This window comes from Pseudopodoces humilis, chromosome 7, assembly GCF_049639895.1.
Source record: "Pseudopodoces humilis isolate 2021_Gansu_Grassland_sample_001 chromosome 7, ASM4963989v1, whole genome shotgun sequence".
In the NCBI taxonomy this organism is placed as follows: domain Eukaryota; kingdom Metazoa; phylum Chordata; class Aves; order Passeriformes; family Paridae; genus Pseudopodoces; species Pseudopodoces humilis.
In genome coordinates this window covers 39313638-39890353 of record NC_142206.1, presented here as the reverse complement: position 1 = coordinate 39890353, position 576716 = coordinate 39313638, and the positions used below count along the sequence as shown (strand labels likewise).

The 576716-nt window shown below is 41.1% G+C and overlaps 17 protein-coding genes and 2 long non-coding RNA genes across 44 annotated transcripts; 10 read left to right on the top strand and 9 right to left on the bottom strand.

The window, feature by feature from the left end:
- Nucleotides 1–11923: 11923 nt before the first annotated feature.
- On the top strand, nt 11924–28876 carry SYNDIG1L (synapse differentiation inducing 1 like). 2 transcript variants are annotated; one of them, XM_088057837.1, is made up of 4 exons: nt 11924–12017; nt 23724–24182; nt 25402–25539; nt 27452–28876. In XM_088057837.1, the coding sequence occupies exons 2-4, from the start codon at nt 23754–23756 to the stop codon at nt 27500–27502; spliced, it is 618 nt and encodes a 205-aa protein (XP_087913963.1). In that variant the 5' UTR covers nt 11924–12017; nt 23724–23753; the 3' UTR covers nt 27503–28876. The 2 variants fall into 2 exon arrangements, with proteins under 2 accessions (XP_087913963.1, XP_005520324.1); XM_005520267.3 differs by having other exon boundaries at nt 27143–28876.
- A 5232-nt stretch (nt 28877–34108) lies between these two features.
- Nucleotides 34109–43620, bottom strand: VRTN (vertebrae development associated). Of its 3 annotated transcripts, none has more exons than XM_088058292.1 (2): nt 43524–43620; nt 34109–40094 (listed from the first exon to the last, which is right to left on the bottom strand). In XM_088058292.1, the coding sequence occupies exon 2, from the start codon at nt 40091–40093 to the stop codon at nt 38066–38068; it is 2028 nt and encodes a 675-aa protein (XP_087914418.1). In that variant the 5' UTR covers nt 40094; nt 43524–43620; the 3' UTR covers nt 34109–38065. The 3 variants fall into 3 exon arrangements, with proteins under 3 accessions (XP_087914418.1, XP_087914417.1, XP_087914419.1); XM_088058291.1 differs by lacking the exon at nt 43524–43620 and adding an exon at nt 42662–42777; XM_088058293.1 differs by lacking the exon at nt 43524–43620 and adding an exon at nt 41334–41625.
- Nucleotides 43621–51549: 7929 nt separating this feature from the next.
- ABCD4 (ATP binding cassette subfamily D member 4) lies at nt 51550–67280 on the top strand. Of its 4 annotated transcripts, XM_088058041.1 has the most exons (19): nt 51667–51749; nt 51845–51969; nt 52087–52214; nt 52411–52550; nt 55670–55786; nt 56073–56198; nt 57053–57103; nt 59693–59787; nt 60722–60843; nt 61700–61791; nt 62004–62093; nt 62362–62570; nt 62855–62946; nt 63151–63187; nt 64340–64389; nt 64669–64721; nt 65065–65141; nt 66309–66424; nt 66579–67280. In XM_088058041.1, the coding sequence occupies exons 1-19, from the start codon at nt 51703–51705 to the stop codon at nt 66672–66674; spliced, it is 1863 nt and encodes a 620-aa protein (XP_087914167.1). In that variant the 5' UTR covers nt 51667–51702; the 3' UTR covers nt 66675–67280. The 4 variants fall into 4 exon arrangements, with proteins under 4 accessions (XP_087914168.1, XP_087914167.1, XP_087914166.1 ...); XM_088058042.1 differs by lacking the exon at nt 51667–51749 and adding an exon at nt 51550–51627 and having other exon boundaries at nt 66309–67280; XM_088058040.1 differs by having other exon boundaries at nt 62365–62570; nt 66309–67280.
- On the bottom strand, nt 65823–79703 carry LOC102105975 (acetyl-coenzyme A synthetase 2-like, mitochondrial). Of its 5 annotated transcripts, XR_015772962.1 has the most exons (16): nt 79408–79602; nt 77789–78311; nt 76307–76403; nt 74966–75165; nt 74312–74487; nt 73549–73701; nt 71378–71525; nt 70808–70945; nt 70577–70669; nt 70073–70185; nt 69545–69671; nt 68744–68871; nt 68433–68496; nt 67993–68114; nt 67640–67904; nt 65823–66037 (listed from the first exon to the last, which is right to left on the bottom strand). XR_015772962.1 is itself a non-coding variant. In XM_088058037.1 (15 exons), the coding sequence occupies exons 2-15, from the start codon at nt 78099–78101 to the stop codon at nt 67728–67730; spliced, it is 2049 nt and encodes a 682-aa protein (XP_087914163.1). In that variant the 5' UTR covers nt 78102–78311; nt 79655–79703; the 3' UTR covers nt 67439–67727. The 5 variants fall into 5 exon arrangements, 4 of the variants coding, with proteins under 4 accessions (XP_087914163.1, XP_087914162.1, XP_087914164.1 ...); XM_088058037.1 differs by lacking the exons at nt 65823–66037; nt 79408–79602 and adding an exon at nt 79655–79703 and having other exon boundaries at nt 67439–67904; XM_088058036.1 differs by lacking the exon at nt 65823–66037 and having other exon boundaries at nt 67439–67904.
- Nucleotides 79704–82008: 2305 nt separating this feature from the next.
- Nucleotides 82009–104715, bottom strand: VSX2 (visual system homeobox 2). Its single transcript, XM_088057956.1, has 5 exons — nt 104269–104715; nt 103009–103085; nt 100104–100227; nt 84634–84814; nt 82009–83701 (listed from the first exon to the last, which is right to left on the bottom strand). Exons 1-5 carry the CDS (start codon nt 104713–104715, stop codon nt 83307–83309), a joined length of 1224 nt encoding a protein of 407 aa, XP_087914082.1. The 3' UTR covers nt 82009–83306.
- Nucleotides 104716–147983: 43268 nt separating this feature from the next.
- On the bottom strand, nt 147984–190828 carry LIN52 (lin-52 DREAM MuvB core complex component). 4 transcript variants are annotated; one of them, XM_014250060.2, is made up of 7 exons: nt 190776–190828; nt 190619–190693; nt 190382–190419; nt 189847–189913; nt 188772–188855; nt 152311–152402; nt 147984–152206 (listed from the first exon to the last, which is right to left on the bottom strand). In XM_014250060.2, exons 1-6 carry the CDS (start codon nt 190792–190794, stop codon nt 152347–152349), a joined length of 339 nt encoding a protein of 112 aa, XP_014105535.1. In that variant the 5' UTR covers nt 190795–190828; the 3' UTR covers nt 147984–152206; nt 152311–152346. The 4 variants fall into 4 exon arrangements, with proteins under 4 accessions (XP_014105535.1, XP_005520328.1, XP_087914292.1 ...); XM_005520271.3 differs by having other exon boundaries at nt 147984–152402; XM_088058166.1 differs by lacking the exons at nt 147984–152206; nt 152311–152402 and adding an exon at nt 165581–165646.
- A 234-nt stretch (nt 190829–191062) lies between these two features.
- On the top strand, nt 191063–201479 carry ALDH6A1 (aldehyde dehydrogenase 6 family member A1). The gene is made up of 12 exons (XM_005520408.3): nt 191063–191154; nt 191334–191396; nt 193460–193534; nt 194906–195067; nt 195642–195720; nt 196267–196569; nt 197246–197367; nt 197610–197799; nt 198472–198653; nt 199065–199244; nt 199420–199518; nt 199957–201479. Exons 1-12 carry the CDS (start codon nt 191092–191094, stop codon nt 200059–200061), a joined length of 1623 nt encoding a protein of 540 aa, XP_005520465.3. The 5' UTR covers nt 191063–191091; the 3' UTR covers nt 200062–201479.
- A 5527-nt stretch (nt 201480–207006) lies between these two features.
- Nucleotides 207007–229362, top strand: ENTPD5 (ectonucleoside triphosphate diphosphohydrolase 5). Of its 6 annotated transcripts, XM_014249865.2 has the most exons (16): nt 207167–207552; nt 209088–209217; nt 212129–212267; nt 212356–212406; nt 213608–213687; nt 214913–215056; nt 215411–215486; nt 217087–217122; nt 217976–218064; nt 220608–220687; nt 221633–221694; nt 223087–223188; nt 224018–224158; nt 224483–224539; nt 226028–226143; nt 226310–229362. In XM_014249865.2, exons 3-16 carry the CDS (start codon nt 212159–212161, stop codon nt 226394–226396), a joined length of 1230 nt encoding a protein of 409 aa, XP_014105340.2. In that variant the 5' UTR covers nt 207167–207552; nt 209088–209217; nt 212129–212158; the 3' UTR covers nt 226397–229362. The 6 variants fall into 6 exon arrangements, with proteins under 6 accessions (XP_014105338.2, XP_014105340.2, XP_014105336.2 ...); XM_014249863.2 differs by lacking the exon at nt 207167–207552 and adding an exon at nt 207007–207159 and having other exon boundaries at nt 212129–212406; XM_014249861.2 differs by having other exon boundaries at nt 207167–207539; nt 212129–212406.
- A 517-nt stretch (nt 229363–229879) lies between these two features.
- Nucleotides 229880–239203, bottom strand: COQ6 (coenzyme Q6, monooxygenase). Its single transcript, XM_005520273.3, has 12 exons — nt 239046–239203; nt 237137–237271; nt 236367–236425; nt 235153–235276; nt 234581–234711; nt 234108–234215; nt 233961–234023; nt 233523–233630; nt 232927–233129; nt 231687–231802; nt 231169–231335; nt 229880–230034 (listed from the first exon to the last, which is right to left on the bottom strand). Exons 1-12 carry the CDS (start codon nt 239197–239199, stop codon nt 230005–230007), a joined length of 1398 nt encoding a protein of 465 aa, XP_005520330.1. The 5' UTR covers nt 239200–239203; the 3' UTR covers nt 229880–230004.
- A 189-nt stretch (nt 239204–239392) lies between these two features.
- Nucleotides 239393–247757, top strand: FAM161B (FAM161 centrosomal protein B). Its single transcript, XM_005520274.3, has 8 exons — nt 239393–239700; nt 240874–241436; nt 243145–243482; nt 243876–243994; nt 244287–244454; nt 244936–245035; nt 246403–246533; nt 246747–247757. Exons 1-8 carry the CDS (start codon nt 239552–239554, stop codon nt 246835–246837), a joined length of 1659 nt encoding a protein of 552 aa, XP_005520331.2. The 5' UTR covers nt 239393–239551; the 3' UTR covers nt 246838–247757.
- A 1426-nt stretch (nt 247758–249183) lies between these two features.
- ZNF410 (zinc finger protein 410) lies at nt 249184–267426 on the bottom strand. 4 transcript variants are annotated; one of them, XM_014249956.2, is made up of 11 exons: nt 267320–267426; nt 265934–266147; nt 263935–264003; nt 256831–256966; nt 256307–256540; nt 255826–256017; nt 254817–254976; nt 254316–254497; nt 251576–251665; nt 250360–250485; nt 249184–249811 (listed from the first exon to the last, which is right to left on the bottom strand). In XM_014249956.2, exons 4-11 carry the CDS (start codon nt 256838–256840, stop codon nt 249627–249629), a joined length of 1179 nt encoding a protein of 392 aa, XP_014105431.1. In that variant the 5' UTR covers nt 256841–256966; nt 263935–264003; nt 265934–266147; nt 267320–267426; the 3' UTR covers nt 249184–249626. The 4 variants fall into 4 exon arrangements, with proteins under 4 accessions (XP_014105431.1, XP_005520332.1, XP_087914225.1 ...); XM_005520275.3 differs by lacking the exon at nt 263935–264003; XM_088058099.1 differs by lacking the exons at nt 263935–264003; nt 267320–267426 and adding an exon at nt 266884–266981.
- Nucleotides 267427–271204: 3778 nt separating this feature from the next.
- On the top strand, nt 271205–287253 carry FBXO33 (F-box protein 33). Its single transcript, XM_005520276.3, has 4 exons — nt 271205–271713; nt 278078–278188; nt 281107–281792; nt 285266–287253. Exons 1-4 carry the CDS (start codon nt 271205–271207, stop codon nt 285535–285537), a joined length of 1578 nt encoding a protein of 525 aa, XP_005520333.3. The 3' UTR covers nt 285538–287253.
- A 510-nt stretch (nt 287254–287763) lies between these two features.
- LOC148184011 (uncharacterized) lies at nt 287764–288353 on the top strand. Its single transcript, XR_015772902.1, has 2 exons — nt 287764–287939; nt 288055–288353. It is a non-coding gene; the product is annotated as an uncharacterized LOC148184011 (long non-coding RNA).
- Nucleotides 288354–290846: 2493 nt separating this feature from the next.
- Nucleotides 290847–327303, bottom strand: MIA2 (MIA SH3 domain ER export factor 2). 3 transcript variants are annotated; one of them, XM_014249947.2, is made up of 29 exons: nt 327020–327303; nt 325414–325547; nt 324054–324140; nt 322603–323737; nt 319297–319512; nt 319016–319116; nt 316045–316176; nt 313568–313589; nt 313366–313454; nt 312897–312968; nt 312108–312218; nt 311704–311775; nt 311185–311289; nt 307449–307571; nt 306767–306890; nt 305872–305918; nt 305582–305672; nt 304232–304370; nt 302534–302635; nt 301168–301228; nt 300809–300844; nt 299811–299878; nt 299036–299118; nt 298548–298679; nt 296854–297006; nt 295367–295498; nt 292789–292865; nt 292198–292432; nt 290847–291421 (listed from the first exon to the last, which is right to left on the bottom strand). In XM_014249947.2, exons 1-29 carry the CDS (start codon nt 327132–327134, stop codon nt 291267–291269), a joined length of 4149 nt encoding a protein of 1382 aa, XP_014105422.1. In that variant the 5' UTR covers nt 327135–327303; the 3' UTR covers nt 290847–291266. The 3 variants fall into 3 exon arrangements, with proteins under 3 accessions (XP_014105422.1, XP_014105423.1, XP_014105424.1); XM_014249948.2 differs by lacking the exon at nt 298548–298679; XM_014249949.2 differs by lacking the exons at nt 322603–323737; nt 325414–325547; nt 327020–327303.
- Nucleotides 327304–334771: 7468 nt separating this feature from the next.
- On the bottom strand, nt 334772–344067 carry PNN (pinin, desmosome associated protein). The gene is made up of 9 exons (XM_005520277.2): nt 343889–344067; nt 343538–343609; nt 342801–342869; nt 341592–341664; nt 341415–341509; nt 339392–339473; nt 337657–337812; nt 337439–337577; nt 334772–336434 (listed from the first exon to the last, which is right to left on the bottom strand). Exons 1-9 carry the CDS (start codon nt 343999–344001, stop codon nt 335149–335151), a joined length of 2085 nt encoding a protein of 694 aa, XP_005520334.2. The 5' UTR covers nt 344002–344067; the 3' UTR covers nt 334772–335148.
- A 365-nt stretch (nt 344068–344432) lies between these two features.
- Nucleotides 344433–349913, top strand: TRAPPC6B (trafficking protein particle complex subunit 6B). 2 transcript variants are annotated; one of them, XM_005520278.2, is made up of 6 exons: nt 344445–345061; nt 345144–345211; nt 346270–346387; nt 347885–347968; nt 348999–349092; nt 349736–349913. In XM_005520278.2, exons 1-6 carry the CDS (start codon nt 344981–344983, stop codon nt 349765–349767), a joined length of 477 nt encoding a protein of 158 aa, XP_005520335.1. In that variant the 5' UTR covers nt 344445–344980; the 3' UTR covers nt 349768–349913. The 2 variants fall into 2 exon arrangements, with proteins under 2 accessions (XP_014105172.1, XP_005520335.1); XM_014249697.2 differs by lacking the exons at nt 348999–349092; nt 349736–349913 and adding an exon at nt 348540–348991 and having other exon boundaries at nt 344433–345061.
- A 748-nt stretch (nt 349914–350661) lies between these two features.
- On the bottom strand, nt 350662–359001 carry GEMIN2 (gem nuclear organelle associated protein 2). 2 transcript variants are annotated; one of them, XM_005520280.3, is made up of 10 exons: nt 358846–359001; nt 358236–358320; nt 357061–357150; nt 354825–354884; nt 354543–354653; nt 353891–353935; nt 353152–353220; nt 351715–351825; nt 351447–351505; nt 350662–351119 (listed from the first exon to the last, which is right to left on the bottom strand). In XM_005520280.3, exons 1-10 carry the CDS (start codon nt 358965–358967, stop codon nt 351080–351082), a joined length of 792 nt encoding a protein of 263 aa, XP_005520337.1. In that variant the 5' UTR covers nt 358968–359001; the 3' UTR covers nt 350662–351079. The 2 variants fall into 2 exon arrangements, with proteins under 2 accessions (XP_005520337.1, XP_014105174.1); XM_014249699.2 differs by lacking the exon at nt 353152–353220.
- Nucleotides 359002–359876: 875 nt separating this feature from the next.
- Nucleotides 359877–361999, top strand: LOC148184010 (uncharacterized). Its single transcript, XR_015773017.1, has 3 exons — nt 359877–360033; nt 360869–360912; nt 361674–361999. It is a non-coding gene; the product is annotated as an uncharacterized LOC148184010 (long non-coding RNA).
- Nucleotides 362000–362134: 135 nt separating this feature from the next.
- Nucleotides 362135–390170, top strand: SEC23A (SEC23 homolog A, COPII component). The gene is made up of 20 exons (XM_005520281.3): nt 362135–362310; nt 365735–365976; nt 367743–367800; nt 368056–368142; nt 369321–369557; nt 369650–369729; nt 370663–370807; nt 371146–371304; nt 372094–372209; nt 373574–373697; nt 374381–374461; nt 376211–376300; nt 377529–377635; nt 378575–378728; nt 379456–379533; nt 380521–380682; nt 382188–382274; nt 383751–383906; nt 384498–384563; nt 388753–390170. Exons 2-20 carry the CDS (start codon nt 365756–365758, stop codon nt 388840–388842), a joined length of 2298 nt encoding a protein of 765 aa, XP_005520338.1. The 5' UTR covers nt 362135–362310; nt 365735–365755; the 3' UTR covers nt 388843–390170.
- The last annotated feature ends 186546 nt before the right edge of the window (nt 390171–576716 follow it).

The following is a 576716-nucleotide window of genomic DNA, read 5'->3' as shown; positions in this document are numbered from 1 at the left end:
AGAGCATGTCTGTGTGCATGGATACCTGAAGGAGGTTTAAGGAAGAAGAGAAGGTGAAGCAAAGGCATTAGCTGGCCACTTCCTAGCATCTGTAGCTCTGTGCTGCCTCCTTCACCTGCCCTCTTCTGCGTTAGCACTGGGACCCTTGGGAAAGGCAAGGAGCTACAAGAGCAAAACCATGGGGAGCTGGAGGAGTTCCCACCAGCTCCATAGCCACTCACAGCCAGGGAGGTCATGTTCCCAGTGGGCTCCAGCACCAAGTTGTCCCACTTCTCAGACCTGGCCAATTTAAGGTCAATTTAAGGTGGCATTCCTTAGCCTCTCAAATAAGGCACTTTTCCTGACTGGTTCTTTCTGCTTTTTATACAACTCTTAATGAATTTCAGAGTTTGCCCCTTTTAAAGCTAGGATTAGATAGAATTTTAATGAATATTAAGAATAATACCTTTGATTGAAAGATAGGGTCCATCTGAGGTGAAATCTTGACTCTGCAATAGACAATGAGAAGCTTGCCAATAATTTATTTGAGCCAGGATTGTACCCATTAGAGTTCAGGGCAATTTCAGGGCTCTGGCTGTGCCACAGGTTTAAAGAGAAAATGCCACAATTTGTTGTAATAACCCAGCTCCCTTTAATGAGCAAATTAAAGGAAGTTGGTGCAGAACAGGAGGGAAAAAGAGGATGGCAAGGAGAATGCTAAAAAGCTACCATACCAACAGGGTGATGTTCTCCTGGTGATGCTCCCCACACTGTGACCGAAGCTTGGAGTGAGCACCTTCATCCATCCTCCATCCCTCTCCTTGCACACCCAGCTCATGTCCAAGTTGTGCCAATCAGTTCTGCCTGGCCTTTCTAGGGTCTGGCTTGCTCCAGTGCATGAACAACTCTAGATCTAATGAGGTGCTGGTCAAAATAATGCTTTAATAGCATCTACTTTGCAGCTCCCAACCATGCTCTTTTATCTCTGCTTTCTTCAGCCCATGCTCAGTAGCACCTGCTTCCATCTCCAGGATTCGATATCAATTGTTTTCTCTCTATTGGCTTCTCCTTGAATCAGGTTTGAACTTCTCATCCTCCCTAACTCTATCCTTCCTCTCTTTTCTGTTTAGCTTCTGATCATTCTTCCTGGTCTCCTGACCATTCTATCTCTGAGCTCTCTCAAAGGCACTTCTGCTGAGTGCTCTTCTGAGTGCACTTCTGGCTTTGTGCTATTATGTGCAGCATCCAGATATGCCCTCTACATTTCCCTTTTTCATGTCCATGCAATACCTGCTGCCAGCATACTGCCTGTCACTGACATCTCTGGGTGTTAGAAAATGGTAATTACTTCAGTAATTACCATTACAAATTACATTGCAGCTGGGTGAGAAACAAGAATAATACGAATCGTGCAGTGTCTTCAGGGACCCGCCCTTCCTGCTCTATAGCAGCACTGCTGAAAGAGCAGAGAGAGCTAAGGTGAGGACAGGGGTTTGACAAGATTTGACAGGCAGTTCCTGTGTGGATGGAAAATGGGATTTTAAGACATCCACAATAAACATTGATGAAGGCTTTAGGGACTAGTGAGACCAAGTCAATCAATCCACTGCTTTACAGGTGGCAGAAGTGAAGATGATATGATAATGAAGCTCCAGCCAGTGAGACAGTGTGCTGCTGCTTCCAGAACAACCTGCAAGGCACCGTGGAGAAGCCCTGTGGAGAGGGGATTACAATAATTGAGCCAAATGGCCATGTAGGTGTTTACTGCTCTTGCATGGTCATCAGGGGGTGCAGTAAATCAGGGTACAGCCTGTGCAAATTGCACTATTGGCTGAAAACACAGAATGCACTTTGGTCCCCTACCTTCCCTGTTTCCAGAGCCAGCAGAGGTGCTGCAGGACCCTGAAGCTTTGAAATCACACTGGTATGGGGTGCAGTGCTGGGCAATGATACTAAGTTGTGAAAAGTCAAATATGAGCAACTTTGCGAAGTTGGCACAGCAGTCTGGAGCAGAGGCTTATTTTTGAAAACATGGGACCTTTGGACCACTGAGAGACGCTGCAATAGGGAATTATGTCCAGCCACATGTCCTGGACATGCTGCTATGAGATGACCCTGTCTGGGACACCTGAATCAGAAGCTACACAATCATTCGGTGCTCAGGCTGTACCTGCTCAGGCCCTGAACTGTGGCCCCAGGCACACAGGGTCTCACATGTGGGTCTCACCAGCTGGTGCAGGGAGGTGAAGGAAAAGGGCAGGCAGGCCTTTGGGGCAGCAATGATGCCATTTGTGCTGATGGATTTGACATGCTGTATTAGAAATGCTGTATTAGAAATGCATTGATGAGAGAGAGGCTTTTAAAATATTTTTATTTTGTATTCTCACCTTTTAGAAATGTTTTTATGAGATTGTATCTGTGTCTCACAGAAAACGGTATCCTGAGTCAATTGATTATAGCACAGTCCCTCCAAACTATAACCATTTATATCATAGCCTGGCACATTCAACTCTTGAAATACTTTCCTGTTTATAAATGATCTCTAGTCTGAGATTGAGGCAGTTAATGATGTAGCCAAATCTATAACCCTGAGAAGGGACCCAAATAAAAAACAAGTAGCTATATGGACTTTGTGCACAGTTTGCTTTTACAACCAAGCATCCACAAGAAAACAAATATATTGGCCACTTCTCCTTAGATTCAAGCTTCCTACCATGGCCTGTCTGCTTCTGAATGTACTTTGGAGCTTGTCTGACTCTGTGGTACCCAAATGGCTGTGGATGCTGCAGCCTTGTCACAGGTCCAGCTTGGGGGATGGATGTCCTGGGGTTAGGGAGGCAAAGTTCAATGGGCAATTTTCATGACTGCTGTTTCCCTCTGGACCCCACTGCTATTGTGTTTTTGTCTCTATCTCCAGGCAATCTCACCTCCCAAGGTTTGTAAGACTCTTCCTCCTGCCAATCTAGCCTCTACAAGGTATTTCAGCAGCCAATGTGAATTATTATTGGCCTGCTATGGATTTCAGATGGTGCATCAGTGCCACCCATGACAGCGCTTGCTCTTCAGCAGAGAGAGTACTGACCTTGTCCTGCTACAATGATTGAGAGGGAGCTTCAAATGTAAGCAACTTGTTTTTGTAGTTCATCACTTCTTCTATAAATATTTCCCTTTGAGCTGTACTTTCTTTTGCCTCCTCCAGCCCATAGGTGGTATATTTTGTAAAGTTTGATAATAATATTTTTGGCTGATCTGTTTTTTCAGATAGCAGGGTAGCGTGTGTTTAACACCGCAGGTATCTTCCAGATTGTGTTTTTTCTCTTCCTGCAGTTTGATACAGTAACTCCAGCATAGCCCTTAGCTACTCTACTCACACCCAGATTCAATGTTGTCATTATGCTGGAGGACAATTTGTTTATGAAAAGTGGTTTTAAGCTGACAGCACAAGATTTAGTAAGGCCCAGAGCCTGGAGGAGCCCTTGCCCTGAGAACACGAGACCCCAAAGGCAGCCACAGGAAGTCCATCTTGCTATAGCACATCTGCTGCTGCTCTGTACCAGGGTTTCTCACCCATCTCTGCAAAGCCTTATCCCCGGACAGGTCTGAGCTGGACAGGTGCTTCCCAACTACACAGAGGTTTCTGAACAACCTCTTATGGTATCCAACCTCTTATGGTATTCTGCAAGCTCCAGCAGAAGGAATTTCAGGACTGCTCATTGTAATCCCCCACGGAGGACTCCATCCCTGAATGGTGTCATAGCTCTACCACCACAAAACCAAGGCAACCATGGCCAACAAGTGACACCAGTTGTCCTTCAAAGCCCGTGGCAGCCCTCTGGGAAGTGGAGTTATGCTACCATCAAAACACAGCTGCGGCGTAGGCACCCAAAAATGTTCCCCTGGCAGCTCAGTGCATCCTTGGCTCATATCCCAGAGCTACATCTCTCCAATTTTTCCCTGTGACAGGTTGTTCCCGGGGATCTCCTCACCTTTACCTCCCATTTCCTGGTAATTTTCTCCCACCATTCATCAAATGTTGATATAGTTTGAGTACTTTGGCATTGGGACAGAGGCGTGGTCTGTTAGCATTGCCTTGAGTGTGCCCACTGTCCTCCAGACCCACCCCAACAGACTGCAGGCAGCCCCCAAAACAGCCTGGCTGACCTCACAGGGCAAGAGCAAGGCTGAAATACTGGAGAGGGCTGGTCTGACTGGAGGAGCTGACATCATCCCAGAGCTGTGACACTTCCCCTGGCCAACTGTAATGGGCTGAGCCCACAAAAGCTGCAGCTTCTGCCCTCAAAAAATTGAGGTTGTCCTCAATGGGTTGCCATTACTTCATTCCCTTAATCCCTTGTATTTGTTGCCCCAAATTTATCCATCTTTGTATTGCATCTCTTGTGCAACATTACCCCTTCACTCTGACACCCCAAACTCCGCCAGCCTCCAGAACCCTGTTTCTCAGGGTGAAGGGTCAGTGCTAGCTCTGGTCCCTGGCAAGTACAGACAAAAAGAGGCTTGGTGACACATGGGCTGGTCTGGGCAATGTTGGCTGAGTGGCTTGGGCTGCTGGAGCTGATGTCCATGCCTGACTAGCATGGATTTGCACATCAAAAAATTTGTTGGGGGGATGATGAGGGGGTCATAGGGTTATAGAAAAGGAATCCAAGGTCTTTCTGTGGAGAGACAGAAATGGAAATTTTGACCTTGTCTGAGGATCAGAAATGGGCTGAAGAGCCTGGTTTGACATTAATGAGCTGAGAACAGAAGAATGGCCTCTCTGGAGGTGCCTGCCCTCAATTTATCCATTTTCTCCCTACTAAAATCATGGCACTTCTAGGGATGACAGCTCCAAAGCCCGTCTCAATTTGTCACTTGAATGAAGTGTTTGATCTGAGAATAATTGTTGTTGTTAGCATTATTATTATTTTAATATTTGAAGGCTGATAATGCCTTTGACACTAAGAAAGAACTTATGAGCAAGACAAGTTCCCATCCCAAAGCTTTGGGAGCACAATTACAGCTTCCAGTTAGTAACAGGACATCAGAATGCTGCTCTTAATGAAAAACGATATGACGCATATGTGGTATGAGTCATTATAATGTTAACTACAGTTAACTTCAAGCCCAGACATCCCCAGAATTGCTTTCCTCCCTGAAGATGATTCATGTGCCTCATGTGTGACAGCTCAGTCATTTTTTTGCTTATTCGAGTGAATTTCAATATTTTTTAAGGGTTTGAGGGGCAAAGTCCTTCTGTTCCTGTTTGACAGGTTGAATTTCCTTAATATGGTCAGTCAGTTTCTCAGAGATTTGACACCAGAAATGAGGAAGCCAGGAGAAATCAAGAGATTTGCAGGTCTGTGTGCAGGGGGCTGCATCAGGAGGCTGCTCTGGTGCAAGGTCACTACAGCCATGAAGTGGAGGGTGCCTTCAACTGCTCATGAGTCAAGCACAAACCCCCAGGGGAGGGCAGAGGGATGCTAAAGGGTGTGCAGGAGACTACAGGATCCCAAAGACAGGGATGCAGCCCATCACTGCTCCTCTGAGCCAGCAAGGGACTGAGCACAAATGGGGAAGGTCCAAGTGGTGCTCACACAGCTGCTCGCTGATATTTCCATCCTAGCCCTGCTGCCTGCCTTTCATCTGTGGCTTCAGCAGCCTGGTGAAGCTTCATTTCCAGAGGCATTGCCTCCTGCTAATAGCAGCATAAGGAGGTCCCCAGGGATCACTCTGCCAGCCTCTAAAGAGAGTTTATTCAGAAATTAGTCAGTGGGAGACCTGATATCATGCAAGTGGTGGCCACCTCAGGTAATAGCTGTATTTCCTGGGGTTGAATTTAAACCCTCTGCCACTACATCACAGCATGTGGACAGTCTGAGAGCCCCCAGCTGCTGTGGCTGTCCATGTCCCCACATGCATAGGCTGGAGCAAAACCTCATTCAGCATAGGGGTTTTTTGGGCAGAGCAAGACAACACTGAAAAATGAGAGGGAATAGTAAAAAAAACAGTAAGTAGAAGAATTTTTAATGAAGTGAAGCACCACAGTCCAGGCCCTTTTGAGAGAACAGGATTGAACCCTGTTGGCTGAAAGCCAGCTGTGGGATATTAGGAGTTTTCTCTTTGTCATCTCCTCTGAAAACATGGCTGAATCCTGCTACTTGCTCCCAGCCCTCCAAGACCCTAGGGACTAGTGGCTGCAGTCTGTACCAGCAGCAGAACCAGCCCTGGTAACAGGAAGGCTGGATCACATCTGTCAGCCATTGACCTCATTTCTCTCACAATCAGAGATGGACAAGATTTGCCAGGCAACCACATGTCACAGACTTCTATTCTTGGGAAGAGTTATGTCAAAGTGAAGTCTTTGGTTTATGACTTAAATTCAACATAACAGGTTCCAGAAGTGCACAGACAGGCCTCACTCTGCCCTGTCCCAAGCACATCTACATTTTTACAGCTGAAGCTCACTGAGATTTTTTTGTTTCAGGTTACGTGGGAGTACAAATTTGAGGTTGTGTGGTTTTCCCCTTTGATTTTCTTCGTAACTCAGAGTTTTACCTTCAGCAGTTGCAGAATCACAGTGAATCAGGCTAGAAGGACTGTTCTGGGGTCATCCATGGTGGACAAGTTGTCCCACCAGCTCAGCATTTTTAAGAGACTGTTATCTTTCATGGCCAGATTTACCACAAAGTTCTGGCTGCGGGCGAAAACAGCCAAAGCATATGGAGCAGCTATTCTGGGTTTAGAGCTGCTTTGCTTTTCCAGAGCAATGCAAAGCAGCTAGACAGCACACAGGGTTCCCTTCCGTATCCCACTCGTCCTCCAGATGTCTGCAATTTCCCTGAACATATCCCCTACATGATGCAACTGCATCCATACACACCACCTCCTTCTCCCTCCTTGCCCCCTTCATATCCTTGAAAATCCCACTCTGCTCCCCAGCTCTCCCAGCCTACACCACACCTGGCTCTGGTCCAGGACCATCAGCTCTGATGGGGACATTTGGAATTCATGGAGGTCTCTTGTCCTCATAAGGACTTGCCCTTTTCCATAATGGCTTCCGTGTCCTGTCCTCCTAAGGCGACTGTCCAGGAGAATGGGAGTTTCTTACGCTGCGAGGAGCTGGAGATTCTGCCACATACTTTAGGCATCCAGCAAGATTTCATCATTGGAGCAAGGAAAAGGTCACACTGAATATCTATTCACAGCATGTCAACTGGGAGCTTAATTACTGCAGAATTCAGGTGCTTTCCAAAAGTACCACCTACCTCCAACCACTGCGTGCCGAAGAACAGTGCCTGACACCTGAAAACTGCTTCAGCACCACTCACACGGGGTAAGAGGCCCCTCTTTGACATGGCTACATGAGACACTCAGGGCTGTGGGTGATGGGGAGCAAGGGAGGGATAGGAAGGAATTCCCTGTGAATTTTACTGCACTGAAGCATTTTAATCTCCAGCCTCCTCAGAAGACAACGTTTGCTAAGAAAGAGGAAAATGACACTCATTCCAGAAGGATGCTATTCATACATATTGCAAACACAGGCTTCTCAGGAGCTTTCATAACATGTGAGCTTGGAGTTATCTGTGTTTTCAGGTGCTATTCACATCATATCAGAGTCCAGACAAGATCTGATGCTGGGTGCCATGTCTTGTAAGGGAACTGCATCTTATGTGTTTTCTGCTGCCTCCTAAATGGCCAGACTTCCTCATAAACACTTTAAAAACTTCATTCTGCCCTCCAGGGCTTAATGCTTCACTTTTAGAGAAGACTTGGGGTTTTTTAACTGTATTTTTCACATTAAATGATCTGAATCTGTCTTCTAATTGAAAAACCTCAACTTATCCATAACAGCTGAGTCATTACCAACACAGTACTGTAATATTTTTATTATTTTCTGTATCCCTCTATGAAAGCAATCTGACAGCATGTTCAGGGTTTTTTTCCTCACCACTGTACATTAACCAGATGGTTTTCACTCTATTGTCCACAGATACACCCACATAATTTTTTTGCCTTCATGCTTCCAGTTAATTTAGAAACCACTAGTGATTATGAAGCATTGAAGTTGTTCCTTCCAATATGTTTTACTTTCCCCCTGTCCACGCTTAATTTCTTCTCCCATCATGCTGCCAAATTAATTAGCTTTGGGTCATCCCTCTGAAGCTTCTCTCTCGTCTCTAGATTTCACTAATCTGACCATTTTTAATAGCTGCAAATATGACTTTAATCTGCTCGGTGCTCCCTCAGCCATCATAAATAGGTACCTCAAATCCCCCCACATACCAAGGTGCACTGAGTGCCTCTGACATTCTCTTGTCCTGCCTGACATTCTCTTGTCCTGCTGATGCAGTCACCTGAGCAGCAATGACCATGTGGTTTGTTTCCCTTTCATTGTGTTCTCACTCTCTGTTTCTGTTTCTTTGAGGATGCTCTGCAGCTGAGCCCTCACCTTTGCAGAGACCTTCCAGTTATTGGAAGTTATTTAGTGGAGTCTGTCCATTTCTGGCGCGAAATCTTTCATCCCAGCACTTGCTTGTGATTGTTCGGCAGGAGTTCAGGCTTTTAGTCTTGAGTGATCTGGGGGGGTTTTTTTGGCCGTCAATAAAGTAATGTTACCAAATTTGTCATGGCATATTTATCTGTTGCTATGTCTGTAGCTAAATGAGGCATGTGAAGCTCAGAACGTATTGGCAGGCAGATTTTAATGTTTGAGAAAACATCATCAAAAACAAAACCCCACCTTTCCATGCCAGGCAGGCCTGAAACACAAGTATAGCCTTTTCCTCTTGTATTTTATGTCTCCAGCAACATTTTTTCTAATTATTTTTTGAAGAGGTGCATCATTTGGATTGTATAACAAGTCCAATGGGATAGTGCATCAGCTAATATTTAAAGTAATGAGATCTCATTTCCTTCTGCTGGATGGGTTCTCAACAGAGTCCCCCTTGCAGCTGAGAGCAAAGGGCCATTTTGATATCTATTTTCATTTCATTCATCCCAGTGGATGCATAAATACAACAAGAATTTTCAGTGGAGTAGGAGGCTCTGTGCATTTTGCTACATTCCCTTCAGAGTCTGTCCCTTTTCTTTTTCTGGGCAGGAAAGTTTCCAACTGGCAGCTTATCCTCAGTGCCCCAGAAGTGTTTTATCTCTGGCTGACTCTTCTAGGTCACAGAGCCTTTTGCCTCATGTCACCTCCCAGGGACACTGCCCATCTCTAATCTGGACTGAATGGCTGTGGTTATAAAAGCAAAGCCCCAAACCACATCACTCAGGCTGATTTTTGCCATACCTCCACAAACATGTACATATCTATGTATGCGTGCATTTCCCTTAGAGCCGCTCGAGGTTGGAGAGGCTTTGATTTGGGATGCTAATGTCACCTTCTCATTGTTAAAGCAGGAGAAACAGTGCTGCAGCTCTGCTGCTAAGCAGCATATCTGTAAAAGTTGGTGAGGGCTAATCCTCTGCCCAGCCAAGCAACTGCTGCACCTGCATATTAGTCCAGGGATTTGTGTGGCTCTGGTGGAGAATGGAGCAGCCATCCTCAGCTGATGGAAGGAGCTGGCCAGAACCATGCAGGGACAGCTGTGGTGGAGGTGACCACACACACCACTGTGGTAGTGTTGCCTCTGTGAGCTATCCTCCATGCTCCCATCCTTCTGCATGTGGAAAAGCCAAGGAAGCTCACTGGACCTCAGCAAGCCAAGGATGAAGATGCTTCATCCAGAAACTGAGTTTTTCTTTTGCAGACCCCCAGGACAGGGAGAGATGGGGTTTTGCTTCCCTATAACTTCACAGCCCCTCCATCCTTGCCAAGAGGCTGTCCTTGAGGAATGAGGCCTCTTTGCCTTTAATTACCCCATGCTGGCTGGACAGGGCTGCATGGGATCTCATAACTGAGGCAAACAGCAGGACTGGGAAGGAGGCAGTCAGTGGTGGCCACATCTCCATGAGCTCCCAAGGATGTGAGCAGGGCCCTTATGGGGACTTTGACTCGGGAAAGGCGATTGCCACCAAACCTCTGTTCCCACCCATGCGAAGTCCCACTGACTCCCCTGCTTCCTCACAGGGCTGCAGCTCACCCCACACCCACACTATATCTTGAGGTGTGCACAGCCAAAGCTTTACTTCACACCTGCTGGGGTGCTGCTGCAGTTGGAGTCATCAGGGCCGAAAGAACTCCTACAAGTCATCCACTCTGTCCCTGTGTCCCAAGTCACATCCTGAGGCCACTTCCAAAGAATTCTTTTAATCTGGATTGACAGACCTAGGATGGCAGATATGCATAACTTCCTTTACTGCAGCCCTAGTCCTTTCCTCTCTGTCCCGCTCCCTAGGGACATGGAGACAACTATTTCCTTCTTAGATTCCCCTCAAGCTATGCTGGCTGTGTCTGGCCACAGGGACCTGTTTTCCCTGAACATCACTCTGTTCACAGCAGCAGCCTTTGTGCTCTGGCTGACATCCTCAAAGTCAGCTTCCTTGCTGAGGCCCCCAGCCTGGGACTTGCATTCTGGGCTCAAATCCTCCCCAGACCTGTTGGGGATTGCCAACAGTGGGACACAGATATTAACCCCAGGGAGGGAAAGCTGGCCACCTGTCACTGCTTCTTTGGGGAACACATGAACTCCAGTCCTGTTTTTAGCCCACGTAATTCAGCCCTTTTAGCTTTGCAAAAGGGTGTCTCTGCTGCTACTGGAAAGATGTGCAGCTATCTGAGAGCTGGAGCAGAGGGGAGGCTGCCCTGCCTATCTCCATCCCTAGCCAGTGCCCCAGCCCCTCTGCTAATGAATAAAGCCCCTCTTGAGACCCAGCTGCCCTGGTTCATAGCCCATCAGCTGTCAGTTCAGCTCCTGGAAGAAGCTGGGAGGTGTTAGAGACAAGCGCGGTCCTTCAGAAAGTCAGAAGACACAGCGTAGCCCCAAGGGAGCCTCACTGTGGGCTGCAGAGGGTGACAGCTGGCTAGTACTGCTGGTGGACACGGGTGGGTCGCACCTGGGTCTGCCTGCCACGGACTGCTCCTGGCAAAGCAGCACTGGGGAAGGGTGAAAGCAGGCGGCTCTCTGCCGCTCAAGCAGGTCGCTGTGGCTGGACCAGGCTCCAGCCGCGTGTGTATCTGCCAAGAGTCATCTCGGTGCTGGCTGGTCCTGAGGTGGGGAAAACTGTTAGGGGGGACATCCAGGAAGTTTAGGAATAGCAGGGCATCGGTGCAGGGCTCAGGGAGCTGCCGGGGCGTTGCGGGAGCATCACGAGCTCCCCGGGACATTTGGAGGGGTGCGGGGAAAATGGGCTCAGGAAGAACGGGCTGTTGGGGCTGTGGTGTTGACTCTTGCCGTGCCGGTGCAAACCCGGGTTACCTCCGCTGATCGGAACGATACCCAGATGTGTGTGGGGCAAATCAGCCTGCCACCTTACGGAGCAGGGCAGAAAAATGCCTGACTGAGCCAGCAAACGAGCTGGCTGTCCCTGGGGTGCAGCCCCCAGGCCGGGCTGCCGGTCCCCTCAGCACCGGCTCGGGCAGCGAGAAACCGCTTTTATCATTTTCCTTTAAACTCTGCTCGCTGGCACCGGGTCTTTCCTTTGCTGGGGGAGTGGGAAGGGCTGTGCCCTGGGAAATGCAGCGATCCGAAGAGAAAGGAGAGAGTTTGTGCGGTGTTATCGGAAGCAGCAGGAGAGGCAGTCACGTCGGGAGCAGCGGCGCGGCTCCCCTCAGCCAGCCCTCGAGCCGCTGATCGCAGCAGCGGGCGAGCGCGGCTCTGCGGCCGCGGAGGTGAAGCGCGGTCCGGCCGCGGCCGGGGCTCCCCGCCGGCCCCGCGCGGTGTCCCCGCTCTGCCGCACTCCGGCACCGGCCGGGGCTCCGCCGCTCCCGCCGCTCCCCACGGCCGGGCCCGCCGCAGGGCCGCCGGGCGCCCACCCGGCCACAGGCCGCGGCGGGGCCGCCGAGCCGCTGCCGGCCGCCGTCATGCCAGCCGCCGCCTCTCCGCTCCTGCCGCCGGTGCTCCAACTTGGCGGGTGAGCCCTTCCTCGACACGCAGGTAAGGACCCGCGTACGGCTCTCGGGTGGGGGCACCCCCGCTGGCACCCGGGCGGCCGGCGTTCGCGGGGGCTCCGGGGGCTCGTCCCCCGGCTGCTCCGGTGGGATGGCAGCACGTCCCCGGGGAAAGGCAGCCTCACGCCGAGCTCCAGTAGGCGCCGGGGGGGGGGTCAGAAAATATGTTGGGAAATGTAAAGATGAAAGGCTACGACCTGGAGAAACCGGGACAAATTACCTCGTCGGAGGCTCTGGGGTGGCCAAAATGCAAGGATTTCAACCAAAGTTTTGGAGGCCAGATATGTCGGAGCAATTGCAATTGCACCTTGGACCCAGCCTGCCTTCGGGACTCCCTCCCCGGCTGGCAGTTCAGCCGCCGGCTGAAGTTTGGGGGTGGTTTTCCTTCTTCTGAGAAGCCTCAGCAGCCGGCGGGAGCCACGGCACTGCCGGCCACTGCCGGGATGCCGCTGGGCAGGGGAGCAGTCGGGGGACCTCGGTAGATACAGCCATTGACGGTGCCGTGACTTGTGCCAATGACAACGACCTGAGCAGCACCATCTCCCTTTAGCCCTGAGGATGACCTCCCATTTTGTGTCTTTTTGTGCTGTGTGGGAAAAGCCACTCGTTCAGGAGTTTCAATGGGAAGCACTTTCCTTCCCTACCCAGTGCCTGTTTATAATTCCTTCTCTGAAGCTGCTGCGGGTTTTACAAAAGCCATGCTGCTCTCCCAAACCCATTATACTGGGCTGCTTCCTTTGCTTCTGAAAAAAGATAAATTCCCCTTTCATTTAGCTTGGATCTGCCACCAGTAAAAACCCTTTTCCCAGGAGGAAGGTAGCACTATATAAACACCAGAGAAAACCGGAGAAGTGGGGTCTGAGCCTGCCTGCCACACGCAAGGAAAAAAATAGCTTTGGTCTCTGAGGGATAGTTGCTGGTTACTTTGTAGATTGTCAGGAGGAGAAATTACCCAACCCAAAATGCACTGACTGCATTTCTCTGGCAAGTTTTTTGTGTCATAAAAACGGCTGGCAGAGCTAAAGCTTTGGGGAGCTGAATCCACTTCACTTTGTCTCCCTGAGCCACTGTCAGAGGCAGGTAATAAACACCATTATTAAAGAATGAGTAATTTGCTGCAGCTCTAGCACGGTGAATTTGTACGGATCCGTTTTTGCATGGTACCCAACTCCTTCCTGCCCTCAGTCCCGCCTGCAGACATCACCATCACTTGCAGAGAAGTGACCAAATACTCAGAAAAAAAATTTGCCATTAAAATCTATCTCTGCCACCTACAAGCTCCCTGGAACAAGCCCCAAAAGGGCCAATCCTTATGGCAGAGCAGTCCTTGGGCCCCTGGCATGGGCGTGGGCACTTCAGGCCATTTTGGTTTGTCTGCCCCCCCTCACAGCCCCTCTGCTTGTGTTGGCATGTACTCACATCTTTCCAGGACCATCTTTGAGTTCACCAGGTAGTCCAAAGCTCTGCCCCTTCTGACCCCCTTTTCCTGCCCAGTTTCTAAAGTTCCGGATCTGAGCCTGAGACTGGCAGATACCACTTGCAGGAGCTGTAAGTCCATTGCTGCTTTCAGGGTGGTAATTTCAAGCAAAGTCATCAGACAGAATTTCTCTATTTGTAGATGTAGGAGATGGGCAAGTGATTGACTTTTCTGAGTGAAGGGCCAAGGAACAGCATTAGAGAGGAAAAAATCCATTACGGGTTTCCTCCAAATTGTCCTTCTGTTGCTGTTTCACTGTCAAGTGAAAAAGGCAGCAAACCAAACACTTTGCTCAGCCTGGAAGGAAGGGCTACAATGATCCCCAGTGTTTCTTGGGTGCATCACTTAAACCAGCTTCCTTTTGGAGTAAAACACTTCAGGCATATTTTGAAAACCAGAGTTGGTTTCAGGATTTGTCCCCAAGCTATATGTCTGGAAGCTCAACAGCTGGTGTGAAAAATTGGCCCAAAGCACACCAGAGATTCAATGCCATGTCTGACAGCCACACTGGTGCTGCTCCTGAGATGGGCAGAGATTTCTCTGCAAATCCTTCCTGCTCTCCATGACTTCCGTGGTGGCAGGGAAGGACAAGAGGGTGACACTGAAGCTTGTCCCCACCCAGCAGGAACACGGTGGCAGGGAAACACCAGCAGAGCGTCCTTGCTCAGCCCACAGTGGGCCAACAGTGCAGCTCACCCAGTGCACAGCTGCCTCTTTCAACACACTGACTCTGGATGGGTGCAAGAAGCAGGCTGAGTCCTATCCCAGGGGGCTGGTGTCATGGGCTGGGAAGAGAAATGGGCCAGGAAGAAATGGAAAGCATCCATAGAGCAAATAAAGGAGCAGTCCAGAGGGCACCTCAGCAAGGTGACTCGATGAGGTCATGGAAAAGAAAACGTGATATTATTTTGTAACAGCTGTTTCCATACCATATGGAAGAAAATTTAGCACTATCCTCTCCATCATCCTGGAGTCTGATACTGTGGGATGGACAAGGGTTGTGGGATGGCTGGGGGCAGCTGCTGCCTTTCCTCTCATTATATTCCTGATGATAGAATAAACCAGTGTGAACTGCTCCTTCTCAAACTCAGAGGGAATGTCTCCACTTGAGTATTCTTTGGCAATATGGAATTTTGGAATATGGCAGAGACTCTCAACATCTGGTTTGGATTGCACTTTTTGACCCAAGTAATAATTTTAACACCTTGAAGTTTGTCTGGGTCTGCAGATGTTTGCCAGATGGGAACACAGCAATCCACTTATTTGCTGGACCAGGAAATCATCTTACTGCTGATAAATACACACTGATTTTGGAAACTTTGGGTTTGGAAAAGTAAGCTAGAAAAGTGTCATCTCCACAACTTAAGTTCATTTTTAAAGACAGAGCGGGTCATTGGCAGATGAATTAAATATCTGAACTACAGAGGAGCCTCGTGAATCCCCAGGAGAATCAGGACACAGGAAGCAAGGTGGGAATAGCCCTGAGCTGAAGGCAGGGAGACATGGATAAAACAAACAGGGCAGTGGGGAAAGGAGGGTGCCGCATGCGCTAGCCTTCAGGGTGCTAATGAATCATTTGAGTATGGATATGTTCTAAACAGAGATAAATGAGCAGTCCTTAACAGACTCTTTACATTGCCAACTTCAATTGATAAGTGGGACTTTCAGGGAGATGTGAGGATGGAGTTAGGTGCTGTGGCTAAGCCTCTCTATTAACAAGCCACGGCTGTGAAGGGGAGGACATCTTTCTGTGCCCCCAACAACTGCTGCCAGTCCCTTGAGTGCTACGTCCCTGTTCCCATTTTGGTCTTGGATGGTACAAATCTCTTACCTGGAAAAAAGCCAGGTCCCATCTGCCTGACCACTTCTGTGCTGGGTGTCAGGACATTGAAGGGAGATCATCCCTGGAACACAGACCTGCCCATGGTCCCAGGCTGGGCTTCAGGGCCAAGGGGAGCGCGGCTGGTCCTGGAGGGGAGCATGAGGCACATGTCTGCTCCAGCACAGGGTACTGATGCTCTCAGAGTGGTCTCTGGGGAGGATAGGGTGCAGGGACCCATGGTTAACAGCAGCTGTGAATGGCCTGTGGGACTTCATGAGCAGAAGAGCCTTGAAGTAGTACTCAAGTATGATGGTACTGGAGAAAAGGGTATGGGTAAAAGTGCCTGCTTGGAGAAGAGCATGAAGCCATTTAGGAGAACCACTGTGTTCAGTTCAATACTGGGTATAAATAGTGACAGAGAAAACCTGATGTGAAATCGAGGACTGTAGTCATTAGCAGAGAAAAATCAGCCATGAGCAAAATCACAATCTGCCAGCAAGAGTTTCTGTGCCTCTTCCAGCAGCAGAGAGAATGTCTTGATAGTAAACACATCTTGAGGGACCTTTGTGAGCAGTCCAGTGGGATACTTGTTGTCCCTTTGGGTACCAAGCAAGGAGCCTGATCTAGGGTGAGGGATTGGGCTGCCTCTGTGCTGGAAGCATTGGAGCCCAGTGCTAGTGAGTTTGGTTTTCAGTGGCTCTGTACACATGGATGTTTCCAAGTAGGTTTTATAGATTGAGGGCAGGATGCCAATGCCCCTCTCTCCAGAGAGCAGTCTTAGGGTAATTCCTTAGGGCCTGAGATGAGGAAGAGAAGGTTGAAGCCCAGACCCAGTCTGAGCTTATGTTTCTCCAGGATAGTGATTTAGATGCTGTAGCAGGCAGGAGAATTAGTCTCCCCTGACCCTGGTCTGGTATTTTTTGGCTCAGATGAAAAGTGAGAGCCCAACAAGCCTCCAAACTTGTCTTCACTGGCTGATTCCTCAAAGGGCTGGAGATGCTGACAGTCCCATCAGTGACCACACCTGGGAGTCATTGCCCTGACCTCCACTGCCTCCCAGCAACCCTGCTGAGTCCCCATACAGGAAAGTGAAGAAGCCTCTGGTGAGAGCATTCCATCAGCTTTGTTTGGCATCATGTGCCCCTTTAAAGCCCCTCACAGGGGCTTATTGTTGAGGGTGCTGCAGGGCTGGTGGTTTGTTTGGGTACAAATCCATCAGGAGTGCTGTGAGGCTGAGGACTGTCCCAATGTGGCTGTTGGAACCTTCAGAACTTGCCCATCCCTGATCTTGTCCTGGTCCACTTCCCTGGCCCAGTGCTGCCAGCCAGGTTACCCACTCTGCTCTGCCTCAGCTGGGCACCCCATGACCACTCTCTGCCCTCCAGCTCCGGGCCAGCTGCTGGAGTAGCTCCCCTACGCTGCCCGTTCTCCTCCCTGATCCCACGTGCACAGGACAGCCTGCAAAACTTCCGACAGGCGCCTCATTTACTTGTTTACGTCTCCTGCTTAAAAAAGGGGATGCCGAGAGAGTCCAAACCTGCTAATTATACACCTAGCCACCCACACCACCATGTGCTTTATCGCCATCACCTCCGTGCTTCCTTCTTCCCGCACCACCTGCTCGATGAGCCCTTCCCGTATCTCTCGTGCCTGAGGGGCACGGCGAGGTTCGTCCCGGCGAGCCCGGTGAGCTGAGAGCCCGGGCCCGGGCCGAGCTCACGCTGGAGAGCCAAGGCCAGCCATGGGGCCTTGGGGCGCTGTAGCCGTCCCCAGCCATTTGGACACACACGCACCGGGCCCGGGCTTTGCCCGCAGGCGCCGTCCGGGCCCCGCGATGCTGAGAGTGGGGAGCGGCCGGGCCCCACGGCCGGGGCTGTGCGGGGCTGTGCGGGGCGGTTCGGGCTGTGCGGAGCAATGCGAGGTGGTTCGGGCATTGCGGGGCGGTTCGGGCTGTACGGGGCGGTTCGGGCAGTGCGGAGCAATGCGGGGCGGTTCGGGCAGTGCAGGGTGGTTCGGGCAGTGCGGAGCAATGCGGGGCGGTTCGGGCAGTGCGGGCTGTGCGGGGCGGTTCGGGCAGTGCGGGGCTGTGCGGGGCGGTTCGGGCAGTGCGGGGCGGTTCGGGCAGTGCGGGGCTGTGCGGGGCGGTTCGGGCTGTGCGGGGCGGTTCGGGCAGTGCGGAGCAATGCGGGGCGGTTCGGGCTGTGCGGGGCGGTTCGGGCAGTGCGGAGCAATGCGGGGCGGGTCGGGCAGTGCAGGGTGGTTCGGGCAGTGCGGGGCTGTGCGGGGTGGGTCGGGCTGTGCGGGGCAATGCGGGGCGGTTCGGGCAGTGCGGGCTGTGCGGGGCGGTTCGGGCAGTGCGGGGCTGTGCGGGGCGGTTCGGGCATTGCAGGGCGGTTCGGGCAGTGCGGGCTGTGCGGGGCGGTTCGGGCAGTGCGGAGCAATGCGGGGCGGTTCGGGCAGTGCGGGCTGTGCGGGGCGGTTCGGGCAGTGCGGGGCTGTGCGGGGCGGTTCGGGCAGTGCGGGGCTGTGCGGACGGCGCGGCGGGCGCCGCGCGGAGCGCCGGGGACACCTGGTGGCCGCCTGGCGAGCGCCGGACGCGGCGGAGGCGGGGGACACGGCAGGCAGGAGCTGCATAGCCTGTGTGCAGGCACTCCGGTGCCAAGCTGGGTGCTGCCGGGACGGCTGCCGGGAGGCGATGGAGTTCCCACTGCTCCCCTGTTGATGGGATGCCCACGGGCAGAGTATGCAGATTGCTGGCACCGCAGCTGGGGACAGGGAGGGGAGGGAGCCCCAGCCCTGTAGAGCTCCTGGAACGGCTTCTCCCTGCCCGGCTCTTCCCTGCCAGCCCCAGGGATGAATTTGCTGCTCCCTACCATTAAGAGCGACACCTTAGTTCTGAGCATAGCTGGGTCAGAACACTGCCACAAAGAAACATTTTTATCAGAGACAATAAAGACCCGATTTCCACCTGGAAATTGCCCAATTTGACTTGTGATCCTTTAAAAGAAGCCCATCACATCCCAATTCTCAGAGCAATTTAGTCTCTGTTGGAGCCAGCAGCCCTTTGGTACCGGCTTTCCACCTGTCAGGAGATCAGAACAAGCATTTTATTCACTCCTTTCCAGCTCTATCAAACCAGCTGCATCAAAGGTGTGAATCAGATTCTCTACATCACAAATGCCTCAGCTATCCTCCCTCTAATCCAAGTTCAGAGGCTTTGTGTCACCTTCCTTCCCTCCTGGTCCTCACCAGCTCTTTCTCCTCCAGCAGCTTCATGGTCCTTTCCTTCTCCATGTCGGTGGCCAGGGTCCAGCTCTCTGTCTGCCTCAGGTGTCACCTTGCTTCCCCTGCTCCATGCTTCTTGCTCACTATTTCCCTTCTCACTGCTGTTCCTACTTTGCTCTTTTGTTTCTCTGGGTGCCAGCTTTGCCAGCCTCATTGGGGCTGTCATATCTCTCCACCCTTCCCTCCTGTCCCACACTGAGACCTGCCTCCCCCACATCACCCCTCTGACCTTTCCAGCCCCCAGGCCACCTCACCTGATGCTCATGCCACAGCAACCTTTCCCAGGAGTGGTGAAGACTTTGTCACACCCCAGGGATGAGCAGCCCCTCAATCTGCATGCTGGTGCTGTGCCCAAGACAGAAGCAGTGGTGTCAGATGAGCACCCATGGGAGCTCTTCAGTGTTGGCTGGAGCAAAACTGATTACTGCAGTCATGTCTGTGGGGCTGATGAAAGCACTTCCTTCTCCCCTTGAGCTGTGGTTCACCCTGCAGGGCTCAGGGCTGAGACATGCCAGGTATCCAAGCTGCTGCACAAGCTCCTATGGCTGAGAGAGGGCTTTGGTCCATTCCTGCCAGGCACATTGTCCATGAGCTTTCACAGCCCTTCCTTCACCCCCCTCTCCAAAATGGCAACTGCCCAAGTGATGCTGTGCCTTTGCTTCTCAGCAGCCTTTCTGAGATGCTTTTCTCTTGGGCAGAATCACAAGCTTGGATGCCCAGAGGCAGAGGTACTGTGTCCTGCCTGGACCTGAGCCTCTGCTGAGAAGATCTAAAGCACCTCCTGAGAGCTTCTAGGAAGATCTGGACTCAGGGACAAGTGCTCAACAAATCTCCTATGCTTTGTTTCCTCTTCCATCAGGAGTGGGTCCACATCTGTACTGGGGCTATGGCTGCTCTACCTGGCCATGGTGCTTGACCATCAGCTGGATCAGGAGCAGGCATTCACAGTGTCCCCTGCCCTCAGAGTAGCCAGGGCATGGCAGTGCAGCGGGACACCAGTACCTGATGGCACCAACCTCCCCTGCTGCTGTCCTGAAGGGGAAAGCCTTCAGCCAGGGTGGGCTAACATCACACTGGAGTCTGGGGACATGCAGCACAGCCACAACCTGCTAAAGAGCCCGGGGAGCAAGGCAGAGTGTTTGTTTGACAGGGCAATTAAATGATGATTGATTCCTGGAACAGCTACTTAATTCATCATTAACTGGCTTATCATAGCCGGCATGTGTGCCAAGGGTCCCTCTGAGAACTGCCTCAGGGGATGTGGTGTGGAGGTGAGATCTGTGAAATACGAAGCTAAATTTGCTACCTCCTTATTTTGGCTCGTTTTACCCAGTACTTGCTTTAAGAAGCTGAGAGTACACAACACAGCTGTGCATTTCCCACTCTACTGGGGACTGCTGCAACAGGGCTGGGGAGTGTGGGGGCCCTGCTCAGCCAGCTGGTTACAGGAGCAGCCGTGCACAGGGGGAGGCAGCTCGCTAGGGAGCCAGCAGCTGTCAGGCAGCAGCAGAGCTGCAGCAATGGTTCAGCTCAACTAGGGCACCGCAGTCTGCCTCCTCCCAGCTGTGCCCAAGGTGTGCATGTGTGCTTGTGTGTGCACATCCTCCCTGTGCACCATTACCTGCTGCCAGTACTGCCCGGGCTAGCCTCATGGGGCTAATGGATATCCACACTATCCAGTCTTGCTGGTAATCAGGACAGAAAATGGTCGATCTGTGACAATTTGTCTTTTACTGCTTTCTTGCTTTCATCTTCTGACTTCATTCCTCTTTCCCCAAGCTTGGTTATTAACAGGCTTGCTTTATCACCAGGCTTATTTTATTACTAGGCTTCCTTTTTTAAGTCCCCGCGTGGCTAAATTCCCTGTAGGATTCAGATAACCCAAATGGGGTTTGGGGACAACTGCAGGGCTGGTCTGACTCTCTCCTTCCCTGTGCATGTGCATACAAGGGCTGGTGCTCACCTTCCATTCCTTCTCTAATGTCATCCCTAGAGGCTTGATGGCCCTTGTCTCTGCAAACTCAGACCATTCAGTACATGTTCTCTATGTGATGTGCTGATCTCAGTGACTGAGGAGTGGGAAACATCTCTAATCCCTCTGGTAGTGGGACTCTTTCACACCTTCACTGCAGAGGAAGGTTTCAGCCTGGCTGCTTTCCAGCAGGGCTGAGCACACTGCTGTAAATATGTTGTGACACTGGCCCTCACTGTCCCCTCCCTACTGCTGACAAATGCCAGGACTGGGCATGAAGCATGCAGTTGGTGGCTCCTTTGCTTATTTATCAGAATCACTGTGAGATTTTCTTCTGCGCTTTTCCTCTTGTCCCTGCAGTCTCCCAGGGAGAGCATCAGTCCCAACTCCCAAGAGTGGAAGGCAGACGGGAAAAGAGATTTTAGTACAGGTAAATCTTTTATAATTCCAAAGGGTACAGGACTAGCACAGGCTAAATTCTTCTAGCTGTAGTTCTGCCCTGTCCATGCTTTGTGCAGCAGCTTCAGGATCCTGGCTCTGCTCTAAGGACAGTTTGAGGGACCAGAGAGGTTTGAGCTCACCCCAGTTTCCTGGGATGAAGCCTCACCCCTGCCCAGCCCACATTCACAGACTTCCCCATACTTCAGGAGTTTTTTCCCATGATTTCTTTTGCTATCCACTGTTGCTCTTCCAAGATATGTTCTCCCTAGGATGTTTGCTGCCTGCAAGCCCTCGGTGCCTCTTCCCCACAGCCCAGGTCAGTGAGACACCTCCCACTAGCCCTTCTAGCATCCTTTGGGACTCAACAGAATCCATGTCCAGCAGCAGTCCAGCAGCATAGATGCACTCTTCCCACACTGGTTCCCTGGCACCTCCCAATCAGCCTTTTAGGTTTCCTATTCCTCCCAGCTCCTTTCCCTTCTTTCTCCCTCCCACGCTGTTTCCCAGAGCTTGCGACTGTGAACGTATGGCTTTTCTGTGCGGCTCTGCTCCTTCTCCAGCCTGTTGCTGAGGACCCAAAGTGAGAAGCACAGCAACTTCACACAGGAAGCACCTGCTGCCCAGTGGCCAGCAGCCTGCCCGCAGTCCGTCTGCTGGTGTTTCTCAACACATTTGGAACTGACTCCCTTCAGCAGTTCTCAGCAAGATCCCACTCCTTCCTACCCTAACTTGCTCCCAGAATCATTTCTTGAGATAAGGCTTGGATGCTGTACTAAAACTGTCAATTTTCTCTCTCTAGCACTGGGCTCCTGCTTTCGCTGCTGCTCTCAAATGACACTTGGTGACTGGTCTGTCCTTACTGTTTTGTTAAAAATTAAGTTGTTTTATTAGAAATCTAATTTGCATGTTAAGGTAAGCAAAGAAGAGGATCATGGTTTCCTTGCCTGAAAACTGGGATGCAGCTTTGAGCTTCTCTGTGTCTATGCAGAAAATAAAACCATCTTTGCTACAAATATGCATCTCCCTTAAATATTTTGAAAATACTTAATGGCCATCTGCTGCACAAGCCATTACTGATTTTATAAGTAAAGTGGGAGACTGTCAAGGCAGGGGGTGGTTTTGGGAAGGGAGAAGTGAAGTGCATTCACCAAAATGCAGTGTTTTAGCAGCACGAGAGGGCTTTTGAACAGTTCCATTTTCCTGAGCAGATTTCCAGAATGTGATGGCCACTGCCTGAAACAAAGCCATTGGACAGGTCCATTTAAAACCATGCACGGCTCCCAAACCTGCATGATGTGGTAGAGTTTGGCCAAGGAAACGGGACCACCTCAGCTCCTCACTCTCTAAAATCTTCAGTTCCACTATTTCTATTTTCTTTCTTGAGATTTAAGCCAAGGTGATGTGCTGTCTGTCAGAAAACCTAGTGCACCTCAGGGACTCTTACAGCAGGAGGAAGTGTGACCCTGCTACACAGCATCCTGCAGAGGAGTCAGTGACCAAGGTCTCTAAGGAGGACAGCAACATTTGAGGTTGCAAGGCAATAAAGTGGCATGGTCTGGGAGCTGGGAAAATGCTAAAGAGATGGTAAAACCTGGGCTCAGGTAGTGAAGAGGGCAAAGTAATTGTTTCTCTCTCCTGAGAATGCTGATGTTTCACTGCACTTTTTCTTTGTTCCAAGGTGGGTTGGGAAGCCAAAATAGTAAATACTCCTCTGAAGGAAAGGGGTGGAAGTATTTCCTCTGAGTAATTTTCATGGGGAAAAAAACATGAGAGCAGTACAAGGTTTCAGCACTCTGAAATGGAGGAAGGGAGAGGGAGGTGAATTTCCCTGAGGAAGAAACCCATGTTGACATTTGTAGCTGAGGATTTCATTTGGACTCAGCATTTTCTGAAGCTGGTGGCCCACAGCCAAAGCTGTCTGGCTGCCACTGTGCCCAGGGGTGGAGCTGGTTTAAACAGCACTTTGATGTGATGGATCATTTACTTAAAATATCATCATTTCAAAATGGACTGAGCCCCATGGAGTCTCTCCTTTAATCACCACATCTTTCCTTTCCTTTTCACAGCTGGCTGAGCATCCAACACTCCCACCCCAGCCTAAATACCACCTCCATGTCCTCACAGCAGCCCCCTGGCTTCCCTTGGTGGCTCACTGGGGCCAGCCCCAGCTCAGCCTTGGATGAGTCCTAGAGAACTTCCTGCGAAAGCCGGTTAGGTGTATGTGTATTGTCCAGAGGGATATAAATTCACCCTGCAACCCTCTCCTTTGGGAAGTCAGGGAGGCTCCTCGAGTGTCACCTCTCCTCGAGATTGTCAGTCTCTTATCTACTTCTGTGCTGTCAGTCATTGTCACAGCACACATTATGAACCAGCAGAAATGATGCAGTAGGTCCTTTCCTGTCAGGCTGCACAGGGCCAGCTTAAGACGCATTATAGATACAGCAAGCCCTCATGTTAATCCAGCCTGAATCAGATCACCTTACTACAGGGCTGCATCCTTATCTTGCTCCCAGCTGGGGAGATAGCATTCAAGCTGTGCAGAGGTGGGGAGGGGTCTTGTTCTCTCCAGTATCACCAAATTTTTCTGTTCCCACTAGCCTCTCAACATTGGCTGTTGCATGGGTGAAAGGCTTTTCTGCTCCCTTGCCTTGCTGAAATAACAGCCTATTCCCTCCTACCTGCTCTGCTCCTGCAGGATCTCCCCACCACCACCACTGCTGGCAGCATGGAAAGTGTGCGTGAGCTCCAAAACCCACTCTTGGCCAAATCCAATGGCCACCTTCGCAGCAGCTATTCTTACCACCAGCATCACAGCCAGGACTACCCCAGTCATCGCTGCCAAGGGAAACTGTATTCCTACATATTCCAAAACACTGGTGGTGCCAGGACTCACCAGCTGCTGGATGCCAGTTCCCTGCAGCTGGCTGTCGAAGCTTTGTACGGCCCCAGTTTCATCCTCGTGAAGGATGAGACTGCTCTCAAGGCCAAGGACAGCAAGATGGAAAGCTGCGAGACCACTTTTACAGAAAGCAAAGAGTCTCCATCTGAAGCTCCTGAAGGGCATGAGGCACAAGGGTCCTGCCTGGTAGAGAGTGACATCCGCATCCAAACTGTTTCCTATGAGGTGGAGGAAGAGGAGCTCCAGGAGTATGAGGTGAGCTTGGACAGGTGGGATAGCACTAAACTCCTGTGGTCATTCTTTCTGGTCATTGACTCAAATTCTTGAAAATTTATTGTCCCTTCTTTACCCAGAACTCCCCCAAAAATCCTACCACCTCCTGCCTCACCACCCTTCCTGTGCAACCAGTATTTCTTCTTCCTATCATTTCTGCTCCTTTTTCCTCACTGCTGACCTCAGGAGGTCAGCTTCCCTAAGAGCAGCCTGGCTGCCTGCTGCTGGGAGCAAAAGGGGTGTTGGTCTCTGCAGGACCCTTGGGAAATGGGAATGCTTTGACAAGGGTAGCCTGCTGCTGCTGTGGCACTCGAGCTAAAGAGAAACAGCAATTCTTTCATAACAGCAAAATCCACATGCATGATGGCAGCAGCTGAGAGAAAGCTTTATATACATAAAGACAGGATGAATCCTGCACAGGAAGAACGAGAGCTGACAAAGCAGCCTCGTTGCTGTGTTGTTCCCTGCTATGGCTTAAGCAGTGGTGCCAAGGCTGGGAAACATCATCCAGGATCTTGAGAGGTGGGAGAGGATCCCAGAACTCACTGGAGCTGATGCCTGATGACCCAGCACAGCTCTGCTTCTTTCGGTGTTGGTGATGTAGCCTGCTCAGGTGGCAGCAGGGACGTCCCCACCTCTGTGTCCCTTCCCCACCAAGACACATCACTTGCAGGGGGGTCTGAGGCTGGCCCAGTGGTGCCCAAAGGCAAGGGGGCTCAGCACAGCCACTGAGCAGTGACTCTCGAAGGGGACAGGGCATGCTGCCCCTGCAATGTCACTCCACTTCAAATGCTTTCCCTCACTTCCTAAATTAGTCTAGCAGGATATTGATCTACTTGTCTCTAATGGGGATAAGTCACTTTGTTTAAGTTTTTTTAAGCTGACAAACAGTCAGTTCTGCCAAAGCTGAAGATATTTCAGTTTAAGACACTCTAATGCAGGGAAATCCCAGACCCCCAGCATTTGCTCTGGCAGGAAGCCGAGAATCCATTTCACTCTTGAATTTGCTGAGCTATGTTGTTCCTCATCAAACCATGCTGAAGAGTCTAAAATATTTTTGAAATTTACTCCTTGAATTTGCCAGTGGGAATTGTATGAGAACATGACGGGATCAGGAGAGAGTGGGAACTGGGAGGCGAGGTGCTGAGATGCAGAGCGGCACGGGGAGGTGGGCATGTGCTGAATCCATCTGGTTTTGCAGAGCGACTCCTCCAGCGACAGCGAAAGCGAGGATAATTTCCTGATGCTCCCCCCCCGGGACCACTTGGGCTTGGCCCTTTTCTCCATGCTGTGTTGCTTCTGGCCCCTGGGGATTGCTGCCTTCTACTTCTCTCAAGGGGTAAGGAATGCCTTTGCTTGCCTGCATGTGCCAAGTGCTAAAGCAAGGGCCCTGAAAGCCACAGCGGCCCATGGAGGTGACCAACACCTTTCTGAATCTAAGGCTCACCTCTGTGCCATGGCCATAACTCTGAGGGTTGAGACAAAGGGTGCTCCTGGATGTCTCCACAGTTGTTACGGGATTGGAGCCCCTCCAGTTCTGGTGTGGATTACTGGAGGTCAGGCTTTTCCTTTGGGTTTTCTGGAAGTTATTTAGGGAACTGGGGCTCCTCTTGCCCCCTTTCCCAGCTTCTCACCCTCCATCCAGGTTCAGGAAAATGGCGTTTTCCTACCTGTCCTCCCATTCTCCAGTAATGTGAAGGTTCTACACCACAACCCAGACTGACGCAGCTCATGCCACAGGAGCCAGGCTGCTCTGGGGCTGGACACAAAGGGGAGCGTATTGTCCACAGCTCCTCTCTTGTGCTTGTTCCTGATGCACATTGGCTAACCTGTGGGAGCCAATGCCAGGCTGGCAGAGGCTTGAGAGGCAATGTCCCTCAGGCTGCAGCAGCTCAGAGGAGCTGCTGAGTCCTTGAGGGTTTAGCCCAGAGCCTGGGCTCACTTACATTGCTATTGACCCAGAATAATTCATGCAGAGCCAGGGGATTTACTCCACAATTGCATAGATGCTGCTGTACCAAGAATAGATGGGAGAGGCATTAAGAAGTTAAATCAAGAGGATAGGAACAGAAGTGGAAAAATATATTACATGAGTGCCTGGCACAGAGCTGGTGAGAGGCAAGGGAAGCATTAATTGATTAGGACCCCAAGGAGCAGTTGATTTTACAATTTTCCACATAGTGCAAGATAGCACAGTGCACTCTCCACCTGATGCTGTAGGTGGGGCAATTTATATCTAGCTCCGTTTTCTATAATTACCCCCTTTGTTCACTCACTGAGGCAAGGACCATATCTTTGTTTGGTGTCTTTTCACATTGAGTGCATTGGTGCCCACTGGCAACTTAACTCAAGTAGTAGGTAAAAACTAGAGCAGCTTGGAATATGCCCTGAGCACTCGGAGAAGCTGGAAGTTGCCATCCTTTTCCAGAGTGATGAGGATCTGTCTCCACTGCTGTTTTCATCAGCCCTTCAATAGCAAATAGACTTCAGCTGAAAACACCATGCAGGAAAAATCAGGTGGCAGCACAGCTGGACCAACAGACTGTGCCATCAAGAGTCAGCTCCGAGCCTAGGCACTTCTCGTTACATCTCTGTGTAGGGTGCACTGGTATCTGGTCGGTACCAGACAGCCATCACCCTGTGCACTGAGGCCTTACAAAGGTGCAACCACTCACAGCTCTGGCTGTGTGCACACATAGGTGCTGTCAGAAGTAGCTGAAGCCCATGCTTCCCTTGGAGGCAAAATCCACCGGGAAATGTGTGCAGGTGGCACTGCTGTTCTGAGCCCTCCCAGGCTGACAGACACCTTGCTGTCTGTCCCCAGCCTCCCTGGGGCGCAGTGGCCAGACAAAAAAGCACTGACCCAGTAATGAAACAACTGCATGCTGGTTAAAGGGCAGGTTGGTACAGCTCTGAGCAACAAGCATTTCTTCTCCTTCCAGACCAGCAAGGCTGTCTCCAAAGGAGATTTTCATCTGGCCAGTTCAGCTTCCCGCCGAGCTCTCTTCCTTGCCGCGCTCTCCATAACCATTGGCACAGGAGTGTACATCGGGGTGGTGGTGGCACTGATTGCTTATCTCTCGAAGGGGGGCCACGTGTAGCTGCCACCTGCATGTCACTGCCATCCCTGGCCGCTGACCCTTCTGGGATTGAGCTTTCCTGTGGAGCACAGAGCACCAGTGCCTGCAAGGGCTGCTTGCACAGCAGGGCCCCAGCATGGATGTCCTGTGCAGGTTTTCTTCCTCTTTCAGACAAACAGTAGACCCCTGTTCTCCCTGAGGCTGTGGCGTGCAACCATCTAACAAAGGGAATTGAGCACCAGCCTGGCTGATGGGACAAGGAGGAGCACATTTGCCTGGTGGAAGATATGCAGGAGAGAAACCACATGCTGCTGCTGCTGCTGGGCTGGTGCGACCACCCTGATTTGGGGCTACAGCTTCCCTTCTCAGCCCCGCAGCTGGGAGATCCGTCACTTGCCCAGGCTTGGCCCATGAAGGGTACACACAGGGAGAAGAGGGAACACAGTGCCAGGCAATGACTGCTGCTTCTTCTGGGAGGCCAGAGTCCTGGTGGGGTCTCATGACTTCTGTGATGGGGATGACATTCTCACTTCAGTGCCGTGGGGCGGCCTGACCCCTCAGCTGCAGTGAAGTAGGAGGACAGAGCACGGAGAAAACTAAAAGGCGTGCTCTCTGCATCCCTCTGCAGACAGACCCCTGATCCACGGGAGAACACCCCAGTTGCTGGTCTATCCCAAATCAGAAACAAGGAGGAAGGCAGGCTGGTGGTTGCACAGCATCTCTCCCATTGTTGGCACAAGCTGGTAAAGACAGCAAGGTTTTCTCTGTGTTAATTGTGACTGCCATGATGATCCCAAGTCAGAGCCCTCATAAGGTTGCCGTCTCGGAGTGCTGGGCCCTCAAAAGATTTGTAATGGAAATCTCTACCTACGAAGTGTCCTGGGAAGGGTGCTGGCCTGAAGGATTCCATTCCTTCTACTAGGTCAGGGCCCTACACACAAAGAGGGATTGAAAGAAAAGGCTGACAAAACCTGCAGAATCTGGGGTAGGAGTGCTGTTTATGAGGGGATGAGATCCAGAGAAGGAAGAGATGTGGAAGGAGCATGAGACACAGGGTGACCTCAACACACTCCTTCTGATGCCTTGGAGAGAGGAATCTCCATCCATCCAAAAGCCTCTGGTAACAAGGAAATACCAAGTATCCCCCCCACACATCTTACTTTTGCATATTTGTATATTGTCAGCAACACATTAAATGCTTCAGAGGTGGGTATGAAGGCAATGGTTGCCCCAAAGGGCTGGCATTAAGAAGCTATGCCTCACCCCCCGCCCTCCAGCATCTGCCTTTGACCATCCCTCCTCTCTCTGGTTCCCCTGTTGCCTCTTTTTCCCATGTGCAGGAGACTGCAGGCAGACTCTGGGCATCTCTCACCCCCTTCCCAGAGTTTCTGGGCAGGCTGCAGCCAGCTTTGCAAGAGGTGCAGCATGTTCTTCCAGCTGGGTGCCATTGAAATGTACATTTCATCCTAAAGAAGCATGTTAATGTCTGCAATTGCCATTGTACTTGAACCATAAAAGAGAAGCGCATCAGAGGTCTGTACAGAAGCTGGTCTGAAAGTTCCTATTATGTTTTTTAACATGGAAGAACTAATAAAAAAAGCAGGAGAAAAGACTCTGTTTACAATAACGTGGAGCTGGCTATCAAAGAGGCAAGTTTCACGAGAGTGCTGCACTCACTTAAACCTGGAACTGTTTATGCTGTTCCTAAAGGAAGTTATAATCTAGCTGGTGTCTGGGTATCTTGGAGGGAGATGTATTTCAGCGTAGATCACAGTGGGCAAATACCACTGAGAGCAGGATGGTGGTGTAGGCTTTTCTTTCCCTGTATAGCTGGACAAAAACTAGGGAGAGAGACCAGAGCATCTGTGTGTAGTATAAGCATGAAACCTACTTGAAGAGGGGCAGAAGAATACAAACATCAGGAGGAAATAAGCAGGTCTTGCTTCTGATGATGGACAGAGAGGCAGAATTTGCAGGGAAGGACTGGCATGTCCAAAAGAGATGAGGTGGCCTTAGAGAAGAGTAATAAGGGGCAGACTTGCCCAGCACCCATGTGGTGGTTTTCACTCCCCTCTCCTGCATGTGCTCAGCCGTCCTGGACACCCATTCCTCCAAATAACCAAGCAAGAGCAATATTTCAGGAGAGGGGACATCTGTGGGTGTATCTGCAGCTGGGGTGACCAGCCCTACCACCCCCCAGCTCATTGCTGCCCCAGCTAAAGCCCTCCTCATCTCTCCCCTTCAAGTACCCCAGAATCAGCAGGGCTGGGGAGTCCCTGCTGATTCTGGTCCAAACAAAATTATTTGGGCCACCAGGCTAGAATCTACAATAAGATACAACATTTGCTTCTGAATTTGTAATTCTTCCAGCTGGTTCCCTCCAGGGCCTTCCAAGGGTGGGGGGTCCAGCAGTCTTCAGCCCACTTCCCATGACCATTCCATCCCTCTGAACCCCAGACTGCTTCTTTGTCTTTTTTTAACTGGAGATGCACGGAGAAGGAGCAGGCTAAAGGGCCAACAGAATTAGAGTCTTTTCCGCTAATAGCCTGAATGAACTTGTCAAAGCGGGGGAGAAGGGGCTGTGCCAGAGCATCCCTAAGGGGGGCATTATGCAAATGGAGAAATTAGTCGGAAACAGCCTGAAGGGAAACATGTGGTAATTGAAATCTGAGGAAGAGCATGATCACTGCTAAATAACTTATTACAAACTCACAGCATCTGCTGTAGCTGCCTGAACAGAAGGGAAGGAAGCAAAAAGGCAACAAGACACAGCAGTCAGGGAAGGTTCAAGCTCCAGAAATTTGATTGAGCTAAAAAAAAAAAATTAAACTAAACTCTACCAGTGGGTGTGGAAGAAGTGACTCTTCACCCCCTTCCTCCTGTCCTCCCAGAGAAGGGGTCCCTCTCCCACCAGGACCCTCAGCTCAGCAGCAGAGTTCTGTAGTGGTCCAGATCACACAGGAGATACTCAGAAATTTGGGAAGAAGGAGGAATAGCCTTTATTTAGCCTCCTTTTAGTGAAGGAGGGTTGGTAAACAGTGATGTCCTATAACGACAACCTGCTGTCCTTCTCTGCATCCCAGAGCTTTCTAAAAAATAACTGCTGTGGTACTGAATAGTTCCATGACACAGCAAAACAACTCCTTCTTCTCCATTCATGCCTAGCAGATATCTGTTTGTTACCAAGTTTCCCACCAGATGGCTGCAGGTGCCTGTCCCTGTGAGCACAGGCACCTCAGCACAGGTTTTTCAATCCCCTGGCCTCAGCAACCCTGCACCATCGCCCCCCTGCCCACTGCTCCCCAAATGCCCATGGCCTGGCTCAGTTGCCCCACCAGTACTACCAGCCTTCATCCTTCATCCTAAGCCAGTGACACTGAGAGACAGACACACACAGTCAGCAGAAAGCCCATTTCCTGCCACCTTCCCCATATCTGTGCACAACCACCCCTCTCTAATTTCACACACTCTCTGGCCTTTGAGTTGCCAGAAGTGCCATGACCAGGTGCCCTCCTTGCTGTGAGGACCAAGCCAGCCTCACTCCCTGGACTGGTTGAACATCCCCTCCATCCCTCCCCTACCTTGGAGATGCTCCTTGCTCAGCCAGGAGCTCAGAGCAGCACTGTCTGAGGTATATTGGGATTTGGTTTCTTTTCACAGCAGTGGAAAACATGTTGTCTTCCAGCTTGAGCTCCTTTTGTAACCTCCCCAGCATCAAGCATCAAGGTGAGCACTTCCTGTGGGCCCTTCTCTTCAGAAGCAGCAAAAGACAGTGTGGATGGAGCTGTGCCAAGGGCGAGGGTGGCCTTTGAATCCTACCTTCTTCTGGGATGCAGCCAGGAACAAAGCTGCTGAGGAAAAAAGCACCATCACCTCAGCACAGATCTGAGCGATCAATGCATCTGAGCTGTCGCCTGCTCCGCTGACACTGCTCGCCCCTTGGCAAGTGCTGCAGTGTGCCAACAGTCCCACTGGCTACAAATAGGAGCTGGGAAGTGGTGATGGGGGAAGTTGGGACGGGGCAATGCTGGATCTCACTCCTCTTCCCACAGGGATGAGGTGAGAGGATGGCAAAGGGGAAAGAAACTGGTGCGGTTTGTGGGGGACTCAGAACCCTTGTGGGACACTGTCCCCAGCCAATGGGATCCACTAGGACACCAGTCCTCCCACACACCCCCAGCCAACCTGCCCCTCCTTGGGGTCAGCCCCAAGGTGGGTGATGTGGAAACTACCAGAGCAGGATATGGGGTGTCCTTTCTGCTGTACTCCCAGCATCCTCACTCCCTGGGTGGACAAAGCCCCTTGCAGCGGCAAAGCCACCATCTGCTTTTCTCACCAGAACCCATCAGTGGGGTGGGATTGCAACGATGCTGGCGGAGCAGAAATGCCTTTATTTCACCCCCATCTCTCAGCTGGAGGATGGTGAGAACAGGGACACAGGGAAATAAAAACAGAGTGAGTCCTTTGGCTCACTTAATAGCATAGTGAGTGTTCTCCCTTCACAGTAATCCAGTAAGGAAATAGCTGATTATCTGAGACAGGGTAAATTTTTATTTCTGTCAAAAAAAACCCCTTTAAAATTCATGTAGCAGTGCATCTCTTCACCCGGTTTATCTTCTCCTCTTTGCTCCCCAAAAACAGCCTGCAGTGGAGAGAGCATGGGGAAGCACAGCCTGTGGCAATGCCGTCTCTCCTGGGGCTGGCAGGGAGGATTTTTGCAGAGAGAAGCCAATTAAGAGCTATCACTCAGGCAGGCATAATCTGCTGAGAAATCAGGAGCTTCATTACCTCTCTTCTCACTACACATGCAGGCACCAGCTCACTGTTCTAGACTCTGGTAGCCACATGTGCCAGAACACACTGCTGGGGTCAAGCTGTCCCCATGGGGCAAGAGGACAAGTGCTGTCAAGAGGGGACAGAGCACCTTGCTGAGGACAAGGCATATGGTGTCTCCTTGGTCACTGGTGAGGAGCAGGGCTTGCTGTGATGCCTCTGGAGGGCTTGGTTAGTGAGGGTGGCACAGGAGGGTGTTGGCACCACTCTCCACTGGTCATGTGTCCCTTGTGGTGCTAAGGAACTGTACCAAATTCAGTCCCCTCTCCACTGTTCCACTCTGTGTCCTGGTGGTGTCCAGGCACAGGGACATTTGGGGACCACAGCTGCAGGTGTGCTGCTCCTCTGAGCTGACCCTGGTTTTGCTCTAGTTGATGTCTGGGCCAGATCCCAGAAGCAAGGAAGGCCTTTGCAGATGGACCACAAATGCCTTTCAGTAGGTGTAACTTGAAGATGCAATTTAAATCTTCTCAGTGATGGTACTTCCAAAGATTTGGAGACTCAAGCCTAACTGGTGTCAGAAGCACCCAATTTAGGAATTCCTAGGCCAGACAGGGCCTGTGTCTCCCCACCCAAAATCAGCAGAATCTCCCCTCAGGCCAAGAAGATGGTGCTGCCCCTTCAGCTATGCCAGAGGATGGATGGGATGGGATGGGTGGTGGAAAAGCCTCTCTTCTACCCCCACCCTGCTCCACTTCTGCCCATTTCTGCTCAGGAGCTTTTCTGGCTGTAGGGCTGGGCTCAACTTGCTCCCATCCTCTGAAGGCCTCCCAGCAGAAATGCCCCCACTCTGCAATTGCTCTCTCTACTTTTGGAGACACAATGCTTAACCAGTTTTTAATCCTTTCAGTATTTGCTGACTTCATTTTTAAATTAATCTTATTGCTTAGTCAAAATATCAGGCAGGATCAATCCCAGTTTCTCATAGGAATCAGCGCAGACAGAGCGCTGCCTTCTCCTGGCACAGAGAGGTGAGGGACAGCCCACTGGGCAAGGGGTCCTTCCTGCCACCCAGGCAGGCTCCCTGCCCAGACTCACACAGTTACAGAAGTGCCATGAAGATATGACTTTATTCCAAGCACCTGAGTTTGGCAGGATTGTGTGTCCATCCTGCCACAGCTCTCCTACCTTTCCCAGCACTACAGTTACTGAAGTGATGGAAAAGGGATGGGGAGATCAGTAAAGGAAAGATGCCAGGGGAGAAGAAATGAAATGCAAAGATAAGTGCAATATCTGCTGAAATGCCATCCTCAAAATAGTTTATCAAAGTCTAGGCATAGGCACCAAACTCTTGACAGTATTAGGCTAGGAAAAGAGAAGTTTGCTTCCAAGAGTGCTTTCTAAGTACCTAAGTACTTCCTCCAAAACTGAAGTATTTTCCAGGTGTTGACTGTGCTAAAATAGCCTTACACATCAGTTTACTTGTTTTCTAGAAGAGGAAAGGCTGGAAACACCACATCTGGAACTTGGCCAAACTGCTGGGATGGAACCACACCAAGAGTTATGAGGTGGGGACTAGTCCAAGAAAGCTAAGACAGATATTAATGGGCTGTTTATATTTTCAAAGATCAGTTTGGCTGGAGGGCCAGATCTTTGCGGATCTATATGAGGATTGATCTTTCATATTTTCACTAGCAAGCTGGCATAGGAAAGAGGGGTATCTTAATGTCATTTGCTAATGAGACAAATTAGGAAATTGAAATTTTGTTTTCAAATACAGACAAAAGTTTCCAAATTTTCAATATACATTATATTTTCAGTAATATATTTTCAAGTACAACAAAAATTTTGTTTTGAAATACAGAAGAAGAGTAGAGAAACTGGGCTACCTTGAAGGCAGGAGTGGTGGAGATGGGATGAAATGCAGGGAAATGTGATGAGGTGTTGCCAGCAGGAATTGCTGCAGCAGGCAGGGAGGTCCTCAGCTGGCAACAACCAGGAAAAGGCCTGAGCCATTGCTCCAACATGAAAAAGGCAAATCTGATGTTTGGGTAATTGGTTCAGCAAAAAAATATTCATGAAGCATAATGGCAGGGCAGCGATGGGCCACAGCTGGACTCCAGAAGACATTTTCAGCCACAGCACATGAGATGAATTTTAATGGAAAGGAGGCAGAGCAGGTGGTGGAAGAACAGGGAACAGGACCTGGCAGTGGCTGGCGTAACCTGCTGGGACAGAGGCAGATGGCTCCCTACAAATATCCCTGGGGCACAGGAGGAAAAAGATCCTGTTTGAACTGAAGTGGATTGGCAGCACTAGTTGCCTGTAGTCTGGACCTATGGAGGGAATTATGCAGGGGACTGATAAAAATGATCCCTTTTTTCCCTCTTTTTCTTCTCATCTTTTTTTCCCTCCCCACACAGACATTCTTGATAATAAATTGCTGCTATGCTTGTCAGCTCGTGAGCAGTTTTGAATGGTGGCTCTGGCTTCTCCATCTTCCTGCTGCTGCTACTTCTCCACTCTGATGATCCCAGCAAAGCAGAGGAGCTATCCTGTGAAATGCGTCCCTTTTGCCACATTGATATTGCTCTTTGCACCAAGCTGCCTGTGCAAAATCTGGAGGCAAAGCCATGCTTGAGCTAACATGTATCAGCAAAGTGCCCCAAAGCTTTGCTTAGGCATCATCAACTGTTCCCACAGCACCTGGCCAGGCTCTGCTGCACCCCACTGCCCACCTTCCCCGCTCCTCCCATGGATGAAAATGAGATGCCTTATTGGCATGGCAGAGGAGAGCCCTAAATTACAGGTAAGCAAAAGGCTGGTCCCCATGTGCTTTGCAGCCCCTCAGCCTCTGCTTTTCAGTCACCTTTTAATTTTTATCTTTTCTGGAGTCAATATTTTTAAGTCCCTGTCTGTGAAGGAGTTTAGGTGACACCTGAGCTAAACCCCACTGCCGAGGTGCAAAGGGAGAGAATCACCATCTCGTACCTGGCAGTGTGATGTGGAACAGCAGAACCTGCCTCAAAGGCATCCCCCAGCACCAGCTCAGTGTGAGAGCAGCATGACATTTACAAATCAAGTGCTACAATTTCCCCCCCCCATTGAAGCTCTGCTCAGCCTCAAACAACATCAATAATGAGCAAGCACCACCACCCATTTAGGTGGTGCCAGCTGGCAGCAATCCAACATGGCCTGCTCCCAGCAAGGCATAGGGAGGGACATGAATATTATTTCACCCACCATGCCCCACCCAGGCATCCAGCTAAGGCAGTAAAAACAATACACCTAGATCTCTTCACCAGACCTTCTAAAAATTGTCTTGCAAAGGGTTGGGGAACTCAGAAGAGATTGATCCTGCAACTAGCCAGGTGTGATGCATGCAGCACTCCCAGTTCAGGGTGAGTTGTCTGATGTGAAGCAGAAGCCATTTCTTCATCCTGCAGAGCACTGGGCCCTGCCACAAAGCACCCCCCAGGCTCTCCGGGTGCCCAACTGCCCCCAGCAGTGACCACCACCCTTCATGCTGTGCCCTGCTGATGGATGTCCCAGCCCTGCTGTCAGGCACAATCTGCCCCAGCCTCACAGCCACCCAAATAGGGCCCATGTTTGCACCCACTGCCAGAAAACCCACCCTCCCTGCTGTTTCCCTTGGCTCAGGCAAGGCAGGGAACATTCTGGGGGTCTTCCATCCATTGCCACAGCTGCTGCTACAACCACTGCTGCTAAAAGCAGCTATCTCCAGCCTCCAGCAGTTTGGAGACATAGGTAATCTTTCTGGAGTAATTACCAGCTCACTCCCTTAGAGGAGTTCATGGATGAGTCCTCCCGGGCAGCTAATTACTTCAATTACTTCCTGACACAGAGCCCAGGGCTCTCTGCAGCAGCACACAGCACTGCTTGGCAGTTCCCTGCTCCTTCTGTGCTTCCCTTCCCAAAGCAGCAAGTGCCCCAGAACCCCTCCTCTGGGACCACAGAGGACATGCTGGTGCGGGTGGGTGGTGGTGAGATCCTCCCATTGCCAAGGACAAGGAGCTAAACGGTTTCTCAAGACATGCCCCAGGTGCTTGTTCAACATGGCTGCCTCACCTTAAGGGAACCCTGAGCACCCCTTTCTCCTACAGGCTTATGCAGAAGAAAGCTCAGCAGAACTTTCTAGCATAGGGCTCCCTCTGCCTAGGAGGCTCACAGGGAGTGAAGCCAGCCTATGTTAGGAACAGGACTGGGCCGTAGCAGCCAGTGACAGGTTCCAGACACCTAAAGGAAAAACAAGTTATTTGCAAGCAAGCTTGGGAAGAGGGGGTGTGACAGAGCAGGGGGATGGATTTGGGACAGACACACCACCTGTGTATTGCATCTCCTCATAACATGGTCACCAAAGCTCATAATGCCCTGTCAAAGGCCTGAGAGTAAGACAAGAGTCAGTCCTGCTGACTCAGGAATCCACCTTGTAAATGCAGAGTTTGGGAAGCTCTCCCCCCACATCTGTAGGTTGCTCTGACTTCTGACAGCTTCCTGGGAAGCAAGACCAGGTACTGCAGTTGTCAGCACAACCCTCAGTGGTACCAGCCAGCCCTAGACATCTTACAGCTTAGTCCTGCACAGCCATGCTGACAGACACCACAGGAAAACTCGCACACTAAGGGGACGAGGGCTTTTGGAGTCAGGCAGAGACCTCCTCAGCCTTATGCCTCAAGATGCTCATGGGGCAGAGGTGCAAACAGCTGGTTTCAGCTCCCAGTACACCACCACCACTTCAGGGCAGCACCACCAACATCTCAGACATTGTCACTGCTGTCACACAGGGCTATCTATGCATACTGGGTTTTCTCCAGCCTTGCATCTGTTCTGGAAGGCAAGCCTTAGGCACTTACCAAGGAGAGCACAGCTCCAGCCAGGCCTCTGGAGAGGAGACATCAAGCAGCAGACACTACCCACCAGGAACCAGAAGAAGACCATCTCAGGAGAAGGGATTGAGGTGTGTACAGGCTCTCTGTGCCCATTTGAGTTTTAGAAAGCAGAGATGGAGGGGAAACCTTGCCTAGAAATCATGCAGTGAGAATGAGAAACCACACAGGACTAGGAGTGGAAGAGTATTTATTGCTTTGGTTTTTTACAAGTGAGAGATAGGCATCCATGCTGCTTGCAGCACAGCACAGGGGATGCAGGGACACTGGGAACACAAGTTGCAGTCTCTCTGCATTCTCCTAGACATCAGGGAAGAGAGACCCTAGAAAAGGCAGCTGCCAGCTGAGAGAATGGTTTGTATGGAAAGTTATTGCTACAAGACCTGGAAGGTCAGGGACAGCTTCTCCAGAGCCTGCAAAAGGCACTGACTCATAGCTTAGCATGCCCAGCATACAGATTACAGTGAGGACACAAAAAACCCTCATCTACCAGCCTCTGCTCCATCTAGGAAAGATCAGGTCAGCCACAGACTGGTATTAAAAGCCAGAGCTTCGCTCACCCCAAGTGAAGCTTTTATTGTCTTTAGCTGGAAAAAGCCCAGACCAAAGATGCTTCTTACATAAAGCTGAGCACTCCCAAAACCTCTCCTCACCTACAGCTGAGCCAGAACTACTCTGCGCACTGATGAGATGCTGTGGCACCTCCATGCTCATCCTGCACATCCACATTACTCGTTCAAGCAACTGCCACAACAGAGAGACCTTCACATCCTCCATCTCATGAGGCCCAGCAGCATCCCATGACATGGCACAGTACTACCTCCCTTGCTCATCCTCTGAGCACAAAGAGAGGAAAATTACCTGGCCCCTCTCCCTTGGGATACTCAATGCCTTTTCCTTCCACTCCTCCAGCCTCTGGGAATAGGCACTGTGAGGATGCTCCCATACCTGACTGAACCACACAAAAAAGAACGCCAGAGACTAGGAACAAAACAAAACCAAACCAGAACAAAAGTTAGCAAGGCCCCCAACCTGGGCACCCCACTAGAGAGCCAAAGGGCACATCAGCAGAGGAGCTGTGGCCAAGCAAGCTGGCAGCTGGTGCTCAGGCATCCACCAATGTCAGCCCATCGTGCAGAGCACGCTTCCACATGTAATAGGTGGAACGGGCTGTAAGCGGGAAGCGGGCACTGAACTCTTTGTAGGTTGGGAAGGTCTTCGACTCAAAGCGCTGCTGCAGGAACAGCTTGGCCTGTGCCTTGAACTGGGCAGTGGCAATCACATCCATCACAAACATCCGGCTGTTGGCTCTCTCCGACATGGCATAGCTCGAAATGGTGGTGTTGCACGGCATGGCAGGCACTGGCTTATCTATGTGCTTGGTGGCTGCCTCCAAATGGCACTGCGATTTGAGGCCTGGCTCTGCTTTTGGAGGTGCCAGGGAAGCCACATGGTTCAATGGCAGGCTGGAGCTGCTCCACGGCAGACGATGCTGCCAAATGGTTTGGCCACTGCCCTTCCAAAACCAGTAGGCTGTGGAGGAGAGAGATGGATAGCGCAGGCGGTACTTGCAGAACGGCAGCTGCCATTGCTGGACCTGCCTCCTGGCCACATCTCGCAGCTGCTTTCTCCAGCACAGAGAAGGATGGAGCTGCAGGAGACTCCTGGACGCTGACCGGTCTCCATTCCGTCTCTTCCTAACAGGCACGCTGCTTGGCTTCAACTGCAGGAATGGCTTTCCTATAGCTAGAGTTTTCTGGTTATCCAAGGGTGATTGGGGGTGTTTGAAGTTGGGGTTCTCCTTGATTGCTTTTCTTCGCCAGTTATAGTAAGTGGACCTGGATATGCCAGGGAAGCTGCGTTTGAAGCACCTGTAAGGCACCAGAGTGTTCATGGAAATGCATTTCTCCAGGTAGGATTTGGCTCCTTGCATAAAGATTCCTGCTTGAATGGGATCTAGGGAAGGACTTGAGGATTTTAAGCTCCCCTGTGGATTTGCTGGCTCATTCACATCAGCCTTTTTTGGGACAACCCTGTGAAGTTCCTGCAACCTGTGGGCCTCAGACTGAGCAGAGGCATCACCATTGACCATGCTCTGCATCTCATGCTTCCAGGCATAGTACGTGGATCGGGAGATTTCTGGAAACATTTGTCGGAAGTGCTGGAGGGGGATTACATTGCCCTCCTGAAAGCAGGACTGGAGGAAATGTTTAGCTGCAAACCTGGCAGCCGCTTTCTGCCGGTGTTCACGAGACTGGCGCTTCCAGCGGTAGAAGGTGCTCTTGGTAATGCTGTAGCGATCACGCAGGTTGGAGTAGGTCAACTGGGGGTCACTGTTCAGCAGCTCAAGGGTCTTCATGGGCTGGACAGGAGGCTCTGGTGAAGGTATTGTGGGTTCCAGCTCCTCCAGGCCAACCACAGCCACAAAGTACTGCGCTTTGAAGACTTGCCGGGAAAGCTGCTGCCCGGACCACATGATGTGTAGCGTGGAGGTTCGTGGGCCGCACTTCCTGGGCCGGATAAGCCGGTTAAAATAGGGTCGGATCTTCAAGTTGCTCATGGGATAGATGGAGTAGATGTTACACTGCAGTACTGAGGCAAGAGCATAGACATGCCACATGTTGGCAAAGGTTCCAGGAAAACAGGTAGCTTTGATATCAGCATCAAAGATGGCTTCCAGGATAGCCATGGGGAGGCTGGTCATCTCTGGGGTCTCCTCAGTGCAGAGGGAATAGCGGGCAGCCTGCAGCATCACTTTGGAATCAATCATGCCATTCAAGTAGTATTGTTTGTGCAGCAGCATCTCCACCACAGTACGCACCTGCAGCTCCAGGCTGAGGCTGGGGTTGCCCCAGAGCAGCACACTGGCAGCCTCAAAGAGGCGGTTTCCCTCACCTTTGCAAACGAGAGGCAGCATGTTACTTGGGGCATCCTCAGGATAGAGGCTCCTGGCTACCCGGTCAACCTCCAGCTCCTCTTGGAACTGACTCCCACAATAACCAGGTAGGGAGAAAGATGACAAGGTCCTCTCTGCCTCCAGTGCAGCACTGGTGAGGCCCTCCAGACCAAAGCATTCAGTGGCTTCTTGTAGCTCCTGCAGCACAGACTGCACCAGCTGGTGCCTCTGGATCATCCTGAAGGATGGCAAAAAGAAAGAAGTCACTGGAGATGAAGTGCACCCTCCAGACTGGCAGCAGCCTGGCCTCCACGTCCAGCTCCTGCCCAAAGGACAGGATGGGGAAAAAAGGTAGAGGAAAGGCTACCATGCGCATTCCAAGGACTAAGGAGGAAGCCTCAGTCCTCACCAGGCAGACCTGGGAGTGATACATGGGCTCAGCTTGCTCACCAGTGACCTCCTGTGGGCAGCACATGTGGCACACAGCCTCCACTTGTCTAAAACTAAGGAGTGACCTCACCCATGGGGTGGGAAGCCAGGTCACCTCCTGCCACTGCATACCTGGCTTTGGGTCTGGCATCACCCCTACACCTACCTCTTCCAGTAGTAGTTCCATCATTTCTGTTTTACTACTCCCCTCCCAGCACCCAGAGAGAAGAGTTTCCCTCAAAAGGAAAATGTTCATCTCTGCAGGAAAGGACCTGTGACAGAACCACCCCGAGTGAGGCCATAGATGCACCTGGCTCAAGCTGTTCAAGCTCAACAGAAGAAGGGGAAAGGAGCGTGTCTTCTCCCTCAGAGCAGGGCACTGCAGCTGCACTCATTTCACACACCAAAAACTGCCACAGAATCTGGGAAGGAAGTGAGAGCCAGCCCAAGCCATGGCTACTGCTGCTTGGGCCGACACTAGATGTCACTTGCTGCTCAGCCGACACACACCACCAGCTAAGGAGAAGGCACAAAAGGAGGGCTTCCCCTAGATGAACTACCAGATGAACTTTTGAGGCAACCCAATAGTACAGACAGGGTGCAAGCACTGAGTGGGTATTTCAAAGTCTTTATGGAATGCTCCTCCTTGCCTGAGCAGGTCCCAGTCCTGTCCTACCTCCCCCTCTGCATGCCAGTACCCACTCATGAAATACGAAGGGCCAAACCTGCACTGCCCTCTTTGTCCAGCTTTTGGATTCCTATGTGGTTCTCTCTTCACCACTCCAGGATCTTTCATGATAGCTACACAGCTCTTAGCTTCAGCTTCATCAGTGCAGCCCTCTTCAGCATCCTTTCACTGTCAGGCTCAGGCCTCTCCCCAGCTAGCCTACTCTCTCCCTCTTGGGCCAGTTTTCTCCTGGGGACCACAACACCTCACTCAAGAAGCCAAATCTCCTCTATTTTCTCCTAAGCTTCATTCTCATATCATGCCTAATACGTACAGCATCACTTTACAGCCTGCTCAGTTCACAGCCCAGCCAGAACTCACCTTCTCTCAACACTTCACAGTTATCACTATGCACTCAGTTCTCTGGGGTACATGAGGAACAGCAGAAGCAGGAAAAGCAGCAGCTTTGCAGTAAAGCAGATGTCCTGCCTGAACTCTCACAATTTTCAGCCTTGCTGCAGAGGTGATTATTAGTGCTGTAACATCTGTGGCCCCTGGCCATGACCAAACCACATGAGGTGCCACAGAATCACATGGATACATACAGGCTCTTCATCACAAGAAGCCTCTGTGCTGCTGCTGCCCCTTGCCTTTAATCAGATCACAGGTAGTCACCAATTGCATCCCTTCCCCTGCTCCAAACTCCTCCACAATCTCCTGCATGTCAGAGGCCAGAACATTCTTACAGCTGCTCCCACAGCTGTAGGGCATCAATTACTAGAGACAAACACAGGAGAATGCACACAGCTGTGAAGCAGAGAAGATTAAACTAGTCCTAAAATCCTGGCCTGAGAAGGTATGGAATTGTCACTTCAGGTCAGGTCTACATTGTTATTTTCCTAGAAGTCTGTAGAAATTTACAGTAGTTTATAGATATTTTGACTAAGCCTATGTTGAGTGACATGTGCTTGAGAAGCTGAAACAAAGACACTGCTCAGGGCAACTTACAGGGCTGACAGAGCCCAAGTCCTCCCTCTCTGTGGTCTGCCAAATGCTTTAGGGGCCAGCCACCTCCCCTTGCAGCAGCCAAGGTTTGCTGAGCACTATCCTACCAGAAGAGCCAAGAAAAGTAAGACAGACTTTTTTCTCCCTGAAGAGGTTGAGGATATACTTGACACAGGCTAGAGAGCATCAGCAACAACCCTGGTATTTCTGTCCTAGTGGGCATTTCCCACCCCCTTATAGACTGGGGGAGATAGAGAGAGGGAGAGCTGGAGGCACAGCTTAATGGCCATTAATCCTTTTCTTCAGCAATAAATCTACAGCCTCAATGTCACTGTCAGCTCTTGCTGCCCAGAGCAATCTTAAGGCAAAACCCACAGCTGAATCAGCAGCAGAGAGCTCCTGGGGCAGGTGGAGAGGCGCTTGGCTAAATCAGAAGCAGAAATCAGACAAGTTGGGGTGCTTGGTGCATGGCCAGATCAAACCCAGCAGCTCTCGGCATAGAGGACCTGATGCAAAGGGAACACTTTTCCCTGCACACCCACCCAGGGAAGCATGCTGAACACTACAGACAAGTGTTCACTAAACTACCTCAGCACCAAGAAGTAACCAAGGGAGCTTCTCGCTGCTGATAAAAGGTTTTACCTAACCTGGCCACTTTTGCATCGTAACAGATAAGGAAACAGCTGCAGGTCACGTTCCCTCACCTAAACTGATGGGCTGGTGGCATCCAGTAGTGCAAGTTCCCCCAGCCAGTCCCAAAAATGCTCCCACCAGCAGGAATCCAGGAGACTTCAGCCCCAACTACCCAGGACCCCTGGTACCTCACAGGAGCAGGGTTATCCATGCACTCCAGCCCACCTGGGTTAAGTGGCTCACTTCTCAGCCCCAGCTGTGGGTTCAGGCCACCCCAGTAGTAATGGCTCTCATTTGAGAGAAGGATATTTGAGCTACCAGGACCGTACAGCAGAGCACAGAAGTGGTAGTCTCCAGGAACTGTCTAGGCTAGAAATATCACCGGAGGAGCTCCAGGGGTGAGCAGCAAAGGCAGCAGGATGCCCGCTACATCTGCCAACATCCACACGTCCCCCGAAGCTCAAAAACGGGGCGTCGCTCACCGGGAGAGGGAAAAGCCTCAAACCCATCTTAACCTAGGCCGAAGCGCTGCAGCCAAACCCGGCTTCGTCCGCCCCTCGGGCGGGGGCACTGAGCGCTCGGGTGCGAGCGGCGCCTGACAGACACCCCCAGCCCCAGGCACCCGCGGCTGCTCACGCCTCCCCCGAAGGCGGCGGAGGTGGCTCTGTGCGGCTGCCCCGCGACGGGGACGGCCCCGCACCCCGGGTGGGAGCACAGGCGGCCGCTCCCCTCGCCAGGAGACAAAGGGACACACAGCCCCGGGCCGGGGGAGAGGCCGCCGGTGCCCGGGCAGCTGCCGAGCGGAGACCGAGGGCAGAACGGGACTGGACGCCCGGCCGGAGATGGTGCCGCCACAGCGGGACAGCCCGCGGGTTTGGAAGGGATGGCGAGGAGCCGCGGCCCCGACGGCGCCCAGCACGGCTCCGCACTCACCTGACTCCGCGGGTCAAGTCACGCCCAGCCCGCACCCTGGGCCGCCCCGCACCTTTAAGGGCGGCGGCAGGAAGCGGCGCGGAGCCGCGGCCGCCCCGGTGCCAGCCCCGCAGTGACCCCCGGGAGCGGGCGGCCGCGTGCGGCGCCGGGCCGGGCCGACCCGGGCCGGGCCGCCCCTCCCCTCCCCGTCGGCCCCCGCCCTCCCCTCCCCCCGCCAGGAAGCGGGCCATCCCCGCGGCCCCGGCCCAGATGAAAGCGGAGCGGGCCGGGGGTCACTTCCAAAGCTAAAGTGATAATGGCCATTGTGCCGCCGCCGCCGCACTTAAAGGGCCCGCCGCCTCGGGCCGCCCTGTCCCGCTGCGCCCCGAAGCGCCCGGGCACCCTGCGCCCCGAAGCATCCTCTTTCCCCACACCTCGCCCGGGCTTGCAGACCCGTGGCGAGTGGCGGAGCCCCCTGGGGCCACGGGGTGGGAGCTGGGCGCTTGCGCGGGGCACCCATCGTGTCCCACGGGGAGCAGGCAGGTCCCAGGTGAGTGTCACTCCAGCCCAAGGGTTGACACAGCCTGTATGTCTGCTTCCTTCTCCCAGCTCGCTCCTGATGAGGCCACGGCCCTTCTCTCCTGTTAGCTAGGAGATGTCCTTTCCTCTTCTCCTTCCCAAGTGCTGTCCTTTCACCAGCAACGAGAGGCTGGTGGGAACCCTGGGTTCCTAAGGCAGATAAAGCTGCCCGTCTAAACCTCATTTGTCTGTGGGAGGCATCCAAATAACAGAAACCTTCTCCCTATCCTCAGCTCTAGGCAGCCTCCTGGACAGCCTTACATCTGCCTGCTGGTGCCTGGGCCCGCAGTGGAGTTGTCTTTCTCCCCTTTATCTCTGCCCTGCTGCCTCCTCAGCCTAATCTCGGGGCCGAGGTCCCCCTCCTTAACTCCTACTCTCACAATGGCTTCATCCTGTCTCTTGGGCATCACGTGAGGCTGTGCAAACAGCCAGCACATCAGGCACCTTGCTCCAGCATTGCTAAGTTGCCAACACCACCTCCACCCTAGGGCCTCTTCACATCTCCAGAACTCTAGAGCTTCCTCCAGAACCTGTCTCATCCCAATCTACACTATCCCAAAACAGGAATCCAAGGAGCCCATCTGGTCTTGGGTGTGGGGCCTGGGTCCATTTCAATGACAGGGGTCATAGTTTGGTCAAGAGGGAAGAGTTGGGATCTTTGCTAACTGTGTCAGTGCTTTATGTCCCCTGTGTGTGTGGAGCTCTGGTGGCAGGTAGTATTTACTTTCCTCTCCCTCTCCCCAGCCTATCCCTGGGGACCAGCCTGAAACCTGCCACAATTGCCCAAAATCCAGTGAGGGGCACAAAGTAACTCCTGATGCAAAAGATAGCAAGGGCTTCCTGCCCCAGATGCCTCTGCCCTTGGGGAACCTCACTGTGGCACTCATTTCTGCTGCAGCATTTGGCAACGAGAGGGCAGGAGGGCTCACAGAGACACCATGTATAGGATTCCTGTGCAATTCAAGAAGCGACAAAGATATTTCAAAGAGTAAATGTGCCCAACTCCCTCTCTTGCTGCCTTCCTTTCCACTGTAGTCCAGGGACAAGCATTGCCACACAAATCAAGGCATACCTCCACTGCCCAGAAGCACATATCCCAGAGCATTTTTTTCTACTTCTCTTGTCTCACATTTGATCCCAGGAATGCAGGGGGAGGCCAGGCAAGGAGGGTTTGACCAGAGGAAAGGGCTCCCTGGAAGCTGTGGACTGGCTGCTTGAGAGTCCTCCCAGCCTCAGTTAGGAGTCATCAGCCCAGGTGACACTGAACAATGGCCTTCAGGACTCAAAGAGGTCACTCTCACTGGACACAGAGAATCTATAGTGCAAGGAAGAGACACCTAAACCATTCCCTGGTGAGCTTTATCCCCTTCAGACAATCTTTCAAAGCCAGCTCCACTCTCTCAACCTGTCCAATCCTGGCTCTTTTCCCCTCTGGCAGGCTGGTGTTCATATCCACAGCTGCTGAGCTTCCCTTCTCATCCTTCATCCTTTTAACTTCTTCGGTTGCAAATGCAAAGCGGTGCTCACAGGGCAGTGAGACACTGGTAAATGCCGGAGTCAGCAGGGTCAGTGATTAACATAGGAGCTGGAAAACACACAAAGAGACAGCTTGGGCAGTTCTGTTATGCAGATGACTGCACACACCCGCCTCCAGCTTATAAACAAGTAGTTAGCATTTTTCTGTTCCTTGGAGGAGTTCAGTGGGGGACCAGAGTGCTTCCTACTTTGGTGCAGGATGCTTCAGCATTATAACCATGAAGACCTTTGCAGTTTAGCTATGGCTATCAGAAGCTTTTCTGTCTGTTGCATTTTAACCTGCCTGCTTGCAGCCCATTCTCTCCCAGACAAGGCTCAGAGAAAAGGTGCTGGGATGTCCAGCTGTGGGGGGTCTCCAGGGCACCATATTACCAGACATGCTGTAAGGCAGGTTTTACTGGTCCAAGGTTGGGCACAGAGACTTCTCCCAGGTCAAGAGCAACCTCTTTGTTCAGCAGTTCCTTCTTGTTGGAAGGATGGAGAAAGGATGTCTCAAGGACCTGGTGCTGAGTTCTTGTGTAATAAGACAGGGTTCTGTCTGGAATGTGACAGTCTTGACAGTGTCACACGTGGGGTAAACATTTAAACACTCAGCTATCCACCCTATCAGGAAAGTTCCCCAGTCCCACCTAGGGGACCTCCAGGAGTGGAGGGAGTCAGAGCACCCTACCTACTGCAGGGCTGTCCAGGGTGGACCAGATGAGACTATTCAGATAGGATATAGCTGAAACACCTGGGCAGCCAAATGCCATTTGGGGCAGGTCAGGCTGTGGGCCAGTTGCCAAAACCACTTCTGGAGCTGGAAAAGACTGACCCACACTACTTTATAACCATTTATGATCTATACATGGGCTAAATTGACATGTCTGTCCTCTTCAAGCCATTGCTGGTGCCCTGGCTTCTGTTTTTTCCACCTTTCTCCCTCCAGAGCATTGCAGAATTAGAATCTCTCTGGGAAGTCAGGGGAGATGGGACTGTAGATGGGCTGATGGAAATGAGAGCATGGGAGCTTTTAGGAGGGACCTAAGTGTCTACCACCTTGTCTGCTTTCTCTCCTGTGCCTGGCATTGCTCCACAAAGAAAGAGCAATGAGCAGAGCTTGCAGCCTGAACTGGCAACAGAAATTGGGTTGCTGCAGCTGCAATATGCCCACCAGTCTTAGGAAGAAGGAAGTTCAAGGGGTTCTGGTGAGATATTGCCCAAGAGGGACCTGGAAAACATGAAGTCCACCAAAATTTCTGTAGTAACTGGTTTACTGTGAATGACAGAAGCCCTGTTTTGGCATTCACATTATCTGGTACTTCTCATCCCAGACCTGAAACCATCTTTGAACCCACTGCCTCATGTCTGTGCTGAAGCCCTTAAAGTGATGCTCAGAGAGCAATGATTGGGCTCTGCAGAGAAGTCCTGTGAGGCACCCTCCAGTCTGTGCATGCCTGGGACAGTGCTGGACACTGGCAGACAGGTCTGCTCACATCATACTGAAAGGGAAAGTAACAAACTATAGGAAGTTTTCAGCCAGGAGTAGCAGAGCTGGAGTGATTGAATTATAAATAAGAGATGATGTGAGGGAAAAATCTATTTAGTGGTGCTGAAGTGAGAACTGCCAGGCAGGGATATTCAAGTGCAACAGCCTCAGCAAGGGAGAGCAGTTAAAAGGAGTGACTTCAGCTGAGGAAAAAGGGCAACACAGACGGCAGAAGTATTTGGCCTGAACTTTAAGACAGCTTAAGGGCAAGGCCCAGCCAGGAGTGGACTCCGCCCAAGGGAAGTGGTGAACTTGCCTACACATTAGATCCCACTTTGGACAAGAGACTGGAGGCCCCTAAGTCTCTCCCACACCCTACTGTCCTCTTCCTTTGAAGTGAATCAGAACTCAGGGTCGTTCCCCATAGTCCAGCACCCATCAATGCCACCTTCTTCCCATCCTGCAGAAAACACTAAGGGCTCTCATTGCTGTTCTCTCTCCAACTTAAAATAACTCTTTGTGGGACCAGGGGACATCAGTGCTGTCTCCTGAGAGCCACTCCCTGTCCCTCTCCTAATGGTTACTGCTTCCCAGTTCATCTTCTGGGTCATGTTCAGCACTGACCAGTCTAATGCACCAGGACACACAGAAGAGCCAGGTCTGCCTGCCCCCTGCCCTGGTGTACCAGAGCCTTGAAAGTAGGTCCCATCTCTAATTCACCTCTACTCATCTCAGGGCTCTTTTCCCTTCTGGCTTCTGTACAACTGGGCTCCCTTTTTCTTCCCATTCTTTGAGAAGGGAGGGAAAGTTTGAACTTGGTGTTGGCACTGTGCTCTTGCTCCACCAGGCTTCTGTGAGGCTCCCAGGTGCACAGGAGGAAATTAAATGTGAAACAGCAAGTGAAGTACCATAGCACTGAGCAAGGACTAGGAGTCCTGGCAGCATCCTGTGGTCCTGGCCATAGGTGGAAGAGTGGGGGAGAGCTGGAAACTGAAGGAGATTCAAAGTCAAGATCAAAGCATTTCCCTCTGAAACCCTAACACTCTCCTTCCCTCCCACTTGCACATAAAAGCACTCTGCCCTCAGCTGGCTCTTCTCTGGGGAGGGTGAGTGGAGGAGGGGTCCCTTTAACCCCTTTTTTTTCCCTGTGTTACTAAGTCTTCTCATAGGTGAAATGCTGAAAATCCTTGACCTCTCCTCCCAAATCCTGCTTCTTACCCAAATCCAAAGGGCCCAAAACTGTTTTGATGACTATGAGTTCATGGCAGACCTGGCCTGCTTTGGGGGTGTTACCAGCCAATGCCAGCATGGGGGAGATGCAGCAAGTAAAGCCTTTGAAGTGTACAGTAGAAAGACACTGTTAGAGGCAAAGCACAAGGAAGGAGGATTGAAAAGAAAGCAGAGCAGTTTGGCCCACAGGAGGGGGAAAGGCTAATTAAGACACACAGTGTGGAGAAGGAAAAGGAAGAATCATTAAGATATCACAGCAGGAGCCCGTGGTGCGGCTCCATGGAGGTTTAAGCCATGCTGAGCCTGGCCTATGCTGTTTGCTCCCCCTCAGTTTCCCATTCCCACCCTCTGCTTTGGGGTGGCACAGGAGTGTGAGGGACTCAAGTCAGTTCAGCTTGCTGATCCAGCTAAAAATAAGCTGTTTAGCTCACACCCTAATAAGAGACAGAGCTGAAATTCAGATGGCATTTTTCACAACCCCTTCCTTATTAATGATCTGACACAGGGCTAAAGCTTGTAGGTGATCCCACACTGAAGAAGCTGCAAGCTCCAGTGGGGACAGGTACCTATGAGGAGACTAGAAGTTGGAAACATGGGCAGGAAATGGTGGATTCAGTTTTGGAAAGCCCAGGAAGGGGATAATCTTCTGGCAGTGCTTCATTACGCAACATCACACAAAGCCAGCAGCATTAAGACCTGGGAAAGAGGGAAGAGCTTCAGATTCAAGGCTGCAGTTTTGTGTTTCTCTCTGTGATGACAGAAGCTGCTGCTTACTTCAGAGAACACCCAGGACCATTTACTACACAAAGGCAGTGAAAGATGGGTCTGTCAGGCTTCTCCCTGCATCCCAGCTACAGGCCAGCAGGCAGAGAGGGACCACAGGGTAAAAAGAAACATAGAGGGGCAGTGGGGAACGATGTGAGTCAGTGGCTGGGAGGCCCGGGATGCAGAAGGATCTGGCTCCCTTCACTGGTCCAGGGCAGGGCAAAAATGCATGAAGCAGGCAGGGGAGGATGGGGGATGGGATATTTCACACCTAGCAAGCAGGAGCAGATGGGGCTGCGGTTAAACACCACAAGGAATTAACTTGCACTGCCTCAAGGAGCCCAGGACCCAGCCAGCCAGGCCCAGCTCTCGCTTCCCTGGATTCATGGCATACACTTTGGTGACAGGTTAGCAATGTAAAGGGGGTTTCTCTTGGGTCTGTAGCTAGTCAGGGAGCTGAGATATGGCCCTTCAGTGCAAACAGACCCATAAAACTACTCAAGTTGTGATTCCCCAGTCCTTTCCCAAGCCCTGCCCCCAGGCACACACTGAAATGGCCATGGTGTTTGCTGGGGGAGAAACGTGAGAAGTAGAGCTGGAGTGCTGTAAAAGATGTAAATGTTTCTGTGCTGACAGCAGCTGAGTGTCTAGGGCACAGCCTCGGAGGGGGGATGGAGAGGCACCGAGAAAGCAGTTCTCTTTTGTTCTTGATCTTGGCTGCCTTAGGAGGGTTCCCAGGAAAAATCGTGAAGCTGATACGCCAAAGGGAGCTCACAGCGTGTGCTTTATCAGTTGGAGGTCGTGGGGTGCCAGTGACAGAACAAAGGGAAGGGAGAAGGAAGAAGTAGGAGGGCGGGCTTGGGATAGACAGTTGTGGCCATCTCGTCTCTGTGTTAGATCCTCTGATTCCCCTGGTGCTGGAAAGCCTTTTCATCAGTCGAGGAGGGAAGGGAAGGCATATCCCCTCATCATAAAGTGGACAACACTGGAGGAAACAACAGTGGAGGAAAGGATTTAGTTCAAGCCTGGTAACCACTGACAAGGTGACACACACAATTGCCACAGCTGCCCCATGAGAGGATGTGACTGCCTAGGAGCAACCATCACCCAGGTCTGATGCAACAGCTGAGAAAAAAAACCCCATGATTCTTTTAACATAAAAGTTAGTCATCAGTGAGGTCAGGTTTTCACAGGGCTGATCTCTGCCCTCTGAAGCTTAACCTTTAGGTATGACTGATAGCATTGTGAATTCCAAAAGAGCTGAGAGAAGGGAGATGAGGGCAAGGAGAAAGGGGCACTGCTTAGAGACAAGGCCATTTGCTGAGGAAACACACTGATGTGTCTTCTTTCATCCCTGGGAGCATATACATTGATTTTGTGAAGTGTGAAGTAAGAATTATCTGGACCACTGAGCAGATAGCAGCAGAGCAAAGATGAAGGAGATGAGGATGAAGGAAGAGAAGGAGGGCTGGGAGGCATGGAACTGGCAGAAGAACAATGCTACTAGGCACATGGGAAGAGGGACCCACAGGGTATGTGCAGAAGCCCAAAGGCTCTGCAGAAGAAATGGCATCAACAGGATGGTAGGTAAGAGACACACGAGTAAGGAAGGCACGACAGCTCACAGGATCTCTCATCTCTAATCACAAGGCTTGTCCAGAAATTTACTTTTTCTGAAATATTTCATAAGTTGGACTTTTGGGTTATGAAACCAGATTCCAGCCCAAACCTGAAAAAACAATTTGTTGGTTTCTGTATTAAAACTGGGGTCACTGAGAAGCCAGAGAGGGTCCATTCACTGACTCAGCTCATTGCTGCTTTCTTGAAGTCCCTCACTCTGCCTGGGCTTTCGCACTGGTCCATTCCCGTTCCTGGAGCAGGGTGAGGAGCACACACTGACATTCACCATCTTAATTATTCATAATTAAACATTCACGCTGGGGATCGCTTCCTAATCCCAACGTCACGGCTTGAGAAATCCCCTGCAATGGCCGCTGCAAGTTGTGTGTCCTTTGGAAGCAACCCGAAACTTCACTGCGCACCCCAAAATAAGACGCATGTGCAGAATTAGCACTGATACGTCTTTCTTGTCTCCCCTGTAACAGGAGGCAATATCTGCTGCCCACGGCGACTGTCCCTCAGCCTCTGGGATCTCCAGAGGGATCAGCTCGTGTCTGTCCAGCTCCTTCATCAAGAGAGGAGTTAGTGCCCGGGTTCTCCGGCCCTGCGGCCTGTGGCTCGGCCCTGGACCCTGCCCGGCAGCACGGTCGGCCGCTGTGAGCAGGCGGGCGGGGAGGAGGTGAGGGACTCGAGCGCACGGACCGCGTCGGGCCCGCCACCGCTTCCGCCCGCCCGCCTGGGCTGTGAGGGGAGCGCGCGCGGGGGGCGCTGTGCGCGCGGCCGGCGCGCCGTCCCGCCAGGGGGCGCCCCCGCTCGGCGGCGCGGCAGGGGCGGGGCTGGCGGGCGGGATCTCGGTGGTGACGCCGCGCGCGGAAGCGGCGGCAGCGGCGGCTGTGCCCGGGCGGGGCTGATGCAGGGCGAGGAGAGGTGATGAATATTCATGTAGAGCGCCCGCGGAGGCGGGGCTGGCCCGGCAGGTCCGGTCCGGTCCGGCGGGCGCCGATGGCGGGGGACAGCGGCAGCGCGGGGGGCGCCGGGGCCGGCGGGCGGTGAGGATGGAGCAGGCTGGGCCGGGGCGTGACGGAGGGGAGGTGGGGTGGGACCCCCGAGCTCACTGCCGGTCCCGCGTCTCCCTCTGTTGCAGGGCTGGCTCCCGGCTGGACGGGCTGTTCCTGCGGCGGTTCCTGCGGCTCCTGGCTGTGCTCTTTCCTGGGTGGCCCTCCCCGAGCACCCTCATGTTCCTGACGCTGCTCGGTGTCGCCTTGCTGGGTGAGCCTGGGTAGTGGGGATGGGGGTCTGCACCGCACGTCTGCTCCCTGTGGTCCCCCACTTTGCCTTGTCACCGCAGTCCATCAGTTCCTTCCCCTGCTTTCCTTTCTCCTCCAGAGCAGCTAGTTATTTACCAGGTCGGTGTCATCCCCAGCCACTACTATGAGGTCCTAGGGAACAAGGACTTCTCCAGATTCAAAACATTGACTGCCGTTGCCGTGACTCTGATCATTGTGAACTCCACGGTAAGACCAGAGGCTCACATGTCTTGAGAGAGGAAGGGAAAGCTGCCTGTGGCTCCTGGCATGATCCTGACCACAAAGGGTTCAAGTCTGACCATGCCCTGGATCACTAGTTACAACCTGCTAATTTTTATTTAATTTTGAAAAAAAATTTGTTCTCACTTATATCTCCCCATCCATCTCTTTGCCCTTGTTCCAGCTAAAAAGTTTCGACAAGTTTATCTGCAACATGATGTATGTGAACTGGAGGAAATCCCTCACTGAATATCTCCACAGCTGCTACTTCCAAGGCCAGGTCTACTACAGCCTGCACGTGCTGCATGAGGACATCGATAACCCGTAGGCTGCCAGCAGCTTCTTTCAGTATCTTGCTTGGCTTCTCCTGGGTTGCTGCACACCTTTTCCTGACTTCTCTTTGTCTCTGGGTAGGGGCTTGAGCCCTAGAAGCTTTTTCCATCTAGGCACAAATCTAGGCACTCTCTTCTACCCTGGTGGGAGGCAATACCTATTGCTGGGAATGCCTGTGACTGCTGTTTGTGATGGTTTTAGGGGCAGGATGTTTCAGTTGCAAGGCAAGTGGATGGCCATTGGAACAGGGATCTAGTGCTGCTATAAAACACACAGTCTGCAAACTCAGTCCTTGACACTGTGTGATGTTACAAAGGGCCTGGCTGGAGTCAGCAGTGTCTCTCCTTTCCTTCATGCAGCTGGTGTATTAGGACAGTCCCTGTTCTGTTTGAACTTCAAACACCAGAATCTGCAGCTGAGCACAGTCCAGCTGAATTTTAGTGGTTTGATAACCCATGGAAGCCACATCCAGGAAGGGCTTTGTTTTGCACTGTATGAGGGTTGCATTTCCCTTTCCTGTTCCTAGAAAGGAAGTGTCAGTGGTGACCTGAAATATAAGAGGAGGAGCCTTCAGTCTCCTTGTGGATCCCAGCCCTCACCCCTAAGAGGTCCCACTCCAGTTTGCTTTGTGCACTGTCCTGCCTACTGCAGAGCTGTTGATCTACCTGGACTGTGCAGCAAAGGTCGAGTGTGCTTCCTCAGAGCTGTGTGTGGACCTTGGCCTTGCAGCCTGTCCTCGCACACAGGGCACTGCTGTCAGAGTTGCGCACTGTGAAGAGCTAAAAATCCTATGTTAGACACCATGTGAGAGGTTACAGAATCACAAAATATTCTTAGCTGGAGTGGACCCATGTGGATCATTGAGTCCAACTCTTTAAGTGAGTACTCCACACAGGGATTGAATCTGTGGTATTATTAGTGCCATGCTTTAACCAGCTGAGCTAATCTCAGTATAGAATCTCCCTAATTCTTCCCCCTCCAGAATTTAAAGTTATTAAGTACTAGCTGAAAAAATAGAAATCAAGGGAGAATGCTTTCCAAATAATGTGTTGTTATACCTTTGCTTTGAGACTCCAAGCTCTCCTCTGCTAGAGTGGGCACCTCTGGTCTAGTCACTGCATTGGTGCCATTTCCCATGTTGATGGCAAGAGAGGAGACCATGCCCAGGGTCATAGTCTGTCTTGCAGGGACTCCTAATTCTTGCTAATAGTGGAAACTTCAAGAAACTGAAGCAGCTTCTGCACCTCTGCTGCCTGTTGCTGCTGGCTGCCTGTCCTTGCTCCTTCATTGCAGAGCAGGATGGTTTGTATGGCTGCTGCAGGAATGCTGGGTATCTAAGGGGGAATAGCAAGCAAGGAGAGAGGTCTCAGCTTGGGTCAAACAGCTCTACCTCTACATGTCTGCCAGTAGGTCATCATTATCAAGCTGATGCACCTCCTGGTTGCCGTTTGGTTTACTCCCACTATCATTGAATGTTCATTTCTGATAGTGTTTTGCAGTGGCATGCAGTTGCGTGGAGAGGTTAAAAGCCCATGTCTGTCACCAGGGCATGCAGGACTTCCCAGGCAGTGCAGCACATTGAAGCCAGAAGCTGTCTTTTTCTTTGGGGGTGTGAGGGGAAGCAGAGGACAGAAGACCCTCACCATGATTATGCTGCTCAGGTTTATTTTTAACTAGGGAACATGTTCACATTGTGCAGTGAAATGTAGGAGACAACTGGGTCAGTCTGTTCTCCTGACCTTTTCAGACCAAATGTGTGGGATTACTGTGGAGTGTGTTTCATTACACCTTGCTTCTTCTCCAACATTCAGTCTTACTGTTTAGTGTGGATTTGGTGCCACTGCAAAAAGTCTCTTCATCTTGCAATTCCTTGATGAGAGTTTTTTCTCCGCACCAGGTACTTAGAGGACAAACTAGAGCAACAGAAACCTATTATGCAAACCAAACTGAGTGTTAAATGCATGGAGTTGTCCACTTTGAAGGAATGAAGAGTGGGTTCTGAGTGGCATACAAACACTGCCAGCACCTAGCAGGGAATTTGAGTTGATGCTTTCATGTGTTTCTTGTGTTTTCATTACTTGTTACTTAATAGCTTGTAAAAAGCAATATGCTTCTATGAGACAATAGCACAATTTAAGTTATAATTTTATGGGACTATTCCAGTCTGAGGAAAGGGAAAAATTATGACTGTAGGTCAGTCAGGGTGAGAGCTGCCCCAGAATTAAATCCATTGCTGTTCCAGAACTGCAAAAGTGTTAAAAGATTTATGTCCTTGTGGTTGTATCTGCACTGAGGCTAACCAGGAATCCATCCTTGCTCTTCATTCTGAACTCCAGCAGTAAGTTATGGCCTTTCCACTGGAGCTTAGTTCAGCAGGCTGAAGCCCTCATCCACATGCTCTGGACAGATGAGGTGCTGAGGACTAAATATACTGAAATCTTTCCTAGTTACCCCAAGTGCAACTCCTGCTCAGCAGTGGAATAGATGGCACTTGAGGGTCTGTTACCCAAGTGCCTGCTGCTAGTGAGATGAGAAGGCTTGGTGTGCTGCTTCCTGCTCTTGGGGGCTGGGGTGGATGGAAGCACTTCCTTTTTTGCAGCAAAGGAACCAGAGGTACTCCATGCAGAGCCAAGGGATTGGCTCTTGTGGAAGGGAAGCTTTGATGGAAGTGTTTGCAAATATCCAACAGCTGGTGAAGGACTGGCCTGTGCCCTGGTGGTTCTGATGGCATCTCAGCCCAGTACTGAAGGTTAGGGGGAGTGTCAGTGGTTTTTTATTGTATGGGGGTTGTTCCAGGAGAGGAGTAAGGGACAATGATGCAGAGACATTTAGTACAAGTGTTGAACTATGTTGTTGAAAGTGGAACAAGGGATAAATAAAATTAACAGCATGAAAGCAATGGCAAGAGTTGTTCTTCCTGGGTGCCATGAAGGCTCTTGGGTGGATCCTGCTGGGCCATGAAAATGGTCTCCTGTGAGGGAGCTGCAGGTCCTTCCCGGGCAAGGTTGTTCTCCTGCAGCCTGTCCTGTGTTCATGCAATGAAACAGCCTGGTTTGTGCCCTGTTAGGGATTTGCTACTGGCTCTTGCTTTTGGGCTTTGTGTTGAGCAGGGACCAGCGCATCAGCCAGGATGTGGAGAGGTTCTGCAGGCAGCTCAGCTCCATGGCCAGCAAGCTCGTCATCTCACCCTTCACACTGGCCTACTACACATACCAGTGCTTTCACAGGTAAGGATGTATCCTGGACCTGCTTGCATACCTCTTTTCTGTGTTCTTTTTTTGGAGCCTGCCACCCATGTTACAACTCCCCAGATGGATATTTGTACACATGGGTGAGTGGTCTCTACACTCCAAAGAGAACTCTGCCTTGGAGATGCTGGGATGTGCAATGTTGGTCCCCAAACTTCTGTGAAAGCAGAGAGGTGACAGTTGAGGGCTCTGATTGCTTGAGCCTAATGGTGCAGGAGTGTTCTTTTGCTTGGACTATTAGCTGACTTCTCTTTCTCCTATGTAGCACAGGCTGGCTAGGCCCGGTGAGCATCTTTGGGTATTTCATCATTGGGACAATGATTAACAAGGTGCTGATGAGCCCAATTGTGTCTAAACTTGTGCAGCAGGAAAAACTGGAGGGAGATTTCAGGTGAGTCCCAGCAGAGCTGTGTTTTCACTGCTCCTTGGCAGCTCCTGTGAAAGCTTTTTTGTCCCCATTCAGTGCTGTGTATGTACCTACTTCTTTTGTCTGTGACTTTCCCCATACTCAGAGAAAGTTACCTGTGCAATGGTGCCTCAAAGTCAGTGTACTGAGCCCCTGCCAACCATTCACATCCTTGTGTCATGACAGGCAATGCCCTTGGCTCAGTCTCACAGCTCAGTCTTCAAGCTGTTTGCTTGCTCATTGCTGGTGCTTCTGCTAGGGATGTGTTGAAGAAAACTGCACATGGAGCTTCCTTGGGTGCAGACGAATGTTCAGTGAACTGCATCTACTAACTGAAATCAGGTTTCTGCTTCACCACTGCCTTCACTGGGTTCCTAAACCAGCCCAGTCTTTCCATATGCTCTGTAACTCACCTCCTCCCCTTTGCTTGCAGGGTTGGCTGTGTGTATAGTAGGGGCTTTGTAGCTTTCCCTGGGGCTCAAGGCATCCAGGGACAGCAGCATAAGCTGTTGTGGCACAGGGAGCCCAGCCCAGGGCAGTTGCCTGCAGTGATTCTGTATGGTGGAGATGCTGCGCTAGCAGCAAACAGTAAGCCCAATAGCTAAGATGTGCACAGAGAGCAGGATATCAAACAAATGCACCACTGAGCTGGCCCTGAATGATGGCACCTCGTGCTAAGCCTTGGTCTATGGAGCCTTGCTGAGCCTGTTGAGTATTTCTGTCAAGAGATGCCTCAGATCACTTCTCTAACATGCAAGATAAGTTTTCTCTAGGAATGGCTTTGGCTACGTAATTCACTGTGCATTTATGCACAATTACAATGTTTTTTGGTTGTACAGGTTCAAGCACATGCAGATTCGTGTCAATGCAGAACCAGCTGCTTTCTACAGGTTAGTAGTGTTAATTTCTTTGTATCCTCAAAAGGATTGTCCCAGTTCAGAGCATCCGTGTTGTGTTCACATATCCCAAAGGAGTCCAAGTTCTGTTGCTGCATCCCTTCTACTGCAGCACCATACAGCCCTGACACTCTGTCACCCCCAACACACTCTGTTCTTTGCATTCTGTGCATCATCTGCAGAAATAATCCACACTAATTGGAGACAACTATATTTCCTTTACCTCCCTTCTAACATCCTCAGAGGCAGATACAAATTTGGTGCTGGCTTAGAGACCATTGCTGATGTTTTGCCAGGTTCTTACCTGGAAGATTGCTCAAAGTCTCATTGCATCTGTTTCCGCTGAGGACTTGTTGCATGTTGCTTCTGGCCCCATCCTGCTGCTGCTTGCCAGTATGTCTTCTGTGGGTGTGCTAGATGCTACCTGGCCACCTTACCCCTGCTTTGCTCCTCTTGGTCAGTCTGTGCCTTGCCCTCCGTATGCTGTACTGGTGCTCTGAATTTGCTCAGTGCCATTCACCCCAGAGCTGAGCACACACAATCAGGAGCGCAGCAGCAGCTCTACCATTTAGTGATGCCCTGAAGCCTGTTGAGCTGCTGCTTGGTTCACCAGGAAAAGAGGCATGAATTTGGTGTAGCTTGTGTTGGGGTGGCAGGAGGCTGTTGTTTCTCTCATGTCACAAGTCTGCCTTTGCCCTCTATGTTGCAAAATTCCACTTCCAGGAATTGTAGCATGTGTCTTTCTCTCTGGTCATCTCTGCCTGTGATCTGTATTTGGCTCCTTCATGCTGTATTGAGTGGGCATTTTGATTGTTGTGGTGCTGTCCCCACAGTGGTTTGATTCAAAATCACTGATTTCATAACAACTTATATTGACGGGCATAAAACTGATTTAAGTCGTCAAGATCAATCTTGGTTTGCACTGGCAAGTCTGAGTTATTTCTTTGTACCGTGATTCTTACTGGTTGATGATAATTTTTTTGTAATGGAAAAGATACTGTAATTGCATGCCCTTATTTAAGATGCAGTACTTTCCCTCAAAATTCATAATTTTGAATTTTATTCTATTACTAAGTAGAAAATGGGAAGTTAATTATTATACCAGTAAACAGAATGTCTTGGTTAAGTACAGTGTTCTAGTAGAAAAGCTTCATTTTGTGTGAAACTAGAACTTAGCTGAGTTGCACACAACCAGGTATTTTCATGGTATGCATTATAATTGAAAACAAAAGAGTTTTTTAAAAGGTTGCATTTCTAGAATTCTGCAAGAGGAGGAGCATGTGGTGAGTGGCTGGTTTTGATTGTTCAACTTATTTAGTTTGTGATCTTGCCCTCTTGAGACTGCCTAGACATTGTTTCAGTAAAGGAAGAAACAGAAGCAGAGCACTGCCACCTTTTTACTTCTTTTGTTACTAAGCCTTTGGTAAACTTGCTTTAAAAGTGAAGTGAATGGGAGGAAAAGAGGAAACCAATACAGCAATCTCTACTCATCTGCAACAGAATAATAGCTCTAGAACAAAAGTCCCCGATTCCTTTCTCAGCTTTAGCTCCTTGTGTCCAAGCCTTTCTCCTTTCCTAATACATGGAAAGCAAAGATTGCAGCTCAGTAATTACCTGAGATAAGGCAGGTTTGAATTCTAACCACGTGCATTTTTGAGAAAGAAAGTATATTTTTCTATGAACTGGGAATCTTTAGAGATGAGAACTCAAAAATCTTATTTTGGATGTTTTTGTGCTGCTTCTGGCCTTATTTTCTTGGGCCCTAGTGACTCCCCTGTGCATAGACCATGGTGGAAGCATGGTTTGTGTAGTGGGCAGAAGCCTCTGTTGGATGTCAGGGGCAATACGTGCCGTGGCAGGTGGGAGTCTGAAGTGAGATGTGGAGCTCTCTCTGCATTTTGCCACCTGAGGGCAGCCCAGGCCTTGCAAAGCAGCAGAAGGAGCTGTCACGCTTGCTTGAAGGTTGTGGTTTAGGAGATGTCTCCTTGCTCCAGGCTCAGCCTGGCCACTGGAGCATCACCACTAACTTGTGTGGTATGTGACCTGATGGAGATAGCCCTGGGAAGGGTGGAGTTCTGGAGCTGGAGTACCTGTACCGGGGCTTGCACTGCTCAGGACTTGGCTGTCCCATTCCTCTGGAGTGGGTAAATGGGAAGAGGTGGGCTGAGGCTGCTGACCATGCAGGCCATGTGGGCTGATTATCGCCCCCGGACTCTCCTCTGCCCTCTCCTTTCTGGGTTCAGCTGTGTAACAGTGCCATCCCTCTTTTCCAACCAGGCTGTATTTGGGAATTGTGTTTGACCTTGGGTGTACATTGCTTCAGGCTAGAGCCTCGCTGACAGTGTCTGGCCTGGCTTTACCTCCTCCAGCAGCAGCCATGGGCTCTGGGAGAGATTTGTAGGACTGCTTGCTTTAGATGGAGTTCTTTGATGATACCCTTCAGGAAAGTAGTCCTGACTGTTCAGTTCCTGATCAATAAAGAGTTTTTAGTTGGAGGTAAAGGTGACAGGCCTGTTCAAAGCTTCAGTTTTAAAGCCCGTGGTCCTAGGATGTCTGTGGCATGTTGCAATCTTATTTTTATAGGGCTGGGCGAGTGGAGCACATGCGCACAGACCGGAGGCTGCAGAGCCTGCTGAAGACCCAGAGGGAGCTGATAGGCAAGGAGCTGTGGCTATACAGTGAGTGGACAGACTGCGGGGTGAAGTGGGATGTGTGGTAATTCCATTGTGGTGGTCCACACGCTGAGAAACTCTACTGGTAGAGCAGTTGGGTGGGTGCTATTTTCTTCTGCCTCTTGCTGGTCTGCAAAAGCCCTGAGGGTGAACAGAGCGTACCTCCTGCAGTGCTTCATGGGAATCCTGTTGTATAAAAGCCTCATAAAGAGGCAAAGTTGTGGAGGACCCAGAATCTGGCTTTTTGTGGGGCAGGTGTTCACATGCCAAGAAAAGAGGGAGGGGCTTGAGCTTTGGGGACTGTGCATGTGGTTGGGAGCTGTGGAAACTTCTTTCCAATAGAGCCTGTCCCTTAAGCATAGTTGTCCCCTAAAAATATTCCTTTTCCCTTTTTCACTGAGTCCAGGTTTTTTCTTTAAATGACCCCTATAAAGGCAGCTCTTTCTGATCTCAGCAGCACAGTGAGCTTCTGAACAGTGTAATGGAGGGAGAACCCTGAACAGAAGTGTCTGTGGGAATTTGGGATCTTAAGTCTTTTCTGCCTGTTTTGTGCTCCCAAGACACACTTCATGGCAAACCATCTCACCCCAGAGCTTCCTTTTGCCCTCCACTCCTGTTTATTGTGAATCTGTCATGTCCCTGAAGCATAGCTACAAGCAGGCAAAGTGCCTTTCGGCCTATAGTAGTCCCTGAGCTGTACGTCTAGATGATGATTCTCTGCTCAGGGGCCTGCCCCAAAGTGCCCTTTGCTTGGTAAATGGATTTTCACCCTGCTGCTTGCGTTATCTTGAAAAATGAGTTTTTCTGCTCTGGTTCATCATTAAGGGCCAAGGCAAGAACATGGCTCTTCCTCTGACTGGGCTTAGGGTTAGTACTTGGGCCTGTCTGGAACAGAAGTTTCTATTTTAACTCACTGTTAACTCAATGTGCTTATGCCCAGTTGGGATCAACACCTTTGATTATCTGGGCAGCATCCTCAGCTACGTGGTCATTGCCATTCCCATCTTTTCTGGGGTCTACGGTGACCTGAGTCCAACAGAGCTCAGTGCCCTTGTCAGCAAGGTGAGCTAAGGATTATCTCTGTGACCCCACTGCGAAGGGTGAGCAGGCATTGAGGATGGAGGTTTCATGTGGGCTGGTGGTCCTGGGGCTAGATAACCTACAGCATCTGATCTTCAGGTTAGACTGTCCCAAGTCATGGTGTCATGGAAATGGGAGCTTGTAGCCAGCTGGTATGTGATTAACTTGGGAGTGAGAACTGTCAAGGACACATTTACGTGTTTCCTAACTCAGACTTCTATGTTTAAAAAAAACCAGGAGGTCAAAAAGTCTCTGGTTTTCAGCAGTGCAGGTGGGAATAGGATCTGTTGCAGTGTTGTGGGTTTGGGTTATGCCCTGGACTACTGCCTGTGGTGAGCCTGGCCACCAGTGAGGCTGAGCTGGCTTGCATTCATCTTCCTGACCTGACTTGTTACCAGATATTCAAAATTGGCTTGTGATAGAGTTCAGAGCTAAAAATAGCTAAGTGGGCACTGCAGGCTGGTGCCTGCTCTGAGCCATATACGGTGCTGAGGCAGGGTTGGTGGCATGGAGCTGTGTGACTTGGGCAAGCATGCTGGGCCCTAGGCAGGCCAGCAGGCACTCTGCAAACACCATCCCTGGGTGATGGGACATGTGTCTACCTGGCAAAAACTGCTGTACTGAGCAGGGAAGCCCTGCTTCTTTCAAATGTGGTCATCTTCACTCCCCTCTGGTGTGAATGTGGTGACTTCACCACCCCTCATTCATCTTGCTGAGACAGCTGATGTGGCCAAATGTGTGGACTCCTTCTTGGCTGCCTCCTTGTAGTCATGGAATAAGGGTCAGGGCCCCAGCTCAGCAGCACTGACCCTTACTCTGGCATGTGATTTCTCCCCAGAATGCCTTTGTTTCCATCTACCTCATTGGCTGCTTCAGCCAGCTCATAGATCTCTCCAGCACTGTGACTGATGTAGCTGGCTACACACACAGGTGAGCTTATCTGTGGGCACATCTCTGGAGGAAAGGGCAGTCCAGGACAAGACTCTACCCAGCTCTGTGCTAAAAACAGAAACAAAAACAACAACAACAACAACAACAAAAATATGAAACAGTTGCTCGTGTGCAAGCATGGGCAAGTTTGGATATTGTGAGGAGGCTGCTGGAATTGTCCCTGGCTTTCATGCAACCTCTTGTGTGTCTAGGATTGGTGAACTGCAGGAGACCTTGCTGAGCCTTGGCAGAAAAAAAAATGGTAACTACTCAGAAGCCAAAACCCGCTGGGATTTGGATGGGTGAGTCACCTCTCAGTAACTGGCTGACTTGCAGCTTACATCCCAGAGTGTGGGGTTGCCATGGAATGGAGGTGGCTCTTGGTGTCACAGTCTGTTGCATGCACTTGGTTGGAGCAGGCAGTGCTCACTGTCAGTTGTCATTCCCAGGGTGTGTGGGACAGGGCAACTGTCAAAGAGGAACAGGAGGTTTAAGGTGCCTGATCTTTGCCAGTCTCAGCATGGTCACTTACCCACGGATCTCTCGTTCTTTGTCTTGGTGGTGGCCCAGCAGCCATTCTGGGGAGGACCCAGTGCCAAGGGACACAGCTTTCCTTCTGGAGCGAGTGACACTCTCAGTACCATCCTCTGGCAAGCTGCTTATCAAGGACTTGAGCCTCAGGATCTCACAAGGAAACAGTGTGATGATTGTGGGAAATACTGGTACAGGGAAGACCTCTCTCCTGAGGGTCCTTGGAGGACTCTGGGAGAGCACACGGGGTAAGGACTGCTACTTGCCTCAGCCTTCTCTTCCTTTCTCAACCAAGACTACCCTGAGTTTGCAAGGTGGCAATTTGTGAGGCCAGTGCCACTATGTGATGGTGAATGTGTCACTGATACACTGATTTCAGCCACCCATCTCTGTCACAGCCTTTGGCTCTCATTGCTTTACTCGGTGTTGCAAACACACTTCTGTGGGGACTTGTTGGCTACTTCATGGGACTACATGGGGCAGTGGGGAGTTGCTGCCTGGTACTGCAGATGTGATGAGTGTCTCTGTGCAGGGAGCATCAGGATGCTGACCTGCTTTGGCCCCCGAGGAGTGGTGTTCCTACCACAGCGGCCCTTCTTCACTGATGGAAGCCTGCGTGAGCAGGTGAGCCCAGGGTCTGTCTTTGCTCTGGCCTCAGCTCTGCTCCCTGCTATGATCATGTCCTGCAAGCCTGTGGGGTGCAGACAAGCCTGCATGAGGGAGGATGCCTGTGGCTGCTCCTTCCCTTTTAACTGAGGTCATGCTATTGTATCTCTGATGGACAGTGCCCAGTCTCTCTAACATGGTTTCTTTTGCTCTGTTAAACAGGTGATCTATCCCTTGAAGGAAATCTATCCACCTTCAGGTTTGTGGAAATCCATTAGAGCAATTAACCAATGCTGTGGTATTGCCTCACTGTCCTGTACCCAGTGCAGCTTCTCCCCTGCTGAAACCTATCAGTAACACTCATACACTTTGCTTTTGTTGCTCTGGTGTTCCCTAGAAGATTAGTGTGTGTTAAGATCAGTTCTGTGTCCCCCTCCTTTTGTGATGGAGCATCCTCACTTGATAAGAACTTGCTCTCTTAGGATAATGAGGACAAGCTGGCTGTGCTCTTCCTGCTGTGCTAGACATGATACATGTTGCTGTTGGGATACATCTGATTTGTTTGGTACAGCCTGACTTTCATCAAGCCATGTTTACTTCATCTTATTTTCCATCTACTTTCATCTTTTAACTGTTCCACTTTTTCAAAATGATGCCCCAGGGCTTTGCACACTGTTGTGGTCAGAATATATGGGATATATGGCAAACCTTGCTCTCCCCTGCCCTCTTTTGAAGCCTGACCACATGTGGTGTGCTGTAGCTTGGAGATGTCCAGCTGTGTTATCTGCTGCTTTCAAATACTTGGGAGTCACAATCTTGCTGAGAGTAAAGTAACTACAGCCATCAGCTATTGTTGTGGCTCTCCACCAGCTTCAGAGAAGTCCATGGCAGATTCACAGCCCTTCTACTCAACTTCACTAGATGCTGACTGTACCAGCTTGAGCTGTATGGGTATGTTCTGCTCCACAGCTGACTCACCCTGAGGTATTTCTCTTCCTACATAGGGTCCAAAAGGACCTGGCTCTTACCTGAACCCTGTTTCCATGACTCTACCACTTGTAGTGTGCAGTCTCAGCTCTAAGAGAGTGCCTGTTGGGTAGGGCCGTGGCAGTTGAAGCCTGGATCCCTGTGTTCTGGCTGTGGCCATGAACTGAGGGAAATCTCAGGTGTATCTGTGGAGTCCAGCTCTCTCGATATGCTGCTTGCAGGCATAGTTAACTTTTTTAAGGAAGGTCAGTCTTTGGGGCTATCTCTGCTAAAGCTCAGGATCTGTTATAACTAAGTGATCAGGTCAACTACACTGAGCCTCAGGAGATACTCCAGTTCTTCCCTCCTGCCCCACCAACTCCTTCATTCAGCAGTTGCTTCAGTACACACTGCCTCTCCTTATGCTGTATGGCTTTCTTGCTAGGGTCTGCAGATGATGAGAGGATTATGCGATTCCTGGAGCTGGCTGGGCTGGTGAGTCACTGGTAGCACTGCTGCCTTCTTTCCTGGTGCCACCAGTGAGGGAAGAAGGGATGATTTTTTGTGGCAGCACAGCATGATTGTGTGGGGACACATTATGTGGGGACATTATCTGTACCTGGGACACAACTGTCTGTGGGACTGAAAAGAGGAGGAGAGATATGGTACAACTTCAGCTCAAGTGGGGAAAGGGAGACTGGCAAGAAGTGGGTGGTTATGCTCAGGCTGACAGGGTTGGGGACTGTGTTCATAGGTCTGCTGTGTTCTCTCTAGACTGATTTGCTGGCAAGGGCTGGAGGACTGGATGAACAGGTGGACTGGAACTGGTAAGGGAACTCACTGTCTGTGTGTATTTGGGTGATTTCTGAGTGGGGAACACTCCTAAGCAGATGCACATTGCTATCTGTGTCCATCTGCGTTCTGTGAGATGTGGACACTATACAGGAGCAAAGCCTTCATGCCCCAAGCATCTATGCCAACAATCACCAGCTGTGGTGTTCTGCAGGCAGCTGACTGTGTACAGGGGTGCAGAGCCAGTCCCAGCATGGAGGGGGCACAAGGGACACACAGGGACAGTTGTTTGCTGGTCTCCAATATCAGAAGCCATTAGATTTTCAGCAAATGAGCTCTCTTTCTTGAGGAAGGTGTTGAATCTCAACCCTGCTGCAGGTATGACATCCTATCCCCAGGGGAGATGCAGAGGCTCTCATTTGCACGGCTCTTCTACCTCCAGCCAAAATACGCAGGTGAGTGACTGGCTACAAAAGAAGGGAGAAAAAAAGACAAGGCCTTTGGTGTATAGAGAAGCTGCTGCAGAGACAGCTCGTAAAATCCCTTTTGTGCTAGGAACATGCTTTGTCTTGGCCATTATTTTAGCAGCATAGCACACAGAGGATTCATTTGTGAAATGTGAAAATATTTCATTATTTGTGTGGAGGGTGGTAAGTCAGGGGGCTGTATACAAGACATTTGCTTCTTAGGGTACTAGTGATGAATGTTCATGGTCTGTGTCCAATGGCACCAGAAGAACTTTGTCAGCCTTCTCATCAGTTGCTATGTAAAGAAGTGCATGTGCTGGGGAGTGTGGCAACAGCTGTCATATCTGAAGCTCACGAACATCTGTATGGTTGTGGGGCAATACGGAAGGTTTAGCCCTGGTGTGGCAAAAGAAGACAAGGAGCAGTGGGAGAAACAGTCCCGAGAGACCACAGAAGCATCTGTGATTAGCTAATGGGGCAAATTCCTTGGGCTCTGCTGGGGGCTTGAGCTGTTGGAGGACTTGCCATGAGGGCCAGGTTGGATGTGGGTGAACAGAGCCAGTTTCAGTAGCAGGTAGCTACATGTAAGTACCTCTCTTTCCCCTGAAGCCTGTCACACAGCTCAGTGATGTCTGGGCAGAAAGAACCTGTGGATTGCAAACTAAAAGCTGTAGAGATGATTTGAATTTATTTGCTTCACATCTGTAGCATTTACCCTTAATAGTCAGGAAGGTGCCACAGGCCATCCTACATGCTCCATGTAGGATCTGTGCTGGAAGAGTAGTACACTGGCTGCTGTTCAGCCTGGCTCTCTGGCATATGGTCTGCTGGAGAAGGCCATGCCTTGGCCTTTTCCCTGATGGGGATGAGGCAGTGACTGGCAGCTGTTGAGGGAGAGGAATGAGGTGAATGGTGTAGTCTGCATGGATTCAAGTACTTGAGGGGAAGGACAGCTTTCCTAGTTGCCTGACACCAGCTGTGCTTAGGAATACCAGAGTCCTTAGGTTTCTCCTCATTTGCCTTCTGCAGATATTCTTGGTGAGCTAGAGTTAGAGCTTCAGTTAATACATGAAACATTCTTGGGAGTTGCTGCTCTTGCCTAAAGGAGATGTCTGGTTGGAATAGGATTTGCGGGACTTACAACTTTTCTTTCAGTGTTAGATGAAGCCACCAGTGCCTTGACAGAAGATGTGGAGCATGAACTGTACCGTATGTGCCTTCAGCTGGGCATGACACTGATCAGCGTGGGACACAGACCCAGCCTGGAAAAGGTGAGACACAGAGGCAGCGCTCCATGTCTCCCTCAGGGTGGTGAGGTAAAGGGGGTCTCTGACGAGCAGAGAGTGACTAAGGCTGGAGGACCTCACTGTGCATGGATCATGCCCTTGTAGAGATATCCCTCAATGTTGTGCTATTGAATTGCAGTTCCACAACTGGATTTTGAAACTTCATGGGGAGGGAAGATGGGAGCTCACTCGATGTGAGAAGATGAAGCGGCTCCCCTCTGGGGAAGGACACTGAAAAACATGCCCTTGTCTGGCCAGCCACACAACCTGCACAGATGTGGAGGAGCTCTCAAGTAGCAGACGTGGAGCTGCCAAGCCAGCAGCCATGTCAAACAGTGCAAGACCAGTTCTGGATTTTGCTGATGGACACAGAGTATGTCTGAACTCATGGTGTGGAGTTCTGCCAAGAGTAGACACAACTCTGCCATCCTTTTCCCAGCCTCCCTGGCTCTCACAGAAGAAAGGAGCTGAGCTGCTAGGCCCCCAGAGAAAAGATGCTGCCTCATGGGTCTTGTAGAAACAATACCCAGAGAAACTTCCATGTTGTCTGGGATACAATGGCATGAGACTAGAATGCAGCCTCCTTTTCTGCCCTCTGTGCCTTGCTGGGAGCTCTGTCTTTGATACACAGTTCTGCAGAACAGATTTATGTACCTTGTGGCTCTGTCAAGAATTGTATTTTCCAGCAGGAGACAAGGGAAGGAGATGCTAGCACAGGGAAGGGGCATGTCTCTGCTCTCCTTATAACACACGGCTACAGGTGAAAAGAACATTTTTGTATTAAAATCTGGGGCCTGCTTTCAAATTGTTTTTATGGAAGAGTCAATATTTGTTAACCAGACTGTTGCGTGTTTTCTTTCTGGGGTTTGCTTTGGAGGAGGTGCGTGTATATTGGCAGCGGTCCTGGACAAGACTATTGCTAAAGAGCAGAGCAGAGGTAGGAGTAGTATCCCTATTCAGAGCTGTAGATCCTGCCTGCTGCTACCTCTGCAGCTACTGCAAGGCACAAGGAACCTCAAGGAGGGCTTTCTGCCCCCTGCTTTCATAGAATGAAATAGCTTGTCTCCCCTTACGTTTCTGCCTATGATGAGTCATGTTCCCTCTTCTGTCTACACGGGTATGGAGACATGTTTTGAGGGTCTTTTGTGTTGTGGAGAAGCCACTTGAAGACTGCAGCAGCAGTGTGATCTGAAAACTTACTGGCCACCACTTGCTTAATGGCTTTTCTGGATATTTCCCTGGTTTTGCAGTGAAGGAGGAGGATGAGGTAGCTGGTGGCAGAGCCAAATTAGTGGCCCTTCTGCTGCCTCACAAGGTGCTTGTGTCCCTCTATGATCTGCTGCACAGCCTCATGGTCATCCAGGGTGGTTAGGTCCCCAAGCTCGCTGTCCTTGTCCTCCACAATTTTCCGTAGCACCCGACGCATAATCTTACCCGAGCGTGTCTTGGGCAGCCGGTGTGTGACCTGTGATGGGGAGGAGCAGAGTCAAGGCTGAGGGAAAGGGATCTGCCAATCTGCCAGTCTGGGTGTTGCACCAGTTTGCTTGTGTTACCTGAACATAATCTGGAGCTGCATACTTCGCAATCTTCTTTGAGATGAGCTCCTGGAGCTCAGCAGCAAGAGTCTCCTGTGTGTAGCCACTGTCCTTCTTCAGCACAACAAACACGTAGACTCCTGGCAGAAGGACCACCAGGCTACTGAGCATGGTGCAGACCCTGAGACCCTGCCGACCTAGTGCCAGGAGAGCCCCTCTCTGCTGGTAGCTTCAGGGGATGCTCTGTAGCCAAAACTGTGCATGCTTTTGGCTACACAGAAGCTCTGCTGCTGCCACCTTATGCAAAGCCTAGCTGGTCTGTGATGCATGTAATGGCTGAACTGAAATCCCCACTAACATGCTGTATGCTGTGGGCACAGCACTGCTACCAGTGCTACTTCCCACTGCACTGCCATAGCCCCAAGAGATGTTTTGGGGCAGGAAAAAAAGCATCTTACCTTCTCCCTTGATCTCATGTGGGTAGCCAATGACAGCAGACTCTGCCACTGCCACATGATGATTCTGGAAGAGAACAGGGCAGGGGTTTGACTTTGTGCTTTTGGCAGGCTGGCTGCCACCTGGAGCTGCCCTGACCTGACTTGGCTGCTGCAGCCCACAATAATGCAGGGAGATAAGGAAAGGCCTCACATGGCCTCTGCCTGTTTTCCTTCCTGCCTCAGTAGGTCTGCAAGCACTGGTCTTTTCCTCTTGCCCCTGACTGCTTTAGTTTGGATTCAGTTTAGTTTTACCTCCCACACACATCTCTTACCACAACATCCTCCACCTCGGCAGTGCCCAGGCGGTGTCCACTGATGTTAATGACGTCGTCCAGCCGTCCTGTTAGCTGGTAGTAGCCCTCACTGGTACGATATGCACCATCCCCAGTGAAGTAAAATCCTGCAGTAGCCAGAACCATGCCATAGTCACTTGTTGAAGGGAGCATGTGAGCTGTTCAGTGGACACACTCTCACATTTCCCCTCCTCCTCTCTGTTGGCTTCAGGGCCCATGTACTCTGCTTCTTCCTCAGCTGCTCAGGGTAAATGTGCCTGCCCTTCCTTCTTAGTCTTCAGCCTCTGCTGGTACCTGTTCTAACATCAGGCTCCTGCCCTCATTCTGCAGTGTACTGCTTAATGCTGTGCCTGTCTCATCACTATGTGCTGTGAGCACTTTGCTCCACTGCAGGTGCCTGTGGTCTTGCTGCTTCTCCTCTTCGCATTACATCAAGACACACACACTCTTGGGCTTGCTTAGTGCCTCTGGATGAGTTACAGGGGCTGACAGGGTTTACAAGAGATGCAGCAAGAGGTCTGTGCTCAAGGGGACTGAGGGCAGAAGGACAAATCCACTGCCTTAAAACAATGTGTGATTCAGTTGGGAAGGTTGGTGAGGGGCAGTCCTGTGACATCAGACATGGGGAGATGAAGGGCCTCAGGACTGTGGAGGGTCTCTGGAAGAACAAAGGAGCAATACCAGCTCTACTGAATCCTGCCTCCATACAGGAAGCCAGCAAACAGACCCAACCATACCCAACCAAATGTGTGCAAGTGTCCTGCCACATGTTTTCCTTACCTGGATAAGGAGTCAGGTAGGTTTCCAGAAATCTCTTGTGGTCATTGTAAATGGTTCGTGCCATACCGGGCCAGGCTTGTGAGATGCAAAGAGCTCCAGAAACGTCATTTTCCAGAAGAACATTTCCCTGTAAGACAGTTACATTTTAGTAACCATCTCTGACAGGACAGGCTTAGTCTCTCCCAGCATACGTCTGCAACAAACTGCCTCCCATAGTGGGATGCAAAGGCCTCTCCAGGAAGACTGGCTGTCCCTGCCCAGCCCTGTCCTTCCTGGAAAGATGTGCCAGGGAGCGCAAACACAGCCTCTCTTGTCAGGACAGTGCAAGCTAGACAACTACTCAACTTCTGCACTAGCTGGAAGAACAACTTCCCTGTTTGTCCCTTTCCAGTAAGGAGGTTGCTGTCCAGCAGAGATGAGCAGGAAAGACATGCTTACAGACTTCCACTCCCATTGGCAAGTACACACTGCAAACACCTGGGAGAAAGGGGACTGAGACAGCATCGGGACTGCAGGTTATAAACGTACCTTGTCATCCAGGAGGGAGGGGCTGATCCCAAAAAAGGGTCTCATAGCCATGCCTGGAAGGATTTCAGCTCCAGGATTAGAAGGACGGGGTGAGATACAGATGCCTCCTGTTTCTGAAGAAAAACTAATGCTCATCAAAGTCAGGAGCAAGACAAATGCCAAGTAGCACTGCTTGGCCAAGAGTCTTTGCCCTGTCCCTTACTACACACTGCACAGGCAGGGGCTGGCTTTGCCGGAGAGCTGGGGAAGGAACTTTACAGAAGGATGGTTGTGCTCATTTAGTTCAGCAGGGATCTGTTGAGATGTACCCTTAAATCCCTATGTTTATCTGGGTTAGCTTTAAAGGCCATTTTTCTCTTTTATGTTTGGGTGCTCATGGGCCCTTACAGCCTTACTCATTCAAGACTGTCAGTAACAACTGCTATCACTTGGCCAGCAAAGCAGCAGGTCACTCCTAAAGCCTGGGAGAGCAGAAGCTGGAACAAGGAATCATATGTATCTCACCAGTTTGCCACCAAGTGTCCACTACTGGGCATCGTGTCTCACCGACCACACGGAAGTACCATTCCCACGCCTCCTTGTTAATGGGTTCCCCCACTGCAAGGGGAAAGACGAGAGCAGAGCTGAAATAATGTAGTCTGAGATTCTCATGTGCTGCTACTCTTGGCCTTTGTGGGAAGAGGCACAACATGATGTCCAAAGATTTGCTGCCCCAGCCCATGTTGCTGCACTTGCCTGAGCCAAGCAGTTTAAGAGAAGAGCGATCATACTTCTTCACCCATTCATCGCCGTATCTCAGGAGCAGGCGGATGGCGGTGGGCGCCCCATAGAACTGGTTAATTCTTAACCTCTCTACTGTTTCCCAGTAGCGGCCTGGAGTGGAAACAGGGCCAGTAAACATCCATACAGGTCCTCCCAGCCCAATGCCATGGCAGAGAAAGAAGAGGTGAGAGCAAAGGCTCTCCAGCTCTCCAGTCAGGACCCTCAGCCAAGTTAATTGTGTGGTGGGAAGGATGAAAGCAGTTCAGAGCAGCAGTCCCTTTTTCTTCACAGTTCTGCTACTGTTCCTTCTGCAGTGAGGGAGAGGGATTAACAGCTCCACCCCTGGAGAAGCAGCAGTGGCTTCCTAGGCAGAGGAAAATACTCTTCCCCTTGGAGCTCTCTACTGGGCACAGCCCATGAACTACTGCTGAGGCAACAGAGCCTTTGCTGCTCATGTCCTGGCATCAGGCTACTAGCTCCCTGCCTGCTGTGGACCTCAGGGTGCTGTGGAATGTCCCAGCTCCCATGAGTCACCTCAGTCACCTGGGTTAGGATAGACAGGAGTGCTCTCAAAAAGGACAGTGGTACCACCATTGCAGAGGGGGCCGTAGACCACATATGTGTGTCCTGTGATCCAGCCGATGTCTGCCACGCAGCCAAAGATGTCCCTGTCCTTGTAGTCAAACACGTACTGAGAAAGAAAAGAGAGACAGTGAGGGATTTCACCTGGGCCTGCACTCCTGGCAAGGGGCACAACAGGAAGCAGTGTACTCTCTGTCAGCCCTAATGTTACTGTGTTCCATCTTCCTACCACTCCTGCAGGGACACCTTCCTGCAAAGAGTTTTTTAAAAAAAAATGAGAAAAAAAATCAAATTAATGTTAAAAAAAAAACCAAAACTGTGAAGATGCAGGAGACAGACACATAAAACAAACCTACATCCAAATTTTCTCTTTTCTAATGGAGAGAGATACAGCCTTTCTTTCCTTTTGCTGGTATTTAGACAAAGCTGATCCAAGTATCCTGTAGCATCACAACAGAACCTTCTGGGTAAGTAAGATGCCTCTGTACTTACATAACCATGTGGAAGGAGAGGAGTTGTAGGCAAGGGCAAAGTGGCAGAGGACTCGATTAGCCCCCTGTAGGCACTGCTGGACTCCAGATGGACAGTAAATACTCAGAACCCCTCAGCAAGGGGCCCAGCACAGGAGCAGTGAGGCAGGAAGCAGAGGGACCATGTGATGCCTTGGCCCAGAGCAACCCCAGCCTGCCCACAAGAGCTGGAATCTCTCCATCTCAGCTGGGTGAGTGCAGTGCTGTGCCTGCAGGCAGAAAGCAAAACAACTTCTTCCCACTGCCCCATTTATTCCTTGTGAGACCTTTGGCTGCAAGGCTGGAACATGAAGGAACGATGACTACCCTGTGCAGGGCAGAGTTGAGTGCTGTCATATCGGCAGCAACACAACCAGCTTCCTAAAGCACTCTTCATTTCATTTACTCAGTGCTAGGAAAGCTTCTAGGGGCCACTCTCCCACTAGCCTATCACTTCTCGCTGCCTCCTCTGATTTCTATGGTTTCAGACCTGCTCATTTCTTCCTGCAGCTCCCTGCTGACTTTCATCACACTCTGTGATGTGATCCGGCCACAAGTGTTCTGAGGTGCCATAATGGAAGCTTCTTCTGGTTCTTCTGTCTCTTTTTAGTGGAGCAGTGAGTTATGGCAGCAGCAGTCTGTCCCATCCAACTGAGGGATCTGAGTGTGTCAGCCCTGTGTCCAGGCTTTCGGTGCTTCTGGGAACTAACATGGCCACATGCTGCTCACTCCCTGCACTGCCATTCTGGAATGACAGCCCTGGCTCTTGCAAACCTACTCTGATGGTCTTGAGAGGGTCACCCATCGCACTGGGCACAGCTTAGTTCACAGGAAAGCCGAGGGCTCCCGCGCCTCTGGCACACACCCCAGGAGGTATGGCCTTCAGCACTCGTGGCTAACAGAGAAGACCCAGCCAGCCCTGAGCTGGGTGTGTGGTCTGAGGCACTATTGGAACTGCAGTCATGCTCAGGAAGAGCCAGATCCAAAGCTAAGGGACTGTTCAGGTAAGAACTCCCCTCTTACATGGAACCTCATACTATGTTATAGGAATGCTCCTTCTAACCACTCCTACAGCCAAAGGCATTTCTGTGCTGAGCTCAATGCCCATTTATCAAGTTCTAAGTTTGCTTTGGGCATGTGTCATGGTTAAACACTTTCCCCTTCCCAAAGATGACCCACACTCTTCAGATATAGACCCTTTGTCATAAGAGCACTCACCAGCTTTTACAGATATTGTCAGATGTGTTCCTCCCAGAAGCACTGCCTTTCATCTCCCACCTGAGCTGGGGTAGTTACACTTAGGAAAAGCCACAGTTTCTATGAACCAATTGGCTTTTTCCTCCTAAGCCAGTAATATAAAATTACTCTTGCAAGGCTGAGCATCCTATCCAATGGTTGTGTCTAGTGTAGGACAAGAAGGTAGCTCAGAGCAGTATGCATTTGGGAGACCCTGCTATGGAGCCCTACCTGTAGCTAGATGTGGTCTGCTGGGGCTTGGAGGGCTTCCCAGAGGCTTTGCACTGGGTAAAGCATAATACTCATAATGCAACAAGGAGCATGTGTCTTCCCTGCTCTGCCTATGAACTGCTGGCTCATGAGCACTTTGTGGCTGGGATTCATTACCTTGTGTGTGAGAGCAGCAAACAGCAAGTAGCCAGCTTGGGAATGAACCAAGCCCTTGGGTCTGCCAGTACTGCCTGATGTGTAGAGAAGAAACAACATGTCTTCACTGTCCATGATAGCAGGCTCACAGCATGCCTCCTCCTTCATCATTTCCTGCAGGAAAGAGCACAGCAGTTCTCTCAGGGTCTCACAGCCTCCCCTGTGTTGTCCCCACAACTGCTTGTGCAGCTCTCTCCCAAGTCTCCCTCCCCTCTGAGCACCTGTGCCAACCTGCTCCCCTCACTCTTCCTGTGAAGAAGTGCACAGCAGGGGCTCACCTGTTCAGAAGTTGTACTCCATGCTGGCAGCCTAGCCACCCTGTGTGCTATGGATAACAGGCACATGACAGCCACCAGCAGACCCATGTGTGACAGTGTGGTGGCAATCCAAGGCTGGATTCACAAAGTAGCAGCCCATGTCTCATGTGTTTCTAGGCCCCTGTCCACCCTGCTATGTGCTCTGGCTTGCACTGCCTGCACCTGACAGTACAGGGCTGGTAATATGGGAAGACACACCAGTTGCCCATCCTAATGGCTACTGGAACTGTCCTGAACTTGTGTGCAGCTCTGACTGCCACTGCTGCTGTGGGACAATGTCCCCAAATTCTGTCAATGCCAGCAAAACTGCCATGGCCAGGCAAGATCCTCTCTCCACCCAGCATCTCTGCATCAAGAACAAGAACTTTTCCCAGGCAAAGTGTCAAAATTGCTGGGCAGCCTCTCACCTCCTCCAGGGGCACATCTAGAGCTGTCATGGGAACCTTGCTGGTGGTCCTCATGGAAACCAGAACCCGTTTCACTCCAGGGCACTGCTTCACAGCCTGGTCCACTGTCTTCTTTAGCTCAATAATCTTGCCACCTCTTAGCCCCTGGTTCACTGTAATCACCGTCTCTGATTGGGCTGCAGAAGACAGAAGAGCCACATAAGCAACTCTGCCCCTCTCCACCAGTCACAGAGCAATTTGGCTCTACCATGACCTTTCACCTCTCCCTCTCTCTCTCTCCCCCAGCCCTTAGTTCTCATGTCCTTAATTTAGCAAAAACAGCAGCTTTGCATCTTTGTTTCCCATCCATTTCTGCCTGTGTTGCATCCCCCTACAGGAGACATTGTAGCCCAGTCCTTCCGTCCTATGGATGAAAGAGAAAACCTGTTCATCCCATGGGCTGGAAGGTATTTAGTGAGCTCATGCAATTTATTGGGTTGCTAGTACCTGCCCCATGATTATACATAATGTCAGGATACCCTCAGAGAGCCCAGGGAGTCTCACTCAGAAAACCTTTGCCATCGACATAACCCTGATTCCCCCCGAGCTGCTAAACCAATAAGCTCAGCACTGTCCCCCAAGGGAAATATGTCACTGTTACCCACTGCCTCTTACCATCCCGGATCCTGTCAGCAAGAGAATCTGCACTGAAGCCAGCAAACACCACAGCGTGCACGGCCCCGATGCGGGCACAGGCCAGCATGCTAGCCACTGCCAGTGGGCACGGGGGCATGTAGATTGTCACCCTGTCACCCTGCTTCACCCCTTGCCGTTTCAAGGTATTTCCCAGGCGGCACGTTAGCTCCAGCAGTTCCCTGCCCAAAGAAGCAATGACACAGTTAGAGACTTTCTTGCAGATCTTACCTGCGTGCATAAAGATGGGGGGCCTCAGAGTCATAAGGACATAGCTTATATGCCTACATACCCTAACCCTCCTCACCATGGGAGAGCTGTAAAAATCAGTGGGAAGAAAAGAAGACAGTCTCTAACATTTCTGACCACTATTTCTGGAAAAGACATACATTAGAATGATTTCTGTGCAACAACAGCCACTGGCAATTCCTCTGGCTCAGTAAACCCACAACACCTCAGCTGACTTTCTCAATGACAGTCTGCACATTTCTTACCGACCTGTACAACCAGTGTGACACACTACCCTGCACAGCTGGAGGCTACCTGTGAGAAGTTAGGTATCTTTCCACAAAACAGAGTCCCATGCTTTGCTAAAGCTGAGGTCAAACAAGAACAAACTGTAGGAAAGCAGTGAGCAGAAAGATGTCTCTCCCAAGAAGTGTCCCTTCCAGAAATGTAGCTTGGCTATGAGTCATTTCATGGAAGGGCTCTCCATGCATGGGGATTAGCAGGGGTGGCTGGTCATGTTTGTCATGTGAGGCCTGAATTTAAAGAGGACAGAGGGACTTGTTTGGTGTGCAGAGGGATTTAAGTGAATTCTGTGGCAGTGACTCAGAAAGAAGGTAATTTAAGCTGGAAGGTGGGGGCCCCAGACCAACCTAGCAGAGCTGGACAGGCAGCCCCCCCAGAGAGCCAAATCCAGCAGCACTGCTCACATGAGGATAAGCGTGGGATTTCTCAACACATTTGCAGCTGTGAATTTGCCTTGCTCACAGATCACTTATCCAGAAATTTCAATAACAGGAACCTGACTGGGAAGGCACATGTGTGACTTTCCTGTGTGTCTACAAGCATTTCCATGCTGCCCCAAAGGACTTATATCTACCTCCCCAGCTGAGCAGGGACTCCTCAGGGCCCAGAAGATTTAATCAGGGACTAGGGTGAAGTTTCAGATTAGCACAAGCAAGCCAACAGCTACCATACTCTGGATCTTTGTGAAGGGATGCTGCATTCCCTCAAATGACAGACAACAGCAGATCGGCCCTGTGCAGTGTTCATGCATGCTACAATATGCCTCTCATATGCTGGGAGGTAATTACTGACCTGTATGTCACCCGTACCTCCTCTCCGGGTTCATCCTTCTCCCAGATTAAGGCCACTTTGTCTGGGGCTACATGGACATGACGGTCCAGACAATTCACTGGAAAGGAAAACCCAGGATCATGGACAGAGTAATTCTCAGTATCTCTTACCTCTCATAAAGCCAGCACTGGCAGTCCCATTTTCAGGTCAAATTCAGGGCTGTGTGTGAGTCTTCTCAGCATTAACCTTGGGTTATAAACTTTTGTGGATACCAGCCAGGAGATCACAAGCACCACCCCAAGTCTGTTATGTTCCTCGCCACTCCAATACCTGCCAATCCCCACTATCAGCTTCCTCCTTAACTGTGACCTCACACAGTCCAGAGCAGAAAACACCTGAAGTCCCTTTGGAGGTCATATCCTCAGTGCCCTCAGAGTGCTGGCAAACATTAACTAAGCCATCACTCCACCCAGCACTGCCTTGCAGCTGCCTCTGGGGTGAACTAGGGCAGTTTTTTAGTGGTGGTGCTTCTAAATAACAAATGTAGGGCAAAGTGAAGCTCTGCACTGGAAGGCTGTAGAGTGCATTTGTCCAAGATGGAAAAGAGCCAGGGTAAATAAACAGAGCACAGCCCCTGTCTTTCCAGGGACATTGTAAGCTGAGGCTTTGGCTGCAGTTCTTCCATGTAAAGTTTCCCACATTGCTGGCAGCTGCAGTTTCCTCAGAAGCTTTGTTCTACTCTCTGTTTTCCTTAAACCTGCTAAAGTCATGGGATGATGCAGCAGCCCCAGTTTGCATACCAACTTTTTTCTACTGACCATTTGTAATTTTCCAGGAGAGAAAGAAATGCATATAAAAGGAGAAAGAGTAAGATGGCAAATCACAAAGGAAAATAACTCTTGCTCTCTTTCTCGAATAGATTACGTAAGATCCGATTTTCTCAGAGCTCTGTCTCATATTTTGAATGGGACAGGGACCAAAAGCACTGTGAGCAGGACACAGTGTCACCAGCCTCTGTGTCTTCCCCTGATACCCCCCTAAGGCAATTGCCACAGTCCACAGAAGAGCCTCCCACTACAGCAGTGACAGTATGAGTGTAATTTCTCCTGTATTTTGCTTTCTAAAGATACATCTTGCTTTCACTGAGCAGGAACAACCTAGAACAACCCTGCCTGCTGAATGCACAGGGTTCAGTGTTACTGCCTATGGTCTTGCAGGACAGGGTGCTGCACTGCTGTGGGACCCACAGGGGTTGAGGGAGAGCAACCCAGCCCCCAGCACACACCAATCCAGCTGCAATCTCTCCAATGAAACCCAGTTGCTTTCTTAGGGCCAGCCACAACCTTACACTACAGCTACTGCAGGACCAACTGAACCTATTGGGGATCCCCCTCTCTCCAGATCTTTAACTCTGTGCTCTTCTGATACATTCCCAGGGCTGAAGTCACACACAGAAGCACCTGCAGGCACTTGGTACAATCCCACATCCATCTCCTTCCTTACCTGTCACATTCAGCTGCCCACCCAGGAACCAGGAGACTCTGCCCTGGCACAAATCACAGTCCTGGACAGAGTGGAAGGGGGTGATCCAGGTGAGCCGGCTCCTTCCTAGTGTTCCCCAGAAGATGTCACTCTGCTCCACTGACACTTTGTACAAATGTTGGTGGTCCTTGGGTCTGGGGAAGGTGACAGCTTCAGGCATGTAAGCAGTGAGAGTCCCGTGGCTCCAGGGTCTCGCAGCCACCAACCCAGAGGGGCATCTGGGAGCCTGAGAAAGAGCTTTGAAGCAGCAGGTCCTGGCCAGCAGCCTGGCCATCACTGCAGGGTACCTGCCTCTCACTGAGGAGATGGATGCCTGCAGCCCTCACAGCTGCCTGGGACACCTGGCCCAGGCAAGACTCAGGCCCCTGAGGAAGGAGGGGCTACGTTGTCCTGGGCTGACTGGACACAAAGCAGCTCTCTCACACAGGGAGCCCAGGCACCCTGTCTGCCGTACCTTGTTCCTCTCCTCCTCTCCTCTAGAGCACTATGGGAAAAAAGAAATTCAATCACTGTAAGGGAGGGGAAAGGGGTGGGCTGTAGAAATATTTGACTGAAAATAACCTTCATGCTAATCTGAGTCCTGACAGCAGTTCTTGAACAGGAGCCAGGTTAAACATGTGCCTGGGCTCTCCTCAGGGGCCAAGGTGCCTGGGCCAGGCTCCAACAGCATGCTCATTCTTTCCTAGGGCTGCACTCCATCCCCAGACCCCTCTGTTTCATCCCCACTCACCTCCCTCACACCTCCATCTACTTATGACCATCCCCACCCTTGCCACAGCACTCCCATTGCATCCCACAGTTCTCTGCTGGCCACAAAGGCACCTTGGGGCAGGTCCCTGTAAATCTTAGGACGATGGCCATGCTAGTCATGAGTGACAGGACTATCCCTTCCCAGAATTAATGCCTATTGCTGGCAGAGCCACCAGGCTGTGGTGGGCCAGGGAAGGTTTTTCTCACATGGCTGTCAGCTGCAGGAGAATATTGCATCCCATCCCACCTTACTGCTGGGTGGCTGCGAGAGCTGTCCCCTCTGGCAGGTTGGGCTGCGCTCTCTGCCTCCTCCCAAGCACTACAGACTGGCTGTACCACCAGCTGGGCTGGGAGCACTCAGTGAGGCCATGGTGGAGCAGCTGGGGTTGGTTTGGCATGAAGCACTACAGCCCATCTCCACACGCTGAGACCTCCCACCACCCACTGCAGCAGAGCTCAGCTTCCTCCCTGCCTTCAAACAGCAGACTTTTCTGCCTTCCTTTCCATCAGGGCTTATATGAGTAGGTTTTTTTAAGGTAGAATTTGGAGGATTCCTTAATGTCATAGACCAAATTCCCTTCTCTTCCTAGGGGGCACAAGAGAAGAGCAGAAAAAGGCTCTTCCTGCAAGTAGGGTACACCTAAAGAATCAGCCAGGCACACCTAAAGAATCAACAGTAAAGACGACAGGGTTAGGAGATTTCCCTTTTCCCTTCAAAGTGCAACACCACTCACAATGCATGGAGCTGGTATGTTTGGTAAACAGGCTGGACACCAGTGTGGGAGACAGGCACTATTTCCCATCAGGTACACTCATCCCAGACCACACACCTGTTTTGTGTCAAAGCTGCCCCGAGCTTGGTGGGAACCTACAGGGGCACTGTGCCCCTGGGAAAGCACAGTCCTTTGGGCTTACAGCCCCTCCACAATGGCAGGCCCAAGCAGCCTCATTGTTCCACAAGTCTCTTATTTCCTACGCACACCTGCTCTGCCTCAGTATATTCCCTGTCCCTGGAAGACACTAGTTTTTCCCACCAGACTATTCCAGGTCCTCTTAGCAGGGCAGGTAACTCCTTACCTGCTGTGGTGGTTTAACAGTCTGGTTTTCAGTTAGGGGGAGGCCCCGGGCTGCAGCCCTGTGAGGACCCGGCAGAGCCAATCAGCTGGCTAGTTTGAAGGGCCAATCAGCTGGCTAGTTTTGAAGATTGACACCCGGTTAAGCCACTTAAAAAGAGCTGAACCCGCCTCCGTGGAAAAGAGCCGTTAAAAGCGAACAAAGACCGGGAAAAGCCAGCCTGGCTTTTGGCCTTTGAACAGCTCCGCGGCTGGGCCGGCTCTGCATGGCCAGATTGGGCCAGGCCGGTCCGGGCTGTGGCGCTGGACCCTTCCTGGGAAGCTTGCCGGACTCCATCCCAGTGGGGCTGAGGCCCCTTCCTAGTGGAGCCCGCCAGTCCTTTTTTTGCTGGGGGTGTTGCTTGGGGGCCATCCCAACACCAGGAGCAACCATGTGGCCAGGGCCAGTGCCGGGAGTGGCCCTGCAGTTGGTGCTTGAAGCGACCCTTAGGCCGGGAATGGCCAGGGCTGGGAGTGGCCACCACCATCCTGGGCCAGGAGCATGCACATGGCTCGCAATGAACTTTGTTTAGCCACTTTTAGCCAGCCATGCTGCGGTCAGAAGGACAAAAACAGCAGCAGCTTTTCTCGTTTCCAGCACTCTACATGAAGAAAAATGCTGAGTGGAGCCGGCACAGCTCGCATGGTGTCAGCAGAGACCCCATGAGTAGCAGCAAGAGGCACAGCGAGCGATTCCCCCATGCACAGCCTGGATGAGAGCAGCCTTTCAGCACTGCAAAACTCTATAAAACTGTTTCAATTCATAAAGCTTGAGAACAAATGAACACCAATTCTCTCCTGAATCAGTGAAAGAAAAGGATGAAGACATGTAGAGAAAACAACATGGGACGCTGAGGTCAATGAAGAGTCAAATTCTAGATGAGAGGGAATTGAGAAGATGCCTTAGTCTTGTGCTGAAATTATTTTGTAAGGCTATGGTGAAGATATGTCAAATATATCAGACTTTGGTTTTTCCCTGTAATTCATGGAATGCACTGGGGGGATGTAGCATTCTAACCACAGCCGTGAGCAGAGGCATCAGTGTTGAAGTAAGCAGATGTTGCAGCAGCTGTGATCCAATGAGAATCTTGAACAGAGTGAAATGAGAAACCTTGCCCCAGGAAAAGAAAGAAGAAAACCTCTGTTCCCAGAGACAGACGAAAAGAACTTTTGCTTTTATGCTAGAACAGCTCATCCTTAAAATAGTACCCCATAAGTTGACATGGCCTGTGAACACAGCTATGGAAAAGCTGCAAGAGATGGGAAAGACTTTACAACTGCAGATTTCCAGGCGGCTGCTGTTCATGGAAATGAAAAACCACAAGAAAACTGTTTTTTGTGGAGAAGTCTCCATGGCATGGCAAGAGAGACTCCTCTCCCTAAGGGAACTGAAGACTATTTTAGAGGTGGTAAACTGACTGAAAGTCCCAAGTTTTGTCTCTTTATGTTGTCAGTGGGAAAGGAAAGAAGGTGTGGGCAGAGGAGAAGTGTTCTGAAGGTTTATTCTGATTTTCTTATCATTTTTCTTTTAATTCCATTAATAAAATTTTCTCTCTACCCTTGAAAGTTTGGAGCCTGTTTTGCCCTCCTCCTAATCCATATCTCACAGCAGGAAATGTGTAAATAATTCTAGTGGGTACACTGGCATTTAGCCACCACTAAACCCACTACACCTGGTAACCCAGAATAGGCTTCCATTGCTCTGGAATTGGAGCTCACCTTGCTGGAAATCCCATGGGTGCCCTTATGTGTCAATCAGCTGCCCTGGTTGCAGACCTGCAGACTCCCACACTTGCAGTGTCTGGCTGCTGCCTCAGCTCCTCAGGCCAGCGGGGCCCTGCAGCCTGCTCTGTTCCTGGCAGAGGCTGAGCCTGCCTGGAGGTCTGTCTGACTCTCTAACACCAGGGCACGTGTGCTATGGGATGACCCAAAGCACCAGGGCTGCTCTGGGTGCTGAAGTGACTTGTTCTCACTTCTCATACAGTTGTATGCTGTAATTTCTGTTCCAAGTACAAGCACCAAGCACACCACTTTCAGTTTTGTATTTCACTGCAGAGAGAGTCCCAAGCCCCATCTCCTCCATGCCTTGGTGGGGAGGAAAGTGCAGACCTCTGGGCCACTTTGGATCTCTTACTTCTCTCTGGCTACAGTGTGACATCCAACTCCCTCTCAGCTTTGGCTGAACTTTCCCTCCTTGAACATTGGTGACTGGAGTCATACACGGTATTCCTGTTTAGTTTTATTCTTCTTCATATTTTTACAGAAAATGGCACATAAATCACAGATGCTGGATGACTAGAAGTTGTTACAGCTCCATATCTCAAACACCTCAATACTGAATTATTTTCTCACTGTATATACATTATTTACACTCCATGGGCTATCATCTAACACATCAAACGATGGGGGGGGGGTGCGACAAAGACAAACAGGGGTTGGATGACTGGGCTTAACCCTTTGATGGAAGAAAAACAGTAGCTCTGGGAAAAGGGTGCTCACAGCTGAAAGCAGGACAGAAAGGGCCACCTGGAAGTCACTGTCCTACAGCTTTTGGAGGGGGAATAGTGCTTTACTGGGATGGAAAGGTGATGGTACCATGGAGTGAGTTTGGCTGTGTGGGTCTGCATGTGCTCCTATGGGATGTGTGTACATGTTACAGGGTGTGTCAGGGTGGATGTGCATGGCTGTCATTCCCTTTAACACTCAGAGGGTGAGCTGGACAAATTTAATTCAATAAATACATTAGGTGGATGTTGTTGTCTCACCTGGAATAATGTATTCAATAAATAAATTCACCATTCATTCCCTCTGCAGGGGTGTAGGGTTTTGGTGTTTAGGGCAGAGTCCAGACCCAAGTGCCCAGCCCTGCAGGAGCCAGTGAAATGGGCTGCAGTCAGCTCAGGGTGCCAGGTGGGACCAGGGTATCGTGCTTGTGGGCTAAACCTGCCTCTCCCTGCCAAAGAGAGGCAAAATATAATTGCTCTTAAGCTGCAGTCCCTTCCCAGCAGACCTCAGTGCTGGGCAGGGAGAGATGGGTGGAAGGTGCAAACCACCCTAGATGGATGGTCATCGTTTTGTGCAAGCACTGCCATGGGCTTGTCCTGCTGCAGCCTGGGACAGAGGCAGAGGTGATGGCCAGCAGAAGGTGGCACGTCTGCCTGGGGCACGGTGGGACAGGGCGCAAGGGGAAGGGGCCTGGGCAGCACTGGACAGAGATGTGTACCAAGGAGAGGCATGGCAGCAGGGAACAGGCTTGCTTCAGGTTGGCAAATGGGGTTTGGGGCTGCAGCAGAAGGAAAAAGCCCCAGAGCTAGTCGTGAGGCTGAAGGGACCAGAGCCTTAGTGTCATTGGTGGCAGTGATGAGGTGACATTTCCCGGTTCCCCAAAAGGAAGGGGTGAGGGGGTGAGGAAGGCCTGGTGGGGTGGAGGAGTGAGGGGCAGGGGTATGCTTAAGGGGAGCAGGCAGTGGGCATCCCTGCCAGGCAGCCCCAAACACAGAGACCAGGGCCCCTCTCCCTGGCAGGGGTGGCTGGGGACACCTGGCAGTCCAAGGGGTAACATGGCCCCCAGAGGACACAGTGTCTGTCGGGGCTGGCTTCTGCCACCTCTCTTCCCCCTAGATCAACTTCTCCTCCTTCTGCGATGAGTTCAACTTCTCCGTCTGTCTCTCATCCTCTGCCACCGCCGCCTCCTCCCCTGTCTCCGGCTTCCTGCCTGGGGCTGGGGTGTCTCCGGCAATGGTCCCCAGGACTTTGGTGCTGTGCTCCTGAGCTTTGGCCCTGAGGGCAGCAATGCTGTTTTCTCTCAGTTCCTCCTGGGAAATGGTGGTTTTGGGATCAGGACCCCTTTCTTCTTTGTCACCTTTGTCAAGCTTGGGCAGGGCCTGGCGCTCCACCTCTGTCTTCCTCCCCGCCTCAGCCGCTGCCTCCAGAGACTTTTTGTGCATCCCTAAAAAGAATTGTTGGTATTCGGGTTTAGAAAAGCGCCTGGGCATGGGAAAGCCATCTTGAACTGAAAACAGCAAAGATAAAGAGAGGCCAGAATTAAGGAAAAGCAGAAACCCTTGCTTCACACAGCAGTCACGGTGAGCCACTCGCTCTGGCCCCCGTGCAAGGGCAGCCCAGGCAAGGCAGCTGCCTTCTGGGGCAGCCCAGCATCTGTGGATGGTGGCTGGTCCCAAAAGTCTATAATTACTCTCCCCTTCATTTCTCTCTTTGAACCTGAAGCTAACTTGTTCCTGCATGGAGATGAGGGTCTCAGACAGCAGCTAGTTGCCTGAGCTTCACTGAGACTGGGGAGGGAGATCCCTCATTAGGAGAGATATTTCTATTTCTGTATCAAATCACAACCACCTTTCTGCCTCTCTCCATTTCACACAGACAGAAGGACAGGACAGCCCATTGTCAAGATGCCAGACTCTACTTCTGGGGCAGATCCAGCCTGGAAGGTCAGAAAGAGGGAAGCAAAGAGCAGGAGTGTGACAGGGTAGCTGCTACCTCCATGTTTCTTTCCCCCATAAAACCAAGGGAAACTTGGACAAACCCAGAGGATTTGGGAGTCCTAGCACCCCACCCAGTATCACAGGGCTGGAGGAGTGAGATTGGGATGACCTCCTGCCTTGGGCAAGGATTGGCGCCCCTACTCCAGAGCTGGGCAGGAAGGATGCTTGAGCCATGGGAAGTGAAGGTTAGCACCAGCCTGAGCATGTGGGAAAATTTGTGTCCCAGCCAGATTCTGAAGGTCATGATCCAAGGTCCAGGAGGAATTTGGGATTAGTGGTCAAACCCTATTGACAAGGGGCATTGGCAGATGGAGGCATCAAGTGTGGCAGGATGGGGGGACCTGCTGCCCTTCACCTGTTTTCAACATGACTCTGATTTCTTCCTTCCATCCCTCTGTCTCTACCCATTTGCCATCCCCCATGAAGTTGGCTGGTCTCTTACCCAGGAGCCAAGGGGCACAGGACTCCATGATGCCATCCTTGGCAGACTTGAGGATGGATTCAGGCAGCGGGATGGAGTGACGCACCATGGCACCGTAGAGCCCGTACTCAGCCATCACACTGCTCCTGCCCCAGCACTTCTCCCTCTTCCGCCATTTGGCCCGGCGGTTCTGGAACCAAACCTGGAGCAGGCGACAAGGAGGGACATGCTTTCTGTGCATGGAGAAGGCATGCCAGACCCCTTCCCACATGGGAACATGCATGTACTTCTGCAGCATGATGAAAGCATGTTTATTCCAAAGGCAATACAACCTCTTCCCCCGTGCAACAGACATTGGGTATCTCCCTCCCTCCCTTGAAGGAGTGGTGAGGGCCAAGTGTGAAAGCAGGTCCCATCCCTCTCCACATGATGTAATTAATTTGCCATTGCAATGTCTTTTTTCTAGTGGCTTTTGGCTCTCGTGCCTGGGATTTTCTTTTATTATTTACTGTGTGTCTGAGCAGCGGTACAGGGCTGCAGGCAGCGGTGCCTGCAGAGAGGGCTGGGATGGGGTTGGCTGCTCAAAAGAAGGGGGAAGCTGCTCTGTGCGCTTTGGCCTGAATTCCCGGTTTGAAAAACCCCTCATCTTCTCAGAAAATTGGCAGAATAATCTCTGAGCTGTGACCTGGGGGGCAGTGAGCAGAGAGGCGGGCAGCAGTGGCAGGGAGGGGGTGATACTCGCAGAAATCTATTAGTGCTCTCTCTCCGATTTCCATTCCTCTTGTCTCCCTCATCCTCCTCCCTCCCCAGCTCCCCTCCCTTCCCCCCCCTGAGCAGAGGCATCAGCTTTAGATGAAAAATTGCTTGAGGTCTATTCAGAAGGAGGCAAAGGAAGAGTCAGCCCCAGGGGCAGCCCAGGCCTGATTGAAAAATAAGTTAATTTCAGTTTGAATCGATAGGCCTCAGGCACTGAAATATCACGGGAAATTAAAGCAGCTGGTCCCCAGGGAACCACACCATTGACCTGCGCTAATTAATGCCATGGAGTTACCAGGCCCCTCTCCGAGAGGCAGTCCCTCCCTCCCCGTGGACACCCCAAACACCTCCTCATTTAACTAATTAGACTCACAGAAAATTGGGTGTTAATTTGTTTAGGATTTTTTTTCTTTTCTATTTTTTTCCCTCCCTTTCCCGGAAAGTACACGGCAGAATGGAAATGAATGTCGGGGTCTCGCTGGCAGATGGATGCTCGGGGTCACTCCGCAATCTTCTCCGACTTGATTGCTTGATTAGGTCGTTAGCACATTAAAAAAAAAAATTGCTTGCCGTCTGGCGCTGGCCTGATGAGTGGGATGAGGCGGGAATCGCCTGGGTAATTTATCTTTTTATACTGCAAAGAATTTGATTTCAATCTGCAGATATATGGAGGTGCCTTTGACACCTGTTTAACATTACAGAGCTGACAGCTTAACCCTCTCTTGTCCCCACTACTCGTAGCTGTGGGGGAGCTCTGGGGGTCTGTGCCAGCCCCCCAGCTCTGCTGTGGGGACCATCAGACTGATGCCACAGAGTGATGTCCTGGTCTCAGGTGGCCAGGCAATACCACCTCTTCTACCTTTGCAGAGGAGAACTGCTCAGCGCTCGTGGCAGGGACAGAGCTGCAGGGTAGGCAGGTGGGTGGCTTGCTAGCACTGATGACAGCCACCGTTGGCCATTCCCAGGAGCCCAGCCAGCCTGCTCCCCCAGACAGCTCTGTGGAATGGGTGGGGTGGTGGTCCCACTGGCTGTGATCCCATCTTCTCCCAGCAGAAGACACTCTGTGCATGTCAGAGAGGATTTTACCAGGCAAAGGAAGTAGGCTGCTTCACCACATGCCACCTCCTCTGCATGATAAACAATCTGATTTACACTTTCATACTGCCAATCTGTAACCCCTGGACTGTGGATGGTTGCAAATCCTCCAGGGCCTAAGCAAAGACCCTCAGGAATGCAGATCTTCCTCTGTTCGCCCTCTCCTCCACACCTGTGTGCAACATGGGTTTGCTTGGCTCTGCAGTCAGCAGGATGCTGGCAGAGGGTCTCACTCCAGGTCATGCACTCCTCCCATTCCCAGAGTGCAAGGTGCAGAGCTGCAGGTGCCTCTTTACTGATGCTTTTACCACTTACCCTTTCTCTTCCCTCCTGCCTTGATACCCCTATCATATTCCCACATGCCTCATGCTCCTCTTCATTTGCCCTGGCCGGGTCTCAGCCTGCCCCAGCACTACCCACTGCCACTAAACCTGCTACCCTGGAGCATCCCCTTTTCCATGGCAGTGTTATGCAAATACTAGAGGCAGCAGAAGCTTTGCCAGCTGGCAGTCCAATTTTGACTAGAGCTGGTAGAAAATCTTCAATCAAAAAATGCTGATTCAATCACACAGAAAAAACTGTGTCCAGACAGTGGAAGTGTAATCAAAATTATCTATAGCTTTCTTCTGAATGCTGTATTTTAATCTCAGCTGCCTAAGACATGCAAAACCTATGCTTTAAAGCCAAACGAGAAAATCAAAATTGCATCAACATCTCAGTAAGATCATTCTGAGATTTCCAAAACAATTTTTTGTCATTTGGTGGGAATTTCTCCTTGGTTTTGATTAGGAAAAATAAAAGTTTGAAATCCCAGAATGTTTAGCAGGACAGAAATCAGGAAGACTGACCATCTTGCTTTAATACCAGCAACCATATCTTCATCTGAGGCATGAAATTAAGTGAAACCAATGGTGCTCAATACTGAGTATTGTTGGGATCAGATCCCAGTCAAGCACCTCTGTCACAAGCTCATTCTGAGGAACACTGGGTGAAGAGCTCAAGCATGGCACTGGCAGCCCTCATGCCATTTCAGATCAGCAGGATTGTCCCCTGTGTCCTGTTTTCATGAATGAGGGTTTTGCCCTCATTCAGATGGCTCCATCAGTGGGGCTTTCATTTACGAGATCTCAGCAATTTCTTCAAATTTATTAATGTGTTACCAAAATTTTCACATGCCTTGATTCTGAGCTGAATTACATGATGATCTTAGTAATTCAGAGGTATTTTCAGCTGAATTGGTGCATCAGTCACAACATCCAAATATGCAGTTATTTATTATTGGCACCCCACTTTTCTGGGAGAGGGTTTCACCCTTATACTTTACTCACCTTACACATCTCTTGCGGTTTTTGAATTCTTTGACTGCTTATTGTCCTTGTTTGGAGATATCTACTCTACAGCTTCCTCTGACTCTGTGAGATTTGGTCTGCTTCTAACAATGTCTAGGTTTGTGCACATTTCCTCTTGCTCCTTCCCACCCCATGGATTGCTCAGCTTTGTGAAATGCTTTACTTACATTGCTCTGTGCTGTGCACTTCCTTCTCACTTGTTTTCATCTGGTTCTCTGTTGCACAGCCCAAAGCATGGTGAAAAGAATGTGTTTCTGCTTCCACACCCCATGGGCAGTGGTGAAAACTTCTGATTAATTTTAGATTGAAGCATGTCACGTGTTTGTGCAAACCTGTCACGATGTTATGTGCAGAGGTGTCTTTTGAACCAATATGTAACACCCCGAGAAGTTTCACATCTCTTTATTTTCACACAAACCTCCTTTGTGGAACCTGGGAAGCCTATCCTATAAAAATGGACAATGGAGAAAAGTGGGCAGGTTTGTCATGCAGTACTGCAAAGCCTTATAAATGAGAATGTTTCTAACTTAATCATCACCTAATTCTCACCTCCATTGCCCACTGCCAAAAAAGCAATAAAAGTTCAGGCACTCCATACTTGACTACAGAGTTGCAAAGGTTTTGGAGTGGGAGTTCTGGAGTGGGAGTTCTGGAGTCAAGACAGGCAGGGATAATCTCGACAACTTCTGCCTCTGAATCACAAATGACAACTGATACTTCAGATTATTGATGATGCAGAAGAGCAAATTGTAGGAGGAGAAATCTCTCATTTTGCAAGGGGATGTGAGATTTGACACATCCTTGTTATCCACATTCATCATATTAGTTTGTTTACCTAATCAGTTCCTGAAACATTGTTTGCTAAAGAGAGAAATCTCCCTGAGGTTGGCCATAATTCAGAAATCTGAATTAGCAAAGGGGTCTTTTAAAACATCTGTGGTGTTCCTGTGTATTGTTTCTGTTTTGTTTCAACCTAAAAGTTTCCATAGGTAACACTCATTTTCCTGGCAACTACTTTCCAAGCTAGGGCACAAAGACAGGAGAATTGATATTGGAAATTTTTCATATTAATATTAAATATATATATATTTTTCCTGCCCAATAATTCCTCATTAATAAAGAAAAATTCCAAGCTTGGTAATGGTGAAATTTTGCTTCAACAAATCTCTCATCCTGCCTTTGGTGTTCCAACAGGGGCGTTTCAAGGAGCGAGGTTTGTGGAGCACAGGCCAGTCCCAGCCCAGAGCAGCACAAGCTGAGTGTCCACTAGATGGCCACAGACAGATGCACGTCCACACCTGCGGACACACCGACACGGACACACCGACACGGACACACCGACACGGACACACCGACACAGACACACCGACACGGACACACCGACACTCCAGCACTCTGCCAGGCTGCAGGGAGCAGCTGCACACAGCTGTTGGCCAAGCAGCACCTAAAGCAAGGGGCAAAATGGCAAGACCCCCAGAGTCACGCTGAGGCCATCTCCCCGGCACATGGCCAGGCAGGTGTGTATGTTCTTTGTCTGTCACTTCCACACTTGAAGCTCTCTGGGAGGTCGAGCCACAGACCAGACAACACCTCCAGCTGCCCTCCATGTCCAGGGCCCTGTTGCCATCTCAGTACTCAGTTCCTCCTGACAAATACACCTCTCCCTTCCTACCTCCTCCCTCTCCAGCCCAAGACTTAACAATGGCAGTGGTCAAACTTAAAACCTCTTCTGAAAAAACAGTGATATCTTCATCCTCATATCAGACAGGACCTGTGGCCCTGGCTGAGTTCAATCTGAAGGTGTGAACACTGCAAAGGATGGCCTCATATCTTGCTTGGAGCATGTCCCCACCACACCCATGACCACTGGGGCTGTATAAGGGACTGCTATGAGACCATGAAGTCTGTCTGTGCCCTGGGGCTTCCTCAAACCCCTCCCTTTTAGCAATCACTACAGAAAAACTTCCTGACTACTGGTGGAGACTGCACCACTTGTGTAAGCCTGGAAACAGTTTACTGCTGTCTTTTCAAATGTAACATCAAAGTTATTGGTACTGTTTATGGTGACATCACTTTCTATGGCTGGTGTAAAGTGGTTATGAAGTTAAATGAGAGCAGTAAAGGTTGCACATGGGCTGCATGGCTGATCGCAGGACTCATCATCCCTCTTCTTGCTAAACACTGGGAAAGAGCTTGCTGAACTCACTTTAGAAAGAGCAATTCCTGTACACAGCATAGCAAGAGCCCTTCCTGACAACAGCTGGAGTTGTGTCTGACCCACTAATAGGTCCAACCAGAGATACAAGCTGAGCTGTGACAGTGCTCATCCCTCTTGAGTGAAGCCATGATGATGCATCTGAGCTTGGGTCTCCTCTAAGCTAAAAGCATAACAGGGCACCCATTTGAATACGGGCTTAATCGGCACACAGCAAAAATGTACACAATATTACCATGCCATCAGTCCTGCAGGCCAGGGCTGTCTCTGAATCCTGCTCTTGAAAGCACTACATGGGCCAAGAGTAACTGTTTGTTGCAATTTATCTGACTTATGCAACCAAAGCTATAAAATCCCACTTGACCAGGAAACATGTCTTAAACTGTGCTCCATTGGTAAATCTGGGGTTTTTGACCTCATGTGGCAACAATTTTTTTTTTCCACTTCTTGTAACCTTTCAAAAGCAAAGAGCTTCATTTGCTGCAGGGATCCCATCTTCCTCAAATTAAAACAAGTGTGCACACGATGTGCAGGGTCAGAATAGTGAGATCAGTGGTTCAGCACACAGTCAGTCTGTGCATCACATCTGCACAGCAAATGTATCTCTGAGACACTGCCTGCACCATGGCCACACTGTGATTCCAACTGGCCAGAAGCTTAGCTGGTACCGCAGTATTGGCTCCCATATGCTGGGACCTGGCAGATCAACACCCAAATTCCTCTTTTCCTAACATGCTGAGTGAAAAACAAGAAAAACATCAGGGTCATAGATGCATGATAGTCACTGGAAGGCTGACAAGAGTGCAGTCATCATCCTAATCCACACAAACCCAGGGAGACATTTGTCATTGTCACAAATAGTGATAGTGCACATCCATCCTTTAGGTGATCACAGTACCTGACTCCATTAACCAAGGTGCTATCCTGCCTGAATTATTTCATTTTGCCTTCTTTTCCCCCACTAACACTGCTCTGCAGGTCCTCTAGCACAGAGGAAGCATTAGCACAGAACATCTGTCTGTAATGCACTCCGTAATCATGCAAGGACACACTGCATTATCACTTTCATGCTAGAGGAGGTGAGTCAGGACAGTCAGAGGATAACTGTCACATCCCCTTCATGATGCCTTTCACTAGGCTCTGAAATCAGAGCATGGGATGCTAGCATTCCTCTGAGGCTGTGGAGCACTCTGGACCTGCCCCCTGCGTGCCAGCATCATCTCCATGGTGCCCTGCCCTTCATCAGTAGACATTGAGCAAAGGGCAAAGGTGCTCTCTGACCTTCTCCAGAAAAAAACATAGAAGCACCAGAAGCTGTGGACCAGCAAGAGATGGAGTCTGCAGTACTACTGGTGCCCACTGTTCCCTGAGATAAGACTCAAGCCCACCCCTGCATGCATGGGGACAGTCTGCAAAGTCCCCAAGGGGTACAGCACATGCTCACTAATGCACTGCACCCTTGAAGCACTGAAGCATTAGCTGGAAGATATCTATACAAACATGAAATTTTATAAAATGCTGTAAGATGTAATCAGTTTCCATGCACCAGCTTGGGTGGGCCTTCAGCACTCTACTCCTACCACATGTCTGCTCCTGGCTCTATTTGTTCCTCAGCTCTGTGTACCCTGAACCTTCTTTGGTTCACAGCTGAGGGGTTTTCACATGACATCTTCCAGCTGCAGAAAACTGGTGCTGCAGGCACTGGTTGCTGCTGTGCTGCTGCTGCCTGTAGCAAACACCACCAGCTTGGGCAGAGCCCAGCTGATGGTGTGACCTGCAGAGCTGGTGACACACAGGCTGTCCAGGAATGCTGCTCCCACCAGGACAGCACATCTGAGCTCACCAGCACAGTCCCAGGTAGCTCTGGCCAGGACCCTCCCTTAGCTGCCACTTAGACACTGAGCCTCGATCTCACTCATGGTCATCATATAAGCTGAAGAAGTTCGTCCAGTCAAATAAGGAATGGCAGGTGTTGTAATGACAGTCACGGGGCACTCTGAGTTGGAAGGCTGTCAGTGAAGGGACCCAGAGATATCAGAAAGATGTGATGGACATAAAGCACATTGTCTTTGAATGGACATCACCGGCACGTCTGGCTATGAGCAGTGTCTGGCACAGGTACCTATCATGCATGTTCACAGGAGTGGGATGGCTAGATCTTTCCAAGAAGTTTTTTATCAACAACTCTCACAGTTCAGCCCTCCCTCTGGGGGAGCCAAGCAGTGTCTTTAGAAATGAAAGGGTAGCACAGTGAGAAAGTATTTTGCCGTGTGGATCCTGAAGCTGCAGGTGAAGCAGAGCTTCCCAGAGGCATGGGTGGGCAGCCTGTCTGTGCTGGCCTGCCTGAACAACACAGGTACGAGCTAACCCAGCCTGGCAAGGTGCTGCTGCTTATCCACGTTGTAGCAGGTCAGCTACAACAGCCAGGCATGAGTCAGTCCCTAGGTTACCTCTAGACCACGGAAGGGACATAACCCCTATGTTTATGAATGTGCAACATGCATGGCATGAGCATTTATATAATTCACAGAAAGGTGACCAGATACAAACAATTCTTGGCCTGCATTCCCCTGCTACAAGTTTGAAGAGAAAGCTGTAGCTGAAAGCTCCAGTAACAGCGTGGCAGCCATGGGTTCCAGCTCTGCCTTTGCTCAGACATTTGGGAGCCTACCAGTTACCTGCTGAGAGAGAAAGTAGGGAGCAAAGTGTGCTTCTCACACCAGGCAGATCCTAAACTGAACACCTCTTGCTGCTGCTCCCAGGACAGTAACACCCAGGGTAGAAAAGCACCTAATGCTTTTTCACAGCCTCTGATGAAGTGCCCTCTGGAAGGTGTCTTAGTTGTAAGATACTGTAGAAACCGTTTGTTGTCCAGCTCAGTTCCTCTTTTCTGCCCCAGAGAAGGAGCTGCCAGCCTCATGTATGTGGAGACTGAGGTTCTTGGCATGTCTGCTGAGGACTGGACTACTCTACAGTGCCTGGGCAAAACCTGGCTCACACAACATCCACAGAGAAGGGCATGAAAAGGAGTGCAGGTTTGTGCTTCCAGAGAAGAATCAGAAGAACTTGTTGAGATTTATCAGGGTAAAAGAAAAACACTACAGAGAGAAATAGATCCATTAAGAAATAAAGGGGAGAGTAAATTAACTGAGTGTCTAAAGCGCTTGTGTTATTGAACTGTTAGAAAAATCTCTATTCAAAGTCAGGAAAGGAGGAAAACTTTGTAATAAAGGGTCATTAAAGGAAAACATGAACACAACCATCAGCTGTTTCCTCTGCCAGGTATCATCTGCCAGGAAAGGAATTAACTACTGAAATTGCTGGGATGACAAATTATTTTTCAAAAATCAGCTGTGAAAAACCACAGTGATATCAAAAGAGAGAAAAGAAAGTTCATCCTTAAGTGAAGAAGTGAATACAAGTGTTCCCAGCACAGGGATTTGGGACAGTACTTCCAGAAAAGCTAAAGTCATCGAGGAACTGCAATGCCTAAGCTAACTCAGAGAAGTGTTAGCCTTAAACCACTGTTTTTAAGAAAATGGGGGGATGAATGCAGAGAAGAGTTGTCACAGCCTGGCATGTACCTGCAGAGCTATTCCTGATTCTCTTGGGCATGATGGGGAAAGCCTTTGCCAAGGCACTCCACAGAAATGGGCTTCAGCATATTTTGTTGCCCACCTGTCTTTCCTCTCACATGGAACTCGTGTGACCCGACACTTGAAGGTGTTGGATCCCTGCTGATAGCAGCTCCAAACCATGGAGAGAGCAAGCAGAGTCACTGTAAAGTGACCTGTTTCCCTCCAAATACTGTGGAGGAGCACATCAGTTTCACAGTCCCTTAACCTGGGACAGAAAGAATAGAGCAGAAGGCAAGAACAGGCAAGTTTGGTTTTATTTGGTTTTCTGTCCCATTTAGAAACTTGGTCAGTGGCTAAAGCAACTCAGGGACTGAACACAGAGGGATAAAGCAGTAGATGGGCAAAGAAAATATTTGTAACTCTCTACCTCCACCTCTGCACTAAAAAGACCTTTTAGAACTGCACCTAACAGTCCCAGCTGTAGCAGGGTAAAATCCCACAAGATAAGGAGGCAATCTTCATGGTCTAGCAACAATCAGGAGAGTCCCCACTTCAGTAAGCTGTAGTGTCATTCCCAGCATTTTCCCTCTTTTCTCCTGCCACATTTTCTTTCTCTGTCCAAAAGTATGTAGTGTAAGACTTTTCAGACCCTTTGGAAAGGCTTGCCTGGGCCCCTGCTCTTGCCCATCACCCAGCCCCTCTGTTTGCAGCTCTGGTAATTAACTTGTAAACGAAGTTCTAGCACATGGGCTGAAAACAGGCCATAGATAAAGGGTAATGAAAACAATCCATTAGAGGAAGGGCCAAATTAAACAACTCTTAATTGAAAAATGGAAATGAATATGAATTTAGATCAACAAAACAAGCATGTTATTGAAGAGGCAAAAAGGTGGATGAACTCCTAACATACCAATTAAAGACATGGAGGCAGAGATGCACCATATGCCATGAGAAAAACTCATAATAAAATTCTCAGTAAGCCACTAAGTTTGATTAGTTTTATTACTCTCACTTGTATACTTCCTACATTCCTAGAAGCATAGGGGAAGTTTATGACACTTATCTGATATCACACAGTCATGGCTTCCCCCAGTGCTCACGAATTATTGGCAAAGGTAGACAGCACTAACTGCCCAATTCTATTTCATGATTAACTGCTTGCAGGGCTCTTAAAACATATAAATAAAATAAATAAAAAATATAAATTCTGAAATGGTTGGCTCACACAACAGCAACACTTTTGGCTTGTGCTTCACCTTGATAATCTACCTCCACCGACCCTAATCACTCTGGTAATTTCCTTCCAGCTGCGTGGTCCCCATGAATGTGCTGTATAGAGATACCAATAAAAACCCACTCATAGCGTGCCTCATGCTGTTCTTTCTCTGTTCTATGTGGAAGAGTCACCCAAAATTTTAACAAGACTAGACAGGTCCTCATTTCTGAGAGTAACAGTGATAAGCTTAGGAGATCCAGCACCACCACTTTCTGCAGCACTAAGTAATGCTTTGGCAGCCATTCCAGGCACACGTTCAGGAAAGGTCACCAACTGCATGGAGCAATCACAGCATTCCATACTTACACCATGGGACTCAGACTACACCTCAGAACTCTGCAGCAAGCAGGAAAAGCTGTCAGGAAAGGGAGAAGCCAGGGCTGCTAAAGCTATATAAAACTAATTTTTCCTTCATGCTTTCTATCATGTTTCTTGAGGGGACTCTGTGGGTTCACTCCTGAGTTCACACTCAGTGCAGGTTCCTCAGGCCTTGTCAAATTATGCTCATCTCTAAACAGAGAACCTTTTTTGCAAAGCTGAAGGCTCTGTCCTTGCAAAATACTCTTGGTACTTGCTTTCCTCTAAATGATTACTCCTCCTGATTCCTCCATCGCTGTTCAACTCCTGAAAGGGCTTCACAGTGATACTGAAATGTGTTAATCTGATAGCTAAACCAATACTTTTTCAATTAGAGATTTAGTTGACCTTGTTTTGTTTTTAGCAAAAATTGGCCTCTTAGCTGCCTGACAAAGCTTGCTGGATGCACAGACAATCCCCACTCCACACACAGCACTGGCCTCTTCTTGGCATTCCTTTTGCTTATGTGAGCAACTTTATTTGTCCCAAAATTTGTCATCCAATAATTACCATACAATCTTTTAACAACAAGAACTGACAATTTTTAGGAGTTTTATTACCTTTTTTAATTGATTACTTCCCTTAAAAGGTGACTGACTCTAATGTCCCTACAATAGCAGTCAGGATCTTATTTTTTTTGAAATACTGATTAATCAATTTGTTTGATCAGCAGGAGACATACTTTAAGAACAAACATACACAATCATTTCAATAATCCCCAAATCAAACTGTTACTGAATTTCAATATTGTAACTACTCAGTTTAAAGTTTGGAACTGTTATGTATTAATAAATTCAATAGGGATAATTTATCTAAAATCTACACATTACAGTTAAGAGATTTGTTATGAGAAACAGTGATTTAAGTAATTTGCAGTTATTGTCAGCCTCAGGACATTTTTAATACTTCATAATGTTTATTAAGGATATACTTCCCCACAGGAATCTACTTACCTCTCTCAGATTTTACAGAACAGTCTGGGTTTATTCCAGTACTGGCACTTCAACTCCTATGAATATTCTTTTAAATACATTGATTAATGTGGTCTTTTTCAATTATCTTGCAAAATAGCCACAGTGACATCTGATCTGGCTTGTGCATAGTATCTCACTTTTTAAAAAATTATTTTCCCATGCTGCTCAATGGGAAGATGCTCATTTTACTTGCAGGAGCAGCCAGCTCAATGTGAGAGTAAGACACACACAGTGTGTGTCTGCCTTGGAAAAAAAATACACTTTCAACTTCTCTTTAAACGAAGGGTTTGAATATTTTTTTCCTGGATTCAATGTTCTCTTAAACCAGTAACTTTCTTGGCCTCTGATGGCTATTTGTAGTGTTCTATTGAAGGCTTTACCTGCAAACAGTTCCTATATATCATTCTTTCAATTGCCCTCTTTGAATTTCACTTTCACATCAGATTTCATAGGTGATTTACTTTCTCTTTGACTAATACCTCCTGAGAAATAAATCCATGAATGAAAATAAGGGGTAGATATCAGTCCTAGGTGAGGATCCAATGGGAAACCACATGAAATGCTGTAGAAGTCCACAACATGTGATGCTCACAACAATATTAGAAAACACTTTCATTAATGACCTACAAGAGGGAAAGAACATCGCTGAAAGCTGAGAGGAGCTGCAAGCTACAGGGAAAATGCAAAACTGTAGAGCTCCCTCAGGCAGCTGGAAACTCATGCAAGGAAAAAAAATGCAACAATGTGAAATTATAAATATTATGAAGATGGGAATAAAGATTCATTGTAAGCTGTCTCTTCCAAGGGGCATTAAATGATGCTAAGAGATTCAAAGCAAGATTTACTGCACTCAGGCCGTTCTGATGCAGAAGTTCTTGCCACGGGATATTAAGATATTTATATGTATTCAAAATTCCAGGAGACTGACAAAGTACTCAGTGTCCCTAGATAGCATCCACCTCCTGCCACTGTCAGAGCTGGTAGGGCTGTAATTATGCTTGCTAGCCAAAGTTAACAAAATTCCATATGAAACCCAGAACGCTGAAGGGAAAATCCTGAGCATAAAATAAAATCTGGCTAAAAGAAGTTTGGAGTGACAGAATTAGATAGATAGAAATAAATAAGGAAGCAAGCAGAGCAGTGCTAATCCAAGGCTGTTTCTGCAAGGGACCACAAGTCCAGCTGAACTGGTGTGAGCACACCCAGCATGCAGCTGTAGGCATGTGGTCCCTTATCTCCAGGAAGGCTGACAGACAGGATGGGCTTCATGTAAGAAAAACCACATGATTAAGAGATGAGCATGTGATTTATGAAGGATGATTTAAGGAAAGATCTTTGCAACTTGCTTAAGCAATGATGAAAACTGAAAGTGACAGCCAGGAGAAGAAATATCTTAGATTTATTTAAAGAGTGCGAACTTTATAACCAGGGGGAAAGAATTAGGCTCATAACAAACAGGTCCGAAGTTGAAAAAGGAATATGAGGTAAAATATCAAGAAATATGATCAAATATTGATTACCAAATCAAAAGTTGGTAATCACTTTGCCATGGCTTGTCACACACAAAAAATAGGGACAGGGAAATTTCATAGAATGTGTGGTAAGGGACAATCAGTTGCTGACCTGTTGGAAAGAACAGTGGTGCTCAGGACTCCTATGTGAGCCTGACGCTCACCATGGTGAGGTGCTCAACAGATGCTACAGAAATTCTGTTGTTCCTTATTTCTCCTTTCATGATCAGCAAAACTGTTATTGACAATCACTTTTTTCTGGAATACACATGCCATTATAGTTACACCTGATGTTCAGAACAGCCATACATTGGGGTGCTTCTGCTGTCCAAGTCTAATCTGCTCTCAAGGGCAGAGGGGTCACAGTAAGGAGCCCTCCTAGGTTTAAAAGCTGAAATACAGGAAAAGCGGGCAGCTGTTCATCAGCCAGCTGCAGAATGACAGAGCAGACAAGCCAGCGACAGCTAAGATACTTTACCTGCTATTTCATTTCCAAATCAGCTAAAACATTCAGCACTAGAAGGGTGCTTCAGGTGCTGAAGCCATACAAACTGTGTCAGCTATCCACCTCACACAAAGAGAATGCTTTCAGCTCTGGCCAGAGAAATGAGAATTCAGAGAATTCAACATACACTGTGCCACTAGATGAACCTTTTCCTTGAAAAGGTCCTTTATGGGAAATCAAAGGATCTTCTTTCCAGCCCAGCACCAAATGGTGACTGTAGGCAACAATAAACCCCCAGCAGTCTGTCCTCTCTTGACCTGATGTCCTACAGGATCACAAGTGGAGAAGTGACTGTCCATCCATTTCACTCTCTCTAAAGGCAAAGCATCAGGGCTTGTTTCTCAGGGCAAAATCCTAATGCATCATATATGATTTCAGATGACGGGCCATTATTTCTGAAGACTGGTGGAAATCCTGTTAGCACACAGGTTATCTACAAGCTGTTAGATCAGCAGGAGTCCTGCCAGGTCAATGGGATAAGAAGCATGAGTTGCTTTTATAAAAATGTCGCTTTTGATTTAGCACAAGAATAATGGTGATGAGGAGGGCTCAGGACAGATGAAAAAAAGGCTACACTTTTGTTTTGGAGGATCTTCCTGTCCCTGCACGGGGTCATACCTCAGCAGCTTCCAGCATCAGTGTTACCCTGCTAAGTGCCCTCTGAGCTACTTTCCAAACCCACAAGGGAGCAGCCTCCTGGGCTATCTCTTCAGCAAAGAAAGAGCAGAAGCTCAAGACGCAGCTTGGTGGGTGCTTGGTGGATTAGGGATGATCAGGAGAAGGAACCAGGGAAACCCTCCCAGCACTGCCTGGCACACAGGACAGCGTCTCTCATGGAAACTGCTATACACCACTCACAGAGGCCAGCCACAGCCACTGTGTGGAGAGCCTGGACAGGTTAACTTCCAGCCAGACCAGAACTCCACCTGTTCAGGGCTTGGCCATTACAATCCTGGGCCTTGTGTAGAAACCTGGTGAGAGCAAGCCATGGGGTAAAGTGAGGCAACAGAATCTGCTGGAGCCCACCCTTATGAACATCATGTTAACTCTGTCCAGTGTGCCTCCCACACTGTAAACAGCAGCTGTTAAGTCTTCTCCAGCTTTCTGGCTGAAATGAATGCCAAAGGCTGGTCCTGGCCCAGCCCTGCAGCTCAAGCTGCTCCTTCCTGCTGGAGGATTCATCACACAGCAGAGATATCCACACCACCTTGTTCTACTGCACCACAGTAGAGCAACAGGATTGACATGCAGTTAAAACCTTAATGTTAAAAGCTGTTAACTTAAAAACATTTAACAGATTAACCAAAAAAAAAAATATTGTCCCCAGAAACTTTCAGGGAAACGTCACTTGGGGAGGCAAATGCAGGCAAAATGCAGACGTGGTACAAACATCTGACTGGGACTCACCCATCATTCCCACACTGCATCCTACCCACAGCTGTACTAGCTGCTCATGCCATCCCTGTGCAACCTTCTGTGGCCAAAGGACCAGAGATGAGCTCTTTCCCTTCAGTAATGCCCACCCAGACATGGTCTCTGGGAGGCTTTCTTCTTGCTTTTACCAAAACCTTGAAATGCTGTCATCGTTTTTTGCACGCCTGTTGTCCTTCTCCGATTTAGGATTCCCTGTGCTGCACACCCCCCAAATCACTGGTACAACACACCACACACAGCACATGTCGACATACAAACACCAAATACAAATCTGCCAAGAATATCTGATCTGTCTGCCTACCCATCAAAAACAGGAGAGTGGAAAGCCTGGGGAAGTTTATTCAGAAAAATGTCAGCCTTCCCATGCCACTACTTTTTCTTCACAGAGGGATGAACATGGCTGAGAGCAGCACAATAAGGGGGTCCAAGAGATATGGTTACCTGTATCCTGTCTTCTGGCAATTCTGTTTTCATGGCCAACATCTCTCTAGCATATACGTCAGGATAGTGGGCCTCATTGAAGGCCTTTTCCAGCTCCTCCAGTTGATAGGATGTGAAGATTGTCCTGAGGGGAGTAAAACTCTTTGATCAAAACACAAGAAGCAGCAAAGATGATGAAGAGTCAGAGAAATGGACACTGAAAACAGTGAAACCTGGATAACCGGCTAATACATAGCTTTTCCCCACCTCCTGTGTTTCTGTGCATAAAAGGTCAAGTGCCAGGGTGAAAGGAGAACCAGAAAATGCCAGAAGACAGCATTTTTAACAGTTACAAATCACCTTCCCTTTCAGGGACTTGCCTCTGGAGACAGTGCCTCCCCAGTAGCATGCACCCGCAGTGATGGCAGCTGATCTTGGACTCTGCTGCCTCTTGTGAGGATCATCACACTCAGATGAAGCAGATTCTCCTCAGCACCCCATCTGGAGAGGTGCTGAGCCCCTTCCCAGCTGCTAGTCCTTAGCCTTTTCAATCTCCGTGATCAAATAATCCTTCACCTTGAGTCTCAGTCTTTGGATGAACTCTCCAAATGTTTTCTCCACCCTAACCCACCACTTTTCACCTTCCCCATGAGAGTCAGGACCCGCACCTTTCGTCTGCCTTTGCCCTGGCTGCTTCCGCTCCAATATCCCACTAGCTGCTCCCTGCCAGTCTGCATTACCCCATTATCCTTTAGAAATCCTCCTGGACCACCCTGGGCAGGCAGCAGCCCAACCCACCTCCACACAGCCTGTTTTCGGTTTGGGACAACCAAATTGAAAAATCAGCAGCTGGAAAGCCGAGACAGATGAAAACCCTTCTGTAGAAGATGGATGAGAAGTCCCAGACCACTTCCACTCCCTGAGGGTTAAAACTCCCACCCTTCAACTCCTCCAGTACAGAAAGCACAATTTTTGATAAAAGCTAACAATACTGCAGTGGCGAAAAAAAAAAGAAATCCCAACCAACCAACAAACAAAATACCCCAAACAAACAAAAACAAAAACAAAAAAGCAAAAGCAAACAAAAAACCTCAACCAAAAAAATGAACCAAAATAAAACAACCCTCAACCCAACAACAAATTTCAGCCCTTGTGCAAAGTAAATGTATAAATTTACCATCAATCTAAGAAACACTTATCTCCCAGAGGGAAAGAGGAAATAGAGTCTTTTTCTAAAATACATCCAGCCCTTCCGTTCCAGAGAGCATAAACGGAAAATATCAGAAATATCCTCTGGTATACAGAATGAAAAGGATTCCATCAGATCAATAATATTACTAACAAAAGCTGCATGCAAATGCAAGGGACCTGCCTGCAATCAGACCCTTCTTTAAATTCACTCTTAAATCCATTCTCTTTTCAAACAGTTTTTCTTCAACTCTGACAAATCTGTGAACTCCAGAGACAGCAGAGACACACTGAATCACATATTTTCTCTCTCTGGGACCACAGGAAAAATTATTCCAATTTTGAACCAGTTTAGATTTCAAGCATTCCCCTCCATCTTCCTCCGACAGGAGCGCGGAAGCCTGTCCAGGCTCACCAGTGGGAGGGTTCTGCTGACATTCAGCTGAAGTTTTCCCTTTTTAGCTCATGCACGGGTAGTCCCTTTTGCAATTGACAATCCACTGCCCCTTTTGGTGCTTCTATCCTTCAGCTATTTGCAGGCTACTGGCCAGTCATCTTCCAGCCTTTCCTTGGTACAATTAGAGGTCTTAACTGTTTAGTACAGAATATACAACTACAGCCAAATGCTGCAGGTCTGTTTCTGTCTAGAACTGAAAACAAAACAAATCTGAATTTCATTTCCTATCTTTCACCCAGATCAGGACCTGTACAACAGTCCCAGTTGTATTATCATCCAGCCCTGTCTGGGATGTAAAGAAAATTAGCTCGTACTTACTCCAGAGCACCCAAACTGGGAACATTTGCCTGGGAGGGGGCCTGGGTTTGAAAACGAGCTCTTCTCACCGAGCGTCCTGTTGCACACATAGCAGGATGTCTCCTGGGATAGTCGGTCTCCTTCCACCCGGCATCCTGCTAAGCTTTCACTGGGGCGTCTTTTAATCCACCTTTCCTGCATCGTGGCAGGATTGATTTAATTATTCCTAAATCACCCTCGGTGGATGGTGTTTGGCCTCCCTTTGTCCTGGCGCTCTGGACACAGCAATGCCAGAGCCCAGCACGGGATTTTTCGTTTCTGTTTTTAAAGCAGAAACAAACCAACTCCATTTTAACTGTGGGAGAAGTCAGGTAAAGTCTATTATCCTGACCGTGCTTATAGGAAACCAAATCCCAAAGTGGATCTTCGTTTCCTTAAACAGTTTCCCAGCCTTCTTCAGCTTCTTTGCAGGCTGTCTCTGATTCCCAACTATTTAATCTATTGGCAAAATATTTATTTTTATGTAACAAAATATTTAAATTATTTATAGGAATTTTGTCTTGCCGACAGCAAGTATTAAGATTGCTGTATGTGGAGCTGGAAACGGCTTTTATTCTTTCTGACAATTGATAATTTTCCCTTCCAAACACTGATCCGCATTCCACCGCAGCTCATGGGCTGCTCAGGATTGCGACTCGGGATACCTAGATCCGCAGCCACAAAAAATTAAATAAAATTACATCAGTGGTCGAATTCCCCACTCCCTATAGGTACGTCCCCATATCCGATTTATTTTGGACGGGGAGAAAGAATAAAGGGAAGGACCCATTGGAGAAGCCGCATGAGCGCCGGGGCGCTCCGGCGACCGGTGCCGGGAAGAATATTTTGCTCCAGGCCGGAGCGGGTCGTCCCCGCCGGGGCTCGCCGGTGGCCGGTTCCCTGGGGACTGGGGCGAAGGGGCCGGGGTGGCCGCCGCAGTCTTACCTGTGCCGCCTCTTCTTTCGTTTCTTGCTCTGATTTAGGGAGGATTTGGACATTTTTCGGTCGCTGGAGGAGACATCCTCGGAATCTGCGGAAAGACAGGCAGCGGCTGTGGGCCGGGGCTCGCTCCCCGCCAGAGTCCTCCCGGGTAGGGCCCGAGCCGCCGGCTCCGCTCCCTCCGCAGCCTCCGGCCGAAGATTTCGTTGCGGTCGCGCCGCGGACGGGGCCCGACGCCGGCCGCTCCCTCCAGCGCGGCCCCAGCGCCGCTCCCGATCCGGTGCGGGCAGCTCGGGGCGATACGCCCCAGCCAAGGAAGGCTCCGGGCCGGGACCGGGCTCTAGCTCTCGCCTCTCTCCACCGTAGTCGTTTGCTGAGGCTGTTGTTGCCCCGCTGCTAAAACGCAGAGCCCGGCGAGCTCAACCGAACCGTAGGAAAACGGGAAAGCTGGAGCCCCCACTACGCGGCCGGGGAATCGCTACCGCCTGCCCCAGCCCGGGGATCCCGGACTGCGCCGCAGAAACACCGGAGCGGGGAGGGAGAAATTGAGGTTTATGGAGCTACCAGCAAAAACATACCCCGGGAGGAGCTGGTGCCCATCCGCGGCCCCCGGCTGCCCAGGGATGCCACGGCCCGCCGGTGTTAAGGGCAGGACGCCGCCGCCTTTGCCCCGAAGGAGCAACCGGGGGACGGAGCAGGGACCCCGTATTTCGATGGAAGCTCCGGTCCCACTCCTGCCCGCGGCGCCCCGCCACCTGCTCGGGCCCGGCCCCGTGCTGCTCGGCGGGCCGTGCTGCGGGCGGGGGCCACGGGCACGGCCCGGGACGGGCGCCGCTGCCGGAGGGAGGCCGGGGATTGTCCCCGGAGCCAGGGTCCGGCGCTCTACTGCCTGCCGCTCTGGGGGACCCGAAGCGGCCGCGGAGCGGGGCCTGCAGGCAGAGTTGTTGGAGGCTGCTGCCGTCTAGGAAAAGGATGCCAAAGACCCCTAATTCTCCGGCAACGACACGGGGTCACGGGGGCCCCTCCGACGGGGCTCTGCGCATCCCTAGGCCGGGCGCCCGGGGCCACACCATCAGACCGCGGCCGCAGCCCCGGACGGGTGGAAAATATGGTCCCGCCCGCCCTTCTCCTCATTCTCGGGATCGAAACGAAATCTCCCTTCCGCCGCCGAGCAGGTGGCCTCCCGCCGGGACAGCGGCTGCGGGCGGCTGCTGGGTACGGGCGGCGGCGCTGGTGGGGCGCGGCGGGTCCCCGGGGGCCGGGGACGTGCCTCCCTGAGCTGGCCGTCTGGCTGCTGTCCAGCTGCCCGGGGGCCCGGGCTAGGGGCTGCAGGTGGACGCTCTGGGGGTCGGAGAGCACCTCTAGGAAGGTGGGCTGGGTGTAAAAGCCGGGGATGCCGCTGGCCCCCAGCAGCCCCATGCCCACGCCGCCCACCCCGGCGGGACTGAGTACGGAGCGGGCCGCCAGCAGGTGCCCGGCGGGCAGAGAGTCCAGGGCGGCCCGAGGGTGCGACGGCGGCTCCTTGTTCAAGCCCAGGATCTCCTGGATGCCGAAGCCGGTGCAGCGGGGAGGGGTGGGCCCAGAGTTGGACTTGACCCCAGCCGCGGGGGGTGGCGGAGGCAGTGGCGGGGCGGCGGGGGCGGCGGCCGCGCCGTCGGGCTTGGGCTTGCCGGGCAGGCTGGGGGCCAGCGCCGCGCCCGCTTTGCCCGTCATGCTGCGGCCAGCGGTCCCTGGTGCCCGCTCCGGGAATGCCTGGGAGCCCCCGGCTCAGGCCCCTTTTATCCGCCCAGCCGGGAGCCCGAGCGGGGTCAGAGCCGCGCAGCCAATCACAGGGGCCAGCCGCGATTAGGGATGCCAAAAAGCCGGCACCGGCGGCGGCGGGGCCGCTCCTCGGCGGGCTGGGGCCGGTGCCCGCCAGCGGACTGGGGCTGTCGCCCGCCCCTGCGCAAAGAAGGGCAGGCCCGGCCCCGCAGGCCCCGGCCCCGCTTCGCCTCCAGCCGTGCTGGGGAGGTGGGGTTAGGAAGGGAGGGAGGGAGGGATGGAGGCATCCCTGCTTTCATAAACACGCACGGCGTGGGGCACCGGCCCTGGAGGAGAGATGCGCAAGGCTTACGTGTAGGGAAACCACGGGCTCTCTGGCTTTCTTGCTCATCTTGTATTCTGAGATAAATAAGAGGTCAGAAGAGAAATTAGGGAACTTGGATATAAACTAAGAATTAAAACTGAGCAGCCTTCTTTAAAATACAGAGCTGGAAGCTTTGCACGTTGGAGAAGCATTCTGCTTTATGCCATCAGAGGAGGTGAAACGGTTGCTTGGACTCTCCAGACACCCATGCCCATAAGCACGGTTTCTGAACCATACAGTTCCTTGTTAACTTGCCTTTTATCATCTGTGGGCAAGATACCACACACTTCAACCCTGCCAGCATTATCCCAGCCAAAGACATTAAACTAAGAGAAAGCCTAAGACTTCCCCTGTTTCACTCAACCTGGGGCAAAAGCTCTACCAGAGCACAAACTGTGACAGCGGTCAGCAGTCCTCAGCGTGGCTCCTGCAGTCTGCTCATGGGGCCAGTTAATCAGCAAAACACCAAACTGGAGCTGGGACTGTAGCTCCAGATCAGTGAAAAGTCCATCCTCTGTCTCATCTTTGAGGAGAAGCAGCTCCCTATTCCTCCTCTTGGTTTTGCAGGCCTATGGGGTGGTTTATCGGGCTAAATGGCTCCAGTCTTCCCCTGAAGGAGAACCTGTCCCCAGGGGAAACCCATCCTTCTGGTCTCTGGAAAAGGCTCTCCAGTGCCAGCTGCATGGTGAAACAAGGGCAGGGGAATGCCTCTGAAATCTGTGGTATCTGTCCAGGATGGCCACAAGTGTTTTGGACTGCCCTTTGTCCTGCATACTTTGGAAATCCTGGTTTAAGAGTCTTGGCCAGCTAAAGAATTGGGGCTGCTGCAGGTGCTGAAAATTATGCCTTCCCTGAGTAAACCAAGGGCACCTCCACGGTGATGGCAGGATTGCTGAGGCCGTCTCATGTTAGAGCAGCAAGGTAGTCAATATTCCCAGCCATTATTTTACAGAAACCCATGTCTCCACGGAGACCATTTCCATTCCAGAGATGGAAATGGTACCAAGAGGAGAAGGAAGACTGCCAGGGCACTGGTGTGGCCAGCTGCTTTCTGACAGACAGGACACTGGGAGCCAATTGTGTTGAGAGTCACTGGAGCAGGTTTCCCCGAGCCCTGGCCCCATCTCACTGTACCTGAGCAAAGCAAGCAGAGCAGCTGTGGGCCGTAGCCAGACTCAGCCTTGAGTCCAGATCACCAGACAAGTTGATGGGGATGAGGCAGCTCCAAGTTCTGGCCACGAAGTCAAGTCCTCGAGTGGGGGTCCAGATCAGTAGGTGCATGGCCAGGTACAGGCACGTAGCTCAGACAGGAGTCAGGAATGAGACCCTCAGTTTAAAAGCAGCTGCCAAGCAGAGGAGGGAGGAGCCCCTGCTGAAGGTCCCTGCAGGTCTTTCCTAACAATTGCCTGTATCAGTGAGCTGACCTTGAGCAGCCAGCTTTGATCCTAGAGGGTGGGGAGGTTGCACAGTACACCTCATCAGAGACTTATCAGACAATCCTACCACCTCAAACTTTGGTTGTGTATTGTCTGCATTAGCCAGTTCTTGGTTTGACCTCTCTCCCACCCCACTGGGGCTCCCCAGGTATGGTGTGCGATTTCCTTCCCCAGCATTCAACCTGGAGTTAATAAGCTGTGCCTGGGTCTGTTATGGTAAAAATTCAAGCTATCATCTTGCCAATAAATTATTCAGAACTTTATTATGTTTTCTCTAATTCTCAAGTTCTCTGTAAACTGATTCAGATTTCTCCAGAAACAGTTCCTCCCCAAATATCTCTGAGGCAGAATGACAATTTGTGGGCTATGTGTGAAGTCCCAAGCTGCAGTCTGCTGTAGAACTAAACCCACCAGGTCTAAAGCCCTCTGAAATGTTGTAACTACCTCTGTTGGTACTAGCATCAGTGTGAAGAGGTGCACATCATTGATCTGCCTAAAGAACTGCCCAGAGCTCACACAGGGTGTGGATATGCACAGGGGCTGCTTCTCAACTTGAGCCCATGTTCTGACAGCTTTTTGTGCACCACAATTTCTTTCTTTTTCCTTCAGACCCAGCTCTGCATCTCTGCCCAAGGACAGGTACAGGGGTGTGGGTTATTTGGATGTTCTAGCTCAAGCTAGACAGAGCCCAATTTGACAAGCCTGTCAGAGTTAATCAGCATGAGGTCTACTCTACAACGTGTCACCTTTATCACTTTTAGCCTCCCTGACTGGGTGATAGAAGTAGCTCATACAAAGTTAATGCTCTGACCACTGTCAGGTTAGAAAGGTATAGACATAGGGGCTTTGCTGATATATACTGAAGTTTCTTATATATCAGTCCTTACTTGTATTTCAACCCCTCTCTAACTAATTTCTGGCAATATTTTCACCCTGTCTTGACCAGAAGAAATTCTGGCTTTATTTGAGCTTTCCTCAGCTACATGACTCGGTTTCCTGGGGAGAGAAACATTAGGAACCTTGACTTCTCATCCTTTTTCTTCTTCCACAGTTCATCTGCCTTGTCCTTGGGGCTGAACTTTACCACCTCTCCCATATGTTTGCAAATCTGTCCTTCATGTATTGGGCTGACTTGGTTCTTTCTTCAGTCTTAGCTTTACTTCAGCCTTCTCCTGTGTCCATGGAAAACTTGAATCCCAGTAGAAGCAATGTTTGTTGTTAACCCCTTAGTCTCTAAAGAAGTGTTACTTACAGAACTGCTCTTTGTTGTCTCTGTCAGCACTGGGTTCAAAGCTGTCTTTGTCTAGACAGGCCTCAGTGGATAAAAGTGCCCCACAAAAAGATGGAGGGCAACTTTTTACATGGGTAGACAGGGAGAGGACAAGGGAAAATGGCTTTAAATTGAATGAGGAGAGATTTAGCTAGGAAGAAATTCTTTACTCAGGGGTTAATGAGGCACTGAACAGGCCGTACAGAGTAGTTGTGGATGTCCCATCCCTGGAAGTATCCATGGCCAGGCTGGATGGGGCTTGAAGTAACCTTATCTAGTGGGTGACATCCCTGCTCATGGTAGGGGGGTTGGAACTAAATGATCTTTGAGGTCCCTTTCGACCCAAAACATTCTATGATTCTCTGATGATTCAAACAGATAGGTCAGACCTGACATCCCCATGCTCTTCCATCTCCTCTACAGTGGCTTTTGGGTTCTTCCAGCACTGCATCAGTTATTTTGGTCTCCTCTGCAGTGGAAGTGCATGCAGGTCCTGCCTGTCTCCTTTCAAAACTTATATATGGAAAAATACTTTGAGTAAAAGTATCTCTTATTTTAGTTGTGTTCTTAAACTTTGGAGAGCACTGGTGATCCACTGAAGTCACAGTCATTGTGACATTGAGGACATTTTTACATTATCCTTCCACCATATGTTGCACTGTAGATGGATATAAGACATGATAATATTAATATGACAAGAAAAGACACTTGCGGTATTAATCAAAACTGCTGAGACAGGAAGACTGGCCAGAGCTACCTGCCTACACATGTTATAAATTCTGTCTATCATATAAAGTCTTCAAATCAAGGCTGAAAGTTTTTAAGAGATGATCTATAAGTCATCCAGAAGATACTGGTCTGATGCAGAAACTATTTGGTTTTGTAGCCTATTTTATCTCAAAATTCAGGCTAGAAGGTTTTAATGTTCCCTTCAGGCCCTAAAATCTTGAAGTCCACGGAGCTCATGGTGTCTGATAGGGATGTTCTATCTTTATAAAAGCCTTCCCATATAAGAAGCTTCTGATGTCAAGTGTCCTATTGAACATATCTTTTTCTTTACGCGTCAGTCTATTGATCTCTAAATAATCAAAGATACAAAGTACATGATGACAGGAGATTTTGCACCTGTCATGCCCATGGCCAAGTTCTCCCAGCCAGCAGCTGCTGGCTGAGTTACTGCAGCCCTGAGCAGACCTCTCTGTTTCCACCTGCTCTGAATCATCCTGCTAGTTTTAAGCTGGACTCTTAACCCCTGGATAAAATCTTCATCTTACTGAAGACAGCAGGACCTTGGTCACTGACATTTAACAGACCTAGGACTTCACTTTTCTTAGCACTTCTGACATTTTCCTTTTTTTTCCATTATACCTCTCTTTCTCTCCTGACACAGATGCATCCATATGTCTCATATTTTCTCTCTGGCTGAGCACCTCCATTCATGCCACATCTAGCTGCTAGGACTCAACCATGCTGCACAGGCATTTCTTCTGTCCTGCAGTTTCCTGGGGCAAGGTCAGAGAAACTCAGGATACCTTTCCTCTGGCACCTCTCAGCTTGAGGTGTTGGGTGGCTCTGCTCTGCTTAGGACAAGGCGTGAAAGAAAACCTTTTCTGCATGGGGCTGCTGAGCAGTTAATGGCTGGATATCAAAGCTTTCTGTTAGCTGAATATATTAGTAACTTCTAGTTGCCTGGAAATCAGAGGAGAAAAATTTAACCCTTTGTGCCAGTCTGGAGTGGGTGCTGCATGTCAGTGTCCCATCACATCTGGTTCACTTTCTCTCCCTGGGCAGTGCTGGATGGAGCAACACCAGAGGTTTATTGCCACTCTTTTCCAACTCCTAAAACAGAAGAGAATATTATTCAGTGGATAAATGTTTATATCTCCTTTTTAAAGAAGCTTACTATAAATTATTTTTATAGAAAGCTAGACGCATATGTAGACATGCTTTTAACTCTCCTGGAGCAACTGAACTTATTTTTGTTCAACCAGTTTCAAGTGTTGATTCATTAGAAAGTAACAGAGCAGCAAGACATGGGCTTTACCATGTGGATTAAAGTCTGTTCAGCAGATATGATTTTAAAGTCAGCTAAAGTATGGCATAGGAAAGTAATGATATTTGACCTGGACATCTTAAATGAAGCTGCCATAAATGTATACAAATATTTGCTTGATTCACCATGAATGTTGACCACTTTGTTAGCCATTTAATTATAATATTTAATTATAATATAATTTTTTTGCTGTGGATGTCCTGCTCACTTCTAAATAGTGCTTTGGCACGTGACTACTTCAGGTAAATTACACATTATATCAAAGGATTTTGTCTGATTCACTTTCATTTAACTAAATTAGGTGTTCCCTTTTCTTGGTTTGTGAGAAAGAGGAAATTTGGGAATAAACTTCATGTTCTTTCCATCATCATATAATAAAATACGCTGCCTTTTTTTAAGAAAAGTATGTGTTTGTGTCAGGTGGGAAATCCCAGGGAGATCTAGTTTTATTACAAGGTATGGAGTCTTGAAGGAAAATAAATATACAGGATAATATTAGTAGATTTGGCTTCTGCCCATAGGTGGGTACCTGTCCTGGGGACAATACAGAAGATAAAGTATCTAAAGTAGCTTTCTAGCCAGTCCATGGCCCAGGTTGCATTCTGCTCTGCCTGTTCTGCATCCTGAGCTTCAGGACAGATCTGGGCTGATTGGTGAGGGAGTGCAGAAAATAATGAGATATCTAGAAAGTATACATTTATTTGGTCTACAGAGAAGATGGCTGAAGTGAGATGCCAACAAGTCTTCAAATACATTTTTAAAAATGCAGCAGTGGTGGTCTTCCAAAATTATCCACTGTATCTACTGGGCATAGCAGATAGACTGGAAACATTACGGCAGATGGCTTTGTCTGTAGCAAGGCAGTAGGAAAAAACTCTTTAACAGTCAGGGAAGTGTTAGGAGAGGATGCTGATCCTCTTGAGGGCAGGCATTAGGATAGGATGCCTATCCTTCACTGGGTAGATTTAAGGACAGCGTACACACATTTGATATGATTTGTCTGTGTATGGTGGATCCTACTTACAGCTGGGTCTAGAGGGCCTGCCAAGGTCTTTGTGAGCTGAAATTGCTGTCTGTACAAATGAGAAGCCAAGATGCCAAGAACATCACTGATTCCACAGCCATTCAGAAGACAGAAGTCTTCTACTAAAGGTGAAGTCTAACAGTCAGATTTGGGAAGACAAGTAGCTTTTTCCCCAAAGGAAGCAATCTTGTTTTCCAGATCCTAATCATTAAGTAAGGAAAACATTATTTTGCCTATAAAATTGCACCAATAGTCTCAAAACTGCAAAGTGAACCAAAAATGATGCTAGGGAATCTAAGCAGCCTGAAGCTCTGATGCTATAAAGAACTGCTTTTACTCATGCCACATATTGCTAGTGAGGACATTTCCAGTCTCATCGTTTCACTTTCTCTCTTTGGAACCGTGTTTGCATTTCATGCTTGGAAGGAGAAGTCTGAGCAGGTAAAGGTGTGTTCCACTGATTTACCAGATGTCTTTCATGAAGCTGGCTGTGAGGGAACTCAGTGTCTTCCCAGTTTTGGCAAACGTGCTTGCCTATCACCCATTGCAATAGCACCTTGCCTGTGAGTGAGGCCTGGGCTGTATTTTGGAAGACGCATTCCATTGGGATTTTTCCTCCAGTGCGCCCACAGATTGGTTTGTGTTTCCAAAACTGGGACACACAGACAACCTCAAAGCGATTCAACCAGGTAGTGGAACCAGCTACAACCTTCTTCACTTCATCAGTGCCCACAGGGATGTGTGAGGAGGGGGGATGCTGCAGCAGCCCCCAGCACCCATCAGCAGCTGTGGTGCTGCCCATGCCACGGGGCCTGATGCTCCTGCAGGTCCAGAACACAGGTTGTGCCTGGAAACTGCTTCCCATCTGCAGGAAGCTGTGGGAAGGGGCACTGTGGCTGGGGTGCTGGGTCTGTCCGGGCACAGGGCTTGTGAAGGCAGCGGTGCCAACAGGCTTTCTCTCTGCCTTGCCCCACTGCTTTTAAGCTGCTCAGGTGGCAGGACAGGAAACTCAGAGCTCCCAGACTTCTGCACGAGGTCCTGTGCTCAAACACCACTCAGGTGCAGCTCCTCCTGGTGTGTAAGCAAGCTCATTTTCTAGGTCCCAGAGGTGATTTTGCCCTAGCTGGGTGAGGTCCCTGGGGACTTTCATCCTCAGCAGAGTCTTCCCACAGACAGACATCACCCAGGTCCCAGGCTGGGCACCCTGTCCTGCCCAGCATGAACTTGGAGCCACTGGGAGCTGCCACAACATGTTACAAACCCTGGAGCACGGGGAAATCCACAGAGACGTCCTGAGATATGACATCAGCTGGAGAAGGAATGCTGGGGCCAGAAGCAATTGTTTGGAGGCTGTGGACTGGTGTAAGTTCTGCTACGTGCGGGTTTGGGGCCACTGCAGGATATGGTAAAAGCTACCTCAGAGAGATTGGGTCAGGAACAGAACTTCTTCCCCACAGATACTCAGCACCACATCCTGCCTTCCCCCGTGTCCTGAGAGGCTGCATCAACCCGTGCATTTCAAGAAGGGCCAAGACCATCCAGTGGCCTCCTTACTCAGAACCCTTTTAGGAGTGATTTTAATTCGTGTAAATGAGTATTTTTAATTTGTTATACTGGCCTTTATCTCTATTACCATCTCATTTGCTTTTAAACCTAGTTTTGCCATCCTGACTGAATTCCATTTGATGCATTAGGAGTAATTCTCTTCCCAAAGGGTTAGACATTTTCTCTCCACATAAAAGTCGCTTATTTTGGATAAAGAGACGATTAGATTTATCTTTAATATTTTAATGGCAGCCAGGATTATTGGGTGGGCAGCCCCGGTTTCAGTTGTTGTTGGGGGATTAGACTCTAATAAACTCTTCAGATTGGGATTTTTTTTCTGTTTTTCACAAAGTACTTGTATTTATTTAAAAAATTTGCTTCTTTTTGAGTCATAAATTCCATTTGCTGTTTCCTATTAGTATTAAATCAAGTTGATTAAATTCATAGTGACTATTTGCACATATATCTTTTTAATTTTAACATCCACAACATAAAATCTTTAATGGTGCAATTTGAAATACCTGCAACATACATTGCTGTTGCTGTTTAAACAGATGGAAATGAGGATCCAGAGGGAAGGGAGAGGGAGAGAAGATGGGATGGAGAGATGGACAGACAGATGTTGAAAAGGGGTTGAGCTGACCATCCCCATCACATGTAATATGAAAGATGTGGGGGTCCGATAAGAATATAGAATTTGGAGAAAGCTCCCTCTCCCCAGAATCACCAGCATCCTCTTGGTGAGCAAAAAGAGAGCACAGCCTGGCTAGGGTAGCAAACTCAGTTCACCTCACAACCCTTCCAGTGCCAGGAGCCGGGCAGCCCCTGGAAGGTGGCATTTGCTCAGAGCAGATGCTTGCGGGGCTGGTGGGGTGCAAACCCAAGAAGTGAGTGCCCCTCACCCCTCGGGGCTCCGCACCCTGCCTTGGCTGTCACGGATCCTCGTTTAGGCTAATCGTAAACTTGGTAATAGAATAAAATGTCAGCAAAGTAGAAATCAATAAGTGTTAATGCTCCAGGACTTTCACTGCTGGGCTCCCCTCTCGGGCTCCCCCCTCCCGCACCATCCTGTCCCTTTGATTTCAGTCCCTTCTCTAATCCCCACCTCATCAGCTCCGGGAAGGGCTGATCTGCAGCAGAAAATCCCTCATTCGGGGCAAAATCAGCTTAATTTGCAGCAATTTGTAGCAGGTCTTTGCTGGGATTTGAGTCTCAAAATTATTCCGCGGGTGGGGGCCGGAGCCCCTTGCAATATGGGCAGAGATTTCCCCGCTCCTCTGTTTGCAGAGATTTGTCTGGGCAGTAATTACAGGCGGGGGCGCAGCCCGGCCCCCGCCCGCCGCGGCGCTGCGCCCCTCCGCCCGCGGGGCCTGGCACCGGGCGAGCGGCCGAACACGCAGCCGCCCGGATTAGCAGCATTAGCAGCCAGCGCCGAGCAACAATTAATCATTTGCTGGTAAATACAAGCGGGAGCCTCCCCCGGCTGGCGGGGAGGGAAGGGGAGAAGGGGCTGGCCGCCCTGGCCTGCAATAGAGCATTGAGGAAAGGAAAGGGAAGGGCTGGGGAGGGATGGAGACTCCCCGGGACCTTGTGGCCTCGGGACGGGAGATCAGAGCAGGCAACTTTCCTTCCGCTAATGCCGCTAATTACAGGCGGCAGCTCCGCCGCCGGCCGCGGAGGGCTCCGAGGCACACGGGGACCCCCGGTTCCCCGGGGCCGCCCCGCGCTGCCGGGCTCTGACCGCTCCGGGCGAGCGCCTGCCCGCGGGGCAGAGCCCGCCGGCGCCAGCCCCGGGGCGCCGCTTCGCACGGCGGGGGAAGGAGTGCCCAAATCCACGAGCCCAGTAATCCCGGAGGATGGGTGCTCAATGGGGAACGTCATTTGCAGCGTGACGTGGTTTGCGCGAGAAGGAAAAATAGAGCGGTGTTGGAGGCAGCCGCTGTCACAGTGCGTTTGGGGGCTCCGGGCTAGCACTTCACTTGGCACCCCGTCACTTCCTTGGTAAAAAATTAGCCTGAGGTGGAATCGGAATTACACGTGTTAAATGAATTAAAAGCTGACTAATTAGTGGTTCTGACAAATTCACTGGGGAATCATCCAGTGACAGAGAAATTTTGAAGATGTGCCGTCTAGAGATCAGTTCTTGGTCCGTACCGTGCAATAGCGTTGTGGTGACTCAGAAGAAAATACGAAATCAATGCCGGTAATGATTTCTACTCGACATAAAAATTGGTGGAGTGATAAATAATGATGGGAGTAGGTCAGTTATACTGAGCAATCTGGATCACTTGGCAGGCTCTGCTCATTTGAACAATATGTGATTTTAATATAGCCAAATGCAAGACTATATATCTCAGAAGAGAAAATGAAGGTCACAGGCTGCTGCCGTGGGAAGCAGTGGCTCTGAGGAGGATGGAGGAGATGTGACAGATAATAAAAACTAAGCATGGATTTTTGGTGTAATCTGCTCTATCAGAGCTATGCCATTTCTGGATCTATCAGCAAGAAAATGTTACCTAGCAGGATGAGGGTGGTCTTGGCATCTCAAGACCATAATAGATTCATACCGTGTCCACTTCTGGTGTCTACATTTTCAATAAAAAATACCAAAGAACTGGAAGTTATTCACACAAGAACTTCATGAACAACCGATGAGTTAGGAGAGACACTTTCAGAGGATGGAAGGTTATTTAATTTATTAGCAAAGGGATAACCGAATTTAGCACTAGAAGATCAAGCTAACTAATTAATAATTAATTTAATTAAATACAAGTATTAATATAAGGTCTGAATTTTTCACAGTGAGGATAATTAGTAGAGTAGGCAAGACATTTTTAAAGCATCTTCTTGTTGAAAGAGAACTTTGGATGGAAGTGTTAGGGCTTTTGACAGAAAAATATGTAGTCGCTTACAGAAATCCCTAGAGCAATATAATTTTGAAACAGTTTGTTTTACAAAATTGTTCTGCAATGTATTTTCTGATGTTAATTTATGCATTTTCATTTTACATTATTCTACTACTATCACATTATCGCATGAAAAATCATTTAAATCTATTTTAATTTTAATTTTCAAACTGTTAAGTACATTTGCTACATAATACTGAGTAAATACTAAATTAATTGAAAATTTTTTTTTATAACAGAGCAGAGAGTCTTCATGCTGCCAAAAGTGTGAAATATTTCACGTGCCATGAAGTTTCAGATTACCTTAATGATTTTAAAATATAAAATAAGAATCACTATCTCCATTGTCAATCACAGTGTCTGTATACTGCAGGCATTGTTTGTTGTCACCTGTTGCTGGTAATCTGTAAGACTAGTTAAAAAAAAAGAATCAGTTGCAAAACCAGCATTTTAAAATTACAACTTTAATTCTCCATAGAAAGAAATACTTTAAAATGTTAGAATTTCCTGCAGTATGAGAGAACCTGATTTACAGCCATGTCTAGTATTCCAGTGTTAAAACTGTTTATCTGAGGAATGTTCCCACCTAAGTGGGAATTACCTTTCCCACTTAGACCTTCTAAAATACTTGCTCCAGCACAGACAAACCTTGCAGTCTTGGCTCAGGTCAGACTTGGTTACTAATGAGTCTGTCCACACTCATTGTGGTTTTTGGATCCAGGTTGCTCTCCAGATGCAAAGGCTCCGGCTGCCTCAGTTGCTGCTCTCTGTGTTGCACAGGGGTCGCAGGAGGCTCAGCCTGGTGTCCTGGCAGATGAAACAGGATTGGAAGATGATGTGGTTCGAGCCCCCACTTCCAGCACCCTCCAGCTGCTAATGGGTCCTCGCTGCAGAGAAGAGCTAAGCCAAAGAAATTGCCCCAAACATCTACAGAGGAGGTGCTAAGTCTTCAGCACCAACTGGTTTTAGTGCCCTCCAGTGTGCCCTCACGAATTAATAACCTGCAGGGCAGTTAGAGCCATGAAATGTCTAAAAAAATCCATGGAGCCACCATTAAATGCAGTAATGGCGAATCAGGGTGAAGAGATGGAGTCAGGAAGTTCTGCTATCTGGGCAACCTTAGTGGGATCTAAACAGGTGACATTCCCAAGCCAGGAGTTGGACTGTGGTGATCCTTGCTGGTCCCTTCCAAGTCAGGCTATTCCATGGCTGTGTGGAGGCTCAGTGTGACCCACCATGGCCCCATGCCACCCTTGCTCCCACTGCAAGGAGGAGGGCTGTGCTCTGGGTGCCCAGGCATCTGCCAGCAGGTGTCACCTACACCACTTCGATTTGAGCCACTGGAGTCCCATCATCCCTTTGCTTCCCCCTTGGTGAACCAAATGACAGAGGAGGCAAAATGAGCCCAGAGTGCCCTTTGTTTCCTTGGAGTCTGTGTTAGCAGCTGGGATATCTCATGTGTATCCCAACTTTGGGTTGTTTGGGATAGTTCCATTGTTTATGAACACTCCTGGACCTCTTTCTCATCTTGCATCCTTATGTATCTTCCAATGTGCATCCTGTTTTGTTGGAAGACTTGTCCTGTTCTGTTGCAAAATAACCTCTGTTTAGCAACACATCTCTACCTTCGTCCTTGTGTGGAGCTGAGCAGCCCACCTACAGATCAACGTGGATTCCTGAAAATGCCAGTCTCACTCCACAGACACTTTACATTTCAACTTAGGTGACTTTAAAGAGCATTTTGACAGTCTGGGATGAGAGAAGCCTCGCTCATTGCTGCTGCTTTTGTGTGGTACGGCATGGGCAAAGCTGGCTCACAGCCACCTCCCAGGGGTTTGGTTTGTGTGGCAGAGGTGGAGCTCAGGGAAACAAGCCATGCAGGTTTGTTAGATGGGAATAGGTTAAAGAGATAAGAAAGCACTTGGAACTGAACTAAGGTGTTTACAGGCCCTGGAAGGAAAGCAGTGCGTGCTGCCCAGGGATGAGGCTGGGCAAAACCAATGGCACAGGGTGGTGCCACGGCTCCTCATGGGTGACGTGCAGGAGCATCACCTGGTGAAGGTCCTTCACATGGGGTGGCCTGCAGAAGTCACTTGGCTTTGGTGTGCTAAAACCCACTGTTATTGATGAAGTTATGGGAGAACTGGACTGCAATGCTCCTGGTCCCTCTGCTCGTGCTATGGCACTGCCCTTTGTTTTCAGACTCCTAACAAAACCTGGGCTAAAAAATAAACATTGCAACTTGTTCTTAGATTTGTTGTAAATTCACATAATTTTCTTGAAGATCACCGTAACAATCATCAAGAAAACCAACTTCAAACTAAGGCTGCTCTAGAGGATAATGAACACTAGAAAACTGATGCCAAAACCCTGATGGAAACAATGCAAAAAGAGGGGGAATAAAAAGATAACATGTGTTAAGGGTTTTGATCATGCTTCCAGTTGACACATCCTCTTAACATTAATCTAAACCTGGGAAAATTACAATAAACATTTCAGTAATCCCTTTAACTTTGAATCTCTGCAACAGAAATACCAAAATGCAAAATATTTTCATGTGGGCTTTAGAGATGGATGTATAAAACAGAACAAAACACTTTTTTCAAACTGGAAATCATTCATCTACCTTCAGTAACTATGGGTTGTCTTGCATTAACCTAGGGGACTTATTTTCTACCTCTCCTCACATTATCATATTGAATAATACTCATAGAAGCCAATTGAACTACTTGTGAGTAAAATGTTACTCAAAAAAATAAGACTATCAAAGCCAAATCATATGTAAATAATATCCTTCAAAGTCTGCTGAACACGTCTTCTAGCCACAGAGCGACAACATTTTAATCATCTAAATATAAAAATGCTCACTGCAAAAGCCCAAGAGTCCAAAGTTTTTTAATTAAGTCCATAAAAAATAAATATATTAGGTTGAAAATTGTAGAAGGCTTTAAATAATGTATTAAACTTCTTTTATTTTTTTCTGCATTAAAATGGCTCCAGTTGGTTTGTCAAACCTTTTGCACTGGCAGTGCTTTTTAATAAAAGCTGAAATTTTCTGGTACTCTCTTGATTCTTAGAGGTCTTTGTGAAAAGCACAAATATAGTGAGATGCAAGGCAGCATTGTAACATTTAGCAACAACACAGAGTAACAGTTAATGAAGAATTTTAGTTGCAGTGACCTGTAAATGAGACATTACCTTAACTAGCTCTTGATCATCTTCCTTTGGACTGGAGTTACCAACTAAACAGGGAATAAATACTGCGTGCTTCCATCACTTACACAAACTAGCTTACCAGAATAAACCTTCAGAAATATTTTTGAAGGCCAGGGTGGTGTTTCCACTGAAAAAACAAGAAAATAATTTACCCAAACTGCATGCTACTGGAATGATAAAGTAAATCTTCACATTTTCATTTGTGTTAATGTAAGGGGTTGAATGACTGGGTATTCAAAACTTTACACATTTTGTAGTAATTAATTTCTACTGCTTTTGAAATGGTTGGGGTTTCTTGATGCTAACATTCTCAAAATTTCGTTTGGGAAACATTTGCAGGTTCTTGGTGAAACTGTAGCTTTAACTACATCCTTTACATCTACAAATATCTTTCTATTTTAAAGAAATAAAAGGTGCATTAAAGGGCAAAAATAACTACCAACTACCATCACAGCGTCATCAGTGAGCTCATCAAAATGGTCTGTGTAGTATTACATCATAATTGTAGGTTTGCTCTGTGGACCTTAGACCTTTCAGTCTCTCTGATTTCTACTCCACTTTGGTAGAGCTAACAAACTGCAGCTGGCTTAGTGCTTAGAAAAGGCAAAAAGTGCTGCTGTGAGCACTGTTCTTAAGGGTGATGCATGAAGGGAGAGCAGAGCTTTTAATTCAGAAAGACTGAATTCACATAGCAAGACATTGGAGGTTTTAAATATCTGGTATCTTAGTACAGGGAGGTGAGTCTATGACAGTGAAGATACATGTTTTCAGATTCATTTTTCTTGTAAGAGTTTGTCTGTAAGCAATATCCCTAATCATCACTGTGTCTGACTAGCCCCATGTTGAACTTGGGGGAAAATTTGTGGAGAAATTTTACTTCGGCTGCTACTGACTGATAGTTTCCAAACCATGTTATGAAATTGCCTGAAATAAATTGTCCACTAACATCAGCAAACAGTTTCTTTTTCTTGTTCTAATTTACAAGAGGAATACAAATAAACTAATAATAGTTTTTAGTTATTTAGCTTCAAGCCACTGCAAATCACATTGAGTGGTGCAGATTTGCACCAGGAGTCCCAGCTGACATAGGAGGGAGGGAGGGGGCTCCGTTAGACAGGGTGGGGGATCCCCATGGAGCATTCAGATAAAAAGCTGCTGTATTTTTCTCTCAAATTTTTTCTGCCTCCAGTACTAAGTGTGGCACTATCTCAGCCTGGCTCTGGGGTATTTTGGCTGTATGCTTGGGAGAGGAGAAAATATCACTGAAAAAAAAACATGGCAAGTTTCCTTGGGTGCTCTTTTTAAGAAGAGACACCACAGGGGCTCAGAGATTGCTGCTGGTTCTTCCTAGTGCAAGAGGAGGAGCAGAGCCTCTGTGCTCTTTATGATTTTAAATCATCCAGGACAGTGCAGAAATTGCTCTGCATGACTCCAAAAGACAAGAAGAGGGAAATCTTTAAAGAGTCTGCCTTCTGAACCTCGGGAAAAGCAGTGATTCCAGAAATGTTTAACAGAAAAGTGAGAGTATAAAGGCACTATCATTAAGATGGCTTGAAAGACAGGATGTTAATGCAGCTGAAAGCTATTGCTGGTTGGATCTGCCAGGACATCCCCAGCTACCACGGGTGTATCAGCAGCCGGAGGGGCTTTGACTCTGTTGACGTAGGTAGTTATAATCAGGAGGAGAAAGTGGAGAGAAGGCACAGGAGGGATGGAGACCAAGAAACAAAAAAGAAAGAGAGGGGGGAGAGAGAGAGAGAGGAAAGAAAGGACAGAGAGAAAAGGGAAAAGGAGAAAGAGAGAAAATGTGGGGGGAGAAGAAGAGAAATGGGAAGGAGAGCAAGCGAGACTGTATTTCTATAATTACTGTGGATTGGCTCGGATTAAGGGCAACTAGCTATCTCTTGGTTTTTGCTTTTTATATAACAACTAATCTCCTTCTAATCAGTTATTATTAAATTATATTCCATTTTTAATTCATTCACAGATCATTGGTGGCACAATTCGGACATCTGGACAGATAATTGAATAGAGATAATTTATGTAAATGAGGAACAGTTGTGTACAAAGGTGGGGGAGGGGAGATTTCAGCTCCCAAGGCCAGTGACCTAATGAAGACTCTCCAAAAGCTGCCCTTGCTCCCTGGGAGGACTTAGGTGTGAGGGGGGATGCTAGGAATATTTGAGTACTGTGTGTTGGATATTAACATGCATACAAGGGGCCATCAAGCCTGACCTGTCTCACTTTACCTGAGGGCCCAACCTGTATTGAACATAATTTCTCCGAAGGCTGAAAACAGTGGCCAAATCAGCACCTGGAGGTGCCCTTGCCTCCCATGGAGGCAATCTGTTTCTAACCCAGATCTCTTCATGCTTTACAGTGTGGTACCCCAGAGCTGCACTGACCTGACCATAGGGAGAAGGCAGCAGTGAAGGAGCTCCTCCAACTCACAACACCAGCAACGTGCCAAGCCTAGTACCTTGTGGAGGTCTGACTGGAACCCTGGCGGCTATTTCTTACTCCTCAAAAATGCCTCCCTGCTCTTTAATAGACGTGGTCTAATCTTTGGTTGCTTGTCCCAAACTCTGAATTTCAGAATCAGGAAGAACTTATGTAGGTAGATTTCAAAGAGAGATTCTATGATGAAAGGCAGTAACCAAGTACCACAGAGGAACTGGACTAAAGCATTGTGGTAGCAGCAATATGAAAGAACAGCCCCATGGTTCTGGCATATTGTCATCTATATGGGAACTGTCAGAATGAGCAATTGCAGAAATGGAGTCAAATACTGTCCAGAGAGAGAACACAATGTGGCAGGGGGTATGTCAGATCCAGCATGAATACCTACAGTGTAGGGAGTCTACTTTAGGCATATTCCCATTTTAGCCAAAGGACTCTGATCAATGGGCTCAGTAGAGCCTAGGATATGGTTTATTTCACCTTGATAAAAATAAACTGGATTAGGGGAATTGCATCTCCATTGACTTTATTGATGATACAGATACTGTCTAGAGAAGTAGCCCAGGACTAGCCCAGGTGTGGGCATCTAAAGTTAAGCAAGATGGAACCCACTATAAGGGAGGAGAGGCATTACTCTGCTTTCACAGTAGTGGAACAGCACAACTGCATGTTCCTCTGCCTTAGAACAAGGGAAGATTAAAATGAAGTTCTTGTTCTGGGCTGTTATTATATTACTTTTCTACAACATTTGGATGCCACAGACCTAGGTGCTAAAGAAAGAAGCATGATAGATAAATTTATCTTCCAAAGTGGGAAAGAATGCTAAACTCAATTGCTATAGCAAAAATCTAATTTCCATCACTCTATCATAACAGGAGGAATTTTGCTGTGCATACTGAATTGTCCTAGGATTATGGAACTGTTGGAGGGAGGGAACACCGCAGATGCATTCAGTGTGTGGGAAGACTACTCACAAGATTTGTTTGTCAAAATAAATTCAGGTCGAATTGCCAAGAATACAATGCAAATGAAATTAAACTGGTTCAAGTGACCTTCTTGCCCAGTGTCAGAAATACACTAGGCTTGGTTCACCTCTGCAAGCTTTTTTTGTTGGTTAAAAAATTCCCTTTTCATGTCAGTTCTTGAGGCTCTAATTAGCAAAATGTGAAATTGCCACTGGAAGAATTATTGTGAATTTTTCAGATAGGAGTTATCAGTGATAATGAGAATGCAGCCATATGAGTGACTGCAACCATAAGGTTGGGACAGCAGTTCTCGGAAAGGACTGTTTAAATCAGCCCTTCTTCAAGACTTCATAACCCATTGAGAAAGGGGACCGAAGTGTGTATTAATGCCATTTGCAGGATACTGAGTTGAGAGGATTTATGTCCATGTGCAGAAGAAAACCAGAGTGCTGCAGCATGGAGAATATAGGTGGGAGTCAACTCAGCAAACTGTTAAAAGGGAAGAATCCCAGAGCCAAAAATGTGCCTCAGAGACAGACAGTAGGACAGTAAGAACAGCTGGGCATAATAGTTTGGTATGATCACAGTGTACATTTGCAATATGACAAAGCTCTAAAAAGGATTGAGACAGCTCCACATTCAGAAACATGACATTGTGGAGCAGCCTATTAATGTTGTATTTCTCCAATGTTAAAACTCAAATTTTCTGTGCAGTTTTGCAGTTTTGGTTTTGTTTTATTTTAAAGGAAATATTGATAAATGGAACAGAGCATAGAAAAGAGGAAATAAAATGCCTGGGAAATTGTGGTTTTGGTCTGTGAGCCATGCAGAGATGTGTCTGACTTAAATGATAACTGAAGAGAGAGGAATAGGAATCCCTCAGCTACCAGAAAGGTACAGAATCTGATGCAGAAGACTAAGATTTGGGCTAGCACCAGGAAAAGGAGTATTAGTCACTAAGTGAAAGGCAGATCACAAGTCACCTAGGCACAGGATAAAGGTGAGCATTGAGAGGGAATGGATGATATTAAACTGTAAACATTTCCCCAGACTAACTTGTGGGACTGTGGGAGACCTGTCATGGGGAACATTTAATAAATTAGATATTAGGCACATATTTGCCCTCTTACTGCTGGCAGCCGCCACTGCCAGACACAAGAGCTGTGCAATGCTGCTGACTCCCTGCATCCTGCTTGCTTGGCTCATATAAATCCCCGTGAATGTACCATGTCCTATCCCAAACTCTTTGACATATTTTCCTGCAATCTTCTGCATGCTCTGTGTCTTTTCTGATGCTGCCTTCCCTAAAGCATACTGGGGGCTTCTACATGTCTTAGGGTTTCAAAGCAGTTTTCCTTATTGCTATTAAACTAGTTTGGTAATTGGTGATATAGTCTGTTAAGAAGAGACTATTGCATTTGTTTGTTTGTTTTAATAATATTTTATAATACTAAGCCCTCTTTTCTGTTATGGTGGAAAAGCTACATAAGAAAGGGAGCACTGCTGTATGTCCTAAACTTATCCAGTCTGGGGTAGTGTATTTCCTTTGCAGACTTATTCAGTAGCCAAACCTCATTGACATTTATCTCCATTTCATCTCCAGCTTCCCCTCACTTCATCATGGACTTAGGCCACTGCGTTTTCCCAAAGGAGCAGGTGGGCTGTGATGAAAATGCAGACTCAGGCATAATTGACTCTGAGAGAGCTTTGAAGACCGGAGCTAATATCCTGGCTTGGCAGACAATGCAACGTGAGAATCAGTACGATGTCTAGAATACAACGGTGAGCTGCTTGTATTAACTCAAACATAGATCCTGAGAATGTGTCCACCTTTAATCCCAGATATAGTGGATATAAGTCCAAGGCCCATCTGGCCAAGGGACCATTATCCTCTCATGGTCTGTCCCTGATCTCAAATGAAATAGTTTGTGGTCCTCAGACAGACAAGGGTGTGTGAAGCATCAAGTATGATACAAGTGTAAGATACAAACATTCTGGTGTGTATCAGATATAGTGTGTCCAGCAGGACCAGGGCAGTGATTGTCCCCTGTTCTTGGCACTGGTGAGGCCACACCTTAGATCTTGTATTCAGTTCTGGGCCCCTCACTATAAGAAGGACACTGAGGTGCTGGAGCATATCCAGAGAAGAGCAATGGAGCTGGTGAAGGGTCTGGAGCAAAAGTCCTGTGAGGAGCACCTGAGGGAACTGGGGTTGTTTAGCCTGGGGCAAAAGGGGCTCCAGAGGGAACTTATTTCTCTACAACTACCTGAAAGAAGGTTGTAGCCAGGTGATGTTCAGTCTCTTCTCCCAAGTAACAAGGAATAGGACAAGGGGAAATGGTGCAAGTTGTGCCAGAGGAGGTTTAGATTGGATATTAGAAAAAAATTCTTCATAGAAAGGGTTGCCAAGCACTGGTACAGGCTGCCTAGGCAAGTGGTTGACTATACCGTTGGAGGTATTTATAAGACAGGTAGATGTAGGTTTTAGGGACATGGTTTAGTGCTGTGTAAATGGTTGGACTCAATGATATTAAATGTCTTTTCCAGCCTAAATGGTCCTATATTTATATTCTGTTATTAAGAATGCATGGGGCCAAGGAAAGAAGGTGATGAAAGACAATCATACAGACTGAAAATAGCTGTGAATAGAGAGGAAGGGTAAAGAAAAATTTTCCAGCCTTTACTTGAAATTCCATTACTTGTGGTAGATACTCATGCCAACCTCATACATTTACAACCTCCCTAGATTTCCCCAAGGAAATGCTGCAGAAATAGATATTTCTATTAAGGTATATAAACAGTTTATTTTAAGTCTTTAAGGCATCCCTTGATTTAGTTTTCCAAGCAGGGAAGAGCAGTCATGTTGGCTATCTGGTGGTGACAGCGAAGCAGATGCTCACACCACTCTTTTAAACTCTCACAGTGATGCTCAATCAATCGATCATGGGCTCACACAGCAGTGATCTGGGTGTCACACCCCTGCCCTTTTCCTTTAGCCAAACCCAAATGGTAAGGGCCAGGACTTTGTCCATCTCCAGAATTCGGTCAGCTCTCGGGTTTCCATCATTTCCCAGGTCTCCATCCTGTTGTCATTCTTGGTTAGTAAGAATACAGTGCAGTTTAGGTGAGGAGAGCATTGATGTGTTCAGTGAACCAATGTCACTTCCTTATGTCTCATCTCTCTCTGTGTACTTGCATGTCAAACACTGCTGAAGGTTAAATGGTCGATGTCAAATGAGGAGATGGATTGCTAGAAAACTAGGATAGGACTAATGGGAACCCAGAGAAACTGTCTCTTTATCCTTCTGCCCTGTGCCATGACCAGTTATACCCATCTCATTCTTGACAGAGGGACAAGCATCTAAGTAATCTCTTCCAGTGTCTCCTTTGCAGTCTGTTTTGCTCCCCCTTGTTCATTTTTCTTAATTTTGCTCCTAATGTCTAATATAGACCTTTCCTGCTACAATTTCCTGTGTCATGGGCACAGAGGACAGCTTTTTTCCTTCTTCAGCTTTCATGCCTGCTTTCATTTCTTTTATCCTCTCTCTGTCTTCCCTCTTCAAGTTACACAGCACCACTTCCTTCAGGTTTTCCTTGCAGAACATGTGTCAGATCTGTGATCATTCTCATTGCCCTCCATTAGGCACTCTCCAATGAGTCCACTTAGAAAGGCAATTCCAAAACTGGGCTAAATACACCAACTAAAGTCTCAGCAATGCTGAATACAAGGAAAGGTTATTTCCAGAGGTCTTGACATTTGTAGTCTTATCCATTCTTTACCGTAGGAGGTTTGATTTATTTGCAACACTATAATATTTTTGACAGTGCCTGTAATCCCTTCTAACCCCTATTGCTTTTTTGGAAGAATTGCTGCATAACAAGTTGTTTTCCAACCCCTGTTTATGCATTTCATTCTTTCTGCATCACTGAGATTCTTTGCATGGTTTCTTACTGATTTGCATCTACGTTTTTTCAACTACTTTCCAAAATTGCCAAGATGATTTTGAATGCTAAGTCTGTCCTTCAGTGTACTTAAAGTGCCTTCTAGTTCTGTGTCTTCCTGATGTACCCTTTCCCTCTTTTGTCATCCACGTTGTTAATTCATCCAGTGAGCAGAACCAGATCTTCATGGAGTTATTCTCAAGACATCCTTTATTTTGATAATAAACCACTGAGAGTTATTCGCTGAGCACAGTTTTTCAACTAATTTTTCACCTATTTAACATTAGTTTCTGCTATTTTACATTTCCCTAGTTTACTCATAAGAACAGCTTTTGAAATGGAGCCTAAACAGCTTATGGAAGTAAAGATACTCAACCTCTTCTGCTCTTTCTTTACCTGCAAGACCTGTTGCCTTGCTACAGCAAGAAATTAGATTGACTGAAAAGGACTGATCCTTGACAAATTCACACTGAAAACAATTGATTGTCTCATTTTAGCCTTTGATATTTAGAGATAACTAGGTAATTTATTTCAGAACTTTAATGGGAAAGGGAATTAAGCTGACTTGTCTATAATTACCCATCACCCTTTCTGTCACTTCTGTAAGAGCAATGTCTGTGATTTTCTTGTACTCCACCACATCTCTACAAGTTCTGGGAGACAGCCACTACTGCCTCCAAGACTGCTGTAGCCAAATTTCTAAGCACCTTCAATGAAGCTCGTTATGCCAAATAAATCTGAATGCATTTAACTCAATAACATTACCTCTCCCATACACTTTTCTTATTCAATGCCAAGATTTTACTTCTTTATCACTGTTATTAGTTTCTCTAATATTATCCTCTGTCAATAATTTTCACTCCCTGTTGAGCAGAGATCCAATATTTTTCTTAGTCTTCCTCTTGCTCCTAATGAATTTACAGAATGATTTCTTGTTCCCTTTGATTATCCTGCTACTTACAATCTTATTTTATGCTTGGCCTTTTTGATTATATTCCTGCTTGCCTCTGCTGTATTCACCTTTTGTGCACCAAGCTATTGCTTATCTTCTGCACCTTTCCTTCACAGGTGAGGGGGCAATGGCAAATTTGTGAACTAACCAGCTTGTTTTAATTTTTTTTTTCCTATTTTATAATACAACAGCCCCTCCTGGAGCAGAGGAAGATGAGGGCCCCAGAGAAATACGGCTGGTGTATCATGAGTTTACTGCAGTTGAAGAAGAAGATTAAGGGGCAGGTTGTAGGTTGACAATTGGATTAGGAGATGCCAGAGACAGGGAAATGCAGGAGAGCCTTTTTTCCCCCAGTTGTATTTGTTGTAACGGCAATTATTTTGAGCGTTATTAAAGATCATAACCACAGCTCTGATGACATTTATGTGGAGGCAGTGAGGCTGGATCCTTGAATTCTGCAGTGAGGTGTTAGCCTGCTTCTCCAGCCTGGTGGTTGGTCTGATCCTCAGCTCACTAATAGTGAGGGCAGGTTGAGGAGGGGTAGGAGAAAACAGTGCTGTGCTGCAAGGGGGCCCTCAATGCAAGGAACCCAGGGACAATGCCACAGCCCGGGTGTGCCCCCACAGTGGGGCCTTGCCACCTCTCACTATGCCACCACCAAGCCTGTACAACACCAAACCTTCCTCCTGCATCCCACCTTGACAAAGCCAGGGCTGAGTACATGGGTAGACGGCTTGGGGAATGCCAGGGTGAGGCCCTGTCGCCTCACTTTGCCAATCCTGCCCCATGCCCATGTCTTCTCCAGAATCCCAGTGTCATAATCCTTGCCCCTTTATACTCCCCATTTTGCCTTGACAACAGGTGCTTTTCCCCTGCTGCTGCCCCGGGCTCTGTGCAGACAGCTCCCCTCCCTGTGCTCCTCATTAACACCCCTCCTAACCGGCAGGAGCAGACACCACCAGCAGCTCCTTTCCCCTCCAATCCCCTCCCCTTCCCTTCCATAATCTATCTAAATATTAAAATGAGTTTGTCCCTGATTTACATGCGTAAGAAGGGATGTAATAATGAGGACGTAGATTAGAAGATTTAGCACAATCGTTTGTGTAGATTGTGTCCCATCAAAGGGCAGCTCTGACAAGCCGAGATTAAGGAGCAAACAGCTGCCGCTGGAATTCAGTCCATTTGTTTGTTTGCTGTTTTCTCTCTTGACTCCAGCAAACAGTCTCATTAACATGCAAGTGATTTGCCCCTTAAGCCTTTTCCTGTTTATTATTGGGGGAGTTGCTGACAAGGGCTTTGTAGAGTCCCTGGCCCAGTTCTGAGAGATCGACATGCAAATCAAGATTAAAATGGGAAGTAATTAAAAACAAAGAAGGGGCCACGACACCTTGGTCCCCTCTTTCCTTTGAGGGGTCTTTAAGTTAAGGCACTGGGAATAGGTGTGTGGTGAAGGGAACTGGAGCACTGTCCACCAGGCCTGTGTGGCCCTGGCAGGCCCCTCTTGGCTGTGGTGTTGAGCTCTCCCTTTCTCCTGCTCTCCTCCACTCACTCTGCCTCCCCCTCCTCAAAATGTCTGTCTGCTAAACTCATTTGCAGCCTTTGCTTCAATAGCCTGGTTTGGCAGCACCTTCCATATGGTGCTTGCTGCCCACCACAGCCTCAGCATGCTGGGCAGCACATCCTGGACCCACTGCTGCCTTCATGTGTGCAGCCCCTGGCCTGGGGCCATCTGTGCCCTCTGACCCCTTAGCAGTGGTGTCCCCATCCAGCATCATGAACCTACCAACAGAACTTGCAGCTTTTTCAGCACAAGTGGGTCCTTTTTTTCCACAGTGAGTGAGGGACTGACACAGGCAGGGATTGTGTAGCAGCCATGCTCACAGGCACTGACAGTGATGCAAAGGGTCTCCTGAATACACACAAGGGTCTCCTGAAGTCACCTGGGTTGTGAAGGCTAGCTCAGGTCACTGGAGTAACACTGGGAACAAACCAGCACAGTCTTTCAGTAGCATCCAGACTCAGCTAGATCAAGCTTGGGGGCAGTGACAGTATGCACCTTGCCTACAGCTGTCTAGGTATGACAACTCTGAGGAACAGCACACAGGATTTCTTGGGCTGAGAAAGAGAGAGAGAGACTGTCACATAAATCTCCTGCAAAGCAAGTAGCCCTTTCTCTTCATTTATCAGAATGCTTGCTCTGTCCCTTGCAAGACAAGTGAAAATATAATGAAGCCTAGAAACTTGCTCTGGGATGCAGCACAGTTATTCAGTGTGTGTCTACACAGACAAGCAGGGACAGATGTGGCTAGCTCTGCCTGGCAGCATGGAGCTCTGCCGGAGCATCTCCACACCTAGCGTCTTGTCTTAGTCAGCCTCAAGGCTCCTGGCTTGGGCATAGCTGCTCCTGGACCCTGGGACTCCTGCCCAGGTACATAGCATGCTTGCACCTTGTTAAGCAGACTTGCACGTGTTCGTGTGTGGATGCCCTCACTGCCAGGATGGGGCTGTTCACCAGGTGTGACACTGAACAGTTCTGAAATGTGTGACTTTCTTTCATGCTTTTCTTAAATCCTGATGTTGACAAGCTGCTATGCACCTTCCCATGGGGTCCATGGCAAGCAGGAGCTGAGGAAAGGCAGCTTGCTCGAGGCTAGCCCAAAACTCTTGGGGACTGGCTGCTGTTTTCAGTGGTTACCCAGCTATTACTGAAGTTGGTTTCATGCATGGCCAGGAAGAGACTGCAACTAGTCTGCAGCTACAGATATATGACTGCAGATTGTGTTGTAATAAACACATGGGTGAATCACAATGTTTAAAACACTTATGCACGCTGTAAGTACTTTCTAACCTGAGTCCTTTATTTTTATAATCATGAGTAGAGCTGCACAGAGGGATTGGTCAGGAAGGTCTCACTCTCCACCTTGCTCCACTTAGCTGTTAAGACCAGAGAAGCTCATGGCTTTTGTAGGAACAACTGTTTAGAGCTGCAGTGCCTTCCCCTCTAACTGCTGCTGCTTGCCAAGGCAGTGCAGTAAGGAATGACCAAACCAAAACATGGCCAGCCAATGTTACGGCATTGCACAAAGTAAATGAGATGGTGACCATGATCCTTGCAAACAGTATTGTGAACAGAAAGAATGACAGGCGAGTGATTGTGAATTCCCTGCTGTTGTTTCCAACTCATTGGCCAAAATAATTAATGAAATAGTTATAGCTTTTGCTGTTTCAAACTCAGAGAATGGCACAGCTTCACTGCTTGCCCAGCTTTTTTTTTGGTGTTTGTTGTGACAGTGCCAAGGCAGAGAAGAGCATTTTCCCAGCTGGGGCACTACCTGCAGGACAGCATAGTCTGGTACAGCTGGAATGGCCAGTCAAGTTCAAACAATGTCAGAGATAGGAATAGATATATTTTGCCAACTTGAACTTGAATAGCTGCTGGATTCCTCTGATCTGCTCTGCCCCTGCCCCTCTACCCCTCCTCTTCCTCTCCAAGAGAGGTAGCTCTGCAGCCAGCAGCCAGCTCCAGGTGTGCTCCTGTAAGTGGTGGCCATGTGTAGTCACAGTCAAGCCCCTGGCTTCCCCATGGGGCAGCAGTCAACTATGCAGTGCCTTGCACACTCACTCACCATGCAGTCCCTTCAGAAAGCATGCTGCCCTCCAGGCAACAGCAGCAGCAGCACCCCAGCAGCAGTAACACTGCCTCTCTCAGCAGTATTTTTTTACCTGTAACAACTCAGCCCTTGTTGCAATTGATTTTCTATGGATCACTGAAAGTTGTTTCATCATTTTAGTCCTAACAGATTTCTACTGCCTGTTTCTCTGTTGTTTTAGGTTTTTTCTTTAATTTCCACAAATATAGAGTTTTGGTTTATAATGGGATAAGGATTCTGTGACTTGGGCTTATAAAATCATAAATCCCTGGGTCATTTTTGCTCAAACTCAGCACAGTCAAAGCAACCACTGGATTCTTCCCCGGATAGAGATCAAATCTGGAGAACTTCACACTCCCCAAGCAAAAGAGTTACAAGTGATTAAGAAGGCCACTAATTCTAGAAATGGGTAGTCAGCCTTGATGTAAATCATTTGATTGCTCCAGCTCTAAATGGGAAAGAACAGGTGAAACCAGTGTGCATATGCAGCAAATAAGCAGGGAACTGCTGGAGAGTGCTGTTTGCCTGCAGCTCATGTCACCATCCATGACACCATCAGGCAGTGCACCCCTTCTAGCCTGGTCCTTGAGAATGTGCTAATGGACCCCAAAGAGTGGGATCAGTGCTTCAGTCAAAGAAAGACATGTGATGGAGAAAGGGGTCTGGAAAAAAAATACTCATAAAGGAGGGAAGAGAGAATATTGGAGTGGTTCCAAAAAAAAAGAGGTTTTCCCCCAGAAGGATCTAGGGATCACCCTGAGATGGCAGGTGCAGGAGAAGCTCTGGAAAACAGTGGCTTTGACAAGGGGACAGAGGGGACACTGAGTCCCTCAGCACCTCAGGGCTCTTGCATTATGTGTGCAGAGGGGTTCCTGCCCAAGCCTCCTGCTGCAGTAATAAGCACTTGACTGAGAACAGGGTAGGCAGGGAAAAAAAAGGGCTTCGTGGGCCCGGCTGCAGCGTGTGCCACCATGTGAGCTGGGAAGGTGAGGGAGTCTCTAATCCCTCAGGGTCAGGCCAGCTGCCAGGATCCAGCTCATTCCGCAGCATGGCAACTCCACAGCCTCTGTCACAGCCATGACACCCTTTGCAGGGCAGGGGCTGACTACCTGCAGCCTCTCTTCCCAGGGCTTGTATTCCAAACAGCTGCAGGCACAGGAATGCCAAGTTTTATGTACACCTTCTTTTGGGAGGTCCAGGAAGCTATTGTGACCTGCATAAATACTTAGCAGGGTCCAGGGGGAAGGTTTCATTGTATAACTTGTCCCTATAGCTGCTGGTGGCTTCATGCCCCAACTTCACCAGACCTGTGGTGGGCTGTTGTTTTTCCTCTGTCAGGAAAAAAAGTATAAAATTATACTTCTGAACATAATGAGGATTTTTAATCAAAGCCACTCCAATGCAGGGAGCTCCTCTCTTCAAAGCCAAGATACTCAACTTGCCCTCCACTGCATTTCTTTCACTTATGATTATTGTTGTCTTAATATTGCTATTATGTCATAAACTGACGTCTTGTGTTCCTGTTTGTTATCTGGGGATTCTGCTCTAATCTTGACAATCGCTAATGCAGTGTAAATCCAGCACGCTGGGTGATAATCTGGCTACATAAAAAAAAAAACAAACAAAAAAACCAAAAAAAAAAAACCAAAAAAAACAAAACAACTTTCTAGGCATAATCAAAACCTTTCACTTTAATATTGAGCACAATACTTTTACGATGAAATTGCATTTTCCCCAGCTCTTCTCTGCAGCTCAGAAGGAGGCCATGCTCTGTTTGCCTCTAGATAAAGCTCACTGGGATTTAGTGGGCAGGGTGTAGGATTCAGCCACCGGCACAGTGGAGAGCAGTCCTGCTCTCCAGTGACATCCTAAAGTTGGCAGGAGCCCTGTTCCTTCCCTGGCCTCGGTGGGGAATGTCTCCCCTTCGCCAAACAGAGCTCTGGAGGATGGACGGGGACTTTTATGGATTGTCTTACTGAAAAAATATATACTGAATAGAAATATATAAAATATATATGAAAAATATATACTGAAAAAAGTAAGACACAAAAATTCAGTATGTCTCCTTTTCATAGGTAGTAATTAGTGCCTGATGAAACCCTGTTTTCCACCCAGATATACCTCCACGCCGTTAAGTTGGTGTGCTCAGAACTGAGGGCCTGGGCCGGGGAACCGGGCGTGTGTTTCAGTCCCTTTCTCAGAGACCTGAGACGGGTACGAACGCAGAAAGCACGGCCAGCCAGGCAGAGAAAATGCGGAGGGCGAGATGGTGCATTAAGGCTTGGTGGTGCGGGTATTTCGCAAGAAGAAACGCCCCCGCTAAACCCAGGCCATGGCTCTTTGCAGGCCCGGGCCCCCAGGCAGCACCAGAGCCGCCCCCGGCCGGCGGGGCGGGAGCGCCGCTGCCCCTCGGTAGGGCCGGGGCCGGGGCGCCCGGGTGTCGGTGGCGCGGCGTCCGGGAATGCGCCGCTGATCCTAAACAAGTTTGCCAGCCATGCTTTTCTCATGGCTCCCGCACAATGGCCCGTTTTCTGCCCACCTGCCGATTATGCTTAATTAGGCGAGGAGTTGATTAATTTGAGGTAATTGACAGCTAATTACAGGCCTGAGGGCTCATTAACTTGACGTCCTGTCTGAGGGAATCAGCTGGAGGGGGTCAGGTGATGTGCAGCCCCCCTCCGGTGCCCACTTGCCGCCCACTCACCTGGGCGGCCCAGGGTGGGGACAAGTGAGGCTGCCCTGTGGGAGATGGGGTGCTGGGGGCCATGGCCACAGGGCGTCGGGAGGACAAACATCCCCAGAGGGGATGCAGGAGGGCTCCCTGCGGTGATTTAGCAGGAGGAGAGGAGTTCGGAGGTTGGTGATGGGCTGGGAGCTCGAGGACAAGAAGCCAAGCGTGCAGGCAGAAGGGGAGAGAGACGTGCCTGGGATGAGGGCTCCCAAGGCTGCAGCTCCCTGTAGGATGGGCCGGCAGCCCCCCACCCATGCTCGCTGTACTGCAAGACATCATTAGTCACTTCACGTTTACATCATACAACTCGTGATTGAAAAAAAGGGAATATTTTTTCAGTAAGACTTTTCTCAGTTGCTCTTTACTGCATGCAAATCACAGGACAGCAAGAGAGCTGTTTACCTAACATCCTATTGATTTGCTTCCAATGGAGATTTCAGGCATGTCCTCTGGATTTACAAATGTATCCATATTGTACCTTTCTAGAACTGGCGGAATCCTTGCACAGAGAGAGGCTAAATAACACAGCCAAGGTTACATTGAAAATCTAAGCTGGATCCAGTTTTTTAAGCCCTACACCCTAGGCCTTGACCATAAAACAGTCTTCACCATTTTTAACAAGCACAAAGCAGGTTACCTGAAGATGACTGCCAGAGGTCTGGCCTTATGGCTACTCTTCTGGGGGACTGGCAGCTCACAGATCTCCTGGCAATGCTGAGGAGAGGGGCAGAGGATGCCTTTTTAAAAGGCTGCTGTCTGATTTAGAGAGGATGTGGCCAGAGAAATGTACTTGAAAGTTCACAAAGGTTTGTGATGGCTTCTTGTTGCTGTGGGAGGGCTCACCACCCTTAAACACCACCTCATCTTCAGGAAATCTTGCCCCAGGCATCATGGATGTAATACCTGGTTAGTAAGCTTGGATCAGGACTCAATGGTAAGACAATACAGAAAGGGGCTGAGAGAAGGAATGAGACGTAAGCCATGCTGGTGAGCAGAATGACTACAGGGCACAGTAACAGCTGGACTGTCCAGGCAGACACAGGCTTAATTTGTACCAAGGCATATTGCACTGCTATGGGCAATGAAGGCTTGGATAACAGAAATTGAGGGAATGGGATCTCCTGGAAAAATTGCAGGCAACTCTTCTGTGAGCATATGGAAGTCTGGAGAAGAATCTAAAAAATCATCATAAATCACAGTTTGACCTGACCACTGGGCCTCTTCAGCCAGCAGAAGCTGCATTGCAACTGAAGCCTTCTCAGACACTTCACACATTGGCATCATTCCTCTGCCTTATTTTTGCCTTATGTCTGCCTCTGGCTCCTCTGAAAGTGCTATGCCATCCTCACGTTCTTGGTGTGATCAGAATGGATGAAAAATACAGGTGTCTCATCTGCATATTGCTGACAGTGGCTTTTAGAAACTTGACTAAACAACTTGCTTTGATACTCTGTTGTTACATTCCACAGCTAACTTTATCCCTTTGAAATGTACTGATGTTTCATTTTCAAGCTCTCTTGTTTAAATTTCACACAGTTGGGTAAAGCTGACTGGTCTCTATGGAAATCATTATTTAATACCCTTCTCCCATTTGTTGTTCCTTCTTTCTACCCTAAACACACCCAGACTGGGTGATGATTCATGGTATGGAGGCCAAATGGACCCATGTGACAAATAAATTTTGCTCACTTGCTTAGAACCTTTCCCATGTCTGTCTCTTTCAGGAGAAGGTGTCCATAATTTAAGTTGCATTTGAGAGGAGAACACCCCAACAACTTTTATACTGGCATTTATCATTTAGAACCTGAGAGAGGAGTTGTTCACAGGAGCCCAGACAGGTAGTTTCCTCTTTCTCTCTAAATCCACTGTTGAAATTGGCTAAACCTTGGCCATTTCTCATCCTGACTATTACAAGGCTGTTGCCTTGTAGTGTAAATACAAAGACTATACATTGGTGCAATAATATTAAGCATTAGGCACAGCACTCTTCATGAGTTACCTCTTCATGAATTCCTTCCTCTTTTCTGTGTTGACACAGATTTCATCAACAGTGATGAAAGAATCTCATAAACAGTGACACATTTAACCATATACATTTTCTATGAGCTCACATAATGTTATCAGCTTACAGATGGAGTGCTAGGACAGTGGTAGATTAAGTGGTTGCCCCCATTCAAAGGACATCTGAAGTAGATCCAGATAGGAAAAGTGTATTCTGCATGTTTTAACTCACTAAATTTTAGAGCTCTCTCTTGCTGTAGAAAGCCTTACCCACCAAACGCCACACTGTCATGCTGAGTTCCTTTCAGAAGAAGGAATGTTTCATAGGGTCCATGACTCTTCTGAGGTCTCAGCTTTAAGAAAACTTCCTTTTTGATACTGAACATTTGCCTGAATTCCTAAGAAATATCTGGAAGCCGGAAGTCCCACTCACCATCCCTGGAAGTGTTCCAAAAGCATGTAGATGTGGTGCTTTGGGATATGGTGGTAGACCTGTCAGAGCTACCTTAATGTTTGGATTCAATCTTAGAGGTCTTTTCCAACATTCATGATTCTGTGGTGACTGAGTCAAGAGCTACTTCTGCCTATAAGGAAATTTCTGAGTCCGGTCTAAGTAGGTTAGTTCTAGTAGCAGGAAATTTTACACAGCTCTAAAGCTCTGGGTAAGCAGCAACAGATATGATCTTTGAGGGAGTGCTAAGTAGCCTCACTAGGATTGTCATACTGATGTAAGAATCAGGATAGCATAGGATCATTTATTTGAGAGGTGTTTCCTTAGAGAAATCCATCCTACAGCAGCATATTGTGATTTAGGCTGATGTAATTTCAGCCAGGGAGACTGGTTATTGGTATATAACAAGCTGTTGGTATTTAAATACAGGTCACTTGGACATTCAGAATTACATTAAATTTAGGTAAACTCCTTTCCGTACTAAGTCTGTGGATGCTGGAGAAAAAAAAAAATTTTTTTGGAAAAGTGTGTAGTACCAGTAGTTTGTTTTACAGTACCAAAAGTGCAAGTAATCTCTACACAAACTAGACATAAGCTTTCAAGTAAGTTAGCAGAATGGAAACTTGTGATCAATGACAGGGTAACCCATTTGTATTTAATTTACTTTTTATTTCAGAAGTTTTGGCTTTCGAATTGGTTCTTGGGAATCCATAAAAGAGGAGGTCTTAGCAAATTGTGTGTCCAAGGGAGGGAAGACTACCATTTTGGAAGGCACTATGGACTTTGAACATGTTGGAGTGTTTTAGAAAGATGATTACCTGAGCAGTGGCAAGGATGCCATTGCTGACACCTGGGCCAGCACAAGATGCTGAAGCAGTTATTTGTGTCACTGGATGAGAACTGTGCTCAGATGGCGACACAACTTGCTCCTGCGATAGCCTTTCTGCTGCTTTCCTCTTTGGACTTAGCTCACGCCATTTCAAGGAGGAAGAGTAGTAAATGTAAAACACTAAGATGTTCTTGACTACATCTGTTCTTCTCTGATCTGGCAGATATAAGCAGTTGTTCAGCACCAACATCCCTGCACCACATGTCCAGCCACAAAGGCCTACCTCATAATTGCACTTGCAGCTGTAGCTGTGTCTGAATCTGTCCACACCACCATCTGTAATCAGTGACTTCTAAAAGAGTGACTTGATGATTTGGGTACCTCTACAGCATGAGATAATGCAACAGGCTGAGAGGAGTGTTCTGACCCTGAGGAGTAGGAATAACAGGAGGGAGAGCTTCTTAGCCCTGATTTTTCTGAAATATTTCCAGCTTTTTTTCGTACCTAAGAATTTCTTCTGCAACATATGGAGGGAGTGGCCACCAAAAATAAGTTCTTTCTATTGAGCCTGGCTCCAGAAACATTTTTTTTCCACATACCCAGAGCCTGTGTGAAGTAGCTGAAAATTATGATGCAGACAACAGAAGCTTGATGAAATGTTGCTTTAAAATCCATGTCATAACTGCTATGTATATGCCTGTGTTTCTACATCTGTATTGGCACCTACTCTACAAGGCTGGATGACAGCTCTCCCAAAGCAATTAGAAGGCTGAATTTTAAGTCAAGATCTTGCTAAACAGCTTCAAAAACAAACAAATATCCATAGCCCATGTTGACACCAAGCAGGTCAACCTCCAGTTCTGAAGACCAAAGAAGGTTATTTTTCTGGTGCTGCCTGTGTAAGTGACATAGCTCCCAATCACCAGAAAAGCAGCTTGTATTTTAAGCTTAAATGACACCTCAGGATCAAAGTTACAGAGTTCCAACCCAAATGCAGTACATGATGCGCAAATTTCTGATCCACATACTTAACTTCATGTGCCTGAGAAGCCAGTTAGCAAAAGACTGTAGACAGATGCATGAACTTTTTATATAATTTCAAACATCTTTCACCTTAAAGAACTGTTAAGTAACTATTCTCTATGAGTTTCTGGGTTTCAGAAGAGAAGATGCCTGATCGATTGTCTTGCTCAGGGGTAAGAGGGTTACTGTAATTATCTTGTTTTCAAGAAAAATAAGAATATTTATCTCATTTTAGGTTAACGGAAGGAACAGAAAATGTGAAATTTATCATTAGCCCAAATGTATTTTTATTTTGCTGGTGAATAAATGTTGAATGCCTGATGTTTGTGCTAGCATTGTTCCCATTATTTCTGTAGGAATTTTAGATTAAATTTTCCGTTAAATGTTGGAATTTTTCAAAACAGCTTCTCAGAATTTATAGGGGCTGACTATTTAGGCATTATTTTGATGACAGTCTTCAATCCAGTGTTGAGACAAAATTAATTTATTGTTCTGATAATAACATATTCTTTTTGTTAGCTTCCCTCAATAATACTTATAGCTTACGCTTGTATACAAATATGGATGTAGCTTATTTGGATGCTATTTTTATTTCACCTTAGTTTAAGACTTTTATGAACATTATAATAAAATCATGTACAAATGCCCTCCTGATATTTCTTCAGTAGGCAATAACAATTGACCAGAATGGATATTACCAGGCAAAAAGCCTGACTGGATTCAGTTAAGAAGTCAATGATTTCCACACATTTGTTCCACTGACAGCACATTTGGCTCATCAGCTATAGAACACCTTGCCTGTCACTCAAGTTTTCAAGACAAAAGAGACATCTATCCACTTCTGCAAGGAAAATGACAAATGTTACTTTTTTGTTATGGATAATTTTGTTAAGTTACAAAAACTAGGAGGCTGCTCAGGGAAAAGGAATTGTGCTATTTATCATTAAAACAAAACAAAAATGAAGCAAATTTGGAGCTCCCAGGAATATCTATAGCCAGTAAAATAACAGCATTTTTTTAAAATGGGGAAAAAATTGCTAACCATCCAGAGATAAGAAAACAAACATTTGTATTAGGGATTTCTAAAGAACAATTTGTGCTGGAGAAACCTGATTGCTTTTTAAAATAGAATTACAAAATTAGTGGATGATGGGAACACGATGGATTTGATACATTTGGATTTTAGTAAAGATTTGATACATAAATCCTACTCAAAATTAATGCAAATGGGTTTGGCTACACCACTAGATGGAATGAAAAATTGGCTGGAGACCCACAAATAAAGGATAATGATGCATTAAAAGGTATTGTGTTAGAGGGAGAGATCTCCCTCCCAGGGATCAGCAGTCAGCTCTGTCCTATTTAACACCTCTTGACATGACACCCTCTGCCTGAAAATCAGGAAATTTTGTAAAGAGAGTGAAATATGGAAGGACACAAGGGATAGAGCAGCTGAAAATAAAATGGCAGGCCAGTAAAAAAAACAAGTATTGTCCAAACCACAGTATACAGTCACGAGGAGGTGCCTAGAAAACACTAGCTGAGAATAACTGCAGCAAGAACCAATGGGATAGAAATTAGCTGTGTAGCACAGCAGAAAAACAGCTAAAGTGTTTGAGTAATAGAGCTGCAATTCATCCCAGTATGGAAAGACCAGAAGACTTTTCAGTATCTTTGTCCCACTTCTGCTTTCAGTGAGGTCCCAGGCAGGTTTTGATGGTGTAGCTGGTAGGACAGCTCCTGGAATCTCCTTTGTTGCATGCTGGAGACAAAACTTCTGTAAGAGATTTTTCTCCCCAGAAACGACCAGTGTCGATACTGTGAAGTCAGCCTGATGTGGGAGGAGGGCTTTAAACAGATCCTCATTCATTTTTTAGAAACTGTAAAACCAGGAAAGAAAATGGTAGTAAAGCAAATTAAATCCATTAACAGCAGATATAAATCCCCATTTTCCTAATGTTTTCCCATTCTCTATCACTCTGTCAATTTGCAATTTCAGCTATTAATCATCTAATCTTAGCATCCATCCATGTACAGGTGTACATGGGTGTCCCAATGACTTCTGAACCTGTAGGCTAATTTCAGACAACTTTCCAGGTAGGCAATGCATTTATGTATGTTTCTGTATATTTTATTACTTCAATTGGCTAAGAAAAATCTTGTGACTGACCTCACTGAAGTGTGAGCATACATCCTGTAAGGCATCAGGGAATCCACACATGATACAGTCTTGGGAGACACATCCACAAGGAAAACCACGCTTCCTTGGCTGATGCGACTGTTCATTAAATTTCTGCTTTTCTCTGACCTCCTTCTTGCTGAAAACCACTACCTCTTCCTATTTTCTTCCCCTGTGTTTTGATTTTTTCATTGTTTTTCTTCTTATACTGCATTTGTAACAGTCTGCCTCCTTCACTCCTTTGCATTTGCTCCATGCCTTGCTGTCTTTCAAATGTACTTTTTTACCTGTCTTGGTCTCCTGTCCTCTAAGTTCCTAATTCTTCTCACTTACCTGTATTTTTCTTTCATTCTTCCATATCACTTTATTTCCACAGTCCTCTGCCACCAAAAATACTTGCTAATAATATTTTGACACTTGCTAGTAAAATTCCTGTAAATCTTACCCAGATGCATACACAAATGGGGTACACTAATATCTATTCAGCAAATTCCTTCCTCTCCAAATTATTGAAGTGAATGAGAGAAATGATCTCTCTTTTGCTGGAGAAAATAGTTTTAAGCTCCCTAGAGAGCTGCAGTGATCATTTTAATAATGTTCTGTGTGAAGGCAGGATCAGACCCACAGATCATCAGAGCAATAGCACAACATGGCAAAATTAGGAAAAGTTTCCTGCCTTAGTTTGTTGGCAAATATTTGGACCTAGCAAGTGTAGAATTACCTGAAATCTGCAAAGTAGCACTTACACACTCTGTGCCTTAGTGTAAGAGGCTCAGCAAGGTCAGAATAAGTGTTCTACATCAGTGAAGATGTTATAATTATTTGTAGGGTCTCTGTAATGCTCATAGCTTTCTCCTAAATATGTGTGTACACCATGCACACTGTGGCAGTTAACAGTGCTGTGAGAAAACTTCATTTTTAGAGTTCTGTTTTTAAATTCTCAAATCTTTAACACTGCATAAAGTCACTTAAAAATTAAATTCATAGAATAGTTCTTACAGGTGTTGAAAAAAAGATTAAAATGTCTGGTATTGCACTGTAATTTACTGTTTGTTACTGAAATTTCTTTTGCCTGATGGTTGCTTAGGCAGTTGGGGTTTTATTTATTTCTTTACTTTAAAACCTACATCTACTTAACAAAACAATAGATACAAGACAAATGAGCAGATGGGAAGCAGTGGAAGGGCCACTCAACTGTGGCTAAGAAGTTACAGGGTTTGAACTGTGCTGGATAAACTCTAACAAGACTCTTCACATCTTGACATCTCCTTTTCTTCTCCCATCCTTTTACTGTTTCATCTTCTTATAACCTCTTGAGGACAGCAACATTCACCCAATTATGTGTTTCCGTGATGCACAGCACAACAGAGTTTTGATACTTGCTGAGGTCACCATGAATTAAATGACTTTAGCAGTGCACTGGAGAACTCAAACTGCTGAAGAGATGTCCTCCAAACACCACTCCAGCCCACGGGCCAGGTACCGTACAACTAGTGAGTGCTGCATGAATGCCAGGAGGTCTTGTTGATGGCCACAAGAAGCCATTGCACCCTTTACCCTCCGTCTGCATATTTTCACCTGTCTTCACAATGTTCTTGAGTACTGCTTATCTGTATGATGGATGTTCTTTATCAGTATGCCATCCTCACAAGGACACAAAACCAACACTTTTTTTATGCTCGGTGGATCCTTATTTGCATTTGGAAGTCAGAAATTTGACATGATATTATCCATACAGCAAGATGGCAGGCCAGTCAAATCGAGGTGTTACAAGCAGGGACACCAGTACCTCCTTGAGCAAAGAAACACAGATAAATTGGCAAAAACAGCAGTAGTGTCTTTTCTCCTGATGTCTGCCATTAAAGCCCAATCTCTTGAGGTAGGCCTGACATGGGAACTGACACAACCTTTACACAAGGAAAAACTCAACTGCTGAGCTTCCAGAGCACAAAAATGAAGATGGGTGTGATGGTCCTTAGTTTTCTGCCAGTGATTTGTGACTCTTCCTTAGACCAAGACTGAAGTGGCCACACAGTGTAACAGGCAGTTGTTCTTCCTTTTCAGAAACTGTTCTGCTGTGACACTGGAAAGCAGTGCAGATGTGGATTTCACTGAGCATCCACGAGAGAGCCTCAGCTCAGGTAGAGTGCTCATACTCAGACCTTTGCCTCTTTCTATTTGTGAGGCAGCATAAAAGCTGCCAGTTCACTGGGGTAAGGCAGGAGCAATAAAGCTTTTCTCCTTCCTGGGTTTTAGTAAGAGGATTATACATCTCCTCCTTCTAGAATAAACCTCTTTGCAGAGAAGATACTTCTCAAGCCCTCTTTGGAGATCAGGCTCCTAAGAGCAAGACTCCTAAGATTCAAACCATCACAGCAGCCAGTAGGAAATGAAGCCCAGTTAAAAGGGAAGGGCTTTTACAGCTCTGCAGGACTGCAGGGCTTGGACACAAGGGTACATGCTGCCATGGCAAAAGGATCCTTGTTTGGTTCACAGCTATTGGAGACAGAAAAAATAAGGAAGCACAAGCACAAGGCAGAGTTCAAGCTCCATCCAAGATGAAAGGAGACTGTTGCTGGAGACTTAGAAGGACACAAACCCTCCTGCTGGAACAGCTTCACCACCAGGGAAAAATAACCCAAGAAACTAAAGAGGGAACCTCTTGCAACTTTAACGCTTGACAAAGGATGTCTGAAAACGGTAGCCAAGTACTGAGTGCATTTCTTAAAGAGATAAAGCAAATCAAAAGGTTTAAGACATGGTTATATGTTTTACATTTAGCCCAAAGATACAAAGGACCTCTAGAATGATCATAACATCCAAATCAGACTTAATCACTAATACATTCCCGTAACTTTGGAAACATCAACCAGCAATTAACTTGTGCAAGTTACTGTTTACAAAACACCTATGTATTAAAATGAAAGCCTGTGTGACGAGTTAATAAAACTACTTACTTCCACTGAGCCTCCTCATCACACACTATTGTTCCCTTCTGCTGAGGCCATCTCAGCTGCTGTGACACTACAGACCTGCTCTGGCTCCTGCTTTGTCTTCTCCCTCTATAGTAGGTCACTATCTGCTGTCACTCTCTTTAACTGTAGTAGTTCCAGGCTAATGGCACAAAAACACACATTTTTGTTTTAGTATTTTCTGTGGCTCCTTTGGTCAGCATCTTCACCTGCATTAACTTTTGTACCTCATTTCAATGTTGCCTCATTGCCTTTTGGAGCAAAACAATCATCCTGGTATGTACGTACATCTTGCTTTTCACCTCAGACCATAAGTATCCCATCTTCAACACAGAGAGGGATAGTCTGATTCACCTCCATGTCACCTCTCATCTTTCCAGCTTTCCCCTTCCTGGTCACACCGAGAGCTGTGATGAGCATAACAACTCACAGGAGATTTCTTTCTTGGTGGCACCTGGAGGTCCTGGTAATTCCTCAGCTCTCTCCTTGCTACCCACTTTCCAGGGCCAGAAGCTGACACATTGTCCTCTGTGTGAAGGGTCACTGAGAAGGGACTGCTGGAGCTTGACCTGCTGCTACTGCAGCACTATGTCCTTTCCATCTCTCTGATAACCCTTTTACTGGTTCTGCACTCTTGGATGGCTGATGGATGCATCATACATAACCCCCTTTCTGCTTGTACACACAGCGTTTGCCTGGCTGGCCCAGCGAGATGGTTGGGTTTTGGAAGCACCAGGTGCAGCTGCTGGGACTGCTGGTTGGAGAAACATTTGCCTCCTGAGCCCGTTAATTAGCACAGTAACGGTAACTGTGCTCCATTAGCCAACCCATGTGGTCAAGTCCCCTCTCCGTCCACCAACCTTGCCCTTAATGAGAGCTGGAAGAGGGACACTCACAAAACACTGCCTCAGAATAATATTCGGCTTTGTCCATGCCGGTAACGAGAGCTGACAGGATCACTACGTCCATTTCTCTTCTAATTAGCACACTTCCAGCTCGGCCTGAGCCAGCAGCCAGAGAAAAGCGATCGGACAACCGTACCGAATCACAAACACAAAGAGGCCCATTCCCTGTAATTAGGTGAGACAATCCCTCAGTCTTTTCTCGGCTGGAGCTTGCCGGTAAGACTCTCGCTGTTTTGGTAAGTCCCAGCAACACAAGTTACACGTCTCCCCAGGACACTAATAAGCCCCTAATTGTCTTCCGCTTCACACGGCTCGTACCATAGGTCTGACTTGGGGGAATTCTTCTAACGAGCGGCAGTCAGCGCTCCCTGTGCCGCAGACGGACAGGGAGCCGCCTCTCGGGCACCGGCAGGAGAAGGGGGACAGGCAGAAACGGCCAGAAAAGCAATCCAGGCACTGGGGCCCAGCTACATGGCACAGGGCCAGTAGCTGGCATCAGCCATGTGCTGGGGACATGGGCCTTCTCCATCCTTTCTCCATCTCCACCATCCATCTGCATGGTGGAAACCTGAATTCAACTCTCTAGGCTGTCTTATCCTCTGTCATCTCCAGCAGCAGGTACACAGGTACTCGCGCTTCCGCTCAGAAATGCGCCATCAAAACCAAATGTCTGAATGTAAAGATCTGCCTCGAGTCTCTGCTAAGGCTTGCTGCGAGCTGCCCTTAGAGAAATGCTGCACCTGGCATGGGCTCTTCTCCAGTGAGGCCTTGCCATGAGTCTGCCCCAGAGTTCAGGCTGGGAAGGAGCATGTGTGTAAACACGATCCTATCAGTTCTCATGTAAAGGAACATGTGCTGGGTCTCACAGGACAGGTTGCTAAAGATTCTCACAAAATTATTAAAAGTGTGAGTTGTGAGGTGGGTAGGAGATGCCAGCTCAAGCTCTCTTATTAACACAAGGCAAAGACAGACATGTACTCCCTCTAATTTTCAACGTGACACTTTCTTCAGAAACCATCATCAACCAAATATTTTTCAGCAAAACATTTTCCCTAATTTTTGATTACAAGCTCATATTGAGCAAAATAACACAGCTGATCCTGTTAAGGATACTGGTGGCCTGCAGATCCATTTGCCTCCTGTGCAGCTGATTACAAAGTGATCCCTTCTGCAAATCCGGGCTCACCCTGATTCCTCCCACAACAGGCCTCAACAGAAGCAATTTGTCCCGTTTTCACATGTGCTATTTGGCTTCAGCAAGCAAAGCAGAGGGAAAAACCTAAGACAGGGTGACAAGCTGATCCATGCAGAGTACAAGAGAAAGACAGGTGCCATTGCTTTCTGTGAAAGGCAATTTGGGATAATCAATACACATATATACATACATATACACACATACATACATATACATATATAAATTAGCTATAACTAAAAGCTTACTTTAATACAGAGGGAGGAAAACAAACCAAAGGCCACAAAACAAGGCAGCCTGAGCATCTGTGCCCATCTGGGTTGCTCTGCTGGTCTCTTGTCCCTCATTCTCATGTAGCTGGTGAGCTCTCTTCCTACCTTTCCATACATAGCCTGCTGCATTTTGGGCCATCTTAGTAAGTGGAAGATGGCAAATGGAAAATTTCTGCTGCTTCAGATTTAGTTTAACATTCTGTGATTATGAAGAAAATGGAGCCTGCTATTTTTGAGAGGGAAATCCTCCCTCATGTAAGTGTCTGCAAGCACAAAATTTAATTACCCTATATTATTACGCCTACTCATCAGTTATGGGCCACAGAGCCAGCCTTTCAAGTGATACAGAACCAAGTCAAGTACTTTGTCCTCACAGAGATCTGGTCAATAAATAAGGTGCAAGGTCATTCTTATTACCCATTTTTTCTACTAGCAATTAAGTAAGGGCTTTCAAGCTCAGCCCTCTTCCTCTTTTCTGTTCCTTACTGAGGTGTCTATAACAGAGACAGGCAGGGAGCGTTCTGGCTTCACTGGTCACTGATCTGTATTATAGGAATCAGCATGCAGGGCAGAGGTCAACCACACAAACCCAACAAGAAAACGCCTATTCTGTACACTCATCAGCTGCCTGGAGTCAGTCATCCTCCTCAAAGAGACACGACGGAAAAGGTCAAGTCTAAAAACCAGCAGTTTCAGTGGATGATGAAGTCAAGATGTGAAGGGATCCTGCCATGCTGAAAATCTAGCACAATCTAAATGAAACTGGCATTGTTGCACATAATCTATGCAGAATGTGGATTACACTTTATAATACCTGAATCAGTCTGGATCTCTGGCTACTTAACCTTTTAACTATCTTTATGTGGACTTTATGATTGGCCACAATGATTTGAGTTCAGAATATTGCATTTCACATCCTCCTGAAAGAAACTCAGAAGCACTTAATGGAAAGACTGGCTTGCAGAAAAAACATGTCTCTAGAATAGGTGTGATTCCAAGAAGCACAGCATTATGTAAAACCAAAAAGATACAGTTTTTTCATTTCCTTATCCTCAATTTTCTTTGTCTCTCTTTTTAGATTTTTTTTTCTCTTTTCTTGCCTTCTAAAAATACCGAAGTGCACCTCTTATCAGGGCAATATGTATTTGGCATGACATATGCAGTACCTTTTGGACATATCCAGCATCCTGGCTGATGTATGTACTGGGATGTGCAAATAGCAGTGGGTGTGGGTTTTGGTATTTCTGTGGTGGGAAGGTTTTGCTATAGTGATAACAGAAATGTGTTTACAACATTTGTAATTGTTCTTCCAATAATTTTTATCCAGCTCAGAGTTGTTGCTGTATGCAAAGTTTCTGTACAACTGTAATTTTCCTGGGCTGAAGATACAGAGACAACCTTCTAGAAAATTGTCTTTCAATGAATTATCATCTTCTACTAAAGATTATTTAATGACTTCTTCAAAAGTGTCAGTACAGACCGGCATATGAAGATAGGAGTACAACATCAAGTTTGTATACCATGTTCAGATAGCTCACTCAAAGATGTGACACATTTTCCCACTACAAGCACCCTTGTTGCCTGAGAAGTGTGAGGATGCTTGAAGTGCTACACCAGAGATTGTATCTCTGGTGTTTCTGAATGACCGCTGGTTCTAGGGGAGAGTATTCATCAATGTGGACTTTCTGCAGTGGTAATTTGCAAGTTGTCTTTTTCTTTTGATTATATCTAAAAATTTATATTAGTTTAGAAGTACTATAGAAACATTCATGAGAAGTTGCTGAACTTGTGGGAGGCCAGGAGGCCAGGATTTCAGACCGTGTGACAAAGATGAAATTTACCTTTTTCACATACTGCATAGGCTGATGGTGGAATTGCCAGGTGTCAATCCATCAGCATGGAATGGCTGGCATCACTGTCATTGTGATTTGGAAAAATCAGTTTGCCCAGCACTAGTTACTGTAGGTGGAGTGGATGAGATCAGCTGCAAATCTAGCTGATGATCCTGTTCTTAGAGATACTCAAAACAGGATTTAGGCCCCGATGCTGTGAAACAAAACAGCAGAGTAACAAAATACAAACTGCAATTAGGACGTACACACTTCACAGTATGCTTGTACTAACAGTACTCTGCAATTTTGATTATGCCAGCTCAGGCTGTAATAGAAGACAGACCACTGAACATCGTGAACACAAAAAAGGTGAACATAACCACAGAAAAAAACACAGTAGAACCTGAAATGAGTAGTGCACAGACGGCAATGAAGAAAAAAAATCCAAACAACTGTTCCTGACAATAAAAGAAATTAAAGGTTCAAAACAGAATAATCAGGTAAACAGATTTTAAACAACTTCCCCCCCCAGCTTCTTTTTTTTTTTTTTTAACCTTTCTTTGTATAACTGAGTTATGGAATTCACTATCCTGGGGTATTTTTCAGGTCAGACGTACAGACAAATTAAGACTAATATAAATTCATGGAGGGTAGGGTCAACTGTGGACCAGATTCAACTAAAACAGATTGCTGGATGCTGTGTAAGTTACCCTAATGCAAAATCACTGTGTAAGCCTTTTGTTTATATCCTTCCCTATCCTTCTACAACTGTTTATAAGCAAAGAGAAGATTACAGATAAGACTGGCTTGTGATTTGACTTGTAATAGCACCTTACATTTTTACATAACATAAAAATCACTAAAACCAGAATAAGGTTAAAACATTATCTCCAAGACGGATCAGTCAGTTTTCAATAGTTTGTCATTTCTAGGTGTCTTTTTGAAGGAAATATTAATTAAAGTTGAAAACTGTGAGTTACAGGACTGTTACAAAATTGTTGATTTTGTAATGGCGAAACACTGAGTTAAATGGAATATCACATTATTCAATTGCCAGTGCACGTGGACTTTTATTTTGATAATGATTAACACAACAAACAAGAACTTCTTCTCAGTTGGATTAGATAGCAAAGCATTTGATAGTCCAAGACTGAAGGGAATAGCCTTTATAACTGAATGTGTGTAATACTAGCATTTAAAAGGAACCAAATAAATACTGAGTTTACTTCCAAGAAACTCACAGCAACATCTAATATAGCAATACATGAAAACACTTTATAAAACAATGCATCAGCTTGATTAATATTACCAAATCCTGATTTTCTTACACTCTTGTGGTGGTTTTAAAGCACTAGCTAAAAATCACCAGAAAACTTACTAATTTCTTGCTGTGAGATATGGATTAGGAGAAGGGCAAAACAGGCTCAAAACTTAAAAGGAATAAAGAAAGTTTATTAACAGAACTACAAGAATAAGAAACAACAATAAAACCTGCAGAAACTCTTCCTCCCCACCACCCAACCTTTCCCTTGTCCAACTGACAAAAGAGAGATAAAACCTGGTGGTTAAAGCAGTCCCAACTATACAATAGTCTTTTCATCAGTCTTTGTAGAGAGAGGAGTTCTCTCTTGTCATTCCATAGAGTTCTCCACAAGAAAACAGTTTTCTCATGGCTTTTCATTCCCATGATGGCAGCTGCCCAGGCACAAACTGTGCCATCATGCTCTCCTCCCATTTTCACACCACTCAGAAGTGTGTTCAAGGGCCATGAACTCAAGGGGTATTATTTTAAAGATGAGTTATTCAAAGGCAAAGGTTCTCTTCATCTGTCTCTGTGATCATCTCTGGGAACAGAGGTTTTCTCTTTTTCTCCCTGGGGGCCAAGGGTCTTCATCAACTCTCACTTTTCTTTCTCTGTTTCAGCATCTCATGGGACCACAACTGCTCCGCCATCTGCTCACTTTCATCAATGGATACCTTTGCTCAGATCTAAACTTTGAAATACTTCATTCCCCCCAAATACTCTTTCATGAATTAAAGGAATTTTTCAGAACATTATTGTCCATCTCCATGGCCTTACCAAAAGAATACTGCAGCTCATTAAAGCATCTCCTCATTCTCCTTCCATCTGAGGCTTGATTCTTTCCTTTACTGACTCTGATGGTTTATGTTGTCTCTTTACATGTTGATCACCCTCACTTTCCTCTCTCTGGAAAGGGATTAAATCTGCAGGTCTCATCTGGGCAGTGAAAGGGTTAAAATCTGGCCCAAGCCGCAGCAGGTATTCATGGTGTCAGATTTCAGGTATTTCTCTCTCAGCCCAGCAGCCCCAGGGAAGGAGCAGACAGTCCTCAGAGCCTTCTGGGTGGGCCATGGGGGGGTTGGCGAATATCAACAGCCGTCCGGGGTCCCCCTGGGAAGAGCTTTGGCCACCCCGCAGGAATGGGACCCGGAGGCTTCCCGGGAGAAGCGAACACCGCAGCACAGCCTGGCCCAGCCTGGGGCCGATTCACCGCAGCCTCCATCCCCCTCCCAGGAGCCGCTGGAGTCCAGCTCAGCCCCCTCCCCAGGCTGGACGGGCCCCAAGGGGTGGGCAGCTGCACCAGAGTTCTGTTACCTTTCAAGGCCGGAAACAAAGAGAGCCTGAAGCTCCCAGGCTTAGGTTTAAAAGGTGGTATTCACAAAGGTGATCCCACTTTTTCAGTGGTCAAAAATACTGTCAATTCTCAGAAATGGACAGCTATTGGCCAGGTCTCAGGCAGAGAAGGAACTCCCAGCAGCCTCTCTCAGAGCCATCACATCTGTGGGTGTTTTCCGACTTTTTTCCTAAATGCCAATCCATCACAACTCTTCATTCCCATCAGCAACAAAAAGTCACTTGGATTTTCTTGTATAGATAGATAACTGCATGGATGTCAGGAAAGATAGCACTGAATGAAAAAATAGGGTTCAAAGGGGTATGAAAACCCTTAGTAGCATTTGGATATTGATAGATATTTATTTACTGATGGGAACATCCACAGGCCAAACCCTGAGGTGGTGTCATGCAGGTAAGTAAAGAAGAGCCTGAGGAATAATATTGCCTAAGTGGCCAAGCAAAAGCTTTTGCATCTCAGAGGGCTATTTTGGAAACCCAGACAAAGCTTTGAGGTTTGCAATTGCATATTATTAAACCAAAAAGCAAAAAAGGTTCTCTAACACACAAAAATACATATAAATATTGCCAATAAAAAAATAACATAATTGACTCATCTCTACAGATGATAAATACAAAACCAAAAAATATTACAATTCTAAAGCATATGTTAATGGCTGCCCTATAGAAGATGATTACTGTGTATAATAAAAGGATTTTTTTTTTAACATATGTATGTTACTAAAAACTACCTAGAGTTTGAAATTTCCTACTGCACATATCAGAAAATACACATATACTTCCAGGACAAGCTTTCATATATTTTCCTCTATCCTCCTTTTAGATCTCAATTCCTTAATGTGTTGGACCAAGAAACCTCTATAAAATGCACAAAATAATACTGGTGATACAGATGAAGTATCCCATTATGTCATATATGTGTACATATATTACATATATAATATACAAACTTAAATTTGCATTTCAAATCTGTAATTCAATGCTTAAAGCTACATCAACATCAGTTTGCACCACTGGGTTTTTCTGTTCCTGAACTACCACTTTCAGCTTCTCTTCTCTTTCATCTGTCTTAATTCTCATGTTCTCAAGGGACGGAATTCCTGTTAAGCTCAGCCCTGCATAAACTGTGAAGGACAGAAATAACTCTGTTAAGTCTTAAATCAGGCTCCTGATATTTCTAAATTTGTGCAGGGTCTTTCCAGGATGTAGGATTTAACTACTTAGTTAACTGGAGCTGTCCCAAACAAGCCTAGTTCTGACTGGCAATAACCAAAACCACAGACCACAATCACCATCAATTCAGTAAAACTCAGAAGTCTATTTGATAAAAAAAACCAAACCTTCCCCTCTTTATTACACATGCACCCAAAAAGAGCCTCCTCTTCCTGCAAAGCCAGAAAAATGCACTGCTGTAAGGACAGCCTGTTACATGTACTATTTCCAAATAATTTCTTCTCTCATATGTGACTACAGCCTGAGAAATGACACGTTTTGAAAAGCCTGCATGGTAAAAAGAACATCATGTTATGTTATGTTTCAACATATTTATTGTATTTATGTTGTATCCTAAAAAAGAACATATTTACTAATGTTTAAAAGGAAAGAGGATGGAATGAAAAAAAATATTCTCTTAAATAAAACAAAAAGTCTGAACATGCTCTGTACCTCTTCCAAGGGGGGAAATGTGTAAGAGCGCATGAAGAGAAGAAAAAGGCATTAAATTGTAATCACAGTGTTCTGAAAGGGAGCAGCTCAGAGGAGTTTCTATCTTAAAAATTCTGGTTTTGTAGGAGAAGAAGATTTTGAGGTGCTGGTTTATAAGCAATTAAAAATACCACAAAACATTATTTTCTTAGATGCTGAGACCGTGTACAGCCATCATCACAATGTGGCTAACAGTCCTGTTGCCACTTGTTGGAGTGATAACTGAAAACATTACCATCTTTACACTTTATAACTCTTTACAGTTTCTGCCCTGCAAGAAGCAAAGAATTTCAGAGGACTGACAAAGCTGTTTCCTTGTGTACTGGCCAAAGCTTCTGTGAGGATATCTTCCCTGAGATACACTTCTTACTCCCTGTGGTCTGTTAGTTTCAATTTCACTTAGAGAATCATTTAGCAGTGAAATGAAGCTCCCGGCACACCAAAGGTCTGGAGGTCTTCCTCAGAGCACCAGATGTGCTTCTCTAAAGGCAGTGAGCAACTGGAACCTAGTGCAGAGACTGCACTCAGCTGCTACACTAAAAGCATATGCTCCTGCTGAGCCAGTGCTCTTGGTCAATCCACACCTCGAATACTTCGGCACCGATGTCACACACAGGAAATCAATGCATCGAAGACAAAAGACACACAAAAGGGTCAAGGCCTCATAATGGACACTGGGCCAGTGTCAGATCTGCTGTGTACTTCAAACAGGCTGCCTCCTGAGAGCAGCTGAATAAGGATACTGGCTCTTCACTTTGAGCTGCTGATTGAAACAGGTAACTGTGTCACAGCATGTCAGGGCCAAGTCCTCCTGTTGGACATCCTATGGTCAGATGAAGTCCAAATTCCAATGCAACCAGCTGCAGTCCTTGAGAACTGTGCTTATGGTACATTTCCTCTGTAAAGAGATGAGCTGTGGAAGCAAAAAGAGATGTTTGCTTCTGAAGGTCTAGAGCAAGAGCTTTGTTCTTCTTAGACTTTCTGGGCTTCATCTGGATCCACAGTACATAAAATTACCTAGTTGGGGTATTTTCATCCAAATGCTAGATGCAGCTACTTCTTGGGTTTCTCAAGGATGTTCAGGAATTTCCCTCGAGTCATTTCTCTAGCTGAAATCATAAGAGAGGAAAATGAAATCAATATTTTTTAAAAAGCCAACAAACTCTTAACAATTGTATAATTTGTATAATTGTATAATTTGTATAATTGTATAACATATTCTAACCGTCAATAAGAAATGAATTTAGATTTGTGCTGTACCAAAACTAAGAATTATTTTATTTATCTATTAAAGTGGAAAATAAATAAAACTGCACTTCAGCTTGAATTCCTGACATGCTACAAATGCAGGCAGGGTCTGGAATCTTCTAAACTCAGCAATAATTCCTACAGGCTGTCTCATTACATACAATCTATGCTTTCTGTTCCTACTGCATTATGCTCTTGCAGCACCTCCTTTTCTCTGTACTATCCATCTCTGAATGGTGAAATCCAAATCTCCGTCACTCTATCTTGGCACAATTGTTCCTGTATGTTATAATCTGTCAGAGATTATGGAACTCTCTCTGTTTCAGGATTATTGGTCCCTGGATGATGTGGTCTTCAACAGAAATTAGGCAGCATTTTCTCTCTCTCAGCAGTGTCAATCCCTGGATGCTGTAATATAATGGGGTTTATATTCTTCAATGCAGTTCATCTATGGATAGGGTAATAAAGTAAAGTTTATAGAGCTTTGGTCTTCTCTTTCTCTCTGCGTTGTCAGTCCTTCAATGTTTAATACAGCAAGGCAAGGCTTATATGTCTCTCTCTCACTCAGTACCATCAATCTCTGGTAGCTGTACTGCAGCAGGGTTTACACAGCCACTTTTCTGCATGAGACATTTCTGACTTGAGAACCCATAAGCTCACAAGCTGACAGCACAGCCCTCATACTACTCTTGTCTTGCAATAACAATACAATGCATCAAAGACAACACCATTAGCAATTGAGGCCGGGAGAAAGACAGTTTTCCCACTGGTGCCCCTCCATTTCTTTTCAATAAAGGTGCAAGCTTTGTGCTGGACTGGAAGGCATCAAAATGTGGAGGGTTTTATTATTTTATGTTGAAAGCATGCATGTTTCCCACACCTAGCCTCAAAGACAGTCTAGAAGGAGATAGGAATAAATTTTCTGTTTTATCCATTCAATTCCTGACTTCTCTACTGAGACAAACATCAGAAATTAAAATTAGCATAAAAACTGCAGGTGAGTTTGTTGATGTTGGTTTTTCTTTTGACATTATTGATTATCTGTCAGTACAGAGCTAAAATGTAATAAAAATGTTCAGTTTACAAATTCAGTGTGCACTCAGATAAAGATATTTTGTTATTTGTTTACATAAAAGTTACAATTCTTGTCTTAAAGCCTCTTCTTTGAATTATTACAATCTAATTTGTTTACACAAAATTTTATAACGTGGTGGTTTCGTCAGCAAAATCCCTGTAAAACAATTAATTGTATGTAAGAGTATATGACCTGTCTGTTACATACTGATACTGCGAAGCTGCGAAGTCCACTGTCCTGAGTGGAACATGCTTCAGACCGGCTGCAGGTTCAAGCAGATCACTGCACACTATTTACTTGCCTCATGCCTCCAGCTGTGAGTTATATCTCCTGGGATTCTGCTTTTGAGTCACAGCATGAACTACCACAAAAGTACTCATTTGTACCTCTACCTCCCCAGCCCCAAGATAACCTGTATGTTTTAAGTGCTGCTGAAGTGACACAGGGATAGGAGGTGCTGCAGAAGAACAGAGTGCATTGGTATTTTGTCAGGAACCAAGTTGTTATGCACAAAGAACATGATTAAATAAAACTGAAAGATTTTTAAAATTTCAGCTAGGAAGAGATTCTTAGTACTTAGTTCTTTGACACCTCCCTGCCTTGCTCCAACAATAGTGTATGGTTTTAAAACACTCTTAACAGGTAAAGCATATAAGCTGAACTGTAGCTGATAAAGTGGAAAGTTTCCCAGAGCGCAAGTCCCATACAGGAGATATACGAATGCCTGACAATTCTGTTCCCCCAAAGAGGGCTGCACCCTATAAATCAGGCAGAGCATAGACTCCTTCTGTGCACTGAGTGAAATTACTGTGGGTTGGAGGTTGCTCCAAGAGCACGTGCCTGCCTGTTCACTTGTCATCGGAGATGTTAACATTTCTGATTAATTCACAGACCTCTCATTTTATTCTTCATTCCTTTATCCTTGCTATCCTGTTCTGCTGCAGCTTAAAGATTCTTACCGACCTGCTACAATAATCACCACCCGCTTCCCCCCCCAACCTGGTGAAATTGTTTAGTGATGCCAACCGCGCTTTTAATTTGCAAGACATCAGACACAGAGGTAATTTATACCAACATCTGTTCATTTCTGACTTCTGAAACAAACTCGCACATGCTGCTACAAAATCCCATTAGGAGCAGGAGACAGCCTTCTGCTATTCTGTATTCCTTGTCTCCTCACAGACTCAGGCTTGCAGCAGGGCTTTATTTTTAAAGATATGATGCCAAAGTGAGAAAGAAAAAAGGACCTTTTATCTTTGTATATGTATAAAAATGGCCAGGAAGTAACATCATCATTTGACAGAAAAAACACAGCCAAACTAAGGGCAAGTTTCCACAAGCATTAACAGTCTTCCCTGCTTCAGCTGCTTCCCTTATCTGCCCAAGAACCACAGTTCAATGTATTCCTGGTAAACACAGGCCAAATTTTTATTACATGGTACTGCGTTCAAACATCTTGGCTATTCCTTCACCTTTGTTTCTTTTTCATCTGTGCTGGAGTATGATTTGATGGATTTTGCACAGTAAAAGGCTCTAATATTAAACTGACTTCTCTGCTCAGTATTGCTTCTGAGAAATGAATTCTTAATAATAGGAATATAATTTCCATTGGGGTCTTATGGAGCTTGCTGGAGTGAGGGAAGAGCTTGTGAATGAAGAAACCATCACCCACATTCCAAATACGATTGCAGGCTAAGAGAGATGGTAAAACCAGCTTTAAGCAACTACCCAAGGGACCAGCAGAAGCCATTTGAATAGTAGATAGAGGTGGATTTTTTAATTAAAAGGTTGGACAAAACTATATCGAAAACCTCAGGGATTTTTTCTTTACAATAGTAGTTTAAACCATGGACTTCAAGGGAAGAGAGGGTTTGAGCACAGGTTTCATTGTACCAGCAGACACACACTACAGAGGCTTCACAGCACAAAACAGAAGCATGAATCTGCATGACAAGTCACGATTTACAACCTTGTCTACGCTGTGCATCTACTACAATAGAAAAATCAACAATGGATACTTTTGCAATAGCTTGGATACAAATTAACCTCACCTACTAAGGAGAAGGAAGACACTGAACTCCACAGAAAAAAAAACCACTTTAAGTTGATATCAGCATTGGTTGCTCTGGAAGTACTGCTTAAACAAACTCCTTCAGATAAACTTACTGAAAAATGGTATCAGGCTATTATAATTAACAGAGAACGCTGTACTGTAGGAATTAAGTTTCCTCCCTGGCAAGATCTGCCAAGCAGATCTCAAGAACAGGTACTGGGTAGGAAAGGCTGGGGCTGTAAGGAGGAGGAGACATTTCTACTTGATAGGGGAGCAGAATAAGTTTTAATATAATCTCCTCTTTAGAACTTCAATCCCTCAATCCCACATTTAGCCTCGTTGCCTCAAGCTCCGTTTTTACTACAATTGTCCCCAAGCTGCCTCTCCACAGTAAATTTTGTAGCTGCTGGTTGAAAAGATTCAGTAGTACAGATTGATTTCCTACAAGTGAGGAGATGAGGGATTACCAAAAGCAGTCCTGGTTAACAAGATTGGGTGCAGAATCTCCTGCTAGAGCAGCCCACTCTGCCAGTGCTTTGCATCCTTTCACTATGACATATGGGTTTCATTACACAAAGATTTTCCTGATTTTAACTTGGAGGCGATTACATTGGAAACTCAGAGCTATCTTTACATCTGTAGCAATTTAAAGGTTAAGTAACTTTTAATCAAATGACAAAGACTCATAATGTTTTTTCCTCGACTGAAAATGAAAACTGCTGCTCCGGATATTCCTTCCACTGACAATTTAATTAGAAAAAAAACACTGCACTGGAGATTGGGGTCCAGCCTGATTGCTCCCCGTAAAAAGCCTTCTCACACATACAACAGCACAGGACATACTGTGTCATAAGGTCTGGATAGCCAGGAAATAATGGAAGGATTTACTGCTTTAAAATCAGCAAGGAAAACAGTGATTTATACTTACATAAGCAACTTTCATCCAGGAGAATCCCTAAGCAACACACATACATGCACACATTTTAAAAATAATATACTCTTAAATATATCCAGAACACACCTGGGGATAAAGTCTATGTAAAAGATCTACGTGACAAACTGTATTTATCACACATTCATTATGAACATTATACCTTCACTGATTACTACTTCTGGGCTTATCTAAAAATCTCAAAACAAAGTTTGCATGTATCTTCAAATTATAGATACTGTAATATGAAGTCACTTGTTAAAGAAGCACTTCTTAGCTTCTCTCCCAGGTGTACAACTTATGGAACAAATTTTACTGTGCTCCTTCTCTGACCTGAAAATATAGCCTTGCTGAAATCTAAAGGTCTTGCTACTAATAAAACCCAGAAATACAATTAATTTCAGCTCTGAAATGTCTTGCAGTGTCACATTTTGAATGCTTTATTCTTTCCTACAAAAGGGCTATTTTAGGCACTGTTATACTTTGTTAGCTTATCAGTTATTCCTCCCATTCAGCTGCATTTATGGTAACCAAAGAACTTGTTTTTCAGCATGGAAGGATTCCTTTAAAGTAGTAATCGTGCACTTTCAAAATACTGCTGTGCCCTTGGACTACATAGAAAACAAAACTAGAAAGGTTTAGTTCTGAAGCACTGTCAATGCAAATTACCATTTTATGGCAAAGAATACGAATTGCAGAAAGACAGCAGAACAATTCTCTCTGGTTTTTAACCTTCTTTCACAAGAGTCTATTGCATCAGAAAAGATTTCTTATGTGCTGAGATACAATGTTAGGATAAGAAGACACGATGATTCTTTTTCTTAGTTGTCAGGGCATAAAAAAGGCCTAGAGGAATCTGCCTGTGAGCAACTGTGGGAGTTTTGCTTGACTGAACTTGAGAAAGCCAATTGCCAAATCACACCTTTTAGCTGGGCTCAACTAATATTGTATGTGGAAGGAAAATAAAAAAAAATAAGTCAGGGGATGAGAGTTGAAGGAAAAAATGTAATTTAAAATCAGCAAAAATATTTAAGGTTGACTTTACTACTGAACAGTCCTCAAAGAAAAAAGAGGTATATGACAGACAAGACCAAGAGAATATTATTACCCAGACATCATAATCAGAACTTCTGTCAGAGAGATAGAAGCTGGTCCCTGCAGATCTATCTCAAATCAGACCCCCAAAATCTTATCACCACCTGGCACCAGTTCACACCTCTTTCTTCACACAAAGAGCTTCAATTACTCTGCTGTCTGTTGTCTGCTTCCTAATATAAGTGTCAAATGAGCTGCTAGTTGAAGACTGTTGACCTTTGAGAAATACTTACCAGTGAATGCTACCCCAAGCCCAATTTCAGAGTGAGTTGAACTGCCATCTCAGGAAAGCAGTGGTTAGTGAAAACAAGGTCAGTCACCTACCCTGAAGGCACAACTGGCATATACAGACACTCCAAGCTATGCTTCAGGAACTGTTACACTGACACTGAAGACCACGGCAGTCACCTAACTCTCCTGAAACACATTCCTCAGGTAAGACAGCAGAATCAGTGTAAACCTCCAGGTGGAATAAGTTTGCATTACCATGGCATCTCTCAGTAACCGGTATCAAAGCACTTGCAAATTTTATCAAGTCTTACAATATTCTTGAAACATACAGTGATTTAATTCCCACCTTACAGATGGGGTCACAGCCTCAATACAGACTGTTGTGCTTTCACCCCAGCCAGCGACCAAGCCCCATGCAACCATTTATTCATTCTCATCAGCAGAATCAGGGAGAGGATCAGAAGGGTAAAAGCTGGGAAATCTGTGGGTTAGGATAAAGACAGTTTAACAGAAAAAGCAAAGCAAAACAAGGATTTGATTCACTGCTTCCCGTGGCAGGCAGGTGTTCAGCCAACTCCAGGAGAGCAGGGCCCCATCATAATGGTGATTTGGGAATACAAGGAGCACCACTCTGAATATCCCTCCCCTCCTCCTTTTTCCCCCCACTTTATATACTGAGTACAATGCCATGTGATCTGGAATATCCCTTTGGTCAGTTTAGATCACCTGTCCCAGCTGTGTCTCCTCCCAACCTGCATGTATCTCAAGCCTCTCTGGCAGCGTGGCAGTGCACAAGGCAGAAAACGCCTGGGGTTTGCTCACCAATAACAAAACCATCTCTCTATTTTCAACCTGTGCTCAGCACGAGTCCAAAACACAGCCCCATACCAGCCACTGTAGAAATGTAACTCTACCCCAGCCAAAACCAGCACAAGATTTATGCGAAAGGATTCAGCAACTGTGCTACAATTCAGGCTCTGAAAGATCAGCTGTCAAGTCTTGCTGCAGCATTTTTAAATAATAACATGCCCTTGGTACAAAACATCAGCGTCCTTCCCTTGGTGAATGAGACAGCAGAATGTGCCCTTATGTCAGCTGTGCTTCACAGTCTGGCATGACTTGTTTTGAAATGCCGAAGAAGGTGAGAGCTTGCACAAAGCCAGGCTGTGAATTGGAGCAGGTAAGCACATGGACTGCTCCTCCCAGTGTGCTATGACAACAGTCCTCTCTGACAGAGAAGTGGTAAATAGCTAAGACTGATAAAGTTTAAAATCACTGAAGCAGTTAGTGAGTGTTAGCTAGGGCCTTAAGAATTGTAATCAAATACCTAATGCTTTCCTGAATTATGAAATCCTCATGTGACCTCTTTCCACCTTGTTTTTCTCCACACACGGTACTCATGTTTTATCTTATACCTGATAAGAGATCTGAGAGATCATTCAGAATTATCCAGTGATAACAGATCTGCTGCAGATTAATAAATCATCAAAAATGTTATTGTTGCTATCAATAAATACTAAAATTATATCTGCTCTAAGAAAAATTAGATTCCTTCCCTGCAGAATAATTTACCTTGTTCTCCCAACCAGATTTACCTAACTTGCAAGGAGGTTACCATTCTGTTTGCATTCAGTAGCAAACTGTGATGTTTGCAGAGCTTCAAATGCTGAAACTACAAATGGTATTCATTCATATACAGATGGGCAAAGCCAGTCAATGGAAACGCTCAAAGCAAGGGGCAAAGACAGCCCTGCCAATGACCAAGGAGCTACTAAACTTATGTTCCAGGTCACAGATACTGGCATGTGCAGGTGTTTTATCCTGAGTGACCCTGATATTACAGTAAACTCTTACAGTACCTCCCAATTCTAGGAGCTGCCTGTAGCCAGTATCTTATAGGCCAAAGATCTGATCCCTTTGACCCCCAAAGCAGGGAAAGAGTTACATCTTCTCTCTGCAAAGCCAATAAAAATCTCTTGATTATAATTTAGATAAGAGCCACTGGATTGAATAATAATGTCTGAAACTCCCCTGGCTGTTTCACCTTGAGACGTCCATCACTGGGTTAAACATGATGCTAATTGCATTTGGATTGATTAATTTCTCTCACTCCTGTCTATTCGAATAATGCTTAACAAAATAATCACAGCACCCAGAGCCAAATCTTCTCCGTCAAAGGAATGAAGCCATCAGAACCAGCAGAGATGAAAGAAATGAAGATGACCCGTAATTACTGCTACGGTGATATCATTACCATATTACAGAAAATGAGTGTATGTGGGGGGAGCAGGGGCTGTGATTATTATTTATTTTTTAATGGAACCTCACATCCTAAGAATACAGATCCAACACGGTGAGTGGAGCATACAGAAATACAGAACTAAAAAATTATTGTGCATTAAATTGCAAAATACAGTGAACACTAGGACTCCTGATACATCAAGCATCCTGTACTGTGAGCTGCTGTTTATTCACTTCACTATTTTTTCATTGCAATAATATTTTGTGTATGACTAGCACAGAGATTTAAGATGCCTCTCTTCCCAAAAAGATCCTCAAGGGCCTGCAGCAGAACTCACCCATAACCTTGATGCTAAAGTCATTCTTTTTAAATATTATTACAAGTCATCTTATTTTCAGTGCTGGCATTCAGATTTTTAAACCACAAGACCTAATCTGATGCTCAAAGAAAAGCTATTATGCAAGAAATTTTTTTTCTTCAATGCTGATTCCTTTCTGAAGGCAGTTATAAACTGCATCCTCAGCCACCGTAGATCACTTTCAGCCATTCAATATGTTGGTTCTGTAAAGATATCAAATGTATCAAGTCTGGAAGAATTTAAAGTAGGTTTTGAAAAAAAAGAAAATCAAAAAAACCCGAACAACCAAACCCACAAGCCTAACATGCAAATGGAAGGCCTTCTGCTCCCTTTATTTTCCAAAATACATTCCCAAAGCCCCTATCATTTGAGAAACAAATAGCTTGGCAATTGTGTAAGATCTACAGACACCTGTGCACTGCAATTCTAATTGTGGTTTATACACTTCACTTCTCTCAGTGCTCCTTATGTCTGCCCCCTAGTCTCAGACCAAAGACAAAAATAAACCTACACACAACTAGCAGCTTAAAACATTTATTCTGGAATAAAGCCAAGGTCAAATACACAAGAAAATTTTGCATGCCAAAAATGTCAAGACCTAAGGCCAGGCACTGACTCATGGAGCTAATTAAACACAGAAAAATTATTTTCAAGTATTTTGCAAGGCTGAAAGAAAAAAAATAATTACACTTCTAATATTAAAAGCAGTAAGAAAAGCAATTTTGCATCAAAGTTGAGGATATTTTCAAATATACCTGAAAGGTACTTTACTAGTGTAAGTTATCACTGGAAGAGCTACAACTTGGGAGAACTCTGACCATGAAATCCCACAGATATCGCAACTAAACAGCAGAAGAGGGCCATGTTTTTACAAGAAGCACTCTAAAAAGGGCCTTTTTCTATTAGCTTGTGCCAAAAGGAAAATAATCTCTTCCTGGCTTCCAACACCTGCAGTGGATCAAGAGTTCTTGATAATTTAGATTTGTTCACTACAGGATCTCATGGAAGAATCTTCTTTCTCAAACGACAGGCAGAAATGAGATCAAAACTGCTCAAGAACTCTCGGGCATAAAACACACAAAGAAGCTCAGCAGAGGTCTGTGCTGAACATACACACAGAGGCAGATATGAAAGGTTTCTGGACGTGAATGGACCCTTCTCAGAAGGAATGAAGGCAGAAGTGCTGCCCACGCTCCCACAACACAGTGCACCACAATGCAGTGCCGCTGCCTGTGCTGGGGAATACGTATTTACTGCTGGGAGCAAAGCAGGTGAACCCTGAGAGTAACAATTTTTTCAAGTTTTATCAGTGGCCAGGGCATGGAGGCCATGGACAAATCTAAGCCCAGGAACCAATAGAAACAAAGGGATTAAGAGTTATTAGGAGCAGAGAGAATTACATATTTACAGTACAGTTACTGAAAAATAATCGTGTAATGATTATGTAAGTCCCTATATTCCTTTTGGCTAATAACACTGGGATACAAGCTGTATGGTTATGCAAGCCAGGGCACACAAATCCAATCAGAAGACATCAAGGCTTGTTTACAGGGAGGCTTGCAGCACTGCATCAAGAATGGTACAGCTTCCTAGACCTCCAAAAGGTAGAAACTAGCCCTTATCAATAGGTTAGCTAATGGCCTGAACTGTGAAGAAGAACTGAATTTTTAAATTTAACTTCCATCAACAAACTTATTGCAAAGAGATATCTAGATTAAAGAAGCTTATAATATGGGAGTCTGTATTTATTTGTCCAGAAGTATGTCTTTACTCTAAAGAGCAGAGTAAATCTTTAAAATGTTTTCTAATCCCAAGATTCCTTATTGAAACATTTTCCTATTTAGATGACTGCAGCCCTTGACACAACAATGCATTATCAGTATTGAAGAATACTCCACGAAAAGAAGATTTATGGGTTTTGACTGGAAAATACTATTTGATTTACACATGATAAACCAAGATTCCTTATGCAATTAGTAGTACATTACACAGAAGACTTACAAACTTTCCAAAAATCCAAGGAAAAAGTCTGTATGGCCAAATATATGCAAATGACTGAAATCTCAGTGTTCCAAGATCAAAGTCTCAGGCTTTGTTAAGACAGAATTATGGAAGAATAGCAATACACAGTTTGTGGGCTGTAGAAGAAAACCTTCACAACTGCCCCCATAATTCTTTCCTTCATGTGAATCAAAGCTACTTCATGTAATAAGTCCTTTTATCCCTATCCTCATCCTTCCCAGTATATTCACTGCTTGCTTAATTCCAGCATTTTAAGTTGTAGTTATATTATTTAAGTTATATTAACTTGGTAAGTTTCATGTGTTCTACCCACTACAATACTCTTCTGGCAGTAGTACCCTGAGCTGAGGGGGAGCTGAGAGACCAGAAGAGGATTCAGTAAATTCAAATCCTTACCAACTCCAAGTTGGTCACAAGATATCTGAGGAAACATACTGATTTAGAAATGTTACAGTTTTAAAATTTTAAAAAAATTGTTTAATTTTTTAAATACTAGTAAAGTTTGAATGAATAGGGAAAAGATGTTATTACTCAGAGGATCTATGACTAGTGTTAACCTGACCTACTTGATAACGAAATTGTAATACCATTGAAGGCTATTTGGAACGGGTATTAAAATATAAAGAGTGTGGGTTCTGCTACAATTATTACAATTTAGCTGCTAACAAGCTTAAAGACAACTAGGCAAGGCTCAACTGTAAAAGCAGATGTAAAAGATATACCCAAAAATACACCCTCCCAGACCCACAAGGAAATGGGAATACATTTTTCATAAACATCCTCATGCTTCTAGTATCTATGAGTTTTGAAGAAAATATTAAGAATCCAAGAAATATGGAGGGTATTGGAGTCTGAAAATATCTCCCGAGAATATAGGCCAGAAGAAACTCCAGTTTTTTGAAACCCAGAAATAAAGCCAAAACAAACAAAAAATCATTATTTTTTGCTCCAGAAGTCTACTGAGAGTAGTCCAGTAAGTTTTGGTACTCATCTGCTTCCAAAAATCCCTTCATGTTTATTTACAGTCCATGCATACCACTGGTCTGAGGCCGTGCCTACCATTAGGTACTTCTCTTATGAAAGCTGAATGCAGCCACACTGCTATCTTTTAATGAGCACAGAAGTGGTTTTCATCCATTACTAGAAGAAAGAACAGAGGCAGTGCAGCAAAGCAGACAGCAAACCTTCTACAAAACAGCTCAGAAAGGAAAGCAGTGCCTCTGCTTTGCCATGAAGATGGCCATGAAGATGGCCATGAATCTCCATAGATTTGGTGACTGGGAACACTGCTCTGAGGGTTGACGGGCATTGAAAAAACTTTGGAAGTCGGGAGAAATCTGAATACTCCATGGTCCAGTGACGATGGAACTATCAGACATATTTAGAGTTAAAAAAGTACATCAGAGTAGAAGAGGTATAATAAAACCAGGATACAAGGAAAAACTGCTTAGTGAAGAAAATTTAATCTACCAGAAAAGATCAAGTAAGGTATACAGTACAATATCATATGAGGAAAATTGTACAGAATCAGAGATTCATTTTGATATGATAGAACCTTGGCAGGTCTGCAGTTAGTGTTCTATTCAGAACAGACAGACTGCTCAAGCCTTTATCCAGTCAAGCCATAAAAACATCCATCGATGGAGACTGCACAGCCTCTCTTGACAATCCTTCCAATACTTGACTGTTCCATGCTGGAAAAGTTTTCTCTTGATTCCAGTCAAAAACATTCTTGCTTCAATTTACAATTATTGTCTCTTGTCCTCCCACAGCCCAACTCCATCTTCTCAAGTAAGCTCCCTTCATGTTCCAGCAGGCAGCTATCAGGTCCCTGTGAGGTCACCTCTTCTTGCTGAATGAGCCCCACTCCCCTGGCCTCTGTTCACATGGCAAGTGCTCCAGCCCCTGGTCATCTTGGTGGCCCTCCACTGAATTCACTCCAGTTTACCAATGTCTTCTTCACACTGGGGCACTGGATGTAGCATTGCAGACGCATCACTTCCCTGGATCTCCACACTGTGTTTCAATCAACAGATGCATATGCAATTCCACATTCCTTTCCCATATACTACTTACTTGCTGTATTCCTTTTCAACACTGTTTCCTTGCCTTTAACTGCTTTGCTTAATGTTCCAGGGAACCCAAGCACCATAGGCAAGAGTGAGGGCATTTTATGCCCTGAGACAGAGAAGGAGCTGTTTGCTCCTTCCAGTTTTATATGCATACATTAATAAATGTAAATGTTTAGCTTTTTTTTTTTTTTTAATTAATGTGCTCTTTATTTTCAAGTAAGCCAGGTACTAGACATGAAAATCTTGGGGCAACCCAGAGAACTATCTGTTGAAAACCAAATGAGAGCTGGGCCTGCTACCCAGAAATATCCATCACCCAGCCCTTTTCTGCTGGGATTTGTGTTGAATGACGTCCTCTGCAGTTTAACAATTAGTTTTTAGCATAAGAGTCCTGTGTCATCGTCATCATCTCCCCAGGAGACTAAAACAGGCTGAGTGATTTTTAGATTATATGGTCTGATAAGACACAGGCTCCTGACTCTGTGTGTGTGTGTGCCATGCAGACCACCTGCTCTACGGAGCTGCCACCAGGGACACCTTCAAAAAGGTTTAATAATGATGTTCTCTCCAGAGATATAACTCAGAGCATGCTCAGAATTTACATTCTATACCACTGACTAAAATGCTGTATATAAAGTCCTATATATAAATAGGATCTATGACTAGTTGCTAAAAGAGATTGTAGAAATGTTATTTCCTATTGAACAAGAATCTGTGCACTCTGTAGTCATAAAAACTGTAAATGAGCACAGGAATTGATAGAGCAGGGTAGATCAGTAATCTTCCCAGTCAGATATCCTGTCTAACTGCACCCAACATCAGAAGCATCACAAGAAAATATAAATTAGGGAGCCACATTACGAAGACATTATACTGAAAGATTCCTCCTCTTCTTAAGTGCTTGTTTTAGATCCTGAAGGAGCTGATATTTCCTACTTCATTTTAGATTTTTCCTGCTCGAACTAAGAACGTTTCATCGTCCATTTAATTGCCTGATTCCTTTCCAATTGCTGCTAAGTACGTGGTCTAAAAAGAAAATAAAAAAATCCCAGTGTGGCAGAAAGTCACACATCAAAACATTCATTATGTAAAAAACATTTATTTTTGCTAATTTTAATCTGACTAACTTCCATTACTTGTTTTCTGCTTTTCTCCCCTCTCATTCTTTTCACAGTTGGGAATCAATAGGAATTTTCAATTTATCTTCTCAGTTGAAAAGATGTAAAATAACAACTGCACTACCTTTCAAAATCAAAGAGATCCCCTTCCTCCCCCCCTCCATTCTCATAAAGAAAACTCTTGATTTATAAGCAACTCTCTAGAAGTGAATAGTTATACCACACTATCTCAAAATTATTCCTACCAAAATACTGCCTAAAGTGACAGAGTATCCAGTTACAAAATAGAGAATGAAACTTATTTCCTGGGAAAAGATTATTAGATCTTATGCAGAAATATAGGGTGTAAAGCATAAACAATTATTAAATTCAAACAGAAGAGGTGGGAGATAGCATAATAATTTGCTGTGACTTGGAGATTCACTCAAGCCTGAAGACATACAGGAGAAGAACAATCTGCTCAGCTTCATCATGCTGGGGACCTGGCTATTCTGGACCTGGCTGTTTTGGATGATCCCAGGAGCTCAGGAGGTTTGAGGGGCACATGCAAAACATGATTAAATCATGTAAACATTCACCTACTGTGCACAAAGCCCAATTACTTTGAGTAAATTCTCCAGTAACTTCAGACAGATTTGTCAAGACAATTCTGCCAAACAGCAGGTTTTTCATCCCGAAACACAAAAATCATGTAAAAACCCACAACATACAGAACATCAGAACAACAAAGAAAAAAATATGATTAGAAAGAGAAATGGAGAAATGGTCTGATGCAATAGTGAAATATGTGTAGAAATGTATGGATATCTTGATCATAGTCAAAATATGGAGCTCATCTTTGTAGTGGAACAAGATTTGATAAGATCAAAGATTCTGAGAAAGGTATAATATTATAAAAACTTGGATAAGTACTGTGTGGATATACAGGAAAGGTTTTATTCCATAGGTGTTATATCAAAAAATGGAAGAAGATTTAGATTATGGCTTGGGTGCTTGGAGTTACTGGAGAGCCAAACATTATACTTGGTCACAAGATTAAATGAGCAACAGAACAGCAGCCACTGAAAGAGGGATCACAGACAATTAGTTTGGCACTGGATGAGTAAAAAGCTCCAGAGTTTCAACAAGTATTAAGGTCCTTCAGATATACGGGAAATGAAGGGGCTGCTAGGAAGCATTTTTAATCCCATAAGTTCTAGGAAGGTAGTAATGTTCATTAGCTCCTGCTGTGCTCTAAATACTCTGAAATACGGATGTTGCTAACTTACAGTCACAATATAGAACAAAATACAAGACAAAAAAGCCATGCTAACTCTACAAGATAGCTGTGTTTCAAGTACATAAATTTTTTTTTCAAATTATCTGGCTCCTTAGGAGTAATAAAACACTACCTTGCATGAGCACTATAGTGTTTGCACAGAAATTATATTATCAGAATTATTTACTGAAAAGAGAATAAAGGTAAGAGTACTGAAAAGACAGGAAACAAAGATAAAGTGCTACAGAACTGATATTCTTTTCATTCATAGTACGGATTTTTCACTTCTCAGTTTCACTGCCATAACTACATACAATTTGAATCATTACAATACATCTACATCCCACTTTCCTCATAATTTAATTGGAAACTAGGTGATACCCACTATAAAAATCATCAACATTCACCATTTCTCCTCTCACTGACACACATGCAAAGAGCCTATAAACTCCTATTGTCACCAGCCTAAGACATGGCCTTCCACTGGAAGATGTTTGCATGGGCTTGAAGAACTTGTGCCCTCTCTAGGAATCCAGCAGCAGTTCTTTTGTTTTATCCAGCAGGCAGGGGCCACTCAAAATCCTCACTAGGATGTGATCTGCAACTATGCACTAAAAGGAAGAGTCTAGCTTGTAGGATTTTGGATTTCATTTAAGGCAGTTCTTAGCACGAAGAAAGACCAGCAGGTACATTTTCAATGCCATCTGCTGGATAAGACAGACAACTCTAATAAAGGCAAACACCCGCTGTTTTCCATCTATCACCACCAACTCATACCAACAGCTCCCTCCTCTTTGTACCTCACCTAAATGAAGATCAAATTTGAAGTCAACTTAATAAGCACATCTTATTCCCCACTCTGTTAATGCATCCAAAAAAAGCAAATAAGCCAGTATTTATGAACTTGTTTGAATGTATAAATGTTTGAATGTATAAAAATGACTCTAGCTGAGAATTCAGGGAGTTCTCACAAAGAAAAACATCTTAAAATAGATTTGATGAGAAAAGCCTGATGCCTGTGCTGTAAAACATATTCCTGCAGTGCACTAATCTCATCTCCCATTCTAGAAGAGCTAATACTTCTTTCTGAGGAGAGCAATGAAAACGTCACAACACAAGAAGGTTTCCTCCTCTTGCCTGAAGAGTATTTTTCCCATTGGAAAGACCAACAATGGAAAGCATTCATTCAGCTAAATGAGTAGAAACAGACTTGTATTTCTCAATAAAATGGAACAGACAACTGCTCTAAAGAGACGGGTAAATTCTATTCCTAGAGTAGTCCAACACCAGATTTCCTAGGATTTGAGAACAGGTATTTATTAATTGAGAGTGAATAAAATGTTGGCTCAATCTTGAGCAATTTCCTGACTTTTGTGAATTATGACATATTATGGTAAATAAAATTGCAAACCTTCACTAAATGTGTCTCAACTGTTCACAGAAATCACCGACAATATGGGTATCTGCAATTTCTCATAAAGGACATCTGAACACATTCCCCTTGTGATAGTGTAACCAAACAACTTCTGAAGACTCTGGCAGAATGACCCTCTTGCTCTATTATGCCATTTAGACAGCCTATTGGATCACCTGAATTGAGTAAAAAAAGAAGGACTGGCATGAAATGAGGTCTGGCATGAGGTTGATATAACTCATGTAAGAGATGAAGGAACAGATTGCACTCCTAGGTCCTCAAATACAAAAATCGTACTTGCTGACGTGAAAAAACAACAATTGTTAATAAACAGATATTCTACTCCTCAACACTCCATATGGCAGTCTGATGGATTAAACACCAGCAGAGTGTTGATCACTCTAAAAGCTCATATTGAGATGATCTGGAAAATCTGTCTATCTACAATTTACGAATTCTGGTTAATTTAATTAAAATGTTGCATCACTAAGTGCCTTAATATGGAAAGCTGTAAGCTTGTGAGGTTCCTGGCACATGCCTGCCTTCAGAAGAAGCTACAGAACAAATTAGCAAGAGTCTCCTTTTAAATCTGGGACATTACAAAGGAAGGAAGACTCCTGAGCTAGAAAATTTGTCTAAGTGTAGAAGCAGGAAGAAGAGGGCAGAAAAATCTCCAGAATAGACAGAAGAATAGGTGATACAATAAGGCTATGGAATGCCCGTAGCATAAGAAAAAAAAGGGACATAGGCTGTCAAGGTAGAGGTGACTTTGAAAGGGGCCAGCTAAGGTTAAAGGAAATTAGATGTGTTATAAATAGCAGACTGAGAACTGGAGAGGGGTGGGGTTCAGGAAAGGAACTGTCCCCTTGCAAGGAGAACAAAGGCCAGGAAGTCCCAAAAATGAAGCAGCCCATGATGGACATGCTGGGTCAAAGGTAAACCCAGTGCTGTAATCTCCCCTTACCAAGGGAGGCTTGAGGCCTGGCTTCTTCAGCTGAGACAGGCTCCACCACATACACAATCAATTACTGCAATTTAGCTAAGGGGTGGCACCTGTTCATTTCCAATTTGGTGCCAACACCATGAAAGAGAATCTTTGACGCTAAGCCAGCTTACAAGGTTTTTTTTTTTTCTTCTTAGAAGCACAGCTGGATGAAAGAATACAGACATTCCCAATGCAAAACACCTGTCACAAAAGACAAATGAAGAAACTGCTAGGATGTGGAAGCAGATGATAGTTTGGAAAACAAATAGAAAACCATGTCTGAATGCAGCTCTAAGTTAATGGAAGCCAAAACATTCCCAGTACACTACTGTCTCTGGAATGACATCTGTGTTAATACTTTTTTACACTTAATAATATCTACAGTTCTTCTTAAACAAAAAATGAAGATGCTGAGTTCACTTCCTAGCAGTTAAAGCTGAGGATACAGCATCAAGTGTTTTCCAGGCACAACTGCTAATATTTGAGAAGTCTGAAAAAAGGGAAGTGGTGCTATCAGGGAGATGATTGTGGAAGTACAAAGAGAAGTCCCCATGTTACTATTGTCTCAGTCCACTGTAATTCAATGTCTTGGGGTTTCTTCCTAACTTGTCTTAAACTGAAACATTCAACAAAGCATAAAATCATTCTTTTCTCTTTCCATTTTCAAAACTATCTAGACTAAAGAAAAAAAATTCTAGATAGAAGGAACAGCAGTTATCTCTAGGAAAACATTGGTTTAGGCTCATTTCTTGATCCAAATCATTAAACAGAAACAATTTTGGATTTTGTTCTGTAGAATGATCATCTTACTTGGAAAAAGTAGGAGGAGTAGTCTCTCCAGTATGGCAATTTGTCCTCTACTTGTACAAGCAGATGGGGTTTTGCCTGCAAAACCCAAGAAGATCTGTTGACCTTCTGCAATAGACAATAGGGTACATGAGATTGTTAAGAAGGCCTGGTTGTGTTCTATGTCTAACACAGTATTATAAAGAAAAATTGTCATCCCTTGAACGCCACTTCAGCTGTGTTTCTACAATTCACTGTGTGACAAAAAAGAATATTGAGCTTTTACAATGCACAACCCTATACTAATCTTTCCCATAAGAGTAGAATTCAGAAAAATTGATCTGGAGTAAATAAAAAACAAAGTTATGATATGATTTTCTAATATGCTTAGAAAATAAAAACCATTTATAAAAAGTTTGATCACATTTACATCTCCAAGCTTCCTATAGACTATTTCCAACTACTTTTCAGAACATGTGACTGAGTGTGTCAGAGCCAAAGTTAATTATTTCCATATTCAAATACAAGGGTACGATCTTTAATACTATTCTAAGCATAAGAGCCAGTAAAAAGTGCCAAAGACAGAAAGCAAGGTGGGAAAATAACCTTCCTTCCCCTAAGTCATCTCTGCTTCAGAGAGACCAAGCAGGCTGGTTTCAAAACAAGAGCAAGTGATATAACCAAACAAAAGCAGATCTGAAAGGTGAGCAAACCCCACAAGCCACAGAGTCATTATTACTGTGTCGACAGCACACTTGTTAAAAATGTATATTTTAATTTTCTGTATTGCTTAAAGGTCCCAATTTGCCCAGGGATCTAGCTAAGCTGCCATTTTCTACCACAACACAGTCTAATCTTTATTTAATGGATTTAGCATCTATCTTCACTAGAGTGGTCTCTAAGGGGAAGGGGAGGGGAGTATGAAGGGGCATGAAGAGATGATCAGGGCCCCCCTCTCCTTCATCCATCCGGCGCTCATGTTTGTGTTCAAAATTCAATTACCTCCTTATTGATACTTCACAGAGATATTTAAGCTGCAAACATGAAGCCCTGATTTCCCAGGGGGCCATGCCCCTCTCTATTTCACTGCTCTGCTTCCCCCAGGGTGAATTCCTGAGGCGTCCATATTAATAGGTAATCAGTCACAATTCATTTATTAAACAGCTAGCAAGGTTTATCAGCCTGCCCTGATTAGCCGGAAGAAGCCACTGAATTCCTAATTTATTTATGGAAATATAAGTGTCTTTTTGAATTCCATTCATGAAAGACAAGGGTGCCATGGGTCTGGCACACTGAATTCTAACAGGGAAGCACCAGGCAACCTGGACACTGAGGACTTTGCAACTTCAACCTGGTAAATGCACTGTGCTGACCCCAGCATGACCAAGAGATTTAGACCAGAACCTCAGACAAGGATTCACAAGCCACCTCTTCAGAGATTAGGCATTTCCACCCATTGCAACTAGAGAATTACTATCCACTGATGGCTCAGATGGTGTGGAATGGCTGGAAAAAGTTCACTAAACAGAGCCATCCATGCAACAAAACTAGGTCAAAATAATAAAGAAAAAAAGATGCATTTTCAAAAGTTTGAATGGAACATTCATTGTGCTGAAAATAACTGCCAGGTAACATTAATATATGCATTTACACATGAAGTTCAGCTTTTTGAAAACTGCATACTGTTACAACCTTTACATTATTTTTGCTATAATCATTTCAACTAAACAGTTTTTTAAATGGAACGCCACTACTGTACATTCAAACTCAGACACAAAGTCAGTGATGCTGCTGATTACCAAAAAGTGAAAATGGTTAAAAACAATTTAAAAAGTAATTTCTCTGTTTTTTAAAAAGAGATATGAAGTACTCAGTAAAAAGCAGACCTTGAAGTGAAAAGACTTATATATGCACTAGATACACCTTAATGCAGCTAGACTACAGCTTCATATAGCATAAAGGTTATAAACACAGGCCTCTGAAGGTTCAAGGCCACCACTGGTGAAAAACTCTTTTTATCCCTGTCAGCTGTGTAGTGATCTCCAAGACTCACATACACCTGAATTTTACCCACCATAGCTACTTAATCAGAAAACAACTAGGAATGGAAGACTATAGAAAATGTTTATTTCCTTTTGCTTCTCAATACAAATTTGTGTTATATGAAATATAGATAGAGGCATGTTTAAACATATTGAGAGGATTTCTGTTAACACTAATTCTGAGACACTGTTATGAGACATTCGGTTTAGTAACTTCAGTATTCTGATCACGTTATTAACTGACTACAAAACTAATAAGTCAAAGCATAAAGAAGATGCAGGTGCCACTCCACAATACTGTATCTCACAAAAAATATTTCAGTTCAATCACAATTACTTGAAAATATATTTCAAAAAACATTCCAAAATCTCCTGTAGTTTAAAACTGGCTATGCCTATATCCTCTGAATTTACAAGCACAAGCTCAATAGTTACACAAAAGGTTTTAATTTAAGATTCCATTTCACAAAAATTGCAACAGTGCATTAAAACATATAAAATCCCCACTTCAACTGAACTAGTACAACCCATAACCTTAAATACAAAATATATTATTTCCTCTCAAATTACAGTGGTTAGACATGAAAAGATGTAGTACATGCAATAAATACATCCAAAATGCTGGGAGGACTGAGTGTTTGAATACATCACAACCAGAACTTGTATGTTGCAGGTGTTTGAAGTCAAGGATGGCATGGGGAAATGAATCCTAGAAGAAGCATCTTTTTACTGCCTAAAAAAGTAATCAATAGCTTAATTGTTATTAGTTTGTGTTTTCTGCAAATAAGGGTGCTTCAGTGTATTTTTCCTACTATGAAATGTAGTTCCTAGAAGAAGGAAAAAGACACAGAATTTACATGAAAGATTTCTCAATACCTTTCCTCCACTGTATAAGGAGGATTTTCACGCTGGATTTTCAAGAGGCAGACACCACAGGATTTTATAACAGGCCCAAACATCTAATCAAGTTGTGGCTCTCAACAGCCAGTTTCTGCAGCCCTCATTGCTTGGGGAACTGCAAATACTACCAATGAAAATAAAACAACCTCTTCCTTTCCTGAGTCTATCCATGCTTCACCTTTTCCCCCTTCAGCAGCAAATTCACAAGAGTGATTTTAAACAAGGGCTTTGCAGAATACACAAGACAGAACTCACTACAGAGTAGGTAAAATAGGACACTTGTGCATTTTCACTGGGAAGCTCACTGAGCATCAAACTCAACGTTATTTTCACTCCCTCAATTTGTAAACTCCTTATCATGCAGAACACTGCAGCACTGTCCATAACAGACATCCAACCCATGATGCCCAAAGGTGCTGCAAAATGTAAGCTGCAATCATGTTGTAGTTATTTCTAGACTAGACAAACATTATTTCTAGTCTTGTAGTTTTCACAGATGTTACTCCTAGTTATTTCTAGTTTTCACTGCTTTCAAAACAACTGAATGAAAGCAATGTAGCACTGGCACATATACAGAAAAAACCTTACAAAACCATAAGAGAATAGAATTTATTATTACAACAGAGAACATAACACTACAATCTTTAACTGCTTGACTGATTTTCCAACTAGCCAGTGTAAAGTCCATTTTAATGCAACCAAGTCTGATATAGATAACCAGTCAAACTCAGCATGCCACTGCCCACCCATTAAGCTGAACTGGAACTCATGTCCCTGTATAACACCCAAAGGGTTTCAAAATAAAACCAGAAATACTACCAGAAGGTACTCCTTCCTTTCTAATGCATTGCTAGAACTTGAAGACAAGCACCTATTATTCTGCTGAAAATTACTCTTCATACTTTCATCCTGTCCTGTCTTGTCCTCCATCTTATACGTTTATTTCCAATTCTCCTGAAACAATGCCCATATACTACAATAACAAACTGCATGGTTACAATAAAGCCTGGGATGATTATCTTCTCTCTTTCTTGCAGTCAGTGCCAGCAACATCATACTCTTACTGAACAAGGAACAAACTGCACACACAAAAATTACTTTCTACACTACTCAAATGCTGTAACTTAAGTGACAGACATTTCCAGGCAGAGTACAACACAGTTTAGAATAAAAATGAGACCCTTTAATTGACACTGGAGAAAATTAGATTCTAATTGCATATGCTATATTTTGCTGATGACAATGAGGTTAGCATTTGCAAAAAAAGTGTTATGAGTTCCTTAAGGACCAACAGGTTATTAAGACCTTTGTCATATAAGTCATTAGAAATGTGACATTTCCAACAGCAGAGAGCCCTCTAGAGCTACCATGGGATAACAGTTCAGCAACCCTCCAGGAGCAGGGCACCAATGCTGCTTAATGCACCACCTGGGCTCTTCACAGGTTCCCCTCCAGCTACTGACTGAACCCAATTTTACCTGGCTCAGTAGAACAGAGATCAAACCCTACAGTTAGAAAACAGAAGTCACATTTTAATTTGAAGAATATGAGAGCTAATATTTATTGTATTGACAGTAAACTTGGAAAGCTTTAATAGGTTTAATGGTTTTTAATGGGTTTAATAGGTTTGGCGGAAGTTGTGCAAGGACTTAGAGATACTTATTTATAATACATATGTCTGTAAAAAAATCACCAAATACCTGAAAAGCAAAATTATACATGACAGTGCATAGTGACACCAAAATAATTGTCACTTTGTGTAGTTCAAACAATATGTGGATATATTCCTCATAGCACAAAAAGCTCTCCATATGAAAATGCCCTATCAATGTAAAATAATTTCTACACAGAAAATATATTCTGCTGAACTTATTATAATAAAGTTTACAAGCTTCCACTAAAACAGTGCTCAAAACAACACATAAATGAAATCTACTTAATCAGTTATTAGATGTCTTTCAATTACCTCTACTCTCGTGCTTGTGCTGCAACAAGCAATCAGTACAATTAAATTACAAACTGAAAATCTCTTCTTACACAGCATGGAGTTTCCTACTCCCACCTCCTCTCAATTACAGTACAAGTTGTAAGATAAATTGCAAAAGAAAAATAAACTATATCCTTTAGCTTTACTGTCAAGACTTAAAACTGTGAAAAGCAGTAAGCACAACTTTATTATCTCCTCATTGTGACCAAAAATAGCAAGAATAAATTCACCCATTTTCTCAGAACCAAAACCCATTGAAGCGTACAATTTTGGGACTGACAACTGAATTACAACACACCAACCACAGGTTTGGGTCCACATTTTAAGAGCATAAGTTAACCACTTAAAGTTATGAGCTTAACTTTCTGCATGTTAATCCATCAAACTTAATTACAATATGAGTTTGCAGTGTGCTTAAGGAACAACAATCTCTTGGACACTTTAAAGAATCCACAAACAGCCTTCAAACATCCTTTCATGGGCAAGTATAAAGTAATGTTTTATTACCAAAATAAATTTCTAAGAGCCAACACTTCACTAGAGGGGGGAGGTGAAGAACAAACTTGCAATGAATATGATAAGAAGAGGTAGTATGTCTACTCTGCTGGCAACAGCATCAAGCTTCCTTTTTTGATCTCCAGCTAGAACTCAAAATGCCACAGCAAAACCTCCCTGTAGAGACAGAGGCAATTCAAAATATCTCAGCACCCTGACAAATTCATGTTAGGATCCTGTAAGTCAGGAGTACAGTACCCCATTGGGGCTACTTTTATCTCAGGCCCACTGCTATATCCAACAATGCACTTCTAAATGAGACTATTTTCAGAATAAAAATCACTCAGTTTTACATAAATTGGTTACTCCTCTGCCCTAGACTCCCAAAATCTCATGGCCATAAATTCCAGTCATATTGGGACACATACTGGGATATGCTATGTTTTTACAAGATTTTTATTCTATCTTACATTCAGTTTTCAATGATGCCTAAGAAAATGCAAATAGCTGTCATTGCTTCCATGCTATTAACAGCAGCAATCCTTTGACATTCTTCAATAAAGTTCTTGTCTTCTTTAAGAATCAAGTACAATCTTTGTGCATCAAGAAGACAAGGCTTAGACATGAAAGAAAAGGTACATTCAGGGGTAATCTGTTGTACATGCCTGTGCACACACCAAGCAGGTCCACACCAAGACTAAGGGAGCAAGAACACTCAGCCATCCTCATTAGAAACATGTCAGGACAGTAACCACATGTGTACACCAAGGGTCATAGCAGAGTCCTCAGCTCCTTTTCCTTATCCCCTTAAAATGTGTATTTCAGCAGGATATGTATGGGAACTAGTTATAAAAGTCAAGCAATTAAAAAAGCATTTCTGAGGTATTCATGGGACTGTACTAGCCACAAGTGCCTGACAGCTCTGCATGTGTGAAAATCCCTGGAGAGCCATCACACTTCAATTACTATCACTAACATTAGTCATTATCAGGCTGGCTTCAGTCCCTGGGGAAGGCAGCTTGTGATGACAATATCCAGCCTCTCCTTGTAAAACAATTCATTAGGCAAAGCGGAACAGCTGGGGCAGCCACGTGGATGTCTGCAGAGTGGGCCCCCCCACTGGGACCTGGAGCCCCCCTCTTCCTTTTGGACAGGGGCAGCCACTGCCCCCATGACAGCTGTAAAAGCCTCTGGGGACACTTCAGGTTTAATCAGTGCTCCTTATACTCAGGGGAAGCATTTGATTGCAAACTTAAACTAATGGCACTCAGAAGGTTACAACAATCATCAGATAAGAGGCTTTAGGGCATTTTTATCTTGTTCTAATGCTCACAAGTTAATGAAGCAATAAGAGTCAGATACTATCAGACTTGGTCTAGCAACATTGTAAAGACGGGATGTTCAAAGCTGCATTTCCTGCAGATGCAAGAGGAAAGGTGGCAAGTTCACTATTGATCTCACAGAAGACTTCATGCTCAGGACGACTGAAACCACTCAATAAAGTGACAAAATGCTTGGCAAATTTTCACACAGCTTTGTATGCATTATCGCTGGATCCAAAATGGAGGAAACAGAGGAGGAATACAGCAAATTAAACAGGTAAATAATTTCTGGCATTAGAACAGATACAGACTAATAATTTCTAACCTTTATGCTGCTTGCAAATAGAAATCCTTTTATATATATAATGTGTTCAAATGGCTGAGAATAGCCTCACTTTTCTTAGTTACCCTGCTTGGGTCCCAGGCTGAAGAGCACTTGACACTGGGATCTGTTTTATTTTCATATTCTCATTTTGCTTCTGATGACTGACACAATATTCTAATGATACCTTCCTGTGGCATATAATAGCAGCAAGCAGGGGGAAACGACAAACAGCAGCACACAGCAAAGGATACTTAACAATAAATGCTTTATATGCTGTTTTTTAAAATTCACCATTTTTTCAATGCCTTGCAAAAACAAGTTAACATGAACCCCACCTTACAGCTGGGGAGATAGAAGAGGCATTTAAGAAGGCACATAAATGAACCAAGCAGAAGAGTGGTAGTACCAGAAACTGAGCCAAGTCTCCAAAGTCACACTCTAGTGAGATTTTTCACTGGGATCAGCTGCTGCTCTACAAATAGGTCCAGCAACCCATACCGTGGAAGAAAATTCTCTCTTCACTCCTGCCAGAAGCCAAAATTTACAGGAAAACATTTCAGACAGAGATTGCACAGGGATAATATTTCCAGTTATCCAGAGTAAATGTTCTAGTAACACAGAAGAAGTGGAAAGTTTTAATTTAATAAATGCATAGACAGCAGAAGATGTTTAAATAATAAATACAGACCAGTTGTAAGGGTTTGAGAGTGCCTGCTAGAATGACTCCTGAGATTTGTTTGGCATTTTTGTGTTTTTAAATGATAATGGAAAAATGCACATAACCTTATGCTTGATCAAACTTTTCCCCATACTCAATTTCTCCACTGACAGTAGTCTACAAGTTATCCTGTCAGAATGAGAGTAGCAAAAAATAGGCTTCTGACAGTATAATGTAAGAACATTTTGTTTGTAGTCATGTTTCTTTCTGTGCCAAGCATGTGGCAGGTAGAAATGCTTTAATGTGACAGCCCATTCCTTTACTTTTGTGGCTAAAAGCTCTTCAGTCAAGGCCCATTGACCCTCTACTTGTCTAGACAGACAGAGGTGGTTTCACTGTTCATTTCAGCTAAGACACACAAGAACCTCTGTGTATGCTGAGGACCATTCTCCTGCTCAGCTTAAAGAATTGTTCTGAATGGAGTGTATCTCCTTACACACAAAAATGGGCTCTGCAGCTCACACGACACAGACTCGTAATCAGCTCTGTCTATGGAAGTATTTGAAAGTCCATTCATCATTCCCTCAAAGCCTAAAAGCCATCACTGTGATACATGAATTCTTAGGATTCCTGCTCCTAATCAGCTGTTCCCATAAAGGCAGATCATAAAGTTGCACCTGGCTTAAAACTCATAAGCTGAACCATTTGGAGCTATGGCTTCAAATGCACTTCTAGGTCTAGAAGGAGATCTTAGGTCACAAAAAGATGGAGTCACTGCATGATCGGGGTTATAAGGGTGCAGGAGGTCTCCTGGTCAAAGTAGGGTCAATTATGAGGTTAGATCATGCTGCTTAAAGCTTTATTGAGTCAGGTCTGGCAAAACTCCAAGAACAGAGAACGCAGAACCGGTGACTGCACAATGTGTTCCACTACTCGACTGACCAGTGCTAATATTCCAGATGTCTTCGCAAAGCACAAATTGGTGCTTTGAGTAGCATAAAAAATCCTGCAGAAGTTAATGGTGATGAATCAGGTGACTGATTTCACAGTCTTCAGAACAGTTTGGTCAGTTAGTTTTCAGATTAATCAGATTTCTTTCTCTTCTTCCTCACTAAGACAAAAAAGGCTCCCTTTTCTTAGCCACAGGAAGTATCTAGATAAACCTTCACTCTATCAACATAAATTCAAAAAATCTTTTCCAGAAAGGATCAAACCACTGCAGAATTTCTTCCTATTATTGAACAAACTATAAGAGACAAAGGGGGCTTTCATGAAAGACATTCTTAGACATGAATACTAGGCTATAAGGAATGTTTTGTGGGGGTTTTTTATTGGTTTGGTGCTTTTATTTTGTTGTTCTTGTTTGTTGGTATTTGTTGTCCTGGGTTTCTTTCAGTGGAGGCAAATACTGTATTTGTCTTATTTTAATAAAGCTAGTAATACATCCTGGCTGAAGTACCTTTCAGAGGTAACTGTTTTTTTTAACAAAATCAGATTCACAAACTAGGCATGGGCATGTAGAAAAGGTGAGGAGGAGGACAAGAGAAAAGGAAAAAAAAACCCCACATTTCAATAAAGATCAGGTAAAAAGCATCTCACCATCTCAGCTTTTATTTAGAATTTAGCTGTTGCATTGAGCATCACTCACTCCAACAGCAGTTATCTGCCAGCTTTTGGGCCACTCAGCATGTGATCATTATATATATAGCTTTAGAAACTCAGTATCAGAGCAAGATGGGACACTACCACTGGAAAAACTCCCCACTGTACTTCCAACTTCAGGCTCCAGAATTAACCATGCAAAGGCAGGTGTCATTTTAGTATTTCTAACACTTCTATGCCAAATCACGTTTTAAAGCTATCTATGCAATCACAGAGTTTACAGTGTTTATGATAATCTCCCTTTGGTAAGAGATGTCCATCAGAATTAGAAAAATGCAATCAGCTACATTTGGGAGTCTCAGTGAATACCTCACATAATGGAAATTTGGGGTTTTACAGTCACTTTGGATATTTGAAAATAATCCTGTGGTAAAATAATTACCTTATTATGAAAAAAGTATTAGGTCACAGACAAAAATATCCAACCCAGACAAATTTAACAAAATCTAACAATCTAACAAAAGAAGATTCCACATAGACAAGTATCTACAATAGGCAACAAACAGAAGATCCAAGTACAGAGAAACTGTAGAAGTTTGAATTTCTAACACATATAGGAGAGTTTTACAGATTTTTTTTCCTTTTCTCAAACTTCACAAATACACACTTCCTTCTGCAGCAATCAGAATCATCAATGCCTGGAGATTACAATCTCCATCAATGTCCACCATAGCATCTTTCCCTTAAGAGTAAGGGAAGGGAAAGAAGGCAAAGATGCAGAAATTTCCTGAAACTTACAGAAATATTCATTCTACTTTACCAGGAGATAGAGAACACCCTAAGGATCCATGCAGTATTTCTTTCCACATATGACAGTTACCTAGACACAGCATTTGTTTTATGGTAAGAATGCACTATTTATGCATATGGGTAGAATCACATCTGATATCAGTATACTGTCTTGCTCTGTATCAGTATACTGTCTTCTTATATTTAAGAATAACCTAAACCTGCATTTTTATTTTTTTAATTTTTTTATTTTTTTGCACACAGAGGGCAACTCAATATACACCCATTTATTAAAAAAAACCAAAGAATAGCAGCCATGGTCCAAACTCAATTTCCATCCTCACCATTGCAACCTAATCTCCTGGCACGTTAATGCAAATCAAAGCAAACACTTCTCTGACACTGGTAGCAAAGCATGTTCCTCTCCCAAGAGAGACCTGTAAAACAGGACAGTCACTGACAGCAGTACAATTACTGACACAGATACAGACTTTATGGACATGTTTATCTCTGCTGTAAATCCACACTCTCTCTCCACTCCGATTCATGAGTCATAAAGAAATTGCAGATAATGAAAAAGTTGGAGAAATTTACAGCGTGTCGGAAACCTCAGACAGCCAGAAGAAATTAAAGAGCTGACTGAGGATAAATCACACAGGTACAATTAAAACTTCCTATGCCTCCTTCACTTCCAAACTGGGGCAGAAGCCAATGGAGATGATGAAAAGTTGAGGTCATGACTTTTCTGACTGTAATAATTTCTTAACTACCTACATGTCAGAATTAGCCCATTCACAGATCATATATGAATGGCAATTTCAAGCTGGCATTCTGATGTCTTGCTCTTCCAACAGGAGGTGCCCCAGAAAAATCCTGCCTGTAAATAAGCCACCCAGCAAACAGTATAAGGAAAGGTCATTTCCTTGTGCCTCTGCAGATGCAGAGTATCTCTCACCACAGAAATGTGCATTAAAATGAAGCTATAGATCTACAGTGTGGGAGGAGAATGTAAAAAGAATCGGGAGAAAGACCAAGGTTTCACATGGAAATCACAGCACCTTGGATGTTGTGGTGACAAGCCACATAAACATCTTAACAGACAATTTAAGTGTTCTTTTCATCTCTCTGAAACAATCAAATAAGGCCCAAGAATTACTATGAAGAATTATATGAATGTAAACTGAGAACAGCCTCCATATTTTTTCTCCTGTGAAAAACTAAACCAGCTGTTTCAGCTGATTGTGAGCTCCTGAAATTCTCAGCGATCATCTCCTAACCCAAAAATGAACCAACCAAAATGTGACACATTCTATGGAAGAAGTCTACTAACTCTGCTAAGTAACTCTTCAATCTGTGTATTACAGAAATCCAGCGTCCAAAGAGCATAATTTTGTTGTCCAGATGTAAAACTCTGCCTTCAAGCTTTGAAGCACGTGAAGTATACTATTTCACATAAAGTCCTTGCCAAACACAGTACTAAATAACAAAATAAGTGAGAAAGATGCTTTCAAGTAAAACAAACTGAAATGATGAAGATTCACTGAGCAAGGCAGGAAATGCAGAAAACTAACCAAGAAAATAGTTGCTACAAAGAAAATTCTGAACAGAGCGGAAATAACTGAAGTACACACACACCTCAAACGGCTTCTTCTTATGCAGGAAGTTCACCTTGCAAGTAAAACTGTGTATTTTGTTTAAGAACATAACAAGCATTAGACTTGGCAGATGTTGTTCTCTTCCAGGCTCAACAGATTCAGAACAATGTAGGCAATCCTAAACATATTTTCTTCCATCATGTTTCAGATCAATACAGGCACAAGTGCTAGAAGCACAGTACTTCTGGAGATGCCAGCTTCTAACAAATAAAAAGTGAGCATCCTCCTTGCTCTTTTGTCAGCAGTCAAGATGGTAAAAATACTGCTATATCTTCATAATTACTGGCACTGAGACTGCTGTGGGATGTATAGCCAAATCACATGCTACTCTTTCACTTTATTTCCTCCTTGCCTCTCCAAAAGGCAGTTCTCCAGCTCCACCACCACACTTCAGATAGTCTTATTTCCCCAAGGAAATAGGGAAAGAGTTCATGTTATAGAAAGAGTCTGCTCTTCTACACAGTTTCAAAACCTCATTTTGGCTAGTAAGAAACCACAGGAGTCCAATTCACTTTTCCATGCAACTCTCCAGACTACAGAGTGGACATCCAGCTTTTACTAAAATGGACCAACAACAGATTTCAGAAGATATCACATTAAAGCACCCTTTACTTACACATCTGTTCATAGGTTGGTTTCCTACAATGTAAGGATCTGAAACATTTTGCTGCAAACAACTGTACATACACACCAGAAAGAGCACCAGGCAACTGTAATGCAGAAGTGAGGCCATGTTCACAAATGTAAAGTAAGGCTTCTGAGCTTAAAAAGTCTCTCTGTTGCCAGGACTAAAGAAAAAGTGGTTATGATCAGAAAATATTATTATCTGATCAATTACATCATTGATAGAAGCCTGTTTGGGTACAAAGGCCAGGTGTTTTGGGTGGACTCTAAAAAGACTGCATGTTCACCTACATGGAGACACTCCTAGGCAAGCCAATCCATTACACAAAAGGAAAAAGATATTTCAGTAAAAGGATACATTATCTCCCCTCATTTCCTTATTTTGATTCTACTTCAGCAACTTTGTGTATAGAAAGTTCAAATGTGGCAACTGTCATACCCTGACTTGTAGTTTAACAAGTAAGTTCAGCCCACCAAAGATGGACCCCTATTTAAACATATCCTACCTATGATCAGCATCAAGATGAGGTAAAAAAACAAAACAAACCACCATCCAAAACTCAATGACAAGAGTAGCCTGCAAGGATCACTGGCAGAACTAAGGGTGTATGTTCAAAAAATGCTACAGTTAAATCCTGATGAACTGCTCTGCCCCTCCAATCCTACAAAAAAAGCTGAACTTGCAGGCAAGAGATCATAACAGACAGCATTTATCTGAAATGAAAAATAAAAAAACTGAAGACTACCAATCGAATGAAATGTGGTGATCTGTACATAGCCTGGAATTCAGAAGGACTCCTTTATGATTTTCCAGAAATTTCAGAGGCTGCTGAGGTTGCAGAGGACTACAACTCAAAACCAAGGACAGCTTAACTTGAGAGCAAGGTAGTTGTTCCTCATTCACATGCCCATCCATCTCTTGCTGCCTCTGGAAGAATCACTCCATTACAGGGAACCTCAGAGATTTCTAGTAGCCGTTGCTTAACTACCAGGCAGTTTAGCCTATTACTAAAATAAATAATATCTATTGTCAAACAAAAGGTCCTTCCAACCCACCACCCTGACTGACATGCCAATGGCAAACATCTATAGAAGACTGTAAGTGCAGGGAGGCACATAGCTGGACCTGCATAGTAATCTCTCTCTCTCTGCTTTCTGCATCTCCAAGATGTCCAAGCCACTGGAGACTTCGCAGCAGACACCCAGGAAGGATTTATCTTCCAATCATTTTTCTCATTACTGAGTGAGAAATTCCATACCCAAAAGCTCCAGTGGTGATGTGCTCTAAATTCAATGCACAACACAAGTATCTCCTCATGTCTGTCCCATAGACTCTTTTATTCTCTCTGGTTCCCATACTATGAGAGACAGTGAGGAGACATTCCCTATTCACACTTTCTCTGCATTATTGTTTTACAGACCTTTTTCACATACTACATGAGCTGTTTCTCTCCAGGTCAAAAAACCTTAGTCATTTACTTATTCTTCATATCAAAGAAAATGATCACTGACTGATTAAACCTGGACTGGCTTTTCCTCTATCAGTCTGGTGCTAAAAGATGACCAACCTTTTACTGTTCACCTGCAATCTCCCAGGTCATCCAGGTCTAATCTGTGGGCCCTTAATCAAACAGCTCTTCCACAGCACCCTTTTTTTTAAAAATTTGCTTGAACATATATGGAAAATAAATCAGTTACAAAGAAAATAAGAGCAAAGTTGCTAGAGCCTAGTGAAAGCTGGGGTGCACAAAACCACAGAAAACTAGAAATAAGGAGACTTGGTTGAGCATATTTGGGAACTGTCTCGTTGCTCTTGAAAGAGAATGAGGATTTGACATGGGATAATACGGCCATTCCTAATTTTACAGCAGGAACATCACAAATTACCTTCAACTCCAAGTAAAAGTTTAATCTAACACAAGAGATTAGACCACCAAAAATCAAAGGCAGGGAAATTATAAATTATATTCATACCTGTTTAGTCAGTAATCCTACATTTTCTAATATTTAAGGCACACACAGCACCAAGGCAGCATTACCTTCACAAAGATATTGGGGCTTAAGAAGAACAGACTTTGCAGTAAGTGTCACACTGACAGTGTCACTGGAGCTCTGCTGTGATACCATAGTGGCCAGATAATCATTCTGGCATCAGTGAGATTTTATAAACATGGCTGTGATATCAGCTATCTATACTTACATTTCAGGACTTCTGAACCAGTATAGCATAGTGGTTCATATAGTTATCTGAAAAGTATCAGAGATTCACAGGGAAACAATAGCAGGGCCTTCAAAAAGTCCCTAGGCAACCACATTCCTTCAGTGACAGAATGCTTTTCCCATTCTCCCGTCCTACGTATCTGTTATTTTTATACGTAAGTTTCTTTCTGAAGTTTGGAAAAAAAACAAACTTTAAGGTTTTTTTATAAGAAAAACATTTTCCCTGTATATGTAGCTCTCAGACACATCTCTCTGTATACATATATCCCAAAGGATTACAGGGTACATCTTTAAATGCATGGACTTCTCAAAGTTGCCAGTTCATGAAATCAAGACTTCAAATTCTTCTACAGTCAGCTTTGACTCTTTGACTTTGACATTGCTCCAAAAGGTGCAATGGGTCATACAGTAGAAAAACAGAGCTTCCAATCTAAACTTGCAGTTATTTACATTAAGTGTTTTGAAACTTGCTGCTTTGTGGGCCACAAACATTGAGTCGGGGTCTGTGACTGGGTTCCCAAAAAAGAACTATTTCCCTCTTGCTTGTCACATTAGCTGGGGTCTGCTCATCCTGCAGTGCTCACTACTCCACTCCAAGCAAAGCCTGAAAGTGGAAAAATTAAAGGACACAGAGGGGATGAAAAAAGTTCATAACAAGGCTTTTATACCTTTTTTCCCCAAACTCAGAAATGAGACTCACCGAGTGGCTGCAGCTCACATTCAGAAGAGCTACTATGCCTCTCAAAGTCACCCTAACTGTATGAACAACTAAAAGTCAGTATATTCATTAAGCCAAATTCCTTCTCCCTTAAAATACCCACATTAACAGGAACAGTAAAATTGACACAAAGGAAGACTTTTAATACTAAAAATGGTTTTGATTATTCTAAGCAATAAAATAACAAATTAACAGAAGGAAAATAGGAGCTATAATGTGAGAAGGTTGGACTTTGTGATCTTGGAAGTCTTTTCCAGCCTAAATATTTCTGTGATTCTAAGAACCAAAGCAAAAAGAGAAAAGCAGCTATAAGCAAAATGATGAGGTAGAATTTCACAGAGCTTAAAAAGCAGACAAGGAAACACAAGCTGAAACCTCAGAAGAAGTGCTGAAAAATAACTTATTTTTAAAATACTTTTTTGATACAAGGACCTGAGCCTGGAAGCTTCTAGAGAACTCCAGAATCACTTTTTAACAAAGAACAAATACACAAAAAAGACCCAAGCCTGTCCTTAAAGAGAAAGGTAACAATTTTTTAAAAAACATGCTTCATGCTACAAAAATCCTGCTTCATTTGAAGAAAGCTATACTTTGATGTGAATCCTGTGCTAATATTCTGCAAGGAATAGGCTGAACAAGAATGCACCTACTAGCATGCCAGGAAGAAAGTGGATCAACAAGCTGGAAAGAAAAGCTAAATTACATGTTGACAAATTAAATTGATTCACAGAAGCCATGGAGCAGTCAACAAGCTAGCCAGGGTTACAGAAAGCAAAGGTAAGCCTATGGGAGAAAGTGGGGAGGAAGTCAGTTGTAGAGAAAGGAAATCTGTGAAAAGCACACAACCAAAAGAGGAACTGAGAAATCCATGGCCAAAAGCTTAGGGACAGCTGGAATTGTAGATAATAAAAATGTGGAATTCAGGTAACAGTATTCAACTGTTCCTAGATGAAAGCCATTCAGATGTCCCATCAAGATGGACAAAACATTCAATATATCTGTTCCAAACTTGTCAAGAAAGACCACTTATATAGACAAAATAGTAACAGAGTTCGTAGGGATTCAAGAAACAAGGCATGTAACTCAGTAATTATTAATTTATCAATCTACATCATGCCAAATCAATTATTCAGATTTCAATGCTAATGTTGCAATAGTATCTCAATAAAGAAACTTTTCAAAAGCTACCCAGTCCCACAGCACTTTGCATAATGAATTCTAATGCAAAACTGATGTAAAGGATGTTGTGAACAGGGTATAACAATAACAGATCTCACAACATGATTGTAACATCATTGAACAGATACATTTTTCATGGAGTGCTCCAGGAATCACCCTGGTCCTGCGAAGTATGTAATTAGGAACTTGGAGAAAAATAAAAGTCTTTGAAAATATGAAGGATTTGAGGTGGGATCTAGAAGAGAAGAGTTGGAAGGAAAAGCAATAATAATACGTTGAAGCAGAATTGTCTCTCAACCTCACCGTTGATGAAACACTTGAAAATACCATTAAAAAATACATTCTGAAGATAAAATACATCACAAAAAACAATCGTGAGAAGAACAGCTTCAAACCATAACTGAAACGCCAGAGTTTTATAAAAAAAGAAGCAAGATTTCTGCGGGAGGCCTCATGCTGCCATCTAGAGGAGACTGGTCAGCAGTGGGTTTTGTCCTGCTTTTGACAGCCAGTTTCAATGAACCAGCCAAGTCAAAAGAAGACTAGTAAACTTCAGTACAGAGGTATAACCAAACCCAATACGTCTGAGACAAAACCACAAGTCCCTTAACTCTAATGAACAGATATTTTGAATTTTTTTCTTGTTCTTTCACTTATCTAAGTCTGTAAGAGAAAATAACCTAAGGACAGTATTAGGAAAAAGTTCTGAGCAGCTTCTGTTCAAATTCCACAACTAATTTTTGGGGAAAATTTTCCAAAGATAAATCTCTATTACCACACACAACATACTCAATGGATTACAGTGTAAAGGAAAACTGCCTTTAGTGACAAGAAGTTAAAAGCACAGAAACCTTTCATAAAGCTTGAAAATTCAAGACTTAAGTTATAACTGTTGAGCCTAACATATTTCAGTTTTCACTATGTCTTCTTTATGTCTGCACTTGCGTTCAGTACAAATAAATGGAAACACGTGCAATAAATATTACACATGCAATAAGGAAACAAACATAACCCTAGCTTTACTGCAACTCAGGCTCTGCTAAAGTTCATCTAGCAGAACAACACTGACATCAGGGCCTACAACTTAACTAAGAAAGCAAATCATCAACCAATCTTTGCATTTGACTCAGTCTTACACTGTTATACTTCAACTTCTACTGCACCAAATGTTTTACACAGTCTGAACAGATGTTAGCACCGAAAGTAAAATAAACTCGAAGTAAGTTAAAATAAGTTTAATGATATGTTATTAAGAATGCACTAGGCTATCCTAGGTTTGAAGTCAGAAAGACTCTAAAGGTTTATTATTACTAAGTTGTGTTACCCACTGAAAGGAAGGTGAAAGACTTGAAACTTTTGGTGCTTTGTGTAGTCCAAGAGTAATTGCAACCAAGGTCTATGTTAGAGCATAACTAAACAGAAAAAAAATGTGTCAATATTTATGGGTAGCATTGAAAACAACTCCACAATACTCTTGAAATCCTCAAAGCTGGATCAATCTGGTAACAAGAATCCTAAATGAAACAATGAAAGGAGCTCTTTCTTCAAAAAAACACAGTAAGAGTTGGCTGTTTGCAATTGGGATGACAGTCATCTTTATTACTCAATGACATCACTTCCCACTACAAATGAGTGTAGAAAAAGTAACAACTACAGAAGCAGAAAACAGTATGAACAACAAAGTGAAAGGAGAATCCTATACACAAGTGCAAATTTCACTGTGGAGGCAGTGCATGAAATTTGAGAGGAGTACTGCCACAAGTATTCTAAGACCTTTAGCATCTGAGTGGGAAATTAAGCAGTGACCTGTTTTATGTAAGACAATGTTAACTCAGGAACAGAAATCTCTGTGTCACTGGGTAACACCAGACTGACATACGTGTTTTCACCCATGCTGGTAGGCTGTAAGTTGTCAGATGTAAGCTCATTCTCCCATCCTGTTGCAGGAGGTTACTAACTGACCTCAAACACTTGCCAAATCTGCCAACACACTTTTCCAGCTACAAATATACAAGCACATGCTTTAGTGGAAAGATTTGCATTGCAGTCAGTCACATCTGTGTACAGCACTTACATTCATCCAGTCCCAGCTGATAAGCCAGGTTCTGCAGGCCCCGAACCTTTTCCATCAGGTTAGCTGTAGTGAGGCTCCCCAACTCTTAAGAAGAGAGAAAAAGATGAATTTTAACATTGTCTATCATCTTCCAGTAGCAGTTCACCTGTTTAGTACCTCACAGAACACTTTCAAGCCATACTTCTGTCAGGATCTGTTTCAGTGAACAGTGTATGTTCAAAATTCAACCTGACTCCACTCCTAATTTTATCGTAAGGAGAAAGCCATGACTCAAGTTCATGCTTTAATCTGCCACCATTGCAGAGAATAATTTAACCCATACTTTGGAAGTTCCTGTAAGTTCACACTGTAACATGAACAAGCTACACAAAAGTATGCAAGGGAATGGACTTATTTTACATTAATAATGTGAGTTGAAGCATATTTCTTGGAGAAAGTCAGAATTCATTCATCTCCCTTTCACTTTGTAGCCGTGACACGATCGCACGTCACAATCCGTAATTCACAAGAGGCAGAGCATGCTGCAGGATGTTTACTGCAAACTAACAGCTGCAACATGCAGCAAAAGCACATCCTAGCCAATCCTTCTGTAACCTGCCCATACAGCCTCACCATTGCATTAGAGCTCCTGGATCTGTGAGGGAAGATGCACACGTAGAGCATCTCTGAACAAATCAATCAACATGTCTAAGCTACTCAGCAACTGAGCTGAGCCCCTCCAAAATGCTAATTCTCAAAACACAGGAGACACTTGCTGTACTAATACAGTGATAAAAAAGGCTAAGCAAGGTGACTGAAATATGCACAGTGTTACACTGCTCGTTTTGAAAAATCAGCCTGCCACTGACATCTGGAGAGGCTCTTGGAAATAACTGGTTTAATGAAAATGTCTATCAATAACATGATAAAGAGACTTCTGAGCTGGAGATTCTGCAAATATGATGGCTAGAGGCCCTCAGGCCATAGGGCCACCACCAGAACATTTAAAAAACAAGTCTTTTAAGCCTCTTAAGTAACTGCTGAATTCCCGTCTGCTTCGGCAACCTCAACTCCTGCCCGCAATATTCATACTCACCCTTCAACATATCAATATCATCATTTTCTAATTCAGCCATCCACTTGGGAGGAGAACTTGTAATGGGCTGTTTTGAAAAAAAAATTGGAAGTTCATATTCAGAAAAGTCAATTTTTAGAATTACACAATGAAATATAACCTGTATTGAAATCTAGTTACATTGACTAGCAAAAATACAACAGTGTGCTCTGCAGAGCTTTTATGTTTAATCTTGTTTTCTTCCTGGACATTTTATAGTTAAAAACGGCATACTACCATTCACAAGCCAAAAATCAGTACAGAAAATATGATTTTCTTAAGTTTAAAACCCCTTATTTCTTCCAAAGTACAATTCTCATACACAGTAAAGTGCATAAGGTATTAAAAACAAACACATATATAAAAAAATACATTAAAACCAAAAATTATATTGTAGCATATACTGGAGTTATTACTGAGATACGGTTCATAGACGATGTAAAGCCCGCAAGAGAACCTGCAGCTCTACCATCACACAGAAGGAGGAAACGCGAAAGGCAAGGCAGCGCTCACTCACGCTTTTGAAGGAGGCGGCGAACTCGGCAACCCCGGGCACTGGGAAGAGAAAGCAGAGGTTGGCTGGGGGTGAGCACATTTGCGGGCAGCACCGCCACCCCGCCCGGCCGCGGCGGGCCCAGCCTGACGGGTGCAGCTGCCCCAAGGAGGCCCGGCCCCGCTCGGGCTCTCACCACCCCCGCCCAGCCCACCCCACCCCGAGCTGTCAAACTCGGAGCCGCGGGCCCGCCGGACTCACGCTGCTCGGGCCACAGGTCCGGGGAGGCGCGGTCCAGCTTCTCGAAGCTCAGCAGCGAGGCCTCCAGGTCGGCGCCTGCAAGAGAGAGGGGGTGAGGGGAGGGCGGGCAGGGAGCCGTGTGGGGGAGCGGCGGTGCCGCCCGGCCCTCCCGCCTCACCGTCCGCGGGAGCCGCCATGGCGCGCGCCTCACGTGACCGGCCGCGGCCGAGGCCGAGCGGGAGCGGCAAGCAAGCGCCGCCCCCGAACCCCACGCGCCGCTCTCGCGGCCGCCGCGGGGCCGGGCGAGGCCGGACCGTGAAGCTAGGAGGGCGGCTCGGCCCGCTCCGCCAATCCGCGGCCCGGCACGGGGGGCGGGCCCCTCTCGGGGCGGGGCCGGAGCGGCTGGTGGCGGGGGTTGGCCGCCCGCCGCGCCGGGGCGGGGGCCCAGGCGGGGGGGGGCGCCGGGGCCCCCGGAGCAGCGACCCTCGGTCGGGATGGCGGCGGCGGCGGCGGCGGCGCGCGGAGCGTGGGGCGGGCGGCGCCGCGTGGCGCTCAGGGTGAGGCGGGCGCCCCGGCCCGCGGCGGCTCCCGCGGCTGGGGGGCGCAGGGGGTCGCGGCTCACCTGGTCGGGACCCCGCGGGGGGGTCGGTCCCGGGCGGGGGGCCGCCGAAGGGGGGGTCGGGGGGAGGTGCTGCCTGGCCCACCCTGAGGTGATCTGTGCTTCCCCCCGGTCCAGCTGCCGCGGAGAGCTAGTGCCCCCTGGATCACCTCAGTCGCCGCGTCCTTCTCTTCCTCGGTGGTGAGTGCCCGTCCCGCGGAGCGGAGCCGGTGGGCGGGGGAGGGAGGCGCGGGAGAGCCCCGGGCGCGGCCGCCGGAGCCCGCCGGACACTTCCCTCGGGTCTGCTCTGCTAAAGCCGTTCCCGCCGCCTCGGCTGGAGCCTCGGTGGGTCCGGTGAAACAAACATCGGCACTGCCCCCGTGCTCCACGGGAGGGACAGAAAAAAGTTGCATGTCCGATTTGTCAGACTTCGGAGCTGAGCGGTGGCCGCCCGTCACCTCGCGTTACTCCTGCTGGCTCTGGACTGGCCTCATGGCATCTGTTTGCTACTGAGAGAGGATCTGATTTCCTTCGGACAGTATCGAACAGCTTTAGTTGTTGTACTGCCTTTTTTCCTCCGCTATCTATGGCTGCACACACTCCGAACTCCAAACCAGGATTCCGCAAATAGCCTGCTTTACTACCGTCCATGTTTCCACAGCAGGTGTATTCTCTACATAAAAAAGGTGGCGATCTTATGGGAAAAGTGCAATTAATCTTAATTCAGCATTTCCTGGCTTGCTTAAAATATTTTTTGTTGCATGTTCAATTTTTGAGATACCCTTTTTAAGCAATTTGAAAAAAAACATGAACTCCATTGCACTGAAGTCCATGTGGGTCATAAAGCACTGTAGCTTGGAGCTCCATACATGGCACTGAGGCTAATGGAGTGATTGATAGCTATAGGAGTTTGTCATTCTTTGCACCAGCACTAGACCAGCAGCTTTTCTGACAGGAAACGCAGTCAAGGGACTCAGATTTCCTGTGCTTCCTTCCACATTCTAGAGGAGATTGTGTTTTCATAGGCACAAAGTTCTGCCTCTCTTCCCCAGCTGTGATTCCAGCTACATAATCATCTGCAACTTCTTCATTTTAATTCTCTCCTAGTGTTGCTTTCCAAATCATTAGGTCTTGCTTGGCCATTAACAGACTTCTTTTACACTTCTGATCCTAGCTTTCTCATTTCCAAGCTTTCCCAATTTGTTCCAACTAACATTGCTACTCAATTTTTCATTTTCATCCACTTTTCACTGTTATTACTTGTCCACCCAATACCATTTATGTTCCTGATTCTTCCTCTGATCTCTTTCTCTCCATTACACTTTGGATAGCATCCAAGTTCTTATCTCCCTTTCATAATTCCACATTATAATTTCTTCAGTTTTTGCATAATTTGGGTTTATATCCCAGTTCCGTTGATCTGTTCCATTTCTATTATTCATACAGAAGATCCATTTTCCCTTTCTCCTACCTCTTCTCCCCAAGTCATGGATTTGTGTCATGATTAACTGGTTCTTGCTTTCTCCTAGTTCTCTCCTTACCTCCCACTGTCAACTCCTCTTTTCTAGTTTCTTCATTTATACAGTCACAATTTGTTTTCCTGCATAGGCAACAGTTTTGTTGCCTAGCTAATGCTAATTACAGCTTTTACCTCTGCTTTCTGTTCTGTTCAATGTTTGCCTGAACTCCTTATTCCAAACATTCCTTGTCCCTCCTCTTCGTCTGAGTGGGAAAGTTCTGGTTTCTGTGCTGCCAGCCAGGACAGTCCACAGATGCAGGTTCCTTGCTCTTAGTTGCAAGACCAAGCAGGGGGTGGGGAAAGTCCAGTTTTCTGCTGGAAGCTATGAACTGGAGAGATGAACCTGCTTAGTGGCTTGACGGGAAGAAGGCACATGGAACAGTGGTACAGTCTGCACTGAGTTCACAGAATTCCCATTAAGTGAATTATTAACTGTTTCTTCTCAACATTTATGACTTGCAGGTTTTCAGGTTTTGATTAAATAGATTTAAATAATTCTGAACCTAAGCAGAGCAATGTATCTTTTCTATAATTGCTTATAGAAAGAATTTTGGTCATTTTGGTGTAAAGTGAGAGAAAAAGGGGGCAGAGAGCACTTAGCTGGGTCCTGCTGTGGAGGCTGGATATAGACTCTCTAGTGGTTCACACAGCAGTAAATATGAAGGCTTGCATGTAATATGGCACACTGGTATTTAGGCACATTGAGACAAAAATAACTCACTGTCCAGTGTTTTGACCTCCGCAGCCGACAACCAAACTCTTCATTGATGGGAAGTTTATTGAGTCCAAAACTACTGAATGGATTGATATCCACAACCCGGTAAGTGAAATGGTTTCAGCTTATATAAATAGTGATCACTGTGAAACAAAGGTCTGTGCCTCTCTTCAGGGTGTGACAGAAGAAAATCATACATACATTTCTTGAGAAAGGTTTAGACATGGACCTTAAGGTAGACTACAGCTTCTCAGTTTCCTTTTCACATGAAATGTCAGTCTCAGAAAAGTTACTATCTCCTTTACCTCCCTCACATAGTAAGCCCCTGATCTCCAGAAAGGAGATATATTTTTATATATATATGGCTATATTTTTTTTTCTCATAGAAAGGCTCTGTGATGAGTGTGTCAGATTTCTGAAGGGTGTCTTTCACTCTGTATATGAAATCAACTGGGTGTGATTTGATGCCAGCCAAATGTGAAATCCTGATAGAGACTGATATTACTCTCAGAGTAAAAAGGTAAAAAATCCTAACAGCTGAAGCTCCTCTCCATTCAGAGCTTCTATCTGTGACCCATAATAATCACAGAGAGGTTAAAAGTTGGATGCTACACAGTGCAAAATAGGTAAGTGACATATGTATTGTCTACATACTCAACCAAAGACAAATGGAAATGAGGTTGCACTCAGAATTCTGATCCTTCTGGCCTCCCTAGTAAGCATTTAAACAGCAATTTCTAAATCTTCTCTGTATAGCTCTTATTTTCATTTGCTTTGTGGAAATGATCAGAGCAGCAAGCTATGATTATGAAGCTCATTTGGCATCTATTTAGCAACCAGTGTTCTTGTTCAATTTTCTTCCTCTTGTTTTGTATCCTTTGTATCCTTAGTGATACATCTGAAATTTTTTATCATGTCAAAGCAGATTTAATTTTTAAGAGAACATTAGAAGGAGGTTAAACTGGCAACAAGCTTGAAGTTAAAATACTGTAGAACTAAGGTTGTATGTAAATATAGTACTTTGGCCTGGGGTATAGTTAAGCTAACATCAATGGCAATTGCACAGTCATGTACTGCTTTTCCCAAAGGAATATTGCCTCATTTAATGTGCAAGAGGGACAGCCAGATGAACCAAGATGATGGAGAGGGAAAAGACCACAGCCCACAGAAACTTTTGCCTTATACTCACTTGAAGTTTCAAGATAGACAAGTCACTTTAACTCCAGCTTGGAAATCAGCACTGCATTTGCAGTTTTCTGAGTGCCTAATTTAAGATATTTGGAGTGCAGGTTTTCAGAACTACTCCAATTGTAGCCCAGGCCTTTTGTGAGTAGTCGAGGAAGGCATCTCCTTTGTGTTCTGCCCTCAGAAGTATAACTCCTTGTAGAACAAGAATATTAGGTGAAAGACTCTTGAATGATTGGTGGGGACAGATGGGAAAAGTTGAATTTTGATGCAATTTGTTTTCTTTTTCAGGCCACAAATCAGGTGGTTGGCCGTGTACCAAAAGCCACAGCCAGTGAGATGGAGGCAGCTGTGGCTTCTTGCAAAAAGGCTTTTTGGAACTGGTCAGAAACATCTGTTTTGAGTCGCCAGCAAATCTTTCTGCGTTATCAGCAACTCATCAAAGAAAATCTGGTGAGACACCATGGCTGTGTGTGATGGCTATGGCTGAATGCATTGCAGCTGATTTTAGGAACTAAATTGAGAGACTCGGGGTTTACAGAGTTCTTGATGAGGTGTTGCCATTATCAAGGAGCCAACTGAGACACTGCTGAGAGGTGCAGCAGAACACTTCCCATCAAATGGTAACAGAGAGGCAGCGCTTCTTAGGGAATATTATTCCGAATTTGTCCCTTTACCAGGAGACCACAGAAGGAACTTTGATGGAACATGTGCCAGTTGATGAAGACAAGTATGTTACAATGTTTTTGGGTTTCCCTGATTGCTTTTTTAGTGTGAATGTGGTGTAATACCTGAAAGCGTTAGAATACAATCCACCCTAGGATGATTTTTTTCTAAAATGTCATCTATGTGGCTTATTGGCTTCTTGTCTGCAAGGAGCAAATCAGTCAGTATAGGTTTTTCTGTGTTCTGTTCAGTTTATTCACTGTGGTGTTCAACTCTCTGTTAATTCTGTCTTATCCTTGCACTCTATTTCATGAGTGACCACTTTTCTAACATTCGTAAACTTTGTGTTTTCCATTTTCAGAAAGAAATTTCCAAACTCATCACTTTTGAGCAAGGGAAGACCCTGGCTGATGCTGAGGGAGATGTTTTCCGAGGCCTCCGTAAGCTGCTGGCTCCTCCTGTTAAAAAAGGGGGTTTAAGAACCCACAGGAAGGGATGAGGTCTCCTGAGCAACTGATGGCCCTGTACATGTTGATCCCTGTATAGCTCCCTACTCAAAGTAAAGTGTAAATTGTAACTCTAAGCTGAAGAGTTTCCTTAGATAGAGTATCTTTAAATCACTTCCAAGTTGTTAGAGCTTTTTCTAGGAGCAACTGAAAATTACTAAAAAGGGATAAGAACTTCTTGCCTGTGCTCAGATATCTAAAGTTGAGTCCCAGGTAGTACAGTAATACTATACATGTGCATTTTGTACCAGGGCTGTTGTGTCTGTGCTCCTATCACAATCCTGTGTAGTGTGATCAAGAGAGAATCCATTCATAGTTTGTTCACAATGCTTGGCAGAGGGATTTTCTGGAGCACAATGAGTTTTAAGTTGTGGGAGAAGAGGCTGGAAGAAAGAGGTGGGTCAAGGCAGTAGTGAAAAGGGAGTTTGGGGACTAATTATTAACAGATCATCCAGCAGCATATTGCCCTTTCTGCCACAGAGGTGGTTGAACATGCTTGCAGTGTGACATCCCTCATCCTTGGAGAGACCATGCCCTCCATCACTAAAGATATGGACACTTACACCTACCGCCTGCCTCTGGGTGTGTGTGCCGGGATTGCACCATTCAACTTCCCAGCCATGATTCCTCTTTGGATGTTCCCCATGGCTATGGTTTGTGGAAACACCTTCTTGATGAAACCATCTGAGCGTGTACCAGGAGCACTAATGTTCCTTGCCAAGCTGTTTCAGGATGCTGGTGCCCCTGATGGGACCCTGAATATTATCCATGGACAACATGAAGGTAATACCAATCCTTCCTGGGAGATGATGAGTGTATGTGTTGTGGTGTGTGTTCAGTGGGAGGTACCAGTTGGAGAGTCTGAGGCTGCTGCTGTTAGATTTGGATAGATGCTTCAGCTCCATTGATGAAGCTGAAAGGTGAGTGGGAGATTCTCTGTCATCTTGCACCAGGTCTTTCAGGAGAGAGAGTGGACAAAATTTTGGGGATTGGGGTCAGAGTTCCCAAGGCATGTAAGTGTTCAAATTCTATTTAGCAACCTAAACTGCAACTGAAATAAGCAGATAAATCATCTTGGTTTTGCAAGGAGGCCTAAACAGGAATTAAGTGCTTCACTGACTATACAGTGGATGCCAGTATCCTGGCTCCTGACATGCTATTTTTTACAGCACAGAAGTAGCTTCAGGACACCGTGATAGAGAGAACAGTAACTTCACTTTGGCATTGCTCAGACACCCTGGGAAGTGCCCAAAGCATAAAGAGATGTAAGAGAACCAGGAGTATGAAGACAGGGCAGGAGTATGTGTGCTAAGTTTCACAGACAGGCTTTCAGGGAGCTCAGATGTAGGAAACGCAGAGGCAAGAATTTCGATAAGAAAGATACATAGATTTATCTCTGTGGGGATGGGGACAGAGCATTTGTGCACCACAATTATAATGTATTATTTCCTATTTGAAGCTGTGAATTTCATTTGTGACCATCCGGATATCAGAGCAATCAGCTTTGTGGGATCTAATCAGGCTGGCGAGTACATCTATGAGAGAGGATCCCGGAATGGCAAGAGAGTCCAGGCCAACATGGTAATGTCCTGAACGGAGCACACTTTAGCACATAGACTACCTCTGTCACCTGTGAATGTTAAGAGAGACCACACCACTCAGCAGCAGAAGCTGACTTTGCTGCTGATAGCTAAGTGATAAGGCTGCTCTCCTGCCAGCCTTTTGGTAGCAGAATCATAGCTACAATAAGAAGTCATTGCTGGAGGGCTAGAGAAGAAGCAGTCTGGGGTGGTTAATAATGGCAGAGTGGGTGTGTTTTTCAGGGAGCCAAGAACCATGGTGTGGTGATGCCTGATGCCAATAAAGAGAACACCTTGAACCAGCTGGTTGGAGCTGCTTTTGGAGCAGCTGGCCAACGCTGCATGGCCCTGTCTACAGCAATTCTAGTAGGAGAAGCTCAGAAATGGCTGCCAGAGCTTGTGGACAGAGCCAAAAATCTACGAGTAAATGCAGGTACAGACTGAGATAATTTTTACACGGTATTTCACTTCTGTACAACCATAGCTTTTTAGGTCAGCTTATCTGCCATACCGTGTTGTGACCCTTGGAGCTATTGGCAGCACAGGTTTGATGTGCAGGGGTAGGAGCTAGCAGATTGTCTGGATTGGGAAACCCAGCCCTAGACTTGGAGGAAGGAATATGTTTTCAGCTTGCTGGTGGGATTGTGATGCAATGTTTACAGGATCAGTCTTGTTTTAACTGGAGATTGGAGGTTAAATCCTATATTTAACTCATACCTGCCATTTATATATCAACCTCATTGCAAGATCCTTCCAATTTGTAGTAAGCATACAATAAAAAAGGAAAATAGAAACAAGTACTTTGGAAAAGCTAGACTGTTATTAATTCTAGGGGAATCATATTTTGTTTATATTCAATAAAGTGCTGCAAAGGGGAAAAGTTTCAATCCTGAGAAGAATCTGTTGTTGAATTTTTCCTCATGATTCCTTGTTGATTATTAGAACTGCAGGCTATTGTTCCTGTTCATCAGTATTTCAAATCTTTTTTCTGTGTCTCGGAAACATCAGGATTTTCAGATTTTTCCTGCCAGTGTTGTTATCTCCCAGATGACTATGAAAAGGAAGTTGTCAGAGTTAAAAACTTGATGTCTCTGCCTCTTCACAGGAGACCAGCCTGGAGCAGATCTTGGGCCTCTAATCAGTCCCCAAGCTAAGGAACGGGTTTGCAGTCTGATTGAGAAAGGAGTAAAAGAAGGTGCCAGCCTTCTCCTGGATGGACGTAATGTCAAAGTGAAGGGTTATGAAAATGGCAATTTTGTTGGACCAACGATCCTTGCCAAAGTCAAGGTAAGACGACCAAAATCAGTGTTGGTAAGTTTATACTGCAGGGTCAGCTGAAAAATGCGTTAGCCAAATCAGTCAGTAATCAATGATCACCAGGTAGAAAGGCCATAAATGGTTCAGCCTTCCCTTGCACAGTGTCAGTGAAGTACTCATTGTAATGCAGACAGTAAAAGCAGAAAGCACTTTGGAGATGAAATGTGGTACCTTCCTGAGTGTACTAAATAGAGGACAGGGCATGGAAAACGGTGAAGAGGTAAGGAGGACTGAAGGATGGCCTGTGGCGATGCAGTACGATCAGCAATCCTAGGAATATCATGAGTACTAACAGCATGTGTGTTTCTTATATCCTATTTACTACGGTATTTTTATTATATCCTTTATACAAGCTGCTTTTTCTGCTGTTTGTATTGGCAGCCAAACATGACTTGCTACAAGGAGGAAATCTTTGGGCCTGTCCTAGTGGTGCTGGAAGCAGACACTTTGGATGATGCCATTGAGATGGTGAACAATAACCCCTATGGGAATGGAACTGCAATCTTCACCACCAATGGAGCCACAGCTCGGAAGTATTCTCACTTAGTGGATGTGGGGCAGGTATGTTCCAGCTAGGATTGTTGCTTTTAGCCCTCACCATTTACAGTGGGTAATCATTCAGCTGTAAACACTGCCCTCTCAGCCAGCAGTACCCAGCCTCAGATATAAGAAACAAAATGCAGAAGCTTTTGGAAGGTGCTTTTGTGACTAATATGGCAGCTTTCCTTTGGTGTAGGTGGGTGTCAATGTTCCAATCCCAGTACCTCTGCCCATGTTTTCTTTCACCGGCTCTCGTGCTTCTTTCAGAGGAGACACCAATTTCTATGGCAAACAGGTAAGTTTCTGATTCTGAGTACTCTACTGGGTTGAATTGTGATAAATCATGTTATAAATGGCAATGGGGAGATCGTCATCAGACCTCATTAGTGAGGAAACTTTGAAGCCATTTCAACCAGGAAACTGAAAGCCAGCCAGTGATCACAGCACCATAATGCATGTCACAATCATATAGTCCATTCCTCTTTCTTTTTTCTTTAAGTAAAAAAATGCAAGTCTTAGGAGATTTGAGAAAGGAGCAATAACTAGTAAGCTTTCTCACAGAGTCAGAATCTTCATGGAACTGGTAAAAAGAACAGGCTGACAAGAATTGTTTCCACAGAAGAAAACTCAATCCTGTTTAGATAAAGCAAAAACTGCTTGATATACCACTAGTGTAGACCTGAGGAATTCATAAGGCCAAATATCTGATCTGTGGATCTGTCCTTTCCTCCAGGGAGTGCAGTTCTATACACAGCTGAAAACGATCATTTCTCAATGGAAAGAGGAAGATGCCACCATTGCCAAGCCTGCTGTGGTTATGCCAACTATGGGAAACTAAACCAGCCTTTGCAGATGCTGTTCCTGGTGCCCTTCTATGCTGCACTTCCCAGCTTCATCCTGACTATCACCCTTTACTTGGGAATGAATAGAAAGCTCCTTTGTCTCAAGGATCTGTTACTGTGCAGGCTCATGTGACTCACGGTCTGGATTTTCTGTTGCTGTCAGTGTTTTTTTTGGTTAGCTGAACAAATTTTTTCCCTAGAACCTATCAAAGACTAAACAACCTTATCTAACTAAAAGGGCAGCCACTGAGATTGGTCTTAATTTGTGTTTCTTTCCAGACCCCATGAACTTGAACATTACTCTGGTTTTCATTTCAGTATCTTTAGTCTTAGTGACTCATTCATGGCTACATCTTGTAGCAGGTTTATTTACCTCTTTATCTTGCATATTAAGGTTCTGAGTTCACCTTACTCAAAGATGAATACTCATTTTGAGTGACATAACTGGGACATAACTGGTTGTCTCATAGAAGTGACTTTACATACGATGAAGACAGCAAATTGTCAGTCTTTCACCTGTTGAGCAGTTTCCAAAACACTGGGAAATTGCTTTGTACGAATTTTTCAGGAAAGCGTATTTGATTCCTTGTCTGAGGATGAAAGAAATTTGTGTATAGTACAGTGACCTTCACTGTGCCTCTGACAGCTTGAAAACTTCTGTTCCTGTTCTGTCTGGGGCTTGTATGCTTAAGCTTGCCAGCAATTCCATTATACCTGAAAGTTGTTTTCTGCCTTTTCACTATGCTAAAGGATACAAGCCTACACATCCTGTAACATAATGAAACTGTGGAAGCAGAAACAAAACCATGTCTATGTATTTTTGTGTCACAGCATCATGTGCGTCTGAATAAAATGGAGCGTAAGTAGAGAGGTCAGTAGGAAGAAAGAACACGGTTTTTTAATCAAAAAGCAGCCAGGCTTTGTTGGTTTCCTGTCCTGACTGTAGCTGTATTTCTTGTGTTGGTTGATTAACTCCTTGTTACATTTGCTCAAACACAGTCATGTACTCTTGGGACTGCAAGTTCCTATTGCTAGAGAAGAGTAAGGCTTGGTATATACACTCTGGTTTTAAGAATCTGTGCATTTGGAGCTGGAGAACCTATATTTTTATTTCTGGTTCTTGAAAGATGATGCAGCTATGAAGGATTTGCAGGGATCTCACTCAAACACCCATGAAAAATAATATTCTTCTAATGATTGTAACCATTACTTGTTCTAATTAAACAATCTGAATGTGAACGCTTTGTATCCTGCCTTCTGGTAAAAATGCCTTGTAACTGACAGCTCTATATTAATGCAATTGCTGTGCATTCACTAATTTGTTTGTATCTTGTTTTTTGACTGCTATACTCTAGAGGTAATTCTCACCTTGCAATTTGATTACAAATTAAAAACATGCTCATATATTCCTGCAGACTGTGACTGTTCCTTGGTAAGACCTTATATAGGTGTGATATTGATTTTTATTCCCCTCTTCACAGGAGATGGTCTGCAACTCCTGTAACCTGTGTATACATCTTCCTTTTACAGTATTTCAGGGACCTCTGTACCAGTTTCCTCACACAGTATTTCAAGGAATGCCTTGTTTCTGTTTCTATGTACACATGATTTGATCACAGACCCTCTTAAGCTTCATGTAAATAGCTTTACTACAAAATGAAAATACATTTTCACCAACTTACACCAACACTTTATACACAGGGTTCTTACCACTAGTCCAAATGCTAGTGCTTTGTACAGGGTCTTGCAAGATCCTGGCTTGGGAAAGAATGAAGTCTTTAAGAGGGAGAAAAATAAGTATATTTCAGATGGATTTCAAACACAGACTCAAAGCAACAGTGCAGTAGACAGGGGATCTAGAATTCACAGCCTTACTCAGAAGCTAACTTTCAAAATTAAAAGTGCAGATGAGTTGCTAATTGCTGGCTGCTGTTCATGGAAAGTGTATAGCTACCTTACTTGGTCTATGCTGTTAACACCTGAGTATGTGGATCACTGCAGACAAGGATAAATCTGATAATGTGGCCTGCTGTGTAATAAATATTAGGTTGGGAGAAGTATTTTCTGTGTTGCAAAGGTAAAATATTCTAAGTAAGCCAGTATTAAGACATTGGCATTCACTCTAGCACCTAGGAAAGAAATACTAATTAACAGCCTCTAATACTGTCTACAGTCATTTACTTTCAAAATGCCTTAATTTTCTCTCTAATCAGCATTGCTATTCTGACTTTGCTGTTATCCTATTAAAACCCATTGTATCTTTCCTTTAGAAATTCTAAAATCCATCTTCTCCTGGTAACAAAAGCAGTCTATTATCAAGGTTACCTGTTCCCTGAGGAATTGCAGGACTATTAGTGCACTTTCTCCAGATATCTTCTACACCCCTGTCATGATCTTTTAATTTATGTGCAACCATCTTTATTAATTATGTACATTTCCAACAGTATTTTTACGCAGATAGTTTTAAATAATTGTACTAGAAATACAAATCTTGTGTGTTCCCTTTTTAATAATGAACTGCCTTTTTTAGATCAAGCTGCAGATGCTATTTGATCGTGATTTACCTGCCTCATCTCATTGCTGTTACTGCTTTCTGCTCATCTGTTTATTCTCCTTTTTATTTAATATATGACATAAAAATAAGCTAAATAATGTATCTTCTATGTTATACAAAAGTATAATCTGAAGCATCTCATAATAAATTTTTTTAACTATTGAAATACAATTTCATAGTCAACCCTTTGAATATTATTAAAAATAGTTTCTTGCTTAGAAGACACTGAAGTCTAGATTTTGAAAGCTATTTAATACACATAAGTCCAAAAATTGTTTTGAAATGGTTTAACCACCTCTGAGAATGGGCCCTGTGATTTCCAGGGATTTTTTTTTTCCCTGTGTGTGTCAAGAAACAGGCTCCAATCCACTTCCACGTCCATTTTGGAAAGTGGCAGCCTGTCTTTCCAAAGGAAGTGTCTCACACCTTTCTTTATCTTTATGTATAAACGCCTCCAGGGGTCTGCTTATGAACTTTATCTGGTAATTTGATGTCTGAGTATTACATTATGGCTTGTGTGCTTGACTGCCTCACATCTGACAAGCTGTGCATGCCAGAACCCCACCCTACCTATTCTTCCCGGGTAGGCTGACATTGCTTGCCTTGGAGTGTTACAATTAGCAATAAAGTTGTAACTGAGTTGGTATCTGAAAATCAGGCATATGAGTGTTCATCATGGTCCACCCTCTCTGATTCTATGCTGGATGCAACATCAGCTGCATAGATTTTGCCTTTTTAATCAAAACTCACTGTGCTAGCTGAAAATGTATCTCTTTGTATGATAATGGACTTTCACAATCACAAGAGCATCCTCTAGAAAACATAAACCTTTTCCATAAGAGAAGGCTTAGCGGGTCATGAGATTTTTTTTTTTGCATGAGAACTGGGTCTAAATGCCTGCAGCTGAAAGATCAACAAAAAAAAAAATTTAAAATTAATAAAAAAGTCCTCACATTCACACAAACGTTCATGTGCGTATAGATACACTACTATAGATCTTATGTCCCAATTCATAGCTTATATTTAAAGCTGCTTGAACTTTGAATTTCCAGTGTAAGCCATATTTTAGGTATCTCTAAAGCCATGCTCCCATATTTCTTATGCAGACAGCAATGAACCATTGAGTAAGTAAACTTTTCATTATCTGGCTGTGAGTATTTGTACTTTTTAATACTGGGAAGTTTGCTTCACAATACTCTTATATGGAAATATACCTGGGGAGTACTACTGTCACAATGGACATTATTTACTTGCTTGGTAAAGATGGATAGGGATCCATTAATGACTGAACAAAATAAATCCCAATGCACTGAGCAAAGTTAATTCTCCTGACTTTTATTATTGACCTTAGCACTACCAAAATTTATTTCCACTTGTTTTTCTTTTAATACAATACAAAAAGATCTAACAGTATAGTCTAGTGCACGTAAAAAATCAGTATATAGTGTACCAACTTTTTCAAAAAGTAAAAATACCTCACACCAAGCCACATAGCTAGATTCTTATGTTAGATTCAGAACTTACTGGAATCCCTTGACATGGGCATGTGTGGTTCTTTTGAAGCAGCCCAGTTGAGTGTCCACCCACTGAAGAAACAAAAGATTGCCATGGATTTGTCCCTTTCATTTGGACAAAAAGCAGTCACAAAACACAAGGCATTTTTCTCATGTCCACTTACTGATACCCAGTTTTTCAATTTTTTTTCCCTGAAAAACATGAGAAAAAGATAAATGTATTAGAAGAAAATGTCAAAGGTGTATCATTCATGGATTCTGTATGTGTAAAACAGGTTTAAAATTCTAGCTCTGCATTGTTCTTATTCAGCTTTTCATAGCACATAAATTTAAAAAATAAGTGTGAGCACACAGTTGTGGTTTCAACTTCTAAATCTATGGCTCTCTAAACTAAATAGAACAAACCAAATTATTCTGTTCTGTTAGTGATTATAAATACTGAGAGGGGAACACCTTGTACAAACATGTATTAGTTTCAAATACATTGTCCTTTCCTCATCTCTCCTGTTCATACATAGAAGGGTCAATACATAATTATCTCTCAGTTCCAGTCTCCTCCTTCTCCAGGGGAGAGGATTCCATAGACCTGAACTAAAACTTTCACCCCTGATTTTTCAGGCAGAGTTTCTGCTGTATCATTTTTGAGATAACCTGAACAAAGCATTCCAACTGATTGTGTGTCACCAAGTTATTCAGTAGCCAATCCATACAAAACAAACATTTTTCTGGGGTTTAGGATCATCTCACCACGGATGTATGCAAGCTTCAGCTATGGGGAACCTTATCTCTATGGCTTAAAATCCAAGTGGTCAGACACTGCTGCAGTTGGTAGATACAGATTTTAGCATGAGGCTGGAGACCTGCAATCCTGGCTACTGCAGCATGTGTGGCTCTAAATTAATTTAAACCGCATCCTAACAGAAATGCTGAGATACACTTGGAAATCTGAGATTTTGTTTTATTGACTATAAAATGTAATCCTGTCAATCAGTGCTGCACTGCATGTGATCCTGTTTTCAATATGTCAGTGTCTGTTTCATGTAACTACAGAAGCATATCTGTACTGGAAGTTCTCTATCAAATTCCACAGGACATGGCAGAGTATGCAAATAACTCTTTTGAGCTTACCTTTAATTTAATAGATAGAAATGATGACCAAAAAGTGATAACCTAGTTGAAATTTGGTGCCCATAAAATCATTACAATTTATAGGATACTGCAACTCATTCTCACTACAGAAATCTCCATAACCAGTCCAAATCCAAATAGTATTATCATGCAAAAGATTTTTAGGTGTCTGTCCAAGAAGTGAGACACTACTTTTCAATGTTTCCATACCAGCAGCATTTATGTACTTCCTCTAGGTCTCTGTGCACCTTACTTACGCTATTTCTGTTGCTTTTGAATGTTTTGATTTGGGGAAATGGTTTCTTCCCTGCACATGGCTCTGTATTTTTTTGTTATAGGTAGTTTGAGGATTTTTCTTTTAATGCTTTCCAGTGGATATGATCCCCTAATTCACATTAGAGCATCTATATAGAACCTTTCCACCTCAGTCTCCCCAGTTAAGGTATTCTGGGCTATGTTCTTCACTCAGTCCATCTCTCAATTCTTCATTTCTAGTAGTTGCTGCAGGTTTTTTTGACCTCCTCCATACTTGGTTGGTGCTGTGTTTTCTCAGTCTCACAGACTTTTCTGGCCATGTGCCCATAAGGCCATCTCCAGTGTTTCCACTTTATTCTGCAGACGTCTGGTCTGTGCTACAGGTGGTGGTGCAGTGCTGAGAGAAAAATGACAGATACACAGAGAAAAACAGCCAGCTGTAAAAAGCTCCAAGATCTTTTATGCTAGATAGGCTGCGAAAGCAAGCACTGGCAAATGAACAAGAAAATAATTTCCTACCGACTGATCTTATCAATGCCCTGAGGATCAGAGCTTTGTATCTTCTTGTTCAATAAATACGATGTTAAAATAATTGAATTTTCGTTTCCATTTCCGGTTTCTTTTTCTACCTGTAAAAGGGGTTTGCTTGGTACTTGGACTTAGAAAATTAGGAATAGAGATAAAGTGAAAGAATCTGTGATAGCGCAAATGGGAGCCACAGCATAGGGCTTCTCTTTCATTGTGTTCTGAGAAGAGTTTGGCTCTGTTTTCTCTAAAACCTCCTCCCAGTAGCCAAACCCAGCAGATTCCCTCACAGCTCTTTTTTCGAGCTGAACAAGCGCTTCAGCCTCTCCTTGTCCATGCCGTGCTGAAGGCCCCCGCCGCGTTGGCTCCGGTGCTCAGCTGTCCCTCGCGAAGGGGGCGGGCCGGGAACAGTGGCCGGATTCCTGCGGGAAGGAGCGGGCGGCAGGCGGGGACGGCCCGGGGCCCGACTCGGCACGCGCCTTCCCGCCCGCAGGGGGCGCTGCCGCCCCACACGGCCCCGGCGGGACGGGCGCTGCCTGCGGGGAGCTCGCGCCGTCCCGCCCGCGTCCGGCGACGGCGGCGTCCCCGCCGGGGGGGGCTGTGCCGCCGATGGCTGCGCGCCGGCAGCGGTGTCCGGGACCCGGCGGGAGAGATCCCGTTCCCGCGGAAGCCGGGCGGCGCGCGCCCGCCACGCGCAACTCCCGCGACGGGCGGTGCGTCACGTGGGCGAACCGTGACGCGGCGCGTGGGGCCGGCGGGGTGCGGCGCGGCGCGGGGCGGGTGAGCCCGCCCGGCGGGCGGGGGCGGGGGGAGGGGCGCGGCAGCGTCCGCGCGCTGCCATGGACACCGCGCGCCCCCCGCCCCTCCCCCCCCGCCGGTGCCAACGGCGCCGGGATCGGGAGCGCGCGCGGGGCGGCCGCCGTCCCGCCGCTCCCGGGCCGGGTAAGCCCCCTCAGCCGCGCTGGCTCCCGGCCCCCCGGGAGAGCGCTCCGCTGGGTGCGAGGCCGGGCAGGCGGCGGGAGCCACGCGAAAGCTGCGCTGGCGGCGGCGTCTCCGTTACTCCCAGGGGCGGGCCGGAGGACGCCCCGTCCCGGTCGAGTGATAGTGCTGGCCGACCGGTGAGGAGGGGACGGGCGTTTCTGCGGGCGTTCCTGCCGAGCGCCACCGGTGCCGGCTCCGGGAAGAGCTGCGGGGTCCCGGGCCGCGCTCCCCACCGGGGCGCAGGAAGGACCGCGGAGGCTTTTACCGGGGGAGAGGAGCGGAAGGTAGGGAAGGGCTTTAGGCGTGCTCAGGACGACGGTTTAGGTCGCAGCTGTGGGAAATGGAGCAAGGCAGGACGCGCCCGGCAGGGACGGAGACAACAGCGCCAGCGGCGGCGGGGCCCTGAGGCGCCGTCTCCAGGCATTCCCTGGAGCGGCTGCGGGAGTCAGCGCCGGAGCGCTCCCAGCCTGGCGTGGAAGCAGAAGCCCTCAGCGCCCCAAGCCCGTCTGCAGCCAAGGTCTGTTTTCCAGGTATACCAGCTGTCCCAGGAAAAGGGGCCGGTACGGCCCTCGCAGATGTGCGCGGTCGCGGCTCTCAAGGGGTGCCCACAGCACAGGGTAGCGGTTCCCTGGAAAAGCTGCCTTGGTCGGATTAAAGAGGAAGATTGAAAACCCACTTGGCCAGAAATGGGAATAAATAAAAAATGTGTATTTGGAGCCTCAGTACGGGGGAAGAAAGATTAAAACTTCCGATTACGCATGTTTATGAGTTGGTTCTACTTTTCTCCCCTGGAGTTTAAAAGCTCTAGAGCTAAAATTTTACCGAAAGTATATATGTACACAAAGAATACTGTGCCGTTATTTTTTATAGAAATACTGGGAAAGTCTGCCTTCGAATTCAGTTATTCCTTCTAGTGTGTCTTCTAAACAGTGTACTTCTAAGAAGCTTTTTTGTCAAAACAATCCAAGAAAGCTGTTTTTTACAATAGATAAAAATAAGCCCAGAAAAAAAATGTAATAACTTTTTTTTTTTTTCTGGAAAGTAAGAGGTTAAAAAGTATTTATTTAGTTATGAGTGTTAAGTGTTAAAGCTCTCATCTGGGAAATAGATTTTGTGACCATAGGAGCTGTTCATCTGGAAAATAGATTTTGTTACTGGTTTAGCACAGAAGACTTTCCATTCTGAATGACTTCTGGTGTCCTTCAGCATGGAAGAATATTCTTTGAATTATGTAATTTTATTTGTTTCCTAAAATATTTTTTGTAAAATATTTGCCTGTATTTATATAATTGCTTATAATTATATATATTATATATAATTTGGCAAATATAATTTGTCTCCAGATACTTCCCAATAATATGTTAAAAAACAGAAGTGAAATTTTAGTGTATCCCTGATACACTGCTTCTCCCTCCCCTCAGATCACGTTCTGTTTTACAGGGAGATGCTTCTGTTGTGTGTAATTTTGTCAGAAATAGTCAAATATTGAATATTTCTTTTGTTGAAAATTACCAGTGTTTCTTTGTATGGTGAGCTCTAAGTAAGGTTGTGTTTTGCTGTCTTAAGGTTAGTTATTATTATGGTATAGTTTTTACTTTTGTTGTTTAAGGAGGCTTTGCTTGGGGTCATTGTTTGGTGGTGGTGTCTTGGGGCTTTTTTTCTTCCTATTCGTGCTTTCAGTCTTGGAAGTCTCTGGGCAACATCCCAGTATTTTTGGATCATACAGTTTTCATAGCTCCCAAATTTTTATACTGGATGTGCTTCAGCTTTTTCATTTAGTACCTAAAATCTGCTGTGTACAGATAACATTTACATGTGTTTCTCTGCGTTGGGAAATGAGCATTCTGTCCTGTTTTACTGGCTCAGCCCTCAGGGATGTTAAGGTCAACTGTTGTAGCATTTTGTGTAAATGTTTTACTAACTTTGAACTTCTTGAAGTTCATCCTGTGCAGTTACATAAGCATGTTTCACTGCTTGTATTGAGTAATGATAAACTCAAATTTGAATAAAACAAGTTGATTGGTATTTGATGTGCCTTCATGACCTTATAATTTGCCTGATACAGAGTCCACTCCTATTAGCTGACAGCGAAGGTGAAGAAGTGCAGGCGCAGTGTCTCTCTCCGTGGTGCTCCAAAGGTGGTTTTAATTCGGAATCCCTGGAGTGGAATAGCTGTTGCTTCCATCCTGCTTCAGGTGTGTGGCTAATATGTTCATGATCAATGCTGATTGTTACTGCTCCTTTTGAAAGACAGTGGCTGAGCCTACTGATGGGGAACTGTAGGCTTTATCTTGCTGCTTTACTTCTTGATTGCATTAATGAGCTTGTGCTCACATTACAGTTACCCTGTTTTCTCCGTTCTGTTTGTGGTTAATTTTCTCCACCATGTTGTATTCTGATATCTAGCTAGGACTTCAAAGTTATTTGAGAAGAACTGTTTTGAAAATATTTTTCCTTCTCAGTAACTTATCTCTTGTCTATTTCTATGCTGAATTTTTTCTTCCATGCTTTTGATTCTGTCTTTCTGAATTCTTTTTCCATTTCTGTTATGCTCTGCTGATTTCTCTCTCTTGTTTCTTGATTTCTTACTCTCGTCTGGTTTCATTCTTCTTGTAGACATTGTTTTGCTAGTGTGCTTGATTAAATGGACTTCACCAGTCATTGAAAGGGCTCAATGTGCATTTTTCATTCTTAATGAGGGAGAAGAAAAATAAAATCCCAAGGTGATTTGTTGTGAGTTTGCTGTTTTGTTGGGGTTTTATTTGTCCTTAGAAGTATAAAAGGGGAAAGAAAAAAAGTCAGGGGAAATGTAGGAAACAGAAAGTGTGATATGGTGGTGGATATCTGACAAGGGATAGAGAAGAGAAGCTTTATGAGGGAATTGCATGTGAGACTAAGGTTCTCATAGGTCTGGCAAGAAAAGTATGAGTTAATGATGGCAGTTGCTTAGATATTTTCGGATCATCAGAGATTTGGAGGCTTACATAACTGTCACGTGTGCTGTTTGTAATAGGACTCTGGAGTTTGTTCTTAAGACAGGTGCTTGGGTTGTATTTATGATAGTTCATTTAACAAAATCTTTACATTGCACAAGAATAAGAACACCTCTTCGAATCTTCTGGAAGGTGGCTCTCACTAATGCATCTTATGTTCTGTTAAAACAGTGCAGCTGCTTGGATTTTCAAGTGGCCCTCCTTACTGTGGTGAAGCAAACCTGGGTAATGCCAGCTGCATCTTAGTACTAAGTCCATAGCTAGGGAACTGCTTGGCACTTCTCATCATCCTTTCAGGAGAGCACTTTGTTGCAGAATTACATATCTACTCCTTTCCACATGGAATGTGGATACTTTAGAAATTACTGCAGTTGGAGTTGGTCTGCCACAGACACTGGCCAGGGCTGTTGTCTGTTAGTGGAACTGTGATCAGTTCTTCTCAAAGGTGGTTCTGAGGCTGAGAGGGTCAGGAGCCTGTGCTTCTGCCAACATCTCTGCATTTGTTTGGAACAGGAGGATAAAAATAAAGGTCACAGCAGACAGGTGAGGTTACCCATCTGCAATGGGCTGTGCACTCTGTTTGCTGTAGATGTAGCAGAACGCTGGAGTGAGTTAGAGAGATGCCTGAAGAATGTGATGTTTTTTGCTGGGAATGGGTAGAAGTTAATCTCCCTTTGCTGTAACTGGGGACAGAGGTGAAGGATGGAAATAATAAAAGTCTTACAAGGGCTGAATCTGGGATAAAAGGTACTGGATTATAAGTGAGCTCTTTGGGTGTGGGAGAAAGGTGTGTGGAAATAGAGGCTATAGTAGATTCATGTAGAAAGGAAAGGAGAGGGTTTAGGAATGAATACATGTAGGGTAAAGACAGCAAGTAAAGATTACAAGAGAATGAACACGGTGGGGCTGAGCAGTTTGATAAAAGACAGTCAAATGTAAGAGCAAGCAGTGCGCAGGGGTCTTGGGCAGAGCTGATGAACAGCCATATAAAGTAGAATATTCAGTGCTGTGGGTGGATGGATGTGTTACCAAGTGTCTGCAAAGTGATAAGGAGCTGTTTGCACCTTCTGTATGCTGAGTGCTCTGTGTGTAGGTTGGTGCAGGCGATATTGCATATGGGGGGACATCTGGCCACATGCTCTTTTCTGCTGTTAAAGATGCTTGTATGATCTCCTTTTTACCTGAGCACACCATGATTTCTGTGCCCATGTCTTTTATTAGCATATCTTAGGAAAAAAGTACATGCAAAGGGATAGGTGTTAGGGGAGATGCAGTTGTATCTTGATATCCAATACTGTGTAACACAGCTTTGGGGCTTTGGCTTGTGAAAGTGTTGTTAAAATCTGTGTAAGCAGTCTGAGTATTTGGGGCAACCACTTCAGGTTTGTGAGAGTGTGTGGGTTTTGCTATGATTTTTTTGTTGTTGTTGTTTGTATTTCTAAAAATAAAAACCAAACCAAAAAGACAGGAAAGAAAAATATGAAAAAAACACTGAGAGGCAGAGCTCAGGTGCACTTCAGTTCAGCCCCTCCTGTGCAGCACAACCTTTCTTGGAGAGGGGGATGCTGCTGGAGGGATATGCCTTCATTCTCTCTGTGTGCTCATCTCTCCCAGCAGCTGTTCTTAGCCTGAGATGAAATTCTCTTTGTTTGTGCCTCTGAATAGCACTTGTGTTCTGTCACAGCATCTTAAGTGTGTAAATGTTAAAGTGGTTCTGCCCAGAGTTCCCTTCTGGCAATGCTTCTTTTCAGATAATATTTGGGCTTTTGGGAGGTTCTGGAGACTCTGAATGTTGAAAATGTGCAAGACAAATAAGAGAAGGAAATGTTCTAAAAGTCAAAACTAGAAATAGAGGAGAGCAAACTACTCCATCTCTTCTGTGCTTGGGAAATGGAGAAACCTTTACTCTGAAAGAACAAATCAGTTAAATGTAGTTATAGCACTAAGTGCAAGAAAACAACTGTTTTTGGATGAGGTGTTGAAAAGCACCTGAAGAGAGAATGTATGTGTACAGAATGATTTATTTATTTTCTTTTTTTAACAGAGTTTTAAAGGAGACAGCTCTTGTTAATTTCCATTCCTTTTTTCTTTTTTTTTTTTTTAAACTCTTCAGGATCTTCTGCAGCTCTGTGATTGCTGATAGATGCTTGACAGCCTCAAGGGGTCCTGGCAAGATGGGATCTTCCAGATTTCCCATCCTTGTGGCATTGGCATTTTCCTGTTTGCCCTTTGTTCTTTCACATTCAAACAGGGTAATGTGGTTTCAGGATTTATTTCCACCTAATGTGTGCCCTATAAATGCCAAAGCAAACACTTTTTATGGCATCATGTTTGATGCAGGAAGCACTGGAACCCGTATTCATATTTACACCTTTGTGCAGAAGAGCCCAGGTAAGACCCCCCATGTATGTTGACTTAGGTTCCAACTTCTCGAAACAGTTTAGTTTTTTGCTGGCTCAGCATGTGGGGGCAGCTGGAGATTTCTACAGTTTGTCCTTCAAATGTTCCTCGTGCAGGTGTTTATTGTCCATTTGTCGTGGTGTTTTGCTGTGTAAATACCTTTTTTGTAGGTCATTTAAATCTGAGATATAATTCTTGGTATACTGGAGAATTCTAAGTATTCAAACATTTTCACCTATGCAGCTGTTTAAAAGGAATATCTCATAGAGATGAAAAGATATTTATGCTGGTTTTGTCAGGTTGCTTGTTACCTCGAGTTTTGTCAAGAGATACTTGAATTCTGCATATGTTTGTCACATTTTGTATCAAATTAAAATCAGTAAATTAGAGAATTATTAAGGATTGAAGGTCTGAGCCATTTCCAGGAGAACTGTGCTGAGATGCACCACACTCCAGTGTATCTGCTGCTCACATGGTGCAGAGGGGCCCAGTTTTGTCTGCACTTGTGACAGGATTCAGGAGGATGAATTAGCTTTGGTACAGTGAGCAGCAGGTTTGCAAAGGTTGAAGTCTCGTTGTTGGGACATAGTAGTTATGTGTCTTTGCATGACTTCATCCATAGTTTGGAAGGACTGATACAAGGTCCAGTTCTGTTGGACTTAGCCTGGCTTGTAATACGCAATACTCAGGGATAGCTTCTACACTCAAACTGCTCTGGGAGCAGTGGTCAAACTTGTTTGGCTTCTCAGCCAAGTACTTGGGCACAGTCGGCTCTGCTTTATCTGAGCTGGATGAATCACCTAAAGATAATTGGGAGTTGACTGTGTGTGTCTTAATATGCACTAGTATTTCACAATTAGCTTAAGGATGGAAAGGGAAATAAATTCTATTAAGAATAGGCAACAGTTGTGCTGCATAGTTGTAACTTCCTGTACTTCTTAATTGCTAGATGAACATACTTTTAATTATAATGTTATTAATAAATTGTTTTTGAACTTGGAGGGTACAAGGGCAAGTTTCTGCTAAATATGTTCCTGAAGTGAAGGAGCAAGGCTTGTTTTAGGGCGAGAATAATCTTGTTTGCAAGGAGAATCACGGATAATCACTTTACAGGAGTTAAGGGCAACCTTTTGGAAATTAAAGAATAAGATTGAAGTTGTTGACTGTATCATGTAATATTTTGTTTGTGCAGAAAACCTTCCAGAGGTGGAAGGTGAAATCTTTGAGTCTGTGAAGCCAGGTCTGTCTGCATATGCTGATCAGCCTGAAAAGGTAAGACTGTCCTTCATTCCCTGGGAAATGGTTGTGCTTCTATTACATAATTTAGATTCTGCCAAGCAGATAAAATATTACTGATTGCAATTGCAAGAAGTCAAGAAGAAATGTGAAAGTTCTTCTGCTGTCTCTCTAAACCTGTCCTTCTACTTTTGTGAGTTAAGTTCTACACAGTGAAATAGGAACTGGTGTTTTACATATTTCATGAGTGGAACAGTGGCTTAATTAATTGCTTAAATGTTTATATAACTAGATTATATGCCTTTGAGAATTTCAAAGAAAAAGTGATTATTGTCTCTAGCAGCATCCATATTCATAAACATATTGAGTGTTTATTTCCCCTGTAGCTACCCAAATATGAGTAAATGCATACTCTGTCTCATTTATGAATAATTTTTTCAGTTCTGACGTAAGCTGCCGTTTTCCAGACCCCCTGTGCTGACAGCAAACACTTTCACAAATTAAAGGAGGTGCCAGAGAAATGGTAGACTAGATCCACTATCTTGTGTGCTTCAGCAGCCTTGAAGTTGGGGGCTGGCATTATGGGGGTTTCAGGTTTCTCATTTTGCTCAGTTGGATTCCATGCTGCAGGAATTTGAGGGTGAGACTTTATGGAAGAGTGAATGGATTTGGGATTTTTTTTTAAAACTTTTATAAGATCACCTATGATTGCAGTAGATCTTGTTTGTTGGGTATGAGAGGAGAACTCACCCAAAGAGAAATGTCTAGGCATTTCACAAGAGAATGTTTATTGCTAACGCCAAACTGCAATTGTCAGAGCAGTGGAAATAATTGAGAGCCAGTGGTGATGTCTGTACTTTGTGTGGTAACCATTGCACAGCTGGCATTTTAATTCCAATATTTCCTACGGATACACTTGGATTTCTTATGTTGCATTTAGTGAAATCTAAAGATACTTCCCCTTGCTTTGGTAGCCTCAGTCAGTAATTGCACCATTTTAGTTTCATCATGCAAGACATTTAGGTTTGTCAGGTAATCAGTTCCCTCACCTCCCTCCATCCTTTCCAAAAAAACCCCTTCCTTTCCAATGCAGTCATTCTGTCTAATGTTCAAGTGAGATGTCTGGCATGGTTTTTGTACTTACCTTGGGTATCTTCTGTTGTTGAATGCTGTTCTCACAAGTTTTGAGGGGAAACTGAGAGGCCTATTCTCTGATGGCCTGTAGAAGGAAAGCAGACGAAAAACATATTTTTCCTTTTAGGGTGCTGAAAGTGTCAAAACATTGCTGGACATGGCTGTAGATGCTGTGCCACCTCATCTCTGGAAAAAGACCCCAGTAGTGTTAAAAGCCACGGCTGGACTTCGCTTGCTGTCAGAGGAGAAAGCTCAGGCTCTGCTTTCAGAGGTAATACTAAGTTGTTTTGGATGCACTAGTATTCTTCTCCCTGTTCCTTTTTTTTTTTTTTTTTTTAATTCAGTTCTCTATTCTGTTTAGCATAAGAGAATTTAATCTATGAAAAGAGGCTGTAACCCTAATAGTATGAAACTCACAGAGTATCTTGTTCGGTCCTGGAATCCTCTGTCTTGCTGTGGTGGAAGGCATGGAGAGAGACCTACAATAATTTCTTTCTTTCTTTCCTAGCCCCTACTCCACACACTTGCCTTATTTTCTGCTTCTGTGTAAAACAAATCTTTGTCACCCTCAGAGCTGAACAAGACTCTGAAGACAGAGAAATCTAATCGCTGTTTCTTCCCTCAGGTGAAAGAAGTCTTTGAGGAATCACCATTCCTGGTTCCAGAGGACAGTGTTGGTATCATGGATGGATCTCATGAAGGTATGTTTTAGGAGGGGTAAAAAGTAAAAGTAAAGAGAAGTGGGGAAAAAGAGAGATATCTTAGGAACACTAGAGGGAAAGAGAAATGGTCCCTAAACTAAGGAGAAAAAAATAAAAGGTCTCTGGCCCTGTTTGAAACAATGCAATCCTGCCTTTCCAAGGTGGTGTTCATTACTTGGTCACCTGTTAGGCTACAAATGCAGATACACAGAGATTTCACAGGCTTCAGAACAAAACCTTGTCTCAACAGTAAGTATTGTCTGATGCAGGCTGATCAGCTGAGGCCTGCTCTTGGGAGCTGGTGCAAAAGAAATGGTGTTCACCTCTGAGAGGCTACATGACAATATATAGCAAGCTGGGAAGCTTATGGAATGTGCCTTGTAAATTCTGGATATTAGCATTAAGAATAACCTATTATAATTAGCTCATCAATTTTCAATCTGAAGTTCAGAGGCTTGTGAATATTAGAGGAGAATGAAGGATATTTGGCAAGTATTAAAAATAGATAACTAAATAATAAGTTTAAAAAAAATCTGTTGGGAAGAATACAGCTAGCAAAGTAGCAAGGAAGTACTGTGAAATACCAGAGAAGGTGAAATATGTTGTAGGTTTGGAGTGAACAGTGATTTTGCAGTGCAGAAAAGAACACTGTATCATTCTGGCTGCGTATCCAGACAAACTACCTTGGAGAACAGGCAAGTAATAATCATCTGCATGGATATCAGATGTGAAGAACCATCTTGTCATGTTCTGTTCAGTTCAGAGCACTTCCTTATGGCAGATGAATTCCCACTTTGGAAGGTGTTGAAGGAAAGCAAGAAGAACTATCATAGTGCATAAACAACTAATAAATGGAAGAAAATTAAAGAACAAAATCTGTCCACATGGGCCGAGAAAAGAGAAGTATCATAAAATCTTCAAATATTTGATAAGTATGGTGCAGTGTGTAGTTTGTCACTATGGATTAATGGGTGAATTGTACAGTAGGGAGAACAGTTGTATTGACAGGGGCAGGACCAATGAGGCATAATGGTGCACAGGGTAGCCTGCCAAGTTTATTTAAAATCCCTGCCTCTTCTACTGTCACATGTTGGCCTGTGTTTGGATGAGAATCATGTCAGTGTCAAGCAAGCCACTGGAGTCAAAGGAGCTGCTTGTGTTTTACTGGTTGCTGCTTCATCTGTAGTGTAATCTTGAGAAACCTCAAGATGAAAACAGAGTGGTGTGAATGCAGTTTTCAGATTAGAAATGGAAATGCTGGACTGCAAAAACAGGCCCAAGGAAACTTGTGCATCGTGTCAGCTCATTACTTCTTTGTATGTTGTTTGGATAATAGATATGATTTGTGTATGCTGCAGTTGCATGGATATTACAAAGTCCTACCTATTTCAGCTCAGGAGATTTGTGTGAATCAGTAATGCATCATATCATTTAATTATGAGTTTTAATTAATCTCTGAAGTCTCGGGTGGTTGGGTTAAGTTAGTAATGACTTCCCTGTAAATAAGTAACATGTGGAGGGTGGTAATAGTGGGCTGGAGATTGTGGGAGTATTCAGTGGTGACTTTTTTTTTTTTTTTTTTTTTTTTCATTCCTTGCAGGAATTTTAGCCTGGATCACTGTGAACTTTTTGACAGGTAATTAATTCTGTATAACTACTCTCTAAACTTGAACTTGAGTCCCTTCTGTGGAGGTAATTACCCTAAGTTCCTCTGCCTTGGCCATGCTTTTCCTCCCTGCTCTGTCACCAGTGCTAAAGCAGTGGATTGTCTTGGGCAGGCTGTGTTCCAGAGTCTGTGGTAAAGAGGAGACATCTTAACCTTGAAGGTGCCAGAATTTTCTCAGATCTTGGAGGCACTGACAAGCTGGTTTTCCTAGCATGCTTTGAGCAGTAGTACTGCTGATGTGTGGGAAACAAGGCCTTGCAGCATTCTTCATGCCACTGTGAGCTGTGCAAATACAGTGGTTTTGCAGGGCATGGTGCTTTAGCACTAACTGGCTCTAAGAGCTTCTGGGAGTGCAGTCTAAGGAAAAGAAAATCAGTAATCTAGTAGATAGCTGAGCAAGCAGAAAAGCTGCTCTGGGTGAAGAAAAATTATAATAGCTGTTTCGGCTCTTACTGCCCTTCCTTTCCCTACTGCTTTTGGCCAGCTATATGGTGGTTACAAAATTTGTGTACTCTCTCTGACAGTCTTCTACAGGAGTTAGTTTGTCTCTTACTTTAAGCTTTTGCTTGATACCTAGAGATTTATCCTGCTTTTGTCTATTTGGAGGAGAGAGTAGAATCAAGGAGGAAAGTCTATCATCTTTCCATAATGCCTTCTGTTTGCCTGCCTGTGCTCTCTGAGGTTTTTTCTTTGACGGGCAGCTCAGCCCTCCTTGCATTTCTGTGATATTGCGATCATCTGGTGGCTGCCTGAACATCCACACAGTGTCTGCATTTTAGCATTTGTGCCCTTGGGGCTGTTCTGAGCATGGTGTTGTTTGCAGGGCAACTGTCTGGCCAGAACCAGCAAACTGTTGGGATTCTGGACTTGGGAGGAGCCTCAACCCAAATCACATTCCTGCCACGGTTTGAGGTGAGGAGTGTTAAAAGTGCGTGGGTTGGGACTGCAAGGCTGGTGGAGAGACCTGAGCACTGCTGCACTCTCTGATATCACTTTGTCAGCAGTGGCACAAGCAGAACATCTGTGGTTTACAGAACATGTGTATTTCTGTTCCCTTTGAGATCAGCCGTTGGCTGATAGGCACTTGCAAACAAAGGAGCTTGAATAATGAGGAAAGAAAAAGAAAGCAAATGAGTGAAACAAAAAAGAAACAGCTTTTGTTTTCTAGACTCAGGCTGGGAAAGCCTCATTCATGTTGATATTGCTGTGTATTCAACAAATGTAGAACATTTCTAGGTAGTATTCTTGAATATTAGAAGACATGTTGGGGCTGGTCCATTTTTTTTTTTTCCCCCCGCATTCCAGTCTGATAAGAGGTCTTCACTAAGATTTGGAGGAGTGTTGTATAGGGTAGATGTCTTTAATAGTACCACAGTCAATTCTATGTTTTCTTATTAATTTCTTCTCAGTCCTTTTGAGCATTCTGCTCTCTGTCCTTGAGACACATCTGCTGGATTGCTTAGTAGTTCTCTAGCTCTTTAGAAACAGTTTGAACTGGGACCCAAGTCTGGAGTTTTCATGGGAAAATTTCATGAATAATGGAAAGGCACTATCACATTGTGTACCTTTATATTGTGATGTCGTTTGTGTCACCCTTTCTGAAGGAGTAATTTCTTTAACATTTTTTGTTTATAGAACTTGAGATTCTCAAAGGATGTTTGGTGACCACAAAACACATGGCTTTCACATCAGGATATTTTAATTCTGCAACCGTGTGTTATGTTGAAACATGACATGCAACCTTATCCTGAGCTCAGCAAAGCCTCCTGTATTCTCTGGGCTTGTCCTCTGTTTTGTGTTGATAACACCTGCTAAAGTGGGCACTGGACCAACAGGAAAGGGTGTTGCATGTCAGGGTTTTGGAGAATAAATAGAACTGTGAAATCGGCTGAACTGCAGCTCAGGATTCAAATGTCCCCTTCAAACCTTGCATGAAAAGGCCTGGAGTGTTTGCTGCTGACCAGTACTAATGGTATGAATTTGTAGGGCAGTGTGGAGTCAGGGTTCATGTTGCCTGCTTGTACACTATGTCTGCTTCCCACCTGTGTTGTCAAGTTCAAACAAATGAGCCCAGTGTGTTTTTGGGAGCTTTTCTCATCTGACAGAATCAGCGAGGATACCTCCCTTCGATTTGCAGTGGGGATTTTTCCCTCCTGCAATCTAAGGCAGTTACATGTTTGCACTTACATTAATTTTGAACAAAATACTGTAATAGTAAGAGATTCGTTAATTAAATATGAATTACAAGCAAGTAGAGAACATAAAATGATAAGTGCTTGGCATTATTCCCAAAATTAAAAGCAACTGAAAACCAATCATAGTAATTATAAAATTGTCTGTCTGGTATCTGCCTTATTTTTGTGAAAGTAGGGCATGAAAAAAGGTGATTGTTTTCTCCAGACTAATTTTTTTTGAGGATCTATCCTTTAAGTTTTTTTTAAGTGATGTAAGGTTTAGAAACAGAACTCAAGCTGGTGTGTGACTGCCATTTCAGTGATAATCAAATTGAGACCTAAAACAAGTTTCAATTTGTATTTGCTCAGGAGAAGATCAAGCTGAATACTGTAAATTCCTTTGAGCAGGCTTCTGTCTAGGTCTCTAGAAAATATAACCCAGATCTGGATCTTCTTACTTGAATGGTAACTGCAGGACTATGCAGCTTCAGTTCTCCCGGAGATTCTGCTGCTTGGTGCAGAATAACAGTATCTGATAGAATGCAGGGAGCCAAGAAGGCGTGGGAGAATGAGGCCATGAGGAGAGGACAGACAGAAACTGAGACTGAGAATTTAGGGAGTGGACACAAGGAAACAGTAAATGATTGCTAAAGTGATTCGGCCTTATAAGACTGTAAGTTAGTCTGTCAGGAAGCTAGGGCAGGCTACCAGTGGGATGCAGGTGTGCACAGCAGAGGGAAGACTGAGAGGAAAAAACGGGGTGGTGAGACAAGAGGCTAATTTAGATGAAGCAGCCCTAAGACGTGAAATGGGTGGTCACAATGTTTCCTTGAGTACCAGCAAGACATTTGACATGGTGAAAATGGGGCCTAGACTTTGTATTTTTAATTCTTCTGCGTTTAAGGTGCCTAGTGTGACTTGCAAAAGGTTACAGCACTTATAGTGCAGCTGATTTCGATGGGGATTCTGTACATATAGAGTAGCATGTAAGTACTCTAGAAAAATTCAGGTTGCCTGAATTAGAATGTGTTTTCATCCTGATCTCTTGTGCTTCCCTGTTAAACATTGAAGTAACACAAAGATGCATATAAATAAGACTGGTTTTAAAAGATGCAGATATTACAGCAGTGGCACCATTGGAAAACTGTACTTTGTTTTCAGAGCAGATCAGATGAGTGTGCAGTAAACTCTGTAGGTATATCTGTGATATTACATTAAAGTTGGTTATTCTTTATTGCATAAAATAAACTAAAACATTTTTTTCTTTTACTTAACTTTTAGGAAACTCTGAAGGAAGCCCCTGGGGATTTTCTTACCTCATTTGAAATGTTTAATAGCACCTACAAGCTCTATACTCACAGGTGAGGAGCAAAAGACTGCTATTTCCACTGGGGAAATCAGTCTTTTTGCAGCCCCTGAGCTAACAGCCACATCATCCTAGTACCAGCAGCAAAGACCATGACTTTTTTACTACTTATCTGCATGGAACAGTAGAAGTGGAACATGGCATTAGTTGGCTGGAAACATTCCAAGATCATGGTTAATGTCACTGCAGGGGAATATTAGGCAGTCTGTCAAATGAAGAGAAAGAATTGTGGGCCCATATTTAAGGAGAAGAGGTCTTATTACTGAATTCAAGCCAAATATTCTGAAACAAGCAGAAAGGTAGATATTGTGCCAGTAGTCAGAGCTAAACATGGTCAGAGGTTTGGAAAGAGGACTTTCCTGAGAGTGAACATAATCATCTCAATCTGCTTACTTGACAGCAGAGCTGGTCTAATAGTGATGAAATTCTCATTAAGCATTGTTCATATTCTAGCTTATAATGAATGTGGCAGTTACCTATTCTGCTCAAACAGGTGATTTTCACACAAAGCCACAGTTCCCATTTTGAGGTTCTGCACTCTGCAGTCCCTAAGAGCACATAGTTCTGTGTGTGTTACATAAGAGTGTCTGCCCTATTCCCCATGGATTCAGCACATAGCCTTCTTTCTCCCTCATTTTTAAGATGGTGTGGTTTTGCTTTTCATGCTCATCTTGTATAAATGCCACATCAGCTCTAACCACTTCCTGCAGTTTTAGATTTACCCATTTTACAACTCTATGTATTTCTTGTGTTTGTTTCACTCTTTTGGCCCTCAGGGTTGTTCTGGCAAAGGGAACTCTGTTTCAGAGATGAGGGCCTTGTGGGAATCAGAGGAAGGAAATTTGGTTTGGGTGTTCCAGGACTTAGGAAGAGGGATATGGGTAAAGCATACCAGATATGCAGGAATCAAGACTATAACATCTGTCTTTGTTGTTCATAGCTATTTGGGGTTTGGACTAAAAGCTGCAAGACTGGCAACGCTTGGAGCTTTGAATATCGAAGGTATATTCATATAGTAAAACATTCAAGATTTATAAAGAGATGCTTAGACAGCCTTGTGTCAGCAGCCCATTTCCTGTGTGTCCTCACTTCTGTGTCTTGTGCTTTTCTATGTTTCTGATGGTGTATATTTGTCTGAAAACAGCTACCACTTGTTAAGGAGTTGTGTTGTTAGACAGCTTTTCCCTGTTTTTGAGATCAGCCAGCAGTGACACTCAATTGCAAGTTCCAGAAGAGCACACGTGGGAGCATATGAACACCATGGCCAGCCGCAAACACACAGCTTTGCCAGCACCCACAGAAGCATAAGCAGCATGAATGGATCCTTTTCCTGAGGGTTGCTGCTTAGGCCAAACCCACTTTCTAGGCCCCTCTGGTGTCGCCTGGCCTGTGGTGTTCCCCAGACCTGCTGAGTGCACTGCCTAGTCTAGATGGAAGGCCCACATGCACATCACACGCTCTGACTCACTAACATGAGTGCATACGCACATTCCTGAGTCTTTCCAGTCTCTCACTCAGAGCTTGGGCCTTTTGTCTAGTCTCTGGCTGGGACCTGGGGTGTTTCCACCTTCTGGATTCTTAATTGACAGCTAGATGGACTTGTGATGATTACTGAAATACACTCAAATCAAAAATAATTGTGAGTTGGGATTAAGAAGAAGATAGGACAGACTGTGATTGGTCACAAGGCTCGGACAGAAGAGCACGTGGACCAGCTGCCTCCATACTTGTGATTGTCTTCTTTTATAGTCCTCTCTGGTCTGCAATACTTGGCACTTCCCTGATCCCTTAATTCCCCCTTTTCCCAGCCTTTGAGCCTTTCCCTGAGCATCCCCTAGTAAATTTTACTGTCCCACAGTCTGCCTCAAGCATTCTGTTAGAAGTTTGCTTTTTCTGTGAGACCTGTGTGTGCAGCAATAATCATGTTTTCTTCTTATCAGTTACCAGTATTTCTGGTTGAACCCCTTAAAGGTACATTCAGTGGATCGTGTAGTCCCCATTGATCTCTGTCTTTGGAGGTTTTGTTTTCATTGCTTTGTTTGTCTTGGTTATCTGCTGTCATTGGGGTTTGTGTATCTGTGTATTTATCACCTCTCATTTCTTGTCTTTTGTGGTGAATAGCCGTTAGCCAGACATCCTTGTACCATTTGTCTCATTAAGAAATTACAAGCCCAGCTGCTCTGCTGTTTGCAGGACACAATGGACATAACTTTTCCACATTTGAGACTGGTCCTTAATTTGTGATCAGCTAGTGCCACATCCATCAATTCAGATTTTTTTACTTTTGCTTAAAGACTTTCATGAAGATCTTTTAACCTTTTCTGGTTCTGCATATTGATCTATTTCTATGTTAAATTCTGTGCTTTCTGACTCTCCTCTCTGCTCTCATTCCAGTTGTAGATGGACAAATGTTCCGCAGTTCTTGTTTGCCAAAGCAGTTGGAGGCAGAGTGGCACTTCGGGGGAGTGAAATATCGGTATGGTGGCAACAAAGAAGGTAAATTAAGGAGACTTGTTTCTTTTACAAGAAGTCTTATCTCCAGAATATGAGACTTTCCTTGTTAAATATTTCCTCAGTTAACTGATGATGATTGGGATATGAAGGATAGCTGTGCAGTTGTAGAGGTTGACTGCTGAGAAATCCAGATTAAAATCTGAAGCTGTAAGAGTGGTTGACCTGTACCTCTGTCCTCTGAATGGGAGCTCTTACTACAAATCATACCTTTATAGGAAATGCTGAGAATTACTTGTGCAAATAAGAGAGGCTTTTATGAGGCTTTGGGCAAAGTGCAAAAATTTTGTGTTAGGGCAACATTTTGGCCTGTCAGTGAATCTCACTTGTGGAGCTGTTTAAGTCTCTAGTAAGTCTAATGCTGCATAGAGAGAGTGAGTCTGCTGCCATCACAGACTTGAACAGGTCGGGGAACATGAGAGCTGAATTTCAGATTTGGTATGTGTGGAATGGGTTGGTAAAATTACAATGTGATGGGGAGAGAAAGCAAGGTTTTATCTAACAGGTGGCAGCAAATGTAGAAGGTTCTGCTGACCACACAGCATGTCAATGGGAGGTTTGCCTGGAATGGAAGTAGTTTGCATGGCACTTTTTTGAGACACAGCAGTGGTTTGCTCTAACCAGTTCTACTTGATGAGGGTGTTTTAGAGTCCTTGCCTACATGCAGGTGTCATGTTTGATTACAGAAGGGATATCTAAGATCTTGTTTTGGTGCTTTAATCTCTGTTTCTTCAATTTTTCATCTTGTTGCCATTATCTCCTCTATCTCTTGCATATGCTCTTTGGCTCACCCCATCTGTATTTTTCCTGACAGGAGAAACAGGATTCAAGCCTTGCTACTTGGAAGTACTTGAGGTTGTCAAAGGGAAACTTCACCAACCAGATGAGATTCGTGGAAGTTCCTTCTATGCTTTCTCCTATTACTATGATCGAGCAGCTGACACCAACCTAATAGGTAAATTTGGGATAATCTACACATGAGCATTTCAACCAGAAGGTAGACAGAGGAACCCTGGCGGCTGGAGCCATGGGGAGTAGAGGAAAGGAATGTTATTGAGAAAGCGGAGACAAATGTCATTCCCTTGAGGTATTTTGTGTATCTGTCACTGGAGTTTGGTGTTCAGCACATGAAATGTGCTCAGGGCTCCAGTTATACTTGTTAATTCTGTGTTCTGTTCACTCCTAGTGCAGCATCGCTGAGTTGCACTCTAGGGTCAGTTTAGATAAAGAATTCAAATGCTGTCAGGTCTATGATGATATTTTCTCACATCTTTTTCAGATTACGAACGCGGAGGTGTTTTGGAAGTGAGAGATTTTGAAAGAAAAGCCAAAGAAGGTAATTGTCATGAGCTGGGAAACTGGTTTGGACAAGAAATAACAAAAATAAGAATGTGTAGGCAGTACATAATGTGACTTGGATGAAAAGCAAGTTTATTTAACCTTCATTTCACTTACACCTGTCATGTTACTTTTATTAGTCAAAAAGTCTTAACTAATGCAGAAGACAATACTGATACAGCAGAGAGGGGCTGGTGGCTTTACAGCTGTAGGAGAAGGAGATAGTTCATGCCTCTACAAAAGAAATTGAAGAAATTGAAATTGCTGTATCAAGAGCTCCTTATGTCAAATTGCAACTCTCTGAGTTTAAGAGAGCACTGAATTCTGTAAGTCTGTCACCTTGAATCCTATTTAATCTCTAGCAAAATGGAGGGAGAGAATAAAAGGTTTTTATGTCTGACAGCCTCTTCTGCATTTCTTTACCTCCCCATCTTTTTTCTGGAATGCTTGTTCTAGTTTTGTATCTCCTGTGGATAAAGAACTCCCACCTTCCCCGACTGCTGATGACTAAAAACAAGTTACCTCTGTACTGGGATCATTCTATGAGAATGAGTAGACCATATTTTTTCAGCAGCAGATGCTTAATTACGTAGTTCAGGACTTTTTTTCTAAAATAAGGCCTAAATTCTAATGATTTTTCAGTTAAACTTAATCACCCTGGAAACTCGGATGATTTTGAATAGGGGGATTAGGCTGTAAAGTTTGAGTGTGGGTTGGTTGTTATTTTTTCCCTGGATAGTGAGAGAGCTTATTTCCAAAGACGTGGCTAAGATGTTACCTAACATTATCAAACCACTTACTTAGCTTTAGAGCATCAGGAGATCAATTCTGTGATCCTGAACTAATTCTTCTCTATCTCATTTCAATAGTAGAAGGATGCTGCTCATCTTCTCTTAGAATGAAGTGAACTCTGCTCTTTCTGCCAGTAGAACAGGGCAGTAACACTGGTTCTAGAAAATGATGCTGAGTGTAAATACATTTTCCAGTCACTGTCACCCTGACTATGGAATCTTGACTTAGCTGCAGCAAGGGAGTGGTTGTTTTGGTAATAGCCTCTTCCATTTCCTTGGACGAGTTGGAAAAATAAAATAAACTGCCAGCCTAGAAGGTGGAATCCATTACTGGAGCCATTTGTGGAGAAGAGATGATGAAAACAAGCAATGCTCTGTTCTTGAAAAAATAAGTAATCTAACTCCCAGCTAGTTAACAGCTGAGCAGAGGTTCTTCAAAAGAACTGTGTGGAGTATGTTGCTGTAATAAAAGATGTACTTATGATGGAGTTAAGAGAAATTAGATGTACTATATGGTTTATTCTCCAACATTGTAAAACAGCTCTGTAGCTTGTACCACATGTCATATATACCCACTAATAGAAGAGGGTCACTTGTTTTAGTAAGCTTTGGCTTGAGTTCAGTTCAAACGTACAATGTAGATTAAAGCTCTTATTTTGCTAAGATCCCTTTTGTTTTCTTTTTTCTTTTTCTAGTCTGTGATAACATGGAGAGGTACAACTCAGCCAGTCCTTTTCTTTGCATGGATCTCACTTACATCACTGCTTTATTAAAGGAAGGTTTTGGATTTAGGGACAACACAGTCTTACAGGTGAGGAAAAAACAGTTAAATCCCTATCAATTAACATGCATTAGTTCATTTTTCTGACTAATTGCCTACTGAATCTTCCCAGATTTGTAGCATGTAGTTGCTGTCAATTGTGCAATTTATGAATCTAGAGAACTCTCAGCAACAACTTGTTTTTCTTCCTTTGTAGTTGACAAAAAAAGTAAACAACATAGAGACAAGCTGGACTTTGGGTGCTACCTTTTACCTGCTGCAGTCTCTGGGGATTACTTGCTGACCTGTGATACTGCTGTGGACTTCAGCATTTCTGAAAGGCTGAGAAAGTAAACTGCAATCTCCAGATATGTTGTTCAGCTGGGACTGGTCACAGAGCAGAACATGGACCAAAGATACACAGACAGATCTTTACCCTGGATTGGCAGTGTGCCTAATGAAAGTATTATTTAGAACTGTGATTACCATAAATGATCCTGAATCTGCCTTATGAAAGTCAAAAGGCCTAAACTCCAGCAGAGAATACATAAGGGGCTCAAAACCAGCTTTCACCAGCAAGTTTGTTAAAAGCACAGAGTTCCTGGATGTGGTGGCAGACTACAGACACATGACTTCCCCTACCCCCTTCTATTTTAAACATACATAACTTAAGTTGGCTTGTGAGATATTAAATACAGAAATTAGAAGTAGCATCAACAGTCATTCAGAAAAAAGTGAACAGCTCTGGATGCTGCAAACCTCAGTGTTCCAAGACTCCAGCTGCTAGCTTAGAAAGTATGTGTCCATATTCCAGTCTTTAAAGAAAGGCCTGCTATAAGTATACTTCGGGCATGGTTTTGGAAAAGGTATTGGCTAAAACCTAGTAATTTACTAATAACTTTTTAGGCAGTAGGCATTTCCTAAGCAGAATGTGTGCCTGTGTTTCAGTTTTGCTGCCCTTTACAAGTCTGTGCAGCTACACCATACATCTGACTACCAGACTTGATAAATTTATTCATTTAGCATGTAGTCATAACACATAGTTGTGCTGGCACAACGAGGCAGCAGTGCCAGCTATTGAAACTCAACTGCCAGAAGAAGAGCTTGTCACATTCCACCCACAAGGAGACTGCAGTCAGATGAAATGGCTGATCTGACAGCTCACTTTGCTGTGAGAGCCAGTTCTATTTCTCTGCTCTCAATAAGGCACACCCACTTCTTCATGCTGCTGCTGGTGCTCCTGAGGTTCTTGTGTGATCTAATTCAAGACACCTAACTTGAGGTGGTGCTCACCCAAGAGTCAAGTCTGGTGCTATCTCAAGGACAGCAGGCATGGCACAGCCCAGGGAGACCTGCTGGGCCAGCAAGCAGTCTGAGCACCACAGTCCCTTTTGCTGGAGTGAGCTCTAAGGTGTGGTGTCCCATTTGAAACCATCCATTGCCCTAAGTAAAAATAGCTCTAGAGACTTCTTCCTCTCCGTTAAATAACTGGCACCTTGCTACTGTCTTCTCTTCCCCAAGGAATGTGTAACGTACAGGTCCATTTACCCCAGTACAACAAAGGTATTACTCATATGACTAAGGGAAACTTTTATCCACTGATGTCCTGTGACATTTCCCTGTTGGGCAGTTGCAGTTATGTGTTTGCTCTAAAACACCTTTCCCTCTTCTGTCAAACCAAAGCCTGCCCTCATGCTGCCTTCTCTGCAAACTGGATTTGAAAATAATTGGTAATTCCCAGCAAGGATAGGAAGTAGTGCACTCATGTCTTCAATGGTCTTGCCAAACAGGTTGGAGACTTAAAAATTTGCCTTACTGTGAACATTTGTCCTTTTCCTTTAGTTAGCAGTGCAAGTTTGCCTGTGGCTGATTAAGCTACCACTTCTTATATCTCAGGTTTAGAGCATGAGGGTGAAAGGCATGCTTTTGATTGAACAAGTTCAATCAGCAACAAGAAGCCAAGGGCTGGGGATGGAGCCAGCCGTATTTATCCCATAACTGACACCTTGCCATAAATTCAGACTGCTTTTTTTGAAACAGGAAATGCTCATCCTACATGTGTACTCCTTATTAGAATCTGTTTGAGATCCATATTTAGAAATTCCTCAGTATCACACCAAAGTTCTGTTCCTTTCTCTCCAGCAGTTTTTGTTTGAACATGAGGAAAGTAATTGTAGCCTCTTCTCAACCATAAACATTTCTTACTCCTTTTCCTGCTGTTGGCAAAGCTTGTTATATGGTCTGGTCTGAGAAAAAGGTGACTGCAAATGCATTCATTTTGTCTTCAGTGAACACTTTTGTATTCTCAGAAAACACAAAGCAGGTTGCAGTGGTTACTGGCCAGGCTCTGTTATCCTGCGAACAAGCTAATTTAATAATCCAGAAGTTGTCACAGTCCGAGCCAGTGCTGTGACAAACTCTTGGGCTAAGAGCTGGCAGCAGTGGGGCTATGTTTTGAACAGGAAGGGAAGGTGGGATGCTGTCCTTAAGGAAGAGGCAGCAGTGTTATCTGCCCCCTGAACACACACTAGCCCTGAGGAGGGCTCGAGGTCTGGGTTTTGTCTGAAGCAAGGAGGGGCTACAAAAAAGGTACCATGCAGAGGAAGTTGTTTTATTCTGCATTCTTTTCCTCAGACTTTGGTACTACAAATGCTAGGGTGGAGCATCTGCTTCCCAGTACCAAAGTTGCACTTAATGAATGCTCAGGGCCTTCATTTGTTAGTGGCACAATTCATTAACTGAAGCAGAACTTCTGTTCTCTGTTACTGGCATGATCCTTCACTTATGGGAGAAACTAAAACTCTGTAAAAAGGTTTATTTTTGGAAGAAATTGAGAACTGAACCCCTGCTGTTTACATCTGAACCCAAGGGGGTGGGGGGATCTGGACAACCCAGTCAAGTCCTCACACTTACTCTAGTGCAATGAGATTATTTATTAGCTAAACAAAAGAGTCAGCAGCCTTTTAAGAGAAGAGCTCTACCTGATTTTTATCTCCCCCTTTGTATTGTCTTTTAGCCAGCCACTAAAAAGAACTGCCTAATATGAGAGACTGCAGAAGCACAAGTAATGGCTTTCAGTTCAAAACTTATGTTTCATTCTTTATGATGTTAATTTCTGATACTGGTCTACCATGTGTAAATCTTGCCCATGGGCAGTGCTTAGTTTAATTTTGTGAGTGGCAAATGTCTAATGCAAGAAGCTGGTGTCTGGAACCTAAGACAGAGTATCTTTAATTGTCTATTTTAGTAATTAAAGCATTTTTAACAATATTCAAGATGTGGTATAGTTTTCTTTCCTAGATATTACTGTTGCCTTGTATCTTTTCCATGGAGCCCTTAAGACTAGCCAGTTCCACAAGAGAAACACCATTATTAAATAAAGCACCAAGAGAAAGGCAGGAAAAAGGGTGAAAGAACAACAGTTTTAAAATGTATCTGCCACCCTGCATTGTCTCCCTCTGCTGCAAACTACCCCTCCTGTCCGAGCTGAGGTGCCAAGAACCCAGGAGTGATGGCATAGGTCTAGAAATCTTACCAGAAGAAACGGAAAGTAATTAAGCAGCAAAAGCTGTTAAAAATGAAACAGCAGTTGGAAAAATTCAGCATTGTGTTTGCCAAAAGACAGACAGCTGTTTGTACCTCAGTCTTCAATTCTGGAGGCCCAAATTAAAAGCACATTGTACATTTGTACATTGTACTGTGGCTGAAGACATCGTGGTACTATGGAAAGAAATCCTAAATCCTCTTGAGGAGGGCAAATGAGACAGCTTTTGCATAAACCAGTGGATGATGTAATACACAGCTCAGTTTTATTGTAAATTAAAATAACAATTCAAAGATTCAAGTCAGTCACAGTCCTTTTAAGGGCAGTGCATTCATAGGCAAGCTGCTGACAGGCAGACTGACAACAGATCACTTGCTGGCAAAAGCCATGATTTGCTCCTAAAAGAGAAGAAAAAGACAAGTAATTCATAAGCATGTGTTCTAGAAAGAATGTTCAGGCACCTTCCCTTTCATATAAATGAACAACAGTTCTTGGCCAGTCTTTTTAGCTACATGCAGGGAAACTATCCCTATGTCCTAGAAAATTCTCAAAATTGTAGCATTCCTTTCCTTCCCAAGTAGCACAAAACTGCTATTACCAATGGGTTCTGTGCTCAGAAAATACATTTTTGTTTGTTTTTTTTCTTTTAAACAGAGAAAGAGAAAAAAACTTCTGAGCACTCAAGCAGCAGCATAGTCTTCCTTAATGAAGGCCCCATGCCAGTGGCAGCTGCTCTGCCTTAGGAATGTACTGATTTTCAACTGAGGAAGTGTCTCAACTGTGACCCATAACACAAAGGAAACAGGGCACCTGTGTTTAATATGAAGATGGAGAATAAATGAAATAAAAATCGAAATTCAAAAATGAGAATCTAATTTGCTGGTGCTTGGGAGCTTTGGGAGCAGAGGGCTTAAGGAACCTCACAAAAATTCAGCAACTAGGTTAAGAGGGTGAGGACTTCAGGCAGATAGGCTGCAGAGTGTCTGTGTTTTAAGACTGAAACTCCTCATCACTGCCTTCCTCAGGTAATTTCCATTTTAGAGACTTGAAATTCTGCTATGAGGGAACAATTCACAAGGCAAAACAGCACAGGAACAGGTAAGTGTGGCTGCACACTGCATCTGTGAAGTCATCTAATGTCTTAGTGAAGATGTGGCATCACAGGCCTGTTTTTTCTGTGCATTGCTGGAATACAATTCAAGGTTTGACATTTTAATTCCATAGCAAAATAAAGCCAAAGACTTCTGATGACCTCTAACTCCCAATTGCTGATACAGAACTTAAGATACTTAGATATTTTATATTCCCTTGTGCTGCAGGAAAAAACCCATAAACGTCACCAGTGAGCCATCAGTTATTTAGGAAGTCCTCAAGCACATTAAGGATACAAATCCCCCAGTTTAAACTAGTATTTTCCAATCAAAAATGTTTCATTTAAAACAAACAAACAAACAAAGATCTTTACATGTTGTGCATATTTCATGAATAGTTTTGGACAATTCCTGTAGCTCTCACTGAAGTGAGATCCTTACTTTGACAGGAGGCAGGGCATTTGTTGCTTGCAATCCCCATGTCCTCAGCAACACCAGAGGAACCAGTGTGGTAGAGTACAGCCTTTTTAGCACATCAGTAGCAGCTATCAAGGAGACATTATGCCTCTGTCGTTCTGTTTCAAACTTGAGAAGGTGTTTTAAGGAGCCTGGAAGAGATAATTGAATACTTCTATCACACTTGATGTGCCACAAACAATTGTGTATCTTATCTATAGGGCAGTTTCCTCTGGCAACTGAAAGAACACCAGCTATGGCTCTTCATGTCACCACGTCTCTGCCATCCTGCAGAGTTTTATCGTTTTTTAAAGCAGCTTTAAGATTTTTGGGATGGAAACTGCATCCAAGAATCGTGAACTGCTCCACAGCCAATGGACATCAGAACTTTGCTTCAATAAAGCTTTCAAACACAAGACACCAACACATTTAACCAGAAGTACTGCAGCAAAGGCCTGGAAGACTAATCCTCTTACTGCCACTGTGTTGGCTTGGACCCTTACCCAGATCGCTCCCGTTGAAGGCTGCTGCACTGAGGTGATGAGCTAAACATGCAATATCACCAAAGCCCAGGTTCACTCCTTGTCCTGCAAGTGGGTGGACTCTGTGTGCTGCATCCCTAGAGCAAAAGAAGACAAATTTATTTCCCTTCTTGAAGAAAGCCACAGCAGCTGACATACCCTGGAAGGGATCAGTGTAGCACTCCTCACCTCTTTGCAATGAACCACCTTAGAGCAGCACATGCGCTTTATCCAGTACCTCCTTGCATGCTATGCTGAACTACCTGACTGCCTCTCCAGTTGTAAGAAGCAAGACAAAGGGGAGGTAACAAAAAGCAGGTCTGAAAGGAAAAATTATAAAGAGGTGACTAGCCAAAGTCCTCTCAGATCACGCGTGGAACAGGCCTTTATGTTTTTGTAAGTGACCTCAGCACAACAGGAGCTCTGTTAATGCACATTGCACAAACACAAAGTGGAGAGACATCATGAGTATAAAGGAGAGGTGGGATTGTCATTGAATAGAAATCAAATTGGGTTCTTCTACAAATGGATTTATCTCTAAAGCTCAAAGACAAACACTGATATCGGAGTCACAAAGTTAGAGATATTAAATTAAGTTTTGACATGAAATGCAAGATTGTGTGCTTCACCAAGCTATAAAGCACAGCGTGCTCTCAAGCATAGAGTGGTTCACAGGTTGGAAAGGTGAAAAGTGTACCACACAGAAGTGTAGCACAGCATCCAAGAATTACTAAAAGCTACCACCATACTGCAGCTGGGGCAGAGAAGAAAGCACATGTGACCTTAGACTATAAGAAATTAGGTATTTTCCTGTTTGAATAGGCCACCATACAAAAGTCCCTGATGTCCCACATGGAGTAACTTTTGTCATTTGTGTTCAAGAAAGGTGAGTTTAAAATTCAAGCTGGTGCACAGAATGGCTGGTACAATGTAAGGGGAAGTACAGATCCAGCATGAGACACTGGATTGTTTCACTCGACTGTGCAAACCAGGAAAGGGAAATAATTATCTTTCAATTTACACAGAAAGCACAGATCATGGGCAGAAAGTTACTCATACAAAAGGACATGAGAACACACAGAACAAACTGGAGCTGGGTAAAGTCAAACTGGAACAATATATTATTTCTAACATCTAATTTGCTGACTGGGAGTTGCTATCCTCACGTCATTTCTAACCATGTGCCACCTGCCCAGCCAAGGGCTGCCACTGAGGACCTTACCCGATAAGAGCTACGCGGTGCTGGACATACTCTGTCGCGTGCCCCATTCCAAGAGGGAACGTGGCTCGGCTCTCTGGATCTACTTTAGCAACACTTGGGGGCAGCTGACGGACTGCAGTCCCTGAGGGCTTCAGGAGTGAAATGGCAGAACGGAACATGGCCCCAGCAGTGTCAATGAAGTCAGAGTGGTTTATGTTGCTCCACTGAAACAGACAAATCTTTGGAAGTTGACTCAAACTCGACCCATAAAAGAACCCAGCTGAAAAAATAGGCGAGCTCCAAATACTGAATTTTAACCACTTGGACAAAACTATACGATAGAAAAAACTATCTTCACCATTTTAGGACATACAAATTTCCAACTAAGATGAGCCTACTCTTCCTACCTTTTGGAAATTTAGGTTAACTTCTGTGACTTCCAGAACTAACCTAATTTAGTCCCAAGGGGTCATCTTTTATTTGCTAAGTGCCTCTTTAATATCATTCTCACCAGAGGAAGGAACTTCAAAATCCACCTCTCCCATTACTGTTGTTTAAGCTACAGGATTCTGTTCTATTTCTTAAAGCCTTTTCCCTGTCAGGAGGCTGATACTCACAAAGGCAGAGTTGATGCTATCCACAAAGCTTTCCTCATCCATAGTGAGAAGTTCTGCTGCATGGTCATGAGATGTAGACCAGACCAGCGAGCTGGCAGTGTCAGATAGCTAGTTTAAGAGAATGTCAAGGGAAAATACCAAGAGAAAAAGAAACAAAAATAAATATTCAGTGCAAAGATTTCCCCACTGCCCTGCCTCACACCAATCCTTCTGAAAATTACAGTTCCAGCCCAGCTTGTTACAAGCTGGTCCCAAGTACACTGGGAAATGCCAAGGTGAAAGTGAGACAGCAGGAGGGGAAAAATGCAACAAATGAAGAGTAAAAGGCAGATAAGGAAATTCTTAAGAGACAGAACCAACACAGAAAGGCATGGACAGAAATAAAGTTATTAGACCACAAAAATTTTTAAAAACATTAAAAAAATACAGACACCTTACCGGAAGAAGCGCAATTGGCCCGGTGGGAAGGAACCGCTGCCATGCTACATTGTTGTTTGTGGCCTACAGTGGAAAGAAGCCAGTGGACAGCCAGATCACCCTCTTATGTTCTACTGCTTATGAAGAGTCAGTTTAACAGAATTTTACCTCAGATAAATAGAGAGTTGCCACCACAGCTGACTGGTCATACTGATGTTCAATGTTCTTAATTTCAGCTTCCTTCCGGACCATGGAGTTATGGCCATCTGCACCAATCTGTAAAACAAAGAGATGCAAAGCAACTTCTTCAGCAGCTCCTAGAAAGAATTGGAGCTAATATTTCACTCTAAAAACCTCAGCCTGCATCTATATGTATGTCTGTTCATTCAGGAAGAAAAAAAAATCCCCCGAAACGAGAAGAGGTGGCCCCTTCTGCTCCTCTCGAATTCAACAGCATCTCCTTGCTGGCAGAGAGAAGGCCATGCCCAGTGTCCCACACCCTCTCTGACAGGGTTAGCCACTCACCTCACTCTAGCACTCCACATGGGTGGAGTGGCACACATGGAATCAGAACCAAACCCAGTGGAAAGGACTTAGGTTAGAGATGACACCTTATCAAGAGAAATAAAGAGTTTAGTTACCAGCAGCTTGGTCTGAAGTCTGCGTCCATCAGCTAACTCAACTTGGACCCAAGGGCTTGTGCCACAGCTGTGGAAAGGAAGGGGCCAGGTGTACCCAACTGCTTTGCTCCTGTAGAACACCTCCACCCGGTCTGATGGGAACACAGAGTACCAGGGTCAAAGCAGGATATGGACAGGAAAAAAGGAAACATCGCTACAACAGCCACGGCCACGCGTGTCTTAACAGCACTCTTGGAGCTCACCCTACAATTCTCAAGGCACCCCAAAAGAACAGATATAGATAACCCCTTGTCACTGCAAGGCCTGCTCTGGACAAGGAGCTACAGATCTTTTAATTAAGTCCAGTTTTGGAGAGACTGTATTCTGGAGAACTACATATGCAAGTGCTTTTCCTGCTCTGTAGCCTTTGGAAGTCAGATTTCTCCCTCCCTTCCCAATTCCAAAAGCTGCCCATTTCTCAAGAGTTACTTGTTAGATGAATTTCTGCCTCTCAAGACTTAGTACGCACAATAGAAGGCAAGTAACAGAAAGCTATCTGCAGGAAATAAAGCATTGAAGAAGTTGTGCACTACCTGCTACTGCATCTAACTGTTTTGTGAGAGCAGACATAATGACATCATTCTCCACTATGTAACCCATGTCATCTAAGTCATCTTTCTCAAAAACGATCATGGCTTCTGAACAAGCATCCCACACCTACAAAGAAAAAATACATCACATGAAGCTATGTGATAAAGAAGTCCGTTTCAGGGACTTAACAGCAAAAAGACATAGTCATCCAGAAATATAGAACTAGAGGAAACATCCTGGATTACTCTCCATTTCCAGCTACTAAAGTGCACCAAATAACTAATTTCATTAAATGGTTTAACTTAAGCTCAAAAATAATTCCAAGTCAAGTTTTCTATCCCTACTTTTCTGTTACATAATTGACATATAAAGTTACCCTACAACCTTGCTGTGGGTTAACCCCAGCAGGCAGCTCAGCCCCACGCAGCTGCTTCCTTACTTCCACTCACTGGGATGAGGAACAAAACTGGAAGGATGAAAGTACAGAACTCATTTCTGGAGGTAAATGCATTACAATAGGAAAAGCAAAAGCCACATGTGCAAGCAAAGCAAACCAAGGAATTAAATCACTGCTTCCCAAGGGCAAGCAGGTGTTTAGCCATCTCCAGGAGAGCAGGGCCCCATCAAGCACAATGGTTACTTGGGAAGACAAACGCCATCACTCCAAACTTCCCATCTTTCCTTCTTCTTTTCCTCAGCTTTTACTGCTGAGCATGACACCATATGGTATGGATTATGAGTCAGTGTACCCTGTGTACCCTCCCATCTTCTTCTGCACCCCCAGCCTGCTCACTCGCAGGGCAGTGTGAGAAGCAGAGACAGCCTTGGCACTGTGTAAGCACTACTCAGCAATAGCTAAAACATTCCTCTGTTATCAACAGTTTTCAACACAAATCTGAAACACTGTCCCATACAAGCTACCATGAAGAGAAGAAACTCTATTGCAGCCAAACCAATACACCATTATTTCCTGGCTAATACCCATGCCTCAATATCTACAGCTGCCATTAGGAATCCACCTTTCAGCCTGTAATGTCAAGACCCCAAGGACAGTTACTATTGAGCAGACTGCTACTCACAAAAAAGGTACAGAAATGAGCATAAGCATGACCTGCCCTTTACCATAGAAAGAAAAACCTTTGTATCATTGATGTAAGTAATTTTGATATTCAGAGTAGACAGACATGTGGTGTGTCTGCAGTCCTAAGTCAGGCACCTGCATTCGCTGGAATGGTTTGAGTCTCAGGCTGCAGACATGATCCCAGGCACCACAGCCTGAAACAGAAAAAGGACATGAATACATGGAGATACAGTTCACATGTGACACTGAGACCAAAACAAAACTGAAGCTCACTCCACACTCTCCTCCACCCTCCCGACTATGCTCAGGCTTGGCTTGCACCATCCCTAGTGCCATGTCTGCCTCAGTCTATCACAGCTGCTATCACAGCTCCAGAATCACATTTTTTACTGTTAACACAAGCCAGCAGGAAAGAAACAAGAGCTCTCCATGAACCTCTGACCTAACAGACAACTCTAACTGTTCCACCACTGAGTAATAAAACAGACACAGAAATGCACACCCATTATTGTATAGAACATTTCTTTCTCCATAAGGAACCAAGACTCAAATATATCTTTAAAGTGACAATTAATCCTCAACAATTGAAGACTGAGTTACCAGACTACAAAACACTAAGCTGCTTTTATGAATTGAACACTGCAGGTGCTGTAAAGAGCACCTTACAACCTCTCACTAGCCTAAAGTCACAAATACTTACATAATAACAAATCAGACCAAGATACCAGAACTCAGATCCATGTTATCAAGGTAATTTGGATTTAATAACCATAACCAGCTTGTAGAGACAAAGGCAATTCTATTGATGTTAGGGTAAAGGCAGCACATGATCAAAAGGGGTTTTGTTTAAACAAAGGCAGCTCAAATATAAATGTTAAAAATGCAAACAGCAAAATCATACTTACTGCTTAGGAGGGTTGCTGATCCTGGGGAGATGGAACTGACCCTGTTACTGTAACTGTCTGGCATGTGACTGTATTCTTTCCTGGGACCAGCCTCCAGCAAAGCAATCTTTTTATCATGGAAGTGAATGTCATGCCCTAAAGTAAGCAAATACATGCTTTGTTACAATGCTCCTGCAAAAATCTCAAAAACAAAACAACTGAGATTTTGTAATAAGAAAGAGCAGATGCAACACTTAATAAAGAAATACATATACAATACAGGTTTTGACCAGGCAAGTATACTTTTGTATGTTAAAGTTTTACAAGTACAGTCCTATTATTGAGATGGACAACTCTTCTGCAGCTAAAGCAAGGATTACGTATTTTCCTTTTACATAAACCTTACATTTTTGTACAAATTTGTGCCATTTTTTAATGAAAATTAATTACTGGAATATTATCAAGTGAAATCTGTAATGTTTATTCCATGCACAGAACACATTTTCCAGAGCTTAAAGATAAATTCTCCTTTTAGAAAAAGAGATCAAAATAAAACTTCTGTGATGCATAGCAATTACATTAATATTTTCTCTGTCCTTACATTCTGACAATGGAATAGCACAGGCAGTTTAGACTTTAAACCTTAAAAAGTTAAAGAGAACTGAGAAAAAAAACGAAGACTCAAGTGTAAAACACTGCAGCTGAGCTGGCCACGCTTGCAGCATCCAATCACTACAGATGTAGAAGATGTCCACCACTGAGGACAGAAGTGGTCTCCTTGCAACATCTAGAGTTTACTGCTACAGCAGCCCTAAAGACAGCAGTGTTGTGGGCATATTTTCTAGATTATGCAAGTAATAACCTCATCTACTGAGAGGTCCCAAACCTGCTTGTCAGCCTTAGATATCACTGCTGGAGGGGATCCTTATGCTGTCTCAAGTCCACTGTGCTCTTGTTTAACAATACAAGCAGAACTTAAGCTTGCAACGTAAACCCTTATACTTTCAAAGCACTTATTGCTCAGGATCTTTGATCTTCTGTGCACTATTTTTTTTAGGTTTCTGTCACTACTGCACTCTTCTGAATCCATGTTGCAAATAAAGAAGCAGACAGTACTCTCAGGATCTCTAATGATACAAAGCAAGCAGAAATCCATTTTAACCTGGTATTCCAGTGTTTAAAATACAGGGCTAGAGAATGAAACTTGGGATCAGATAATAATGATTAGAGGGATGTGGCACCTCTCCTACAAAGGCTGAGAGAATTTGGTTTGTTCTGCCTGGAAGAGATGGCTTAGGAGTGACTGAATTGTGGCCTTACAGTACCTGAAGGGAGCCCACAAGCCGGACAAAAAGGGAATTTTTACATCATCTAGTGACAGGACAAGGGGGAATGAATTCAAAGTGAGAGTAGGATTAGGTTAGATATTAGGAGGAGGTTCTTTGCTGTGAGGGTGGTGAGGCACTGGAACAGGCTGCTCAGAGAAGCTGTAAATGTCCCAACCCTGGAGGTGTTTGAGGCCAGGCTGCATGTGGCTGAGAGCAACCTGGTCTATGGAAGGTGTCCCTGCACACAGCAGGGGCTGGGAACTAGGCCGTATTTAAGGTCCCTCCCAACCCATTCTATCATTCTATAATCAGAAAAGCATTTTCATCTACGGGTGACTTTATCCATCAGCTATTTAAAGATGAGCATATTTGACAAAAACACTACAATGTATAAAACTCCATTAATGGCTCCCTTAACAGCTGTGCACGCCCACGGATACGGCTAGGCTCATCACTGACCAGCTCACCAAACAGCTTTAGGTCAACTTTAGAGCGTTGTCACACGAGGACGCAGGATCAAAGAGATCCCACAGCAGGATCCTGGACATTGGGATCCTATACACGGTTATCTCTCATCGCGGGTGAGAGTGTCACAGTCTTACCCAGCACGGCGGCCATGGCGCTCCCGACCATGCCCCCGCCCGACACCACCACATCGTAGAGCGGCGGGGCGGAGGCGGTGGAGCGGAGCGGGGCGCGGGGCCCGGCCCTGAGGCGCGCAGTGAGCGGGGCCCGCAGCCCGCGCAGCGCCGCCATGGCGCGGAACTGACGGCGGGCGGAAGTGGCGCCGCGCAACCATGACAACGGCTGTGCGCGCCTCCGGGCTCGCGTCCGATTGGCTGTCTGAGGCCAAGTGGGCGGGCCCGAGCGCCTCCGGCCGCGCTGATTGGTGCGGGGCGGGGGTGGGGCGGACTGAGGCGGTGGCCCGCAGGCGAGCGGGGGGCCCGGCCGCGGCGCTCCCGGGTGGGGAGGCGGGGTCGCAACCCCAAAACCGGCACTTGCCGATTTATTTCATTTCTTCCAGGTGACGCGATATCCCCTCAGGCTGTAACACGCCGACTCCTGCGTTTCCCGCCGCCGGGCAAGGAGCTGGGAGCATCCTCTCGGGATGGGGGGCCGGCGGTCTCCGTTAGAAGCGGGCGTACCGTGCCAGGCAGAGTTATGGGGTGACCTCGGGGTGTTCGAAGAAGATGAGGAGCTGGAGGGTTTCAGGAGGGAGGCGGAAGTTCTGCGTGAGAAGCTGAGGGAGGCTCTCAGGTAGGATGATACCTGGTAAGGATGTCAGGATGGAGTGCAGGATTCCTTCTCCTCCTGGCCAGTGAAGAGGCGGAGCATGAAGTCCCAAAATGCACGTGTATAGTTCCAACACACTGGCCACAAGTGCAGTCACAGCAGGGAGGATGGGGTCAGTAGGTCCCCACGTAAGCAGCATTCACATAAAACACGAACAGCACAAATCCCCGCCTCACTCATCAGCTAATCATGCTTCAAATGTGCCAGCAGTTCACACACGTTTCTATCCAGTATTCAGTCTTCAGAGCTGTGGGCTTTCCAAGGTCGAGCTCTCAGCTGACTTTCCTTGTGATTAGTCTAGCTTGGCATTCACTAGCAGGTCACACATGCACACTCTTACAGAGGAAATAGTTTATGAAGGAGACTGCAGCAATCACCAGCAAGTGTATTGACCAAGAGTCTGTTCACACATGATCTGCACCTTCTGTCTCCCCCACTTTTTTCCCCTCCTTCCTGTTCTTGGTTCATTCTGATTCACGTTGATCCTTCCTTTTGCCTGCATTTATTCTTTCCCTAAAATCTAAGTTTCATTCACTTTCACAATTATCCTCAGACATCCTATGAGAAGCTGGCTATTTTAATGAGACCCAGGATAGTCTCAGGCGGGTTTTTTTTCTTATTATCGATAATATGGTCATCTCAGGTACAAAGTTTCTAGCTGAACCTCTCAAACATCACACTAAACTCAAGTTTCTTGTAATGACATTCCCATCAGCATCCCAGGAATGCAAGCATTTGGTACTGTTTGTTAGGATTTGTGCATCTGTGTGCCTGATTGCCTCTCGTGCGTTTGTCTATTATGGTCAGTAGCTATTAGCAAGATAGCCCTAAAGTTGGAACTTGATGGTTTGCTTGTGGCCTTTCTGGCAATAGAGTGCTAGCAGCATAATAAATTGCATGACAAATCTAAGTAGGCCTAACTTCCATTTTAGACTTGGAAAACAAAACAAGCAAAGCTTTGCTCATGAACTTTGGTAGCAGAGCAAAATATGGAGCCTGAGAATGACAAACCCTAGACCTGTCTTTTAAAAACCTGTTCAGCCTACAGTGTCTTTCTCTTAATCAATAGTGTCTCCCTTCTTTAAATTGTTTTTTAATAATTTCACTTATTTCCCCTTCATAATGTCTTTGTCTTAGTCATACATCTGGTAACATAAGGCAGTCCAGTTCTTTGACCGACCTCACCTCAGACAGTGCCTGGGATCAGCAAAAGCCTCACTTGTTTCCTAAGTCCCGCTTGAGGCCAAAAAGCGCTTCATCTCCCTGGATTCCTTCTATCACCATCCCTCAGCCTTTCAAAATGACACTACGGGAAGCTCGCAAAAAGTCTGAGTTGATGAAGTCATACATGTTTCTTGAACTAGACAAACCAAGAGACAAAAGGCAAAGCCAGGATGAAGCTGAATGTCAGAAACAATTCCGGGCACAGCCTGTACCTGCACATGTGTTTCTGCCCCTTTATCAGGAAATAATGGAGCAGAATGAGATTCGCAGGCAAGCAGCAACACAGAAAAGAAAGGAGCTGCTACTCTCAACACAGCGGCCCTTCAGTTTTCTGGAGAAGGAAGAGAAAAAGAAAGAAGCTATCAGACAAAAATTCCTGTCAGCAGCAGCCCCAAATGAGAGCTCCAAACAGAAGCAAGCCAGTAAAAAAGTTCCTAAATCTACTTATGACTCACTTCTTGGAGATAAACTCAAAGGTAACATGCCAGGGCTCTTTCTGTAAAAACACCTCCCTGCCTGTCCTTTGCTGTTTCCATGCTGGGAGGTAAGATCATGGCCTGTAGGACATCACTTGGAGCCTAAGGCCATTGTCCCCTGGTGTTGTCTAGTCTCCTGTGTGTCACTGGTCATTACATTTTGTTTAGATACCCTTGCAGTAGAGCGCCCTAAATTTAGTAGTCTTGTATCAGTGTCGGCAACAGCAGTTCTGTTCCACTTCCCAGAAAACGTGGGCACATTGAGCTCTTCAGACAGATTTCCATACCCACTTTGCTGTAGATCATGACAGTTTGGGAATCTTTCCCTGCACTCGATTCCATACCTTTGGTTACACTAAAGGGACAGAGATGATTTGTGGCACAAACATGAAGACAGATGTAGTGCCATAGGTCTCCAAGGTCCATGCAGTATCTTAGATCTGACAATTTTACTCCTACCCAAGTCATCAATTGTGCACAGAACCCCTAGGAGAGGAGAAAAATATTTCCTGAGCCCAAATCAGGCAATTAGTTTGGTTCTGAGTGTAGTAGTCCAGTCTCCTGCCATTCTCTGATGTTTCCACGTGCCTTCCCACTTGCACTGGCTCAAGCGCCAAAACAGGGAAGTAGCTGCCAGGACCATTCTCGTCAGGACAGCCAAGGAAATGTTACTGATCCTTGCTTGCTTTCAGATTGGCTTAAGCCACCACAGTTGAAAGTTTGAAGTAAGCAGTTCAGACTTGACACTTGAATGTGGGAACTAAGCCAGTCCTTAATAATTCTCATGGCTTTTCTCATCCTTTTCTCCTTTTTTACTGTTTCCCAGTGATTTCTTCTTGAGGACACACCAGTTCAGTTTGCATCAGAAAACATTCTGTTGGGGTGTACTAACCTAAAAGGATTAGAAAGGTAAAAGGCAGCAAAGGACACACCTTTGTTTTATTTCTATCTGTCATATGAGAAGGGAGGAGAAAGGAACATTTCATACTTGAGGCAATTAATCCCTATAAATTGACTCAAAACCATCTTATTTTGCAAACAGCAGTATTTTTTTCCTTAAAAGCAAAAAACCAACCCCCAGCCAACTGTCTGCATTTTCACAGAAATGAAGCTGCACAGGGGAGGACTTCAGTTTGATGTTATAATCTGAAACATATTGTATGGGAAGTTTGTCACGGAAATCACAAAACGTGATCTATCTATCAAATGTTCCTTACTTAAAAGCCTTTCCAATAGAGACAATTATTGCTGGAGTTTACATAGAAAAGCCATCATCTGTTACAAGTATACTTGAACAACTCATTTGTACCACACAATCGACACAGCTGTAAGTCCCATATAAATAGTATGGGACTGGTATGGAAGATTAACACTTCTGCAAGACAAAGGAGACAAAGGGTGCAAGTTACCTGGGACCCCTAAGAATGGGAGAAGTCCTGTTCAATTATTGCTCCAATAATTAAGAGATATGTAGAGAATAATTCCTAAGAAAGAGACCCTACCATGGTTTTACTGGCATGTTTGAATTGTTTTTCCCTGGAAGGCAGAGGAGAGAGGGGCTGAAAAGGGGGGGAAGGAGAGCACAGGATTTGGTCTCTCCCTGTATGTATAGCTGACATCATAATGGAAAGTTCAGACTTGGGCAGTGGCCATTTCACAGCCTTTTATCACTTATACTCTTCTCATTGCTTTCCTTTTGATCCTTTAGAAGCTGAACTCTACAGGGAAATCCGTATTCAAATGAGAGCAAAGGATTTGCTCAAGAGCTCTGTAGCTCCTATAGATACCGGCAACTGTCGGAGGGAACCTCAGTCCCGAACTGCTACCAGAACTAAGCAGGAAAGACTTGGCTTCTTACAGGACAAAAGTTTCAGCTTCAAACCAAGGGTTAATCCAACAGTACCAGATTTTGAAGAACTTTACTGGGCATTTCAGAGGAAAACAGTAAGGAGACAAGAACTCAAAGAGCCAACTCGTAATAAGCCATTCAAGCTAAGAACCTCCAATCTCCATGCCAGGCAGAGGCAGGCTAATGAAAAGATTAAGGTGAGATACCTGGATATTTCTGTGGTACTGCTTTTTCCGATCAATATACCAACTTCTCAAGTTTATAGCATTTAATTATTAATGGTTAACATCCTGTGACCTCTGACCTTGTATTGAGAGTACTGCAGAATTCTAGGACAAACAAGAACAAAATTCTACACAAAGAGATGAGCTATGACAGCAAAGGCTCAGTAACCCTTTCATAGCTCTAATCATGTCTCCTTCCCCTTGTCCCTCAGCCCATCCACATGTAAATCTCTGCTGATGGAAGAGAGAAGAATGAGTGCATTCTCATACCCCAGCTGTTCTCTTTGGTAGGCAAATAACAGAGGAGATTCTGTACTAGCAACCGTCTGTGAACAAATACACTGAATGAAGTTTCATTTCTTTCAGGATTCTCAGAAGCTTTCAGTGCAAAAAAGTCACTCTCTGCCTGGACTTTCCTCTCTCTCTTCCAACACCCTTCCTGTGCATATTACAGATGCAACTAGAAAGAGGGAATCAGCTATTAGGTAGGTAGAAAAGTTTGTCTACAAGACTGTACAACTACTGACCAATATGGAGGAAAAACCACCAGTGTTTTCCCTCATCACATCAACTACATCAAAATACATTTCCTAAATGTTTCCCTGTCTTCTTTCTTTGCTAAGTCTTGCTCTGTCTCCCAGTTGCTTTGGAAACTGCATACTTGTATGGCTGAAATTTTGTTTTTTCTCCTTAGAGGACTACAAAAGTGAAACTCCCAGCTAGCATGTGGTCTGGCAGTCCACATGGACTCATCAGTAACTTTTTTTTTCTATATAGATATGCCCAAGATAACAAAAAGGAAGGGGACAAAGAAGGAATTTATTGGCTGGAGAAACACAAAATGAAGTGTCAAGCTATGCAAAAGTCTGTGAACAGCCGAGCAAAAGCCCTTGATCCTCATAAAAGTCTGGAGGAAACACAAAAGGAGAAGTCAAAACAGAACAGGTCAGTATCCTACTCTGCACAAAAATAACTGTTTGCTCTACTGAGGATCATCGGATAATTCTTTAGGACAGATTGAGTCTAAAAATAGCCTAACCTTTTTTGGCTGTTGTATCCATTACACATTCATTTGGATATCTTGACAATTCCATACTTCTCCTTCCATACAGAACCATTTCCTTTAGATTAACATTTGTACAAATTAATTTGTACAAGCCAGTCAACTGTAATGTGTAAGATGGTAAAGAATACATAAGAGACAAGATTTTCTAAAAATGTGAACACTGTTTGCTTGCTTGCAGTCTAGAAGAGCTTTGCTAATCAGTCCTTTACTTGTGAGCAATAGGGGTTTTTTTCCCAGCATTCAGAATCAAGAGAAGTACCAAAGCAATTTAAAGAATGAAACACTTTCTGAGAATTAATTATTCCTGATCAGCTACAGTCAGAGGGAACCTATAGTACACAGGCAATTTTTCCATTTCAGGCAAAATATACAAGACAGAACAAAAGAATACAGAAAGGAGCTGGAAGAAATGCAGCTGCGAGTCAAGAACAGACCATTCCTCTTCGAACAGGTCACCAAGGTAACTGGTCAAAGTCCCAGAGTGTTTCTGGGCAACAGGATAAATTGTCTTTCATTTAAGACAGGCATTAAGAAATCCAGTCTCAAATTAATTAATGGATAAGAAGGTACAAATGGTTGCATAGTCTCTGGACTGCACGCAAAATAATACATGGAAAATCCACCAAAGTATAATTTAAATTCCTTCCTACCACTTGAAAAAAACATTCAGGCTTATTTCTAGGAGCTTGCCAGTTCCTAGTATGTACTGCAATCACAGTATATGGTCTGATCAAAATCAAGGCCTTATCACACCAGAAGTTAAATAAATACCTATTCTGCACCTGAATACCATAGACTACAGTCTGGAGATGCAAAACTTTTTCTTAAAACTCTTTCCAGTTAAGCACTTTTCCTTTGTATCTCTACTGCTATGGCAGGACATTAATGATGGTTATGTTGCTTTTATCACCTGTAGGCTTTGCAATCTGGGGCTGCATTCAGCACATCTCACCCATCACACGGTATCCAGCTGCAAATCTCTACTGCACCTGAAGTGTAGATACAATCTGTACTGTTTTTCCCTGGGTTTTCTCTTTCAGTTCCAAGTCTTTGCAGGAACTACAGCTGGTTAGAGACAGTGACAATACATGGACAATATGCTGATTTAAAATTTCTCAACAGAAAGTACCCTCCTGGATCAGGCTTTCTGTTCTGATAATGGAGGCAGAGAACACACATGTATGATAAATACTGGTAATATTTCCATGTACCAGATGGATAAGAATTCACCTTTAGCAATAGTGTTCACTCATGTTGATACTAGGTTTCTATCCTTCCTTATTGAACACCTTAATCTTTAGGGACTGGCCAGTCCCTCTGGAAAACCCTCATCTCAGACTACATTGACTTGCAAGGTTCATTTGGAGGCAGTGAGGATATAGGATCCAAGATGCTTGTTTTTAAATTGAGCTGATATGAAGCTATTTCACAGGCACTCTCCCATTTATTAACTTCACTGTTGTTAGTTCTTACCACTTACAAGCAAATGTGCTTACAGGATTTCACACAACTCTGTTTTTGCACATGTTTTTTTGAGTGTCAGAGTTTGGACTCAGACACGAGTATACCAGTCTGGTAAGACTGGAATGTGGTAGGAGGAGAACAGAAGAAGGAAGTAAAAAAAGAACTGAAGCAGGAAAATATGAGCTCTGGCTTTGAGAGATGTTAGACATTGTCCTATTGTACTGTATGGATTACAAAAGTTTTGGACAGGAGGTTGTGTTGTCCTCTTGTCCCCATTAGGAGCGTCAGATGTGCACTTCAAAACAAGTTGAGTGCTAAGGGGAATCCCCAGTTCTGTGTATTTACTAAGTTTCGATTTCACAGCAAGATGCTCGACAAGGAGCAGAGCGTCGCTACAGACGCACCCTCCAGCAGGTTGGCCTAAGCGAAGAATTTGTAAGGAAAAAAGGGAAAGATGCCACTGACTTGCTGGAAGAAGAATCTGATGTTCACAGGTAATAAAAACAATGCAGTACAGCTCTTTTGTCTGTGACTAAAAATATTTTCCTTGCTCATTAATGCATTCCAGTTTTTCTATAATCTAGTGTAGGAAAAATTAAACCAACTTCACTGCTGTTATTTAAGCATTGTGGCCTCTCTCTCCAAATTGCTATTTCATATGCATGGGGCAAACCATTTCTAGTATTTGACCATCACTGTTTCTGCAGGCTGCCTGAGCCTCGGGGTGAAAAGGATGACTGTACTGAACAGGAAGGAGTATCTCAGGAGGAACAGAGCACAACGGGAGTGGCAACATAAAAGCTCATAGAAGAATCCATCAATCAGCTCTTAATTTTTTTTGTTCAAGATTCTCCAGGTTAATCCTCAGGAATTTAATAGTCTAAGCTAACACCTAAGAATTGCAGTGGGGTGAGATGGGAGAATTTAGTAAAGGAAGAAAACAACTGTTTAGAGTATGTATTGTTCAGCCCAGCAAACCCTGCAGCCTCCCTTAGTCTTCAAAAGTGTCCCTTGTGTGAGCTCTTTCACTTTAATGGGCAACAAAACAAGTTAGAGGTTGAAGCACTATCTTTGGATAAAAGTAGATATGAAAGATTGAAGAGGTGCATTCTCTAGTGTCAGCTCCTTGCATTCATGCCTCAGAAGCACACAGGAAAGGGAGAATGCCTTTCACTGTGCTAAAAATTGTTTTAGACACATATGTGGTAGAATGTTTTAAAACAAGGTATTTCTACAAAAACAAGTATGAGGATTTGACCCACCTTGGGTGAAGACTCAGAGAAGTCTTTGGTGTTAATTCTTCATTCACCCACTACCTGCTCTGCTTCTTCCCCCCATTACTAAGAAGCAATAGTCTTGCTATATAAAAAAAATCTCCCATGTTTCATGATTTGAAAGTGTTTCAACATATTACCAATTTAGGTCATTAATTTGGCCCAAAAAACAACCAAAATGAAACAGTGCATCACTTTGAATTATTGTTTTTCTAATTGTATGATTACTGTGATATCAAAGATGGATTTTGGAGGAAAAAAGATGAGGTATTGCCTGCCAGCACGCTGCACTCAAATGCCTACTGCATCTTGAATGGTGTATTTCACACTTTTAGTGATTTCCCTTTACTCAGCACTAAAAACCATTTCAAAAATAAAAATCCTTGCCACCTGGAATGTTTTCTGAAAATTTTGCACTTTGACATTAAAATATTTTTAAATGGATATCATGTTTCTGTATTGCTCAATTTCCCTTATCAATCATCTTTTCCTCACTTACTTAAGTAGATGTGTCTCTTTTGACCTCAATCCTTTTTTCCTTACACTGTAACACCACAGCCTAATTATCAAATCAGAAAGACAGTACCTGTCAGAGCTACCACATTAGACAAAGATATAAAACTGAAATAATGTAATTTTTAATCATAACAAAGTATTAAATCCAAGTATTTGTGGCCCAGGGGTTTCATACTGCTACATTACAGGCTGAATGCACCACACTGCAATATCGTTGTTTGTGACTCAGTCTCCACACTGAGAGCAGGCTTAAGCTCCTTGGCAGGTTCCAGGAAGGCTGTTACCAGTGTACTGGTTCCTGCACAGGTTTAATTGCATAGGACATACAGAGGCTGTTCCTTCTCTGGGTACCCCGTGGAAAAGAGCAGTGATGTAACCATGCTGTCACTGTGCCTTGCCACATTGAAAGAGGAAGGAAAGAAGATTACTTCCATGCTCTAAGTCTGTGGTTTAAACCCTCTTTGTATGGATATATTTGGAGCAGTGGGACTGAAATTTTAATACATACATTTTAAAGGGTATTTACTAAAACTGGTTAATGGTGCTGAAAAAAGAAATCTCTTTTTTCAAAAGAAAAAAGTATGTGAAGTGAAAAGGGAAACCGTAAGAAGTGAGGAAAGAAAGTTTAAATTATTATGCCATATCATTTTAAACAAATACTAAGGTGACATGCATGAATATAATAACAAATAAATTAAAGTCTTCATATTGATCCCTAAACAGAAATTGCAGAAATGTGATGAAAGTAAAAGCATCAGGCTAAGTAACTGAAACTCACATCTCTTGCTAAACAAAGTTTTGTTCTGAAAGGAGGATTACATTTCTGTAATCCTAAAAGAGAGCTGTAGTCTCTTAATATGTCTCAAAAATGGTATGGAAATAAAGAGTTTCAGCTATAGTTTTGGATTTTTGTATTGTATGAAAACATTTGCTTATATTCATTTACAGCCCTTTCAGCTAACCTACAAAAATACTGTAGAGAAGAAGACATCTCACTGGAGTATCTTCCATCAATTGCTGAGACGGCAGCCAAACTGCATCAAACTTTGATTCCCAGCTACCTGGTGGAGCTTCTGCAGGAACCTCAGGGTTCCAATACCTGTACCAGCAGCAGCAGTACCTTTCCATTCAGCTAGGAAGCAATATAAACTAGGCATTGCCTTTGCATAGAAGCTATTAAAGACACACTACATTAGCAAAACTCTGCATTCTCAGTAATGCCAGTTCTGAACACTCTAAGTTACTACTCAAAACACCGTGTGGAAAACTCATTTAAAAAGCTTGATATACCAAACAAATTTTAGAGAAAAAAGACTGGGAAAACCAGGAACAGAACACAGCAAATGTAACCAAATGATATCAAGTAGTACATTTTATTCATATAGTAAGTCAGCTTCTGACAGTGAGATGTATTAGAATATAGTCTCTGAAGGTAAAGGGTGGAAGGAAGGCCTGTTGCTCAAGATACTGAATATTTGAACAGTGCCTAGCACAATGAGGTCCTGGTCCTTAGCTGGGGCTCCTAGGTGCTCCAGCAAAACAAACACTTCAGGCTTTAGGAGATGGACTGCATAAGCAGTTTTGAAATGGCGTTCCACAACATGGGCTAAGTGACACCTAAGCAGCAGACTTCACCTTTTAAGTTCTGCAAGAGAGAAACTTGGTCCAGCAGATCTTCTCAATCTCCAGTTTTAGGATTCATCCACTATCTACCCACCCCTCTGTGCACAGTTAAAGCAATGTTCATTCATCCCACTGCAATATGATGAGCCTCAAGGGGGAATGATCGATCCCGTCTCAGTCACCACATATAAGAGGGCGGAAAAAAGAGCAGCTGGTCTCGCCCTCTTCTACTCCAATAATTGACTCAGTGTCTGGCAGGTGCAGAGACTCAACACCAAGGCTGGGCTGAGAGTTCATGGAGATGAGATTCTTACTATGAACTGTCGATTCTTCCAGCAAACTGCTGCCCATCAGTGACTCTAGTATGAAAAAAAAAAAGGGTAAAATTCTCATGATGCAATGACACTGCCATATAAGATACAATCCTTGCCCCACTTCCAGTCTTACTGACTTCTTCCCTAAACACCTACTTTATCCATTCCTACTCTTTGGGCATCCGGTGCTCCAGTGGATGAAAAATACTATGTTTATTGTTTTGAACCTTACTGTGGTGGGATCTCATGCAGGATTGGCTTTCTCTTTAAATAATACACATTGTGTGAAAACCCAGGCTGCTTGCAACAAAAAAGCATAACCAAGGGAAAAATCCACATAAAAAACCCCAACTATATTCATATTGATTTTGAAAACAATAAACATATCTGCCCCTTGACCACCATACAAAAATATACCCTTGTTTTCTGTCCCAGAAAGGGGAGGGTAAGCAGTCCGCATCTCCAAGAGAAACAGACTTTTGTTTCTTACTGGCTAGTGGTCTCATATTATCAGGACAAACATCTTTTTGTTGACCATCCACTAATTTTTTTCCTGCACTTTTCCCCCAGAGTGAGTGTGCTCCTTTCTTTACCTGGCTGTTCTCGCTCCCTGCTGCCAGTTGTTCCAATTCGGGAGTGGTGTTTCCTCATATGCACATTTCTGCTACCACTCTGGGAAAATGTCTTCCCACAAATTTGGCACTGATGGGGCTTCACTCCTTGGAGTCAAAGGGGGAAGAAATATCCCAAGAATTACCAAAATGGGAGAAGAGACCTCATCAACTAAGAAACTAATAACAGTTTTGAAATGGCTGTTAACACCACTTGTGCTAATTTATCAGTAAAAACCAAATGAGAAGTATTCCCGTCTCCTGGAGGGCCATAAGCCTCTAGAAGAGAAGAGGTTTAGGTATCAGTAAGGGCAGTTGTTGGAAAACTCATGTTTGAAGAGTAACAAAGTCTTCAAGTCAGATTGATGAGAGGGAACAAGTTATTTGAAATAATTTACTCATTGATACGGAAATACTTGATGTCCCACACAGAATAAAATGACCAGAGGCAAGGAAGCTATCTCCTGCCACCACACAATGAATTGCAGCATCTAGTTTATGTTACTGAGCAGAGATTTGATGATGACTTGTCACTGTGAAAGGATTTCCATTTTACAGAGCAGTTCATCATTTCCATAATACAAGCATGATGTCTACACTTCTTGGCTCAATGGCATGGAAGGACAGAAACAAGCATTGAGAACTCAATCATAAATGTTATTACCTCAATAAAATCTCCCGTTCCCCAAACACACCACTTTCATTGTGTGCTGATGATATTTAAGATAGATCAATCAAAATAGAAGGCAGAAGCTTTGAAACACTTGTGAAATACATTTCCACCTAAACTTTCGACCAATTACAAGTATGTAGTAGGAAAAAAATAAAGGAAAACTCTACCTATGGCAGAAATCCACTTGAAAGAGATTTCAGATTCAAATGGCTGTGGTTAATACACAGAGATCCTAGAGTCTCTCTTTTAAATAACCAAATAGCAGCTATGAAAAAGATATTCAACTACATGACATTTTAGCAATAATTTTAAAAAAAATTTTAAAACTGTAATTTGAATTCAGAAATAGAAACAACGAGATTAAAGCATACACGTTACAGGCACCACGAAAAGGAAATCAAAAAAACCCTATGAACAGAAGTTCTGTAGAAACCAGGATTTTTCTTAAGGAAATCCAATCACAGTCCTACAATAAAGGTCTTTTTTCAGCCAGATCACAGAATGTCAGAGGAATGTCACTCTTACCTGAGTGGACAACCAAATGTTTCCGAAGACTGGAGTATTCAGCAAAGGAGCGACCGCATCCCTGTGCCTGACACAGAAAGGGTTTTTCCCCTACAAGGGAAAAGTAAGTTCTTAGATTTTGGGATCACTACTTAATCTGATTGCCCAAGTCCCTGAGAACAGCCTGGACATCTCTACTCCATTCTCCCATTTGGCCTTATGTATATCAGAGTTCCATGGAAATTACATATCCTTCTTTAAGCTTCCTAAGGCTTTTACAGCATTATCTTCATCAGCGGAAACAGTGGCATTATTTTAAAATATTCTTAAACTCTCATTCACCAAAAGTGAAGGAAGGGACCACTGTTTCTAGATAATCTTCCAAGTATATAAATAATAATAGAGTAATATAAAACTACTCAATCTGTGATGTATCTTCTATATGCAGTTCTCAACAACCAGCTCTGTTCCACACACTCACAGGGTCCTGCTCCCTTTCAGTACCAAAAATCCCATTAACTGTATTTCCCTTCATATCAGATTCTATACTTTATTTCAGATCAGGCTGAACTTGCCAAAATCCTGTGAGAGATGTGTCAGTCATTTATATCCATGTGTGGAGCACCTGTAATTCAAGGCACAAATTGTTCTCATGGCTGAAATTTATATCACAGCTATTTTTCTTTTATTTGAATTATGATAAATTGGGAGGTTACTACATTAATGCAGTGCAATAAAATTAATCTGTTTTGAACACTCTCTTAATAAAGCTGGACGTAACTTTTGCCAGCAACATCCCACTAAAGAACTCAATATACCATGTTTAACACTATGACTTCAAGTTTTTAACTGGACCTCTGTACAAGAGCAATAGCAAGACCACAGGAGATTAAGCAAGCTATTTTAACAATTTATTGTACAACATATATGTAGTTCTTTCAGAGTGAACTTGTTTTTAAAGGTGTTTCTACTGTGACTTTGTCTTTAGAAGTCTTCTTCCTACAGCTCATTTATTAGCCTCTTATCTACAGTAGCATTTGACAGCTGTGACCAAAAAGGATCAACACAGCATATTCCAATTGGGGTTACAAAGCTGAAATATGTAGCAGAGTCTCAAACATTGATTGTACTTCCTGGCTTGTTATAAATCTTTAAAAGTTTGGGAAAACTACCATTGACCTAAATAACAGCACACATTTCCATCTATAAGACACTCTAGAACTATCTACACCTGCAATTTCAGAACACCTTTGGTCTGATCAAACGCTTAATTCCACATTATCCACTTGCAGCTTAGAAAGTTACTATTTACTCCTCCAGAAGCTACTAACTACTCTGTTGATTGCAGAATGCTCACTTATCAGGGAGGATTGTGCATATATCAGCTTGGCCTATTAACTTAATCTGTACCTTGGTTGGGAGCTGTAAGTGCAAAAGAAAACTGCAAAAAAAATAGCTGCTGTTACTACACATTCAAAATTTTATTATTGGTATAGACAATTTTTAACTACATCCCAACATCTGCCCCCAAACCATGTGTTCTAGCTAGACTTTAAAATAGCAGCCTTTTCCCATGTGTATCGACAAACCACATACCATATGGTCATGTTTAAGTAAGGCAGAAGGCACAAACAGCTGCTGGTGACCCACATAATCTGTAATTTCATTTTACCTGGGAGGCCTTGTTCTCTCACACTTGCCAAGGATTTTTTAAAACGTTAACCAACTGTAATACAATGCTTCTGAGGCCATCAGGGAATCTCTAACAATATTCCAAGAAGCTTGAACTGGGCCATTTGTTTGAGTATTGTGATAACCCTGAGGCTTAAAAAACTAAACAAACAAAATCACCAGAATATTCACTATGAACTTTGCTGGTCATTAATTAAATTGCTGGTCACTATTAAATTGCTGATAATTTCAGAAGTAACTTGTGTCTCTCTCAAACAACTCTCTAGTACAAAAACACCTAAAGCACTTTGGCTGCTATACCAACTTCTAAAAATACTGACAAGGCAGGATCATATTCTCCAGAGAAGCCATCATAGAAAAACCATGTATAAAATACAGCACTATGAAATAAAGGTTCTTGTTTTATTTACTATAAAAAGCTGAGCATTAATTTAGAGTATAGAGCTCCAGCATACAGTAACATCCCAAATTAGCATTGGCACAAACAGAGCAGTTTGCACACCATAATGCTGTCTTCTAATTAATGCTTTTTTCTGCTTTTCCTTGCTACTCATTCCACTGCATTCCTCATTTCCTTGTATGTCCCAAATGTAGTTATTCTACAAGCAGCATAGGTAACACAAGCTAGTCAGGCAAATGTCAGCACAGCTCCTACTATCTAAGCTACTGAGACTTTCAGGAATTTCAAATAACCTCTTTACAAAACACAGTTTCAGAAGTCATGTTCACTAACTATTCCCTTGGTAACAGTCTAGTTTCACACACCCCTCCCTCCATCACACAAGTGGAAGGGAATCTTCAGAGTGTGGTCTGAACAGAATACAGCATCACCACACACTGTTTGAAAGGTAAAAAGCCTGGGTGAAACTATACAGGATAGTAAAAGAGATTAGCACTTGATTTATCTGACCTATAGATCAATGTGAATTTACAGAAAATGGACATTAATGGAAAACAGATGTAAACAACATAAGACTTTAAATAGTTTGAGGCCAGAGGAGGAAGTGGTTTATTCCTCAGCAAAGACCCCACCTCAGCAGACCACAAATAGGTGAGGTCTAAAACACACCAGTGTGAATTCGTAGGTGGTTCTTCAGATTTCCAGCTGTTGTGAACTGTTTGCCACAGCCCAGTTCTGTGCACACAAAGGGTTTTTCACCATTGTGAGTTCTCATGTGCACCTTCAGCCTCTGCAAGACATAGAAACTTTTTCCACAACCTTCTGCTGGGCAGGTGAAGGAGCGGTCGTTCCTGGAAAGCAACAAAAAGCAGTTTCATTACCAGCTACTGCAACACATTTTTTCATGAACACCCAATTTCTTTCTTTTATTAAATATGAGTACCTGTTAAAATACAAAAAAATCTAAACCAAACATAACAACGACCTGCAAAATTATCTAACTCTAATCCAAGTTTTTCAGTATAATTGACTTTAAGCACACAACAGACCTAATATTTATAAGAATAATGCCAGGTTTTCACAGCTTGTCAATGTCAAAACCTAACATTATCTCAAATACAAAGTGCATTTTTTCAAGGTCATAACAAGAAACAGCTTCATTCTGCTCACCGGTGTGTTTTCAGATGATACTTGAAGTGAGCTGGCCATACAAATGTCCTATCACAGCCCTCAACTGTGCACTTCAGCTTCCTTTCCACACGAGATAAATGAGGAATGGGGCTTGAATCTTTTGGCTGCCCATCTCCTGTGCAAAGATGAACATTTTCACCTGGAAAAAAAAAAAACCAAACCCACTGAAATCTAAAAAATATACAGATTACTATAATGTGTCAAATTTAATAGAAAAAACAGCATCACATACAATACAGGATTGTAAATCAGGTATGTCTGGCTACTAACTGTGTAGCATGCCCTACATGCTGCTGCTTAGCCTGTAACAGGGATCAGAAACAGACTTGCAAACCTTACCAGGCCCATAAACTATTCCCAACAAGCCATCTGGATCAGATCAACTGCTACCAGATAAGGCTTATCACAAAAACAATAGAAAGCTAATGCACCAGAAATTGTAGAAATGGTCTCTATAAAAATATAAACAACCAATTTTAACTATCAACCAACTATCATCTATTAGCTAAGTTGTTTTTAAAAACACCTTGGCTAAAGTAAGACAGATTGTATTTGCTTGCCATTATTTATTAATTAAGTCAGAAAGCATGTCACTAAATCAAATTATGTATTCTGCAGGAAACTGATCTCCAAACCCAGTGGAACTAAAAAGAAAGTATAATTTACAGTACGTATTAAAAATAGGATCTTAAAAGTGAAAATGAAAGTTGAAGAACAAGCAGCTGCAGTCAGAAAGAAGATATTCTTTTACATGTACCAGAGAACTAGTACAGATGGTTCCACTAGAGTTCATTCCCCAAGAAAAAATGCAAAGCCTATTTAAACTGAAGAAAAGCCTAATTGTCCTGTATAATTCTGTCCCTGATGATTTGAATATGTCATAACTGATTCAAAGAATGAGAGAATTAAAGAGAGGAAGAAACAATGTGATATTAGGGGTCTTCTATGGAACATTCAACTTTTGAGACACAATCTGTGGATCTCCTACCATTATTGCTTGCTTTGGCATTCTTTGCGAGCTGTGCCCGAGTGGCAGCAATTAAACTGTCATGGGCCAATTCTTGCACTCGTAGGAACCATGGGGTACTGCTGTCTGTGCTGTCATGAGAGAGAAAGTCATTTCCAGAATCTTCTGCTTCATCTTGAACAAACACCAAGTGCTCTGTGGGAGACCCCAGCCCTAGAAAAAAAGACAAATTTGTGAAACAATAACATAACAGAGGGAAATTTCTTTTGCTTCTCAGAGATTAGTGTTCATAGCATGGATGAAATAGCTGCCCTGAAAAAGTCTCCACTGACCTCTACATTGTAGAAAGATGTTGATGACTAAATGCTCCTAAAATATCCAATAATGCCCAGCAAATTTCATGATCTTTCCTCTTCATAAGCAGCAGGGACAGAGTTGTACTTGTATCTCCTGCATTCTGCTGAGACATATCCAGCCAGATGACAAACAGAAGAACAATTACCTGCTCTTGTTAGGTTGAGAAGAATGAATGAAGTGCTGTCGCTGGGCTGGAGGTCTTGCAATAAACTAGAAGTTTCTGGAGTTGACAGAAGTTCAGATGGTTTCTGAACATTCTGTGCCCTTGTTTCCTCTCCATCAGGGCCTACATTTACCTGGAGACTTCTCAAGACAGCAGATGAAGAAACATCTTTGGAAGAATTAGTGTGACTTGGAGAAGTGAGATCTCTTTCATCATCTAATGAGGCAAGTGAAATCAGAGTAAATAAAAGTATAAATACACTATGATTAAAAGACACCTATAAAATGATTTTTCTAGGAAAAGACCCCAGAACTTGAGAGAGAAGGGAGGAGAAAGCGTCTAACTAGTCAGACTTCACTATTAAATGAGAAGATTCAGTCACTCTGCTGAACTTGTTGCTCCATCCATGGGATGGCTTATCAGCAAGAGACAGCGGGGCCAGCGTGGTGAAGTAAAGACAGTGGTATGAAGGGCAGGGTCACAAAGATCTGCCACACAGATTTTACCTGGCAACATGAGTCTGTTGCATTCTGAGGTCTCAGTAACAGGAAGCAGAGAAAGACAGGTGATGTCTTTTGGTTCTGATTCCACCAGTCCTTGTCCCAGTGGAATGGAAGTATTTTGAACAAACTGAACCAGCAGCTGGAAAAACATACTGAAGATTAGGTCAAGAGCAGTACAAATCATTTAAAAAGGTACTAAGTCCAGTCAATCCAGTAGTCCCTACCATCTTGCAGGAGACATTGAATATAATACTATGGATACACACAGATATAAATGAAAACTTTTCATTTTCCTTTTTACGAGGAAAGAATTGTCATCTCTGAAATACCTATGAACTTCTCATTTCTTTAACATATAATAAACAGCTCTGGATCATTGCAGAGCAAGTCTAGTTAGGCTATATTTCTTTTTAATTAATATTTTACCACTAGATACTTTACTGTGGTCTAACATTTCAAGTAAATGCTTTCCACGCTCAACCTTTGGTACAAGTAATTTTTAAAATCATTGTCTTTAAACACTTAACTAAAAATTTGCCTTTTCTTAATTAAAAAAAGCAATCAGAAGACTAGTTACAAAGATGTCTATCATATGGCTATTCAAAATAAGCAGGTAACAATCAGAGAAACAAGGCTGGGATGACAAGGGGGAGAACAGAGGCAGTTTTAGCCATCTAAATCAGCTATCATCAAAGATGGACAACCAACCCACCCACTAAGGGGATTAACAGAAGAACCCCTCTCCAAAATACTACACAAAACAAGGGAGACTATTGCATAAACAGGTATAGAACTCAAACTGAGGTGCAATCCCTGGGGAGGAATTTGGTCAAAAGATTTGGAAGGATTTGTACAAGACTTATTAGGTGTTATTTAAGGGAAAGGCAAAAGGCAGGAAAAGGAAAGGATCAAGGTGGATCAGGGCAGAACAAACACAAGAAAATTGAGAGAGAAGGATAAAAGGGGCCCACTGCATATAAGCAGGAAGCTGATCAATTCAGTTGTCCATCTTACACTGAATCCTGTCTCATTCAGCTCCATTCTTACCTACTTCCTGTGTGGTCCTGCTCTCTACAGTGGATCTCTAGTGGCACACACTAGTTTCTTTTGTGTGTGTGTGTGTGTGTGTGTGTGTGTGTGTGTGTGTGTGTGTGTGTGTATGTGTGTGTGTGTGTGTGTGTGTGTGAGATATGCTAATGAACTCCAAGCCAGCCTAGTTAGCAAATGAAATGAGAAGTCTGGGGATAGATCCCAAAGAAATCCATAAAGGTATCCCTGAGGCAGCAACCCTTGAACACAGAATCAGATACTTTGTGCTGCTGGTGTTTATGAGGGTAAAGCTACAAGCACTCAGCCTGCGTTCATAAGTTTGGTGCCAATCACATCTGTACAGTGTGCGCACACCCATCTTTCCAAACAGGTACTAAACTTCACTAGCGGCTGGCTCCAATATCGGAATTAAAGAGCTGTCCTGATGTTTCTTGATGAACCCAGGAGGTGAGAGGACATCCAGTCCATCATATTTAGCCATCCCTAACATCAGTCAGCTCTGGCAAAAATTACTTCCAGCTAACTCCTCAAAATCTGGAGTTATAAAAAAGGAACCTGACATTGAAAAGGAACAGGAAGTCAGAAAAATTACTTTTTTACCCCTGAAAGTCTTCTCATATTTTTAACCTAGTTCAGAGCTTCTTAACTCATTCTGTCCCTTTTACAACGTTTCAACTTTTTGTCAGAGTACCAGAAATAATGCTGGATCCTCTTTACACCCAAGGCAGACACAGAAATGAGACTCCCTTTTTTTCTGTTACCAATGCCAGAGCACTTCATATTAAAATATTCTCATTTAACAAGAATGGTGCTGGGAGTTAGGAGATAACAGTCCAACTTTTGTAATGGACTGAACAAATTCTGTGAACTGCACAAGCTTTTTTAAACACGGTCTCAAATCCCTCCCCTGTAGGGATTTAAACTTCAGAGAGACGGAAACGGGCCGGTAGTAGCACACCCAGACACATACTCCATGTTTCAGAGAAAATGCTGGTCAAAACCCTCATGTAGGATGTATTTGTTTGTCTTTAAGTTCCGTCAAACAAATTAACTCCTATACTCACATTCTCAGGTTTGTGTTTTTTTTAAACACTGAATGAAGAAATATGGAAAATAAAAATATACTAGAAAGTTAAACCTCAAGTTCCTTATCTCTAGGAAACTCCTTGACAAAGATCCCGCGTTCTGCTGCTGTCTAGCAAAAAACTGTATGTAGCAAACTTCCTTTATCTTTGACATTTAGAAGGAAATTGTACAAAATAATTATTCAGAGGCTACTACCCTCATTGTGACACATTTTAGTACACAGTCACACAGAGCCCATATGGAGTTGTCTGTGCAGTGAGATAGTTCATCAGCGTCAAAAGAAAGAGACTAAAAAATGCTGATGTACCCACTGTATATTTGTGATTAAAACCCAACAGTCACAGATAATTTGATTCCTATTTTGTACGTTGTGATTGTCTTAGTACTTCCTTTTCAGAACTATTGGCATCTAATTACAAATTATTCCTGTGGCAGACACCAGCCTTTGGAGCCTCCCTTACATCAAGAGAAAGTGCTAAATCAAAGAAACTGTAAAGAAAACTTAGTGTTTTGCACTCTAGTTTCTCTATGCTCATTTCATCTCACAAAAACACTAGAAAGACTAATGGTTTCTCAAACACTTTTACCTCAAAGAGCTGCTGCCATAGGAACCCTGAAGATTTAACAGTCCTGACTGATCTCCTCTGGGACCCCCCACACTCTCTCCCTTGGGACTCCTTTTAAGCTCAGCCTGGGCCAGTCATTCCCTTCCTGAGTTGTGCCGTAGGTTTACCCGTCTCAAGCCCTGTCTACTGGATGAAACTCAGATTTTTACTGCATCTGTTTCTCCTTCTCCATCTTCTGCTGCTCCTACCTGGACTCTGGATAGACCCCGGACCTGGTTCACCACTTCGCCTTATCCAGGGCTGAGGGCTGTGGATTCCAGCACCTGTCTCTGATTTCCATGCTCAGTATTGTGCCCTGGTCTGTGAGGGTACTGCCTGGGCTGGGATCACCCTTGACTCCCTGCTCACCCTCCCTTAGGAGCAGCCTGTCATCACTGACAATTATGAAGCTACAAATTAAGTCCCAAAGTCATTCAGATGGCAATGCGCCATTTGAACTAGGCCACAAGCCAGATGGCAGTTTGAAAGGTTAGAATTGTTTCATCTTAGATATAAGATTATCCAGAGGACCTAGCAAGAAGATGGAACTATTTTTATGTTGTAAAAAAAATACATAGGCAATAAAAGACAGTCCCTCCCCCCAGGGCCATGCATTCTAATTTAGGATTAAAAAAAAAAATAGGAGAAAGAGAAGTAAAAAGGGTTAGGAATAAGGAGCAAGGCAACCAGTAAAAAGAAGTAGGGACTAAAAACTTGAGCACTAAGATAGATGTAAATTATTGGATTGTCTTTCATGTTGATGCGTCCTACTGCTTCTTACTCCATGATAAAACATTTGTTTTATGGACTTGCCTATTTTTATACAGAAAGACCTAAATGAAACTTGCCTCCTCCAAGAAGAAAGCTTTGCTTTAAACCTTCCACTTCAACATAGCAATATTAAGCCACTAGGGAAAAGCAAAACACAGCAACCACAAACAGATGCTCAGAAGAAAAAAGATCCTTTTAATTTGCTTTGTAAAGTAATGACAAACTAGTACAGAGAATTATGAAATTATGAGAGGGAAAAAAAGTAAAAGGAAACAAATGGACATGAATCATGCTCACTATTAAAATGTGGAATAAAAAACCCCAACCCTTCAAATAAACTAAAGCAAACTAATCATCAACTCAAATAATTCAGACAAAATAAAAAGTTTTCATGTTAGTTTTATCTTGACAGATTTTTTCCTAAACCTTCCTGTTCAAAATTATTGAATATCTTTGTGGACAACTACAGCAACTGGAACACAGGAAAGAACTCATTACAAACATTGTGTCATGCTTTCTTAAGCTTCTCGCAATATGGTTTTGCAGCTAAAAGTAAATAGGAAATTATAAGGGTATCTGATAATTGGCTATTCAGCATAGAGATCAAGGAACAGGACAGGTGATAAATTAAATGCACATACACTAACAAACTCTAGCAAACTGCAGATAAAAGAGAGAGTAAAAATAACCAGAACTCCTAGGACACTGATGGATGGGCCAGTACACGAATAACTTGAGTTTGACCTTGAAAAAAAATCAACCAGAAACTTCGTAAGGAATAGGAACAATGTTATCTTGGGTTACCAAAACCACATCTCATCAAAGAGCAAACACCGGAGAAATTCTGGGTCTGGGTAAAACATATTAAGGTATCTTGATGGAGACTATGCGACAGTGAAAAACTTATCGATGTTTAGGGGAAGAACCAAAGACAAGGAAAGAGAGGGATCAAGGTAGATAGGAGAGAAACAATTATTGGGAACAGAAAGGGGATTGGGAATAATACTGGTTGGCCACATTAGCAGGCTGCAGGTTGCTGCTCTGCATCACCACTGGTGTCTGTCTCATCCTCTCTAGTGCTTTCTGCTCCTAAACGGTTTCTGAGTACATTAATTTAATTAAATTCACTTTGGCATAACCTGTGAAATAGAGAAAAACACAATCTGGAATCCCAAGATCCTGGCGAGAGGCTGAACTAAAAAGCCCAAGGCCTGGAGATGGACACTGGAAGGACTCAAGGTTTGACAAAGAGTCGATAGCTGCATGACCATAAGTATGCATGTCAGCCAAGGGAGGACACGTGTGATATCCTAACAAATTTCAAGCCTTTTTACCTGATAAGTTGGGACAGGATTAGACCATTTGTGGCCTTTCTTTTCCATGGGAATGCCATTTGTGTTTGAATGTGCTGGTAAAAGCCCTATCCTGCCACCCAGCTATAATGTCATCCTGTCTGTGTGTGCACAGGCATATTTTTGCAGTTTAGGCCCAGACGCACTTCTGTGCACCTGGGAACAGTCCAGTGGTCTCATGTCTGAAAGACCAGGAAAGCAGGAACCTCCTAGATGATATCATCTGGCATCACAAACAGACCCCAGATGGGCTCTAAGTATTCCTGAGATGGCGACCGTAGAATCCCTACATATGGAGGAGACTGATCCACTATAACCCAAGTGCTAGAAGTTGTAAGCAGAGAAAATAGGTCATCTTGGGACACTAGAATAGGAATAGTTAGGGAAAATGAATGTACAGAATATTAACAGAATACCAAAGGTACAGTAAGAGGTGAGGTGGCTTTACTCTATAGCTAAGACATTCCTTGGAATTTGAAATAAATTCTAATATTGCAAAAGGACATCCTTGACTTAAGAAATTCAAACTTCAGGGGACAGACGTGAATCATACAGAGAGAATCTATAATCCTTGGAGGGCAAAGTTCAGCTGCATCTTGAGATAAAGAATTTTATTTTTGATCTGCCATATCACCTTCTTGAATACACCTTCCCTTACATCTACTGAAGTGCCATGCAACTGAAAATTCTGTAAATAATGCAGAGAGTGAATTTATTGGAAAATGTAAACTATTTCTTGGCTGTTATCACTAAGCAAATACTTTTTATCCCTGCTAGTCAACAATAAATGGTTGGACAGGATGATCCTAGAGTCTATCACTGCAAGCAATGCAGAATGCTTGTGTTATCCCTGACCTGAAAGGGGAAAAAAAAAAAATCCACAACAAACAACAACCAATAAACTGTTTAAAGACTGAGAACCTCTACTAAAAATCCTTAACAAAAACAAAAACCAAAACAAACAAACAAAAACAAATAACCCAACAAAACAACCAAATCAAAACTAAATGATGATATGGCCACCTGGGATGGATCATCATCATCTATGTTGTGTCCCATAGCAGATGATTCAGGAGCCAAGAAGTGTTAGGCTGCTGCTTTGGCTGAAGTAAGGGTTGCTGAGAGGGACTGGGTAAGAAGGTTCTCCAGAACCTCAGATCCATCCTCCCACTAGACAGCTGGAGAGCTAGATTAGATTCCCAGAGCAGCAGGGACCATATCTTTAATCAAAACCATTCCTGTTCTAAATTTAACCAGTGAACCACAACAAAATAAAGAGGTCAAAAGAAAATTTAGTGGAGGGGGAGGAGAAAGGAGGGGCTGGAGCTGAAGGGTATGCAGGGCAGAAGGCTTGTTACCTAGAAACTGAGATGTCCTCCTCCCATACAGCCTCTGGGGAGCTAATTAAATCACAAGTGGCTCTCCTTGTGAACCACTGAGGAGGAGAGAAAGGAGAGGCTAAAGTACCTCTCTTCACCTTCTTTTCAATAACTAATTAAATTTACAGAACAGAGTTGTAATTCATTTGATTGTGCTAAGAGTTACCCCAAGAGCAGAAAGCACCCTGCACTGGACCAGTATGGTGGAGGTTTCCTAGACTGGAAACACAAGTGTAATGAATCACCTCAAAGGCTTAAAGCATGCAAAATGCAAATCGTAGCAGTTCCCTGAGGTGAGATAGTTGCATAGCTTTGGGGGCAGGGAGTCCAGAAGAAAAAGCAGATACATCTGTCCATACAACTGTCTCCAAGCAACTTTTTAACTTTCTATGAAAGGAGGATTCACCTCTACTCAAGCATTAAAGATTTAATGGTATGTTGGTGGCTTCTTTAGGGATAAAACCAGTAGCAAAAAAGTCTATGCAATAGAGACATAGTGCTTGATTGTTATCATCTAGATGTCACAGAAATACAGCTAGCTCTTAATACATTTCTCACGTGGTAGGGTATAAGAAAAAACATCTGTGGCTATAAGAATTGTGGTGCCATGGTTTACTTAGATATAAAATCATTATATACTTTCAGACACATTTGAACTGCTATTTGGGAAAAGTGTAAAAAGAGTATCTACTAGCTTCACTTCAAAGGAATAGAAAACAGTACTAACTTACACTCAAGTTTCATAATCAGAACTAGAAAAAGAAGATATGTATACATGGAAATAAATCAAAACTTTTAGTATAAAATACCCTTGATCAAGACTGAGGAATATGGTTTAGAACCACTGTAAGTTTTTTTACGTACCAGGTCTGTTTCTTCTGGAGAGTAAACAGCCAACTCTTATTATGGGCTTGCTGGGAAGGAAATGCAACTCTGCCATGAGGAAATAGGACTATTATGTAAACAAGCCTAATTAACAAATACCTTACGTTTGAGAAAAGACAAGGCCCAGTTACAGCTCCTATCTGAGGAATGAGCAATGAGCATTCCAGCTGTCTCGGTCTTTGGCTCTCAGAAATAATCTAAGGGATCCCACCCATTCACAGACAAAAGTAACAAAGTCCTCCCACCTTATCATTCATAACTCAGAAAAAAAAAATGATAGAATGTATGAGACCTCAAGGACAAGGCAAGAGAGAGGAACTCTTTGCGGATCATGCTGAGACTATTCAGAGCTGCTATGAATTTACAGCTACTTTTCCTGAACTGTGTGATCAGAAGGGCTTTGGCTGCTCTGTTAAGAAACAATACATTAACACATCACATGGGCTGTAATGAATTACCAGCAGGTAATCATCATTCTTTTCAGAGAACCAGTTTAAGATACCTGCTGTACTGCTTATAGGGATAGAAACAAGAGTCAACAAAAAACATGCAATTAAGTCTTGCAAACTTCCCCAAAAGGTATTTCATAGCTGTACTATGTCCTCTGCTCTAGGACTTTAGCCATCTGCAGAGGTAAAGCTCAGAACCAGGAAAAGCAAGGACACCAGGGATACAATCCCTGCATCTTTAACTGGGGAAATGCACAGAGAGATAGCTTATGTGCCATTCAAGCTGCAGAATAAGGCAAGAAATAGGAAAGGCAGGAAGTGGTGGCGGTGTTCAATGTAACAAATTGCAGACACTTGTATCTAGCACATTACAGATATGAGGAACAAAGCCCAGAACTCAGCAACTGATTAGTTGCTGATTAGAGCCACTGCTAGAGGTTTAAAGGTGTAAAGGTTTAACCAGAAATTTTAACTGGTAAGAAAACAAAGCTATTATGGGTTATCAGAATGGATGTTGTATGACAGACCAAATTTACTGTCCAATATCACAAGGATAGAAGGCTGTGTTAAGCTTATTATGCTATGTTTAGGGAGAGGATCAAAGGAGGAATCAAGGCAGATAAATGAAGAACCAGGGTGAGAGAAGAGACTCCAACCATACATTTGCTGGCTGCTAGTCAGTACACTGCTGTGCCTGATCACTGCAGTCCCTCCTATCTAATTACCAAAGACATTCCTAAATATTCTACCCACAAGTGAGTCTACTGCTAGTGAGCTTCTAGTTGACTAATGCAAATAGGAGGCTACCACACTCTGGAAAAAAACCAAAAAATATTCCAGCCAGAGACTGGCTAAAAGCCCTAGGTCTGGGCAGAAGGACTGTAGGCCTGGCAAAGACATGTGAATGTGAATATGCATGAGAGAGTGATGAGGGTACAGCTACAGCCCACTAGCAATCGTTGTTCATGCTTTACCTGTGCATGTGATAATGTGCATGTTCAAGCTTTACCTGTATTTGTGACCAGCTGTGCATGCACAAATGTCCCTGCAATTCAAGCTCAGCTGTGCTACCAGCTGAACTTGGAACAGTCCAGCAGCCTCACACTGAGCAACCTGGATCCCCTGAGTGCTGCTGCCTACCAGTTCTGCCAACTGCTTAATGGAAACAGGACTGGCCAATGCTGATAAAATAATTCAGATTGTCCAAAACCAAGTAAAGTCAATTTGGTTTGAGGGAAAGAAATAGTCAATTCATTATTTTATTTTCGTAACAAGAATGCTGTGAAAGTGGGGGAGAAATGTAACCTGAGAATGGGCAAGAATATTGGCTGATACTTGAAAGGAGGTGAAAATAACTTGCAATATTTTCTAATTTTTTACCATTCAAATCAAAGCATAGAAGCATTAGAAGATGTCACTGAAAACACTTGGAAAATTAGTACGTAAGCAGCAATCTGAGTAAGCTAATTGAACTCTAAGCGTTGCCCATCAACGTTCCTGGGAACCAAACTTAGTTCATAATTGCTCACCTCAGGTTTGGATTCTAACTCATCCGATAACATTGATTCAAGTGTCCAACTCCTGCAGCTGTTCTCAGCAAGGCACAGATATTTTTTTTATTTTTTTTTTTTTTTTTAGTTCAGAGAGAACAACGCTCCCTGATTATTTTCATATTTTCCTAAGTGCAAACCAGTGTGGTGGTCCTTCTGCAAGAAGCTCTGTTGCAGAAATAATTAATTTAACCTAAAACAACAAAAAGGGAAACATAAAGAAAGAGGAACTGAAAAACAAGAGCAAAGCAAAAAGAAATGAACATGTGCTGATGCAACTGTAAAATATACTTTGAGGTATTGGTAAAACTTATTTCCTGAGGTTCTTGGATTTCTGTTTTCACTGAACCAACAAAATAGCCTTTAAAAATTAATTTCATTGTGTTAGGATGTTATTTACCACATTTTGTTTGCAATCACTAATTTTCAATGGAAAATTGCCTTATTTGTTCTGGGAACTTATGGGATCAACTGCAAATCACATAAAGCATGCAAGATATGAGGAAGCTGAATTCCCAGCCCACAACACAGTGGAATTATCCAAATCATTGATAAAGTGGAGCCATATACAAACAACCTGTCAGCAGGAAACATCGGTTCTTTCTGTCAGCCGAGATATTTTACAGAATAAGAAATTTAATTTCTTGATAAGCCCAGATTATAGAACTTATTTCACAAATACCCATATGATGTTTGTGCTAAAAGGGGAACACGAGAACAAGCTTTTCTTGCCTGCCAGGAAAACACTCAGACACTGCTGATGGGAGAAAAATGTGAACTGCATACAGTTCTTTCCCCTTTCCAACTCAACTACCAATCTACTGACTATGTTAAAAAATAACGAGAATACTGAACCAGCTAAAAAGAAAACCTAAAAGCCTTGTTCTCACACTCCTGACAGCAGCACTGCAGCACGGAGCTTCACTTGCCGTGAAGGGGCCAGACAGCACACACAGCGAGCGCAGAGTAGCTGAGCCCAGTGCACGCAGCGAGCTCGGGCCCGGTTGTTCTGCCGCGGCCCCCCGCTGCCCCTGTCAGCCCGTACCCAGCAGGGCGGGCCCCGAGTGACCCGCGGGGACAAGAGCCAGCGCTGCCAGGCCCAGCTGCCCCCGCTCCGGCCGGGAGGAGCCTAGCGGAGGCCCGGGGGCAGGGCGGAGCGCCGAGGCCCGGCGGGGCAGGTGCCATCCGCCCCAGGGCGCGGGTCCGGCCGCAGCCGTGAGGGCCGGCTCCGGCAGCGGGGACGGGAAGGACAGCTGGGCAGGGGCGTCTCCCCACGCTCCGCGGCTCGCTGGGCTCCCGCAGCCCAAGGGGGTCGGCGAGTCCCGCAGGAGCGGCCGGGCCACCCCCACCAGCCGCCCGCCTTACCGGCATCTCCGCCGCCCGGACGTGACGGGCCCCGGCCGGAAATGCCGCGAGGGCTCGGGGCGAGCGCGGGGCGGGGCGATGCTGCCGCCCGCTGCAGTCTGTTCCCATCGCCCCCGAGACAGAGGAGAACAGCTCGGTGCTTGGGTTCTCCCCCGGTTCCGTCGGGATCGTTACCAGGCCTGCAGTCTTCAGCTGCAGCCTGATTCCTCTGCAAGTAACCTTCATTTGGATTGTTACCGTACAAGCGAACATTATGCCGGAGCCTTATGGAAGACTTCAATCCGCTGAGCTTGTCTGTTTCTCCACATAAATCAACACGGAGGACACATTATCCCAGTTTGTTACAGCACATGTGGAAACACCGGTTTCCTACTAATACTTTGTTTCTGTTTCTGCTTTGCTCTGACTCGCTGCTCTGTCTGTTCTTGCAGCTGGTGATAGAAAACTCCAGGTGTTCACAGTAGCTCACTAATAACATACACCAAGTTAGCAATTCCAGAGACATACATGCCTTTGCAATGTACCTAAAAAACCACGAAACGACTGAGTAATTTAAAAAACTCGAACCTTGGTTTTAGCTCGTTACCTGTAGGTGACCGGGACAGAACACCTGAAGAAGTTGGCAGCCTCTGGTCTTGACATTAGCAGCTAAAACAGTCACCTTCAGGTCCTGTAAACTTTAACTCGGTGATGGCTAGCCCGTTTCTTTGGGGCCATGTGTGATTCCTGACTCCCATGCCAGCACAGCCACTCGTGGTTCACTCCTGGTGCTGGTGCTGATAAGCAGAGAAAATCCCGGTGATATGGAAGTAACCCAACAGCAGCTGTCAAGGCTGGCAAAATCAGGTTTCCTGAGGCTTCTTCGGAGCACAGCCTCTTCAGATACACGGTGGACTGTGAAAAAACCTGTGGTCACTTCCTGGTAAATGGCTGTCATCTCCCGCCATGAGCTACTTTGGAATGGTTTGTTTTATCCAACCCTTCCAAGATGTCCAATATGGCTACACTGCCTTTCAGAAACATTTGAAAAATTTGATTTGCAGCATAAAGATTCACAGTTATCTTCCTCAGCTTTAAATGTTCAATGAGTGGCTTCATGGAGGACAATGCATTGGAGTCATACTGACAACCTAGTGCTTCAGCACAAAGTCTATTGACCAGCTACCTGCTGGAGCCACCTGGTAACTCCATAAAGACTGCAAGCAAGTTAGATGCATGTCTTTTTCTGAGGCAATTATCCCATCAGCTTGCAGGCATTGCTTTAATGCTAACAAAAGCCTGCACTGTGAAATCAATTTTCAGTCAAGCCGAAGCACATTTCTGTTGTACAAGGCAGGGAAAATTGATTCAACATCCAGAATCAACAGCTTCAGAGACTGGGCTGCCTCAGTGCCATACTCATCCTGCAGATGGATTGTATCAGAGAACCTAGAAAGTCTGGCATTTGTCATGTTGGACCACTCAGCCATAGTTGTGGTGGCCTGAAGCTTTAGACAAATTCATTCATTCAAGCCTACAAAACTGAAAGTGATAGCTCCTGAGACTGAATTTTTAAACACAATTCCAAAAAGCTGGAGCTCATTAAATGACCATGCAACAGTAACAGTAAAAGACCATCTCACTGTACTCTTGAGGAATATATTCAGTGCAGGTAGCTGGATTTGCAGGTGCAATGTAAGCTGCAGATTGAGCTCTCTGGATGGCTGGAGTCCAAGGCAAGAGGCCGTGAACTGCCAACCCTTTGACAAGCTCAGGGACCTGTGGCCCAGCCAGGTAGGTTATTCAACACTCAGAGACATGGCAGGAGCCAAGGACCCTCAAATGTTACCATGCTTAGACTGTGAGGGTACAAAAACCCAGGATTTCCTTTGTACAAGGTCCCAGCTCAAACTCTTATTTGGTTATTGCACCAAGACTGAATTATTTTAAGGACTGGGACCACCGAGACTCTGCTATGGGAAACCTGGCACTGAGATGGTAAGGAAACCTTGTCTGACTGTGTGATTGTGGGGTGTATGGGGAGCCAGGCTCACTGGAGCTGCCCACTGGGAAGGGGTTTTGGTCCCAGTTTAGATGGGGAGAGTGTGACTGCCAGAGTAGCTCCTGGATGATGAGACAGGAAAGTTTCCCTAAGGCAGCATGCCATTGTATTGCTGATCCAATACAATCCAACAAAGTTTAACTATAAATGCAGAACTACTAACTCCATAAACCAACTTTTCTTGATGCTACTTTGGTAATCCAAAGGAACTGAATCATAAAGCTTGATGCTGTTTTACATTAAGATACTCAGTAATCTTGGAAGTCCTTTGACTCATCACCAGCTCAACAATGGGGAATTGTTGAGTAGATATTAAAATATGGAGACATGTAGGCGCATAAGTTCCTTTCATTTGCATCCTTCTAGGCCAGAGGAGTTTGCTGCTTCAGAACTTGTATCTTGACTGCCTGGGGAATTTTGGTGGAATCTGCAGTGGGAGTAGCACAGCACTTACCTGAGTTGTTTATGCTGTTTCAAATTGTGCAGGTCTGTGAAGCAACACTGGTCCCTGATGAGAGAACTGGCTGGCTGGGAATTTCCTATAGTCTTACTTTTATAATAACATCTGCCTCTACAGGCTCCTTCTCTCCAATCAAGGAGAAATGGAAGACACATTTCCCCCAGGACCAGATTAAAGAAAAGATAAGTGATACTGGTTTTTCACCCTGCTGTGAGACAGCAAAAATGGCTAGTCATGGAGTAAAGGGAGAGCAGTTGTTTAGATTTGGTTGTTGATTAATCTGGTTATAATGTGTGCCTGCTCCGTATATGGAGAAATCTAGACTTCATTTCTATTAGCACATCTTTTATTATTTTGTGTGTACACTTCTGAACACTCAGATATAAAGTTGTTACGGAAACTGTCCATTATTCCAAGATACTGGCAGTACTCAATTTTATTTCCATTAGGTTTTTTAATTATAAAAATGTATGTAATTACCATCAGTTCGTTGCTCAGCCTTTACAGCATCAGCACGTAACAGACTTTGAAATTCCCTCAAAACTCTGTGTACACAGATGCCACCTTTACACACCTACAGCGGATGTTGGCACGGGTGTTATAAAAGCGGATGAGATTTGAGAAACCGAGAGTACTAAGATTTGGAGGATTTTCTCCTGTACCTCCCCAAGCTCGCACCCGGTTCTGTCACATGTCGGTCTCTGCCGCGCTCCACCTTTCCTGCGTAGTCAGCGCGTTTCCCGCGGCAGCGGCAGGAATGCTGCTGAGGTAATTCTGCTGGCTCAAATGCGTACGTGCGGTCCCATACGGGCCTCCGCCACCAGACATCACCGAACACCGTTCCCAAGTTTTCCTGTACACCGGGTACGCGGGGCAGGCGCGCCCGGCGGGGGCCGTCCCGCGCCTAGCCCCCGGCAGCGCTCGGCGCTCCCGCTGCGGAGCCCGCATGGAACGTGCTCCCGGGCGCGGCCCGCGCAGGAGGCTCCGCCGCACTGCGTTGGGAGCCGCCGGAGGGGCGGGGAGCGGGGGGGCCTCGCCGCCGGCACGGGGGGCCGAACGGCCCACGTCCCCCGGGGGGCGGGCGCGACGGCCCCCCCTCCCAGCCCACCGCCGGCACGTTCCACTTTCCCCGCGGGGTGAGCCCTCCTCCCTCCGCCGCGGCGGCTCTCGCGGCCCCGCAGAACCGGAGCGCGGCGCCGGCGTTGTCTTTCTTCGCACGCTACCCTCACGGCTGGGTAGTCCGGCCCGCCTCTCCCCGCCGTGCCGGGCAGTGGTAGCGGCCGCTCCGCCCCTTCGCCTCCCCCTCCCCCCCGGCGGCGCGGGTGGTGCGTCCCGGCAGCAGGCGCGTCCCGGCCGGCGCCCGCCCCCCCGCGCCGTGTCATTGATGTTGTTGTTTGTGTCGCAGGAGCCGCAGGCCAGGCCGGGGCCGCCGCCCGGGGCCGCCGCCGCGGGGCTGGGGCCGGCGCCAGGGATGTCGGTGTGCGGGGAGGCGGTGGGCGCCGGCTCCCTGCCCAGCGAGCTGGTGGTCCACATTTTCTCCTTCCTGGCGGCCCCCGACCGGCTGCGGGCCTCGGCCGCCTGCTCGCACTGGCGGGAGTGCCTCTTTTACCCGGCGCTGTGGCCGCGCCTCCGCCTCAGCCTCCGCGTCTCCCCCGCCGAGCGCCCGCGCCTCGAGTTCCTCATGCGCAAGTGCGGCTGGTTCGTCCGTGAGCTCCGCGTACAGTTCGCCGCCGACAACTACCCCACCGGCGGCGGCGGGGCGGCGGCGGGCGAGGGCGCCGTGGTGGCGGGGGACGGGGAGGCGCCGCCGCCGCTGAGCCCGCGCTGGCTCGACCTGCTGAGGACTTACCTGGAGCTGGTGCTGTGCGTCCTGAGCAGCGTCCGCAACAACAGGTACCGCCGGGGGAGCGGCGGTGCCGGACGGAGCCCCCCGGGCCGCGCAGGGCGCGGTGCAGCCGTCCCGCCGGTTTCTGCGGGCGGAAACAACGCCCGAGCCGGCGCCGGCCGGTTCGTGCTGGGGCTGGCCTCGGAGCCGCTGTGTGTGTGTGTGTGTGTGTTTGAGGCTGTGAGTTGGGCAGAAACGGGGACAGCCGCATCAAACTATCGAATTTTTATCTTGTAGTGTAGTTTGATGAGGAATATAAACGCTCAGACGTCCGGTCGGCGAGCAGCTGGTCAATACGCAGAACAAATACAGCTGCAGTGATAAAAAAGTTCTTCGTCTTTTAGATGGAAACGGGGAATGCAGCTTGAACGGAGCAAGTGAGAGCCAGGAGTTTGAATTTGCTGCATAACAAGGCAGCTTTCTCACTTAAAATAAGCCTTACTACGGGCAGACTTTAGACCTTGTATATGCTTGAAAGAAAGTATGTCATGAGAAATTAGGGGGAGTTAAAATTACAGCTCTGGTACGCTGAGTTACTGCCCCAGTAAAATACATTCACCTTTCTAGCCATCAGGTCTTCTGCTATAGAAAAGCTGAGTTTTCATTCCAGCTCTCCTCTTACCCGCTAATCTGAGGTTTGAGGAAGTTTTATGTTCTTGTGCTTGTTGAAAAAAAGGTTCACATGTAGGACTTTCTTGGCCTAATCGAATTTAAATGATAGAAATATTTTCCTGGTATGGTTTGTATTTAAGATGTGTTTTTCATATTTATTTTGGCAGGTTAGATAATTTTCTCAGCTTTGAGGTCTTTAACACAAAAATACTTGCATTCTCTTCACTGTGTGTGGGTGTGATAGAGATAATAAGATAATAATCAGATATCCTAATATGTGGCCTCTAGTCAGCACGTAAGACAGGAAAGCAGGGATATTACAGTTAAGTTATGATGAGTTTGGAAAGCCATGTAGGTGTTAGGCTTGGAAATAGTTAATATTATTTTCCTCTGTGTGCATATAGATTCACCTATCAAGGGAAGAACTGCAAGTATTTAAGAGTATCTTTAGGATGAATTAAACCTTGTGGATGGCCTTTAAAAAACTGTCTGCAACTGAGTCATGATCTTGTTCCTGCCCCCTTTGATTCCAGAGGTATTAGAGAGTAGCTTGAGGCCTTCCTTGTCTTTATTTTGAATTGTAGCAAGAGAACTTTAAATGCAATTCCTTGTTGGTTTGAGCTGAATGCAAATGTGGTGTGTGAAGTCTCAGTTCCTCTGTTGCACCCAGCAGGTACTTCCTGTGGTACTTCAGAAAACAGCTCGTTGCTCCCAGCTCACCTTTTTCTTAGTTTATTTCTTGGCCTGTGAATCCTTGGCGTGCGAATCATAATCATCTGTCTTGATTTGTGTTCTCTTGCATTTCAGGAGCTTTCACTTAACTGTTGAATCTGTAGGAAATCTAGTATTTTAAGAAGAAAAAATGTTGAAGTGATTGTGGTGATTGTCTGATGTGAGACAAATATCATGACATGGGCTTGGAATTTTAAAATCAGTATTTTCTACAGGAGACATTTCATGGGGGTGTTGTTAGAAAACGAAATTGTTTCTTTTTTTCCTCACTGAAATGCAATGCTGTCAAAATCAACTGAGATGTTAGAAGGCTTTTGATACACTTTTTCTTTTGAGAAATTCTCCATAGCCTTATCTGAAATCTGTACAAGGACACTGGCTTTCTGAAGTTCATTTTACAGATTCTGTATGTACACTGACTCAGGACTATAGTAAAATACTGTGCAGGAGTAATTGTTTCTCCAGTACCAGTTCTCTGGTAGATTAGTATAATTTTGGTGCTAAAACAGGGATGAAGAGTTACTAACTTCGATAGGATTTTGCATTGCCGTACTTTCTTGCTGTTCCTAAATAATTTCTGTGCTGCTCTTTTGGTTTTAAATGAATGGTGCATACTGGGGAGTACAGGGTACCTGGTTATTACAACAGAGTTTTTTTAATGAGCATTTTAAAAATTGGGGGAAGAGTGGCATAATTGACATTAAACATTTGACCTTTTTTCAGTTTTGCTTTCAGAATAGACTTTTTTTTTTCCCCTTGAACAGACTAGGTTTTTAGTTTATTTTTATGTTTGATTTTTTTTCCTTGCAAAGTAACTACATATAACTCACTAGTTTTCAGGTAGAACACTGGGTATTAGTTATTTAAGCAGATTTTTGAGATTGAAAAGAGGTGAGAAGGAGTATTAACATATGCCGAATTGGTGCTTAGTTCTTACTTTGACCACATGTCTAAACCAGAGGCTTTGTCACCTGTCTGATGCTTAGTTTTGTACAAGGAGGGACTGCAGTCCATAATTAATCAATTTCTCTGCTTCTCTTTATTTGTCTGTAACTCAATGACTATTAATAATTCCTTCTTGTTTTCCCTGTATTTCACTGTACACAAGATAGCTATTGTAATTTCCAAAATAATGGAAATTTTTAACTTCTCCAATGGCTGAATCACTATAAATGCATTCCTTTTGGAATTAAGTTTAGAACAGGACAGTCTTTCATAACTCCTGTCAGCCCTTATGATAGCTTTTTGGCAGATAAGTTAAAAAAACATTCTGTCTTGCACTTCAGAACTGAAAAGGGAGAAATCTGCCTTTGTGATGCTGTTTCTTAACTGTGTAATGTTGTTTTGGGGTTTTAAATTTATTACTAAGCAGTGTAGTAGCAACCTTCCTCCTTGCAAGAAAAATCATGTACTTTAAATGGCTACAGATTTCCTTGAGGATTTACAATATTGGACCTAAGAAAAGTAATTTACTAAAAGTAATGAAATTTCTAAATGCTTTCTTGGCTAGAGGAGAATGACGTGTGGTTTTGCTACTAAGAGCATTTTCTGCACAACATAAAATTGCTAGTTTCTAAGCAAATCGGTGTGTTAAGTCTCTAGAAAAATATTTTGGAGTGACCTTTGCTAGTTTTGATGGAATTAAGGAAATAACAACTTCTCTGCAACTTGTTTTTAAAAAAAAAATAATTTTTTTTGACAAATACTCCTGCTGCCAGCCAGTTACCATCCAAAAAGGTATGTTCAAGGTCTGTCTCATATTTGAAGCAGAGCTCAAGTTGTTTTGTGGGTGGCAGCATTTTACTCACAAAATATTGGGAGTAATATCATTGGGTCTTGATGAGCTCTAAAAATCTTTCATTTGTTTAATTAAGAGATACTAAAATAGCATTTATAGTGATCTGTAACTTTTCCATAAGCTTTTACATTTATGACAGCAAAATAACAAAGTGTTTAACTGTTTAAAAGCTAACGTTCTACTTAATACTGAGAAAAAGGGGTGTGGGTGGGCATGATGTTTCTTAAATCCTCATGATCTGCACCTTCTTGAGTTGATCTTTCAAAATTAAGTTCTAGAATGCAGAGTGGGAGTGTGACAAACTTTCTGTTTCCACTTGTGTGCATACAGCAGCTAATAGGCACCTGGTGATCCTTCAGTAGGAAAATCCAGTTCTTTTATGTATCAAAGTATAGTCTCTACTCCTCCTTCCTTGCTTACAAAGGAAGATAGGAAGGTAGTGACACACACACCCACCCCCCTCTTTTCCTGCAGCATGTTAAATTGTGTGACTTGCTTGATCTTTGCTATGGAAACAAAAATGCAGATTACTATAAAACTGGGCTATCTTGCCTGAGGTATGGTATCTCTTGGAGTTTCCAAAAATTGGTGAATCGCTCAAAACAGTAGACTGCATCTGTTTTTGTTGTTTTCTAATGACCTAAACCATTTTAATGATAAATTGTTTTCTGTTGGTTTGAACAGGCAGCTGAAACTGGCAGAAACTAGTATAGTAATACAATATGTGCCTTACCACTTTGTTCGCCTTGAATGTAAGCAAGGACATTTTGTGCTTTTTTTAACTGGGTATTAAAAAGACCAACCAAAACTGAAGTGGAGCCTAGTAAGAAGCTTATTATTTCTAGTGTGCTTTTTGAGCTAGTTGAAAATAAATGTTTTAGTAATCTTTCCAAAACACAAGTTTTCCCCCAGCTGTATGTACAGATACTACACAGGATTAAGATGCCATTATGACTTCTAGGAAAAGGTCATAAGTAACTGTTAAATAATTTTATTTAAATAGCAGTCACTTTACTGACTCTCTGAAATGAAGATGAGCAGTGAGCTGAATGTCATGGAGTTCTGTAACACTGCAAATAATAGCAAATATCTAACATTGTGTTGAACTGTGATCAGATTTGTTGACGGTAATAACTGTGCTGTGAATGGAAAAATAATTGGATATTGTCATTGGTGAAGTTTTCAGGCAGAGAACTTTTCCATTTATCTCTATACTGCATGAAATGGCAGTCAAAAAGATGAAGTAAAAATGTGTGGGACAGTAGTAATTAGTGTTCCATGTGTCCTGTACTTTGGTGGTTCTCTTAATGCCTGCTTACATCCTACTGTAGCACTGGCTGGAGGTATGAGTGGCACAAACCAAGACCTGTGTTTGATGTGAATTTGCAGGTGATTCAGAACTGTTCTGAAGACTGCATTTTGGCTCTTGACTCTCACAAATAAGTCACCAAGATCAAAAGATAAAGGCTTATTTTTAGCATTGGCTGTGAACACTACTTCTCACACCAGGTGGAGGTTTCTGCTACTTCCCTGTCATACCAGACTATCTCTTACAGCTTTTGAGGAAAAAAGAGCCCAAATTATTCTCAGTTGAGTGTGCCAATGTTTTAGGTTTTCCTGCCAAGCTTATTCTTCAGTAAGATCAGGCAATGTCTTAGTGAGATTTGTAGAATATTGATCATATTTTAAGGCTCAGTTTATTTTAGCGTATCATCAGTACAATAGGCCTGTATTTAAAATACATAATATTAAATGGTCAGAATTTCAGACACAGTTGTAAATTCTATGTATTTAACTCCAGTATTTGTCAGACTTTATATGAAGCTAGTGGATCTTTCTATTAAGTTGTTATCCTATAGGAAAAAAGTAGCAGGTGCAACAGTGGATAGATTTCAGGCAGTCAGTGTGCTGTTTTTGAATTCAGGAACTTCAAAACAGGTAAATTATGATTTATGGTAGATAACATCTATAGACTGCAGCTCATACTGACTAAAAAATATAAGACTTGGCTACTTAATCCTTTTTTTTCCTCCCCCCACCTTGGTAGAATATCAGGTTGTACTGTGGAGGTAGTGAACTGTGCCAGAGCTTCCCTATGCTTTGAGCATGGTAACCGTATTGCATTTTCCTCAAGGCTGGTTTGAAATACTAGCATATGCTTTGTGAGCCAGAGGAAATAAGGATTTATGGTAACTCACATAATTGTGAGCTACAGGTTAATTGGCATCTACTGTTTAGGATTAATTTAACTTATGTGTCCATTTGTGGTGAAACTGGAGTTTCTGCCTTGTTAATTATCAATTGTAGACAAGCCCTTGCATGTTAGGAGTAAATCTAATTTATAGTATATATAAATAAAGGAAATGTTGACCTAAAACTTAGCTACAAAAATAATGATCTTAATAGTAAATGCTACACAGCTACTTTAAAACTGCAGTCGTTTGCATACATCTTTCTTGATCTGTTTTAGGAATAGAAAAGATGCAAGTCAGAAAATTGAACTAGGGAAAGGAAAAGTGACTGTCTAGTGCACTGTGTTGTGTTCAACATCAACTCAGAGGTTCTTCTTTCACTTATTTTTTGGTATCCCTTCTAAAAGTTAAAATCATATGTCATGGTTGACTATTATCCCTTACTGATGAGGAGTATCAGAAAAGTTTCCCCTACTTTGATATAACAGAAATTAGACACTGATAAGGGTGTGGGGAGTTTTTGCTTTTCCTGAGGTTTGTGATGCCTTGATTGAGGAAGGTTTGGGCTCCCACTTGTAACCCAGTTGATGTAAGTGCTCAGGCAGGGTTGTTTGTGGTTGTGTTCTACTTGGGCATTAAATGCAGTGCTAAGTATTAAAAGGAGTAAGTATTTGATGTTTTCATCTGTGACACTTAACACACATATTCCAAGGATTCAAAATTGCATGAAACCACTCATAAGTTTTCCTTGTGGTGCTTTAGGCCTGCTGAAAATACTCCTGACTGACTGGGAAGCAGTATTTGCTCTTACAGCTGGTTTCAGCAGTTTGTGTAGTCCTGTTTCCCCTTTATACTTCAGTCTCATTTTCTGTAGTCCCATACATGCCTGCATTTCAGGACGGTTGTAAAGTTTCCCAACACAGGCTATGTGTCCTGTGTAATAATGGCATTTATTGCCTGCATTTGTCTGATCCAGAAGGATTTCCCACACCATTTTAGTTTTGTGTACAGATTGCTTTTTGTTTTGTTGTTTCCTAGGAACCTCCAGAAGTTGAGTCTCTTTGGGGATATAAGCATTCTGCAGCAACATGGAACTATATCAAATACCTACCTTGGAAAGGTTGACCCTGATGGCAAGAAGATTAAGCAGTAAGTTATATTTGTAAATTATTAAATATAGGATAATAATAATAAAAATAGATAACAGAACACAGAAATTCCTGAAATACATGAGTGAGAAGCTTTAAGTTTTTTAACAGGGTGAAAATCTAAATTCTTTTTCCTGCTACTTACATTAAGTAGTCTGGTTTTGTGGCTGTTGTATTTTTGTTGGGTTTTTTTCCTCCGTTCTCAGCACAGTGAGAATCCTCTCTTTCCTCTTTTCATTGTGTTCTAGAAACAATACTATGTTAATGCCACAGAAGGGGAGGAGAGATGAGGGGCTTTACCAGCACCTCTTACTATTGCTGTACATGAAAAAAAATTAGAAAAGGAAGTAATCTGTTGTATTTCACAAGAGTTGAGAATGTGTTTGTGTTAATGTTTTCTTTCAAGTTTGCTTGAAAGGCTAAGAACTGGAGAAAATTTTCTTAGGACCTACAGGTCATTGTACTAGCACCACAAATCTAAACACTTGGATAAATGCTTTGGTGCTTGCACTAAATAGTTGATACGCAGATTGCATTAAAGCATTTGCTGTCTTTTTAAAAGTTTCTTACTTCAGTTTCCACTGGGGAGAAAAGCTACCCTAGAGCTGCAGAGTTCTGTGTCATATTTCTTTTTATTAAATTTTGCAGGTAGTGCAACAATATTCTTTGAAGCTCAAATGTTTAAGGTGTATGAGAACTGCAATTTAAACAGATTTTTAGTGCAGTGAGGGATATAAATGGTAGTATTCTACTGAACACCTCAAAATTTGTCTTCAATAGTTCTGTAAAATATTAAAAATGATATTAAGATTGATTACCTAGGCTATTACAAAATAAATCCTACCATTGCTGCAACTATTACAGCACCTTTTGTGGGTGTGTATGGGGGGAGGGAGGAGTCTTTGGAAGAAATTTGATATTGCTGTGGTAGAATCTTTTTCTTTGGGGGATTGTGAGATAATCTGCCTTCAATTTAAGCATTGCCAGGCATAATTATGAAACAAACATTGCCAACCCCAAGTAAGGTTCATCTTAACTCTAAATGAATTTAGGAATAAAACAGAAAAACTACACTGTCTGTGGGTCTTACCCATTGTTTAAAACTGTTTCATTTGTGTCACAGTTGCAAATCCTCAATTTAAAATAAAATGTCTGGAGAAATCTGGAAATATTGAAGTCTTTTTACGTGTTGTTTATCCTAAGCAAAACCTTGGGAGCTGAGGTGTAATATAAGTACAATAACCATACCAGCTCTTCCACTTGGGTGAAGTCAGGCCTTGCAAACCCCAGTACTTTCATAGGAGAAGCAAGAAAGCACACATAGGCAAGGGAGGAAGTGAATAAGGATTTGCCGAGAGAGAGGATGAATGAGGACTGATCTTTTACCTTTATTACAACAAAAGGATTATGGGGCATCAAAGGTAGTAGGTGACAGGTTCAGAGCAAGCAAGAAGAGGAGGGTAATCACACTACAGAGTTCTTTATTATTGGATGTTATGCTTGCTAAATGCTTATGCCACTAAGGGAGGAACCTGCATGAATTTGTAGAAGTGAAGTCTCTGAGAGTTGCAAAATACATAAAGCCACCTCTGTTCAGAATTGAGTTACAAATTTTTGCAAACTAGAGAAATATTTGGTGAATATCCCTACGTGCTTTTCTTGTTTCTCTCACCTGAAGGTGCTAGTGTTTCTCTGCTGTCAGGATACTGGCCTAAACCTTTAATTTTGCCTGGACATTATCTCTGTTAAAGTGACATGGATGAGAATAAAAATTTTGTAATTTTTTTTTTTGCTTAGATATATAAAGTATACAGATCCTCATAGCAATAAAAGAAGTGTTCTGTGCAAAAGTATTACCTGATTTGGGGAACAAAAAATTCTGCTGTTTTTGTACTGGATCTCATTTCTTAATGTTTTATGGGACTGTCATAGCCTGGCTCAACTGCTTCTCTGTAATGCTGACCAGGCTTTGAGATCAAATACTTACACATGTGTCTAATGTGCTAAAAGAACACTTGTCATTTGGGCAGGAGGACTCTTTTGGGCCTTTACAGCTTTGGAGTGAAGACTGGAAAAATACTTACATGGAGAAAGTTTTTAAAGTTTTTAGAGTGTGGCTGTACTATTTGAATTTAATATTGAAAATTTCAAATACTTCTGTTGCCTTCTTGAACAAAATATCTTAATGTTAAGGACATCTATTCACAAAAAAATAAAAGGGGTAGGAGAGGTGGGTGCATCAGAATAAATTCGTAATAATCTGGCACTGATAATTTGTGATTGAAATGTTACTGGGTCCAAGTTGTTTTGGTAAAACATGAACCTGTTGGCACTTGAATATACAGTTAGTTGTGCGTTTGGAATTACTTAAAGAATCTTGTATGTTTGTTCTTTACCCTTTAATGAGCAAATCAAGCAGGTAATTTCACATCATTCTAACTAACTCTCAAAATCAAGTTTCTGCCATCTTTCATTGGAAATTACTTTTTTTCCATGCTAAATTTGCAGTTCTGGAGAAGTTAGGAAATACAAAAAGCTGTTTTTAAAAACAAGGGGTGCATTTGAAAGGCATTACAGGTTTTCTTATTTGCATAACCTTAAAATGTATATGGGAGGGTGTTAAATGCATGCTGGAAAATACATGAAGTGAAGGTTCATAGCGTGTCACTGTTTTGGAAGACAAAGTACAAATTTCTTTTAGTTTACAATTTTAACCATTTAAGTGCAGTGGATGTTAAAATGTTTTGGGAGGTCTGCAGTCAGGTTGCAGTTGACAAGAACTATAATAATAGAATCTTCCTGCAGAATAAGGCTATAAATGAAGGAAGAATAATTCTTGAATAAAAAAATTGAATGGTACGCAGTTGGTAAGACTAAACCATGTTTAATAGGATCATTGTCTGTTTTGTTTGCTTACAGAATCCAACAGCTGTTTGAAGAGATATTAGGCAATAGCAGGCAATTGAAATGGCTGTCTTGTGGGTTAATGCTGCAAATAGTAACTCCCACATCATTGTCCTCCTTATCAAACCCCATAGCCAACACCATGGAACATCTGAGCTTATTGGACAACCACATCCTTGGTAATACCACTCTTATCACTGCGGTTGAATTGGAGCGCTTTGTGAATCTGCGTTCGCTCGCTTTGGATTTCTGTGATTTTACAGCTGAAATGGCAAGAGTCCTGGCTGACAGCAACCATGTGCCTTTGCATCGACTGTCTCTCCTGGTCCACAGTGTTTCCATAATGCACAAGTCATTGGACAATATGCCAAAAGATGAGAATTGGCAGGCGTTGACTCGCAACAGCACTAATCTTCGGGTCTATATAATGGCTTTTGATGTCAAGAGTGATGATATGTTAAGGATTCTTAAGCCCAGTATCCCCCTAGAGAGGATTCACTTTGACAGCTATGTCACTTGTGTTTCAGGGGCTGTTGTTGACCTCATATCCAGGCAGTATGACAAGTTCCTCACTCATTTTATACTAATGAATGATGTGATAGATATGTCTGCCTTCCCAGATCTCAGTGACAACCGGAATGAAGATCCACTTGTCTTATTAGCCTGGAGATGCACAAGACTGTCTCTCTTAGCTGTTCATGGTAGGTAACACATTGTACGGGCATAGTATGTGACTTTTAAATGTTTACAAGCCTTCAGCCTTTCTAATCAGCGTGTTTTAGTGGCATGTTACTCAAAAGGCTGCTGCACCATTACTAGACATGCTGTTGTTGAAGGTATTCATTGTATATGAGTTTTAAACGTGCTTGTATTTTACTAACTTCTGTTGAGAAGTCACATAGGGTTTTATTAAACTCCTCAGAGAAATGAGGGTAGCTTAAGAAGTGAGCATTCTAGGAGGCTTATCCTACAAGTGGTCTGCCCTGTGCCAGTTCCATGAAGTGATTTGTTGTGTGTATGTGAACTGAAAACATTTGGTGTTCTTCTGTGAGCTCGCATGCTGGCAAGATTAGATGATTTTGCTCCCTGTTTGTAAATAACATGAGTTAAGTACCCCAGAGCTGAGAAGAAGAAATTTACCAATTTGGTAAGACTATCAGCAGATGAAGGCTGAAAAATATGTGGAGGGGGATGCCTCACTGTGTGTGTTGGTGTCACCAGTAATACAAGAGCTAGGTTTATCCCACATATTTATTTGCCACATAGTAGCAAATAACTTTTAGAATTTATTCAGCTCTGTTATCAATAGAGCACTTGGTGGTAGAAGTTACATCAGTGGCAAATTTTAAGGCACCTGAAACTGAAATAATGCAGAATAATGTTTTTTTATTTCTGCTGGAATCGGCTTACCAAGACCAAGTTTGCTGATGCACGAAGTAGTTAAGCGATAACTGTATTGTGTTGCATAAGAATAAATGTGTTTCCTCAGACTGCTTGGGGGAGTAAGTCTCCAGTTGTTCAGTACAAACAGGAGACCTTCAGCAGCAGGAGCTGGACATTCAGATTTCTATTGGTTGAAATCAGAATGTCCTGCTGTATTTGCTCTCTTTTTTTTTGTTTTTGCGGTCTTTTACTGAAAAATCATTGCTGGGGGCAGGGGAGGCATGATCCATTCAGCTGTCTCTCCTTAATAGTTTCCAGGTGAGACAGATTTTGGGTACTGGTACATGACTGTACCAGTCTAGGTGTGGATTTTAGCAGTTTCTTCTAAAATTTGGATACATGTTTGAGGACCTTTAAAAAAAATTAAAATTGTGTTACCTTAAATTATCCTGCTACAGAAAAGTCTTCTAATATATTATCTAACTTTAAAACCTAGTGAAACATCTGAACATAAGCTTGTGTACCATTTAATACCAGGCTTGTGTGTGTGTGTTTATGTGTATGTTTCCTCTTCTGGTACTAGTTTGCTTTTGAAAAAGCTTTGATTTACATCTACTTTTGGCTGCCGCTTGTCACTGACCGAAAGAGGAAGGGGAAAACATATGTTAAGGACACTTTATATGGGTTGCCTCAAAATTATCTTTTGTGGGACATCATCGTCTTTCCACCAAGGTAGTGTGTCCAGGAGCCAGAGGAAGGCAGATGTTAAATACATTCTTGCAGAATGAAGAAAGGATGTAAAGAGTCTGTGGCCATTTGGGATGGGATGGAGACAGGATACTCATAGTGGTATGATCTAGCACTGTGAATGCAAAGCGTGGTCCATCCGTGAGAACAAAGGCCTTTTTTATTTTTATTTCCTTCTTAAGGGAAGGATACTTCCACATGGGTTTTTATGACTTTGTGTTATAAACATACTGGTGAAGTTTTATTCTGTCCATGAGCAAAACTAAAGTTGAAATTTTTGCTAGCGAGGAAGAATAAATTACAGTGTGTTCATGGTAAATTTGTTGTTCAGTGATACCAGTAGTGAAGTAATAATTTCCTCTTACCTCTGAATACTTAGCTGGACAGAGACTTTCTGGCAGCTGGGAGGTCACAAATTTCAGGCAGAGCTTTTGAAAGGAGAGTTAATTTAAAATGAGACTAAGTTGGGAATAAGATGGTTGTTCTAGTGCATAGAGTTACATAAAAAGTTACATACAGCAAAAGCCATATACCTGACCACATGATGGTAAAAGGGCTTTTTTTTTTTTTTTTTCCCTTTATTCTTGCACTTGCTTTCAAGGATTTCTTTAGTAAGTTCCTTTACAGTCAAGATAACTGGAAGGTGGTGTGAGCTCCTTCATGTCCTGACAGGAGTGTGTCATCATACAGGGAGGAATTTTCCATTGAATTCAATGTCCCTGTTAAGGAAGGGACATTGAATTAAGCCACCTGAATTAAGACGGCTTCATCTTCTTTGGACACTTGTGTTGGAGGTGAAGTATCCAGAGATGAACATTGTGGGAATTCATGCATTCCTAAGAGTTAATATACCAGAAATGAGCCTTACAGATGTGGGCTGGCTTCTTTGTTGAAAACATACCCTAACGTATTTCCAGAGACACAATAGTAAAAAGTAAAAGGAAACAGTATGGATAGTTATTTTCTTTATTGCTTTTACATATTTTCTTCATTCTCTATTTTATTTTATCTATTATTTTTGTGTATTTTATTTTGATACATTATCATGAAGAGCATGTTAAGTGCATTGTTGGAAGACAAAACCACAGTTAGCTTTTGCTTCTCAGCAGTTTAGCTTTCCCAGTTCAAATATTGTGCAGACTGCAGCTTTACTTGGAATCTACTTGGGCATCTCACCAAGAAGCTTAACACCTGCAAGAATCATGATGAAGGCAGAAATGAGCCTTGCCTTTTGCAGTGGAAGGGCTGATTTGGCAGAGCTCCCCAAAAGGGAAGTTCCCAGACCATCTGTGGTTTGCATCTGAATAGGGAGGAGCTTTTCATTTCTCTTAGCCAGGGTACAGAAAGCTTACAGGTAACTGGGGAGTAGGAGTTTTTGAAGAGGAATGCTAATATATACTGTGAAGAGAGGAAAACTTTGTAATTATAGTTTATCTCAAAATAACAAGATGCATTTTTTAGTTTTTTTACACATACATAGATATATATGTACACACACGCTCATAAACACACACACACACACTGGGGTGACCTGAAGAGGCTGCAGAGGCTTCTGGTTTGTGTGCGTGCTGAGTTTTTGTTTGTTTGGTGGTGGCTTGTTTGTTGCTTTTTTTTTAATAAGTTTACTTTCTAAAGCAATGAAAGCAAATCTTTTTTTCTAGCATAAGCAGAGTTTTTAAGCAGTCCGTTTATGCATTCAGTTAATTGATAACTTTTTTCATTCTAATTTTACTACAGAGTAGATCACAGGAGGTTTGAAATTTTATATATATAACTTACTGCACTGCTTTGCAAGTAGGAGAAAAAGATCTAGAAAAGCTTGATTAAAGTATCTGAAATATTTTTATACTTTCTTATTCAGAGTGTAAAATGAGGGCTTCACTACTTGAAACCAGAAAGCCCCCACCATGCCCTAGGGGAATTCTGTCAGATGGGACATGATAGAATAGGTTGGGATATTGGGATGGTCTGGTATTAAGTACTAAAAGTAAGAAAACGCCTTGTAGAAAAATGACAGAGCGCCTTTGTTTGTGTTTCCCCATAGGTTACACAGTCTGGGCTCATAATCTTATAGCAATTGCTCGTCTTCGTGGCTCTGACCTGAAAGTACTGGAAGTCACAGAAGAAAGCATTGAATTCGACCAAGGAGAACTGGCTGATCAGGATGTGGATCCAGTACACAATTTCATTGAGCAAGTGTCTCTCGGATTGGGTCGCCCTTGGCACGCTGTCATGGACATAGAACTGCTCAGTGTCTTCACTGAGCCAACCCGTCACTTTTACAGAGAGATGCAAAGCTTCAGTGAAGGCATTTAGCTCCTTATTTACAATTCCTGTGGTTACATATGCAAGTAGGGTCCTATTATGTTTTTTCGGTAGTGTGAATTAACCCCTTTTGTGCTGTGTTTAATCAGTATTAGCTATATAGAATTATATATGTGTATTCTACTTCTTGATCAAAGAACGTAGTCGGGTATTGGTTTAGAAGCTGAAAGTGGCAGTGTTTAGGGTTTTCACGGTTAATGGACTTGTCTACCAAACCTTGCAAAGATACAGCCAAAGGCTGTCTGAGGTTGCCGGCTAACTTTACTTTAATTGAGTAACTGCATTTTGAATTATTTTGCTATTATATATTGGAGTTCTGTGCTCGGGAGCCAACTGTTTTTAATACCCATATCCATAGCCCAGTGGATTTCTATGCTGTCATTGTGTGCTTAATCCAGTAGCATGCTACTTAATAGGCTTAAGGGACGAGAAGTCTATCCAGGGCTGTTCACTGTAAGACTCTTACCTTGCTTGATTTCACATGCGGATTCTGCAGCATGGCTTAACTCCATTCTCAGCTTTCCTTAGCTGCTAAGCGGTGGTGTGAAACACTAGCGTTCAGGCTCCTGCACTTACAGATTCACTCCACAAAGCTGTAGTCTTTTGGATTCTTTGCAAACTCCTCCTTGTTTGTTCTCATGTTCTGTCATCTTCCTTAAAAGTTAGCTTTGGGCCGAAGTTTAAAAGGAAAAAGCAAGAAATGTGCACTCCGGTGAGGTAAACGCGTAACAGTGAAGATTTCAATACAAAGGTCTACACCTGCAAACAAACATTAGTCGTGAAATCCCTAACAACCAAGTCACTGGATTTTCTCTGTCAGCGCCTGTGTCAGCTGCCAAAGAATAGATTAAAAACGAAGAAGTGCCCACATGCTGGCAGGGGTAGGCCAACTTTTGGCCAGCCAGATACTGCTAGATTGTAATATATAAGGTCGAATTTCGACCTGTGGTACACAGCTGTGCTGTGGCTCAGTCAGCAACCTCAGAACTCTTAACAAACATGCACCTGTTTCACTGTGAATAGTGAATGTAAAGGAAGGAAAGGAAACAAATACAAAGCTTGTTCTATCACAGGTATGAGCTGCTATGATGCATGAAGAACATTCCATGAAGTATGTTTTAAAATCTTGTTATATCTGAGAGGCTTTAGAAGCCGATGTAACTGTTTCAGGGCAACCGCGGTACAGACGTGGTCTCTGTGAGACTTCCACCTGACCCCAGTTTTAAGTGGTACGAATGTTGTGCATTTAATGTTTAAAGGACAGTCTGCAATAATAAAGTAAGTGGCCAACGTGGGTGCCCAGCAGTGCTGAGACCTGGCTGCTATATTGTAAGCTTTGGAAAACACAATTTATGCAACAGATGTCCAGATATGATTCTATTTATGGAAAAAGTTTATATGTGTTTTACAAATGGTTTTACCATCTTATATTAAAATGACCTTTTGACAGGTGTGCGCTGTTTTGTCTCCAGTGAGCACATACCATGCGGATTTTATATGTACATCAGTAGAGTGAATCCACTGGCACAGTGTGTGTATATGCCAGATGTGGTGAGATTTTATCTTATAAATGTGATCAGATTAAAAAAAAACTCCTGACAGAAAATGTAAGGAAACCAGCTGAATGTTTGAATTGATGACTGATGTTGTATGGTTTATGTTAAATGTTATATTCTTTTAATCAATGAATAAAGCATTAAAAATTGATCGCTGTATAAAATACTTTATTGTTATCAGCATGAAGATTTTTAGAATTAAAATGCAACATCGTTCATAAGATGTGTATTACTAGTAGCTCCCATTGTGTTTAGGTCAGCAGAAAAATCTAAAATAAGTCACACGATTTTTTTTAATTTGGCTGAATTTTGTCAACATTTTTTGGGGTGGTGGAGGAATGGGAAGGATGCTTTGCTAAAGATCAGACCAGTTAGCACAAACAATATATCATTATATGACCTATTAGACTGATATAGTAAACTGTGGATTGTAGACTATAGAAGACTATTTTTGAGAAATTACTGCATCAATTGCAATTGCTTAAATCAAAATCTAATGTGCTCAAGAAAAATGTGTAGTACTTCTTTGGTGTCCCACTATTAAATAGATTATGAATACCTGCAACGCTTCAGTTTGACGTTTTATCTGTCCTCAGAGTACACAGCTGTGCCTTCTGAATGAAAGCTGCAGATGTCTGCTCAGCTGTTGGAGAGCTGCTGTGCCCTGCAATGGCTGGCTGTGCTGTGAGGCTTGTCAGAGTGGCTGGTCAGTGTGTGCGTGCCAAGCACGGACTTTATTTGAGCTTCTGAGCTTCACGTTACGATAGCCCAAACTGCTGCCAAGTGTGAAAATTGCACACTGCTTGTTCAAGCAGTTTCCTAGATCTTCCAGATTTGGTAAGAAAGATCATTTGCCGACATACTGAAGAGATGGTGTGGGTAATAAAGATAAGGTAAATATGGTTACAGCTTTTCATATTCCAGTAAAGTGAAATATTGGGACTTGTCTCAGTGCCTTTCAGGGCTCGGCCTCAGGAGGGAGGTTTATGTAGCAGATCAATCTGATGGTGACTGCTCAGCAGCATCTGAGCCTGAAGTTTGGTTGTGAAGTGTTGAAGATTTCAGGAAGTCACACAGAAAAAGCCAGAAATGAAGAAAGCAAATGCTGCATCATCTGGTTTAAACAGTTGCAGAATGGTAATTTTCTCTCTGCAAGCTACTGCATTTTATGTGTAACTGCCTTACTAAACAGTTGGGAAGTAACCTGTTTGCCTTTCTGTTGTTATAAAAGTTTTAATCTGTTTGGTCTAACCTATTTTCTGCTTTGTTTTAATGAACTTAATCTTGAATGATAAGATGAGGAGCAGGAGAAGCAGCCCACTTAACTACAGGAGAGAGATGTGCAGCCCTTTCACTCGCTGCAGTTGCAGCTAGAGCTGGCTCCTAGCAATCAGTGGCTGTCCATTGTTAGAATGCTCCAGGTCTGATATTTTTTCATGCAGCCTGAAGTCTGCTCACTGGGTGTGGCTTGTGTTCAGGGAAGAAGTCAGTGTACTCAAAACAAATGGCTAGAATCTTTCTGTCTTGGAAATTACAGGGAGTCCAGTAAAGCAGGAGTGTGGGGTGAAAGCCATACCTTGAGCAGTGCTGGAAAAATGCACCCGATTTCTATCCTGTCTTAGGAATAAGGAAAAGTGGTGTTTGTTGTCTGCCTGTATTTTCAGCAGTAATCTTAATTAGTGATACCAGGATGAAGGGATTCAAGATGAAGCGATCTGTAATTGTTAGGAAATTACGATGATCTTAATGTTCTCTTGCATTTGGAGTGGGACCTTACAAAATACTGTGAAATTACTTTGAACTTGCATAACCCCATTTTTTAAATTATAAATTTAAAATTTATGATTTTAAAACAAAATTTTACCTTTGTTGTTTCTTTGTGTTTCCTGAAGAGATGGCAATACCAAGTTAGTCTTTTGCATTCTAGGTTCAGCAGGAGCTTGGAACACAAGCCTTCATCTGTCACAGCTAGGTTGCTTATTCTTTTTGGGGTGGGTAGAACAGGTATTTCCCTACATACACTTTTGTGTGTCCTTTCTACATTTGACAGATTACCATCTACCTGCTTCCTATTGCATAAACCTGAGCTTGTTTTCCAGATTTGAAAATAAAATTTTGGACTGCTACTGGGGAGGGGAAAAAAAATCTCAAATGATGCTATTCTCTGTACAGGATGATCGAATCCATGCTTTTCCTGCATTTTCTTAGTACAGCTATCCTTTTGTCTGCAGCTTTTGGTACCATTGTGGGCATAGACTGTTTTGGTGGAGGAAGAATTTTTCAGAGTTAACTTAGAATAAATATTTGGAGAAAATACTGTGTTTGCTCAGAAAACAGATACATTCATAAACAGTTTTTGCAGCCTCCCAGGTGAGGTGGGCAAGGAATGAAAAAGGTTTATGGCAGTGTTACCAGCCCAGGATTTCTGTGCTATACCCTGGTTCTCTGTGCAGGGGCAAGGCTGTATTTGGCAGTTCTGGTTGTTCCTAAGACTGATGACAAGAGTAAGGGTAAAACCCAGTAATTCATTTGAGAATCCTTGTGAAGTCTCTCAGGCAAACTCATAGCCATTAACTAATTGGCTAAAACTGATGCAACAGCCATGTTAAACTACATGGTTAATTTAACACGGATGATGCTTTAAAATGTCTGTTGTCAGAATCTGTCACTGAATTGCTGGAGTACAAAGGCTTATCTAAATGCTTTGAGGGGTGAGCTAGAAGCAGAAAGGATAAAGAAATTGTAGGAGTGAGCCACAGAAGAGTTCTACAGCTGAAAGAAACAAATGTGGGAATAATGGTAGGAGCAGGAATACTGAGCTACAAGAGAAAATGCTCCCTTGGCAGACTCGACCTAAGCAATTAAAAAAGAAGTGGGCTGTTTTTTTTGGTAACATCTAATTATGGGTGTGGTGGCTGCATTTACATTAAAGCCTGCAACTGTGTGTTATGTGTGCGTGCATGCAGAGAATGGAGCCTGGTGGCTGAACGGCTGCTGAGTTGGGGCTTGCTAAAACCAGTTTGCTTCTTTATCTTAGAGGATCCCTTCCCAAATGACTGAGTCTTTACATGGCTTTCAAGTTGAAGCTAAACTGTCAGAGCAGCCACCAGCTCCTAGCAGAAGTCTTCAGACTGTACAGTCACCTAAAAGCAGAGCTTGGCTCTGTCCAGATCCAGCCTGGCACTGGGCCCTGCCCTGGCTGCACTGTGCCTGCTGGGGCAACCACTCCTGCCAGGGAAGCACCAGACAGGAATCTGAAGAGGTGAGCAAGGTACCACAACAACTCATTTTATGGACACAAACTTATTAATGCTGCAGTTTGCCATTTCCTTGTACTTTTTAATTCTGCTTTTGTCCTGCCCAGCATTTTCCCATGCTGGTGTTAAAATCCAAAGCCTAATAAACTGAACTCATGTTGACACAGTAAAAACACACCCCTCCTATTAGTTTGCTGCAAATACATGTCTTCAAAGGCAAGGGCTGGGCTGGGCTGGGCCATCTCCTAGCTATGACTCCTTCCTCTCAGATCATAAAAACCCCCTGTATGCACCTTCAATAAACACTACTCCATTCCAGCTTTTGAAGAGTGATGGGAGAGTTGCTCAGCTTTTCTACTGCCTCTTCCCCCTCTTGTAGAACTTGAGAGCTGAAAGATCACCTACAAGGCCATGAACAAAGGGGGCTCGAGTGGAGAATCATGGTTATTCATATTCACCTATCTATTATACCATGTTACCAGTGACATTGCTTTCATTTTTTGTAGATTTTTATTAACTGTTTCCATTTGTTTTCACATCCTCTTCATAAAGCAGCAAGCATCACTTTTGGCATGCAGAGAGACTCCCTGTACAGCTCAACCAGCACAAAGCAGCTGGACTTTTACAATAAGGTTCACATGATATAATTTTATACACCTCTGAAGAGACTACTCAAGTTAGAAATACTTAATTTAAAACGACTATTGTACAGTGGAAATCACTTATTCACAATATTCATAGGTATTTAATTCTTTATTTACAAAATACTATCCTGAGAATTTTCCCTATTAAGCTTCAATTTGAGCAAAGTAGTTTGTATAGACCTAAGTAACGATGGTTACTTAACATAAAGAAAAATGCCAGTAGGAGAGCACAAAACTGGTTCAGGACATTCCTCAAGTGACTGTCAAGTCTCCTGCTGTGGTTCTGATTCTACAGCTGTATTTGATGGATTTGACTGAGATGGTTCAACTCTATTTTCAGGAGGAGGAGGTGGAGGCAAAAATCCAGGTCGTTGAGGTGGATAGTGAGGATAAGGTCTCATTGGAAATGGACTTCTTACTGTGAGAGAATCAGAGTAATCCAGTTAATATCAATCACAACAGTAAACATGTACACCTGCTCCTCTTGCTGGCTTGCTGCTCAGCTAGGCCTGTCTAACTAGAAGTCACATGTCAGGACACAGAGATGCCAGGAAAGAGGAGAGCAAAACCATCCCTTTTCTCAGTAGTTACCCACTATAGTCTCAGCAGCAGCCAGCCACTGCCAGTTCCTGGGCTGCTGCTGCCAACATCCCCTTCAGTCTGCCACAGCAGCCCCTACATGCTACTCCTTACAGATATTTTGGCAGATAAATAGCTTAGATCTTGACACATACTCAGAGAACAGCAAGAGTCAGAAAGCAGTCTGATACTTACACCTTGCTCCAGTCATGCAAACTCCAAGCAAAAACAGTTGTTTAGGGACCGTGAGCACACCTCTGAGTCAGAGGATGAAACTTTTAAGACTTACGTAACATGTAATTTCATAGGAAGAAAAGGATTAAGGTAACCACCTACTTGCTTCCTTACCCCCAAAACAAATCCATTAAACCTGAACAGTACAAGTAGGTGTATTTTCCAGCCAAAGCTAGTATTTGTGAAAAGATCAAGATGAGCTGTTGTGAAAAAGGAAGTGTCCAACACAATGAACCTTCATCAGAAAAGATGCTCCCTGTTCGCTGACCTAAGAAGCAGTGTGTGCAAATCTGTACACGTGTACCCCCTGTAGTAACTCCCCGCCTGCACAAAGCACTTGTGTTCATCAGCTTGAAACAAATGCTGGCTAAAGGCACGTACTTGGCAGCGAAGGGCGTGGAGGCCCGAAGTCTCGTACTGGAAAACATTCCCGTGGCCCATACATGCCAGCAGGAGGAGGGGGAGGGAAAGGAGGTCCTCGTCTCATGAAAGGTACTGGTGGTGCTCTAGGATCCACAGGCATCAGCGGAGGTCTGACTGGAGGGAAAGGTGGGGGTGCAAACCCTGAACTGACAGCTTCACTTTCAGGTGCCAGTGACTGATCAGGGAGCGAGTTCTGCAACACAAGGAAACCAGGAAGTTAGAGGAGGGAAGGGGAATATCTCCAGTCCCATCAGGCTCACTTCTATGTACGTGTGACACTAGCTAAGAGCAAGGCTATCTATGTGTACTGACCATCTGCTTGACCATAGTTTCATCTTTTGGGATATAATTAATTTTCAACAGGGATTACATTAGTCATACATCAAAGTCATTCACAAGTCAGTAAGTGTTGTGGTCAAGTATACATATAATTTTATCATTTGCACTGAAGAGTGCAATATAATGTGACCAATGGACCACAGGCAAATGTTTTTGTGTTTTGCAGAAAATTAAAGCTTCTTTAAATCAAGCTTCCCTTGAGCTACTCACGCTCAGGTTAGAGTGATCTTTCATCCCATCTCCACTTGGTTCTGCTCGTGGGCTATGTTCTGAAGATGTCTGCCCATCTGTATGAAAAGATAAAAAAGCTATTCAGTGCTGATCTCTTTCCAACGATTTCAGTATTTTTTTCTGAAATCAGGACAGATTGGCAACAAAACCAACAGCAAGCAGCAGTTCCATTTTCTCCCTCCCTCCGACTAACAGTTTATTTCTTCAGAAAGCCGCATGCTGGGAATGGCTGTGCTATGATATGCTCTTGGCACACTTGACACCAATTCAAGTATGACAAAAACCAATTCCTTCCTTGGCTGACAAACATCAAGGAGACTTCCAGAACTACCTCAGTTTTGGATAAGCAGTCAGAAAATATATAATAATAACAATAATAATAATCACCATCATCATCCTCCTCCTCTCATTTGCCTTATTTACATTATAAGTAAGGAGATAAATAAAAATTTCCATGTTCTTACTTTTAAACTTTTTGGGAACAAGTATTTTCAATAACAACTGGAGAAAATTATTAAAGGGAATTGTCAGAGAATAGAATCTGACTGGATATAAATATATTAAATATATATAATAAATACACTTTCTTTAAACAAACAAACAACGCCCCAAACCTGGGATTTGAAAAATTATTTCTTATGCTTCAGCTTGAATAGAGATGATTATACTAAAAAACAAACCAAAACAAGACTTCTAACCAGTGACAGAATTTTTATGTGCATGTTTTATTTCTATTCCTTGAAAGCAAACAAAGCTTTTTACTCAATGAACAAACAGGTCTTTTCAAAAACTCTAAATTACTTGTCATTTCAAGCAGGCCCTTTCTTGTTGATAATATTGGTACTTAATCTAAAACATTTCAACTCCTATGTCACACAGAGAATATTCATGCCTTGATATTTCTGTTGTGTAACACTTTCCATTTTAAGTCCTGATGAAGTTCCTCACAAACTCTGTCAACCTTTAACTCTTCTTTCTGACAAGTTTCCTGCTCCAGGTACCTCCTCAAGTGAAAAGTTTTTATAGTTCGCCACCCCAGCTTAGGAAAATCCATGTTATTTTGTTCACTTTAAATAACATTTTGATCATCTTCCTAAGAAGTGTAACTTGTTAACTCCAACGAGTGGGAGCCTTGATTTCAGTACTGTGAGACACTGCTGTTCTGAAGTCAGATGTGCTGGACAGGCTGATTTTAGGTAGTTGGTTTTTTAATTGAAACGGGTACTTGGATTTTTTTACAAATACTCAGCCAACTCTAGTGAAATTATGTGTCTCTAAAAAGCAAATTCACACATTATTAATGACCTGTTAAATGCTGGCAACAAGGTTCTCAAAGACCCTGTTTCCATTATGGGGGTGCTGAATTGCCCAGGAACTGAATACAACGTTTAAAAAAATAAATTACTTGTTGCTTGGCAGTGACTGAAGAAAGGGGTAAAAAAAGGTTGCATTAAAATGCAAAGACAGTGCACCTCTCCTCAGCAGCCTCAGGTGCTAGAAGAAGGATCTCAGTGGAACATGAAAGTATTGGAAAGCAGAAGTAAGAGAAAGCAGAAGTGAAACTAACAGAAGGCTTGGGAAAGTCAGTAGCTACACAGGGACAGAACTGTCTTCCAGTAAAGAACAATTCACTTTGAAACCTGAATCTTCGACCTGAAACTAAATTCAGCATTCCCAGTTCTTACACTGTGACACTGAGTAGCAAAGGTTCTCTCTCCTCTGGCCACAAAGGCTGCAAGGCAGATGGTAACTTCCTAACAATCCTGTCAGTAACAGAGTCCTGGGTGGTGAAGTTTCTGTTGGGAATTTAATGGCTTCACTTCACTGAGGAATCAGACACTTGTAACTTACCAGGGCATTACAGAAAGATGGAAAATGCTTAGTAAGTCTTAAGCTCTTAAGCTGTCAGTGGTAAGGTCTCAGTGACCAAAACTTTGCCTATGAGCTTCTGGCAGTTGCCAGAAGTGCCACAACTAAAATGTACATAATTGGCCAATGCAAAACTAGTGGGTCAGTGAAAGGTGTGATTAAACTGGGGGCAATTTATTGTGAACTACAAAAAGCTGCCACAATGGTCAACAGTTTGAAGGAAGAGGCCTCAGACCTTCTCCCTCCATGCACTAAGCCAGTGGACACTTGAACATTTGGCTGTTTCTGTTCAACTCTTTATGAGTCTAACCCTTCCTAACTTTACCAAATGTGGCACCGAAATGCATGTATCGGTTTGTGATGTTTTAATGCAGTGATGAGCCTCATGGGAGGGACCAAAACAGACTCTCAACCAATTATGAGTGGTTAACATACAGAGCAGTGAGGGTAGACCAAAAAAATACCTCATGACTGGCATTCACAGAATCCCACCCACCTGACAGCAGGGAGGGCTATTGTTCCAACAGGGAATGGCTGCATCAAGGCCAGCAGGTGTTAACCTGTTTCTTACACAATTGAACTTCAGGTCTGTGGTAGCTAAAGACCTGTCCTCTTACCACAGCTTATTGTGCACAGTCATCTTACACTGGGAATTTCCATTTTAGAGTATCATGGAAGCAATTCCCACCTGTTTTGTCAAAAGACTGAACATTGTAAGTTCGTAGTTCTGCTGGTCCAGAAAGTCTTCCAGTATTTGGAGGATTAGGGAAAAATCTTTCTTGTCTTCGAGCAGAAAGAACTGGATCAGCATAAGGCTCACCTAACATTGAAGAAATCACAAAAAACAGGTCTGTGAAGATTTATTCCTTCCATTCCACACAATTCTAGGCCAGAAAGATTCTCTGGGTATCTTATGCTTTTGTAAATATCCAAAGTGTCTATTAATCAGCGTGAGCAAACACATCTTAAATAACCTAGAGGAATCCCACCAAGTACATCCAATAGCTTATGTTTCTAAAGAGCTACAAAAGAAAAAGTTCACTGATTTTTGGTTTAACGTACAGCAGAATTTTGAAAGTTATGATGTCCTAAGTTATAAACAGTGGGGCCTTGAAACAAAGGTTCAGCCTAGCAAAGAAGATCGAAGACAAAATAAGGTACTGTATGTTTTAAGCCATTCTTAGGTAAGAATGCTGTTTTCCATTACTCTTCATAGTGCTGTAATATGTTTCCACCAACTTGCTGGGATCAGAGCTAGCAATCCATCATGCAGCTACAAGACAAACTGTATCACTGAAATCCAAGGGCAAAGGTGAGCTAAGAACAAGAAGGAAAGGCCAAGGAAACCAGCCTACCTCTCTGCAGTGTCCTGTCAACAGACCAGACCTGCCAGATGAGAAACTGCATCCTGAGAGGACCTTGAACTCTACCACCAGGCTTTCACACAGGTGAAACTGAGGTACCTTAATGAGTGTATGTTACCTAAATTTTTATTTTTTCTAAACTTGTAACATTTTTCTTCTTTATTACAGGTAAAAAGGAAGGTAGGTTGTCCATCCCCCCAAGTTTTTACTTGAGAAATATCAGCAGAATCCTCTTATAACTCATAATAACTCATCTCTGCCTTCCCTGAGAGGTAATGTGCAATACAGATGTTTGGCTGAAGAAGTGAGAGTGAAAACTGATTTTCCTGCTGTTAATTATTGAAGAGACAGCATCAATGGGAAAACATGTACCAGACAGGATAAACGTACTATGGTACTGCTGTTATAATTAATATAAAAGTTGTTGTTTTTCTTTTTAAATAGTATTTTTCACCATTACCTATTTTTATTTAAAGTAATTAGAACTTATTACTTGTTAAATCTCTTTTTAACTATCCAGCCCAGACAGGTCTTTTAATGCACCAAACAAACTCCCAGTAAAATAATGAAACCAAACAGTTGATTGTCCCTTGGTAATACCAATATATACTTAAAAGACAGCAGAGAAGTGCAGTGAACCACACTGTTCAAGAAGAGGAAAAAAATCACTATTAAAAAAAAAATCAGTTCAGTTGCACATGCAGGTCCAAGGAAACATTTAATATTTATAAACCCGGAACAGTTGAATATATAGACTGCAAGTCAGTAACTCCTCTTTTCCATGGATACAGTAGCTAAGCATAGTTTTTACCTGGTGGAGGCAGAATTATCCTGCGCTCTCTTTCCCAAGGAGGAGACAGGGATCCAGTATCTGATGGTGGTCTGTGAGGATCAGTTAATCTATCAGAATTCAGCTCTCCTCTTTCACTTCCAGCTTCATACATGGCAGCTGGGCCTCTGGATCCTAATCAAAGAAATCAAGTAGTTATTCACCCCTGTGTTTTAAACCCTCTGCTATGGCCTTCCTTATTCAGTCTGAAAGTAGTGAAACAAATCATGGAATGCCAACACTGTCAAGACACACGAGGCACACGGCTCCACAGGACTCTCCAGCTGTTTGCTAATGACCAGTTATGCCTATGAGAAGTCTTCAAAGGTGTGCAAGGGAAAGGTTTTAGTTCAGTAACAGCACAACATAGAGGACCTGCAATGCTTCTGAAAAAACTAGTAATTTAACAAGTTTCAGTTAATTTGAACCAGAAATCAGTACGGTCATCATAAATAATCTTCTCAGTGATAAAAACCTGCTGCTAATCAAACTAACAATTAGCACGCTGAGAGAGTTAATATTGGTATCATAAAACACCCATCTGCATTCAACACCCTTCTGGCTCTACTTCTTTATTCAAGAAGAAGAAAAAAAAAACAAAACAAAAAATCCAAACCAAACAAAAAAAACCGAAAACCCACCTCTAAGGCCAGGTCAACACATAATCAAGTGCAAAAAAACCTATAAAAATGAGTAATTTTAGATTGCAAGTTTCCTCTAAAACAGTGGGTCTGAAAAATTACAAAAATATTGAATTCTATCAATCTCTAATTCTCCATGCTAAAATTCAACCTAAAACTTGAAGCCATTGTGTGTCTTGTGCACTCTGAGATAAGTACTGTAATTGCACTTACTGAAATCCTTAGAGAAATCTGGACGTATTGCTTTTAATTAATTAACTACAGGCTTCAACAAGTGTAATGATAAAAATAAACTGAACAGTAATTCTTTATTACCTGTAACAGATGCTGAACTTCACTCCAGCATTTACCTACACTGCTTCAATCAACACAAGAAATATGCATGGAGGGGATTTTTCTTCCCCTTACAACCCATGCCACCCCAGCTTACTTTCACCTACTCCTGAATCTCTGAATTTCACTCCTTACACACAAAATTCCTGGTCCCTTCTATCAGGGAAGAAACACTCTCCCTGTATGATGGCTGCTCCAATTCCAGAACAAAGGGAAGGGAAACAATTTACTGAACCAGTAACTTTCTAATGCCACAACCTCCAATAAAACTGCCTCATGTTTTAGACAACATTCTGTCATGGACTGTAGACCAATGAGATGGAAGGGGCAGCATTCTTTCTTTGGAAAACTAACTGACTCCCTTTTACTTTAAAATCATATTTATCTCAACAGAACTCAATTCTGTCCAAGAAATAAAAGACAATGGGTAAGTCTGGCTTTTTACTTTTCTTAATTTATGTGTCTAAAATGAATCCACTGACCAACCTACCAATAAAAACTAGATTTCCAATTGTACTGTTACACATTAAACAGCTTTAGAGGCAAGTTGAAAAACAGGAAGTTTGTCCAATTAACTGTTGACGTTGAATTGGTTGTTTATTTAATACTTTTTGTCACCAACAAGAGGAAAAGGTGTGACAGGTTTATAGGAGAGGAGAGAGAAATCCAGAATAGATAAATTTTCAAGTTTAAGAATTGTACCTCTTCCTCCTCCTCCACCTGGAAGCATAGGTGAAAGCCTTAAAGGACCCTCCAATAAAGTTGGAGGGGAAAGAAAAGCTCTTGTTTCAGATGAAGGCCGGCCCATTGGTGAGGGTCCATATGGGGAATGCTCTGGAACAGTTAAAACAAAATACTCAAGTTCACAATACTTGGTTTAACAAACTGTATAAATAACTTCTCAGATGAAGTTAAAAACTAAACTGCGTAACTAAAATGAAAATTGTGCTCTCATTACCATGTGTAACATATTCCCAGTCTACTCTCAACAATACTACAAATGCTCTTAGTTTCAACAAAATACTTGACATGCCCTAGAGTCACTTATGACCCAATTATTTTTTTAAAATGACTGGTATTTGCACATACACATGGCCAAGGTAGTTTTCAAACAATTAAATATGTGTGGTCTTGGGAAACAAAACATAAACCAAAATAATTAGGCTCTATTTTACAATTCAATACTGTACCTCTGCCAAATGGTCTCATTGGAATATCAAGAGCATAAGGGTCTTTTTCTAAAAGTTCAAGTTTAAATTCTGCTTCAGTCAATCTGCAAAGAGACAACAAATAAGTAGTGAGTGACCAAGAAATGCAAAAGCTTTAACAGACTACACTGTTTACTGCCAGGCTTTCTACCTAACTGGTTAATGAAGCAAGGTGTTTTATTCCCTAAATAAATAAGGGATAAATAAAAGGATGTCACAGTACTCTTAATTTAAAAATGCCTGCAAGTATTCCTCTATGCTGCTGTGTTTAAACTGTAATTCAGAAGTTGAAGTTGCATTTTAGATATCACAATTCTGGTATGAGATCACTCTAACTGCACTCCAAGTATTAGTTAACCTCATGCCTGAAAGAGCCTCTCAACTATCACCAACTGCTCAGCATTAACTTCTGACATAAGCTGTAAAATTGTACGGTAACCATGACATCTGGTTGATACATACTTAAAACTAACGAACAAATAAACAATACCCCCCCCCCCCCCAATATTTGTGTTCTACTACTACATTCTGCTTCTTTCCTGAAGTATTTCAATACTTCACAGAGTCCCTGAATTCTTACTTTCTTGCATGTCATAATTACAAGAAAGCTCAAGTGGCTCCCTTTCTTTCAGAACTCGAACACTGTGATCTCTCTGCCGTGTTTGGGCCACAACACAATAACAGAAAACATGAAATTGCCTAAATCCAACACATGCCAAACTGCATTTGTTTAGGAGTAGATAAAAACTGCACTTACTTTTGTCTGTTATGTGCATTTTCTTTTTTTATATCATTGAGGTGTCTTTCAGCTGCTCGGGCTGTCAGCTTCGGGAAAGGACAAAAACCAGATGCTTAGATATAGATACTTTTTGATTAAATGCTTCATAAATATGACAATTCCTAGGTCCAAGACGTTCTACGTGAAGTGTATAGATTGCATTTTCACAAGATATGATTGATGTATGGAGCCTCACGTATGTCAGCAAATTATATTAGCAGCTCTAAAACCCAAATGTTTGAGGAATGATAAGGCTCTTCTGCAGGTTCTTAAAACTTTGGAAATTGAATTCTCTGCATATAGCTGCTTTGAAGCATCTACGTAAGATTTAAAGTCTCAAATTCTACGTAAGAATGCCTTACTTTAAAATCTGATAGATAAAAGCTCTGGAATTATGACCACAGAATACTATAGCTTTTAGCAGGATTTTATGTCAGACATTCTGTGAAAGTGAAGAATGTATTAGTCAGGAGATATTTTAAATTTTCCTGTTTGGAAAAAAAGGCAAAAATGGATTTTGTAGAAACACTCTTAGGAAGCTGTCAATGGAACATACTGTTCTCACAGGACATAATGTCTTCTACTTGTAGATAAAAGAAGTGAAGTACACCCAAAGAAAATACCAAAATGGCATTGAAACAAGGCCAAAAGCTTTCATTATTAGCAGAATGTCATACATTTGTTATATGGTGTCATGTTCTTCCAGCAGATTTACTGCTATAACAAATAATATAAGATTATCATACTACTATGTTCATAAGTATCCAGCTTAATTTTTCCAACTATTTTATATAATAGAAGTATTTTTAACATGATTTTGTGTATTTCTGCAAGAAATCCGTATGTTTAAAAGTGAAAGCTTAGAGATAATCTTGATGATCTGTTTTTAGTACAAACCAAAAAGTGATAAAGCAAACTTTCAAATAATGAAAAATGAAGATGCAGAAAAAGCAGAAAATTCAGTATCTGGAACTTACCCAATTATCATGAGCTTTTTTCTCATGTGAAGTTATCTGTAAAAGAGAGATTCATTATTCACCTAAACCCCAAAACTTATGATTATATGCTCTTTTTTTTAATAAATTTAATGTGTGTGGATAATTTATAATGATTGCCTAAACTGAAAATTCACCTTTTCAATGAAGTTATCTGGTGATCTCTGCTATGAAATCATGTCAGTCAAAACCAGATGAAATTAAGAAGAGAAAGGGGGAGGCAAAATTAGGCACCCAACAAAGTCAAGCCAAACACAGTTCACAAGCTAACAGCAAGTGGTACTCCAGTTGCACTAATATCCCTCCTAGTGGCATAGATGTTGTCACAAAGCACAAAATACCTGATTCTCATAAGAACGAATGGTTCTCTCCAGTTCTTCTTCAAGATCCTTTGCTCGCTCTCTGTAACAAAATGAGAATTTATGATATTGTAATAAAACATGCAGGGAAGTTTTGAATACAATAAACTGAACAGTAGCCACAAGGTGTAATTAAGTTGTTGGGTTTTTTTGTCCAAAAAACAGTATTGTCACTTAGGCCCATGGGATACAAAAAAATTATACTAACAATGGAAATTCTAGGCCTTACATTACTGCAAGCAGGGATGTAAACAAGAGAACAGAATCCCAACCCCAACACACCCCCATCTTTTCAGTGGTTTGTGATGTTTCCAAGATAAAGGCTATCCCTCCTCACATGCCCTACCAGCCATCCTCACTCAGCTCAGCAGAGGAACTGATGTGGCGAGAGCACCACACTGTCACAGGCTACCAGTCATTCCTGAGAGACAGTCACTTGCACTGAAGTTACTTCAAGACCACATGTATGATGCCACCTTTGCTGCCAGCTGCCCTGTGCACAGCCTCTCTAGGTTCTACACTCTCTCAGCAGGTGGGCCAAAGACACAGACATTGCTTGGTTACACTCAATTTGCAATATTAATATTCTATTTAAAATTAGGATGCCTACAAAATCCATGTTCTGAATAAATCAGAGTGAATTCTGTCATCCTGTATGAATACTGAAGAATGTCCACAAGAAAGAATTAATTTAATTAACTCTTCAGGAAGCACTGATCACTGTTGTTAAACCTAATACTCCCATGTAAAGTAAAATGGCAAACATACATTACATATTGAAAAATTATGCCACAGTTAGAGAAAACGCAGAAAAAACCCGGAGGTATACAGCTGGTGTAACAAAAACCAGAGCAGAGCAGTTAAACAGCTACAGCAAATATTCACCCACGACAATATTTTAGTAAAGAATTTCTAAGCAATAATCTGACAAGCTTTGAAATACAGAAATAGAATACCATAACTATACAGCATAAATGTTAGCTCTGTAGGAAAACTGAACATTCCGTTTACTTCACAACATTCTCTTAACTTTGTATTTTTAACTTTGTTCAGTAAGGGAAACTAGTTTAGGGACCAACTTCTACCACACCGTTAAAGCTGATGTATCAGTACAATTAGGATTCTAATGGAAGAGAAGTTGCCATAATCTTCTACACCCAAATGTTCTAACAAAGTAAAACCACCCTTAGTCTGTATTATTACACATAAACTAGCATCTAACACACACACACCACAAAGAAAATGGAAGAAAATACATTTGCTTATGCTGTGGTTTTTTTTTTTAATTCTCTACTGCTCTTTCTTCACTTTGGAACAAGCGATTACAGCAACTAAAATCTGCAATTACCTGTAGCTGTTAAGTTCTTCAGCAGCGTGAGTAATTTTTTCATCTACTTTAGAAAGCTTTTCTTCCTTCTGTAGACGTTCTCTCTCTTCTACTGTCAACTTCCTTTAAACAAAATTCAAAAACTGTGGTTAACTGTTTCAAGTCAACAATTTTGAAAGCAGCCACAAATCTATCAAGCAAACTAAAACCCAAACTACACTAAGAGTCAGTGATTTGTTCTGGTATTTTCTAAAAAGAATTTTCTAGAGGAAAAAAAGATTGTTACTAGCTATTTAAAAAGAAGTCTTTGCAGGTTTCTCTTTTTTATCCCTATGCCTTATTGGGGACTACAGAAAAGAAAACTCAAACTCCAGTCCACCGATTATGCACAAGGCAGCTCTGCAGAGCACACATGGATACCACTGTCGCGTACAGCCCTGAATGGACGAAATGGTCATTCTCCTGTGAACAGCAGTTCTCAGCAATCAAGCTGTCTAAATCATGGATCTCGTGAACATGATTTAAACTTCTTTTCTACTCAATCTTCATTTCCTACTTTTTCATTTCCCCTGTTTCAACAGACCCAGTTTTCAGAAGATGCCTTAATTAATTCTGAATCTTTTTGTGTGGAAACATCACACCAGCTTCTCCCCACTCCTTTTTGGCTTTTCTAAAATTCTTTGATAAGCAGCATACATTTGCTGAGTTTTAGTGAGGTTATTTTTAAATATCATCCATACATGCCTTCAGCCTGCTTATTGTATCCTCTTAACAGGTTCCTTCCCAGTCCCTCCCTGCTCTTTTTTAAAAATCAAAATGCTAATACAGCAATTTCTAGGATTTGTTGCATCTACAGAGATGCTAAATATCTTCACAAATATATATGCTAACAGAGCAGATTACTCAAAGTAATACTTCAGAAAGGTCCTGCACAATGCTCAGTACAGGATCTAGTCTTGGGCTGATTCTCTTGCTGCCTTCAAGATTATGCCTGCTCTTTGAAGAAATAATTTCTGATTAGTAAAACTGTAATTTACCATCATGCCCTAGAGTGATGCACCCTGCTGCCACACACGCACTCCTGAAGGTTACTACATGCCCTGGACCAATCAACTTTAATTTCTAGTCCTAAACATTTCTGACTTCAATCACTAGATCATAATCCCCACTAACACTTTTGACTGTGAGGCAGATAGTACAGCCTTCATATTCTGAAGGAAAGCCTGACTCATAAGGGCTCTATGTTGCTTACCAACAAGATCTTGCCTGTGTTTTAAATTCAATTTTATACCTATCTCATCATTGCTCTGACATTACTTGCTATTTTTACTAAGTAAAATGGATTTCACAGTTAAAGCATCTACTAATTTTCTTTCAGCAACTTTGACACAGGTATTACGTCATATAATAATTTAATTAAAGGAAAAATAATCAAGCTTTCCTACTTTAATCCCTGATTTCCATAGATTAAAAATCTGTTGCTTCTTCTTTTCTGTACTTTCTTGTGGAAAAGTCCTAAAATGAGTTAATTGTTTCATGGAAACAGTTTCTATAAAACTAGTGTAATCATAAATGTATGTGAAACTGTAATAAACTGTTTTCACAATTCAGGAAATTCTGGAAAGCAGTATTCAAACTTCTAATAATTTTTAGTCCCCCAAATCAGAGCTACACTCAAATCAAACAGCAAGCATTGAATATAAGAAGAGGAGCCAGCACCTGTGTAGTTTCATTTCATTTTCTTGATAAAGCTCAGTCATTACTTTAAGTTTCTGCTGAAGCTTTTGAACTTCACTTTCAAAACGTTCATTTTCAGACTGCAAGGAAGCTTGCTGGCTTTGAAGGTTTTCTATGCGTTCTGTCAAATTGAGAGATAATTATATTGGGATAACACACTGGCAATATTTTAGAATACAAAAAGTCTGTAAAAACCTTTAATCCTAAGTTGATTTAATAGCACAAGATATAAAGTTAATATATTTCACTATATGACACAAAATGAGAAACCAGCAACTACACCCTCTACCTGCCACAAAGTGCAGCCCTGTGTGTGTACCAGGCCTTTGCTCCAAACCATGTCACTCCTTTGAAAACAGCTCAGTTTTGTAATTCAGAATTTAAATTTTCATTTAGAGCTCTTATTATTGTAATTATTTGACTGAAGGAGTAAAACTAGCATCATCATATGTTCTTGCAGATTTACCCACACTAGGTCTTCCTAAATCGCCTGAATATGTAACTCAGATGTGTCAAACTACCCTCATCTTTCCAAATTGAACTCAAAGTCATGTTTCTTTTCCTATTTACTATTCCTGTGCCTCTTTTCAAGAAATATAACAAAGCTTCAACTAAGTTTAAATATCTTTATGGGACAGAGCTACAGTCAATTTGGAGAACTCACTGGCACAAGGAATATGTTTGAAGGACTGTAAGAAACTTAAAATTAGTCTGACAGCATTCACCACCCAAAGAACAAAGCCATACATTCATAAGTGAATGCTATCCTGCTGGCTATGATTATGAAAGCAATAGCTAATTACAAGTTTTAGTTTGAATTTGAGTGGTTCTCATTTCATAAGGTTTAATTCAGTATGTTCCACACAACAAAGGAAAAGAAACAGAGCAAGATGTTTGCAAGTTCAATTCTCTAAATGCAGTATTTATTACTTTAAAGATTGAGCTTGCACCCATTACAAACTAACTATAATTAAACTACCATTTTAATAGATAGCTTTAAAATTTAGATTAAAACTACACTGTTTCATGTCCAGAAATTATGTAAAAGAAATATTATGTATTTATTAACATCACTTTGCTCTTATATTTTAAGATTCTATAACTTAATAGTTACAGAATATTGTAACAGAGTACAACCAAATTTGCAACTTTGACTGCTCTACATCTAAAATCATGTATTTAAAATAACTAAGCAACTGAAACATTAATTTTAAAAACCAAGTAGTTATTAATGTAAACTTAATTAACTTTTTACTGGAATTAATACTTGCAGCCTGTAACACCATTTTACCAAAACAGCGTCTTATTAAAGGCAAAACTAGATTTAATTACCTGTAAGCTCTCCTTTAGCTTTATTTTCATCAGACAGTTTTGAATACATTTGGTCTCTTTCTGCTTCCATGGTTTTTAAACAAGCATTTAGCTAAAATCAAAATTGGAAAAAAAAAAAAAAAAAAAAAGAGAACATGACAAGACTACCAGATTAAGAAAGTGTTTGCATGCAAAAATATGTAATTAGACATTAAAAGATGCTGAACTCTGATACTGGTATTACCAGAATAATTACATATATTCCCTCTACTTTTCTCTCTTCCGCCCACAAGTTTCTTAAAATCACGTACCTTTGCAGCGTAGATCAATTTCTTTACAGTTCGTTTTTGTTCATCATCTGCTTGAAGGAACAGAACAGTAAGTCATATAAAAAGCATGAAAGGGTTTGTGACAAAGCTTACTGCTATTATTTGGTTTTTATACAAGAGCAATGCCAACATACCACAACAGGCACAGCATACATGGAGGATAAAGGAGCAAAAATAGCAGTGGTGTGAGTAGAAGATATGCCAGTATTTCATATTCATATTTCATATTACTATTTAATTTCATTCATATTTCAATACAATATTGTAGTGCTTTGTTTGCCAGTCAATCATGACTAAGACTGGTTACATTAAAAGCGAGATGCTGAATACACACTGTAAGATTCATGGGCATGTGCCCTATAGCACAAAAAGAAGCTGCAGCAAGAAATAAGAGGAAGAAGGGCTTTTCTGTGCTGCTGTTTAAGGGGACATACATCTATACCCATTAGGTGATAGTGCTACCACACTGCCTGCAACAAGTAACACCTCTCTAAGGACAAGGAAGCAGCAATTAGGCTTTAAGGACCCTCAGTACTACTGCTGGGAGGAGCTTGAAGAAGCAATAAAAGCAAGATTTCCACCCAGAAATGCCACAGAGTCACACAGGCACATACTGCAGAATTCTGCAAGAGACTGACCACTGAGTCTTTACATTGCTCTGTGACAGTCTGTATGCCACACAGTGCTGAGCAGGAGACAGGCTGCTATTCCAGAGATGTCCAAGCATCAGTTAACTGTCCAACATGAATGACACTGGGTGAGGTTTAAAAATCCAACTTCTATAAGACTAATCTTTCAACTTTCCTGGAAGTTAGTCACTCCTGTATTTCTAAAATACCTGTGAAATGTTTAAATAGGGAAACTACACAGACCATACCTAAGTGCTCTCCATTCTCTGTTTCACCCTTTATGTCTGTGTCCCAGTGGCTGTCTTCAATGTCACCATCTTCTCGTATTGCCGAGCTCCAGTCTTTCATGTTCAGTATGTACTGTGTCAGTGACTAAGAAAAAGCATACAGAAACCTCACAAATACAAGCAATGAAAATGCAGTTATCATTACAATTACTTTCCAAGATTTCTGTCCTTTATTTAGTTCCCTTAGCAGATTAAGTCAGCCCCACATACAAGATTCTAGATGTCTGATAATACTGTTTCTAGCAAAGCATCTATTTGCAGGTCAACAGGCACATCCTTATGAAGAATTTTCAGATAGTTCTAAGCACACATGCTTTTAGTGAGGTTTGTGTATGTAAGGTACACAACTATAAAAACATACACCCATGTTCACACTCCAAACTGAGGACAGGGGGGAAAGCCAACACCCTATCAGAACTAGAAGTTTTTCCTTAGCTGTCTTAATCAGACTGCTCCACTGTGCCACTAAGCAACCTTTTTTTCGCTTAGCCAGAAACACAACTTTATACAATAGAGACAGCAAACAAAAGCCCAAAACAGCATAAGGCATATTAAGACAAGGAGAGATTGTCAGGCTTTCTTGGAACACTATGTTTAGCATCAGTCTGAATAATTTGATTCAATCCTAAATGTCATAATTTACCTTGATTTGGCTCTCTTTGTTTTTCAGAACTTCTTCTACATCTGTTTTAGATGATTCAAACATCTTTGTTTGTTCATTTAGTTCACTAAGTCGTTCGCCCCATCCTTCAGCTTCTTGTAAAAGCTAAAAAGGGACATACCAGATTAGTGTGATTGTCTACAAAACCAAGACTCAAGGACGAATAGTACTGAGCCTCTTACATGCATTGTCTATACAAATAGAAGATATACAAACACATATAAGCGGGATTTAAATCTCTCACCCACCAGTAAGAATTAACAGAGATAAGACTGCAAGAAAGTTACGTGAAGAGTTGAAAATTAAGACTTATGTTATAGCTCAGTTGCTTTAGCTGCTACAGCTAGTTAACTAACTGTAATTAGTTGTTAGGATATTTTTAAGCATTTATAGGAAGCGTTTGGCTTATTCCACTGAAGTTTAAAAAACCTTGATGTGACAATAGCAATGAATATAAAATGGTGATAATTTCTGTAACAGCGGCATACACTGGGGAATGCATGGAAAACACTCACACTTCAATATGCACACACATTTCTGAAATGGTGCCTGTTCTTTTGAACTTAGAAGCAGTCAGAGAAGTAAGGGAAAACAGGAAGCTTTTAGGCAGTTATTTATATTCATGTAACTTCCAAAACGGAATTATTTCTCCTCCTCCATACCTTTTGAAGTAATCTAAAAATTTTATTTTAAAAAAGCTTCCCCATTAATGATAGTCACAGCTGTATATAATCAAGACCTACTAGTATGTATCTCTGCAATTAACTGTACTTAACTAAAATGATAAGTAGGTTCCAAGGTTACATTTTAGAGATATTCCCTAGTAAAATCTCATTTCACAAAAATATTGTACAGGAATAAAGGAGTTAGAACATTTCATCATCAGCTATTAAAAATAACCACTGCAACATATAAACTAATTATGTTGTGAGAACAAAATTGAACGGGTGCAGATTTCTGTTAAGACAAAACTAGTGCTACAACAACACGGGGTAAAGTACAAACAAACTGTCCTAGGAATCTGTCAAAAAATATTGCCCAAAGTTGCACAACAGGCAATTTAAGAACACTGAATGTATAGAAAAGAACAACTACATTGAGCAATGAGAACATAACAGGCAGTTACACTACAAATAAAACCAGAAAACGGACATTAAACAGGAGAACTGCCATGCAAACAGACAAACAAGCCTGAACGCTACTTATCAAAGATAAACTAGAAGGCACAAAGCAAAAGGTATGTGACTAGAACTGAATTAACACACAGTGCCCCTTGACACACAATTGCACTTTCCAAGCAGTAAAAGCTATGTATGTATTTGCAGCATCATTCAAGTGACATATTAGGGATTAGAAGACATACACAGACAACTATTTTTATCATTAATTGTCATCAACGAAGATGACTTTTAAGAGATTCCTTTTTCACAAAGCCAAAGATAAAATAATTTTGCATGACTTTATACACCTGTAAGAATTACAATAAAGAGAAAAAGCAAGGATTTGCAATGAGCTAAAGCAATATATATTCCTAATGCTCTTGAAGAAGAAAAAACCAAACCAAAAAACCAGCAAAGCACAGAAGCTCATTAACAGTTCCCTTGTTCAACCTATAAGGCCCAATCCCCTCTCTCTGACACATCACAAACCTGAAAAAGCACATCTCTTATAAAGTTTAAGTTATGATATGCCAGAAGATTATGACCCATTTACGCAAATGGAGAGAGGTAGAAAGGACTCTAGTTTCTGTGAGCAAATAACACCTTTGTTACTTTTTGAGCATACATGAAATTCCATCTTTTAAAAAAAAAAGTAAGAAAAACAAAAGAAGGATATGGATATTCTGATATAGTAAACTAACTCTTACACTTAGAAAGCACCTCAGAAGTGAAAACATAAGCAAGGCAGACATTTTCTCTTTTTTACTTATCAGGGTCCAGACACAAATAACATTAGGTTTTTTATCTACTAAAAAGCACAGCAAACTACAATATGCACAAATGTTCTCAAACTACTAAAAACTGCACCAAGCCTCAGTTAACAACAAAGTATAGTCATTAGTCCTAAACAATGTGGTTAAGGCTATACTTATACCCAGGTTGAAGAAATAAGGATTTTTTTTTTTCATCTAGGAACATGGCAATTAAACCCTGGAAATTGCTTTTGTTGATTTTTTTAACTTGGTATAATGGTCTTCCTTGATATAAAATGATTGCCTAAGAATTATAGGCAATTTCCAGCACTTATTAGTATTCTCTAAGTAGTATTTTTTTACTTTATTATAAAGGACGGAAAATGAAGATTTTTGTCACACATACAAATAATTGGATTATTTCTGTCTGAACCCAATAAATGACCACAGGGGGTAAAAAAGGAAAATTCTTCTCTATTAAAACTTCATGTATTGCTTCTCAAAATTTATTGCATAAGAATATTGTCACATTTGAAATAAAGCACTGCGACCAGACCCTTCCTCCTCACAAAAATGAAGAGGATGTAGAGATTAGTATAGAAAAGACTCTTGAAAGACAGACAAATCACATTATAATAATCAATATAATTTATTATTAATAAAATTAATTATTTTTAATAATTAATTAATAAACATAATTGTGTATCGCAATGGTAACAGTCAAATCCACTGCTTCTCCACTCACAGCTCTTAATGGGTGGAAATCACAACTCTTTTGGAAATCACAAACATGAACTCCTTCTAGAATTAGGGAAAAATATCAAGTTTTACTAATAGAGTTGTGCAGTACTGAAACATTCCTCCTGCAAAAACAATTTTATTTCCAGTATCCCTTTCTTTTTCCTGAAGCACTAAGTTTGACATACACCATGTTTTGACAGAGAGGACTGAAGCACTCCCCAACTTTTTATAAGACTGCTAAAAAGCAATAGGCCTGTACTTCCATTCCCACTACTCCTTCCCCACTGCAAGTATCTATCAGGTTATTCCTCAGTCAACAGGGAGATCATCAGTCAGTCAGGAAAATAAGCAAATATCCATTAAAACCACAACAAACCACCTCAAACCAACATTACACAAAACATTAAACCTTCATAGAAAATACCTATTTGTTAGAAAAAAAGAAATAGCTTTACTGTAAAGCAACCTATTGCACAGGATGACTGTTGCACATGCTAAATATTTCAAAATATTCAGTGTTTTTTGTGATCTGGCTACAGCACTGAGGGAAACAGACAACTAAAATTCGGGAAGTAACAGTCTTTTCTGTTCCTGTTACATATCTGACTTTCAATGAATACATCTACAGTGGTACTAGAGTACATTTTTTTCACCTGCCTTCTGAATACTCTGCCATTCCTCAATTTCTTTGGTTTTCTAGATCAAGTAAAAGAATTTTCTTTCTGCTTATGGAGAGAATCCTAGCTGTGGACTTGGTTCAGATATTTCTGCTTTCCTCCAGGTCTCAGCAAAGCTTACATTACCACATGCTCTTCCTTCCACTAAACTCCACGCATGATTTCCCACAAACTGTAACTACTGCATTTCTTTTAAAACAGGATTATTTTAGACAAAGTTACTCCAACATAAAATTATTTTAAAAAACACATTCTCTTTCACATTCCATTTACTAAAACACACATGAGGTATTAACAAACTTGTTGAGGATGAGCTCCTTGGAGAAATCATAGTTATTAGTATCATAGGAAAACTCAGTATTTCTAAAGATAACTAGGAAGAACCTACCTGTTTCTCACTTTCCTGGAGATGGCTGTTTTCATCTACTGCATCTTGAACAGATGTCTTGAGTCTCTCAGTATTAATCTGATACACTTTTAGGGTGGACTTGGCCTAAGTGAAATTAAAAAGCATATTGTTTAAATGGCATTGGTAAAGATATGGGTGGGGTCATGATGGTTACTACTGGACTTACCTTAGGTTTTCTGGCTGTGATACATGCATATTCTCACATTTTCTCTACAATTTCAACAGCTTTTGCTGACTGTAGTTTTGCTATACTATATATCATTGAGGAGTAAGAAAGCAAAGACAAGGTAACTACTTCTCAATAAATGCCAATCCCTATATGGAATTAAAAGCTGCTCAATCAAGCCACACCAAAGTACTAAGCCTTACAAAGTCTTTTGGTTTACAAAGCATATGGTCTCTGCACCCTTAATAGAAATAAAAATTAAAACAGTAACTACATGGGGAATAGAGAAAATGCAAAGATTTGAAAACAGAAACTATAAAGGTTAGACATACCTCATCAATTTGTGACTGGATAGATTTTTCTTCATTCTCTAAAGACTCCACTTTCTCCTGAATTTCAGCCACCTGAAAATTATCATTTTCATAATTGTCAAAATTGTCATACAGCTTCTTTCACATATTTGACTGACAATGTCTAGGCAATTAGTAAAATAATTTTTATTTTCAAACTGAGAAAGTTCTACTGCTGAATCAGTAAAAATATGTGTAAAAACATTCTTCTTTTGAATATTTTCCTTTATCATTTTTCTAATGTTACAGGGAAGACAAAATGAAACATGTAGTTTTTATTTCAGAATACACAAAGAAAATAGTTTGTCTTCTCTGAAGAGATTTTTTTCTGTGAGAATTTTTTTTTAAATGAACAGAAACAGAGACAGGATTCTATTTATTCTTACCAAGGCATCATTTTCCAACTGCTTAGATTTTTCTTCTTCCAGTTCTTTTTCTAGATTCTCTATTTCTTTGCTGAGTTTCAAGTTTGATTTGTTCAGTTTTTCATGCATTTCCTAAATCAAGTTGGTTTGTGAGTTAATAAAACATTTGATATTAATAACATATGAAGACAACAAGTATATTTTAAATATGACAGCAAAGTATTTTTCACCCAAATACTCTATTCTGCATGAACGAAGCTGTAAGAATTAGCTCTATAGGATCTGAGGTGCAAAATGAAATAAACCTGCTTGCTTTATTTTACAATAATTTTATAGAGCTCATTAGGTATTTGAGTCACTTATCCAGAAGTCTTTCATAAATATATTCTAAGTTTGGGGGATGTAAACTATGTAGTGGTAATTTTTCTTTAAAACTATGCACCTGTAGCCCATAGAAAGTATTTTACTTAGATCAGATGTGAGAAAAAAATGCTTCATGAACTACCCTCTCTCCTAGAAATGGGAACAATTTACTTCTTAAAATTAAATACTGTCCAATATGCCATTTGTTCTAGTATCACTCATCCTAAATGCAATTGTTAAAAAAAGGCTTCTCTTAATTTAAATGCTTTGATTATAAGTTACTTTCAGTAACCCAATATAAATAATGGAGTTGGAGTCTTTGACTTTGTCTGACTTTTTTTGCTGTTGTTTTTATTTAGTTTGTTTGGGTATTTTTTAATATGGGCCACATCTTCCTAAAATACTGCCTTATATTGTAGAAATAACAATTTCCATTTATCTTTTTACCTCAAAAAAAGATGCGTCTGTTGATTCTTTCATAGCGTTACCATCCTTCAGAGACAACTGTAAATCTTCAAACTGTAAAGGAATTACTTTATGTCAGACTATGGGTAAATAACTGATTAAATACTAGCATTAATTTGCAAAACATAGACATAGACATTACCTAAATATTCACAAATTCACCTTGCTGGAGATCAGGAAAGCCTTAACCCTACTAGACTATCCCTGAGATGTAAACCAAACCAAAAAGAAAAAATAATTCTGAAGTTGCTTCCAATGAAATATATTGTTTTGAGAGTTTAAAGGCAGAACTTGCTAACGCCTTAATTGCTCTTAAAGGCACTGACAGAAAAAAGCATTTGAAGAATCCCTTTGAAAGCTTTAAAACATCTTACTTCCAGAAAAGTTAGTACTTCACTTGATTGAATCCATTTCTATGACACATCTGAAAGCAATAAATGAGGACTGTTACCTCTTTTTTGCACAGGCAGAGTTTTTGAAGAATTTTGCATTTTTCTTCAACTAGTTCTGTAATTTTATTGGCAAGCTGTTTTTCCCTTCCTAAAAAGTGAAACACAAGCAAATGTTGCATCATCCAAGTAATTAAAGGTGAAAAAAGAATAAAGCCATACTCCGAAGGAATATAAAAAATGAAGTATCAAAAATAAGCTTACCTACATAAAGTCGACTTCTAACCTGAAAAATAAGAGAATAAATACTGAAAATGTCTGATCAATTACTCTCACACAGTATCTGAAAACTAATCTTTTAAGCTGCAATTCCATGCCAAGTTTAAGCATGGAACTTAAAAAAGGAATATAAATACAGGCTTCTATTAAAAACAAGTAATCATGTCCTCTGCTCTTCCCCCCTGCATGTCTGTTTACCCTGTCCTTCTCCCACTCTTATCAGACCAAGGAGTGGAAAGGAGATTAGTTTTCACCTGCATCCCTTTAATAACACACCTCTGTGTATTTATCACATAACCACAACTGCCTACACAAAGCCCCATAGTGGACACAAACAGAACAGTAGGAAAGAAGAAGGGAGGGGGAAGCTCCACACATGAGCTCAGATTTCCTATTGGGAAAGATCTCCCACACATTACAACACACAACAGTTAAAGCTGCAGTAAGGTACTAACGGATGGGCATCCTTCAAGTGCCAAATGAGCAGCTGCCACGTGGGGTCTAGTGCCCTAGAATCAAAATCTGACACACTACAAGGGCAAAATCTGTCACAAATAGCCTGTATGAGAGATGCAGAACTTGGCTGAACCCACAAAACTGTTACAACACAGCATTTCTCTCATGGCTGGGCCTGGGTCATGTGCCTAACGTAACAATGGGCCCCTCAGTTCTTCCCTGTTTCCTCCTCATTTAAAGCCAAGAAGTTCAAATGATGAAAAACGGGTAAGAAAGTTGTCTGTATACTTTTATCTTATCATCCCCAATGGATGTTTAGTTACTCCATTACTTTTTAGTAACCATCAATTCTTCAAGGAGCAGTCAGTCCAGTTCTAAATATGCATGACTGAAAGAGCTATCAATAGCTTCTGTAATATCTCATGGCTTAAGTGACATGTGCAGGAGGAAAACAGTACAAGGTTAGCTGCTTGCATGATTTCAGTTCAAATGCCTTTTGTATCACCTGGAGGGATGCCTCTAGAGAACAAAAGGTATGACCAAATTATAGTTACATTAACTTACACAAACACAGATCCCCTTACAGACAAGGTTAGCTGATGTTAAAACCCTAAAAATGCAGTTGCTCATATCTGAAAAAAAACAGCTATGTAACCAGTCTTAAAACATGAGTACCATTACACCTACTACCAAAATCACATCGTCTGTAGGGGAGTATGTGAAAAATGCGAAGAAATTTAGAATACTGAATTACAGATACTGACCCCATTTCCATAGCAGGGAAACTATAGTAGGCAACTTTTATTACTCAGATCTTTACTTACTCTCAAAAACAGACAGGCATTACCTCAAAAAAATCTGATTTGTCCATTACAAGGTTTCAGTACTGCAATTCTCAAAGTCATCAGATTAGTGCCCACAAAGAACACACAGTTAAACCGGTTCAGTGTCCCAGTGTTGCAATAAACACAATCCAGGCATCACTGTCCAAACAGTTTTAAAATGCCTCCCTTGACAGGAAACCATTGCTTTTGCCTACAATTACTTTGAAAGACCTGAGCTGCTCTGGCTATGGCCAGGCTAGTCACAGATGTATCAATACACCCTAGGAAAGACATCTGTATCCTCTGAAAATAATTTAAGGGCTGTCTTTGGAAGCCCAGAGGAGAACTTAAAAAGAAAAAAGCAATCTTACTACAGCAAGTTCCACTGCTTGTTGTCACTCACAACATCTCCAAACACTTATTATCTTGACAAAATAGACTTTTCAATTTCTCTTTTAAAGGGATTCTAAATTCAATCACAATATATTTAAAACTCTGGAGCATTATATATATTGAACAGGAAGGATAACAACTTCAATGCATATAAACTATTAATGCACTCTACATTTCTGCAAGTAACTTCAACACTTCCTGTGCTGGCTTTGTCTGGGATAATTTTCTTCCAAGTAGCTGGTATGGGGCTATATTTTGGATTTGTGCTGAAAAGCACTGAAAACACATGGATGTTTTAGTTATTGCTGAGCAGTGTTCACAAAGAGTCAAGACCTCTTCTGCTTCTCACCCCATCTCACCCACAAGGAAGCTGCAGGTTCAGAAAAAGCTGGGAGGGGACACAGTACAGCTGACCTCAACTGACCAGAGGGATAACCCACACCACATTGACATCATGCTCAACACATAAAGCTAAGGGGAAGGAGGAGGAAGCAGGGGGTTGTTTGGAGTGATGGAGTTTGTCTTCTAGAGTAACTAGTACATGTGATGGAGCCCTGCTTTCTTGGAGACAGCTGAACACCTGCCTGTCCATGGGAAGCAGTGAATTCCCTGTTTTATTTTGTTGCATGCACCACTTTTGCTTTCCCTGTTAAACTGCCTTCACCTCAACCCACGAGTTTTCTAGCTTTTAGTCCTCTGACTCTCTCCCTCATTCCAGCGTGACAGAGGGAGAGAGAGAGTGGTTGTGTGGTGCTTGGTTGCTGTCTGGGGTTAAACCATAACACTTACAGATTGGTAACTTCTGTACAGGAACAAGAGAATTGTCAAGGCTCCAACAATGCCAGCACAAATCACTATTTCCCATGGGAAACCGTACAGATCAGGGCCTGGTCTCATATCTTCAGGCAGTGAAGCCACAGCCTGAAAAGTAAAGAAAAATGCTTCAGCTAAAGGAAAAGAGGTTAATATTATCCACAGAAACAGACATTACATGTTGACATTGTTTACTTCCAAGGCTTGTAAATCTGTTTTTTTTCCAGAACTCTGAAAAAAAATGGTTAACAGAAGCATTTGATCTTTAAATGATAGATTTACCAAGTGAAGGGAAAAAAAAAAAAATTCCAACAAGATATGAGAATCAACAGATAAAGCTCTGAAACCTTTCCTTTCTGACACTATCAAGTATCACAGAATCACAGAATGATTTGGGTTGAAAGGGATGTAAAAGATCATCTAGTTTCAATCCCTCTGCCATTAGCAAGAACACTTTCCACTGGACCTACTTCCCCAAAGCCCCATCCAGCCTGCCCTTGAACACTTCCAGAGATGGGGCATCCACAGCTTCTCTGGACAACTTGCTCCAGTGCCTCATCACCCCCACAGTAAAGAACTTCATTCTCTTATCTAACCTAAACTTATCCTCTTCGTTTAAAGCCATTCCCCCTTATCCTATCACTACATGCCTTTGTATAAAGTGCCTCTCCAGCCTTTCTGTTTGCCTCTTTAGGTACTGAGAATTTACTGTGGAAAATTCTCCTCTGAGTTGTCCCACACGTTTCACTGCTGGCAGAATCAACAGTAGTAAGTACTTCTTGATTGTCTGGTAGAAAACTTGTTTGGTAAGAAAACCTATTCAACCAACCTCATGCTAAAGTAACATACGGAACACACCAGTGATTTAACACATTTTGAACACTTCGATACACTCACATTTCATTTGTAAACGAATCTATTTGCTCAGAGATACGACATGCTCCACGCAGCTCAAATTCACTGCATGTGATCCGTGCTTAAGAACACGGTACCAGGCAGTTAAGTCTTAATTTCGATCTCCCCCTGCCTGAGCCCCTCAGCAGCAGCGCTGCACAAGACCCCGGCCCTCGCTGGAGCTGCGCCGAGCCCCGCGTCCCTCCGGCACTCACCCAGCGCAGCCCTTCCCCGGCCAGCCCGCAGTAGCGCCGGGCGCTGTCCCGCAGCCCCGGCCACATCCCGGCCGTGCCGGTGCCGGCCCCGGGCCCCCCGCGCCCGCCCGCCGCCATCTTCCCGCGGGCGCCGCGCGCCCCTTCCGGCCCGCCGTCTGACAACCGGCCCGTACCACTGCCCGCGCGGGGGCGCCGGAAGAACCACTACTCCTCGGGAACGGGGGGGCGCGGTGCAGGTGGCTGCCGCCGGGGCTCGGCTCTCCCCGCCCGTCCAGCGCGGCTCCGGACCTCCGCTGGCACAGCCTTCCCCGCGCCCCGCCGGCGGGAGAGACCGGCGGCTCCCCTCGGCGTGCGCCCACCGTCCCGCCCCCGTCCTTCGGCACGGCTGTGGCTCCCAGGAACCCGCTCCTGTTCCTCCCTAAAGTTACGCTCAGAGAAACTCACCTCCCGTGCGGCGCTGGCCGCCTCCATGTGCGCCCGGGAGGCAGCGGCTGGCACGGAAATCAAACTCCCCGGGCAAGGCCTGGCTGCCGGCGGGCCGCCCGCCGAGCGTATGCCGGCCCGGCGGGGCACGGAGGGCCGGGCCCGGCCGCAGGTGGGTCCCGGCTGCGCAGGGCTGGGCGGGCCCGAGCTCTGACAAGTGCCTGTGCTAAAAATGATCCTGCCGGGCTGCTCATGCCAGATGTAAGGGAAGACGCGATACCACATAGCAAAAGATTCTTCGTTTCATTCACTACGATTAACGCTAATTTGGTTTGTTTGGTTTTGTTTTTTAACGTGTGCTAACGACTTTTCACAGCGCAAGGTGAGTGACTTGCCTGCAAAGCACCTGAGGGACCAGGATAGGTGGAAGTGCCTTTTTTAGCTGTATCAAACAGTACAAGAACGAGTTTGGCCGTAGCAGTGAGCTGTCAGTGGGCTGCAGGCGGTCACGACGGATAAAGCCCCTCAGTTTTCGTCTTCCTAAACTACAATTTCTCCATATTCTATATACGTACACTGGAAATCAGGAATAAATTTATGTGGTTCTTAAACTTCAATTACCCAATCTAAGCAAAGCTCAATCAAAGCACCGAAGTGAAGTTTACCATATGGCACTTTACCTGCCACTACTCTTTTATTTAGAGGAGACGGTGCAGCAACATCTACCTCTTATCACGCTGCTCTGGCAGCGTGTTTCTTCTGCAGTTGTGCCCCTTAAGGTTCACCTTCACTCTACACTACATTTTCATATTTAAGAAACCCCCACAGCAATAATAATCCCATTTTCTATTTTATATGTTTGCTTAGAAAAGTATATGTAAGGCAATTACGAACCAGGGGAGGATTTGTCAATCAAGGCTTTGAAAATACTCTTTAAAAACAAGGGAACTTGTCTGGTTATTTTACTCATCATAACCCAAGTTTTTTAAGTCCAAGCAAATTTAATGAGTACTGTTCTGAGAACTAGACGGAGGTATTAATTTCATTTTAAAATTAAAAATAAAGAAAAAAACAAACAAAAATTTGAAAACACCACACAGGTGTTTCCTGGTTGTTAAGAAAACCCACAAAACAAAACTCCAGATCCTCACATCCTAAGTTCTTCAGATTCTGCACTGCAAAGAGGCAGATGATGAGCAGCTGACCTAAAAATTTTCTTGTGTTCTGTCTCATTTGGCATCAGATAACCCGGAATGCTGGGAACTGCAGAGGGTTTATTTAAAAGGATTTTCTCTTTCTCTCTCTCTCTCTTTTTTTTTTTTTTTTTTTTTTTAGGAGTTTCATTGCAGAATATAACTTGTAGCTGGCTTAAATTTGCATTAATGTCAATGTTATATCACAGAAAGAATTCTTACCGATTTGATGATAATCTTCACTGCTGACGATGCAGATTTTATTGTTTCTCTGATCTCGAGACCATTCAAGCACAGAAGTATCTGATATATCCAGCCTCCTTCTGGTTTGATCATAAGGAATAAAACAAGAGGTTTTACATGACTATTGTCAACTTCAATACATTACAATATGTCAGCTTCATATAATTCCAGCTGGTTTTGTTGTTTTTTGTTTTGCCTTTTTTTTTTTTTTTTAAGATTACAAATTTATTTTCCTTAAAATTAAGAAACTTAGCACTTACCATTACTTGGAACATAGTTCTGGATGGCATCAGAGAAAGAATTTTTGACATCAACTTCTGAGTCAGTTCCTGAACTGTCCGTTTTTGTTTCAGAATTTACTGAAGCAATGGCTGTTGCTTTTGAATCTTGGTCACTGTTATGTTCACTGTGTACAGCTACATACATTTCATGCTCCTTCTCTGGTGTTTCTTCTAGTAGCTTTCTTCTGCCTACTCCTGCACATAATTTTGAGGGGAAATAATGGTTATTTTTGGAGGATTCAACTTACTCCTGTAAGATATTAACCTCTACAGAGATTTTGTTTTTTTTAATTTTTATTTTCCGCAAAGCTCAACACTAGAGTATAAAATTAGAGTAAATGTGCTACAGATTTATGATTTAAAAAACAATATACAAATAATGATCTCAGAATTTGAAGGACTGAGCTTTAAGCAAAACTTACATTGTAGTATAATAATTAAAAATCAGTGTTCAGGAAAAAATATGTTTGGTTTTGATAGTTGGTTTGTAGATTCCCTGGTCAGGATTAGTACATCTCTTTCTTACATCCATATACAAGTGAGGTAATCTTTAGAGGGAGAAGAGTTAAAAATGCCATGTAGGGTTAAAAATTAACAAATTCCCACAAGATATCAAGCTTCCCTGCAAAATACAAGAAACCACAGGCATGTTCATGCAGAAGTATGGCTGAAGGCACCTGGCTGCTTCAGTTTTAGGGACTTGGAGTCATTGCCTGAAGCCAATGAAATACTTGCAAAATGCTTGCAAAAGAACCTGCACTGAGTTTACCCACAAAGAAAAAAAAGTTACAAATTATTTAATTTAATCATATGCTTCAAGACAGTACTGGCCAAAGATACACATCAGAAGTAGTCCAGTAGTTCAAGAGGAGTAATTTGCTCTTAAAGCTGTTACCATTATATTAACTCAACTTGTATTATCAGATCCTTGAAATATCATAAATCAGTCATTAACTGGTATGAGTTAGACTCACAGCCTCCTCATTTTAAATCACCAGGAGACGGTGTTGTGTCTGTTGTGGGGTTTATTTCTGCAAACAAAGGATATTTTGTTCTTGCTAAATCTCTGTTAGTGGAACATTGCTCTAGTAACTTTAGCTGCAGTTTGGGCAGCACACTTAATTGTTATAGCAGACAAAAACTCTGGCAGCTCTAGAAGAACATTCCTTTTTTCTGTATATTTTCCCTGCTCAGTGTCCAAATTGTGCCCCTTTTGTGCAGATACAATGACCCGTTCCCTCCACATAGCATTATCTTTAGTTGAGTAAGCTGTGATTTCACGGTGAATCTTTCAAATTGCTGATGCTGCTGCAGCAGTTTGCTTCCGTCACAGAGATACTCTGAGGGTTGCTTAACAACTTGTTTTAATTGAAATAAAGTTGTTGAAATGTAATGAATGGGTTTGGTAAATCTGTTTACCATACAATATTTTCCTAGTTTTGTTTTTTTCTGCACCTTTGCTATATTTAATAGTATCTTACATTGTTCAGATTCCTTTCAAGTTCATCTCATTCTTCTGTGCAGTATTCAAGTGTTCTAGTCCTAGGGTCACTTCTATTTTCATGTGGGTTTTTTGACTAAACATATGTTTAGGCTTGTTTTGACAGAATTAATTTGACAGAATTAATTGTTAGTTTTACTAAATATATTTGCAAAGAACCCTGATGGTCTGGTAAAAATACTGCTGAAATCTTTTTTGTTAGAATATAATTGCTATTATTTGTATTTCTGGATTTTGACTCTTATTTTCAGAATCTTTCTTTTTTTCTTCTCCTAAGTAATTTTAGTAGCAGCAATTTTTTGTTCAGCATTATTCATCCTTTCAGTTACAATGGTATCTTCTTTTTCAACATCTACTCTATCAGCCATGTTTATGAGCAATCAGGTTGCCAATGTCTTCTATTTTAGAGAGTTCCAAGGGTAAAATTTTATACTTGCTCAGATTCATATCACATGACTGTTGCTTTTATTCTTAATAGATTTTCTTTATAAATACTTTTTTGGACATTAATTCAGCTGAACACTGATATTATTTTGTATTTTGAAGTAGTATGTCTTTCAAAACTCAGTTTAATTTTCTATGCTTTTGTATCTTGCACTGTCATGGTAGTTTGAATTGATAGGCCTAAATCTGAGGATGCAGATTAATATTTGGTTTTACTATATCACAGGTGATTTTTATATTTCTTTCTGAGATCTAGATTAAGACTGTCCACTCTCTGGTACCAGAAACTGATGCTGGGAACATGAATCTTCTTGTTTTAGTACTCTTCCACCTTCCTGGTGATGTTGCACATTTATAGGAATTTTTTCAGTTTATTGCTTCTCTTTGACAAGCTATAAGCAAAAGCATCAAGAGTTGTCCAATCTTCTACTCATTTGGTATATTTTGTTGCAGTGTTTTCTCTGCTGCCCTGTTTGTTACTTTGCACTGCCAGCTGACAAGGAAAGATCATTCTCTTTGGAGGCATTTGCATTACTGTTACGTGATACACTATGTTTAACCTTCTGACTTGAAGTGCCTTCAGTTACTTTTCCCTGTGGTATTTTATCAAGGTTTACCAAGGGCTTTCTTTATTATGGAAGCTTAGTTCTTCTCAGCTAGCAGTTTTTACCTTCCATTCTGAAACTCCATATTCTTCCAAATGGTCAGTTTCTTTGGAAGTTTTGGTACCTGTTAAACTGAGGCCACTCAACGAGAGGTGAGGAGAGAAAGGTTCGTCTGGAGTCAGTTTTTGGGACTCCCCAGATTTCTGATGATGTTCATCATTAAAAATGTCCTGACTGAAATATTTGATGTTGTTTTCATAAAAACCCTGTGAGACACTTTTATTCTCTGATTTGTGAGTTTAATCTTTTGTAGTACTATCCATTTAGAAATGGCTTTTGGATGCTTAATTTTTTTTCTGCACCATAACCTTTGAATAGTTTGTCTTTCTTGGGTGTTTCCAGACTAAGACTTGGTTCCACTGTCACTTGAGGTCTTCTTGATGCCCAAATGATTATTTGCAGTTCCTGGTAGTTCCCCATAAGGCTGCTTTTGTCCTTCTTTGGTTGTTGAACTTGGAAACTTTACTATGTCTGCAGAATGACTAAAAGAGAAGCAATGGCTTTATTCTTCAGATATTTCAGGCTTTTCTCCTGTATTTTTTATGTCTGAGGAATCACAATTCAGAGGGGGTCATGTGAAAAAGAAATTTGATGCGATTGATTTATGTTCCTGTTGATTATCATGTTTGTCCATATTATAATTGATAAAGCTATTATAGACATTTGTATACCAACCTGATTGGCCACGTCTGTGTTCTGACTCCTGATTTTTCTTTTCAGATTCAGTGTTTCTCAGCAGTTGGCTTTCTGATACCAAGTCTTCTTCTGAACTGTAAGGTTCAATTGGCTTCTCTTTGTCACATGTTAGTATATCAAAAGAAGATTCTGTTCTACTTGAGGTGTTTTTGGTGTCATTAAGAGCATGTGCACTTGCTGGTATCTCCCCAGGATTTGCCCTGTTACTGTCAGAATCTGTTATTTCTTGTGCATCATTCTCATCTTCTTCATCTGTCAGCGCATTAACTGTTTCCTCTGATTCTTTGTCCATATGTAATCCTTTCTGGTCTAAAGTCTGCTCTTCATCATTCTTATTTGCTTGATCCATTGTTTCTTTGCTTCTCTGGTCCTCTGTAGAAGTTGTAACTTCCTCACCATGGCCAAAATTAAGAACATCACTTATACCCAAATTAAACCAATTTGATTCAGATTCTTGGCTTCCACTCTTTTCTTCTGACAATGCCTCAGTGACTGTTGCTCCCTGTTCAGTACTAGAATGCTCAGGCACACCAGAGACATCATAGTTTTGTGGATCATTTTTTTCTAATGCCAAATGAACATAATTTTCTTCACCAAAATACAGAAAGTTTGTCAGTCCACCTTGAAACCAGCCAGATGCAGGGGGTTCTTGTTCCTCTTTATTCTTTGGCTCCTGTAAATCATTTTCAGCTGCTACCTCTGTTTTTCTGCCTTGGTATTTATTTGTTTCTGAAGATTCAGTAACAACTTTTAAGGGCTCTTCATAATTTTCACTTTCTGTGGTGAACCATCCTGAAATCCAACTAGACTGAGTTTGAACAGGTTCTGCTGGGAGACTGTTTTGCATTTGTGGCTCTTGAGTATCATCTTTTCTAACCAACTTTTTGTTTACAGGCTCCTGAATGTGAGATTCCTCTGAGTCATTTTCAGAAACCGATTCAGTTCTTTCTTCATTTTGTATGGGGTCTCTTATATATTTTAAGAGTTCATTTTCACGGAGCTTTGATTCTGCATCAGACAATGAATATTTACTTTCTTTGTTGTGATCATATAATGCATTATCTTCATTTTCAACAGTGTACTTATCTTCATGAAGACAAAGGAAATCAGTTTCCTAAAAGAATAATATTAACTTTTAAGATGTTCTAATGTGTAATTTTCTATATCACCATTTAGCACAGCAAAATATATCGTGGTTCTTTCTGTTATAACTTTATACAAAGAACTGTAATTAATTATATTATTTCCAAAGGTTCTATATCTTTCATTATACAGAAATTAGAGAAGAATAAACACGCAAATGGAACAATTATAAAAAGGCGTTTTGAATAATCTGAAATAAAATATCCATCAACAGCTGCATTTCTAACTGGATATTAGATTTTCAATTGTTGTAAATGACATTGGAAAATCTGGTAATGTTGGTTTACCTTAGTGAGCACTTCAACTTCTTCTTCAATTAAAACTTCCTCAACCTTCACAGCATCTCTTGGGAAATATCCAAAATCCTTTCCTTTCTGTAAAAGATATAAAACTAATAAGAGCATTTAAACTCCAGTGACATATATATTAGGTACTTGCATATGTGCTGGAAAAGTATGGATGAACAAGTTTATAGAACAACCCTCTGTCTCCTTAATTCTGTTGTGTCAAAAGGTTGGTTTATTTTTCCTTCACAGAAGTGTTCCCCTTGCCATTTCAGAAAGCAAGGGAAAGTACATTACTCTATACTAGTATATTCTGTATTATTTTTATGAACATGAGTTTGTGTAGTACCAAAGCAGTAGCCTTAAAAGTGCTTCAGCTGAAGACAGTGCTGTGTGCATTAATGGTCGCAAGCAGCTCCTACTAAAATGGGCTGCAAATTTCCCATTGTCTCAAACGGGAGAAATGTCATGCCTTAGTAACCAATGACCGTATTAAGTTACAAGAAAAGTAGGATGTGAAATTCAGATGTGAGACTAGCTGCAGCTCAAGAGAAAATTACAGTGAAGATGGAAACACTACAGAAAATAAGTTAGTGGTAGAGCCCAGAAGAATCAAGTCCCTCTGTCCAAGAAACCACTGTTGTCTTTACATCAAACCATTACAGATAGCCTTTAATGGAGGGATCCATCTTAGAAAGCAAGGAATAGTTAGGTACCTGGAAAGATAATCTTGGATGAAAAAAAAAAGGAAGACAGAATGTCATTGTTAAACAATAAATGGGACAGACTATTTACAGAAAAAAATAAACACCCAAAAATGTACTAATGTCTTGTTGTTTTGAAGCACTCACAGAGTTTTACTAGCAGTAAAACTTGATTTGGATCAATACATCCATTCCTTCTTAAATGACTGTTCTAACTTTGTTGACACTTGTTCTGAGCCATTAAGTATGCATGATAACTTCTCTGGGGGCTTTCCTTAAGCACTGAACTGTGATGTCAGGTCCCAATACTGGATGTCTTATCCACAGACCTGTAGGTAGGAACCTGACCTGGTAGATATGAGTGTTTTCAAGGGAACCAGATTAAATCATTACAGCCAAATGATAAGATGAAGGAAACAGAAAACTTGTATTCTGATCCTGACTTTGTTTCTCTATGAGTGATCTTTGCCAAGATTTGATTTTCTCTTTCTACATAAAGATAGTAACAATGACCCATCTCCCAAATACTGTATTGATCCATGACTGGTTCATATTCCAAAAGAGATAGAAGATCCTTAGAAACAAGTAGACTGTGGTTGTTACGCTATTACTGTATCTAAAATATTTATGAGGAAAGTATTTTGGATTGAAGTACTTACACTTCCTGTCCACAAGTTTTCATTTTCCCTGGAAAGTTTGGAGTACACAATGATCTCCTCCCCTGTTTTGAAGTTAAGATACCGGCAATCAGGCCCTAAGTAGTCGGTAGTGGCTTGAACTCGGCTCATTGCCTCTGGAATAACATGTGGAAAGAAATAAAAAAATACAGCATCCATTTTGTCTGAAGTCAGGTTACTGAAGAAATCTGACATATATCAAATATTGATGAATGGCAGTAGCAAACATTTCAGTGTATGTGCTTTGTTAAGATACTAATCCATTTATATCATCAAATGGAAATCAACTTAAAAACGCAGCCCTGTCTTGTTTTCTTTCCTATGTACTGCAGATATCAAGGGGAAAAGTTCTTGTCATATATGGGCATTTTCCAGTGCTTGTTTAGCCAAGGTTTCAATGCTTAAATTGAAAGGATGTATGCAGGATTAGCAAATTCAATTACTAAAGTAGATCTAAACAGCTAAAAAGTATTTCCCAGGGATATTTATAATTTTATATTTTAGAAATTCTAACTTAAATCTAGTTATTATTTCAGGGATTTTGGTCTCTATTTTGAATACATTTATCTTATGATGAAAATATAGAAATTTTAAGAATATAAACCTTAAACACATTGTTAAAATTAAAATTTCCAATTCAGTTTGAATTATTTGAAGTTTTCTTTGTCTCCACCCCTGCCTCCCCACAGAAACCACTACTGATGTGCTGTAATAAGTTCGGAGCCCATTTCTCATGCTGTTTCACAAAGATAGACATCTATGAACATCCAGAACCTACTGAAGTTGGTATGGCTCCACAAGAAAATAGAAATCCATAATCAGAGGAAATCTAAGGTCTCTTCCACTTCAGGGGAAGTGGAAGATTGAAAATACATTGAAAATACAACACTTAAGTCTGCCAAAGCAATGGAAACAGCTTAGAAACAGCTTCAACTATGATTATGACAGGTTTCACAATGGTAATCGGTGGATAATAAACAGGATGTTATTTGCCCACTTGTGATTCAGTGGCTCTGCCTCCTGCAGAGTTATTTACTCTTTGAGAACCACGTAACTAGTTACAGCACTTACTTCATGTTAAAGAAGAAAAAATAAGAGGAAATATTAACAGAGTGTTTTGTAAGAAGGACTACAAAAGAAATCCCTGTTTACTTACAGTAGAAAAAAACCCCAAGAGTTCTGCAGAATGGGCTATGAATGTACTATAAACACATGATAAAAGGTCTTCCTTTCAGTTTAAAACCTACGATTTTAATTGTATTTATATTGGGTTTATTTTATTTTGTACCTGTAAAGAATGAGTTAAAAACACTTTAAAGCTGCTCATTTTGGGGACACCTGAGGAAATCTAGCTATTCAAAAGTATTTTTACTGAACTTTGGTCGGTATAACCTTACACAACAACCCAGCAAGTCTTTTTTTTCTCTTTTTGTTTTAAAAGTTTGAGCCTATTGCTCTTAAACTTAGTATATTAGCAACAAACATTTGCTATGGCTACTCATTTTCAGTCTATTTCATTGCTAATTTTGACATGATTCCTAATAGCTGCATATACACCACAGACTCTCTGAAAAGAATTTTTACTTACTCTCACATTCCGGATCACCACACTTCTTCCATTCTGAAAGTACCTTTGTACTCTGCACACTTGCTGAAAATGAAATTACTAACAACAGAATTCTCTGGTCTAAGATCCTTGACATTTTAGATTAAATCCAGATTGCACTGAAACTGTGGAAACTGCATTGATGTGCAGTTAGCAAGAATATTTTACATTTTTCTTAGCCTAACAAAACATTGCAAGTAAACTTTCAATCCTATTTTCCTTCTCTGATCTGCTTAAACAGAAGTACACTCTGCTAACCTGCTAACAATCTGCAGAGTCAGGTGTCCTGATTATACACATGCATTAATAATTAACTATGTTCTGATAGCTAGCTGATGTTTTGAATACAAAGAAAGTACTTCTGGTCAAATAAAAATTTAGCCTCTATCAGATAGATTCTTCTGTACAGAGTTTGTAGAAGATTGTGCCTGGGGAAATTCGATAGCAGTTGAATTAGGGTTATTTCTGGATTATGAATGCATTTTTAATGTACGTCATTAATGTGATTTTAAGATGGTGTAGTGTGATGACCAAGAAGCCTGGCAAGGGTTAAGACAGCCTACTATGTACAGCCTACACCACATGCCTTCTCTATTATCTTTGCAGATGAAGTTCTGCGTAGCTGACGTCAAGAAAGGATGAGTGGGCTGAAGGAGGAGGCCCTGTGGAGATAGGATGGTCCTATCTGTTTTGTTTTGGCTCTGAAGAACTGAACAGAACAGAACAAGTCATATGACTAGAACTTTGAAGGACACCATGGCCAAAAAAGTAACTTTTGGCTGACTAAGGGTTTAAATATTTAAATATTAAAGTATACACCTTGATTATGCTACATGTAAAGAAGGAGGAGGAGAATAAGATGGGGCTTTATGTAAACCAGATATAATTTTCGTGTACTTAGCCAGAGACCCAAAAAGATCTTGGAGTCAGTTGGTGGGTTACTGTCCTCTCTTCACAAGCAGGGATGCCTTCTTGGTAAGCTTCTGCCTAGGAGTATTGTTATTACCCAGGCTAACACAATATTATTGTTACTGTTAGAGCTCTGTAACATCTAGTGCTGTTTATCAACAGCAATTCCAAGTCTGTGTTTCTGTTGTTTCAATAAACCAAACTATGTGTGCTATGTGTGAACCTGGGATAGTGAAGGTTCTTACTGAGAACAGCTTGACCTGTAGTTTTGGTAAATTGCACTATTTGTGAATCTGTGCTTGTGAAAGTTCTTATTGAACACAACCTATAGTGCCAAATTGATTATAATAATAAATCAAGCCCAGCTACACTCAGACCCTCTGATGTCTAAGGACCAGCTGGAATGCAGGGGGTGTTATTTTCTGTCAATCTCTATGCCCTTAACATGATACATGAACTATCAATTTTATGCTTATATTGATTTGCATTAGTGCTAGCCTAGCTACTGATAGTGTTCTAGCTTTTTTTTTGTTTATTTGTTTCTGTAATAAACTATTTTTCTTCTGTGCAGTGATATGTTTTAGATAATTTACAGCTGATCATTAGGAACTTTGAACAAAAATGTTTTCCACATATTCTTTTGGAGCTTTGTCATGCACTAGGTCTACATACAAGCTATCCTTTAGAATGGAGAATGCCTACTTGGCTCCAAAGTCTTAAATATGCCTGGCAGGCTTGTAAGACAACTAGAAAATCTATATGCTATCTCTGCATCATATATCACAGAGCAATATAGAAAAGCTAATAAATTATATGCCCTGCTTTTTAAAGAATACCCTGTTTCTTAGCAACCTATTATCCAATATGTAGTTATAAATAATTTTTTCTCATAATAATTTTTTAAAGCGTTATGCTTTAAAGTAGTAATTATGCAGGGAGATGTACAATAGTTATACAGGCATGAAGTTTTGCTATAAATGAAAATCTGCAGAGAATCAGAATACCATGTTGGCAGGGGGCCTTAAGGTTTATCTGGTCCAACATTTCTTGGTAAAAGCATGGTCTAAATAAGACGGTGCACATGAATCTTGGAAGTGTCAAAACATTTGGGCATCCACCACTTTTTGGACAGATTGTTCCAATGGCCAATTGCTCTCACTGTGAAATATTATCCTCTTCTGTCTAATCAGAATCTCCCCTGAATTTTGTACTCATTGTCTTTTACATGTGACTACTTGTAAAAAAGTCTCTATCTTCTTTGCATCAGAAGAAGACTTTTCTTCAAAGGTTTCATATCGTTGTCCCAGATTGTCACACTTGTGTGACCTAAACACAATATATCTTATTAAACTATAAAAGAAAAGCTTCACTTTTCCTTTCCCACTGTCACGCATGAGGGAGCCTCTTCTCCCTGCCTTCTTGATAGCACCAAGATCTACATTCCTTCCCAACCTGATCTTTGCAGTCACATGGTTCCTAGTAAGCCTGCCCCTCCTTCAGTCCTGAGTTTGATCATGCAAAGGTCACTGTATTCTCTTTCCACAAACCTAAGCTGTATCCTACTTGCAGCAAAGTTTCCTCTTCTGCTCCACAACTCAAACCTGACAGACACTGATGCTCAGCCTGATCTACAGAGCCAGCAAAAAAGGGCACAAAGTGAGCCAGGGTCACCTTAACCAGCAGCGGCCTGCAACCAAAAACTTCACAGAGATGGTATGTCCCCCACTTGCAATCTAACACTTTGGCCCCTTCCTTTGCCACATGACCTGATAAGTCAGGCAGCCTGTGCTATGACCTGTTACACCAGCTGTCTCTGCTGTTAGGTAATCCACCTAGCTAATCACCAAAGGAATACACTGCAAATCAGTGCCCCTATCACTCCTGAATAACTTTTAATGCTGCCTCATTTTTTTTTCATTCCCAAGTCTCTACAAACAGATTGGTGAGAAGGAATATACAAGTAATGGATATTGGAAGGACTCTCTATATACTATGTGTTGTACAAATTAAAAAAAAAAAAAAAAAAAGAAAAAAAAAAGGAAAAAGAAAAAAGGGACATTTTTATCCTACTGGTTAGAAGTCTTTCATAGTGTTGCACACCAACCATAGAACATGGGACAGAATTCAAAAATGCACCTAGAAAGGTTAACAGTCCCTTTTTCAGCCTGGCAACATGGAGCCCATTCATCTAAAAATGGAAAAGTGAGGTATTCTGACATCTAAATTTATGTACTTAAATAGGTTTGTGGGGAAGAACAATCAGACCCACATCTTGAGATCTGTACAATATTACTGTATTTGAGAAAATAGCTCTGAAAATGGCACTGACTTCATATAAAAGTTTCATATAGAAAGTTTCATATCAGTTTCATATAGATACCAAACTTAGTCCAAGTCTTTACATGGAGGTAACATCTCAGCTACTCAGTTAAAACTGCATTTGAAATTTTCAAGTTATTCTGGGCACTGCTCATTGTGTTAGTCTCTACAAGCATTCTTCAAGGCTTAAATGCTGATAAACAGTGTTCTGATCGCTCCTATTTGTTCCTCTAGTAACTTCAATAATAAATCAATAATAAATATTTAAACCAAATATTCTTTTTCTTTTGTTGCAAGTCCTATACATAGCATAGGCTATCGAGCATGACTTCTAATCACCTTTGAACTGAAGTCAAAGATTAATGGAGTTTGTTATAGCTAGATTCCAAAGGACAAAGTTGAAAGCTTTATAGCAGATAGAGTGAGACTTCAGTTAATTTGTGTTCTACAGAACTGAAGTAATGAATGTAAGTACTATTGCAAATGCAAAGACATAACAACAATAATGAAAAATATCTATTTCCAATAACTTTTACTAGAATAGAACTATTTTTATTTGCAATGACACCTTAGTAACTGTAATTACTGAAGTAGAAAGGCAGATATCTCTTAAATCATACTGGAATTTAAAGAAGGATCAGAATTAATGGAGTAATTGAAATAATCTGAGTAGTATGGCACACTGGATGGCTCTTTTAAGACATGGCTTTGTAGAAGTGAAGATGTTGCATTTCCTAAACTATTCACTATCTGCACTGATAATAAAGATCAAAGCATATCAGAAGTTGGTAAAAGTTCTCCTAGTATCTATTTTATAATAAGAACAGAATATACAGCTTTGACTATACTGTTTTGATGGCACCAAAGGGCTCCACACAGAATGTACAGTTTCATGGTGTAGAATATTGCACAATATGTGGAACAATATAGTCCATGGCTAAAACACTTTTAACAATATAGTTCTCGTAACTTCGGATGTTTGAATGAAAATACAAATTGACTTTTACATTTAGTCAAATGTTATGCTAGCAAAATTTTGTTTCTTTTAAGAAATAAATCAAAGGAAGAAAAGTAACACTAATTCACTCTTCCAGTTTGACAAGTCTAAGCAGGTAACAGTCATTCACCACCCAGACCTAAACCAACTTTTTCAAGCACGATAACAAGTAGCAAGAAAAAAGCACTATTGCTTCTCTATTCCAAGAACAGTTACAAACATGACAACTGATAGTGCATTTCAAAAAAATCACAGAGGTTGTGACTTTTGTTACTTTGAATCTTGAGAACACATTTCCAAGCTTTGAACACCCCACATTTTGCTGTATAATAGAATAATCTCACCTAATAAAAACTGCCTGAACCAGGAGAAAAAAAAGCCTGACTGCATATCCTCCGTAACACAGATCTCTGTATGTTACTAATGCACCACTGCTGCAGCATTTGATCCTATCATAAATGCATGTAATCTCAGAGAAACTCTTCTTTGACCAGGCAAAATTGTTTTGAAGATCTTGGACATACATTAAATTAATATGTTTACCCTGTTGTACCACAGTAATTGCTATAAAATGACCAGCTTAACCCGAATCTTATAAATGGGGTCTAATCACAAGACCATTACTTTCCTTAGAAATCAAAAATGTTCCAGAAATCTATTTGTAAAATTACTGGTTTTGAAATTAATTTTGTTGGAGGAGGGTTGTTCAGTTCGCTAATACCTATTGTCTGCAGAAAAATTATGTTCAGGTTTTATTTGAATGAAATATAAAGAAGCTGTTCCAAGCACAAAGACATCACCCTAAAGAATAGGAATATGAAGGGGTATGCCTTTTATCTAAAGTCATGTTTCAGCTTATACTCAATGAATAATCTGTGTAACATCTGCTCTGACAAGAAGTCCAAGTGGAGCATTGTGGAAAAAAAACACATTGTTGGAGAACTCCAGGTTATATCTGTGCATCAAGACTCAAGGAAAAAACAGCAACTAAGGGTATAGAGTCAGGCATAGTATAAAGGTTCTAAAACAACCGATCCACCAACTGCCTTCTTAAATTATACTTAAAGCTAGAAGGAACCATGTTATGAAAACACTTCAAAAGACTGGCATAGAGCATACATGGTATATTCCCTACTCACATAAAGCATCTCTACTTGATTCTTGGAAAAGGGGAAAAACTATTGTTCCTCTGTCCACTTTACTTGAGTGAAAAGAGAACAAGGCATTTTTCCTTTGATTTCCACTCATCATTGTGGGGAAGGTATAAGAAAATATTTCAATCATTTCCTACCCCTATGTTATCTGCACTAAATGCTCAGAAAATACAAACTCTTCCATCAAACTTAGTTTTAAAAGTTGTCAGCTATTTTCATGGCCTCATTCCTATCCACAGCTCTGATATTGTTTCAGGGTAAGAGGAGGGGACCTTGAAGGAAAATGTAACAATTACTAGAAACACTACTGCTTTATGATGCTAATAGTACACTACCATCTTACACTGTTTCTGTATTGGAATAAATAGCTTAGAAAACTTCAAAGTTATCACATACAGATGCATGTGTTATATATGTGTATGTGGTATATACTGTTCACGTTACACTGAGCTGCTTGGATCTAGGAAAGCTAACGATTAACGGCTTAAAAATGGTAGTAAGTTTCTTCTAACAAACATTATACTATCAATTACATCACCAGCTTTCTACAAAGCAACAAAGCTCCTGTATTTTCATGGTCAAAAATACATTGCTGCCGGGAATATAACTTGAAACACTGTAATCAATCCAGTCCTTAGCACAGCAACCATTGAAAACAATCCTGTTGTTTTCGTGAACCCTGTCAACATGTTGCTCTGAAAATGGTCAGATTTGCACACTGACTCCGGTACCAGCCATTTAAACCTGTGCAGTAAATGCACTACAGCAGTGAATCACACAAACTCAAATAAGACACATTAAAATTATTCAATGTTACAAAAAAGTGTAATTAATTGGAAAAACTAAAACGGCTTCCAAAGGCAATTTGAAACCTGAAATTAGTCAAAACATGTAGACCAGTAACATTTACTCAGTTATTCAGTATTAAGGTTTTTTTGGTAGAACATTGTTTAACGTCTTCAATATGGAATTTGAACTTTTGTTTGTCCTTCAAAAAAGATGGCACATTAAACCACAACATTCCCTCAAGGGAAGGAAACATTGTTGGAAACTACCAACAAGAATAAAAATTACTGTGTTGTAGGGAGGCAGAGACAGGATATCAAAGTAGCAAATGGATTGAAGAATCTGAACTCCTTGAGAAAGGGGAAGCCTGTGTTTTCCCACTGCCTATTTGTGCTGCACTCCATCCCTTACGAGGTACATTTCTTGAAGTCATGGCATTCAGCATTTCAGAACACATAAATCTGTCACTACTCTTGAGATCAGATGAAAACTGACACACTCCAAGCTACCTTCTTGGCAACTACCTTCTAGAAAAATGGGGTGTATATGGCATTTTGTACACAAAACCAAGCGTATGTGTCCTTCCATACTGAAATCTTTCTAGGATTTCCTGGTCTGTGATTTGGTCTAATCAGATAACACAATTCTCTTCCTGCTGAGAGAGCATAGATTATAGCACTGCAGTTGCATATGCATTTAATAGACAATTAAAGCCCTTAAGAATAATTTTGGATACAGAGCTTGTAAGGTACAGCCATCTGCAATTACAATTCATACTTTAAATGTAGAAAGTAATACACCTGTTAATAGAAAGGATCATAGGCATCAAGAGAGTAAGTAGTCTACAAAGCCACATTTATTTGCACATGTACAGAACAGAGCAACAGATGTTATTGTTTTCCATACAAAATTATATAAAAACAGTATTCACCTTCATAGATAACACTACACCACCTTAAGTTTTATTAAATACATTCAGAAAGCATTCTTGCACGCACACAACATTAGTATTAGGTAGTCCCAGGTAACTCCAACACTGCAATGTAATTATTTTTAGTGGTATGAAGGGATCAAAGATTAGTCTGCAACTAAAACAAAAAGAATGCTGGTTGAGAAGCAAGCTGAAGTCTTTCTTCCACTGGCCACCAAAACAAGGATCACCATTGAGCAGATTAACTATATCTAGAACATAGATGTAAATACTACCAAAGCACCTGCAGCAAGCAGGTTAAGAGTGGTTTTCCAGACTGACTTGAGCTACCTTGGCCAGTGTTAACATTCCCATTTAATCACTGCTTGCCTATGGATAGGAAATTTTTATATAACTGGAGGATAGACAGAATTGACTAAGAGCTTGCGGTTACAGAAGAAAACAAAAAGTATAGATTCAAATAATTACTTTGGCTTCCTATCCAGCACTGGAGAGATAATTTGCTTTACTAGGTCTTAAAATTCCCATTCTTGCAAGGAATAGAGGGGAAAGGCAAAATTTTATACTTCCTGCAATACTGCCTTCCTACATATAATCTAAAGAGGGGAATTTAATTGTCAACAGGACATCTCAAACAATTTCTTTAAAATGCACATTTATTTCTACAAAAAAAAGTGTATGATACAGAAGAAATGATCACATCTACTTTAAAGGTTTACCTATTAAAATATACAGAGGATCTTAATGAGTACAGGATATTTAAAAAAAAAGATGCAAAGGAGTGTTAATCTTTTATTTTTACATTTTCAGGAACTTCACATAATTTTGGTAAGTAACCTTTTACAAAATTATGTAAAAAGTACAAGAATGCCTGGTAAACAGTCTGCATTTTTCCAAAAGATTTTTTACAGCATGCAATTCTTAAGGCAGCCTTTTCTTCCTCCTTACAAGGAATCCTTTCACTCAAATAATCTTCTGCTGCAAAGATTAGGCTAAGGAAGCTTGGTCTCTTCTGTTAACGCCTTTTGTCTTTCCTGTCTGATTTACGGTCTCTTTCACTCCGTGAAGTTCTCTTGCCTGACCGACTACTTTCTGATATAGATCTCTTTCTGTCAGACCTCGAACTTTTATCCTTTGAGCTTTTGGTATCTCTACTACCACCTTTTGAGGACTTGTGACTTCTGTCTACTCCTGAAGCATCCCTCCGCTTCCTGTCTGTGCTCCTTCTGCGTTTTCTATCTCTGTTATGCCCTCTGCCTCGGCTTCGACTTCTACTTTCACTACTGCTAGAGCTACTGCTGCTACTGTCCCTGCTTGTACTCCCACTTGTAGTGCTGCTGCTGGTGGAACTGCTGCGACTGGTACTGCTGCCAGTACTGGAACTACTTGCACTGGTAGTACTGCTTGAAGTGCTACTGCTACTGCTGCTGCTGCTACGGTTATGACCAGTTTTGTTCCCTGCCCTACCCCTGCTTCTACTCCTAGTCTTAGTCTTACCTTCTACACTCGGTGTCTGATTCTGCTCTGCCTGGGCTTCAACCACCTTTACAGACACCACAGCATTTTCATCCTTGTCTGTCTGGGGCTCTGTATCCTGAGTGGACTGAGACAACTGAGGTGATTGTGCTAGTGGCACAGACTGTGGCTGAGACAGAGCCTCAGACACAGATTCTGTCTGAGCTTCAGGTGTTTTGTCCTGTGTTTCTTCAAGTTCAGCTTTATTTTCTGTTTTGATACCTTTCTCCTTCTTGGGAGAAGTAACACTACACACTTTTTCTGGCTGAGCATCACACTCTGTTTCTGGTTCTATTTCTTTGCCATTTTCATTTTCTACAGGTTCTACACTATCTGCCTCATTCATTTCAGCCACATCCTGCTCATTATCTGCTGGCTGAACATTTCCACTTTCCTCTTTTACAACTGTGACCTCCTCATGCTGATCATCCTGCTGCTTGTCATTCTCCCTCACCTCAGTAGGCTCTTCTACTTTCATCTCAATGTCATGCTTCTGCTCATCCTCTTCCTGTTCTTTTTCTGCATCGCTGTGCCCTGAACCTGAACCTATTTTTCCCTTTTCCTCCCCTACCTCCTCCATTTCTACATCATTGTGCTGATTACCTGTCTCCATCTCTTCCACCTGCTGAGCCACCTTACCCTCTTCCTGCTCCTTGTTCTGTTCTTCCTTCTTTTCTTCATTCTGCACCTCCTGATGCTCTTTTTCCTTCACAGATTGTCTTCTGGGCCTGGCCTCCATTTTGTTAATCTGCTCTGCAAATTCATTTCTCCTGCTTTCAAAGAGTGCTAGAGAATAAATGCATAAATAACAGTTAAGATAATCTACAGACACTGAAGTCTATTTATCCTTTAACTATGAGCTAATAAATTATCAAATTGTTAAACTTATAAATACTGCAACCTTCTTTCTGAAGCAACAAGCCATTCATGCATAATGAAAAAGACTGCTAGTTACCTTAAGAAAACAAAGGGGAGAGTAAGCTCAGCTGTGTATTAGAACAGTAAAGCCCTAAATCTAAGTTAACAAAAACTCCCTGACTTCATTAAAATCAAACCAACCAACAGTGTATCAAAATAATGCCTTAATTCCCTGGTATTTATCTATTAAGGTTATACTTCCTAAGGTAAACTAAAGACAGTAAAAATAAGCAAAAAACTAGCTAGGTATTAAGAAAGCTCAATTACTGTAGGCTATCCAGACAGATGAGCTACCTTCTCCCCCAACCCCACAAGAAAACCCCTACAAAAACCCGAACCAATACATTCTTAGTTTAATAAAAAAAAGAACAGCAAGACTACCATCCATCGGAGCATTTTAAATTGTTTTCCAAAAGTAAAATATAGCCATCCTGTGAAACAGAAATGAACACACATTGAGGTAAAAAAAAAATCATCGTAAAGTTCTAATGCTATGCTTTAAGCAAATACTTCTCAAATGCTTTGTAAACACCTGCAGTTCCTTGGATCTTCACAGATTCTGCCTTTTTAAAAATGAAGTTGCTGCACTTGGATACATCTGGGTACTAAAGCTAATGTAAAGGACTGTTTTAAACACATACCTCTGAAATCATGTATACACATCTTTTGACTTCTTGTAAGAGAATCAAATCCCATTCAACATAAACATAAGTCACTGAAAGAGTAATGTCCACTTATGATGAACACCCATGTAAGAATATAGTTTGTCCTAAGCATGAAATTCAAGTATTTAAGCAGAGACTTAAAAGAAATTTGTACAGCAAACAAAGGGAGGCAAGAACAAGGACCTTTGTACCACAAAGACCACTTACCATTCATCTTTTTCTGTGACTCGTCCATCAGCTTCTGCGTCGCAGGACACATTCTGCCAGGTATGTAGAATAAATGAGGTTTTGTCTTTGTTCTTATGTATTTAATTATTTTAGCGTTATGTTCATTCCATTCTTCTTGCTGAGAAATGAAAGAAAACCCTGAGATATCCAAGAATAGTTTAAACAAGAGAAAGATCAAGAACAAAACAAAAACTCACCAACTGAGCAAGCTCAACCTTTTGCTCCAATAACCGCAGCTCTGTCTGTTTAGCACGTCTTTCTTCAAATAGTTCTCGCCTCTCATTTTCAACTTGCTTTCTCTCTTCCTCTGCCTGCACTTCAAGTTTTTGTTCAATTTCTTGTCGTCTCTTTTGCTAAAATAAATGAAATACCATCTTATTTTTTTTTCTACAGCAAGAGAAAATGTTCTAGTTTGATCCACTTAAAAATTCTCAATTATTTATATGATTAAAGGGCATTCCTAAAAACACATTAGGGAATACCTCCTAAGCTACAGCTAATGGAAGAGTGTCACTGCTTGCTGGCACCTAATTTTTTGTTGGTTTAACTATATAGTTATGGGGCCCTGTGAATTTCTATGTGCTTTACTATCTTTCAGTTTGGACTTATATTTTCAATATAAGCTTCAACAAGTTGGGTTTCTTTCCCCAGTGGCAGAAAAATAAAAGGAATGTGTTTTAGATATTAAGGAAATCAGGTAAATTTCCCACTTGGGAGACAAAGAAGTCAGCTCCTCCAGAAACAAATGAATGACTGCACACTGGTGTTTGTGACCAAAAATTAGGTTGTGAACACTTCCAGTACATTAATTGCTAATTATATATATATATTACTACTGCACAGGAATGCCATTTGGATGCCCTACTGCCATGTGCTCAGACTTTACAATAATTGTCATAAAAAAAAAGAATTAACTGCCTGTGTTGTAAAACTCCTCAGGGCTCGACTTTGATTTATAGCAAGTGTATATATATGAACAAAAAAAAGACCTCCGTATGGATTCCAAGAAAAAATTTTGCAAGTATGTGTTTGCACAAAGAGATTTTGAGGAATTACTGTTATAAATTAGACAGGGGCTCCATTTTTCTAGACCATCCTGATAAACAGCTTTTTGTTCTAATGCAAGCAGGCAAAAGTGAACTTTGGTCTTATGTGCCACACTTGTTAGGTAAACCACGCAAATTCTGAATCTGAAAGTAATCAATACCAGCACTGTGAGTCAGCTCTGCTGACACTATACAGAAAATGTTTTAAGTTTAAATCTTTCTATCTGCTTCAACTGGACTACTGAATTTGAACTTTCAAACACTGTTTTTAATCTAAAGGTTATTAATGTTAACTGAATAACCCATTTAGTGCAACAGTAAATAGCCTTCACAAACTAAAAGGGCATACTAGGAATAAAGTTACCACCATTCCATATACAAGTTTTTTGAAGTAATCACTAAGCTACGCAAAGCTTTTGCTTCAGTAGAATCGGACATTTATTTATCAAAATCAGAAATTCTGGTTATCTTTACTGGAACAGGAAAGATATTTTTAGGCAAATAGCATAACCAAGCATAGATTTCTGTATACTTGGTTATAATTTAAACATCTGGAACACACCAGGTAGGCACTCCTTCATCAATACTGCATCACTAATATTTCCAGAAATAGCCTATGAACTCTCAAATAGTTACCTGATCAAATTCCATTTAACACTGCTTTTTTGTTTCCATGAAGGTCAGAAATAGAGTTACTAAGTCATAGTAAGAGCCCCTTTCCTGCCTCCCACTCTCATTCCCCTCCACTAAGACAAACAAAAACCTACATGCACGCTCACCAATTTGCTGCACCTGCAACCTATGGTGTAGGGAACTTTCATTCTTACTTGAAGTAACTTAACCACAGAATTTTACATTATTATCTGAAACAATTTAAAGTAAGTACCCTCTCAGTAGCAATAGCAACTGTGGACTCCTGTTTAAATTTTTGAAGAGTGCCCATCAACAAGCCAAATATACGTCGATTCCTGAAAAAAAAAACCCACAACAGAAAGAAATTTGAGATTCAGTTCAAGTACTAAGATTTTTATCTGTATAAATAACCAGAGAAACTTTCCACCTCAAAGATACTTTTTTTAAAGGCTCAGTAATACTCAAGGCCATAAGCAATAGAAGACACACTGGCTGTGCCAACTGTCCTGGATATATTTTACAGTGACATATCATTTTGCTTACAAGTAAGACACAGCTCTTATCTGTAACAGAATAGCTAGCACTGGCAGAACTGGAAGCCTGCACATTTTTCATCTGGAAACAATAATGGTAAGGAAATATTTAAAAAATCTTAAAGCAGATAGTACTGAAGAAAAAATAGTCAAGTAAATACAGTGCGAGATATGAATAAGGGAGCAAACTGGGTTTTCTAAAAAGCATACACTCCCCTCTCCACAATCTGCTTAGATTATTAAGGAGAAATGGAGCCACAGAGGAGTGAAAGCTTATCTATCACAGTGACCAACAATGAGACACTGCACTGTGGGATGAAGCCAGAACTGCTTCATCCAATTAGGTGTTGTTTTGAGAAAAGTAAGTAAAATTCTTCAACAAATCCCCTTCTTCTGAGCAAGAACTAGTTTCTTGACTTTCACCTTCAATTTCTTTTTATTCAATCCCAAATGAAGTCTTTTAACACATGATGCAGATTCTCTTCTTTACCTTGAACCTTTACCTGATTACGTAAGAAAGAAAATGCTACTGCCTTCTTTAAGTACCACTCTATTACAGTAGCACAAGCCTCACATGGAAAAGTAAAAGTACATTAAATAGTAGAAACAGGAACAGATAAAAAATTGGAAGCCAGAGAGCACTGAAAGTGCATTTGTAAATTAATTATATCCCAGAAGACATTGAGCAAAATCAGGGGTTCAGTGGATGTTGTCTTCTTAAAGAACCTCCTTCCACCACAATTCATAGAGACTAATACTGGTTTTCTCATCTCCCTAGAGACTACTCAACTGAAAAGCAGTAAAACTACAATTCTGAGGGAACAAGCCTTTAGTGTCTGAAGCCCTAAGGACGTTCAGTAAGAATTTTGGAAGTCTCCCTGTGAGGGAAGCAATTAGAACCTAGTAATGGAAGCAAGAGCAGACTCCAAGCAGGGTTATAACTAAAAGAAGCAAGCAAAGTGCGAGTTTTCTGTGCCAGTTGATCTGTGGGGACTTAACAAAGAAACTTTTCTAGAGTTCCTTATTCCAGTTCTAATTCTTCTGCTGAGGTATAATTATTACTGCACCAGGTAACTTGCAGTCTGAAGTGGACAGAGTCCAAGAGATGAATCACAGTTGCAAATTTGATTTTCCAAAATCTGTTACTGATAGAGCTACATTTCAGTTAAAATTTTAATAGCCATGAGAAAAATAAAATATAGGAAAAAGGAGATATACATAGGAAAAATCTAAAAAGCAGAAGGCAAAATGAAGGCAAGACTGTAGACACAACAAGAATTCAAAGTAGTATGAAAAAAGAAACATAATGGAACTATTTCATTTAAAAAAAAAAGAGGCAGAAGGAGTGAGGAACCATACCCAAAACCCTCCTCCAACCAACAAAATAATCTATCAGCCAAGACAGCTGTAATAATCCAAGACATTAAGCAACCAATGAAGCTGCAGCTATTTCTGTCTTACTCAAACAATGTTAGAACAGCACTAGCAAACCTGTTCCTGTAGGTGGCCTGAAAAGTAGAATCCGTGTCAGTTATCATGCCAGTTATCTGAACAATGCACATGTTGCTGCTTGTGAAGTATTTTCAGAGAATACTTTTTAAATTAAATTTTATACCATCATGGTAACTCTTCAACATAATCTTTGATACACAACAGCTTGTGTGCAATGCCTTTTAAATCTAAAGCTGCTTTCTACAGGTGAACTCAAAAGTATTGCATTACTGTAAAAGAGATTCCACGTACCTTTGTTTTCCTTTCTCATCCATATTTTGATCTTGTATAAGGTCTCGACGTGTTCGCTCTTTGGAGGTAGCAACAACAGAAGATGGCAACGCTGGCTACAACAAAGAAAACAAACTACTTTGTTCATCATGTTGCAGGTAGGTTTCCTCTTGCACAGCTCCATTTACTATATATTACCTTTTTAATATCATCATCCTCTGCGTCGCTTTCTTGGCGTGATTCTCTTCTTGTCCGACGTTCTCCACCCAGCCTGAGGAAGAAAGTCAGTGGTCATTAGAGAACATGTATTTAAGAGAGAATCTCTTCCACCATAAGAAAAATACAAGCATGCCTAGTGAGAAGAACCAACACTTTGGTATAAACCTCCTCACTGTTCCAACAACCAGTAAGTAACATTTTACAGACAGAATCTACTGTTGGTGAAAATCAGTGACACAGAACAGTTTAAATTTTAATACAACTTGTAGTGTAATAAAAGCAAGAAGAATCTGCAAATACCATTTCTGGCTTTTTAAAATACATTTGGAATTTATTCTTTTAAATCTTTGTGCTTTTCCAGAACCTCTAAAACAGCTACAGGTATAAAGGAATCACTAAACAGTGAATCACTAAACAGTGAATGCACTGACATGGAAAGGTACAATTTCTTAAACAGGAAATGCTATTTAAGTTACCTACCAAATACCTATGGGAGAGAGGCAGAAGGCTTACCACTTGAGACATGGATTAACTAAAGGCTTTAACAAAAAACAACTTAAAAGAAATAATTTAAATAAAATAAATCCTAAAATAAATAATTAAAGTTGAAGTTACTTTCAGCCTTCATTTTCAGCTTTGTGGCACAGGACTTTCCTATTTCTCAGCTACATTTTCTCCTAACTCAACAATTCTAAAACAAGCTTTGCTTTCGTCAAGAGCTACCGTTGCACATGAAGTGCCCACAGCACTTAAGCCCACTATAATCAATCCATCTGATGGATTTGCATCCAGACGTGAAAACTCAAAACCCAAGTCCATTGTCACATTGCCTGTATTCAATTTACTGAACAGAAGGTCTCAGGCATAATTCAATTTGTGTTTACTACAAACAAATGTCAGTGCTAAGAAAAACGTAATATATTTTGTATATTGTATGGGAAATAAAACCAGAAAATTCCAAATATCTTTGCATATCTTTATATTATTGCTACCACCTTTATGTTACTCTAAGGCATGAAAAAGATTTCACCACAGTGACTTGCTATCATCCAAATTATTCCCAACAAGTCTTGAATAAATAATCTTCAAAGAAGACAGTGAAAGTCCCTAGTTATTACTAGTTTTTGGTTTACTGTTACAAATTCTCATCTGGAAAAGCAAGTTGGCTGCATTAGTTTTTGCACTCACCTACTGGATGCACCTTCAAGATCCCTCTGTTTGGCTGGGGGTCCTCCTCCACTATCCGAGAATCCACGCCTAAAAAGAAAACACTTGTGGTCTTAGAACAAGTTAGGTTAATCCCTGAACCACCTCAAGTCTGCAAAACTGAACTATAACTTGGCTTTATGGTCGTGATTAAACATAAATTTTACTCAGCTCGATCACCACTTACTGTTAGTACTGCAGTGAAGTGTTCAAACACGTTGCTTCTGAACTGCCTAATTTCACCTTGAATTACACTTATTTAACTGAGTAGCTACACTGAAACAAGCATCCCATTGTATTCAAATAATCTTATCTCCAGTAATTTTCAGGACGTCGTTTTATCTACGTGTAGTTTAAAATCCCTCCTGGACCACCTACTAGTTTTTTAATTGCCAGAGACTGATCTTGAATGATTTCAAAGACAAGGTCCCAGCTACCACACAATACCTCCCTTAATTTTGATGTTTCTCCTTATTTTTCAGTCTAACAGCTGAGAAGGTCGGGGAAAACCACCCATCTGAACTTGTAGCAACTCAAAATGAAAAGGCGCTTTAAATTTAACCTCAAAAGCCCTGCAGGCCAGCTCTGGTGCTCATTCAAACAGCACCGCAGCGAGCAGCGGAGGCAATCCAGGAACACACGACACCCAGCGCAATGGCACGAACCACCACCGGAGAATGGATGGATGAAACTCCACTGTCCGTTCTGCACCTCCTTACCTTAGCAATAAGCTCCCACGCCCTCTACCTCCACCGGGGCCTGTGAGGGCTAACAGCCTGTTTTGAGGGGGCCTGAAAGAGACGGTACGCGCTGTTAGTGGTGCCTGCCCGGCCGCCGGGGCGCTGCTGCCCGCCCAGCCCAACGGCCCCGCAACCGTTCCGTTCTGTGCCCCCCCGCCAGGGGCAGCACCCCCCGATCGCCGTCCCAGCGGAGCGGGCACAGTCCGCAGAGGGACGGGGGGGAGCCGCGGCCGGCTCCGCGCCACTCGCCCTGCAGGCCCGACGCGCGCCCCCACCCCGGCCGGCCCTTCCTTCGCGGGACAGCGGCGCGCCTGGCGCTCCCCGCCTCACCTCACATCATTGGGGTCCCGGCCCGTGAGCTTGCGGATATTTTCGTCTACGTGCTTGAGGCTTTCCTTGGCTTTCTCCAGCTGCTCCTGCAGCGCGCGCACCGCCACCGCCATCCCGCCCGCCGCGCGGCCTGGCCGGGCCCCGCGCGAGGCAGCGCTGGGAAACAGGGGGAACAGGCCCCACCCACTCCGGTGGCCGCGGGCCGGGACAGCGCAGCCAATTGCACCCCGGAGCCTCCCCCGAGCGCCAATCAACGGGCACGAGAGGTAAGGGCACGCCCCTCGGGGCTGCTCGCCAAAAGCGCTCACCAATCACAGAGCTCGGCGGCAGACTGGCATCCCGCCCGTCCAACTAGCGGAAGGCTCTGCCTGCTAGCTCGACGAATCAATGAAAGGGACGGCCGGAGTGACATGACACAGAGCTAATAAGAACTCGAACGTCATTTCCTTATGGCCCAATCAGAAAACCACTTCGGGGCCTCTTGTTCCCACCCATCCTGCTCTCCCACTCTCAATGGGGCCGAGGAGCCGGCACACTCGCGACTCGAGCGAGGGCCAATCACCGCTGCGCTACGAGAGGCGGCTGCGCCCGCCGAGCCAATAGACGGGAGCGTTACTTGACGCTGGCGGCCTGACGGCGGCGCGTGCCGGGGCTGCTCCTGCCTTCCCATCCCGCCCGGAGCGGCGTGGCAGGGAACCTCCGTACTGCGCGTTAGTCATGGTGCCCGGGGCGGCGATGCTTTAAACCACGTTCTTCCCGGCTGCAGCCGACGTCTCTCTGTGTCTCCCTGCGGTGGGCACGGGAAGGCACGGGCGCTGTCTTGAAGGCGGTGACATAGGCGCGCCCCACCTGGTTCCAGCAGTAGGGTGGGCGGGGTAGCTCCGCAGGAGGGGCGCGTTTGATTCCCCGGCTCCGACCCTCACTCGGGACCCTGGGTTGCTGGCGCCACCCGAGTCCGCGGACTCTGCAGAGCCTTAACGGGAGAGCCCCTTCTCGCAGCGCTTCCCGGACCGGCACTGCTGGGCCGCCGCGCCTCGGCCGGACGCTCCCGCGGGTGTCCGGGCCCGCCCGGAAGGGGCGGCGGCCCCGGTGATGGCGGACGAGGCGCTGTTCCTGCTGCTGCACAGCGAGATGGTGGCGGGGCTGTACCGCGCCGCCGAGCAGGGCGAAGGGGTGAGTGGGGCCGGGGCCGCCCCGGGGCCGGCCGGCAGCGGCCGGGGCTGACGCTGCGGCCGTGGCGCCTTGTGTCTTGCAGGAGAACGGGCGCTGCACCACCAAGCTGGAGAGCATGGGCTTCCGCGTCGGGCAGGGGCTCATCGAGAGGTGAGTCCCCCCGGGCCCTGGCAGCCGCTGCTCCTTCTTGGGGCTTTCACCCGCCCGGGAAAAGTGTGGTGCTTTGGCTGGATGGAGAGCGCGTTCCTCTTACCATCAATTGTTCTGGCATCTCTTTTTGTATCTCATTCTTGTCGGGACCTGTGTTTGCGTATCACGGGACAGTTTTGGAGCGTGTTGTTTTCCTAGTGCTTCCCGTCATGAAAACCGAGTCAGGGTATATGGCTACTTTTAATTCTTAAAATTATCTTCAGTTCTACTTTGTGCAGACTTTTGCATGTTTCCTGCTTTTGGTGTGTTTTGTGACTTTATTCTTCTATCTGATTTGCTTCTTAAGCATAATTGTATGATTGGCTGTTACTCTTACTTCGTTTTTGTAAAGTGCTCTCTGTCCTTGCGACTTCGCAGGTCGGGCCCTTTGGGGACCCGCGATGCAACTCCAGTGCCCTCAATCTGAGGCCGTGTGGAGACAAGATCTTGAGTTTCTGAAGTCATGGTTTTGTTGGATAAAATGGTCCTTTAGTGCCAGATAAAGACCTCAAGGAGGATAAAGGGAGAAAAATCTGAAATAAGCAAGAGAAAGAGTTCCTTCTGAAAAATGGGAACAAGTTTTACATGCTTGTTCCTATGTTACAGCTCTTTTCCCTAAGTTGAAGGACTCCTTCCAAGGAGTAGTATAGGTGTGAGCATTATGTTTATCTTCTGTTTAGATAGCTCGTTGAAGATAAAACTGATAGAGCACTTTGCACCTTTCTGTATGTCAACTATGTTTGATAATCATGGAATTAAAACAGTTTATTCTGCTGTCATATTGCAGATACCAAGATAACACTGCTGCTCTTAAATTAAATACTTGATGAATGCACAGTGCAGCTAGAATGATACTGTATGATGATTGGAAAACTAATTTCTATAATAACCTCAAAAATTATGTTGTAATATTGAAACCTTAAAAATTATGTTGTACCATTTAAAAAAATTATTTCTTTGCTTAATTGGTGAGGTTATGTGTACCATCATTATTGATACATTCCTTACTTTTCTCTTAGGTTTACAAAAGATACTGCCAGGTTCAAGGATGAATTAGATATTATGAAGTTTATTTGCAAAGATTTTTGGACAACGGTATTCAAAAAACAAATAGATAATCTAAGGACTAATCACCAGGTACTGTAGATTAAGATTTAACTTAGAGAGTCGGTGAGAGTTTTGAGTTGCTAGTGCATTTTTTGTTTTTCTTGGTCTAGAATTAATTACCAGATAAGAAACCCAAAATGCTGCATATCCGTTTTGTCTAAAAAGTGTGTTTTTCAATATTCATATTATCATGTAGCTTTAGAATATAATTTAATAATTGTATGATGTCTTTATTGCCACCCTACTTGAAAAGACTAAATGTTTTGAATTTCACACGCGCTGTTGCCGCGTTACAGAAAGGACAGTAATGATTATAGTTGATTAACATTTAAACAAGAACTTTTTAATCTGTCTCTTAATAAGCATTAGTTAAAAAATAGTGAAAAAATGATGCTACTCTCTCAACATCTATTTAAATAGAATGGCTGCCGTGAAGTGATTCTTTTACTTTGAAGAATGTTAAGAGTTTTCAGCAGTAGAGACAGTTGTCATCTGTTGAAAACACTTGTATAAGAAACAGCAGAGAAACTAAAGATTTGCATGTTGGCGATGTGCTGTATCCATGTGCTCTCCTATATCAACAGCCTATAGCCTTTCCTATATCCACAGTTCTTAAAGCCAGATCAAAGTAACTTAAGGAGACATTTTACTAAAGTAAAAAAATCTTTTTCCTGTTGAATGACTTGGTTTTCTTATGACTGTTTCCCTGTTGTGTCAAATTAGGAAGAAGAGAATTTGTACAAGGATTGTGCCAAATAAAATAGGTTTTATTTTTCAGTGACATGTTTATCAAGTAATAACAGATAATTATTACTTTAGAAATCTGGGGTTTTAATTCAAAAAAGTTGCAGTATATAGCTTAAGGTTTTAATTGTATATACAATTACGTATATAATGTATATACAATTAAGTTCAAGACTTATGAATATTCCGAAGTAGCACAGTCAGTAACAAGGAAATTAAAATAGCAGGTGTAGATAAAGCTATATTGTGTTTATACTTAATTTATTAAGACGCATATTGTTGCACAAAATTGTACTGTAGAAAATGCCAGACTTCTACTTCGAGTGTCTGCTGGGTGCTTTTACCTGTGCTGCTGTTAAAGGAAAATAATTCCCACTGAATTTGAGAAAATAGAGATGTGCAAAACCCAATGAAGATTGAGATTTGAATATAAAAATTAGTATGCATTTGATATAATACCAAAGACTTTCTACTATGGAACTATTTTTTCTGATCACTGGAAGGACTCTTCCAAGAAGAAATGTACATACACATTTTTTAGGGTTAACTGATCACATTATTATCTAAGGGTTTTGTTGTATACTCACAAAAAGGTATATTTCCTTTCGATAGTCCTTGTAAGTAAATAATGCAATTTAAACTTAAATCACATAAGCCTTAATATAAAATTTTATTTTTCAGCCTGAGATTATGTATATTTTATCTACAAATCCATTCACAGAAAATGTGATTTTATATTACTGCACATTTAACTAAACTCCTCAATTTTTTCTTTTTAAACAGGGTATTTATGTCCTTCAAGACAATAAATTTCGTCTCTTGACACAAATGTCTTCAGGAAAGCAGTATTTAGAACATGCACCAAAGGTATCCTTCGATTTAATTGGTGGGGGGGGTCTACCAGTTTGGTTTTAATTACCTTGATCTATTAATAATTTTAAATTTTGTCATTAAATAGATACAAACTTTTCTAAAGGCTAACTAAAGATACACCTTCAGAACCTGTATGCTTTTAGAGAAAGGCATTCTGTTTTAGAACAGTAGATTTGTAGTTCAAAAAATGGTCCCAGTTGTTGTGAAACTTGCTGGTGTTATATTTGAGTTACTTCATGGTGAAAGCTTGTCTGCTACTACTTGCTACTGTCACACAAATTCTTTCTTTTCAGAAGGCATGTGTTTTCAGAAACATTTTTTAAAATTCCAAAAACACATTTGGAAGATGCTATTTGTTACATAAAACAAGCTTCTGAGATGATATGAATGTTCAGAAAGATCTTCCACCAATTAAAAATAATTTTGAGTGCAGATTCTGAGTTACGGTAATAGTTCAGATAAAATCAGTCCCTCTGCAGAGCCTATCATAGAGCACTTTAGTTCAGGTGGATTAAGAAATGGGACATTCAGTTCTATTTTATGGTTTCTTAACTCTTGATCTTAGTCCTTCCAATGGCTACTGCCCTTGGGATTTTTTTTCTTTTTTTTGTTTTGTGAAATGTTTCTTCTCTTTTGCAACACACATTTTAAATATCTTCAGGCCTTTGTATTCTAAGGTATGGCCTGTGCAAGAATGCTGTCTTAGACTGTTTCTCTTTTGTTGACTTTAATACCAGTTGCTAATTTTCACCAAATCTTGGGAATAATAGTTTTAAGGATATTAAGTTCCTACAGGTCTAAAGGAAAGTGACTCAAAATACTGCCTCTAATGAGAATAATCTGTGTGGGGAGCTCCACTACCAAATATTGGAGCATTAATCTATTAGAGACCTGACAATGTCTGTCAAAACTTCCATGGATTTCTGTTGTCCAAGTATTAAGTTGTGGTCTTGATTACTTAGTTTCAAGCTTTTTCAACAAGCTGTGCTGCAGAAACTCAAATGAAGTGCAACTTTGTATTTAGTATTTAGCATTCACCTGTGGACTAATCAGAGGGGGCCTATCAAACCTGGGAATAAAGAGTATTGTAACAGCTGAAGTTTCATCAATGCCTGCATGTAAGTAGTACTTAGAGTATTCAATTTTATTTGTTCACTTGGTAACTTTCCTGACTGACTGTGTTGATGTTATAAGCATTTTTCAAGGTGGAATTTGTTTGAAGCTGCTGGGCCACAGGAGTCCATGTGAACTTCAGGGTATGGCTTGCCACTAAATCCTTTAGTACTTAGAAACCGACGGAGTGATAAGCCTCCATGATGTTGAGTGTAAAGCAAAACTAAAAAGTTGTATTTATATTTAGAAGCATCAAATGTGTAAGGATGTGTGTCCAGAAAGTTATTTGCACAAGTGAAGATCTTTCTCTGTAGGAGTCATTAAGAAAGTTAGTAAGTGAAGACCATTTTAACTACATAAGCTGCTCAACTGAAAGTTTTCCACAGACTCAGCACAAATTTTAGATGTAGCTCACAAAACTTCTGTGTTGTGGGATGTAGTCAACTTACAGAAAAAAAAGAGAAAAGCTGTTCAGTGTGGAACTAAAATTTAAATGCTAAATTTAAATAATGGATCAACTGCTTACAATTAAACTGTAAGATTGAAATCTTCCATACTATTTATTTTTAAAAAAAATTACAAGAAAATAATGACTTGGAGAAATAATTCTAATGGTAATAATGTGATCTGACTCTGCTTTTCCTGCAGGTAAATTTCAGGTGATGATACAGAAGATGTAGAACAGATTCAAATCTGGGTATCTACTTTAAATAGCCTTTGTATGTGGATTCAGTATCTTGGCTCAGTCTTGTATATAACATGTAAATTATAGCAGTGTGCAGCACAATTCCAAAATATATAATAAATGCACATGGAAATAACACTATGCTTGTGTCTTGGTATGAAATTTATTCTACACCAAAGTAATAATATCCATATGGTAAAAAACTGTGTATTTCACATATTCAGCAAAATACATCAGTTACCAAAAGAGCCTGGAAGACCAGAGGCAGAGTTTGAGAACAGAGAGAAATCCTGACCAAGACTAAATTTGAGTAAGAAACTAATGTGTGTTGTGTTGCCCAAGGTGAATGCCCAAGTGCTACCATTCCCCATTACCCTTCTCTGAACTGGGGGACAGTGATTGCTTTTGTATTTCTTTGATGGAGCCCATTAGCACGTGAGCAAACAGCTCACACATCATTAAAGATGTTAGGTAGAGACATTTGTAGGAATGTTGTTTGGAGCAGTAGAAGAAAACTTGTTTTTACATAGTTTAGCGTTTTCTCCTGTCCCTAAAATTAGCAGCTGTTCCTTGTGTCAGAATGATTTATGCCTAGGGTCGTCTATACTGGCCAAAGAAGGAAATTTATTCTACCTTGTGCATAAACTCAATATTAATGTAATTGTTTTTAATTGCTAGCTATGGTTTACTTTTGTAATGTACTACTCAAGAAATAGTAATGTTTACATTTTACTGAAACAATTGTTTCAGTAACATGCTGACTATAGTTGAACTGCTAAACAGTGCTAGAGCTCAAGCACCAAAACTTGAAAAAACATAGTCAGCCTTAACTGTAGATTTCTATAGTAAGGCTGCTGTTAAATGATAAGGAATGAGAAAACCCACAGTGTTTAAGAACAGTCTTTAAAATTCTTTAGTTTTATTAAAAAAGTCCTCAATAAGTCTGTTAGAAAAAGAGTAATTTGTATTATAACCTCAGACTTCACCTAATAGCAGTGTCCGTAGATTACTCAGATTGTAGAAATTTCTAACCAGGCATGTAGTTTACAAAGACAGGAGCTTGAGAGATGATGCTGAACACTTCAGTTACCACTTTATGATGATGGTGATGATGGTATTGGAGACATGTCAATCTCAGCTAAAATTCAGCTGAACTTATTCACAGCTGTCCCAAATGCCTTAGTGTGAGGGTGTTCTGAAGGGATTGTGTAATACTTCAGGTCTGAACTGTGCCATGTCTCGCTGTTAACTCTGATAGTGCTGTTTGTACTGTGGCAATGCAAAATACTGCATGCTCCCACAACACCCTAGGAAGGCTCGTCAGCCAGGTCATGTTGATTGAAGTACCTAGGAATGAAGCAGAATATGGTAAGAAACCTTCAATGCAACATATTCCTTACTTCGTCATGTTGTCTGACCCACTGCTTTTTCTCGCTCATCTTATAGTGTTGCTATCATAATTATGGCTTCATGGTTCAGAGGGCTCATCTGAAGAAAGGAATAAACTTACTTTACTCTTAGATATATCTTAAATCCTTTTAGCTAAGTATAGTTGCTGCATTGGCCCAGGGTACTTTTAGTGACTTTCACTTTTAAAAGTATTTAGGTCAGTACAAATAATCACACATTTATGCTGGACATACATTACTGGTTTAGGTGTCTAAGTTGCGTTACCTGCTAACTAAGCAGATTATCAAGTTCAGAGCTGATATTTGTTCTTCATTCTTGCTCTCCTGGAAAAGACATAAATATTACAACAATTCTTTTGTTACCTGTGTCAAATAGAGAAGCTGTTACATGCCATGTTATGTGTATTTGTAGTCTCCCCTTCATTCTCAAGCAAACTTAGGACATGAAAAATAAATTACTAAGACTTCTGGAAAGTTATCCTCCTTACCTGCTAAATTCACCAAATCCTCTGCACAGTTATATTAAATCTTACCTCCAGTGCCCTGACTTCTGAACATCGTCTTGCTAGCTGTCGAATAAGGGAGTGAGCTTCAGGTAGCAAAGGTTTTTCAAGGCATGCCAGCAGTGCATAAAGCCATCTACCCTGTCAGGATTCAAATAACAAACAAAGTTTTTTAATTCTGATAATTTTCTTGGAGATCCAAACAATTCATGTTATATAGAGCAGGACTCAATTGTCGATCTCAAAACAAAACTGCATTCAACTGCTATATATCATAATTGAATTTTGAAAACCACATTTGACGCTACATGGTAGAGAGTTCTGTGTCTCTAGATAAAGGTTCTTGTGAGCTCTGCTCCTGGGTTTCCTGGCATTTTTTTGAATGCTGGCCAAGATATAAATTATTACAGCTGATGCTATTATAGTCTGAAGGAAGAATTATTTTAGTAATATCTAAACATTATTACTTGGCTATTAATTTTTAACTTCACAATCTGTGAAAAAACATTCCTGAAGACTAAATGTAGGAACTCAGATCTTTGTGGAATTAGTGGTTAGATCTGCTTTAAGATTTGCACCACTGTGAAAGTATGTCCTTTGAGTTTTTCATCCCTGAATTCTACTACTTTCTTACAAACTTAATTTCTGGTACCAGTCTAATTTCTTAATTTAATCACAGTGTCTACTGGCTTTCATTCTGGGACCTAACCTAAAAGTCAATGTGCACATTCTCTGCAACATACATACTGGTTAAAAAGAAAACAGTCTTCTACAGGAAAGGACAGAAAATGAAAGGTCTTTAAGTGACTGAAAAAAAATAGTGAAACTATGCTAAGAATTACAGAATTTTTCACTACTCTTTTGCTTTGTCATCCTGAAGGAGAAGACCACCAAGGTCTTCTGTAGATATGGTGCCATTACATAGCTGGTCAGTCTAGTTGTGGCCAAACTCCATGCCAATGTGGCCTGTCAATCAGGAGTTCTTAGTAGATTTGATTTGTCACCAGATGAATGCAGCTAAGCTTTCTGTTCTGTGCTGCATGTGGAAAGATTAGAGGTGTCTTCACCAGCACACTGTAATGTGACTCCAAACTAAACTGGAGGTGTTGATAAATAGTGTGCAGCACCCTGACAGAACCAAAGTTGCTGTGATCTCTCTCCTCTCCTAAACCTTGAAACTCATCAAGCCTCCTGGCTTAAGTTAGTGGGGCGAGTGATGAAAATGGGAGGGAGTTTGGGCAGTACCTTTTCTGTCTGCATCTGTTATATTTTATGATTTTAGCCTTCCAAAATCGACCGTGAATACTCACTTTAGTATCTAATCAAGAAAGTTTTTAAAGTAACAATATAATACAACCATTTAGAGAACTCTTTAGAAAATGAAAGTAATTGAATAGAAAATGTCAAGCAATTTATTTTTTGTTTAATGCATCAATGTGCAAGTAGTTAGAATAAATTAAAAATTACCAGTTCTGGAGTAAATTTTTTCTCTCCAAACCAGCTTATCAGGTATTCTAAGACACTGGTTACTGTTGCCTTCAAAAGAGGAACAGAAAGAGACAATATAGTATCTGCAATGTTTTGTTTTGCTGCTCTTCTACCTGAAGGATTATATAAAAAGTACTTCTACTCCACAGTATTTATTCCAGGTTGAAGTTACATGTAAGGGTAAAGTAAGGGTTAAAGTACCACTTTTTGGAAAGAACTTTGTAGGAAACGAAGTAATTTTCTATATTAATGAAAAGTTATGGATAAGTACCAACAGATTAGGAAAGAGGCATCACACTGACTGGTTGGTTGTGTATAATGATGGCAAGTGGGAAATGCAGTGATTCTTCTAGCCTTGCAATGTACATAGAAGTTCACAAGCAAACTGAAGGACTGCACTTTAAATGAGAAATTTAAAAACATTGTAAACCACCAATTGGGGTATTCAGCAAAAATTCAAACATTAAATGTGCTACAGAGAAACTACAACAAAAACATACTTTCAGAACTAGTCATGAAAAATCTTTGCTTGTGAAGTTACTTGTAGCTGAATGTGAGATAACAAATATTTATTTTCTTTCTGAGTGTACAATGAATAGAATTTGTAATAAACAACTCCTTACTCTGGGCAAAGAAAAATAAATAAGCCTTGTGCAGCAGAACATGAGAAATAACGATTTAGGCAATGTTACTATATGATTCTAAAAGGTAGGCTTACCTGATTCATCCTGCTTACAATACTTAGCAAAGGGGGAAAGCCCACCTGAAAAAAAGTTGGCAAATGCAAACATTATCACAAACATTTTTGTTTTATGTATAACATATTAAGATTTTAATTTGTTGTTCAGACAATTGTAGTGATTTGAAAGTCTGTTCTGAACTTTGAAATTTATTAAGAAAGTATCTTCAAGAAAGTTGAACGTCCAATGAAGTATCAGAGCACCTTGCTTCTACTGTTACTTGTTCAGGTCTTGATTTTCAAAATGATGCAGTAAAGAACATGTTTGTAGGGTATCCTACAATATATCAATAACATCAAACATATGAGGAGGGTAACCACATATCACTCTGCAACAAAACACTAAGGCAGACTATGAAGAAAGCTTCCATTCTGTTTACTGAGCACAATGAAATTACTTTAGCTGAAAAGAGATGAATGAACTCTTCAAAAACACACATTAGCCACTGAAGACATAGGCTTATTTTCTCTTTCACTTAGTTTCTGCATAAAAAGAATGGACACTGGGACTTTCTGGGCTCACCAGAGCCTAGTTTCTGTTTGGCACAAAGTGGTAATAAACAGTAGGATTGTTTTTGGCAGTTAGTCTAGAAAATAGTTGCTGAAAATTAAATAGAAGTCCTATACTCACCTTTGTGTAATCAATTCCTAAATTTTCATTATCAGATAGTGCATCTATTTCTGAGTATACTCTTTCACCGAGGCAGAACTTCTTCCAGCCTTCTTCATCCTCAGACTTTGGCTGAAGTAAGTAAAAATAAATGAAAACTGTGTAATACTGTTATCTTGAAGACGCTGGAGAAAAGACTCAATAATACTCATAAATTGTTGCATGCAACTATAAAGCAAGATTAACTGTAGATTCAGTAACTGGGAAAACAAACCACAGAGTGCTGTTATGAATTCTACTCACCATAGTAACATTGCTGTCCAAATGTTGTGACCGCCAGTGATTCCTGTGCTTGTTCAGGCTCTGAGTAATTAAAAAGAAGTCAAATCCCAGTTTAAAACTGAAGTTATTTTATCCTAGCCACAAGGTCTCTTCATTATTCTTAAAATGTATGAAAAGTATATTTTATGACTTTCTATAAATCAGTAGATATATAGCCAGCACAACTGGCTAAATATTTCCCATGCCTCTTAGCAGAAATGTAATTACAATGCTCATGCTGGGTTTTTGGAAATAATGTTAAAGCTGAAGGCATTTTGAAGTCTCTTACATAAGGTTAAGCTGAGGTAGTAAGCTTTAATAGTCTTCTAGACTTTTCTTGTTAGAATCTTAAGAAAAAACCCACTTTGATTTAAAACAAAAGCACACTTAAAGCAAATACTCTGTTTCCAACAGAGGTCTCTATCTGTATCAGAAGTCTACAGTATTGTTTGAAAGAAGGCAAGTGTGGTTTCTTAGCACATTTCTTCCACCTGACAGGAATCCTATGCAAGACATATCAGCCTGCTTAACAGTTCCTTGTAGAGAGCTGTAAATGTTACGTAGTGGAAGAAATCTGTCTCCCACTCCAGTTGTTACTGTAGCTCTATAGAAGACCACTAAAAAATGCTCTAAGTAACAGCAGCTGATGCAGTGGTTGAACAGGTGAATTCTGATGGAGTGGATATTAGGACAAAGTGTTTTACAGAAAGGTTGATAGAGTATTGAAATTATCTGCCTGGGGAGGTGGTGGAATCTCCATCCCATGATGTGTTTAAAAAAAGACTGGATGTGGCATTCAGTGCCATTGTTTAGTTGAGGTGTTAGGGCATGGGTTGGACTCAATGATCTTGAAGGTCTCTTCTAACCTAGTGATTGTGTGTGTGTGATGCTCTTTTTTGGTTTTAAATACTTTTTAGGATAGTCTCATATTTCACAGTGTTTATTTTGGCACAGATGAGAAGACAATTGATTTGAGCATAAAATAAATCCCTATACAGTGAATAAGCCTTTAGATGTCACTCTCCTTAGTTCTGCTAAACCCTTAGATTATGCCTAATAAACAGGATGCAATGTCATCCCTTCCAGAAACAGGGTTACCTCAATTACTGTTTACAATGTAGATGCAGTAGTATAGATCTCCTCTCCTTCACTACATTTTCCTCCCTGAAGAAAACATGGTATGTGAGCTCATGCAGAGCTCAGTTCTAGAGCAGCTCCTAGCTGGTCACACCTCAGTACTTGAGGTACTCCTACAGTGCAGCATCAATGCACTGCAAACATGCTCTTTGCAGCACTGGAGTCACAAATAACCTCTACCTACATCTTTATTATATTTTCCATTTCACCCTGTTTGAACTGTGCATAGAGAACAGTAGAATCATAGAAAGATTTGGATTGGAAGGGACCTTCACAGGCCATCTAGTCCAACCCCTTCTTCATGGGCAGGGACATCTTCAGCTAGATCAGGCTGAGAGCCACATCCAATCTGACCTTTATTGTTTTGAGGGATGGGGCATCCACTCCTCTCTGGGCAACCTGTGCCAGTGTTTCACCATCCTCATTGTAAAAAAACACCTCCTTATATCTAATCTAAATCAACCCTCCTTCACCTTAAAACTTTAGTAAAGCTTAACTGAATGGAGAACCTTTACCCTTTGAGACTGCTTAATTTTCTGTTCTTGTGTTATTTTGAGCAGGGTGCAAATGTATCGGGAAAGATTAAAGTCTATGCTAATTCTACAACCTTAAAAATGTTTTACCAAATCAGTATATCTGCTCATAATGGGTTGCCACCTCTGTAAAGAGGTTCCTAAATGGACTGTATGAATGGACTTTATGAATCTCCTGATGGGTTAGAATCCACTTGGTTCTTAGTTAACGTCAAGTCCTGCAGAACATTTCCTGCCAGCACTATTGTTTAATATAACTGCATAACATCACAGGAGTTCTTGTCCTTCCTCAACAAAGCCGTATCATTTAATCTAAATACTGACATACTTTAGTTGAAGAATTTCTTAAACATGACTCTCAAGATTTTTATCAGATGTTTAAAAGCCACACAGTATATGGTCAATTAGCTTTCAATAACTTAAAACACTATCTAGAAACATCTATCCTGATACGAAATCATAATATTTCAATACTAGATATAAAGTTATCCACTGTAAAGCACAGATATGTTCTATCTAGACTGCAAGACCCCTCACAGACGTTGTACCTGACGAACAGCTGAGAAATTTGCCACTTGCTGCTGCTGCCACTTGAGTGTTGGAGAGTATCCCTCAGGAGCAGGCTGACATCCAGAAATCTAAGAAAACACTAGCAATAATTATAATGTAAAGAGAGCTTTATAAGAAGAATCCTTAAGAACAAGAGAATTGGTAAATGTTTACTATCGGGTAAACAATTTCCTTTAAATCTTCATCTAAGAAAGGTAATTTCATGACCACATCCAAGGCTGAGTTAAGATTTTGGTTTAGACAAAGTATCTTTTGTTTGACTCTTCTCATATGTACACAAGAAGGAAAACTAAGTGTTCAAAGTACATTGTCAAAGAATTACTTAAGGTCTTCCTTTCAAAAATTGTTCTGCTTTAATCTCGCTGCTCATAAAAAGCAGGATGCTGATTCCTTATCTGGGACAGATACTATCAATCTTAAGCATTCTACCTGTCAAGACAGTAAATCGAGGAAGACAAAAGACCCTAAAAACATCTAGAAAATTAAGTCTGATAGTTAAGTAGATAAAACCTCTTTAAAGATTAGCATGAAAGTTATTGAAGTGTTTAAGAATGTCACTACACACAGATGAGACAGATGAAGAGAATGGCAACAGAAGTTGCAAGGTCATGTCAGTATTAGAAACTTTCTTTAATAAATCTAGTAGTGAAATCTCAGATTACATCATTGTCATTCGAGAAAAGAGAACTATTTGAAATATTTGAAATATTCCTCAGAAAGGAAAGAAGTGGTGCTAGAATTTCAGCTAACTTTAGTAAAGTTTAGCTGCACCTACTACCCTTATGCTAGATACAGATCTACCCCAAAGTCAGGTATGGATATATTTTTCTTCTAAAATTTATGCAAGTTTTATGATTAAATAATTGTAAAATTTAATGCAACATTTGTTTTCCTCAGGCAGTAAAATAGTTTGCTGTGTATCAAATAGTATGGGGATTACAAATTTAATCAGTTAGAAAGACTGCTGTTACCCAGCAGTTGAGCAGGGGTTTCTTCAAATACAGACACTTAATTTTGTGGATGCTTTTAGAATCTAGCAGTGCTATTTAGTTATGCCAATGATTCCCCAAAATTGATACAAACATCATTCTAATAACATCTTTCCCCCTTTTTTTTTTTCCCTCTCAAAACACGTAAAAGCTCTAAAACTTACTGAAATATTTACTGTTGGCTTCTTTTTCAATTTTCTGGGATCTATTTGTGCCACGACCACGTCAGGACATCGAGCTGCTTCGATCCTACAAAATAAAATCAAGTGGGCCGCATTTATTCTTTCCTGTAACAGGTCGATATATATCGGATGTCTTTGAAATACTCATAAAATCATGGAGAGACCAATCGAGATCATTGAGACCAACTCCGTGCAGGACAGCCCAGAAATCACACCCTGTGCCCGAGGGCGCTGTCCAAATGTTTTTCGAACTCTTGTCAGACCTGGTTCCGTGACCGATACCCTGGGGAGCCTGTTCCAGTGCTCAGCCACCATCTGGGTGAAGAACATTTTCCTGTTATCAGCCTAAACCTCCCCTGACACCACTTCATGTCGTTTCCTCGAGTTCTGTCGCCGGTCATGAGAGGGAAGAGACCGGTGCCTGCCCCTCCTGCAGGTGTGTAAAACGCCGATTTATGCCGGCGAAGGGCAGCACCGCACGGCCGCCCTGGCGCGCCCCGACACGAAGCCCGGCCCGCGCAGCACCGGCTGCCGCACCGCTCTCGCGGGGAGGTGACGGGCCCGGGCCCGGCCCGTCCGCCTCGCCACTCACTGGACGCGCTTCAGATACTCCTGGGGCGTCCTGGGTGGCACGGTGGGGTCGAAGTCCTCGGCCAGGTCACAGTCGCCCACGGGCAGCAGCCGCGGCATCAACTCCTCCAGGCCCGGCTCCATGGCCGCGCCGCCCGGCGGCAGAGCCCGGCCGGTGCCGCTGCTCTCGCGAGAGCGGAGGGCGGGGCCGGCGGTGTTCGCGCGGAGCCCTCAGCGGAGCCTCAGCGCAGCCCCGCCGCGCTCGGGCCCGCGGCCCGCGCCCCGCTGAGGGAGCCTGGGCCTTGCGCTCTGATGTGTCGCGGTCTGGTTGCCCTGGAAACCACCGGATGGGAAAAAAGGCAATATGGCCAAAGAGCAGTGGTAGAAAGGGGTTTGCCGAGTCAGTATCCATCAAACTAGGCCTATTTTTGTGGTGAATAGGTGTAAACATTTAATAACTTCTTTCATCAGGCCTTGTGCCATTATTCTAATACACTGTTTTAGCCAAAGGTTCTTTAAAGGTCACCCATTAGAACTCTCTTATTCTACCTGTGAACACACAGTATTCATAGTTATTTCCCCCTTCCTTGAAATGCTTTGAGATCTGTGGTTAAAGTCAGTTACATAAAAGTTAATGGTTATAAATTTACATAGTTCCCATTCTGGAAGGGTCAATGCCTGAGTTGTTGTTGTATGAGTTTTTCTGAAGACTATAATGTGGGAGCACCCACATGTCAGAAAGCATGGTAGCATTTGCATGAAGGGACGTTGTTTCCCAGGTAAGATAAAAAGGGGAATAATTTATACTCATTTACATTCTGTATTATGAAATTGCTGTTACACAAAATGTCAATCAATATATTATCTTTCTGATTAGTTCTGCATGCAAAGTCTATTTAGATCTGATATTTCAAACTTCTAATGTAAGTTCAAAAAAAAACAATGCTTTTTTTTTAAATCCCTGCAAATCTATATTTCAGTAGTTCTAAATAAACATCTGTCTTAACTCCTCCTCTCCAATGGCTTTTGTTTGTTTTAAGGTGTTTCCAAACGCACCTACGTGTACCAGGGAGTTTTATTTCTGAAACCCGGATCTAACGTCCTAGTTGACTATGCAACAACTGCAGTCACCACTAGAAATAAAACCTGCTTAGTTAACCTACCATAATAACTCTGGAAAGGCTGACTGATGATCAAGACAAAAACTTTGGTGAGTACAGCTATATAAAGTTCATTTCGAATACTTTAGTAATATTCAGAACTTATTTTTCCTTTTTGTTGTAAAGTCCAGAACTATGAACAGAAAGAGAAGCCACAGATATAAAAATACTTTAAATATGCTTTATATCATTAGATTAATTTTTCTGGAATTTTCCATTGATACTTTTTAAACAAAGCAACATATTTTTAATTATTACAGATAGTCTTCCACAGGCAATAACATTGTTCCTAACATATCTTATCAACAATGCTGATGCAATGGCTATTAAATATGATTTTCTTAGTGGAGAAAGAGGAAAATGAAACTGGAAATGTATTGCTGCTTAGGTATTAAGAGTACTTTTCCAAAGAAAAGATGAGCTGCATTAATGGATATGCCCCATTGGCTGAAAAAAAACCAAAAAACCAAACCCAAAAAAACCAAACCCAAAAAAGCCCCCAAAAACAACAACCGCCCCCCCCCACATTCTGCATTATGAAAAATTAAAATGCTTTCAATCTGCATTCTAGATATGAATATGGGGAGCTAACAAAATATTTTCTTATAATGAGTACATGAGTTTATATCTATTTTCTATTTTTTTTCTTTCTCCTTGATTTTCTCTCTGATTCGCATCATCATAACAGCTGCAAGACTTTTCTTTAAGTTTAGAGCATTGGATTGAGTTATTATGTAATGAAATTTAGTTGTGCCGAAGATTAATTAAAAATACTGAATAGCTTTTATTTGTAGTGAGCTTTCAGAGTACTATATTTTCCTATTTTCCCTTCTTGTCCTTTGAGTGTCTTTAAATGTCAGCTGCCTCTTTTTCTCTTATTTATAGAGCTCATCCTGCAGTTTGGACTTCGGGACTTGCCTCTTTTTAAGGTAATTTTCTGAAAATGTTTCACAAGGTATTTGAATAGTTTTGAAATTACAACACTGAGTCACTTTCTGTGCATCTGTTTGAAGTTCAGAGTGTTGTGGGGTTTTGGGGTTAGTCTTATTTTTCTTTTTTCTTTTGAGTTCAGAGTGAGGATGTTGCATGTCATTGGCAAGCTCCTACTTAATACTCGACAAATGGCAGTGAGATTTGTGGATGAGGAAATTTAAAATCCGTCCTGTAAATTCTGCTGTTGTTTAACTGTCCATGTTTTTAGACTGGAGAGGACTGGTAAACCATACTGGAGATAGTAATGGCAAAGAAATTCTATCATAATCACATTTGACATATAAGAAAAGAGAATAAGGTTGTTTTAGTAATTCGTATTTGCATTCAGGTGGTCACAGAATGTTTTCTGAGTTGCAATGAAGGAGGGAAGTCAGTCAGCAGAATGTTTTTCAGTCCTGCTCCATGTCTGGATTAGTTGCAGTAAGACCTCTCAGGAAAGACAGAGGTTACTGTTCTGGCCTTTCATGACAGGCTTGTTAAAAACAATTATTGAAACTGAAGAGTCACTATAACTTGAGTTTGGGGATAAAAAGCTGACCACACTAACAAAAAACCCAGATAAACCCATACAGCAGTGGCTATGTGATAGTTACTATAGACAGTAAAAAAACGTATTAAATATTTATAAATATGAGATAAAGGATGGTTTTAGGCCAAAAACCCCAGGAATATAATTTCAGTATATTTTTTTCCTCAGGCACTCAGAAGAAACATGTAAACAATCTTCCAGATTAAAAAGTTGCCATAAGTACACATGGTGGAAGATAAGAACAAGCAGGGTGAGCTCAAGGACTCCCGGAAGCCCGGCTGTTTCAGTCCACGGAATTTCAGAGAAATTCCGTGCCGGCCAGAGCAGCAGCGGCCAGAGCAGCGCAACCACCGCCGGGCCGCGGGCAGCCCCGGTACCAGCGGGCACAGGCGCAGCACGGGGCAGCCGAGCGCTGCGGCGCGGAGAGAAGGCAAAACTACCCCCGGTGACCGGGATGCCTTTTTTCCTGAATGGATTTGGGATTGAGATGCAGACGACCGACCTTCAGAAGAAGGACGAACAGGGCAACGAGCACACAGCCGCGAGCAGGAGCTGTCAAGGCGACGAAGAGACAGTCAAGAGCGGCATGGCTGCGGCCGGCCCCGCGGCCCTGGCTGGGGAGGCCTGCGGGCTGCCCCGGGGGCGGGGGAGCGGCGGAGCTCAGCCCGCCCCCGCTCTCTGCCCCTTGACGTGGCGCGGACTCTCCCATCAGCCATGTTGATGCGTCGGCAGCGCCGGGGCGGCTGCCAGCGGGCGGGCGGGGAGAGCGAGCACAGCGGGAGCAGCACCGACGGCCAGGACGCGGGTGAGCAGGCAGGGCAGCACCGAGGGGGCAGCGCGGGGAGTCCGAGCCGGCGGAGCTGGGGTGCCGCGGGGAGGAGAGGCGGCAGCCCCGCTCCCCGCGCTGGGAGCCCCGGGGCCACCCCGGGCCGCGGGGCCCCGCACGGCTGCCGGGCCTGGAGCGAGCGTGGTGGGAGCTCCCCGCGTCCCCTCCGTGGCAGTGGGGGATCTCCGGGTGCCCGAAACTGCTCTCGGGGCCCCCGGCCGCCTGAGGGTCCGGGGCTCCCGACGGCCGCTGGTCAGCGCTGCCCGCGGCCTCCCGGGCAGGGGCTGGTTGAGCTCTCTTCCTGTGCAGCGGGGAGCGCCCGGCCGGCCGGGGCTGCCGGCTCTTCGGTAGGGCCGGCGGGGCACGGCCTTTCCACGGCCGAGGGTAAAGGGCGGCACTCTCCCGACAGCACTTGTGGTGCTCCTGTCCCGGAGCTCTGCTGTACCTACGCCGCTGTGCCACTGACGGGGCTGCCTTGCGGTATAGGTAAAGCTACAGGAAATGCAGGCCCTGCTGCGTTTGATTATGTTTCGATTTTTAAATTAAGATGGGTTATCACATACTGTGGTTGTTTAAAAAAGTTTTTTTTCATTGAGAGGTCTGAGAGAGCAGATTTGGAGGATGACTGCGTTTGAGTGGTGAAAATGTTAGCAACTTGTTTTATGTAACTATTTAAATTATTCTGCTCATGTATTTTAGTTTCTCCTTGGAACTGAAATAGATTTGTATCTGATACGTGATTTGGGCATAAAAAAATAACTAAAGGTTTATTATTAATCTCTTTTACCAGGTTGCTAGTGCCTAATAAACTGAGAGAATAGATGTGTTGTAAGAAAAGTGGGCAGTGAACTGTACTCATTTAGTGGTAGTTAAACACATGGTACTATGAGGGACTTCGATCTATCTATGCTGAAACTCTCACAATGCTGTAGAGAAAAATGTTTTGCTATTTTTTTGTATACGCATGCAAGGATTAGGGGATATTATTTCAGGGATATTCTGCATTGGGGCATAATTATCTGTGATGTATAAACGCTTAAAGGTGCTAATAGTCAACTAGTGACTCTCAATGCAATTCAAGGGTGGCTATATTTTTGACACACAGTGGAGATTGTCATGGTGCAGGATTGCAAGGTACGTTCAGCCTTAGCAGTGGGAGGGAAGAGGCAAACTAGAAAAGACTTCTGTTTTTTTCTGGATATACTAATTTGCAGCAAAGGTAAAGCAGTGACACCCCAAAGTGGGAACTTTTGCTGTTCAGCTGTTCTGAAAGTCCCTTTTCTGAGGTTTTCTGAGATGAGCAGTGTGTATTTTGTGGCGTTCAGTTGTCCAAAATTTGGTGTGTAGCCTGTAGGCCAGGTTTGCTGTTATTTTAAAATGCAATACATTTCCACACCTATCTCAGAAAATGTGTCTGCATAGCTGTAACAATGGTACCAAATGTAACTTGTCAGACCAAGAGTTCCACATTTGATGAATGATGAAATAGGTAAGCATTATTGGCTCTTGAAAAGGAAGAAAAGTATAGGAGAAAAGGTGGAGGAGAATGTGATTATTAGCCACTTTTTCCTTCTGAATAGGAAATACATGCTTAATAGAAAATGACAGTATTTAACTCAGCAAATTCAAAAATCATTTATGTATCTATGTGCACGTGATTAGTCACTGTACACTGGTGTTTGTACATTGCCCTTTAAGGAGCAATAACTGGGTGGTAAAAGTAATATCCATGTACAGCCATTTCAAACATAGCTAGAGTAAAATGTGGAGAGAACACTTTGAAGTCCAGGACAAATGTGTGACACGTTGCAGTGTTTGGAGCTGGATTTTGTGAGTCTACAACTGCTGCCAGTTAATGGCTGAAATACCCTTAAGTTGAAATTTTCTCTGTCTTCTCAGGAAATAATTTTTAAATTGAGAGATTATTCTGTTTATGGTTATAATGGAGACAGTTGCATTGTGCAGATTCCTGCATTAATACCCCATTTTTCAGAGATAATGTTCCTTTAACTTTTCTACAAAACATGGGTGGATTTTGATTTATTAGGAGAGAAATTTCTTAAATTCTATATACTCTTCAAATTCCAGGCTGTTATTTCCTCTCTTAGCTAATTTCTCTCTCTGATTTCTCTGTAGTAGTTACAACTTACAGACAGTCTCTCTTTTGCTCAGTTTTGTCCTCTGCCCAAAGGCTTTGCAGAAATTTGAGTGGAACTCCCTCATGCTCCCTGTGTTGTAATTGCCATGATGTGTTCAGATAGGAGCAAATTTGTTCCTACTGTCAGTAAGACATGCCCATTAAAATATTGGCAGTTGATTATTTCCTAAGGATATTAACTGTGAAATTTGGCACTTTGCTTTATGTATTTTGTTAATCTGTTTTCTTAAAAGTTACAATTAGAATAAAAGCATTAAGTTAGGCTATAGTTTAAAATAACTTGAAAAGTTTTTGGCTATCATAGAAACTAAAGGTGCAATGCCATTATAATTTTGATAGATAGAAGTAGGTTTTGGTAAATTGAGAGTTTCTACGAGTCTCCTGTAATGTATGTAAGGTCAGAACTAAGAATGTCAGTGTACTTATGAGAATTCGTGATTTAAATTCCAATTCAGGAGGAATTTCTAATAGCATTTCTAGCTATTAGCAACATTTTTAATAGCTGTTCATTAACTTTGTACAGTATAAATTGAGACCTAGGAGTATTTCTACTTCCTCTTAGGTGGTAGGCTTTTACAGTAAATCCTTAATTATTAGGGAGTGTGAATTCAGATATCATAGTTGCTGGAAAAACCTGTGCTATATGTACTTTAAAGGTACTGTGTAGCATGCAGCAGATAGTCAGCAGTAGTGTGTATAAAGCTGAGGAGTGCTCTTTGCTGACTTTACCAGTTGTTCACAGGTACCTGTTGAGCTTTTGTGAGGCGTCTGTGCTCCCCAGTCCTCCAGCTTCCAACTAATCATAGCAGAACATTTTGAAAGCCTTAAGACAATGTCCAAAATGGTAAATTTGAATTCAAAGAATTGTTGAAAGGTGCTTCTTTGTACATAATGTATTGGAATATGGCGCTTGTTTTTCTTAAAAAGTTATTTCCTAGAGTTGCTGTTGGAATATACTCTTGTGGAATGTCATGTTACTATTCCTTTATGTTTGCATGTAGGCTGCATCATGAGATACCAAAAATACGGTTAAGAAACTCTTAGAAAATTTTATACAGCAGTATTTTGTTTTTCCTTAGAATTCTGCACATTGCTTTTAGGATTTAAGAAGCTCTATTCAGTGTTTTATTGACTGTCACTCAGTTACAGTATTTGGATGTGTGACTGTCTTTACGTGCATTCAGCATTTAGTAGTTACAGGTCTTTGCATGGCAAAATTCTGCTGATGGTTATTTTTTATTTTAGTGTTAAAGAGAGAAGTCGACCATGACAACCTTCCTGGAATTTATCCAGCAGAATGAGGACAGAGATGGAGTTAGATTCAGCTGGAATGTTTGGCCTTCAAGTCGTCTTGAAGCTACAAGAATGGTAGTCCCTGTGGCTGCCCTCTTCACACCACTGAAGGAACGGCCAGACTTGCCTCCTATTCAGTATGAGCCGGTGCTGTGCAGTAGGACCACGTGCCGAGCTGTTCTGAATCCCTTATGGTAAATCTAATGCATATTATTGCTCCAGTACTTTGTCTTAGAGTCTTGAGAACAGTGCTAGCTGAACTGTGTGAAAGATCTGGCATATGGAAGTTCAAATGCTCCTCACGGCATTGTACAGCACAGACTTACAGGCCTTAGAAGGTTCTGCACATAGATTTGCATATGTAACATATTCACTGAAAACATAGCTTTCATTTAATTAATTGTTTCAATGTACTTAGTGTTGATTAGGTATGTTACTTTTCTGCAACTATACATCTTGGAAATGCCTCTAGAAAATGACTTGGGTAAAAAGTTGCAATACTGTATCTTTTGAACAGTTGGACCCTGATATAGTTTAATTTCCAATGAATTGAACTATGTTTATTACTGACATTAGTTCATTTGTGGACCAAAGCAGGTTATCTGTTTTAGGTTATCAAAACAGAAGATGATAGATAACATCAGAAGTAGGCACGAAGGAGGGTAGAAAGGTGTTTAAGCTTAAGGGTGGTATTGGCACAAGATCAAATGATTGTGGACTAATCATGGATAAGTTTGGGTTGGAAGCAGAGGAGGTGTTTCATATGTCATTCCTGTCATAGAGGTATGGAAAAGAGGCAGAATGATTTCTACGTTGGAGTTTGATAGGCATTGGAAGGATCCTGATTGATAGAGATTAGACATGATGTCAGATAACCTGCAGAACAAATTTAATGTTATGAATGTCTTGTCCCTGCTTGGGAGAAAAGAGAGCTTCAAAGCAGATGTAAAATTGTGTTTCAGTATTAAGCAGCGACAGTGGCTGGTTATACTGGGAGTCAGATCTAATTGAAGTTAACTTTATTTTTTATTGGGGGCTGGAAGAAAAACAATGAAAAGAAAAAGTTGTAAAGGGACAGATGCTGTCATTACAGTGAACTGTGTGCATTGTTCCTGTGTTGTATGTACAAATAATGACTGGATTTTTTTTCCCCTGAAAGGGTGGTTAGGGACTCAATCTGAGGAGATTTTAGAAGCCTATGTAGCACTTTGGGCTAGGTAATTTGCAGCCCCTATAACTGGTAAAGATAATTAGATAGCAATAGATCAGTGTTTTGTTTACAGCATGCTGGGACTTACCCGAAGATTTAATATTTTAAAAAGATTTTTGCTCTTGTAGACAGGAGAAGATGTACTAGCAGGAAGTGTACATTGAGAACTGTTAAGGTGACTTGCCCTTAAGATATGATTAGGACTTTAAGACATCTCTGTGGCATGAAGATAGAACTTGCATTTTTTATTTTAACTGTCTGAATACTAATAAAAATGTAGACAAAAGGAGGTAGTCTTGTCATTTGAAAGCAATGCTGTTTTTGTTACAGAGATAGCTGTCATGTTGGGACCTGTTTCTGTAGGGCATAATCTATATTCAGGCTAGTCCCACAATGGATAGAGGCAGAAAAATATGAAAAATTCAATGGTAGGGAGAGTTAAAAAGATTTTTTAAAACCGTGGACAAAGGCACTAATATAGGTGCCGAGTCTGTATTTTTAAATTTCTTATTTGCATCTTTTTCCTGAAGACCATTCTTTTTCCCTAAACACAATAATTTGCCTGATGCATCTGTGTAAGTCTCCACTTATTTTCAGTTTGTAATGTGGGTATTTAGGAGAAAATGTATTAGAATGAGTCTTCTTCAAAGTCAGTGTGTTTTTTAAAGTTTTAAAGACATATATTCTAGGGACAGTGGAGGAAAATGAATTGTTCATGCTATATAAACTTTTCCTGTTGTATTTTTATAGCCAAGTGGATTATCGAGCAAAACTCTGGGCTTGCAACTTTTGTTACCAGAGAAACCAGGTAAGAAAATGAAACATTCAGCGTATAGAAAATATTTTTACAAGGTGAAATGAAAACCTTGATTTTTCAAATTATAGTTGCAAACTGAGATTGACAGCAAGAGCAGAATTGTGCAATTGGTTCTTCAGATATTGCACTGAGATTTTTTTCATAACAGCAATAGTGAATATCTGTTGAAAAAAGTCTGATTTTTTTTCTCCTTTGTAGAAATTGTAATCTTATATTTATATTTAATTTCTGTGCTTTTATTTGCAGTTTCCTCCTACTTATGCCGGCATATCTGAAATGAATCAACCAGCTGAACTTTTGCCTCAATTCTCCAGCATTGAATATGTAGTACAGGTAAAATCATTAAATAGAATATTGAACATCTATTGCCTTGCAATGTACAAAAAGAATAAATTTTGATTTTACTTCTTTACTCTATTTTAGTGACTGAGTGTTTATGTGCTTGTTAGTAGATAGAACATTGATGCCATCAGTTGGAAAAGGAAAACATGTTATAAGAGCATTAGGATGGCTAATAAGACTGGTTTAAAAAAAAAAAAGAAAAAGAGAGTTCTCCTCTAAAGGTGATACTTCTATTAGGTCTGGGTTTTTTTTACAGTGAATTTAATTTTTGTGTCAGGAGGCTGCTTACCTCTGTTGCTTGATGAAGTAATTTCAGTTCAGATTTGACTGTTCATTCACTTCTCATTAATCATTTGAATTTAAGTTTGTATTTGAATGATGAGTAGTTAGTTCTGATGCTTTCTGTTTTAGAGACAATAGCTGATACATATTCAATCCAGGTGTTTGATTTTTAATATTCATCCTTTTTCAGGATAGAGGTTACTTGAATAGAAATAAAAAATGGACCTTAATCTCTAAATTGCAAACATTTTCAATTGCAAATTTTTAACCTCCAGATTAATTTTTGAGGATTAAAATTTGTAAGACCTCAGTGAGGCAAATCATAATCTGAATCATCACTGAAGTCTTACAAATTTTAATGAAAGGAAGAGTGAATACTGAGCAGAATCTGTACTTTCTGCCAATTCTTGTAATGCAAAGGAAATGGAATGTTTGCTCATAGTGAAGCAAAATTAGTTTAGATAGAATAAAAAGTACTAATGATCTCTAGAGTGAATTAGGAGGTGAAATACTGTGGACTGTCATCAGGTTAGAATATTTTATAATTGTGAATAGCTTTATGACTGTTCTGTTCACTTGGAGCAATAAAAGCTCATTGTATGTTAAAAGATGTATGTAATTGGTTCATGCTTTAAAATTACCTGATGTCATAAAAAGATTTATTCTTCTGTAGTAAGCATTTCCTTTTTGTACAGAGTTCACTTTGGTAGGGGTTTTGTTCTGGATTCTGATTGCTAATTGAGAAAGAGTTAAGTTAGATGGAACATTGACATTACTGGTATGATGAAAATTAAAACTTTTACAAGATGTATCTTTCTTGTTAATTTTTGATCCTTTAAATATTGCAGGACTTGTTTTTCATATGATTCTAATTTTGTTTCTCAAAGCGTGGTCCTCAGATGCCGTTGATATTTCTTTATGTTGTGGATACATGCATGGAAGATGAAGACTTGCAAGCTCTGAAGGAATCCATGCAAATGTCCCTTAGTCTCCTGCCACCAACAGCATTAGTAGGTCTCATTACCTTTGGCCGAATGGTGCAAGTTCATGAGCTTGGTTGTGAAGGAATTTCCAAAAGTTACGTCTTCAGAGGAACAAAGGACCTCTCTGCAAAACAGCTTCAGGTAATGAACAGAAACAAACAAAGAGAAATCATTAAGGTGCTAATGGCAAAATAAACAGATTTTGTGATAAAATCTTATTTATTTGGCTACAGGAAATGCTGGGGCTTACAAAAGTAGCTGTTGCACAAGTCGGTCGGGGTCCTCAAGTGCAGCAGCCACCACCTTCAAACAGGTACTCTACTTTAAACATCTTAAAACATGTACCTTGGCTTCACTGATGTACTGGAAAACCTAGGTTTCATGACCATTAAAACAATAAACTGACGGCCAAACTTCTTGGCTAGGCACAAATTTACGAGTAGACTGTTCTTTCCTGCAGTTTGTATTGGGAAGAATTGACTCAATTGGTAGTAGTAATATTATCTGGATGATTTTTGAAAGTGCTTTGAGATGCATGGTATAGATACATTACATAATAATAATAATAATAATAATAATAATAATAATAATAATAATACTTCTGTTGATTGGTTTGCCGGAAAGCGTTAATAGATGCTTTAGCACCCCATAGGCAGATACCCAGTTGTGCCTTCCCTTTTTCTCCCTCTTCTATTCCTCTTCCCTCTCCTATTCCTCTTTCCTTTCCTTTGGTCTCTCATTTGGAAATCGCAGGATGGTATTTGATTTTCCTTTGTATTTCACTGTGCCATAGAAGAAATTTTTGAAATTACTGAGACAGTTTTGCTATCTTTGCCCTCCAAAAATTAGCTGTATATGTAGACTGCTTGCAGCAGCATGAAAGAGATCTTACCATGTTAATTTTTCTCCTGATGTTTGATTGTCACTGAAGTAGGGAAATGTTTCTTTTTGAGATTCATAGGTCATTGTCTGCTCTGTTTTTTTGACTGGGTAGGGTTCTTTCTGCATACTGGTGGTATATCTCTAGGTCTGCCAGTTTTGCAAGCTCTTTGCTGAACCTCTTGAGTGTGTATATAGTAATTCCAAACTACTTTATTTTGATGAAAGCAGAGACACTGGTCTGAATTCAGACCAGAATCTAGAACTAGACGTCTCAAATACATGTCTAATATATTGCTAGTGAGCAATCGATAAAATTTTTATTTAATAATTTAAATCTAAAGTACTTCCATGTATTTATTTCCAGATTCTTGCAACCAGTGCAGAAGATTGATATGAATCTTACTGATCTTTTGGGTGAACTGCAACGAGATCCTTGGCCTGTTCCACAAGGAAAGCGGCCCTTACGTTCTTCTGGAGTGGCCCTATCTATAGCTGTTGGACTCCTTGAGGTAAAAGGTTTAACTACTGCTGTGCTAAACATAGATCATTTTCTTGCACAAAAGCTGCCACAATCAATATGTAAAAACTGTACTAATTGATGTGTATTAGATTTGTAGAATGATTCTGATGGATATTGTCCCTCACATGCATAGAATTTAGTAGACATTACATATTTTAATAAGACAAAAAATTGAGACTTTGAATTATTGGTAGATTTAAGTTCTGGGAGTGAAAAAATGCAGTTATTGTTACAATCCTATCAGTGTGATAAATACCCACATATGTATTTCTTTTGTTCAGTTTGTAGCAAAACCCAGTGGTTTTATTTGTCTTTTATTTCCTGCAGTGCACTTTCCCTAATACTGGCGCACGCATAATGATGTTCATCGGAGGACCAGCCACGCAGGGACCTGGAATGGTGGTAGGGGATGAATTGAAGCTACCTATAAGATCATGGCATGACATCGAGAAAGACAATGCAAAATATGTTAAAAAAGGTACTAAGGTAAGAGATGGTCATAAGATTTCAGACATATTCCCAGTAAGTAAACATTTAAATTTCTGGGCACTGTAAAATGCTGTTAGTAATAGCAAATGTATAAAGAGGTGGGAATTGTGTCATTTTGTTTACCTGGCTCTGAATAGTGGTACATCTCAAGAATTCCTTCAGAAATTTCAGTATATTGAGTTAGGACTTGTCTAGCTCACATTAAATTTGTTGGAGTGTTTCTCTGATGTGACCAAGTGGTATATCTAGTGTTGTAAGGCTGGTGCTTCTAAGACAGGTGCTGAAAACTGTCTCTGTAGCTGGGAAAGGATTAGGCTGTAGAGTATAGTCATATCTAATGTAATTTAAAATGTACACTTGGGTTGGTGAACTGCATCCAAAACCTGTTGAATTCACCTTGACTGATTATAATGAGAGCTTAAACAATTAGCTCAGTTGCGGGCACCTCTCATTGTAGACATTTGAGATTAGAATAGTAAATTCAGTTCTGTGCTGGATCTAGTACTAAATGCAAAGTTTAAAAGAAAGAAGATCAAACTAATTTTCTAGTTTAAATAGCAACCACTGTTCTCTTTAGTGGGACTCAGGCTCTCAGCTGATCAGAAAAAAAACCCCAAGTATTGGAAATTCCAATCTTGTTAACTATAAGAAAAATATACTTTTATGTGAATAGAATCTGATCATGTTGTTTTAGAAAAAATTTGTGAGTTTAGGATTTACTCTGAAGATGAGGAGAGTTCACATTGTAAATTGCTATTGTAAACTGTATTTTCATCTTGGGTTTAGCATTTTGAAGCCCTGGCTAATCGAGCTGCAACAAATGGTCATGTTATTGACATATATGCATGTGCATTGGATCAGACTGGTCTACTGGAGATGAAGTGTTGTCCCAACTACACTGGGTATGTTTGTGTTTTAGTAGTATATGAAGATGCAGTTTAAAATTGTTTAACAGGGAGCACTTGCAAAGAATGTTCTATTTAAAAAAACCCCATAAATTCACTGATAAACTGTGATGGTTACATTTGTACCGGAATTTTGGAGTATCTTGGCCTCTGGCAGATTTGTCACCACAATTTTGGGTTTAATAGGAAGTGGGTTTGCTGTTTTCTTCTAATGTGATCTTTTTGAGGCTTGAATAACATGGATATCTTTTAATCAGACAATTTATCAGATACACTGTTTCTGTTTTTCTGTGTATATCTGTGTAAGTGGCAGGTTTCAGTAAAGATAAGGACCTGTCCTTATTTTTCATGTTCTTCAGAGAGGTACAAAGCCCTCTGTTATTCTTTCTGTCTTGTTTATGCCATTCTTTTATATACTGTTGTTTATAGGTTCAGCTGGTGGTTTAGATGACTATCAGGTGCAGGTCCTGAGTTTCAGGCCAGCTTGGCCATGCTAATCACTGCTTCTCTTTGGAGCTGTGTGTATAGCCTTAGCTTGGGAGCTTTCACTGTTCAGGGTATTTGTGTTTAAATTTGATTTTACCTGCATATTTGACACCTGTTCCTTTTCTGCATCAAACTCAAGTTTTGTTTTTGTTTATATTGTTCTGCTCTTTCTCTCTGCTTCTGTGACTCACCCTATTTCTGTAGCCTTAATGTATAGTTTGTTTATTTCTCCTACAGCTCTTCTGTTTTGGTTTTGGTTAAATCCTGCATACAGGGAGCAATTTCTGATTCTATACATGTCTATTTTCTTCTGGTTTTGAGTATCCACCTGGAAACTTCTTTTGGGTATAATGTTTGACCTGTTGACATATTTTACTAAAAGGTTTCAATTAATGTTTTTTGATGACTGAAAATAGTATCTCCCATTACTATTTTCTAAAGGCAGGATTTGCTATTTCATGACAGATGGCATCTATTGCAGTTACATCCACAGAATGCTGCTATCATGCTTCTTGAGCATAGATTTAACCCTGAAAGAATGAACTACACAAAATACTATAGTTTGGAATAATAAATATTAGAAGTAAACTGACTTTTGTGACAGGAACTTGAGACATCCTTAGTGTTGAAAGTCCAGGATAGTATTTTCCCAGTGAAAAAATTTCTATGTAATATAATGACCTTAAAATGCATAGGGCAAGAAGCTCACTTAAAACTTTCATCCTTAATATTGTAGCAAAATTCTTTAGCCTATTTTAAGAAGGTAAAAATATGTCTCACAGTGAATTGTCTTTAGTTTTAGTCTTTAATAAAAATGAATTATATAAATGATCTATTTTCACTCATGGGTTTTGTTTATTTATTTTGTTCTCTAGAGGCTACATGGTAATGGGAGACTCTTTCAATACGTCATTATTCAAGCAAACTTTTCAGAGAGTATTCACTAAAGATATGCAAGGACAATTTAAAATGGGATTTGGTGGTACATTAGAAATAAAGGTAAGCATACAAAAATGCAGTCTGTTAGTGAAACAATGGAATAGGATGGTTGCAAGCTGCAATCTTTGCCCTTTTAAGGAATTTTTAGGAACATGCTGAACAGATGTACTGAGTTTGGCCTGTACATAGCTGTACATAGTCCTGTCTATCTTTCTGCAGTTCTAGGATTCTGTAAATGTGAGTTAGGTATAATGGTAGTTCCTTCTCACCTTGCATTCAGTGACAGCTAAAAGAGAGACTAAAGCAAAATAAATGTTTCCATTAGAAACTCAAAATGCTGTGAGCTTAGATTTTGGTATCAGTGGTTTCTTGGTTTTAGGTAGGTCAGTTTCTGTATATGGTCCAGGACAAATTTTCTTTTAGTTTCCATCTTTATCAGAATCCATTCTATCATTTTAACAATGTTGTGTTTTGCCTCCACCAATTGTGAGAATCTTAGAGCTAAATATGCTGTAGGTGCAGGTACTGCCCTTGTTGATGTTATATGTTGATGTTGACAAACATAATTAAGTGTAGAAACTGAGAACATGGAAAGTGTTTCCAAATGTATTAAGCATTATTATAACCTTTCCTAAAGATATCAGTAACGTAATATGCATTGAAGTTTTAATTATCTTGCGATAAAATGAGACTGAATTCCTTAGTGTGGCATGTTAATGTATATTTTTATTTGAAATATGCAGACTTCGAGAGAAGTAAAGATTTCTGGAGCGATTGGACCCTGTGTCTCTCTCAACTCTAAGGGACCTTGTGTCTCAGAAAATGTAAGTAAGCTTCACTGAAAATGAAGGTAATATTCTACTAAGGAATAATAATATTTCTGGATTTGAAGAGAGGCTGAAACTTACATAAATGGAACAAAGTGTTCACTTTGTACCAATTTTAAATTAAATGCATGCAAGCTCACATTTATTACAAGGTCAGGTTCAATTGTATTAGACCTTGCAGATCCCTTGTTATTTATTGTACTAAGACACTTGTTTAGATTTGCCTACTTGTTTACATTGTTTAGATTTGGTTGCTTTGAAATTGTTATACAAAAGTTATATGATGATGTAGCAGAAAGCAAGTAGAAGTGAGTTAGCATGCTTTATTGTTAAAATCAGAGCTGTGTCCTTTTATCCAAAGTGAACCATAAAAGTACATTTTTTAGAAAGAATTGACAGAACACAAGGACACAAGACTTTGGAAACATCCCTTTTATCTGAACTCTGTTTACCCATTTCTGCAGATGTTTCACCAAATGCACATTTAATTAATTGATTGAAAGATCCAGCTATTGTAGGCTCCTCAAGTAATACCTTTAAAATTATATTAGACTTAAATCATCACCTATTTTCTTATCAGATAATATTAACTTTCTATTACCAATAAAAAAACAATTCCTGTAAGTGACCAAGATATCTTACATTTGAGAAGTCTCACTTTTATTCCCAACTATCTGCATAATAGAGCACTTCCGAATATGAAAATGCTCACAAATGGTCTGTTCTAATCAAACACTTTTATTCTGTGAATTTTCCTTGTATTTATGATTGCATCTTTGTGAATATAAAAATTTCAATATAACCAGCATTTTTTTTTCTTGGTGATCTGGTACAGATTTTTCTCATTTCATTGCCTGGAGGGATTGCATATATTGCAATAAAAGTTAAAATCCCCAAAAATAAATTAGGATTTTATCTCATTATTTAAGCTACATATCTGTTTCATAGGCTGTAATAGGAAATTCAGTTGTGAGATTGTCTGTTTTGTAGTTATATCATGATTCATTTATATTCTAAATCCCTTTTTGTTGAAATTATCTGAATTGAAATTTGAATACGAATAAAATGAGTGTGCATGCAGCTCATTTGAGTGGTAACTGGACAATTCCTTTAGTCATAATGCTTTCAAGTGAATATAGGCACAGTGACAATATTGCCAGTGTAGCTTTCCTTAAATGTTTTATTTGCTTTCACTGTGTCCATTATGGATGATGGATTAATTTAATTGGTTTTGCTGGATATTTATGTTGCTTTGATGCGAAAAGGGAATTGTCAGTTGAAATACACTGCTATCTGTGTACAGTTCCCTTGTTAGTTACTAGAGACTGTGTAACTAAATAAAAACGTAGTGTGTTAGCTGCAACTTAGTTTTACTGCTGCACCTTAGAAGAATCATTCCACTTCCATGTGCCTTTTGTTCTGCTTAAGCAAAGTCTGGTACTTTGTCTTGTTTCTAACTTGCTTTTTCAGTCTTTTTCTAATGCCAGTTCCTGATCTTTATACTGCATTCTTTAATGTATTAATTATTTAAAACAACGATATCTCTTTTTTTTATTATTATTTTATTATTCCTACATCCAGCACTGCAGTTGCTTTGCAGACGTGTTTGAGAAGGTGTCAGAGTGAGCAGGGAGAAAGCTTGTGAGAGTAATTGCAAACAGTTACTGATAATGGGATATATATATATATATCTATATATATATATATATGTAATGCTGATAAAAATATTACAAAATCTTTCTGCAGGAGATTGGAACAGGAGGCACTTGTCAGTGGAAGATTTGTGGTCTTAATCCTACTACAACACTTGCACTGTACTTTGAGGTGGTAAACCAGGTAATAAATATTTGTCTATTAAACACAGTAATCTTACTTTATATGACTGTCAAAGCTTGCATTTTTGTGTGATTCCCCCTAAGCTCAGTAGCAGGGATAAAAATGATGTTGACATTTTGTGTTGTCAAAGTTCAGAGGTGGACACTAACTACTTAATGATGGGCTAATCTTCTTGTATGTGATAATGAGCACTAAAGAACTCTACAGATTTTGATTAGAGTTCATAATCTCTATTTTTTCTTTCATTGTGTTACTTATTGAATATATTTTAATTGCATCCATGAAAGTGCTGTAATCTGTATATTTATAAGTGCTTTTCATTATTTCTCTGATGTTTTAGTTACAAGGTAATTACTACATAGTGTTACATTTTAATTTATTGCTCAGTATTTGCAAGCAAAGATTGGTTTCATTGAAATGCATGAAGGGCAAATACTCTGGTTCCCCGTTTCCCTGAGGGGTTACTAGAAAAGAGAATCAAAATTTGAGGAGCAAGTGTGGCACTCATTCTCATACCATTTCTTATTCCAAGTAGCAGCTCAGGAACTGAACTGGCTGTAGTTTCTATATATTTAATATACTGTATTTCATAGTTTATCTATGCAAAGGTTTGAAAACTTGAACTTGCGTTAGCCAGGTTTTGATTTTACTTCTTGTATGGCTCATTTTATTAGTAGCTCTAAAACCAGTCTAATTATTGTGTGTAATAGTTGATTTCAACTCTCTTTCTCTTTTGAATTGCTTATATAGCGTGTAAACCTGTATTTTCACTGAGCGGAGTTTTGAAATTTCAATTTACACCTGGATTCCAATCTTTGTTTTGATGGCACTATTGGAGATCCATTGATCAACAATTTGGACTAGTATAAATTTTCTTATCCTGTAATTCCAGTGAATCATATGGTGTTCAAATAGAATGTAGTGAAACCAGGAATTGTAAGGCCCCTTGGAAGATGTTGTCTCTTTAAGGGCATGTGTAAGGAGAGGACATTGATTGCTGTAAGGATATCTGGTGAAGGCAGCAACTGCTTCGAACATCATCCCTTAACAATCTCCAAGTTGATTATCTCTGTTTAGTAAAGGTACTCAACATAACAAAAGCACCAGACAATGCATTAATATAACTTGGGCTGCCTATTGCAAAGATTTTCTAGTAATTAGTTATACATTTTCAAATTATATGGTAAAATCTTGAGATTCTCTTTCATTTTTTTCCTTCTGTACTTAGCACAATGCTCCCATTCCTCAAGGAGGACGTGGTGCAATCCAGTTTGTGACTCAGTACCAGCATTCCAGTGGGCAGAGACGTATCAGAGTGACCACAGTTGCCAGAAAGTATGTTTTACTTTCATGAATAATTTTTGAAAACCAGGGTGTATATATGTAGATATATATATCCCTTTTACTTCATAGGTTTTGTAAGCAGTCTTTTGTTCAGACAGTTTCCTCTCTTGTTCTGGGGACTGTTTTTTCTCTGAGAGGTTACAGTGGCTGTATAATGTTATTATAGGAAATAATTTCTCTGAAGAAAGCCAAGTGATTTTAGACAAAAGGGAAGCTTTGAGTGAAATTCTGTGGCCTAAACTCAGGATGTGTTGGAGTTAGGGAATGGCAAAAATCACTTAATGAATTAACTTGAGAATGCTAACTGCAGTTCAGAGGGATGTAAATTCACATGTATAACCTTTACTTGCTGTTTCCTTGATTCAATATACTTCACAATTTCAGGAAATGATGTTAAATATTTTGATGACATTTTTTAATGTCCAGTGACATTTATTTTTTCTAAGCTGAAGGAGATCATTGCTTGGTTAATTTGATGGAAAATTCAGTTTATTGAAAAAAGCATTGCCCTAACTGTTGAAAAGACTGTGTTGTTAACTTATTTAGTTGTATTAGTAGAATCCTGGTGACTGATGAAAGGTCTAATTAATAGTTTACTCTGAAAATTAAAAAGAACTGGCAAAGTGCAGAAGAAAATTGCTTAGTTGGGAATGTGTGGTTAGATTCATGGATGGTGTTTTCTGTAACAACCTTTCATCATTAATTTTTAAAAAAATATGATAGCTGTTCTATTTGTGATGTTATATTTTATTTTGCTGGTTGCATGGCATCTGTACAAATAAGGAACATTTCTAATTAAAGAATGGTGAACTGGGAGGCTGCTCATTTAATCTACCATTCAGCTTTCTTTGCCTTAATTTTGAAAGATTATTTTGAGGTTGGATTTTTTCCTTTCACTGTGATGCAAATCCTTGTATTTTTATTTTGCAGCTGGGCAGATGCACAGACCCAGATTCAAAACATTGCTGCGTCTTTTGACCAGGAAGCTGCTGCAATTCTCATGGCTAGATTGGCAGTGTACAGGGCAGAGACAGAGGAGGGCCCTGATGTTCTGAGGTGGCTGGACAGACAACTTATCCGACTGGTAAAATGAGCTGTACTGAAAGAGTCAGATGGGTTTCTTGAATGCAGGCACATAAGTGACTACTGTTCAATGATAGTTAATTTTTTGTGTTTATTTTAAAAGAAACTGAAACCTTAATTTCCACATGAAATTATGCAGGATTAACTAACATCATCTATTTCAAATTTAAAAAAGAGCAGGTATGTTTTCAGTTCATTTATTAATGTTTCTGCAGCACATGATAATTGCTAGGAATTAAGAGAAATTTTAATATGTGATTAGCAGAAATCAAAGTTTTCTCTAGTTTCTGCTGTCTGTTAGGATATTGTAGAGTAAATATTTTTAGCAGAAGAAAAAAAAGAAGGCAAAATATCTAGAAAACCATATGGATTTTATTTTTATTGTCAAAAGTTCAATTTTCTGTTTGATTTTTTAAACTATATTTTTTTTGTAAGTAATTACTTATCAATAATTTAATTCTAAAAAAATTCTTTTGGGCTGTTTAGTTTTCTAAGTCTGCTCAGTGATTTTAGAAGGGGAAACAACCAACAAACAAAGTTTGTAAAGCCTCATATGCAAGAAAATCACTGCTTGTTAAAAAGAGAAATTGTGCCAGTGTTTGCTAGGTTTCTGTTTGTTTACAAAGTTGCAAGCAGCACAAGTCATGTGCCTGTTAAAACCACACTTACAGTAATGGCATGACCATGCAAGTATATTTTTTAATATAGATTTTTCTTATTTGCTTCAGTGTCAGAAGTTTGGAGAATATCACAAGGATGATCCAAGCTCTTTCAGATTTTCAGAAACATTTTCACTTTATCCACAGGTGAGTTTGTATACAGGAAGGTTTGTCTATAGGGATAGAAGAGATTGCTCAGTGAAGAAAGAGTTCATGTAGCACTGAGTACAATAAGGCATATCAGGATGAATAGAACCCCAGCCCCCAACTACTGTCTGGCCTGTGACATTAGGAAAATCACTTCTGTTTTCTGTGCTGCTTTGTCCCCTTTTGTCCTCTGCCCTGACAGTTAAATATCTAACTGGATATTTTTTGTTCCTGTTACAATGAAATCCTTATCTCACCTGAATTTGTATTTCATATAATGACACTTTTTAATGGGCTGTTCTAATGAAGAAATTCAGAAAACATAAGAAAATAAATGGGTTTGCTTTATTGTTTCTGTCCCATATGATTTATGATACTGACCAGAAAAGAGACACTACTCTGTGAAGTGAAGTTGACCTTGACTGTATTAAACTTTGAATAGTTTATTTGATAATAATCCATTCTGATAAATTTCTCCCTTCTGATAGCTCAGATACTTCACTTTTGGAATCTTCGTATGCTTCCATGATATTTCTGTTTCAGTTACCTATTAATCCATCTGTAGGCATTAAATGTTACATAGAGATTGAATCAGCATGTGGAGAATTGTTTCAGCAATGAAAGCATATGCTTTTACTAACAAAGTTTGACTTTGCTGTGGTTAATATTCCTTTTTCTGTTCACATGCTATATAGCTTAGTTGTAGAACAGCAACCTCCCTCACAGGAACAGTAAAATGTACAGAAGGTAAGGATTTCAAAGCTGTTTTGTAGGTTTACCCATTCTGATACCTCTCTTACTGTCATGAGAGTGTGTAAAAACTGGCAAAGGTGCATATAAAAATTCAAAATTGTAAAGGAGTACCAGGAGTTGGAATTCAGTTTTGTTGTGGCATTGATCTCATGTAGTTTGTGGAAAATATTTTTCTTCTTGTACAGCTATCCTTCTAATCTGTCAAAGTTCAAAACACTGGTTCTTGTTTTGCAGTTCATGTTTCACTTGAGAAGATCTCCTTTCTTACAAGTTTTTAACAACAGTCCAGATGAGAGCTCCTATTATCGTCACCATTTTATGCGTCAAGATCTAACCCAGTCACTTATCATGGTTCAGCCGATTCTTTATGCCTACTCTTTCAATGGACCTCCAGAGGTATCAGTAAATTAATTCCATAGTGGGTTAAAAAGTGCTTTGTTGAGAAAGAGGTGATTGCTGTCTTCACTGTTACATGTTATAAAATGTATTGGTTTAAAATTTATTGTATGAGAAAGAACATTCATTTAATTTAAGACAGCTATGGACGAGGCATATCTCAGAATTCTGATGTAGCAGTCTTGTGAAGAAGTCACTTTGTAAAGAGGCTATGTTTTAAACTTGATGGTACTTTTTTGTTAGTTTTTGAGAGCTTTTATTGGTTTTGTGGTGCCAGAATGTAAACATAAATGGAAATGCTTTTATTTAAAAATATACTTTCACTGTTGCCTGAAAGAAAAATTGAGTTTTTTTTTTTAAATGTACAGATTTTCTTCTATTTTACTGCCTTAATCCGAAGCTTCTAATTTTAATATGGTTCCCATTATGTGTAGATTTAGTACAGAATCTTCCAGCTGACCTTGTCACAGCACATTCTGTATAAACCTAAAATAAAAAGCTGGTCTTCCAAGAAGGTTCTGAAAGAAGTGCAAGACACTTCTTTGTGTCAGCAGATAACAAAAGTAGTCTGTTACATAAAAGAGAATGAGGCAAAAAAAAGAGAGTGAGAGGCAGTGAAAACAAGCATAGTAGTCAAGGATCTTAGCAGGTTGGATTTCAAACCTTTTTTAGGATTGTTTTTTTTTAGACTATTCATGAGGATATAAAAAAAAAGACTTTTAGAAGTGAAGTTTAAATGAAAGTAATAAGGTAGTTTGTGAAGAACAGCTTGCAATTGTAATATCACTCTCCCATGTATGGAAACTAAGTAGTTCCATTGGTGATTGAAGGACAAATATGATTAAGCAAGAGCTGGTGTGTTAGTGTAGAATGAATATTTTTTTCTTGATACTTGGAGTAGTTAATATTTTTGTTACTTTAGTACTTTAGTTACTTTAGTTACTGATTCAGTTAAATCATATAGCACCGATACAGTGTCACTACCCTTAAAAATGTGACTTAAAACCTTTAATATTACATTAGATTTCAGAAATCAAGAGTATTTACTATATACAGTATTGGGGGATATATATGCACAATAATAATATGCTGTAAGAACAAGACTTAAAAAAAACCCCAAACAACCTCCAAAACCCAAATCTTACACCTGAATAACTGCTAAATCCTTATACATTGAAATGCAATTCAAATTAATGGCATTGTATGGGTAAATACAGAGGTACATGAAAGACTAGTAAAGTGCATAATAATGAAAGGGGTTTCAGCTCTTGAATACATTTTTTATTACTTTCATGAAGTTTTAGATACAGAATCAGGCAGGATAACTTCAGAATGAAATCATGTGGGTTGTAGATGTGTAACATGAAAAGGAGCAAATACAGAGCTTTAGTAAGTGATTGAAAAAGTTCCTAAGATTCAGTTACTGATTAAAAAATCTGGCAATGCCATCTGATTGCTCAAATCTGCATCATTTGATAATTTTAAAATTTATTTTTAAATCTTAGCCTGTTCTTCTGGATAGCAGCAGCATTTTACCAGATCGCATTCTCCTTATGGACACCTTTTTCCAAATACTTATTTATCATGGAGAGGTAAGAGTTGTCATTTTTTACATAAATACTCTTTCCATGTAGGAGTGCTACATTATGGAAATCACTGGGAGTGAGGCTCCAGTTCTCTTGCACCTCAGTGCTTGACACTCTCATCTGTATGGCTGACATCAGAGTCCTAGTTTGTGTTTGTAGTTTGGTAGTTTAACATGTCTGTATGCGGATACCTGACATGGCTTGACCTTTTGGTCCTATTTCTTATGACAAATTTGAGATAAATTAGCTTCAATATGCAGAGTAATTTTTTAAATCAATATTTTCCCTACTTTAGAGAGTATTATACCCTGCCTCCCCCTCCTCCCCACTTTTCACTCATTTATTTTAGATCTATAAATTGGTTCTTCAGAGATTGGTAGTCAGAACACCAAGTTTTATAGTTACCCTTCATCTGTACTGTCCTGGAGGAATGGAACTGCTGCTGGCAATTTGGTAGATAGACATCCCTTAGTAATAAAATTAAAGTGCTTGTGACTTGCTACCACTCTTCCTCCCTGGAAGAATTGAGCTGCTGCTTTTTACTACTTTGCTACTGTAAATGATCCATAGCTGAGAATTTGAAAAATACTGTTCTGGACCATGTCCTTGTAGCTGCACTGATAAAACTAAACATCAACACTCCTTAAGTAGCAGAATGTAATCTCATTTTTGTAAGGTGCTATCAGTAAGCAGCAGTGGTGGGCTGCTCCCTGAGGGAAGGAGAACAGGGAGCTGTGCATCACTGCGAGGCAGGGTCTTGTCACTGAGGACCTGTCCCCACTGTACCTGAGCAAGGCTAGTGGAGCAGCTATGGGCCGTAGCCAGACTCAGCCTTGAGTCCAGATCACCAGACAAGTTGATGGGGATGAGGCAGCTCCAAGTTCTGGCCACAAAGTCAAGTCCTCGAGTGGGGGTCCAGATCAGTAGGTGCATGGCCAGGTACAGGCACGTAGCTCAGACAGGAGTCAGGAATGAGACCCTCAGTTTAAAAGCAGCTGCCAAGCAGAGGAGGGAGGAGCCCCTGCTGAAGGTCCCTGCAGGTCTTTCCTAACAATTGCCTGTATCAGTGAGCTGACCTTGAGCACCCAGCTTTGATCCTAGAGGGTGGGGAGATTGTGCTACTGACTCTGAAAGATATCAGTGTAAGCACTTTTTTCTTATATGTCATAAACATGCACATCAAAGAAGTGTAAATAATATCCTTGACCTCCTCCAAACAAAATATTTGGCATGTAAAACATGACAGAAAAAGAGGGAAATACAAATGGACCACAAATTGTTAAGAGTTTGAAAAAACCCATCTAGTAGCATGTTACTTGCACATCTTGGCTTTTAAAAATTAACTTGCATGCTATAGGGCGGAAAGGGATGAGTGATAGAAAAGAGGCTAGCAATGGCACATTCTCCTCTGAAAAGACCTGGGGGTCCTTGAAGAAAGTTTGGTGAGTAAGTTCTAAACTTCTTTCTTTCCCCTGTCCTCAGACCATAGCGCAGTGGCGGAAGTCGGGGTACCAAGATATGCCCGAATATGAAAATTTCCACCACTTACTACAAGCTCCAGTAGATGATGCCCAAGAAATTCTCCATTCCAGATTTCCAATGCCCAGATACATTGATACAGAGCATGGAGGAAGCCAGGTATGGTGAAATGTATATTATATAATTTTGGAAATCATGTGTTAGTAATGTTGTGAGATATTTTTGGCAGTAAAAATGCATTTCTCTGCTAAAATATACATAAATTGCAAGTCAATGTTCTGAATCTTAAAGCTTTTACATAGCAAGATATTTAATAGTAGCTTTCCCCCTAATTTATGAATTTTGCTATTTAGTATTATTTTAATCTTACTGACTTGGATTGATTCTTTGTGTAAGGTGCATAGGGCAGAAAAGACAGTACTTGTCTGGGTCTCTGAACCAATACCAGAATTACTATTTGTGTTATTTTTTTAAAACTTACTAATTAATGTCTTGTTGATATTCACACTTGTTTTGTTAGTGCTTGAAAAAGACAAAAGCTTACTTTCAGCTGCATCAAAGAGTTCTTAGCAGTTCTTCATTATAGCTGTGGAATCAGCAAGTGGCATTATTTACAGAGGTGCTGTTTGCAGTGTCTGCATCTCCAGATAATAGAAATGACATATTTCATACATATGCAGTTTTTTTCTGAGTGCAGCAAAATTCTGTTTGAGAAGATCAATTTATTGTCTCTGTTTTATTTTTTTAAAGGCTCGTTTCCTGCTTTCAAAAGTAAATCCCTCTCAGACTCATAACAATATGTATGCGTGGGGACAGGTGAGTATGAATCTGTTGAACCTTGTACACATGATTTTTTTCCCCCCCCTATTTCAGAAGGCAAGTGGCACACTACGCACATATAAGTAATAGTGCAGTTTTTGAAACTGAAAAAGAGATGCAGGTTTGGTCTGATGCGACCAAAATTACATAAGTTAAAAAAAATGGGCTTAATTTGTTCTGACAGAAATTATATAGTTTACTATTTTAAGCTTCTGTTAGGCTGCTTTCATGTCTAGCCTACTTTCTTAGTGTTGTCTTAAGACTATGGGTTTGATGCTTGCCTGACAAAGCCTCTCCAAGGACTTTACCTGAAACAGTTTTGCGAAGTCAAAACCAGATATTTTATTGAGGCAACAGATAAAAAGATTTGGAATAGTCACTGATAAGTGCACTTACTGCCTTAGTACTGAATATTCTGAGGCTAGACAGTGATTCACTGAGCTGAGTTTGCAATTCATTAAGCTTGACTTCACCAGTAATTAAGTTTAGTTTTATTCTGCTAAGTAGCAGAGATGCAGATCTTACTAGAGTGTTCCTGTTTTGGCGGGAGAGAGGAGCAAATCCATCAGCCTGTCTGAAAGGTGGAATCATATTCTTGTTCACACCATGGTGGACTTAACATACCAATTTTATACCTGCTATAGTAAAATCGGATTGGTTCTCTGTTGCTGCATTGAAAGGTGTAAGTAGGGCAGCCACTTTATCAGTTTAGTATTGGTGGGTGTGTTTTTCATATATAAATGAGTGATAACGAGGGCTTAGGCAGCTTTGGTCAGGCTGAGCTGCCTTGTGGATGAAAATGTGTGTATATTGCTCAAGGGCAGAACAGAACTGTAACACTTCAGTATCACTTCTTCCACCTGGCTGAACCATTAGTAAGGCTGCTTGACCTTCACCTGGTGGCCTCCTCTTCAAGTCAGTATGTTGCAGCCTTGTATTGTTATATTCTTGTCCACCTGTATCACAGAGCTTTAGATCTCATCCCCATAAATACCTTAAAAATACTGGAAATGAGAGTGCTTTCCACACAAAGTCCAAGGGACTTTTTTGCAATAGGGGAAATAAGTTTTGAAGGTAGTTATAAGCAAGAACTGGAAAATACACCAGAGCCAGTGTACTGATGTTTTCCAGAATTTCTGTGGTATGGCTGACCAGGAACCAGTTTCCAAATCTTGTCCTGAGGAAGGAAGTTATGTTCAGACATTAAACATTCTATAGCAGCTTGTATTCTTGAATGTTGCATCTCTGTTCCATGTTCTCCTTCCACATTCAGCTTCTATAGTAAATGCTAGTGCAGTATCATCTTGTGCGAATGTAATGGCATCAGACATTTGAAGCTACATATTAACTGTGCTCTTAGAGTGTTTTGCTAAATTGTGTACAGTGTTGACGTTATGATGAGAAAGCTCTGTAGCAATTTTATGGCAGTCATATTTGTCAAGTAAGTTTTATTGGGCTACATTTTCATAAGGATGAATTGGTTCTAATGAAGCTTCTGGCAGTGAAGAGCACTGAGGTGAGAGTGAAAATACTTGAAAATTCTGTACTGAGTCAGGTCCAGCAAAATTTGCACACAAATCCGAAATTCTTTTGCTTCCAAAGTTGGTAATCTAACCAGCAGTTCATTAGTGCTTCTCTTCATCATGTTTCCCCTCAACATACACACAAATGCTGTAGTTTGGAAGCTCTTATTTTTAATTTAAACATTACCTGGAATTTTTTGATGTTTCCACATTTCCAGCAGTACAGGACAACTGTTTTCTGTTTGTTTAATTAAAAAGCAAATGAAACTGTATTCCAAATGTAAATACAAAAAATTCTTAAACTGATCTGTAAGATAATATTTCATGCTGGACAGGTGAGACTGATACATCTTGCTATGAATTCAGTTCTAGGGTAACATAAGGAATAGTGTATTAGCCTCCCCAGGGACACTGCAGTGTGTGTGCTCAGGATAATATGCTCTTGTATTTGCAGTTTTTTTGTGAAAAAAGTTGAATCAAGTACTAATTACGAAATGAGAAATGTTATGTCTGGGAGAAATTTTAATCTGATTTGCATCTTGCTCTTTTTTTCCTCATGACCTTCCTGGATTGTTTCGTATTTTATTTTGTGCGCAGCTGCAGGTCCACATTGACCTGAAGAGGGCACCCACACACCACTCAAAACATGTTTCAGGAGGTGATAAATTGCCTAGTTTGGTTTTCAGTATTTTAAGTAAAGATTTTCTTTAAACTTTAGCAGGCAGGTGCCTTAATAGTATAGAAAGCATTTTCAGAAAATAATGATAAACTTTTTGTGTGTTTCTCTTATGTGGTTGGTATTTGAAGATGAAGTTGAGATTTTCAAAAAGGACCTGTGACTGCTGATTGACAGCTGCTGAACATGAGCCAGGGTGTCATGGCTGTCGTCATGTCGTCATGGCCAAGAAGGCCGGTAGCACTCTGGTCTGGATCAAGAATATTGTGTCCAGCAGGACCAGGAAAGGCACTGTCCTCCTGTACTCAGCAGTGCTGAGGCCACACCTCGAGTCCTGTGTAGAGTTTTGGGCCCCTCACTGCAAGGAGGACACTGAGGTGCTGGAGTGTGTCCAGGAAAGGGAAATGGAGCTGGTGAGAGCTCTGGAGCACAAGTGAGGAGTGGGTGGGGGTGCTTAGTACAGGAGGCTCAAGGGGAGACCTTATCACTCTCTACAACTGCCTGGAAGGAGCCAGGTAGGAGCTGGTCTCTTATCACAAGTGAGAAGCAATGGGAAAAGAAAAAATGGCCTCAAGATGCCAGAGGACATTTAGATCGGATGTTAGGAAAGATTTCTTCATAGGAAGGGTTGTTAAGCGTTGGAATGGGCTGTCCAGGGAAATGGTAGAGTCATCATTCCTGGGGGTATTTAAGAAAGTGTAGATGTGACACTTTGGGACATGGTTTAGCAGTGTGTTTGGCAGGGTTAATGATTGGGATCAATGACCTTAGAGATATTTTCTATCTAAATGATTCTATGATTCTTAAATAAGAGAGCTCAGACTTAGCATTTGACAGGCCTGGAAGTAGACCATCCTTTAATCTCTTCTTGCTGCCATCTCATGATAGCTAATTTAGTATGCCAACCCTGAGAGTGGCTGTATATTACAGTGATCCAAGAAATCTTGCTGCACTTGGATTTGTCCCTTGACTGTTAACTGAGAACTGTTTCTAGTTCTCAGAAAACAGCACCAGTTCTGAGCATCCTCACTAGGGCTTTTATGTCTGTGTTTTGGAAGACTTTACAAGAGTTCCAACAGCTCTGGTTTGATTTGGAAATATGGATGCTTAGTACCTTTGAAAAGGTTGAATTTTTGAGATGTATAGGAATTCTTTCTACATCTGTAAATGGAAGTAGTGGTAGACTGGTCTCAAAAGACTTAATGTAATATTTGCAGAGTTGCCAACTGCTGGTTTATTTTGACTGTAAATTTGTTCAAAATTAGTAATTAAAACATGGCCATTTTGAACTTACTGAATTTGTGCTGAGGTCAAAAGGTAAATTGCAAGGATCCACCCAAAAGGTTTTTACAAATCTTTTGTGATCTGATTGTTTGTGACTTTGAGATGTTTTTGGTCTTTCTCTGAAGTGGTACAGAGCTGCAGGAGAAAATAAGCCCACCTCTCTTTGGGAAAGCTGTGTGACCTTCACTTGGTGTCAAATCAGACTCTTAGGGGATTTGTTTCCTCCTTTCACTGTTTTTGACATGTCTGAGCTCCACTGACAGATACTGACTTGTTGTTTGCACCATTTGCATATTACTGTTTCTCTCCTTTTTGCTCTACTGAGGTAGGAATGATGCAGGAACTGTGTTGTGAAAATTTTATTTACATTTAAAAGTTTGTAAGTTAATATTTGGCAGCTGTCGAAAACTCTGGAGTTTTGTATGGGTGACATAAGGATCTCGCTATACAGCAAGTCATTGCTGTATGTGTTAATGTGGAAGAGAATGTAGTTGTGGCTTATGCTTGAATTCATGTAAATATATGAAAATTTATGTAAATGTACAGTCTGCTGGCTTTTTTTGTCAGAGAATTTCAGCAATGATACGCTTCTAAGATTTTGCTAAATTTATAAAATGTTTATTCAATGGAACATATTGTGTCTTAAGATGCTTTTTCTTCACAATGTGTATAATCAGTGCTCCTTTTTTCCCTGATTTCATAGGAGTCTGGAGCACCCATTCTTACTGATGATGTCAGCTTACAAGTATTTATGGATCATCTGAAGAAACTCGCTGTCTCTAGTGCTGCCTGAAATTCTGCAGTGCATTGAAGGCACAGACAAAGCTGCAGCCATATTTCAGCTTTTTTCTCCTTTACCCTTTTTCCTTGTCTCTCTTTACAGAATGCTCTGATATGCACAAGCTGCCTGACTAGATGTAAAACAATGTTTTCAAAGAAAAGCTTTGTTATCAGCAAATGTTTTAATGTGAACTGCAGTTCATAAAAATTATAGGTAATAGACTAAGTTATAAGCAGAGGAAAAAGAACAGTAATTTTGATTATTGTGATACTATAATTACTTTGAGATCATTTGCAATAACTTTGAGATGTGATTTCAGTTTCTTGTTTAAATGGTTGATTATGCTTGGCAGTACAAAGGCGCATTGAACAATAAAGGAAATCTTTGGTGATGTCTGGATTTCCAGAGTGCTATGTGATTACTTTTGTTCACTCAATTTGAGCCTGAAGTGAGCAAAGCAACAACAAAAAGCACATAAGAATAGTATTAACACAGTCTTTTGATTTAGGCCGATGAACTTCTGTTTCCTGCAGAGATATTACTGTGCATGAATGGTTTATTTTAGCGGTCTTTAATTTCAAGTATTTCTTCCCATTTACCCTATTTGATTCTTTGGGAACAGAGATTTTCTTTATTTCAACATAAAGAATTTGAACTAAAAACATATAAAATCCGCTGTTGCACAAAATTTTAATCCACATGTATTTTGACCAAAGTATGTGTTACCAAACACAGTAACAGGTGAATATACTCAAAAGTTAACACTTTCAGCTTGCACTACCAAAATGAACTAAAAGAACAGCCTTGATTTTTGTCTTGGTAAGTGTTGTTAAAAATAGAATTTACCTTTTTTATTATTGCCTTATAATGTTATTACACTAATGCATGACACTGCACATCTGCTTTTTGTTTCTGCATACTTTTTGTTATGAATTCAACAGGCTATAGGTCTTGTTGAAACAGTATTACATAGAATATGATGTAATTAATTTGATGCTTAGTTCATACTTGATTATTTTGGGGGTGGATGAATTAGGAGGCTTTCCCATTTACTTGTTGAAGTTTACACATAAAACAGATGTTTACATAGGTAATATAACATTTTGACAAGCAAAGATGTGAAGTGTGGTAGTGGGCAATAAAAAAATGTGCCAAGTCTAAAGGAGTAGAGAGTTAATAGGAAATTCACTTGTTTATTGGTGTGATAAACATGAGGGGGGGTTTTTCTGTTTTCTGTAAATTCTTAAAAACCTTATTAAATCATTTGCTCTCCATTTCTCTGATCTAAATGAGATGAACTTTTTGCCTCAATAGAAATAAAACACATGTTTTTCCTCTCACTTTTTGTATTTATTGCACTGGTTTCTGTCAGTTCTTGAAATGAAGTGTGCAAATAAAGGTAATAGTGATAAAATTTAGAATAATTTCACTTTCTTTGTTCATGTAATAATTGGTAGAAAACTAATTTGACTTCCAGAGGTACTGAATGGTTTATGCTAGTGGCAATATAGAGGATAATTCAGTAGTTTTTTTGACTTTCTTTTGTTTTAGTTAATAAATGGCTTAATTTTTTTTGTAACACTAAATATGTTCAGTTTATCTGATAGTTAGGTACTGTTTGCCTAATAAATCAGTTCATCACCAAGTCATGATAATGAATGGGGTTTTTTTTGTGCTTTCCTTCCTACCCTTTAACCAGCTTTCACCTTTTAATAGTTTTTTTTTAAAATCCATTTTCTTAGCAACATTAGCTTATCAAGTATTTAACATTGTCAAAGACTTTATGGAAATTCAAGTATGTCTGATGTATCACCTTTTTCCTCCTGCTTATTCACCTCTTCCAGAGACTGTGGTTACTGAGGCAGGATTTTCCTTCCTAAGAAGCATGCCAATTCTTTCCAAAATGTCCATAGCTATCTACAGGCTCATAAATCTTATTACAGGCTCTACAATTTTTCCAGGGATTGAGATCAGGCTCATCAGTCTGTAACTTGCGGGATTCCCTCAACACCCTTTTTTGTGGATGAGAGTGCCATGGGCAGCGGTCTGTGGCCCAGTGACCGTCTGTAATGGTAGTTACAAGTGTTCACTGGCACGTCTGCCCTTCCATGTCTCACTTCCTTTAGGACTCGTTGGAGAAGGCCATCCGGTCCTGCTAACTTATAACATCTCCTTCATCTACTTAATCTAATATTACCTCTTGCATGGTGGCATAGGTCAGGTGAGCTACAGTAGGGGAAGGAAGCCATTTGTTCACTGAGAATTGATCAACATTTAAAATAATGTGTTTGTAGGGTTGCACTGAGGGAGAAAGTGGTTTAAAAAAGATAAATTGCTACGATTTGAAGTCATTGCTAGTGTCTGTATTACTGGGTTTCTTGGTAAAAAGTTTCTACCAATCTGCAATATCCATGACACTCAAAGCAGATCTATTTATGATTGCTTTTATCATTTGATTTTGGCTGGAAACAGACTGGAAATCAGAGGAAGAGTTGGTCAAATGTTTTTGAAAAAAAGACTTTGAAGAGCTAACTTCCAAGAACAAGGGAAAAAACAGTTGCTGATTGCTCTGTTAGGGACTGACAAGTTAAAGACTGATAATCATCCATGGCAAGTCAGAGGTAGGGGAACAAGCAGCCAGGTGCTGCTTTCTTCATGTTGTTAGGCAGCAGGCTGTGAGTTTCAGAGCAGTGCAAGATCTGTTCTTGATCTGAAGTTCTTCACTGGGTGTGTATAAAACTTAAGCATTGCCATCTGGGAAATACATTTATCTCAGAGAGCAATTTGGGAGATTCTGAAGTTAAAGTTTTGCCAGGATCATAAAATCAGATGGAGCTCAGAGCAATATAACAGCTGTTCCCGTTCTTTGATACTCTTATGTCTGGTGTTAGGACATATAGAAAAGCACATTGTGATTGACAGTGCTTACATAGTGCCTGGTCTATAGGGTGCTTAGTTCTAGCCTGCTGTCTTGTTCTCTGCACACCTCTACAGGCTGTGCATGCTACACAACCATCTAAATTTTTTTTCTCTTTCCAGTGCCTTAAGTCCTGAACTTGAGTCCATTTATTATATATATGCCATTCATGTGTTTAGATCAGCCCACAACTCAAGGTTCCTATTGTCAGTGTCTTAAAGATTAGGTAAAAATTTTCCAGACCTTGGAAGTGTATGACCTACCCTTCATTCAGAAAGAGAAATGGTGGTTATTTTGAAACAAGCAGTTTTGAGCAATAGAGGCCATCATCTAGAATGTGTATGATAATTTAATATGTATAAAAACCTTTAAACTCTGAAGTATTTCTGACTGGACTTCAAAACCAGAATTGTTGCCATCCACATAGATATTTAAATATGCTGGAAAGAAGGTCAGAACATCCTTGACAGTGCTCTGTTCTTTTACTGGTAAGACATCAAGCCTCAGCTGTTGGTTTCTTGCTGACTGAGCTGTTGTGATAAATGCCCTGGCTTGGCCTCTTGGCTGCTCTGACTTCACAGGACAGGGGCTGGTGTAGTCAATGTGCTAAGAACCTTTGTAAATTGCAGTAACTTAATCTGTTATAATACAGCTTCAGAATTTTTTTTTTTTTTTGAGAGCCTAGGATTGGGCATTTTTAGCTACTCTCAGTTTCATATTTTCTGGTTGTCTTAATACCAACTGTTAATAATTTGCTTTATTCTTCCTGAGGAAGAAGTACTGGATTGTTAACTGTCGGCTGTCTTCTCGTGCTTGGATGGGATAAAGCCCAGGTTTAGACACAGATTTAACAAGCTCAACCAAAAGTTGAAGTTAAGTTGCTTAAAGACTTGCCTAGAAACACAAATCCTGTCAAATTCCTGGAACTTCACATCTTGGTAGGAACTGTGACACCAATGAGTGGCCCTATGGCTGCCATCAATGTTAGGAAAATTGCATTTCTCAATGTTCCCTCTTTTCCTTGGTTAAATAGAATAGTTGGTGAACAGTGATGAGAAGCCTATCCTATTCAACCAAATTGAGGCAAATTACCATATTACCTCCTGTCAGATTGTGAAGCACAATAGAATTGAGCTCAGTTTAGCTTTTGGCATTTTGTGTTCATAAAAAAGTTAAATGTTACATGAAAGCCAACAAGTCTGAACAGAACAGATGGAAAAATTAATGAAGCTGTTGCTCTGCTCTGAATTTAATCTAAAATATTGTTTAAAATAGCAGATTGTTCCTAATAGTGTAAGCTTTTGTCTGAAGAAAGAACTGATGCTAAAAGATAAACAATTAAATCAATGTCCATAAATGGATTTTAGAAAAAATTAAGTAAAATAATCCCTGCACACTTTAACAAGGGAGGCTGTCTTCAATTCCTGTAGATTGTCCATTCTGTATGTCTTTCCATCCTTTTCTATGATTGCCTGGAGGTATCCAGCTGTGTTGTACACTTGCCATGAAGCAGGGTAAGACTTTGCTTGCTGGCTAATGTGTGTGGAACAAACAGTAGGCTGTTCTTTGGCTTTCTTGGGGAGAAATATCTAAGTTATGATCTGCAGTCAGCTTAATGCATTGGAACTATGCCTATTTAGGGAATGTTTCTCTGGCTAGAGAATGGCCAAAGACTAATATAACAATATACCTTATGAGAAAAAAGAACCTGTATCTCACAAAGTCCAGGCATTGCAGCCCTGCCATAGTCTTCTTTTCTGAATACTGGGAATGGACAACCACTCAAGGGATTTGACACTTTGAAAGCGTGTGTATAAATTACCTAATCAGGATAACTGGGAACTATAATGGTTGTTGAAGTGGGGTCAAAATAAAACTGGGACAGCCTCTGAACTCCGTGAACATGCACTTCCTTCCTGGGTTAGAACTCACATCTTTGTGGTTACCAACCTTTCAGCCTCAGGAGATGTACAGTGACTCATGTACCAGAGTTCATAGTCTACAGATAGCATATGGACCTGCATTGCTTTTATAGGGTTATTAGTAAAAGTTTAGCAAGGGAGCATAGCCATGTGTGAAAAATTGAAGCTAGGCAGAGATTCAGAAAAGCTTAGGTGGTACTAGATTGGTATGAAGTAGCCATTGCATTTAGTAATTACCAAAGAAGAGGATTTTATGGCTTTAGCATTCAACTGTGAGCTCTTTTTCAGCTGCATACCATGAGCTGGTGTGGATTTTGCTGTTTTCTGTAGCAGCACAGACAGGTTTGAGCCTTGGCTCTGAATTATTGTGAACATTTTAAGGCCCTATCCTGTGTGACCTGAAGCAAGTGCTTCCATGGGAGACAACTTGTTTTATCCTTTTTTATTGTGTTTCTTCATTTCTAGATATGTCAGCATAACAGGATAGCTTGAATTACTAATTGAAACATGAACAGTTTAAACTGAGTTACCCTAATCTGCAGACATGTCACACCTGGCTAATGAGGTAGTTTTATAAGGAGTTTATAGCACTGCTGGTCTTTATTCATCCTTGAGTGTTAGCCCTGTTTTTCAAAAGGACTTGAATTTTTCTAGAAAACTCACAGGAAGTTTATATGTGGGCAAAATACTACTTGCTGAGTTTTTCTGGCATGCCATGAAACAGCTGAAAGAGCAGTGAATGACTCTCAGATCTCTTCTTGGTACCACAGTTGCTGTCTGCATGGAGGCTCAGCTGCTGACAAACTCGTTTGTCCAAGAGCAGATGTGAGAGACATAAACCACAAGAGGAGGTACTAACAGCTGGCCAAGCTGGCTCTCAAGGGCTAAGCTGGGACTATTGATGTGGCTCATGGTTTTAGGCAATGCTGCCAGCCTAGTTAGGATCAAAATGTGACCCTCCCACACAAGTTGCTGTGATGTTTCCTTCCACTCTGGCTTTACACACTGCACTGAGGGGGAAACCAGCCCAGATGTGCTGTGAATAGCGCTTGAGCATGAGGGGATATAATGTCTCATTTCAGATTTGCTCCCACTCACCCCCTAGGGGGGAGGTAAATGGAGATGATACCCTTTAAATGATGGCATTGAACCAGGCAATGGAACTGTTCTTTCTTTTTGGCCCTGTAAAAGCAGAAAATGAGAAAGCTAACTTACTGCAGAACTTTGAAGAATGTATATTTTTCCATTTAGAAACTGAAGGTTTTGCAGAACATCCAGTGTTTTCTCACTGGAGAGCAGATGGGTCTGAAAAGAGAGATCTCCATCAGCTAAGTCCCCACAGCCATACTTGTGTAACAGACTTTGCTCAGGCAGAGTCTATGTTCTGCTGTTTCCTCTGTGAAATGTCCTCTGAGATGTCAGCCACAAAATATATTTTAACATCTATTGAAAAACTAACTTTTCTCACAAAAATGTAAGATAAAATTTGCTCTGGGATATGGCAGAACAAGCAGCTGAGATTGAAAGCATGTGATAGTGTCTGAGATTCTCTGCAATAGCAAAGAATTTTAAGTGAAATGTCCAGGTGATGGAACAAGTTAGCCATGTGAAATGCAGTACCTTGGAGGTCCCTGCCAATCTAAGCAGAGCAGAAAAATCCTTGCTATGTTCCAATCAGGAAGCTAATTTAATGTGAAATGCTAGCAAGACACCCTGGAGCTTTCATTTGATTATGAGCACCAGTTTGGCATCCTAGAGCAAGCAGTTGTTAGTGGCTGTTTCCAAGGAAGGCAAAAAGGCCCCAGAAGCACAGCTGTGCCTTGAATGGGTGATGGAGCAGACTAATGCGGCCCTTGCAGAATAAGTTATACAGTATGTTCATGGAAGAAAGATCTTCTGTTTTCTTGATATTTGGCCCATCAAAAGCAAATTGAGTCAAGTACACTGTGATTGCTATTTTTATAATTCAGCTGACTACAATAAAATAGATGGCTATGGAGAAATTTTAGTGCATAAATGTTTTGCTGTTACTTCCTGTCCTTTGTGCATACCTGAAATTGATTTACGTTGTACTTATGAGATGTGTTAGTCACGTAATATTGACAGGATACTTTTGATCACAGGTGCACAAACTGATGGCTGCAGCTTCCAGATTAAAGTGATTAAGTGACTTACTAACCTCACATCCTCTTTCTGGCGAAGGGATATGAAAGAATTTTCCTTAAGAAAGGGAGAATACAACCCTGACAGATGACTGTAGAAAATGGATGGATTTGGTAATAACATGTGAACTGCTGCAGGATAGAGTGTCCTTTTACTGTATGTGCTACTTTTCACAGAATCACAGGAAGGTGAAGATTGGAAAGGACCTTCTTGTCCAGCCTGTTCAAACAGGTCCACCTCCAGCTGATTACCCAGGATTTTGTGTAGAAGGCTTTTTTTGACTTGAAAAGGAGTTGAAAATTTACAAATTTAAAGACAAGTCCTTGCACAGGCTCCTGTTACCCAGCATAATTGCAGCCCAAATGGAAATTGTCCCATAAACTGCAGGAGGTGGACCAAAAGCTCTCTGCTTCCTATGCTCATTTTACATAACATTTTGCCATGTTGCAAAACTACATGTATAAACACACAGGGAGTATTTTTTGAGAGATGATTTTAACTGAAAAGATAACATGTGTCTTAATCCACCTTAATAAGTAGAGTGAAAGCAGATTAAACCAAAATTTAATTGTTCCCTATGTGTGAGTATCTGAAATACATGAAGGGACAGGTCTGCAGAGTGGGCCAGTTGCATCTGTATGAAAAATTATACTTTGTCCTAGTTAAGTAATGTATATAAATAAGTCTGGATTTATTTTTTGAGTTGCTATATTTGGTAATGAATGATATAATGCCATTCAAAGCAGAGCTTGAAATAACTTGGACTTAAGTTGAACAGAATAAATAGGACATCTGTTTTAGTCAGATTTCTTCAACTTCTTAATCTTAGATGCAACCATTTCATTTGCTGATAGAACTGTATATCAAAAAGATGTAATATTTGAATTACTGTGTTGCCCATTGCAATTGACAGTTTCCATGTCCTTGCAAGAAACAAAGAATACTTTTACAGCTTCCGCCTCCAGTCTCACAAAGTAATGGAATAATTTGATCTTGCAGCTTTGATCCCAATGGAATAAGTGGTTTCTTTGCTCTGTGTGTGGATCAAATGTGTGTGCTAATCTCCTGCAGGATCAGAGCTTTGGTTAAAAGAAAATGTTCTCTTCTGAGATGAGTGTCAGTACTCAATGCTAACAGATAAATCCATCCCACCACACTCTGGCTGCTATTCCATGTTTTTGTAGGATGGCAGTAGCAGACCAGCTGCAGAGAAAACAGCAATATGGATTTGCAGCTCCCCAGTGAGTTGGGAGTATTTCCATCACTGCATTACCTTCAGCAAACCTCCAGAAGGCAGTAGATACATGAAGCTTCTGGTCAGATTCTGATTCCATTTAGGTACTGGTGTAATCGAGGGTCTTTCTCTTTTACATCCTGTTGTGGTTTAACTCCAGTCAGCAACTAAGTACCACTCAGCAGCTTGCTCACTGCTCACCCTGCCTCTGGTGGGATAGGGAGGAGTTGGGAAAAGGTAGAACTGATGGTTTGACATAAGAACAGTTTAATAACTGAAAAAAATTAAATGAAAGTTGCCCTGCTCCTGCAATCCTACAAAAACACATAATGAAAATGGCAGGGCTTATCTTTCTTTATTTAGCATTAAGTACTGGTACTTGCCTCACAAGACAACGTCTTCCTTTAACCAGTAACAACAATAATAATAGTCATGAAAAGGAGAAGGAGAGAAAGGAATAAAACCCAAAACCAACAAGTGATACACAATGCTCACCTCCTGCTGATTGATTTCCAGTCCATTCCAGAGCACCAACTTGTTGCTCTAATTGGGAACGGCGGGAAAGAACGACACGGACTCTCAAGGGAGTCAGAACAGGAGAAAATCTCCTAGTTTATTGCTCTAGGCTTGTTATATAGATTAGTTCGTGGAAAGTACAGAAAGGAAACTCTTATTGGTTAGTAAATCACCACATCACCATCATTGGTCAGTGGGGTTCACCACCCCCTGACTTTCTCCTGCAAGGAAAACAAGAGGACAGACAAACAGCACCTGGCAGTTGTTTTCTGTTTCTGAGGATTGTTTTGAAATCCTCCTGTGAATTTCCCAGGCCAGCTTCTCAGGCAGGACTGAGAGGCCATGGGGCCTGCAGCCTGCTCCAAAGCTAGCATCCATACCAACTGGCAGCTCTTGGCCAGCTTCACCCTGTGTCTATAGTGGGCATGGCATTCTATGGTATGGAATATCACTTTGGCCAGTTCAGTCAGCTGTCCTGGCCATTCTCCCTCCTGGCTTCTTTTGTTCATGACTTTGACTAAGCACTACCTATCAACATATAAAACATCAGTGTGCTATCAAACATTATTCTCATACTGAATGCAAAACACAACACTGTACCAGCTATTAAGAAGAAAAATAATTTTATCCCAGCTGAAACCAGGACACATCCATAAGAGCGTGGGCTCAATCAATGTAGAATTTCAGTTAAATTCACCTTCACTGTCAAAAACACAGCAATATTTTATTTATTTATTTATTTATTTATTCAGTTTGAACTTTTATGATAAAAATGACAACACTCTAAAGTAAACAACTCTTCTTAAACGTTTTTGACATTATATTAAGAAATAATATAAAAAGGATTACAAAAAACTGATGTAAAACTGAAAATCCCCCAGGTGTATCATAGCATATTCTTTTAAAAAGGTGAACTTTTAAGATATGCACAAATGAACAACAGAGAGGGAATTCAGCACAATGATCCTGTTTTCATCCTCATCTTCTAACAAAACAAGAAGACACCGATTTGCATGCATATTTTTCTTTTTCATATCTGTGAAAAGAGGAAAACTGGCTGTGATTGACTAAAGGAAATGTGTTGTGATCTAGGGGCTGGTCACAGTCTTGCCCAAAATGTTTACTCAACTGCAACTAGTATAAGAAGACAATTATCTAGAAGGTGTAAAATGACCAGAAGAAAACTTCTTAAATTAGGAGTTTTAGGATTGATTGAACACTTCTAATAACTCTGGGTTAATTTTTGGGAACAAAACCCCATGGAACACATTAAGAATTAGTAGCTCATAGAAGAAGAGGACCATCACACCTAATCACTGTCCTGTCTTGCATGGTTCAGCAGCTCTACAGAATACTCATCTGGGGCCTGTCCTATGGAGTGAAACAGGCAAAACTAGAGTCTAGTTGGTGACTGTCACTAACCTTGGCGTCCCCCAAGGTTCAGTACTGGGCCCTGTACTGTTTAACTCTTTCGTGCATGACTTGGTGAAGGGGCAGATGCCTTCTCAGCAGGATCACTTACTACACAAAGTTGGGAGGAGTGGCTGATACCCCTTGGAGGGGTGTCAAGAGGATGGATCCGGGCTCTTTGTGGTGCTGAGCAATAGGACAGGAGGCAATGGGCAGAAAGTGATGCCCAGGAGTTCCCCCTAAGCATGAGGAAGAACTTTACTGTATGGGTGACTGAGCACTGTAACAGATTGCCCAGAGAGGTTGTGGAATCTCTCTCACTGGAAATACTCAAGAACCCTGTGGACACAAATCCTGTGCCATGTGTTCTAGGATGGTCCTGCTTGACCAGGGAGATTGGATCAGATGACCCACTGTGTTCCCTTCCATTCTTATCCATTTTATGGTTGTGTGAAAACAGGCAAACCTGAGGCAGGAGGTTCAAAGTGTCAGGAAAGAGAAGCAAATTGTTGTGGAAAGCTGGAGCAGCCACAGGTGTTTTTGTAGCTGAGACATGGTACTTATGACCTCGTGACATTATGAGAGAAGTTTTTACAATGATAAAACTAGTGGTTTTGATGCATGGAGTCACTGTGGGGTATGTCCTATTCACTACTGCCCCCCTGTCCACCTAGCAAGTAATTTCAGTAGAGAAAGTAGATTATCAGCGCTGATCTGCCCTTTGTAAATTTTTCCTCACTGCCTCTTTGTCCTTCAGTTGCTTGGAAATGGATCCTGAAGAGTTGTGCTGCATGGTCTTTCTGGGGACAGAGTTGAAGCTGGCCTGTGCTTAGTTCCTCAGATCCTCTGCAGCCCTCAAATATGACTGCAATATTTAGTCCCTTTCCATGGAATTCCCTGGATCACACATCACATGTGCTTATGATGATGTGGCTTCACAATCATATCACCCAGGTTTTAATCATCCTTCCACATGTCCCATCCATCTCTGTAGCCATGAATATACCCAATGTCTCCAAATAACTCTCTTAACTCTCTTACTTTTGTGTTTCTTCATTCCTCAAATTGCAGATGTGTATGGAGGTCTGGAAATATTTTGAAGACTGAGGCAAAAAAATCTTTCAATATTTCCTCATTAAACACAAGTTTCCCATTTCCTTTGAACTTCAGTTTGCTACTAGGCTGCTTACATGATTCTTTTCCTTTTACCTTTTATGCCCCTGGGCAGCTTGAGCTTCAACTGGACTCTCTTTACTGACACCATCCCTGACTGCCTAAGCAATACTTTATAGTCTTCCATTACTGCCTGTCCTGGTTTCTGCTTTTTGGATATATATTTTTTTTTTCATTTTAATTCATTAGCTGCTCCTTGCTTTGTCAGTTGGGCCTTTTGCCAAAGTTTTTGGTAGTATACAAAATTAGCCTTTAATTAGAATTCAAGGGTATTTTTTTAGTGCATCTATCCATTTATTATTTTTAGACTAAACTCTGCCATTGGCCAACTCACAGATCTTGTGACCCAGTTTTTATGACAATCCTGCCCTGCAGGAGCCACTTGAAATCTGAATGATTCCCCTCTGTTTCTTCATTCAGTAATTGGGAGCTTTTCCTTTAATGCAATGCAGATGTAGTTAAGGTGACATTCACTTGTAACCTTTGCAAGATGCAGACGTAGCTCAGATCCAGCTGACCTACCTTTATTCAGATTGCTAATGCATACTTCAATATTTCTAAGTGTTTAATGTCATACACCACGGAATGTGTTTATTGTACATGCATATTGCATGAGGCCATGGCTTTTGGTGGACTCAGCTTTTGATAAAACAATGCTTTTACCTTTGAACTCAACACTTAAGGTACACAAATTGGGAAAAGAAAATCTTTGTTCCACAAATATCAGAGTCTCTATTGTTAGCTTGGAAGGGTCAGGTCACAAGAACTCAATTTTGATAGACACAAGGACTATGAAGACTTTGTTAAGTTCTTCCCATGTCAAAAAGAACTGAAGATTTTTCTGGGGGGAAAAAGAGGCATTGAAGTTCAGCATGTCCAGCAGTATGAAGTCAAGACTTGTTGCATACCATGAGTAACAGGGAGAGTGGGCTCAGAAATGAAAAAAAGTTGATTTTGACTAGGGAAAATCTATAGGAACAAGGTGATAGTGGTAACTTGTGATCACTGAATGAATTTTCAGATTTATTAATAGTAGTAAAAAGATATTGACCCTGTGTTTTGGGAAACAGCTTAAAAAGTTACTTGCTTTTTTTTTTTCTCCCCCACCCACATTTTTTTTTTTAAATTATTTTCATTCATAACAGAGAAAATGATAAAATAAGAAACCTACCAAGAACCAGGCAATGTAAAATTATCTTCTACTACAGGATCATCCAGTGATGACTTTGGTAAGGGCAGGATTTGATTTCACTTCCCAAGTAGCTGCTGCATGCAAAGGTTAGGCTGCAGACAGGAGTTGCTGCACCATGAAGCAGCAGTTCTCACCGTGTGATCGAATTGCCTGATTTCCTGAATTCTGGCTGCAGATGTAGAGGCTCAGGCTTGACTTACAGCATGAAATATCTGTTGGAGGGAGTGAGCTGTGAACCCACAGAGCTCTGGGAAAGGGCACTAAGACACTTGATTCGTGTGACACCTCACTTCTGCTCGTTGTGTTGGATCAAGAACCTGCCCTGCACCCAGCCTGGCCTCACCGCCCGCCCTCCTCCCTCCTGTGAGCGCAGCACAGCCTGGCTGCTCTGGCTTCAGTTTCAGGTGGAAGGAGCATTTGTCAGGGCATCCTGTCAGAAATGGAGATACTTGGCTTCTTCAGTCTCCAAGGAAGTGCAGGAAATGCCATTTCTGCAGCACAGCCTGCGGTGGGTTCACTCCTGCTGTGAGGCGAGTCCTGTGCTCCGCTGTGGACACCTTAAGCACAAAAACACCCTCCCTGCTGGAAAGCCATTGGGGTGCCACGGCAGGGGCCAAACATGGTCCCCCGAGCCCTCTAGGAGCACATCTCCAGGCACAGGGCTGGCAGGGGGCCGGCACAGCTGTTTCCTGCCTGCTGCGGTCACCAGGCGGTCTGGTGCCGGCAGGCCTCAGGTGCCACACACATGGTGGCGTGGTGAGTGTCAGCCGCCTGAGGCAATGCTGGGTGGCTGTGCTCTCCTGGTGACGCCCTTAAATGTGCCAGCAGCACCTGAGAGAGGCGTTTATTTAAAGCTGCCCAATTATTTATAGTGAGGGGTAGGTCAGAGACCTGCAGGGTCTGCACATGGTGCCTGCCTTATGTTGATGCCACCCTTATTCACCCAAGCACCGCACGGAACCCGACTCTGCTCTTTACTATGATTTTGGTGGAAAAGAGTGCTCATACTGCTATTTGCTGGAAATAAGGGCAGTTTTCAACATTATCCTGCAACCTGAGAAGGAAGAAAGGAAATAATTTGGAGAGAATTTCTTGCTTTCTAAAGTACCAGTGGCATAACTTTGAAGTTTTTGTACTGCTGTAAAATACCTCATGACTGTGGCCTGAAGCAGTACAGCAGATTTTCGTGCAGCATTGTTCTTCCTTCAGTACAGCTCCCTTATTCAGTGTGACTGCATCCTCAAATGGGTTTAGAGAGAGCCTGCTTGAAGTACTGTGCTGATTAAAATCATACCCATCTACTTCCTTGTGCATTCAATACATGGCTTTTGGAATACCGCATAGCCTGGATTTTTTCCCCTAAATCTGTGCTGCTTTCTGCAGGGTTTCGTAGGACACTAATAAAGTTTCTGCAGGATTAAAGACTGCAAACCCAGTTTAGAATTTACCCAGTCCTGTAAGATCTGCCACTCTTGATGCTGATGAGTATAAGAATGTCTCAGAATGAGTTTCAGATGTGGCAAAGTCCTGGCTGCTCTAACTGTGCATGCATCTTGGGTTGAAGACTATGTATACTTCAATGTGGAAAAGGATTGGTTTTCTTCTTCAGACTGTCAGGACACACACACATAGCTGAAGACACAAGTATGCCTGAGTTTTGAGTGGCAAGTCACATCCTGGGTGTTCCTATTATGTAGGCCATGACACTTAGAATTCCCTTTATTTATGTTTGTTGAATGGAAGATGGATGGTACTTTATTAAAAACAGAATTTGAAAATGGAGTAAGAGAACAGAGGCTGGCTTAAAATGTCTTGAATGTTAGAAATTTTCTGACTTTTGGAAACATCTGAGCTTTTGTTACTCTCTGAAGTCTAGGGCTCCTTAACAGCAAAAAGGGTCATTGTTTAAATGTGTTTTATGTACCCTGAATTGCAGTTGATCTTCAGTTCTTGAGTTTGCTGATATTCACATGGTAATTATATAATAGAAATATAATATGCACATCCATATTCAACTGACCGTGTGGGGTGAATGGTGTAATTGTCCCTATTGTGACACTGAGAGAGGCACAGAAGGCCCTGTGGACATAAAACTCCTCAGGCATTTTCTTTGCTTGTGTCAGTGGAGTGTGCATGTTTTCAGCCTTGTTCTGCTTTGAGCAAACCTCCAAGAGAACAGGCTGAAATGTTATGATAAGACTTTGGTGGTCCAGCTGCAAATCTGAGTTTTGGTGCTTAGGGAAATTCTTGCCTTCTTGAACAATTCTCATCTCTATTTGTTCTTTGCCCCAGCCCTTTTCTGTTTCAAACCTTTTTGGGAGTTTTTATCCTAGCTGAAATTCTCTTCAAGCAAGATTTAAGCAAGATTTCAACAGCCCTTACCTATCTTGAAAATTCTGCAAGTAAAAAAAAATCATATGATGTGGAAGGGAACCAATATTACATATCAGCTAAAAAAGTGGAATAGCAGGTGGTAGATGCTGCTGATGACAGCAGAAACAGAAATAGCCTAATGAAATATAGTTTTTCATTAAGGAAATGTACCACACTGATAATCCTTCATATGAAGTGAAGAGTCCACTCTCTCAGCTGTGATTAGAAATCCATCACGTGTTTTGTGAAAGTTGCCTCCAGCTTTGTGCAGACCAGTTGTTAAGAAATTCCTCTGAGTATGGTATGATGTGGTTGGCTGCAGGGAGAGTTTTGTCTGTGCCACTGTAGATATTTCCTGACTCAACGGAAGGATCATGTGTGGATGCAGGCCAGGAAAATAATTGGAGCAGCTGCCACTTAGTGCTGGCAAATAATTTTCCTTGAGGAATTACTGGTGTGACTGCATGGTCTTTATCCTTGACTTGACAAGAGGAAAGAAATCTTTATCAGTCTTTGGGTATCCTAATGGGGTATTTTGTAGAAGGAAAACCAAACTGAACTGGTAAACTCAATTTTCCACAACACTACAGTTTTAATGTCAAGAGGAAGATAATCTGATCCCAAGAGAATGCTCCCTACCTTCTTGAGGGGAAAGAGTGACATCTCAGTATTCTGGCCTGTAACATATGTCAATGTAGTAATGATCTTCAAATGCACAAAACCAAAACTGGTTGTCATTCTCTGTAGACCTTCCTGTCTAAATTCAGTGCTATCATAGGATTATTACACAGCTCTCCTCAGACCCACAGTAAGTAAGGTTGCCTTCTGATTTTTGGACAGTGGGCTAAATTCCACTTCTTCTTGAAATGGTAGTCTAGAGTATGTCCACTACATTTTGGGATCTGTCTCAAATGATGTCACTGGACTGTTTAAAAACTGAGTAAAGGTTTAAAGAGTTAACTTGTCTGTTCTGAAAATGAGTCTGTAGCTGTTGCCTAGGCCATAAATAGTGTTGTGGCAATAGTTTTTGTGATAATAATTTAGTCAAATCAGGCCTCAAGATTAAAATTTATTTTAGGCTTCTTTTTTCTTTTTAAATTTTCAGCTGTATTGCTAAAATTGTTTTGAGAAAATTTTGGTTTATGATAAGGTGACCACTGCCTCATTTGCAGTAGCAAAATCACTCCATGTGCGTGTTGCTTACCCAGTGTTTTCTGGCTTGTTCCAGTGAACTGGTTGACAAATTTAGTTATGCAATGATTGTTTAGATTTTATGGCTCTTATCCATGTATAAAATGAAATAGCACTGGATATGTGCTATATATAGCACTGGACATGTGTGACATCTTCATACTCCTCTTAGAGTTTGAAAATATTGTGTTATACCTGTATAGGCATTCCTGTTAAATGAAAAAAAAAAAGTTATAAACAACTCAGTCATTATGGTGGGCTTTTTTGTATACTTGGAGAAGCATAAGATCTTGAACAGAAAACAGATAAAACAGAAAAAGTAGAAAACTCTAAGAAAATGGTTTCTTTGAAAACATTCATCACAAATACAACTGTAGAAAAGCAGTTATGAAATGGTCTTTCAAATATATGGGGATTTAAGTTACCTCTGAGAGTAATAGATTTTCTATGCAGGAATCTTTCAATCTTCAGAACACTAATTTCAGCTTTCCAGATGACCTTTGCTGAGTGAGGGTGAGAGCTCATGTCTGTTGCTGTACACTATGGGCAAGAATCCTGAGTTGGAATGCCATCTCCTGGTGCTAGCTCAAAAAATGCTGATTTGACTTGTGCAGGGATTTTTTGAGTAGGGAGGCTGAACCAGGCAACCCACTCTGGTCCATACCAACCAGTTCTGTGATTCAGCCTGAGCTTTCCCTTTCACTGTCAAAAGATGTCAAAGATAAGATGAAGTGAGGTGTGTTATCATTCATACCAAAAAATCCTCCAGGACCATTCTGTTGCTGCCGTGTTCCCAAAGACTTAATCTTGGTGTAGTATGCAAGAGTTTCACTGATGCTGATAAAATGAAGAGCTGTAATTACTGGCCTCTAATGTAACCCACTTTTTTTCAACTCACTAGCCTCAATTATTTCTCTACCCAGGCTTTGCTGATTTGCTGTTTACCATTTTTATTACTGCTCAATTTCCACAAAGGGCTTTCAGTGACATGGAATATGGATAGATATCTATGCATGACTCCCAAATCTTACCCCAAATTTTTGGCTATGACTGAGAACATTCAAGTAAGTTCTGAAACTGCTTAAAATAGCAACAGTAACTGTTTCATGACCTCATCTCTGCTATATAAGCTGTTCTGTGGAATTTTCAGTCTAAAGCTTTAGTGGGTGAAGCAGACCTGTTTATTAGCTAATCCTATGACAAACTGCAACAAAGATAGGAAATATTAGTGGCCATGTAAAATTGTCATGTAAATGAAGTATTATGCAACTTCCACTATAAAAATGCATCTACATCTAGGATAATCTTCTTATAATAAATAAGACTAAGCTATTATTTTTGACCTTGTAACTCTTTCATTTTTCAGTCCCTAAAAAAGTTACTGTTTTTTTTTTCCTTTCAATTGGCTTATGCAGGACAGATTTCTGACCATCTTGGTAGCTTGAACTGATTCTCTCACATGGGGCATATGGGAAAATCTCATTTCTTAGATGTCGTCAGTAGAGCAACATTACCAGAAACTACAAGATATCTCTTCTATAGCAATTGCCCATGTACAAGTTCTCACAGGAAAAAAAGGACAGCAATCTTCCCTGTGTGTTGATTAGACTGAGAATTAATAGGTTAGGTTTTAAGTTTACTATATTGACTGACCTTCTTTGATAATGTTCTTTTCACTCTTCTTCCTCTTTCTATCAGCCCTTCTTTGTGTCCTTAGAAATGGGAACATGCTTTCAGTCACAGAGTAAACAGTCAAACATTTCTAAACTTTGCTGTTGAATGGAAGATAGTATGTTTGACTGGGAGCTAATTACAATGGCTGGGAGATGACTCAGTGACAGGCCAGGAACGAGAGAAGTTATTTTGTCAAGTAGATTGGTGTTAGAAGTGATGGCTTATCCGTGCTGATTAATTTACAAATGATGTATGTTAGAATGAATTCTGTTCCAGTAATAGGAAGGATTTCAATTCTCCAATTAGTTTCATTTTGACTAACACAATGGTATGTTTTGTCTGGCACTAGTTGAGGACATTGACAAGGAGTGAAATAGAAACACTTTTTATTCTTGGAAGTGTTCTGTGATGCTTATAAATATCCCATGGTCTTTTATTTTAATAAATTAAGTTCAGATATAATGGAGTGGAGTATCAAGTTAAATAATCAAAAAGACATATTGTTTTTCCATCAGTTTTCAAAGTATACACACAGAGTATTACATGCCTTTCTAAAGAACAAGCCTTGCAGCTATGGTATTTGTGATATATCTGGTATCTGTGTGTTTTGATGGTTGAATGCTCTTTAGGAGGGTTCTGAACAGGCCCCCATGGACTGATTCAGAAGCTGGAAGACTTCCAGATGGTGAGGTCACACTTGGCACCTCCAGCATCAACTTATTTGTAGATGTTTTGTCGTTCACCTTGGGTTTTTAAATTAGTACTTATCACCCACCTCATCAAAGGAAGCCAGCTGGCCCTGCTTGTCTGCATGATTGGTTTCTCTCTGCTTTCCCCCCCTAACTTCTGCTCCCAGTTCCAGTACTTCCTCTTAAAGAAAAAAATGACCTTTTAATTCTTTCCTTAATTTTAATTCTGACCTTTCCTTCTTCTATTAGAATTAGCCCTCTCAGCAACTTTCACATGTAGCTACAGTAAATGCATTTGCAGAGCAGTAAAATAGTCACCTTCTTCATGGTGACTTGGGATAAGTCACTTGAAACACATCTCTACTCATGAAAGTTTACCACTGTGCAGATTCATTTGAGGGCAATAAAAAACAGGTAACATTAATTCTGTAGGTGTCTGTTTTGCCATTTTGAGATGGAAAATGGAATTTTATGTTTATTTCACTCACATAACCATGTAAAGTGTCAATGTCTTATTCCTAGCTTATTAACCTTCAGGATATTTACAGATGCTGTTTCCTGCCAGGATGGGAGCTGTTTGCATTTAGCTATACAAAGTTTTATTAATATTTTTGGGGGCAGTGAATACCAAGGGGGAAGTGGAAAGAGAGTGGAAATAATCCCTCTGTGCAAGTAAAACTTCAAAGTAATGCAGCTGGCACAAGAAGAGATGAACCTCTTGACCTGAAGGAAAAGAAATGGAAGTGTTTAATTTTTCTGTCTATTCATATAAAAATGTTGAAATGACATTACTTATATTTTAATTTTTAATTAATTTTTATTTACTTTTAGCATAGTCTCTCTTAAAAGATGATTTTCCAAGATAGCTGCAAAGTATCAATGGAATATAGACATATTTTATTGTGTTTTTTGGTGGAGGAGAAGTACCAGTATGGGACTTGATAACTGAAGAATTTCCATGAGAGATTTCATCGAAAAGACTGGTGCCACCAGGCAAAATGACAACCAGAAGAACAGTGGGGGAGTGCTTAAACTTTGAGAGCCACAGGAGCGAAGTTTAATATGAAACACTAAGAGAACTGATGAAGAAATGTGGGCTGGAGTAGCTGGAGTATGTTTAAAAAGCTACTAACCCCATCTCAATACAGATGGTGTTGGGAAGAAACTTGAGCATATTTTTAGGGCTTACTAGTAGGTTTTTCATCACATCTAAATGCGCACCCACTTATTGCTGAGTTAGTACATCCTTTGGAAGCAGAGAAGATAATTTGATAAAACAGTTTAAGCAAACTCTTAAGGAATGTGTGGAGGTTCTTGGCTTCATAGTGACAGGGGTTTTGCTTACATGCTGTACTCATTATTTATTATATTTTCGAATTTTTATCTGCATATGTCATCGCCAGGGTTCATGACTTGTGGTCTAAATGTTAGAGACCTTATTAAATGTTGAATTTGAGGCTTCAGCATAGAATACTAAGAAAGCTAGTGCTGAAAGCTACAGCCTCCCGGATAAACACATCTAATCTATCCTCCCTGACCTCCACTAGGAATTTCTAAAATTAGTACAGGGATGATCTGTAAAGGACTTCTGCTTCGTTGACACTTAGCTGAAATATCTAGGTTTCTCACTGGAAAACCTGAAATTATGTATTTAGTTGAACTGCCAGCTTTGGGTAGATGCAATGCAGTGGTTAACAACACGAAATTCCAGAGTTTTTCTACCGAGTGGTAATATGTCCCTGTGCTCTTTACTGATCTGTGATCTCCCTTGGAGAATTCCCTTGGAATGATGAACCTTGAGCTCTGTGCATCTCCAGTGCAGATCCAGTGCATTGTGGTGCACTACAAGACACTGCACCTGCTTGAAAGTTTTGACCCATAGATATGACTGAGGGTCTGAAGCAGCTGGAAGACAAGCATTGGGAGATGTTGTGGACAATACATAAGAGACAGACCTGTTGAGCAGTCTCCCATTCCCTGGAATGGTGTCTCGATCGGGCACACCTACCCGAAGACCTTCAGACTTTCTGAGCTGGAATCTGACACCTGAGCAATGCAAGGAAATTGATGAAACTTGCTCATCCAAGCCTCTGTAGAAATTGTAGCAAAACTCTTCACGGAAAGGGAAGAGACGGATCACTGACAAGTTAATTCCTCAGGGATGCCCAGGCCAATGGAAAAGTTTAGCATTGGGTTATAAGAAAAAAACTCTACCCAAGCTCCTTTCTGTATCACCAGCAGAAAAGCAATTTCATTGTGATTGGAAGATTTTGCTGTGTGGGGTGTCAACAGATAGGAGAACCAGGCACTAATGTTCTAGCTCATGCCAGATTGGATTGCAATTTAACATTTAAATGGGTTAGGCTGCCTGTAAATCTATTTGTGGCTATTTCTGACCTTCCTCTGAGAAAAGCAAGGAAAAGTGATCTATAAATCATGTTGTTACAAATGTCTTTTATTTTCCTGGTTTCATGAAGAGAAAAGGTGTATTTGTATCGTGTTCCCCCTTCACTTATGCTTAAAAAACAGCTTTGGTTTTATCTTTGTTAAACAGAAATGACCTTTCTGTTGGTAGCTAGGCTGATAATGTTGTGTAAGCGTTTGGCAATAGCTGTGTGCTCTTCAGTTTGTGTCAGGAGCGGGTAGGTCTCTTCTGTCAAAGCACCAGTAGAGAGGTTACTGCACATTCATTTGCACCATGCAAGAAGAAGCATATAGGCTTATCTGCTCTGCCTTCTCAGCACTGAGACGTCTGTGCTGCTGCTGGGGAGCTCTGGGGTTCAGGTTGCTGGGGTATTAGATATGGTTGTTGTTTGTCTCCTTTACCACCTTCCCTCTGACTTGCCAGTAAAATGAACTGGTTTTCTGGCCATCCCTAATCCTCTCCTGGCATTTAGTTGAACATTAGTGACAGGAGGAGAAGGCATAGTCTCAAGCTGTTTCTTGGGAAGTACAGTTTGGAATCAGGAGGAATTTCTTCATGGAAAGAATTGTTAAATATTGAAACAGAACTCAGATGTGCTCAAGAAATGACTGGATGTGGCACTTAGTACCATGAAGTAATGATCAAAGGTTGGACTCGATGATCTGAGACATCTTTTCCAACCTAATGATTCTGCGATTATTCCTTCTGCCTTTTACAGGCACCAATGTTAAGAACCTGTATTATATGGGATAGTGTTATAAAACTGATTAATTTAGAAAACAGAGCTGTGTACTTGCAGAACCGTGGGAAACAAGACCTTGAGTGGAGCTGTGAAAAGTGGAATAAAATCAATATTAATTTGTTTCAATTAGTCAGTGCCCCAGTAATGCTGCTGTGCCAGGTTCAGTCAGCTGTGCCGGAAGTGGTGGAGTGAGTACATCTTCCCCACTCTCCCTGGGACCAATCAGAGATATCTGTCTGGAGTCCAGGAAATCTTACATTGTTAGCCTGTGCTGGGTGGAGGAGAGCTTCTCAGACTTCTATTCTAGGCTAACACTGAAGATGTTTTCATCTAAATACATGTTGCCCAAACATATTTTTCTCCAAATTGCAAGATGATGATGATGATGATGATGATGATGATGATGATGATGATGATGATGATTATTACTATTATATTTTATACTTTTTTTTTAAGATGTATGTCATGTTTTGTTTTCTGTGAGTGTTTGGGTTTTATCCCCCTTTGTTTTGGGACATCAGATACTGGTGGGAGGAAAAGGAAAAAATATATCTTAAAACCTCATAGTAAAAGGAGTGCTCTAATCTTTTATGCGCTTTTCATGCTGGCATTTTAAGTATTGGTTAGCCAGTGGCTGTTCTTAATCTCAGTAGAAGGATGTAACTGGAAGTTTCTATGTTTTTTTTTTCTTTTGTACAACAGATCCTTTTGTTTTGGCAGTGTTGTTGCCTGTTTTGCAGGTGATGTGTTTTCTTATGGGCAGGTTTCTTTTGTATGCTGAGATTGTGCCTTAAGGGTTTTGGTGAATTAATTCAGTTTGTTATATGTGGCTTCAGCAGTGCTTCAACAGCTAAAAATCCAATCGATGGAGAAAAGGACAAAGAAAGTATATCTTTGTTCCTTTAGGGGATGAATAGCTGAGCTGATGACTGCAGTAAAGACAATTTCACTGGTCAGTGCAAAACCACAACAGTTCACCTGAGACCTGACAAAGAAGCTCAGGACACAGACGAAGAAGGAGAGAATACAAGGGATAACAAAACATAGACTCTATTGTCCTTCATGAATGTTGGGGGTGTAGATGAAAATTGGTGTGGGGAATGAGGGGAGCATCTCTGAAAGAGTGGGACATCTTGCTGATTTTCTTGTCTTTCTGTTACAAGGCTGAGGAAATCTGAGTCTCTGTCTGTTCCAGGTGAAATGAAGCCAGAAACTGTGTTAGGGAACTGAGGCCAAGTACCACAGCATACTTGCAGTAGTTGCCATAAATCTCTTGCAAGCCCCATGCAGAGCCTCAGTCCCACTCAGACATAATCCAGGATAGATGTGATGAATTCAGAACCTGTGAAATGACATGTCTTTGTAGCATGAAAACCTGGGACTTGGCACAAGGACATGCAAGTATGCTTTAGGGTGTGAAGCTGTCTGGGATAGTCTTAGATGATGGGAGGAAGCCAAACCTAGTGCAACCTGTCCACACTGCCAGCTGGGAGTGGATCTTGGCATTGATGTGTCAGCTCTGAGATATGTTTGTGGGTTTCACTGGAATGCACTAGCTCCAACACGCCAAAATTGTGCCAGGTTGACAGCAAGCTGCAGTCCTGTAGAAGAGCTTGTCCTGTGCACTTCTTCAGGACTCTGTAACTCTGCTTCTGAAACAGACTTGCAGAATGTCTCTGCAAAGACATTAGGCCTTTGGAAATGGTTCACAGTTCCTGAGGCATTTATCTCAGCTGTGATGTATCAGACAGCTGTGTAATAGTGAAGAGGTGCTCAGTGGTTGTTGGAAAAACTAAGCCTGTGTTAAGAAATAAAACTTTTGATCAGTTTTTGTATTTATTTCTTTATAGAAACAAACATTTGACATACCTAGAAGGGTTCTTGTAAAATAACAGTAGATATCAACTGTCTGAGAAACGGAAAATTGGAAAACTGATCTGAGTTGCCAGTGGGAGAGTTGTCTTCTCACAGGTATGGTTTAGTTTTTGCTCTGTAGAAATTCAGTCACAAATACTAGAAAATATACAGTATGCTCCATAGCAGAAATGTGTTACTTTGAGTCTTGCTGTTCATCTTTTCTAGGACATCTACAAAATTGCAGTGTTTTTCTTCTAAATAATTTCTCCATTAAATCTGATGGCTTTTTGAAAAAAAAAGAAAAAAGGGGGAAAAAATATCAATGTTCTATGTTGGTAGGTTTGCTTTTAGTTCGTATGGAGTTTCTAGACACAGCTGCAACTTGAAAATATAGCCTCATATTATAACAAAAGTGCAATGAAGCAGAAGAAGCTCAATGAGGCACCATGAGGGTTTCAGCTTACAACAGATGTTAAATGAATTTATTGGTACAAAATGTTTAATAAGCTGGTAAGTTCCTTGTAGTTCTATGACCTTCCTGGGATCAAGAGAGTTCTGAATTCACTGCCAATGTTTCCTAGGTGGAAATCCAAATAGGTAATGAGCATGATGCATTTGCTATCTAAGGTGGAAGTGTTCTAAAAACATGGTGGGAAGTTATCAGTTCTCTAACCCAAGTTTCCAAAAGCTATTTATGTTGACTTACAACTGATCTCTATCCTGCTTGGCTCTCCTATCTTTTTTCTTTTGGTTAGTGCTTGTAGCTTATTTTGCTAAAAGAAACTTTTACACAAATGTTTAATGGCTTACAACTGCAGGAAACTTGGTTGTACCAAACACATTTTTCAGGAGAGCTGGGTTGTGTCTCTAGGCCAACATGTAATTCTAAAGAGCAATCTTGTCATCCTTCAATCAGAACATACAGTGCAACAGTGATGTTCCCATTAGTTCATAGTGGCAACAAAAAGTCCATGCTCCTACTGCAATGCAAGCAGTAACACTTATGGTTCCATGCTGAGGTACTAATAATAGCTAAGTCATGAATTTGTTACTGGCTTAAATGGCAGAAGAGGCAACTGACTTTTTATCTTCCCGTACTTGCACCATTTCATCCAAAGTCTAAAAACCTTTGTTGTCCGCACTTATAAATCTAACATGGAATTTCCAAGTAGTTATTGGAGGTTTTTTTGTTTGTTTTGGGCAAAAGATGTTAAAGTCAGCATGTGCAAATGCTACCTTTTGCCAATTATGATGGGGAAAACCTATTTTTCCTTAAATAAAACCAAGTTCCATCTTAAATTACATGTGCCACTGCTTAGTTGTATAGCCAGACCCTTTAGAAAGTAGGACTGTATAGGCAGAAGAACCTTGCTATATAGGTGTAAAAAGCGGGTAATCACAAAGGAATGTAGAAAATTTAAAATATACCTACAGAACCTCTAAGAAAAATGATGGATTTTAATGTGGAGGCTTAGGTACTGATCAATGAAATAAAGCTGAAGATTTCAGAAAAGACTTTTTGTTTCCTTTTGAGTTCTCTGGCACCCTGAAGAAACAGGATTTTGTATGTTCATTCTAAACAAAGATACCAGACTTCATTATATCTTATCTTCAGTAAAATCAACAGATATATCTTTGTTATGTTGGCCTTTTTATGAACCCTGGTATCTACTGTGACCAACCTAAAGAAAGAATCCCCAAAATTCAAGTAAACTATATCATGAAATATTGATGAAAGTGTATTATCTCAGGGGAAAATATGAATATAGGGCCAAATTTTCAGCTATATTAAAAGAAAAAATGGATTAGAACAAAGGAGAATATGCTTTGTTTTTCAGCAGAAAATGTAATCAGGAATCCATTTTGTGGTCAGTTTTCCACATAAAATAGAAATATGCAGTTACTAGCTGGAAAGAATTAAAATCAATGAATCACAGGAAAAAGTGGTTTATGACAATGAGGCAGCTATGTGAAGGAGGCCTTAGGCTGACAGAGGAAGAATATATAAAGGAAGGGAAAAGAAAATGTCACAGAGAGCAAGAAAGTCAACACATAAAAATTACACTGCAACAGCAGATTGAATGTTTAAGTGTATTGACTGTATTGAAAGCTGAAGGCCATAGAAAGGGTTGGAAGGCTGACTTGAAATACAGGTACCAGCCTGAATGGTTTTGTCCTTAGATATCCCTGGGCTTGTGCAGATACAATGTTCTATCTCTGTTAAAGAATAATTTTGGGAATTTTGCGGCCATTTTACAAGGGTTGTCAAAAGATTTTCTTCATGTTCAGAGCTTTCAGCAATCTTTGAAAGAATGTGATTATCCTTGGTTACTACTTTTACTGAGAAAGACTGAGAAAGGCTTATGTAGATGTGTTTAAAAAGAAAAAATACTACAGTAGTATGATAGAATCTCCTAAACAATCTCTTCTTTATATTGATGCTAGTTTATAAATACTATGCTCTGTAGAATGCTTTTAAAAGAAACTGTTAATAAATCTAGAAGTGAAAACTCAGTTTTAAAAGGTGATGTATTTTTTCCTATGTCTGCACATCATCAGATAGTCAAAAATATCAGCTCAGTGCTTAAGTTTGTTTTTAATATATTTAGTTTTCTTACATTGCTAGGGGTGTCACATTACCATTCTCCCTTCCATATCTAAACCAAGGGAAGTTAAGACTGGATATTAGGAAAAATTTCTACACCGAAAGATTTTTCAACCTTTGGAACAGGTTGCCCAGGTAAGTGGTGGAGTCACCATCTCCTGTAGTTGTGGCACTCAGGGACATGGTTCAGTGGTGGACTTGGCACTGCCAGGTTAAGGGTTGGACTTGATGATCGTAAAGGTTTTTGCCAACCTAAATAATTCCATAATTCTATGAAAATACTTGGTTGAGAAAGGAAGTGGTGCTTGGTAACACTCAGATATTCAAAATTCTTCTGGAGTCAGACAGTGTTCATGATTGAAACTCTTCCTGTACCTGTCTAGGAATACGTTATTCTTGGAGGGCAAGCTCAGGGCTGAGAGTGGGAAGAGCTGGTTTCTGTTGTAAACTTCACAAATAGAAGTGATCCCAGGGCTGTAAATATGAGCTTCCTGCAACCTGGAACACACAACTGTAGTATGAAACTGGGTTTTGTCCAGCTTCAGAATTTGTGCCTGGGTCCTAACTACATATTTTGTTTTTTAAATATATGAGGCAAGTAATCATTTTGGCTTTAAGAAGAAAGAAGCTTAAATTGTTTATTATACACTTGCTTCATTATTCCCTTCCTAGGGTGGTACAGTGACAGTGCTTTGCTTTGGTGTTTAGTTCATACAACAAAACTGTTTTTTATTCTTTTATGTTTTTTTCTCCTGAAAGAAAAGTGAAATTCTAAGAAAATTTTTGTCAGTGACATAAAAAATGGGCCAAAGTTGTTTGTGATGAGTGCAAGTAATTGAAGTTTCTGAGACTGAACACATGTCTGTAGAACTAATCTCTTGAGTGTAATTATTTCAATATGGAACATGTTGATTGGAAATGAGCAGTGAAATTAGCAAGCAGGAAAAATGATGATATGAACTTTCTCAGGGTCAGTAATTCCAATCACAAATGGTTTTACAGGCATGTTGAAAACTCCTTTTCTCTGCCCCCAGGCAGTAAGATGGTTTGGGATTTGTCCAGTAATTGTTTAGCCGTGCTGAACCCATGAATGGCTATGTAATCTCTGTGGTGGAATTGTAGTGCAAGAGAGAAAATGGAAATGAAAGCAATAAAATAAGCAGCAATGCACTAAGGAAGCTGACATTTGTTTTGTAAAGAAGAAAAATGTTAGATGATAAAAGTTGTGTTCTATTAAAAGAAGCAGAATTCTATAAACTATTGTGCTTTGAATCTTGGAAAAAGATTATTTTTATCCCTGACCTACTAATAATCCTGAAGTGCTTCAAATGACTGATGTTTGATAGAAACTCTTCCATTGTTATATTGGTCCACTAAGCTAAGGCGCTGACAAGTATATGAAGATGTTTCTCCGTGTGTGCCCCTTCTCCCTTTCTGTGGCTTTAGCCGCACATTTTGCCTATATGGATATGAGTATAGTGAAAAGGATGCCTTGTGAAAGTAGTCAATTCAAAAGTTATCAGGAATGGAGAAAGTAAGGGATAATACAGAAACTTGTTTTTTTTCTGAGTTCCTCTTGGAGAGGACATGGTGACTGCCACTTTATTTGCTCTCCTTGGGTATGGATACTTTATCCTCATTCATGCCCTGCTCCCCAGAGTGCTCTGCTGAATGGGTAGGGTACATTTTGATGATGTGCTTCTGGGAGAGGCCATGGGAAAGGAAATAGAGTGCATTCTGGACAGGTTATGGAAAATATTCCCTGTTCCAGGTGAACTCAGAGGCACTGGGGATTAATACAAAGGAACTATTGTCTTCTTGCCAAATGAACCCCTAGAATCAGCCTCTGACACAATCCTGAACTCTTAATTTTCCTCTGCCACCCCATGTCATGTTGTTCCCACGTTGGTAGTTCCGGTCTGAATCTTTTGTTAACTGCCTTCTATGTTCTTAATCTCTGCAAAGTCCAAAACCATCTATGCACATTTTAATCACTTAGCACAACTTAATTTTTTAATTCTGTGGACTGAATTGTACAGTTTTCTTAAAGACAATACCTTGGTGAAAGTGAATTATGTTGTTTATCTTTTCCAGTGTGTAAAATGGACTGGAGATGCAGGTATATTTTTAGATCAGTCATCCAGTAAAATTGAACTTGTGAGTAATGCTATCATATAACATAAGAAAAGAAGTAATTAGACTGAATAAATCAATCTGCAGTGCATAGCTGAACCTAGCTGTCATTTATAGATATTTAAAAGCTTATAAAAGCAAAAGGAAGTTAATCTAGGTAGAAAATGCAATATAACACCTACATTAATCCCATTAAGAGACCATGCCTTGTAATCTTCAGACACAACAAGCTTTCTTAGCATTCCTGATGTGTTGACACATATGAAGCATTGTTTCCAGGATGTCTGTGTTTAGACAACATGTCTAAAGGCAGAATTTAATATGTGTTAGGATTCTATTTTCATATAAGTAACTCCAGTTTAACTGCAATCTTGGATTGAACAGTAACTAGTGATTATCTGAGTCATATTCTAATACCATAGCAGCTATGAACTTAAATACTACTTTAAAATAATAAGCAAATGCTACTTTAAATGCTGTTTCATGCCTTGGCTGTCACAGATGCAGAAGCTGGAGCAGACTACTGTCAAATATACAACATTAGCATATTGGTTCCAAAGCTGTGTGGGAGGAAGCGCCATCCTGTATCAGCTTTTCCAACATGCCGTTTCCTACCATTTTTCTTCTACCTGGAGCATAATTGCATTTTTAGTATAGTCATTTCCATATTCCTTCAGTGCACTTTCCCTTTTGCTTATAGCCTTTCTCCTAATTGGAACCAAGGACAGTCTTGATCTTCCTGTGCTTAATTTCTCTGTTTGCTCCCACTTACAAGATGGGCAAGATGGCAAAAGGATGAATGATTTTGAGGAAAGAGATAATATCATGCTGGAATGGATATATTGCATTGGTTACTTCTGACAACCAAGGCAGATATCAAGGCAGAGCAGGCAAATTAAGTATTTCTTCTATCTGTCAGGGCCTGTTTTGGAAGATCCTGACCTGACTGAACCCTTTTTACAGTCTGTGCAAACTCTCATAAGTAGCAATCAAACACTTTCTGCAAGTTATGAAATATTGCCTCTGAACAAATAATTTTTTACAATATAAAATATACTGTTTTTGTAATCTTATTATTGGATCCAGGCAGCAAACCTCAAGTCCTGACCTTTATTTTCTCTTAGAAAACCTGGTTTGACACCATTCTTTGGAAGCAGTGGTAATATTTGCATTTAAAAATGACTGTCTGTCTGGTGAATTAAGATTGGAATTGCAACCACAATTCTTCTCACAATGTTTTCGTTCCCCCCACCAAAAGGAATTGACCAGCTAACCAAACCCAGAAGTCATTCATGTCCTGTAATTTTATTTTTATTGAAAGAAATATTTTGTTTGTAGTAACTTCTACTTTGCATTCAGTTTCAATTATTCAATTATTCAAATTTAAATTCTTTTAATAGCCTTTTCTTTTAACTTGCATGTTCTGATTACTTATTTTACTTCTCTGAATATCAAATACAAATAATGCCATTTCTCCTCTCAGCAGTGGGTAGCTGATAAGTTTGGGTAGCTGAGCAGCTTTTAACCATAACAAGAAAGTCCCAAATATTTCTGTTGAAAAAGAATCAGTTGTTACATGTCTACATCTTTCTCCTGAGATTAATAACTTCACTTCAGTACTTTTTCATTCACACTGCCCACCACAATTTGCTATTCAGATAGCCTAAGTATACCTGCTGTAAGTGAAAGCAAATATTAACACAAGTGTGGTAGTTTTCTTTTAAAATGGCAAACAGAGACTCGAGTTCCCTTTTGTCCGTGACCTTTTCCATAGCCTTAAATAGAATCCAACTCTTCCACTGAGTAATCAACATGAAGAAATAATGAGGCACACATGAAAAAATTAATATAATAAGGAAAAAGACTTTTTATCATAGCAACTGACAGTGCTATTTTATTATATGGGAGAGAAAACACATGGATGTGTGTTTGTTAATACTGGTTTATTGTTGTGTGCCTACATGGTACTAGTCAGATTGGGCAAACACAGCAACGTGTAACTTGAAGAGCATAGCATTAATGGCATTAATGAAAACTTAATTGTGAAACACTAGTTATTCTGCAGAGTTTTTGCTGTTGTTGGTTTTTTTTGCACTTTCCCAAAAAGCTAGGTGTATAATGGAAAATCACAAAATTAAATCACAGAACCACAGAAGGGGTAAGGTTGGGAGAGACCACAGGGGATCATCTAGGTCAACCTCTCTGCTCAAGGCAGGGTCATCCCAGAGCACATGGCACAGGGTTGTGTATTCCAAACAGCTCTTGAATATCTTCAGTGAAGAAGATTCACCCCCTCTTTGGTCAGTCTGTTCCAGTGTGTGCTCATTCACACAGTAAAGAAGTTTTTCCTTATGTTCCAAGGCACACTTTTGGCACAGGAAATTTTAGTCCAGGCTCATAGAGTTCAGGAAGTTTATCAGCATCGAAAATGGGACCTTCAGCTGGAAACCCTGAGGCAAGTTTTTCCAGAAGTTACTATCTCTGAAATACCCAGATGGGAAAAAATACACAGGAATAGAAATGTGTGGTGTCAGTTAAGGCATTTAGAGCCCCATGAATTGCAAATATAAGAATAATATTGGCAGTAAAATGTAGTTATTCTGTTCCAAACTGTGGAAATTGTATTATTAACAAACAGCTTCAAGGTTTTCTGAGACCTTTATATGTTTTGATATGTTCTGGTTTAATATTGCTGACTACTACAAATAATCCTTTTGTTATACTCCTCTTGGCTTTGAAGCAGAAATTCAATTGTTGGTGTGCCACAGAAGACAACTTTCTTTCAGTGTCTGTTTTAGGATTTTTAATTGTGAGTTGAACAGATACCCAAATTACTTATTATTCTTCATTGATTCCTAAAATGTCAATGTTAGAGAATGACATAGTAGTGTTAGGTAGAAATAAAAAATTTTTAAAATGTAAAAGGGAACTCTACTCCTGTGACTGTTGTTTTCATATAGTTGTTGCTATGAAAACTGCTGTACTACGAATATGCTTCCTCTAGCAATGGTTCAAGTGTGTACTCATCAGGCAGGACAATAGAGATAATTTAGTATTGATAATTATTCCATTGTGATTGGTAATGGAAACACAAAGGAAATGAGTTCTCTGCATTTTTGGGGGCTGGGGGTAAAAGAGAAAAAGAACTAGAAATATGCCATCAGCTCATCAGCAAAGGGTACAAAAATCAGACAAATTAGCAGAAGAGGGTTCACAGAAAAAAGATAGGAAGCACAGCAGATTTTGGTGGCTTAAAGTGTTTGGGCATACTTTTGAGGCAAGGGCTAGAACCAAGAAAGCAAAGTGCTGAAAGTATCATCTGCTACTCAGATGATATTCAGCTATTTGTAGGAAAATGCTCCATCCATTTATTCCAGTCCTTCTATGCCTGTTTTTTTATGAACTCTTAATCCATGGGAAAACTTACCCTTTTGTCCTATGGTGTCTTTAGATTATTTAATAGCTTTGAAGAACAAAATTGACAAAGAAGGAGGAAAAGGGAGAAACAGGGACATTTTTAACAGTGTAGAGAATGGAAGTAGAGTGTAGAAAATATCAGTGCATGTACATAGTAATTTTATTCTACTCATACATAATCCTGAGAGCTGAGTAATGATGTGGTAAAATTTAGCAATGGTACTAGATTTTCAAAGCAGTCAGATTAAAGTGACTGTCAAAAATCTCAGCTTCTGTGTTATCATCACTTTCTGTGCATGGATGTGGAGCTTTCAGCTATCTATTACTACCCAGTAAAGATCTTGTCATCATTGTTTTTTGTACTATGAAATACTAGGGAACAGTAGGAAAGAAGCAAACAGAAAATCTGAGGTTACCATCATGCCTATTTCTAAAACTGTGTCTGTTCCATCATATGATTTGAGTCCCCTCTTCTCATGAGAAACATGGAGGTCTTCAGTGTGGAAGAGAGAGGACAGACACATGGAAGGGATAAAAAATTCAGAATGTTTTGAAGATGCAGAAACAATCATCCGCTGTTGAGTATAAGGGCTATCCAACAGTAGATTTCAATAAACGACAGAAACACAGAATTTTTGCATAGTTTTGAAAATCTCATCAAGATTTTCCACAGGACTCCAGAAATTAAGAGAGATGGAAGACTGTAAAAATCAACATTAGAAAGATTTCTCAAATTCTATTAAATACAATGTTAAAGTGCCTGGCTTGAGAACCAAAATGATATCAGTAAATTTACTGCATTCTTAGACCCTTGATCCTAGGAGCAAGGGATAGCTTTTGGTGATTCAATTAGTCTCCACTTATTGAAGTGAAAGAAAATGAAGGAAAATGTTAAAAAGACCCACTAAACTCCACCCTCTCCTATTTTATAGATCCAGTGATAGACGGAATTTTTTTCTAAACACTGCTGTCACAGATAAAATTGTGTCTTCCAGGTTAAGGCAAACAGAGGGTGTGTGTGGATATTTTAGCCAGGTACTGTATTTCCTAATTGTCTGCATTCTTGTGTTCTTTATCCTATAAGGACAGAGCAGAAATTCCTTAGAATGTATGTAAAGCCTATATCTGCATGTACCTTTCTGTGTGCATCAACCAAATGCTTCCTGAAAAGTTCAGCTGTATGCTAATGAAGTTTTACCTTTTGGGCTTACAGCCCCAAATTTACATTAGGACCCTATTCACTGAGCCCAAATCCAAAATGGGGAAATTAGCATTTCAGGAAAGTATGTGGGTGAGAAAAAAGAACCTTGAACCTCCTTCAGCTTGGAACTGTTGCACCCCGGCCTGAAGTGCAGATGGCTTGGGCTATACAGCTGGTCTCTCTTCTTACTTTAGAGAAAAGATGGAGAAACACCTCTTGCCAGAGAAAAGGGTACCCAAACCACTGGATCAGACTGCTTTCTCTTTTTATAAATCTAGGCTGTTGGGAAGGGGTTGAAAATGTCTTTTTGCATCAGGAGGGAGGAAAGAGTATTTATCTGCTCTCTAATACTTCTGACAGTTTCAGCTGTCTGGATTTTCTGAATCAGGACTTGGCAAATACAGCAGGTACCTTTGCTGTCACTGAGACAAGGAATAGCTGCTGCTAAGCCTGGAAAATGTACCTTATTTTCTTGGTTCCCCTGGATGCTGGACATAGCTAGATACTGCTGCTGAGGTCAGAGCATCCTGATATGAGAGAGCAAGAGGAAGGCTGTGACATAAAGCATCAAATTAATTTCCTGAATGGGGAGGGAGAGTATTTGCTCAATTAAAAACCACAATAAACCCTGAGGTTACTCACAATGTGTGTAAGTGATCTGCTATGCCAAAGACTGAGGGGCAATGAGGAAAGGGTGGCGTACAAGACATAAGGAAGGAAACTGCACAAAAGATAGCAAGAGGGAGGGGCAGGTTTGAAATAAGCAGATACATGTCTCTAGGAAGAACTAGTGTGGCTAGGTCTAAAAAGTGCTTTTTGACTTTTTATCAGTTGCAGATCCTCTCTGCATGTGCTTCCTACATCTGAAGAATATTAGCCTAGTGCCTCCTGCTAGGCATCTGCTGAGCAGCTATGGATGCAAGACTTGGTACATCTCCATGCAGAGAGACCCTTTCTGAAGTTTTCTTGGCAATCTGTGTCTTTTTTCATAGCCACTGAGATTCATTTCTACAGGGAGAATTTTGATATTTGCAAGAATATAACATGGTTTTTTTTTAATAAAAGTAATCTTTTTCTAAGCTGGTTCTATACATATACTGTCAATTAGTGCCATAAAGAGAAGTAAGTGTATGCCTAAAAACATACTTAAGATTTCTTTTGATTAGTGAAAGTTGCAGTGCAAAGTACAAATAATCTTAAAACTTTCCACCAGCCTTATATTAAGAAGAGTAGACTTTGGCATTTTGTGTGTGCTTATGCTACAGAAAACTGATGGTGATAGTCTCTTGTTGAAAAACAGCTCAGTTTTGGTCCAGAGCATATGTGAACATACTGTCTCTTAGCAATTAAATCAGTGCTCATATGCTATTTTTTATGACAAGAGAATTTGTAAATATTGGTAGTTTATTATAAAACAGTCTCAGGGAAGAAAACCAGGCTGGCATAAGTTTCTTGCTGTTTCACTGTCAGAAATAATTAAATATTATTTTTAAATTTAAATTATTCATGATAATAGTTTCTGCAAAATTCCTTGGCTCAGATTTAGCCTTTAAGAACATTTAATATTTTCTGCTGTATTTGAGATAAAGTTCACATATTTCTGTAGAAGTGTTAGTTTTGCCTATGTGATGTTCCTTAAACAGTAGAATTAAAATAAATGTTGACTACTGTTGTAGCAATTGCTGTAGTAGTACATGCAAACTGCACAGCACTCTAGCTAAACTAAGTAAAATTATCCAGTATAATGTCTCCAATGGTATTTAAAAACCAGCATAGGTATAAGCAACTTAATGTTGATGCCAGGTAAACAAAACAAAGTGAAATTTAATAAAACCTCAACTAATGGTTACATCCTTAACCTCAAGCATGTCATGAAAAGCCTCCAGACTGGAATGACTATAGTGATGTGTAGTAACTCTGATCCAGGTAAAATACATTTCTCTGGGTGCAATGCAAGGTAGTAAGACAGTGGACAGATTGTTGGTGGTAATCCACAGATGAAACACACCGACTTAATGCTTGCTATCTGAAAGTCTTTTAACAATTACTGTGATGGATTATAAAGTTTTGAAAATTGATTCAGAGGGCTAACGTGAGATGTGTGTGGGACATCTCACAGATGAGAGAAGAACCAGTCTTGCAGACTCAAGGAAGCAGTTTCATCCAAGAGATGCTGAAGAACTTTACCATCTTTGAAGAAAAATTTTAATTGCATAAGTAATTAGTTATAATTAAAAATACATTTTTCCCCCTCCTTTCCCCTTTTTCACCCTTTTGCTGCTTCCACATGGTGCTGTCCATGTTTTCCTCCTGGGCCATGCAGCCTAGTGTCTTCCTCTTGGACCATTCTGGAGAATTTTCAGTGCTGCTTCCTACAACACTCATCCTCCTTAAAGACCAAAACAAACAAAACTTGTAAATTCAAAGAAACCACACACAAATTAACAAAATATTCAGAAAGCACCTAAAAATTAGTCACAGTCAGTTATGTTTCCTTCATGTGGAGACACAACTTATTCACTATTTTTATTTCAGTACAAATGTCTTGGTGTCCTCTTTGCATGTTCAGTTCCTATTTGGGAAAGAAACCTTGTTCACTTGGTTCTCCTCTGTGACATTCCAGAGGCTCACACTCCTCTCCAGTATTACACCAGTGCCACCTTCTGCTCTAATGTTCTTGAGCTGACAGGTGCTAAAATTTGAGGCATCAACTAAGCTTTCAAAAGTAGAGGTTGTAAACATTTCAAAACTTCTTGAACTTCCAGAATTATTATTAGTATCTTATGACAGCCTTGGAGACTACACCAGAGTAGTCTGGAATTTGACTGAAGTTCCTTCCCCATCCTCCACCTCCAAATCAACAAAACTTTTAAAGAAGCAAGTTCTTCCTTGATCTCCTTTGCTATTGAGTTATGCTATGCACCAGTTCGTAGCAATTTTTAAACTAACACATCAGGTAGACTATATTTCTGTGATAATTTGTAGCCTTCAGTTTTTTCAGAAATCTCATTCATGTCCAAGTGAATGTGTCTTGTATGGTTGAAATCCTCAATATGATTGACAGGGTAAATCCATAAGGGTTTAAGTAAGAATATTAAATAGGGTACCAAATATGAAAAGCAATGGAGCTTCTCTGTAAGGGGATTTTGATGGGAGGAAAAAAACCAATGTGTCCTTCATCCATACATCTTGTAGGAGCAGAGATTGATGATAAAATATGTAAGAACACAGCATATAATGCAGTCTTGTGAGCATTTTAACCTGTTATTATCTTTTTTCCCCCTCATCTATTTTAGAAGTTCCATGTTTTAGCTGATAATCGACCCATTCATGTGAAACTCCTTTTCATTTTATTCTAGCTTGTCAATCAGAAGCTTAGTACTTTAGCAAATCTTCCAGTATCTGATTTTTCTTTTGATAGTTGAAATCATAGGTAACTCTCCTCATTATTTCTGTGTGTCTGGATTCCCAAAGAATTGCAATGTATTCAAATGTTATATTGAGTCGAATAATAACCATTGAATTGCTAGGTTTGGAAAAAAAGTCTGAGATAGTTTTGCCCAACCATTAACTCAGAACTACCATGTTCACCACTAAACCATGTCTGCAAGTGCCCCAAACACAAGCTTTTTTAAACACTTCCAGGGATGGTGATTCCACCACAAATAATGATGATAATGATATAAAAAGTAAAGCAATAATTTTGAACAGCCCTGCCAATGATATATCACTTTCGGAGCAAACTTGGACTACTTCAAGTGTGGTACTCCTCTGCTCTTTTTTCCTAATTTTGTGGAGGCTTAGATCACATAGAAAGAAACTTGTCTCTATAAGCACCCTTTATTGGCACCCTCATCTTTTTACTGATAGCACTCTTTCTCCCCTTAAAAGCCTCATTTAAGAGAATTTCTTCATAAAACATGCAATGATGCTACTTAAAGTGTTGTCTACATTGTGAGATCAAGGAATACGAGCCTTGTTCTCTTTTGTACTCTTGAGTCTTAGTTTTGGGGAGTTGTTCTTTTTAAGTTGGTAGCTTTTCACTGTTAACTGCTTAGGATATATCAGGGCCAATGACTAGCTGGAAACTGGAAATGGAAGCTGGACAGTAGGACTAACAAGGTCAGTGGAAGACTTTATAGCACTATGTATCAAAGCTGAAGGCTGATGCCTGATCTAACCCATACTCTTGGTGTGGGAAGAGGAGGAAGGATATGAGCCACACAGAACTTGCTTTGTTTCTGATGCTGGAAATGGGGGAGGAAGGGAAGATGGTTATTTTTCCTAGGAGTAGCTAGCTTGATTCTGGCAATGGCTGCTGTTTCATAGACCCAAACTGCTCCAAAATGAAGGCCAATGAAGACCTGTATATGCAAGCAAATGTCTAATCTTCAGAAGTGCCATGTTTGTAGCAACTCTCTCTAGAGCAAAATGACTGGTAGACAACATAAAAAACTTTATGGTAGCTCTAGTGCTTAGGTGCATATGATCTTGCCAATTTGATTTTAATTTCAAATACTTTTCTTTCCTGCATGTGCTGTTATTTCAAAGAGAAATAATAATAATAAATAAAAATAAACAATACTTGATCTTTTTAACATTGACAAATTTTGGTAGTTTCAAATGCTCGTGGAAAATTTAAATGCCTGGTTAAAGCTTTTAACATTATGTTCCTGACTTCTCAACATCATAATCAACTTACCCAATTATTTTTTGTCAGAAAAAAAGGGCATACAACTAAGACAGTTTTAATTTGTGGAACTGGGTCTTGCTTCACAAAGATCACTTTTAAGAAGTACTGATTAAATGGAAGCAGATTTCACTCAAATAACTTTCTGCTCTGGGAATAATATAAACATTTCTATTTGCAACTTATTTTTAACTTCTAAGCTGCATTCCATGTGCACTTCCACCACATAATCACTGCTTAAATTTTGAAAGGCAATGTACAGAAAATCATATAACTATATAATAAGGATTTAATTTTGTATAAACCGTAAGTAGAACATGAATGCTACTTTAAACTTGTTCCCTAACATAGATTTAGATAAAATTTGCTTTCTTAATTTTCCTATCTTCAAATTCTCAGAAGTAAACCAGTGATAAAATATAGAGCTCTTAAAAAGGCAATAGAGCAGATACATCTGCTCAAATATTTGGGTAAGCTTGTATTGAAAAGGGAAATGAGACTGAACCTTCTTTCACTTCAGTGGTCATTGGCTACTGCCTTTTATTTCTCAAATGTTGTTGTGAGGGGAGCTACTTAAAACCTGAAGTGTATTCTGGCTTCAGAGACATTCTTCACAATTTATTGCATTGTTCCATTGACACATGCTGCTACAGAACTGGAAATACTAATACAGTTTAGACACAGGGAATTGCCTAGGTCACTTGATCACATAGTGGAGCAAAAACTTCTGGTGCAGGGAATGTGAAGTCCTCGAGCAGTTTAAGGGCAGCTGCTGCTGTTGGTGCAGTGTGTGGGAAGGTGGATAATGCCTCCTGCACTTGCCATGGCAGCATGGTTCAGCTCTCCAGGGCCTTCCTGTTATTCACTGTCATGCTTCCACCCTTTTCCAAGGCAGAATTAGCTTACTTTAATCTCTTCCTCAAGGAGAGTTCTTGTTCTGGGCACACAGCTATGGAAAAACATTAAAAAAATAATCTCTAAGGAATTTCAGCCTGAATGCCTGGAAATACTCAGTATGAGACACAGCTAGTAATTAGAAATGTGTCTGGCAGAGACTACAGGATTTCTCCATCAGTCAGCTTCCCTCTTTTTGAGCACAGGCAGGTTCACATCAGCATTCATATAATTTTGTCTTAACTGCTGCTGCTTCTTAGTATAAAGACTTAAAATGGCATTTTTCTTACTAGCCTTCCTAGCAGGTGCTCCCATGGCGCTAGGATCTGGGAGCCTCAATATGACAAATTTGTATCCCCCTCCAATATCTTTATAGATTGAAGATACCAACTCGGTAAGAAGAATTTCATTAGCTTCTTTCCCCTTGTGTGTGTTCTTTCTTTTTCTGATGTTTCAGTTTTCAGCTTTACAAGAAGGTTACATAAGTTTTACCAATATTTGTAAGTATAGTGATTGCTAGTAAAACAAACCTGGCCACAGAAATCTTCTCATCTTGGTAGAAAAGGATAGTAGGGAACCAGGATTAAGCAGGACTCTTCTCAACTTCAACCCCAACCCTGAAACCTAGCAAAGATATTAAACATATCTCATTTAGCACACCCATTTGTAATATTGCTATAATTTGAAAGTAAGATGTAGCAATATAAGGAATGGCAGGTAACTGCAGGAATCCCTACAGGGAGCAACTGAGGTCCCTAATGTTTTCTTCCTTTTGGCACTGAACTCCTTTGTCATGGGTGAGTAGAATGTTGCATCAATTGACCTTGGTCAGAAATATACAAGATTCCTCTATTTGTGAATATTTGCTATTGTTTTTTACTCAAATTTACATATTTACTTGTATATGAACGAGTTAGTGAGATATTTAGTGGAACATATTACAGATGTAGAATTGTTTTTTTGTAAATACGAAAAAAAAATGAACACATCCTTATTTTCTTTCCTGTAGTTTACTAGATGAACTTACAGGGAACTGGAGCAGTTCAATGACTGAGTGTTAAACCTCTGTTTCTTCTTAAAAGGCAAAACCAGAAAATATGTACCTCCTGTGTCCATACATTTCTTGTGAACCTTAATGAATACTGAGAATTGCAGAGCAGCAGAATCAGTCAGCAGCTATTTGTATTAGGTAAGAAAATGTTAATTTGTTAGATTTTTTCAATCACACAGAATCAGATCCATTTGCTACAGATGAAAGATTCTTAATTAAATGTATTTCAAAATCAAAGCTTTGGTAATTGAATAGTCTAATGCAGCTGATTAGAAAGGTCATAATTAAAAAATCCACTTAATACTTTCAAATGTTAGGGCATTTTTATCACCAGAGGGCACTATCCTTCCAGGCTAAGATTAAACTGTTGTTACATAGGTTTACACATTATTTTTTAATCTAAGAAAAAGGATATCAGGCAATACCATTGGGTTTTTGGTTTTTTTTTCCTTATGTATATATTCATTTAAATAACTACATTCTGTTCATCCTCTCCTTTAAGTTTTCCATATTTCTATATGAAGAATATCCAGGTTGATATTAGACTAGTTTAAGAAACCCCAAAGGATTTGCACAAAATGCAAAAGTTATAAGTTGTTGTGCACTGGCAGAGGCTTCTTTGTCTCAGTCCAGCTGCTATTATAGGAACAGACCTGCATTTGAAAAGCTGCAGAGTATTCCCTCCTGTCTCCCCACGGAGGGATTCTTTAAGCTGCTGGTCTGTTTTTATTCTCTCCAACCAACCAGTGCAGCTGACAGGAGAGGTGGCTTGTGAATCATGCTGACCACACCCCAGCATGAAGTGTTCCTTTTTGCAGGTGGCTCCTGCTGGGATTTTTCTCTTGCTGACTCTCGTGTTCCAGTGCCCGGCATGGATTCCAGTTGCTAGTTGTCCTCCTCTCAAGGGAGTATAGGAGACAGTAAAAGTCACAACTGATACAGTGGTGGCCACGTAGCAGCAGCAGGCTGCAGCAGCACCAATCCAGGATGTTGCTTCTTTGTAGCATACAATGATATTTTCCCTTTTGTATGTAGTATTATGCACTAGAAGCATTCATACTATTAGTATATATCTTATCTTTAAATGTTTTATTTGTACATTACCTATATTCATAGAATTCTCTTATTAATCAGACAAGACCTTAATTAGTCCTTTGGGCTACAGACATCTTTGGGCTACAGACATCTTTCTTGTTTGTGTCATTACTAGCTATGTGTTAGTTCTTCCCAAGTTTTGGGAATTCAGTTGCATGGCTATAGCAGTAAGACATAATATCTCTTAGATTTGTCTGCATTGCATTAGCTGTGTTAAAATTCTGGACTGAATTCCTTTCTCAGATATTCCAGAGATTATTGTACAGATAAGATCTTGTCCAGATCTTGAACAGATACTAAAACTCACCTCATTCCTAGCAATGAACACTCACAACTTTTGCCTGTAACAAGATATTTGTATTTGTCAAGTTACTTAATCTGAGCTTGTGGTTGACAGAAAGAGAGATAAGAGTGGAAATGGTTCAGTGTTCTTTGTTGCCTTGCACATCACTTAGTTCCAGATAGTGATGATAAATACTTCAAATTTAAGATGACTAAGAGACCACAGCTCTCCAATCCTACACAATTTTGTGTTTCACTTGCAGCAGCTGGCAATGTATGAAGGAAGGAGTTCTTGGTGTAATGTGATGGAAGCTTCCACCAGGGAAGTGCCACTTGTGCAATCATTGCCTTTATTTCTGGTCTCTCTGTGTTTATACTTGATCTGGATATTGGTGTTTTCAAAACAGAGGCAAAGAATGATGCTGTTGGAGCTTTCTGTACCTGCAGACCATTGCCTAAGAGAAGAACAGACAGCAAGAAAATCTACTCTCATGGCTGACTAGAAATATGATCCCTCATTTAAGGGCAAAAGAGGGATTTACTTTGTGGAAGGGAACTCTCATAAGCAGTGGTCTGAAAGGAAAAAGAAATTGAATTAACCTTTGCTGCCCATAAAGTTCCCCATGGTGTTCATGGGTATGTCATTTAGTAAAGCAGTAAAGCAGATCAGGTAAAGCTGCCTTTTCTCTCTCCTCTGAGTATGTCCTCTTAGCATCAGGTCTAGGTATGCCCCTTATGCCAGATGGGTTCCTATGGCTGACTCCTTATTTTCCTGAGCTGCTTGATCTGCTTTTGACCTGTCAGAATGATAGCTCCAAATCCAGAGCTATCACAAACTACCATGTACAGTCACAGGGAACTGCTTGCACAGAGCAGCATGTGATTCATTTTCCAGAGGAGTTTTGCAAGCAAAAAGATTAAAACAACAAATCCTTAGATGCACACAGCCTTATCTAAATTTGGCTATTTTTTGCAAGCTTAGGGAGGTCCTTGCTTCCCAGTTACAATCTGCTTCTCTGCAGAATCTCTTTTTTTTCCATGCTGTGGCTTTTTTACTGTTTCCAAGTTCTGTTTAAAGTTTCTGCTGAAGATTTCCTGTTCAGAAGTTTTTCCTCATGCTTTTAATCTTCTTGAAGAAGAAGCTGTAGAAAAGCATCAAAAGAACACATAGCTTCAATTTGCTGCATCACAGCCACCAGTGGCCTTTGGCTTTAGTTCTCCTAAAGCAACTCAAGCTGATGCAACTCCTTGGTTAACTCTTACCTGATTATTGAAATCACCAAAACAGTGGAGATGCAACATTTGTGAGGCCTATGTTTGTCTTACCATACCAGAATATCAAAAACAGGAATCTGTTTTTCAAAGTATTTCTAGCTATGATGTAATTAAATGGTTGGGATATTCTGAAAGTCTGCATTGACAGCAACAAATGTCAAAATTATTGTACTTTCTCTTTTCAGGAAAAGCTCAAAAGTATTTTTCAAGAGGTCTAATCCTTTACTTATTTTATTAATAAAGTGAGTTGTATAATTATTTTCATTTGGAGAGAGCAGATTTGAGAAAACTATAACCAGTTTGAAAATCCCAAGCAGTTTCTGAAGAACTTCTAAGTAATATAAACTGCAAATATTACAGTACCTTGCATAATACTTTACACTTATAATGTCCCAGAACTTTGAAGTCACTGGTATTTTCGTTAGTGAGGATGACACTATTTTACTCTGAAAAATATCTTTCAGTTGACAATGTGGGTGATTTGTGTTTGAGAACATGTTCTTTCTAATGCATAGTAGAACTTGCAAGATCTTAGCAAACTGACAAGATAAGTTTTTGTCTTTAAAAATCCAAAATGGGTTTTATAGAATACCTTTATAGCAAGATATTCTTGAATTCTGGCATGAATATGCAGCTAGTTGTTCACTTATCAGTACAGTTGGCTTTGTGCCGTTTGCAGCATTTGCCACTGACTTCTGTGGCAATTGGTCTTTATGGATACAACTATCTCTCATTCATTTTATAAATACATATATTTGTGTATGTGATAGATAAGTGTGCATGTGTATGTATGTAGCTGCATAAAATTATCTCAGTCACTGAATGTAGCATCGTAAGGCTACATGATGGAAAAAAAATGATTGGTGAGTGTCCTTTTACTGTTTAATTATCACGTTGAGGTGGGCAGACTTTAGAAGGAGAGTTCAATCTTCAAAGACAAAGTAAATTAATTAAGTGCTCTCGAATACTTTTCTTCCCCAAGAGGACAGCAGAGTTGAAACCTGCTTGTGGTTTTGGTGTTTAACAGATGCTGCTTTGTGTTTAGCACCTCAACAGCAAAATTGCAATTCATTGCATGAGTTATTGGAGTGACCTGGCTTAAATATGCCAAAGAGTTTTTAAGGATTTCAATACTTAATGATGGAAGCTTTCCTCTGCCTTTTTGTTTTCCTGTGGCAATAGATACTGGTGATATATAATCCATCCAAGGAAATGCATCTGAGTTTGAGACTACAATTTACAGTATTGTTTCTAGATTCCTACCCTAGCTTTAAATGAGGTAACTTGGGTATTTGTAGAAATCTTGCTGCAGCAACACAAGGCTTACCATGGGTAATTTACTTTTCTTGGAAGTGGGATAAATTATCCTCTGCTGAGAATCATGTGCCTGTGTCTGGGCAGACTCTCATACTCAGGCTTTTTCATTTCAAGCTTGCTCAGATCCCTACACCATATGGTAGTCTGCAGGGTAGCTATGGCCCTTTGAGTTGAAATGGAACCAAAAGTGAATACTAGAAAGGTAGAGCTTTGAGTGACAGTCAAAAAGCAGCAACCATGGGGTAGCTGGCAATGAGCAGACACCGGAGGAGGCTTCTCTGGTTTTACAGAAGACAGCTGTTCTCTCTCTGATGGGGGTCTACATGGAATAGCTGCTCCGTGTATGAAAGACAATGTTAAGCAAAACCTCAGGTGATTTGCTTCATAAAGGAAATGTTTAGTTAAATCTGACTGTCCCTTTTGGCTACCTAGCAATTTACTTTTTGCAAGCTCAAGGGAGATGCCTTGGGTCAGAAATACAAGTTGAAGTAAACAGTTAAGGATATAGAAGAAGAAAAAGAAGAGAAAAAAGAGCAGAGAAATGTTATATCCTGCTGCTAGTGAAAAGCTCTGGTTGCAACCCACCCACCTTCTGGATTACCTTTCAGATCTAATGCTTTCTATGTCTCAGAGTTATTTTCTCCTATCTTCCATTATGTAATAATAAGTATCAAATATGATCTGCTAGCTACATAATCGCCAGCTGAATTTAATTTGTCCCACTTACTGAAGAAGAGGTCCTTGTGCAAATTTGCATACTGTTCTTACATCTGTTCCTGTTGTCTAAGCAGTTACTCTGTTGGTCCTCTGTTCTGGGCAGTCTGCCTTTCAACAATAAGCCATGCAAGGGATGATTTAAGGGGAGGAAGTAAAAGTTTTGCTGTTCTTACAGGACATGCTTTTGTGATTTAAGTGTGCCAACATGGTGTTAATTACTGCTTCTTTAACAGCTTAGGTGAAAGAAAGACTGGCATCAACTCTTCCAAATTTTATTGCCCTTACATCAGTAATTACAGTCAGATTTTGAAATCTCACAGAATGCATCTTGAAAGGAAATAAAATCCCAAATACTTTGTGAAAGCAGAAACAGTTCTGAATGTTCCCCAACACAGGCACTCAAGTACACAGGGCCCTGATTCTTCCCTGTCTACTGCTTATACAGTAATTTGCACCTCTGTGGGAAGAGTATCCAGTAGAATTGGGTAGCATTTCAGCTGAATACCCATCTACACAGTTACAGTATGTGAGGCTCTGGATGGTCAAGCTTGTCGTACTTAAATGGGAATTCAAAATTTTGAAATAATATTTCTATGACTCATCTATACACCTGCACAGCTGTCATGTTAGGGTATATAGAAGATACTTCTTTAACATCTCTAAATTTAGAAAAGAATATATGTTAAGTATCAGTAGATTGTAGAATCTCTCCACAAAAAATTTCAGGGTGAGATTCACAGTTCTTTGCCTTTGCTATGCTACCTCTAGTCTAAGGGCTTTGCTACACAGTAGAACTTATCCTCTGCTGAATCTTTATGAATATAAAAAGTCTTACCTTCACTGGGAAATTCACTCATTAGAGATGCCATACTCTGTTGCTTGGAACTAGCAGTTAAGTCCATTTTGTTATTTATTATTGCATGCTTACATTTGCCTGTGTTGCATGCTGCTTTGGCAGGTCTCCATTTGTCCTCCCACGTTGCTCAGACCTGGTCTGTTACCTGTGTGCCTGTAACTGCTCTGCAATTACAGAGCATTTGTTCCTATGTTTAAGTGCTGGGCAGCAATGATCAGTTCTTTCCTGCTTTCAGGTTCTAGCAATCTGTACAATTACCATGGTTTTCTTCTCAGTCTTGTTTTCTTGCCTGCATCCAACCAATTCAACAACAATAAAAATGATCCCTAGAGGACAGAGAGGTGGGAGGGGAAAGCAGTTCTCCAGAATTCAGACATCACGATGTGGTGAGGATGATGTTGCTAATGTGGATGGTAGAATAGAGTCATGAATTCAATACATATGTGCTGTGTCAGAAATCATGAATGTGAAACCACCTTGCAGTAAAATTGGACATCTGTTTTTTTGTGGGAGGTGGAACAATGAACGGTTCAAAATCTGATGATGAGGAATTGGTATAGTTTTAGTACAAGGCTGTAGTGACTATTTTACCTTGGCATTGCTGGTACTCAAAATAAAGACAAGGGCCGTGGGTGAGGTCATGATTTTAGGTTCAGATTATCTGGTAGTCAGGAGGCAGCCAGCACCCTAATGTCTTGTCCATGCTCCCCACAAGGCTGCCAGCAGGCTGGCAGAGGGACCAGTAAGCAGCACAGTACTGGCTTCTGCTGTAAGTCAGTCCTACAATGATCAACCACCCATTGTTTGGTTTTCTTCCTGAAGCCAGAGGCACACTGGATCACCCATAGTGTGCCAGGCACGGTGCCTTTCATGCTGACTTTCTCCCTCTCTTCCTCCCAGTGAGTCCTATCTGGCTGTACATTGCGTTCAGAAGCTCTCTGTGCTGGCGCTAATTGAAGGAAATCTTATAATAGAAATATGTTTGTTGAGGGCATGTCATTCTGTAGTTTTGCAATAAAATATGTAGTACATAATGTATTTTAATTAAACCAGAAATTAATTCAATTAATCAGTACAAGTCGACCCGCCCTCTCCTTTTTAATATCGTGTGCTCCAACAATAAGGAAACTCCAGATAGGAAAATTGCACAGCTTCCTTAACAAGACACTAACACCGTTAGCATTTAGTGTGCTGGGCACTCACTGAAAAGCAACATTTATTGAATGGGGGCCTCTGAGTGTGTAAAAGAAACAGATTCTTAGACTCATGGAGTGGTTGAGTTGGCACTAACTATTGAGCACCAAGGTGCTTTTGCTTTCCTACCGTGGAAGCTGTCTATCTTCTCCAGAATGTCAGGGGAGGAGCATTTCAGTGAGTCATAGCAGCTGACATCAGTTGTGCTTATTTGCTTGGGAGTACCATGTAAAAATTTTTAACTTGTTATTCCTGGTCTTAGCCTGCCACAGATGCCCAGTCTGTTGCATTTATTCATTTGGATTTTGTGAGTAGGTGCTTTCTTCACTTTGCTGACTGAGGACACAGGCTAGGGGTATGTCCTCTAGTATTAATGGACCTACATGTAATTAATTATTTGTTTGCCTGTCTTCAGCACCTGTGTGACTCCTGATAGCACCATCAATACTTATCTTGGCCATGTACTCTTTAAGGCTGTTGCTACAGACAAAGCTGTGGTTACAGACATATTAATGTGAAATAGAGTTTAAGAGAGCAGCTGTCCAACATGCCCTGGGCTCAGCATGACAGTTACCTCACCTGACTGAGTGTGCAAACTAGAAAGTTCTTATTGCAGATGCTGGCAAAGTCAGGTGTTCAAAGAAATTGTCCAGTTTGGTTAGATAAAATACAATATTCTGATTATTAAGAGGAGAAATGATACATCAACCTCTCAAATGTCAAAAAGCTGAAGGTATGATATAGTTTTCCAAGGCTCAGAGAAAGGAGACAAGACCAGAGTCACCAGAGGCCTGCTGAGACAGATGAAGTAATAGTGAAGGTTTTTTTTTCTGTCAACAAGGAGAAAAGAAAAACTCTCAGTGACAGGTGAACTGCCAGAGAGAGTAGGCAGTGGGCAGTAGGGATGAACAGGCAGATCTTATTTCTATAAAATATATTCTGTGGAAGATGTATTCTGTGGACATATTTCTTCCAGTGAATGAAAGTGAACTTTTATTGGGACACAGTCTTGGGAGAATGTACCATTCTGAGCCTCAGTGCCCCATAGCCATAATATTTCCTTTTTTCCTTGAGACAAGCCACTGCACAGCCTGTCATGTAGCTCTCTACAAAGTTGCCACCATCACAAGTTTACAGAAAGCTGTCCTGTCTCAATTCAGTTTCTGGCAAAACCTTAACTTCACACTTTAGCAAAGACATTTTGGCACCTGTAGGTATGGATGAATGACACTGTCTGGGATTTGGTACAATATACACCAGGCCTCCCAAGACTTGTGTCTTTGTCTTACTGACTGCTCTCTGTGATGCTCTGAGGGAGCACTGTAAGACGAAGGCTGCATCTTCACATGCACTGAAGATTTCTGTCTGACCTTCTGGGTAGTCTTGGTGCTGAGGGGACGTTTGGATGGCATAGAAATACTGTAATTCTTCCTGCAACTGAATTTTTTTGCAGAATAATTATTTCTCATTACTTCTATTGTATCTGCACCTCTGGGACTTTGAGTTGTGACTCAGGAGATGTGGTGAGTCACAAGCTGCTAGCAGTGTTGTGTTGTAGGTACCTAGATCAATACAATATGGTTACATCTTTGTTCATGTGTGCAAAGCCCAGCCTAGCTGACTAAATGGAGATGGCTTTCTGGGGAGAACTTCCTATATCTTGCCCCTATTCCTTGTATAGATGTGTTTGGCTTCTCATGTGTGAGCAAAGTGACCTCTGTCTTGGATGCTCTGAACTCAAGCCTCATATTTATGACATCCTGCTCTCCGGTGAGTTAGTTTGGAGGGTTTCTGTTTTAACAACACAGAGGAAAACACTGCTGAACCTTTTCCATATCACATCTGGCTAATCACAGCAATATCTAGACAGATTGTTTTGTTTTGTTTTTGTTTGTTTGTTTTTCTGGGAGAAAAAAGTAATTTTACAGTAAAGATGTCATTTAATGAATGGTTAATGTTTAATGACTTCTGACTCACATTAGATAAGAGATAAATATTGTAAACAAAGCATAAATCTTGGATTTCCTAGCTGTTAATAGAGCTCCACAGTTATTAAATAAGTTGTACTACAAATCACAGAGAAGTTTTTTTTTAAATTCTGCACGATTTTTACTGACTGAGCAATTTATTTTGTTTTCATCAACTTAGACAAACAACAAACAGCAATAAAACGTAAATTCAGCATTCAGTTTAGACATGGCAGAATATATATACAGCTTCAGTGAACAAAGAAGCCAGTGGGAGTAGTAGGTCAATTAGCCCATTATTACTTGCTTTGATGAGAAGAATCAAATTTTCAAGAATGATGTATATCACACACAGTGTGCCCAAGGATTGGCAGACTTGAACAGCAGTGCCAGAAGGTGATCAAGGGGCAGGATATGAAAGCTATTGAAAGTTCTTCTTTCATAATTTTTCTGATTTAGATTTTACAGATCTAAAGATGTGTAAAAAAAGGGGAAGCTGAAAGAGAACCCCATTTCTTAAAAGGTTCTGGAAGTTGCAGTATCTGCAAACACTCAAACACAACCAATACTTGTGTTCTGGTTATCGCGCTTTCACCTTCCACTTGTAACAGCAGGAAGCAGTTAGAGACACCTGTATTGTTGTTGTTCTAATAGGATCATGTTTCTAATGATCATCAACTTGTTCCATGACACTCCTACTTTTAAAAGTTAGCTGGGTTTTTTAAAGACAAAATTATCTACCATAATTATATCTCTCTGGTTGCCTGGTTTGAATGAAAAATCTGAAGGGCATGTCAAAATGCACAGCTTCAGCAGAGATGTTTATCTCTGTGTAATACTGAAACAAATATTGACATCTATTACATTACTGCATCTGACTCAGGGTTTAGGAAGAATAAAAAGTTTCTGAATTTCTTAAAGGAACCCTGATATCAGAATTTCTCTCTGTTTTCAAACAAAGGTACTGGTGTCAATATTAGCTGAGTTATGATTCATGACTCTGAGAATACAAACTCGGTGAAAATGGTTAGGAAAGAGAACTAGAGAGGAAATGGGCTCAAGTTGCACTGGGGGAGGTTTAGATTGGATATTAGAAAAAAATTTCTTCACAAAAATGTTGTCAAGTGTTGGAACTGCTGGACAGGAAAGTGATTGAGTCACTAGTCCTTGAGGTATTTAAAAGACATGTAGATGTGGGCCCTGGGGACATGGTTTAGTGGTGGACTTGGAAGTGTTATGTTAGCAGGTGGATTCAATGATTTTAAAGGTGTTTTCCAAATGAAATGATTCTGTGATTCTATGAAAATAACCTATCAGTGTTATGTTTTGTAGCAGGAGGGTTTTTTTCACCTTTTTCTTCTATCTTGTGGCTTTAAATGTAATTTAAAGTTACTGTCAATAAGAAGTTGGTGGCTTTGTTGTTCTGTTGTTGGAGGTTTTTTCAATACATTTTATTTCCTTTTGAACATGACTCTGCAGTCCTGCAGTAGCAGAGCTCAATGAAAAGGAATAACAAACCAAGCAGTCTTTTTAGGTTTCCCTTATGTTGCCCAAGGGCAATTGACTTTGTGTCCAAAAATGATTGACTTTTACTGTTTTGTAAAAGACTTTTGACCTTTCTATTGTCCTTTCTGTCCAGCTACTTGAGACATGACTTTTGACATGCTCAGAGTGTTTTGAAATGCAATAGCAAGGTATAATGCTGCTCACTCTTTTGTCATAGGAGCAAAAGTAGTATAACCCAGCTGTGAATTCCTCTGTGAATAAGTGAAAACAACATCTTTCTCAAGGTTTATCCCCTTCTTTTCTTCCCCAGCTAAAGCATTGAGCACAATCAACTCTTGAGCAGAGGAGAATGCCTAGGAGAATGCAGTATTTAATTGTTATGCTGAAGGGACAATTGCAAGAAGAACAAACAATTAGATAAAAAGGAGTTGAAATTCTGACAGATAGCTAAAATAATCTTTGCTATGCTAAGGGTTACAGCTGCCACTAATTTAGTTGCATTATCCTTCTCATTGCAGATGTTTAGAGATGGGTCATCTAAATTACAGAGAACAAAAGCATTTCCACTATAAAAGAAAATTTTATCATAAGAAATATTATTGATAGGATGATAAAAGCTTTTGATACTGAACAATTTGATAGACTAACAGGAAAAATAGAATATTTGCACAGATATTTATCTGAAGAAAAGGGTGAACACAAAGACACCAGCCAATGTATTTCCAGTTATGTTGCTTCTGAACTAAAAATGCTTAGGAACAAGTGATTGGGTTGAGTTAATATTGTCTGGTGACATGATTTGTTCAATAACTGTGTTGTTACCACTAGTGATAGCTAGTTAGCACTATGAAAGCTATAATGGGATAGTTTGGTTAATTTATGCAGCTCCAAACAGTTTCATAAATCATTCTTGCAAACAAATCAAAGTCAATAGAGAAGTAACGTGACCACACATAATTTTATGATGTTTTTTCCTATCTCTTAGTCATTGGTAATGTGACCTTCAACAGTGGTGAAACATCTAACGGGTTTAAAATGTCTTTTGTTTGTTATTTCGGCTATATGCATGATCTTAAAGAAATACAAAGCCTACAACTAAAATTTATTATATTTTTTAGAAAAAACAGGCACAGACTGTAAGTACAGGTGTTAAACTAGAGGTAAATCTATGTACTTATGCTCATGCTAAATGGAAGCACAAAGCTCCTGGGGGCTAATTTACTCAGCTTCAAGATGCTTAGGCTGTATCTGATACTGACCAAACTAGCTTATTTGGAGCTTGTTTGGAGATCTCGAGCTACATGCTAGTGTGCAGTGTAGGTAAACCATTAGTTTAAGATTTATGCTAGTTATTTTATTGTTCATTCTCCAGAAAGGCTCACAAATCTGTAAGTATAGGATGTAGTTAGGACTGCTCTGGGTCATAATCTGTCAAGAATAATTTGCTGGTGTGCCCATTGCCCGCCTTTCTAGAACAGATGGAATTTACATTGGAAAATATTACTTTTACTTGTAATATAAAGCTGTGTGGTGCACATGTTTTTATGATAGGAACTGCACTTACCATTTAACACAAAGCTCTGAAAAAAATCAGAAATACAGGATTGGCAAAACCCTTTCATTTTTCTTTGCAACACTGAAATTTTTAAATAAACCCTCATACAAGAGAGGCTAAGTGTCAAAGGATTAGTCAGCCAGTTGTAGTTCAGTGTCCTTGGTCCTACAAACCTTTAAGAAATGTTTACCATATCACATTTATCATGTCAAACAGTAAGTTGAGCTTATGCAAAGTGAGGTGCAAGGAATTAGATTTCAGGTATGGGCTCACCATGGCTGCTGTACTTTTCCCATGCCAAAATCCACATGCAGCAATAGGGACTTCACAGGAAAGTCTTAGGGCTACTAATGTTTATTATAATGTTTATTATAATGTTATAATGTTTCTGCACATGGGGAGACTGTGCTCCCAAGCTGAACAAGAGAAGTTTGTAATGAAATGTGGTGTGCTGCAAAAGGGAATGCTGATGCAATTGGACTCTTGTGACCATCTCTGCATGTGTGTGCTCTGCCATTAGACACGTGGGCTGTTTTAGGGCAAGGCTGGATTTCTCCAGCATTTTTCATGTGGTACTGTGTTGACATAGATCAGCAGAGGAACAAAAAGATTGCTGAAGAACAGAAGTTGAAAAACTAATTCACCTCTTTGGGCACCCTCTAGTTGGAAAATTTAAAGTTGAAACTTCACCAAGGAAGACTCTGTCTGTTGGATCATGGGTGGTAGAGAGAAATATTTGCTCAACATACTCCAGAGAGGGGGTCTAAACCTTCTGCTCAGAGCTGATCATATTTGCTAAACAGAGCTTTTGTCTTCCTCTTTGAAACTCCTTGTGAAGGGGAAAAACAGGCTTTATATGTAATTTTAAATTAATTTTGGTGGGTTTTTTTCCCTTCCTCACTAAATTGAATAGAAAAAAAATCTAGAATCATCACGTTTCCTCTTTACCTTATTTTTTTAACTATAAAATTTTTAAACTCTAACAGTAATGTAAATGTAGTAGAATGGAACTGCTGAATATACTTCACCAAACAGAATAAAATACACTCCACTGTTTGGTGGGAAAAAAAACATTCAATGTGGAAACAGAAAATTTTCAGCTTTGAAAAATGGAATCAAGATGAAAACTTTAAGTAAATTGAATGTTGTAGTTTTACAATTTCCCTGTAATAAGACAAGACAGTTGAATAAAATTTTTTTGGAGGAAAGAAAGGGAGATGTGTTTTTTTATCAGTTTTATGGATCATGCCTTCTAGATCATGGTTCTGCTTTTTCACTTTAATTCCATCTTGGTGTTGCAGGAGGCTACTGATACCTTGACCTTTTATTTCTTGGAGTACCTAGCAAAAATAATGAAGCAATAAGGTCCAAGAAGAGTCACTTGATTGCACTACTGACATTTGTTATTTGTTTTGTGTGAATCTTTTCACAGAGTAAAATCTGCATGAAGAATACAGTGGTGTCAGAAATTTTCATTGCAATCACAACAAAGAATTTGTTTATGAAATGGGCTTTAAAATATATGAATCTATTTGAGTTTCCTGGTTAAAACCAGTTTTGAGATGCTGATTTCTGCTTTGCTCCTGTCTGCTTCATGCTAGGTTTTAACAAGTAGGAGTCAAAGAGTCCTCAACAGGAGATGCTGGAATAACAAGCTGAATCTTGGGCAGATATGGGTTAGAACATTCCTGCACTAAGGAGTCTGTTACTTGTAGAAACTGATTGAAAGTTGTAAAGCTGTTTTCTGAGGGGTTTTTTGAGTGTTTTGAGAGGCATTCATTTTTTTGGTGTTTTTGAAAAGCACTCAAAACCAGTTCTTGACTTTTTTTTTTTTTATCCAGCAACAAAACAACTTTGTTTGATAACTAAAACAAACTATTTTTTTTCTTTTCTACCACAGGTTGCATGAACCTCAGTCTCCCACTGAGAGAAAGAAATATCTTTCTGATTCACATGAGTTACCAGCAAATTTCATGAGACGCAGTGACATTTTATTTCTCTTCAAAGGCAATCAGTAAAACTGAAAAAGGTCACATTTGTTTTCAGCAGAAAGTGCCTCTGTGTCATAATTTAAAGTGAACAACAACTTCTAGCTTCATGCAGGAAGACTTGAATCTTTGATAGAATTTCAAGGGAAAATATTAATTTCAAATTCATTAAAGTTTAGAAAATCAAAGTGTTTATTTCTTAATAATTACTCTTCAAGATTTTTTATACATTTTTAAAATACTTTCACTTCTGTATGATTTTTTTCTGTCATTGAATCATTCCTACCATATTTTTGACAAAATTAGAATAATTGGTTATTGATGTCATGAAAAAATGTAATTTGACTGAAAATGAAAAAGCACTATGAGATTCAGTTATGGGAGTCATATAACATGACAGACCAATATATAATATTTTTCTTGATGCAAACTGGAATTTTTGTGTTAAATAGGACTTTCCACAGTTTTACTATTCTGGCAGCAGAAGCATCAACTGGGTGAGAGACCAGGAAAACAAATGGCAGATTTTATTAAAATACCTTGCATTATCTTGCTGTATTCATCCTAGTCTTCGGTGAACATTTGTTTTGGTGAAACTTTATTGACTGCTTTGGAATCTGTAAAATCTTAAGTTATTTACTGATTTTCCCATTTATGGATCTAGTTGCTCCTGGTTTTGGCTACTATTTTATAAACACTTGAATATAAAGGTTACTTTAGAAATAGAGAACTGTTACCTTGGATGAAGTTATTCATGTGCAGGGATTAATATTTAGGAATCAGGAATATTTTCAGTATCTTCAAGACAGCTCATCAGTGCAAAAACTGGGCAAAAACTACCAGTGACCACAATGTATTTTTTTTAGGAAAAAAAAAAATCTTCTACAAACAGAAACTTCATGCTGATTGGTTATTACAAAATTACATGAATTGACTTGAGACATTTTTTTCCCTTTGCTGTAGTTGAGCCTGATTATGTCCAAATCTCCTGTAGATCTGAAAGGTTTTGAAAAGGAAATAGGTTTTTCGGTTGTTTACCGATAACTGTGTTATGGTCAAGGCAGACGAGATGTTCAAGCTGACTCTCGTGAGATTCAATCTAGAACTAGGCTGGGACATTAGAAGTATGCTCTGAGAATGAGAACAGTGTGTAAATGCACCACTTTGAGAGGAACTCAGATTAAAAACAAGAGTTAAGAACGGATCCTATGCGCTCTAAGGGAACAGTCTGCTGGATACTGTTCACCCTTCCTTCAACAACTCCACTCCATTATAGAATGCTCTGCAGATTCAAATATTTGAAAGATTCAGTGAGAAACTGCAGAAGGGAAAAGCAAAGAGCAAAGTAGATTTGTAAATGAGACTTGGAGAGAAGATAGGAAAATGAGACAGTAAGGTACAGTTAGGTTGTGCCAGATGGCAAAAGACATGGAGCAAATGAGTCTTACCAGAAGTGAGAGAAACAGTTCATGAGCCTAGTGCAGAGCATCTGGCTTTCCTTTTACTGACTTCTTTTTATGGTGATGTGGGATTGGTGCAGGTGGCTCTCTAAAGTGCAGAAACCTGGTAAATCTGGCCCACGGTGCGGAAGAAGTTGCGCACCTGAGAAAAAGACTTAATTGCCTTATGGTGTGAGAAGGGGCATGAGTCAAATAACTCTTCTCCTGGAACTCCATTTATTGGTAGGACAGGAAAAAAAAAGGGGGAGGGGGGTGGGGAGGAATTGTCTTCAGATCTTAATGAAGTATACTTTCCTCCTGAATTTCTTTGCAACTTCCCTTATTTTTTCCCCTCTAGATGTCTGGCTGGTATATTCAGTTCATTCATTATGCACACGTTGAAAATTGATGTTGAGTTTCAGGTCTAAGGATATTTCACTGGTTATTCCTCTGAAATCTCCACGTATTTATAAACAGTATTTTTCAGAGATAAACATATTTTTAGAGCTGCTTCACTTGTTTAAAAATAATCACTTTCAGATGTTGAAGAAGAAAGGAAAATTTAAAGGGTTGTTTGAAAATCTCAGGAAGAAAGGATTTTGTTATAGAGATGTATATAGCTGATAAGTGTGTGATAGCCTTTGTAGCCTGATAGTTTAGTAAATACAATGCCAGATAAGTTGGCTACTTGGCAGAAAAATCTCACTTTAGAGCTGTCTAATTTAGCTCATTTATTCCCCTCTTCTTCTACCTTCATCTTTTTTCCCCAGAGGTTGTATTTTCATTTTTGTCTCTGTGTTTCAAAACTTTGATATATCATCATTAAACACCCTCCCTGATTTCCCTATCCCCATTTTTAAACGAAAACTTTTCCATTTTAGGGATAAATTCTGTACGGTCTAAAATAATGAAGAGGATATAAATTAGTGAACCTAAGTCTTAAACTCAGTGAACTTAGGTCTTATATCTGTTTCACTAATTACAGAAGAGAAACATCAGTGGAAGCTGATTGCTTGAGAAGCTCCTCAGCCTGACTCATTTCCTTATTTCCCTGTTAAAGGCAATAATAACAATGATGATGATAATAATAATTTCTCTTTTTGTATTTCTATTGCATAATTCTCCACTTCTTTCTTGTAATCCAACACATTCTTTTGTATTCCCAGTCTAGAGCTTGTTCCCTTCTCTCACAATTAGACTGAGGTTGGGGAATAAAAATGGAAGGGATGTTTGAAGATTTTTAATTGTTCTGTTAAAGAATGAGAGAATGTAAATGCAAGAGTTGAAAAATTTGCCTAGAATGTGAGTGGTGCATTAGACACCTTCTTCGCAAGAAGGGGTTAAAAATCAAACCCTCTTGAGAAGAGGGATTTCCTTTCTATGATTTCCTGTTTTCTGAATTGCACTGGATTATACAGAGGGATTTAATGGTTGCAAAATATAGTAATAGGATATAAGACTGCCAGGTTTCCAAGTAAAACACTGAAAGCTGAGCCGAAGAAAACTAGGCCTAGGGTTTTATTTTCAGTATGTTAGTGCATCCTTCCTCTAAATCCTTTCACAGCATGTTATATGAGCTTCCTGACCTATTCCTCAATACACTTAGGAGTATGTTTCTTGTCATCTGCCCCTGCCTTGCTGTTCAGTTTGCAACATTGAGCATTTGATGTTGCACAGACTCATAAGGGAAAACAGCCATTTTCAATCACTGGGAAGATGGCTGAGGGGTTAAGTACTGCAGTATAGCAATGATACAGACATGAAGAGATAAAAAGGGTCTCAAGGGAAGCAAGTCTCAAACAGAGGGAACTCAGTCTGTTTAGGGAAAATGGTATGATCTTGTCGGCTACCCTGCTTTGAGCAGACACTGTCCAGAACAGCACTACACTGGCACACAATTGGCCTCCTACTCTCACACTGGTGGTGGGTTGACCCCAGCTGGATGCCAGGCACTCAGCAAAGCCACCACCCTCCTCAGATGGATTGGGAAGAGAAAATATAATGAAAGGCTCATGAACTGAGATAAGGACAGGGGAAGATCACAAATTGTCATGAGTAAATCACACTCAGCTTGAGGAAATTAATTTAATTTCTTACCAATCAAAATCAGGCTTCATAAGGAGAAGTAAAACTTATCTTGAACCCACCTTTCTCTCATCTCTCCCTCCTTCCAGGGTTAACTTTTTTTTGTGATTCTCTGCTTCCTTTCCCCTCTTCTCCTTCAGTGGTGCAGGGGAATGAGAATGGGGGTTGTGGTCAGTTCATCACATGTTTTTTCTGCTGTTTCTTCCTCCTCAGGGAAAGAAGTCCTTCCCCTGCTCAAAAATGAGATCAATCCCATGATATACAGTCCTCCACAAACTTCTCCAAAATGAATCCTTCTCATGGGCCACTTATCTTCACAAACTGCTTCAACGTGGGGCTCAGCAGGATTACAAGTCCTGCCAGCGCACCTGTTCCAGTGTGGACTCCTTTCTCCGCGGGTCAAAAGGTCCTGCCAGGGGCCTGCTCCAGCGTGGGCTTCCCACAGGGTCACAGCCTTCTTTTGGACATCCATCTGCTTCAGCATGAGTGTCTCCACAGGCTGCAGGTGGATCTCTGCACCTCACAGATCTCCAAGGGCTGCAGAGGGGCAGCCTGCCAGCCTGCCTTCCCGTGGTCTTCATCACAGTTTGAGGGGGAATCCCAGCTCCAGCTCCATGTGCTCCATCTTCACTGACTTTGGTGTCTGCAGAGTTGTTTCTCTCACATAGTCTCTTCTCTGCCCACAATTGCTTCTGCACAGTACCTTTTTTACCTTCATAAATAAGTTGTCACAGATGGTTTACTCCCTTTGCTGATGGGCTTGGCCTTGGCTGGTGAAGGTTCTGTTTTGGAGCTGGCTGGAATTGGCTCTGCTGGGCATGGAGGAAGCTTCCAGCAGCTTCTCATGGAAACCACCCCTATCACCTTCCCACCCCCCACCAGAACCTTGCCATCCAAACCCAATACAGCAGTTTCTTGGACTGAAATTGTTTGTTTGTCAAAAGCCATCCTTAATCCTTGTCACTTCTGAATTAGAAAGGGATCTTCAACAGTCATGTACAACACAGCCTTAAGATGTGTTGGTCATCTGCAGCTCCCACTAAAACAGAAGAAGCTGATCCTCAGTATCACTTTGGATTTTGTTTCCAAGCAAAGAATTTTGGTGATTTCAGAGGGCAAATATCTAAAACTTCTTCTCCTTTAGACTTGAGTCAGTGGTAAACAGTTCTATTTTGCCACTTTGCCCATGATGAAAGTCCTTTAAGCTTCTAATAGAAGACCAGGTGTAAGATTTCCATGTGAATACTACCACAGGCACTGGGAAAAGAAAATTATTTTTTTTTTATTCAACTTCTTTAATTTTCAGTCTGGCATTTCTCTACTGCACTCAGAGCCAAGATTCATTTGCAGTATTAAAGCACTTCATTATATGGTTTTTCTTTTTGTAGGAGTGAAGACACTTTATGGAATAACTTGAGGTTTTATAATTTTTTTTTAATATTAAAACCAGAAAATTATTCAGAAAGGAGGATTTATTATAAAAATTCCCACTAGACAAAAAATTTATTGGAGTATCTGCTCCAAGTAGATATCTGCTAATTTTGCTTGAGACTTTGGATTGTCTTTTATTTGTCCTGAAATTATTTTTTCCTATAGATGCTGAAGAATCCCCCAGTCCTTTATTTGGCACAAGAAAAATCCCTCTATGCAATCCCCCAAATCCATTCTCGAAACTCAGAGCCTTAAATGGGTCTATGCCATCTGTTCTGCTTCACTTTGGCAGCTCTGACTTGACATCTGGCAGTTACAGAACTAAGTGTGAGCTCGTAATTAGAATTGGACAGAGATCTCAAGTTCCTTGTTTTAATGATACTTCCCTGTACTATGTGATGTTGCAGAGATGCTATCTGAATACTGGTATTCAACATGCTTTTATGTTTTTGATGACTCATCTAGAGTACGTAGAAAGAAGCAGCTTCATACTAATAACTTTTGATTTACTTTCAGTCCTAATTAGAGCATGTCTTAATGATGAAACTGGAGTTATTTTTGTTGGTGTTGTAATCTTTCTCTGGGTAAACAGGCAATATGACTTCTGCATGGGGAGAGTTCTCAGCTGAAGGAGAGCAGGATTAATCCCTGAGGAGGTACTGTGTTCATCTGTGGCACATAAAATGGTTGAGAGCCTCTAAAGGGTAAACCACAAAGAATTTGGAGACTGCCAGTGTTATGAACTGTGAAATTGAACTCAGTTGCCAATGGAGAAGGGAGGGGAGAGAAAAATAAGAACAGGCAGAAATTGATTCAAAGATGAAATTAGCTGGTAGGAGGGTAAGCGAGGAGAAGGTATATGTAAGAGAGACTTGAAAGCAGTTAAGGAATTGTTCCTAATTTTTTCTTTTTTCTATAGCTATCACTCTTTCTTCACTCAGGATTTCTGTTCTGAACACTTTCAGATAGGCTTTTTTCATTCATTTGCCCTTGCTTTTCTTTGCTCCAGTAGTGGAAATCATTTGGGCAATACATCTTTACTTCAGGGAAGAGACAGCAATTTGGCTTTTTGCTTCAGTTAACAGCTTGAGCTTGGTTCTGCTGGGGATCTTGACAGTGAACCTGAGCAGCTGAATTTGACTGAGAACCTAGGTTAATGTGCTTCTGCTGCCATTTAAATCCATGCTGTTTAAGAAGGTTAGTAATTTCTTAGAAATTCTCCCCATTGCCTCATCCCTCACTCCTCATGTCCCTGTACTCATCTTTAGTCAGTGATACTGAAATAGTGTCCTCCTAAAAGCAAGAAGATGATGTTTATTTTCCTCTGATTTGTCATGATGTTACTTTTATAAAAATGGGGGTTTTTTTTGTTTTTTTTTTTTGTAACAGCTTTTCATTTAATACAGCCTTGGATTTGGTTATATCTATTACAGTCTGTTTCTCTGTATGTTCCTTATGCAGCTCTAAATTTGAAAGAGAGCCATCATCTTGACATTTTATTTGGGCTAGATTTTGAATAAATGTAATTAGGCTTTGTCACGCTTTTTTAGACAGTCAACACAAAGTTATTTCTTTTCTCTTTGATATAAATAGCTCTTTTAGACTGGTTCTCTTTTAATTACTCTTGAAGTTGTTCATATTTTAATAAGGCTGTAAATGTCAAGTCTGGATGAATCAGACCTAAAATATTAGAAAGCAAACTATCTCCTAATGTTCTCACTCTGTCCCAATCCTTGTGAAGTACCAAGAATTTCTTTGTGAGTGCTGAGGTCTCTTACAGCATTGAAGACAGGAAGAGCTGAAATTGCCTAGCACCTTTCAACACAATTCCTCACCAAACAGGCTTTGTTAACACCAAATATGCCTGATCTCCATAAAAAAGATGCTATGACACTTTTTTGAAGTATAAAGTATCTTATTATAATTGATGTTTTCAGTTTTGAAACACAGAGCCAAAGCCAGTTTGTATTTGATGTATTCATCCCACATTACCTTTTTGGAGATAAAAATTAAATTAGCAAGAGCTACCCGTACAGAGAGGTGCCTGCATAGAGTGGGGTCTGTGGGAGATACATGAAAGGAGAACTACAGAGCTGTAGAAGTGTTGTTGTCTATCACTCATATATCACTATCAAGTGCTATCTAACACTTGCTCTGTTCAATAATTTCTGCTCTCTACCACCTCTGCCTTGAGTTGTACCATGGGATGTTAATTAGAATTATTTTTTACTGGGAAAACAGGTGCAGCTAACTGTGGTAAGTGGGGAAAGGAAGTGGACTAAAGGCCTGATTTTATGAACCTTCTCAGTTTCTAATGCTTCAGTACTTACAATATTACAGTACTACAGTCAGGAGGTAACTTAAATTTTCACAAAATCTTTAATTCTTCTTTCATCTGTAATTTTTTTTTTCCAGCCATTAAGAATCTCAAGACAGGTCTCCTTTTCCTCCTGTCACCTTTCTGCTGTGGCTGTCTATAGGGAGAAAACCCCCAGAGCCATTCTTTTCCCTAAGTACATGGTGATGAAATCAATACTATCTCTCTCTTAGCTTCTCTAGAACGATTCTAGTTTTTCTATGGAGAAAGGGCTTTAGACTTATAAATTGCTGGTGGAGTAATTTTTGTTGTTTTTCCTCAAGATTTTCATTTTAGTTTAGCAGGCATTGAAAAGCTGGGAAGGTGGAATTAAGCTAGGGTTCCCTGCTCAGTAGGGGAAAATAATATTTCCTTCCATTTGCATCTGTCCTTCCACGTGTCCCTGAAATATTTTCTCAGCTGACTGACAACTTCAGAATGTTGAGCTCATGCAAAGCAGTGCAAAGTGAAGTAGAAAAATCCAGGTTAGTCTTAACCAAATTTATTTTGTAGCTACATGACTATTCATATCAGAGTTTAGATTTCAGCATTAACTTCCTCTCACTTGTTTCTGCTGTGGCTGCTCCTCATCTATAAGCTTAGCATACTGAGATGTCTGACTGGAGCTGTTTCTACCCTTTGGACCTGTGCTGATGACCTCATTGGCTTGTCAGCTGCAGTCTTTGCACAGATTTCTGATCAGAAGTCCTGTTAATATCTGTGCGCTAGCATCTTTAACTTGCTTGTATGACAAGTTTTTATGGCTCAACCTCTGTGGTAGTGGGGTAAGAAACTGGTCTGGGTTTAATGTATTGACAATTTTTCTATTGTCAATATTTTCTATTTCTCTTTTCTATTTTTCTATTCTATATAAGTATTCATGTGCTCATATTGAAAGAATAAATAGTTTGCCTTCTCCATGTTTCCTATGCAACTGTGCTTGTCTTTTGTTTTAGCATTTTACAGTGCCAGCTCAGGTTTAATATGCTATTCACGGTAGCTCTTGCCAAACATTATTTTTCAGGTGACAGCCATTCGATAGCTTTGCTTCACCCTGTAGCTTTTGCAGTTGTTTTAATATTCTGTCCAAGGTGACTCATGTTATATTGCAAATTGTCTTTCTCAATTTAGTATCCAAAGCATTTGCAGTTATTCTTTTCTTTTAGTAGACCTGGTATTGTGCCTTACATTCTAATCCATGAGTTCAATTTTTTTCTATCAACATTAGTAAATTATCAGTTTTTCCAGAACCATGGGTACCTCCTACCTGTTCAATAAAATACCCAGCATCAGCTTACTGCTTCATTTTTTTAGTAAATCCTTCTGACTTATATCTATTATGAAGGAAATTTAATTTAGTTTTTTGACTAGGAGATTCGGGACATAGTAAATGTAGTTCAAAATGGTGATGTTTGTCACTTCATATTACTATGCTAGGTTTTAAAAGAAAGAAAGATAATCTATCTTCAGAGTAACAGGTCTGAATGTGAGTGGTAATCATAGAAAACTACTAAAAAGTTTGAATGAACATTCTTTATACAGCTGTTAAAAGATGCAATAAAATGAGTGAGGTTGGTGGAAAAATTAGAGCTCACCTCACACTGTTGAACTGTTTGGGTACTCTGAGACAGAAGAGGAAGACAATCTCCAAGAAATACTGGGATGATGGGCAAGATACCACTAACATTCAACAGAGCAGAGGTAATGCCAGAAAACTTCTCTTCATATTGTTCAGCACTTCCCAATACATTCCCCATTTCCAGTTTGTATTTCTAGCACAGAATAAGCCTTCTGGATGAAAGTTTTCAAGATTTTTTCTTGTCTCAGCTTGAATTTTGAAAATTTTGGAATCAAATCTTTCTGCGTAGAAAAAAGATTTTTAAGATGAGAGAATTAAAAAAAGATCGTATTGCTGATGTTGAAAGCTCCTGTTTGTTTGATATTTTTGGTTTAAGTACTTTGGTACCTTGCCTTATGTATATATACATTACATTTCCTTGGGCCTCATGTTTGTTACTGTGAGGTCTTGGCAGCCAGCCCTCACCTTTTATAGGCTGGATTATACATTTCATCAGCACACTGCCTCACAGGAGGCTTCATCTTCTTTTCCAGATTTTTTTATGCATATATAAGAGAGGAAATAGGCTCAGTAAAGATCCCTGTGAAATTTTATTTATAACTAATGAGAACTGACAATTTATTTCTGTCTCATTTTCTAATTTCTAAGGAACTTTGCTGACCACTATTCTGTTATTTATGAGACTCTGACATAAATGTTTCCTATACTTGTAAATGTATTTTTGCATTTTTTTGGTGGTTTTGCGAGTGCCCAAATAAGAAGCAAGCTTGATGACATTGATGCTATTGTTGTGGGGAGTAGCCACTCCTTTATTATAAGTAGTTGTATAATCTACATTTGAATCTTAATTATTCTTTTGAATAACATCAAGCATGAAAACAAACCCTGAAGAATGCTACCAACATATTGAGTTATAAGACAAAGGACAAAAGCAGATGTTTTCTGATATATAACTATTGAACAGTTCTCAGTTTCTGTCATGTAGAACAGACTGATCTTTTGTAGTGCTAATTCTTAAACAAGACCAGTGATACTTAATGGGGATTCAAGTATCTTTTCAGACTACTGTATCTATCCAGTTATCTTTTTCCTTCTTGTAGTCTCATACTAAATTTATTAATCTATTTGATGAGGCCTATATTTTGTAAAATTATTTTGTCTGTCATAAATTATTATTCTGTATTTATTAATTGAATTGTATATCAACACATTTATTTATTTATTTATTTATTTATTTGATTTCCCTAAGTTTATTGGCAGGCTACCTAGCCCATAATTACCTGCCATTACTCTTGTTGAATATCAGCAGAGCACTGGCATCCTTTCAGGCTTCTTGAAAGTTCCTGCAATTCTGAAACCATAAATATGCTCATCCAGAAGTTTTGAAGTGTAAATTACCAAGGGCTCAATTTTAAAAGTGTCTAAACTTCACAAGGTTATTTGACATTTCCTATTACTAGTGCACCTTAAATCAAACTTTAAATCACTTCACAGAAAGGCAGAATGTTCTGACTTTAAAGGGACCCACAAGGATCTTTGAAGTCCCGCTTGTGGCTCTGCACTGGACACCCCAAGAGTCACACTAGGTTCCTGAGAGTATTGTCCAAATGCTTCTTGAACTCTGTGAGGTGCTGTGACCCCTTCCCTGGGGAGCCTTTTCCAGTGTCCCACCACCCTCTGGATGAAGAATCTCTTCCTAATATCTAAACTAAACCTCCCCTGACACAGCTTCATGCCATTTCCTTGGGTGCTGTCACTGACCACCACAGAGATCAGTGTCCACCACTCCTCCTCACAAGGAAGTTGTTACTGCAGTGAGGTCTCCCCTCAGTCTCCTCCAGGCTGAACATAACTGAGTGACCTCAGCCACTCCTCATACGGCCCCTCCAGCTCTTTCACCATCTTCATTGCTCTCCTCTGGACATTCTCCAATAGCTTTATATCCTTATATCATAGCACCCAAAACTCCCCCAGCACTCGAGCTGAGGCTGCCCCAGTGCAGAGAGCACAGGACAATCCCCTCCCTTGCCTGGCTGGCCATGCTGTGCCTGATGCCCCCCAGGACAGGTTGGCCCTCCTGGCTGCCAGGGCACTGCTGGCTCAGATTCAGCTTGCCATCAACCAGGACCCCCTGGTCCTTTTCTGTGGTGCTGCTCTCCAGCCTCTCATTCCCCAGTCTGTACATCCAGGATCTCCTTTGGAATAATTTATTCTGCTTTCTTTTTAAACACGTATCATAAAGCTAAGAAACAATTTTCGACTCTATAGTGAATATCAAAATCCAACGGTGAGACTATGTCATTATTACAATATATTTTACTCTAAGTATACTTTAAAAGCTTTCATTCTCACTCACTTTATCTTTACTGCCTATGAATTTTCCCAGAGATTAACTTCCCTAAATATTTTACTCCTTTGTCATTTGATATATCAATATATATATAATTTAAAATATTTTTAATCTCCTATCTTCATTGAATATTTCTCTTTTGCAGTCTCTTACACCTAGTCATATCTTTGCTTGATTCTTCTCCTTCAAAATAATGGTCTTCAAATTAGATTATTATTTAAATTAGAAAATTAGCTCTATTTAAGAATATGGTTTGCATTGGAATGGTCTTTTTAAAAGAAATTTAGGTCACGTTGTAGTTATTGATTATTAGCTATCTGCAAATTTTGGTCCAGCAATTAATTCATCTTTATGTATTGTGTGATTCTGATAACAATTGCATAATCACTGGTATGATGCAATTTGCATTAGAAAATTATCATCTTTATTATTTAGCTAAAACAGTTTCAGATTTTGAAATCAATAATGGAATATGTTTAAATTAGTCATGGAAAAATGTTTTTGCTAGAAAAAATACTGGCTGGAGAAATTTGGGTTTTATGCCATAAATCCTTGTCAGATTTTGATATAACAAACGGAACATAATTTTAAATTATGCCTTAAATGGTTTTTATTGTGTTTTGAAAATATGATTTTTGTGTTTTATTGTCTTCAATTAAGATTATGTGAAAGAAACTATGTATAACTGCTCTTGGAGGGTGTCACAGAGGCAAAACCAACATAAATATCATGTTAAAAGTACATTAAAAGGATTTGTTAATTTGTGCATGGTTACCATAACAACCAGATGCATGTTTGAAGCTTTTTAATTCACTTAGACAGCTGAGGTGTGTCATTTGTGACCTTTGTGCATATTGCCTCATCCCAGGTCCAACTCAACTGATGTTGTCAGTCTGCAAAGCCAAGAAAAGTGAGGGTGACAAGATGTTATGCCAGCTCACTGAGACATGGTGCTGACATGGTGTATTGGACAACACTTTTTAAGGCATTGTCTGTACAGGTGGGCTTATTGAAGCATGTGATGTGTCTGAAGAATGAGAATATTTGACAGCATACCAATGCTTTCATGACCACAACCACCAAAATATGCTTCATGTCTTAATTAGGTACAAAGCAAACAATGAAATAAGATATAATTTAATCTTAGTTTTTTATGCAATTGAAGCAAGATTTGTAATGGCAGAGTCTAAAAATTATGCAGGCAGAGTGGGTTGCCCATTTCTAATAAGCATTATTGATTCAGATGGGATATTCCAAAAGGAACTTTATTTGTAATAACAAATCCGCTAAATTTACTAAACTTAATAGATTTTGCAAATAATTATAGATTGCACTGGTGTGAAATATATAATCTATATCAAATACCTTCAAAACAAGTCATTCAATTCTGTTTCTGCATGCCTGTTTGTTCTTCTTTTTTCCTCTGGAATTGTTATTATTTGTCATTGGGATCCTCTGCTGAATACAAAGTGAATATTAGATGGAATTTAAATACTTGCATAGTGAAGGACATATTCAAGATTCTGTGAAATGTTTATTGATACCTAAGAATTGTTAGGCAACAACCTTGAGTACTTTTTCTCTTTTGAAATATTGTCCAGAGAAATCATCAATGTAAGGATAACAAACACTGCTGATTTTGTCTAGATCTCCTCCACAGATCTGGTTTAAATAGAAAGACCAAAGCCAACAATAGAAAAAGAACAGTGATAAGCTTAAAGAAAAGGTCACTTTTCAGCTGAAACCAGGTCAAGGTAAGAATCTCTCTGGAGTTACTCACATAAACTTCATTTATAGTGACTGCATTAGAAAAGGGAACCATATGCACAGATTTTGTTATAATTTTTTTCTCATATAATTGATTTTAAATCAATATGACAATAATAGAAATAACTTCTTAAATCAAAATAAAATTTTTCTTGCCTGCCACTTTTTGTGTTCTGGATGGAAAATACAAAATTTTGGCAGTATGCACTGAATTCTAGGGACTGATTTAAGAAGAAAACCCAGGAATGTTAAAAGCATGAGGCCTAATTCCTAGGTGTGTGAACTTGTGCAGAATAGTAAAAATTTCAATATCTTTGAAAGATATTCTGTATGATTTGAGAAATATGCTACATGCCACACCCCAAATTGCAATGGAATTTGGATTACTCCACAAAGCTTTGCTGTCTGTAAAGTCTGCTTTCTCCCCCAGTTTAAAGGAAACAATAAAAAATATATTGTACCTTAAAAATGAGTATGAATAAAACAAACACTAAAAGGGATGTAATATATTCTCCTCCTCCTCCAAGGACCTGTTCCCCCTTTAAATCTTCTACATTGAATATACATTTTCTTCCCCAAACTGTCACCCATCTTCTGGGTTTGGAAAACCTGCCTAAATTCAAGAGCTCGGGATTGCACAAGGAAGTAATGTAATAAACTTGAGCCTTGTGGTAGGTGTGGAAAAGTTGGTGAAGCCCACTAGTATTTCCTTACAAGTCAGAAAAGTTTTACTAAATTATAGTAATGAAATATTGTTAGCACAAATGGGACAGAATCATAAAGTCAGAGAAAATTGCAGGAGCAGAGTATGTACCTGTAGATAAAAAATATAGCAGCTCCTTTCTCAATAGTTTTGTCAGAAATCCACCTACTCCTTTCTCATCACAAAACAGGCGTACCCATGGAAAGCACTTCCTCAGCTTCACGTCCTCTCTTGGATCAAAGGGTAGGAGCAGATTATGTACCTCAGTGTCTCCTTGTCACCAGGTCTGAAGGAAGTTTTTCTCAGTCTCTCTCATAAAAAGGGGCAAATATTTGTCATTACTGCCATGGAAAAATAGGGTTGATACTGAGCTTCCATGTAAAGGTATTGTTCCATTTCTGAGTGTGTTGCATTACAGTAGAATTACAGAGGCCCTTCAGCTCTGATTTTGTCCTGGCCTTTGGCAGAAGGGGACCACGCTGGGCCCTTTAGATCTGTTCTTCCTCCCTCCATGAAGCTGGCGCCATTCATCAATCCCAAGAGGGTGAGGGCAGACACAGGTCTTCCTGGTGAAGGGAAAATCCATGAAAGACCAAGAAGTAATCTGTTTCTGTAGCCGTCTATCTAGTGCAACCACAGGAGCAGTGCTTGCAGTGAAGCCTTGCTGTGAAGCCTAGTTTTTAATACCTTTCTATATCCCCCATAAACTATATCCCCTCACATAAACTGTGAGGACACAACATCATATTCTACTGTCATGGAAGGTTCTCTTTTGGCATAAATCTTTGTCTCTACTTCCTTAGTTAAAGGTGTTTAATATGGCAGCTGCTTCCACCTATTGACAATTATCCCACAAGTATACCTGGGGAAAGCCTGGGGTTATCCATTCTGCCAACCCCTGGCATGAAAGATGCTGGACTTATTGTAAAAGAGGATGTCTAAGCTTCTCCAGGCAATTTTTAAAAGCATATCAATCAACCTTCTGCTTTAAATTGCTAAGGAATTAGTGAAGGAGCTAAATGCAAGGAAATACAGAAACTTATTGCATCCCATTATTGGGTAATTATCAAATGATTTTCACTTGTAGTCGTGACTTCAAAGAGCCATTCTCATTATACAAGTGGTGCCACAGAAATATGGCTTTGTAATCATGCAGACCTTTTCCTCTCAGATAAATTAGTACTTTATATTATTGAGTTGTGCATTTAAAATCCTTTTAGCTTTTATTTTTTTTCCTGTTTATTTCTTTTTTTGAGTTGAACTTTTGAATTCTGTTTATTTGAGTGAAATAAACAGAAAAGGAATATTTTAATTTGAATATTTTGATGCAATTTTCATTAAAGCTCTATTCTTGGAGACATCACCTTAAAAGGGGTTGTAAACATTGTAAACAGGGCTCAGAACTAGCATAGCTGAAGTGGGAGTAATTTTTCATTTTTACCACTCTCTGCCATGCTTCACTTACCTACTTAGTGCAGTCTGTTCTGTGCAGCCTTGATAGATGAAGCAACACACTTGTAAATAACAGATATATTTATATTGCTTGTTCATCAGGAAAGAAACACATCATTGCCACAGCCATGTATCCATAGCAGCTGTAAGATTCTCAGATTTTTACAACAGGATTGAAAATAACAGGGCTACAAAATTATGTTGAAGTTAATTTTTCTATCAACATTTCTGCTTTTTTAATGGTCTCTATTAAAACTGTTTTCATGTTCTTCACAATAAAGGGGGAAACCTTGGCTAGGACAGAGTTTAAATCCAGCTCTTAACTCTGCCTTTCAGGCTCATCAAGATGTACTTGCATCGGGGTGACCTCTGTCACTTGTCTTAAACCAGTGAGAGAGAAATCTAGAGGTCACTCAATCAGAAAACCTAGATCCACTTGAAAAGGTCAAGATTTTTAAGGCTGTGTGAATAATTATAGTTTATTAAAATGTAGAATTAGCATTCTGAAATGCCAGAGCTACCTTTCAGAAATATTAAACTTTTGAGTTTTTTTTTTTTTGGCTGCTAAGAAATGCAAAACTGTTGATTGAAACATTTACCTGGTATCTAATTAATAAGTAACTGCAAAACACCACACAAAATTCTAACTTTCTCCAAGTTATAAATTAGGAGGTGGAAAACCACAAGAGAAACATTAAAATTGAAACATACATGTGTGCAACTTCATGTTTAACAGATTTCTAACTGAGGAAGCTGACTGAGACGAGGAAAAGTAAAATTTTTCTAGTGTGAAAGAAGACTTGTATTATATTATTGTATTATATTATTGTATTATATTATTGTATTATACACAAGTTTTGAGGACTAAGATGACAAAATCAGATTTTTCTTACATGTAGTTCACAGGCAGCAGATTTTGAAATCTTCAAAATCTTTTGCTGATTTCATGGAATCATCAACTGAAATTTGTAAGCAAGTTTTTTCTCTGTGTACCTGCAAACAAGTGGCCATTTTTCAGCTTAGAAAAAGAAGGCAGAAGAAAGGTTTTCTTCTAATGACAGTAAAACAAGCTCTCTAAATGGAGATGGAGGCTCTGAGTGGGGCAGAAGAATGCTGTCTGGGTCAAAGCGTAAACAGCTGTAGTTTGCTGTTGGGGATGAACAATGGAATATGCAAACATGCAGCCGTCTATGAATTTTTCCATTCCATGTCTGAATGCCTGGGCTTAGCTAGGCGAGCGCACCTTACTCTGCCCTGGTGAGACTGAGTCATAACACAGCTGATTGTCCTAAAGGAGTATTCTTCACCCAACATCAGGCTGTTCTTTGAGTTGAGAACAGGGGATCTATTGCATTCATGTATTTCCTTTAAGACTAAGGACCAATATCATTCTTGGATATATTCCTTGGCAAATGTAAAGAAACAATGTCTCTTACCTGCCTGAGGCTTCTGAACTGTGTTGGCAGTCTTGCCAAGAGTGGGCAAAGGAAAGAAAATGCTGAAGGACATTTGAAGTAGACATCTCCCCAAGTTGTCCAAAACTTTAGGGCATTAGGGTCTAGTGAAGAACTATACAGGGGTGTTTATCAAATCTATCGTGGTTCTAACCATGCTGTCTGTAAGAATCAAGCAGTCCCTCAGCTTTGATATGAGCTCTCTTGGAGGAGCCTAGTTGGCCTCCCAGGGAAGGAGCGCACAGCCCAGAGGAGGCTGTAGATAGAGCTCTCTGTTTTGACTCTGGGAGATGGTCAGAGGAAGAGGGTCTGGTTGCAAGATGGTAGTGAAACAAATGGAAAGTCTATGGGCTTTTCTTGTTGACTCAGTCTGGAGTACTGAGGAAGGAAGTGGACCAAAGCCAAATCTATCTTTCTTTTTGACCCTCTGGATTAATTACCTGGGCATTCTATGGTCTATTCTTTGCATTTTCTTGTGCCTTTTGTCACTTCGTGCGCTTTTTGTCACTGCTATTTCAGTGCATTTTCTTGCTTCCTTCTTCCAGGCAGTATGACCTATACCTTATCTAAATTCTCCATTGCAAAACATGGAGGTCTCAGTTCAGTTAGTGAATTAGGAAAGACCATCACAGAGATAACTTTTCTTCAGAAGATGACAGTGATATGCAAGAGGCAATTTCAGTGGCTGTTTTGTGCTCCCATACTGTTGGAATTTCTGCCTTGAAAAGGAGTCTATTACGACTCATTCCTTTAAGAACCTATAAGAGGTTGAGGGGTCTGTCTGTTGGTTTTTTCCCCCTTCATTTGAAGGAAAATCCTTTTCTTTTCCAGATCAAAGGTTATGGATAAGAATGGTTTGATTATTTGATTCTACAGAGAAGCTGGTGTCCTCAGAGGTTTCAGAGATTGTGGTATGAGCAGTAGCAAGTGTGAAATTTACATTTTATTATCAGATTTCAGCAAAAAATCTCTGGACAAAAAGGTCAATGTTTTGATCTCAAGGGTGTGTCCAGTCTATGATCAAGAGCTTGGTTAGAGATGAATCTGCTCATTCCTGATTTATGCTTTTGTTTTCATTTTGAAGCAGTTCCAGTTGATCCTTTAATTATCCTTCTTGGCTTTCTTTTGGATAAATCTGCTCTGGAAGGTGTGGTACAAGTGCAGCTTGAGATGAAAATTGCCATTCAGTCAGGCCAAGGTGGAGTTATCCCAAAGTTTAAAAGCAAACCCCACCACTGCTGGAATAAGTACAGTGTGGGCATTAAATCCTTATTACCAACTGTTAGGCTTTACAGGTCTACTCTGACTTGCCTACATTTCTTTCTAGCTGGATGTATCCCTCATGAGACTGCCCTGAATGAATGATGCTTGCACTATTGTAAGTAATATCCTGACAGTCCAGTCGTATATTTTTAAAAGCAGATGTAATGTGTACATGCAAAAATTTAATTGTATAGTTGCATTAAAATACAGTTGTATTTGCACTTCAATATGCATGTGGCTGGTATTTTATTATTTAAAAGGAGTATGGTAATATAATAATTAATATATTTTTAAACATCACTCACGGTAGAAAGTTAAATTAGTACTTCACTATGATGAGTTTTAAGGTACCATTTCTTACTGCAAATGGAGCATCTGAATGTTTTAGGTTCATAAAGGATTTATAATTAAGCCATGAAAATTAATTTAGCCATGTAAAACGGATTGCTAACTGGGTTGCTAATAGGGTTGTCACTTCCAAACTCATTGCAGAAGGTGAACATTAGGTTAGTTCTGTCTCTTGAGGTTTCAGGGAAGTTTATGATCTTCCTTATGGAAAGGTATTACTGTCCACATTTTTTTTGTCTTTCCTGACAAACATTTAAGGAATATTTTTGTGAATGCTGATGATTTCTATTCTGCTTTGTCTGCTTTATGGAATAATTTCCTGGATAATCAATGCCTTTTTTTTTTTTTTTTTCTTCCCTATATGGCACTGATAACCACAAATATTAGAGCAAAATGGAAGAGACAGAAGATCCTATCTAAATTCTGGAATGACCTTACTGTATCCCAAGCTTGGAATATATCAAATGCCTCCTAAAAGAAGATGAATTGAGTCTCTGGAAAGAGTCTGTTCCAGAAATTAAGTTGTCTAAGCTGTCTTTATTGCAGTGATATTTGTTATAAATATTATGCCAGCAATACTAAATACTGAAAATTATGGTGAGTGTTAATTCAGGTCCATTCTGCACAGAAGTCAGAGTGCATACAGTGTACCAGTACTTTTCTATACATCTCATCTACAACTAAGCCCTTCAAAGTGACAAAGCTGGGCTGCTGCTTCCCTTTTTCCCTCTTGGTTGTTGAGTGCTCTCCCTCGAGGCATTAATGTTGTGGTGTCGTCTCTTTGACTGAACAGAGCTAAGGCAACAGTTTAAAGATTTCTGACTGATCATCCAGCTTTCTTCAGACACAATCTGTCATTATGCTACTGTTAGGTGCGTTTGAATTAATTAGATCTGCCATTGTAGCCTCTAGAAACTAAAAGGACTATAAATAAAACATAAGCCCTACAGACTATAGTTATAGGCCAGGAGTTTTTTCTGTAGTTAACTTCAGCTCGTTAAATCAAACAAATTGGCTTAATCCAAGCCTGGGCTATGAGATGAACTCAAGGTCCATGTTGTTCCAATATGTTAAGAAGCAACATGCTTGGGAGCAAAATACATCTTAAAGGTGTATTTGCTTTTTTTAAAATACAAATGGAAATAGTTTTGCCTTGTAATTTTGTCAGTTTTGTTACATATATAACCTATGACCAGTCAAGTGTCATAGCTGGAGTTTCAATAAAGGGGTTTAACTTCATCTTAAGTTGGTTGATATAAAATAATGAGGCAAAAATATATATACTGCATAAAGGATGTTGCTGGAGTGAAATATGAGTTTCTCCAAAGCAGGGAGTCATTCTATATAAGAACTACATTAAAGAAAAAAAAAGGAGGACTGGACTACTATTGGAATTGTTTGGTGGACTGACTTCAACAACAGAATTTCAGATGATGGCACAGAGAACTTTTCTAACCAAACATATGCAGCTCCACCTTATTCACCCCTCTGTGGTTATTCTACTGATGTCCATACACCACTGTTTGTGTCATAAGCCGGCCTGGTGGCAGAGTGAGAAAATAATCAGTGTCAGTTCTCTTGTTTCTCTACTTACTGTGACTGGCAGCATATTCATGGTGGTTTTATTTTTGTTATGGCTGTTATAAACTGGGAGAGAAGAAATTCCTTAAGCAATAAAATGAGAAAATTTTAATGGATCCATTTTCAACAAATAAAATACTTATTCAACATAAATCAAACACTTCAGGTTCTGTTGAAGTCTCAGTACAAATGCATTGACTTCATAGGGATTAATAAATGCAAGGAGTGCAAAGCCTGAAAGTATTTTTAACCTATTTTCTGAAGCTACAGCAGCTTACTAATTTTGGATTCTTTCCATAAGGGAAATATTACCATTTTAGAAATTGATTTTCCCTCTCTGCCTTTATCTTAAAAATATTATTGCTTTTAAAAGCACTTTCCCAAAGATTTCTGTAGTCCTCAAAAAAGGTCCTTGAATTCTTTATTGGTTTCTGAAGAAAAAAGCCTGAGAAGTAGAAATTTCCTTCAATCTTTCTGTTAATAATTAATAGAATTAAACACAATGACATGCAGAGATGTAGAGTCATGAATTCACCGAACAAAAATTACCATAAAGTTCACTTACAAATGAAAAGAAATGTAGGTCTCAAATACTCTGGTTTTCAAGGATGATTCTGGAAATGGCCAGAGAAAAAGAATGCATTAATAATTCCAGTATGAGCTAGAATAGCACGAAGTTTGTGGTTGGTTTTTTTTGGAATGGAAAATTTTAGACGGAAGCTTGTTAAAGTGCATGGAATAAGATTGCTTATTTTGTAATTTGGCCAAAATTACTGAAAAAGAGATAGTAGAAAAATATGTTAATGAAAGATTTAATGTCTCTTCATCTCACTTTGAAGAAGATATCTCCAATATGCAGATCTCAGACTATTCATTGACAATAAGACAGCTGTGATTTTAAATTATTGATATTCATGGTGGAACCTTAATCCCTTTTATTTTCTGATGTACTAAATAAATTATACAGAATACTAAGGCAAACAAATTCAGGTTTGCTAAAATTCTTAAAAAGCTTCAATTAGCTGTTAGCATAGATATGCTTTTAACTCATTCATTTTGAAAACCTTACAAGTGTTAAATAAACTTAACAGATTAGTAAAAATATGGCAACAGTTGATTAAGCTGATGTATCAAGAAAAAAAATTGTTTAAAAAAATGAATGAGAATTCTAAAACATGGAAATTATTATCAATAATCTGATATATTTTATATTCCTTCTGGAGTATTTATTTTTAGTTAATACCTCCTTATCATGTACTTTTGTGATAAGAAGACTTAAAACAAAGTATTGTTTACCCACCAAAATGAGGATTGCATATTACACATATTATGTATAATATGTGTAATATGCAATATTACACAATTTATGTATAGAAAACTTAATGTATATGTACACTTTTTTCATTTAGACCTTTATGCCTTGCCGTAGTTGGAAAAGTGACTTCCACAATGCTTTTCCCCATTTTTAAATTAAAGCACACTATTTTTGTGAGAAAGTAAACATATTTGTGTTCTTGGAAAAGGACTTCCTGCATTCTCTGCATTTGACACAGATGGTTCTTTTAATTTCTCTTTCCAAAGCTGTATTTTAATAACTAAAGTAGCTTCCTGCTTAAAGTGGGGGGAATATGTGAGTAGAAAGGGGTAAGAAATGGAAAAACTATGGAGTGTGGGAAGCAGAAAGGTTTTCTCTTTGTTTTGCCGTTTGATTCTTTCTTGTACCTGCTTCTATTTTCCATCGTTGCTTTGTTTGCAGGTGCTGGATGTACATAATTTTTTTGTGCTTCCTTGCTTCATATTCTATATATTCTTACACCTAAGAGAAATCAGCAGCCATATGGAGTCTTGAGTGTGTTTTCTCTGTTTTCTTTTACACAGAAATAATGAATCATCAGCAGGTTCTCCTGCTCCAAGGTAATTGCCCTCATAATGCCTGTGATTTCCATGGTCAAGCATGAATGCACCTCTAGTTAGCTCTTTTACTTCCAGCTCTAAGCCTTTTGTCTTTCAGCAGAGTGGCCAAAAACCTCTGACGTCTTTCTTCATGGTCACATCATAGATTCTCTTGTGACAGACACCAACAAACACCTGTGTACCAGCATTTGTAACCTGCACCACAGATACCTGTGCTTCCATACAACCTGTTTCTGTTGCAGTCACTTGTTCCTACTAACCTCCAAAAAGGAGTTCAACTTTTGCTGATACCTGTGGTAAGTGAAAACTGGCTGTCTTAACTATACCTTCATTGAGATTTCACCTAATCCCAAAATAGCAATTTATTCTAGGGGAAGAAAACTTAATGTGAAAAATATAGCAGTATTAGGCATAATACTGAAATTAAGTATGTCATACTGAGAATTCAATGTTTATGTCCTACAGACAGTCAAAATGCTTTCTATTTTAAGGCCTCTGGATGAGCCTTGCTGAAGACCCAGAGGCTGAATATAGCTCCACATCAATCCACTCTGTATATGGTCAGCAAAGAGGAAAAACTCAAATCCTGATATGCCTTTTTTCCTGCTGTTTCACAGTGCAATGTGGTTTCTTCATAGTCACTTATTTTTTGTTGCATTAAAATGATCAAATTTAAATATTCAATTAAGTTTTTCTGTCTTGTCATTTGATGTCCAGTTTCTATAGGAAAGGGACAGGATGCTGCATTGTCTAAAAGAATCTTAGCAAGTAGGCTATTAGGATAGAAAATAGCTCTTTTTTATTTTAGCCTAAATATATAGTTCTGTAATGTTTTAGGCTGTTAAAATGGAGAAAACTCCATCAATCACTGAAAAGGTGGTGGAAAGGAATCATATAACTTAGATCCTTTTGAATATCAGGCATGAATTTAAGAGAAAAAATAAGGCAGCACTTAGTCCAGAGACAAAACAGCCTTGGACTTTGAGAAGAGGGTCACTGTGTTATGAAACAAGGCATTAATGAAAATATGTGGTTTATATTATCTTGCATTCAATCATTCGTTCTTTCCTCTCTGCCACACAATTTCTACACCAGCCATCTAATCGCTCTCTGATACTTTCAGAACTCCATTGCAAGGTCAAAGCTCCATTTGCATCTGAATTATTCCTAGGGGATCTTTTATGAGCTGTTTATTCTTTGAATAAACAAGGTATTTCTGCCTACCCAGGCCCAATCTCTTTTCAAATTCTCTTTAGTAAGTCTAGTACATTTTTCCTTATTCACATGCAATTTGACAAAAGGATGCTTCCAGCCCTTTTTGCAGGTCTCTGCAACTTGTTCCACCATGTTTCTTCTGTGTCAGATCCTCTGACTTTGTATTTGTCCCAGATATTTTCATCTTTTACAGAAAAGACTGGCAAGGGTTTTCAAACTCTCCACATGATCTCTGTTATTAAATCCTTTAAATACCTAATCTTTTTCCTGAGGCACTTACTTTGGGAGGCATTTTAGATATGCCTGCCCTATCCTAGGCTAAAAATCTTATTTCCTATGGTAAAGATAAGTTTTCACACTGCTGTAACAGTAAGTGACATGGGCAATATTGCTCATTAACATAAACAACACAATCTTTACTGTTTTCCCACTAAACCACCTCTCCTCACATCGTTAGTTGTGCCTGGGAAGGATGGGGTGTGTTTACCCTGGGTTCTGCTCCTTTCATGCACCACCCAGTGAAACTGGCAGTGCACAGAAAGGGGAGGAAGCTGCTCTCAAAATAACTTTTGCTGGATTGAGTGTAAGTAGAATGAACAAGCATTTATGAAAGATTTTTTTCTCTTTCTTTCTCTGAATTATTAATTTCAGAACTCATTGGATTGTTTAATATTTCTATATTCTAGTGAAGGAAACAATAGGTAGAAGCATGTGATAAGGATATTTACAGTAATTCATCTGTAAATACAGCATGTGTATAGCACAATCCATTTGAATGTAGAAGCAAGGATGGATTATTTTCCTGCTTTGTTTACACCTGTGTTTATATACAGCCATATTATTTTTGTTTGTCGCTGGCAATACAGACATAAGGTCCTTTTGTACAAACATTTATTAGTAAACCTTCTGTCCTGTAAGTTCAGATACTCCTCTGAGCAAGGGCAGGTCATGGACTGTAGTTTGAAACACTGGCTTCATCAGAGCTATTTTACTGTGAGAAAATGAATGCTGAATGGAGAACATAGACATTGGTGAGACAAAGAGGCCAGTGTCTGATACTAGCTTACATCAGCTCTACTGCAAAGTCAAAATTAGAGTGAAAAAAAGATAAGGAAAAACACAATGAGCAGGCATCTCTAATACAATGTACTTTGATTTGAGGACTTCAACAATGGAAATTCCTGTAGTAAAAGCTTTGCAGCTGGTGAAAATGCAATTTGATTTCTTTGACTGTAAATGAAATTCTTTAAACCTTTAAAACTTTGCTGACATAAAAAAAGACGGTGTCCTGGTCATATTTTGCCTTGCTTATATAGGGATTATCCTTTAGAAACTTCTAAATTGTCTTTGTACCCGCTCTAAAGATTCCAGTAATGTTACTACAGGCAAGAACTATGGCAACATTCTCATTAAATAGCACAGAAATAGTGATTTAAGATTATAATAGGCCATTTCCATAGGGATCTAATTTTGGTCCAGATGGCAGATGCTGTTTAAGCTGTTTCATGAATTAAACAGAAGAGGTTGGTTTCAGTTGTTACAAACAACTTTCAGCAAGAAAAGAAAGTCAAATGTAGTGGTATTTCTCTTGATGATGACTCTGAAGTGTTTATTAGCAAATTATAAAAATTTTTTAGAGGAAATGTGCTTTTTCCTGTCCTCTGAGATATAATACAACTTCTCTATCCATAGAAAGAAAATATTAATATACTTCCTATTGTGATTACTCTGGAACAGATCCACAACCAGGGCTACCATGGGAGGTGTTTTTTACTAGCATGCCTTTGTTTCATGAACCTGAAAGAGGTTTGGTAGATCTGTCTTTAGCCTGGCTGACGTCTAGCCTCTGATGAAAGGCAGGAAGACTTCCCTTTTTCTTTCAGATTTCTCCTAAAAGTTGATTTGCCCGTGCAGGATTAACATATGGGTGTCTAACTCCTTCCTTAAACCTCACTTTACCCTTGTGAACAGTCCCTGCTGTATACAGATTTTTATTACCAAACACTAACCAGTATGAGTACGAGAGGGTTCATTAAAATTTATGTGTGTAGCAAAGTCTGCAGCCTCTCTGGGATATACTTACTTTGAAGAGCAGTCATGAGGATAACAGCTTGTCTGAGCTTATATAGCTCTTTATTATTCTTTCAGGTATGTGAAACTCTTTTACCTACTGGATCAATACTGCTAATAATTATAAACATATTTCCACCATTAACAAAAAACTGTCTCTAGTAAAGAGCCCTGAAACAACAACAACTAAAGCAAATCAGATGAATGAGAAACTGTCACATTATCTAAAATATCATATGCTATTTTTCCAGAATCAAAAGTATAGAGGTCATCAGAATTGTGTGTGCTAGAATCCATTTATTTTACTCTCAACATTCGCTTTTTCAACATTAAAATAACATTAAATAACAATTGTTCCATTTAGTGCTAAATAATTGTCTTTCTTAGTTCTTGGTCCAAGAGCAGTTACCATAAAAAAGGAAAAATATTTTAAGCACAGACCTCCGGTTGTATTCATATGTACAATACAAATGCTCTCAATAGCTCCATAGGCAATTTCTGTTTAAAGAAAGGAAAACAAGCAACAATATTAACTTCATTCATCCACTAAAATGTAATTTATATTGTTTAAATGTCCTTTTCCTGCCATGCTAAGGTGTTTTTACAGAAAGATTAGTGACTTTGTGGAGGTTTGTGTTTCCTTTTGTTTTAATTGGACTTTCAACGATTTGATGAACTCTGGCTAGACCAAGCCAGGAGCCTTTAGATAGTAAAATCTCATGTAGAAAGGCATCAGGCCAGAGGAGGAAAGGTATGTTCTGTCTTTAGCTATGAATAGTTTCAGAATTGGCTGCTATGACACATTCATTCATTAGCTGGTTTTTACTTCATCTTAGTAGTTGAAAAGAGAGCTAGAGAAGCCCATACGACTAGCCGCTATTCTTATTAAAGCTCTGGTTTGAAAATGTCTCCTCCCTCAGCTGTGCTTAATGATGAGACCATTTGTATTTTAAGATCTGAGCTCAGATCATGCCCTTCAGAAATATTCTTAAAGATGAACACTGGCCTTTTAGACTGGAGTGTCTATTTACGTTTTCTCAAGTGTTGTATTGTCTATCCATGTTTATTGTTTGTAGTGAGTTGTCCATGGCCTTGCTACATTAACTGTTTTATGTGTTATTCATCTGTGCTCCTGTGAGTTGTCACTTCAGAAAAAAGTACCTCAATTCCTGACAATGAATCACAGATTTTCTATATATTTTCGCTCTGTTGCTGCAGTCCAAGACAGATGACCGTTAGATTAGCTTTTGTATACAGTTGCAAAATCCACAATGCTTTTTAAATTTATCACCCCTGTCTCAGGGGAACATATCTCAAATTTTCTTTAGGAAAGTTACTGTCAGATGACCTTTCTCTGCTACTGCTTTTGATGGAAAACTTATAGCTTTTAAGTCTGCTTGGAAATCTAGATTTTTAATCCTAATTACAGCTATTGTAATTTTTGACTATATCTAAAGTCCTCATGTATAAACTCCTTTTGCATTAGTATCTCTTTGTATGTGATGGTGCTTCTACATGTTCTCAGCTTCTGAACTACTCTTATATTGATTTTGGGTGTTCTATTTGGAGCTTATCTTCTCATCTTTTTTATGCTTTTTTTCCCTGCATTTCACATGCTTTCACTTTCAGAAGGTAGCAGAAGAGTCAGTCCTCAGAAAGGACTTTTAGGAGTTCTTTCAGGATTTTAAAATAACTGCAGATATATAGTCTTTTGGCAGAGTAGAGGTAGTTATGAAACACAATCTACAATCAAGCTGTCATCATCTTCTAACTTTCACTGTCTATGATTTGTTCCTGCAAAGGAAAATTTCTGCTATAATAACAATTATTTTCAAAGTCTAGAAAATTTTTCAGGCAACGGAAAATTGATTAGCATTGCTTATTCCTAGTAAATGGCATAATAAGAAGGTGAAGACTGAGCTGCATTTCTAGCAACTACAAATTGACCCTGATTTCTCAAACTGAGAAGATACCACAATATTTTCTATTAAAGATGTAATTTTAATTTAATTAGCCAAATTGTCCCAAGTTGTTTTTTTTTTTTTTCTTACTAAATTAATTCATCAGGGTTTACAGATTCAGCCTAGATATAAGGAAGAACTTTTTTACAATGAAGGTCATCAAGCACTGGCACAGGTTGCCCAGAGAGGTGGTGGATGGCCCAATCCTTGAAACAGTCAAGGTGAGGTTGGATGGGTCTCTGAGCCTGACCTAGCTGGACATGTCCCTGATAATGGCAGGGGGTTGGACTAGATGGCCTTTAAAGGTCCTTTCCAGCTCAAACCTTTCTATGATTCTACACTACAAAGGTAAAGGGATAAAGAATTGAGTAAATTATTTCTGTATGTGTAGAGGTAGATCTTTGGTTTATAGTATGCAATTTTTACTGCTTCTTGCCATGTTGCTTCTGCCATGTTGCTTTCCAAATTAGGGGACCCTTTTGATGTTTCACAACATTGAAGTATGATGGTCAGTAAAAGAAGAAATGGAACAGGAGATTTGCATGAGGTATTAGACAACCAGCATGTCACTCTGACCTGTGCAATGAGAAGTCAATGGCCCAGAAAATCATTTAGCATATCCCATAGAAAAGTCAACAACAGTGAAGACAATGTTCTGTACAAAGAAATAAAGCTGAAAAATGGTTCTGACTAATTATGATTTTGCTTGTGGGATATAACAGCTGGGGTTTTGAGTGCAACAGCTGCTCAAAAATGTAGTAGGGAGAGACCAGGAGGGACTTTTACAGTTAATTGATCTGACTGTTTCTGTGAAGCATATTTTGTTATTTCTCCTAATAATTCCAGCATTCAACTCACAGTCCTCTCACTCAACTTCTGGAGCCATGTCTTGCCTTGGTTTTTGTGGCTAAATCCAGCGTATCAAATTACAACCTGAATGTCATATTCAAGGAGGCAAGCAGCCTCCCTCAAATTTAGATGATTCAATGCATTGTACAGTTGGAAGACCAAACAAGGAAATGGAGAAGGAAATGAGTGGCAGAGATCCCAAACTTAGTGCTTTTTTCTTGAGGAAGAAGGAAGAAATGGTTGGACAGCTCAAATTTTTGAAATCTACCAAGCCAATTAATGGACTATGATTTGCCTGTGATTTTACTTCTCCCTTAAGAAGATTATACTGGACGGACTTTAAAAAAAACTTGCTTCTCTGGAAGTATCTCCTTACTGAGAACAACTATGATTTCAAACCTGTTAAACTTTTACATAAGGGTCACCTCAGGAAAAAACGCAGAAATATTCCTCTCACTAACATACATTGCTGAATTCCCCACAATGGCCTTTTCTTGTTGTAATCCTTAGCAGTTGGAGAAGCACACAATCCATTTAATCCATGAACTACCATGCGAACACACACACGGTTTCATATCTCCCAGTGATGTGAAATCACTTATCATTAAACTAAACTGTCAGGAGATGGTTGTTCAGCTCACACACCCTTCCTAGTCATGTGCTTTATTTTCCCCTTGGCATCCATCAGTGTTTACCTTTACTGATGGAGCAGCTGCAATTTTTTTTCTACAGATGAGGCTGGTTTAGGTAAGATTGTGCAAGCATGCAGCTAAAGGTAGTCTAAAGACTAAAAAGACTTTAATTATAGTGATTGCACAGTTTCCCCTATGCAATCTATTCTAGCATATTTTTTACGTTCTTGTCTCTATAAAGATTATCTTAATTGAATTTGCTGAAACTTTTTTCCTTGTTGATAATTTAGAACATATAAATAGGGTTCTCTCCCTCAATTTGAAAAGTATCTGCATGCATGTTTAACATACTATATTTTCTTTTAGCTTTTCATTTTCTAAACTATAAAAGTTATCCTATAATTTCTTTCCAAACAGTATAAGTCTCCTAATGTGACCGTTATCTCCTTGAACTCTTCTGGGCTCCGTCTAGTCTTTTACATCTTTCTTGGGGGCAGTGATAACAATTAAACAAAATTCTCTTTCTGGAGCCTGAAGGGTGGAAAGATTATTTTTTGCAACATAATGACAGAATACTTGTTTGTGCATCCCAACATGAAGTCATAACCCAGACCTTGTTCTGCAGAATACTTAATTGTATGTTGCTTTTCCCTATATTTCTTCAGTTTTTTACAGTTGTCCTTAACTGCAGCCCTTGACTTTTCCAGATGCATCCTTTTGGATGTCATCTTCTAAATGTATACTTAGTTTCATCCAACTACTTAACAATTAACAATTATTTGATTTTTCTAAACCCAGAAAATACAGATGCACTTGAGTCTTTCTGGTTTGAGTTGTTAAATATTGCTTTTCATGTGTCTTCTAGTAATTCCATTTATACCCTGCTGCCTTATATCATGCAAAACCATGACAAAGATCCACTTAAAGTCAGGTATATGATATCTATAGCCTTGCACAGTTGTCTTTTTATAGAAAGGAGTATTGCATTGAAAGCTAAAGAGTAGGAAATCATTCAAGCAGTTTCCTATTCCCTCCTTCCTTTCAGTCCCTTGAAGTGAGAACATAATACAGACAAACATATTTTCAAATAATTTTTTGCTTTATCATAATTTTTCCAATTCAGTTGGCAGTTGGTCCTTTCATATGCTACCACATCTGTTCACCTGATAACATTGGGTCATTTCTTGTTTTGTATAGAGAAAAATACTGTAGAAATACATGAAAGGAAAAAACTTTGAAAAATCAGTTCTTCAATTTTATTTATATTTTTTAGGCAAAAACATTCCCTTTTAAAGGAATAAATAACATAAATTATGCGTGAATGATCTACATTGAGCTACACTGTTAGTTCTATGGCAGTTACTGTGTTTGATAAACTTGAAAAGGCACTAGAGTTAATATATTTTCTTGGAAAATACTTCACCTGGAAAAAAATTAACGTGTACTTTATTATGAAGAATTCTCTCATTGCTTTTGTAGTAGTTTATAGAAGGAGACAATTTTTATTTGGTACTGTAAAAAATCAATTATAAAAATTAACTTTTATTGTAAAAAATCCATAATTCACACACGGACTATCATTATGGTCCTCAAACACGGATAGAGTTTCTGCAGCAGTGAACAGTTCTGTCATTTCTTGAGGTTTTAAAATACTCTGAAAAGCAAGAACATACTTCTCTTCAGCAGTTGTCTATTTTTATCCTGATTTTTTTTGTCAGTCATGACAATTTTTGCTTTTCTTAGCTCCCTGTCTTCAGATCTGAAAGCCACTTCTTCCTCCGTGTTAGCCACAGCCATAGGAATGAAGAACATTGCTCAGGATTTTGAAATAGTCCAATTTCTGGTTATCTCAATTTTCAGCTATTACAGTAGTTTGTATGAAATGTCTTCTTTCTTCTCTCTGATCATATAAATCTAGTGCCTACCACTGTTGATAGAAATCAAGATGCACTGAATGAACTTCAACAAGTAAATGATATCAAATTAGTAACTGTATGTCATTATCACTTCAGTGAGGACAAAGGCTGTGGGCTGGGTGTGAAGTATTTCTTGAGGAGATAGACTAAAGAAGATATAAATATTAGTGGGAGATAAAAGAATAAGCAAAATTATTATATTAGCTGGAACTTTTCTTGCATTCCTTAGCATTGTTCTTCTATTGAGAAAACATATCCAGATTTCTCCCTATGAATTCTGCATGCCAGCAATACATCTTAAAATGGTAGAAAGTTAAGTTTGACAAGAAATTACACTGTAATTTAAACAGGTTCAGGGTGTAATTCACTCTTTCTTTCTAGAGCCAAAAGAGAAAACAACTGTTAGGCTTTTCATTGGAGAGACTTTGAGCCTGAGAAGCTAAGAATAAAAGGGACTATTTAGTTCTGAGAATATGTGAGATACCTTACCCTAGTTTATTGTACACTGAAGTCCATGAAAATTTTAGTTTTGGACATGCTGACAGTGTTTTCCCTCTCTGATGTAAAGTTATGATCCACTTCAGACACATACCTAGCTATAAATGCCCCCCTTTTGGCTGTTATAGAAAGCATATCCCCTGCATCCTCTGACACCAGTGAGCTGTGTATCATTGTTCTCATGGTTCTGTTAACAGTGATGGAGACAAACACTGTAATACTTGAAATAGGAAAGAACACCACCCCAGCTGGGTGTTAGAACAGGAGAGAAAATAGAAGCCTTTATCAGATGAAAGTGAAAATGTGTCTGGTGTTTCTTTTTCACATCCTGAGTTAAAAGAATTAAACTTCAGAGGGGATGTGTTATTACAGTATTATAATAAAAGTTAAGCTGTCAAAAAAGGAGGATGTTTAGGTTTCTTTACCAAAACTTGAATTATTTTAGCCTGAATCATGGTGCTTAAATTTGATCCTTTCCTGGAAATGACATTTTTTTAAAGTATAGAATAGAATTTCAGATCAGAAACTCAAAAACATTTGGGAATCTGATCAAAGTGTCAGTATGAACCCACAGTTAAAGTATATTATAATATATAAACTACACAACTGTCAAACTCTATAACCATTAGAAAAATGAAACTTTTCCAGCAATCTTATAGTTCAGTTATTTTTTTCCTAAAATTCCCAACAGTTGACAGGACCAAACCTTAAAGGTCCAATTAATCTGGAAGAAGATATTACCTTATCTACAAAGCTTGCCTAGGTTGTATTCAGTTTTCTTAAGTTCTTGGGAGATGAAAGGACATTTAATTTCTGGTTTGACTTCTTCAGCCCTGCTTTTATGAGTTTTCTTTTCAAAGACTGGATCTGAAACAAGTGAACTGATAAAAATATTCTGCTTCATGTGTCCTCTATCAAAACAACCTCCTTACTGTGGTTACTGGAAGAAAAGTTAGGAAATATTCAAGTTTAGACTGTCATATCTTACGATAGTGTCATCAACACCTCAAAAGAATACTAAAGGAATGAAACAGAAACCATGTTGGCAGCAATTTAATGTATTTTAAAAGAAGAGTATTTGAAAATGCAGAGATTTTCACCTTTTATCAGAAACAATGTAAGAATACTGGATAATTGAATGAAACTATATCACAAAATTGGACTTAAAAGGCAAATAACTGTATTGTTGATGTAAGAAGGACTTTCAGTCCATTTCTCTGGACTTTGAGTATCTTATACTCTGCATGCATTGTAAAATCATTCCTTGTCACTCAGACATTATAATACCTTACTGAAAATGTCTTACAACTGTTCCTGCTTTGTTTTTTTAATATTTCAGTACACTAATTTGTAGGAGAAATGCTCTCCTTCCACCCTAGTGTATGCATGATACATGCTTGTTAATCTTTCTTCAGGATGTGTGCAGAATACAGAAAGAAATTAATGCCATAATGAATCAATGAGCAAAGTACCTTAATTTATTTGAAATTAGTGTTTTGATAAAAAATAAGGTAATGAGGGTTTAAATCTTCATTGAAAACACAAAATGTTCTGCAATTTAATTGTTAGTGAAAAAAATTTGCATACTAAGAACCAGACAAACAAGAAAATTACAAAGTCCCATCTAAATGAGAGATATTTAACATTAGAAAGGAGTAAGCATAGAAAACCAGCAATAATTTAGAACCATGCAATATCATTTCACAGGCAAGAATATTAATTTTGTTGTGGGACTCATATGAAATACAGAGATAGTGTAGGATATGAAGAACACACAGAAAAGTTATCTTTGTTTTAGATTTTTTGCATATGCATATGTCTCTATCAAAATGTACAACCAATGTATGAATGCAGTCAGCTATCACACAGGGAAGGACAAACTTTAGATTCCTCACCACGGATTTCAACACTGCATTAAGCCTTAAGATTCTATTGGTTCAGTTAGATATTTCCAAACTGTGAGTTTCTGGGTAAGTCTTCATTTCCCTTGTCCAGGCAGATACCCCTGCTGCATCTTGATTCTGAGCTGGGGTGAGATGTATGTGTGCATCATCCTCTCCTTCTGCCCTGGTTTATGTGGAAGGAAATCCAAGGCCAGGGGCAGGAGAAGATTTATTGCTGACCTTGGCTGGGTCCTGCATTTGGATGACTGAAGGACTTGATCTTGCATATGCTTTATGGACTATATTTTTCCTGTCATCCATTGAAAAAGGTTGCTGTAATTTTACTTACATACATGATTCAGCACAGTATCCATGCCTGTCTTGGAGCCCTTAGGAAGTATAACTGTGTAGGATGTGTGGAAGACAGGTATCTCAGTGAGATGAGACAGGGCTGTAGCATCATCTCAGAACGCCAGAGCTACACTTTAGAGCCTACTGGCATTTCTGGATCTGAGCCATCGTGGGTCAAGCATTTGGTTTAAAATACATTCATGTGATATTTAAAACAATATGCTGGGTTTTAAAAAAATATTTTCCTGTTTTTATTTGAGTTTTTTAAAAATGTTTGTTTTCAAGCTTTGCTCTTCAACTACAAAACATACATATTTTTCTTTCACTTGAGTCTCCCACATCATCACAAATTAGGGGATTAGGATTCTCTGGACAAGTACCAGGTCTCTAAAGCTTATGATAGGACAGTAAGAATGAGCAGCTGTAGGAAACCTGTGTATGGCAGGTCAGGTGTGCAGTATGAAAGATGGCTAGGAATATGTGCTGCTTTACAAAAAATATATATACTCTGTTATACTTTGTCACACTGTTTGTTGCTATTGACTTTCCCATTCTGTGTCTGTCCCTTGAATATGCAAGATATGCATCTATAAGCTTTGAGCCTTTCTAATGATAAAATGACTTGAATATTTTCCCCTGCACTCTAACTTTAGTTGGATATTGTCAGTCTAATAACACAGCTCAGGTGTGCTTGAGCCTGTGCTCATTGCTTATCTGTGAAGGAAGCAAATGCAGACCTGAGAATATGTATTGCCCTGTCCAGCAATTTTGTAAGGTTCAGTGGTTGGATCATAAATGTTAGAGTCTATTTTCTGTTTAAAAGGAGACAGTTATTTCTTCCTCCTGTGTCCTGTAAATTACCACTTCTTTCTTTATCTGGTATCTTGATATATACTGAGATAATACCATTGCAACATCTGTCATGATCTCAACATATCCAATTGTGTTTCACATGTCTAATAAGTTACACCAAGCTAAATGATGTAGTGCCATATTGCATCTCTTGCATAGGTTTAAAAACTAATTAGGATGCAAACAAGAATGAATGCATAATGGTTTCTTTCTGAAGCTGAGTAGAAATTTGACTGCAGTACAGTTAAGCAAATAATTTCCAATGAATAATTGATATCAATGTCACCTTTTCTGTTTATGAATTATCCACTAGCCTATCACAAAGTTCACTGGTTTGTTAATTTTATCCAATCTGTGAATTTTTAAATTATTGGTAATTTTTTTAACACTGTAAGTGAACAAAGACAGATAATGTATGCATGTTTCTTTTATCTGATTACTTAGGTAACATAACAGTTCTGTGAAAGGTAAAAAATTCTGCAAATAAAAAGTGCAAAATATCTGTTTGGCAAGTATTTATGAATTTTAAGTTTTGAAGCCATGAAAATTTGAATGGCAAAAGTACTGGCAATACTCAACTGCTCTTGGGAAACTGTTCACAAGAGGATTACAAACAGAAATGAAAAGGAATTTTGCTTTTATTTAGGTTTTACTGAGAGTGTCCTTCTACTTTTTGCTCTATACTAATTCATAACTCAAGCCACCAAAACATTCCCCAGTGCTTTCTTTTAAAGACTGGCACAAGAAAAATGTGTTGCATGAGAAGAGAATATTATAATCATTACTTAATATACAAAACATTTTCATCAAGGCACTCCTTAAAAAGTCCAAAACAGGATTGCAGCTGGCTCTTTGAATGGATTCATAGAATAAGCAAGGCTGTGTAAAAAGCCTTGCTGTCTTGTGCAGTTCCAGCACCAGGGACTGATCCTTCTCTAATTCTTGCTGTGTATCAAGTCTCTCTCTTTGCCCAGGGGATGTATATGAAAGGACAATTTCTCTTATCAGGAAGATAAGAGATAAGATAAGATAAGGCCACATTAGCCCCATAAATTTTGACCTCTTTGCTGTATGTACTGCCAAAATCAGACAGCTTTTCAGTGCTCATCCAGACTACTCAGAGGGTATCATGACCCTTAATTAACATGGCAGCAGGTGAACAGTGTTCTGTTGTCCTATTTCCCTTCACAAAGCCAAATCCACAAATTGGTGCAGACATTGTATTTTGTTTCTCCTTTGACTTCCCACTTATGCGTATGGAGCAAGGTGTTGACACTCCTTTTTCCCCTGTAAAATACTAGAAAATATGGTCTGTGCAACTGCAGTCTTCATCAATGGCCTGATTTTAAATAGAACTGATCTTGTAGCTTCACTCATTTCAGGGAGTAACTCACCTTCAAATGAGTGGAAGGAAACAGTCCTTTATATCTTCCAGAAAATTTGAGGAGGGCTAAGATATTGTATTCAAAGCAAATTCTGTGGGTGGAGTAAAATTTGCTAAGGAAAGTCCTGAGTTTGGAACAGAGATACATCATTACTCCTTTTTAAGTTCATCACTTTGAAGTTTTAAGGTGCTCAGAATAACTGAGATTTTTGGGCCATGGAACATAGAGCCAGATGCCAAATTTCTGGATGCACATGCTAAATACGAATAATTCTTGGGGCTTCTAAAGACAGTTAGGTCCTATGGTAGTTTGACTTTTCCCTGTACTGCTTTATAGGCAGTATTTTTGTTGTATTTACCTCTTAGCTGATTGGCAAACGGCATCTCTATCATTTTTCCCAGTGTTAATGGCTTTAACAAAATGAAAAATGGCCTTGTATTGGCTAAACTCTACTCTATCTAATTCTAAAGCAAGCAGACAAGATGCATTTGCATATTAATAGAACTTTGCACCCTAAGGTTCTGGTTTTTTCAGATATTAAGAATGCATTAGCGTTTCACAAACAGTGATGGACAGGATTCGTTAGCATGCTAATGCTCCTGAAAATATGTGGTTATTGTGGTATCTAGAATCACACACTCACTGAACGAATAATTTAAACGAGATTCCCCTTTTAGAAAGCTTTCCCTGGAACACAAACCACATTGCAATGTTTACAAAGGTGATTGTTGACTTTAAGCATCTTAAAATTGAGATATTATCTTAAGATTCTTTGAAAAGGCCAGATTTTCAGATCAGCATGTTTAGATTATGTATCACATCTAATCTAGTGATTAGATGTATGTAATTGAGATTCCCAGTGACTGGTATCATATAACATAGTGAAGACAACCAAAATCACTAGCAATTTTTGTTTGCACAGAAGACCTCCATTGTTCACTTACACAGACACTATTTGTTTTATGACAGACAACATTTCCCAGCCTACTGTCATATACTGTGGTTTTGATGCATAAACATGTGGATCAAACTAGAGAAAATGAGTCAAAATAGGTGAGTTATTTTGTATTTGGGATTACACAATATTTTCACTAGACTTGATCTTGTTTGAGGCTTTCACTTAGCATTTTAGCTTGCCTGATTGCGGAAACTTAAATACAAATACATAAAAAGCATGCAGCGTGCTTCCATGAAAACAACTGATCTAAGAATTCTGAGTTTCCCGACACTGTAATGAATGATAGCTCTATTTGATTCATCTTAGTGCTTGAAGTGAAATTAATATCTATCTTTTCATAAAAACGGGCAGATTTACCACTCTGCCTATGGTGTTTGCTCTTCTTTATCTTTTTTCTTTTCTGTATGCTTTTGATTCATAGTGCACCTCAAGCTGGAAGTTGACAGACTATCACTTACACAGATAGATGCTATTCTGAAATACTTTTAATAGGTTTATGTTGACAGGAAAAAGGGGCAATATAAAATATAAGCCCTAGAATAATTGTGGGTAAATATAAAATTTTGGATGTGAAATCTTACCAAGAAAGCTGCAAGGAACACTTCTGGAGCTACAGGTGATTGAACATATCTACTTATTATTATTATTATTATTATTATTATTCCTATTATTTTACCTAAGAATAATAGGATAGCTTCCAAATTATTATTTAGATTAACAAATTCGCTTGGCAGCTCTCCTATATAGCCAGCAAAATTCCCAGTCTTCAAGTGCAGTAATGCAATTAAACAAGACATGGCAAATGAACCAGACAGATCACAGTTTAGCCAGTTCTGGATAACTTATAACAAGCCTCAACTTTTCAGTCACCATCTCAATATTTTCAAGTATAGGCTTAACTTCATACTGAATTCCTCTTTCCCCTATATTTTACCCCTCCAAATAAAGGCACTGGGTGTTTTCTGAAGGCGTAACTTGCTATATAGTACTTAATGTCTGTAGATTTAGGATGATATTTAATTTCTTTCAACTGGGTGCTGGTTTTGGGTGTCAAAACATCAGTGTACAAACTTCCATCCCTCAGATTGTGCTGACCTGTTATGATTGGGACAATGGGATTCATATGGGGACAATGTGGCCATATCTCAAGCAGATGCCACCTCCCTTTATAGCTTCTTCCAGCATGTACTGACTCCATTAAGTAGTCACTAGAGACAGCTGATCTAGGTCCAGGAGTACTACAGCTTCACTGTGAAGGAAAGATGAAAAACTCCGTAGGATCTGTGGATTTTTAGGATCTGTTTCCACCTTTCACTGCTGTTTAGGCTAACTTGCTCCAGTTCTTGCAGCTCAGCTACCAGTAATTTTTGAGTGACATAACGCACCTGTAATTGAAGGAGGTTTTGTGATGCCCTCCTTGACTTTTCTATGAGTCAGCTCAAGCAGCTGTAATACTTATTTTCCCTCAGTGAACTAGGAGCGAGTCAGAGTAGTGGGAGAGGTGACACATTGTATGACATGTGAGGATGGCTCGTCTCTGGTCGATAAACAGCATCTCTGGATCTTAACCAGCACAAAGTGCTTCTAACAGATCTCAGAAATCAAACATGCTTGCTGATACACCTACATCACCTGGGCTAGCATGGAAGAATATTAGGAAGGATACAGGTAAGCACTTTATATGTGCAACTTGGAGAAAAACAAAATTGTTAGTGCTACCTCAAAATGTTATTTAATGGTGTACCTGGTATCAGAAATCACTGTTCTCTACAGGAAAGGGTTCTTTATTTAGTTTTCCACACCTAACTCTAACCACAACATATATCAGTGAAATCACTACCCTTTTGTTTTATGACAACAGAGCCATTGGTACTGCACCTGTACTTGGGAATCTCTTTGTGTGATCACTAAGTCTTACTAAGTTCCTAGATATTATTAAATATAAATATAATTAAATATAATTAAGGTGGAAGTAGTAAGACTTGGAGAAGGAATGCTATAGTCATATTAACATTTTTTTAATTTAACACTCTTATGTTGAAATGCCCAGAATTTATAGTCTGAATATGAGCCCAGTCATTTCACTCACCATAAAAACATCATAATAAAAGATATTTCTTCCATCAGGAGGCATCAATAATCATACCTCACTCTCACTCAGGATATTTTATCCACAGATCTCGATGCACTATACAAAAAAATTAAAAGTAATTACAAAATTGATTGAAAAGAGGTTCTTGTTTCACGTGACTTAATTTTTCCTTCTTTCAGTTGAACCTTTTGACATTTCTCCCATAACAAACACTAACTGGAGATACACAACCCTGAATATTGGATGAGTCAGTGGTTCAGACACCTGCTTAAGATGTAGTTCAGGACTTGTTGAACTTCCTTCAGTCTTGGGGTAGCAGAGATTTATGTATTTATAGTAAGCTCTTTTTAAATCATTCAGTGCCAAATGTAGTGAAACTCCTAGCTACAAATAATTAATATGATCAGTTTCAGTCTTTTTGTTTGTGCTTTGTAAACAGACTGTGGATCTCATTAATTTGTTTGCTATTCATTATTGATTGGTTATATAACAAGAATGAATTTCAGTTTGAGTGAACAGTGTTTATTGGCTGCATCTGCTGTTCAGTATTACTGCTCTCACTGATATGTGGGATTGGTCACTCTGGCCCTACAGCTTTATTTTTCTCCCTTGATTTGTTTAGTGGTCAAAACATGGGGCTAATTGCTGCCTTGGGATAGGGATGTAGTGATTGTGGTGCTGTGGTACTAGAATCAAGGAACTCTTAAATAGTGTGAATTAATAGATGATCTGTCAATACAAAACTGGATTGAGACTCTCCAGACCACTGGCAGAAAAGATGTGCTGCCACTGAATGTGGACTGGGCTGTTTACATTTTCATTTGCTCCTTTTGACACAGATGGACAATAAGTGGTTGGCTGAAACAGACTAAGCTTGCAAATAGAGCATGAAATCACTAGTGAGAGAGGAAGGGAGGAGAAGGGATAGAAAGAGTAAAGGAAGCAGGAAAAAGCAAGAGAAGAAGAAAACGATAACCTAGATAAAAAAGAATTAGCAGCGTCACTTCTCAACACTCTCCTATGCAATTGCTTTCCTTTGCTCTGTTATCCTGTAGGCTTGTGGCAATGCTTTTAAGCTGCTCAAGTACAGAGGTTTTAGCTGTTCAGGACTCCCAGACTGACTTTCTTAAGCAAGCAGCTATTATACTCTCTTTGCAGTTATGGGGCATCATCATAAATTATGTCCTGTCTCTAATGTCTCTTATAAACTAGATAGGGAATAAAATGTAAGAGGATTTGACTGAATTTGTTTGAGCAAACAAACCTAGTGCTATTCAAATTACTTTTCAGTTTAATTTTAAGCCATTTTTGTTCTTCAGGTATGCCAAGTCTGTGATTGCACTAGGCCTGTTCATATTTAAAAGAAGCAAACTGTTAAGGATGCTTTTCTACCCTAAGTAACCTGTAGCAAAATCTCTGTCTTTAAGTACAATAAGATAATTTATTTGGGTGACACAGTGGTAGGAACAGCTTGGTGCATATGACTCTGAAGAGGGATCCCTGGGCAACTATACCCTTACATTCTAAGCTTCCCACTCATTCATGGAGGAATTGGTCCAACTGCAATATTAGCACGTGGGGTGTTGATCTCCACTGGTTTTCTTTGTTGTCTCTAGATGGGCTGTTTCTTCTCTTATCCCTAAGGCTGCAACCTCTGTTAATGGGGGTAGTGGCCTTTCTTGATTCTTTATCTTTGAGGATCAGTTGGCTCTGAGGCCTTCTTTTACTTAGGTAGATTAAAAGCTCAGGGTACCTAAGTGAAATTTCACAAGTTATTGCCTCAATTTAGTTCTCCCACCAAGACTCCAAATCACACTGCTGCTTGCTTGCTCCCATTTCTCCACTTCCATTCTGCTCCTCTCCCCGCCCTGTGAGGGTGGCCAGAAAGCAGAATTGGAAGCACAAAAGGCAAAGATCATGGCTTGAGAAAAGAATAATTTACTGGAAACAGCAATGAGATAAGAAAAGAGAAAAATACTAATAGCAAAAGTGTACAAAAGAGAAGGTGATTTACATGTGAAATGCTCACTAAGGACTCCAAGATGGTGAGCAGTGGTGGACAATCCTGACATTTGGTTTTTTCAACCAGAAGCCAGAGAGATTCCCTTTCCCATACCCCTGGCAATGATGTGAGGTGGTACTGGATGACACCAAAGTCCTGGCTGAAAATAGAACAGTAAGGGACACTAAACAATTAATTTCCTTTATTTCTTTACACAAACCAAACTAGATAATATCTGACCTCTCAGTTTCATGTAATTGCATAACTGCACAAAGTACTTTAGAAATTATGTCAACGGGTTTCTGGAAACTGTTGATTAGGTCTGCTTCAGCAGATTTACAGTCAACATTGTTGCATTGTTACATGATTGTCGAGACCAGCTAAAGTACTGTTGAACTGGCTAGTGCTAACCATTTTCCTCTCACTTTTAAAACGAATGAATTTACAGAAATTAGGCTCACAGAGTACCTGAGAAATAAAGTTGATAAACTCTGAAAACATCCATCTTCCAAGAACAATTTATTTTGCAGCGGATCTATCAGTGTTTCATACTTGCCTGGAGATGGCCAGCCACGTTAGGATTTCTGTGGTTGAAGGAAGAATGATTATTTGCTCATGTCATAGTTCTATACCTGGTGTCTTATTACCTCTTAAGAGAGACAATGAAAGACTGGCAATTCTGCCCCAACTTCACTGTTGCTTGTATTGTACTGTCTTTGGAGCATTGCCTTCTGTTTAGGAAGGCATGTGTCAGTGGGAGTGCATGAGCTAGCACAAACAACACAGTTATTGATCATATATGATTTGCTATGAAATTTTTTTCTTATTGTGTTTTCTGACAATATGCAATTTCCTTCTTTAAGAGGACACAACTTTTAAGTTAATGAAGATATGCCAGCTGACCTGCTGTTGTGCCAAGCATTAAATGACTAATATAAAGGTAAGGCTGTTCATTTAAGCAGGAAGGAGCTGCTTGCAGCTTTGATGGAAGCCTGTCTTCCAGTACCACCTCCATGTGACATTTCTGGCTCAATTTTCTCTGCTACTTTAAGTCTTCAGTGACAATCCTTTCCTTTAACTACTTTGAGTCACAAAAGGAAGCTTGACTATGGAAATTAACAGAAAGTGAGAGAAAGAAATATTGAGTTATTACAATATACTTGGAAAATATCACCCATTTGGAAGTGTAATTCTAAATTCAAAGATTAAGCCCTCAGCTGCCATAAAGTAAGATTAACTGTTAGTTTAAGGTAACTGTTAGTTTTAATTAGGGTAACTGCATTCGTTTACCCTAGCATGAGGTGGATCTGTATTTTAGAAAGAAAGTGTGCTCCTAAATCTCAATAGATAGTACTTCAGCAAACACTTTAATTCTGCTAACTAAGCCCTTTGCAGCTTGGGTCATGCTAAAGCAATGTTAGGTTGGCTGTCTTCTGGGGATCAGGGAAAAAAAAAATAAAATTTAAAGAATGAGAATTTTCAATGCTCGCAGTGTTTTTTTCAGCTCTAGCAGATGAATCTAAGTCACTCAGATTTTCAGCAAAAAGGTTCGTATGCTAGAAGGACCAGGAGGCTACCATAAAGGGATGCAATATCATTTTACTTATTTAAATGCACGTCAGCAGCAAAACCATAGTACCTGGCAGCATTTAGAAAGAAACCTTAAACTGATATAAAGTGACAGGCTTACTGCTGCTTTTCCATGTTAAAGAGAAAATTCTGTTTTTGAAAGCTAACTGTAGTGGTTTAACCCTAGACAATAAGTCCAATACCGATGCTTGCCCAGTTTCCCCTGGTGGGATGGGAGAGTGAACCAGAAGTGCAAAAATGAGAGAACTCATGGGTTGAGATAAAGACAACTAAACAGGTAAAGCAAAAGCCACACACACAAGCATAGAAAAACAAGGAATTCATTCAACACCTCCCATGGGCAGGCAAGTGTTCAGGCATCCCCAGGAAAGCAGTGTTTCATCCCGTGTTGTGGTTACTTGGGAAGACAAACTGCAGAACTCTGAACACCCCTTCTTCCTCCTTCTTCTCTTCCCAGTTTTATAGGCTGAACATGACACCTTACTGTATGGAATACCCCTTTGGACAGTTGGGGTCAGCTGCTCCATCTGGATTCCCTCCAACTTCTTGGATATCCCAAACCTGCTCATTGACGGGGTGGTGTGAGAAGGAGCAAAGGGTTTCATTCTGTGTAAGCACTGCTCAGGAATAGCTAAATGTCTCTGTATTATCAACACTACTTTCAGCACAGATCCAAAATGTAGCTGTATACCAGCTACTAGGGATAAAATTAATTCTATCCCAGCCCAAACCAGCACACTGACTCAATGAAATGTGCTACATTCTTTTATTAAGTGTTAAGCTCCAAGGAGCAGCTGCCTTGTTCTAATGGATTCAGAAATTACTACATTTTTTTGCGAAAAATGTGCTTTGTGGAAAATTGTATTTTTTGCCTTTTTTTTTGTTTTATAAGTTCATTGCCTATTATTCCTGTTTCACTTATTTGTTTTGGTTTATCATGCTACAGTTTCTTTTCCATTCTTATCTTTCCTAGGGATTACACTGAGCCTTTGTCCATTTAGTTACTCTTGACTAATACTATGGTTGCCTATTTCTTGTTGAGAAGTCACCTGTCCCCCTTTTTGCTTTATTTATCTGTTGTTACTGCTATGATGGTTAGGTCAGTGTTAATTTTGCAGCAGTACCTTTACTGCAAATAATCTTGTTCATTTAAAGGAATAAGGTTCTGAATTAATATAATGGAGTAACATGCTTATGCACAACACTTCACTAATCATCATGTTATAACCACTCAAACATGTAGCCAACATTACATTTCCATCCAACACATGAATAATATTAAAAAGATGGATTTTTATTTTTTACTTTGTCTCAATAGGAACTCCTGAGTATGTCATAGAAGTGTTCAATAATTTAAAGAATGAACATCTGTGAACCATCTAAGGCTTGGTCTCTTTAGAGTTATAAATGGGAATGAAGTTCTTGAAAGGATGCTTGAAAGTAGCCTCAAGTGCTCAAATATCAATGATTTTAGTCAATGTTCTATTTGAAACAACTTTTTTTTGTGTTTAGATGAGACAATTGAGACAATCTGTTCACCCGTAGTGAGGTCTCAACCAAGAGACCATGTTTTTATTTGGATATACTCCTATTAATGTCATAAGGGTCTTATTAAATAAAAGCCTACTGTCCAAGAAATCTGTTTGGTTGCAAAGCAAGACAAGAATTTCAAAAGCATTATTAAATCAAGTAGAATTTGATGCAACATAAAGGGTGAGATCTAATTCATTCCATAATTTGACTAACTCACTGACACCTTGATCCATTCCTCATTAGTACAGGGTTTGAAGAAATAATTAGTTTCTGCCACTCATTTATATGCGGTGATATTATTATGGCAAGTCAAAATAAGTGAAAAATACCTTCCTTTATATTTTTTGACACTTGTGGGGTCTTTGCCAATAGAAATGAATCTAACATGTAAATTCATTATTGCCTTCAAGAGTTCTGTCAGATTTTGGGTTTGCCCTATTCAATTTGCTTCCTTTCCCCCCACCCTCCTTTGCTGCTATGACCTTTGAAACAAGAATGGGAACTGACAGGCTGACTAGCTACAGAAGAGAAAATAATTAATCTGAACACCTACAGCACTGTCAAAAGCAGAGATAGTAAACTGAAGGAGAAAAAAATAAAAGGAGAAAACCCTTTTTTTCCTCTGATCTTTTTGCATCATACTTCTTCTGGGCTATATATCACTCTCTAAAGATTCTCTATTTCATCCATTAAAAATGGCATACTATATATAATATATGCTTAAAACAGAATGGATATAATAGTGCTCTGAATTGCTTTGATGCATTTCCAAAAATAATCTGCAGTGTCTCATATTCACTTTAGAGAGTGTTGATAACTATTCAGTTTATTATACTGTCCTGCCATGCATTTTAAATATCTGCAAAATGTATGTATTTAAATAATCTGGTACCTGTGCAATTAGCAGTAGCTGCTACATTATGCATGATTCTTGGCTGCTAATAGTGAGGATCAACTGCAGTGTTCCATTAGTGATTTTCAATTTGTTGCTAAGTTTTCTGTAGTTGATTGATGCTACTTGAGACAGTCCTCAAAGCTGCAAAACCAAAAATAGTGTCTCCCATCTCCAAGAAAATCCTTTCCCAAGGGTTCCCTTTTCTTCACAACTAGAATGAGAGTGGGCTAGAGAGACTGAGAAGACATAATCTCACATTCTCCATCATGTGTCATGATAAAAAGCTTTTCCTGGCTTCCCAGCAGGCAGTGACATTCAGTTATTCCTGTCAGTTCTGTTTGCAGCGCAGGAACTTGTTCTGTGGGCCTTAAAATGGTCAGGATGTTGTCTGTGATTTTGTGACTGTACTTACGAAAGTGACTGTATTTTTGCCACCATCCTGATGGGAGCAGCTTCATTCTGGACTACAGAGTTCTATCTCATAATCTGAGAAACATTTCACACCACACACGCAGTGTAACACACTGAAGTGTGAAGACCTAGGCTGTGAGGAAATGGCAGACCAAGCTGTAAATTTGACTTGTGATTGGGGGCATTTGGACCATTTGTATGAGCAACAAGAGGTTTATGGATAGCAGGTGGGAGCATTCTCATGACTAGCTTGTTTTTTTAAGAGGATCTGGGGAGCTTTCCCATACCTTGCTCTGCCAGACGGTGTTCTACATACCTCTACAAAACACCACTAAATCCAGCTGTACTCTGATCTAAGTGATCATGCAACTTTGGGAAGCATGAGGTAAGAACTTCTCTGTGTTAAGTGATGTTTAAGAACAGGTTCTGCTGACTCTGAAGATGTGCCAAGACACCGTGCTGGCCTGGTCTGTGGCACATCCACCTGCGTGTCTTCTTAACATAAACAACTGGAGGGACACATTGGAAAATGTGTTCATAAATCCTCTTCAAGAATCCTCAGGTGCCACCTGCACATGACTCAAAATAGTATTTTTGCTGCCATATTTATTCCTGACTCTTGTAGAAACTGCAGGGTCCTTCCAGGCATGTCCTAATAAAAGGGGAGCTGAGAATTCCTGTGTGGGTCTGCTTGCAGAGCTGAGCTGTTCCCCGGGTGTGATAACATGCTGCCAGACATGTAAAGTGGGAGAAGGGGATAAAAAATCACAGTGAGGAAGGAGGAACTCTAGAACAAATGTGTCAAAGTGTTTTCTGGAGCAGGGTCTTTTCAAAATGAGCATCGCACAAGGCTCTTTCCCCTTGGGAAGCTGGCTTACTATTGATGATTTCTGAAGTGGTACCTCCATCAGAATTTGAATATCTCTTGGGTCCACCCTTGGGAGAAAGGATTTTTGTCTGTCTCTAAGAAGCTTGGCATTATTCAGCACATATGATAATGAAAAATTTAGCATCCTGGTGATATATGCTCTTTCCCTAACAGTTATAGCTAATGGAATTTCTACTGAATCATGGATGTCTTGAGTCATATTTTAATTCTGTAGATGTGCTGGTTTTAAGATCAGCAGGGGATTAAACTCCAAATAAGCCACTTCCCTTTCCCTGACACTTTCAGTAAGTGAGGGAGAAAATAAAAAGGGGCAATATTAGAGCTTGAAGTAACAATTTACTGAAAGCCCAAAGCAAGAGTAAAAGACACACACAGTAACAACAGCAGCATTATTAGCAAAAGTATACAAAACTGGAGAAGGTGTTTTAACCACAAAAAGGCATTCTCCACTGAGAATGAAACCAGGATGGTGGATGCTCCCTGTAGGATTCATCCATGTGGTTTCCCCAGACAAAGGCAATATGGTGACCATTCCCATGCCCTGTGTATTTGGGGAAAAAAGGCAATATGGTGACTGTTTCCTTGCATTGCCCATGTGGTATTTGTGAAACAAAGGCAGTATGATGGGAGAACTCCCACAGCTAACATTTCCCTGTTCCCAGCATGAAAACAATGAAAAACAAGGACAAAGGATCCCCTGTAAGCGAGGTGCTCTGAGTAGGCATTGTGCAGCCACTTTACTGAGCTCAGACCTGTGCAATTATGTGAGCTGCTACTTCTGCCTCTGAAATGCTCCCACTCCAGTGCTGACTCTGTGCCACCCCAGCCTCTCTGGGCTCGGCCGTGTCTCAGAGCTGTCCCTTCAGCACCAAAGGTCTGTAGTCACACTGGAGGAAAAGTGATGGTGGCAGTCCCTTCAGTGGAGAGAGCGAGGCATGATGACTCACTCATGGTCTGGCACCCTGTATTTTCCTGCTGAAATCTTCAGCCCCAGTGATGATGTGCTTGCTGGAGAATAAATGACTCAGTCACACAAAGAACAATAAACTCTACCACCTTCTCTGCAACCAGGACAGTAGACAAACTCTTTTGCATAATAAACTTTTTATTTGATGTCAACTCTTTGTTGGCATAGCACTTGCAGACATCGAACCAATGCATCTATTAACTTTGAAAGCTTTGCATAACAAGGCAATCTTTACACAGAAAACAAATGCTGGTCTGCAGAGTATAGAATTCCACGAGCCTGAAACCCTTGCAGCATGGATCAAAAGTTACAGCAACATGTAAGCCCCCAAGAATGAGAATCTGATTTCTCAGGAACAAGACTCAGTCTGAGATCAGTAAGTGGAGAGATGTGAAAGGCATTGGGCAGTAAGGTTGACTGCTGACAGAGTAGTCTGGCACCATTCCTGTATTACTACAGAAATGTTACCAGTATATTGCTTTCATCTGCACACAGACCTGTAACATCTGGTTCAGTTATTTCACATATTTTATAGTGTAATAGAGCATTAAGGCATATGGTAATAAAATAGCCAGTTGTTCTACACATTTTGCTTCTTTTGTTGGTCATGCAGTGTAATTTGCAATATAGGTCCATAGAAGTAATGTGTTTTACTTTGTGGTTTTTGAGTAGGCTGAATTTGTGTGGGCTTTTTGTTTTGTTTGTTTTGTTTGTTGGGGTTTTTTTGTTGTTTTTTTTTTTTTTTCAGGACTGTGCTTTTACCTATCAGACTTTAAACCCCATAAAAAATGGTTGCAAGAGAAGAGTTTGATTTGTCAGGGTGGCCAAGTTGTGCCATTCAGCTGCCAAACACTGCACAGCAGCCCTCTGGATGAAGTTGTTGTGGGGATTGTGTTGAGAGCAGGGGCTGGTACAATACTGCCTTCCAGGACAAAGATACTAGGGAGAAGAAGGGTACTTTCAAACCCCAGAGCTGCAGAACACATAACACAGTGACTACTGCTGGGAACAAGAGAGAACCTGACAGCTTACAACTGCTGCGTCTGGAAGATCCTGAATCTTGGATGGTGGGAGGACAAACTCTGCTTTACCTATTTATTGAAACTTAATGGTCCTGAAATTCCAAGACACTGTTGGCACAAAATGTTGAGATACCTGACATACCTGAATTTGCCTCTATCAAGATGACACAAGGGTAAACAAGAGATACATATGGCTTGTAGAATGGATATATATGGATCCACCTGCACATCACACATCCTTGGATCATGAAAAGCAAGGTTTACCTATAGAAAGACATCCTCATAGTCTGATAGAAGGGCTCCAAGCAGAAGCTGTAGAGTGATATCACTTACATTATGGTGCTACATTGTCTTTAATCTCAGGTAAGAAAAAACAGTAGCTCTGGTTTCAGTATGTGTGGTCTCTTTATGGATGATAGCTTTAAATATCCAAAAGCAAGAAATAAAAATATTTATTTAAATGCAAAATATTACCTAAGGAAAAGGTCTGAGATGTTGATAATAATCTATATAAATATATGTTCACACATAAATAAATATTTGTAGCAGTTATACAGACAGAGGGTCTCCAGAAAAAAAGACAGGCAAGTGCCTTCTGTCTCTGCAGGAGCCTATTGCGTGTCAAACTGCAGCACAGGCACAGCAAGTAGACATAAGCCATGTGATCAGAACAAGGACAATAGCTCTGTTCAGTGCTCCTAATGCCAGGAATACGTCTGGCAGCCGCTGCTCACCTGCAGAACAAAAGTGTTGAGAGTACATGCTGTACATCTGGAATAGAGTGAACTTTTGAGATGGACTGGCTGATTTTGACCTGCCCTCACAGTAAGCAGGGGCAGTCTATTCTGAGCACATTGCTTGTCAGTTTGCCATGTGAGTAAGCCTGTATAGAATGGTCCAGATTCACAGCACATGCGACACGAGGTGTGGGCATCTATTTGCATGCAGGACTGCCTGGAACTGAGATGATGAAGTTCAGCTCCTTCTGCTCCTTTCTACACTAATCCAGTAAAAGTACCCCTCGCTGCAAATCTGATTTTCCTTATGCAAATTGTTTTTGGAATTTTAATTTTCTTAAAAGCTATGCACTTCAGTAAAGCAAACATACTTTAACTCTTGGGAAATAATTGGCATATAATAGGTTACAGAGCTTGGCAATGCAGTTTGTTTGTTCGGGATGAACAGATTCTTCATGTGCTGATGTATCTTAGAATCCTCACAACTTCTGTGTGACATCAACTGAAATGTATGAAGTGCTATGTTAGTGGAAGTTAATTTGAAAACATTTACTTGCTATCCAGCATTCCTCCTACAAAACAGACAAAGAGTTCAACAAAATGAAGAATTCATTGTAAAACATATGATTTTAAGGGAAGATAATGAAAGATTTTACTATGCAAAGATAAACAGAAGACAGTTTTAAACCAAATTGTGTAAGATGGAGGGTGTCTGGCAGACAGAGCATCCAAATTATATCTGATAGTTTTTTTCTAAAGCAAAACCCCAAAACCAGCTAGCAACCACTAAAGTCTGTGAAATTCTAGTCTATTTTTCAGAAAAGCATTTATAGATTAGATGACAAAGGATTATAAAGCCAGGCAGTTCTTCATACCACATCCTTGCTGCTGGGTAGTGATGTTGCTTAGCAACACTTGAACAGGAAGAATCTTGGATTGGCTTGTGTGGAGTGTCAGTGCAGGTTATATTATGTGTTCAGAGAAGATACATATGGGGTTCATGAGCCATCTTTTAGGCCTTTCCTTGAACCATAATTTTTTTTGTAAATAGATATTTTGATTTCTTTATTTAACTACTTGTCCATGGTAGATGTTTCTGTATTTCATATACATGAGAAACTCCTTGATTGGGCAGAACATACTAAGTTTTGGAGCTATGGAGGTAAAGATCTATATTTTCTGGAGGTTTGTTACCTCTTTCTAGGATATTTGCAAATATATCCACTCAGTAATGTAGAAGCTCACATTTCCATTCACTGCTATGCCACCCACACCACACGTGTATTAGTGGGATAAACCTTTAAAGTACTTACTGGTTAAACAGGCATTTGCTTTTCCCTCTCCTACTCCTCCTCATCCTCTCACCCCATCTCCTCCCTGGCTTGTTCTCTGCCCTGCCCATTAGTTGTTTGCGGCCCTTCCTATTCACATATAATACTTATCTAAAAGTCAGAAAGGTTCTTGGACACTGCCTTTCTTTTCATAACCTATTACAGCAGGAAAGATGAACAGGAAAATGATTGTTTTTATATATAAGTTCTAGTTCTTGGTTCAATTCAGCAGCAGATTGCATTCGTAATTTATACCTCCGCAAAATGGATGTAGAAAGCTACTGTTCTGATTTCATGACACTTTCTACATGTTTTTTTTTAATTTATACCTTGTAAAATATTTGCCAAAATCACTGTTTTATGTCCATTTTGCAGATGTAAAAATTTCAATAAAAATTGCAGGGCTGTGCTGGATTTGACATGAAGTATATTTATGGAAACATAAAATAAAAAAGATATCAACCCTGATGTCTTAAATCAGGTAAAACTTTTACCAAAATTATGGTCACCTAAGGACTGTAGGGTACAGCTTCCATTTCCTGTTAAATGTTTTGCAAATTTTAGTGCCAGTCTCTATATTGAATATTTGCACAGATCTACCACTCAACTCTGGACTTACTCAATGTCATCCAAATGAAACTGAAAACTGGGCTGATTGTGAGACTGAGATCTCTTGTAGGTGTCTAGCCATAAACCCAGAATACCTAAACCAGAACTCTTAAATGTCTTCCTTAAACCCTCTCTATTCCCTGATTTCTCACTCCCTATTAATAATAGTAACAGGCATGGAGATTATTTGAGAGTGTCTTCTTTCTTGGTCCATTTGCCCATCTGACATATCAGCCTTTTACATCTGAAATAAAGAGGTATTTCAATTTTTATATTCTCTATCCTAAAACCCTTGTCCAAAAATATTTGTGTTCTGAGTATTGCTCTCTTTTGAGGCTTGACAAATGTGGTCTAGTCCTCTCCCATCCATTTAGAAAGTTATTGCAAAGATCATCTTTTCACAGCCATTTACAGACTGTGCCTCTCTCCTATAGAACATAAGGCCCCTCTCTCCACATTCTCTTAGCTCATGTTCACTCTTGCATCGTTGGTTTCCTACTCTGATTGCCTCTCACTTAATGAATTCCTCTAAGATATATATTTTAGTTCAGGGCAGGAACCCTAACAGCTGTGAAGTTTCTAAATTTGTCTGACTGTTCATTCATAATAAGGCCACTCAAAAAAACTACTAATCCCATGGTTTAGTACTCTGTGTTTGTTGTCTTCAAAGCTGACACTGAGGAACAAAACAAAGCTGTTGTGTTATGTGATGTGGGTGGTAGTATTACAGGGATCCCTGCTCTTCTCTTATGTCAGCTGCTTCTGTTTTGATTATTTCTGACCTGATGACTAAGAGATTGGAGCATCTGACATTTGAGTGGAGACTGACATATGAGGAGAGAGCTGGGATTGTTTAGTCTACAGAACTCAGAAGGGATCTTATAAACTTATATAAATACCTGAAGGAGGAAAGTAAAATAACTAGAGCCAGAGTCTCCTCAGTGGTATCCAGTTAAAGGAGAAGAGAGAGGTAAAGAGGAAAAAAATAAGGGAGGAAATTCCCTTTAAACAGAAGAAACAACCATTTTTACTGTAAAGGTAATTAACACTTGAACAGGTTGCCCAGAGAGGCTCTGGAGCCAACATTCCTGGAGAGCAACTTGTTCTAGATGATTATGGAATTGAGCAAGATAATCTCCAAAGGTTGCTTCTAAACTCAGTAATTCTGTGTCCTTCTGAATTTCTGCTTAGAAGTGCAGCCTGCAGCAATTTAAAAAAGTGAAAAGCAAAACCAAAACCCCCCAAAGCCCCTGAGAGTATTTATTTCCCATTTTGAGTGTGTAGTTTTTTGAGGGTTTTTTTTGGGGACCCATTTGGCTTTTGCCATTCTTTTTTCACCAGGGACCCCTATGAATTTTGGGTGCTCCTTTCTCTGTAGGAGTTGGATGCAACATTTTTACTGCAACATTTTTCTTTTCTTAAGGAATGTTTGCCCATACTCTGTAAGCAGAGGTGAATGCAGAGACCATGGTTCATTGGTGGGAGGAGTAAAGTATCCTCCAGAAGGGATCACAAAGCTCTTGCCATGTTGAATTGCACAGCTGAAAAGCCCCACAAGAAGATGTGGTGGGAGAAATCTTTTGGGGCAAGGCAGCCACTTTGTGATCAGCAGAGCACCTTGATGTGCAGACCCTCAGATGGACATTGGCCTAGCTGCTGATCTTCACTGGGACCTGGGAGCGGAAGGGAGGCTGGATCCTGGTATGAGTCTGGCAGGAAAGGGTTTTAAGACTCCAAGTGAGGCGCTTGTTACAAGGTGAGTGAAAGGCAGATTGGCCTTAACTGCCACGGGGTGTTGACCCTGTGTACTTCTCACAGCTTCTGGATGTGCTGGCAGTGCTGCAACTACTTATTTTAGCCAGCCAAGATTATCCTACTGAAAGAGGCAATAATATAGATTCAGTTTTATAATTACCACTTTTTTAAAAAGACTGTGTTCAAGTGCCTGCTTCTGTAAGTTGTTTTTAGAACATAACTGCAACCACGATTTCTCCCACATTTTCATCCGAGTTGCTACTTTTATAATTTATTTCTTGAACTGTATTCACTGCATACAGCTAGCAAGCCTTATTCCACTCAGAGTAACAAACTTCATGCAGATTTTCTTTCATGAATCAATCTAATTTTCATTTTTCTGTTTCTAATGCCTCTTACAGATTCAGCGGATTATGCAATAAATCTTTGATTTTTTTTTTTTTGAAGGCTCTAAACATTATTCTTTGAAAGGAAAACCAGAACATTTAGTGACATCTTGGCCTTTGGATTCTTTTAAAAGATGGTTCAACGTTTTTAACTAGACTTTGCCAGCATTTAGAAAGGAATGCCAGAAATGCATTTTCTTGTATCTTAAACTCTTCAAGGTTTTTAACAATGCTGAGGAGAGAATAGTAGTATAATTTTCAAGATCACACCTCCTGCTGTGAAGATTCCTATTATGTTTATGAGCTCCGTTATAAAAGAGTTGGATTTAACTCCAGACTTAAAGTTTTCTTTACCTAGATAGCACAGGCACAGAAAACCAGACTATGTTACATTCATGGAATAGAGACAAGTCTTTAAAAAAAATTGGCCTGAAGGTCTACGGAGCACTTAATTTCTTTACTCTCTTTATAGATGTAACTGATAGCCATCCCGAATGTACACTTTCTCAGAAGACTGGAATCTTCATACTAAGGGCATACATTGGAGATGGATGAAATAGTACATATAAAACAATCAAACACAGCAAAAAAACAGGTTCTTTTATAGGTTTAGATTCTTCTGGGGATGTTTGAGAACTCACAATTTCATTTCTTATTATACCCACCGTTATCATTACTGTGCACGCACATTAAAGAAAGCCACAAAAGCGGAAAGAAAATTTTGCGGAGACTGAGAATACTAAAACTTTTCTGTTCCTCCTTTGGATGATTTAAAAGTATTTTATTCTATGAAAAAGTTTTATTCTTAAAATGAATAGTTTTAAACTATTTTGTGCTTTATTCTAAACAAATATCATGATGTAGCTATTAAATCACTACACAGAATAAAGGGAAACTATAAACAATAGGAAGTTTGCATGGGAAATTTTAGGGAGCATTGCTGTATCTGGTTAGTATATAGCATCTCTGGCACCAGGTTGTCTTTTATAGCACTGAAAAATACACCAAATGTCACCAAAATATTGTTTTTTTCAGTGTTCTATGTCTTGTGTTTATCTGTACGCCACAATGCATGAGAGGCTGTTTCTAAGCCTAGGAAATTTGTTTTTCAAAGCCTAAGGGAAAGTTCTGTTTTCCCAAGAAGCCTTACTGAGAAAAGATGCAGTGTGATTCAGTTTCAAAACTCCAGTTATTAAAAAAAGTTGACTAATGTATTTTAGACATATGTATAGATTTCACTAATGCATTATTTGATAAGAAATGTGCAAATGCATTCAAAAATTTTTAAAAGGAGAATGTATTTTTTCTCATGCAACATCTTGAAACCAATTCTTCAACAATATTGTTTCCTGAAAGCTTAGGCATCTTCAAAAGAATTTTGATTTGTTTACTTAGTCTTCTTACATATTGAAATCTTCCAGCTGTATTTTCCAAATCAACAATGATACATTTTTACATTTTTTTTATATAATACATATAATTACCAAAACTTCTGGTTTTTCAAATGGAAGTCTCTGTTTACACTTACAGAAATGAAGATAAATACTCCTATAAAGTATTTTCTTTACTAGTCCTATATTTCTCAGTTTCAGCAATATTATTTGCCAAATAATGTTACAAAGGTATTCTAACATGACTGCTGAGTGTGAGGATAAAAAGAATCTGTGTTGAACTCTCCTAGTGAAAATGGGCTAGACTAATGGCTCTCCCACAAATGTGTTTGGGAGGGGCAATTAGTACACCTGTTTACTAATTTTTAGATGGTAAAAAAAGAAATAAAAAAAGAAATTACTGCCCATCACTTTTTTTTTTCCTAAGGTATTTCAAAAAACAGGTTTTTCTATTTTACTGACATATACTACATAAAGATATTGATCACACCATGTAATGACATTTGTATCTAATGGACAAACATGGCACCATTTGTTGTCCCTGTAGGGAGCTTTATATTGTGCCATTTAATACAATAAGAGCCTTTCAGATTTTATTTCTTTTTCATTTCCTTCTAGGTACTTTTTTGAGTCCTGCCACTTTCAAAGAATAATTGTAGCGATCAGATACAATAAGACAAATCCATGGAAGGGGCGAATTCCATCTTTCAAGGAAATAGGACGCATCAAATGTTATTTCTGCCTTCTGGCTTGTAAAATAAAACAAACAAAAACCACTCAAAAACCAACAAACCCTGAGGTTAAAAACTCAGACAAACACCCTCAGTCATAGGCTTTGCCTATGTGTGTAAAGTCAGCTAGGTTTGTAAGCACAAGTACAATAAATCTTTAGTTTATAAATCTAACTTGCCGTTCAGAGAATTTTTTCTTCAAATTCACATAGTAGAACCATTTCTGATCATTCTTGAATATATGCTAAAGCAAAATATGTCTCAGACTGGCACTTATTTAACAGATGTGCACCGGGTCTTGTGCTTGAAGGAAGAATTAATGAAAACCCTCAGTGGTGACCTATCCTTACTCCACCTGAAGCCAGTGGGCACTTTGCCATTCATTTTGATAGAAAATCTGTGTAAATACGATGCCCGTCTAAAACTCTAATGTGCTTGTATAAAAAAAAATCAGAATTCTTAAGCTTTTCTTACCACATACTTCACCAATAATGAGGCAATTTTAACAATGGACAGGAGATAGCCAAAATGTCGGTGAGCATTCTCATAGATTCAAACAAATAATAGTTCTGCCACAAAAATATCATCTCCAAGGCCTCCTGCAAAAATATGCTATATAATTAAAAGTAAAAAAAAAAAATATCCAGATAAAACCCATGTTGTTAAAGCCAGAATGAGAGTAAAATGCAGAGTTATAGTGGTCAGCAATATGATCAAGCAATTACTGATCACAATTAAAAGTATTTTATATTTTAGATTCATGTAAATAGTGTTTCCATCATCTGACCTTCAAGAGTGAGTAAATGATCACATGAGGAAAAATTTATTTCCTCACCTTATAATGGTTAGCTCTGTTTTGGCCTTGAGAAATGCACACAGTGTTCTGGGACCTTTGCCATACCTGTGCTGAATAGGGTGTGTAAATCATGAAGTGTGACTCTGCTTTACGTTTCTTTTTCTTTCAGCAGTTCTTACTGTATGCTTTGCTTCATTTTTTTAAATGGGCACAAACTGGGTTAAAAAAACCCCCATACTTATCATCCTTAGCAAGCCTGAAAATTCAATTCTGATAATGCAGTGGAGATTTATCAACATTTTCTTGTCAAATAGATTTTGGCTACAATCTGTTAGATATTTTAAAAGATGAAGCAATAATGACCCCAATATGAAATTAGGTAATTGGAGCAGCTTTCATTTATACATTGTGCCTGGCATGGGGAATTTGACTGGTATCTGTCATCTTATCTATGGATAAAAATGCAATTTCCAGGTTATTAAAATGTGAAAAGGTCATACTTTAATAAATGAATAGCTATTAAAAGATTTTTCAGAGGACACTTTAAATCAGGCTGTTGACAGCCAAAGAGACAGAGCTGTTGCATTATACCCATTCAGAAGTGTTGTACTGCTGTACATCCTTCTTAGAAAAGAAACTACTGAGGAACTGCATATTTACTGTTTGTTTATTTGTTTTCAAAATCTATAATTATTTTATTAAGTTCAGGTATAATTTTTTTTAATTTCTTACTGATTTTTTTAAATGTAAAGCCTATAGTAGCAAAGGCAAATTTTGAAATTAATAATAGCCATCAGGGTTTATTTACCCAAGTAACTTCCTTTAAATCATATTGATATTTCTGAAGAAGGCACTTTAATTTCTTGGCTAGCAAAATGAAATGAAAATATTAAATAAAATACGAACTGTTTTAATAAAAGTCATCAGAAATGACTTTGAAAGCCAAGGACACATTGTTATACTGCATAGCTATTACAATTAATGCATTCATTTTCTTAGAGCAAATATTGTGAGGCATTAGATAAGAATATTTTATGGTAATGGTCTCTGAAGTGCAGAGAAGATATACATGTATTCTAGGGTTTGTTTTAGGATTTGATTATGTGTTGCTTTGGTATTTTGCCTGTAACTGACCCAGAATGTGAAAATACATTCAGTCTTTTCTACCTACCATCAGTAAACTGATGTAGAACTGATTGGAGTAGCAACCTGGATGTCACAGTTGGCCTAATCCTTTTCAGTCAAGAAAAGTAATGAAATGGCTTTAAAAAGCCCTTTCCTGCTTAAGGGATCAGTCAGCAGCATGGTGGGAGTGTGTCTGTGTGTGCACAGACAACATACAAAGTTCTACAATGACAAGCCATTTCTGAGCATCCAGCCTGTGCACTCAAATCACACTGGTCAAAGTCATGTCAGGGGATTTTCTGGTGGTAACTGATGCTGAACTGGCATGTGCAGTGCTTGGTTAAGCTGAGAGCAGTGGCACTGTTGCTGCTTTGAGTAGTATCTGTTTCATGAGCCCTATTTGTGCAAAAGCATGGAGACCTTGACACTTTCTTGTTCTCACCGGCTAACAACAGAAGCCAATTCTTAGGTGAGGAACCTTGGATCAATATTGTCAAATCCCACTACCAAATCTTAACAGATATTTTTCTTTCCACTGGCAACTTGTCTTCAAAGACTAGAAGTTCTGGAAAACTTACTGAATGAATGCCTTTAAGACATGAGCTACAAAATTCCTCACCAGAAGAAATATCTAACTATAGAGTATAACTATAGCCCTTCTGAGACACTAAACCACAGCAGAAGGCTGAGTAACTAAGGGATTAGCTATGACCAGGGTCAGCAAGGCAGAGAAACTTCATAACAAGAGAGGAGTTGTTACCTCATTAGTTTTGGTTATCCACAGGCAGGCTGTAGGTAATCAGATTGTCCCAGATAAAGTCATGGGCTTAAAAACTGAGATTTTTTTGTAATGAGAATTAGTACAGAGGCTCATAACCTGGTATTTGGACAGGCAAAAGAGAAGGCAGAAGGAGCTTGTGGAGAGATCTAGTCTAGGTGACTCCAGTACTGTTTGCAATTGCAGTCAGTGTGGCAGTAGATGAACTTCTTTGTCTGGCTTGCCCAGCATGGAAAGGTTGTGATGGATCTAAGTTTCTCCAGCAGTATGGAGATGATGACAATTTGCAGAAGAGAAAATGTATCTTTTATGTTTCTGCTTTCTCTCTCTCCCATTTTATATGCTTGTGTATTGTTTTAAAGGGAGACAGAAATAACAGTATCAGCTACTTCAATATTTTTTTTCACCCAGAGGGAGAGATACTGGTTTTTACCAATTAAAGGCACCTAAAATGGAATCATTATCAATGCATATTTCCATGCAATCAAAGTGAAAATGGAATATTGTTAAAATGAAATAATAATATTCTACAGTTCACAGATTTATATATTTTAAAAGGTTAAGATATTAAAAAAGATATTGCAATTGAATCTAAAACAGAAATAATTTGAAACAGGTTTCTGATGTGTTTAACTATTTGATGTGATACGAAAATTCTTCTTCAATTCTAATTATTTTGATAATAGGAGATCTAAAGGCAAATAACAGGTGAGTCAATTTCTCTGTGTTCTGAGAGTTTGGAAATCTGATATATGTTGTAGTCAGGCCTGTATGGGCTTTGATTTTAGTGGGACGATATTGCAGTTCTTAGACAGCAAAGAGTTTCTAGTGTGGACTCTATGTTCAGCAGACAGTAAAAATGTGGTCTTGGCTGAAGTCTCAAACTGTTGTGTAAAGTGGAAACAATGTCTTTAGCAGTGTTTGGACAAGGGTGGCTTGTTATTAGTCATAGATTCATTGAGGTCTCCAGAGTTCCCCTAGTCCAACCATCTTTGACAATGCCTTTGGTAAAATAAGCTAGCACACAACGAAACAAAAGCTATTTCCTTTATTCAAATTGGAATTTCCCATCACATCTCATGTCTATTGCCTCACCTCCTTCCAAAATGTATCTCTGAGAAGAATTTGGCTCCATCCTCTCTATACCTTCCCACTAGGTAGCTGTAGACAGAGATATGATCTCCCTTGAGCCTTCCTATTATTAAGAATGAATAAACACAGCTCCCCTCATGCTCTCATCACTTGTCACATGCTCTTGGACTTGATGCACTTGATGTGAAAATCTTTGGAGACCTGGTCTCATAAATGCCACAGAGAAAAGAATAATCCCTTGATTTGTTCTCAGAGCCCAGGATACAATTGTCTTTTTGGCTGTGAGGGCGCACTCCTGACTCGTGCTTAGTTTTTGTTCTCCAGTTCCTCCAGGTCATTTCAGCCAAGATGTCCCACAGCCTGTACCATTGCATGGGACTATTATATTCCAGATGCAATATTTTGCCTTTATTGAGCTTCATGAGGTTCCTGCCAGCCCATGTTCTCATCTGCCCAGGTGGCTCTGAGTGGTAGCCCTGCCCTCCAGCATATTGGCTGCTCCCTCTCAGTTTGACATTATCAGCAACGCTTCTGGAAATGCACTCCCTTCCACCATCAGGGGCTAAGGCCATATTTCACAACAACTCGTCATGATCAGGTGGTCCCACCTACATGCTTGTGCTGTACAAATAACTGTATGCTGATGACAACAGGATGCTCCGAACTGTGACACAGAGATATGTAAATAATTCCTTTTCCTGCCAAACTCTTTGCATTGAAATAAAGCATTCTAGAGTCTACTACATTGCAAGTCTTCCTCATATTAAAGGCAAATCACAAATAACAAGGAATTTTATGTAGAGATATTAGGATATTATAAAAGAGACAACTGAGAAGTAATTTTATCCAAGGATACAGGGGAAACTGCTAAACATTTATGCTCTTTCGAAGCTGTTGACAGCTTTAATCCTTTTAGAATGAATTTGCTCTTCCTATATACGTGAACAATTGACCTCAATGATAAGACTTGCTAACTACAGTGCTCCATCTGGGCTATCAAATGATACAAAGCTGTAGTGGTATTTGGGTGAATCAACGCATACAGGTAACTAGGGAGATCTCCAAAGAGCAGCTGAAATGCAGAGGAGATTTATTTCATTACCTCCCTAACAACACCAGTTGGCAAAGACACAAGGACACAGGCTGTGTTAGGCTTAATTCATCCTAGAGAAAAGAGACACACACAGGAACACAGGCTGTGTTAGGCTTAGGTCATTCTAGTGGGAGCAGCAGGCAGGGCACTACCTGCCCCAATAAGTCAAAAGGCTTTACCATATGCAGTTCATCACAAGGCTGTGCTTTTATGATCTCTCTCTCTCCCAGCAGAAGCCTCAAACCTGTCTGTGAGAGTTCCTCTACACAGGAATTCTACTCAAAACAGGCAGAGGATGAACAATACTATGCATAATCAATGGAGTTTCCCCACACCAACATTCTCAGCCTTCCCTGCTGCAAGGTAATTTTGAGCTTGAGCAAATTCCTCCCTCACTGAATCTTTGGGTTTCAACCCTTTCCTCCCAATATTTTATCTCAAAAAAGACTTTCAGTTGTGTGTTAATAAGATTTGACTATTAATGTCATTAAGCTTTTAATGTATATTTTTAGCATCTCTGTTTTGTTCAACATGTGAAATGCTTAATCTGCCTTGATCTGACTGGATCCTGACCTAGCTGTACAGGCTAGGTAATGTGACTGTGTTCCTCAGAGGTACAGCATATATTACCTCAAATATAGTCATATGTTAACGAGGTTGTATGTCTTCTTTTCAGCTGGGATGGAGATTCAGTCATTGTATCCCATCCTATGTGTTAATAGCCCCTGGTACACAGCAGTAATGACAGAAACATTGTTCACTGCCCCAAACCACTAAGTAACTCTGATTTTGGTGAGATATCCTTAGGAGAAATGAACCAATTCCCTTCTGGGGACTCCTCACCTGCATTCCTCACTGGTTAGGACATTTCTTATTAGGCAAGTATGACTTTTATCCTACAGAAGATAGGATACTATCTCTTACCTCCACTAGATACTCCAATGAAGAGTTAACCCTCCTCTATATAGAACTTACTTTTATTGAATCTTGCTAAGTCTCAATGTTATTTGTTCACAGGAGATCTTATCTAGGAGTGTGATTTCATTTTATTATTTCTGTTTGTGCTATTATGTATTTTAACTACTGTAGGCTTTTTTGTACATTAAGAAAAAAGTTAAAGCCTTCTTGAACAATATTGTACTTTGTGAGCTGCCTCCGGGGAGCCACTGCACTGAAGGACTTCATTGTATTTTTGTGATTTGTCACAAGACAAAAACCATAAAATTTCTTGACTATGCTTGTAAATTATCAAAGCAAAAATGTCTGATCCATTCTGTGTACAAGGGCTGCAGTCCTCCCATGGGTTTTGTACTCAAAGGAACAGACTGGGATATTGATGGTGTCCTAGAAGGTATTGAAAAAACTCCACATGTGAGGCCAGCTCTCTAATGACTACCAACTTTAATTGATGACATAGAAATCTCTTGGTTTAGTCAAGTAGGGGCTTAAAAGACAACTTCAAAGAAAAGAGTAGTTAACAATCATAAGGCAACTGCAGGGAAGCAACTTTTGCTTCAAGTGGGAGCAGCAAACATGCAGGAAGGTTTTATATAAGCCAGAAAAACCTGATGTTTTATTGAAAAGATAAAAGATTTCTTTTTTCGCAATCTAAAATAGTGGCATGACCCCCATCTCTCTGAATTTCCAGCCAACATTTGATATGATGCCCTTCAGGAATTGCTCTTATCAGGGAGATTACGCCCAGAGCTGTATGGTTGAAAATAACTGTCTTTAGGGAGTTACTGCCTGGAGGGAAGTTATCATTAAAGATCTATAGGAATAGACTTTTCTTTTTTTAACTCCTTGAAGTCTTTAAAAATTATATCTATGTTCTGCAGACTAACCTTTGTTATGGTCCTTTCTCAAATGAAGTAAGTATTACAGATTTAACTCATTTATTGCAGAGTAGGGAAACACAGGATATCAAAATTGTATTTTGTAAATTTTTGTCTCTTATCCAGAGGATAATTCCAGATAGTGCCTGAAAATTGGTCCCATATTACTTCAGCCTCTTCAAATGACTAAAACCAAAGATGTTATAGGGACTGACTGTTTTATGCAGTAGGAAGGCTTGTATCTGGATCACACTCTCAGGGCTATGAACTCTAACTTTTTCACATTTTTATGTAATATGAATTACATTCATACTGCACACATATATATGTGCATACATGTAATGCATATATGCATTCAATTACATTTGTAAGTGATAAGAATTACGTAATAACAGTTTAACTCTGCACAACAGAGTCCTCACCTGTAACTGGAATTACTCCAGCACAAGCACAAACTTCTAGGGTTTTTTTTTCTTTTTCAAGATCTGATTACCAAGTCTGTCCTTGGCAATAACTTCTGCTGATTTTGCCCAGCTCAATGGACTCTTCATGATAAGCGTTGTACAAACACTGCATGAGGCAGGCCTTGGGGTTGATGTTCTAGTTGGAGCTCTTGAGCTGTGATCTGTCCTGGTGCAGTAGGTTGTCCTGTGGATCAAGGTGCACAATTAGGGCTTAGGAAAGTAATAAGCAACAGTTCTTGTCATCATGTTTCAATTCATGCCATAGTTCATGTCATCATGGTTCTACTTTAGGACCTCTGAATCTTATCCCATATTCACTATGTACATTCAGACATATTTAATAATTGCCAACCCCAAATTAAGCTTTTATTCTTGAATTTCTGATTTTTTTTTCTAAATTTCTGAAATGTCCCTAGTCTACCTGTAAAGACTGTCCTTTAAACTCTAATAGTGATCATGATATCTGAGTGCCAAAATCGATTTAACAATATATGCTTTTAGGACTTTAGGATTACGTTGAAATATTTGGATGTAACATATGTTAAAATCTCAAACTTTAAAGTAGCTGTAGCTGTCAGTTAGACATGTGATGAATACAGCATATGCCTTTACATGAATCTTCAGGCACTGACTTAAAATAGTTTTGTAGTTATAACAAAACAAAAAACAAAAATGAGAGAGGGAAACTTGCATTCCTTTGTGTGAAAGACAAACACAAGTTTACAAAGTGATTGTTGTCAGTTTGGCCAGAGTCTATATTTTAGGAAGTTGAACACTTCTGAAAAAGCAAAAATTCAAGCTTTGCTACAGAGAGAGCTCATGATATGGGTAAACATGCATGTGCTGTCTGCCTCCTGAGATAAACTGTCTCCTCAGTTTTCTCTCAGCTGTACTCATTTACCATCAGTAGAAAGCTGGTGTTGCTGTAGGGAAAGATGGTAGAACCTGACATAGTAATATATATGTTTTATAGCATCAGAATGCTTTGATGCATTGTAACATCTGGCACAAGTATAAAGGGATTTCTGTTTCTCTAATCAAATCCTCTTGGAATGATAACATTAGGTATGTACATACTGGTACATCAAAGGCCTCATTTATCATTTATCAGGAAACAGAAGGGAAAACCCAATTTTTATGTAAATGCAGGAAAAAGTTAATAAAAAGCGCTTAGTGAAAGTCTCAGTATTGCTATGGAGTAAAATAACTAGCTTGACTTTTTTATTTCACTGTTTGCAATGTATTATTTGGGATATTCTAACAAGTATTAGGTATTAAAATCTGATTAACACTAGATGGACAAATAGAATTTTTGTTCTGATATGAAATGAAAATAAGAGTTGTCACTGGCATACAGTAAAACAGAAGAGAATATATGGGGATTTTTAAGTGTATAAAGCAGAACTGCTGAAGAATAATTGTGTATTTCAATTTGCAAATCAGGATGGAGCAAGGACAAGAGATGTGCTGAACAGTAGTTCTTTGAATCCAAATCACAGAAGACTTGTGCCATGGCCAAACTGGAATGTGATCTTGAATTAGATCTGATTAGAGAATCAGTGTGTTTTTGGCTATCATAATGTATTTTTTTCCTTGAGTTTTAAATAGCTTCATTTTTATTTTAGAACAGGACAAATTTTTGTTTTCTTACTAGTCTCCCTATTTCTAGTAATTTTTTTTTTGACTGGCGACTTCAACAGTGCAATAAGACTCAGTGTGTCAGGTAGAACACCCTAATTCTATTTGTGCTCAGAAAGCATGCACTCAGCCTCTGGTTCAAACAACTCATCAAGGGACAGTGATAACACTTAAATATGAGGACACAGAATGTAATGTTATTCAGGCAGATGAAAAGCAAGCTATCATCCTACCTCTGTTTCAACATGGATGTTAAAAGTGCCTGATTTTGCAGTCACTGCTCCAGAAAAGAGATGAAGAGCTGATTTCATAAAATGGATATTATTTATGATAATATAACAGAAATTCAAAAACTGCAAAAAAAGCCAGACAGGGGAATCTTCTCTCACTAGACACAGCACTTAAGTGCTGTGAAAGAAAGCTGTCAGTACTGTCTCTGATTATTCTAATTTTACTTTCAAATTTTTTACATACCACCTGCTTTATCCCCTTTGGCACAGAAGATGATATTCAAATAAGATATTTTTCTTTATCATATTCAAAGATGATATTTATGGTCTAACACTCTTACTCTGAAGCTCCAAGTACCTTGTAATGTGTAATTAAATGTGTAATGTGGTTACTGAGAGAGCCTGGAGTAATTCTAGTGGCATTTGCAGCCAGAGCTCAGTGAAGAACAGAATGGTTACTTCTCAGGAAGCTGCTGTTGCTGTCTGTCCCTATCTAGGGAGCAACTAAAAGTGCTTTAAACTTCTCATGGAAAAAAACCAACAAAATATGATTTCTGAAAGCATTCTAGGAAAAAATAGTTTAAATAAAAATTTTTGAAAATATGTGCCTTTTAAAAACCATTTTACTAATGGTATAGTCATCCTGTAGGGCACAGTGACACTGTTGGTAGCAGTTGCATTGTGTAGCAATATTCTTCCTGTTTATAGCTTCATTCAAGTCCTGCTAGAATAATTGTGTGCAGTATAACATGAAATATAAAAATGCTGGTATCAGACAAATTTTAATTTTGGAAAAAAAGTATCATCTCAGAATTTTCCTAAATCAAGAGCACTTCATAAAACACCCTAATTTAATTGTGTCAAAATAACAGTTCCAAAACTGCTTTGTTGATTTCTTATTTAACACTTCATTTCACTGCACCTTGATTCTTCAAATAGACCCAATGCAAAAATCTTTGTTTCTAATAAACAGTATCCAATTATTTCAAAGACATTGTGGTGTTTTTTATCATTAATTTTCAAGAAGTTTTCTGTTACTTTCTGTTGAAACTCAAAGCTGCCTTTATTAAAGGACTTCTACACCAGATTAAAATTTTGTAAAGAACATAGTTCAAATTTATGTGCTTTTGATTTAGCCAATATAAACAGTGAGCTTTTTTGTCAGACTCTTTAGAATAAGAAGTTACTGACTGAAAAAATCATCTGGTGCTTTCTCTGAACCTCTTCTGAAAGCTCTGTGTACTTGTTTCCTGCAGCTATCTTTTACTTAAAACCTCTTCTATACAAAGACTTGGAATGAAATGGTCTTATAGAAAACAGACTTTTGTGTAGAATAGAAAGAGTACAAAGCCGAACAGTTGGAAGGTGTTGAATAATTGGAAATCTTCACCTATTTACTGCATTTCTTTGCCATTCTCTGAGTTCTATGGACAAATAATTGGATTTGAACAGCTGGCCCATGAAGACAAAAGACCAAAGACTTGAACTAAAATTCCTGTTGAAGGTTGTAGCTAACAGTTCTTAGAAAGGACCATCAGTGCTGCATTTCAATTACCAAAGGCTTACTTGTACCTTACTGCAGGTGCTTCAGTCCTCTATGCCTCATGCATCCTACCTGTGCACAATCAGATTAGGAGCCAGTGCTGCTCCTCTGGGGCTCTCTGTTTTGGCATTTAGCACATGCAGACAGACTGTAAATAGGCACCATGCAGTTTAAAGGTATTAGCTGTCATTTGTTGTCTAACAGTGGGCTGTTTCTCAATCTGATGAAGGTGTAAATGCCTTTGCAATATCTTTGCAGGCTTTCACTTTGTAGGCTTTCAGGTCATTCTTGAGGTTTCCTAACATCTACGGTACTGTAATCCTACTGAAGAGCTACGGCTCTTGTTGATCTGAGCATAAATTGGTCTCCTTATGTCATTCATTCCTACTGTCATCAGTTTTATGCTTACTTTGGGAAGTGTTTACCTTCACTGACTCTTTTTATGGAAGAAAGCAATGCATTGCTGTAGCAAGCAGATAGATATGACCTGGCACAATCTGGATTGTGTCAGCTATTCCAATCCCTGTCACAAGAGTGGATGACTTCTGTGTTCTGAAACCTTATTTATTTTTTTTTCCCACACTGAATTGTCTTCTAGCATACTGAATGACCTGATTCACAGAATGGTCTGGCTTTCATCATTAGTTTTGATGTTGATCCAGTCTCTTTCAACTGCTGACCTAACTCCTTGGTTAAAATTTCTGTGATACTAGATTTTCTTTGTCGTGTTTCACTTTGAACTCACTTCATCAGAGAGACTGACCATTAGGGACCACCAAAGGGACCCCCAAGACAGAAAAATGCACTCATAAAGGGGAGGGAAAATATTTAATGATTTCAGGAAATTAATTATATGTAAGTTTATTCTGGGACAATCAATGAATATGTATGTTCAAAACAATATATTAACAGGAACTGATAATGCACAATATTTTGGAGGAGATATCCCCTGGTGCATCTGGAAGAATAAAGAATGCCTTCTTAATCTTACATTGGTGTTACAGAGTTTCTTACATTTTTTATCAAAGTTTTGGTTATGCATAGGTTCTCTTCTCTGGAGGCACACCGTTCAGCACAACACATCTTCTTCCGTCTTAGCAGAATGCTGGGTTTTTCCTTTCTTCCCTTAGCTATACACAGAGTTGCCATTTTGCCTCTCTCCAGAATCCTATCTGTGCTTTCAGACCCATTTGCTGTTCTTGCTTATTTGTTTTTTCCTCTCCAAGTTCTCCCTTCACTCTTTAAAGAGAACAGGTGAATTAACCACAACCCTTCACAAAGCTCATGGCAGAGAAGCGCTTATCGTTGTCATTGGTTGAAGCTCACAGCACGACAGATCTGTCTTATGACTTTTTTTTTTATTCAGTCCTGTTTTCTGGTGTGGGGCTAGCCTGGATCTTACCAGTTGCTCAGGCACTAGAATCTGGCCAGGCTTTTTCCTTTTCCCAAGGACAACCAGTTGGATACAGCACTGGTTAACCAATCTCTTGGAGGAAAATTGTCACGGCACTACAGTCTCTCTGTTGCACTTTAAAAAGTGCAAAATGTAATTGGTAGGTCTAAGGACCTGTTAGGCATATTAGGAGAAGACAATGTATTTCTGAGATGCTTGGAGATTTTTGATGTTTTATACTCCTACAGGGTTTAAATTACAGATCCATTTTGAAAGATTTACCTGATTTATATTTTCAAAGCATTTTGTTCCTTCTAAAAGCCATATAAGACTGTAACAATTTTGGATTTTTTTTTGCAGAGTTTGTGGACATGTTGTAGGAAACTTTATTGCTTTTTTCTTAAATCGACACGGAAGGCAAATGTAAAAATCTGGCAATTGATAAGTTCAGAAAAACTTTGTCTCAAAAAGATATAATTGATTCTTATGAGATTGTAATATTTTTTCATTGGAACTTCTCAGTTCACATGGGATGGGAAAAGATCAGTCCTAAACTGTGTCTATCTAGGCTGTGATGATGTCCTGCAAACAATATAATTTAAAATATAATAATTTATATGTTTTTCTTACAGGCTGAGTCAGAAAGTTTTAGCCATGAAATATACTACTTGTGTGCTTTGAATAATATATTAAGCAGCACCATCTTTCTTCATGCTATTTAAACAATGCTGTTTTGCCAGTATGCAATGTCCTTTCCAAATGACCTTTTTAACATAACATGTTGAATTCTCTGAAAAGTTGAATTTAATTTGGAGACTTGTCTACATATTGTCATTTTTTCCTGGAGGAAAAGTACCTTATCCTTTGTTAATTTATGCCCTATGCAGCTTTTTAATAAATCCGTCTATGATATTAAGAATATGGATAAGTCTTTATAAGATCATGTTTCAAATCAAGGCTAAATCTATCTCTACAACCCTTGCTGAAAGTGAATAACTCTGAAAGAAGCAAGCTCAGGAAAAGTAGCAGTATTTATTATGTAAGAGGTAAAAGTATCTTTATTAATATTTGATAATACTGAACAATTAAGCTGAAAAATTTATGCATTTTACAAGAAAATAATTACAAGGATACAGATATGCACTGTGATAAATGTGATATGATTTATTTTATGTATTCTAATACAGGTATAAACTTTGTATTAGAAAAAAATATTTAATGTATTAGGATTAGTCGATAAGATTCTAAAAACAAACCCAAATACAATCAGTACAGTGCATTTTATGTGTAAGTGCTCATCACTGGCAACATGAATAAATCGTAATTAGATGCACTTTCATGACCCTATAGCATGTTAGGTTTTTTCCTGCACAAATTTGTGGAAGAAAGGTTACTATGGCTACAGACTATTCTTTTGAACGATTTTATCTCAATTGCTGAGCATTTTTGTTTCTGGCTTCTCCAGTATAACCTTTAATTTGAAACTAAAATTCTGAAGCTATGAGAGATGTTTTAAATCCTGCTGCAAGGAAATGATTACCAAAACATAAGAAGTCCCTCAAACAAATAAGCAAAGAGATGAGGAAAAAAAAAAAATGAATAATGTGATTAAACTTTGTGCGATAGCTAAGTCATACTCTAGAATCTGTTTTCCTAAAGTAAAATAACAATAACAGGTAATAACTTAAAAGTTTCAGAATTTTATAGAATTACTCATGAATAGTTTGAAGTTGCATGACTGGGTACATTATCTGGAGGTCTCACATGCCAGACTTTCAAAATCCCAGGAAAGTCTAATCAGCATTTCATTACCATGTCTAGAGCAACATAGAAGTGAAGCTTCAGTTCGCAATTTGGTAAATCTTAATTTTAGAGACACCTTCCCCAGAATAAAGCATCTTGGCTGATAAGCCTTTCCACATGACTCACAAAGCTAAATATGCTTTTTATAATCATGGAGCCGAAAAACTGTGAACAGCTGAGTGCTTAAAATTGAACACTCAGCAGAGAGCTACAGACTTGGAAATCTCAGAGAAGTTGCTTAAAAAAATATTGGTGACTAAAGGAGAAAAGTGGGAGATGGAAAAAATGATTTGTCTGAGCTATTCCATTTTTTTATGACCTAACATACTTTATTTCTATCTGTAGAAGTGCAGAAATAGAAATATTGCTTATGCAAGGAGAAGGTGAAAATTGCTGCATCAAAAACTAATTTGGCAGAGTTGCCTGTTACTGGCTGATGTACGTGGCACAGCATCACAATGTGCCCAGGAGGCCGAAGAAGGTGATTAGTCCTGTCTAGGCAGCACTGGTTGTACCCTGCCTGGAGTGCTGGGATAAGTTCTGGGCCTTCTAGTACAAAAGAAATATGGACAAACTGGAGCCAGCCCAGGGAAGAGCCATCAGGATGAGTAAAAGAGGATGTATCACATAAGAGGAAGCTCTGATTTGTAAAGATAATTTTTCCATAACTAGAATCAAAACCTGTTTGTAGGGTTTTTTCTGTAGTTGTAGAAGATAATTATTATTAACATTGCCCACAGGTGCATATCTGTGTACATTGATAGGTTCACTAATGTTTAATAAAAAGTACCTAAATCTTAGCTCAAAGAGCAATTCTGACTTGAGTGTAGTTAAAAGCAAGTATTGTATTTAGATTGGCAGACCTAATAAATAATACCAAATATTATTTAGGATTTTAATTACATAAGTTTTTGGGAAAAAATAATCACATGGACTGTCTCTTGTTTTTTTACTTATTTAGCCTTATAATTCACCTTTACTTATGTAAAACAGTGTTGAAAAGATAGCCATAGAGTACTAGAAATGAGATTCCCCTTACCTGTGTTATCTATTCCTAGCATTGATCAGGAATTTGCATAAAAGTTAGAAGAACAGATATACCCAAACTCTTTGAGAGCAAGAGGTTAGAAGTTCATTGAAATGCATCAGATGGCATTGACAAAAATGCTAATAAAGAGCAATGGCCCTAGGCTCTCCCCTCCTTTGGGCTGCTTAGTACATCATAGCAGTCAGTTATACTTTGCATTAAAGCTGAAAGGTGAAAGAATATTGACACTTAGAGTCTTCCTGATTTTGCTTGTGACCAAAATTCCATTTAAGAATGCAAAATATTGTGTTAGTTTTATTACTGAATTTATAATTCTGCACTAAAAATTATTTATGTGGAAGAATACAAGGCTGTTTTAACTTCTCTATCATTAGTAAACCAATTATTTTCATGGACTTTGCTATGTTGAAACCTCAGCAGAAATTCATGACTGTAGAGAAGAAATTCCCCAGTCTTCTTCACTTGTAAGTGTCTGTAAGGTAATAATAGTCCTGGAAACCCACAAATGTTGATGCCTACTTCAACCCCCATCCACCTAATATCTTGAAATCTGAAATTCATTAAGAATGTGTTCATAAGAAAAATTATTAGAAAAAAGATGCAAGTTTGAGAAGTCTGATTCTTAGCCAGCAGCTGCAAAGTCTACACAGGAAAGAAGATATTTTAGTCTGGTTTTAAAACTCATGTAGTGAGATACTAATTGTAGTAAAGGGCTAGATGAAAAAGCGAGTACTTACTTCATCCAAACTGACAAGGTTGTGACCACAAACAAGGAGAAAGTAATCGCTTCCAGTATGAGGAATATGTTAAATAAAACTGCTCAGGAGATTATTTTAAATACTGGATGCTCAGTTTTCAACTTCTCGTTAGTTCATTTTTTGCTTCATATATAACTTCTCTTTTTGGTTCTTATATAGAGACAAAGATGTGATTTCATTGCCTCAAAAAATGCACGCCCTGCAGCAGTCATTTAGGCTGGGAAATAGCTCCATGTTGGAGACACAGGCAGAGTCAGAGGCAGGCAAGAGGGAAGCAAATTTAGCCACAAGCACAACTTCACACAAACATTAGCAAAGAGCTCTTTTTTCCTCTCATGACCCAGCTTCTCCCATGCTGTGCAAGTCACAGCTACAGGGAATATTCCACCTAATCTCTATCTTGCTTTTTCACAGCAACCTGCTCCATCTCTCTGCCATGGACAGGCATTTCCAGTCCTCACAGATTCCTTTTTGCTCTGCTCATTTGCTCTGCACTGTTTGATGATCCAGCTTCCCCAAGCTATCTTTCTGTGAAAAAGCCATGATTTATTTTTTTCTTAAGAAAGAAAAAAGTGAAAAGAAGAAAATGTTTTCTTTCAGTGCCTGAATTCCTCTAGTTTGAGTCTGTGATTTCCAATTCTGCTACCCAAACTCTCAAAGTCCAAGAACTTTCAGATGATGTGCTATTAGGCTGTGATTTGATCTTAATCTTATTTCCTGAGGTGAAAGGTTCCATGTCCTATCTTTTGTATAGAAAATTATCTCATTCTTTTAAACTCTGATTCGTGTTGCCACTGCTTCATTGTCACAATATCCTGTTGAGCCCAGTGAGAACTGTGCTTGCCAAACAGCATTAACACTTCATGTTATTTTTTGCTTCACTCCATAAACAGAATATTTAAGTTGCAGGATTCGTATGAAATATTTTTGTCATTTACTTTGCTTAAGAAGATGGGGCAAGGATAATAAAAAACCCCAACAACCAATGAAACAAAGAAACCCCAAACCCCACACCCTATGAAAAAACAACCTGTGTGGATTTCAGGAAGGAAGATCTAAATCATCAATATTGTACATCAGGATTGACATCTGATTTATTGCTCAATAGTTCTTTAGCTAAAGGCTTGAATAGACACAGAATTCTTGCTATACAACACTAGAACTGAGCTCACAAATCTTCTCAGAAAGAGAAAGTTGTTCCCAAAAAAATCAATATCATATTAAGTCCCATACCTTTTGAGAAAAGCATCCTTCTACATGTATCTAACTCTAGACCATTACTTCATAACAGCCACAATTCTAGGTTTACAAACAATTGTACTTAAATCTGAATCTTCAATATTTTTAATTTACTTTTTTTGTGCATACTATTGGATTTGAGTTAAGGACTGAGACGATTACTTTTTCTTATTGTAACTTTGCATCCTATTTTAATACATGAAAATTAAAATGGGCTTTCTTCTGCTTGGTCTGACTAATGCATGAATTATTTGACTTCAGGCCTTTCGAGACAATTTTTCTTAAATATGTAGTCCTCTTAATTTTTATAGTATAGACAAAGTAAACAGTGCTCATTTAACGTGATGGATTTACTTAGATCCCTTCCTGACAGTCCATAAGACTTTCACAATACATGAATTTAAAAGAATTAATAATTCTATGGCAGTGATCAATTTGCTACTAGGTGGTTACAGTCAAGGTCAGCGAATTCCTGCCAAAAACATAGACAGCAACTGCAGGGAGCTACCTCCTTTGGAGACAAAGTTATTTTGTTGTATGTACCTGGAAAGTTTGGTATAATGTGGGATATTACTCACACCCAGCTGAAGCGAAACTGAATATTAAACCAGAAGGAAGAAAGAATTAAAATGTCCATGTTGGCTTTGAACCAAGTAGGAATTTCTAGAGCCTTCTTTTACCTCACATCCCTTTGTTGATGGTTTGATAGGTTCTCTCTTACCACCACTGTCAGCAGTGTTGTTCTGTCCTTATTGCTCCTATCTTCTCTATTTAGTGACAGAATTACTGTGTTCTTTAGCTTGGTGGAAGAGAAGAAGAAAAATGGAGAGATTAGCAGGTGTGTAGAGTTGATATTGGGAGGGAACAACATGCCTTGTCTTTAAAATCCAGCAGATGGGAAGGTGTTTATTATTATTCACTGTAGCGGCCTGTCTGTTATTAAAATGAGTAATTAAAGTGGTCATCCAAATGCAGCATGTCACAAAGTGTTTGCACCTCACAGTGAGGATGATAGGGCACACAAAGTGTTCTCTGTGTGAGCAACACACAGTTACTCGGCAGAAAAGTAGCAGTTACTAGGCAGGAAAGTCTAACAATTTCAGACTTCTAAAAATATGGTTTGAGGAGTCTTTCAACAGAAAAACTTTTCTCACGTTTCATACTCTTTCAAAACTGATGAGGCAGGTTTTTAATCTTGTATGTGATAGAAATGCAAAACTGAATATTTTTTTAAAATTTCATCCTTTTTATTCAAGGCTAATAACAAGACTTTTCAAAACTTCATCCATATTTCCGTGTTCTGACCCCGCACAGAATCTCCACTTTCATCTTTTCATATGCAGTTCTTTGCAGGGACAGGTAATGAAAAAAAATTGTATCCACAGTACAATGCAGACTGTATTTCTCTGCCTATAATATTGATTGATGTAGGTGACGAGCAGTTCCATGACCTCCAAAGAAATAAAACTTGAGTTTACACAATTTGGGATAAAGAAAAATGGGCAATGGCAGCCTCAGAGACTGCTTGAATCATGCACAAAGAGGGAGCAGTTGCACACACTCAGGGACAAATGGATGTGTAAGAAGCTCTGGCAGAACTCGTTTGGGGTGATGTACAAAACTGAGCAGTTAAGTGACAGAAAGTGAAGCCAGCTCTCTGACTCCTGGCTTTGAGTGATGACTGTTTCAGAAATAAACTGTGAAAACATTGTGAACAAAGAAAGGAGCAGTCAAAAGTTTCAAATTGCAATGGACAATAGAAGACAACTCAAACTAACTTCAGCAATTCCAAGCATTGTTGCCAATAAAACAAATGGTCCATGGGCAGGATATTTTTGTTACTAGTGACTCTTAAAGTGTGTGATTGTACTTGGTGGTTTCTTCTACGTTTATTGCAAAATATGGCTCTAGATATGTCAATATGCCTCCATATTTTAAAGTTCAATGATTATTAGGAAAGGGACATAATCAATGAATGTGTGATGAAAAGACTGTAGAACTGTTACTGTCTATACCTATACTTTTTAAATTACAAAGGCACCTACAACATTTGTCTGTTGATAAAATTTTGCTTAATAACTACAAATCAATGGTGCGCTCATGGCAACTGCTGAGATTAGCCATCAAAGTTTGTCCACATGCTGAAGTTCTCTTTTAAGTATCTAGATAAGATGGCTTCATCTAACTCAGATAAGGTAAAGAGGACACATAATTCTTTGGCTTACATATCTGGTAGTATTTTCAAGAGTTTCCACTCAGTTATAACAAGCGGCCATTTCCAAGGCCTTAGAAAAACTTAATTTCATTTTATAAAGCCTTTCTGCTGTTTAGAATTCATGAACTTCAAACCACCTAACTTCTTACAAAATGAGGGACATGCTTTGTGGAGAAGGAAGCAAACTGCACACATAACTTGACTTTCAATAGAATTTGATTCTCTTGTCCAGCATTTTTATAACTGAGATACAGAGAGGTTAGGGAAGTGGTGTAGAATATGTAAGCAAGAGGCTGAAAATCCATACTGAAGTAGCTATCTGCTGTCCACAAACTGAAAAGAGGAGCAAAGCAAAGTTTCTCAAGGTGTTATTTGTTGTTTTCATTAAAGGTTTTGACAGCAGAATAGAGAATGCCCTTATTAAATTTTCAGACAAACAAACAAACAAACAAACAAACAAAAAAACCCAAAAAACCAAGGGCAGGAAAACTACAAGCACTTGGGAAGATTAGAATGTGAAATGCTGATTGATTGGAGCAATAGGATGAATCAGACACAATGTAAATCAGTCATAGAAGGGGAAAATTCCCACACATGACTATAATAAACTATGTATATGCAAATGAAAAATGCTAGAAAAGTTGAAGTTCTAAAGAAGACAATCTGCAGCTTTTAGGAGATCATCAGCTAAGCAACAGTGGCTTGGTGCCCTACCTTGTGAAAAAAGATAAAAGGTTACTATGCTGTAAAAGGTGGTTTTGGAAACACTAAGGGTGGTCGAGTTCCCCAACAGGATGATTGTCACTTTAGATTTTTTGGTATACAGTGAAAAATAAAATACAGCACTAGGCTCATCAACCATTCAAATTTCCAGTGGTTCTCAGTCAAGATCCTATCTCTTTTAAATGTTGTTCATATATTAAACCTATTTTCTCCTGGACTGTATATAATGAAAAAAAACCCAACCCAACAGATTATACACCAATATATAAGGCAACAGATCTGGAAAAAACATTTTACCATCATTTCCAAGATAAGTGAAAAAATACTTGGATTTGACATGTCTGAAATGTCTTCATGTAGAAATGAAAAATTCTGAAAGGTAAAACTAGCTCATAATGCCTCTAGGTTCTTATCCCCATTGTTGTTGCACCTGTGGGTGCTGTCTGCTATTGCCTAGTGTATCTGTATGGACCATAAAAGAGGTGGTTGAGCCATAAGGATAGCTCCAATTAGACACACAAATAGTTTCAATGGAGTCAGAAGAGCTGGTTCACAAGAAAAGCCATTAGCAGAGCTTAGCTCTGAATTCTGGTATTCTAAGTCTCAGAAAAACCCTTAAACCACAAATTCTCTCTGTTTGTATTATCAGAATGAAATGTTCTCTTCTGGCATTGTTAGATAATGCTTAAGTATTAAGAACCAAAGACCTGTGGAAAAAATCTTGGGAAGCTGGTTTGCTGAATGGAATTCCTGATATTTACAGGGATATTTATAATGTTACTCTTAAATTATTAATTTAGGTAAAGGGGGTTTTTTGGCCATTGAAGTTTGCAGAAATGCTAAGCATGTTTACTTTTTCACATATAGAGCACAATGTCAGTAGGGGTGAAGGAATTTTCTCATATTTTCAATGAGGATTGAGTTGGCCTTTGGGAGTGGTTCTACTGTCTTTGTAGGTATATATGTGTGTGAAGCTAAGTGTGCAGGCAAATCATGGCCAGAATTACCTCCTGTATTCACTATTGTGAATAGGAAATGGAGAATGCTTGCACAGACCCTTTAAAATTATACTTTAAGGGTTTCATCAGTTATGAAAAAGATGCTATGTCAAGAGAATAACACAAGTATAACAAACAATCACGTGTAACATTGTCAGGCTGACTTTCTTTCAAAAGAAACCCTGTCTTTCTTGCTATTCTCTGTCCTGCTTCTGTTTGCCTCAGATGCAAATGACCTCATTATCAGTATAGATGAAAGGCATTCAGAGTCAGCTTACGTGATGGCTAGGTGCACTAAACACTTGATACTTTATAGTATCAAGCAAACTTTCCTAACAGGATTCTGGACAACAGAATATGAGTGTGAGATATTCTACCCTTGGCCAAGACAAGAAGGGGTTAATTAGCTGCACTGGGAGCAGGAAGGAGGACCAACCTTTTCCAGTAAACACTGTTCAGTGCTCATTTTCTAAAGGGAAGGCATTATTGCGTTGGCTAATTAGAAATAGGAAGCAAAAGAAGGAAGCCAGTTAAATTTGTGTTTGCACAGGAATGGGCAACAAAAACTCTGTAACTAATTATGGAAGAAATAAATGTTTCTCTCTAGTTGCAAAGTTCGTTTGTCAAGAGATGTAATTTGGACGTAAAGAGTAATGACCTGGGAAAAATTAAAAAAGAATACATAATTGAGTCTTAGAAAAAGTTCATTTCATCCTGTAGGAAAGACCTGAGTTTGATTGAGAGGATTTTTTGTAATGTTCTTGTTTCTTTCTCGTCAAACTATATTTGTATGCCAAGAGCACAACTATTCTTGCCTTTAACTCTAAAGACTGATGTACAGAGTGTTCCTCACTGAACATGGAACCTTTGTACATGCTGGTATGTGATTTAATGCAGAAATGTTTGAGGGATTTATGAACTTTCTGGGAAGTTGCAGACAAGTATTTGAATGAATGCATACTTACATATGCAGAAATCCTTGTGCTGGCCCTTTTTATTATGCTTCATTTAATAAAAGCTTTAAGATGCTTGCTTCAGTCTTAGTACTTTCAATAATAAGAAGCAGAAATATTAAATTTCTCTTTCCCTGACCACTCCTAGGTCATGTTACAGTCTGGTGACATTGTCAGTAGATCAAGGAATCTTGTTAAGTTTCTAGGGTAGATTTGATGGTGGTGACTTTACTACCTACCTTTCTAATAAGTCCAGAAGCTTCCTATTCCTTGGGGGTGATAGAATGCCTCCTAATATTAATCACCTAACTAGCTACATCTTAATGCTTCAGATGACACTGGAGAGGAGAGATAGAGAAACCAATGCCCTATTAAAAGACTAATGGTTCTTTCAGTGCACCATGGTCAGAACATGCCTTTCCTGCAGAACTGTTTTATTTTCCACACTGGCCTGCACTCACAGGCTATTAAAACACTTGTTTGCCATCTTCTACAAGTTACATTCTACACCTTGAAAATATTCTCTTTTTGACTTCAATAGACAATGTGAAAGTAAAGGAATTGAATCAGCAACACGTTTTAGAGCAGGTCTGTTGCCATTTGAAGTGCTAGCAGAGAATCTTGTCTCTTCTGAAAACTGAGGACAAAAGCCTGGTTACATAGAAGTTAACACGCTGCCAGAGCTGTCTCACAGAGCTTTTCTTTCTGTGAACAGTGTCAGACTTCTTTTGGTAGAATTCATTTCCTGTTTCTAATATTTTTTTTTCTGTGTAATGCTGGTGAAACATCCTAAGGGTGTAGGATAAGGAAAATAAATTAAGATTGTTACATGTTTACAAATAGGCAAAACCATATCCAGTGTTGGGAAAAGCGTGCTTCTGTTCATTACCAGCCCTACTTCCATTCTTTTACATGGCTTGATTTCTCACATTCTCATAGCTGAGATGAGGCTCTTGATAAAATTTTCTCTTCCAAATCCGTTTAGAAGATTTCTTTTTCTTAAGGTTGCATTTAACACAAATGATACAAAAATGAGATAGCTCACTGAGAGACAGTGGCTTGAGATACATAGCTTATAAACCAAAAAAAAGTTCTGGCTGACACAATGTGCAAGGTATCGAGTTACTGAATGAATGTTTCAGTTAATGGGGCAGTTTAGCATTAGGGGTTGCCTGCTATGAAAGTGCTGACATGGCAATTGGTAAAGAACTAGCAGATGGCAGCTCTGGAGTAGGATTGACAAGAAAATAAAACAGTTCTTTAACAAAAAATAATGAGCTTTTTACACTTCTTTGGTCCATTAAAATAAAAATGATACCTTCAAAATGTGAGCACTAAATATCTGAGGGACTGTGTGAAAATTTGTTTGTAGTTTATGCTAGGGAATAATTATGTGGAGAATTATGGTGGCAAGTGTCTCTTAATTGCAGTCAAATGTTGTCCACTTTGTACAAACTAACCATTAATTTTCTCACACAGAGATAAAATGTTTTAATGAGAAAGTAGATGAGATTCTGGGTCTCCTGGGTTATGGAGAATTGTCCCAAACAGCAAATCTACCAGCTGAGGTGAACAAGTCTCTTATTTTTTAATAGAGCTCAAATCAGGGAGTTAACAAAACTTTAGCTACAGCTGGTACTGCATTTTGAAATTTTGGATTATTTTTTCTGTACGGATGGCAAACAACACTGCAAACAGGTATCTTAAAAAGCATTGACTATAAAATTGAGGACATAATCTATAAATATATGTGTAGTTGTGAGGTGTTAGTTTTCCATTTTTCTCTGCTCTTTACAAATGCTTTGATTTTATTTATGAGTCTCCAAATAAGGATTACCTTCCCCCTCAAAAAAAAAAAAAAAAATCACAGTAAACTATCCTTGGCAGTCTGAGAAGCTGGATCTGCAAGGCCACCAAGCGCTCTATAGATTTACTTTCTGGCACAGAGCCAGGTAATTTCATGGAATCTTATGTTTTATATCTCTTTTGGATGTAAAAAGGATCTCCATCCCAACAGCAAAGCTCTCCAGAGCTTTCTATGGCACCAGGTTTTAACTGTTGTGTGTTTTTTTGTTTTGTCAGACACCAGATGAATGAGTCACTGATAGTGACTTTGGACCTTTACCATTAATTCCATTCACTTTTGATTTTTGAGCTACAGATTTTATTGGGTTAGTAGGTTGTAGCAGAGTAATGTACCACTTTTAGTGTCTTCTGGACTTTAACAGGCATGACGACACTTCCAAATGCAGTATCATTACTGTCAGGCTTATTATGAGCAATTTAACATCTGTTTGAATTGCAAACACTCATGGATGTTGTGAACAGTTGTTTATAAAATGATACTTTCTATTTTCCATGAGAAATGAATGGTTACACAGCAAAGAGTTAGAGGTACTCAAAGTTTGGATTCTGAGGGGAATGTTTGTGTTGGTATCTTTATGTTGTGATTCTGCCAGCTTTCTTGTTCAAGGTCTTAAAATGGGTGAATTTTCCAATAACAGCCCAAGACTGAATGCTCATCTGTGTGAACTATTCATTACAGTATTTATGAAAAAGCAGTTCAGGATGGAGCTAGCGCAGAATGAGGTAGTTTAAAGTCTATATTCTGAATCTGTTATGTAGTATTTATTTAGCACTAATTCTGATCAGTGTTTCAAAAACATGACTTAGAATTCACTCCATAACTTAGTGTGGTTGGTTGGTTGGAAATCTGCCTATTTATTCTATTTATATTTTGATTTCTAGTCCCAAGGGGAGCTCACGCTGCATATTGAGTAGAAACATACAGTAGTTTTAATAGAATATCCTATTGCCCTGACATGAATAAGAGCTGCTACACATTTGTGTGGTTCTAACCATGTAAACATGGTTCTTAGCTACATTATTCAAGATTGAGTCTGGCATGGGAAAATTAGATGCAGACTTAAAGTTTGTTACAGGTTTTTACTGTCAATTTACCCATCTGTTGTGGCTTTTCAAAGGGGAAATCTCCAAGGATCTGTTTGGCAATGCAAATTGGTATAGAATCTGATTTTGCAGTTTTCAGTTGCTATTTTAATGGTCATTGCCTATCACTAAACAACTAAAAATAGTATTGAAGTAGTATACTGAAATGTAAATTGTTGGAGTATAAATAGACATTTAAATATTGCACTCTGTATAAGTGTATAAGTGAAGGCTACAGAATATGATTTGTTTCCTTGAATTCTTTAATATATTTTATTTTTCTTCAGTATTTAACATCCCAAGTAACATATTCTACTTCCCCTGACTTCCAAAGCTTTTCTGTGATAATTGCACTGTACTCAACAACTAGACTACCAGCTCACTCTGATTTTGACCTTTGGAAAATGTTTATGGAGGGGAAGAGTTTTGTATGGTATACATAGAAAATGCTATGTGCTGAAAAATCCTACTTTGAGTACAGAATGTCATTCAATCTTAAACTTCCAGCTAGTATGAAAGCAAAATTTCTGACTTATAAAAGACATTATTTATTAAATGCATTTCTCTGACTTCAGTATTTTGCAATGTGCTGTATTTAAGGTATATCAACAACCATTCAGGTTAAAGTAACCCTTTTTAATGTAAGAATATAAAAAAGCACAAGATGCAAAATACCTAATCCATGCTGCAATTCTGTAGCATTTCAATGCATTCTTCCCACTGGAGAGAATAAAATAACTCTGAGTGCCAATCAAGGGCTCTTTATTTTGCCAGTATTCTTGGAATTACCTACTGCATTTTGGAGTCACCAATATATTCTGCCATTCAAAAGGACGAAAGGGCAGCTACAATCTGAGAAGCCTTTTTAGGGCAGAAAGAAGGACATGTGATAGGATACCCTGTGTAATGACCTTGCACAGAGCTGATATGCTGACCCCAGCTGAATTGAGAAAGGCAGAGGACCCATGAAGAGTCAGCTTGGAGGTCAATCTGATAGTAAAAGATTTTAAAATCGTAGAAAATTAGGGGAGTTAGAAAGAAAATTAGGCTTGGCAAGCCTTAGGGAAAGTGTTAAAAGTAGGCCCTGGGAGATGTTAGGCCTTGTGCTCGCTAAAGAGCATGTGAAACTGCACCTGTGTAGTCAGTATATGATAAATTATATAATTGTTAGATGTGATTAGTTATAATTATTGTTTAAAGAATCATGAGAAACTATGCTAGGGATTTGAGAGGGATCATGAGAAATCCATGCTTGGGTAAAATCAATGTATACAATAGAACAATGTAAGTTTAATAATTAATATGTGAGTTATATAACGATAAAAACATGTTCAACTCAAAACCAAGTGGGATCAGATTTGGGTATGTGTACCCCTGATGCCCAGAGCTCTTTAATAAAGCACCTTCATATAATCATTCCATGATTATGTGTTCCTGAATGCTAGCAAATCCATATAACCCAGTATTCTGTCTTTGACAATGACCAAAAGCAGATGTAGGAGGAAGAGTGCAAGAACAAGGTAAATATGGTTCCCAAAATTATTCCCCTATCATACAGTTATTTGCAGCTCAAGGGCTTGTGGAGACAGCTGTAGTTTCTCTTTAATTTATAGCATAGTGGATATTTCTTTCCTAGATAATCTCTCCTAGAAGTCCTGTAAATGTTTGCACTCTGCAGCACCTTGTGGCCAGCAGTACTGTAGCTAAAGTGACTGTATGAAGAACAACTTTCTTAGTTCTGGACTGCCTTCTTCGTAGTTTAATTTCACATTCCCATTTCTTTTCTTGGGAGAGCTAATGGCAAATCAATCCTTATACACCCTCTCTATGACACTTCTGATCTTTCTATGACACTTCTGATCTTTAAGAACTCTATCTTATTCCCCTCATTCTTTTCTTTTACTCTCCAAAGAGTCCTACTCTACTTAGTTATTTTTGGTGCAGAAGCTGGTCCTTGATTCTGTCCTTATGATTGTTACTGAAACTTTTTCAGTTCTATTATAACCTGTTTGAGATTAGTAGCTCAGGAAATCTGCCTCTTCACTGTCTGCTCCTTTCCCAGACTACTTAGCAGTATATTGAACCACACAGATGCCAGCACATATCCTTGAACTCCATTCAAGATCTCCCTCTGTGATGACTAAGTATCTGTGTCCCTTCCCCTTCCTCTTTCCCTTTCCCTTTCCCTTTCCCTTTCCCTTTCCCTTTCCCTTTCCCTTTCCCTTTCCCTTTCCCTTTCCCTTTCCCTTTCCCTTTCCCTTTCCCTTTCCCTTTCCCTTTCCCTTTCCCTTTCCCTTTCCCTTTCCCTTTCCCTTTCCCTTTCCCTTTCCCCTGTCAAAAGGACATGCATTCATGAGAAAAAAAAAGCAAAATACATTCCTGTGTGAAGAGGCAATATTTGCACTGACATGAAATGGCAAGTGTTTGACTTATTAGCACTCAGTGTCCACTGCTGCAAGGGTGATTATGAAGAAAGCCCTAAGAAGAGGAACAGAAAGAAAGTGGTTTCTTAATTGAACCTGGGAAAGAGAACCACAATCAGTGGCTGTGCTTTCAGCTCTGTCATTAGGAGAGTGCTTCCCTGCAGTACACCATGCCAATATTGGGGACCATGTCAGAGTGAACAATAAATCCGGCTACATTATAGGCAGTTGTTCTAGTTTACAGCTTTAATAAAATTGCAGCGAAATGTAGTTGTGTTTGGTGTGTTTATGTATTTAAGTATCATCTATCTATCTGTTTACTTATTATGATTGAGGACTTCAATTGCTGACAATCCGTTCCTTGTCTGAGTTTGATTTATGAACTATGGAAATGAGAACAAAAGGGTCAGCTTTAATCTTGTGTAGGCAGTTGAAAATTTGACAAATGTCCCTTTCTCAGAAGTGAGAATGTTAGTTTCTGTTTTCTGAAACCTATGTGTCATAAAGATGCAGACCCTTTGCGTCCTTTGCGGAGCTTAGATATTCCACTGAAAATTGCTGCTGCTCCTGGGAATCATGCTGTGTGTTTCTCTCTTCCCATCTGAATTCTGCCATTTAATTTCACCCTTCTGTAGCAATCCCTGCTGCTGCTGTGATTGCTCTATTTGCTCTTGGTGCTGTCGTAAAAATGATAAGGGAGATCATAATGGATTGACTGCTACAATAGATAAGCAGCTGTCCTCCAGTGTCTGGGAAAAACACGTGCCAAATGCTCTAACTACAGATATGGAAATATCCCTAAATGCTATGGATAGTTTTATGTAGAAGTTCAGAGTAGGTGATTGCAATAATCCTTAGCTGTACCTTGTTTTCCTCATAGACAAATGTCAAGACAAACCTAGGGAAAATAGGAGAACATTACTTTACTTACTAGTGTGCAAAAAAAATCTCTCCTTTTCATTTAGAGGATCTGTTGTTAAAATTCAGAATTGAATTCAGGTGTCAGATTAGATGGGTCATGCAGTGGTGAGCTGAATGATATCCTATCCATCATAAGTTCATTATGGCTTGTCAGGACCAATGTCTTGAGCCAGCATGCAAAGAATTATTGAATTAATTGTGCTGCTAACTGTTGAGCAGTTAACATTATTCAGAACAATGATCTTATTCAAGTGAATCCAGACCTCAAGTCTGAGTAGCTCTTGATTAATTTAGATGATTATCAATCTAGACACAATGCTCAAGAAAGGAAAGGCTCTTAAAAACATATGTTTTCTGTAAAGGGAGTCCAGCAAACTGGCACAATGTAGTTTTGATATATTTATATGTGAAGTTGTGTTTTAAACAGTTGCTTTCAAAAATAAATGCTCTATTTGTTTTGAAACTAGAACAAAGCTTTACAACTCAGTTATAAATCAGTGGAAAAACTAGGCATGGCTATCATGGCTGTAGTCTTCACTGAAGCGTAAAAGGCAGTACAACCACTGCATATCAAAATGTTTATTAAGAGTGAAAAACTAGAATTTACTTTAGGAGTAAATGTGATATACAAGGAAGCAACAAAATACGTGTCTTCAAAATAATTTAAAAAGTTTTGCCCTGTATCATACATGGCACCATCTTGGTCTTGTTATTTATTTAAAAATGGAGCAAAATCTACCCAATATGACACCATTCCTGCTCAGGAAGTCTCTAAAGGTCACAAATTACTTAATGGTTATGTAGTTAGTTATAACTTAGGAAATTATTATATAGTTAATAATAACTTAATGCAGTTCCCTTGGACTCGGTGACACCATACTTAATTTCTTTTTACCTATGCCTATGTGTCTTCCTGTACAGGAGCTATGTGTCTCTGCATCCAATGGGGAAAAATGAGTGCAAATTAGGTGCAAAATAAACCCTTCCAGTGCCAGAGTGACAGACCTCATATAAATGAAGTGACACACGTGGCCTGACGTTCACAGAGCAAGAATGGCCTGGTGACATAACAGGTATAAAGAAGAACCAGTTCTGCAGCCCAGAGGACCTGACCTCTGGGGCATAACCAGATGATGCTGAATGTCCACAGACAGCCTTCAGTGCAGTGTGAGGAGCAGCAGGTGTTGCTGTTTTGAAACACAGAGGGAGGAGATGGAATTGTAAGGCTGTCAGCATTTTGTGAGACCAGTTACTGGTTAAGGCCCTCTGGGAATTGTCAGACAGAGGTTTCAGCATCTCCTCCAAATACAGGAACTGCAGCATGTTTTCTTACAGAATTACTCAGCCCCAGAAGAGTCTGTGTCCACTGATCAGGTAAAGAGCCTGAAAAAAGCCTAAAACTTAATGTCCTGTCAGGGCTAGATGCTCATTTTCTAGTTATTCTGATGTCACTGCCACAAATCTTCAAGGAATCTGAAATCCTTGATCATCTGTAAATGCAAATAGTGATTTTTTTCTTCAAATATTGTTGGCTAACAGGCCTTTCATCATGGTGTTCTAGAGGGAAGTCAAAGACGTCAGTAACCTGAGAGCAGGTAAGATTATAAAATATAAATTTCCCCTGTCCTTCCTCTTTATCACATAATCTACAGTGTGAGGCGCTCTATTTTATACATGAAGGAAAACTGACATTTTAATATGAGTAGGTTTGTTGAAGTGCACTTCCTTCTACTTCAATTGTGCCATTGATTCCAGCATTCTTAAGAGGGTCTTTGGGGATATTACCTCTAATTTCAGAAGTAAACCTCCATTAACCTTACATGTCTAAAATCTTGGTAAGGAACTGGCTTTGAGGCATCATTAAAGATATGTATAGTGTAATGATGGAGGAAGAAAGTTTCATAAACACCTTTCAATAACCAGTGTTTGTTTCCTGTGAGTGTGAGCACACCACACACTGCCTTTATGACAAGTTTTTTTAATATGCATGTAGCAGCTTACTCTCTAAAGCACACAAGGTCCTTGAAGGCACTGGGTAGAAGGTAAGTTAGCCAAATGACCTTTGCAAATAAACTGCATCCAGTGTTGGATCAATTTGAGCAGGGGTTGGCTGAAAAAATTGATGTCTCAATTCTGCCCATCATTTTTTGTCTGTCCAACCCTCTAATCTTTGTACAGTGGGGTCTGCATGGGCTGTTCCATGTGCCCGCAAATAGCTCTTTGAAGGATCATGGTTTTGTGAAATTTCATGCAGAGGTTTTCTTCAACAGAGAATACTGTTATCATTGAAACACTGAACAGTTCTTCATTTGCTACTTGTAGCATACACCAAATTCCTTAAACAGAAAATTCTCTTGATCTATTAAAAATAGTAATGTATGCTACATTGAATTTTCTGGGCATAATTCTGCACACAGCTGCATAATGTGGCTATTTAATTAATATAATATATTCTTTTCTGCATGCTGCTGTATGATTAACAGTTCCCGCCGAGAAATGTACTGCAGGTACGATTGAAATGGATGAGCCTAATGAACAAGGATATTTGCATTTCATTACTATGTTGTATAATTTAACTCATAAAATTTTATGGAATTAATTTAGCATTATTTTCTGCAGATGATCATAACAATAACTTTTGAACTAATACAAGAAAAGTTGATCCAAAACACAATCAAAAAGCACTCAAGTTCTTCACAAAAGCTTCAGATTTCATGTGAAACCCAGCTTTTTGTCTCTAAATTCTTTTAGGGGGCTTTGATGATCAAGTACAGTGCTAACATACTGTTAGCTGAAGTGAAAGGCAAGATTCTTGTCCACTTTATTCTCTCATCTCTCTAATCTCTAATGATTTTCTAGAAGAAAATAAGGGGAATTTAATTCTCAAAGCAACCATTAATTTGATGGAAAAGCTCCCTGGAAAATGAATGCTTTCTTGTGTAGAAAATGATCCAGGCAAGTGTTGGATGTAAATGCAATTTTCAGTTCTGTTGTTGGCAAAAAATGTGATATGCTGAGCTACAGGACATAAGTTCTTGTTTCAGAAGCAGCCCTTAGAGACAAGATTGCAAAGGAGAAGGAAGAGGCTCTGAAGAGAATCACCTCCTTCCAGATTAGTCAAATATCTATTTGCAGGTGCATACACTTTGTAGCAGACCAAAAAAAGGCATTATAACAGAACAAAATTACTCCCTAAATTTTAATCCCATTCTCTGGTATGAGAGTGTACAAACTTTCACTTTGTATTTTGGTAAAATGACACTTACCTTGACATGAAGTTCCCCCTAAAGAAGTTCATCCTTCATTAGCAGCTGCCCCAAAGTGTTGTCTGGAGACAAAGCCATATGAGACAGTGATGCCCTCAGGGCTTACCCCTCCATGGAGCCTCCTCCAGATGTGCATCCGCTGCTCAGCTGGATGCCTGTGCCTCTGCTTTCATGGCCGTGGGCAGAGGGAGCAGTGAGCCTCAGTGACACACGCTTAAGTGTGATGTCCCTTCAATGGAAACACTCCCTTTACTGCACCTTTACATAAAGTCTTTGAGCAAATAGACTTGTGGGTCTCCCACCCAATAACATTGCCAGAGCCAGCTGGATGACAGCATGGATGCTTGGGTGATGTCAAAAAAGCAGCAACAATAGAGCCATACATTTCTAGTGGAAGAAGAGGTCTGCTTGCTAACTTCACCTGTCGGTGTATTTTCTATTGGGAGCAAGGGAGAAGATGGGTCTTAGTCATTCCAGCATCTCCCATTACACCTGAAAGTAATTTCTCTGCCTTACTGGCCATCATTCCTTCAGTGGTGCACCTTTGTGGATGCTGTGGTGTATTTTTTTGCAGATTTGTCTGCACTGCAGAGGTTAAATGAATATATCTACTTTTTTGTCTAGCGCATATATGTGTGTTGCAACTAAATGCTGCCCTCCCTGCTAGCCAAGATGCCTAATTAAAGTGCAGCAATGCCTATACAGTGGTTGATCTGTCTGTGGGAAATTACCTACACAAAATTGCCCACCCATTACCACAAGCACAGGTAGCTTAGTACCAGTTTTTTTCTAACTTCATTTAGACTAACTTATGTGGATTTAATGAGAACATACGTAACTCAAACTGATTCTTGAGTGGTGATTTATTATTAGACAGTGGTAGAAGAGTTCCCATGTGAAGTGAAATATCTTTTTATAAGTAAGTGAAGGCAGACTTTTGTAGTGTTTAAGGCCAAAAAAAGGACATTGCTTTTTTTTTTTTTTACTTCAATGCACTAATTCTTAAAACAAACTCCACATCCTCTGAAAGAACCAGAGTACAGATGTATTTCAGACATGTAAAGTTTCATCTCAGAGGAGGAAAAAGAAGACACTTAGCTTTTTAAAAAAGCTAATCTATTTTTATTTTTCTAGATGAAAGAAAAAAATGAGAAGAAAATACAAAGCAAGTGTACCCTTTCCTTAGCTATAAGATGACCAGTACCATGAAACACCACCACTTGCTCCAGGATACATACCTGGTGAGGAAGATTTGCCCAAGCCTCACTATTTTGTATCCTAAGAGAATTCTTTTCCTCAAATACTAGAAATCAGCCAGCAATGTCCTGAGCTTTCTGGAAACACTTGTGGTTTCCTCTCCCATGAGAAGTCAGTTATGACTGTCTCCTATATTGCTGGCCTTTACATTCAACCCATTGTTTTTCCAGAATGTGCTTGTTTCCTCAGTGTAATTTAAATAAAGAATTTGCTAAAAGTATTTGCCACTGTTTTTCAGGTTTTCTCTCTTTTTTGGCAAATGAGCAGCTCTGTGGAAAAAACCCCAAAATAGTTAAAATAAGGAGAGGTTTAATTTCTTGGATTGAGTTTTTTATTTCCCTTTGGTGTGTTTATTTGATTTTGCATTATAACTATTGGTTTCTTAACTAAATTGAGCTATCTGCATTCTGGTTTACTAAACTGGAATGACAGAGAAAGAAGTGATATGCACATCTTGAGACCTTATCTCACACCTTGAGACCTCATCTCAAAAAAGGTCTCATCTACTAAGGCTTTATTTCACCTTTCTTGATTTATTTGACTACTCTAATTATTAGAATTCAAGTTCTTGATTTCTATTTTTTTGTAGATGACAGTGGTAAGACGCTGCTGTAGTAACCTGTAGCCTTCATTTAAGGTGTGCAAAATGTGCAGGAAATATTTAGATTATTCTTCCAGTGAATTCATCCAGAAATTACATAGACCAGTGGCTGTAGTACTCAGCTTGTGTGAGGGAATATGCATTTCTTTACTGATTTTGCCACAGAAAAATTACGTAGTCTTTTGAAAATCAGGTCTTGGATTCAATTGTATCCTCTGGAAGACAGATATTTTGCTACCTTTTTCTCTGAAAACAGATCAGAATGTCTACTGAAGGTAATCTGCTGACAGACAGTGTTCTAGTCTGTTGATACTAAATCTGAGACACAGGAGATAAAAAACATGTTAGAACTTGACACCTTTCTATTATTATTATAGCATTCTCTGCAGGACAAATACATTTGCCACAAAAACTTCTACAAAGTTCTGGTCTTCAACTTTAGTAACTGGAGAGAGAAGCATTTCTAAATGATAACAAAACCACCTTTTTGTTCCCACATAAAGAGAAAAGTTGTGATTTTGGGGACTTTTGTTTTGTTGTTTTTTTGTTGTTGTTTTGTTTTTTGTTTTTTTTCTGTTTGAAGCTGAGCATCACTTATACTGAGAAGAGGAAATCCAAGCAGCTCTAACTTGCATCAGTTCCCTGAACTTTCCAGAATGGCTTCCTGCCTCTTTGATGTCCCCAGAACATGGGATATTCTGAAAGGTTGTCTTGCAGATTTAGAGAGAAACCATCTCATCTCCATTATATGCATTTTAAAAAGTTACTGTTTGAGTACATCCAATATTTTTTTGACTTTAACAGCTATATTTTCTGAAGATAGCATCCTCACTTGAAGCTCTCCAACCTTTGCTAGCTCTGAATGATCCAGCTCGTAAGTGCTGACGTGAGATGAAGGATGATACTGCCATGGGGCTTTAGTAGCTGGATGACATGGGGAGACATTTTGCAAGTGGTGTTGCCAGATCTTAGGAATTCTCTAAACACAGATAAAGAGTTGGGTTTAGAGAGGAAACATTTATTCTGTGCAGGGTGCAAGGTGGAGTATTTCAACAAATCAAGCACACTAGGGGGTAAAAAGCAAAAGAATGTATACATTGAAATTTGCATCAACCCACCTACCTAATTCAGAGTTGCCATCCACCTAATGCACAGTCATTTAGCTTGCACAACCTCATGCAATTCTTGTTACTGTGCTTTCGTGGGCCTCTCTGGGGTCTCTGGGGGTCATCTGGGGATGTTTCCTCTACTCAGTTCCAGGCAAAATGCATCTCATGCTGTGCAGAACAGAAGATTGTGTGCCAAATAAGATATCATCTGCAGCTCTGGAGCCATGTCTTCCTAAACAATTGCCAAGGAGGACTAAAAATATAAAAGCTTTCCATAAGCATTAAACAACACCTGCTCACACACCGATAGCATCTGTTTGCATTCAAAAGAGGGGTTAGAGGTGAGAATGATACCATCGGCTTCCAACTACAAGAGAGATCAAAGGAAGTGTTTGGTTTAGAAATGGTACCTCCTCAATTTAGTTCTCCCAGCCAGACTCTCCCAAACCAGACGCTACTTGCTCACTCCCCCTCCTTCCTCTCCCTTTCCTGCTGTGGGGATGGAGTTGAGAATTGGAGGCACATAAAGGTGAAAATCCTGAGCTAAGCGCAATTTACTGGAAACAGCCATGAAACAAGAAAATGGGCAGTAACAGCAACAATACTAACAACAAAAGGTAGAAGAAAAAGAAACTTTACACAGAAGGTTAAACACCAGGTCATTTGTTCCCCCGCACTGCCTTCCATGAGAAATGAGAGAGCCCCTAACTCCTGCCCCTGGCAAGTGACATCAAATGGTACTGAAAAACATCAGGGTCTGGCCAGGTTCCCCTCACTCTGTAAAAAATTAACCCTGTCCTGGCCAAGACTAGAACAGGAAGGGAAGGAGAACTGTGCTTAAAGACAGCAGTGGGATGGAGCTGGGCAACGGGCTGTCCCTCCTGCCTTCTCATTACTGCCCAAATTGATAAAGGAAGTAAAGGGAATGAGAGAAATTAGATTTTTCAGGCACAGGAAAAGGGATTTGAGGTATGATAACCATGAGTCTAGTCAGGATTGGGGAATTAAGAGGATTATGAGTGAGAGAAGGTAATAGGACATGTTTAGAACCAGGTAGTGACAGGTATAATTAATCAGATAAGGCTGGGGTCAAGAGGCACCATAAGCATACAGTGTCTTTCATTGTTGAAGGGCAATGATGGCATTTCAACAACATGTTATAGGATAGTTATTTAGTTTATGAGCTAAATTATTGATGTAGAGCAGATAAGTGGCAAAACACATGACTGTGTTTCCTGAGGAACTCTTATGCTTGTTTTAATGCTTTTCCTTATTTTTAATTACATCTCTTTTCTGGATTTTCATGGCAGCTATAAATTCATCTTGTTCCTTTACATCTAATTTACTCTTAGTGCAAACAAAGCGCTTTGAAGAAGTTGCTTAATGAATCTAAACCTTACTGCTTGCCACATGTCCAGCCATCACACAATGTGTGTCTGTGATTTGCAGATGTTGCTGGAGATAAGCAGTCCTTATGTTGGAAATTTTATTTTTACAGGTGGCAGGCAACATCACATCTATTGAGTTTCAATAGTGATTTTTCACTTACTGGATTTTTGTTTTCTCATAATGTTGTGGGTTTTGATCTGATTCTGTCTCTAGCTTAAATTCTCATAAATCTTAGGAGATTTCAATTTATATTCATGTGATTTCCTTCTTACCTTGTGTGTTTTCATTTGATACATTAATATAATTTTATACCGTATTCATTCGTTTCAATCCTTACTAACAAAAGGGACATTGCAAGACCATTACAGCTCTTCTGTTTGATAATTAGTACTGTTGCCTATTTCTTTTAAACAGAAACAATAGATTGGTAGATTCTGTCAGTGGTTCTACATAATTACTAATCACTATTAAAACAATTAATTTTAAAATTAAATAAAATTAAAACAGTCAAACCTGTAATGAACCCTTACTGTATAAATGGACACTACATTTGTGTGACACTACAAAATGATGAAAATAAAAAGAGAGGTGAGAATAGGAAGATAAGAGCAAAAAAACAAATCTCATGCAGTAAGAGACAGAAGCCAAGGAAATAATGCAGAGAGAAAAGTACTGCTTTGTCATAAATGACATTTTCACTAAACTCAGACAGAGAGCTGTGTAAAAGCAAAGCCCAAGGGACAGGCTGTTCAGTTTAAAACTTCAGGGGTGGGAAAGCGTTTCAGAGTAATCTCTTTGTAGCTATATACAAATAATCTTTCTTATACACATGATACTGACACAGAAGTGGGATATTCAGAAAGCTAGAATGATCTTTTTTTTTTTTCAATAATACTTGAAATTGCTCTCGAAAAGCTTGATTTTCCAACGTTACCATAATTGTCTCAAGTGCTGTCATCTTCGGCTCCTTCCCTACTGGCCTTTTATGCTGAGTAAGTGGATACACTGATAAGTACCATGAAGATAAGACAGGAAGAATTTCCCTTGCTCTTGACTGAAATTCTACAAAAGTAGTATCTTCCTGCACATTTGTGGAGTAGACAGTCTCCAAACATCATGTTATCTGTCCCTAGTGTCAATAAACACAGACAATACAGATGAGTTTCAAGAACCTTGTTGCCTTTTATATCTTGCCTGATCTTTCAAAAAGCTGGGATAGAGGGAAATTAATAAGAAACCAAGTACCCATTAGCCACTGCTGCTAAGTGAAAAATATTTCCTCAAAACAGGAGGTTTCTTCCAGGTTGGGATGCCTCTTTGCTGGTTTAACTCTGGCGGTAAAGACTCCTCCACAGGGGGCCCTTCTCACAGAGGAATTTGTAAAGAGTGAAGTGTGCCAGACTCATACATTTCAGAAGGATAAGAATCTGGGCACATTTAAGATTATTCATGTTTAGGAGGCAATTAAGAGGGGGGAAAAACAGTGATGTAAATGGAAGGATAATGGGAAGACCGAAAGGAAAGAAATAATTGGTGGAAAATCAAGAACTAGAAGAATTTATGAAGGTAAAAAGTAAAATTAAATGTAGAGTGGAGGAGACATGAGACTTCATTGGAAGAAGATATTGCTACTCTTTGGGACCTTCTTCTTAGTATACTGTCAAAATGTTTTTTATCCTAATAATTGTCATAGGTAGGGAAACTTCATGGAAGTTTGGCATTTTTTGGACCCTGTCAAAGAGGCTTGGGAATCTGTAGTATTTTTTCAGGGTAAATGAAAAATTAATAGTTTTTTTTTATGTTGCTTCACTGTCATCAAAATGTATGTAATAATTATCTTCCTCAGCAACAGAAATCTTATAACTGGAAAAAAATAAAAGAAAATCAAGATGAAACATATATTTGCATATTATTATATTTGCAAAGCAAACAGACAAGATCATGCAATTCTATTTACTATATTTTACCCAAATACAGTGTATCTACAATAGCTTGTAACTTAGGTGAGAAAAGCCCTTGGAAAGAGCATTGCTGAAAGGCAGAAAATACAAGCAATAGCTGTAAGAGAACAGAACCACAAATGTTTTTATCTACCCAGTCTTAGACATCAGTCTTCATGATTTTCACCTTAATTTGGTTTTAGTAGCTTTAATTTTCTAAAACTGATCCTAGTGCTGTTTTATTCAATAATAGTATCAATGTATATCTCCAAAGAATATAATTAATAGCTAATGATTTGAATCAAAAAGGCTTTGCTTGTTTCATGTAATGAAGCAAAGAAAAGAAAAATGATGCTCAGATCCTCATGCAGTGGATCCTCCAGGATATTCAATATTGTCAAACTGAAATTTGTGAGCATTAGCTCGCAAGCAGGCATGGAAAAGGGAGGAAACATTCTTCCTTCAAAATAGAACAAGTGCTCTAACAATGCAGCTGCAGAGAAAGAAGGTTTCAAATCACACCCAAAGGCCAATCCATCCTGAATTTCAGCAGGGAAAAGCCACTGTGAAGAGAGCTTGTCCAAAAGAGAAAATGATCTTGTTATTAAATCTCATTTCTAATAAAGATCGATTCAAAACCTTGCATCTAAACAACCTTGAGTTACTTTGGTTCTAGAAATCAAAGCCACCATTTGGAGTTCTGCCAGACCAAATGATAAATGTGAACAGTTTCATTAATCTTTACTTCTCCAGAATAGGTACGGAGCCTCAGGGAAGAAAATAGTTTGTAAGCATGGACGAGGAAGGAGGAAAGAATTAATGTAGGCCAAAGACTATTCAACAATTCTTAAAAAAAAGAGAAAATGCTTTTAATTATTTAACTTCCAAACATTCTAACATTTTGACTACAGATCATATACTAATGTTTTCTGATTTTAGATATGATACTCTTGATTATTAGAATCCAGAGGATTTTCTTCCCACAAAGTTAACATGCCATCAATTACAGGTCACTAAGTGTTCATTGAGCACAAATTAACCATTAAAGACCTTGCAGCATTATAAGGATGAATTACCTTGGAATATAATAATTATCTTGGAACACGATAATCTAACATTAAAACAACATAATCAAGTATACAAGTTGCCAATAATGTATGTGCCTTTTTCCACATCTTATGCCTTGCCTAGATGTGTTGTCAAGATACCTAATATATGTGTTTAACTTTGCCAGTTAGTGAAAAACATAGAATTTAGATGTCTTGTTTTCAGGAGGAGTACTGACTATCCAGCTACTCTTACCTATCCTCTCCTATTCAGTCCAGACTTTTTACAGAAAAACATGAGAGAGATTTAATTGCAGAATTCTTCCAAAGACATTTTTGGTTGCCTAGTCTCTGTGCAAGTTTGGGGTGCTAAACAGAGGTAAATGTTTGCTCACAGCCCTTATTTAGTAGCATTATCTCTGGAAAGGGCTGGGTTGACGATATTTTCTTGCTCTTTTCTTTCCCTGTTTCCCAGTGTTATGTCTTCTCCATGATCAGCATGCTGCTTGTCGGGCTGGTTCCTATGAGGCATTGGTTAGGGTGCTTGGACACTGCAATTTTGCTTCTCAGTGAAGAACTGAGAACTGAAAAGCTGAGTACTGCAGCCCCAGCAGAAATGAATTTACAGGTTATCATGAGCTGATCCTCCCTAACTCATCCTTCCTGCCCAGAGGGAAATGCGAACATCTGCCCTATTAATGGGGTACCTGAGTATTTTATGAGGTCTGGCTTCATCATTATGATTGAAGAAACTTTCTCTAGTGTCTATGAATCCTATCCACTCAATTGAAGTAACACACTGTTAAAATATTTTTCTACTGTACCAAAATGGAGTTGAATTGGTAAGCACCAATATGTTAAACCCTATCTTCTATATGATGCAGTAATGACTGCAACTTGTCACAAGAAAATGATCCTTTGAGAAGGGGACAGCTAACCAGCTGAAGTGGTCTGTACTGCCTCTGTCTATTAGATATGATTTAGGTAGTGCAGTCCTCATATCCATGATGGGATATAAATCTACTGTGTGGGGAGACAGCTAAAAGTAACAGACTGTCCTCATACAATATATGTGTAACACACAGCAGGTAAAAAATAATAAAAAAGAAAACTTAAAAGATCAACTTCTATTTAATTGTGAGTTAGCTTTTATAAAAAGGAATATTTAAAAAAAGGTATTTTATATGTGAGCACTCCCAGTCTTGATAAAAATGATTATAATTAAAACTTTATTAAGGTAAAACTTACTGTTGCTTTGTCTACAGCAATTAGGATATAAAACATTCCTTTTAGATATGGCTCCTGTGAAATAGGTCTGAAAAGTAAAGTCACAATAGCAGAGGCTAGAATTTCTTAGTATTAAATGTTACTATGAACGTGCAACTGAAATTTTTCCACATTGTCTTGACTTCCAAAGGAAATTAGTACTATGGGATGGCGCTGTACCTCTTGGTATCTGCCAATCTGTCATTTTATGTCTCCCTGAGCCTACCAGATACTTTAAAACAAATATCTGGACAGAGGTGTAGAGGGCTCAGTGATACTAAATTCCACCAAGCTGCAAGAAAACAGGCTGCTGAGAAGAGGAGGAAGAGTCAAGTTGGATCTGTACCATTGGGGACCCCACAGAGTGAGATCAATTGTGCTACTAGAAACAAAATATTCCCTTGGAGAGAGATACTATGGACATTCCAGTCACAGGAGAGCTTCAAGAACTTGCATTTTGTCAGACATTAAGGAATCCAGGCAATACTCATATAAAACTAGACTTAAGAATTTCTACTCCTGGAATGATTTGTTTAGGTATTGAGCTTTGACTCTAACAACAGATCGATGAGAGCGAGCTGTTTATCCCATGGTGTATTCCTATTCTATTCACCACATGCAGTCGAAGGGAAGTGCTAGGAATTGTTTTTCTGTGTGTGGTGGGATTGGCTTCCATCCTTATATTTAAATGGCTTTTTTCTTTTGTATGGCAAACTGTTTCTCTGTAAACAACAAGAGATATATGCTGTTCTACAGAAAAGGTTTTGAAAGCAGAACTGACCAGCAGTCACCTTCAAAATACTTGTAAGAATCCAGCAGAAAAATTATTATGTCCATGTGAGAAATAAATATATAGCATGGTCTAAAAAGAATACCCCCAAAAGTACATTTGAAATAAAATTTTAAATCTTCTGTGTGACTTTTCATAAAAAACACAGGTTCTTTTGGGTTCTGGCCTAAATGAAAGAAACAATGCTTATTAAAATGCATTTCAGTGAAAAATTTTAAGCCAGCCTTTTCCAGAAGGGTGAGAATTTATGTGATAAATTTGTGGCAGGATATTTAAGCAAATGGTTCAGAGAAGCCATTCCTGATGTCAGTAAACTTACCTGATTTCATAATTTTTCACAAGAACTTAATGTATCCATCTGCATCTATTTCATAGACAAATTTACTGTAAAAAATATGTCAAGAAGATGAAAACATATAGTGACAAAACTGCTGGTTGTTTTGTGGAAAGTATGACATTTTCATGTCCTTTATTGTGGAAGCACCGTTGATGGGTTTTTGTGTGGCCCAGCTCTCCTTTGTGTGTTACACCAGACAGTGTGATATGTGGGCTTTAAGCATGCAGTTTGATAGATCTTATACATTCCTTTTAAATGGAAGATCTTTACAAATACATGCTTGTCTCTCAGACTATGAAAGATGTGAGAGAATATTTACAAAGAATGTTCTATATATGCATATTTATACTGTTAGTACTGTTAGTATAAGATATACTAGTAATGACAGATCTTTATTTTCTCCTTCACCCTTCTATCTTCCCATTTTATGCTGTAAGTCTATAAATGAGTTTTTCCTTCACTTCTATAAGCTTATAATTAACAAATAGCAGAGTATTAATGCAGTACTAAAAGATGAATCCTCTAAATTTCAAAAGAAAAATATTTCAATTCCTTATATTTTCAGGACTCAAAAGAAGTAATCACCTGTTAAAGAAATACTCATGTCCTCTTATGTATTGTTCATTTCTTTTGACATGCTGTGGATATCACAGCTTTGCTAAACAAGTAGAAGATAACTTATCTGTGGGCCAGATAAATCATACAATATAAGTGCTCCCAGTAGAAAGCAGAGCTCTGTGAAATGTCTGACACAAGTCTGAAGGCAAACCTTTGTGCAGTGGAATTAGATTACAGAACTGGAGGTTTTGATCCATATTTTCCATTCTTGGAATTCTGGTTTTGCTTTTAGAATTAATGAACCTTGGATGAATTTATTCAGGTGTTAAGTTTTGCCCTTGACTGTGTCTGTCAGATCTTTGTCCATGCCTGTAGGAAGATTTTTAAACACACATTACTGACATAAACTGGAGTGAGAAGAAGGCCAAATGTACACCTTATCAAATGTGCAGAACATGTCTTGTTTTGAATACATTCCAGTGAGTACTTCATTGACCTTGACACAAAAGCTCTGCTCTGTTCTGAAGTTGATTTCTGTGCTGTGTGCTCAGGCTCCCTAAGGGAATTGCCAGCAAGGGCCCAAGACATTTGTTTACTGATGAATGCCTAGTGCAGCACAGAGATTTACTGGAATATGGCATTGCATTACCAGGAGATGTGGGGCTTACAGGCCTGACACTTGAAATACAGCACACAGAAATCTGGAAATGTCTTCAGAAGGGTGCCCTGACAGATTTAGCAGAAGTGAAAAGTGAAAGATGGTTTTTGCAGGTGGTGATACCTCATCAGTTATACCCTCCCCACCTTTAATTAAGAAGTGAAAGCTAACAGCGACTGTAATATAGTATTTGGGGGAAACTCAGTTTTATACACACTTAAATAGTGCCTCTGATGAAACATGCAGCCTTTAACAGCTCAGACCGTAGCAGCATTTCAGTTCCTGTACTTGTTTTTCTCCATTCATGACACCTGTTTACAAGCAGTGCTTCTTGTCACTTTTTCATTGCTGTTCATTTGGTTACAGAGAAGAACCTTTAGCTCAAATTAGTAGCAGGAGCCAGCAGAGTAGGGAGATAGAGGGCACTGTAGACATAAAACTAGATATTGTTTGATGTGGTCCCTGCTTTCTGAATAGTACTGTGTGATGAAGGTGCTTAGGTATCTGCACCCAAGGAAAAGGACTTTGTAATTTTTTTCCCAGGTTTTCACTACAAAAATATTTTAAGATTCTTTGGCTTACTTTTGCCCCTGCTTTATTTTAATCACTATTTAACTACTATTTAATTGCTTATTACAAATGTCCACACTCTAAAATTAGGATGGCTTCACCTAACCAAATTTTCTGGAATATCACATTAAGTCTAAAGTGAGGTCATCAAATTTTCTCTCAATAATAAGGTGCTTGTGCCCATCTGTATTAAAGGAAAATTAATTCGCCTGTGGATTGTCTTTGCTCATAGCAATATATCCATTCCATCAAATCTGACATATAGTCCTAGTGTAAGATATTTAAATGCCAAAACACAAAATGGTTCTATTGTTTTTAAATTATAGTATTATTCCTTTTTCACATTTATCTCACTCTATCATTGCTGCAAATAAAATGGGTTGCTATCTTCATCATACTTTATGAATTGATATCCATTTCTTACTGTAATAACACTTTATAGTTTACCTCTTCTCGTATACTTTCCTAAAAATCAGAAATAACGCAAAACTTTTCCCAGAGGTTGACAAAACTTAGCAGAATTTGCAGCTCATTTTACATGTCTTTAATTTTCCTTCTTAATGAAAAATATTCTCTTTCCTTGTCAAGTTTTATAGTTAACACAAATAAAATATACAGTGTTCCCCACTGATCTGCTGGCCAGCGTTGCTCTCTGAATAATAAATCTTATTGGTGCCAATGGCACTCTTATGATGTATTACACTAGCATATTCATATGAATACATTCATCCAGAATGCTGCTCATCACCCAAGGAAATCAGAATATCCGCAGATTTGTGGTGACAAATTATGTACTTGGCAAGATCAGGGCTCACCTGAGATGCATTAGGAATGAAGACAAAATGCTCATTAAGAAATCATTTGTTCTCATTTATATGAAAGAGAATCCCACCTGACTTTTGCAAACAAAAGCAGAATTTCATCTTTGGGAAGCGATTATATTTCACTGCTACAAACATCCTTTTCTCTTTCTGCAGTCTTGTGTCAATATTTATTCCCTGTGGCACAATACAAATGGACTTGTTTAATTTTCCTTACCCCACATTTTGCCACAGATGTTTTGTCCTAGCTATGTGTTAGCACATAGTTCACTTGTATGGCCTTTGTTCCATCCTGGAAACTGAAGCATAAAATTATTTCACGACATGGGCTTAAATACTGGGTTAAAGCAGAGCACATCAATTAATCTTTCATTCTTTGTTTAAGTTAAAACCTCTGCCCCAGCGGTCCTTTGTGGTTCTAGATGAAGAGTTCAGCTCTTTCTATATCTACACTGCAGTCAGTCCTATTTCACTTAAACTAGAAAAGTCTTATCCCTACTATTTATTCTATAACACATGATTGAGCATATACCTATCACTAACTAAACTGTTTAACACCAGTATTGGTATTGATACAGACATGAGAGAATAAAGATAAATATAAGCTGAAAAATGTGTTGGAGAAACAGGATAGATGAGTTTGCACTGAGCTACTTCTATTCTTTGAACAACTAGTCCAAATGTGGCTGATTTGTCTAGTCCATGCTGCAGTGGTCACTCTGTCCTAAACCCTTAGGAGTAAGCATGTGGAATTAATATTACCAGATTTATTCTATTCCTAAAGTGTACAGAATAAGATCTAATCCACTATAGATATGCTTACCATCATGTTTAAATTGTCCACCTGTGTTTTAATTCAGTAATACTACATCTTTTCCACCATTAGAGTTAATAAAAATGAGTATAGAACAAGATTTCATTGACTGTTAAAGCAAAAGTGAGTTTCTCACTTGTTTGTGCAGCCACCTGGTTTGTCAATGAAGTTATGGAAATCTTGCAGGAAAATTAGCTCAAAATATCCCTGGTTTTGTTTCAAAGCTGATCAAAACTTTACATGTTTGTGACTTAATGAACAATGGACTGATGGAAATATGTAGATAGGGGCTCTGAATACTGTTGTGCTGTGTAGATGAAGTAGAGCAAGATAGCTTACAATACTAGAGGGATATTGCGTGTAAATATGTACAGTGCATTAAACCATTGTCTTATAACTTTGTTCTTCAAATGTTAAAAGAAAGTGCAGAGTGAAGACTCATTAAGCTTAAAAAGACATTGCAGGGATTTTTAAGTACTTCAGTTATTTTCAGTGGAAAACATATTTCATCTTATACACTGCTCAAGATGACAGTAGCTAGGGTCATCTCCTCCCTGAAAGGAGTTGCACTTCAGATCAAGTTTCTGGTTTGGGGTTTGCATTGTGAGTGCCTTGGACTGATTATCAAAACCCCAGATATGAAGTTTCTACTGACTTCTGTTTAAGGAAATGAGGTACCAGCCATTCACCGAAGATTTATGGGAACCAGTTTGAGCAGGTGATGTGGGGATTGCTGGGGAGAATCTCCACGCTCACCCATCTCAGATTGAGATCCTGTTTGGCTCAGCAAGGAAGGATTTTTGTGTGACTCCTGCCTTGCAGCTCCTCAGAGCTGCATTGTGAAATCCAGCCTCAGCTGTACCATTTTAAAGGCCTTTCAGCTCAGTCATCTCCCAAGTTATGGCATGGTTAGCAAGGTAATTATGTTGTACTTTCATACAGCATTAAATAACATGCCTAAAACATTATTTAGTATGAAATTCAGTGGTTCCATCCAAAACACCTAACCTGCTCCATGCTTAAGTTCATCAATCAATGTTTTAGAGTTCACCATTTCCATCTGTCTCACATTTTAGATATGAGTTTTATCTACAGGAAATAACACTAGAAACCATTCTTCTCCTATTTCCTCCAGCCCAAACTTGTAAAGGTTGTAAAGGTTTGTCAGGAAAACAAAAAGGGAGGAGAATGCATAACCCTTTTGAATGAACTGAATCAGGAAAATGATGCCTTTATTTTTCTGTTTCAGTTTGGGTCTACTTTCAACATTGCCTGCGTATGCTGAGAAAGCTGAGGTCAGAGGACCAGTAGCTCCCGCAGCCCATGGACATCCATGATGGAACAGAGATCCACCTGCAGCCCACAGAGGACCCCACACTGGAGCAGGTGTCTGTGCCCAAAGGAGGCTGTGACCCTTGTGCTTTACCAGGCTCCTGGCAGGCCATGTTGTCCCATGCAGAGGAGCCCATGTTGGAGCAGCTTAGCTGGCAAGACTTGTGACCCTCTGGGGGACCCACACTTCACAATCTGTTCCTGAAGGACTGAACCACAGCAAAGGTTCCCAGCTGGAGCAGTTTATGAAGCACTGTAGTCCATGGGAAGGACTCACACTGCAGAAGTTCATGGAGAACTGTCTCCTGTGGGAGGGACCTCCATGACCTCTCCTGCTGGAGAAGAGTAAGAGTGTGAAGTCCTCCCCCTGTGGAGGAAGCAGCAGCAGAGACAATGTGTGATGAGCTGACCATAAACCCCATTCTTGTCTTCCTGTTCCTCTGGGTGGGGAGGAGATAGAGAACATGAAAATAAAGTAAAGCTTGAGAAGAAGGGAGGGGTGGGAGGAAAGTGTTTTAAAGTTTGGATTTTATCTCTCATTATCCTACTCTGATTTGATTGATAATAAAACTAATTTCCCCAAGTTGAGTCTTTTCTACCTCTGAAAGCAACTGATGAGTGTTCTCTCCCTACACTTATGAGGAAGAGAACCTCTGAGCCTTTCATTATATTTCCTCTCCCATGCCCAGCTGAGGAGGGGAGAGATAGAGCAGCTTTGGGGAACACCTGGAGCCCAGAGAGGGTCAACCCACTGCATTTCTTTTGTTAGCTTGTCTCCAGTGGCAAAACAAATGTTTTCTGCAATGCAGTTCTTTCTAGGATTTGTTCATTATGACTGCTGAAAAGTGCTGTGTTTCGGAGAGCCCAGGCTGCTTGATTAGTTGGGATAACCATGGCTACAAGAAAGTACTAAGCACTAATAAGCCTAGCTGTGAGTCTCTGCTTAAGAACTGCTGTCAGCTGACACCTTTCAGAAGCATTTCAGAACTTTAATGGCAGGGTAGATATTTTACTATCAGATTAAGAGAATTACAAAATTGCTGGTGTTGGAAGGGAGATGGCCTAGATTAACCTCGTTGCTCAAACTAGGGCCAACTGCACTCTTCCTTTAGCTCAATTCACCTGACACTAATTATTCTAATGTAAACTTGTGAATTGGGGACTAGACATGTTTTTCAATTAATATAGGTACATGAAGTTTACCCTCCTTTTACAATTGTTGATATAAAAGAGGTTGTTTGGAAAGTGTTGCCTTCATGGAAATTAACAAAGACTATAGCATGTCTGAATCACCATTTCTGTGTTGCTAGGGTGACTGTAGCAAATTCTAGTTCTCATTTGTAAAAAGGGCTTCTATGCCCAATTATCCCAGCGAATTCTGTGCACTTGCACAGAGCTCCTGTCATTGGTAACTTGTATGTGTAACCTAGTTCTCTTGAGAAGCAAGCCAGCCATATAAGATGCTGAAAAAGTCTTAAGACCTTTGTTTGAGGATGCAATGGAGCAACAAACATTTTTGGCATAGGAGATAGTAATGAAATGCAGCTGGAAAGAGAAAGCAAACTGGAAAAATTAAATTCTTTCAGCTCTTAGGGTTGAGTATTCTGAGTAAAGAATACAGACTTAAAGATCAGAAACAAAAAAGGTAACAAAAAAATCCACCTGCAAATGCATACGCACATCCTCTGTGCACTCCAAAAAGGAGTATCTAATTTTAGAAATAGAAATTAGGTTGTAGAATTACCTGAATTTCCTAAGGAACCATTGCTCTTAACTCAGACTCAGCAGGACTGCCTTATTTTGCCTACAGAAAATGTCAGGTAATTTCAGTTACCTTGGCTTTCAGTTACAAAGAACCTGGCCAATCTGAAGTACTTTAAATTTGCCAAGGGCATGCAGATGAATATCTTTACACATTGGCTGACATAGGGTAATTTTTTGCTTTATGTTAGTTTGTGTGGCTAATACTTTTGAGTCAGAGTTTATTAATTTTCTCTGGTTTTCCCAATGTAACTTTTTTATTTTTAATGGGAATCAAGACTGATTTGTAGTATAACATTTCAGATTTCCAGTGTCTTTTTAAAAGATTTTGATGCCATTTTTACAGAAACACCTCCATAATCTGCTTATATAAAAGGACATTTATGACCTGCATGAAGAGAAACAGCTATAAAATTTCTTGGCTTACAGACAGATTAGATCATTTAGCTTGTAATAAAAGGGAAATATTTTCTAAATTATGGTTGATGCTTTTTGTTTGATGGAAAATTGTATCTTTCATTTAGATTTTAAATGAGCAGTGTATGTTAAAACTCTCTCTGACAATTATCCCTTTATATCCTAAATCTACCTACTAGAAGTACCATAACAAAATGACACCGAATTTAGTATATAACCCTCAAATACCATGTCCCAAAGAAAGGGCTGTTTTGCCAGCTGTCATAACAAGGGATTGCAAAATGGCATCCAGTTAATGCAATGAAGATCTTTGCCTCCCAGGTGTTATTTCCTCTCACATTAGAACAATGTCAACTGAACACTTGATGCTACTGCAAAACTAATAATTACTGCTGCAGTTATGCATGCTCAGCTGGCACCTTAACCATGGGGGCAAACCAGCGCTCATCACTGGTACAGCAGCAAGGAATTAGCAGGCAGCCCCTCCTGCCACCCTCCAGCTCTGCAGCAGCGTGCCTGCTTGCTGCCTGCTCCCTTGTGCTGCTCCCAGCAGTGCGCAGGTGGATGCGCAGCCAGCACAGAAGAAGTGGAGCTGAGCACAGAAGAAAGCCTGGTGGCATTAAGGGTTGGAGTGCTGTGAGTGAGGCAGTCCCTGCTTCCCCACAGTCATTGCCTGAAGTGTTGATTTCTGTAGCTGCTGGTGCTGAGGTTTGATGGACTGTGTTCAGTGAGCAACGGGAGCCAGCACATAGGCAGGCATTTTCCCAAGTCCTTCCTAGGGGGCTAGCACAGAAAGCCAAAGCACTAGTTCAGTTTCTCTGAACAGAAGAGAATGACTCCTGTTGCTCACTGAACACAGTCCATCAAACCTCAGCATCAGCAGCTACAGAAATCAGCACTTTAGGCAACCTGCTGGAGGTCTGGGGGGAGTCTGGGGGAGGCAGAGGGGGCAGTGGCTGCATCAGCTATTCCGAGTTAATCTACCTGTGACCGGGAATGAGCACGACTGCATACAGCAGCAACAAAAGAAGTGCTGCAAACATTTCCAACCTACAACATCCAACATCTGCTTTGCTTTGCTTTTTCAGAGAAACTGGTAATTGCTAGTTATAAGGTAGTGAAAGTCATGTTATCTTGAAACAAACTTCAATGATTTTTTTTTCCTGATCCTCTTTTGGCATCACCCTATGCAACAACTCATTCATACTTCTGCCAGCATTACACAGCAGTATGTCTCAGGCAGGGCTGAAATGTCCTTCTCTCTGAAAGCAGCCTCTTGCTCTTCCACCTGAGCTGTTGTTCATCTGTCTACAAATCATATAATCAACATGTTTCCACTCTTCAGATTGTATGAGAAGTTTTGGGTAAAACTACAGGCTCAGACATATATCCTTTATTAGTATCATATATAAAGGCCAGTGGTTTAGACCTATGAATTTAAAGCAGTTTGAATTGCATGTTTATTCATTGAGGAAAATATGGACTGGCTCATTTTTTTTAATGTCTAGCTAATGTACCTACTCTAATAGTACCCAGTGATAAGTTTCTAATGTTGGCATCTGCTTGTACCATGAAAAAACTTAGCAAGCACATAAAAAATCCACATCAGGTTCTGCCCAAATTACTTCTGTAAGCTGTACCATATGGTCAAAGATAAAATCTAATATTGGAAATACCAGTTGTTTAATTGCTAGCTCTAATACACTGGGGAAAATAAGATATTTACTCTGAAGGATTCATAATTCGACTTCATCTCCTCTGTTTTTATTGCATGAATGTCAGTGCTGCCTTTTCTGATCATTCAGCTACTCATTAGCTCCTTGGCAGATGTAATGTTCCTGCTCTCTTGCAGTTAAATTTTAACAATCAGACTTCTCCCTATCTATCACAGCCCTCAAGCAATTAATACTATCAGAAGGAAAAGTGACTTTTCAGATAACTGAACAGCCTCACAGCTAAGCATTCTAAATAATTTCTCCAGTAAAAAAGATTTTATCAGGATTTTTGGATTCCTTCTGAGCTGCATGAAGATTTTATATTCCCAAGTCTACTTTACTAAACAAATTTACCTGAGAGTTTAGTCAAATCTATTTTGAAAAACTAAGAACTACATAGTAGTTGATGACTTTTTATTCTCAATATTAAATAATCCCATCAAATGAACAAGGATGTTGCTATTTTATATATATGTGAAGATTAAAGTACAGTGATTATATATTATATACATAATATATGGGATTTCACAAAACACAACTATTTAAACCCATCTTAGCTCCTGAAGAGATCATTTATGACGTAAGTGCTATTTAAATTCCACAAGAATTTTAGCCACAAAAAAAATTTATCTATTTTAGATCCCGGTTGAAAGCATATTGTTTTGTAGATAGGTTTGCATAGCTGTGTAAAGAAATGAAAGAGAAATGTTCCCTCACATGAACAGATACCACACAAGATTGTGCTGAGATTTTTTTTAACTGTGATCTTCTTTCTCCTTAGTTTGAGCATGTTATGTAAGACAAAAATTTACATATGGAATCTACTGCAAACTGGAATCTCTATTTACCATTTTTTATTAAGAAGTCACTCAGATTAGTCCATTCACAAAGTACTAGGTTATAACTACAATCTCTATCTTGATGTAGCTCAAATGTAATAAAAATCTATTCTTAAAAGATTGATTTGCTATCACTCTAGAGCAACGGTTTTAAAATCAATTTACTGACTACAAAAAAACCCTTATAAAATGATTGGATCTGGTCCAGTAGAAAGGTTGATTAAATATATTTATTCCAATTCTGAGATTTGGGGTTCTACTTTTTATTTATTTGCTTGTCTGTTTGTTTTTCTTTCTAAGGCAGTCAGGATGATAAACACCTACTCTTTCAAGAACAAGATGAAAGATGTCCATAACTGGTTTGTGCCTACTGAAAAGCTTTCTTTGAAACCTTATTTGCTAATGATTAAAAATAAATAGCAGGTAGCTGTTTGGAGAAGTAAACTGCTTTTCAGTATGTGTCAGGAGGTGCATGGTACCAGCTTCATTCAAATGATCTTTTGAAAGCTTGGGACATCAGTGTTCCCAAGTGTTTCCCTTGAGCTGCATGGAAGAGATGAGAATTGGAAAAGACAATACTTTGAGCTACATTTTTTTTTAGGTACATTACCCATATATTTGTGTCAGTGCAGCTTTGTGTTGAAGCTAATAAGCAGGAGATGTGAACAGCTGAATTTCTCTGAGATGGCAATAAATGAGATAAAAATAGCCTGAGAAATGCTTATATAAAATATCAGATTCCCTCATGTCCTCTAATGGCTCTACACAGACAGAATTGGCAGCATGTTACCAGACACAATTATGCAATTATTTGGATCATGCCTGCTGGGGACAGGGGAAACCAACAGTTTGTATGCTTACATATATACATACATACATTATAGCCACATGTACTGCCACAACCTGAAATGCTTAGGGACAATTTATGAAATTTATAAACTTTTTCTCAACTCCTCCCACTACTTAAATATCTCACTCCTGAGTAAAAAAATGTTTTCTTTGGCTATATTGCAGTATTGGTTTTAGTCAAGTCACAGTCCTTTACTCCATCTTTATGTGACTTCTATGAAATTTCAGCGCATCTTTTTACCAATTTTTTTCTTTTTTCTGGAAGCAGATTAGGAAAGTTTTTTATTTATTTTTTAATCCTATTTTTTTTAATTTTAGATTTTTAGATTTCTAAAATAGCTAGCAGACATGAATCACTGACTGATGGGTCTCTAATGGCTCATTGTGGCAGCAAATAATTGGTGGTTTTATAGAACTATGGGAAACTGTATCCCAAATGACAGTCTCATTGAAAAAAACCAGCTGGTACGCAGATCAGCTATCTGAATTTTACAGGATGGAGATAGCAGGTTTAGAAGTACCTTGTTTTTGCGGAAATCAGGTAAAAGTTCCAGGGAGATTTCCCTACTGAGTATATCCAGGTATTTGACAAAATGGTGACTCTGTACGTATTAGCTGTCAAATGAAGATCAGCATTGCAGTCATATCAGGAAGGAAGAAAGAAAGCCATAGATGACATTTCTAGCATAAGCAGCTGCTTATTAGGATTAAATTTTCCACATAAATGAATATATTTACTATCTTGATAATATTGTCCCTTGAATTCAGGATTGATCTGCAAGACTACACCAAATCGTCTCACGAAAACATTTTGAAAAAGAATCCTAAGAACTGACCTTTTAAAGCATAAATGCACAGTCACTGACAAAATGTTAGTAAGATTATAACACATAAAAAAAGTTTAACTTCACCTTTAAGCAGAACGAAATGCCTGTTGGTTCATCTCACTGAGTTGAGGCCCAGCTGGAGTGGGCTTGTGGGCTGTGGATGAATTTTCTACTAAATGAGAAATCTTCTGATTAATATGCTAATTTGAGAAATAGAATAAAATATATTATTATAGTCTTTATCTATTAATGAGGTGTAGCTATGGGAATATGGTAATCATAATTTGTTCCTCATTTGAGCATCTATAAAAGAAGTACTTAGATCAAGTATAGATGTTCACCTCAACTCAGCATGACTTATCATCCTGGCAAAGAAGTACCTGAATTAGTAAAGTTTTCTGGTCTCTGTTTAGTTATAGACATTTAGTCAATGTTTTATAGGTTATATATTTAGAGAAATGTCCTATGGAAACAAACCACACCTTACCTCTGCAAAATGTTCATAGTTAAATATATATCCTTGGCATTTACTTGGAAAAAAAGAAATTTGTCTTAGAAAAGAAATATTGCACTAGCTTCTTTTTTGACTTTGAAAAATGATTTGTCCCAGCAGACAGTGCTGTAGATTAGATCATAAAACTGAAGAAAAAAATACACTCAAATAATTTAGACCTAAATTTAGATTTGTAAAAATGGGAAAACTTGTTTAGTTTGCAACATTTACAGATGAAGAATAATAGGATAAAGAAGGTGACTCTGACTTGGATTTTGTAATGTAGTATGTAACATCTGAGACTACAAGCTGATACTTGTCGGTTTTTTGTGTGCTTCAAGGTATATACACACATTCACATAAACTTTAACCAAGCTATTACAGCTTTTCAATAAGAGAGTGATTTTGATGGAATGTAAAAGCTTTGATGTTTTATTGAAAACAGCACTGTTTTGAAATAGCCTTCCCTGAGGATTTAGCAAATAAAATTAACATCAAACATACTTCTGTGGCAAGCATTTTTTTTTGTCCCATAATATATATAGCTATAAGCACATAGATTCACAGCATCCTAAAATTTGAATTTAAAATACAAACTTGCTGTTCAAGACTGTGTAAAAGAACACTTGATAACCAAGATCCTCATGGGGAATCCTTGTTCACACTGACGAGATTTTCAAGTGTACAAAGAAAATCAGTCATTCTACAGTCTTTTATATATATATAAACTTGTGTTAATCTTTATGCCTCAGTAAAGTTTCTACTAAAATAATGGGGGTTTCAAGTGCCCTTATGACTTTCATTAAGGTTTTGTGATTGTTGCTAACACCAGACAAGCAGGGGATGCTGAGGCCGTGGCTTCACAGACCTTTACTCTGCATCTTTGCACTGTATTATCAGCCATCCAAGCTGCATTACATCAGTGAGTCTTTGTAAAAAGAGGTTTGAAGATATTTTATATCACATTTATGATGCATGTAGAGCAAAATGTCTTATTTATTGTGCTGTAGTGTAATCTACCATGGAGCTTCTTGGTAAAATGGTCTTCCGATAAAAATGTTTGAGCATACTTTAAATAGCAAATTATGTTTCTCTTTTATGGATGCTGTGTATAGCGTAGTTGCAGCATTTTTCCTGCCATGCTATTGGTTTGGATACTGTAAATCAGTGAACCACTATCAGAATTAGCCTCTCAGCTTTGGATTAGGACTGGGGACAGTCAGGGGCTGACACACCTTTGCTTTAGTTGGAGCTGTGCCTGTGAAAAGATTTCCACTGGATAAAATCTCAGAAGTTAATCTGTTCCCCCTTGCAGTAGCAGCCAGGTCTGTTCCAAAAATAACTAGCCATTTTCTGTATCACAGGGTAAAGCTCAGTTGTGAAAATAGAAAGTGACTGACTTTTACCATAGAACATTTATAATGCAAACGTGCAATCAAAGGAAGCATTTGGCAGAGTTAAAGGCAGCAAGGAAACATAAATTAAAAAAATTCAATGCAGTATTATAAGAATTTATGGAAGAACACCAGTATTACTGTCTTATGCATCTATCCAGTTTTTCCTTTTTGCTTAATGTCATTTTGGATATTGGCTTAAGCAACAATTATGTCTTGTCTTTTCCTGTTTTTTACTCACCACAGTCTATAAAGGATGGCATACAGTCTTGTATAGACACTGCTGTCTTGTCCCACTCCAATCATCTTAATTCCCACTAAATTTTTCATCAAGACCTTGACTGTGCCAAACCAGACCATGAAGGTGGACCTGCAGAAAGAAGATAATCATGCTGCATAGGTCCTCCTGCTCTGTTCAGCAGAGAGGGGCACGAGACCTGCTGAGTTCATCCCAAACATACCGTACAATTGCAAAAATGAGAATCCTGTCAGGCAAAATTGTTTCAAATGACTGAAGAATTGTCACTAGCACAGCTGGAAAAGAAAAAATCATAATACATGCTGCTTTTCCATTAGAATCTTTATTTTAAGTTTGGTTCTAAACCCAAGGACTTTGGAATAATCATTCTAGTGAAGTCTATGATTGTGAGATATCATGTTTCTGAGGCATACACTCTATAGATTTAATATACTTGCATTTAAGAAGAATTTCTTTACTTTGAACAAAAGTTTTAATTGGAAATAAGACTTGTCTTTTTTCTTTTATTTTAGATTTAACAAAATAAGAGCTGTTTCTACAAACAGTAGGAGCTCTAAACAACTTTAAATTCAAACAAGAGAATACTGAGTAAAGAAATATATGAAAAGAGGAAGAACTCAATCTCCCACTAGCACCACCTTCTGTGGAGTTAAACAGAAGGTGGCTGTGGGAAATATATGATATTCCCAGTCTCCTTTGCATGCCTTTTCCCTCACATAATTAATTTCCCTGTCAGTGAAAATACATACTCGGTATTCAGTACACCATATACCTTCATGGAACACGTGGAGGCAAACCTGGTTTGGTTATGCACCCCGATACACTCACTAAAGCAAACAATTGTCACCATAACAAATCAGTTTCTAGTGGAGGAAGTCTGGTTGAAGTCCAGGCTTACTTTTAAAATATGTCTAGGAGATATTAAAATCAAGGAATCCATCAAGACACTGATTTTACCTCCTACTGTAATTTTCACACAATCAATCTTTCAGTGATCTAGATGTGATAAATACCTGTTTCTATTTCTTCTAAACACAGGGGTTAGTTACCTTCTCACCTCTTCCAAACATCCCCTTCTGCTTCACAGTTACCAAACACCTTTATCCATCCTGTGGAGTTTGCTACTTCTGATTTAGACCATAACCATCTCCCCTATGCCAAAACCAACTTTTTCATCTGACTGTATCCATCAGGTCAATAAGAGTTAATGTATTTATATCATTTATTTATATGTATTTATATTATAATGAACATATATTCATCATCAGATACTGTTTCCTGACAGACACAGTGTGTGCTGGAACTTGCGTAAGAAATTGTCCCACTGCTTTGTCCTGGTAGATTTTGCTCAAGGTGTGGGGCTTTGATACATAAGGACCTATTGCTGCATGGTGAGGGTAACAGCAGATCTGAATGACCTCCTTTATATAGGAAAGAGCTGCAATATTTTTGTGTCTATACAAAGACAGAGAATTTAAGATCCCTTGTACTAACTTAGAAAGAATTAATTCCTAAATGATGAAGTGTGTTAAATGTACACTTGTATATGCGCATTTCTGGAACATGGCTTTTCTTGTCATTATCTCTAATTACAATATTTGTAAACAGGCAGTGTTTTTGTATAGTGTGCCATGCAATGTGTGCTTGGGGAATATTTTTTAGCCAAACTAGTCTCCATAACTTTATGTGAGACAGCAAGGAGATGGAGTCCTTCCAAAGTAAGGGAATTTGCAAAGACTTTGCTGTAAGGAGACTGATAGTGGCTTATCTTACTTATTATACTGGAACAGGAATTGCTGAACTAAGAAGCTGGACTGGCCCAGCGCCAGCCTGAGAGAAAGGAGACATTGTTACAGCAATCTCACAGGAGACACTTGTGTTCTATGGAGCCACTTAGAGATAAGCAGCTTCAGAATGGAGCATCTACAAGAAGATAACAAAGATGGAACTGTTGCAAAAGGAATGGGGTTTTAGGAAGATGTTTATGAGAGATGATCCAGATTTTTTTTCTTTCTTTCTTTCCTGAAAAGAGATGTTTCATAAAAACAGAAACTTTATCTGGACATATATCAGCCTTGGGAAAAAACAAACCAAAACAAACCCAAACAGCCACAAACAAACAAACAAACAACCCCCCCCCCCAAAAAAACCCAACAACAAAACTCCCATCCAAGCCCAGAACACTTTCTGACAGCAGTGGGAGGAGCAATGACTAAATTTGTAGGTAGGACTCCAAGGCACTGAAATATCTTGTGGAATTCTCAGCTGTACCTATAACCTGCCATCCCATATTGCACAGGAATTCTTTGACTGTGAAATGAGACTTGGAAGGCTTGCCTCCATGAACTGTCCAATATTTATACAAAGTGAAACAGCTCCAAGTCAGGGGAGCACAGAGGACAGGGAAGGAGTCACACCCAATGTCCAGGTGTTAATTCATTATTGTCAAATAGTGAGATAACTTTGTCATATATTTAGGTATCAGAATCTAAATTATATGAGAGGAGAACAGCTCAGGCATCTTACTCTGACATGCTGATTCACAACTCTGATTAGGGCAGACTACAAGAAACTTTAAATTAGCATAATATTGACTCAAGTTTCAGCTTCCAAGGGGTCTGGTAGTGTGTATCTAGAAACTCATAATAGAGGACCTTGGTAAAAAAGTCCCTGACAGGACCATGGTGAAGGCAGAATAGAAGTAAACTTGCTAACACAGTTTTGATACAAAATCAAGCGTTTAATAGTAAAAGCTATATATATTGAATATGTGGGGAAGGGGGAAATTAGGAAGAGGATGACTGAAATAATTTTCATAACTTTATGTTAAAGTCATCCTTAGGACAAATTAATTTCAGTGAAACAGGAATGAGGCTTATAAACAGAATGGACCCAGAAGTTCTGCCAAATAGAGGGATAACAGTATTATGTAGGTGCATGTCTGATACTCTAGAAAGAAAACATTTCAGCAACTAGAAGGCATCCCTTTTGCTATACTGTAATTTACCAAAAAATATTCATCCTATTCATGCCAAGTGCTCAGCTGAAGTCCAAAGGTCTGATGGAGAAGCTTGTAAAATTGTAATGCTTTATATATGTAAAGTAAAGCAATTTTTATGCAAGAAAACACTCCTGTTAAACTTGCCTAGTAGTTGTACACAGGAATTGCTGAGTTTATGAAATGCTGGCAATCATTCTTGTTCTTTGTACAACCACGTTTTCAGTAATCGATCCTCATTGCTGTTAATCCCCCTGAAGCACTAACTGAACATTGCATTTCCAGTGCCAACTGGAGGCTAATAAATTATAAGTTCAAGCTTATTTTTTTCTCTTTTTAACCCATATAGCTTGATACATTGTAAACAGAGAAGACCAATGTAGAGAGCAGCACACAATGTGATTTAATTAGTATTTGGCAGAGCACACTCAGATACATTTTTAGCTAGTACTGACTTAGGAAAATAGGCTTGATTTTATTTCATTATTGTTTTTCATTACTATTTAATGATTTACAGTTTAATTTATCTTTATTTTGACTTGCATTTTTATTAATCATCTTTATTACTTGAATATATTTGGACTCCATGGGCTGAGAACAGCATTTAAATTTTGCTTGGAATTTGCATTTCCTTGGCAATAAACAATAAAACAAGGGCAATCCTCATCTAATTTTCTTATTTTTATACCTAATTTTATTATTTAGCCTTATTAATTTGAAGAATAGAATAGCTAATGTCACAGTGTACCTTCCTCTTACTGTATGCTTTCAAAGTTTAAAGAATTAATTTAAGAAGTATAACTGTATCTATTTTTCTTACATTTCCTCTTGAACATAAAAGCTATTTCACAAGTGAGTGACGAACCTTTCTGGCTTCAGATTCCATTTAGAGAATTCCAGCTTTCCCACTGCAGCCTTTCTTGCGAGAGGAAAAGGGGCTTCTAGAGTCTCTAACTCAGATCCCAGCTCTGCTTTTTCACCAGTGATCAATTACGTTTCAGAAAAAGAACTTCTAGCTCCAAAGAGCTTCCAGAATAATAGACTTGAGGCAGGAAGGCAAGCAGGATTACAAGTCTGCTCTAGGATCAGTTATTGAATGCTTTGTTTTCTTATCCTCCTCCCAGCCCATCTCCTTTTTCTGAAGGAAAATGAAGGGACTTAAAACTGGTGGAATGGAGCACATCTTTTGAGGGAAAAAATATATATCTTGTTGTCATTTAGTTAATTAATTCTTGATACAGGACACCACTGAAATGTAACTGTGTGTAGAAATTTTGCAGTGTTCCCAAGATAATTGTACAATAACCTGACATAAATGCAATAAATCACATGCAAATAATAAATCCTCCTATGACATCATCTTCTTGGAAGGACATTTCTCCTCAGGCAGGGAACAGATTTAGAATAAACAAGAGACAGCTTATTCCAGTCTCAAACAAAAGAGCAAATAGAAACAACTCTAATACCCCTGAGCCAGACAAAGAGTCTTCATTCAGCTGTGTGAAGGCTTATTCCTGGGAGGAGTTTTCTTGGCTCCAGTGATGCTGTCTGTATGACTGAGTGCTCAGCCACACCAGCAGGTACTACACAACTCTGTTTAAGACCTCACTATAACTTTGTCAGAAATAAGGCATGCAGAGGGATCTTGAGAAATGAACACATGCAGACCTCATGAGGTTTAACAAGATTGAGTGCTGGTACTGCATTTGGGTCAGGGCAGCCCCCGGTACCAGCACAGGCTGGGGATGGACAGATCAGAGCAGCCCTGCCCAGCAGGACTTGGGGGTGCTGCTGGGTGAGAGGCTGGGCATGACCCAGCCATGGGCACTGCCAGCCCAGAGAGCCAAACGTGTCCTGGGCTGCATCCAGAGCAGTGTGGGCAGCAGGGCAGGGAGGGGATTCTACCCCTCTGCTCTGCTCTGCTGAGACCCCACCTGCAGTGCTGTACCAGCTCTGGGGTGCCAGCACAGCAAGGACATGGACCTGCTGGAGAGAGTCCAGAGGAGGTCACACAGATGATCAGAGGGGTAGAAAAACTCTCCCATGAGGAAAGGCTGAGAGAATTGAGATTGTTAAACCTGGACAAGAGAAGGCTTCCAGGTGCTTCCAGGTTGCAGCTTATCAGTACCTAAAGGAGGACTGTAAGAAATCTGGAGCTGTTCACAAAGGCTTGTGAAGATACAACAGGAGGTAATGTCTTCAAACTGAGACTAGGATTAGATTAAGCCATTAGGGAGAAATTCTTTGCTGTGAGGAAAGGCATTGGAACAGGCTGCCCAGAGAAGCTGGGGATGTCCCTTCCCTGGAAGTGTTCAAGGCCAGTCTGGGTAAGTTCTGAGCAACCTGGTTGAGCAGAAGGTGTCCCTGAACACAGCAGAGGAGTTGGAAGTAGATGATCTTCAAGGACCCTTCCAACCCAAACCATTCTATGATTTCATGATTCTATGATTCTATGTTTAACAATTACCAGAAAGAGTAATTTCTTTCCTACCATACTGCAGATTACCACACAGGACATACTAGTTCAGAGGTCAAGAAGATCCAAATTATTTTGCCAGTCTGGTACAATGCATTCCTTTTTTTTGTCAGTAGGTGTTCTGCAGGAGAGTATTCACCATTTCTACATGAAATGAAATAAAAGAAGTGGTTTTTAAAGGCTCATTATAGAGCAAGATAGCTATTGATGGACTGAAAGTTTCATGAATCATTAGTGCTTCTGAACTTGTCTCCTCTATAGTAATCATCCACTTTTAAAATTGAAGCAGAATATATAAAGCAAAAAATACTTTCAATAAAACACAGTGTCATGAAGGTTGATCTGCTATTGAGAGCTTGTTTTTACTATTTAGTCCAATATGCTTCTCACTGGGTGTCAAATTACTTTCAGCTTAAAATTACTAGCTTTTTCTTTTTTTCTTTTCTTTAACTGGTGCAAGAGCTTTGTGCTTTTTTATGTAAGAAGGTTCTGCTGTAAAATGTAATAAAAATGATATTGGCTATTTGTGACTTGATTTATACATCTGTAAATAGAGCAAGGGATAGAATTCTTCTGCAGCTCCTTTTTTTTTCTCTCGTTTACACAGATTAGAAAGTCAATGTAGCTCATTTTCAAAAAAATGAAGCAGCTTCATAAGCATCAGAGATGGTGACAACATATGGGGAATTAGGTGCAAAGTTACCTTAGCTGCTGGCATGACCCTGTCTGGGTTATAAACAAACTGTGAGACTGGAGATTGACTCTAGAAACACAGGAACAAGACTGTGTTTCCCATCTGAAGCATGCAGGCAGCTTTAACAACTGACGTACAAAAGTTTTCAGAGCCTACACTGCTGCAGAGTAAACGTGAATGTATTGTTTGTACAAAATAATAAATTACCTACATGGTATGGGCATACACCTGTAATGTCTGAGTGAAAGAAAGTGGGAGTATAGGGAAGGAAATGGATGAGAAATAGAGTTTATGTTACCTTTTTCTACCAGTAGCTGACCTAGCAATAATCCAGTTATGTAATTCTATCAAGGTTGGTTGATATCAAGTGAATTGGTACTATTAGAAGAAAGACTTTATGCTTCAGAAGTGTGCTTGAGTTGCAGCAGTGCTCCACTCCCGGTTGGTCCAATTTAAATACCTTGCTTAGAGAAGTCTCAGGGGTATATGTAAAACTGGTATTTACCTCACATCTTCCTAACACCTTAGAACCATATTCTGAAACAGACAAACATTTCATCTGCAGGCTCACAAAAGCAAATAACCCACAGGTAGAGTGGGGGTAATTGTTTAACATGACACAGGCCTCTGCACAGCTGTGTGAAAGAGTCCTCAATGTTGAAACACAGGACAGTTTTGTTCTCCTTACTGGCATGGTAACAGCAGGAGAGAGTTTCACTGGTTAGGTAAATATAGCTGATAATATTGCTTGAATAAAAGAGGAGACTTACCCTTGAATTCTCTGGATATGAATAAGTAATGCTCAACTGTTTCCGAATATAATTCAAAGCATTGTTTTGTCTCAACAAATTTGTCTGAGGCGATCTTAAAAACCTGCTTTGGTTTTCTCAAAGTTTCTGGGCCAGTTAGTTCATCTATCCATATTTGTGTACACAAGGAAGACTCAATGCATGGAAATGAACCAACTGTTAATAGATACATTAATTGCCATTAGCATTCTGGCAGGATGGAATTCAAATACTTCTTTTTTTTTTTTTTTTGTTAGCTTCTTTGGCAACTATGCCAAATGATGAAAACTGTGGATTTTTTCAGACTTGTTTTGTTACTGGCACATTTTCAGGATCTGTAGCTGGAGTATCAAGACAATGTGAGTCAGGATGCTTACAGGTTTGCACACTGTACAAAATAAAATTAAGGTGGGTGATATTTATTTTTTAAAAAGTAAATATATGGAGTTCTTTGCAAATGACAATAAAGGTTTGCCCATAAAAAGGTATCTTTAGCTGAGCAATTTATTCTAGAGTCATAGGAGGATGTCCAAGATTAATTAGATAGGCATGGCAAGCATCATGGACTCATTGCAAAGTTTGTGCCATGGCATTCTGATTGTGCTACAAATTATTCATGTCACTGGATAGTGGGAAAAATGCACAATATAATATAGCCATAAGTTATATATTACTGCAGAAGGGAAGATTAGAGTGTCTCATGTATCTGTCTCAAGGGAAGCAAGTAAAATTATTTTGTGGATCCTCTCTACTTGCAGTCTTGGCAAAAGCATCGAGAGGAATGTTGGAAAAATCCTTTGTAATTGTGACTCACTCTATAGACAAATGGGAAAGGGCAAGCAAAGTGATGCTAACAATCACATATTTAAGAGAAAAGGAAGAGAAATTATCAAAAGACAGAGAACTGTGCACAAAGGACATCATACCACTGTGGTCAGTAAAACTGAGGAAAATCAGTATGATTAGAGGTGCATCGATAAATCAATTTAATTACACTATCAGCTGCTGGGATTACAGAAAAAGGGAATGTTTGAAGGCCTTTTATTTTTGCAGAGAAAACTTTAAATTCATGCTGTCAATGCTTAAAATGTATTTTAGAGCAATTCAGTGTTAGTATTCAAAGACTAATAACAGAGCATCTGTGAGATGTCACATACCCACTTATTACATGCAATTCTGTGAATAGATGAATATTTAATTTGTATTGAAATCAATGGAAGTTGTGAATTTTGCCTCTCACAAAATTGATTTCTATCTGAAAAAGGTGCTGTTAAGCACTGTGACATTCACCTTCACTATTGTAAATGTTTGTGATAGAAATCTATAGACAGTTGTGCAGTGAATACTACGTCTCTGTTATAACCTGGGGGAATAATATATGATGATTAAAATGTTTTATTATCTTAAGAGAATAAATGAGTCATTACTGGCATGCAGTCACACCAGGTTATATGCTGCTTTTCAAAATGTTATTAAAACAGAATGATTCACTATGAGGCTTCAAGGACCACCCCAGTGCCACTTGGTTCTCACAGGAAGAGTACTAGCAAGAGAGGGGGAATTCATCCTGGATTTTGTCACCTACAGCAGCACCTCAGAAAGCCCTGCACTTCTGGCAGTTCTGGTCAAAAAACTTGCCAAACAGACAAGTCAAAAAGCTTGTTGATTAAGAGGGATGGAAATTCATAAAAAAATAAAAGACTGAAAGCCAGTTGCCAAAACACTGGCTTATTTATATTTGTTTTTCTAGGAAGATTTTGTTGAGATTAGCCACAATTTTTCATGGTTAGGCTTCTCAAAAGAAGAGCCAGTCAAAACCAGATGGCATGTTAGATGGGTTTTGGTAGAATTTAGGTCATATGAGTTTGTACCTAAGAGATTGCATGCTAGATTGGAATGTATAATTTTTTTCATGTCATATGAGGTTTAGTTTTGATGTACATTTTTATCTTTGTATTTTTAATTTTTTAATGTTTTGTTTATTTTTATTTTAAAATCCAGGATATAAACCCAAATCCCAAACCTGTGACAGTAGGTAAGAAATTCTGTGGTAAATTTTTTTGCAACTTGGGTAACAGGCTCACCACTATAATTAAATCTATATCTGAATTTCCTGAATGTCATTTAGGGAGGCTAAAACTCACTAAGAAATACTGAAGATAATGGAATCAGGAAATTATCATAAACCTACTTTGTAAATAAAATACATCCAGCGAACTATTTAATACATTAATGGATTTAATTCATTAACTAACTAAACTGGGAAAAATGTTTGTCCATTACATGGCTTTGAGTGTTGAAGAATGGTTACAGTCTGGTTCATCAATATTTAACTCACATTCTGATAAAATATGGGCTGCTTGATATCTTCATGGCAGCCTTCTGTGTTATAAATATTGTACATCTTACTAAAGACTCAAGATCCTTCCCTAAAGCTATTCATGTGACAGTCCAGTTGTGTGGTATCATCACTTTTCATGTCCTTTATACTTAATTTCTGTTTCTCAGTGTCATCTGAACATCTTAATTTTTTTAGGTAATTCAGACCTCTCCTGTCCCTAAAGGTAACAGTCTTCATTAGACTGGGTTCATTTAAAAGAAAATCTAAGTAGCTACTTTAAAGTGATGTTCAGAGTGATCATGAGCTATTCTGTTGTAACCTGCCAGACATACTATCAGCCCAGGACATGCAAGTGCCTAGCAGCTATCAGAGAAGACCTTCAGCTGAAAATGTCTTTAAAGGCCACATACCTTGTAAATTATATTTTAGAAGGTGCTTTTAAATGTTAACCAGTAATCACATCCATGGCCCAAAAATATACTATTATACTATTATGGAGATTTATAAGCAACTGAACTGATATACACAAAATACATTCACTACATTAGTAAGTACCTTTTCCTCTAATTTGAGACAGATAGGCTCAAACTTTTAACTTAGTATTATCTCTCTTCAAACCTTCAGCTGGATTTTGGGATAGTCAGAAATGTTCTAGCATGAAAATGAGAATGTAAAAAAGCTCCTGGAGCATCAGTGGGCCAAGTTCAGAATTTGATTCATTAAATTAAACTTTTCTCTGAGCTGTAAGGCTTTGCAATTAACTAGATTTTCTCTTGGCTCCTGTGCCAGCAACAAACAGTAGTCAGCATACTTCTAATTACAGACTGCTGTAAGACAGAAACCAAATGCAGATTCAGATTGATTTACATACTGAAGGAACCTCATTTTGCATTTTGATAGCTCTTTCTCCTAGATGCCTCTGAGTTTGTTTTACTTCTTCTTTACCCCTCAGTGTTTCATGATTTCTGTGCTTACATAATTTTATTATCACCTCTTTGCTCCAACACACTTCAGTTAACAAGAACAACATCACCCCATGGAGCCTGGACAGTTTCTGAGTGCATTTGCTTGTGGGTCAGATGTGTCCCACCTCCACCTCAGGACAAGGCACAGCTACACACAGCTCCCCCTCCACCCCACTTTCTGTGGGAGGAAAGCTCAGGTGCACAGCTGAGATGGAACCTGCAGAATGATTCAGGTACTGACCCCAGCACATGGGGAACCACTTCCCACAAGATGCTATATCATGTCTCTTCATCAAGAGCTTGGAAAAGTGCACTATTTATATCTCCGAACTTGCCAATGCCAACCAAAAAGAGAAACCAGGAAATGCCATGGGAGTAGTCATTGCCCTGCTCTTTGCAATCTAAATTCTGAAACAAAGGCTAGGCTTATGAAAATATTTTCAAGAGTGTTTCCATATCTTTTCTCTAAAAAGTCTGAAAAGCCAAAAGCACCATCTACATTGTCAATTATCTACTAAACTGCAGGCACTTCTGTACAAACTGCTAGTTGTTGCTTTTGTGGGAAACACAATTTAAATAAAATACGAGGGCACCGTGGGGCTTATACTCTTGTGTTGAGAAATACAAAATGGGAGGGAAGCAGTAACTCCCAGGCTATGCATAACCACATACACAGGTTTCCTGTGGCTCTGACATACAGAACTCACAGAGGATATCAAACCACTCACAAACTTGTATTAAATACACCTTATCCAAAAGTTACATCTTGCAGTAATCCTAGTGAAAGTTCCTATAATAAATACTGAAAGTTGTGTAGACAGTTTTGAGTTATTAATGGTTTCTTCAGAGCTAGAGTATATCAAGCATCATTCACATTTCAGGAGATTCCCTTACCCCTTCAGAGCACTCAGCTTCAACTGCTCAGCATGTTGGCTGGGATTTTGGCCCGCCTGCTGCTGTACAGTGGTTAGGGAGCAGTAGAAACATTTTTGTATTCTAGCAAGTCTCAGCTAATTCACAGCCCCTTGGGTCCTGCAATTCTTTCTCCTTAAAGAGCACAATGGCTTTTGAAACACAAGTTAAATCATCTTTGGATTTATTTCTTAACATTACATGTGTTAGCTATTCATAGTTTTCTTTCCTGCAGTGTCTTTTGAGGCATTCCTTGTGCCTCTGAGTACCCTTTGTGTCTTCACATATTTTTATATGCAATAAAAATGCATTAAAGAACAAATTCAGATAAAATCTCTCACTTTTATATGCTTCTCAGGTTAATTGGAATTGCATTCTCTATTATCATAGAATTATAGAATGGTTTGGGTTGGAAGAAACCTTAAAGATCATCTATTTCCAACTCCTCTGCTGTGTGCTGGGACACCTGTTCAACCAGGTTGCTCAGAGCCCCATCCAACCTGGCTTTGAACATTTCCAGGGAAGGGACATCCCCAACTTCTCTGGGCAGCCTGTTCCAGCGCCTTTTCACCCTCACAGCAGAGAATTTCTTCTTCATAGCTAATCTAATTCTAACTCTCAGTTTGAAGACATTACCTCCTGTTGTATCTTCACAAGCCTTTGTGAACAGTTCCAGATTTCTTATAGTCCTCCTTTAGGTACTGAAAGGTCCAGTCACCTGTAATATGAAATATTGTCACCTGGAAGCCTTCTCTTGTCCAGACTGAACAATCTCAATTCTCTCAGCCTTTCCTCATGGGAGAGTTGCTCCATTCCTCCAACCATCTTGGTGGCCCTCCTCTGGTCTTAATCCACTTAATGTCCTTCCTGTGCTGAGGATGTTGTTACTATTCTTGCCTACTCCTTATAAAAATACATTAGTATTATTAATATTTATTGTGCCAGAATTACTACAGAGTAATTATCATGCTATTAACATGCTTTCTCTTTCAAAAGCATTTTTGTGCATTCTCATAGCTCCTGCCCCTTGATAATCCTTTTCCAAATTTCAGTCAGAGATCTAGCCAGTGGTGCTTTTTCCATTTCCATTTTCAATGCCAACATTTTAAAGGCTCTTATGAAACTCTGCCATCACAGCTGCCTTCCAAAACAATGGGTATCTGGATGCAATAGCTGGAATAGATGCTACTACCTTTCATCAGTAGTTTGCATTATAAATTTACTCTTACTTTGTTAGAATATTTCTTCTTCTTCTTTTTCTTCTTCTTGTTATCATTGTTATTTTTTAATAATTGTTATTATTTTATTTTTATTATTAATGTTATTTTGTTGTTGCTATTGTTATTATTTATTACCATTATCATCATTATTATTAGCATTACTATTATTATTACATTAATGTTTCTGTATATGAAGAATTTTCAAGCAAAAAGAGTTGATCCAACATAGCTAAATAACTTTAATTCATGCTTATCCAGGACAGCAGTGTGGAAAACTGTAAGTGGGAGTTCAGTGACAGGTGCATACTAGGTGCAAATTGATTGCATATTTATACAAAGTAAAAACAGTCAGATATTAAATAATAAAATATAAGAGATTTAAAGGAAGACTATCAATATTTAAATGCCATAACTGCCAAATAATCATTAGTCATTTTCTGTCAGGTAGAGTATAGGAGTGTATATTTTACAGTGTCTCTTGGATTAATCTAGATTTAGCCAGGATGTGAAAGTAATATTTCATGAAGACTAGAAGCTTTTTCACAGAGTTGTATCCACGAGTACAATAAAATGGGGTCTAGGGAGAACAAAAACTGTCTTCCAGAAGTTCTGTTTTTTGGGATGAAGCCAGGAGGACCTAAGAGCCTTATGAAATTCTATGCCTAGACACATAATTCAGCAGTGTAAATGACACTCTGAGAGCTAGATGCATATGTTAGGTTCAGCAGTGTTGAGCTTTCCTGTGCCTAAATCCCCCCTCTTGATCTATCAGCTTAATAAAGCTGACTTTGAATGCTTCAAAATACCTTTGAAAATGGAAGAAAGCATTAGAACATCACCTCTATGAGAAGGAATATATCACTGGATAGTTTATTGAACAGATGCCAATTTCTGCTAGTGAACTAGAAATATATTCTAATCCACCGTGAAATTGAAGACACAAAAGTAAAATACTATGGTGTAATAACACAGAAAGAGAAATCAGTCATTGCAGCTATCTAAATTTATGTCTTTCCATTACAAAATAAACAAACTAGAAGAATAAAAATACAATGAAAACTGTTTCTAAAATGTGTAGGGCATATAATATAAAAGGGAAAGATAATGACCCTGAAGCAAAGCCTTCATGGAAAGGTGACAGAAACTTTTGCCACTTCGTCATCTCTGAAGTTCAGAAGTCTGTTTTATCCCAAGTCTTCTTAAGGCACACCTCTGTCAGATGCAAATATATTTGTACTATGCCTGTCCTGCTGAGAGCCAGCAAGATGAATACTAAGAGGTCCAAAAGTGACTAATGAACACTGAAAACATCAAGCTTAAGGGTTTAAATCAGGGCTTTCTGAAAGAGATTTGTTTTTTAACTTTGAATTCTCAGCTCTTGTAGCTACTGCATTCATTACAAATGCTAATAACCATGGCATTGAAATAAAAAAAAAAAAAAAAGGATGAGAAGGACAATGTAGCATTTAAAAATTATTTGGTGCCTCCTGCATATCCTTAGCTCCTTTTCTTGGAAAAACAGTTAAAAATTTTTCAAGACACATAAATGGAAGCCATATTTTTAACTCTTGGCCTAAACCACTTGCCCATCACAATAGGAGAAATCCCTGACTGGAGAAGGAGAAGAATCTGGATTTCCTAAGCCTGCTCTAGTATCAGAGCCAAGGACTGACTGTATAACCATTTGCAGGATTTTAGGTCTTTATGGTTAAAATAGTGGCTGGTGAAAAATTCACCATTCTCAGTCCATCATATCACCTTGCTTAGTGTGATTTTAGAAAAACAACTTACTGGTTCATATAGCAAAGGAAAGGGTTTTTTTTGGTGTAGTAAATGAACAGTGGCCATAGAAACGTCATGAAAACCAGGTGACAGTCATCATAGTAGAAACAGAAAGCACAAGATTTTGCTTACAAAGTTGAAGTTATTAATCTCTCACAGTACCTTATTTTAATGGGTTTTTCAGATCAACAGTGAGTTAATTTACCAGTTCATCCACACCATCATATTGTTAAATGAATAAATATGGAAATTGTATGTTGTGTTGGTTCAATTTATCAAGTAAGAGAAATAGGGACTTGCTTTTTCTAATCACAATTTGTACCCATAAATATTTGTTACCACTTTCCAGCAGGTCTAAGTATATCTTCCTGAATTAATACAATCTATTAGCAGGAATTTTATTCTCTACTTTTATTTCCAGAATACATTATCCTCATTTCACTTTTCTGACTTGGAAAATAAGTTTCTCCTCTTCCCCAAATTTCTATGTTCTCTTTGGCTTTTCCTGCCAAAACAGCTGACTCTGCTCTATCTCATCACTCTGAGCTGCTGACAGTATCCATTGAGCTCTCAGGGACAGCAGCTGATGGGTTTTGGTGGTTTTATGTTTAGTTAAGCAGACTTTCTTGTTTTTAACTTTACTCAACCAAGAGTCAAAAAACTCACAGAGAAGAAAACAAAAATGGATAGAGCAGTTTGTTCCCACCAAGGCCCATTCTCACTGCTAGGGTCTGGCACAAAGGCTGCTCATCTTGGATGCACGAAGCAATGCTGTGCTGGCTTACGAGCTCTAGGATGCCACCAGTGTATTGGGTAACGAGAAAAATCCAAGCTCAGGGATGCAGCAGGTGAGTGTGCTCATGGGCAGGGCTTTGCTGAGTGAGAGGTACAACCAGATGGCAAACCCATGATGGATCTGTAATGTTCCATCACAGGGGAGAGTAGAGACTGAAACAGGGAGGAAAATGCATGAGAGGAAGGTCCAGCTGAGTGGCAGCAGAAGTCAGGGGTTAGTTACTTGTGGTTGCTTGCTGGACTTGATATAACAGGGAACATAAAGACATACTCACAGAGAATGACATATCAGACTAGAAAGATCGCTACATTTTATCCTCCCTTCCCCAGCCATTACCTCCTCTTCATCCTCTTCTTTCACAACGCCTACTCAGCATATTTATAATTAATGTTTATTAATCAGTCTTCCAGAATTGAAGCAGATTAAAGAAGATTTAAACTACACACTGTAATAACATTGAAGGAAACCAGAGGGCAAATAAATGCTTTCAAAAGCTAAATCTGGATGTTGATTAGATATCTGTGTGATCAAGAAGCCATGAAAAAATTAACCTTGTAAAAGTGGAGTATATTAAATTATTTTCTAAAAGTTCACCTCTAGATTACTACAAATTGTTTCATTTTAAAGGTATAATGAATTCTTTGTTGTCTTGAGCACCTAGAATGTTGTTTATCTCTACCTGTACAGAACATCTTTGATTAGGCAGTTTGTGTTTGCATGAGTGCTTCTGTCTGTGTTGTGTGCCTATCCATGCTTATGTGTGTGTATATCAGGTATACACGTGTTCCCACAAAGAATACATGCTACTGGCTTGACCAAGGAAGCTTGACCATGGAGCTGCTCCAGCTCTGTTTCTCTCAGGCTACTGGATTCAGTGTCTCCTAACAAAAAAGATGACCAAAACCGCATGTGTACATGAACCAGGCAATTCATCCATATATTAATGCACGGCTAGAAGTTTAAAATATGTCTGCATGATTAGAAATAGCACTTAGACCCAGCAGGAATTTTCCAAGATCAAGCCCATTTGAAGAATATCTATAACAGAGAAGCTTGTGTCACCAACAAAAATTCCCATTTTAAGACTAAATGCTGCTAAAACTCATCTTTGTGACCACTGAACTTTTATTTTTTTTTTTTTACTTGACTTAGACACTTCCAAATAAGAGAAATCACACAAATGTCCTCTCTTGAGGTAGAGAATCCACCAATGCGGGAATGTTTGCGAGCTATCTTATTCTGCACAAAGGAAACAAGAGTCCTTGGAAAATGTTAGTTTTCATGCCCAGTAAGATGCTTTTATGTAGCAGTAATATATATGTCAACAGCCATGGCATCAGGAGATTGAAACATGAACTTTTTCTTCTTGGCTTTTGTTTAATTTTGTTTATATACTAGAACCCAGGTGGATCTATCTGGGCATTTATTTTTAAGATCAAAAGATGGTTGTCTCCAGGAATTTTCAACAACCAGGAAGGATATGATAAGAGGTCAGGGTTCTCAGTGTGAAAAAGTCAGGCATAACCCAAGACAACGATCTTCAAAAACACAGATTTAAACAAATGGCTTTTAAAAACCTTCCCATAGGAACCTAGCCTAAAGAACATGATGCTAGTTTTACTCCTGTCCTTAGAGCAGTTTAGACATCAGTAAATACGTTTTATTTTTCAGCACTCATATGAAAACCTTACCTTGCTTGTCTAGAGTACATATGGCCCAGAATTACATGTATTCCTGGAAAGCTGTCTAGCTTCTGGCTATCTGCCATTTTGTGACAGTGCAGGGTTGTTTTCAGCTCTGCATTGAAGACATTAAGCAAATAACATTAAACAATTTAATAGAAACAGGGAGAACCTGGAAGAAAAACAAGTCTGATAAGCTATTAAGACTTTGAAACAATAAAGGGTTTCATGTGTGTAGCTTTTCCCTATATTTTAATTTTTTTACAGAAAGTAAAACCTCATGTTTAAACAAAAAAATGTCATTTGTTATTTAAATTACAATCCCTTTGATTTGGGCTACAAAAATCATACTTCAGAAGAACAGTGCCATGGCTATGAAATAAATTCTACATATTTATGCAGTAATGCAGTACTTGTGACAACAGTGTAGAAAATGCCTTTATCTTAGGTTGACATTAGGAAAGAGTTTAAAAAAATGCTGTAGTTCTTTTCTAGTGACCAGCTCCTGTTACAACATAACATACAACATAGCCTGCTGTAACTCAGATCTTGCCAAAATCAGGAGTAAACAGACTGGTTTGCCCTCTATATTCCCTATAATAACAAGTCTCAGGTTCTCTACAGCAATACACATTCAACATCAGATTTCAAAGTATGACTTGAAAGTGATCTTCTCTAAAGATGTTTAACAGATGAGCGACCAAAATTTTTTGCTATAGTCATGTACCGATCTGCAAAAGAACCGGAAACAAACTTCATTTCTAAGCCCATTCCAAAGCCCTGCCTTTTAGGTCACACTGCTAAATTTATAGCAAATTACTTCTATATAAAACTCATACTTAACAATGTAATTGAAATCACCAAGAGTGCCATTTACCATGCAGTCCCATTAGCAGCCTAAATGAACATCTCTGCCAGCAACTTCTGATCCCAACACCTAATTCCCCTCATATTTGGCAGAGGTGTTGAGATAATTAATCTTCTATTATCATTATGCTAATGATGAGAGTTAATTGTAATTGCTGTGAATGAAGAAAAAGTTCAAATCTGGCTTTGCACCTTGAGACTCCTTCAACGTGTTCCTACTGGCAGAAATGAGTTTTTTAGGTTTTGTCCTTCCATAAAAGCTCAACACAAGGAAACGGGGCAGGGAGCATTGTCTCTCCTTTGCACCACTCAGCAGCCTCCTGCATCACAGAGACAAGACATTGGAGAGGAGCCAGTGTACAGCCAGAAGATTGCAAGGACCTACTGGAGCAACCAGCTGTGAGTTTAATTGTAAAGTGACTCCTTCAGCCAGATAAAAAATTGTCATCTAGACCCCAATTATTCAGATTAAACTTCTATTAACAGATCCTTGGTGAGAATCTAAATATGTGAGAAACACTATAAAATACTTTACTTTTGAATTATTTCACCACTTTCTTTTGGACAAGAGTTTTCTTTTGACACCTTCACAAGTCATAGTGAAGGCGGACAACGAGGAGATGAAGGGAGATAAGTAACTGAGAAAACATATAAGCTGTTGCTTAACATTTTTGAGGTAAAAGGGAAGACCAATAAAGTAACAAATTATTTCATTAAATGAATACTTGTTCAAATTTTCATTACACAAAGTTCCAAACTAGTTATTATCACTTAAGGGAAGTGTTTTCAGTTTGACAGATATTTCTGAAAATGTTCTTTCCAGAGTGACCTGAAAGCTTGGAAAGGAATTCAGTTATTCAGGGACCTGAAATGAATTGTGGTCTTTTTGTGCTGTACTTTGGGTGGTTTGGGTGCATTTGGTTTTTTCAGTGGAATTTCAAGCAAAGCAGATACTGTCACAATAATCCTGACTAGATTCTGGAAGAATTCTGGAAGAAATAGGAAGGTCCAGGAGTCAGAAGTTGCTGGATAGCTGTGTCATTTTTTTATCCCAAATGATGTGCTTTTGGCTGAGGTCAGCTCATAGTCCATAGTTCATTGCTTTCTGGCTGCAGTCTTATAGTGAAATTTAAACATTTCAGATGTCTGGCAGTAAATTGTCTCTTCAAATATTTCCTAGCTCCTCCGTCATAACTGCCTGTAGATGTCTCAGATACCCCTGGGATGTCTTGAATGGCACTTATATTTAGACAGCAGCAGTAAACCCCACACAGCCCAAGCAAGCAAGACTCTTGGAAGGAGGCTCATTCCCTCTTTTCTATGTGATTAAGGTCTAGGCCATTCATAATTCTATGAATTCAAAAGGGGAATTCATCAAGAAAAAATTTACATTATTATATATTTCATTAAGACTCACACCTTCTTACTATTAAGCTGTCAACTCAGCATCAGAGGCTTCCCATCCACCATGATATTATGATACGAATATTGAGATATTGTGACTGAATTAATTTCATAATTGTTTGCCAGTTTAGCAAAATTATCACCACTTACTTCTCCTTTAAACATAAATAAACACCATTCCCATATTTTTCTTCTGTTCATCACTGAATTCTTGCCAAGCTTCCCCCCTCGCCCCCCTTTCTTTTCTTTATTGGCAAGTTTTCAAGGGCATTTGAAGACAATCTTGAGAAAAATCATGACTGATCTACTCATGACTTCTATGGCAAGAACTGCTGCATTACAATTGCATGGGGAGACAAAGGCTGACAGCCTTTTGATGTTTCAGCAGCAATTTAAGGCTGTTAACCTTGAAGGCAGTGACAGCTGTTGACCCTCAAAGGCTGAATCCAGTTAGTGCTGAGCCAGAGAGTGAAGGGCTGAGCAGCTCTAGAGCCAGCCAGGTCAGCAGCAGCAGGAGGGCTCAGTGCCCCAAGAGTTTGTCCCCTGACTGATGATTTCTTAAAGCTGCCTGGGCTGAAATACTGATTCAAGCCAAGTAACTTGTTCTTGCAACTTTTTCCAGGTAGCAAAGTAAGGTACCCCATGACTGTACAGCTAATAAATCAATTTAGGAGCTATTCTTGAAGGGCACAAAGTGTCTCAATTTGCCAGGACTTCCCTGGGAGCTGATGGTATTTTGCACTCTGCAGGGTCAAGCTCTAAAAACAAATATAAATGAAAGACTCCTCAGTTGACTTTTCACAAAGTGATGCAGTGAGGATTGGTCTGACAGATTAAAGCGATAAAGCCAGCCAAAAGTTACGTTGTAGTACTGAGTGTTTATTGACCTGTGGTGTCTTGTAGCTGACAGACATCTCGCAAAATTCTGTAGTGGGTGGGGATTCATCTGTAAGGGTGGTTAATTTCACTGGTAATTTGTCTGAAGCAACACCAGTAAAGCCAAATTAATTCCATGGTAAAGCTCTGAAGATATTCAGTTTATGAGACTAAAAGACTTAAGCTACACTCCTCTGTCTTTTAACAACTGATTAGTCCCTTGAACTAAACCTACTGGAAAAATCTCCAGTGCTACACTTATTGAAGCCTTTATTATTTGTTCTGGGTCTTTGTTATAGGTTTCCCTTGGAGCTTTCTCTACCTAATTTTAATTAAGAATATATCTGAGATTGGGAAAGTAATACCTGAAACAAAAAAGAGATTTGTAATGACAACAGTACAGGAAATACTCATTTGTATTCAGAGCATGGAAGTGATGAGTGTTATTGCTAGCTGGTACCCTTGATACCACAGCCATATTGCTCATCTCTATTCAATCCTGGTTCAAGTACCATTGTCATTATTGCTATTTCTAGGCAAATGCACTTCTGGGTTTTAAATCAGATATATTTGAAGACTTTACTATTTTCTTCTTTGCTTTCTTCCTTTTCCCCTTGCAAATTCCAGTCATTCCAGGGGTAAGGAGTTTACTGAAAGGTTATACACAGGTTCCAGGACTCTCTGAGCTTGAATTGTCATCCTGACAAGCCTGTGCAGAGAGGATTTTCATCAGTTGCTAACCAGAGGAGGGCAATTAAGAAACCTATTTTTAGTTCTTAATCCCACAAAAGTACCCTTTACATAACACCACACCTGAAAACTGTTGTGCACATCTCTGGGCTGGGATCTGGGTGGTCTGCCCAAGAGTTCAAAGATATTTTGTGAGGAGGAGAAAAAAAAGGAGGATGACTTCATTTCTCATTTTTTATCCAATATAGCTTTTCCCTAAAACCAGCAGAGAAGAGGATGTGCTGAATCTTGCATGGTGTCCATTTCTGGACATCACATTTCTCCTGTATTAATTTTACCTAAGACTTACATGTAGTCTAATCACAGAGTAAAAGAGCACCTGCTAAAAACATCTAGTTTTCCTTAAATTAAATGTGTTATAATGATGATTGATTTTCTGAATATTCCTGCAGTTATTAGTACAGCAAAGAAATTGGAAATACTTACTGCAAAACAATATTAGTAGATTACATTTACTGAGTAAAAAGAACACAATGTTATAAATTGTTTGAGCTATAACATGAATGTTTAACATAAACTGATATTTTTTGGCACAAAAAAGTTGCAGTATTCTCATACCCTCTTCCTCAGAAAAATATGTCAAATGAGCAAGTGTAAACAGGAGTTTGAAAACAGTTCATGTCTGTGCTCATGTTTTATTAATGACCACAAACAGATTTGAGATCAGATATCCTGCATGAAGTATTTTGATGCTATTTGAAGATACAAACTTGAAAAATTACATGTCCAGTTCTTATTTCACTCCATTTTTAATAAAATTTAAATTAAATTAACAAATAAATAAATTGTCATAAAGAGATTTGTTGCAGTGTGTTAAAACACCATTGAGCCTACCACTTATATATCACTTTGCTTATATCACTTCAGTATTTGATCTGGAGACAAGAATCAAAAATGTGCTAATTCTGTTTGCACCACAAATGGCACCACAGGAGGCCCTGTGTGACCAACTCACTGTATCATCCAGGGAAAAGGAATCAGCTCAGTTCCCCCCTCAGGAGGGCATTCATTATTGTGTCTCTCCCAGCAGAGAATTCATAACCATCTGGCTTCCAATTAAGCAAAACATACAAAAGTGCTTTTGCTGCTTTCAGTTGAAGCTGATATACCCTCCCTGCAGAACTCAAAGAACTACAGACAAAGACAACATTCAAGAGCTGAACACAAGACACCATGCTGGAGGTTCAGATGTTTATTAGAGAAGGAAAAGCATTGGGAACATATTTCTAAATGTGTTTGAGTTTTACATTAAACAGCCATTTGGTAAAACATTGAAATACTCATTTTAGGCAAGGACTGGAAAAATAGTAACCTCTCTCCCAGGAGCCTGATTTCAGGATAAGGTAAAGGGCAGTGTCTTCCACCAGGGAAATGAAAGCCTCCTGCCAGGGCTATGGAAGCTGCTGATGCAGCTCCAGAAGGCATTTGGATTTAGAACAGCAGCATGTCTAATACTGCTAACATGGAGCTACGTGCTAATCTCTGGTCCTACAGTGTATAGGCAATCTCAGCATTTGTTGAAGTGATGATTTACTAAGAATTGAGGGAATTCCTCACCTGGCAGGATCAGGGATTTAGACAGCAACACATTTTCTTGTTCACCAAGAAGCTCATCCATAGACAAGAAACTAGAGAAAAGGGGATAATTATTGTCCAGAATAATTCAGCACCAGAAAACAACAGAAGACCTGTGTATAAACCTTAGCAAGGCACCTCTGAGCAGCACACTGAGCTTGTAACAGAGCCCAGCTAGATTTCAAAAGCAAAGACAAGACGTTTGTTCTCAGATAAAACAGAGCAACATTGCAATAGTCTGAGACTGAGATCCAGAAACTGCTGAAAATGCTCACTTCTGCCTAAACCCATTGAGATCCTGCTGTATCTGGATGGAAATGGAGCCTGAAATGCAAGCAAGAGCTGATATCCAGCTTTCCAAAGGGAAAGGATAAATGAAACCTACAATGTGTCCCTCCTCCTGGTTTGTCAACCTTACCACATGGCATTAGGAAAGGGAAAAGCAATAACAAAAGTATCAATAAAGTTACAGGCTGTGAGGTCTAGCAGGTCGGCTTTCCTTTGCTTGCAACTCAGGATTCCAGAGGGAGATAGCTAAAGATGTACTATGGACTCATAGCAACCTACTTGGGCAGGCTGTGCTGGGGTGGTGGGAGGTGTGGGAGGAAGGGAAAGCTGCCCGTGAAGCCAAACACAGGTGCCACCACCTGTCCATTGGAGAGGAAGCTGTGCCAGGGAGCAGAGCCTGGAGCCTACGTGGCCCCACCACCCAACCTCTAGAACAGCTCTTGTTCTAGCATGTTTGTGCTGTTATGAAGCAATTTTGACAATGTACCTGTGGTAACTTTGTAATTAGAGCTTAATAAAATATTCTTCCTACAGCACTGTGTGTATATCTGCTCCTAAGCACCCCTGCTGTGTAGAGGGAACTATCAATGACTCTGAGTGAAAACCTATGAAAATGTGAACTTCAACAGTTTTCCTGAGACTATAAGCTGAAAATAGACACAGGGTGACTGTTGGTTAGACATTCAAATTGACAATTTCTTATACAAAATAATATAACACTGAAGAGAAGGTGCTGTGTTTCCCTCATCTGACTAGACCATCGCAAACCTTTCTGTAAATTTAAGCTCTCCTCAGAGCAGCTAGTCTGAAAAGTCAGCTGATCTTTCTTTAAGCTTCTCAAACTGTACTTTTCATGTTTGTTACCTCAAAGCAACTGAACTGACACTCTGAAATTTTGCATTAGTACTGGTTTCTATGCTTGTCAAGCAAGAGAAGAAAGACAGACTTATGACTGGCATGAAGAAGAGCCTTATCCCCCCACTGTAGCACTAAAGCATGATAAATTGGTATTTAACAAAATTCCTTAATGCCTCCGGCAATGGCACAATTAAATCTTACTTTTGCTTTCCCTTTTCCTTTTTACTGTACAAGTATGAAACTGAGAAAGAGCTGTAACTGTAACAATATTCCAAATCCCCAGTGGATAGAGCCATAGTGAGGTATGAATAAATGTAAAATATTATGTATTGGATGATTCTGGAACAGACCAAAAGTCTAAGAAGAAGTAAGCTCCCTAGATTTCAAGGAAATAGCATCTGAAGATATTATCTTTCCTTATATTCATAGAATCATAGAAAGGTTTGCACTGGAAGACACCCTCTGAAAGATAATTGAGTCAAACTGCACATCATCCCATCCAACAAGGCAGGCTTTGCAGAAATCTCTGTAGTAGACTCACTAGTCTTTAATTGAAGGGTCTTTTTTGCCCCTTGGAAGCACTTGGTGTTGGCTGCTGCTGGAAATAGGATTTTGAACAAGACAAAATGTGTTTCTGTGTTCCCTTTTACAAAAGCAAAACAAAAAAGAGCTTAGGGGAGTGGATATGACATATTCAAATGTGTGTGATGTACCTGTCCCACTAATAAATTGCTTTTATTGTGTAGTGTGTAATTAAAGTAACACAGAAAAAAATGTTAGGGCTCTTTTGGATGTGTAGGTCTGTGTAGTTAAATGTAATGATTTTATCCAATGAAAGTGAACAGTTTTAAGTGATTAGATTTTGAAGGATATGAAAACAGGAATTAGTTACTAACCATGAAGTTAATTTGCACTATCTGCCTGCTTAAGTAATATATTTGACCAGCTTGTTCAATTGCATATCTTTTCTAAAATTAAAACTGTGGCATGAACTGACACAGAAAAAACCAAATTGGCTCACTGTCAAATAATACACTTAATTATTATGTTAGCTAAAAATATGGAATAACAATTTCTGCAAAATTTAAAGGCAGAACTCTTTATCGTCATCAACTACATAAAACCCAAAACAGTATCAAATCTAATATTAAACATTATGTTTTCACATTCTGTCTAATAATGTGAGAAAGATTGCTGCACCTGTAAAAAGCAAGCCAAGTTAAGATTAATAACAACTGTATGTACTGCTGCAATTAAATAAACATTAAAAACTAATGGTTGATAAAGTCACAGAGAATTACAACCGTCTGATGTTTGGCTCTATTCATTTTGTTTATAATGATTCCTGTTAATTAGGGATAATATTGACATAAAAATTTTAAGTGAAAGTCGCACTATTTCAGGACTAAAATCTTTTCCTCAGTCACCCATATTTATGCATTCACAGCTCTATCTGACAAAAACCTTGCGTTGAGTGTTGGACACACCATCATCTACAGATTATTTTCTCTTCAGGTGTTACATCCACAGATGTAACTCCCTGTGCCTTTCCCACCCTAGTGTCTATATTGAGGTTTTTGTCTGACCACAAAGGATTAAAACTAGTTTAAAATTGGTAGGAGCAGGTATACTATTTCTGATTTGAAACAGTCTTCACTTCTGCAAGACTATTGTCAGTTCTTTTTGGATTTTACATATTTAATGGGAAAGCCTCCAGGAGTACGTTAAGAAATGTAACAATCATTTGTCACTCATCATACCTTGGGGAAGAAATTGTATTTTTGGTGCAGTGCTTTGTTCATTTAAAAAAGATGCATGCCTACTGTTTCTGTTCTTTGATTTCATTGCTATACAGCACCGCATTTTTACATCTGACATAAAGGTTTTGAAAGTCAGTACTAAACTTTCAAGGTTTTGCCCTGAAGGTATATCTCAATAGATAGCTTCTAAGGGTTTGAAAACAGCTGTGTTCTTGCCCTTGGGGATCACTAATAAGGAGCTGCAGGACCCAGAACTGGAAATACTTCCCATATGCAGTCACCTGGCGCATACATGAAATCAGAGCACAACCATTTCATGTCAGCTGAACTTTTCCCTGTTTATTTTAAAAGTTTTGTCAAGGAGTCACTCAGGGTAAGAAAGTGTAAAAGTGTCTGACTGAGGTTGCCGGGGCATCTGCACTACAGCTGTTCTGTAACAGCCACCCCAGCTCCCCTTGGTCTTCAGTTCCCCCAAGTCCCCATTTCAGCCTATGAAGCTGGTTTCAGATTTTTCTCTCTTTTTTCCATTCATTTAAGTATCTAAACTTCTAGACCATACAAACCCATGAATATCAGTCAATCCCCTCCAGATATGCCGCAAAGAGACATTTGAAGATGCATAACTGTCTGATTTCAAGAAAACCCCTGAAGTTCCATATTTTAAAAATAGTATTA

Excerpts from the sequence above, each read along its gene's own strand:
- SYNDIG1L (XM_005520267.3), top strand. The coding sequence starts at position 23,754 with ATGGAAAGTGTGCGTGAGCTCCAAAACCCACTCTTGGCCAAATCCAAT. Across the intron at positions 24,183-25,401 it reads AGGAGCTCCAGGAGTATGAG|AGCGACTCCTCCAGCGACAG; the intron begins GTGAGCTTGGAC and ends CTGGTTTTGCAG. Across the intron at positions 25,540-27,142 it reads CCTTCTACTTCTCTCAAGGG|ACCAGCAAGGCTGTCTCCAA; the intron begins GTAAGGAATGCC and ends TTCTCCTTCCAG.
- VRTN (XM_088058291.1), bottom strand. The coding sequence starts at position 42,684 with ATGCCACCAGCCCATCAGTTTAG. Across the intron at positions 40,095-42,661 it reads CCACCAGCCCATCAGTTTAG|GATGATCCAGAGGCACCAGC; the intron begins GTGAGGGAACGT and ends GCCATCCTTCAG.
- ABCD4 (XM_088058039.1), top strand. The coding sequence starts at position 51,703 with ATGGCGGGGGACAGCGGCAGCGCGGGGGGCGCCGGGGCCGGCGGGCG. Across the intron at positions 61,792-62,003 it reads GTAGCTGGCTACACACACAG|GATTGGTGAACTGCAGGAGA; the intron begins GTGAGCTTATCT and ends TTGTGTGTCTAG. Across the intron at positions 62,571-62,854 it reads ACTCTGGGAGAGCACACGGG|GGAGCATCAGGATGCTGACC; the intron begins GTAAGGACTGCT and ends GTCTCTGTGCAG.
- LOC102105975 (XM_088058037.1), bottom strand. The coding sequence starts at position 78,101 with ATGGCCAGGCTGCTGGCCAGGACCTGCTGCTTCAAAGCTCTTTCTCAG. Across the intron at positions 70,670-70,807 it reads TCTTAAACTGCTTGGCTCAG|TGGGGGAACCCATTAACAAG; the intron begins GCAAGTGCAGCA and ends TTCCCCTTGCAG. Across the intron at positions 68,115-68,432 it reads ACATGAGATCAAGGGAGAAG|GAGTCTACGTGTTTGTTGTG; the intron begins GTAAGATGCTTT and ends TCCTTCTGCCAG.
- VSX2 (XM_088057956.1), bottom strand. The coding sequence starts at position 104,715 with ATGACGGGCAAAGCGGGCGCGGCGCTGGCCCCCAGCCTGCCCGGCAAG. Across the intron at positions 103,086-104,268 it reads CGGCCAGCTCAGGGAGGCAC|GATGTCTCCTCCAGCGACCG; the intron begins GTCCCCGGCCCC and ends GCAGATTCCGAG. Across the intron at positions 84,815-100,103 it reads TGCCAGAAGACAGGATACAG|GTTTGGTTCCAGAACCGCCG; the intron begins GTAACCATATCT and ends CGCCTGCTCCAG.
- LIN52 (XM_005520271.3), bottom strand. Across the intron at positions 190,420-190,618 it reads GGACCTGTGGCCCGAGCAGC|TGCCCGGGGTTGCCGAGTTC; the intron begins GTGAGTCCGGCG and ends TTCTCTTCCCAG. Across the intron at positions 189,914-190,381 it reads TCGCCGCCTCCTTCAAAAGC|CCCATTACAAGTTCTCCTCC; the intron begins GTGAGTGAGCGC and ends TTTTCAAAACAG.
- ALDH6A1 (XM_005520408.3), top strand. The coding sequence starts at position 191,092 with ATGGCGGCGGCGGCGGCGGCGGCGCGCGGAGCGTGGGGCGGGCGGCGC. Across the intron at positions 191,155-191,333 it reads GGCGCCGCGTGGCGCTCAGG|CTGCCGCGGAGAGCTAGTGC; the intron begins GTGAGGCGGGCG and ends CCCCCGGTCCAG. Across the intron at positions 198,654-199,064 it reads CGATCCTTGCCAAAGTCAAG|CCAAACATGACTTGCTACAA; the intron begins GTAAGACGACCA and ends TTGTATTGGCAG.
- ENTPD5 (XM_014249863.2), top strand. The coding sequence starts at position 212,190 with ATGGGATCTTCCAGATTTCCCATCCTTGTGGCATTGGCATTTTCCTGT. Across the intron at positions 213,688-214,912 it reads ATGCTGATCAGCCTGAAAAG|GGTGCTGAAAGTGTCAAAAC; the intron begins GTAAGACTGTCC and ends TTTTCCTTTTAG. Across the intron at positions 215,057-215,410 it reads CTCAGGCTCTGCTTTCAGAG|GTGAAAGAAGTCTTTGAGGA; the intron begins GTAATACTAAGT and ends TTCTTCCCTCAG.
- COQ6 (XM_005520273.3), bottom strand. The coding sequence starts at position 239,199 with ATGGCGGCGCTGCGCGGGCTGCGGGCCCCGCTCACTGCGCGCCTCAGG. Across the intron at positions 233,130-233,522 it reads ATAGCATCAACTCTGCCTTT|TGGAGCAACATAAACCACTC; the intron begins GTGAGTATCAGC and ends TGTCTGTTTCAG. Across the intron at positions 230,035-231,168 it reads ATGCCCTGCCTCCTGTCAAA|GAGCAAATCATGGCTTTTGC; the intron begins GTAAGGATCTCA and ends CTTCTCTTTTAG.
- FAM161B (XM_005520274.3), top strand. The coding sequence starts at position 239,552 with ATGGGGGGCCGGCGGTCTCCGTTAGAAGCGGGCGTACCGTGCCAGGCA. Across the intron at positions 243,483-243,875 it reads AGGCTAATGAAAAGATTAAG|GATTCTCAGAAGCTTTCAGT; the intron begins GTGAGATACCTG and ends CATTTCTTTCAG. Across the intron at positions 246,534-246,746 it reads GAAGAATCTGATGTTCACAG|GCTGCCTGAGCCTCGGGGTG; the intron begins GTAATAAAAACA and ends CTGTTTCTGCAG.
- ZNF410 (XM_005520275.3), bottom strand. The coding sequence starts at position 265,966 with ATGTTATCGGATGAGTTAGAATCCAAACCTGAG. Across the intron at positions 256,541-256,830 it reads CAACAGACTCATGTTGCCAG|ATGATGAAAGAGATCTCACT; the intron begins GTAAAATCTGTG and ends TTGCCTCATTAG. Across the intron at positions 251,666-254,315 it reads CCACCTACGAATTCACACTG|GGGAAAAACCCTTTCTGTGT; the intron begins GTGTGTTTTAGA and ends TTTCCCTTGTAG.
- FBXO33 (XM_005520276.3), top strand. The coding sequence starts at position 271,205 with ATGTTGTTGTTTGTGTCGCAGGAGCCGCAGGCCAGGCCGGGGCCGCCG. Across the intron at positions 271,714-278,077 it reads AGCAGCGTCCGCAACAACAG|GAACCTCCAGAAGTTGAGTC; the intron begins GTACCGCCGGGG and ends GTTGTTTCCTAG. Across the intron at positions 281,793-285,265 it reads GTCTCTCTTAGCTGTTCATG|GTTACACAGTCTGGGCTCAT; the intron begins GTAGGTAACACA and ends GTTTCCCCATAG.
- MIA2 (XM_014249947.2), bottom strand. The coding sequence starts at position 327,134 with ATGTCAAGGATCTTAGACCAGAGAATTCTGTTGTTAGTAATTTCATTT. Across the intron at positions 313,590-316,044 it reads TGTACAGAAGTTACCAATCT|GTTAGAAGTCGACTTTATGT; the intron begins GTAAGTGTTATG and ends CTTATTTTTCAG. Across the intron at positions 304,371-305,581 it reads AGCTAAAGGAGAGCTTACAG|AACGCATAGAAAACCTTCAA; the intron begins GTAATTAAATCT and ends TCAATTTGACAG.
- PNN (XM_005520277.2), bottom strand. The coding sequence starts at position 344,001 with ATGGCGGTGGCGGTGCGCGCGCTGCAGGAGCAGCTGGAGAAAGCCAAG. Across the intron at positions 341,510-341,591 it reads AGGATGATGATATTAAAAAG|CCAGCGTTGCCATCTTCTGT; the intron begins GTAATATATAGT and ends TCTTTGTTGTAG. Across the intron at positions 339,474-341,414 it reads GATGAGAAAGGAAAACAAAG|GAATCGACGTATATTTGGCT; the intron begins GTACGTGGAATC and ends TTTTTTTTTCAG.
- TRAPPC6B (XM_005520278.2), top strand. The coding sequence starts at position 344,981 with ATGGCGGACGAGGCGCTGTTCCTGCTGCTGCACAGCGAGATGGTGGCG. Across the intron at positions 345,212-346,269 it reads GGGCAGGGGCTCATCGAGAG|GTTTACAAAAGATACTGCCA; the intron begins GTGAGTCCCCCC and ends CTTTTCTCTTAG. Across the intron at positions 349,093-349,735 it reads AGTTTCATCAATGCCTGCAT|GTAAATTTCAGGTGATGATA; the intron begins GTAAGTAGTACT and ends CTTTTCCTGCAG.
- GEMIN2 (XM_005520280.3), bottom strand. The coding sequence starts at position 358,967 with ATGGAGCCGGGCCTGGAGGAGTTGATGCCGCGGCTGCTGCCCGTGGGC. Across the intron at positions 358,321-358,845 it reads GAGTATCTGAAGCGCGTCCA|GATCGAAGCAGCTCGATGTC; the intron begins GTGAGTGGCGAG and ends TTTATTTTGTAG. Across the intron at positions 351,120-351,446 it reads ATAATCTGCTTAGTTAGCAG|GTACTTCAATCAACATGACC; the intron begins GTAACGCAACTT and ends CTTCATTCCTAG.
- SEC23A (XM_005520281.3), top strand. The coding sequence starts at position 365,756 with ATGACAACCTTCCTGGAATTTATCCAGCAGAATGAGGACAGAGATGGA. Across the intron at positions 365,977-367,742 it reads GCTGTTCTGAATCCCTTATG|CCAAGTGGATTATCGAGCAA; the intron begins GTAAATCTAATG and ends GTATTTTTATAG. Across the intron at positions 369,730-370,662 it reads CAGCCACCACCTTCAAACAG|ATTCTTGCAACCAGTGCAGA; the intron begins GTACTCTACTTT and ends ATTTATTTCCAG.